Source organism: Rhinatrema bivittatum, chromosome 1 (genome assembly GCF_901001135.1).
Source record: "Rhinatrema bivittatum chromosome 1, aRhiBiv1.1, whole genome shotgun sequence".
NCBI lineage: Eukaryota > Metazoa > Chordata > Amphibia > Gymnophiona > Rhinatrematidae > Rhinatrema > Rhinatrema bivittatum.
The window spans coordinates 53,501,641-54,078,356 of NC_042615.1; the positions used below are offsets into that span (position 1 = coordinate 53,501,641).

The 576,716-nt window shown below is 45.1% G+C and overlaps 1 protein-coding gene across 1 annotated transcript; it reads right to left on the reverse strand.

The window, feature by feature from the left end:
- Window positions 1-2,031: 2,031 nt before the first annotated feature.
- LOC115092544 lies at window positions 2,032-449,247 on the reverse strand. The gene is made up of 10 exons (XM_029603496.1): window positions 448,945-449,247; window positions 409,693-409,777; window positions 352,391-352,461; window positions 256,575-256,744; window positions 176,792-176,862; window positions 139,708-140,422; window positions 126,354-126,478; window positions 25,078-25,221; window positions 15,094-15,283; window positions 2,032-2,184 (listed from the first exon to the last, which is right to left on the reverse strand). Exons 1-10 carry the CDS (start codon window positions 449,114-449,116, stop codon window positions 2,032-2,034), a joined length of 1,896 nt encoding a protein of 631 aa, XP_029459356.1. The 5' UTR covers window positions 449,117-449,247.
- Window positions 449,248-576,716: the final 127,469 nt, after the last annotated feature.

A 576,716-nucleotide genomic window follows, 5' to 3' on the forward strand; every position in this document is an offset into this window, starting at 1 on the left:
TTGAAATCGTAAAGATACCCTTCAAACAAGTCAAGAACTCAATGAACATTCAACCCTCAAACTCAGTTGATTTTAAAACTGTTTTAATGCAACTTTGTGAGATTAATTAAACAGAAGTCAAATGGATTTTCCTTCCCCCATATTCTATCCTCCCAAGCTTCACTCTGCGACCCTAGAATATCTGGACTGCTTAAGGAAATCAAGTCCCCTGGCTGATCATAAGCTAGAAAGAAGTCCTTCTAAGTGTAGACCTCTTAATGACCTTGTAAGTATCCTTAGAACTGACTATATCATTTCATGACTATTAGATTGCAAGTACTATTGAGCAAGAACTGTCTTTTTGTATGTTTGTACAATGCTGCGTATGTCATGTAGTGCTATAGAAAAGTTAAGCAGTAGTAGTAGTAATGTGTGCATACTCTGCTGATACAAACAAGAGTTCTGTCATTAGCCCTTATTTGCCAGATTTATTTGTTCTAAGATAAAATATTCCATTTTGTTAATTTGGATGTTAGATTTATATTTTTATATGATTGTACAAGAGACCTAAACCCAAACCCCCTGCATCAGGTGATTTTTACATACACAATACTGAATATATATAGAGCTCATGACCAATCTTCCATTGGGTCTATAAGTTTTTCCTCATACATTATAGGTCTGGTAGCTCACCTTGAGGGAATGTACCCAAGTACATCATGACTTTTACTTAAAGGGCAAATTATATAGTGTTTTTTTCTGATAAAAAACATCAAAAAGGGTCATTTGGTTCAAAATATATCCTTATCATTGAGCCTAGTTCAATAGAGGCAGACGTAGATTAATACGACACAGACAGACCATGAGATTTGAAAAAGTACATTTCTGTAATGAACTAGCAGACGACATTCAGTTCATTATACCTTTTTCTAATACTTGTTCTCATACATTCTCCTTGATGCAAATATACTTAACAGCTATAAAAACTTGGCTGTCCCACAACAGGTTAAAATTAAATGCAGCCAAAACCGAACTAGTTTATCTTTCAACAGTCCCTGATTCCATTCACAAACCTCCACAATTCTTCCTCTTTGACAAACAGCAAATACCAATAAAACCCTATGCAAAGAATCTCGGAATTTTTATCGACTCAAAGTTATCTCTCTCAAAACAAATATCTGAGACAGTTAAAAAATGCTTTTTCAAACTACATATGCTCAGAAAACTCAAACCTCTTTTAACTTTATCTGACTTCTGGACAATTGTTCAAGCTTTAATTCTAACAAACTTAGATTACTGTAACATTATATTTAGGACTGCCATTATCATCAATATATCCATTGTAACTCGTTCAAAATGCTACAGCAAGAACAATATATAACTTATCTCATAAAGATCATATAACACCCATTTTACAACAATTACACTGGCTCCCTATAACCCACCATATTAGATATAAAATCTTGTCTACCATCCACAATCTGCTATATAACGTTGACTCGGTTTGGCTCTGCTCCATGTTACAAGCCCCCAAGACAGCTACGATCCATGGACAAATGTTTGCTAGAAGTACCAACAGTCAAAACAGTCAGCTTGGCCCTAATCCACAAAAGAACCTTTTCCGTTGCCGGTCCAATCTTATGGAATTCTCTCCCCGAAAACTTCCGACTTACATCAAACCGTAAGGAATTTAAGAAAATGCTAAAGACATATCTATTCAGTGATGCATACAATATAACTTAAATACACTAACACAATATACCGCTAGACCTTTATTATGTTTAAATTAGTTGTATTTGTCTATTTTAACCTTCGTAGGTAAATTTGTTGTGCCTTGACTTTTTAACTTATGTATGTATATTTGTAAACCACCTAGACGGACATGCAAATGTCTTATTGTTTGTGGTATATAAATATTTTTAAATAAATAAATAAAATAAATAGCATGTCAGAATGTTAAAAAGATGAAAGTATATTGGCTGAAAACTAAAGAAATGGCCTAAAACTAATACAACTATTGAAACATATAATTCAATTGCATGAAAATGTTCCTTACTTACTTGTTTTCTTGTCTAGCCATTCCTCTAGTTCTGAATATACAAGTGCTGTGGTGGGTTTTTTAACACCAAAACGACGTTGAATGCGATTCATCATTTGACGATATTTTTTAACAACTTCTACAAAGGATGGTCCATGCATTTCAGCCTGTAGATATATAACAAAGCAACCTAATAACACAATAGATGATGACAGAAAAAGAACAATTGCTCAGTTATTCCTGACCACACTGGTTTTAGTCCTTTTGAAATACAATAGCAAGAAGAAAATAAACACCACCCAAAGAAAGAAGATGACAAGAAGATGATGAGTTATGGATAATACGATATTCCTATCTGAAAAAAAAAGACACACAATAGGGCCTCAATGTAGAGAGTAATCTTTCATGTTTTTCATTTTTACTGTAATTGCTTCATCTGAGTAATTTTTGTTATTGCCATGCCCACAATTTCATGCAGATTGAGGTATGTGATCTTATCTTGCTTATCATGGCAAGAACACATGAATATAGACAATCTTAGCACAGGGTGGTCACTGCATGTATTGACGTTGTTCTCTGAACAGCTTCTTTTTTTCAACTGGATCCTGAAGGTATAGGGAAACAAAGACCAGAATCACAAAGAGAGTTGGTGACAGGGAACCGACTTAAATTAATGGCCCAGAATTTCTCCTAAATCATGGTCCATAGTTTAAATTAGGGTTCAATTAAAAAAAAACACTTAATGCTTCTCTTAGAAACCTAGATTTAAGATAAATTTAGGAAAGCTTTTAGCTGAAATTAGGGATTTAAGGTTCTTATGGCCTGGATTGGCCACTGTTGGAAACAGGATGCTGGGCTTGATGGACCCTTGGTCTGACCCAGTATGGCATATTCTTATGTTCTTAAGGTTTTGGCGCCTAATGTTTTTTTCCCTACCCTAACTTCACTCCTATAGCTGCCCCTATAGCTATCATAGCCACCCACTTTTTAGGTGCCTAAAATTAGGACTCAGCCTATCTAGTCAGCCCAGTTGCAGTTCTTCCACTTTGATAGAATAGTATATAAATTCCCATGCTCAATCCAACACAGCTGCCCCCTTCCCCAAGTTTTTTTTTATCAGAACTTGCAACCCTTTCCTATCACTACCCTTTATATCAGGTCCATGTGTGCCTAGAATCTGTTAAAGTACTAACCTCCACTACCCCCACTGGTAGGCCATTTCAGATCTTGTCATCTTCTTCTATGATTCTTATAAGAGCAACTTTAAATCCAACACCAGGTCCTTTTCCATTATTAAGTTTTTTTTAAATAATCTACATAGCCATCAAAACTAACAGAGCTATTGTCCAAAATATCATGCTGCCATCATGCTCACTGAACTCATTCCATATAGTTTACTCTTAATGCCTTTTGGAAGCACAGTGCAGCCATACTACCATTGTTAGGGTCATAACTACTGCTTCATGCAAGTTACCTCAATGACTTCTTGGAAACATTGGCTGTTTTGGTTATACAAACCACGCCGGAACCCTCGCTGAACGACCTCCTGCAGTCGATCTCCTGCCGGCGCCATTTTCCGTACGAAAACGATTCGCGGCGGGAAATCGCTCCCTGACCCCCGCTGGACCTCCAGGAACTTTTGGCCAGCTTGTGGGGGGCCTCCTGACCCCCACGAGACTTGCCAAAAGTCCAGCGGGGGTCCGGAAGGACCTCCTGCCGTCCAATCTTTTCGTCTATGGCCGCCGCCATTTTTCGGCGCCATTTTGGAAAATGGCGCCGGCTGAAGACGACAAGATTCAGGAGCAGGAGCCCGTTCCGGACCGCTGCCGTTCCGGACCGCCGCTGGACCCGCAGGTTATTTAAGTTATTGGGGGGGGGGTTCGGGAGGGTGGGAGATTTAATTTAAAGGGTCGGGGGTGGGTTTTAGGGGGTTTTAGTGTGCCGGCTCACGATTCTAACGATTTATAACGATAAATCGTTAGAATCTGTATTGTATTGTGTTCCATAACGGTTTAAGACGATATTAAAATTATCGGACGATAATTTTAATCGTCCTAAAACGATTCACATCCCTAGTTTGTCTGGATATTCAACCTGAATCCATGCCAGCCTAAAGTTACATAGACAACTCAGTCTGGGTAACTTGAGGACAGCTATTTACCCAGCTTTAGTGAGTCAGCACCTATATTTTATAAAAAAAAAAAAAAAAATCACAAGGTTGTCATATATTCTTTGAGAATTTTTTAATCTAATTTTTCAGATGCATCTCCCTTATGTCACATGGAGGTCAATATTCCAGAGGATCCAGCCAACAAAGTCAAAGCCTTTGAAAACCGGGCAAACTGACTAAATTTAGCTACCTAAATTTCACTAGGTAGCTAAAATTAGCCTGTCAATTTTTGGGTGGGCCTTGGGGCAAGGTTAGGTCAGGAGTGAAAGTTAGGTGGCTAGCGCTAATTTTCAGCACTAGCCACTTAACTTGGCCAGCTAAATCTAGGCATTGCAAAAGCAGGTCTAAATCTTGCCTATCACCCTCCCTCCTGTACTTAAAAAAAAAAAGTCTCTGGTTCAGATCCCCTCTCTTTCTCTCCCAACCTGCATATAAAAAACATAATATCCCGTGGTCTGGAAGCCCCCTCCTCCCTTACCCTTCTTTTTAAGCATTGTAGTCCCAAAGCCCCTCCCCTCCTCCTTACTTTTACTCCCAGTGGCCCATCCCCCATAACTCTCTGCACCTAAATCCCCTAAACCCCCAAGATCTAACCCAGGCTGAGCGGGAGGAGGATATGGTCTTACCTTCTCCCATTTCAATTCAATACTAAGTTCCAGTAGCGCTTTTTCAAATAAAGAGAGTGGGGAGGCAAGGAGGGAAGGGTGGCTGCAGTTAAGCCATGCTTTTAAATTGAAGGGTTGTAGAGAGGGCGGGAAGAATGGGATCCCTCCACTGAAGAGGGAGGGGGGGTTTCATTTTTTATATTGAAGCGTCAGGAGGAAGGAATGGAAGGGGGTCCAGTTACCCAGGGCATTTGTTTCAATTTAAAAAATTGTATGGCTGTTGGAATTTTTTTTTTTTTTTTTTTACAAAGGACTGAAATACCTGATTCGCTAAGAGGTAGATTTTTAAAGTGTTGCTCATGCAAAAACGGCTACATATGGGCATATATGGGCCATGCGCGAGCAACGTGAATTTTAAAAAGCCGTGAAGTATGCACGTACAAACCCATGCGCGCATCAAGAAGAAGGAGGTGGAAAAGGGGATGGGCATGGGCATCATGGGGTGGGGCTAAGACTTACGCATGTAACTCTGAATTTTGGAAAAGCTGACCATGGTGCGTGTCCGAGTGTTTTCCGCGTAACTTTGCTGCAGGTCCTGATGTGGAGCAAGTATGGAGGTCTTGAGTTTTAGGGCTTTCAGCACAATATGAAGGTTCGGGGTCAAGTGGGGGGCTTTACAGGATGAAGAACCAGAGGGGTCTTGAAGATCTCACTATCAACTGGACAAACTGGTGAACTAATTAGAAAAACTGTTTTTTTCCCTCGCACAAGCATGTTTTAAAATCTGCCTGCATAAGTGCGTAAAATCCACTAAAGCCCTAATGGAAATATGCGCGGGACATTTACTCGAGCTGCCTCATAAGATTACAAGCACACATACACACTGCAGGGGGATATTAAATGATATGTGCATGCTTGCACACACGATATAAAATCACAGAATATCTCCATTCATGTGTGTTCCTTTTAAAATTAGCCAGTAAGGGTTTTTCCCCTAGACAAAAAAATGGGAGAAAAGCCTTAATAAATCTGGTCCCTGGCCAGCTAGTGCCTGAATTTCAATAGTAACTGGCTAAGTTTAGCCAGGAATCCCAGTAGCACTAAAACTAGCCAATCAAATTTTGATTGGCTAGGTTTAGGGAAACCTTGCCAGCTAGATTCAGCTGAGAATACCCTAAAGATAACTGGCTAAAATTAGCTAGTTACCTTAGCAGCTCAGCATGATTTTGAAAACGGAATTCTGTTCTCACCAGTCTGTAAAAATGTGATGACCTTTATTTCCAGTTTTTGTAAAACACAGTTTGTCCCCCTTATAATCCTAACATTTTGCATCAATAGAGTTCCATGCATGTTGTGATACTTTTATTGGACCAACATAAGAAATATTTGAAGATGTTGCTCTACAGGAGTTTTCAAGGTCATTTAGGCCCAGCACACCTGAAGAAGACACATAGATGATTAACAATATTAAGGATCATCATCATCTTTGGATAATACTTGGTCTAATAAAAGCTATCACAACATACAAATAATTCACTTTTTCCTAGGAGAAAGGCAACTACTAGAACTAAAATTGTAGGTGTTCTGTAAGTTCAGGATATTATAGATGTGATTTCTGGTGGTTTGTAAGGCATGAATTACCCTAAACAAAAGGACCAGATTTACAGGCCATCTCCATGAGCGTCCCATGTCTACACAGAATACTAAATCACTCTATGTGAAGAGGAACTTGAGTTACTATAGCGAATCAATATTCAAAACCACTTAGCTAAAATCTAGCCAGATTAAAAAAATGTATTCCAGGAGTATTCTGGGTCAGGCCTAAGTTTTATCTGGATAACTTAGCCAGTTTTCAGTTGTATCCAACTAAATTAGTCAGATAACATTAGACCTGTCTAAGAGCAGGTCTAAAGTTATCCTGCCTTATGCGGCCGGATAACTTGCCAATTAATAAGATATCTTTGATAGATAGCCAGTTAAGTGACACTGTTTGGGGGGAAAAATAGTAAAGAGCAGACCTGCTGGGCTACACCCCCCCCCCCCCCCCCCCCCCCCCCCACACACACACACCAAACCCCCTCTGAATGAACATTTTAAAAATATGATAGGGTTGGCCAAACAGCTGTCTCCCTCCCCCCACCCAGAGCTATAGCCAGGCAATGTGATGCCTATGGCCAAGTGAAAAACTGCGCCCATACCCATTACACAACACATTGCAACACATGACACCATGAGTTGGGAGACTCTGTTAAATGTTTGTATAGCAATTCCCATAGCTGGTGCAAGGGTATTAGGCACCCTAGGAAAACCTCATAGTCTAGTACCCCCACCCCGTCACACCCTGCTCATACACAATTAAAACTTATGCATTTATAATAACATATTTTACATGAAAAAGGACATTCAAAGCACAGTCTTCTGAGGTAAAAACATCACTTACAATATCTATATTATATTTACATGTACAACTGTGGTGCCAGAACACCCTGCAAAAAAGCAAGATACACTTGGAACTCATATGGTACATAAAAACATAAGAAGTTGCCATACTGGGTCAGACCAAGAGTCTATCAAGCCCAGCATCCTGTTTCCAACAGTGGCCAAACCAGGTTACAAGTTCCTGGCAAGTACCCAAAACATTACATAGATCCCATGCTACTAATGCCAGTAACAGCAGTGGCTATTCCCTAAGTCAATGTAATTAATAGCAGGTAATGGACTTCTCCTCCAAGAACTTATCCAATCCTTTTTTAAACCCATCTACACTATCTGCCCTATCCACATCCTCTGGCAACAAATTCCATAGCTTAATTGTGCATTGAGAGAAAAATAATTTTCTCCAATTCGTTTTAAATGTGCTACTTGCTAACTACATGAGGTGCCCCTAGTCCTTCTATTATCCGAAAGAGTAAATAACCGATTCACATTTACCTATTCTAGACCTCTCATGATTTTAAAGACCTCGATCATATCCCCCCTCAGCCGTCTCTTTTCCAAGCTGAACAGTCCTAACCTCTTTAGCCTTTCCTCATAGGGGAGCTGTTCCACCCCCTTTATCATTTTGGTTGCCCTTCTCTGTACCTTCTCTAGTACAACTATATCTTTTTTGAGATGCGGTGACCAAAATTGTACACAGTACTCAAGTTGTGATCTCACCATGGAGCAATACAGAGGCATTAAGATATTTTCCATTTTATTCACCATTCCCTTTCTAATAATTCCTAACATTATGTTTGTTTTCTTGACTGCTGCAGCACACTGAGCCAACGATTTTAAAGTATTATCCACTATGACACCTAGATCTTTTCCTGGGTGGTAGCTCCTAATACGGAATCTAACATCATGTAACTACAGCATGGGTTATTTTTCCTTATAAGCATCACTTTGCACTTGTCCACATTAAATTTCATCTGCCAGTTGGATGCTCAGTTTTCCAGTCTCGCAAGGTCCTCTTGCATTTATTATAATCCACTTGTGATTTACGGGTAAATTTTCAGAACCCGCGGCGTGTGCAAATACCAAGAGATACACACAGGGCCGGGCTATGTGCTCGCCAAATGTATTTTCGAAACGGGCCGGCCATGGACATATCTTCCGGTATGCGGAGAAGTGCCAGGCTCTTTGGAAGGTGCAGGCCAGGGGCAAGGTCGGCCGGAACAGTGGCCATTAGGCCCTGTTCTGGGGAAGCATGTGCCGGCACCTAGCCGGTGCGCAGAATGCACACCTCCTCCTCTTCTGAAGTAGCACGGCCCTGCCAAAATCGACAGCATGTTCGGTGGGGCCTTAGTAAGAAATTCCACAGCCCCTTTCTCACACACAGACTCTTATTCATACGCCCCCCCCCTCTCTCACACATAAAACACAGGTTCTGTCTCACACACATAAGCTCTCTCTTCCGCACTCACAGGCTTCTGGCGTTTGATAAAGTCCCTCATGAGAGGCTTCTCAGAAAACTAAAAAATCATGGGATAGGAGGCAGTATCCTTTCGTGGATTACAAACTGGTTAAAAGACAGGAAACAGAGAGTAGGAAAAAATGGTCTCTTTTCACAATGGAAAAAGATAAACAGTAGACTGTCTCAGGGATCTGTACTTGGACCGGTGTTTTTCAATATATTTATAAATGATAAGGAAAAGAATACAAGTGAAGTAATCAAAATTGCAGATGATACAAAATTATTCAGAGTAGTTAAGGGGTAGAATTTAAAAGATGTGCCAATTTCATAACATGCGCGCATTGCCACATGCATGATCTAAAATATCATACCCGCACTCACATGTACACCCGATTTTATATTGGTGCATGCATGTGCGGGCAAGTTGAGACTCGCGCATGCAAGGGGGTGATTTAAAAACAAAACAAAACATGCAGCGACACAAGTGGGCCATTCCCAGTTCCCTTCCAGTCCACTGCAATTAAGGAGTGAACTGGGAGGGAACTTCCCTATCCTCCTACCTACTCTTCCTTCCTTTTTCCCTCTCCTCCCCGACTCCTAACTTCCCTCAACTATTAGAATGTTTTTGTTTTAAAACTTACTTCATCTTCACTGGTGAAGTAAGTTCTGTGTAGTGTGTATAAACCCCCTGCGCCTTCCATTCCAGATGATCAAGCTCTCAACAAAGCGAATGAACTAGCTGACTTCTTCGATAACAAAATCACAGCACTCCTAGCCCCTCTCAAAGGAGTAGCTACACTTCCAAACCACGTTCAACAATCATCAAAATCAACCATCCAACAATCTTTGCACGCAACAGATCAACAAACCTCGCACTCTACCGTCCAGCAATCTTCACCTTCACACATGCAACAAACATCACACTCAACCACTTTACAACTTAACACAACTCCAACAATGCTCGACAAGTTTGAGCCTACATCCACACTAGAGAAATAGAGAATATCCTCTAGAGAAATAGAGAATATCCTCTAGAGAAATAGAGAATATCCTCAAGAAGATAAAACTATCCTCTCACCCTGCAGACCATATTCCATCAAACACCCTGAGTCTGATCACCAACACTATAGCCAAACCTGTCACAGACATCATTAACTGTTCTCTCACCCAAGGCCATGTACCTAACCAACTCAAGTTAGCCATGCTCAAACCGCTTCTGAAAAAACCCAACCTTCCCACCTCAGACCCAGCTAACTTCAGACCCATAGCAAACCTCCCTATGATAGCCAAAACTATGGAGAAAGTTGTTAACAAACAACTCACAGAATTTCTTGAAGAAAACAACATCCTCACCCCAAACCAATTTGGTTTTTGCAAGACGAGGAATACCGAATCGTTATTAGCCACTCTATCAGACACTATTATCCTTAACCTAGAAAAAGGCCTTGCTCTCCTTGATCTCTCATCAGCGTTTGATACTGTAAACCACCAGTGCCTCCTACAACGACTAACGGACATTGGCATTACAGGAGCAGCATTCAACTGGTTCAAATCATTTTTGGAAAACAGATCATACAAGGTCAAGATAAACAACAATGAGTCCCACGCCATCGAATCCAAAAGGGGAGTACCGCAAGGATCATCCCTCTCCCCGACTCTCTTCAATATATATCTTCTCCCACTCTGTCAATTACTCACCAACCTCAAGCTAATTCATTTTCTATATGCGGATGATATACAAATCCTCATCCCTATAGAAGACTCACTACACAAAGCCATGTCACACTGGAATAAATGTCTCTCAGCCATCAACAACCTTCTCACCAGCCTCAACCTAGTCTTAAACACAAAAAAAACTGAAATCCTCATTATAGCACTGGAAAACTATGTCCCACCCACAACTCTTAATACTAGCCAAAGCCTGGATACCTTTTCACAACAAGTAAAAGACCTAGGAGTCATCATAGACAGCGGATTCAGCCTCAACAAATTCGTCAATAACACTACAAAAGAATGTTTCTTTAAACTTCAAACCTTAAAGAAACTAAAACCACTCCTGCTATACAGAGACTTCCGCATGGTACTACAGGCCATCATACTCCCAAAACTGGACTACTGCAACTCCCTCCTTCTGGGCCTACCAGCATGCACCACAAAATCACTTCAGATGGTCCTTAATGCCTCAGCAAGAATCCTCTCAAATGCCAAAAAAAGAGATCATATTACCCCAATCCTTCTTCATCTCCACTGGCTCCCTATTAAATTCAGGATCCAATTCAAATCCTTAATGATGATACATAAAGCCTTGTACAACATCGCGCCTCTCAAGCTAACATTCCAAATTCAACTACACACATCCATGAAACCGACCAGAAGCGCTTATCAGAACAGACTAATCACCCAACCAGCTAAATCCGCGCTGAGAAAACGCGCCCTATCCACAGCGGGCCCGTCACTCTGGAACTCACTTCCTACAGACCTTCGCCTTGAACCATGCCACTCCACATTTAAAAAGAAACTTAAGACTTGGTTATTTAAACAAGCATTCCCGCAGAGCTAAGAGCAGGTAGAAAGTCAGTCACTTATCATCCATTTACCCCAGCATATTTCACATAACTTGTTATCTTATTTACTGTTATTTTTCATGGATGTTTACTGTTAGTTATCTATTTATTTTTCTATTTATTTATTAATTGTTATTTTATCTATTTATTATTACTTCTTAATTGTTAACATTATTATATATATTTTCCTGTTATCTGGATTAACCATGTTCATTGTAAACCGCTAACTTGAAGCGATAGTTACTGTTCATTGTAAACCGGGGTGATATGTATATTATACAGGAACCTCCGGTATATAAACCCTTAAATAAATATAAATGAGGGCCTTACTGGGGTGTGTTGTGTATGAATGAGAGTCTTACTGGGGTGTGGGGGTGTGGCGTGTGTGAATGAGACCCTGACTGGGGGGGGGGGGGGAGGGGGAGGTATGTGAATGGGAGCCTGACTGGAGGGTTGAGTGTGTGAGAATAGAAACCTGTCTGGTGTGTGTGTGTGTGTGTGTGTGTGCTTGTGTGTGTTTATTTCTGTGTACATGGGAACCTGACTGGGTTGTCTGTGTGTGGTGGGGTACGAACCTGTTTGGGGTGTGTGTGTGGGAATGGGACCCTGTCTAGGGTATGTGTGAATGAATGGGAACCTGTCTGGTGTGTCTATGTGTGTGTGTGTGTGTATATGGGAACCTGTCTAGTGTGTGTGTATGTGAATGGGAAACTGACTGGGGTTGTGTGTGTGAATGGGAGTCTGCCTGGGTGTGTTTGTGTGAAGAAAATTAGTGCTGCCTCACTAATCCATGCCTTACTTGGGATGACCAGAAATAAAACGTTTTCAGGTTTGGAGAGCAGTGAATTTTCCATCCTTATTAGTTTTACTTATTGGATGACTGTGTCTACCATTTTGAAAAAAAATATTTATTTATTTATTTTTAATATTCCACTTTTCAGCACTTCGATTTATTGTTTGGGAAATGTTTTAAATTTTTTATGCGCTTTTAATAATTGGATGTTATTCTACTCCTTAGATAATTGGAAATATTATAAATATGGTTTTACTAATATGATTTATATACATTCCTTGATTTTATTGTTTGATGAATGATTTATGAGGACTGGTGATGCTTCTGTTTCTCCATTGCTGCACTGCATATAGAGTCTGGTTTGTTGCAGTTTCCAGTTCAGTTTCTGTTTATAGTTTATAGTCTTTTTATTCTGAATTTGGTGATGGTGAGTCTGTGTTCTGCATGATTGAGGTGGGGTATTCTGTGTTTAAAAAATAAAAATGAGAAGGGGGCAGCACAGTAATTGTTTGCACAGGGCAGCAGGGATGTGCAGAGCAAAATTTTAAGTTCATATTTCTTATGTCCGAAAGGGGGTCCCACTTGCGGCCAATATGGACATAAAAAAAATCCAATGAGTTGGGTATATGTACATATGTGCAAAAAAAAAATTTAAACCCCCTCACCCTCCTTAATCCCCCCCCCAGACTTACCACAACTCCCTGGTGATGGAGCGAGGAGTGAGGACGCCATTTCTGCAATCCTTGGCGAGAAGCATGTGACGTCGGCGGCACGTCGAGTGACGCCGGCGTCACGTGATTCCCGGCGAGTTCGCGCCAGACGGCTCGTTCGGCCCAAAAAGAACTTTTGGCCAGCTTGGGGGAGTCAGGAGGCCCCCCCAAGCTGGCCAAAAGTTCTTTTTGGGCCGAACGAGCCGTCCGGCGCGAACTCGCCGGGAATCACGTGACGCCGGCGTCACTCGACGTGCCGCCGACGTCACATGCTTCTCGCCAAGGATTGCAGAAATGGCGTCCTCACTCCTCGCTCCATCACCAGGGAGTTGTGGTAAGTCGGGGGGGGGGGGGGATTAAGGAGGGTGAGGGGGTTTATATTTTTATTTTGGCTCAACAATCGTGATTTCCCCACATATCCAACATATCTATGTTGGATATGTGGGAAATCCGATCGTTTATGTCGAATCAATTTTTTAAGTTAAAAAAAAATATGAGTAGCGTTTTACTAATGCGGTCAATCCGAATGCACACCCCTACAGGGCAGCAAAAATGCTAGCACCGGCCCTGAACTGGGGAGAGAGCAGGGGGAGGGGTTGGCCAATCAGTGGACTTCACTGCATCTTTAAAAGTGCATTTGAAAGGGTTTGGGGGTTTTGGGGGGTGCTTGGCCTGGTAAGGCCATTTCTTAACATCACAAGGGGGTGTTGTGGGCACTAATGGTAGGGGTGGAAATCAGGCTAAAGGCCTACTCCCTAACTTTTTTTACCCAAAACACTGCCACTTAAATGGACATCTTTTGAAGATATCTTGTTAAATGGCATGTTATCCAGCCATACAAGGTCAGATAACTTAATACTTAACTAGCTATTTTCAAATATAACCAGTTACTTTTAAAAGTCATCTGGCTAAAGTTAGCCAGATAACTTTAATTGGTTATAATCAGCGAGGCATTTATCCTGCTGTAAATCTGGGACTGGCCTTCTTATTGAATACTGGCCTCACAGTAACTCAAGTTCACATGTAAAGCTTAATGTGAAGACTAGTCTATGCACCTCCTATGTACTTTCTCTAGATAGGATTTTCATTAAGATTAGTCTGAGCTTTGAAACCATCTACATTCATTGAATGCAGCAAAATAAATTCTGTCTGAGTTCATATCTAGGGGAATCAAGTCCTATATTTGTGCTTTGTTCTTTCTGCTTATCCTGAACAATCCATTTCTCCTAAGGAATTACTGTAAGAAAAAAATTATTCTAATTTCCAAACTGTATGCATTTGACACAAAAATCATACACTAGGCTTATAAGTATCGTAATTTCACAAAGTAACTGTGACCTTTAGCAGTGTAAAGATACTTTTATACAAAATAAGTGATACAAGAACAATTATATAGTGCTCAGTTCACTCCCATTCAGGACTTAAGTTTTGATCTAATACTTTTAGATAAGTTAGTCTAAAAATACTTGCAACCTACATTTGAAGAAGGCACATGAGATGCACAGCTTGAGATCTATGGCCATTACTACAAGGGCAGAAATAAAGAACAGTTTGGCGGATCTAAACCATTTGAGTACTGGTGCAAGATATAATGGAATATGGGATTTAAAAAATCAGCTAATATTATTTGGAGAGCAATTTTCAATGGTAACTTGACCTGGTTCAAAACACTCTTCAACAATCTAGCTAAAAATGCATGTGAGCTTCCACAGTGTAAGTACTTTTATCTGGATTACAAAGAGACATTCCTGGGGTGTGTTTACAACAGAGGAGTTAGTTTGTAAGCTTACTTGTAAGCTCTAATGAGCATGGACTGTCTTTTTGTATGTTTGTATAGCGCTGCGTATGTTGTGTAGTGTTATAGATATGTTAAGAAGAAATAGTAGTAGTAGGAGTAAAAAGTACACTTACACTTGTACTTGCCCTGATCGCCAGCCTACAGAAATAAAAAGTGCAGAGTTCACATGCTAATTGTATATGTGTATATGCAGCTAATTTTCAAAGAGAAAGTACCTAAACAAAACAGTATTTGGGCTTTCCATCAGTAAGAAAATGAAGAACTGTTTTAAAATAACAATTCTAAAAAAAAACCCCATGAAACTAAAATTCCATAATATTTTTTTCTTAATATATAACTTAGATATGAAATAAAGCACCATGCAATAAAGATAGTTTATACTATTCTTTATTGGTTTGTTATAATATGAATGCAGCATCTTTGAAACTAGACTGGACATTAACTGAATGAAGCAGCTTTAAAGACACCATACTATAATTCTTGCATTATCAAGAAAACAAAGCATAATGAGTTATATAACATTAATATCCCAAAGTATTACCTTGGTCTTTATCTTGTTCAGTCTGGTGCGTAAAAGCCATCCTCGTACAAACTTTTGAATGCAAATAGTTGCATTCACTATTGTCTTAATACTAGGATTCTTCTTGACTGGATGAAAGGCCTCATAGACTTCTAGATGTGGTCCAATTCTTTTCAGTCTGTCAACACTTTTATTATTAGCATACTGCAACCTGAAAAATCAAAATTGTTGAGTACTGTGTTTACAAAATCTGCATCTCATAATTAGCATATTATAGAACAAGAATCACCATAAAGCAATTTTTTTATGAAATGCTTAAAAATTCTATCAAAGAAACTGAAAGAGATCTATTTCAAGTTTAACCTGAACTAAATTAATCATATGCCATCTGTTAGGCCAAATGTATATATGAGTGCTTGTTTCCAAATTAGTTGATGTCTTTGATCTTTTCCCTGAGAATTAATTTCTTCATTTCCATATCATTATATTCTACAAGCATGGGACACTTGAAAAAGAAATAAAAGGAATTTTACCATTACTATAGCAATACATAGACAGTCATTTATCTCCCCAAAATAAATATATTAAAGGCAAGTGTGGGGGTCACGTGGGGCGATGTGCTAGGGAAGACGTGCACTCCCTCAGCTCTGGGTGCCGCGTTCCTGCATCTACCGGCATTGGTTACTTTTTAAAGTCTAGCCGCGCACCAAATTGCTGCCAATAACCAGCTCATGTCGATTGTTCATTTTATGAACAAAACGTCGCCGCCAATGGCATCCCGAGGAGGAAAAAAAGATAAAGATAAGCTGAAACCTGCAGATTCCAAAATGGCGGCGGGTACTGGAGACCCCGGGCCCTCCACGAGTTTGCCCTTAACTGTAGACGTGTTACAACAAACGCTGGATGCCACCTTGGATACTAAATTGGCTGGGATAGCCCATCAATTAACAGAGGTAAAATCGGCACTGTTAGAAATGAGCCTGCGAATTGACCAGCTGGAAGGAAGGGTGGCAGAGGTGGAAGATAAGGCAGCTGCGATGGAGGCCTCCGTTAGCTCTCACTCAACCGCAATACAGAATTGCCAAGAAAAACTGGATGAGTTAGAAAATCGGCTCCAACGTGATAACTTACGTTTTTTAGGCCTGCCGGAGGCACTGGATGAAAAAGGCTTGGGGTCTTTTTTGGAGACTTGGTTACCAGAGGTGGTGGGGCTGGCAGATCTCAGAGGGGAACTCAAAATCGAAAGAGCTCACAGACTAGGCCTCTGAAGACCCTCTGAGTCGCACCCTAGAATTGCGATAGCGAAGATCCTAAACTCAGCAGTAAAACAGAGGATCTGGATCGCTTACCGTAAATGTCCCGAGGTTCTTTATCAGGGTCCAGATTACACATGACTACTCCGTCCTTGTGTCGCAGCAGCGGAAAATGTTTTCGTCTGACTGTTCTGCATGGTTTGAGCAAAAGATTAAATTTGCCCTGCAATACCCCGCGGTGCTCAAGATCTGGCGGGACGGCAAACAATACAGTTTTTCTGATCCGGAAACGGCGCACAAATTTCTACAAGCTCCATGAGACTGTTAACCATCATCCCAGTTCACATACTCAGCTTAGTTTTCAGTGAAGGTCATGGCTGAAGATTTTTTAATATCAGAGTCTGAACTCCTGGAGACTTTACTTAATTTTGTGTCTCAGCTTGGCTTGATTATATGCTTTCATTAAAAGCCCCGGTTCACTCTGGACGTCTCTCCCATGCGGGGGCACCTGCGATGGTAACAGCCAGTTTAATTACGTCGGGCTCAAGTAAGTTGAAGATTCATTGGCTCCGGTTTAATTTGGACATTTTTTCCACTCTGGAGCACTTGGGAATGACACAGCTAGCCTAACCGCACTGGGCTCTAGCTTGGGAACGGTTTGATGCAAGGCCTGTGGACTGCTTTTCAGTTCTTTTTGAGAGTGGTGCACACATCAAACGATAGCCGGCATGTTGAAGCCTTGATGTGAACAGGCGCTACGCTAAGGCATGCACAGCCAGGAGTCACACTGTTCTTCGGATTTGTCCTTTTTTGTTAGAGGCGAACAGTTAAGCCAAAGTCTTATTCTTGGCAGTTCATTTTACCCTATTTTAGTTTGTACATTTCTGCCTCATTGACCTCAGTTGCAGGCACTAGACTTTCAATCAGGAGCAGGGACGGGACACCCGAACGCTCCTTAAGCGTGCCCTCTAGGCTGTACCCCTGTACATCAGTAGGGGGGACAGGTTCTTTGTTAAGCATTTTGGGGGGGATTGGGGAAGATGGGGATTTGGAGGGGGATGGGGGAGGGAAGGGGAGAAGGTTTGGGTAAGGGGGGGAGGGGAGTCAATTGGGTTTTTTGGGAAACATTATTATGGTGGTATGAGTTGCTGAGTGTGAGAATGAGTGATCGAATGTGGGTATGTGTGACCTTTACTACACAGAACTGGGATCAGGAATTTGTTCGGGGAATATTGTGTTGTGTCATCTATTTAAGGGAGGGAGTAGACCTCCTTCCTTGTAGTTGCATCTCCTTGTGGTTCAACCTTTCTACATCCCCGGCTCATTAGATGACGAAACTTATTTCTTGGAATGTTCACGGCTTAGGTTCCCCCATCAAGCGGAAAAAAGTCCTCACTCATTTAAAACGTTTAAAAGGTGACATAGTGTGTCTTCAAGAAACCCATTTAAATGCTCAAGAAAGTGCCAAGCTAAAACGAGATTGGGTAGAGAACTGCATTTATGCAGCAGTGCAGCGCAGAAAAGCAGGAGTTGCGATTCTTATTAGCAAATCTACTGATTTTGTGTTAGAAAATTCAGTGATAGATCCGGATGGCAGATATGTGTTGGTGATGGGCCACTGGCAAGGGACGTTAGTTACTATTTGCAATGTGTATACTCCCACCACGAATCCACACAGTTACTTAAAAGGTTTTGCAAAGATAGTTCTGACTCATAAGATTGGGTTATTGCTGATGGCAGGGGACTTTAACTGTGTGGCGGATGATTCCCTGGACAAATCACCATCACGGGGTTCTCCTACAGGGACTCAGAGGTCAGGGATTACTTATCTTAGTAACCAGCTGAGGCTTACTGACATTTGGAGGATTCTACACCCCACGGAAAAAGACTTTACCTTTTATTCCCACCCACACGGGTCTTTTTCCAGAATTGATTATATACTTTTAGCTGAGGAAGCTTTTCCCAATATCCTTATGGCTACCATTGAAACACCACTTATTTCTGACCATTCTCCTGTCTCTGTCTTTCTACGGTTAGGGCCCAATAGGGTAGGGGCAAACTTATGGAAGTTTCCTCAAGCTTTCCGGAAAGACAAAGATTTTCAACATTTTTTAAGTGACAAATGGCGAGAATATGCTAAACACACCACCCAGCACGCTAGTGATCCCCAACTATATTGGGAAGCAGGGAAGGCGGTCCTTAGAGCTATGTTTGCTCACGACGAAAGCGCATCAATAAGGAGATTTTACATTTAGACTCCCTGCTCCGACCAGCCCACAGTGCTATGCTGCAGTCTCCCACAGAAGATAACAAAAAGAACTACTTTGACATTCTTAGGCAGCTCAATACTGTACTTCATACACGGGCGAGTTACACTTTACAAGTGACAAACCATAACTATTTCAGGTTTGGAAACAAAGTTGGGAGACCACTTGCGAATCTAGTTAGAGCAGCCAGACCCCGGACCACGATTCACAGTATGCGTACTTCTCAAGGGCGTCAAATCACTGACATTTCTGATGTTTGTGAAGTATTTCGCACTTTTTATAGCTCCCTGTACAAAGCAGATCCTACACCACCACCGCACCGGGAATAGGAATTCTTTGCCGACCTTACCTTGCCAACTATCACATCTTCTCAAAGGGAATTCATGAACCAACCTATTCAAAGCTATGAGGTGTTACAAACCATTAATACTATGCCTTTTGGGAAATCGCCTGGAACTGATGGGTTTTCATATGATTTCTATAAGCTGCTTAAGGCACACATTGTTACCCCTTTAACGGATTTTTACACCGATGGCTTGGCAAGGGATTCCTTTCCCATCTCGTTTAATAGAGCCCATATAATAGTCCTTCCCAAACCAGGCAAAGACCGAGGGAAACCCAAATCGTATCGTCCAATTTCCCTTCTTAACAGTGATCTCAAAATACTAGCTAAGGTATTAGCCAACAGACTTAATCTGCTCCTTCCCCAATTGATCTCCGACCAGCAGGTGAGATTTGTCAAAGGCCGCACAGTCACTGGCCATATTCTTAAATTAATTTCAGCAATAAAGTTTTGTCAACAACAGGGAATACCAGCAATGGCCATAGGTTTTGACTCTGAGAAGACTTTCGACAGGGTATCCTGGCCATATATGTTTTCAGTGTTTAATAAATTTGGGTTCGAAGGTCCGTTTTTGTAATACTTACAGTTGTTATATGGTAACCCTATCTCTAACATCATAGTAAATAATGTTTGCTCTGGGGGGGAAACCTATACAACGGGGGGTCCGTCAGGATTGCCCACTATCGCCACTTCTGTATATTCTCACTATTGACCCTTTGCTATGTAAGATAATGGCGAACGAGGAGATATGGGGCTTTCAGAGAGCGAACTATAGTTTTAAGACAGCGGCTTTTGCCGATGATGTTTTAGTGTTTCTGACAGACCCTGGTAAATCCCTGGGACCTTTGTTGTCTCTTCAGGAGTGGTTTGGCTCTTTTGTGGGGCTCAAGATTAATAGAGACAAATCTGAGGCTCTGGCCATCACATCCTGTGTTCAATCTACATGGCAGGGGGCATTTCCACTTCGATGGGCCACCAATGACCTTAAATACTTGGGGGTTAAGATTCCAACTTCTCTTGACACCTTTTATCAGCTAAACATAGCCCCAATGCTCCTGGTTACAACTTTTGAGGCTGCCTGCCTCCTATCCTGGGATAGCATTACCGCACTCCACCCCATTTCCTCCATGGTGGGTTGTCGCTTCTGCCACATGTCAGGGGGTTGCTGGCCTGCCACCTGACTGCTAGAAGGGGATGAGGGCGTGGGCTGACTCTGCTGCTTTTGAACCACTTTACGTTGCTTGGAAGGGGTCCCCTGACTGGTACTACCACCATCCCCAGATGGCAGTACTCTTGTTGGGTGTTGCCTCTTCATATGATGCGTCATGCCAAAATTACATAGATGTCCCATTAGTTTGCCTCTGCTAATATCCCTGCCACAGTAATTACACCGAGCAAAACACGGGTCATCCGTCACTTTAAAGTGGCTCCAGATTACAGATGTCTTTTGTGATCCTCCCTTCTCTAAAGCCTTGGGGGTGGATGCTGGCACTGGAGCTGAAGTAGTGGGAAGCAATGCCAGGGGCCTCAGTCACCCTCTTTGCCTGCACTGACTGCTCTTCCTCCTCCTCATCATCAGTTTCATCTCTTCCCTGCTGCACTGAAGTGGAGGCTAAGACAGGACTAACTGATCCTCCTAAAGCTTTATCAGCTATTACTTCATCCATTTCTGATGAGAATCCCACACAAGATGATTCTTCATCTGAATAAGAAGCAAACAGTGACTGCGCTACATTGCCAATGCTAACTGTTAGTTGAGACTTCTGTCCCCCTGCCACTTTTGGGTGTCGACATTTTGTCTGGCATGACTCAGCCTCCCTTTCCCTCACCTCCAAAACTACAGGGTCAGAAACAGGTGGTGGCGATGGCGATGCATCATGGTCAGATTTCATTTTTTTCTGGATGGAACAGCCTGCCCCTCCAAAGAGTTTAGATTGTGACAGGTCCCTTTTTAACTTTAATGGGAAAGTGGCACTAGTGCCTTTTGAAGTGCCTCCTCTGCCAGTCCCAATCACTCGACTACATCTAGCTTTCCCTGACATTATGGATTTAATGTCACTGCCTAGTGCCTACTGGCTGCCCACTTTCACAGTGCCTTGCTATGCACTAATGTAACGTGTATGGTGTGCACACACACACAGCTTAAGTGTAAGCACAAAAGAGGCAGACTGGGGATTTCACTGCACAGACTGTCCTAATAATAAAGTTCAGTCTGCTAAACTGACAGCCCACTGAAGCCCAGTGCACAGAGAGACTGAGTTGAATTATACAAACTCAGTTTAAAAAAACTGGAATTGTTGGCACAGCAGGAAAAATCGATGAAATATATTTTCCAATAGAAATTCTAGCAAACTAGCTAAAAATGGAATATATCTCTCCCAGCCACAACACCCATGCTTGCAGCCTAGCCCAGTATGTGAATTAAACAAAATGGCTCTGCTAGCAGCTTCTCTCCCTGGCATAGAGAGACCGTCTCAGATCACCTAAATAAACTGCTGAAAAAACAAACATGGCTATTTTGCACTGCAGCTAAATAAAGAAATATCTTTTCCTCTTAAGTAACTAGCCTAGCTAGCAATTGAGTAGCGATTTCTGAACTCAGACTAGCTCAGAGTGCAGCCACCTTCCACGGAGACCACCTCCCCAGACCACCCCTGCAAAGAAAGTACATGGCACGCCTCGTGCTTAAGTATATATAGTGCTGGGTCATCAGGAAAATCATCACCGAGCACTGAATGACAGCGCGATTGGCTGCATTCAGTGCATTTCACAAAATGTTATCGCTGATATGCTGCATTCCGGTATCCGTGCCAACCTGTCTGACCCACTCTGACAGGGCGGTGAGTTCACTGATGACTCACAGGAAAGGGCTGGTTTTTGGCTCTGGATACACCCAAATGGCATCTTCCGATTGCAAATGGCGGCGAAGAAAAGCATGTGCCCGCACCGTGCGCCATGCAACAGATGAAATGGGGAGTCGCAATACGTTTCGCTTCCCCACGAATATAACAAATAGGGACATGTACGTTGCGGATTGCCAATATGTCAAAAGCGAATGCACACCCCTACCACAGATATTTGGAAGGAGAGATCCTGGAGTGATAGAAGAACCCATTCTAGTTCATGATGGTCAATCTTAAATTCCATTGAAAGAAAGAAAAAGAATCCCTGCAAAGAGACTATGGGACCACAGACCCAGATTAATTTGGATTTTATTTATTGAAGTGATTATGGATATAACAAGAAGAAAATGTACCTGGTGCCAGTTAATTACCCTTGTGCAAGCTGAACAGTAAACTTTCTATGTTGGAACACCCTACTTGCATATCCACCCATAGAAAGTAGGAGTGATATTATAATTGGTCTATCCTCCCTCCTTTTGGAGAATCCAGGCCAGGGTTTGGTAGGATTGGACATAGACTAAGCTCGTGTGATGCCTTAATAGCTACAACTAGAAGAGGGGCTACAGAAGAACATCCCTACAACATACTATATTGCAGATTGTGCCAGTACAAATCATACAGTTACCCACAAAGGAAAGACATTCAACACAAAAAGACTATGTTCATGCTAATTCCGCTAATTATTATTCAATGTAGAAAATGTGAAGCGGGATGTAGCATTAGTGAAATGCACCAGAAGATAAAGACAAGCATAAACTTGCACAGACACAAAATTACACATCATAAAGGAGAGCAAAGCAACACCTCCATGGGGGGGGGGAGCATTTTTCAGGACCAGACTGCTGCATCAAAGACATGATTAGGATACCAAAAGGCTAAATTCAGAGCAATTCAAGAATATGAGACATTTGAAGATCAAACACTTCAGAACTGACAAAAAAGACTTAACAAAAACTTGGGCTTTTTAACTCACTACCAGAAATAATTTTATTGCCTCTCTGTTACCTTCTTATCATTTCAACACATCAACCTGGCCCCCTTCCCCTTCACACTAATGTTGAATTGAATTCAATGGTATTTTCTGGCAATTGCCATGTTTTCTCTAACCTACATATTCTGTTTGCACCTAAGAGAGCATTAAGTCTCAATAGGAGGAACCCATAATTTTGTCTGTGCACACCCCTATTACCGTATTTATTCTTGCAACTGAGCCATTAGCAATTTGGTTAAGGTAAGATTAAGAGCTGACAATGTCTGCAGTCAAACTAGAAATTAAACCTGTCCTGTTTGCAGATGTTCTCCTTGTAAACTTTGAAAATGCCAAAACAGTAGCCAATAAACTGTTCAACCTATCGGGCAGTTTGGAAGCTTCTCATGCTTCACAATTAACTTTGAGAAATCAGAAGTGTTGCCACTGTTTGACTCCTTATGAAAAAGCTGAACTGGGGAACTTCTGTTAAAAATAAGTGAATAAATCTATTAAAAATCTGTGTTTATGACTCCCAGTGAATATGTCCACACGGTATAACATAAATTTTCCTTTAGACTTGCAAATAATTATAGATAAACTTAAAATGTGAAATGATCTACTGCTTTTTTTTCATGGTTCAAATGCATCCCATTAAAATGATGATTTTATTTACCAATATTAATATACCTAATGCAGTCCCTGCTGGTGAAGATGTCATCAAATGATTTCAAGACTCTGAATGACTATTTTCAGGATTTGTTTGCAGATGGGCAAAACGTGGAACTGCCTTTAATACATATGTGTTGCGAGCGGAGTAGTGGACCCTTGGGCCGACCTTGCGGAGAGAGATGGGAAGCACTCCGCGGTGAAGAAGTAGGCTGGGAGGCGGTACCAGGAAGAGCGCAGGGTAGGAGACTTCACTCTGGAAGCCTGAGAACCCCCCAGGAGGAGCCCGGGAGGGCCCGAGCTGCTGGGACTTAGGAGACCTAGGACGCTGAAGAGACGGCTTCGCCCTGGAAGCCCAAGGACCCCCCAGGAGGAGCCCGTGAGGTCCCAAGCCGCTGGGACTTAGGCTGAAGACGGAGACGGAGGCTGACCAGGGTCAAGGCAGGCTGCAAAAGAGAAGTGTCAGGTACAGGCCGGAGTCAGGAACCAGAAGAACAAGCGAAGATCCAGGAGCTGGAGCAGGAGTTGAAGATCTGGAACTGGAACCGAGGATTCCTGGAACAGGACTCAACACGAGCTGGAAGCAACAGGAACAGAGCACAGCAACGAGCACCAAGCAGGAACCTTGTTGTAAGGCAATTTGCTACAGTCAGACGCCGGGTTTAAATACCCACCGGCGTCTGACATCATTCCAAGGGGCGGCCCGCGGGTCGGCGAGAAAAGCCCTTTAAATTCCTCTTCCTTGCGCACACGCATACCTAGGAGAGGAGGGGCCACATTCAGAGGCTCGGCGGCGACTCCCTCGTGGAGATGCCGCCACGACACAGGCCGAGTAGACCCGAACAGCTGCGACCCTCGCGGGGTCGGGAGCCCGACCCCCAGACCTCACCGACTGAACCTCGGCGGAGCAGGTAAGGCCTCAGTCGCGGGACTCGCAACCGAGACCGCAACAATATGCACCCATTAACAGGGGAGGTTCAAGCCTTACAAATGTATTATTGATTCCTTAGCTGATCAGATGAAATTTGCCATTGACTGAATGCCAGAAGAATCTAAATTTTGTGTGCACACAAAAGGAATCCTGAATTTATTTTTTGGGGGGGGAGTACAGGTGTTGAAGGTGGGGAGGACTACAGGCATTGAGGGAGAATAAGGGTAGAGTGCTGGCTTCAAGGGAAGGAGGGCTGCTGGCATGCTGGCTTCAGGGGATATGGAGGGTTGACTGGAATTTCAGTGGCCTCGGAGCAGGGACACTGCTTCCTCCCCTTCCCCCCACCTTGACTTAACTGCAAGCGTATTGACCACAATACTTGAACAATTATCATACTCAGCTGCATTAAAAATTAGCATGTTTTTGTTTTTAACAAAATGCCTTTAAGGTACTAATGTCATGTTAGCAATAGTAGTACATGCATGTTACATAATGCACATTCATTAGATACAATGCTAATTAGTACACAGGCTCCATAATGAGCTAGAGCATATTACTGGAAATACATGCATTCTGATAGTTTGGTGATGTCACTCAAATGAAGTGTACAGAAAGCCCTTGATTAGATACAAGTGAAATAAAAAAAAATGGCAAGATGTAAAACCCACTTGCCTTCGTTGTACTTTCTGTATCTTCTTCTCTCGGCTTATTTCTTGGGCAGATTTTTTCTGACTCAAAAATGACATCCATGATTTCACATCACTGTGTTGTTTACTGTAAATGGAGAATGTTTGGCTCTGGTGAGACTTCCATTTCCTATAATAAAACATAAGCACTGTTGAAGTCATTTTTATGTCTGTGTTTGTATTGGACAGGGACTGTTAAGTGAGCTATTATTTGATTAGGGATGTAATCCAGTGTTTTCCTACCCTCTCCTGGAGGCACACCTAGCCAGTCGGGTTTTCAGGATTGCCGCAATGAATATGGATGAGATAGAAATCTAGACTTTCCCATAAACTCTCAAGGCAATTAGCTATAATACATACCATAGAATAACATCAAGTACATACAATATGCAATAAGGACATAGAATTATGTAACACAAAGCACACCATAACATCAAGTACATACAGTAAGCAATCAAATTTAAAAACAAAAGACAAAACAACTAAACAACCAAAGACATTAAAAAAGATAAAATCTGCTGGCCACTCCATGACAACCAGAGATGCCTAGTAGAAAGGTATCTACAAATACCTAGGCAAAGCACAGGGACATATATAAAAAAAAGAAATCCTTTAGTTCTATAATAACTGCATTTCTGGCATATGCACATCTTAAATCCTGCTCCACAATGATCAGGGTTTTTTCCTACTATAACCTAGCCTTTTTTATTTAAAACAGAATTTTTGCATCATTTCACCAAGATCCCAAACACACTAAAAAGTCTAAAGACCCTATATAAAGTATTTCTCAAAGGCTTGTGTAAACAGCCAGCTCTTTAGATTTTTCCACATAGTCTTTTAATAACCTTAGTTTTTTAGGCAGTATGTTCCAAATAATTGGTACAGCACAAACAAATGCCCCTCTTAGATGAAAGACACAACTAATAGGAGCTTCAGAGGCTGATTTAAGTGCACAGCTTGGTACATATCTTATCAAAAAATCTTTAAGGTAAGATGGAACCAGATCACAGAGCGCTATAAATGTCAAGGTCCAGCTAGTTAGTTGGATACGCTTATCTGGCTAACTTTGCCTATATATTCAGCAGTGCGGCCACACCACAGAATATATCCAACGAGCGTAAACTTTTCTGGATAAGTTTATCCAGCTAACATTAGGACAGGTTTACAGGCCAACCAGAGTTAGCCAGATAACTTATCCAGCTAATTCAGCTACTCTCAGCTATGCCCCCCAAATAAACCCTGATTTATCCAGGCAAATTTTAGTAGGCTAAAAAGTTGTCCAGCTAGAATTTGGCCTCATAAGTGCCCAAATATTAATTTAACCAGATAACATTTGAGTTATCTGGTCATAGTGACTGATACTATCAGAAGGTGAGCTTATTTTACATAAGTTGTTATTGGTAAATAGGTATGACAAAGTATAAACTATTACAGTAGTTGTCTGGCAATAATATAAATTGAATCAAAGAGGCTAGACTATCTTTCACCTAGAAATGACTAAGCACAATAATTGCTTATAACTGAAGAAAAATGTTTTTTGTTACAGATGAAATCTTCCAATACATGGGCAACTTAGTGCCAAATATCACCCCTAAACTCTTCATTTGATTTTTCCCACCAGGGCTATGTTACCCAGAATTATTCAAGGACTTGGGGCATATGCTTATACATTTCCCACAAACAAGATCTGTCCCAGAAGGATTCAGCATAAATTTGTGTCTTATCATTCAAGTCTCGATATTCTCTAAGCAGTCATTAATTGTGACTAGAGATCTTTTTCTTTTCTCTAAAGCCATGTAAAATTAGGAATTGCCAGCAAACATGGAAATTAATATCATAATTGCCAATAACTTTGTTAAGGGCTTCAAATAAAGATTAAAAATCAAGGCCAACAATATGGAGCCCTATGGAATGCCCCAAGGCAGTGGATGGGAGATAGATACAAATTTGCCAGTCACAATCTATTGAGATCACCTCTCCAAGAAACCACAGCAGAAGCTCCTATTCAATGACTATCAGGTAGCTTACCAAGATGTTATAGTCGATGGTGTCAAAAGTCATCATCAAGTCCAAGAAGATGAGAGCTACAGCTGATCCTTTATCTATAGCTATTGCTGTCACTCATAAGTGACACCAAAACAGTCCTGTAAAATGAGTTTTTCTAAAGCCTGATTGTACATTATCCAGGCCACTTTCCAGATCATTTAATTCCTTCAAATCTCTAAATACTGCTCATTCTATTTGAAAGGAAAGGCAGATTCAACACTGGACAAAAATTGTTAATATCTTTCATAAGAACATAAGAACATGCCATATTGGGTCAGACCAAGGGTCCAGCATCCTGTTTCCAAAGTGGCCATTCCAGGCCATAAGAACCTGGCAAGTACCCAAAAAAACTAAGTCTATTCCATGCTACTGTTGCTAGTAATAGCAGTGGCTATTTTCTAAGTCAACTTCTCCAAGAACTTATCCAATCCTTTTTTAAACACAGCTACACTAACTGCACTAACCACATCCTCTGGCAACAAATTCCAGAGTTTAGTTTTGCATTGAATGAAAAAGAACTTTCTCCGATTAGTTTTAAATGTGCCACATGCTAACTTCATGGAGTGCCCCCTAGTCTTTCTATTATCCGAAAGAGTAAATAACTGATTCACATTAACCCATTCTAGACCTCTCATGATTTTAAACACCTCTATCATATCCCTCCTCAGCTGTCTCTTCTCCAAGCTGAAAAGTCCTAACCTCTTTAGTCTTTCCTCATAGGGGAGCTGTTCCATTCCCTTTATCATTTTGGTCGCCCTTCTCTATATCTTCTCCATCGCAACTGTATCTTTTTTGAGATGTGGCGACCAGAATTGAACACAATATTCAAGGTGCAGTCTCACCATGGAGCGATAGAGGCATTATGAAATTTTCCGTTGTATTCACCATTCCCTTTCTAATAATTCCCAACATTCTATTTGCTTTTTTGACTGCCGCAGCACACTGAACTGATGATTTCAATGTGTTATCCACTATGATGCCTAGATATCTTTCTTGGGTGGTAACTCCTAATATGGAACCTAACATTGTGTAACTGTAGCATGGGTTATTTTTCCCTATATGCATCACCTTGCACTTATCCACATTAAATTTCATCTGCCATTTGGATGCCCAATTTTCCAGTCTCACAAGGTCTTCCTGCAATTTATCACAATCTGCTTGTGATTTAACTACTCTGAACAATTTTGTATCATCTGCAAATTTGATTACCTCACTTGTATTTCTTTCCAGATCATTTATAAATATATTGAAAAGTACGGGTCCCAATACAGATTCCTGAGGCACTCCACTGCCCACTCCCTTCCACTGAGAAAATTGTCCATTTAATCCTACTCTCTGTTTCCTGACTTTTAGCCAGTTTGTAATCCACGAAAGGACATTGCCACCTATCCCATGACTTTTTTACTTTTCCTAGAAGCCTCTCGTGAGGAACTTTGTCAAACGCCTTCTGAAAATCCAAATATACTACATTTACTGATTCACCTTTATCTACATGTTTATTAACTTCTTCAAAAAATGAAGCAGATTTGTGAGGCAAGACTTGCCTTGGGTCTAAAGCCATGCTGATTTTGTTCCATTAAATATGTTTTTCTATATGTTCTGTGATTTTGATAATTAGAACACTTTCCACTATTTTTCCTGGCACTGAAGTCAGACTAACTGGTCTGTAGTTTCCAGGATTGCCAAAGGAGCCCTTTTTAAATATTGGGGTTACATTAGCCTCCCTCCAGTCTTCAGGTACAATGGATGATTTTAATGATAGGTTACAGATTTTTACTAATAGATCTGAAATTTCATTTTTCAGTTACTTCAGAACCCTGGGGTGTATACCATCCGGTGCAGGTGATTTACTACTCTTCAGTTTGTCAATCAGGCCTACCACATCTTCTAGGTTCACCGTGATTTAGTTCAGTCAATCTGAATCATTACCCATGAAAACCTTCTCTGATACGGGTATCTCTCCAACATCCTCTTCAGTAAACACTGAAGCAAAAAAATCATTTAATCTTTCCGCAATGGCCTTATCTTCTCTACTTGCCCCTTTAACCTCTCGATCATCTAACGGTCCAACCGACTCCCTCACAGGCTTTCTGCTTCGGATATATTTTAAAACGTTTTTACTGTGAGTTTTTGCCTCTATGGCCAATTTCTTTTCAAATTCTCTCTTAGCCTGTCTTATCAATGTCTTACATTTAACTTGCCAACATTTATGCATTATCCTTTTTTCTTCTGTTGGATCCTTCTTCCAATTTTTGAATGAAGATCTTTTGGCTAAAATAGCTTCTTTCACCTCCCCTTTTAACCATGCTGGTGATCATTTTGCCTTCTTTCCACGTTTCTTAATACATCCACCTTTCTTAATATATCTGGACTGTGCTTCTAGGATGGTATTTTTTAACAATGACCACGCCTCTTGCACACTTTTTCCTTTGTAGCAGCTCCTTTCCATTTTTTCTATTTTTCTCATTTTATCAAAGTTTCGCACGAGAGCCGTGGATTTGCTTACTGTCCCCCTTCCAGTCATTAATTCAAATTTGATCATATTATGATCACTATTGCCAAGCAGCCCCACCACCGTTTCAGACCAAGTGATGGTCTTTTAAGCAGCAGTCTTACGGTTGCAGTCTTTAAATTATCATAAAAAATGTCTTCTGCCATAGAGGTGTTAATAATCCTCTGAAGCATAGTCAAAACCTTTTCTTTGATATATTTAATTAATCTTGATAGGCATGGGTCATATTAACATGCTGTAGGTCTAGTGTGTTCTAGGATCAACTCAATTTCTACAACAGAGAGACTATGAAAAATCTTTAGTTTGGACAATGTTGAAACAAAATCGGAGGAGTTCACAAAATCAGAGGAGTTCACCTTTGGTATGTCTACTTTCTCCCTACTGCTTAAAATGCTTACAACACTTATCAATGCTAACAATCCCTGCTGCAAGCAAAATAAGTGGCATACCGCTCACAAACCAATGTTGATGGTTATGATATATATAATATTGACATTTAATGGCAGTTGTGTTAATTTGTTAACTGCTATAAAAAGCTCCTATGTAGTTAGAATCTTGGTAGTATAGCAGGCCTTTTTTGTATTTGACATATTTTCTCATGACCAACCTCAAGATTATTCTAGCAGCATCAAGGCAAATTTTAATCAGTATCTTGCAACCTACATTTCTAATTGATTAACTCCTTCAATTCATGCACATATCATAGGGCTAGTTTTTTTCAACTTTTGGCACAAATTGTCTTAAAGTAGTGACTACTATTTCATGCCACTACCAGCTCTTCACCAAAGTTAGCCTCCTGCATTTTTCTATTGGGAATGTAAGTATTTCTAACATTTTGTCTAGTATTACCACTTCTTTGATTGCATCTTAAACTTCATCATTTATACTTCCTAGGGGATAAACCAGTTTGCATCTGCTATTTGATCCTATAATGGACCAAACACAGAATGGGAGAGACCTCCAAGGTCTGCTACTATCACTACTACTTAGTTCTATAGTGCTACTAGATGTATACAAATACACATAAGAGACAGTCCTTTCTCATTAGATCTTACAATTCAAGGCAGACAGGCCAAATAAGAGAATTAGGAAGTTTCATTTATTATGAAAAATGGTTTAAGATTTAAAACTAGCCTCAAAAAGGTGGGCTTTTCGGCTGGATTGAATAAGGCCATATAGAGAGTATGATATACCAACTAGGAAGTATATTCCAGGTGTACAGTGCTGCAAAGTGAAAATCACAGAGTTTAGAATTGGTGATGAAAGAAAAGGGCATAGATAGTGACTTGCCTGATGAGCAGAGTTCACAAGGAGGAGTGTAAGGAGAGAGCGAGAATAAGGAGCTACAGAATGAATGCACATTGCACTTTAGGTGAGTAGGAAAAGCTTGATCTGTATGCAGGAACAAATAAAAAGCCATTGAAGTGGCTTAAGAAAAGGAATTGCATGGGTGTAGCAACACAAGTGGAAGATAAATTTTGCAGCAGAATTTTGAATAGATTATAGTGGAGAGAGATGGTTCAGTAGGAGATCTGTCCCTATAAAAATACAGGCTAGAAATCTTGGTGTAATAATTGTTAGCTCTCTGTCTATAGGATCATAAATTTGAGTAATTTGTAGGTTACTTAAGCAAATTCCCACAATAAAAACAGCAAGATTATGTGAGGTACGTGAAAGGGCAATTTCTATTGCAGGACCCAAGTTGTGGAACACATTACCATCTGAATTTCGGCTGCAAACAGCCCTTAAGAAATTTAAAGCTGATTTAAAAACGTGGCTTTTAATGTGCGCCTATGCAGAGAGTGGGTAATTTAACATTATGCTTTTACTTTGTTTATTATTAATTAATTTATTTATGGTTCCTAAATTGTGCTTCCTTAACTGTTAGTAGAATGTTTATGTTTTATTTTATATTTTAGTCTAATTTTTTATTTTTTCCAAGAGTGCAAGCTGCTCTTTGCTCTATCCTTCTTTACTTGTGCTGCACGAGCTATTATTAAGCCTTGAGTATAGGCCTTTAAGCTGTCCATAGTATCCCAGGGGTTACCTCCCCATTATCATTTCGGCTAAGATAAGCCTGAATTTCACCTTTCAGATATCTATTTATTTATTGATTGATTGATTGATTTTTTTATATACCGTGGCACGTGAAGCACATCACCTCGGTTTACAGCAAACAGTAATTCAGCCAAAGGCTTTACAATAAACATATTAAATAGAGCAAAACACATAGCATGTTTACCAGTTAACTTGAAAAATAAATATCATAAACGTAATAGTAACAAGGATAACCAATAAATTAATCTACATAAAGAAATATCCAGTAGGGAGCTTTTCTAGGGAAGAGAGGGGTAAAGGGGGAGGGAATCAGGAGGGAGGTTGAATAGTGACGTATGCGGCATGAATGTGTCTCAGTCGGTCAAGGGTAGGCTTTTTTGAACAGCCAGGTTTTTAGGTTTTGTTTAAATTTTCTGTGGCAAGGTTCCTGGTGCAGTTCACAGGGCATACTGTTCCATATTGTGGTTCCGGCTATGATGAACGAGCGTTCTTTTGTAGCTGCATGTTTGGTAGGTTTAGGAGATGGGGTCGGCAGTCTGGCCTGATGTTGGGATCTGGTTGGTTGGTTTGTTTTTTTGAAATACAGGTGTTCAGAGAACCATTGCATGTTTCGGTTATGGATGGCCTTGTGTATTAGCTTAATGGATTTGTATATGATCCTGGATGAGACGGGTAGCCAGTGAAGAGACTGAAGCACAGGAGTGATGTGATCATGGCGGTGTGTGTCGGTGAGTATGCGGGCAGCTGCATTTTGTAGCATTTGTAATGGTTGTAGTGTGTTTTTTGGTAAGCCTAATAGTAATGTGTTGCAGTAGTCAAGCTTTGACAGAATTGTAGCTTGTAGTACTGTGCGGAAGTCATAAGGGTGTAAGAGAAGTTTGATACGCTTTAGAGTATGGAGCTTGAAAAATCCATTTTTAACAGTGTCAGAAATGAATTTTTTAAACGTAAGATTGTTGTCAATGATGATGCCAAGGCTGCGGACTTGTTGTTCAGTGGGAGGGCATACTTGGGATAGGAAAGTTGTGTTCAATGTCGAGTTGTTTGGAGGTGAGATGATGAGCAGCTCAGTTTTGTTGGTGTTAATAGCCAAATAGTTGTCAGTAAGTAGGTTTTTTTATTTCTGTGAGGGCCACGTTCCATGTGTTCAGGGCATTTGAGAGAGAACTGTTAATAGGTATGAGGATCTGCACATCATCTGCGTAAATGAAGGCTATCGTTCAGATGCCAAAATTTAGTTCCCTCCTTCATCCACCCAGTATTCAATGTTATCCAGTTGGGTGCGTGATCTGACCATGTAATATTGCCCAGATCTGTGTCCTTGATGGAACCCACTAGCTGCTTGTCTATCAGGAAGTAGTCTAGTCTGGAGTATGATTTATGTGGGTGTGAATAAAACGTGTAATTATGTGCTGTGGGATTACACAGCCTCCAAATATCAAATAGTCCCCTGTCCAAAATAAGATGCTTGAGGGCCTGCCTGTGTATCCTGCCACCACTGCTGCCTGGATGCGAGTTATCCAAATATGGATACCTAATGAGAATGAAATCCCCCCCTACAATCAGTGGGCCCTCTGACCATTCACTTATAATATTAGATATCTTGGTCATAAAGGTTGTCTGATCCATATTGAGGGCATACACATTCAGCAAAGTAGATTTTACTGTGGACCTTCACCTTCAACAGGAGGTATCTGCTTTCTATTTATTTATATATTTAATATATATTTCTATACCGGACTTCACGAATAGAATTCACATCAGGCCGGTTTACATGGAACTTAGGGGATGAACAAGTGTAACCAAAAATGAGAAGGCTGAATCAAGCAAAGTTACATAAAACAAGGGCATTGAACTTGGGGGCTAGAGTAGCCAGGAAGAAAGGTAGAGCGGAAAAGCAACAAATAAATAATTAATTTCTACATCTCTCAGCACCGTTAGAACATCTACTACCATATGATAAGAGAATAATATTCTCACCCCACAATATTTATGATGAGCAGAGGCTGCCGCATGAAATGTTTGAGGGTACCCCTTAGACACTAATAGCCGCTCATACCGCTTAGTGAGGTGAGTTTCCTGGCAAAAGACAATGTCTGCGTGTAGTACTGTCATCTCCCACATGAACACCTGCCGCTTGTTGTATGTTTGCAGCCCTTTCACATTAGTAGAAACAATCTTTACAGTCCCCATGGTCTAATCTTAACTCGCCTATCTGCTATGTGCCACTGCTGGTGACCCCTCCACAGGAGCCAAAGGATTGTCCCAGCCTTGCATTTAAACCACTATATATCTCCAGTATTATATCCAACCTACTCGTTCCCTTACTCCTCAGATTTCCCCCCCCCCCTCCCTCTCCCTCTCCCCTCCCTTGCCTAATCCACATGTTCCCATGTGGGTACTTCCCTGGAGAGTATTGACATCACCACCCTCCAGTGCAGCCTGTAGCCCCACCTCCCCTCCTCCCCGACATAACTTAAATCAGATTAGTAACATCAACTTTGTAAGGGACAAGGAATCCCTCCCCATCAACCAACTTTGTTGTTAGTGTACAACTACATAATTCAGCTAACTGCATCCTGCTATACAGAAGAATGACCCGGACGTGTTGTGTACTTCACAGTCTTAGGTCAGAGTAGAATCCTCGAATGTTCCCTTCTGGCTTCTTATCCAGGATCCTGAGAAGTTGTTACTGGCCCTCCCGAATGTCGTCAAAGACGCTGGTCCCCTTTGTCCACTCTCTTCCAGTGAGGCAGCTCCATTCTATGCGTCCCTGTCAAAATATCATTATTCTCAGTTCTCTTAGGGCCCTCTCGCAAGATATCCTCTGCTTCAGATATCTGACGGATCTTCGAGTTGACTCCACTGTGCGTGAAAGAAAGGCCAAAAGGGAATAGCCATCGACAGCGGATATTGTGAGAGTGCAGAGCTTGGACAATATCGCGGAATTCTCTGCTTTTTTTAATGGTGGATATGGCAAGATCCTGAAACACCTCGATTTTGTGTTCCTGCCAGGTGATAGTTCCACTTTTCCTAGCTGCTTGAGCCACCCTCTCTTTTACTATAAAGCTGTGGAAACAGTTCTAAAACCACCTCCTTGCAGTTTTCCTCACAGCCTGTTGGATATAGCAGCAGGTTACAAATATCTCTGACTACTTTAAAGCAGTCATTATATTCCTCCGATTTTGGTACGCCACGGAATCTCAAGTTAATACGTCGCAATCTATTTTCTAAATCTTCCATATGCAGATGTAATTCTTCCTGAGCTTTCAGTTTTTTCTGTTCCTCTCTCAATTTACTGACCTCAGTTTGTTGTTCTTCCAGGCCCGTTTCTATTTCCTCCACTCTCCCACCAAGGTCTTTGATGTCCCTTTGCACAGTCTCTATTAAGTCACTGATTTCTCTCCGGAACCGGGCCATATCACCTCGCAGTTCCTGGAACCAGTTCTTAAATTCCTGCCTCGAAGGTATTTCAGTGCCCTCTGCATCCGCCACCATAGCGGTGTCTCCGGCTGCGTTTTTCTCTGGTCCGGGCGCCATTTTGTCCCCGGTCCCGATCGCTGCCACCACTGCCACCGACGCAAACAAAAACATGTTCAGGTCCAGCTTTTTTTTCGGCGGCGTCATGCTGGGTTTTCCGTGGGTCTACTATGTGTTTTCTGTGCGGCCCCGGGTGCCGATTCCACAGATGGAGAGGGATCGCGGGGCTGGGAAGCTCAAGCCACAAGTTTAGGTGGCCATCTTAGCGGGTGACATCACCGCTCTCCATTTTAGTTTAATTTTAACAGCTATAGTTTAATTTTATTTCTGCTTTGTAATTTTGCAGTTATTATCTTTAAAAATGGCACGGGCCATCCAGTGCTCCTACCATGTGACAGGGGCCGGCCAATGGCACGGATACCCTGTCACATGCTAAGGGCAAAGGGCCATCGGCGCCATTTTGATTAGTGGCAGCCGACGGCCCGGGAGCGGGAGATCACTCCCAGGACCCCCACTGGACCACCAGGTACCTGTAAAATGTTTTTTGGGGGGTCGGGAGGATGGGGGAAGCAAAGGGATTAGTTTTAAAGGGTCAGGGTGGGTTTAGGGGTTATTTTTGTGAGCCGTTTTTCCCGCCTTCCCCCAAAAAGATAAGAGAACCCCCATGATCAATATCGGGGGGGTTTTCCTATTGTTTCGGGGGAGCCCCTGATTTCTGACGATTTGGAAAATATCAACGATATTTTCAATCGTCCGAAGCCCGATTCACATCCCTATTTTCTGATTTGTTTTGGGGGTAGGAACTTCTGTGTTAATTAATATATGGATTGAAGAAGGAAATGTAGCCCCTGGGGTGCAATTTTACTGTAACTTTATTTTAAATTTTGTTTATATGATTTATAAGGGAGTGGGGAGTGAAGTAGAGGGGAGGAAGTTGAAAAGGAGGAGAAAACTAGTCATGAGTGTTTTATTGTATGATTTGAGGACGTGATGATGGGGTTGGAGTGGTTCACTTATTGTTTATATTGTTTGGGGCAGAATTTACAATGTTTTGTATAGAATGTTAATTATTGTGATTTGTTGTAATCTGCTTTGGTGTTTATGATATAAAGTAGGTGAGCAAATACAAAATGTAAATAAATATGTTGAAAAGCATTCCTGAAGCCTTATCTGTTGGGATTTTGCCTGCAGGCCTAGCCGTAGGCAATCCCTTACCTCTCGTGGCAGCCGCAGGTAATCCCTTACCTCTCGCGGCAGGCCGCCGCTGACGTCACCTGGGGCCTTGCTTGTGTGGCAGGATGCCACCGACGTTCTTCTTCGTGACTGGAAGCCGCCGCCACTGATTCCGCTTCTGGCAGGGAAGCCACTGGTGGTATTTCCTCTAGCGGCTGGAAGCCAGCACTGGCACTGTGTCCACCTTCACAGATTGAGCGCCGCCGCCAGGACCTCCCACACAGCGTGATAGATGCCTCTGGCCTTGCTCCATCGCAGCAGGGAAGCCGCTGTTGCAGCCTTCCCCCGGACTTCCTCTAGGCACGGGTGCGTGCCTCTTCTTTCTATTTAAATGGCCAGTGGTGGGAAAAGCCTGCGGCCCTCACCAATGTCGTCATCTACCCTCACCTGGATCAGCCCTATAAAAGGGCTCTGCTTCTTTCCCTCAGCGCCTTCGGATTTGGTCTTCACAGTGCCTGTGGTCTTCCTTCCGGTCCAGGTCCTCCGTGGTCTTCCTGTGCCTTGATGGATCTTCGTTCCATGTTCTTCGTGTTCCTGGTCTCCTTCATCTTGATGTTCTTGGTCTCATCCCTAGTCGGAGCTCCTTCGTCGCTTATTCCTAATGTTCCAGATGTCGTGATGTCCAGTTGTCCTGTTGTTCCATGTCCAGATGTCCTGATGTTCGATGTTCCAGCCCTGAATCCGTCTTCCTCATCTCCAGCTCTTCGTCCAGTTCCCAGGTTCCTTGTCTCTTCACCTTTCCTGGCATGCCATCGAAATGGTCCATGACCAGTCGATGGGGGGCTGTGTAGGGCGCCTCGTGGCACAAGTCTACCTTCTTGTCTGCAGCACAAGTCTCCGGAAGGTTCCTGTTTTTAATACCAAGTTCCTGAGTCTTGAATCCTGAATCCTGAGTCTTGAATCCTGTCCCAGTCTTCAGAGTTCCTTGTTCCTGCTTCCATCTATGCCTAAGACTCTGCCAGAACCTACTCTACTCCAGCGTGGTCCACGATCAGCCACAGGTGGCTGTGCAGGGCACGCCCCTGTGCAGGCCTCTCCTGAATATTCGCCATGTGCCGACTTCAATTTCCACTGCTTCGTCTGGAGTCTGCTTCACTTTCAGCATGGTCCGCGATCAGCCATGGATGGCTGTGTAGGGCACACTGTGATGCAGCACTCTCCCAGTACTTTCTCCTGAATCCTGAACCATTGCCTGAAACTTCCAAGTATCCTGAATCATTGTCTGAGTCTTCTGAGCAACCTGAAACCTTGTCTGAGTCCTCCGAGTATCCTGAGTCTACTTCTGAGTCCTTCGAGTATCCTGAGTCTACGTCTGAATCTTCCAAGAATGCTGAGTCTTCATCTGAGTCTTCTTGTTTCTGCCCTCAGTCTCCGTCTGGCCTCATGTACTCGTCTTTCCCAAGCAGCAGGTCTGGAAGCTCCTGAGGGCTACTCACAAGATTAGCATTGCATTGCTGGGTGTCATAGGTGCGTATAGGTCCAGTGGAGGATTGAGCCTGCCTTGTTCCTGTTCCTGTTCCAGATGTTCCTTGCCTTGTCTTCAGTCCAGCCTTGCTCCTGCTCTGCCCGTACTTGTATGTACTCACCTCTCGCGGTGTGTCATGGGGCTCCTCCTGGAGCCACGCCCTGATCCAAGGGCTCACAATCTCTCTCGAGAAGCGACCACGCCTCCACACACGCAACAATATCTCTGCATGCTTTCCCTATTTTTCTTTCTCATATAAAAATATCAGTTTTATTTGAGATTTTCCTTTTGTAGCCACTATTACCTTTCATCCATATAAAAAGACCAAAGGGATCCCCATATAAAAACCCATGCTTTCTATTGTTACATCTGTCCGTCTCTTCTTTTCTGTCCATTCTACCTTCACTGCTTCAGCATATTTTGTTTCATGTTCTTTTGCAGCAATTTTCTTTGCCCTTGTTATGTGCTTTTTCAGGGTAAACTGCCTATCTAGCTCATTCAGTAAAGAGCCTGACTCCTCCAGTTCAGGATTTCTGCCAGTGGATGTATGCATTAGGGGTGTGAATTTGTTTTCGCCGTATTGGCGATCCGCAACGTATATTGCACTATTCGTAGTATTCGTGGGGAAGCGAAATGTATTGCGATTCCCCACAAATACACGAATCTTCGCCAAATTATATGGCCACCTAAATAAAAATTTAAACAACCCCCCCACCCTCCTGAACCCCCTTCCCCCCAAGACTTATCAAAACTCCCTGGTGGTCCAGTGGAGGGTCCGGAAGCCATCCCCTGCACTCACACCCTCAGTGTCACAGGTACCGACGGTCGGCCCCTGTGACATAGTGAGGGCAAAGGCGATCGGCGCCATTTTGAATACTGGCATCGGACGGCCGGCGTGCACGAGGTCGCTCCCTGACCCCCGCTGGACTTTTGGCAAATCTTGTGGGGGTCAGGAGGCCCCACCAATCTGGCCAAAAGTCCCTGGGGGTCCAACGGGGGTCCCGGAGCGACCTCCTGCACTCCGGCCGTCCGATGCCAGTACTCAAAATAGTACTGATAGCCTTTGCCCATACAATGTCACAGGGGCTACCGGTGCCATTGGTCAGCCCCTGTCACATGGTAGGAGCACAAGATGGCGCCGATGACCATATGACAGGGGCTGACCAATGGCACCGGTAGCCCCTGTGACAAAGGCTATCGGCGCCATGATGAAACTGGCACCGAGGGTGTGAGAGTGCAGGGGATGGCTCCCGGACTCCTCGCTGGACCACCAGGGAGTTTTGGTAAGTCTTGGGAGGGTCAGGAGGGTGGGGGGTTGTACTTAATTTTAATTTTAGCTGGGACACGAATAGAAATCGCTGTATTAACGCATTGGGGCGCCATACGGCTGAATGCAACGTATCTGCTCCCCGACGAATCCGAATCACGAATGCAACGTATGGCGTCCCTCTGCACATCCCTAGTATGCATATATTGGAATACAGTGGAAATGTTGACCCTTTTGAATATGGAGATGTGTGTGCTGCCTGCAGTTTTGCTTTACATGCCCCTAGTGCATTGTAAGGCCTAGGGTTACTCAGCCAGAGAGAAGTTTTCTGAAACTGAAAAGAACAGCAGCAGGTAGGGCAGAAGAAACGTCTGCATAAGCCATAACTATCCATGGCCTGCCAGCAAGCTAGCACACTCCTTCCACTAAATATAGGGGAGGAACAGGAAGTGACGTTAATAGGGATGTAAAGTTCCAGGAGCAGGGCTATCATATCAACAAAGAGAGCCCTCCCCCCCCCCCCCGCCCCCAACATGAAGAGCCCTAGGTAATCATGTCATTCTGCTCTTCTACCCTTTTTTTTCTTGTGTCTCAGAGCTCAGCACTGTCCTCTACTCTGTTTAATATTTATTTTTTCTCTCGCCCTAGCTTGATAGTACCCAGGTAGAGAGTGCATTAAGCTAGGGCAAGAGTACATTGTAGAAATCTCATCTTTGTGTACCTTTCCTCATTCCAAATCATGTCAGATCTTCACTTATGTGTACTGTGCTATTCGTACATCTGCCTGTGCATGTAAAACTGGCTCCAAAACCCTAGACCACCACCAAAACCGCACCTCGAGTTACTAGAGGACCCTCCTATAGTGGTAGAAATAGTTGATTACTATGAGAGCCTTATAAAGAGTCTCTCTCTCTCTCTTTTTCTCTCTCTCTTTCTCTTTTCAGCCAGAAACATGTTCAATGAAACATCATTCCTCATAAAATATAAATCAATCATGATAGTAAATCATACTAATAGAAATAGTTCAAAACAAATGATGAATAGAATACCTAATGGATAAAAAACAGCTATAAATATTTCCCAAAAGTAATTCAATATTTCAAAAGAGCAGAAACATCAATTAGCACTAATAAGGATAACATTTTTCCCCCACTCCATATCTGGGAACTTTTGATTTCCAGTAGCCCTGAGGTTGTCATGGATTAATGAAGGAGAAATGGGGGAGGAGTGATCGCACAAATTTTCTCCTCTCTCTCATATGTGTATATGGATAGATGACACGAGAATGTCACTCTTCTACACTCTCTTCTTCTCCCTCATTCCCCCTTCATCTCCTTCTCACTCACCTGAGTCACTTATCCCAATCCCCTTCCCTCTCAGTCACTCAACTCTTTCCCCATTCTCACCTCCCTTCCCTCCCACTCACCATCTTCCCTCTGTCACTTATACCCTTCCTCCTACTCTCTCCCCCCTTCACTCTCATGTCACTCAAATCTCCTTCCCTCACTCTCACCTCCCTTCCCTCTGTCACTCACCCCCTCATTCCTACTCCTCCCCTTCTCTCTCAATCACTCACTCCCCTCACTCCTACTCTCTAACCTTCCCTCTCAGTCATTCACCACCCTCTCCTCTCCTCTTCCCTTCTCTCTCAGTCACAACGCCATGTGACTCACCTCTTCCCCAAGGTGGTCTTTGTCTTCTTCCTGTTGGCAAGGTGCGAGAAGCCTGCCAGCAGGACACAATTGGGCATTGAGTGCTGCTGCACGAGGCCACAAATCGCTGGCTGAGGGGTGGAAACCCCACCAACATGTCACAACCCAGTGCTGCTGCACCGAGACTCTGATTGCTGGCGGTGAAGTAGGAACCCCACCAATACGGCAAAACATGGCGCCTACTACCTGCATGCTACTTTTCCATTCAGCACCTTATTGGCCCACCTCTTAATCTGCCCCTGCTTAACTCCCAATGTGCCCTAATTGAGTGGGCCTGAGCCTAAAGCGGGTGTGCCATGGCCCACCCAAGCCCACCCATAGCTTCCCCACTGGTTCTGATAGCTAATTGGGACTTTGTTCTAACCATTCTACCATTCTACCATAGGGAGAAGCTATGTGAAAGCTTTCTGAGTTGGGCAGGCTAAGATAGAATCACAGGTTTTAAGAGCGATGCATGAAATGTATTATGTATTCCCAGTGAAGGAGGCAGCCGAAGCTGGTATGTAATGGGTCCAATGCGTCGGGTAACAGAGAAAGGACCAATATAACTAGGGGCGAGTCACTGGGACGGTATTCGAAGTTGGATACCCCGAGTACTTAACCAGACTTTCTGGCCAGGGAGGAATTCAGGAGCCAAGCAACGTCCACTGTCAGCAGTTCTCTTGGCCTGGGAAGCGGCCTGACGCAAGCGGAGATTTGTCTGCTCCCTTAACGTCTTAAGGGCATCTGCAGTAGCCTATGCCATAGGGGATGGCACTGACAGAGGTATGGGCAGTGGTCATGGTTGTTTCCCATAGACAACTGAAAAGGGTGATGTTCCAGTAGCAGTGGCGAAGTAAGAGTTGTGAGAAAACTCTGCCCAGGATAGGAGGTCAGACCAGTTGTGTTTTCGGTCATTGATGTAAGTGTGCAGGAAGGCCTTCAAGGAGCGATTCATTCGCTCAGCTTGCCCGTTGGCTTGGTGATGATAGGCGGTCATTAAGCTGATGTTAATACCGAATTTTAGGCAGAGGGCGCACCAGTACCTGGCAACAAATTGAGGACCTCTGCTGAAACAATGTCCTTGAGTAGGCCATGCAGTCTAAAGATATGGTGGAAGAATAAACATGCTAGCTCTGGAGCAGATGGTAGACCTGGTAGAGGGACGAAATGGGCCATTTTTGAAAATCAGTCTATGGTTACCCATATTACGGTGTTACCCTTTGAAGTCAACAAATCCAAATGAAATCCATAGACAAGTGAGTCCATGGTTCTTCGGGTGCTGGAAGTGGTTTTAGAAGACCCCAAGGTCGACTGACCGGGGGGTTTTGCTGTGCACAGATGTTACAGGATTTGACGTACGCTTTTGCATTGGAGACCATGATGGGCCACCAGAAGAACTGCTGGAGCAGTGCCAATGTTCGTGCTTGTCCTGGGTGACCAGTGAATTTGGAATCATGTGCCCAGCGAAGAACTCTTTCTCGGAGTCGTCGGGGCATGACCGTCTTTCGAGCAGGAACTGGATGAATGGCAGATAAACAAATACAGGCTGGGTGTATTATTTATTTATTTATTTATTTATTTAACACTTTATTTAACACTTTTCTATACCGACCTTCATGAAAAATTTCATCAGATCGGTTTACATGTAACAAAGGGTATAACTTAAACAAGAACAATTCATTAGAAGCGGAAGTTACATATAACAAGGGTAGATAACTTGGAGGCTAGGCTAGTCAGAGGTAAAGGACAGTGTAACTGAAGAGAACTAGAAAAGGCAATGAAACAAAAGAAACGGCGGCTTAATTATAATAAAATAAAATAAATAAAAATAAATAAATAAATATAATTTCTAAACATGGCAGGGCATTAGCCGGTAAAGCAGAGTCCTGTCCGGTTGACAATTAATGGCTTAGAAAGTTAGGGGAAGGCCTGGAGGAAGAGCCAGGTCTTAAGTTTTTTTCGGAAAGTTCGAAGGCAAGGTTCTAGTCTGAGGTCAGTGGGCATATTGTTCCAGATAGTTGGACCCGCTGTAGAGAATGCTCGTTCTTTGGTGGATGATAGTCACGTGACTTTTGTTGGGGGAACTTGCAGGGTACCTTTGTACGCTTCTCTTATAGACCTCGAGGATGAATATAATTTGAGAGGAATCTGGAGGTCTAGTTGTTGCTGATTGTATATGGTTTTATGAATTGTGGTGAGGGCCGTGTGCATTATTCTATATTTTATTGGCAGCCAGTGAAGGTTCCGTAGTATGGGAGTGATGTGCGAACCTCTGTTGGTGTTGGTTAGGATTCTGGCTGCCGAATTCTGGAGCATCTGTAATGGTTTGATGGAGGAGAAAGGGAGTCCAAGAAGGAGAGTGTTGCAGTAATCTGTTTTGGAAAAGAGCGTGGTTTGGAGCACAGTCCTGAAATCCTGGAAATGGAGGAGAGGTTTGAGCCTTTTCATAACTTGGAGTCTATAGAAACCATCCTTGGAGGTGTTGTTGATGGATTTCTTTAGATTCAGGTGGTTATCGAGGATGACTCCTAGGTCCCTTACTTGTGAGATCTGGGTGTTGGATGATGTCGGATGGGTTAGGGCTGAGTGGTCGGGGGAAATGAGAAGGAGTTCTGTCTTAGATGCATTGAGGACTAGGTTAAGACCGGAGAGTAGGCAGTTAATAGCTTGAAAGCAGCTTTCCCAGTATGAGAGAGTTTTAGAGAGTGATTCTGTTATGGGGATAAGAATCTGTACGTCGTCTGCATAGAGGTAGTGGATTAATTTTAGTTTTGTAAGCAGCTGGCAGAGGGGGAGGAGATAGATATTGAAGAGGGTGGGGGACAGGGAAGATCCTTGCGGTACGCCTAAAGTTGATTTGACGTCTGAAGATTCTTTATTATTAATGTTTACCTTAAAACTCCTGTTGCTGAGGAAGGAGGAGAACCATTTGTGTGCGGATCCTGATAATCCGATTTCTGAAAGCCTATTTAGTAGGATGGTGTGGTTCACGGTGTCAAAGGCTGCGGAGATATCTAGAAGGATCAGGATGAATGACAGTCCTTTGTCAAGGCCCATGATGATGTGGTCCGAGAGTGAGATAAGGAGGGATTCTGTACTTAATGATTTACGAAAACCGTATTGGGATGGATAGAGGATATTGTGTTCTTCCAGATAATCTGAGAGTTGCGTATTTACCAGTTTCTCCATGATTTTGGCCAGAAAAGGAAGGTTAGATATGGGGCGGAAATTGGCGGGATCTCTCGTGTCCAGGTTAGGTTTCTTTAGGAGGGGTTTGAGGGAGGCTGCTTTTAGTTTGTCAGGGTATATTCCTTGGGAGAGTGAGCAGTTTATGATATTGGTCAAAGGTCTGGAGATAGTCGTCGGGATGAGAAGCAGAAGTTTAGTTGGAATGTGATCTGATGGGTGGTTGGAAGGTTTCAGCTTCTTAAGTAAGGATTCGATCTCAAGTGGGGTAGTTGGTTCAAAGGAATCTAGGTTAGCTCCAGGGTGAGGAATGGAGTCATAGGTAGGGATGGGGGAGGTTGTGTTGGTGGGAAGGCGAGCTAGAGTGTCTGCAGTTTTTTCTGGAAGAAAAGTGCTAGTTCATTTGCTTTGGATTGAGCTTGGTCATCTGGTATGATGTGGGTGGGGGATTTAGTTATTATGAGTAGGTTCTTCTGGAGTGTCTTCAGGCTCAAAGGATCATTATAGGGCATCTGCTTGGAGATTTTTGTCGGCTGGGTGATAGCGAAGTTCAAAATCGAATCTGGAAAAAAACAAGGCCCATTGAGCTTGACGGGCATTGAGACATTGTGCTTTACTCAAATGTTCCAGATTCTTATGGTCAGTGAACATAGTGAATTTGTGTTGTGCGCCCTCTAGCCACGGGCGCCATTCTTCAAGAGCCAGTTTTATGGCAAGCAGTTCACGATCCCCAATGCTGTAATTTTGCTCTGCGGATGAAAATTTACGGGAATAAAAAGAGCAGGGAACTATGGTACCAGAAGTGGTGCATTGACTCAGGATTGCCCCAGCCCCAATGGCAGAGGCATCAACTTCCACTAAGAAAGAAAATTTGGGTCAGGATGGTGCAGACAGGACCCTTTCTGAAAGGCTTCCTTCAAATGATGGAAGGCTGCGACGGCCTCAGGAGGCCAATTTCGTGTGTCCTGACCTTTACGAGTCAAGGCTGTCAAAGAGCATGTAGGGTAGAATAATATGGGATGAAATGACGATAGTAGTTGAGAAATCCCAAAAGGCACTGGAGTGCCTTGAGGCCCACCGGCTGTGGCCAATCCCGGATTCCCTTTAGTTTAGTTGGATCCACGGAGAACCCTTGCCAGGAGATGATATAACCCAGGAAAGGTAGGCTGGATTTCTCGAACAAGCATTTGTTCAATTTCGCAAACAGATGGTTCTCACGAAGGTGCTGAAGAACAGTTTGGACGTCAGCATGATGAGTATCAAGGTCTTTGGATAAGATGAGAATATTGTCCAGGTAAGCCACGACTTTGGTGTACAGTAGATCTCTGAAGATTTCATTCATCATTCGTTGGAATACTGCGGGTGCGATACAGAGGCCAAAGGGCATCACCAGGTATTCGTAGTGCCCGTCCCCGGTGTTAAAGGCAGTTTTCCAAATGTTGTCGGGACGAATTCTTACCAGGTTATGCGCTTCACATAGATACAGCTTTGTAAATATGGAGGCACTCTGGAGGTGATCAAATAATTCGGAAAGTAATGGCAAGGAATATTTATCTTTTCAGGTGATGACGTTTAGGCCATGGTAGTCAATACACGGCCTAAGTGACCCATCTTTCTTGGTCACAAAAAAGAATCCCACCCCAGTGGGAGAAGCTGATGGACGGATGAATCCCTTCGTGAGATTTTCTTGGATATATTCTGTCATCACCTTCATCTCGGGCAGAGACAGAGGATAGGTGTGTCCTCAAGGAGGCGTGGTTCCTGGAAGGAGATCGCTTGGACAATCAAACTTTTGAAGAGGCAGAAGGAGGTCAGCTTTCTGCCTGGAGAACACATTCTAAAAGGCTGCATAGGGAGCAGGTATGCCAGAGGACGGAGTAGCCAGAAGAACCATGGATGGCAGTATCACTTTCTGGAGACAGGACTGGTGACAGGCAGAACCCCATTCCCCCAGTTGCAACAAACCCCAGTTGAATTGGGGAGAATGCTTCTATAGCCAATGGAGTCCAAGAACTACGGGATGGATGGATTTCTCCAATACTAGCAATTCGAGTTCCTCGGTATTTAAGGTGCCAGTACATAACTGGACAGATTCCGTAGTCAGGGAAATTCAGCCGGGTAACGGCTCTCCGTAGATAGAAGCAATACATAGAGAAGTTTCAAGCGAGTGGGTCTTTATGCCCAAAAGCTGGACAAGGTCCTTGAGAATAAAATTACCCCCTGCTCCGGAATCTACCAGGGCAAGAACCAGGAAGGACTGGAAATCCCAGATCAGGGTAATTGGTGCAGATAACTGAGGGGCCAGAGAGGTTGCGCCCAAGTTCAGGACCCCTACTGAACTTGGGCCAGGGAGTTTCCCGGACGGATAGAGCAAGTCTGTAGACGGTGGCCAGGTGCTCCGCAATACAGACACAGGCCAGTTGTCTCCGCCGGAGGCGCTCTTCCGGTGTCAGCCGCTCACAACCCAACTGCAGAGGCTCTTCCGTCTTGACTACCTTAGTATCACTGCTGAGAGCAGGGTTGGTAAAAGGTGGTGAACGGGAGCAAACCTGCAAAGGCTTCTTGGGCATCTGACTCTTCCGGTGATGCACTTGGAGATGATGGTCGATTCGGCCTGCCAGGTCTATAAGGTCCTCACGAGAGGAAGGGAGTTTCCGTGCAGCCAACTCATCTTTCAGTAGTGAGGAGAGTCCATCCAGGTAGATTGCTCGGAGGCAGTCTTCTTGCCAAGTGAGCTCAGTAGCCAAAGTCTGAAACTTGATGGTATAGTCGAAGAGACTTCTTTGACCTTGACGGAGATGTAATAAGCTGGTGCTTGCCACGGCATGTCGCACAGGATCATCGAAGGTCCGTCAAAACATAGCCACAAACTGAGTCAATTCTTTAAACAAGGAATCCGAGCGTTCCCACAGGGGGGAAGCCCAAGCCAGCACCTTCCCTTCAAGGTAGGATAAGATGAAGGTGACCTTCGTCAATTCGTCCTGGAAGACGGAGGGCTGCAGAACGAATTGCATATAAAGCAAAATTGCTTACCTTGTAATAGGTGTTATCCCAGGACAGCAGGATGTAGTCCTCACATATGGGTGACGTCATCCACGGAGCCCTTAAGCGGGAAAAACTTCTGGCAAGTTTCCAGAAGCTTTTAACTGGCTGCCTGAGGCTACTGAGCATGCCCGGCATGCCATGATATTCCCTGCCACAGGGGTCTCACTCCAGTCTTGTATGTAGCAATAAGCATAAGCAAAATTAAAATAATAAAGTCTGAGGCCCAACTCCGCGGGGTGGCGGGTGGGTTCCGTGAGGACTACATCCTGCTGTCCTGGGATAACACCTATTACAAGGTAAGCAATTTTGCTTTATCCCAGGACAAGCAGGATGCTAGTCCTCACATATGGGTGATTAGCAAGCTAGAGGCTGAGTCATTGTCCGTGCAGGTAGCAGTGATGCTTTGTTGAGGAAATGATGCAGCCGAAGTTCACAGCAGGTTGGCTGTAGAAGGAGTTGGGATTAAACTGGAAACAAGTTCTTTAAGACAGATTGTCCATAGGCTGAATCCTGTCGTCCTTCCTTGTCTAAACAGTAGTGAGCTGCAAAGGTGTGGAGAGAAGTCCATGTTGCTGCTTTACAAATGTCAATGATTGGTACTGAACGAAAATGCGCTACTGAAGTTGACATTGCTCTTACTGAATGTGCCTTTACTCGCCCTTGGAGAGGAAGGCCCGCTTTTGTATAGCAAAATTGTATGCAGTCTGCTAACCAATTGGATAGAGTATGCTTTCCCACTGCTTTACCTGGCTTATTTGGGTCATAAGAGATGAAAAGCTGATTGGATTGTCTGAGGGACGTAGTGCGATTTAAGTAATAGGACAATGCACGTTTACAGTCCAAAGTGTGTAAAGCTCTTTCGCCTTGATGAGAGTGAGGCTTTGGAAAGAATGTGGGTAGAACTATAGTTTGATTTAAGTGGAATTCCGTAACTACCTTGGGAAGGAATTTTGGATGTGTTCGGAGAACCACTCTGTCATGGAGAAACTTTGTATAAGGTTCATATGTGACAAGTGCTTGTAATTCACTAACCCTCCTAGCTGATGTAATGGCTATGAGGAAAATAGTTTTCCATGTAAGAAATTTAAGTTCACAGGTATCTATGGGTTCGAAGGGAGAACGCATTAATCCTGTTAAGACCAGATTCAGGTCCCATTGCGTAGCTGGGGGCCGAATTGATGGTTTAAGTTGAGTTAGACCTCTCATGAATCTACTGACGAGAGGTTGTGTTGAAATTGGGGCATCTCCTATCTTGTTATGATAAGCTGAGATTGCACTTAAATGTACTCTGATTGACGATGTCTGAAGACCAGAGTCTGAAAGATAGTACAGATAATCTAGTAGAGTAGCTGTGGGGCAAGTGAAAGGATCTGTATTGTTTTGCTTGCACCAGGAAGTAAATCGTTTCCACTTGAAAGAATAATTCTTTCTTGTGGAAGGTTTGCGGGAAGCTATAAGCACCTGAGAAACATTAGTTGAGAGGTTAAGTGATTGTAAGATCAAGCTTTCAACATCCATGCTGTCAAGGATAGGGATTGAAGGTTGGGATGGCGCAACCGGCCCTGATCCTGAGTGATGAGAGTGGGAGCTACTCCCAGGCGTATTGGATCCTTGATTGACAGGTCTAGCAGTGTGGGAAACCATACTTGTCGAGGCCAATATGGGGCTATGAGAATCATGGACCCCTTGTCCTGTTGTAGCTTCACCAGCGTCTTGGTGATAAGCGGTATTGGAGGATATGCATACAGTAGGCCTGAGTTCCAAGGGCGAGCAAAGGCGTCCTTGGCTGGTTGGTGCGTCTGGTTGTGTCGAGAACAGAAGCTGTCCACCTTGTGGTTCAGATGCGATGCAAAGAGGTCTATTGTTGGTTGTCCCCAACGTTGGAATATGTTGGTCGCAACAGAGGGATTTAGAGACCATTCGTGTGGTTGGAACTGGCGACTGAGTCGGTCTGCTAGTACATTGTGAATCCCTGCTAGATAAGTGGCCTGTAGGAACATTGAGTGGTTCAAGGCCCAGTCCCAAATTTGTGCCGCTTCCTGACAAAGGAGATACGAGCCCGTACCTCCCTGTTTGTTGATGTACCACATGGCTACAGTATTGTCTGTTTGGATTAGCACAGTCTTGTGTGAAAGGCAGTCCTTGAACGCATGCAGCGCATAACGTATAGCTCGAAGTTCCAGGAAATTGATTTGGTAAGTGGCCTCGAGTTTTGTCCAAGTCCCTTGCGTTTGGAAAGAGTTCACATGAGCTCCCCATCCCAAGGTGGATGCATCTGTAGTTACTGTTATCTGAGGGATCGGTTTTTGGAAGGGCAGGCCTTTGCGCAAATTGTCCTTGAGTGTCCACCATCGTAGCGATGAGCGCAGCTGGTGGGTTACTTGGATGCGAGAGTGAAGTGGCTGAATGGCTTGGATCCATTGTGATCGAAGAGTCCATTGGGTTAGTCGCATGGCAAGTCTTGCCATAGGAGTGACGTGAACCGTTGACGCCATGTGGCCTAGTAAGATTAGAAACTGATGAGCTGTTGCTTGCGGTTGTATGGACATGGAGTACGCCAACCGGGACAGTGTTTGAGCACGATCTTCTGGAAGAAAAGCTTGTGCAAGGTTTGTGTCTAGTTCTGCTCCTATGTACTGTAGCAGATGAGACGGCTGAAGGTGGGATTTTTGATAGTTTATTAGAAAACCCAACCTGTGAAGCAACTGTATTGTGTAACGGAGAGACGTTAGTACTCCTTGATGCGACTGGCTTTTTATTAGCCAATCGTCTAGGTAAGGGAAGACATGAACACCTTGCTTGTGTAAATGTCCTGCTATTACTGCTAGACATTTTGTGAATACTCTGGGAGCTGAGGCGAGGCCGAATGGTAGGACTCTGTATTGAAAATGCTGGTGTCCCACCTTGAATCTTAGGTACTTGCGATGAGGTGGGAATATAGGTATATGAGTATAAGCATCTTGAAGATCCAGAGAACAAAGCCAATCCCCCCTTTGTATGAGGGGAAGTATGGTGCCTAATGATACCATCCTGAATTTTTCTTTTCTTAGAAATTTGTTGAGATTTCTGAGATCTAGAATGGGACGAAGTCCTCCTGTTTTCTTTGGAATGAGGAAATATCGGGAATAGAATCCTCTTCCCTTCTGGGAGTGGGGCACGTGTTCCACAGCCTTTGCTTTCAGAAGAGTAGATAATTCCATTTGTAATTGAGGAATGTGTTCGAGATAGGAGTTTTGTGGAGGAAACTCCTGCGGGGAAGTTGTGAAGTCCAGATGGTAACCTTGTTGGACTATGGATAAGACCCATTGATCTGTGGTGATGTTTTCCCATTCGTTGTAAAATTGGGAAATCCTTCCCCCTACTGGTAACTGTGGAAAGGGGTTTGGTTGGCTCCGTTCTCTGGTACTGCTTTCAAAAGCCAGAGGTGGAAGCAGTTTGGGGCGGAGGCTGAGGTCTTGCCGCTCTCTGCTGTCTTTGTTGAGGCCGTTGTTGAGGCCTTGTAGAGCGTGGTCTAGAAGCCTGAGGGTAATATCTCCTCGGCCTGTAGAAAGGTCGTCTTGTATCCCTACGTGGAGGCTTGCGGGCAGGATGAGTTGCAGGATCATGGGACAAAGTGGAGAGCTGCTTTAAAGTTTCAGAGTGCTCTCTCAGCTGTGCCACGGCGTCTTGTACCTTTGTTCCAAACAAGTTGTCACCTTGGCAAGGCAAGTCTACCAGCTTATCCTGGATTTCTGGACGTAAGTCCGAAGCCTTCAACCAGGCCCATCTACGGGCACTGATACCAGATGCTGCCGTTCTGGAGGAAGTCTCAAAGGCATCATACGCCGCTCGCACCTCATGTTTGCCCGCATCCAGTCCCTTCTGCACAATCTGTTGTGCTGCCTCTTGGTGTTGTTGAGGGAGAGATGGGAGAAATTCCTCTATCTGCTTCCACAGATTTCTTTGATGCTGTGTCATATATAGTTGGTACGCAGCAATTTTGCCATTTAGCATCGCTCCCTGGTAAATTTTTCGCCCCATCAGGTCCAGGAATCTGTTATCTTTCCCTGGCGGGATGGAGGCGTGCGTCCTAGATCTGCGTGACTTTTTCTGCGCAGATTCTACAACTAATGAGTTGTGTGGCAGTTGTGGTTTCTCGAACCCTGGGGCTGCTTGGACTAAATATGTAGAGTCCACTCTACGATTTACTCCAGGTGTTGTACACGGGTGCTCCCAAATCCTTTGCTGAAGTTGCAGCAGCACTTCATGCACTGGGATAGCCAAGTTATGTTTTGGGGGATCTACAAACTGTAGTATCTCCAGTGTCTGCTGCCTTTCATCCTTCTCTGCTTGAAGTTGAAAGGGGATGGATTCTGACATTTCCTGCACGAAGGAAGCAAAGGATAAATCCTCGGGAGGGGATTGCTTCTTGGCCTGAGGCGGAGTACCTTCAGATAAAAAATCCTCCGAAGAGTGCTCTGACTGTGTATCAGACCAGGAATCTGTTGGGACCTGGTGTGAACGATGGTCTAGCTTTGGAGATGGTACCATCCCAGACGGTCCTTGTAGAGGATCTTGAGTGTCCGGCTCACCCTCACTGGTATCACTCTGTCCCTCAGGCTGTGCAGGCAAGGAAGCTAATAGATCCTGGTATCTTTTTGTTAGCAGTGCATGCAGTCTTCTGTCAGAAGAAACTTCTGTAGTCTGCAGGGATGTATGTTTAGATTTCCCTGATGCCTTTTTCCCTTGTCCTGGTTTGGACGGGGCTAGGGTGTACCGAGGTGCTACCTGTGCAGCAGTAGGCAGTGCTGTAGTCAGGAAGGAGAACATAGAAATGGGAATCAAGGAGGAGATAGGCCTAGGGGCCATTGCGGACACCGATTCCATCGATGGATCTGACAGCTGTATCGATGATGAAGCTGCAGAGATCATCGGAGTAGCAGGTATCGCTGAAGAGCAGCTGGCCGCATCCATCGGCACAGAAAGTGCTGTTTGCGGAGATGCTGCAGTCGTCCTCGGCATCGAGATCGATGATGGCACCGGTAGTGGCATCGATATCGACGATGGCACCGGCATCGAGGAGGGCATCGACTCGATAGTCGGCATCGATTGAGTCATCGGCATCGGCCCGATGGCCGGCATCGACTGAGAAGTCGGCATCGACCCGGAGGTCGGCATCGGCCCTAGGGTCAGCATCGGCGATGTCGCCAGCATGTTTTCCTTGAGGGCATCGGTGACAATTTTCTTAATTAACGCCGTTAAATCTGTCACGGAAGACGATGGAATCGATTCCTCTGTCGGTGCTGCGGAGGTCGATGACAATTTCCGCTGCTTAGATACCGGTTCCTCCGGCGGTGGTAACGGAGGGATGGAATGATGTCTGCGGTGTTTGTGCTTTGTACGCACCTCAGAAACAGATTTTGACGATGCCACTGACGGTGTTGGCGATGAAGCGTCTCCTGAACCCTCTGGAATTCTCGTCTTGAGAAGTATCTTCTTCGATAAACCTACCGGTGAAGATTTTGTCGATGACGAGGGCGACGGCGATGGCCGGATTTGAAAAATCTGGGCCATTTTTTCCTGGCGAAGTTTCCTACCCTTCACCGTCATTTCTTGACACTGGGCACAGGAGGCGATGTCATGGTCTCCTCCCAGGCAGCGGACGCAGTCGACGTGCGGGTCCGTGATTGACATAGTCCGGTTGCAGGCCGGACATTTTTTGAATCCGGAAGTTTTTTCCGTCGACATCCGTCGATGATACCGGATTCCTTTTTCACAAAAAATTATGTGATGTTTGTCACCAGCCGGTGACAAACCGAGTAAGACCCGAAAGGGGTAAAAATTTGTAATTTAAGTTTGTCGTTGTGAGGTAACTCACAGGGCTCCTGGAAGCCGCGATGCGGATAGCAGCGCGGAAAAAAGAAGACTGGAGTGAGACCCCTGTGGCAGGGAATATCATGGCATGCCGGGCATGCTCAGTAGCCTCAGGCAGCCAGTTAAAAGCTTCTGGAAACTTGCCAGAAGTTTTTCCCGCTTAAGGGCTCCGTGGATGACGTCACCCATATGTGAGGACTAGCATCCTGCTTGTCCTGGGATAACATTGGTTAATAAACCCTCTGCAGAGTCTGGAGTCACCGTTGAAGCGCGGGGGAACTGGGAGTGCCAACAAGGTTCAAGGCATTGATGGAGGTGGCTGTGGATGAGGAGGAGCCGGAAGAGGAACTAGATTATTAGTGAGGGCATCAAGCTGGGTGTGGAGATGATCCATGGAGGAGGCCAATGCCTCAAGAAACTGCTGCTGTTCTTGTACCTTGAATGCCAGGCCTGGGATGTCCTGGAGGGCACGCGGCTCCACCGAGTCCATGGCCTTTGCAACCTGTTGCATCGGAGGTGGACTCTTGGGCCAAGGTGGGGTTGACGCAACCTGTAGGTGAGGACCTATGGGTTCCCACTGTCGGCTGGTGAAGTGGGCTGAAGGTAGAGGCCGCTGTAGCTTCACCTATACCAGCCCTCATTCCCCGCGGGTTGAGCCTTTGGGTGCCAGGGTCGGCAAGACTTAGGTGGGCCTCGAGGTTGGTTAACGAGAGAGGTTGGTTCAGCCCAGAGAAGCAGGCCCTTCATAAGGATCAGAGATGCGCGGACCTAGGGAGGGGCACGGCGCGGGTAGTGGTGTCTCTCCGCAGACCAAGCGGAGAGGCCCGACGAGCAATGGCATCTTGAGCTGCAGTTCTGAGGACCATGGCAGAGCCAGAGGCACCGGGGGCAGCCCGAGGTCGGAGCCGGTGGCCCATCACCGCTAGCAAGTAGGAACCAGGAGCTGCAGTCTGTGAAAGAAGGTGAGGGGGCCGCGCCGCGGTTCTTCCGCGGACAGCACACATAACAAATTCTGCTTGGTTTCAACACAAATACTGATTATATCCTAGTACAACTAGATATATCAGCTGTATTTGATGTAGTGGTTCACTCCATGCTATTAACTCAATTACATCCACATGTATAACCGAGACAGTTTTACAATGTTTACCTCATATTTAATGGATCACATACAGCGAATTAGACTTAGTTCATTTCACCCTTCTTGGTTTAGTATCACTTCAGGAGTCCCCCAGGGCTCAGCACATTCCTCTACATTGTTCAACATTTATCTTGCCCCTTTTGCAAGTTACTTTCTTGTTTATGTGTCATCTATAACTTAAATGGAGATGACATACAATTTTTTATTCCATATTCCTTTTTTTGATCTATTATGATGGAACCTGCATCACTTTGATTCAATTCGGTTAAATGCTTGTTAAATCATCATAGATTGAAACTTAAAGTTGCAAAAACAGAAGTTATATTTCTATCATCAATAAAAAATCCCACACATCATTTTCCTTACACATTATTATTTCAAACCTACAATTACCAATTAAGACTGCTGTTAAAAATGTAAGTGTATTTTTGGAATGTGATTTATTAATGAAATATCTCTTCAATTGTTATGTCCTCATTTTACAAATTATATATATTAAATAAAATGAAACCTTTGGGGGGGATTTTAAAAGGGTTACTCGCATATATTACGCGTGCAACCCCGAAAACTCGCTCCTGCGCGCGCCGAGCCTATTTTGCATAGGCCCAGCAACACGCGCAAGCCCCGGGACATGTGTAAGTCCCGGGGCTTGAAAAAATGGGTGGGGAAGGGGCGGGGCGGTCTGGGAGCGGGGCATGGGCGTGGCCAGAGGCCTCTCCACTGCTGCTGGGCCCGGGGATCTTGGCCAGTGCATGCAACATACGTCTGCCCAGAGGCAGGCGTAAATAAAAAATAAAGGTAGGGGGGATTTAGGTAGGGCTGGGGGGCGGGTTAGATGGGGGAAGGGAGGGGAAGGTGGGGGGGGCTGAAGGAAAGTTCCCTCCAAGGCCGCTCCGATTTCGGAGCGGCCTCGGAGGGAACGGGGAAAGCCATCGGGGCTCCCCTAGGGCTCGGGGCTTGCAAGGTGCACAAGTGTGCACCCCCTTGCGCGCGCCAACCCTGGATTTTATAACATGCGCACGGTTGCGCGCGCATGTTATAAAATCGGGCATAGATTTGTGCGCTCCGGGTTGCACACACAAATCTACGCCCGCACGTTGGTACGAATATCTGGCCCTTTGTGTTGCTGCACCCTGTGGGCCAGTCCGGGAATGGCCTGAGATGAGAACATGTCCACAAACCTGTCATGGACTGTGAGTTCTTAGGCTGTGGTGAAGTTGGTACTGCCCAGTACAAGGACACAGGTGAGTTCACACCAACAGTAGGTGGACACACTTGAGCTGGGACAGGAAGGAGGCTTCACCTGTACCAACCTCTTCTCCTGCAGGTTGAGCCCTTGGGTTCTAAGGTTGGCAGGACTTAGGTGTGTGTCCACAGTAGGCGTCCAGGGGTCCAAGGGTCAGGCAGGTAGCAGTCAGACAACACTGGTAGCAGATTAGGACTAAGGCAGGTGGCAAACAGGCAGAGTTTGGGTCAAAGCAGAGATCAGGGCAGGCGAAACTCAGGCAGAGTCCAGGTCCAAGCAGAAGGCATGGCAGACAGCAATCTGGCAGAGTACGAGTCCAAGAAGGGTCAAGGCAATAAGAAATCAGACTGAAGGAGACAAAGAAAACAAAAGCAAGGACAATGGGGGAGACAAGGCAGGACTGAAAGTTGGGGGCTAGAATGAAGGCATGGAACAAGACAAGGCAAGGCAAGACAAGGGACAATGCAAGGAATAAAATGACAACCAATGAGCCCTGCAAGGCAGGAGGATCTGTTGCTGAGGCACTGTCTGGCTGTCAGGTCATGGTAAAATGGCCAATCCAATTAATACATTTAGGGGCGGATTTTCAGAGCCCTGCTCGCGTAAATCCGCCCAAAACCTGGGCGGATTTACGCGAGCAGGGCCCTGCGCGCCGGGAAGCCTATTTTACATAGGCCTCCCGGCGCGCGCAGAGCCCCGGGACTCGCGTAAGTCCCGGGGTTCTCGGAGGGGGGCGTGTCGGGGGGCGGGCCCGGTCGTCGCGGCGTTCCGGGGGCGTGTCGGCAGCGTTTTGGGGGCGGGTACGGGGGCGTGGCTACGGCCCGGGGGCGTGGCCGCGCCCTCCGTACCCGCCCCCAGGTCGCGGCCCGGCGCGCAGCAGGCCCGCTGGCACGCGGGGATTTACGTCTCCCTCCGGGAGGCGTAAATCCCCCGACAAAGGTAAGGGGGGCGTGTAGACAGGGCCGGGTGGGTGGGTTAGGTAGGGGAAGGGAGGGTAAAGTGAGGGGAGGGCAAAGGAAAGTTCCCTCCGAGGCCGCTCCGATTTCGGAGCGGCCTTGGAGGGAACGGGGGGAGGCAGCGCGGCTCGGCGCGCGCAGGCTATACAAAATCGATAGCCTTGCGCGCGCCGATCCAGGATTTTAGTGGATACGCGCGGCTCCGCGCGTATCTACTAAAATCCAGCGTACTTTTGCTTGAGTCTGATGCGCAAGCAAAAGTAGGCTGATCGCGCTTCTTTTAAAATCTACCCCTTAGTGATAGATTCTCCCCGTTTTTTAAATGGTTAGAAATTTGGTCCAAATTACTTAACAGAATGAAAAGTCCCAGTTCTCATACCTTTTCTGTATTCTTCCCTGGTCAGTACTGGGTTGGCACTGTCTTACACCTCTCCTCCTAAATATTGCTCACCTTGGTAAGTAGTGAAATACTCTTCAATGATACCTTTCTATTCCTTTATTCTCTTGTGATGGATGTGAATCCATTCCTCGTTCATAACACAGCTACTCTTCAGGTTCTTTTTAGGTAAAAGACACCACTTCCTCTAGATGACACAAAATCTGAGTCATTGGGCCCTAGGGCACTCAGTGAAACAAAAAGGAAAGCAGAGTTGCTTACCTGTAACAAGTGTTCTCCCAGGACAGCAGGATGTAGTCCTCATATGTGGGGTGACATCACTGAACGGAGACCTATCACGGAAAACTTTTCTGTCAAAGTTTCTAGAACTTTGACTGGCACACTGAGCATGGCCAGCATGCCATAATCCCTGTAGCCACAGGAGTCTCTCTTCAGTCTCATTTGTAGCAAAAGGTGTGAGCGAAAAAATAAAATAAAACGTTTTGGACCCAACTCCGCGGGGTGGCGAGTGGGTTTCATGAGGACTAGATCCTGCTGTCCTGGGAGAACACTCTGCTTTCTCCCAGGACAAGCAGGATGGTAGTCTTCAGATGTGGGTGATTAGTAAGCTACAGGCTGACTCATATTTGTTTTGGACCAACAGCATACAACTTGTGCAACAGGCACAACAACTGGTGTAATGTTGGGAAAAATGAGGCAGCCTGAAAATCACAGCAGATGGATGTGGAAGGAGTTGGGATCATACTGGAAATAAGTTCTTCAAGACGGATTGGCCAAAGGCAGAGTCTTGACATCCTTCCTTGTCCAGGCGGTAATGTTCTGCAAATGTGTGAAGAGAGCTCCATGTTGCAGCTTTACAGATCTCAGCAATCGGTACTGAACGATATTGTGCTACTGAGGTTGCCATGGCTCTCACTGAGTGCGCCTTCACTCATCCCTGGAGAGGAAGGCCTGCTTTGTCATAGCAGAATTCAATACAGTCTGCTAGCCAATTGGAGAGAGTTTGTTTACCTACTGCAACTCCTGGTTTGTTTTTATCAAAAGAAACAAAGAGTTGGGTGGATTTCCTATGGACTGCAGTGCGGTCTAGATAAAATGCAAGTGCACGTTTACAGTCCAAGGTGTGTAAAACCCTCTCGCCCTGGTGAGAGTGAGGCCTTGGGAAAAATGTGGGCAAATCTATAGACTGGTTCAAGTGAAAATCAGTAACCACCTTGGGAAGGAATTTAGGGTGAGTATGTAGGACCACTCGGTCATTTAGGAACCTTGTATAGAGTGAGTATGTGACAAGTGCTTGTAACTCACTAACCCTTTGAGTAGATGTAATAGCTACTAGAAAGAGAACTTTCCATGTAAGAAATTTAACATCAAAGGAGTGCAAAGGCTCAAACAGGGAGTGCATGAAACTTGTAAGTACTACATTTAGGTCCCATTCTGTAACTGGTGGCCGAAGAGGAGGCTTAAGTTGTAACAGGCACCTCATAAATCGACTCACAAGGGGTTGCACTGTTATCGGGGCATCCTCTACTCCCTTGTGGTACGCCGAGATGGCACTGAGGTGTACCCGTACCAAGGAAGTCTGGAGACCAGAGACTGAAAGGTGCCAGAGATAGTCTAATAGAGATGGAGCGGGGCAGGAAAAGGGGTCAATACCTTTTTGCGTGCACCATATGGTAAATCTATTCCACTTAGAATGATAGGATTTTCATGTGGAAGGCTTTCGTAAAGCTACAAGCACTTGAGAGACATCAGTTGAAAGGTTGAGCAGATGCAGGATCAAGCTTTCAACATCCAGGCTGTGAGGGATAGGGTCTGAAGGTTCGGATGGCGTAACATGCCTTGGTTCTGAGTTATGAGAATGGGCGCTGTGCCCAAGCGAATTGGTTCTCTGATCGAGAGGTCGAGAAGCATGGGGAACCATACGTGTCAAGGCCAATACGGGGCTATGAGTATCATTGACCCTTTGTCCTGTTGTAGTTTCACGAGAGTTTTGGCTATCTGCGGTATCGGGGGATATGCGTATAGGAGGCCTGTGTTCCAGGGGCAAGCAAAGGCATCCATGGCTAACGTGTTTTGTTGCTTGTGCAGGGAGCAGAATTTGTCCTCTTTGTGATTCAGTTCGGATGCAAAGAGGGCGAGTGTTCGTTGACCCCAACGCTGGAAGATTTTCTTCGTTACCACAGGATCCAGAGACCACTCATGAGGATGGAACTGTCGACTGAAGCGATCTGCTATTACATTCTATATGCCTGCTAGATAAGTGGCCCGTATATGCATGGAGAGTGCCAGGGCCCAGGCCCAGATCTGCGCAACCTCTTGACAGAGAAGATAAGAGCCTGTGCTGCCCTGTTTGTTCAAGTACCACATTGCAACCTGTTTGTATGAGAACAGTCTTGTATGAAAAGCAGTCCTGGAATGCATAGAGAGCATAACGTATAGTTGAAGCTCTAGGAAGTTGATCTGAAATGTTGCTTCGAGCTGTGTCCAAGTACCTTGAGTTTGAAGATTGTTCACATGAGCTCTCCAGCCCAAGTTGGATGCGTCTGTGGTTAAAGTTACCTGTGGAACTGGTTGCTGGAAGTGTAGACCTGTTAGCAAGTTGGCTTTAATTGTCCAGCAGAGAAGTAATAGACGCAGCTGGTGGGTTACATGAATCTGGGATGAAAGCGGTTGAGTGGCTTGGAGCCACTGAGGACATAAGAACATAAGAAAATGCCATACTGGGTCAGACCAAGGGTCCATCAAGCCCAGCATCCTATTTCCAACAGTGGCCAATCCAGACCATAAGAACCTGGCAAGTACCCAAAAGCTAAGTCTATTCCATGTTACCATTGCTAATGGCAGTGGCTATTCTCTAAGTGAACTTAATAGCAGGTAATGGACTTCTCCTCCAAGAACTTATCCAATCCTTTTTTAAACACAGCTATACTAACTAGGGATGTGAATCATTTTTTGACGATTTAAAACAATCATCAGATATATTTTAAATTGTCAAAAATCGTTAGAGCCATGATACAATAGCAATTCCCCCGATATATCGTCAAAAAATCATAAATCGGGGGAGGGCAGGAAAACCGGCACACCAAAACAACCCTAAAACCCACTCCGACCATTTAAAACAAATCCCCCAACCTCCCGAACCCCCCCAAAATGTTTTAGATTACCTGGGGTCCAGTGGGGGGTCCCAGCATGATCTCCCGCTCTCGGGCCACGGCTGCGTTAATAGTATGACATAGTGAGGGCAAAGGTAGCGCCGGCGCCATTTTGAATATTGGCAATACGGCCCGAGTGCAGGAGGTCGCTCCCAGACCCCTGCTGGACTTTTGGCAAGTCTTGTGGGGGTCAGGAGGCCCCCCCAAGCTGGCCAGAAGTCCCTGGGGGTCCAGCGGGGGTCCGGGAGCGATCTCCTGCACTCGTGACGTCGGGTGACAGGAACCAAAATGGTGCCGGCGCTACCTTTGCCCTGTCATATGGTAAGGGCAAAGGGCCACCGGCGCCATTTCTATTAACGCAGCCGTGGCCCGAGAGCGGAAGATCGCGCCTGGACCCCCCCACTGGACCCCAGGTAATTTAAAACATTTTGGGGGGGTTCGGGAGGGTGGGGGATTTGTTTTAAAGGGTCGGGTGGGTTTTAGGGTTGTTTTGGTGTGCCGGTTTTCCCACCCTCCCCCAATTTACGATTTTTTAACAAAAAAAACCATGACGATCAGATTTCCCTCCCCCCTTGCCAAAATCGATCGTTAAGACGATTGATCACATGATTCACATCCCTAATACTAACTGCACTAACTATATCCTCTGGCAACAAATTCCAGAGTTCAATTGTGCATTGAGTAAAAAAGAACTTTCTCCGATTAGTTTTAAATGTGCCCCATGCTAACTTCATGGAGTGCCCCCTAGTCTTTCTACTATCTGAAAGAGTAAATAACCGATTCACATCTACCCGTTCTAGACCTCTCATGATTTTAAACATCTCTTTCATATCCCCCCTCAGCCGTCTCTTCTCCAAGCTGAAAAGTCGTAACCTCTTTAGACTTTCCTCATAGGGGAGCTGTTCCATTCCCCTTATCATTTTGGTAGCCCTTCTCTGTACCTTCTCCATCGCAATTATATCTTTTTTGAGATGCGGCGACCAGAATTGTACACAGTATTCAAAAGGTGCGGTCTCACCATGGAGCGATACAGAGGCATTATGACATTTTCCGTTTTATTCACCATTCCCTTTCTAATAATTCCCAACATTCTGTTTGCTTTTTTGACTGCCGCAGCACAATGTAGCGACGATTTCAATGTGTTATCCACTATGACACCTAGATCTCTTTCTTGGGTTGTAGCACCTAGTATGGAACCCAACATTGTGTAATTATAGCATGGGTTATTTTTCCCTATATGCATCACCTTGCACTTCTCCACATTAAATTTCATCTCAAATTTGGATGCCCAATTTGAGATTTCAAAGTCAATTAAGTTATTCTCATGGCCAGTCTGGCCATAGGAGTGACGTGGACTGTGGAAGCCATGTGGCCCAGCAACATTAGGAATTGATGGGCTGAGGCTGTTTTCTATGTACACAGAGACATAGCTAACTTGGAGAGTGTATCTGCGCATTGTTGGGTAGGAAGGCCTTTGCGACTGTGGTGTCCAGATCTGCTCCGATGAAAGTAAGGAGGAGAGATGGAGCCAGGTGGGATTTTTGGTAGTTGATGAGAAATCCCAACGAGTGTAGAAGATTGATAGTGAGCTAGAGAGCGTTGAGAGCTCCTTGCTTGGATTGGCTTTTGATAAGCCAGTCGTCTAGGTAAGAAAACATGTGTATGCCGTTCTTGCATAGATGGGCCGCAGCCACTGCTAGGCACTTTGTAAACACACGGGGTGCCGAGGCAAGTCTGAAAGGTAGAACCCGGTACTGAAAATGTTGATGTCCCACTATAAAGCGCAGGTATTTGCGGTGATATGTGGATATTGGAATGTGAGCATATGCGTCTGAAGATCCAGAGAACAGAGCCAATCTCCTTTTTGCAGAAGGGTAAGCATGGTGCCCAGGGACACCAACCTGAATTTTTCTTAGTGGAGAAATTTGTTGAGATTGTGGAGGTCTAGGATGGGGCGGAGGCCGCCTGATTTTTTGGAATGAGAAAATAGCGGGAGTAGAATCCTGTGCCCTGCTGTGCCCGAGGAATGGCTTCCACAGCCCTGGCGCTCAGAAGGGTGGAGAGTTCTGTCTCTAGAATGTTTGTGTGATCCTTTTGGATCCACAGTGAGGAAGTTTAGATGGTATCCTTGGGTTATAATGGAGATGACCCATTGATCTGTGGTAATGCTGTGCCAGTTGGTTATGAAGTGGTGAAGCTGACCTCTTACCGGCAAGTCTGGGTTTGGATTTGTGGAGTGGCTGCTATTCTCTGGATAGATGTCAAAATCTAGAGGCTTGGCCTGTTTGAGGAGCTGGCTGAGATCTGAATGTCTTGGGTTTTTGTGGATGTCTTCTCTGAGGTGGTTTCTATGGTCTCACGTGAGACGTAGGTGGATAGTACTTGCGTGAGCGATAAAACGGTCTTCTGGGGTCCCTTCTCGTGGTTCGTCTTGCAGAGGAGGGAGCCTCCGTAGCAACTGTGGACAGCTGACGCAGGGTCTCATGGTGGTCTTTCAGTTGAGCTACTGCATCCTGTATTTTGTTGCCGAATAGATTTTCTCCAGTAGATGGTAGATCAGCGAACTTGTCTTGGACTTCAGCTCACAAGTCAGATGCCTTAAGCCAGGCCTACCTTCTGGGCTGATTCCTGTCGCTGATAATCGAGAAACAGTCTCAAAGGAATCATAAGCAGCCCTTACCTCATGTTTTCCTGCCTCAAGCCTTTTTGAAGAATGGTATTGAGACCTTCTTGTTGTTGTTGAGGCAGAGAGTCTGCTGTTGCGTCTGTCAGTGCTAGACGGCTTCACCCCATTTGCCTCACCTTATTCACGGCTCCTCCCGCTTACCTAGGAAAGATGGCTACTGCCACGTCTACAAGCCGACCTCTCCGGTGTCCTTGGAATGGCTATGGTGCAGGCTCCCGCCATTGCTCCTCCCAGGTACCTACTAGGGTGCTCGCGCGTGCGCAACCCACGTATTTATACCACCCTTGGCGCAAACCTGGAGGGCGTTCCCTCATGCTGAATTCACGCCATCTGGGTATATTACCTTCACTAGTTTGCTAGCTCATTGAGTTAGCAAGGACTCAAATTTGTTCTTATCTACGCTACTCTACCACTTCCGTGCTGCCGCTGAAAGCTCTCTCTCTGCCCTTCAGGGTAACTGCTAACCTGGGTACCCACTCCTAGTGGGCCCTCTGCTTTATTTCAGGTGCCTTACAGGGAACAGGCACTCACTCCTCGAGGGCCTGCTCTCCCTGCCTCGTTGCCTGTACCTTCTTCAACATACCTGGTGGAATCGCATACCAACAGCAAACGCCTTGTGAGTACTCTAACTCTCAGTCTATCTCATCCACAGTATCTCCTAGCTGGGAAACCTGCTGCGGAACCTCCTTTCATCATCAAGGAGAGAAGGGCTCCCTCTGCCGAGGTCCCTGAGACTGCAACTACCAGACTGCCTCACTACTGCCACCTCTTGTGGTTCTCTTCAAGATGTTTAATAAAAGAACTAACTGTGTTTTGTGCATTACGAGTCTAGCCCAGTGCTGTGGCTCCTCACGGGGCTCCTCCCCATGGACGTGGTCATCTCCCGCAGCACCCAAGGATCCACCAAAACACACTCAACCATAACATCTGCTATCTCTTGGACCTGTTTCCACAGGTTCCTTTGGTATTGTGGCATGTAAAATTGATAGGCCGCTATGCATGACACTAGCATAGAGCCCTGAAAAACTTTTCGGCCCAGAACATCCAAGAATTTTTGGTCTTTTCCAGGGGGTGCAGAAGAATGTGGATGCAGTCTTTTGGCTTTTTCTGCGCAGATTCCACCACAACTGACTGGTGGGGTAGCTGTAGTTTCTGAAACCCTGGAGCATGTTGGACTAAATAAGTTGCATCTGTCTTTCTGTTAACTGGTTGGACAGTGCAAGGGTGCTCCCATAGGAGATGCTGGAGGTCCAGGAGTACTTCGTGAACAGGAATAGCCATAATTTCTTTGGGGGCATCCACAAATTGGAGGACTTCCAATGTCTTATGATGTGTGTCTTCCTCGGTGACCAGGTCAAAGGGAACTGTTTCTGACATTTCCTTTATAAAATTAGCAAAGGAAAGGTCCTCTGGGGGAGACCACTTCTATTCTTCCAGAGGAGATGGTTATGAAGGTATGTCCTCCATAGAAGTTCCAGTGTCAATATCCTCCCACAGATCATACGGGCCTCTGGCTGAGTCCCTGAGGGAGGAAAAAGATCTGGTATACCTGGACGTGTTGGCATCGATGGATTCCTCGATGGCCTCAATGAAGGATGCAGCGGCACCAATAAAGATTTTGGTGGCATCGATAGCAGGGGGAATCGTGGGCGTCTCGATCCCGACAGCCCCAATGGACCAGGAACCGGTTCCGGCATCGGTGGAAGCGGCGTTGGAAGAGGACTGGAGTCTGTGCCTTCGTCTTCCGATGACCCCGGAATGGGTATCGGGGGTTTTGGTGATTCAGTAGGTCATTGCAGCACCGATGGCTCCGGCTGGGTCGGAAGGGCACCAATGAGTGTGTCCAGGTGGTCGAGTAGCGGTGTGAATTTCGATGGCTCCGGTGTCGGTGCCGGTAAGGGACCCGGCATCGATGAAGGATGAATGCTCTGGAGGGCATCAAGGACCGCCTGTTGGACAAGCATGTCCAGCTCCTCCCTGTAAAATGGAATAGGTAACACAGCTACAGGGGGAGGCAGGCTAGGCACTACTGGCACCTCCACAGGAGTCTGTGGGGGCTCGTTATCCAGCAATGATGTCGGTGGGGATCGCCTTAGTATCTTGGGTGAATAGGAGGTTGGCGGCTTCTCTACCCATGTCCTCTTCGGCATCGGCTCGATAGCCATCGAAGCCAATGTGGTGTTGGTGCCGGCACCAGGAGTAGACTCGCGCCGGTGATGGTGTTTCCCTCGGAGCTCGGCCCGGTCTTTCTCCAGCACCAAGGAAGAAGATGCCGATGCCCTAGATGTTGTCGGTGACAGACAGTCACTGCTGCCTTGCTGCTCCTGGCGAGGTTTGTAGATGGACTTTGTCGATGCTCCTGTCGGTGATAACTGGGTGGATGTCGAAGGAGTTAACTTTATTTTGAAGAGGGTCTTCATCTTGTCCAGTCAGGCATGCCTGCCCTTCGGGGTCATTTGAGCACAGCTTGGGCATTGACAAACATCTTGTGTTGAGCCGAGGCACAACACACAAACATCATGTGGGTCTGTAACTGATATCATGCGAGAGCACTCTGGGCATTTTCGAAAGCCCATAGCCATGTTGGAAAAAAAGGCCATGAAAACGGTCATTGGCCCACGGGAACTGAGGGTAAGGTAACCAGAACCAACCAAATATGGTGGAAATTACTCACCGAGCGTCAAGGAAAACAATGTCGCGATGGGAGACCCCTATACGGGAATTTTTTGTGAAGAAAACTTCAAGCTTTTCCGTGAGGAAAAGTAGTGAGAAAATTCTCACAGAGCTCCTAACCGTGAGGCAAACTGCAGCGTGGAAAAAAAGAGACTAAAGGGAGACCCCTGTGGTTACAGGGATTATGGCATGCTGGGCATGCTCAGTGTGCCAGTCAAAAGTTCTAGAAACTTTGACAGAAACGTTTTCCGTGATAGGGCTCCATCCAGTGACATCACCCTACATGTGAGGACTACCATCCTGCTTGTCCTGGGTGAAAAATCTTACCCAAAGGGAATTTGTTGCCAGAGGATGTGGTTAGTGCAGTTAGTATAGCTGTGTTTAAAAAAGGATTGGATAAGTTCTTGGAGGAGAAGTCCATTACCTGCTATTAAGTTCACTTAGAGAATAGCCACTGCCATTAGCAATGGTAACATGGAATAGACTTAGTTTTTGGGTACTGCCAGGTTCTTATGGCCTGGATTGGCCACTGTTGAAAACAGGATGCTGGGCTTGATGGACCGTTGATCTGACCCAGTATGGCATTTTCTTATGTTCTTATGTTCTAAACAAGATACTGGAAGTGAGGAAAAAACTCTCTCTTCAGGCAACAAAATGTTTCCAAAACCATGAACAAAATAAGGGATGAGGCATTCTGTCTCCAATTCTTTACCCAGACCTTTGTCTATGAAAATCCCAGAGTTCTTCTTCTAGCAAAGTAATCAAAGGTGGGGATAGCACAGTCAGGTTGTCACTGAAAGGAGTAACTCAGGAAAATCAATCTAAGAATCCATGTCCTGAGATGGTGGCAGGTGTTTATAAATTGTTAGAACACACCATCAGAATCTTCCATATGGGGGAGCGAAAAGCAACACTACAGCTAACTATATCGCTCTGCTCCCCTCCAAATATATTGTTTCAATCCTTCTAGAAGTGAATCCTTTTTGTTCGCTACAGTAGTTTTGGAGCTCTTAGACAAAGAACCAATTAGGATGTAGGTAGCAGTCACAAAAAAGTGTGGTAATAATTGGGAGACACAGCTGAAGCTAACTACACAGTGCTGCATAGATTCAGTATGTCTCTCAAGAGACAGGAAGATAGAGAGAGAAGGAGAGGTAGGTGAGAAACCAGGAGAAAGGGCTCACCCAGACCCAGATGCAGAGATGCTCACAGCCTTCAGTTAGGGATTTTGACTCTGCAAAGGCACAGTTGTGAAGTAGGCTCTACATAGCCCTGGGGAATTGGGCTGGCCTGTGAGTGAATACCAATATATCCTGAAATAGAGATGCCCATAGCTTGTGGTGCATAGCATACAGAAACCCCTGGGATCCATAGGCTGCCAAGGTTAATCAAAGGCTCTATGAAATAGCCATATCTTTATTAGCTTGTGAAAATGTAGATACTCCCCAACAATCCACAGTTCTGGGGGAAATTGATTCCACAAATAGGGTATATACATGAAAATGTTCACCTGCAAGTGACAGCTAACCTAACTTTTTTCAGTACTGTAATGACCAACTGATGCTCACCCTGTTTTTTCTCCTCCTACTAAGGTACTAGAAGGTTTTTGGGGTTCAGAGGAAGGAAGTATGAATGGATGCCCCACAATCTTTAAGAAAGGAAAGGGGAATAAGGCCAGTATGACAGTGACTTTTTCTGTTTTGAATCTTGGAAAGGGGAGGGATCAGGCCTCTATAGCCCATAACTTTTTTTTTAATGGGAAAATGGGAGGAAATGAGGCCCATTAGAGCTCAATGCTTTTTTTTTTTTTTTTTTCAAATATTCAGTAAGCCTGTGAGTGGCAAAGTTACCTGAATAACTTTATTCAGGTAATTTCAACCGAGTATATTCAGCAGAAGATAAGTTCCACACTGCTGAATATACCCTGCTATTTTAAAGCTAGTCGGGTAAGTTTATCTGGCTAACTTTAGGGTAGCTCTTCAGCTGATAGATTTGAAAGTTAGGCTCTCTGTTTGTACATGAGGCAATGGAGAGTGAAGTGACTTGACCAGGTTGCATGCAGTGTCACCTGGATTTGAACCCTGACTTTCCTGATTTGCAGCCTGCTGCTTTAACCACTACTACTCCTCCACACTATCCCTGTTATTCAAACATTAATTATGTGGGTATTTTGTGTACTTGCTGAAAAGTGGGCATGTAACTTTTAAGTCAGACACCCTACCGAAATTTTACCTTTCAGAGTTCTTTTTTTGTCCACCTCCATCATAATTAAGGTTCATTTTAATAATTCAGCTGCCAAGGATCATTTTAGTTAAACAATTAAATATTCTGTCATTGTTGGTAAATGCACAGACAGCTATGTCAATAGCATTTATTAATTTGCATTGTAATACATGTTGAATATTAGTTTACCAATAGAATGGCATAACCCAAATTGAAATTCCAATTCCAATCTATGATTCTGGTGATGCTGAATATTCTAATAGATTTAGAAAAGGAGTTCTGAATTCTGAGTAAACAAAATCTGCAAACTGATCCTGTTCTTGGATCAGATGTCTGGTAATTTGGCGAGTTAGAAGTTACTGTAAATAATTAAATATATAAATTTAGCTGGTGAATATTCCTTGTGGACACCTTGAGAAACAGGCCTCTTTACAGCCCTCAGCAACTGTAGTTCAGAATCCCTGGTCTCGAGCATATATGTAGTTAACGTATTGCCTATATTTCCACATACGAGTTGTATGAATAAAAAATATATGTGAGTGTGAACTTGAATTTTATCTTTATGTATAGCCCTATTACCGGTTTCAGTTGATTTAACAATTTAATATTTGGTGTTAATATATGGTATAATTAGTAAATTTACAAAAAGTGGGTTATATGCTATAAATTGAAGAATACCTAATCTGACAAATGTTAAAATTACTTTCACTGTTGGCTCGGGCGAATGTTTTTTTTCTGCCTAGTCTTACGTTTGAATTGCATTTTTAATGTTGAGAAGTCATTGACTAACCCACCTTCGTGTCCTTTATGTCAAACATAATTGTTTTAATGAACACTGTAGTATGATTTAGACATATATTAAAGGCATATTTGTTGCTGTGTGCTGGAAAATCTGCCAGGCATTTTCTTTAATGATTATAGGTCTTAGGAGTTCAACAAATGAAAGGATTATCACTGAAATCATATTAATCTGCAAAAGATTAGCAGCCTACTGTTGAAAGACATCAATAAAGAACAAGTGGTTTATTCATGAACTGCAATAGGATCTCAAGTGACAGAAAAATGCAAATTGCCCCTTTTATAATTTTACAAAAAAGTCTACAGGGCTTGGGATAAAAAATAAGATGTATAAGAAAAGAAAGAAAGAAAGTCAAGAAGAGCACGTCATACAATAGTCTATGTGGCCCTACTGGCTACTAGATGGCTCAACGATATCAGAATTGGTTGCTTATGTTATTAAAATGGAGACTTTTCCAGAGCATGAAGAACATAAGAACATAAGAATATAAGACTTGCTGTACTGGGTCCATAAAGCTCAGTATCCTGTTTCCAACAGTGGCCAAGCCAGGTCACAAGAACCTGGCAGGATCCCAAGGGGTAGATAGATTCCAAGCTACTTATCCCAAGAATAAGCAGTGAATTTCTGCAATTCTACTTTAATAATGGTTAATGGACTTTTCCTCCAGGAACCTGTCCAAACCTTTTTTAAACACAGCTACACTAATAGCTTTCACCACATCCTCTGGCAATGAATTCCAGAGCTTCATTTGCATTGAGCAAAAAAAAAAATTATCTTATTAATTTTAAATGTATTACCCAGTAACTTCATTGTGAGTCCTCTGGTCTTTGTTCTTTGTTCATCTGGAGTGCAAAGAAGGGTGGGTGATTTTTGAGTGACAATGTGTCCCTTCCTAGAGGAATATGTACAATTGGGAGAATAAAGAGGATGTTCCATGTGGAAACAGGCCAGTCTCTGAGGAAGGGATCTCAGAGGAAGAAATCTCTGGAGGGGGTCTGAGCCACTGAAGAGGGAACAGGCGCTATTCACCAAAGGGGCCACAGGTTCTAAGAGCAGATTTGGAGAACTGAGAAGCTGAGAATAATTTGGGTTGCTTCTTTTGGGAAGAAGACAAAGGACACAGTTGGGGAACAATTGTTCATCATGGAAGTACCTATATTCAGGAGTTCCCCAGCGGTCAGCATTGTCCCCAGTTTTGTTTAACATTTATTTGTCTCTGCTGTGTTCCCTTCTTAAATATTTGGGGATCATTTACTTTATCTATGCAGATGACATACAGTTGTTTATCCCTTGTGACTCTAATGGCTCATATCTTCATACATTTTTTGAAAATGTTTGTCTACAGTTAAAGAATGACTTGCTGGGAAAAGCCAATCCTTGAATGTTTCCAAAACTAAGTTACTTTGGGTAAACAAGAACCTTCAGTGAGATGATTATCAATCATTAACTTTTGAAGGATATTCCTTATCTGTAATTTCTGAGGTAAGGAAGTTAGGGGTAATCTTGGACTCTAAAAGATAACTATTAAATCTCATGTGCAACAGGTGGCAAAAGCAGCTTTTTATAAGTTGAAAATCTTACAGCCTTTAAAAGTAGATATGTTCAGAACACCATTGCAATCTCTGGTGTTGGGTCAACTGGATTATTGCAAGAGTCTTTCAGCAGGCCTTCCCAATAAGCTTTTGAACATTCTGCAACTGGTACAACATCCTTTAGCAAGGTTAGTGAGTGATAGGGATGTGAATCGTTTTAGGACGATTAAAATTATCGTCCGATAATTTTAATATCGTCTTAAACCGTTATGGAACACAATACAATACAGATTCTAACGATTTATCGTTATAAATCGTTAGAATCGTGAGCCGGCACACTAAAACCCCCTAAAACCCACCCCCGACCCTTTAAATTAAATCCCCCACCCTCCCGAACCCCCCCCCAAATAACTTAAATAACCTGCGGGTCCAGCGGCGGTCCGGAACGGCAGCGGTCCGGAATGGGCTCCTGCTCCTGAATCTTGTCGTCTTCAGCCGGCGCCATTTTCCAAAATGGCGCCGAAAAATGGCGGCGGCCATAGACGAAAAAGATTGGACGGCAGGAGGTCCTTCCGGACCCCCGCTGGACTTTTGGCAAGTCTCGTGGGGGTCAGGAGGCCCCCCACAAGCTGGCCAAAAGTTCCTGGAGGTCCAGCGGGGGTCAGGGAGCGATTTCCCGCCGCGAATCGTTTTCGTACGGAAAATGGCGCCGGCAGGAGATCGACTGCAGGAGGTCGTTCAGCGAGGGTTCCGGCGCCTCGCTGAACGACCTCCTGCAGTCGATCTCCTGCCGGCGCCATTTTCCGTACGAAAACGATTCGCGGCGGGAAATCGCTCCCTGACCCCCGCTGGACCTCCAGGAACTTTTGGCCAGCTTGTGGGGGGCCTCCTGACCCCCAAGAGACTTGCCAAAAGTCCAGCGGGGGTCCGGAAGGACCTCCTGCCGTCCAATCTTTTTCGTCTATGGCCGCCGCCATTTTTCGGCGCCATTTTGGAAAATGGCGCCGGCTGAAGACGACAAGATTGAGGAGCAGGAGCCCGTTCCGGACCGCCGCTGGACCCGCAGGTTATTTAAGTTATTTGGGGGGGGTTCGGGAGGGTGGGGGATTTAATTTAAAGGGTCGGGGGTGGGTTTTAGGGGGTTTTAGTGTGCCGGTTTTTCGATTTTTTGATTTTTCGATTTTTAACGATGTTCCGGCGAGGGATGGGGTTCGGGAGGGTGGGGGATTTAATTTAAAGGGTCGGGGGTGGGTTTTAGGGGGTTTTAATGTGCCGGTTTTTCGATTTTTCGATTTTTCGATTTTTAACGATTTTTAACGATTTTTCACGATATTTTACCCCCCCAAACGGCAACAATACGATTCCCTCCCCCTCCCAGCCGAAATCGATCGTTAAGACGATCGAGGACACGATTCACATCCCTAGTGAGTGACTGTGGATGGGGTAAGCATATTGCCCCTATTTTACAGTAAAACATAGAAACACGATGGCAAAAAAGACCAGATGGCCCATCTTGTCTGCCCAACCATCCAATCAATTCAGCATTATAATTCCCATCACTTCCTTAGAGATCCCCTGTATTTATCCCATACTTTCTTGAATTCAGATACTGTTTTTGTCTCCACCACTTCCACTGGGAGGCTCTTCTACACATCCACCAGTCTCTCTGTAAAGAATATTTCCTAAGATTACTCCTGAGTCTACCCCCTTTTAACTTTATCATATGACCCTTGTTAAAAGAAGCTCACCTCCTGTGTATGGAAACCTTTGAGATATTTGAATGTCTCTATCATATCTCTCCTATCTTGTCTTTCCTCCAGAATATACATATTTAGACCTTTAAGGCAATCCCCATATACATTAGAACAAAGACCACTGACCAATGCCATTTTAGTAGCCACTCTCTGGACTGACTCCATCCTATTTATATCCTTTTGAAGGTGTGATCTCCAGAATTGTACATAGTATTCCAAATGAGGTCTCACTAGGGACCTATACAGGGGCAATTACACCTCCTTTTTTCTGCTGTCATTTCTTTCCCTATGCAGCCAAGCATCTTTCTGGCTTTTGCATTTACTTTATCCATCTGTTTGGCCACCTTAAAATTAGGTGCAATCATCCACAGATCCCTTTCTTCCTTTGTGCTTAAAATATCACCTCCAATATGGTTACCTTTCTCTTGGGGTTTTGCATCCTATATACATTACTCTGCATCTTAGCTGACAGACCTTAACCCATTCCTTGAGCTACACTAGATCCCTCCTCATGTTTTCCACCCCTTCCTGGTGTCCATCCTGTTGCAGATTTTGATATCATCGGAAAAAAGACAAACATTTCTTGACAATCCTCTGTTATGTTGCTCACAAAAATGTTGAAAAGAACCAGTTCAATGACTGATTCCTGAGGCACACTGCTAGTAACAACCCCTCCTCAGAGAAAACTACCGTTTGTTGCCTCCCACTCAGTCAATTTCTAACCCACTCAGTCATTCTAGTCTCTATTCTAAAGGTGCTCAATGTATTTATAAGTCTTCTGTGCTGAACCATGTCTAAGGTCTTACTGAAATCCAAGAACACTGTGTCTACCACTTTGCTTGGCACTGGCTGCAAAAAGCAGCTGAAGATTTGTTTTTTTAGTTGTATATATATTCAGGTTAGGAGACTTATTCCTGCCAGAGTAGTGAGGGAACATTGAAATTAGTAAGTGTTCGGCTGAGCTAGATATTTGTTTCTTTAATTTATTTTGAGAATTTGTAGTTTGTATGAGTTAATTCACAACTATAATTCTCTGTCTTAGCATGGACCATTCCCTGTAAATCATTAGCATGTGGATTAAGTGTTACTCCATTTCCAGCCTTGCTGCATGAAAGAGATTTTGAATACTGGTTGTTGCCTGAATTTAAAAAGAAGCTTTTGCACCTTTCACATAAATTTTTGGCAATGACTACACTGGAGAATCAGCAACAACAGAGGTCTGATGCAACTTAAGGAAGGGGCATGATTTGTCCTTTTTTATGTAGCCTATTTCCACCAGCTACAAGCATATTTGAAATGGAGCAAGGAACTCTTCTGGCATCAATTTCACCTCAAATTAAGGGAGAAAATCAAAGATGAATAGAGCCACCCATGTCTCTGGAAAATTTAATAAACACAAGTCTTTGAATAGATACATGCCTAGGAGAACCCCAAGGAGAGTAAAGACAGATTCTGGGAGGGCCATGCCCCCCTCTGCTGAATTCTTTGCCTACTGTCTAATAGGAAACCACTCCCATACTTATTCAAATAGGTGCTCTTCCTTCCTGAGAGCCAGGATCAATAGGGGAGGCTTGATGAGCCTAACCTCAATATCTGTGGGCATTTCATGGTCCAGTGCCCTCATTGCAAAATTGTACTTCAAAACATCATGCCACCCCAAGTAGAAGGAAAACTAGCATTTGATGACATTCAAACCATCTCAAAGGGACAATGGAATAGAAGAAAGAGCAGAGAGAATTGCCTATGTAGTGCAAAAGTGGCTAAGGCACAACTACTGGACTATGCCAGAAGGTCAGAACTTATGGAATGGATCCATCAAGCCTGCATCTCTGAGAAGGATGACATGGTGAGGATTATTGTCTATAAACTGCATCAACTGGACACAGCAGTAATGCCTGCTATATCTCAGCTGGATAAGAAGAAAGAGTAAAGGATCTTTGGGCAGTATCCCAGGGTTTACAAGAAGGGCTACTTGCAGATCCTGAGGGACTACAGCAGATTATAAAATACCAAAAGAAAACCCCCAGGGACCTTTGTTTGTTAGGAATACTTTTGCGAAAAGATAAAAGGAATCCATATATATCTGGCATACGATGATGAGCAGGCTAATAAAAGGGCCCAGAATATAGAATCTCTCTGGAATTCTTCAGACCAGTACCTCAGTGAGGGGGCTTGAAGTTCACAGACACATAATCTGAGTTGACTATCAGAGCGGGGTACGCCCAGTATTGGCTATGCCATAAATGCAACAGGGTTATCATTAAGACCATCAAAGGTGCTAACCTCTAGGGATTAGGCTCCTAAAGTATCAAGTTTGAGTTTTAAAGGGTTTTACTCTGATATCTATGACTAATACATTTGTTTTGTAGGAAAACCTGATGTTGTAAGATAAATCTGGTATTGTTCCTAAAATGCTATGTTGTATCCTGGGGGTGGGGGGGGAGGAGGGCTCAGTCCATGGGGATATCCACAGGTCATCTTTAGGAAGGGAGAAATACTGTCATGACCAGCAGGTTTCAAACTTGTGGGTGTGGGAGTAGCAGGCCAGAATACTATCAGGGAGAGCTATACTAGCTGTGGAGACCTTGGGAAATTATATTATTCAGTATTAAGGGCTTAGACACACAGTGAAGCTCTCATTGGTCCATCCTTGAGAGTACACCCTACACCACTTCAAAAAAGGAATCAAAACATGGCTCTTTAGACAGGCATACCCCAACTCCTCTCAACCCTAATTTTGTCGTTAAACAAAAACGAACCACCTCAGCTCACACTCAGCCTTCATACCACCCCTTCCTGTCTCCTTCCCTTGCACTCCTAGCCCCCCTTTACCCCTCCCTCTCACCCCCTAGCAACCCCTCCCTCAAAGTACTCGTGCCTTACTGTACCCTTCTTCACTCTACCCCACCCGCCCCTCTCCCCCTGCTCCCTCCCTCCTTTCTCCCCCCCCACTAGCTTTTAACTATACATATGTGCACTTGCCTCCTCTTACTGTATATAAGCCCTCATATGCTAATTTCTCAAGTGTACATGCCTCGCTTAATTTGTTTATAAGTTCTTTTGCATATTTAACCCTAACTTGAATGCAAAAAGTTGTAATTCTGCTGTTGACTCTCTTCCTTTGTATTTTGCATATTACCCAGTTAGCCCCTCCCTTGTTCATTGTGATTTCCCTTCTCAGTTACTTGTAAACCGACATGATGTGTCCTACGAATGCCGGTATAAAAAAAGTGTTAAATAAATAAATAAATAAATACACCCTGTTTAATACATTAGACAGCAGAAAGTTTCTACTGGCACAATGAATCCAGGCACTGGGTCTGTAAATGTTGTTTTTAAATATTGAAACTTTTGTGGATCTAAAACCTTTCTTACCTGGTAAGGGAATGATCCTGTATAATTTATTTCTCCTGCAAAGTATAAGAGAGGATCTTGTTATGTTTACCAAATGTTCCTTTGATTAAACATCAGTTGTGAACTCTGCCTACATCCTGGTCAGACCCTGATAGTGCTTAAGATAGAAAGCTGTGTTGCTGATGAATAGGCTTATTTCTAGCAAACTAAGGGGTGGATTTATCAAAATGTGGTAAGTACCACAAGTGATAGCATTTATTGCTAAATACCTGTGTGAAGAGCTAAGTGCCAGACCTGTTGTATTTCCTTCATTCAACCACCAGGGGACCATTGTTAATGGTCCTAGACACACAGGAAGGAGAGAGAGAGAGAGAGAGAGAGAGAGAGAGAGAGATCCCCTGGCTGTAATGTCATGGCCCATAGGTTGGTATTTGTATCCCTATGGTAGGCCCACCTAGTAACTCGAGGTGGGGTTTAAGTAAGAGTGTAGGGGGTTAGGGGCCACTTTGACATTCTACGTGACACCTACGAACAGAACAGTGGTCTCTTGTGAAGATTTGCTGGCCTTCGGAGTGAGGAAACTCACTCCAAGATGAGATTTGGGCAAGGTTCTCTCAACCTAGCTTGAGGGACTCTCTACCTGGGTAACATCAAGCTAGGTTGAGAGAACCTTGCCCAAATCTCATCTTGGAGTGAGTTTCCTCACTCCGAAGGCCAGCAAATCTTCACAAGAGACCACTGTTCTGTTCGTAGGTGTCACGTAGAATGTCAAAGTGGCCCCTAACCCCTTTCCTAAACCCCACCTCAAGTTACTAGGTGGGCCTACCATAGAGATACAAATACCAACCTATGGGCCATGACATTATGGCCAGGTGCTCTCTCTCTCTCTCTCTCAGCCCATCAATTCACCTGAAATAGGACTTATAGGAGACATCACAAATGGCAATGAAACCTTACCACACAGTCACAGCAGCTATCACACAGCCTAATGCAATCCAAAGAGGTGTAGTTAAAATCAGCATTACAGCTGTTCAATAGCTCTTCACAGACAGGCTAACCCAGCCCACTCTCCTCCCAACTCCTCCTATTTTCTGAATTTGCATCGCACCATACGATATGGTGCGATCACATGCATTAAACACGTTTTTGCATGCGTTAAGGGTCTATTGCATGCGTTAATGGGGCTTTTCACATGCGATAAGCCCTTAACGCATGCGAAAACGCCTTATCGCATTTTGATAAATGACCCCCTAAAGGGGTCATTTTCTAAGCCTATCACACGAGAAAAGCCCCTTGCCGGGGGTGGAGTTAGGATGGAGTTGGGGTGGGGAGGAGTCGGGGTGACGAGGAGGCAGACACAGCGGTATCTTCGCTGGCGGCGATAAGGCAAGTTACGTTATTGTCGCCAGTAGCGCGCCCAATAGCACCACCTTTCACGATGGTGCTATTGGGTGCGAAAGCCAGCAGTGTTAACACTGCAGTGGTGCGATCGCTGCCGGTTTTGTAGGCCCACCACCCCCTTCGCCACTCCACCCCCGTTACCGCTGGATCCACCATTCTCTGCGAGAATGGAAAATCCAGGCCTAAGGAGGTCATTTTCTAAGCCTATCGCACGTGTGCGATAGCTTGCCGGGGGTGGAGTTGAGGCGGAGTTGGGGTGGTGTCAGGGTGGTGAGGAGACGGATGCGGTGGTGTCTTCGCTGGCGTGATAAGGTAAGCACTGTTATCGCTGCCAGTAGCATACCCAATAGCACCACCTTTCACTGTGGAGCTAATGGGTGCGAAAGCCGGCAGCAATAACATCGCGGTGGTGAGATAGCTGCTGGCTTTCGAAGGCCTGCCCCCTGTTACCACTATAGCCAGCTAAAGGTAAGCCTGCAATAATTGCCTAGATTTGGCTGGTTAACTTCTCTGGCTAATGCTGAAAATCAGTGCTAATCAGCTAACTTCCTCTTCCTTGTTGAACCTATCCCAGGACCGCCCACTTGTAAAACTAGGTGGTTAGCTTTAGCCACTCACTGTAGCCAGATTTTCAAATGTTGAGTCTACCAAGTTAATTTTGGGAGTTAGATAGCTAACTAGGAATGTGCAGAAGGAAAACATTTGTTTTGATTCTTATTCATTTTGCCAAGACCCAAATTCGTTGCATTTGTTTTCGTGGGAAAAATCCCAATTCGTTTGATTCATTTTCCATTAAAGTCAATGGGGGAAGTATTTGCAGGCTATTTTTGGCTGCAGATTGGGGTTTTCTTATCAATTCTGATGAAACTTCTGGGGAGCAAATCATCAGAACGAGAAAAGAGCGCCAAGGTACTTAGACTGTGGCAAAGTGGCACCAAAGTGGCATGAATAGCCTAAGGCATTTTAAAGAAAACTTCTTAGCTATAAACACGACCAAAACTGAACTCATCATCATCACGCCACACAATAACTTCCCCTCCAACACATCCCACCATTCTACTTCAGTTCCTCCCCTACTACAGCAAGTCCGCAGTCTTGGAGTCATAATTGACAACCATTTCACCTTAAAGAAATTCATCTCAGCTTCACACACTAAAATTCATCTTCAAACTTCACACACTAAAAAGAATTAAACCTCTACTACATCCACAAGATTTCCGGACGGTATTGCAAGCTACCATACTACCAAAAATTGACTACTGTAACGCAATACTCTTAGGTCTCCCTAAAAACTCAATTCAACCTTTACAGATGTTACAGAATGCAGCAGCTCGATTAATCACCAATATCCATCGCCATGATCACATTACACCTGCTCTCATGTTCTTGCATTGGCTCCCAGTAGCATCTAGAATTACCTTTAAAGTTCTCTCCCTCATACATAAGTCGATCTATAACCAAGAGATGCAATGGTTCTCGGAGCAGTTTGTGTTCCATACCTCCAAGAGACCCATAAGATATATCCATCAAGCAAAATTGGCAGCCCCGCCAACGAAAAACATCAAACACGTGACCACAAGAGACCGTGCTATCTCCATAGCGGGAATCAACTTATGGAACAAGATGCCTACTGACCTACGTCTGGAACCCTGCCATAAGAAATTCAAACAAGGACTCAAAACGTGGTTATTTGAACTAGCATTCACACAATGATATCCAATTAACTAAAATGCCATTCAAGTTGCTACCCTCTCTCCCCATGCTCTATGCCCATCCTACCCTCTTTCCCTCCTCATGCTCCTTCTCCACCTCACCTGCCCACCCATCCCCTTCATTATTTTAATTAGCTTTAAAAAACAGAAATGTCTTCGGTGCAATATAGAACTTGTATCTACTCTCAGAACTGGTATTGTATTAGATGCTATTTAGTTTTAGTGTTGGTGCGTAAAGGTTTAATAGTTACATCAATATTTTTAATTGTATGTTATAAATTATTGGATTGTCCACAGTCTGTACAGCCTGTTTTTCCGTCAATACTGTTATATGGAATTTATTTTATTTAATACCTATTAATAATGTTAATTGTAAAGCCTGTTGCTAAGTTATTGTTAAATGTAAACCGCGGTGATGTATTTCTTTACGTACTGCGGTATATAAAAACCCTTAAATAAATAAATAAATAATAAATAAAGGGGCAAAGGGGTACCAGGAGTGGCAAGAGTGCTTTAACAGAGGCGCAACACAGCAGCGAGACTGTCAAAAACACACCACAGCTTCAAAAGAAAGCACCGATAACAGATGCATGAACCCTCGAAGGCAGCATGACAGGCAAAGTGGCAAGACAAGTGGTATCAACTAGGGATGTGAATCGTGTCCTCGATCGTCTTAACGATCGATTTCGGCTGGGAGGGGGAGGGAATCGTATTGTTGCCGTTTGGGGGGGTAAAATATCGTGAAAAATCGTTAAAAATCGTTAAAAATCGAAAAATCGAAAAACCGGCACATTAAAACCTCCTAAAACCCACCCCCGACCCTTTAAATTAAATCCCCCACCCTCCCGAACCCCCCCCCAAATAACTTAAATAACCTGCGGGTCCAGCGGCGGTCCGGAATGGCAGCGGTCCGGAACGGGCTCCTGCTCCTGAATCTTGTCGTCTTCAGCCGGCGCCATTTTCCAAAATGGCGCCGAAAAATGGCGGCGGCCATAGACGAAAAAGATTGGACGGCAGGAGGTCCTTCCGGACCCCCGCTGGACTTTTGGCAAGTCTTGTGGGGGTCAGGAGGCCCCCCACAAGCTGGCCAAAAGTTCCTGGAGGTCCAGCGGGGGTCAGGGAGCGATTTCCCGCCGCGAATCGTTTTCGTACGGAAAATGGCGCCGGCAGGAGATCGACTGCAGGAGGTCGTTCAGTGAGGCGCCGGAACCCTCGCTGAACGACCTCCTGCAGTCGATCTCCTGCCGGCGCCATTTTCCGTACGAAAACGATTCGCGGCGGGAAATCGCTCCCTGACCCCCGCTGGACCTCCAGGAACTTTTGGCCAGCTTGTGGGGGGCCTCCTGACCCCCACGAGACTTGCCAAAAGTCCAGCGGGGGTCCGGAAGGACCTCCTGCCGTCCAATCTTTTTCGTCTATGGCCGCCGCCATTTTTTGGCGCCATTTTGGAAAATGGCGCCGGCTGAAGACGACAAGATTCAGGAGCAGGAGCCCATTCCGGACCGCTGCCGTTCCGGACCGCCGCTGGACCCGCAGGTTATTTAAGTTATTGGGGGGGGGGGGTTCGGGAGGGTGGGGGATTTAATTTAAAGGGTCAGGGGTGGGTTTTAGGGGGTTTTAGTGTGCCGGCTCACGATTCTAACGATTTATAACGATAAATCGTTAGAATCTGTATTGTATTGTGTTTCATAACGGTTTAAGACGATATTAAAATTATCGGACGATAATTTTAATCGTCCTAAAACGATTCACATCCCTAGTATCAACATCCTATAGCATAATGAAGGGGGAACATAGGAAGCAGAAAGACTAGCACCAACACATTGAGGAACCATGATAGTAGCAAGAACACCACAAGGAGTTAAGTGAGTCATCTGGTGTATGGCAGAAAGCAGAGTGGCAGAAAGTTGATAGGGGCAACACAGGCTGGCAAAGCGGAGGTAGTCAGGTCGCTGTGGAGTTGTTAGGGGAAAGACAAGGAGGCAAGACAAGACGAGGCTCAGCATGCGGCGCAACTGTCAACCAGGACGTACTGTCCACCCGACCCGTCTTGAAACACGGACCAAGGAGTCTAACACACGTGCTAGGACCTGAAACATGATGAACTATGCCTGGGTGGGGTGGAGCATTGCTGCTGTGCACAGGGCCGGTGAAAGGGTATTAGGCACTCTAGGCAAACCTTACAGCCTGGCGCCCTCCCCCCAACTCCCCATACACAATTTTAAATTATGCATTTAACACATATTTTACATGAAAAGTGGCATTCTGAGGTAAAATTAATATATACGTTATTGTGATAATTTTGTGCACTGTTGTGATGTCAACAAGAAAACTTTGATTCATACCTATTGTGATATATTTCGGCATGGTCCTCCTGTATCAACACAGTACTATCTGCCAACACTCAAAGAATAAGAACCCTACCTATGAAAAAGAATATAACAAATATTACACCAGAATCTAAAATATGAATACACCTCCTATCAGTAAAACAGAGCAGGCCAAGCTAGTACAGATCCCTACAGAGAAACCACATGCTAAAAGAATGCTTCATCTCAGTCTTTGCATGTAGAACACAAACCCTCACCAAATACAGAATAAAGCCACATAAAGGATAAATAGAAATGTGCAGACAAAAACTGAACTGTAAAATGAATCACACTAGACTCTATACAGTGTAACAATGGAAAAACAAAAATTTCACCATTCCTCGTGAAACAAATCAATAAATCAAGATATATTTATTTATTTATTTTATTTATTTAGTTATTTATTCAAGGTTTTTATATACCGGCTTTCATGAAACGATCACATCATGCTGGTTTACATATAAACAGGGGTGCAGTAAATACATCAAAAACAGAAATGACGTGTCGAAGAAAAGCAGTTACAATTAACAAGGGCTATTGAACTGGGAGCAGAGGAAATAAAGTTAGTTTAGTAGAGACTAAATTATATTCAAGGAGATGAAGTACAGCTGTTATGTTGGATATGTTGATGGCGAGGTGCATTAATTTAAGTATGGGAAAGCTTGCATAAACAGCCAAGTCGAGTCTTTTTCTAAAGGTTAGGAGACAGGGCTCCTATCTGAGATCGGGAGGGATGGAGTTCCATAACGGTGGGCCAGCTGTGGAGAGGGCTCGATCTCTTAAGGTAATGTGTCTAGTGGTTTTAGTAGGGGGTACATGGAGGGATCCTCTGTATGCGTCTCTGGTAGGTCTTGTGGATTTGTGTAAGCGGAGAGGAAATTGTAGGTCAATTGTGGTGTGGTGATGGATGATTTTGTATATAAAGGAGATGGATTTGTAGATGATTCTGAAGTGGATTGGTAACCAATCAAGGTCTTTTAGAATTGGGGAAATATGGTCTCTTTTCCTGGTGTTTGTTAGTAAATGGGCTGCTGCATTTTGTACCAATTGGAGCGGTTTTGTGTAGGAAGAAGGGAGACCAAGTAAGATAGCGTTGCAGTAATCTAACTTTGAGAAAATAATTGCTTGGAAGATCGTTCTGAAATCTTGGGCATGGAAGAGAGGTCTTATCCTTTTTAAAACTTGGAGTTTGTGGAAGCAGTCTTTGGTCGTTCTGTTGATGGAGGCTTTGAAGTTCGACCTGTTGTCAATTATCACTCCTAAAACTCTCACTTGACTGGTTGGTGGGTTGGTTAGATAAGAAGCGGTGAGATTGCTGTTCTCTGGATATATGAGTAGTAGTTCGGTCTTGGAGGCATTTAGTACTAGATTTAGGTTATTGAGGAGACGTTTGATTTCTTGGTGGCAGGATTCCCAGTAGTCGAGGGTTTTTGAGTATGAGCCTTTGATGGGGATCAGGATCTGGATATCGTCTGCATATATATCGTCTGCATATATAAATCATTAATCATAATTATAAAATCATACAAATAAAATTTCAAAACAGCTGATGAATAGAATATCCAATAATTAAAGATTCATGCAAATTTTGAAAGCTTTACCAAACACCAATAAAATATTTCAAACAGCAGACACATCACTTACTACTAGAGATGTGAATCGTGTGATCGATCGTCTTAACGATCAATTTCGGCTGGGAGGGGGAGGGAATCGGATCGTCGCTGTTTGGGTTTTTTAAATATTGTGAAAATCGTGAAAATCGTGTAAATCGAAAACCGGCACACTAAAACATCCCTAAAACCCACCCCGACCCTTAAAATAAATCCCCCACATGCCTTAAATTACCTGGGGTTCAGTGGGGGGGAGGGCGGGAAAACCGGCACACTAAAACAACCCTAAAACCCACCCCGACCCTTTAAAATAAATCCCCCACCCTCCCGAACCCCCCCAAAATGCCTTAAATTACCTGGGGTCCAGAGGAAGGGTCCCGGTGTGATCTTTTACTCTCGGACCTCCGGTGCTTGTAGAAATGGTGCTGGCTCTACCTTTGCCTTGTCATATGACAGGTCAAAGGTAGCGCCGGCGCCATTTTGTTTTTTGTCCCCCGAGGTCAGGAGCGTAGGAGATCGCTCCCGGACCCCTGCTGGACCCCCAGGAACTTTTGGCCAGCTTGGGGGGGCCTCCTGACCCCCACAAGACTTGCCAAAAGTCCAGCGGGGGTCCGGGAATGACTTCCTGCATGCGAATCGTTTTTCCATACGAAAAAACGATTCACGGCAGGAGATCGCTCCCGGACCCCCGCTGGACCCCCAGGGACTTTTGCCCAGCTTGGGGGGGGCCTCCTGACCCTCACAAGACTTGCCAAAAGTCCAGCGGGGGTCCGGAACGACCTCCTGCAGTCGAATCGTGTTGTCTACGGCCGGCGCCATTTTGCGCCGCCATTTTGCGCAAACACCAGGTAATTTAAGGCATTTTGGGGGGGTTCGGGAGGGTGGGGGATTTATTTTAAAGGGTTGGGGTGGGTTTTAGGGTTGTTTTAGTGTGCCGGTTTTCCCGCCCTCCCCCTTCCCCTGATTTACAATTTTTTGACGATAAATCGGGGGAATTGTTATTGTATCGCGGCTCTAATGATTTTTGACGATTTAAAATATATCGGACGATATTTTAAATCGTCAAAAAACGATTCACATCCCTACATACTACCCAATAATTAAAATGGTAGTCAATTAAGAAAAATGAACTTAAAAAGCCACCTTTACTTACCCTCTCCAGCAGTTTTCCTACTCCTTTCCCTTGCAGGCCACACCAGAAGCAGCAGTAGCTGCTGAAGCTGTCCTCACTGTCCTCCTCCTTAGGTACCACGACCAGTCTCTTCTGTCTCTCTCACACACACACCAGACACACCCTCAGGACCAGTTTCTGTCTATCGCACACCAATCATCTCCCCAACCAGTCTCTCTCTCTCTTTCTCACACACACAGTCACTTCTCTGGCCAGACTCTCTCAATCACACAATGCTCTCACTCTCTCTTACAGGCTTTCAATCACATATAGGCGCTCTCTATTTCACTTACACACAAGCTCTCAATCACACACATGCGCTATATCACTTAAAACAGGCTCAATCACACATATGCCCTCTCTCACAGCCACAAGCCAGCCAAAAACATGCTCCATCTCTCTCTCGCACTCACACATTGACACACATAGGCACCCTCTCTGACTCACATATACACCACACACATACAGAAGCACCCTCCCTATCTCACATACATGAAGCACTTTCCCTGTCTCACACATAGAAGCACCATTCCTTTCTCACATATACATCACATACACACACACACACACAGAAGCACCATTCCTTTCTCACATACACACCACATACATACACACAGAAGCACCCTCCCTATCTCACATACATGAAGCACCTTCCCTGTCTCACACACAAAAGCACCATTCTTTCTCATATACACATACAGAGAAGCACCCCTCCGATCTCAAATACCTATACACACAAAAGCCCTCAGCTGAACACCTCGTCTCCAGCGGCAGCTGGCAGCGGCCATCTTCATTTCTTCGGCCTAGTCTCAGGCTGCACCGATCTTCATTTCTCCGCCGGCGGCTGGCAACGGCCATCTTCTTTTCTTCGACCTAGTCTTGGGCTGTGCCGATCTTGTTTTCTTCGGCCCCGCGGGCCTGCTCTCCTTCGGCCATCTTCTTTTCTTTGGCCCCGCCAACCTGGTCTCTTCATTTTTTCGGCCCAGCGCCCTCAATGGCCCGGAGTAGAGGAGGCCATTTGATCCGCTAGTCCGTCCCATCAGGAGAAGTCCGATCCCCCGATAGGCCAGTCCACCCCTGCTTTATCACATGACCTTCTATTTCTCAAACACCAAGGCGCGAACCAAAAGAATGGAAACGTATGATATGTTGCATTTGTGGGGGATCGCGATACATTTTGCGGACCAACAAATGCAACGAATAGGGATCTATACGTTGCAGATTGCGTATTCATACAGCTAACCTGTTGTGAAAATCCATCCAACTGTTGCATAAGATGTAAATATTGTAATACCCATACAAAGGGAGAACAAAAGAACATAAGAACATAAGAAAATGCCATACTGGGTCAGACCAAGGGTCCATCAAGCCCAACATCCTGTTTCCAACAGTGGCCAAACCAGGCCATAAGAACCTGGCAAGTACCCAAAAACTAAGTCTATTCCATGTTACCATTGCTAATGGCAGTGGCTATTCTCTAAATGAACTTAATAGCAGGTAATGGACTTCTCCTCCAAGAACGTATCCAATCCTTTTTTAAACACAGCTATACTAACTGCACTAAGCACATCCTCTGGCAACAAATTCCAGAGTTTAATTGTGCGTTGAATAAAAAAGAACTTTCTCCGATTAGTTTTAAATGTGCCACATGCTAACTTCATGGAGTACCCCCTAGTCTTTCTACTATCTGAAAGAGTAAATAACCGATTCACATCTACCCGTTCTAGACCTCTCATGATTTTAAACACCTCTATCATATCCCCCCTCAGCCGTCTCTTCTCCAAGCTGAAAACCTTTTAGTCTTTCCTCATAGGGGAGCTGTTTCATTCCCCTTATCATTTTGGTAGCCTTTCTCTGTACCTTCTCCATCGCAATTATATCGTTTTTGTGATGTGGTGACCAGAATTGTACACAGTTTTCAAGGTGCGATCTCACCATGGAGCGATACAGAGGCATTATGACATTTTTCGTTTTATTCACCATTCCCATTCTAATAAGTCCCAAAATTCTGTTTGCTTTTTTGACTGCCGCAGCACACTGAACCGACAATTTCAATGTGTTATCCACTATGACGCCTAGATATCTTTCTTGGGTTGTAGCACCTAATATGGAACCCAACATTGTATAATTATAGCATGGGTTATTTTTCTTTATATGCATCACCTTGCACTTAGCCACATTAAATTTCATCTGCCATTTGGATGCCCAATTTCCAGTCTCACAAGGTCTTCCTGCAATTTATCACAATCTGCTTGTGATTTAACTACTCTGAACAATTTTGTATCATCTGCAAATTTGATTATCTCACTCGTCGTATTTCTTTCCAGATCATTTATAAATATATTGAAAAGTAAGGGTCCCAATACAGATCCCTGAGGCACTCCACTGTCCACTCCCTTCCACTGAGAAAATTGTCCATTTAATCCTACTCTCTGTTTCCTATCTTTTAGCCAGTTTGCAATCCACAAAAGGACATCGCCACCTATCCCATGAGTTTTTACTTTTCCTAGAAGCCTCTCATGAGGAACTTTGTCAAACACCTTCTGAAAATCCAAGTATACTATATCTACTGGTTCACCTTTATCCACATGTTTATTAACTCCTTCAAAAAAGTGAAGCAGATTTGTGAGGCAAGACTTGCCCTGGGTAAAGCCATGCTGACTTTGTTCCATTAAACCATGTCTTTCTATATGTTCTGTGATTTTGATGTTTAGAACACTTTCCACTATTTTTCCTGGCACTGAAGTCAGGCTAACCGGTCTGTAGTTTCCCGGATCACCCCTGGAGCCCTTTTTAAATATTGGGTTACATTATCTATCCTCCAGTCTTCGGGTACAATGGATGATTTTAATGATAGGTTACAAATATTTACTAATAGGTCTGAAATTTCATTTTTTAGTTCCTTCAGAACTCTAGGGTGTATACCATCCGGTCCAGGTGATTTACTACTCTTCAGTTTGTCAATCAGGCCTACCACATCTTCTAGGTTCACCGTGATTTGGTTCAGTCCATCTGAATCATTACCCATGAAAACCTTCTCCAATACGGGTACCTCCTCAAAATCCTCTCAGTAAACACTGAAGCAAAGAAATCATTTAATCTTTCTGCGATGGCCTTATCTTCTCTAAGTGCCCCTTTAACCCCTCGATCATCTAACGGTCCAACTGACTCCCTCACAGGCTTCCTGCTTCGGATATATTTTAAAAAGTTTTTACTGTGAGTTTTTGGCTCTACAGCCAACTTCTTTTCAAATTCTCTCTTAGCCTGTCTTATCAGTGTCTTACATTTAACTTGCCAACATTTATGCTTTATCCTATTTTCTTCTGTTGGATCCTTCTTCCAATTTTGAATGAAGATCTTTTGGCCAAAATAGCTTCTTTCACCTCCCCTTTTAACCATGCCGGTAATCGTTTTGCCTTCTTTCCACCTTTCTTAATGTGTGGAATACATCTGGACTGTGCTTCTAGAATGGTATTTTTTAACAATGACCACGCCTCTTGGACATTTTTTACTTTTGTAGCTGCTCCTTTCAGTTTTTTTCTAACAATTTTTCTCATTTTATCAAAGTTTCCCTTTTGAAAGTTTAGCACGAGAGCCTTGGATTTACACACTGTTCCTCTTCCAGTCATTAAATCAAATCTGATTATATTATGATCACTATTGCCAAGCGACCCCACCACCGTTACCTCTCTCAACATTGATCAGGTTAGACATTCCTGCAGTGCATACTAATCCATGATATAAAAAATAATTATGTCCTTATTTTTATTGCAGAATTTGGTTTGCCACTAAAGTGTGATGTTATTTCAAGAGACCCAGCAGGTATAAAAAAAAACATACTTCGGACGGATGACCAGACAAGCTGGGACTGCAGCGCTTGAGACAGCAGTAAGTTTGGGGAGGAGAGAGAGACAGAGACAGGGCCAGAGTCCAAAACAGAAGTTTTCTCTTGACCTAGGTAGATAGGTACAGAGGGAAAAAGAGGATCTGTGAACCAGGAGGAGACCCTAACTGTTCTGTATATTATTTTATGTTTTTCTCTTATTGCACTGCTACCATGTGTCCTGTGGTTGTAGTGTTTAACTCAGGTCATTAGAGCTGCAAAGTGATTATTCTAAACTTCCTGACTGGAAATTATCTGATTTGCATTTCCTAACTTAAAGTGTTTCTCCCTTCCCATTTGTAAAAATAACTTCATCTCTGTAAAAACTGCTTAGTTCAGAGCTCCCATGTCTCAGGGTTTTTTGATTAGAATTGTTATCATAACTAATTGTAAAATAGTTACTTTTATTAGAAACAGTTACAGAAACTTTGAGGAATACAACGCAGATAAGTAGAAATTTAATTTTTTGAAGTTCTGACAAACTAAGCAAACTGCAGGAAGAGACAGCAGGAAAGCAAAGGAAAAAATGTTGAAAGCCATTGAGGTATATATGTAATACATTATATTTAGTTTATGGAGATGGTTACAAATAGATATAATATTACCTAAACTACAAAATCTTGGTCTTTTTTATTTTGTGTGTGTGTGTGTGGACAATTTTTATGTTTTTGTTTTTTGAGTCTGTGCCATTTTTTGTGTGGTACAGGGGATTAATTTTAAAGGCTGTGTGATTAATTTGTGTTTCCAAAGGTATACGTCAAAGTGGGATTTTTCTTGTTTTTTGGACTTTATATCAGTTAACGAGTTGTCTGAGGATTTTCAAATTGAAAGCTTTTTTTTTCCTTTGAAAAAGGGACTTTGTGTCTGTTACCTCAGAGCAGGTGCATGTAATTGTGGTGTGAAAATGCAGCTGTGAGGAAATTTATTTATTTATTTAGATATTTTATATACCGTTGTTACAAAGTGACAGTCATAGTTATAATTCAACAAACAAATAATGATTGGCTACGAGGTAACAGTCATAGATATGCATTTCTATCTATTCAAGTGAAATTTTCTAGTACATATTTATATTTGATCTAGTACAGTAGGTAATGAATACGGTAAATTAAAACAAAATGATAGTTTTCAAATGAGTATCACCAAGCAGGAGATAATCTTGCCTCACAACAAGAAATTTCTTCCTATGTTCCTGTGTAGTTTTTACATACATCCAGTTAAATTCAAATGTTCTGACCCAAGAATAGCTTTAATCCATTATGAAAATACGAGCAAAGACAACTGTGAAAACAAACTGTGAAGAGAAACAGAAGTATTTTACTGAGCTACAGTTTGAATGCTTTGTAATGATTATTTAGAACTTTTTGAATATATAGTTTGCTTTATTTTGTCTAATATGAAAAAGAGATGCTTATACAAAGTCTTTATTTGATGTCACATCTTTTAAATTGTGCCTGCGGAAGCACATTACAGGACTGCTGCTACGATTCTGCTTGTGGGAACAAGCCCACAAGCAGTCTCTCACCTTTTCTCCATCACCGCCGCCGTCCAGCTTCGTGGCCTGGAAGCTGCCGCCGCCATACTCCTCCTCTTCATGGCCAGGAGGCTGCTGTTGCTGCTGCTCCCCCTGCGGCCTGGAACCGTCGCCATCCTTTCTCTCTTGTGGCGGGCCAGCCACCGCTGATGCTCCTCTTCGTGGCCAGGAGGCTGATACCAAAGTCCTCACTCTTCACGGCTCAAGCTGCCACAAACCAGCTCTTCATGCGGCCTGGACACTGCCAATGCCAACGTCTTCTTCGTGGCCTGGAGGCCGCCACTGACCCCGCTGCTTTCCTATAGCCTGGGCATCGCCTCCTTCATCTTTTTGCAGCCCGGAGGCCACTGCCGAACCTGCTCCTCTTCGCGGCCTGGAGGCTGCCGCCGAAGCCTTCCTCTTCAGCAGCCTGGAGGCCACCCTGTAGCTCTTCTCCATGCAGCCAGGAGGCCGCCATCATCCCCATCCTCTTCCATGGCCTGGAAGCCGCTCCGGAGCTCATCTTCACGTGGCCTGGAAGCCACCATCATCTTCAGTCTTCTTTCTTCGTGGCAGGAGCCGCCTCCGATGCCTCGGACCTACTTCAGCTCCTCTTCATAGCATGACTGCTGTCCGAGGTCCTGCCTTCTTCCTTAGGTGTGAGGCCATGCCTCTTCAGCCTATTTAAAGGGCCAGTCCTTCTGGCTCCTCCTTGTGATGTCATCCTAGGCCAGTGATGGCTAACCTTTTGAGCTCAGTGTGTCAAAATTCATTAAAAAACCGAGCATAACTCGGGTGGTGTGTCACTTCTAGAAAAATCCATAATTTTGTGATATTTGTAGCTCTAATCAACAAAGTTATAATTTTAATATATATACTGTATTTATTAATAAAGCAAAAACAAATAATTCTTTACCTTACCTGCTTAGTGACTTTTTTGTTGCTGAATTTCATTGGCTAAATCTTCAATTGAAGGTTGGTATTTCGTACACTTCCAAGTCCAAGCAAGCGTTACAAACTTCATCTGTCAGTCAGTTTCTTTTATTGGCTCCCATTCATGTTCACAACACTCCCTCCCCATCTCCCAAGCATGCACACATTCATTCTCACACACACAGACCCCCAGGCAGGCACCCATGCATTCACACACATACACCCCCAGGCAGAGTCCCATTCATACACATTCACACACTAAAGGTAGACCCCCCCCTCTCTTTCTTTTGCCAGCAACCTCAGAACCTCTCTCATTCCTCTGCTGCCACTGTCACTGATGCCGCGTGGCTATTGCGGAGGTGCCGATTGCTGCTACTGACACTGAAGTCCATTCTGCTGCCTCCTCTGTGCAGGCCCCGTGGGCTTCCACTTTCTCCATGCTGATCTTGTACATTGTGAGATCCATTGAGAAAGTGCTATTCTTGCACATTCCCAAAGAGTACATGTGCCAATCACTAAAAAGTACATTTTTTTTTTTTTTTTTTGGCCTTTGCTGTCTGATCTTAGTTTTCTAATTGGTTGGTCACAGGCTTTTTTTTCACCTTCCCTTTCTTATTTTTTTTGCCAATTCCTTTTATATTGTCTTTTTTTCTGTTTCTTTTTTCTCCATCTTCTTCCCTCAAACACACAGTCAGGTTTTCATTCTCACATGCATTTCTCTTTCTCACACACACAGGCTCTCACTGGCACATGCTCTCTCTCATACAATCATTCATACACACAGGCTCTCACTGGCACATGCTCTCTCTCGTACAATCATTCATATACACAGGCTCTCACTGGCACATGCTCTCTCTCATACAATCATTCATACACACAGGCTCTCACTGGCACATGCTCTCTCTCATACAATCATTCATACACACAGGCTCTCACTGGCACATGCTTTCTCTCATACAATCATTCATACACACAGGCTCTCACTGGCACATGCTCTCTCACATACAATCATTCATACACACAGGCTCTCACTGGCACATGCTCTCTCTCATACAATCATTCATATACACAGGCTCTCACTGGCACATGCTCTCTCTCATACAATCATTCATATACACAGCTCTCACTGGCACATGCTCTCTCTCATACAATCATTCATACACACAGGCTCTCACTGGCACATGCTCTCTCTCATACAATCATTCATATACACAGGCTCTCACTGGCACATGCTCTCTCTCATACAATCATTCATACACACAGGCTCTCACTGGCACATGCTCTCTCTCTCTCACACACTCACACACACACACACACACACACACACACACACACACAGGCTCTCACATGCTGTCTCTGCAAACATTCAGGTCCTCTCTCTCAACTCACCTCATACACGCACTCTACGGGCCCTCAGCCTCTCTCTCACCTCTGGGCCTCCTCTTCGCGGGTCGCCGCAGGATGGGCTCTGCAGCGGCCCTGATCTTCTCGGGCCGCGGCAGCCCTGCTACCGGGCCTCTTCCTCTTCTTGGGCCGCTGCGACTTGGGATTCGTAGCGACCCGCGGCGGCTCCTCCTCTTCTGCACGCGCTGATTCGCTTCCTCCTTCCTGCCCATGCGGCTCCGGCAACGTTTACTTCCGGGGCCGCACAGGCAGGAAGGAGGAGCATCAGCGCGTTGTCTTGAGCCTCATCGCTGCGACGCATGAGCCTCCCTGCGCCCGGGGGCATTGGTGGAGGGTAGGGGGAAACTAAAAAACACATTTAAAGCTTGGTGCAGCTGAAAAAGAAAAGGTTCGGCGCAGCCGATAAAAAAAAAAATAAAAAATCCTGATAGTCCTCGAAACGCTGCGCGTGTCAGCCAAAACGGCTCGGCGTGTCACCTCTGACACGCGTGTCATAGGTTAGCCATCACTGTCCTAGGCGTTCCTCTTCAGCCCTACAAAAGGACTCAGTCTTCAGTCAGTCTTCGTCTTCACAAGGAGTTGGTCATGGAGTCAGACCTCTCCTGGATCTTTAGTTCCAGCTCTTCATTCCAGGAGTCCTCCATGATCCCTCTTCACTTTTTCAAGGCACTCTGTTCCTCATTGGTCCTCCTTGTCTTCGTCCATGGTTCTTCAACCTTCGTTGTCGTCTTCATTCCATGTTCTGGTCTCTCGTCAGATCCTGTTCTCTTGTCTTCAGATGTCCTGATGTCTCCTTGTCTCCAGATGTCCAGATGTCTTCTCGTCTTCAGATGTCCTGATGTCTTCCTATCTCCAGATGTCCTGATGTCCCCTTGTCTTCGAATGTCCAGATGTCTCTGTCTCCTGATGTCTTTGTCCATCATGTTCTAGTCGTCCCTGAAGTCCTCCTCTCTAGAGGTCCCTGATGTCCAGATGCCATAGATGTCCAATCACCTAGATGTCCTGATGTTCCGAGATACTGGTGTCCATTCATAACCGATGTCCTACGTTCCAGCCCTGATGTCCCGAAACCTAATCCTGAAGTACCGTCAATCCTCAAGCTCCGGGTTCAGCTTTGTCTCACCCTGGTGTTCATCTTCAACTGAACTTCCTGGGAGTAAATCCGTATCTATCTGGTGTCTGAGTTTGGTGGCTGGAGCCCTCTTCCAGTTGGATCTGTCTTCGAGTACTGTTCAGATTCCTTCCTTGTTCTGAGCCTCAGTCCTGTGCTTTTTCCACTCTCCGCGTGATCCGTGATCAGCCTCTTCAGGTTGTGTAAGGTGAGCCATGGGACATGGTGGTCCGCAACCAGCCTACATCGGCTGTGTAGGGTGCCCTGAGAGGCAGTGCCTGTCTAAGCCTCTGAGTGTCCTGAATCCTTATCCTCGCCTGAGTCTTCCTAAATTCCAAGTCCTCATCAGAGTAACCGGATCCTTGCCAGACTCTCTAGAATCCACCTCTGATCTTCAATCTATGTCTGCGCATCTTACGTCTGAGTTTCAAGCCACCTCATGTCTTTGTCTCATCTGAGTTCCAAGCCACTTCATGTCTTTGTCTCATCTGAGTTCCAAGCCACCTCATGCCTTTGTCTCGCCTGAGTTCCAAGCTACCTTTGTCCTCATCTCATCTGAGTTCCAAGTTCTGAGTTCCAAGTTCCAATTTCCTCTTGTCCTCATCTAGCCCGAGTTCCAAGTTTCCTCATGTCCTCATCTTGTCTGTGCTCCAAGTTACCTCTTGTCCCTGTCTTGTCTGAGCTTTCAAGTACCAAGCATCCTCGTCTCGTCTGAGTCTCCAAGTACCAAGCGTCCTCATCTCGTCTGAATCTCCAAGTGCCCTCTTCTTGTCTGAGTCCCAAGTTCCACATATCTTCAACTCATCTGAGCCTCCGAGCTTCCTCGTCTTGTTCAAGTCTTCAGCCTCGTCCAAGGCCGAGGTCCCGTCTTGTTCCAAGCTCCAGTACCATCGCCTGTCCCCGATCTCTGTCCATCCTGCTGCATCTGCCGCTACCCAGTGGCAGGTCCAAAAGGGCTATCGAGTGGCCGGAGGGCTACCCCAGAGACCAGCATTGCGTTGCTGGGTCTCTACCAGTGCGTGCAGGTTCAGCGGAGGTTAGGACGGTGGTCAGACTGCTCCTCCCATGCTTGGACATGTCTTGCCTGCCGCAGCACTTCCATGGAGCTCCTCTCTGCAGTCGCGTCATGGTCCGTACGGAAAATGGCGCCGGCAGGAGATCGACTGCAGGAGGTCGTTCAGCGGCGGTCCGGAACCCCCGCTGAACGACCTCCTGCAGTCGATCTCCTGCCGGCGCCATTTTCCGTACGGAAAACGATTCGCGGCAAGAAATCGCTTCCTGAACCCCGCTGGACTCCCAGGAACTTTTGGCCAGCTTGGGGGGGCCTCCTGACCCCCACAAGACTTGCCAAAAGTCCAGCGGGGGCCCGGAACGACCTCCTGCGTCGAATCGTTTTTGTCTATGGCCGCCGCCATTTTGCGGCGGCCATTTTGCAAAATGGCGCCGGCTGAAGACAACAGGATTCAATTGAGGGGGCCGTTCCGGACCGCCGCCGTTCTGGACAACCGCTGGATCCCCAGGTAATTTAAAGCATTTGGGGGGGGGGTTCGGGAGGGTGGGGGATTTAATTTAAAGGGTCGGGGGTGGGTTTTAGGGGGTTTTAGTGTGCCGGCTCACGATTTTAATGATTTTCACGATAGTTTACACTCCCAAACGGCAACAATACGATTCCCTCCCCCTCCCAGCCGAAATCGATCGTTAAGACGATCGAGAACACGATTCACATCTCTAGTTTTGCCTGATTTGCAATGGGTAACTTTGGGATTGAACCAATGACTAGGGGATGGGGGGGGTTTCTAGGAGTTTGGGAAGGGGAAAGATATATGGAATGTTGAGCTATGTTTATGGGAAATGATATTAATTCTAATAACTATTTATATACCATCATATTTTTCAGGTAACTGAGAACATTGTCAATGACAAGTCTCCATATAATTATTTCCTAGGTAAAGAATTTGTGATTTTGTTCAAGCTAAATTTTGATTGGTCAAATGAATAGTCTTAGGGTAATAACATGGAATGTATCGGGACTGAAGTCCCCAATCAAAAGGAAAAAATTTCTACAAGCTCTTAATAGACAAAAGGTCATGTTTGCTATGATTCAAGAAACCCATTTAAATGAGGAAAAACATGCTACATTTAAAAGGGAATGGGGTGGGTAGTTGTTATTCTGCTTCTTCAGGGACCAAAAAGGCAGGTGTAGATATCCTTTTTCACAAATCTATTCCTTTAGAAGTTGAGAACGTAATTAAGGATGCTTCTGGGAGATATGTTATTGTAATTGGAAAAAGTTTTGGAGAAAAGCTGATATTGTGCAATGTTTATGCTCCAAATACTTATGATCATAATTTTGTTTCTACTTTATTGGATCAAACAACTTTAAAAGATGATATTCCATTGGAGATAGGAGGGGATTTTAACTGTGTAACAGACCAGACAATAGATAGGTTGGGTAAAACACATTCAAATGGTATCAATGATAGTAAAGGTATTCTATTTTTATGCAACAATTTACAAATGGTAGATACTTGGTGAGTACTAGATCCCACTGAAAGAGATTTTACACATCTTTCTAGGGTCCACATGTTGCAATCTAGAATAGATTACATTTTGTTTCCACAGTTTTGTTTTTCAGAATAAATAAGTTGGCCCTTTATCTCTGATCATGCTCCAATGTTAATTGATCTGCCTTGCAGAGATGATACAAAACAAAAAAATTGGAGATTTGAGATTTCCCTATTATCTACATTCAGATCCAGCCTTAAGGACTTTTTATTTACCAAATGGAAAGAATTTGAAGAATTTAATGTAGCATATGTTGCAGATCCTATTCTATTCTGGGAAACAGCTAAAGCAGTAATGTGAGGTGAAATTATTGCCTTTACAGCTAGATGAAAACATTATATTAATAAAAAGATTTTGGATTTGGAAAATCAATTACATAAGACTAAGGGCAATTTAGCTAATAATCCTTCTAAGGACAACAAAGAGGAAGTTTTAACAATTCTAACTACAATAAATATTTTATTGCAACAAAGAGCGCAGTCTTCACTGTTATATTATAAGCATAAATTATAAAAATTTGATAACAAATCTGGTAGATTATTAGATTATCTAATTAAGGGTCAAAGAAATACTAAATATATAACCAAAATTAAAGATAAAGATGGGATACTGCATCACTCCAATAAAGAAATAAATAATGTGCTGCATGATTTGTATCTGAAATTATATATCTCAGAATTGGATAATATAGAATCTAGAGAGCAATTTTTTTTAAATCTGTCTCTCCCTCAAATTACAGAGAGACAATTACAAAATTTGGAATGCTTCTTTCACTATACATGAAATACAGGCCTGGATAAATCAAAATGCAATAAGTATCGCATGTGAGAGCAAAATGGGTGTGTTTTATGCTAATAGTTTATTGCAATTTGTGCTAATTACCTATGGGGTAGATTTTATAAAAGTGTGCACCAGGCGCAAACAAAAGTATGCCGGATTTTAATAGATACGCGTGTATCTTTTAAAATCTGGGGGTTGGCGTGCATAAGGCTGTGCAAAAATTGGCAGCCTGAGGTGGTCAAGAAGCCTGCCTCCATTCCATCCGAGGCCGCTCTGAAATCAGAGTGGCCTCTGAGGGAAACTTTCCTTCCATCACCCCCCCCCCCCCCCCCCCCCAACCCTGAAAATCAGGTAGTATTTGTCCAAGATAGGCATTCAATGATGAATGTGAGGAAAGTTCTGGTGGCTATAGGATCCTCGCAGACAACCAAAAGTGAAAATTTGCTGATTAGTATAAATGCCAAAAAGGCTTTTGATAGAGTCTCATGGAACTATACTTGGCAAATTTGGTATATCAGGCCAAATAAGGTCAGAATTAAAATACTTTTTTTTTTCCTTCTTTATTTATAGTTTTCAAGTTTACTAATTGAAAAAGAAGAGTACCTTCATACATAGTCATATTAGTTCAATATGTATTACTTCATACAAAGATCCAATTTTACTAATGGAATCAAAAATAGAAAACAAAAATCTCAATTCGTACTTTCAACATTTGGGTATATACTATTATAGAAAAAAGACCAATCGAGGGACAGCAATATCAACAGGCGAAAACATACGAAACAACAAGCAAATGAAAGGGCACTAGTATAGTACACAGCCAGCTATATATTACATGTATGACCTATTCCCATTTTTAGGTAAAGGGGATGAGGTAGATGGCATGCGGGCCTCTATAAATTGGCGTAACTGATCTACCTGATGGAAAACAAAAGTCTCTTTGCCTCTTTTTAGGAAACATCTGCAGGGATATTGAAGCTGAAATGAAAAACCTAGTGAGGGTTACATTTTGACGCAATGTTAAGAATTCTTTTCTCCTTATCCTTGTCAAGGGGGCCAAATTGGGGGTACATTCTAATTGGTTGCCCATAGAACTGTATTGGAAATTTCCTGAAGAAAACATCTCATTACTTTATTTATATCCTGTGGTAGTAATAAACAATACAACTAATGTGTTTCTTTCCAGTACTTCCAAACTAGAGTTTTCTAAGAAACTTGTTAAGTTAGCTGGGATTGTATTGGGAGCCACACCTATAACAGAAGTTCTCTTTAAAAAATAACAGGTATTTGTAGAAGGAAAATTATCTTGAGAAATTTCAAGTGCTTCTGCTAAAAATCTTTTCAATGTAATAAATGGTATCTCCCCAGCCATTCTGGGAAAATGTAATATCCTTACATTCAAATATCTAATATTGTTTTCTAGAGATGTGAATCGTGTGCCCGATCATCTTAACGATCGGGTTCGGCTAGAGGGGGGAAAAAATCTGATCGTGGGTGATGTGGGTGATGTGAATTGGAATTGGTTCCGATTCACATCGTTATTTTTTTTGTAGTGAGGCCCGACCCTTTAAATTAACCCCTTACCTTCCCCCACCCCTCCCGAACCCCCCCAAAACTTTTTACGATTACCTGGTGGTCCAGTGGGGGCGCGGGGACCGATCTCCCACTCTCGGGCCATCGGGGCTATTTTGGCTGCCACTCAAAAATGGCGCCGATGGCCCGATAAAAAAAAACCCCACCCGACCCTTTAAAAATGACCCCTTAGCTTCCCCCACCCTCCCGAGCCCCCAAAACATACCTGGTGGGTCTAGTGGTGGTCCCGGGAGTGATCTCCCGTTCTCAGGCCGTCGGCTGCCACTCATAAAGATGGCGCCGATGGCCCTTTGCCCTTACCATATGACAGAGTATCCATGCCATTGGCCGGCTCCTGTCACATGGTAGGAGCACTGGATGGCCGGCGCCATCTTTACGATGGCGGCGGCCATCTTTAAATACGGCGGTGGCCATCTTTACGAAGGCGGTGGCCATCTTTAAAGATGGCGCCGGCCAGCCAGTGCTCCTACCATGTGACAGGGGCCGGCCAATGGCACGGATACCCTGTCATTTGGTAAGGGCAAAGGGCCATCGGCGCCATCTTATGAGTGGCAGCCGCCGGCCTGAGAATGGGAGATCGCTCCCGGGAGCACCACTAGACCACCAGGTATGTTTTGGGGGGATCGGGAGGGTGGGGGAAGCTAAGGGGTCATTTTAAAGGGTCGGGTGGGTTTTTTTTTTTATCGGGCCATCGGCGCCATTTTTGAGTGGCAGCCAAAATGGCGCCGATGGACCGAGACCGGGAGATCGGTCCCCGCGCCCCCACTGGACCACCAGGTAATCGTAAAAAGTTTTGTGGGGGTTCGGGAGGATGGGGGAAGGTAAGGGATTCGTTTTATAGGGTCGGGTGGGTTTAGGGGTTTTTTTTGGTATGCCAGTTTTCCCTGCCCTCCCCCTCGCCCGATTTATGATTTTTCACGATAAATCAGGGGAATTTCTATTGTATCACGACTCTTAATGATTTTTGATGATTTAAAATATATCTGACGATTGTTTTAAATCGTCAAAAAATGATTCACATCCCTATTGTTTTCCAAAATCTCTAAACATCTTGAACAAACTATTTGATCCTTAATAATTGTAGCATTTAAGGTTTGCAAGGACTGAATTTTATTTTCAGCCTCCCCTACCTTAATGGTTACAACATTAGTCTGTTCTTGTACTCCAAGCACCTTTTGTTGAAGGTTGTAGGAAACAGAGTCTATTTTAGTTTCCAATCTATTCAAAGAGGACCCAAATCCAGCCATCAAGTCCCAAATAGCCTCAAGAGTTACCGTCTCTGGCCTCGGTGGAATGCGCAAAGATTCACCTCACAGTCCTGAGGTTGTTGGCTCCTGCTCTTCAGCCAGAGGTCTCTCCACTCTCTCCTTCCCCTGCGTTCACCCCGGGGAGCAAGTCTCTCCTTCATCGCTGCAGGTAATATTCTCTCCAATGACCAAGGGACTCCCAACCTCAAGCTCTGTTCCCAAAACTAGCCCCTTCTGCCCTGTCGCTCTGATCAAGTCATCGGGAAGCGACTGGGCCAAGCCTCTGTCGGGGTCACGCTGTGCTGGGGGTGGACGTAGGTCAGGGCTGAGGGACACCTCCTCCAAGGGACCTTCTCGCTCTCCTCCACAGGGACTCCCAACGGTATTGCCGGCTCCCTCAAAGTCTGGCTGAGTCAAGAAGTGATTTATCTCAAGCTGCATCAAGGGAGGTAAGGGTTCGGTGGGGTAAGCCCTTACATTTCCCTTTCTTTTCGCCGCATGGCTCAAAATATTTGAAGGAAATGACAGAAGCTGCAGCGAGAGATGCTCCGTGAACCAGCTATGCCGCCATCTTGTCCCCGGATGGCTTCAAATTAAATACTTTATAATAATCCCAAGGCTGCAATTCTAGTATCCGTTTGATAACAGAGGAATTTCCTATGTCTGGAGGAACAAGGCAAGGTTGTCCACTTTTTCATTTGCTTTTTATTTTAACTTTAGAATGCTTGGTGAGGAAATGCTTAGTTCACCTGAGATTCAAAGTCATTTTATAAGTAAGAGGAGATTAAATTAATTCTTTTGCAGATGATATGCTTTTCTTGATTAATAACCCTAAGAAATCTTTTCAAGCAATTATGACAGTGTTGGAGAACTTTGGAAATTTTTCAGGTTTTAAAGTAAATGCAGATAAGTCAATAGCCCTGGATCTAATTGGGACCCTAGAAAAAGAATAAAGAGATTCTTTTCTATTTCAGTGGGCTAAAGGATATATTAAATATTTGTGAGTTAACATTTTCAAATGACTTGGGAGCAATTTATGGTCTTAATATTCATCCTGCTATTAAGAACTTGGAAAAACTTTTAATGAGTTGGGAAAATCTTTCAGTATCACTCATAGGGCAAATACAGCTAATTAAATGGTGTTGTTAACTAAATGGCTTTATTATAATGTTACCATTGGTATTATATAAAATTGATATACAAAGAATTAATAAAGCTATATCTAAGATAATCTGGAAAGAAAAAAAACCTAGGCTGCCAATGAAAACTTTAATATTGCCTTATAGTGAGGAAGGCCTATCAGTTCTGTTGTACATCCCGGCCATGTGGGTGCCGCGACCGGGCCTGCTCACCCCGCACTACCCCTCAGCCAGCACCAGTCTCGCTGCTGCCACTAGTTCCCGCCGCCCCATTCATTCCACCACGGCCCCTCTATGGCTTCCTCCATGCCGCAGGCCTCGCAGCGGAGCTCCCACGGGGCTCCACATCTTTGGCCGCCTCGGCCTCGCCCCCTAGGTGCACATGTGGCAGACGTCTTGCTATTTAAAGGGCCAAGCGCAGGAAATCCGATCTGGATGTGAAGTGATGACATCATTTAGCCTGACTATAAATAGCGAGGTCCTATCCCCAGGACTTTGCCTTGGCAATTGGGTCGACACCGTGGTGTTCTAAGTTTGCCTAACCCTGTGTTCCAGTGTTTCCTTGTTCCAGCGTCTCCTTGTTCCTGAGTCTCTGTGTGTTCCTGTATCCTACTCAGGTAGTACCTCCTCGGACTGATCTCTGGTACTGACCTCTGCCTGCCTGACCATTCTCTCTTGTCTGCTGCCTGGAACTGACATCTGCCTGCCTGAGCATTCTCTTATCTGTTGCCTGATTCTTAAATCTGCCTGCCTGACCATTCTCTTGTCTGCTGCCTGGAACTGACCTTCGTTTGCCTTGACTATGTTTGGACTGACCTTGGTATTGACACCTGCTTTGGCTGACCACAAAAATTACAAAATTGTTCAGAGTAGTTAAATCACAAAAGATGATACAAAATTGTTCAGAGTAGTTAAATCACAAGCAGATTGTGATAAATTGCAGGAAGACCTTCTGAGACTGGAAAATTGGGCATCCAAATGGCAGATGAAATTTAATGTGGATAAGTGCAAGGTGATGCATATAGGGAAAAATAACCCATGCTATATTTACAAAATGCTAGGTTCCATATTAGGAGATACCACCCAAAAGAAAGAGATATAGGCATCACAGTGGGTAACACATTGAAATCATCTGCTCAGTGTGCTGCGGCAGTCAAAAAAGCAAACAGTATGTTGGGAATTATTAGAAAAGGAATGATGAATAAAACGGAAAATGTCATAATGCCTCTGTATCGCTCCATGGTGAGACTGCACCTTGAATACTGTGTACAATTCTGGTTGCTGCATCTCAAAAAAGATATAGTTGCAATGGAGAAGGTACAGAGAAGGGCGACCAAAATGAAAAAGGGAATGGAACAGCTCCCCTATGAGGAAAGACTAAAGAGGTTAGGACTTTTCAGCTTGGAGAAGAGACGATTGAGGGGGGATATGATAGAGGTGTTTAAAATCATGAGAGGTCTAGAACAGGTTAATGTGAATCAGTTATTTACTCTTTCGGATAATAGAAAGACCAAGGGGCACTCCATGAAGTTAGCATGTGGCACATTTAAAACTAATTGGAGAACGTTCTTTTTCACTCAATGCACAATTAAACTCTGGAATTTGTTGCCAGCGGATGTGGTTAGTGCAGTTAATGTAGCTGTGTTTAAAAAAGGATTGGATAAGTTCTTGGAGGAGAAGTCCATTACCTGCTATTAATTAAGTTGACTTAGAAAATAGCCACTGCTATTACTAGCAACAGTAGCATGGAATAGACTTAGTTTTTGGGTACTTACCAGGTACTTATGGCTTGGATTGGCCACTGTTGGAAACAGGATGCTGGGCTTGATGGACGCTTGGTCTGGCCCAGTATAGGCATGTTCTTATGTTCTTATGATACTCTGGCTCTGACCCTTGCGCTTCACTCGGACACTCTCTTCTGGCCTACTGAGGCTACCAGAACAACCTGCTTGGAATCCACCTGCGGCCTCCACTTAACTAGACCTGCAGGCGCTGCCTGCCTCATCCGGAGAACCTTCCTGAACTGTTACTTCCCTGAGATCTCCGGAGCTTCCAGTTTAGGTCTGGTCCATCACCTCTATATCAGCCACGCACCCTTGCCACACACACCCCTCTGCTACCTCTCTGGGAGACCATCGGAGGCCCACCTAAGTCCAGGTGGTCCGGGTACCCAAGGGCTCAACCTGCGGAAACCCCGGACTGTTAGTGGCAAAGCTCCAGCTAGCCTCTGTCTCCTTGTATGGTCCGTCTCCTGGTGGCAGGCGCTCTCTGGGTCTGACCAGAGGGCCATACGAATCCTGCACCAGGCCAAGGGTCCACCTCCAGTGCAACATGTTCCTGATAACAGAAAATATAACAATATCATGTGTGATGAGATATGCTAAAGATTGAATTTTGGGAACGTCCATACATAGTGCCACAAATATTGAATGTCAGATAGTGAGTCCTTTATCTCTTAGCTATGTTATCCACGTAAAAGTAAAATATCTTCTGGATTTAATAAAAAACAAATTATTGATTAAGTCAGTCAGATGGGCTTCATGTACAGCATAGAAAATGGTGGGACTCCTTCCTAACTATTTAATTTTCTTGCCTCTGCAAGGTAATGCTGAATTTCAACCAGGCCTTTCTAAGAAAATATTTAGTAAATGGAGAAAGCATGGACTGACAATAGTGAAAGACTTTTTCTCTGCTAATGGACAAATTATTTGCACATTTCAAGATCAGAAAAGTAAATTTGGTTTAGAGAATTGTGGTTTTTTTTTTTTGGTTTTTTTTTTGCCTTTCTACAGGTTAGACATTATGGGGTAGATTTTAAAAGGATGTGTGCAGGCGTACATGTGCGTGCGCTACTTGGCGTGCACACATGTACACCCAATTTTATAACTTGCGTGCGCAGGCGCGTACAAGTTATAAAATCAGGAGTCGGTGCGCACAAAGGGTGCACGATTGGCACCTTGCGAGCGCCGAGCCGTGCTGCCTTCCCCCGTTCCCTTCCCCCTAGCCTGACCTTCCCACCCCTTCCCCTAACCTTTCCACCCCCTAGCCCTAATCTAACCCCCCCTGACTTTTATCTTACCTTTTGCGCCTGCCTCTGGGCAGGCACAAGTTATGCGCGCCAACAGCCTGCAATGGCCGCTGTGGTCAGAGGCCTCTGGCCCCGCCCCGCCCCTGGACTGCCCCTTTAGTAAAGCCCCGGTACTTACACTCGTCGCCGAGCCTTTCTAAAATAGGCCCGGCGCGCGTAGGGCTTTTAAAATCCAGTTCTATTTGAATTCAGTTTTGGGGACTAACAAAAATGCATTTGCAGTAAATTCCTTTGACCAATCAATCAATTATGCTTCCTTCTTCAAAAGGACAAACAGTTTATACAGCTTATAAGATATTTTGTAATTTACAGTCAGTAAATGCTTTAGATAAACTTGCAGTTAAGGGGCAGGTAGATACAGGTACTGAGGTAGTTGCCCATTCTTTGGACTGGGGTTTTACAAAAATTAAAATTTAAGATGATGAACAGAATATATATACCCAGAATATATATACCCCCAGTTCAAGCATTTAAAACAGGCTTAACTAATTCTGATAAGTGCCCCAAATGTTTAAAAAAGAAGGGCACTTAGTGCCCATCCATTGTATTTGAATGGTCACTAAGGGGGTCATTTATCAAAGTGCTATATGGCATTTTCGCATCTGTTAAGGTATTTTCGCATGCAAAAGCACCATAATATTTGACACAAATGAGAAAAGGGGGCAGGATTCATGGCTTTTTCATTTGTGTGATAGGGCTTTATCATGGGGAGAGAGAGAGAAAGAGAGAGACTAGCCATAAAGCAAATGTTGCTTACCTGTAACAGGTGTTCTCACAGGACAGCAGGATGTTAGTCCTCACATATGGGTGACATCATCAGGATGGAGCCCAATCACGGAAAACTTATGTCAAAGTTTACAGAACTTTGACTGGCCCCTACAGGGTATGCCCAGCATTGCACTAACCCTGCAGCCAGCAGGGGTTCCCCTTCAGTCTTACTTGATATTTACAGGCAGTGCCGAAAAAATAAAACAACAAAACGTTACGAACCCAACACCGCGGAGCGGTGGGCGGGTTTCGTGAGGACTAACATCCTGCTGTCCTGTGAGAACACCTGTTACAGGTAAGCAACATTTGGTTTCTCACAGGACAAGCAGAATGGTAGTCCTCACATATGGGTGAGTACCGAGCTGAGGATGTCTGAACACGCACCAAATGTACCCAACGGTGTGCAACAGGCACAACAACTGGGGTGGAATTTGGTAGAGGGCATCCTGAACCCCACCGGACAGGCGGAAGGGTGTTGGTACGTCACGTTGAAAATAGGTTACGCAGGACAGATTGGCCGAAGATGGAATCTTGTCTTCCGGCTTTGTCCAAGCAATAGTGGGCTGCGAAAGTGTGGAGAGAGCTCCAGGTGGCAGCCCTGCAAATGTCAGGAAGCGGCATCAATCATAGGTGTGCTACTGAAGTTGCCATGGCCCTCACAGAGCGTGCTTTAACACGGTCTTGGAAAGGAATGCCTGCTTGCTGATAGCAAAAAGATATGCAGTCCGCCAACCAGGAGGAGAGAGTCTGCTTACCCACAGGTTGCCCTAATTTGTTGGGCTGGAAAGAGACGAATAACTGAGTGCTCTTCCTGTGGGCAACTGTACGGTCTAGGTAGAACGCTAGAGCCCATTTACAGTCGAGGGTTATGCAGAGCCTGTTCCCCTGGGTTGGAGTGGGGCCTGGGAAAGAAGATAGGTAGTATGATGGATTGATTAATGTGAAACTCCGAAACTACCTTAGGCAAAAACTTAGGGTGAGTGCGGAGTACCGCCCGGTCCTGCAGGAGTTTAGTGTAAGGCGGATAGGTAACTAGGGCCTGTAACTCACTAACCCTGCGAGCTGAAGTGATAGCCAAAAGGAAAATCACTTTCCATGAGAGATATTGTAGGTCACAGGAGTGAAGAGGTTCGAATGGTGGTTTCATGAGCCGCCCGAGAACCAGATTAAGGTCCCAAGAAGGGGTCGGAGGACATAAAGGTGGCTTGATATGGAGCAAGCCTTTAAGAAAACGTGTTACGAGGGGTTGTACCGATATAGGGTCATCCCCGACAACTTTATGGAAGGCGGCTACCGCACTGATATGCATTCTGATGGAAGAGGTCTTTAGACCTGATTCCAATAAATGCCAGAGATAGTCCAAAAACCTTGGGATTGGACAGGAAAAGGGATCAAGGGACTGCGAGGTGCACCATGATGAGTACCTTTTCCATTTATAGGAATAAGATTTTCTTGTGGAAGGCTTTCGTGAAGCAATCAGGACACGAGAAACCGAATCTGAAAGGTTAAGTGGTTGAAGAATTAACCTTTCAACATCCATGCCGTCAGGGACAAGGCCTGAAGATTGGGATTGCATAGACATCCGTCGTTCTGAGTGATCAGAAGCGGGTGCGTTCCCAAGGGAATGTGCCTGCGGATGAAGAGATCCTGGAGTGTGGGAAACCACACTTGGCGTAGCCAGTGAGGAGCTATCAGGATCATGGTTCCTTTGTCCTGATGGAGCTTCACGAGAGTCTTTGAGAGAAGAGGAAGTGGAGGGAATGCATAAAGCAGACCGGCTGCCCACGAGAGAGAGAATGCATCTCTGGGCTGAGAGCGCTCGCTCCGAATGAGGGAACAGTAATTGTCCACTTTGTGGTTCTGAGGGGATGCAAAGAGGTCTATTTGGGGATGACCCCATTGCTGGAAAAGAGAAGTCACTACCAAGGGATTGAGAGACCACTCGTGCGGTTGGAAGACACGACTCAGTTTGTCTGCCAAGACATTGTGCACTCCTGGCAAATAGGTGGCCCTGAGGTACATCGAGTGGGAGAGCGCTTCCGCCCAAATCTGCGCAGATTCCTGACACAGAAGGAAGGAGCCTGTGCCTCCCTGCTTGTTGATGTACCACATGGCCACCTGGTTGTCTGTCTGAATCAGGATGACGTGATTTGATAGGCAATCCTGAAAAGCTCTGAGAGCATATCACATTGCTCGAAGCTCCAGGAAATTTATCTGGTGTTTGGCTTCCTCTGGATACCAAAATTCTTGTGACTGTAGTAGGGATGTGAATCGTGTCCTCGATCGTCTTAACGATCGATTTCGGCTGGGAGGGGGAGGGAATCGTATTGTTGCCGTTTGGGGGGGGTAAAATATCGTGAAAAATCGTTAAAAATCGTGAAAAATCGAAAAATCGAAAAACCGGCACATTAAAACCCCCTAAAACCCACCCCCGACCCTTTAAATTAAATCCCCCACCCTCCCGAACCCCCCCCCCCAAATAACTTAAATAACCTGCGGGTCCAGCGGCGGTCCGGAACGGCAGCGGTCCGGAACGGGCTCCTGCTCTGAATCTTGTTGTCTTCAGCCGGCGCCATTTTCCAAAATGGCGCCGAAAAATGGCGGCGGCCATAGACGAAAAAGATTGGACGGCAGGAGGTCCTTCCGGACCCCCGCTGGACTTTTGGCAAGTCTCGTGTGGGTCAGGAGGCCCCCCACAAGCTGGCCAAAAGTTCCTGGAGGTCCAGCGGGGGTCAGGGAGCGATTTCCCGCCGCGAATCGTTTTCGTACGGAAAATGGCGCCGGCAGGAGATCGACTGCAGGAGGTCGTTCAGCGAGGCGCCGGAACCCTCGCTGAACGACCTCCTGCAGTCGATCTCCTGCCGGCGCCATTTTCCGTACGAAAACGATTCGCGGCGGGAAATCGCTCCCTGACCCCCGCTGGACCTCCAGGAACTTTTGGCCAGCTTGTGGGGGGCCTCCTGACCCCCACGAGACTTGCCAAAAGTCCAGCGGGGGTCCGGAAGGACCTCCTGCCGTCCAATCTTTTTCGTCTATGGCCGCCGCCATTTTCGGCGCCATTTTGGAAAATGGCGCCGGCTGAAGACGACAAGATTCAGAGCAGGAGCCCGTTCCGGACCGCTGCCGTTCCGGACCGCCGCTGGACCCGCAGGTTATTTAAGTTATTTGGGGGGGGGTTCGGGAGGGTGGGGGATTTAATTTATTTATTTATTTATTTAGCATTTTTATATACCGACTTTCCAATAACAGAATTACTGATCAATTCGGTTTACATTTTAACAGAACAATAACATTGACAAGTAAATGTCTTACAAAGAACAGGTCGATATAACTTGGATAAGTAAATATGGGGTTAACCAGTAAAGATACATTGCCTAATATAGGTATAAGTAAAAGATACAGTGCCTAATGTAGGTTAAATAAACAGTTGCTAATTATAAGGGGAGGCCTAAGTTAAATAAACAGTTGCTAATTATAAGACTAGGTTATGTCTTCGACTGCCATAGATTAAGTGAGTTCTATAGATGATCTAAATAGCTCTCAGGTGGGTAATCATTGGCCGAGATGTTCCAATTTAAAGGGTCGGGGGTGGGTTTTAGGGGGTTTTAGTGTGCCGGCTCACGATTCTAACGATTTATAACGATAAATCGTTAGAATCTGTATTGTATTGTGTTCCATAACGGTTTAAGACGATATTAAAATTATCGGACGATAATTTTAATCGTCCTAAAACGATTCACATCCCTAGACTGTAGATCGTTCACATGAGCTCCCCACCCGAGGTTGGAAGCGTCGGTGGTGAGAATGAGTTGAGGATCTGGTAGATGAAAAGGCAGTCCCTGGAGGAGATTGTTCTGATCTTTCCACCAGGTGAGAGACAGACGGAGTGTGTCGGTGATGTGGACAATGGTTGACAGAGGCTGAGTGGCTTGAATCCATTGTGACCTCAGATTCCAATGCATGACTCTCATGGCCAGGCGGGCCATTGGTGTGAGATGGACTGAGGACGCCATGTGTCCAAGAAGGACAAGGAATTGCCGAGCTGTTGCTGTATACTGAGACTGCAACTGGTGAGCGAGGGACACGAGGGTTTGCACTCATTGTTGAGGTAGAAAGGCTTTTGCCTGTAAGGTGTCCAAGTCTGCCCCAATGAACGACAAGGTTTGAGATGGGACTAAATAGGATTTCTCGTAATTGACGAGAAATCCTATAGAAATTAGAGTGTGTAGGGTCAAATCCAGAAATGATCGAGAGGCTTGCTGGGTTGGGGCCCTGATTAACCAGTCGTCTAGATAGGGGTAGACGTGAACACCTTCTTTCCTGAGAAAGGCTGCAACAACTACGAGACATTTGGTAAAGACTCGTGGTGCCGATGCTAGGCCGAATGGAAGCACCCGGTATTGATAGTGCCTTGGGCCTACTAAAAACCTGAGGTACTTGCGATGAGCTGGAGCTATCGCAATGTGGGTGTGTGCATCCTGGAGGTCCAGACAGCAGAGCCAGTCTCCTTTGTAGAAGAGGTAGAAGCAAGCCCAAAGTTACCATCTTGAACTTTTCCCGCTGGAGGTACTTGTTGAGGGCACGTAGATCCAGAATTGGACGAAGCCCCCCGGATTTTTTGGGGATCAAAAAGTACCGGGAATAGAACCCTAGGCCTTTTTGCGAAAGAGGAACAGGTTCTATTGCCCTTAACTGGAGAAGACGGGAAACCTCCTGCTCCAGAAGGACAGAGTGGTCGGTTACTCTCCACACTTGTAGAGGTGGTGATTCTGGTAGAAGGGCAAGAAAGTTCAGGTGGTAACCCTGAGCAATGATTGCTAGCACCCATTGGTCAGTTGTGATTGATTGCCACATGCCGTGAAAGAGGCACAATCAACCTCCGACTGGTAGGCCTGGCAGAGGAATCAGACTGCTGCTCTCCAAGGGAAAGTCAAAAACCTGAAGCAGGCCCCGGCTGGGTAGCTGCTTGTGGCTTTTGCTTCCGGGGCTGGCGAGGCTGAGATTTTTGATAAGGCCTCGTAACTCGGGACCTTGTTGGTGGAGGATAGTACTTCCTTGGGCAGAAGAATGACTTCTTAGAGTCCTTCTTGAAGGGCTGTCTAGAAGGGAAGTTAGAAGGTATCGATGAGAGCTGTTTGAGGGTCTCATGATGGTCCTTTAATTCAGCCACTATTTGCTGAATCTGTTCACCGAACAGATTATCTCCTATACAGGGCAGGTCAGAGAGCCTGTCTTGTACTTCTGGGCGAAGGTCAGAAGACTTGAGCCAGGCCCAGTATCTTGCCGAAATGGCAGTTGCAGACACTCTAGTGGAGGTGTCGAAGATATTGCAAGCTGTTCTTATCTCATGCTTTCCTGCCTCAAACCCCTTGTTGACAAGGATTTGAAGATGTTCTTGGAATTGGTCAGGCAGGGTTTCAGAGAAGTCCTGTATTTGCTTGAAAATGACCCTATTGTATTGGGTCATGTACAGCTGGTAAGAAGCAATTCTGGAGATGAGCATGGCCCCTTGGAACACTCGTCGACCAATATTGTCTAGGAACTTGTGTTCCTTGACAGGAGGGGTAGAGGAGTGAGGCTTCGTCCTTTTTGCTTTCTTTTGAGCTGATTCTACCACAACTGAGTGGTGGTCAAGCTGAGATTTTTGAAAGCCAGGGGCTGACTGAACTAGATAGGTGGTGTCAGCCTTTCTGTGTACTGGGGCAATGGATCCAGGGTTTTCCCAGTTCTTTTTGAGGAGGTCAAGAAGAACTTGATGAATGGGAATAGAAGTGATCACTTTAGGGGCATCCAGGAACTGGAGAAGCTCCATCATCTGGTGTCGATCATCTTGCTCCAACTGAAGCTGAAAAGGGACCAATTCCGACATTTCCTTCACAAAATTAATGAAAGAAAGGTCCTCTGGAGGAGAACACTTTCTACTTTCAGTAGGAGAGGGAGGTGAAGGTAAGTCAATGGTGTCTGTGGAAGTATCATCACCCCAGGTGTCATAAGGATCAGCAGGCTGAGAAGGGGGTTGGATACCCGAAGGGCCTGGCTGAGGCTCCGAGAAAATCGAAGGAATCACCGGGGGCACCGTGGATGCCTTGGGGGGATCGGTGCCGGCATTGAAGGCATCGATGGCGCCGATGTGCGTATTGCTCCTGATGAATGAAGTGCCGGCGCCATTTTGCCCTCACTATGTTGACATAGTGAGGGCAAAGGTAGCGCCGGCGCCATTTTGAATATTGGCAAATTGGCCCGAGTGCAGAAGGTCACTCCTGGACCCCTGCTGGACTTTTGGCAAGTCTTGTGGGGGTCAGGAGGCCCCCCCAAGCTGGCCAAAAGTCCCTGGGGGTCCAGCGGGGGTCCGGGAGCGATCTCCTGCACTCGTGACGTCAGGTCACAGGAACCAAAATGGCGCCGGCGCTACCTTTGCCCTGTCATATGGTAAGGGCAAAGGGCCACCGGCACCATTTCTCTTAATGCAGCCGTGGCCCTAGAGTGGGAGATCGCACCGGGACCCCCCCACTGGACCCCAGGTAATTTAAAACATTTTGGGGGGGTTCGGGAGGGTAGGGGATTTCTTTTAAAGGGCTGGGGTGGGTTTTAGGGTTGTTTTGGTGTGCCAGTTTTCCCGCCCTCCCCCTCCCCCGATTTATGATTTTTGATGATAAATCAAGGGAATTGTTATTGAATCGCGGCTCTAACAATTTTTGACGATTTAAAATATATCTGACGATTGTTTTAAATTGTCAAAAAACGATTCACATCCCTAGTATTTATATCTCTATGGTAAGCCCACCTAGTAACTCGAGGTGAGGTTTAGGTATTAGTGTAGGGGTTAGGGGCCACTTTGACATTCAAAGTGAGACATACGAACAGAACAGTGCTCTCTTGTGAAGATTTGATGACCATTGAAGTGAGGAAACTCACCCAAACATGAGATGTGTGCAATATTCTCTACCTAGCTTGATGGACTCTCTACCTGGGTAACATCAAGCTCTCTCTCTCTCTCCACCCCCCTCCCCCCCTCTTTTCCAGGAGCTTAAACATAGTTCCCCCAGTGGCTGTATGTAGGAAATACATCAATTCTGGCACTTATCGCAAAGTGCAATAAAGTTATCGCAATTTGCACTAGGTATTAGTGCAATAAACTACCTATTACCATAAAACACACCCCTTTTCCTATTGCATGCGATATTTAGTGCATTTTGATAAATCCAGGCCTAAGATAGAGGAGTTTTGGGATCAGTTAAGTAACATGGTTAAGTTTATACTCATTAAATCATTACAACTTTGTATATTGGGAGTACCAGATAAAAACTTTCCTAAGGAAAATTTCCTTCAGAAATGTCTTCCAATAGCTAGAAAATGCATATTGCGCAATGGCCAGATGATACAGCACTTAATTGAACAATGTGGAAAATACAACTACATCAGATGATAGTAATAGAATGTTTGTCTGGACAAGATGGCAAACCACAGAGCTGGGAGAAATTTCTGCAAATATAGCAATCCTGTATTAATACTCTACCAAACTCGCAATATGATCTTTAATACTTATTCAATGAGTAATAAAATTAACAAAATTTTTGTTTTAAAATCATTAATAGTGATAGTTTATATTTAATAGGGATGTGAATCGTTTTTTGACGATTTAAAAAAATCGTCAGATATATTTTAAATCATCAAAAATCGTTAGAGTCACGATACAATAGAAATTCCCCCGATTTATCATGAAAAATCGTAAATCGGGGAAGGGGGGAGGGGGAGGGCGGGAAAACCGGCACACCAAAACAACCCTAAAACCCACCCTGACCCTTTAAACCAAATCCCCCACCCTCCTGAACCCCCCCAAAATGTTTTAAATTACCTGGTGGTCCAGTGTGGGGGTCCCGGCGCGATCTCCAGCTCTCGGCCCATCGGCGCCATTTTGGCTGCCACTAATATAAATGGCGCCGATGGCCCGATAAAAAAAAAACCCACCCGACCCTTTAAAATTACCCCCTTAGCCTCCCCCACTCTCCCGACCCCCCCCCAAAACATTTTACACATACCTGGTGGTCCAGGGGGGCCGCGGGCAGCGATCTCCCATTCCCACGCTATCAGCTGCGCTAAATAAAATGGCACCGATGGCCCTTTGCCCTTACCGTGTGACAGGGCAAAGGTAGCGCCGGCGCCATTTTGAATATTGGCAATACGGCCCGCGTGCAGGAGATCGCTCCCAGACCCCCGCGGGCCTCACTAAAAAAAATTAGTGATCTGATTGTTACGAGATGTGAATTGGAATCAGTTCCGATTCCAATTCACATCTTGTAACGATCAGATTTCCCCCTCCCCCCCAGCCAAACCCGATCGTTAAAACGATCGGGCACACGATTCACATCCCTAATATTTAATAGTCTGTAAGTCCTAAGTTCTTATTTATGGAAATGATTAATATTTACATTATTAAGAATTGACAAAAAAAAAAAAAAGAAAGAAATTTGAGACATGATACCTTTTTATTTCTTTTTGGAGAATGAAGAGGGTAGGGTATAGGAGTGGAAGGGAAGGGAATATATTCGTTTTTAAAGTTCTTATATTAATACTTACTTTTACTATTTTTTGAAATAGAATTTATAAAAAGAATGGAGGGAATAATATTATAGTTAGGATAACATCAAGATCGCTATAATCGCCGATACCCGCCCACCTGCCACCATCCTCAAAGCAACCCTGCAACAAAGGAAACAAATACCATACTTAGATGCAGAGGCTGCAGCTTTATTGAAAACAATATTCAATGTAAAAATTCCTTGTACAAGCCGGCTTTGTCAAGTTTGACACCAATCGTGTCCCAAAGGTGCTGCCTGTCATGTTTTCCTAGCAAGACAGCCCTTCATGTCTGGCCCCCCGTTGCGATCTCAAAGCAGGAAGGCCCACCCAAAGCCTTCGAAGTCGGCCCGCTGGCTCATGCACCCGCCACCGGCATGATTAGTGACACCTGCCTCATGTCCCCCCACCTAAAGCTGCCACCTCGTCACCTGAAGAAGCATTCGAAAGCCCCCTGTATGGCATTATTGAAAAGATCATACCCAATATCTGAGAGATGAATTCAGTCCGGCCTATACAGGCCTTCTCATGGGTCATCCGACCAATCGTGCAATATCTGCTGCCCACCTAGCTTGCGTACCCATACGCCCACCTGCCGACTGATCTTTTTGTACCTCCTCTTCCATATTTTACTAACCTTCCATTTACTCTGAAGAATCAAATCTGACCTCGTAATACATGTGCAAGGAAACCAGGAAACTAACTCGCTTAAATCATTTTTTATGCGGCAAGTTATTTGCACACACAACCAGGTCCCAAGATTGTTGCCTCCGAGGTGTATTACTATAACATCGGACTTGGCCAGTATATCCTTCTTGACTTGGAGGAAAGGTAGGAGCTGATCCCAGGACATACCTCATTCCTCCATCCATAAAATGTGCACGTCTCCCCAGGTTGCGTAAAAGAATGTTTGTAAGTGGGTTATGTATGTACTTCTATGCACACTGAGACCCAGGCTACTTGCTAACAGTCATAAAACATGGTTTTATACACATAAATGGTAAATGCAATTTTTATTTAATAAACCAAATTTTCAAGAACAAATAGGTGAACAATAAAATATCTTCATATACATACATATATAATGGCTTAAAAAATTCAGCCCAGTAAATACAGTTGTACACGGTGAAGGTAATTTTCAAAACATTATATGTAGGACAATCAATACAATGTCTTTCACAGAAATTAAAAATGCCCTCCATGAACAGTTGCTCTGTATGGCAAAATAATATAGACATGTAACCCTGATTCAGTGTATGGACTGAATCCTAGCAGGGCCATAAAAGTCTCAAGTCTGAGTCCCAATATCACAGTCACTAGTCCTTGTGCCCCAGGATGTGGGTTCTTGAACTCTTGGGGGGAAGGCTATCTTTCAAGGCCCAGGGCATAGGTGATAACCTTTACATGTGTGTTAGTATGGTTCTTTGGGGTAGGTACAGACAAACTAGGCTGGACACACTGGATGGGTGATCAAATAAAAGTTTACTGAGATTGATTGGGAAAGAATTAAAATGAGTAAACAATGAACTGTCCAGTTACATCCACCTTCTTGTGCTGTATGGGAGAATTAAAGTCTCTCTATCTCTGTGGAAGTGTCCCTCAGTATATGGTTTTGAGATTTGCTTATTCTCCATGGGGTGGATTGATAAGTGTCCCAAAGTGGCTGGGGTGTCCTAGCTATGGAGAAGGTCCCCTTCTCCATAGTACCAAAAGGTCCAAAGATACTCCCAATCTCCAACCTGACCATGTCCCATGTCTCTGGAGTGGAAACTCCTTGGGGAGGGGGGGTTTCCAGTTATTCTTCACCCCTCTTTAAACAGATGACCGTAGACCTTCCTGGAGGAAAAGCTTCTACTGGAAAACAGTTCTTAAAGCTTTCCAGCTCTGGGATAAGAAAGAGAGGCAAGAAAAATGTCCTTTCTAAACTCAGGCAGATAAAACAGGAAAAAACTTCTCTTTTAACTTTGATGGTCACTGCAACCACTTCTTGGACAAGTCGAAAAGGTATACAGCTTCCTCCTGGCTTTCTGGGTAGGGGAAACAGCCTCCCAGAGAGGCACAGGTCTCACAAGCAAAAAAGCACTTCAAAAACTCAGAAAAAGAAAAACAGCTCTTCCTCTCTCAACTTCCCTTCCATCTCTAACAAGTAGCTGGCAAGGCAGTGTCCCTCCTGTCCTACTACTCTATCCTGGGGCCTAAAACTGGGAGTGCACACCAAGAGACATCTTACTTTCCAAGCTAAACTCCAGACTGCCACACTTTCTTCTGCCCTAATCACCCCTTGTGCACCAGGAGCTCTCCATTCCAGCATGCCTCTGGGGGGTGCTGTTTAGAATGATTCACCCCTCTACAGCTAGCTAACCCAAGGGCTGGGAGCTAGGGCCACCTAGTGGAGACCCAAAATGTCTCTACAGGCATATACCACATTTTGACATACAAACATTAAACAATGGAAAAACTCATATGCTGAGAAAAATAGCTAGCATCTGTTGCACTCAATGACTCTTAGGCCAAGATGGGGTTGATACAACCTGCAGGGGGGTACCCTTCAGGTACTCTCCATCGGCAAGCAAACCCGGAAGAGGCAGAGGCCTAATTGGAGCTTCATTTTTAATGGCTCACATTCCCTTTGTGTTGAGCCTTTGGGTACCGGGGCCAGCAGGACTTAGATTGGGGCCTCTGCTGATGGTGGTGAGGTCCGTTGAAGTAGCTGCATTGGAGTAGGCATAAATGAAGCATGTCCGGAGATGGGCAGAGCTCCGTGGCAGGCAGCGATCAAGAATATCCAGGAGTCAGGGAGAGGTCAATGGCAGGCGGTGATCAAGAATAACCAGGAAGCAGACTGAGGTCAATACCAGCTATCCATCCAAAAAGAAAGGAAGGACAGATAGGTAGGGCAGGAAGGCATGGAGAAAAACAGGAGGGCAGAGATGTACTGAAGAACTGAAGCTGAAGAAGTAAAGCTAAGGAAATGAAGCTGATGAAGTGAAGCTAAAGAACTGAAACTGAGGACAAGGAACCACTGGAACTCAAGACAAAGAACACTGGAGAAACATGCAAAACCTGTTGCCAAGTCAAGGAAGTGGAAATCAGGAGAGCCTTTTATAGGCAAACTTGTGTGAGGTCATCAGGCCACACCGCAGAGCTTTTTATGCTGTGGGCTGTTTAAATGCAGCAATGGCGGCCGCATGTGTGCCTAGGAGAATGCACAGAGGCTGGGAGTTGGTGGCAACCAACCACAAAGTGAGTCGACAACATGTTGCCACAAAGATGAACGGGACCTGACCCAGAGGATAGCGTGCTGTGACCAGGGACCAGCCTGGAAGGTGAGGGTAGCAATTTGTGGGGTTATCCTGCAGACCGCTGAACACAACAGTATCTCAGCACAATATACATCATATACTTAAGAAAGAGATTAAGGCATATAGGTGAATAAGATAGGCATTGTTCTTGCAAAATAAGATGCTAACTTTGAAACAGGCGAGTGGGAGCACATGCGCACTTTTGCCAGCAGTCTTTTTATAACATACATGTATATATGCGCACGTTATAAAATAACCTGAACACACATACAATTTTAAATGGATGTGTGCAAATGCTGCTTCTACCTCATAAGTGGGGGAATTTTATAAGGGATGTGTGCCGACATGAGTACTTTTCCCAGTTTGCCCAGCAAAGGGATAGGGCTTCCTAACCCTCCTAATTTAATAGTCTCTCTTTTCTCGTTATCCCAGACTCTGAAAATCCCACTGACTAGCCTAGATTTATTTTATTTTATTACTTACATACCATCCATAGCAGTAATAAAGATATGTAGCAGAGGACCCTAGCACACGCCTGTGCGCATATTTACGTGCATATCTCTTGGTCTTCCCCCATGCCCACACCCTGTACAGACCCCCCCTATTCCCCACCCATTTGTAAACATTTTTGACTTGTGCACATAGTGGGAGGTATGTGGGTAGACATGTGGTTTATAAAATCTACTTGATGTGCACCCGCCGACTTGTGTGCAAATATCCCATCTTTGATGCTCGCAGAGCTTTTAAAATTTTCCTTTAAGAGCATTCTTGATACAGGCATAAAGGAAAAAAAACAAACATTAATAACAGCTTCAACGGAGCATTAGCCTCTTGCCAACCAAAGTAGAGAGCCTTCATGATAGTCTACCTCATTCACATCTCAGTTCAAATTCCTAACCTTCAGGGAATACTTCTTGAGGATAGTTTTCAATTGATGGATGGAGTCAATGGCTCTGACTGTTGACTGTGGGCTTCATTGCTTTCCCATTGGGCATTCACCAACTCCCTCACTCCAGTTTGGATGAAATAATGTTGTCCCTGATTTGGTTTAACACAATTATACTACTAACACAAGTTGTCTCTTTCATGGTGCTCTGATACAGTCCCACTTCTCTCCTCAGCTGTCTAAAATTCTCATTAATCACTTCAAACTTTCTTTGCTTCTGACCTTCAATGACTCACTTTTTGGATATAGCGAGCTCTGGAATGCAGCTGGTGTGCAGTGTTCATGGTGAAGGATCACCTAAGGAAGTAATCTTCGTCATTAGCAGGACCTGTGGTGCTGGGTGGCTAGATGAAACATTGCCTGGACAGGTACTTCAACTGAAAGTTTCTGAAGTAGCTGCTACTTTGCCTGGTTATCTTCTTCCTCCTTCGTGTCTTCTACTTCTTTTTTCCAATTTTTCATCCAGCTCAAAGACTGGGATGTGCAGCTCATTCTTCCTCTCTTTCCTCTGCAGCAGCAGGTCCATAACCATGGATTTCTGGGGCACCTTCTCCTCTTTTTCTTCAGGGCTGAAAGCCATGCTTTTCTCCTCTTCAGTCTCTGGTAGCTCCAACAACTACACAGGAACTGAGGACTTTTAGGAGGAACTCCTGAGGATCCAACTGGGACAGAGGGAGCAGCAATCCTCTATGGCCATTTAGATAGATATATAAAGAAAAGAAATAAATGCAGTAAGTACAAAAGAAATAAAAGGCAGAAAATATGGAATCCTATAGCTTGTCCTTTCCATCCCTATTGTAGGAAGCAAATATGTAGTGTGTTGTTGGTCTAGTAAAGACCCAGGCCTAAGTAGGTAGGTTCTTGCTCACCCACTACCTCTGTAGTCCGGTCTATGCCTATATATGGATCTATTCCAGTCCCAGGATACTCTTCATGTTGTGACTGGGAAGGTGGATCCTTGGTCCGACCGGACGGAGATGGGATGGAGGAAGTCTCCGCAGTTGGAGCTCGGTCGGAAGGCGGTACAGCAACTGAAGACTGAGGATCTTCACCCTGGAAGCCCGTGACCCCTCCAGGAAATCCTGTGGAGGTCCGGGCCACTGGGACTTAGGTGGCTTTACCCTGGAAGCCGAGATCCCCCGGGAGGAGCCCGTGGGGATTCGGCCGCTGGGACTTAGGAGAACCGACAGAAGACGTAGACGAGAGGACGTACCAGGATCGGGGCAGGCGGCAGGAGACAGACAGGAAGACGAGCCGAGGTCAGGACCAGAAGACAATCTGAAGGCGGGTTCCAGAACCAGGGACTGGAACAGGCAGGCAGGAACAGGCTGGCATGAATAGGAACAGCAACTCTCTACTCTAACGAGTCGACCGCATTGCAAGGCAAGGAATCAGTGTCAGTTGCAGGGTTTAAGTCCCCGCCGGCGTCTGACGTCAGCACAAGGGGCCGGCCCTGTTTTCGCGCCAGAGGCCCTTTAAAAGGGTTCCCTCTGCATGCGCGCGGCCCTAAGGGGGCGGGGCCAGGATAGCGTTCGGCGGCGTCTCCCTCGTGGAGATGCCACGGTGTAGGCCTGAGCAGGCCCGAGGAACCTGCGGCTCCCGGAAGCACTTCCCCTGACTGGCAAGGTAAGGATCCAGTCGCGAGGATCGCGACCGGAACCGCAACAGTACCCCCCTTCTTACGCCCCCTCTTTAACGGGCCCGGCTTCCCAGGGTGGTCTTGATGAAACTGGAGCAGCAGAGACTTATCCAGAATATTTCGAGCGGGTTCCCAAGAGTTCTCCTCAAGGCCACACCCCTCCCAGGCTAAAAGGTACTCCCAGCAGCGATGGTAAAAACGAACATCGAGTACCACATGAACCTGATAAGTCGGGTCACTCTGTATCAGAGTGGAGGCAGGATCAAGTAATTGACGATGGAATCTGGAGAGTACCACGGGTTTCAGTAACGACACGTGGAAAACGTTGTGCACACGCAATGTGGTGGGGAGACGAAGCCTGTAGGACACCAGGCCCACTCTCTCTGCGACGCGAAACGGACCACAATACCTGGGTGCCAACTTTCGGGAGGGTACTCGAAGGTGGAGGTTTTTTGCGCTCAACCAAACCTTGTCGCCGGGTAGGAAGACTGGTGCTGGTCGCTGGTGTCGGTCAGAGGCTCTCTGCGCCAGACTGGCCGCCTTGGTGAGTTTCTGTTGTATGGAGCTCCAGAGGTTATGTAACTGCATAGCTGCTGCAGAGGGAACAGGAGTTGGCAGAGGAACTGGAGGCCAGAGGTGCTGTCCAAAGACTATCTGAAAAGGGGATCTCCCAGTAGCAGAGTGTGTATGATTGTTATATGAGAATTCGGCCCAGGGAAGTAGCGCAGTCCAGTTGTCTTGCCTCTCTGTGGCAAAGCTGCGGAGGAAGGTCTTCAATGATTGATTCATTTGCTCAGTTTGCCCATTGCTCTGAGGATGAAAAGCTGTCGATAGATTTAACTGCACCCCGAATTTCTTGCATAATGCCCTCCAATATCGTGCAGTGAACTGGGGCCCGCGATCGGATACAATGCTCTGTGGAAGGCCGTGAGCACGAAAGATGTGTTGAGAAAAGAGTAGGGCCAGTTCGGGTGCAGAGGGGAGCTTTGGCAGTGGAACCAGATGAACCATTTTAGAAAAGCGGTCCACAGTGACCCAAATGACCGTGTTTCCCTCGGAAGCTGGCAGGTCTACCACAAAGTTGGTGGCTATATGCGTACAGGGTTCCGTGGGTACCGGCAAGGGTTGTAAGAGTCCCCAGGGTCGACCATTCAATGGTTTCTGCCTGGCATAGGTAGGACAGGAATCCACGTACAGCCGGACATCTCGTCGCAAGTTCGGTCACCAGTAGTATCGATTAAGGAGGTCAAGGGTTCTCTCTCGGCCTGCATGGCCCCCCTTGAGAGAGTCATGGGCCCAACTTAAGACTTTCTTGAGATCCCGACGCGGAACGACAGTCCTTCCGTGAGCAGACACTGTGGTACCAGACAGATTGATCTTGGCCGGATCTATGATGTATTGTGGAGGGTCGTCATTCTCTTCTAATACAGAGTTGCATGATAAAGCGTCCGCTCGGACATTCTTAGAGGCGGGGCGATATCGAAGGACAAAATCAAACCGATTAAAAAAGAGGGACCAGCGAGCTTGCCTGGGATTTAATCGTTGAGCCTGACACAAAAACTCTAAGTTCTTATGGTTGGTATACACCGTGATGGTATGGCTGGCTCCCTCCAGCCACTGTCTCCATTCTTCAAAGGCTAGTTTGATGGCTAACAACTCCTTGTCACCTATACTGTAGTTGAACTCCGTGGGGGTACATTTCTTGGAGAAGTATGAACAGGGTAGTAGTCGTCCGGTACTGGAGCTTTGGCACAGCACTGCCCCTACTGCTGTATTCGACGCATCTACCTCCACATAAGAACATAAGAACATAAGAAAATGCCATACTGGGTCAGACCAAGGGTCCATCAAGCCTAGCATGGATCGACCCTTGGAAGTGGATAACGGTCCTTCTTGGTAATGGCATTTAAGCCCTGGTAGTCGATACAAGGTCTCAGGGAGCCATCCTTCTTTCCTACAAAAAAGAATCCCGCCCCGGCAGGAGACTTGGAGGGATGGATGAACCCCTTGGCTAGGTTCTCAGCAATGTACTCTGACATCGCCTGTGTCTCCGGTTGCGACAGAGGATATACCCTTCCTCGGGGTGGCATGGTTCCGGGCAGAAGCTCTATGGCACAGTCAAATGGGCGATGTTGTGGCAAGATCTCCGCTTTCTCTTTTGAAAAAACGTCTGCAAACTCTTCGTAAGGTATTGGTAACAACACGTCAGCATGCGCCAGCGTTATTCGTTGAACCAGGGGTGCCCTGATACAGTTCTTGAAACAATGAGAACTCCATCGGGCGTTTTGAAGAGCCTCCCAATGGATCACCAGGGAGTGCTGTTGCAAACAGGGTAGTCCGAGAACTACCGGGTGTACCACTTTCTCTAGAATCAGGAAGGAAATCTCCTCAGAGTACAGAACTCCGGTCTGTAATGTGAGCGGCGTGGTGACAGTTGAAATGCTTCCAGGAAGGACAGTACCACGGATGGATGTAATCAGCAGCGGAGGCTTGCGAGGTAGTGTGGGAATCTGGAGCTGTTGCACCAAATCAAGGAGAATAAAATTTCCACCTGCACCGGAATCGATGAAGGCTAAAGTCTCAAAAGACCCTCCTGGGTACCTCAGGGTTACTGGTACAGTACATTGAGGAGCAGTGTTGACACAGCCTAGGAGTAGCTCCCCGGTTTCTCCTAGGCTTTGATGTTTTCTGCCCTTTCCTTACATTGGGCCAGGAAGTGACCCTTCCCGCCACAGTAAAGGCACAACCCCCAAGGCTCGACGACGACTCCTCTCCTCGGGGGATAGAGACGTATGCCCCAGTTGCATGGGCTCCTCCGTTGAGCTTTCTGGAGGCGTAGAAGCAGTCCTGGTTGAAGGTGTCAGTGGCCTGGAAAAAACTGGAGCCAAAGGAGCCATCCGGCACGGAGGCCGCCTCTCCCTAGTCCTCTGCTGAAGACGTCGATCGATGTGCCCAGCTACGTCAATTAGCGCATTGAGATCCTCTGGGAGATCCCTGGCGGCTAGCTCGTCCTTGATCCTTGCCGAGAGGCCCTCAAGAAACACTCCGCGTAGGCAGTCATCGCACCAACTGACCTCCAGTGCCAAGGAACGAAACTCGATGGCATATTCCACCAACGAGCGATTTCCTTGGCGTAGCTGGAGCAGCTCCGAGGTAGTGGTAGCCATACGTGCCGGTTCGTCAAATGCCAGCTTAAAGTTCTCCACAAACAAAATGATAAGGGGAATGGAACAACAAAATGATAAGGGGAATGGAACAACTCCCCTATGAGGAAAGACTAAAGAGGTTAGGACTTTTCAGCTTGGAGAAGAGACGACTGAGGGGGGATATGATAGAGGTGTTTAAAATCATGAGAGGTCTAGAACGGGTAGATGTGAATCGGTTATTTACTCTTTCGGATAGTAGAAAGAATAGGGGGCACTCCATGAAGTTAGCATGGGGCACATTTAAAACTAATCGGAGAAAGTTCTTTTTTACTCAACGCACAATTAGACTCTGGAATTTGTTGCCGGAGGATGTGGTTAGTGCAGTTAATATAGCTGTGTTTAAAAAAGGATTGGATAAGTTCTTGGAGGAGAAGTCCATTACCTGCTATTAAGTTCACTTAGAGAATAGCCACTGCCATTAGCAATAGTTACATGGAATAGACTTAGTTTTTGGGTACTTGCCAGGTTCTTATGGCCTGGATTGGCCACTGTTGGAAACAGGATGCTGGGCTTGATGGACCCTTGGTCTGACCCAGTATGGCATTTTCTTATGTTCTTATGTTCTTAACAGAGAAAGGTTATTCAACATGGAGTCACTCCGCTCCCACATGGGAGACGCCCAGCTCAAAGCCCATCCATCTAAAAGGGAGAGGATGTAAGCTACCTTGACCGAATCCGTGGGGAACTGCCCACGAAGTAAGGAGAACCATATAAAACACTGGTTCAGGAACCCCCGACATGCTCTCAACTCTCCTGAGAAGCAAGATGGGGAAGGTAGTTGGGTCGGAGTGTTAACACTCACCACCGGGGGTGGAGGTTGCACCTGGGCCAGTTCTGGCGGTGTGGTTTCCAGCTGGTTAGCCAAGCACTCTACCGTCGCTGTCAAGACGTCCAAACATTGCTGTTGATCCTGTATATGCTGAGCCATTCCGGGAATGGCCTGGAGGCCTGCGAGGTCCACCAGATCCATGGCCTTGCAAACTGTTGTGACTGGGAAGGTGGATCCTTGGTCCAACCGGACGGAGATGGGATGGAGGAAGTCTCCGCAGTTGGAGCTCAGTCAGAAGGTGGTACAGCAACTGAAGACTGAGGATCTTCACCCTGGAAGCCCGTGACCCCTCCAGGAAATCCTGTGGAGGTCCGGGCCGCTGGGACTTAGGTGGCTTCACCCTGGAAGCCAAGATCCCCCCAGGAGGAGCCTGTGGGGATTTGGCCGCTGGGACTTAGGAGAACCGACAGAAGACGTAGACGAGAGGACGTACCAGGATTGGGGCAGGCGGCAGGAGACAGACAGGAAGACGAGCCGAGGTCAGAACCAGAAGACAATCCGAAGGCGGGATCCAGAACCAGGGACTGGAACAGGCAGGCAGGCACAGGCTGGCAGAAATAGGAACAGCAACTCTCTACTGTAACAAGTCGAACGGGTTGCAAGGCAAGGAATCGGGGTCAGACGCCGGGTTTAAGTTCCTGCCAGCGTCTGACGTCAGCACAAGGGTCCGGCCCTGTTTTCGCGCCAGAGGCCCTTTAAAAGGGTTCCCTCTGTGCGTGCGCGGCCCTAAGGGGGCGGGGCTAGGATAGCGTTCGGCGGCATCTCCCTCGTGGAGATGCCGCGATGTAGGCTCGAACAGGCCCGAGGAACCTGCGGCTCCTGGAGGCGCCCCCCCCCCCCCGACCGGCAAGGTAAGGATCCGGTCGCGAGGGTCGCAACCGGAACCGCAACACTTCAGACATTCCTCTACGACAGTGAAACCGAACAAGATGGGTGAACCTTATCTGGTCCATAAGGCATGCTGGTGAATGAGAGCCACCTTCTTTACCTGCATTTTACAATCCCAGAGCCCCTTTGTACCCCTGGTTTGAAACACAGCTGGCTATATCTTTCCATACAGCATCTTTGAAGGTGGTAGACTTGTGTATGGTTTATAATCTGATATAGACTCTATGCTATTATCTTATACATTTTACGTAATTCAGTATATACTTCTGAACTGCTGTAACATATTTTCAACTGTCTTGAATGAAAAGCATGAAATACATAACAATGATAATATGGTTCAATCACCTGAATGCAGGAGTCACCAAGATTAATCATGACTAAATGGTTGTGCTATAATTTTAAGAGCATATGTACACATTTATTTTCTAGGGGATTTAGGTTCAAATTATAATGGTACTTTAAATCATTATGGAGACAATCCTATTCTTCATAGTGGGGCGGATTTTCAGAGCCCTGCTCGCGTAAATCCGCCCAAAACCGGGCGGATTTACGCGAGCAGGGCCCTGCGCGCCGGGAAGCCTATTTTACATAGGCCTACTGGCGCGCGCAGAACCCCGGGACTCGCGTAAGTCCCGGGGTTTTCGGAGTGGGCGTGTCGGGAGGCGTGTCGGGGGGCGGGGCCGGAGCGCGCGGCGTTGCGGGGGCGTGTCGGCAGCGTTTTGGGGGCGGGTACGGGGGCGTGGCTACGGCCCGGGGGCGTGGCCGCGCCCTCCGTCCCCGCCCCCAGGTCGCGGCCCGGCGCGCAGGAGGCCCGCTGGCGCGCGGGGATTTACGCCTCCCTCCGGGAGGCGTAAATCCCCCGACAAAGGTAGGATGGGGGTTTAGACAGGGCCGGGCGGGTGGGTTAGGTAGGGGAAGGGAGGGGAAGGTGAGGGGAGGGCAAAGGAAAGTTCCCTTCTAGGCCGCTCCGATTTCGGAGCGGCCTAGGAGGGAACGGGGGTAGGCTGCGCGGCTCGGCGCGCGCAGGCTATACGAAATCGATAGCCTTGCGCGCGCCGATCCAGGATTTTAGCCGATACGCGCGACTACGCGCATATCTACTAAAATCCAGCGTACTTTTGTTTGCGCCTGGAGCGCAAACAAAAGTAGGCTGTTCGCGCTCGTCTGAAAATCTACCCCATATTGATTGATGGTGCATATATAAAGATTATTTTTTTACATTCTTCAACCACTCTATTTTTCCATGCCCTTTCCAAAAATCATAGACTACACAGCAGATCTTCAGTTATCAAACCTTCACCTGGAGTCTGTAAGGTTAACAATATACAGTGGGTCAAATTTTCAAGTGTTACGTATATATCCAAATTAGTAACTTTATGGCCAGATTTACAGTAGGCATATGCATACATATTTTCAGCATATTCATGCATATTCTGGATTATCATTTACAGTAGGGAATCCATCCACACTTTCAGTTTATATATGAATCCTCTGGATGATCATTTACAACAGGAGATTGAGATCAGCCATAGAAAGTAAATGCCTATTTAGAAAACAAAGAAGAAGCATAGACTTCTCCTCCTCCTCCTTTGATGAAATGTAAAATAGCACAAAAGAAAAGACTCAATTCACTGCAATTAAGGATTCTGAGAAGAAAGCTACTGTCTGACTTTGTTGAACAAAAATAATTACAAGCTATATTTAAAACATGATATTAAGCACTCATGTATTACAGACAAATAAACCTATTTTTTCAGGTTTTTAGAACAGCCCCAGCTCTGAATTTTTAAATAAATTATTAGCTTCATCAATAAACATGACTCTTTTCTTATACCTTTTTGTATAAGTAGGGTTAACCTTTCTGATATCACTATCTGGAACAGAGCAGAGGAGGAAATGCTCTCAACATGTTCTTGCTGTGGTGGCAGCTTGAACTAAAAACACTTGCCCATACTTTATTACCAGACCACCTCATTTATGTACATTCAAAACCACTTGCATAACCCAATTGCATAGGAAACAATAGGGAAAAAATACAGGAAAACAAAAATCTTTCATTACTGATGGAAAAAGGGCAATCCTATGGAAGATAACGAGAATACCACACACAAATCACAGACTGCTCATATAGGGGCCGATGCAAAAAAGTTGCGCTGAAAGCAGGCACTGTGTTCAACACCCGCTTTCATAACGCGCCCCCAGGCACCTCTCCTAGGGGTGTGGTGCAATATTTAAATTAGGGCTCGCGCTGTTGAGGAGGCGCTAGGGGCGTGCCCCTAGCGCCTCCTTGACAGCGCAAGCCAGAGAGAGGTCCGCTGTCGGTGGCTGTTCGCCAGTTAAGAAAACGGACGCTGAATTTATCAGCGTCCTGTTTTCCTAACCAGCGCACATGCAGGGGTTAGGAAAATGGATGCTGATAAATTCAGTATCCATTCTCCAAACCTGACTATGGGCACCAGAAGGAGTGATTAAATCAATATTAAAGTGTCAGGCACTTAATATTAATTTATTCACTCCTTCACTTATTGCCGATTGGTCCCTTTACTGTCACATGTCAGTGAAAGGACCAATCATCTTTCAGAAGGCTGTCCTGAAAGGTGATTGGTCCTTTTACTGACATGTGACAGTGAAGTGACCAATTGCTGACTGGTCTCTTTACTGTCACATGTCAGTGAAAGGACCAAACCCCTTTCAGAAGGCCGTCCAATCCCTGCTTGTCAACTGAGCATCCGCTTCCTGCACTCCACTGCCAACGTTTTTAAACATTTTTTTAAAATTATTTTTTTAAAGAGTTGTTCCTCCTACTTAGGATATTAAGGATATTAAGTAGGAGGCAGTACAGAAAAGCAGTTTTTTCAGCTTTTCTGTACTAGTTTTAGTAGCATTCAGCAATTAATGCCTGCTCCACGCAGGTGTTAATTTCTGATCTCTAAAATGTGCGTCCTAGACACACTTTTTTTTTTTGCATTGGGAGTGAATAGCTAATAGCCTCATTCACATGCATTTGCATGTGATGAGCGCTATTAGTTTCACTCTCGTTGGACGTATGCTGTAGAGGAGCTAATCCCCTTATTCATAAGGGGATTAGTTAGCGCCTATATAACTCACACCCAACTGCGGATTATACAGTGTGCTGGGCTAAGTGCACTGTATTGCATTAGCCCCACAGTATGTGTGAATAATTTGGGTAAACCAAGCACTATTTGCTCTTAAAGCACACACATTATCTAGTAGATTAAGATTCCCAGCTGGCTTCATTTTTCCTGACTGGCTTCAGCCCACTGCATGCACACTGCTTTTCTAGGACTAGATCAGTCTGACAGCTTGCAACCATTACCTAGAAATACATATCAGCTAAAGGGACTTTTAAATTACAATTTGGCATGTAGTTTTAGGAAGCTGAAATGAAAAATATAAAACTTTATATATGAACAAACTGAGGCATGAATGAAAATCAGGGAGTCCTACACCTGACCATGAAATGAAATTTGTAAACCAGCCACACTTATATCTCGAGGACACATACAGTATTTGAAAACTTAATAGTACATCTCTCCTTCACACTAGTTACATCTTTTGTGAATAGAAATCATTGGTCAGGTATCCTTGAAATTTTTCATCTTCATGGGAGGAACCTAAAACTCACTTGAGAAGTAAGGATGTAAGCACTCATTATTAACCTTGAACAAGGTACATAAACATCCAGTGCTCCAAATCAATTTGTAAGTTATAGTGAAAGAAACTTTGTAAATGATTTACCTTGTATAACTTTGTGTACACTGAAATAATTCTATAAATAATAAATATTAATAGCAATAATTTATTAACAAACCTACCAGTACTTTTCGAGACTAGATTCGTATTCTTTTTTGTTGAGTGCTGCATCTGTTTCATTAGATGAAAGCTTCATAGCCCTCTTAGAATATAAAGCGAATGCATCTTTTCTGCCACAAATATTCTCCTATGATAAGGAAATTATTTTTTATTTTTTGTAAATTCTGCAAATTAAAACTATGCTGTACATATTTAGGGATGCAACCTTTAATAAATATGAGGTCAACCAAGATATGATACATGCATATACAAAAGTACCAAATCTACCAAGTCTATTTGCCTGATTTGACAAAAGAATAGGTCTTGAAAAATCATGCACAGCAGCATCTATGAATAATTTGTAAAGGTGGGAAGAAGTAAAAATTTTGTCTCATTTTTCTTTTTTTAGGACGGGGGTTCCATGAATTTCATTTTCGGGAATGTTTATTTTGTTTCTTTAGTTTTTCAAAAAATGAAATAAACATTTTTAAAAAATGAAAAAAAAAAAAAAAAGAAACAGATCCCAAAGCCTCCCAAGCCCCCCCCACCCAGAAAAAATGCCAAGGCCAGGATCCTCCCCAGCCCACACTTACCCAGTCTGGGGAGTTTCCATAGATGAGACCTAGGCCCAAGCCAAAGCCTGGGCTTTGCCTAGGGCCTAGGTCGAGGTTGTTGCATACATCAAAATGGTGCCCTTTGTCAGGGAGGATGCACTGGAGTTAATTAACTCTAGCATGTCCCTGAGCAGACCCTGCTATTTCTAGAATGAAAATTGAAGAAAGAAGACCTAAGAAGAGGATCTCCAGGGAGTGGGCTCTGGGCCTGGACCTGACCCTGAGTTGAGACCAAGGATCAAGACCTGGCCTCTTGGCCTGGCCCTAGCGTCAGGCCTGGTCCGGGCAGAGACTCCGATGTCGGAAGACAATCTCCAGGCTGGGCTGCAGCATCAGGCCTGGGCCCAGGCCCTAGCCTATCCCGAGGCCCAAGGGCCATGTTCTGGCCTCTGGGCTGGGCTCTGGCATCAGGTCAAGGGCCTGGTATCAGGATCCGGCCTCTGGGCCGGGCTGTGTCATTAGACCTGGCCCTGGTCCCAAGCCCTGGCCTAGGCTGAGACCAAAGTGTTGGGTCCAAGCCTCGATCACGGCTCTACATTAAAATGGTGCCCTTCACTGGGGATACTCCAGAGTAAATTAACTCTGATGCCTGCTCGAGCAGATGCCACCATTTCAAGGATGAAGATAAAAAAAAGAAGACCTACGAAGAGGATCTCCAAAATCTGGGTTCTGGGCCTGGGCCAGAGCCTGGGCTGAGGCCCAGGTATCAGGACCCAGCCTCTGGGCTAGGCTGTGGTATTGGGACCTGGTCTAGGCTGTGGCCCAGGATTCAGAACCCGGCCTCAGAGTTGGGCCCCCGCATTGGAGCTCAGTCAGGGCTGAGGCCCAAGTACTGGGATATGGCCTCCAGGTCAGGTCCTGGCATTGGGCCTGGGCCTGGGTTTGGGCTGAGGCCCAGGCATTGGGGCCAGGCCAGAACATGCCATCGAATTTGGTATGTGCAGAGGTGGTCGGGAAATGTCCCGGGTCTGAGACTTTGCTCGTGCTTTTGCAGTAAAAGAGGACTAGAAGACTCATCTGCACACTGCTCCCAGCATCTCCCAGGAGAGGACTCCAGAGGTCATAGCGAGTGATCCAGGTTTCAAACTCCACATCACCAGCTTCCAGAGGCCCTGCATCCTTTGCAGTAGAAGAGGACCGGAAGAACGCACTGAATTTCAAACCTCTCAATCCTTTTGAGTGAAGATCAACTTAATGGTGGTTGAACAGGATTGGTAAGTATAGCCTTGGAAATTCTTAGGACTTAAAAAAAAAGTTGGAGAGAGGTTTAATAGTGAGATATATTCTTTAGAATTTGTGTGTTTCTGAGGGAGTTAATTCTACTGTCTGTCTTTCCCTCCCACCCACCTTCAGCTCAACCCTTGTTTTTAGGCAACAGCCACTTTCTCAGTAAAAATCAATCAGGCTCTTTTCTAAATCATACTATTGCACTAGCCCTTATTGAGAGTTTAATCATCCCCTTGCAGGTCAGTAGCAAATTAATCAGTGAAAATACCTATAAATTTAAAGTACTCTAATTCCAACTCCCTTAGCAATCTAAACTGAACTAGGAATTCAACAAAATTAAAATGAAGGCAGCAGTCCAGCAGCAAGGGGGGGGGGGGGGGCTTTCCAGTCTTTTTCATTGAGTGTCACATGTATGAGTTTTTACCCACTGCTGAGAGACTGTAGGTTTGCACCCAGTGCATAGAGTTCCAGGCTCTCAGAGACCGAGTCCGATATCTCGAGGCTAGAATGGCACACCTGGAGGAGCTGAGGCAGACAGAGAGGTACATTGATGAGACCTTCAGGGACATAGTAGCCAAGTCTCAAATCCAGTCTGGCAGCCCCGGTGTTGCCTTAGATCAGAAAGATCTCCCAGTTGGAGATCATTACCCTGGTGTAGCAGGAAGTGATCCTGTAGCAAGGACCTGCTCTCCAGGTGATGGGTTGTCTTCTTGCACTGAGGACAAGTCTCTCAGGACTCTGCCCAGGAGGGAAGGGTTAGGGTGGCCATCATAGTTGGTGATTCGATTATTAAAAATGTAGATAGCTTGGTGGCTGGTGGACGTGAGTACCACATGGTAACTTGCCTGCCTAGTGTGAAGATGGCGGACTTCATGTGTCAGCTAGATAGGATTTTAGACAATGCAAGGGAGGAGCTGGCTGTCATGGTATATGTGGGCACAAGTGACATAAGAAAATGTGGGAGAGAGGTTCTGGAAGCCAAATTTAGGATTTTAGGTAGAAAGCTGAAATCCAGGACCTCCAGGGTGACATTCTTTGAACTGCTCCTTGTTCCAAGTGCAGGTCCCCAGAGGCAGGCAGAACTCCGGAGCCTCAATGTGTAGATGAGACTATGGTGTAGAGAAAAGGAAGTCAGCTTTGTAAGGAAATAGACAACCTTTTGGAGAAGGGGGAAACTTTTCTGAAAGGATGGGCTCCACCTTAACCAAAATGGATCCAGGCTGCTGGTGCTAATTTTCAAAAAGGAGATAGAGTAGCTTTTAAACTAGAACAAGGGGGAAACCCGACAGTCACTCAGCAGTGCATGGTTCGGAGGAATGTAACTTTGAAGGATACTAATGAAATAGGAGAGTTAGGGCATCCCAACAGAGAGGTTCCAAAGCAAAAGTAGCCCATGTGCCCATCAGTAAATAATCACCTGAATTATACAATTCCAAATTATCCATATCAATTGAAAAGAAAGTTGTTAATACAAACAAAAACACACTTTGAAATGTCTGTATGCCAAAGACAGAAGTCTAAGAAGTAAGATGTGAGAGTTAGAATGTATAGCACTGAATGATGAGATAGACATAATTGGCATCTCAGAAACCTGTTGGAAATAGGATAACCAATGGGACATTGCTTTATCAGGGTACAAATTATAATGAAATGATAGGGAGGATCAACTTGGTGGGGGTGTAGCACTTTAAGTCTGGGAGGGTATAGGGTCCAATAGGATAAGATCATACAAGAGACTAAATGCTCAGTAGAATCTATATGGATAGAAATCCCATGTGTGCTGGGTAAGAGTATAGTGATAGGAGTATACTATCATCTACCTGGCCAAAATCATCAGAAAGATGATGAAATGCTAAGAGAGATCAGGGAAGCTAACCAATTTGACAGTGCAGTAATAATGAGAGATTTCAATTACCCCAATATTGAATGGGAAAATGTAACATCAGGCCATGCTAGAGACATAAAATTCCTGGATGGAATAAACAACTGCTTTATGGAACAATTGGTTCAGGAACCAATGAGAGAGAGAGTTATTTTAGATTTAATTCTTAGTGGAATGCAGGATTTGGTGAGAGAGTCAATGGTGGTGGGGCCACTTGGCAATAGTGATCATAACATGATCACACTTGAACTAATGACTAGAAGGGGGATAATATGTAAATCTACAGCTCTTAAACTACATTTTCAAAAGGGAAACTTTGATAAAATGACAAAAATAGTTAGAAAAAAAACTGAAAAGTGCAGCTGCAAATGTTAAAAGTGTACAACAGGCATGGACATTGTTTAAAAATACAATCCTAGAGGTGCAGTCCATATGTATTCCACACATTAAGAAAGGTGGAAGAAGGCAAAATGATTACCGTCATGGTTAAAAGGTGAGGTAAAAGAGGCTATTTTAGCCAAAAAAACACCCTTCAAAAATTGGAAGAAGGATCCATCTGAAGAAAATAGGATAAAACATAAACATTGTCAAGTTAAGTGTAAAACATTGATAAGAGAGAATTTGAAATGAATTTGGCCATAGAGGCAAAAACTCATAATATCAACGTTTTTAAATATATCCGAAGCAAGAAACCTGTGAGGGAGTCAGTTGGACCAATAGATGACCAAGGGATTAAAGGGGCTCTTAGGGAAGATAAGGCCATTGCAGAAAGACTAAATGAATTCTTTGCTTCCGTGTTTCCTAATGAGGATGTTGGGGAGATACCAGTTCCGGAGATGGTTTTCAGGGGTGATGAGTCAGACGAACTGAATGAAATCACTGTGAACCTGGAAGATGTAGTAGGCCAGATTGACAAACTAAAGAGTAGCAAATCACCTGGACCAGATGGTGTGCACCCCAGGGTTCTGAAGGAACTAAAAAATGAAATTTCAGATCTATTAGTTACAATTTGTGCCAAGAAAAGTAGTGGAAACTATTCTAAAGACCAAATCACAGAACATATAGAAAGACATGGTTTAATGGAACACAGTCAACATGGATTTACCCACGGCAACTCTTGCCTCACAAATCTACTTCATTTTTTTTGAAGGGGTTAATAAACATGTGGATAAAGGTGAGCCAGTAGATGTAGTGTATTTGGATTTTCAGAAGGAGTTTGACAAAGTCCTTCATGAGAGGCTTCTAAGGAAACTAAAAAGTCATGGGATAGGAGGCAATGTCCTTTCTTGGATTACAAACTGGTTAAAAGACAGGAAACAGAGAGTAGGATTAAATGGTCAATGTTCTCAGTGGAAAAGAATAAACAGTGAAGTGCCTCAGGGATCTGTACTTGGACTGGTGTTTTTCAATATATTTATAAATAATCTGGAATGGAATATGACGAGAGAGGTAATCAAATTTACAGATGACACAACATTATTCAGAGTAGTTAAATCACAAGCGGATTGTGATAAATTGCAGGAGGACCTTGTGAGACTGGAAGATTGAGCATCCAATTGGCAGATGAAATTTAATGTGGACACGACCAAGGTGATGCATATAGGGAAAAATAATCCATGCTGTAGTTACACATTGTTAGGTTCCATATTAAGAGCTACTACCCAGGAAAAAGATCTAGGTGTCATAGCAGATAATACATTGAAATCATTGGCTCAGTTTGCTAGGGATGTGCAGACAAAAAGTTTATGTTCATAAGTCCATAAGTCGAAAAGGGGGGTCAATTTCGGTCAATATGGACATATGGAGAATTCCATAAGTTGAGTCTATGTCCATACGTGCACCGGTTCCCTAAATAAAAATTTAAACCCCTCACCCTCCTTAATCCCCCCCCCAAGACTTACCAAAATTCCCTGGTGGTCCAGCGGGGAGTCAGGAAGCCATTCCTCTATTCCTTTGCGAGGAGCACGTGACGTCGGAGTGACGCGGCCGTCACGTGGTCCACCACGGTTCCGCTCCCGGACCCCTCGTTGGACACAAACGGAACTTTTGGCCAGCTTGGGGAGGTCAGGAGGCGACCCCAAGCTGGCCAAAAGTTCTGTTTGTGTCCAACGAGGGGTCCGGGAGCGGAACCGCGGTGGACCATGTGACGGCCGCGTCACTCCGACGTGACGCGGACGTCACGTGCTCCTCGCAAAGGAATAGAATAATGGCTTCCTGACTCCCCGCTGGACCACCAGGGAGTTTTGGTAAGTCTTGGGGGGGATTAAGGAGGGTGAGGGGTTTAAATTTTTATTTAGGATCAACGATCGCGATTTCCAACGTATTCAACATAGCTATGTTGAATGTTAGGTTAGGTAAGATAAGACCTAGTCTTGAGCATCGGTATAGGAAAAGAAATTAAATAAATAAATAAATAAATAGGTATTCAACATAGCTATGTTGAATAAGTTGGAAATCCGATCATTTTCGCCTCATCACTTTTTTAAGTTAAAAAAAAAAATAAGTAGCGTTTTACATATAAGTTCAAACGAATGCACACCCCTACAGTTTTGCTGTGGCAGTCAAAAAAGCAAACAGAATGTTAGGAATTATTAGGAAGGGAATGGTGAAATAAACAAAAAATGTCATAATGCCTCTGTATTGCTCCAAGGTGAGACCACACCTTGAGTACTGTGTACAATTCTGGCCACCACATCTCAAAAAAATATAGTTGCAATGGAGAAGTTACAGAGAAGGGCGACCAAAATGATAAAGGGGATGGAACAGCTCCCCTATGAGGGAAGGCTAAAGAGGTTAGGGCTGTTCAGTTTGGAGAACAGACAGCTAAGGGGGGATATGATAAAGGACTTTAAAATCATGAGAGGTCTAGGATGGGTAAATGAGAATTGGTTATTTACTCTTTCAGATAATAGAAGGATTAGGGAGCACTAAGTTAGCACTAAGTTAGCAAGTAGCACATTTAAAACTAATTGGAAAAAATTCTTTTTCACTCAATGCACAATTAAACTCTGGAATTTTTTGCCAGATGATGTGGTTAGTGCAGTTATTGTAGCAGGGTTTAAAAAAGGTTTGGATACGTTCTTGGAGGAGAAGACCATTAACTGCTATTAATCAAGTTGTCTTAGAGAATTTCCACTGCTATTACTGGCATCAGTAGCATGGGATCTACTTAATGTTTTTGTACTTGCCAGGTACTTGTAGCCTGGATTGGCCACTGTTGGAAACAGGATGCTAGGCTGGATGGACCCTTGGTCTGACCCAGTATGGCAATTTCTTATGTTCTTAGGTGTCTCAACCGAGGCCGCATTATTGGACCAGGGCCTAGGCTGAGACCCAAGCATCATGCTCAAGCATAGGCTGTGGCCCCTTTTAGGCCGTGGCCTATTCTAGATGAGGCCTAGGCCTCAGGTTAGGCTAGGTGCCAGTTCATTGCTCGGGGCATAGGCCGCTGCCCCTGATTTTGGTCTCAGCCTTTTCCCTAGGTGAGGCCCCAGCTTCAGGTATAGAACTAGGCCTGATTGGTGATTTTTTTAATTGGTTTTCAAAACGAAATGAGATTCTGATAAAAATTTTGTCAGAATTTAATGTGTTTTGGGAAAAAACACCCGAACAAAATAGGAAATTTTGTCTCATTTCCTATTTTGTTTCTCTCAATTGCCCATCCTATTCATTTGTATACAGCGCAAAAAAAAAGAATTATGGCCTACAAAAAATACAGATTTCTCCAGGCCAATATGATCATTAGGGGCTCTTAACTTAAAATTATATTCATATTTGTCCTATAAATACAGTGCAAATTCGACTAAAAAGTTCAGATTTCTGCAATTGTAATATGTCTCATGAAACTCCACTCATAAATTGGACCCATAGAAATGTGCCACTTTTTTACTGTCCTGCAAGAATTTGTGACCATGTGAACAACTGACATTTGGTGAATTCGTTAGAAATGCATTTATAGGTTTGGTGAAACAATCTATTTGGGATATTGGAAGGTTTAATCATTCTACAGTTTTTTAGTGTAATTAAAAAATCTCTGCATAGTGATAAAGTCTACATGTGCATTCTACATGCAGACTTTACTGAGAATTGTGAACTGAAATCATGTGCATAAGTTCGCTTCAAAAATTCACAAGTAAGTGTTCAGGTACACACAGAGATTCAATGTCATAAAGTTACACCTTCACATAACTTGTTCACTTATGCGCATAGCTTTTAAATAAAAAACATGCATGTGTAAATTCCACACCTCTCCCCCCTTAGCCGAGATCAGCTTCCAGCCCTGGAGAGCCTGGCTTCACTCAACCAGGGGGGAGGAAAAAGTTCTCTGGATCCCGTGGAATGGGGCAGACACTTCTGCAAGGGCCAACGTGGATCGAGATAACTTCTAAAATTAAAACACAGTCCTCACAATGGTTGGTGCTCTGAACAGAAAAATAATTTTCTTAGAAAAATTTACCAGATTCAGCCAAAGACAGTAAAGAATGATTACAGTAAAAATAGTAAAAGTTCAGCATTTGCAAAAAGTAGATGTCAAAACAGAAGTCCCAATTCCTCAGTCAAGGCAAAAAGATTTCTGTTCTCCAAGTCCTTCCAATCACTTTCAGAATGCTCATTCTTATACAATATAAGTCTTTTCATTCCAAAAATGTATCCAAATTCTCATCACCTCAAGCAGCTGCCACAAACCAATCTACACCCACTTTCTGCTGGATAGAAGATCCTGGTTCCCTCCTTTCCTCCCAGAAGATTTTTTCCCTGGTCTTCCACTGAATCCACAAATTGGAAACCCAGGACAGGGCCACATCCCTTGCTGGTCCTCCCTGTCTCCCAGAACAATACTACAAGACTTCAACTTCAAGATTCTTCATCAAACTCCTCAAAAACATTCCAAAGATTCCTGCCAGTGCCTCGTGGAAGTGGTTTTATATTCCCAAGATTTGTCAATATCCCCTTTGAGGGAAGAACCATCCTGTCACTCCAGTTAAGACATACAGTGTACACCTCTTGAACTTCATCCAAACCTCCTATACCTGAAGACTCCCAATGTTAACAGATCAGATAGAACACATTTCAGGACACCTCTGCAGTTTAGTGAACCCTCCACTGCTGGAAAATTCTCCGTGTTTAGCATAGAACATGCTCTGGTACACTATAGTGACCAAACAGGGGCCACACACATAAGTGCTGACTCCGCCTCGCTCTACCCACAAGAATGCCTCTGCTTTGTTCCTGTAGAAGTATGCACAAAACAGATCACACAGACACTATTAAGCAAACAGAGCATCAGACGATTTGTGACCAACTTTTTCTGCATGTAAGTGGCTTTCAAAATTACCCCCTAAAGTTTTAAAGCTTTTTTCCATAGTTCAAAATAATACATGATCATATGTTTATTAAACATGCAGCAGCCAAAAGAAAACTGCATACATAAGTAAATCTATTTTTCATGTAAGCTTTTGAAAGACTGCAATAGACTTAACAGTTTTGGGGCCTCATTTTCTAAAGTATCGCAGGCCTGCGATACTTTAGGAATTAGGGGGCGGGGGCCCGAAACGGGGGGGCGTGCGATCGCTGCTGTTCCGCACCCATAGCGCCACCATAGGAGGTGTAGCTATTGGGAGCGAAATGGACGCGAAAAGGGCCTTACCTTTTCGCTGTCCGAGGCGTCAGCGCAGAGTCGGCCCCGGTGACGCCCCAACTCCTCCCATTCTGGGGCCGACTCCGCCCCGACTCTGCCCCCATCCTGGTATCGCATGCAATAAGGGACTTTTCGTGTGCGAAAGGTCCCTTATTGCGTGCGAGCCTCTTGGAAATGAGGCCCTTGGTTTGCTCTTCCAAATCGAAGAATACATAATTACTAGGGATGTGAATCGGGTACTCGATCGTTTGCGCTTTTGGGTTCATATGGCCATGGGAAAATATTTTCCCGCTGATCGGCACTTTTTTTTTTAGTGAAAAATCGTTTTCGGCTTAGTGCGCGCTAACGGGAGGTAGCGCGCACTAACAAAAATAGCAAAAAATAACAAAAAGCAACAACTCCTGTTATTGCACACTAACAAAACCATTAATTTTTGTTATTTTTAAGCCGAAAAACGATTTTTGACAAAAACTCGGGGGAAATGCGATCGTTTATCAATTTCACCGATATATGACGAATTAAGAAATATCGTACGATATTTTAATTCGTCATAAAAAATGATTCACACGCCTAATAATTACTACTACAGCTTATCATTTCTATAGTGTATCTATTTATTTATTTATTTTTAGTTTTTTTATACCGATTTTCCTGCATAAAATGCATATCAAACCAGTTTACAATGAAACAGAATAAGCAGGAAGTAAAATTCCTTAGTCTAATACATTTAAACGTCAATAATGAAATAATTTTAAACAAAGCAAAAAGCAAAATAACATTAATAAAAGTTAAATTATTAACATAAACATAAATATAATTATATTAGAAGGAGCACAAAGGTTAGCATGAAGGGGAGCACAAAGGGGAAAACCCCTTTGTTGCGCGACGCCTGGTGTAATCGCTAATTAATTAATTAATTAATTAGATTAACCGTTAATCGGTCGTTAATCTAGGCATATCCAGTGCTTTTGAGATATACATCAGAGCCCTACCCCATGCAACGTCTAGTCTAGTCAAAAAACAAAGAGGAACCAGTGCCGTTTTGAATTATGGCGCTGATGAGGTAAGAGCAATGCAGATTTTCTCCTGTCTAGAAGATTCAGAGACTGCCCATGGATAAGGATAGGAGTTTGAGGGAACAGGTCCTGGGGGCCATAGGGAGCCTTTTGCCCCCAAAACAGAAGGAGGCAAGTTATGAAGCCAGTGAGTTCAGTTTAAGCTGAGGGCCATAGCTAGTTTTTGTTGGGGGAGGGAAGTATGCTGGGGGGTGCTTTATTGGAGGTCTGAGGGAGAATTGTATGAAGGAGGAATGCTTTTTTTTTTGGGGGGGGGGGGCCTAATTGCTGCTAGTGGAAAAGCAAAACCTTCATGAGGCTACTGCTTCTTTAAAGCTCGTGGCACAAGGCTTCAACTTTGTACTGTCCCTAGCTGTGATTGAATATTGCTGAACCCAGGGGCGTGCAATCTTTTCCAGCCACAAAACACAGGCTTTCAGTACCAACATGGGATTTACTAAACTGTGGTACTCAGTTAACATAGTTAACTACATTCAGCAGGAGTTTACTTGCATTAAAATGGTGAATTGAGTGTTTAACAAGTCTTAATAAATAGGCACCTATATTAGGAACACAATAATAGCCACTGAAAGTAGAGATAAACTGATTTACTGTGAGATGCCCTGGGAAAACCTATGAGAAATTCAATATACATGAAGTATTATGCAGATTTCCAGCAGAGGAATAGGAGCTGGAGTCAGACATGTTAAAAAGTTCACCAGGTTGGTGTAGAAGGGGGAGGTTCTGCTTGCAGGTGACTTCAGTCTACTGGATGTGGACTGGGGTCTATCTGTTATAATGCAAGCTAGACCCAGATAACTTCTAGATGCTCTACAAGGGACATTTCTTAGGTAACTAGAGGAAGAACCCACTTAAGTGGAGACGAGACTACACTGGATCTGGTGCTGATAAATGGAGACAGTATCACTGACCTCCTTGAAAGGGAAAATGTAGGGTCTAGTGATCACGGTATTGAGTTGTTCATTATTAAACTATTAATACCAGGAGTGTTGTGATCTTCCTGCACACACAGTGCCCTAACCCTGGCACCAGGGGTGTTGTGATCTTCCTGCACACAGTGCCCTAACCCTATTAATACCAGGAGTGTTGTGATCTTCCTGCACACAGTGCCCTAACCCTGGCACCAGGGGGGTTGTGATTTTCCTGCACACAGTGCCCTAACCCTGGCACCAGGGGTGTTGTGATCTTCCTGCACACAGTGCCCTAACCCTATTAATACCAGGAGTGTTGTGATCTTCCTGCACACAGTGCCCTAACCCTGGCACCAGGGGTGTTGTGATCTTCCTGCACACAGTGCCCTATCCCTATTAATACCAGGAGTGTTGTGATCTTCCTGCACACACAGTGCCCTAACCCTGGCACCAGGGGTGTTGTGATTTTCCTGCACACAGTGCCCTAACCCTATTAATACCAGGAGTGTTGTGATCTGTATGGAGTAGGTAAATATAAGAGATGACTGTAGTAGATTGAATACAGATCTGATGTTTCTGCTCTCCTCACACCAAACAAAAGCAACACACAAGCAGAGAAGCCCTTCTTACAAAGCTGAGCTAGTGAGTTAAGTAGGAGGATAAGTAAACATACTGGTGCCAGTGTGGCTACTTAAAAAATACACTTACCAACAATCAATTACATATATTTGAACTGTGTACAGTTCCAGCCAGGACCACCTTTCTAAAATGCACAGTGATTGGCAAATTCAACATGCACGTGCCTGCTAACAAAAATAATAAACAAACAAGTTCTAGTCACGTGAGTGCTGATCATCACATGTCAAGCTTCCAACTGTTTCCATTTCACATCCCCCCAACCATTACCTCAGTGTAACCTTGGTAACATCAATAGATAAGAGCACAGCCAGCCAATAGGAATACATATTCATTCCTAAGTGACCTTTACTGACCTGGGAAGTGTGAACACTTTGTTTCATTTTCTGTTGGTGTTCGTGAGTTTCCAGTTCCATTTCCCATCCCCCCAACCATCACCTCAGTGGTAACCTTGGTAACATCAATAGATAAGAGGGCAGCCAGCCAATAGGAACACATATTCATTCCTAACTGACCTTCAGTGACCTGGAAAGTGTCTATTTGTATCATTTTCAGTTAGTGCGCACTAACGGGAGTTAGTGCGCACTAACTGGGAGTTAGTGCGCACTAACTCCCGTTAGTGCGCACTAATCGGAAAAAACGATTTTTAACAATTTTTCAACGAAATAATCGTGCCAAACACGATTTTCTTCTCCTGCCACATGATTTCAATCATTAAGACGATATGGCACACGATTCACATCCCTAGTATTAGAAGTCCTAGTACAAATGTAGGCACTCATACAGCCAGGTCTGTCTGGCAGACTGGAAGAAACAGGGAACCTTGGAATCTGGATATTCAGGCAACAATGATACGAATATTGGTAGCTATTTAGATTATAACAAAGTTTTAAGAGGGACAGGAAGAAGTGTTGACTCATGTACAGTATTTCCGGTGTATAAGTTATATTTTTTTTTTCAAATTTCCATCAATGCATCTCATACTACAGTACGACTTATGTGCTGGGGTTTTTTATACATCGCTTCTCTTTCTCTCTTTCTTTCATTAGAGCCCTGCTAGGAGAAACACAATTGCATCTTACATAAAGGTGCAACTTAATGTACTAATCTTTTTGTAAAAATGACTGTTTATAGAGAGGTGTAACCTATAGAACGGTGTTACTTATACACCAGAAAATACGGTATATTCATCTACCCAAAAAGGTAGAGTACAAATGAGGAACATGACAGAACTGTCCTGAATAAGGAGTAATATTTTACAAGCAATCACACTCTATGGCTGGCAGTTAGGGGTATAGCCTTGGGAGCATAGACAGTGAAAACTGGACAGACTGGATGGGCTACTTGGTCTTTTTCCTTCCTCATCTTTTATCTTACTATGTTACTTACTTACCAGATTTGTTGGCTGACTGTAGTTAACTATTGGTCTTTTTGATAAGGGTTTATTCTTTAACAACGGAGTTACTGTAGCTGCATCTTGGGAAGTTGTGCCATCTGAAGGATTCCCAGTACTACATTTGACCTCTAATTTGTTTGTATGATTAACAGCATTCTGTTTGTTTTTCCAATTGCTTCTGTGTTTTAACCCATGCTGTCCATGAAGAATGCGCATGAAATCTGAGTCACTCATTATTTTGTTTGAATTATAATGCTGAACACCATCAACTTTCATTTCTTTAACAATGGAATTACTGAATAATTGATTATTTAACTGGTCTGACGGGTCAAAAGAGCTTCCTTTGACTGAAGAAATAACAAAAGCTGCATCTTCTCCTTCGTGCAATCTGGTAGTATAGGTGAATTGGTCACAAACACGCTCTTCAATATTTTCTTCATTCTTCTTTACATCTGAATCACTGGGATGACTTTCTTCCGTTAGTTTTCCATTAACTTCATCTGATTCACTGCGCATTACAATGCCAGAAGTTATTTTATTTTTATTATTATCTAAACAAGCAGTATGCTTTTTCTTACTTTCATATCCTTCATTACAAGCTGCTTGCTGGTTATTTGTAGTAAAAGTCCAGAATTCTCCTTTCAAGCCCATATAAGCAGCATTTGTACAGTTTTCTGACTGTAACTTGATGTTTCCTTTATATGTCCCACTGCTGGAAAGAAAATAAACATAATAGTAAAGAAACAGATTTTCTTCCTGCTAAAATGAGAGAAGAATGTATGGATTTTCTGCATTAACAATGAAAGAACTGACTAATTCTTGTAGTAAAAAGTCTTGATACAGTCTTGGTATATATTTTGTAATGTTAAATTAACACTGATTCTTCCTAGTTAACTCATCTAAATTAATCTCAAGGGATATACTAATGAAGTGCACCATTCATACCTTTTTTATGTTAATATCTTATGACTATTTACTGGTATGACATGCTCCCTCTCTCACCTTGTTTAAATCCCATTTTAAAACCCACTAGGGGGGTGTATTCATTTGCAACGTATTGGTAATCTGCAACATATTGGTAATCTGCAACATATATGCCATATTCGTTGTATTCATGGGGGTCGTGAAACGTATGGCGAACCCCCACGAATACAACATATCACTAACGAATAAACCCCCACCCTCCTGACCCCTCCCTCCCCCAAGACTTGCCAAAAGTCCCTGGTGGTCCAGCGGAGGTCCTGGAGCGATCTCCTGCACTCGGGCTGTCGGCTGCCGGTATTCAAAATGGCGCCGATAGCCTTTGCCCTTACTATGTCACAGGGGCTACCGGTGCCATTGGTCGGCTCCTGTCACATGGTAGGAGCACAAAATGGTGCCAGCCGTCCATTGCTCCTACCATGTGACAGGGGCCGACCAATGGCATTGGTAGCCCCTGTGACATAGTAAGGGCAAAGGCTATCGGCGCCATTTTGAATACCGGCAGCCGACAGTCCGAGTGCAGGAGATCGCTGCAGGACCCCCGCTGGACCACCAGGGACTTTTGGCAAGTCTTGAGGGGGTTAGGAGGGTGGGGGGTTGCAGTTAATTAAATTTAAAGGGTTGGGATGGGGTTTTTTTGGGGAAACGAATACATATGTAACTAATGAATGGATCGGAGTCCCCCGAGAATGGATGTAACAGATTTGGGTCCCGACGAATACGAATACCGAATGGGACAAATCCGTCCCTGCTGCACATCCCTAAAACCCACCTTTTTGAGGCTGCTTTTAAATCTTAAGTCTGATCGTCCTGCTTACAACCTAATTAATTAATTTTAATCATTGTCTTACTATATGAAACTCCCTAAGACACCTTTGCCCAGTATGTTTGTCTTGATTAGACTGTAAGCTCTGTTTGCAAGGATTGACCCTTATGTGTGGATTTACAGCATTGCATACAATGAGTATCAGTATAGAAATGTTATTTAGTAGTAGTAGCAGCAGTAGTAAGAACATGAACCAACCAATTTACTAGGTCTATGCATGCCCTGAAGTTCTGAGCCAAAGAGTGAAGAGAAAGGACTGAAGACCAGAAACTGTGAAGAAGAAGCTGAGTGATTTAGAACAAGCAGTAAACATGGAACAGGTAAATTTACAGTATCTAGCACACAAGCTGAGCAAAACTTAAAGCTCCTTTGAGGTTTATACAAGACAACTAAAATGGAATCATCATCAAGAAAAGATCTGTTTGAACCCAAGACTTAGAAGTTTGATTTCCAGAAAAAAAGTGGCCTGAACAGCAAAAGTAGCAGCATAGGATGCCCCACCACTACAGAAATTTACTACCACTTACCTTAAGAAGATTGCTGTAAAATCTGTTGTCAGAGCTAAAGTAGCAAAAGTAGCTAACAAAGATTTGTGATAAGGAGATTGCTCAGAAATATTGTATTATATAGTTCACTATTCAACACAGAAATTGGGAATTGTTACAACTCACTGTTTCCTGTGGATTGCAGCCTGTTTATCAAATGCTGTTGTAAACAAAGTCATATCAGTTTGTAAACATACTAACTGAGTAGTCTGTATATATTAGGAAGGGGCAGAATTTTTAACTATAAACGACAAAAGCTAACACCTTTACAGTGAACAAAACTTCTATTCTGCCAATCCATAGGACACTCATAATAATCATACAGACAAACTCAGATTATGCTTTTCATTGTCTAGCTATGTTCCAACTGAGGTCCACTATGCTATCTGGTATACCAATTCATCAAAGAAGCCTGAAACCAACCAGGGCTTTCTCCTGAATAATCAATTACACTTGTCTTGGAATTTTTAATTTAATTTTAAAGTTTTTATATACCTTCAATCTGGGCCAAAGAACCCATCCAAAGCAGTGTACAAGTTTTGTAAAAAATGACATGGGATATCATTTACTAGAATTTCAGCAATGCTTTGATACCGTCCCATATAGGAGGCTCGTGAATAAAATGAGAAGCTTGGGACTAGGCACCAAGGTAGTGAAGTGGATTACAAACTGGCTGACTGACAGGAGACGGCATGTAATAGTAAATGAAACCTACTCTGAAGAATGGTGTTAAATGGAGTGCCTCAAGGATTAGTGTTGGGACAGTTCTGTTCAGTACCTTTGTGAACGACATGGCGGAAGAGCTAGAAGGTAAAGTTTGAATATTTGTGGATGATATTAAAATCTGCAACAGAGTGGGCATGCCTGAAGGAACAGAGAGAATGAAAAGTGATTTAAGAGAGCTTGAAGAGTGGTTCAAGAAGTGGCAGCTCGGAATGAATGCCAAAAAGTGTCGAGTCATTCATCTGGGGTGTAATAATCCAAAAGAGCTGTATGTGATTGGAGGGTGAAAGACTAATGTGCATGGACTGGGAGAAGGACTTTAGAGTGATAGTATCTGCCAATCTGAAGGCAGCGAGCAATGTGATAAGGCGATAGCTAAAGCCAGAAGAATGCTGGGCTGCATAGAGAGAGGAATAACCAGTAAGAAAAAGGAAGTGATAATGAGGCTTCTCCTGGAGTACTATGTTCATTTCTGGAGACAGGATGGAGGCGGTCCAGAGAAGGGTGACCAAACTGGTGTGGGGTCTGTATTGGAAGATATGAGGAGAGGCTGAAGGATCAGAATATGTACACCCTGGAGGAGCGGAGGTGCAGGGGAGATATGATACAGACCTTCAAATACCTGAAAGGTTTTAATGATGCAAGTTCCTTGAACTTTTTCCATTAGAAAGCAAACAGTAGAACTAGAGGTCATGAAATGAAACACCAGGGGGGAAGATTCAGAACCAAAGTCAGGAAATATATCTTTATGGAGAGGGTGATGGATGTCTGGAATTCCCTTCCAGAAGAGGTGGTGAAGACAAAAATTTAAAAAGGCTAAATAAATTAAAAAAGGTATAGGATTAAACAATGCGCATCTCGAAAGCCTAGAGTTAGAAATTAAGAAAAGGGTGTATGGGGGGGGGGGGGGGTATCCTGCATGGAACGGCAGCTACCACCCCTAACAGAAGGCATTGGAATTGCTCCCCTTAACCAATTAGCTTACATGATTTTGACAGAAATACAGCATCGTACCTCTGCTTCGACGGTGAGGATGGAAAATGGGGAATTGGATTACTGGGTACTGGTATGCAGACATTAGGGAAAACGCACAGGAGCAAAGCAAAGCAAGTTCAAGCAGCATTGTAGGAATTATCAGGAAGGCTGCTCACCCTGTACAAATGTTGCTAGCAGTAATTTTGTTCTGGGTTTGACAATTGCTTGGTTTCGATTGTTAATATTACTACCCTTAACATAAGGCTTAGGAGTAACCTGCATGGAGCGGCAATTACTACCATAAGTAAGTTCCTGGGCAGACTGGATGGATCATTTGGTCTTTTTTTGCTGTCATTGCTATGTTACAATGAGGTCAATATTCAAAAGCCATTTAGACGAATAACTCAAAAGTTAACCATCTAAATGGCACAATAGACATATTCAGCCACATATCCGGCTAAATTATAGTCAGATAAGTCATTATATTGCTATAATTAGCCGGTTAAAAAGGGGTTTTCTCGGGATGTTCTGGGGCGTGACAAAGTTATCCAGCTAACTCAGCCAATTTTCAATGAAAACCAGCTAAGTTATCTGGCCTTGTGTGGCTGGATAACTGTGCACTTAACTGGTTATATTTAAAAGAATTTAGCCAGTTAAATAGCATTTCTGTTGGGAAAAAAAAACCCAATAAATTGCAGGCCTGCAGGCCCAAACCTGTTCCCGCCTCCCTCCCACCCGATCTTGCCCATCCCCCTCCCCAAAGCACTCTATTTTAAAAATAGCAGGACTGCAAGTCCTTCTGATTTATTTTCCCTCCCCCACCAACCTGCTTCCATTCTCGTTTCCAGGCTCTCACCACCATAAGACACCCCAACCTGTTCTGTACTATCCCTTCCACCATCAGTACATTACATTTTTGTATTTCTTCACCCGGATCGCATAGCACCCTCCACGATCTGGGGCCAGCTTATGCTTCCATTCTAGTAGCCTAGCAAAGGCAGATATGCCAGGCTCGGTTCATAGTAGCACGCTACTGTTAGCCAGGTGAAGAAATACGAAAAATTAAAGTATGAAGGGGGGATAGCAGGGAAAGTGCTGCGACCCGAATCAACATCCTCTGGGGACGTTCTCCCTGGTGAAGACTGGGAACTCCTGGATTATGCGGCAGATGTTACTGGGACTGTCAGAGGAGAGTTGGGCTGGTGATCACTGCTGCCGAACTTAAGTGGCGGTGAGATCCCAGATAAAGGGCTTGATACCAATGTAGAGTGCTGAGGAGTCCAGAGGGGTTTTTTGCCTCCCAACAGGCAAGGCTTGGACAACATTTTGAATTAATAATTAGGCTTCTAAATTGTTGGCAAGGAAATTAAAAAAGAAATTTGCACAATCCCAAGTTATGCGGATCAGAGATGGGGAAATTATTATATACCTCAGAACAGATTAGGGAAAAGTTCCCGGCAATTTTATTGGGAACTTTACACGTTCCATGGGGATAACAAGGAAGAGGATATTAAAGGGTTTTTGGATGGGTAGAGCTTCCATTGTTGGACCCATTCCAGAAACAAAGGTGGATAAGGATATCTCTACCTTAGAAAATTTACAGGCTATTAAGTCACTGAAAACAGATAAGGCCCCGGGTCTGGATGGATTCACAGCTAATTTTTATAAGAAAATTCTAGTTGACCTTTTAAGGAGATTGTTCAATGTTCTACTGTGGGGGGGGGGGGGGGGGGGAATATGAGATTGCTCCTTCTATGAAGGAAGTGTGTATCATGGAATTACCAAAGGAGGGTAAGGATAGGACAAACTGTGGATCATATAGACCATTTTAATTGTTAAATACTGATATGAAAATTCTGACAAAAATCTTAGCTACTAGGTTGGCTAGTGTGATCCCAAGTTTGGTCCACGAGGATCAGTCAGGTTTTATTCCTGGAAGACACATAGCTGATAATATAAGGAGTGTGTTAAATTTGATATGGAGTGTGAAAAAAGATAAGATTCCAGCTGTCCTGCTTACTATTAATCCTGGGAAAGCTTTGATCAGGTGCACTGGGCATATCTGTGGGCTGTATTACAGAAGGTGGGATTGGGGAATAATTTTTTAAAGTTGGTTAGACAGCTTTATAATGGACCTACTGCAAGATTGATATTCAATAGAGAATATTTGGAGTCTTTTGACTGGGTAGAGGTTCATATCAAGGCTGCCTTCTATCTCTACTTCTTTTCGCTTTAGTATTGGAACCTTTTGCATCCAACATAAGGGAAGTCCTAGGGTCTTCAAGGCATTAGGATGGGAGCTAAGGAGTATCATATAACATTCAGGTGATGTTTTGTTTACACTTTCCAATCAGCAATTCCCTGGATCATTTAATGTAAGAAATTGACCAATATGGTAGAGTTCTCAGGCTTTAAAGTAAACCATACAAAGTCAGACATTTTATATATAACAGTCTCAAATGAGAAGGCCAGGAGACTTTAGGGAAAATTCCCCTTTAAATGGGCTGCTCGTCTTTAGATACTTGGGCATAAATCTCACAGTGAATGGATATAAATTATTAGGCCTACATTATAATCCGCTGATGAAAGGACTACTGAAAAAATTCCAGTGCATACCCTTTGCGTATCACACTTGTCTGACGTGATCTCCAGACTCATCAACCTCCTGAGAGAGAAGCAGACAAGATCTTGCCACTAGGGTGCAATAGGAGGCAATCTGTAAATTCATCGCCACTGCCTTTAAAGGCTTGCTTAAGAATAGCCTCAATCCTTATTATATCATGTACATCCTTCAAGGCCACTCCTTCCTCTACAGGGATAGTCATCTGCTTAGACATGGCACAAGCAGAGCATCCACTTTGGGAAAACACAAACACTCTCTCACAGCGGATCCAGGGGTACAGGTCTTCCATGTCCGACCTCCTTTAAAATTTTCCTAGGGAGCATCCCATTCCAGATCAATCAATTCCTGGATGGCATTCATCACCAGGAAAAAACAACAGGCTTTATGTAAGGAAACCAAAATGGGATTCTTCCTCGACTCTGACAAAGCATTAGAACCAGGAACACCCAGCTGTTTCAAGGTCTGGGAAATCAGGGCCGGCAGTTCATCACAACATGACTCAATATGGTTCCAGCCCTGGAGGAATTTCCCCATCTTCCAATGAATCAGGATCAACCTCATCATCAGTTCCATTTGGATTCCTGTCGGGATCACCTGCAGGGAGCAGAGGTGAGCCCTGGCACTTAAGCATAGGACTGGAAGAGGGAAGAACCACCAGCGCGGAGGACTGCACCTGGAGAAAGACTTGTAAGCCTTGAAAAAAATTCCACCCTAGAAAAAGCAGCCAGGTCCAGACCAAGCCCAGAAGGAACTGGAGCTGGTCCCATAAAACTGGCCTTGCCAGTGGAGAAGCCAGTCCAGGGAAAACCAAGATCTTGTGTCCCCCCAGTCAAGGCCGTGACCAACTCATCATCAGAATGGGAAGAGCCAGGCTTAGCAAAATCCGAGGAAGACAACTCTCTCTGAGCGCAGAGCAGTGCTGACACCGATTAGAAGCCAGGTCAGGGTGAGAAGCCCTAATAGGCCAGGCAACACAAATAGGAAGATGCTTAGGCTTCTTGCTTACCGGTGCCATCACTGTGGTAAACATGCATCGGAACGGCTCGCACTCATAAATGAAATGTGCCCAAAAAAAGTGCCTAGAAGAAAGCACGGCAAGGAGCATGCACAACCTGTGCACCAAGTTAAGCGCATAAAACGTTTGCGTGTGTAAAAAGTGCGCCCAAAAACTGAGCACACAATGTGTGCGCAGAGCCGAAACACTGCACACACCAACGGACAACAGAGGGCAGAAGATCACAAACAAGAGCGTGCAAAAACGGCTGCTGCGGCCTACCACGCAGAGTGCAAGAAAAAAGCCTAAGGGGTAGATATTCGATTTCGGAGCGGCCTTGGAGGGAACAGGGAAAGCCATCGGGACTCCCCTTGGGCTCGGTGCGCGCAAGGTGCTCAAGTGTGCACCCCCTTGCGCATGCTGATTCCGGATTTTATAACATGCGTGCGGCAGCGCGCGCATGTTATAAAATCGGGTGTACATTTGTACATTTGTGTGCACCGGGTAGTGCACACAGGAATTAAAATCAGCCCCTAAGTGCGGGGTTTAGCCCACTGGGCGCCACTCAACCCGCCAGGCTGCCCAGTTCCCCAACCCCAACGGGAGCAGGAATGACGTCGGCATGGCTTGCCAAGAATGGAAACTGGAGGAAGTCCTGAAACCCCTCTGTCTCTGATTCAGGTAAAATGTTCTCCTTTTTTTTTTTTTAAACCTTTCCTGAGTTCAGTGCTTACCGGCTGAGTACTGAGATGGTCTCTGGCTGTGGGAGAGAGTGTATCTGCCGTCATCGCCTCGCTTCGCCTCCTGCACCCACTGCCTTTCAGCTGAACTAGCAGCTAAGTCCACAACAGGAATCCCAGCTAATGGACCAAGGCACACTTCTAAGGAACCATGGAAATCACCTCAGGAATTCTCACCTGGGAGAGGGACCTTTAGGTATCACCACAGGAGAGTGGGGCTTTCTTTTCCTGAATTTCAAATTTGAAATTTCTCCTTTCATAAACCTCAAAGGGATACCATAGGGAAATGCACATCCACCATCTGCTGGAGATAGAGAATACTGGAAGGTTGGGTCACTGCAGGGTTATATATACTGGGAGGTCAGCTTGCTCTGTTTCCATCTGTTGATAGAGGAGCATGAACCCACTGGTCCTGAGTCCATCTGTCTACATTCTAGGAAATGTAAATTTTGTCATTACCTTTGATTTATTTTCAAGTTTATCCCATACCTGCATCTTTTTTAGACTAGAATTGCAAGCTTCTACTAATCTCTGATTGTATGTTACCATTCTAATATGTTATCCCCCTCTTTGGTTGAATTTCTATTCAAAAAAAGTGGATAATAAATCCAAGTAGTAAATATATAAATAAAGGCCTTGGACTAGGCTCAGCTTGAGAAAGGTTTTCTTTGCTATAGGCATAATATGATTCCAAATCAAATATATTATCCTTTATTGCACCAAAATGTTTTTTTACTGTTAATCATGGGATACAATCCCCATTATTAATTTGAAAATAAAGTACTAAACATAAGGGATCTGATTTTCCAGTTTTCAAGATCTCAGTGTAACCCCATCCTGGGAGGCAGGCTACACTCTGATGGCGCCATAAACGTATTTATTGTCTTTTCAGGGCTGGAATCCTGGCTAGCTGTACCTTCAGTCTCTTTCCCAGGGTGTGGATTCCTTTTGTGGGGAAGGAAGTGCTAAGGTTGACTTCCCTTCCATTATCTCTGGGAGAGGGGGTACATATCTTTGCTGTGTGCTATAGGTGCCAAAATAAAGACTGCAGAGTCACTTGATTAATATCCCAACATAAAATCTTTACTTTATAAACACTGATAAAATATGGCACAGCAAATTATTCTTCAGCACCACAGCAATGCTTTTTCAATACAATCTCTCTTTCCTCTATCTGTGCAGGAGTAACTTTTACCAGGGCAGAGAAACATCCATTCTCCAGGGCATGGAAAGGTGATTTTCCCAGATGGACAGGGGGTAGGGATGTGCATTTTAGGGATGTGCAGCCAAAAGGTTTTCGTTGCATTCGTGATACGTATTCGTGGGGGGTCAATTCCGTTTCATGCGGAAGTATGGAGAATTCCATAAGTTGTCGATCTGTAAATACGTTACTACGGCGAGTTAAATTAGTGTCCCAGCTAAAATTAAAATTAACTACAACCCCCCACCCTCCTGACCCCCCCAAGACTTACCAAAACTCCCTGGTGGTCCAGCGGGGTCAGGAAGCCATCCCTGCACTCGTTTGCCGGTTTCATCATGGCGCCGATAGCCTGTGTCACAGGGCTATCGGTGCCATTGGTCAGCCCCTGTCACATGGTCACCGGCGCCATCTTGTGCTCCTACCATGTGACAGGGGCTGACCAATGGCACCGGTAGCCCCTGTGACATAGTATGGGCAAAGGCTATCGGCCCATTTTGAGTCCTGGCATCGGACGGCAGGTCACTCCGGGACCCCGTTGGACCCACAGGGACTTTTGGCCAGCTTGGGGGGGCCTCCTGACCCCCACAAGACTTGCCAAAAGTCCAGCGGGGGTCCGGGAGCGACCTCCTTCACGCCGCCGGCCGATGCCAATACTCAAAATGGCGATCGCCTTTGCCCTCACTATGACGCGATCGGCGCCATTTTGAGATTGGCATCGGATGGCGATGAATCTCAAAATGGCGCCGATCGCCTTTGCCCTCACTATGACGGCGATCGGCGCCATTTTGAGTATTGGCATCGGACGGCGATTTTGAGTTCAAAATGGCGCCGATCGCCTTTGCCCTCACTATGACGGCGATCGGCGCCATTTTGAGTATTGGCATCGGACGGCGATTTTGAGTCTCAAAATGGCGCCGATCGCCTTTGCCCTCACTATGACATAGTGAGGGCAAAGGCGATCGGCCATTTTGAGTATTGGCATCGGACGCCGGCGTGCAAGGAGGTCGCTCCCGGACCCCCGCTGGACTTTTGGCAAGTCTTGTGGGGGTCAGGAGGCCCCCCCAAGCTGGCCAAAAGTCCCTGTGGGTCCAACGGGGGTCCCGGAGTGACCTGCCGTCCGATGCCAGGACTCAAAATGGCGCCGATAGCCTCTGCCCATACTATGTCACAGGGGCTACCGGTGCCATTGGTCAGCCCCTGTCACATGGTAGGAGCACAAGATGGCGCCGGTGACCATGTGACAGGGGCTGACCAATGGCACCGGTAGCCCCTGTGACACAGGCTATCGGCGCCGTGATGAAACCGGCAAACGAGTGCAGCGATGGGTTCTGGACTCCCCACTGGACCACCAGGGAGTTTTGGTAAGTCTTGGGGGGGTCAGGAGGGTGGGGGGTTTAAATTTTTATTTAGGAGGCCGAATAAAACAGATATCTGTTAAATACGTGGGGGGTCGCGATGCATTTCGCCTCCCCACGTATTTAACAGATAGGACAAAATAAGTTGCGGATTACAAATACATGGAAAACGGATGCACACCCCTATTTGTTTTCAACGAATGTGGCATCTGCAAGGAATATGTCCCTATTCATTGGATTCGTGGGACTGTGAAACAAATGGCGATCCCTCATGAATGAAACATATATTAGTTTCATTCATTTGGTTCACAGTGCTTTCTTAGCAGCCTTTAAAAATAGGAGAAGGTCATGTGGGAGTATCCATAGCAACACCAGCCCTTTCCTGTGACTCATAAGTGACCTCAGAGCCCTGTCATAGAGTGGGTCAGACAGGTTGGCAAGGAGACCAGAATGCCAACGTATCAGAGCAAAGCATTTTTCTAATTCAGCCAATCACTGCTCTATGATAGAGATGAGCTTCATTTTTTTCTACTGGGTCGTTTTTTGAGTTGGACGCTTCGGGATAAAGTTCGTTTTTCTTCGGTTAGCTTTTTTGAAAAACAAACAAAAACTAAACGGGGAAAAATGAAACCGGCCCAAAAAACGACGTGGGAAAACGAAGCTCATAAAAACCCACCCCAAGCATTAAAAGTTATATAACACATTAAATACAACCCCCCCCCCCCCCACCATCCCAATCCCTCCCCAAGACTTACTAACATCCCTGGTGGTCCAGTGGGGTCTCGCGAGGGATTTCTCCCTCCATGCTGTCGGGCTGTCTGGCCTGCCTCGATCAAAATGGTGCAGATAGCCTTTGACCTACTTTGTCACAGGGGCTACCAGTGCCATTGGCCAGCCCCTGTCACATGGCCGACGCCATCTTGTGCTCCTACCATGTGACAGGGGCTGACCAATGGCACCGGTAGCCCCTGTGACGTAGTATGGGCAAAGGCTATCGGAGCCATTTTGATTACTGGCAGCCGACGGTCCGAGTGCAGGAGGTCAGTCCCGGACCCCCGCTGGACCACCAGGGACTTTTGGCAAGTCTTGAGGGACCCTCCTGACCCCCACAAGACTTGCCAAAAGTCCAGCGGGGGTCCGGGAGCGACCTCCTGCACTCGGACTGGCGGCTGCCAGTAATCAAAATGGCGCAGATGGCCTTTGCCCATACTATGTCACAGGGGCTACCGGTGCCATTGGTCGCCCCTGTCACATGGTAGGAGCAATGGACGGCTGGCGCCATCTTGTGCTCCTACCATGTGACAGGGGGCGTGTCCGGGGGGCATGTCTGCGGTCCGGGCGGACTTGTTATTAAAAATTTGCCTGTCCCTCCCGACGTAGCCTCGGCGAAACACGGGTCCGTGTCGGGGGACCCCTTTCTGTGAATCTTGCAATAACAACAGTGGAATTGCCCTCTGAATAAAAAAATTACTATTTTGAACTGATAAAACGGACTATGTAAGTTCATTACTGCATTCCTGGTGCGTATATATTGCTTCTCCAATGCCCACATCCACCCCGAAGGCTATAGAGCAGGGATCACAAAAGAAATCTGTAATCTGTGATCTGTCATGTCCACTTTAAAAACGAGGGAGGACCCACTTTTGCTCAGTGTAATTACTGTGCCAGCAATATTAGCAGAGGCAAGCAAGTGGGACATCTAATTAATTCTGGAATGATGCATCATATGCAGAAGCAACACCCAACAGTACTGACATCTGGGGATGGTGGCAGTACCACTCAGGGGACTCCTTTTTCCTGGCAGCATAAAGTGGTTGAAAAGGATCAGACTCATCCCATGTCCTCAGCCCCTTCTAGCAGACAGGTGGGAGGCCAGCAGCCCCCTGCCATGTGTCAGAAGCGACAACCCACCATGGAGGAAATGGGGGGGTGTTCGGTAGCGCTATCCCGGGGAAGGAGGCAGGCAGCCTCAAAAGTTGTAACCAGGGGCATTGGGGAAATGATTGCCCTTGATGACCAGCCCCTGCAGGTAGTAGAGAATAGGGGTGTGCATTCGTTTTGAACGCATATGTAAAACGCAACTTTTTTTTTTTTAACTTAAAAAAGTGATGAGGCGCAACGATCGCGATTTCCAACTTATTCAACATAGCTATGTTGAATACGTCGAACCTAAATAAACACTTAAACCCCCCACCCTCCTGACCCCCCCAAGACTTACCAAAACTCCCTGGTGGTCCAGCGGGGAGTCAGGAAGCCATTCCTGTATTCCTTTGCGAGGAGCACGTGACGTCGGCGTCACGTCGGAGTGACGCGGACGTCACGTGATTCACCCCCAAGCTGGCCAAAAGTTCCGGATGGGTCCAACGGGGGTCCCGGAGCGGAGGCACGGTGAATCACGTGACGTCCGCGTCACTCCGACGTGACGCCGACGTCACGTGCTCCTCGCAAAGGAATACAGGAATGGCTTCCTGACTCCCCGCTGGACCACCAGGGAGTTTTGGTAAGTCTTGGGGGGGAATTAAGGAGGGTGAGGGGTTTAAATTTTTATTTAGGGAACCGGTGAATGTATGGACATAGCCTCAACTAGGGATGTGCAGAGCAAAAGTTTATGTTCATAAGTCCATAAGTCGAAAGGGGGGGTCAATTTCGGTCAATATGGACATATGGAGAATTCCATAAGTTGAGTCTATGTCCATACGTGCAAATAAAAATTTAAACCCCTCACCCTCCTTAATCCCAACGAGGGTCCCAGAGCGAACGCGCGGGGAATCACGTGACGCTGCGTCACTCCGACGTGACGCCGACGTCACGTGCTCCTCGCAAAGGAGTTCAGAAATGGCGTCCTGACTCCCTGCTGGACTACCAGGGAGTTTTGGTAAGTCTTGGGGGGGGGATTAAGGAGGGTGAGGGGTTTAAATTTTTATTTAGGATCAACAATCGCGATTTCCAACGTATTCAACATAGCTATGTTGAATAAGTTGGAAATCCGATCGTTTTCGCCTCATCACTTTTTTAAGTTAAAAAACAAAAATAAGTTGCGTTTTACATTTAAGTTCAAAACGAATGCACACCCCTAGCCTCAACTTATGGAATTCTCCATATGTTCATATTGACCGAAATTGACCCTCACCTTCAACTTATGGACTTATCAACATAAACTTTTTGTCTGCACATCCCTAGTAGAGAATATGGGTTTCAGGCATTTGCTGCAGGTCTTAGATCCAAATTACTAAGTCCCCTCCAGGTTCACATTTAGCAGAAAGGTCATCACCAGCCGGTACAACCAGTATCAAAGTCGCATCCAAGCGCTGCTAGCTAAGGCAGAGGGGAGTGTGCATTTTACCTGCAATATCTGGACCGCCAAGAATGCTTCACACTCTTACTTCTCCCTGAAAGCACACTGGTGGGACCTGGCTGAGGCAGGGGCAGGCAGCAGCTCTATTACTGAACAAGTATCAGGGTGCAGGTGGGCTTTACTGCACACCAACCTGAAGGACGAGGACCATACCTCAGCCAATATTCTAGCATGCATCAGACAGATGCTGGTGGGCTGGCAGCTAGACCAGAGAGACAGGAATTTTCAGGCAGGGTTCTTTGTCACAGACAATGGTACAAACATGGTAAAGGCATTATCCGTCGGGGGCTTTCAGAACATCCGATGATTTGCACACACTCTGCACCTGGTAATGAAGTCAGCTCAGGGGTTGGAGTCCAAGCACCAAGAGAATGAATACCTGCATACGTTAATACATAAGTGCAGGAACATAGCAGGATTCTTCCACAGAAGTGTGAAGGCAGGGCAGGTTCTCCGACAAAAGCAGACTGATTTGGGGATGCCTCACAAGCATCTCATTCAAGACATTGGCACCCGGTGGAATTCCACCTATATGATGCTGCAGAGGTTAGTGGAGCAGCAGACACCCCTTCATGAACTTTCTGTGGAAATGGACATAGTTGTGCAGAGTCCCCTAGAGAATCATGATTGGTTAATCATGAGTCAGCTGGTAAAAATCCTGCAGCCCTTCAAGGATACCATGGAGGACCTGAGTTCCAGAACTGCCACCTTGGCTGATGTCATCCCTATAGTTAATATTCTGGAGGAAAATTTGGAGGGCTTTAAACAGGAAGAGGGAATGACAGCAGAGGTGCTACGTTCTCTGGGCTTTTTGCAGAAGCAGAGGCAAGAGATATTAGGACCTTTAACAAAACACCACACAATCATGCTCGCTACAGTCTGTGATCTCCATGTGTAGGGAAGACCTACAGTCAGATTGTCTTACATTTGTGAAGAAATGGTGTTAGGAAAGGTCTGTGAAGAGGAGCGCCATAGGCAGAGACAGATTAGGCATGAAGCAGAGGAGGAAACAGCAGGTATTTCAGAGAGTAGTGCAAGCCCAAGCAGAAGCAGCACTCTGTCAGCGACAGCTAGTACTTCCTCCTCCACTTCAGTATGCCAAAGCCATATTGCCCCTAAAAAATCATCTCTTCTGGCACAGGCCAGAGCAAAAGCAGCTGGCAAGGACTCTGAACCCACCCAAGCAAAGGAGGCACCAGCACAAATGTCAGTGACACGGTATCACACAGAGCCCACTGAGGACATGGAGACAGATCCGCTGGCATTTGGGCACACAAGTCCACTGTCTGGCCCCACCTAGCCAAAGTGGATCAGCGATATCTGTCATGTCCACCAACTAGTGTGCCCACTGAACGAGTATTTTCAATGACAGGGGATATCATGAGCCCTTATCGCTCAAGACTGGCACCAGAGTTGATGGAAATGCTAGTGTTTTTGAAAATAAACATGCCTTTGCTTGGGTTTCCAGATTTTACCTGTGAATGGCAACATGAATAAAAGCAATTTAAAGCCTTGCAGCAGCTCCAACTGCCTCATATGCTCCAGATAACATCAGGATATGATGTAGCTGACCTCAACCGCTGTGCCTCTCTGTCCGGCCCTTATGTCACTACAAGGCACTGACCTCAACCACTGTGCCTGTCCATCCTCCCTTAAGTCACTACAAGGGCATGACCTCAACCGCTGTGCCTGTCTGTCCAGCCCTTATGTCACTACAAGAGTATGACCCCAAAGGCTATGCCTGTCCGTCCTTCCTTATGTCACTACAAGGGCCTGACCTCAACCACTGTGCCTGACTGTCCTCCCTTAAGTCATTACAAGGGCCTGACCACAAACGCTGTGCCTGTCTGTCCAGCCCTTATGTCACTACAACAGCCTGACCTCAAACGCTGTGCCTGTCTGTCCAGCCCTTATGTCAGTACAAGAGCATGACTCCAAAGGCTGTGCCTGTCCGTCCTCCCTTATGTCACTACAAGGGCCTGACCTCAACCACTGTGCCTGACCGTCCTCCCTTAAGTCATTACAAGGGCCTGACCACAAATGCTGTGCCTGTCTGTCCAGACCTTACGTCACTAGAACAGCCTGACCTCAAACGATGTGCCTGTCTGTCCAGCCCTTAAATCACTACAAGGGCCTGAGCTCAACAGCTGTGCCTGTCTGTCCAGCCCTTAATTCACTACAAGGGCCTGACCTCAACCACTGTGCCTGTTTGTCCAGCCCTTACATGACTACAAGGACTGACCCCAAATGCTGTGCCTGATTGTCCAGCCCTTACGTCACTACAAGGGCCAGACCTCAACCACCGTGCCTGTCCGTCCTCCCTGATGTCATTACAAGGGCCTGACCCCAAATGCTGTGCCTGTCTGTCCGGTCCTTAAGTCACTACAAGGGCCTGACCTCAATCACTGTGCCTGTCCGTCCTGCCCCTAAGTCACTACAAGGGCCTGAGCTCAACAGCTGTGCCTGTCTGTCCAGCTCTTACATCACTACAAGGGCCTGACCTCAAATGCTGTGCTTCTCTGTCCAGTCCTTATGTCAGGACAAGGGCCTGAGCTCAACCGCTGTGCCTGTCTGACCAGCCCTTATGTCACTACATGGGCCTGACTCCAAATGCTGTGCCTGTCCATCCAGCCCTTATGTCACTACAAGGGCCTGACCCCAATTGCTGTGCCTGTCTGTCTAGTTCTTATGTCAGTACAAGGGTCTGAGCTGAACCGCTGTGCTTGTGTGTCCAGCACTTATGTCACTACAAGGGCCTGACCTCAACCCCTTTGCCTGTCTGTCCAGCCCTTATGTCACTACAAGGGCCTGACCCCAAATGCTGTGCCTGTCTCTCCAGTCCTTATGTCAGTACAAGGGTCTGAGCTGAACTGCTGTGCCTGTGTGTCCAGACCTTACATCACTACAAGGCCTGACCCCAAATGCTGTTCTTGTCTGTCCAGCCCTTATGTCACTACAAGGCCTGACCCCCAAACGCTGTGCTTGTCTGTCCAGCCCTTACATCACTACAAGGGCCAGACCTCAACCACTGTGCCTGTCCGTAAAGTCCTTACGTCACTACAAGGGCCTGACCTCAACCACTGTGCCTGTCTGTCCAGCCCTTATGTCATTACAAGGGCCTGATCCCAAATACTGTGCCTGTCTGTCCAGTCTTTATGTCAGTAAAAGGGCCTGAGCTCAACCACTGTGCCTGTCTGTCCAGCCCTTATGTCACTACATGGACCTAAGTCCTAATGCTGTGCCTGTCCGTCCAGCCCTTTCGTCACTACAAAGGCCTGACCTCAACCGCTGTGCCTGTCCATCCTCCCTTAAGTTTAAGGTTTAAGGTATAAGGTTTATTATTATTTATATACCGTTGTCTCAGCAAGCCTTCACAACAGTTTACATTTCAATAAATATGCAGTGAGGAAATTACATTCAGTCATAAAAGATAAAACAGCTAAAATTTATAAGAGAGAAATTACTAAAACATATTAGCTGTTAAAAGATATAAAGATATAAATATTAAATAAAGCTATAAATATTAAACCAATAAAACCATTAAAAAAAATATATACAATTCAACATTGCCTATGGATTAATAGGAAGCGGCCTGTGCATAATGAACTTAAGCGCGTGTTTGTTGCTCATTTTCAATGTAAGCTGCGTTGAATAACCATGTTGTAAGTTCTGCTTTAAACTTGCTTTTTTCTCGCTGTGTCCTTAATTGAACTGGTATTAATTCAACAGTTTTTGAACCTGCAATGCATAATAGGGATGTGAATCATTTTTTGACGATTTAAAATATCGTCCGATATATTTAAATCATCAAAAATCATTAGAGCCGCGATACAATAACAATTCCCCCGATTTATCGTCAAAAAAATCATAAATCGGGGGAAGGGGATGGGAAGGGGGAGGGCGGGAAAACCAGCACACTAAAAACAACCCTAAAACCCACCCCGACCCTTTAAAATAAATCCCCACCCTCCCGAACCCCCCAAAATGCCTTAAATTACCTGGGGTCCAGAGGGAGGGTCCCGCTGTGATCTTTTACTCTCGGGCCTCCGGTGCGTTGTAGAAATGGCGCCGGCGCTACCTTTGCCTTGTCATATGACAGGTCAAAGGTAGCGTCAGCGCCATTTTGTTTTTTGTCCCCCGATGTCAGGAGCGTAGGAGATCGCTCCCGGACCCCCGCTGGACCCCCAGGGACTTTTGGCCAGCTTGGGGGGGCCTCCTGACCCCCACAAGACTTGCCAAAAGTCCAGCGGGGGTCCGGGAACGACTTCCTGCACGCGAATCGGTTTTCTGTACGGAAAATGGCGCCGGCCATACGGCGTATGTCCAGCGGTGGTCCGGGAGCGATCTCCTACGCTCCTGACGTCGGGGGACAAAAAAACAAAAATGGCGCCGGCGCTACCTTTGCCCTGTCATATGACAGGTCAAACGTAACGCCGGCGCCATTTCTACAACGCACCGGAGGTCCGAGAGTAAAATATCACACCGGGACCCTTCCTCTGGACCCCAGGTAATTTAAGGCATTTTGGGGGGGGGTTCGGGAGGGTGGGGGATTTATTTTAAAGGGTCGGGTGGGTTTAGGGTTGTTTTAGTGTACCCGAGAGTGGAAGATCACACCGGGACCCCCCCCCCACTGGACCCCAGGTAATTTAAGGCATTTTGGGGGGGTTCGGGAGGGTGGGGGATTTATTTTAAAGGGTCGGGGTGGGTTTTAGGGCTGTTTTAGTGTGCCGGTTTTCGATTACACGATTTACAACGATTTACACGATATTTAAAAAACCCAAACTGCAACGATCCGATTCCCTCCCCCTCCCAGCGAAATCGATTGTTAAGATGATCGATCACACGATTCACATCTCTAATGCATAACGCTTTTTCTCGAACTTGGCTAAGATGTGCTGATTTTATTGTCGGAATTGATAGAAGACCTTTGTCAGCCGATTTTAAGTGTCGTTGAGGAGTATGCAATCTCAATACTGCATTTAGCCATTCTGTTCTTTCTCCATAAATTATATTGTGGATTATTCAGACAGCTTTATACAGAATTCTAAAATGAATAGGCAGCCAAAGCAAAGTTATCAATGTTGGGGTGATGTGGTCAAACTTCTTCTTTCCCGTCAAAAATTGAGCTGCTGTATTTTGAAATACCTGCAAAGGTCTAAGGGCAGATTGAGGTAGACCTAGGAAGAGAGCGTTGCAATAATCTAGGTTGGAGAACAGTAAAGCTTGTAAAACAGATCTAAAATCAGAAGGTTCCAGCTAGGGCTTCAGTTTTCTTAAGGTTAATAATTTAAAATAGCCATCCTTTAACGTAGTTGCTATATGTTTTTTTCATATTAAGCTCTGAGTCAATCACTACTCCCAAATCTCTAGCAAAAGAAGGCATCAAATCGGTATTTTCAAATCTAAAGGCTGGAATATTTACTTGAGAGAGCTTTCTTTCTAACAATATTATTTCAGTTTTCTCAGTGTTTAATATTAACTTCATTTGGGATAGTCGGTCACTACAAGGGATAGTAGGTCACTACAAGGGCCTGACCTCAAATGCTGTGTCTGTCTATCCAGCCCTTACGTCACTACAAGGGCCTGACCTCAACCGCTGGGCACGTCTGTCTAGCTCTTAAATCACTACAAAGGCCTGACCCCAAACACTGTGCCTGTCCGTCCAGCCCTTAAGTCACTACAAGGGCCTGACCTTAACCGCTGGGCCTGTCTGTCTAGCTCTTAAATCACTACAAAGGCCTGACCCCAAACACTGTACCTGTCCATCCAGCATTTACGTCACTAAAAGTCCCTGACCCCAAAAGCTGTGCCTGTCTGTCCAGCCCTTACATCACTACAAGAGCATGACCCCAAACGCTGGGCCTGACCGTCCTCCCTTAAGTCATTACAAGGGCCTGACCCCAAATGCTGTGCCTGTCCATCCAGCCCTTAAGTCACTACAAGGGCCTGACCTCAACTGCTGGGCCTGTCTGTCTAGCTCTTAAATCACTAGAAGGCCCTGACCCCAAACGCTGTACCTGTCCATCCAGCCCTTACTTCACTAAAAGTCCCTGACCCCACACGCTGTGCCTGTCTATCCAGCCCTTCAGTCACTACAAGGGCCTGACCTCAACTGCTGGGCCTGTCTGTCTAGCTCTTAAATCACTAGAAGGCCCTGACCCCAAATGCTGTGCCTGTCCATCCAGCCCTTACTTCACTAAAGGTCCCTGACCCCACACGCTGTGCCTGTCTATCCAGCCCTTCAGTCACTACAAGGGCCTGACCTCAACTGCTGGGCCTGTCTGTCTAGCTCTTAAATCACTACAAGGCCCTGACTCCAAACGCTGTGCCTGCCCATCCAGCCCTTACTTCACTAAAAGTCCCTGACCCCAAACGCTGTGCCTGTCTATCCAGTCCTTAAGTCACAGCCTGACCTCAACCGCTGTAACTGTCTGTCCAGCCCTTAAGTCACTACAAGGGCCTGACCTCAAGCACTGTGCCTGCCCATCCAGCCCTTACATCACTACAAGGGCCTGACCCCAAACGCTGTGCCTGTCCATCCAGCCCTTACGTCACTACAAGGGCCTGACCCCAAATGCTGTGCCTGTCAATCCAGCCTTTACGTCAATACAAGGGCTTGACCCCAAACGCTGTGCATGTCCATCAAGCCTTACATCACTACAAGGGTCTCACCCCAGAAGCTGTGCCTGTCCGTCCAGTCCTTACATCACTACAAGACCCTGACCTCAACCACTGTGCCTGCCTGTCCAGCCCTTACATCGCTACAAGGGCATGACCCCAAATGCTGTGCCTGTCTGTCCAGTCCTTACATCACTACAAGGGCCTGACCCCAACCGCTGTGCCTGACTGTCCAGCCCTTACATCACTACAAGGGCCTGACCCCAAGCGCTGTGCCTGTCTGTCCAGCCCTTATGTCACTACATGGGCCTAACTCCAAATGCTTTGCCTGTCCGTCCTGCCCTTTCGTCACTAAAAGGGCCTGACCCAACCACCGTGCCTGTCCGTCCAACCCTTAAGTCACTAGAAGGGCCTGACCTCAACCGTTGGTCCTGTCCGTCCAGCCCTTAAGTCACTACAAGGGCCTGACCCCAAACGCTGTGTCTGTCCATCCAGCCCTTATGTCACTAAAAGGGCCGGACCCCAAAAGCTGTGCCTGTCCGTCTAGTCCTTAAGTCACTACAAGTGCCTGACCTCAACCGCTGTGCCTGACTGTCCAGCCCTTACATCACTACAAGTGCATGACTCCAAATGCTGTGCCTGTCTGTCCAGCCCTTACATCACTACAAGGGCCTGACCTCAAGCTTTGTGCCTGTCTGTCCAGCCCTTATGTCACTACAAGGGCCTGACTCCAAATGCTGTGCCTGTCTGTCCAGCCCTTATGTCACTAGAAGGGTTTGACCTCAACAGTTGTGCCTGCCCATCCTCCCTTAAGTCACTACAAGGGCCAGAGCCCAAACGCTGTGCCTCTCTGTCCAGCCCTTTCGTCACAAGGGCCTGACCGCAAATGTTGTGTCTGTCTGTCCAGCCCTTAAGTCACTATAAGTGCTTGACATCAACCACTGTGCCTGTCCGTCCAGCCCTTACGTCACTAAAAGGGCCTGACCCCAAATGCTGTGCCTGTCCATACAGCCCTTACGTCACTACAAAGGCCTGACCTCATCCGCTGTGCCTGTCTGTCCAGCCCTTACGTCACTACAATTGCAATGACCTCAACCGCTGTGCCTGTCCCGTCCTGCCCTTAAGTCACTGCAAGGGCTTGACATCACCCACTGTGCCTGTCCGTCCAGCCCTTATGTCACTACAAGGGCCTGACCCCAAATGCTGTGCATGTCCATCCAGCCCTTTTGTCACAACAAGGGCCTGACCTCAACCAATGTGCCAGTCCGTCCTGCCCTTAAGGTCCTGAACCTAAACACTGTGCCTGTCTGTTCAGTACTTAAGTCACTACAAAGGGCTGACATCAACCACTGAGTTTGTCCGTCCAGCCCTTATGTCACTACAAGGGCCTGACCTTAACCGCTGGGCCTGTCTTTCTAGCTCTTAAATCACTACAAAGGGCCTGACCCCAAACGCTGTACCTGTCCATCCAGCCCTTACTTTCACTAAAAGTCCCTGACCCCACACACTGTGCCTGTCTATCCAGCCCTTCAGTCACTACAAGGGCCTGACCTCAACTGCTGGGCCTGTCTGTCTAGCTCTTAAATCACTACAAGGCCCTGACCCCAAACGCTGTGCCTGTCCATCCAGCCCCTTACATCACTACAAGTGCATGACCCCAAATGCTGGTGCTTGTCTGTCCAGCCCTTACATCACTACAAGGGCCTGACCTCAAAACGCTGTGCCTGTCTGTCCAGTTCATATGTCTCCACAAGAGCCTGACCTCAACTGCTGTGCCTGTCTGTCCAGCCCTTATGTCACTACAAGGGTTTGACCTCAACAGTTGTGCCTGCCCATCCTCCCTTAAGTCACTACAAGGGCCAGAGCCCAAACGCTGTGCCTCTCTGTCCAGCCCTTTCGTCACAAAGGCCTGACCGCAAATGTTGTGTCTGTCTGTCCAGCCCTTAAGTCACTACAAGTGCTTGACATCAACCACTGTGCCTGTCCATCCAGCCCTTATGTCACTAAAAGGGCCTGACCCCAAATGCTGTGCCTGTCCATCCAGCCCTTACGTCACTACAAAGGCCTGACCTCATCCGCTGTGCCTGTCTGTCCAGCCCTTATGTCACCACAAGGGCCTGACCTCAACCACTGTGCCTGTCCGTTCATCCCTTTCGTCACTATAAGTGCCTGACCCCCAAATGCTGTGCATGTCCATCCAGCCCTTACGTCACTACAATTGCATGACCTCAACCGCTGTGCCTGTCCGTCCTGCCCTTAAGTCACTACAAGGGGAGGAGGGAGAGGAGAAAAGACCTTGTCGGGGTGAGGTGTCCGTCCCCGTTGCCCTGCTCCACCTTCCTGACGTCATTGACTGCGACTACCTTTTGCCTACAAAAACGCCGCTGCTGCGGGAGTGATTGAGGAGGGAGAGGAGAAAAGACCTTGTCGGGGTGAGGTGTCCGGCCCCGTTGCCCTGCTCCACCTTCCTGACGTCATTGACTGCGACTACCTTTGCCTACAAAAACGCCGCTGCTGCGGCGCGTAGCGTCCGCCGGCGCGTCGTTGAAGCCGCACGCCGTTCAAGGGGCGCGCGACTTAATTGCGACTTGCTTGCGACGGCTGGAAGACGGCAGAGTGATTATACCTTTTTGTTCACAAACAGCTCGTTGGACTCTCCCATACCTCCCTGAGGACCAAGAGATAGCCTACAAGGAAGTTTATGTGGTAGGAACCTTCTTTCCGTAATTGAATAAATATAATGCCACATACCAAGCGCAAGGGCCGATTGCGTATGGATTCCTCTGCACCTACGCAATCTCCCCTTGCACAGCAAGTGATAGAGGGTTTCTTCACACCAATCGCAGTATCGACAACGGGTGCTGGGTCCGTTGAAGGTGTAGGGATGGAGCAAAACCTCACCTTCCTGGACATACACACTTCTCTAAGCCCCGGAGCACCTGAAAAACCCACACACCCAACCCCGGGACACTATCAGGGGTTAGTTCATGAGAAGCAGACTGACGTTTTCAGTCTTATGAACACAGAGGAGAAACCTGGAAGTGCCAGTAAAGGGGAAAATATAACATCTGATAGGTGTGATGGAAACCTGACAACAGAAATCGCACAGATTTCACAAGTTTGTCAGGAAGGAGTGGTGTCATCTAATCTCATCATGGAAAAATTAATACAACCAGAGGTTATCACATTGGACTCTATATGGAAGGCCTTGATGACAGTGGAAAATTCTATAATATTGCTAACTAAGTCTATAAATGTTTCTAATAACAAAGTGAATGATATCAATACTGTTGTTAATACCCATGAGGTTAGGATGAATGAGATCTCTACTCATTAGCTTCTGTGAAAGATATACAAGTTAACTTGATTAAATCCGATGAGTTAATGAAGAGAAATTATGAAAGAATCGAGAACAGGATGAGATATTTAAACTTGAGAATTATAATTTCCCAAGTATGAAATTAATCTCAGCCAAAGAATTATTTAAAAAATATTTGGTTAATGTTCTTTTGATTCACAAGATAAAGTACCAGTTCTTTCAAAAATATACTTTGTCCCAAATTAGGAGAAAGAAAAGAAGTTAAAGTACCTGATGTTAATATAGAAAACAGAATTAACAGCTTATCTTGAGGCACCCTCGGAAGAACAAATAGATTTAGAGGGACACTGTTAGTTTCCTTCGTAAATGAAATGGATAGAGACATGATTTTAAGAATATTTCTTCAGAATCGTGAAAAAAAGTTTTATGATCAAAAATTATGGATCTACCCAGATCTTACGAAGGAAACCCAGATAAGAAGGAAAAAGTTTGTAGAAATGTCACAAGAGGCAAAATCCTTGGGGATCCAAGTGGTAATTAAATATCCGTGTAAATGTACTTTTACATTTAAAAACAATAAGTACATATATTTTGATCCAGTACATCTGAGGGAATTTATAGATAAATGTAAGAATGAGAATATTGATACCCAAGTCAACTGAGGTGTATATATATACAAAAGGGATTCTGCTAAACTTCCTATAAATTTAATTTAGAATTTTCTTTGTATGCTCCTGTTAAATCTCTGTGGTCTTTGTTTGCCTTAAAAAAGTGATACAGAAGAATGGCTTATATTTAAGTTAGATTTCCTTTTTATTATTATTACTTAGTTGAAGTGTTATACTATAAGCTTATTTCTTGTCTGTAAGAATGTGAAAAATTTATAAATAAAGAATTAAAAAAAAAAAAAAAGTCACTACAAGGGCTTGACATCAACCACTGAGTTTGTCCGTCCAGCCCTTACGTCACTACAAGGGCCTGACCCCAAACGCTGTGCTTGTCTGTCTAGCCCTTACGTCACTACAAGGGCCTGACCTCAACCGCTGTGCCTGTCCGTCCAGCCCTTATGTCACTACAAGGGCCTGACCTCAACCGCTGTGCCTGTCTGTCCAGCCCTTACGTCACTACAAGGGCCTGACCTCAACCGCTGTACCTGTCTGTCCAGCCCTTACGTCACTTCAAGGGCCTGAGCTCAACCGCTGTGCCTGTCTGTCCAGCCCTTACGTCACTACAAGGGCCTGACCCCAAATGCTGTGCCTGTCAATCCAGCCCTTACGTCAATACAAGGGCTTGACCCCAAACGCTGTGCATGTCCATCCAGTCCTTACGTCACTACAAGAGCCTGACCTCAAACGATGTGCCTGTCTGTCCAGCCCTTACATCACTACAAGGGCCTGACCCCAAACGCTGTGCCTGTCAATCCAGCCCTTACGTCAATACAAGGGCTTGACCCCAAACGCTGTGCATGTCCATCCAGTCCTTACGTCACTAAAAGGGCCTGATCCCAAACGCTGTACTTATCCGTCCAGCCCTTACATCACTACAAGGGCCTGACCCCAAACGCTGTGCCTGTCTGTCCAGCCCTTACATCACTACAAGAGACTGACCACAAATGCTGTGCCTGTCTGTCCATCCCTTATGTCATTACAAGGGCCTGACCTCCAATGTTGTGCCTGTCCATCCTCCCTTAAGTCATTATGATGGCCTGACCCCAAACGATGTGCTTGTCTGTCCAGCCCTTAAGTCAGTACAACGGCGTGGCATCAACCACTGTGGCTGTTCATCCTGCCCTTACGTCACTACAAGGGCATGACCTCAACTGCTGTGCCTGTCTGTCCATCCCTTATGTCACTACAAGGGCCTGTCTCCAAATGCTGTGCCTGTCTGTCCAGCCCTTACATCACTACAAGGGCCTGACCTCAACCGTTGTGCCTGTCAATCCTCTCTTAAGTCACTACAAGGACCTGACCCCAAATGCTGTGCCTTTCCGTCCAGTCCTTACGTCACTGCAAGTGCCTGACCTCAACCGCTGTGACTGTCCATCCCCTCTTAAGTCACTACAAGGGCCTGACCCCAAATGCTGTGCCTGTCCATCTAGTCCTTACGTGACTACAAGAACCTGACCTGAACCACTGTGCCTGTCTGCCCAGCCCTTACATCACTACAAGGGCATGACCCCAAACACTGTGCCTGTCTGTCCAGCCCTTACGTCACTACAAGGGCCTGACCCCAAATGCTGTTCCTGTTGGGCCAGCCTGTATGTCACTACAAAGGCCTGACCTTAACTGCTGTGCCTGTCTGTCCTGCCCTTAAGTCACTACAATGGCTTGACCACAAATGCTGTGCCTGTCCGTCCTGCCCTTATGTCACTACAAGTGCCTGACTCCAAATGCTGTGCCTGTCCATCCAGCCCTTATGTCAGTACAAGGGCCTGACCTCAACCTTTGTGCCTGTCCTTCCTCCCTTAAGTCATTACAAGCTCCTGACCCCAAACACTGTGCCTGTCCGTCTAGACCTTACGTCACTACAAGGGCCTGACCTCAACCGCTGTGCCTCTCCGTCCTCCCTTAAGTCACTACAAGGGCCTGACCCCAAACACTGTGCCTGTCTATATAGCCCTTACATCACTAAAAGGGCCTGATCCCAAACGCTATGCCTGTCTGTCCAGCCCTGAAGTCATTACAAGGGCCTGACCTCAACCACTGTGCCTGTCCGTCCAGCCCTTACGTCACTACAAGGGCATGACCCCAAATGCTGTGCCTGTCCGTACAGCCCTTAAGTCACTACAAGGGCCTGAACTCAACTGGTGTGCCTGTCTGTCCCGCCCTTACGTCACTACAAGGGTGTGACCCTAAACTTTGTGCCTGTCCATCCAGTCCTTACGTTACTACAGGAGCCTGACCTCAACCGCTGTGCCTGTCTGTCCAGCCCTTATGTCATTACAAGGGCCTGGCCTCAACCTCTGTGCCTGCCGTCCTGCCCTTAAGTCACTACAAGGGCCTGACCCCAAACGCTGTACCTTTCTGTCCAGTCCTTATGTCACTACAAGGGCCTGACCTCAACCGCAGTGCCTGTCTGTCTAGCCCTTACATCACTACAAGTGCCTGACTCCAAATGCTGTGCCTGTCTGTCTAGCCCTTACGTCACAAGGGCTTGACCTCAACCACTTTGCCTGCTGTCCAACCCTTATGTCACTACAAGGGCCTGACCCCAAATGCTGTGCCTGTCTGTCTAGCCCTTACGTCACAAGGGCTTGACCTCAACCACTTTGCCTGCCGTCCAGCCCTTATGTCACTATAAGGGCCTGACCCCAAATGCTGTGCCTGTCTGTTTAGACCTTACGTCACTACAAGGGCCTGACCTCAATCAGAAGGACTTGGGCCTCTGATCGGTGCCAAGGAGGTGGTCTTCTGTACACCACATTTCCCGCTGGATTCGGAGCTGTGCTCTTCCCTCTTCACTCGCCGTTACTGGGGGAACCCTGGTTAGTTTCTTTTCGACCACTTAGTAATATGCTAAAATTCAGCGGGTCGCCACATCTGATCTGAGGTTGTAGCAGGAGAGGAAAAGGAGGAGGTGCCGGCTCTCTTTCTGCGTTCTGTACGGGGAGGGCGTCGAAGCCTCGAAAGCTGTGTTCTTCATTGATGCACGAGCCAAGTGATCCACCGCTAAGAGTCTCAGGTACATCCATTTCTCACCCCGCCTTGCGCAGTATGGCAGCAGTATTCAACTGAATGACTAAGAGCTGGAACAAGTTCATCTTCCTCGTGGTGCCCTTCCGTCAATTCAGTGGGTTGCCACATCTGGTATGAGGTTGTAGTGCGAGAGGAAAAGGAGGTGGCGCCGGCTCCCTTTCCGCATTCTGTCCGGGGCTCGCCTATCTCTTAGTACCCGCTGACCCATGTTTAACTGCTGTTCACATGGAAACCTTCACCACTTCACCACACTTTCCAAGGCTCGGGCCCTATTCTCGGGGTGAACCTATTCCAGGGAGCCCTTTCCTGCACAAAGGAAAGGGAACTCTCCCCGATGTTCGCCTATCTCTTAGTACCCGCTGACCCATGTTGAATCGCTGTTCACATGGAACCCTTCTCGCTTTGGCCTTCAAAGTTCTCGTTTGTATATCTGCTACATCCCCCAGATTTTCAAAGACCAGCGAGAGCTCACTAGATGCCAACGCAACCACCACACTTTCAGGGCGAACCCATTCCAGGGAGCCCTTTCCTGCACAAAGGAAAGGGAACTCTCCCTGGGGCTCGTCTATCTCTTAGTACCTGCTGACCCATGTTGAACTGCTGTTCACATGGAAACCTCCTCCACTTTGTCACACTTTCCAAGGCTCGGGCCCCACTCTCGGGGCGAACCCATTCCAAGGAGCCCTTTCCTGCACAAAGGAAAGGGAACTCTTCCCGGAGCTCTTGTTTGAATAGTTCCTACTACCACCAAGATATGCACCCGCTGCGGCTATACTCAGGCATAGTTCATCATCTTTCAGGTCCTAGCATGCGTGTTAGACTTCTTGGGCCATGTTTCAAGATGGGTCGGGTGGACAATACACCCTGGTTGACAGTCACGCCGAAAGCGGGTTGCCCTGTCTTCCTTCCTCCCAACAGACTGTCTTGCCCCTATCAACACCACAGTGACCAGACTACCTCTCCTCTGCCAGCCTGTCTTGCCCCTATCAAAACCACAGGGACCAGACTACATCTGATCTGCCAGCCTGTCTTGCCCCTATCAACACCACTGGGACCAGACTACCTCTCCTCTGTCAGCCTGTCTTGCCCCTATCAACACTACAGGGACCAGACTACCTCTCCTCTGTCAGCCTGTCTTGCACCTATCAAAAACACAGGGACCAGACTACCTCCGCTCTGCCAGCCTGTCTTGCCCCTATCAACACCACAGCGACCTGACTACCTCCATTCTGCCAGCCAGTCTTGCCCCTATCAACACCACAGCAACCTGACTACCTCCACTCTGCCTGCCTGTCTTGCTCCTATCAACACAACAGGGGCTAGACTACCTCCATTCTGCCAGCCTGTCTTGCTACTATCAACATCGCAGCAACCTGACTACCTCCACTATGCCAGCCAGTCTTGCCCCTAACAACTTTCTGCCACTCTGCCTTGCTGCCATACACCAGACAACTCTACTCCTTGTGGTGTTCTTGCCACTATCATGGTTCCTCAGTGTATAGATGCTAGTCTTTTTGCTGTTTTGTCCTTTTATCGGCACCTTGTGTTTTTTTCTGATACCCTTTCTGCTTGTTGTGTTCCCCCTTCATTGTGCTGTAGGATGTTGATGCCACTTGTCTTGCCACTTTGCCTCTTGTGCTGCCTGCTATCACTGTTATCAGTGCTCTCTTTTGAAGCTGTAGGGTGTTTTTTACACTCTCGCTGCTGCTTTACACCTCTGTTAAAGCACTCTTGCCACTCCTGGTAACCCTTTGCCCCTTTACGGTGCCTTAGGCTTTTCATGCCACTTTGGTGCCACTTTGCCGCAGTCTAAGTACCTTGGAGCTCGTTTCCCATTCTGATGATTGCTCCCCAGAAGTTTCATCCAAATTGATAAGAAAACCCCAATTCTGCAGCCAAAAAAAGGCTGCAAATACTTCCCCCATTGACTTTAATGGCAAATGAAAAATGAATGAAACTAATAAACGAATTGGGGGTTTTTTGCTATGAAACTAATGAAACGAATTGAGGTCCCAATGAAATGAAAAAACGAACCAAAACAAACTGTTTTCTTTTGCACATTCCTAACAGGGGGATCCTTATGTGGGCAGGAACAACTCCTCCAAACTGGCAAAATGTTAAAACTGTTCTAGGCACAGAGAGGCAAATTCTCTCTCTCCAGATGGGTGTCCCCAATGATTGTTGGGTTTTTTTTTACTCACAGATAGCAGATATTCCGAATCTCTTGAGTCTTTCACAGTTTGTAAGTTCTCAGTCTCTTTCATATCCCTGATGGAAGGGATCCCCTAGAAGCAGGCAGCTTTCCAAGCTGCAATAGGATGGAAGGGGCAGTCAAAACCTTCCTCCTGGATCTCAAAAATTAAGATCTGTTTCCTTTCAAAAGAAGTTAACACTGAAGTTCCTCCTTGCAGTGGGTCACCACCTCCTCCATCTTCATTAAGAATTTGTAAGGGAAGGTCTTCCCTAACCTGAACAGCCCCAGACACAGGGTTCTCCAAGTCTTGAGCCCAGGTGGTGCACACATTCTCGCAATGCTCCTACCACTTAAAATACAAAAATTCCAAAAGTATATCCAGAAGGAAAATCCTAGCCAGCCAGGGAGTGGACCAGTTAAGGACAACCCTCCTGACCCTGGTCAGTCTCCCCAGGCAGGTTTTGCCCGGCTCCTCTGACTAGGCCTGAAAAATCAACACAGGAAAAACTCCTCTCTACCTCCTAAGCAAACCATAAGGAACTGCCTATGGGAAAGGCTGCTTAAAAAACCTCTCAAGTGGGACGGCCAACCCAGACCCCTCAAAAGGAGGGGCTGCATTTGAATAGAATCTCCCCATTCATTAACCTATACTCTTACTAACTAAGGATTCACCCAGTCCTTAAAGGTAACAGAACTGGAAGTCTGTTACATCAATCTTATTGTTGTTTAATTTGATTTTGCTATCCACTACCCAATCAGAGATCTTAGGCACAAAATTAAGGGTTTCAGCACGTCATCTGGGTTGTTTCCTCATAGTAACATAAATTGTACATTATTCGCATAGAAATGTCCCTTCAGTTCAAAATTTCTAACTATTGTTACTAATGGATATAAATATGCTATAGGCAGAAGTGACAAAGAAGAACAGCAGGGGTGATAAAGAAGAATAGCAAAGAAGACTCCCGTGGGTTCCCAGTTTGAAGGCTTCTAGGTAAAGAGATGTCTCTATCTGTTAGAAAAAAGATTGTCCACTTAAGAACTGTGCTACTTATCCTGACCCAGAAGACTGAAAACAGATGAAAGGTCTAATAAGCAATGATTTCTAATGATCCAAACAGTATAACACATTATCAGACACTGCCACTAGGCGAGATTCTATGCTACATCCATTCTGAGATCCTAATTAATATGGGTCTAAGCCAAGAATCATTTTGGCAAGTGGACACAGTAAAAGATAGATCACACACACAGGGCCTATTAGCTTATAGGTTTCAGGATTTTGACCAGCTTTTGCAAAATGTGGTGTTTTCACATTCATATTGTTTTTTATTTTGTTTTTACTGCTGCTCCTTCCCTGCTTTACCCCAGTGCTACAGTAACAACATAAGATCTGCAAATATTATTCAACATATCAAATCAAACTATCAACCTAATAATTGAAGGTTGACCGACGTGCCGCAAATGCGCAATAGAGACCAGCTCTACCGCGCATGTGCGGGCGAGCACGTCGGTCTAAGTCAGCGTCAGAAAAAAAAAACATGGCGGCGTCGAGTGGCAGCGGCGGCGGGTGGCAGCGGCGGCGGCGTCGGGTGGCAGCGGCGGCGGCAGGTGGCAGCAGTGGCGGCAGCGGCGGCCAGTAGCGAGAGAGGGAGGAGAGAGAGAGAGGGAGGGACGGACTGAGTGAGAGGGAGGGAGGGAGTGGGAGGGAGAGTGGGAGGGAGTGACTGAGTGAGAGGGAGGGACTGAGTGGGAGGGACTGAGTGAGGGGGAGGGAGGGACTGAGGGAAGGGGAGGGAGGGACTGAGTGAGAGGGAGGGAGGGATTGAGTGAGGGGGAGGACTGAGTGGGAGGGAGGGACTGAGTGAGAGGGAGGGAGGGAGGGGGAGGGACGGAGGGGGGGGGAGGGAGGGGACTGAGGGAGAGGGAGGGAGGAGTGGGTGAGGTGTGTGGAGGGAGACGGTTAGGGGGTGGGGGACGCGTGACGGGGACGAGGGAAGAATGGGAGGGGAGAGGTTGAGAGACAGGGATGTGATAGAGCGTGGAAGGGGGAGAGGGGAATGAGGATGAGATGTGAGAGACAGGGAATGTGGAGTAAGTGGAAGGGTACGAAGTTGTGGAGCAGAGAAAAAGGAGTGGAGGAGGGCTGAGGGGGAGGGGATGGGATTGAGAGAGGGTGGGGAGTGACTGAGGGAAGGGGAGAGAGGTGGGAGTGACTGAGGGAAGGGGAGGGAGGTGAGAGTGAGGGGAAGGAGGCAGTGGGAGACAGAGGGTGAGTAAGACTGAGTGGAGGAAAGGGGAGGAGTGAACGAGGGGAAGGGGGAGAGAGGGAGAAAAAGTGTAGAAGGATGCTGTGTTAGAAAATGGACTGAAAAAAATATGTAATGTAGCCCGTTTTAACGGGCTTAACGGCTTGTATATATATATTATATATATATTAATATATATATATATATATATATATATATATTGTGATGTAGCGCAGCCCGGCCGCAGGCAGGAGCTGACAAGCTACCATAAGAACAATGGTAATACCAGAGCCCGACAGCAGGGGGCCTATTTCAGCCTAGAACGAAAATAGACCTGGGGGGAAGGCAAGGTGGCCGTCCCCCCTTCAAAGTGAAGAAATACAACTAATGTGCCCCTGCATCCCGCAGGGTACGCAGAAAAAGACTGAAAATAAAGTCCGACAGCAGGGGGCACAGGGGAAGAGGAAAAAACTACAAATCCCAGGTTCCCTGAAACCCCACCAGACCTGGGAGGAGGGCCTGAAGGCGAACAGGTGGCAGACATAGAGATTAATGAGGTAGACAGCGGTGAGTCCATGGAAGTGGAGGAAGAGGGCGTGCCACCGTGGTGGAGCTGGCCACAAAAGCCCGGCTCTTCAGAGTCAGAGGAGGAGGAGATGGAGGTAGGTTCAGGGGAAGAGGGATCCTCCAGATCATATATGGAAACTGAGTAGTCTAAGAGGGGTGTAGTATAACCTTTATCTTAGGGGAAGCACGGGAGAAGGGCTCTAGAGGTGCCTGTTGTGTTTGATGTTGTAATAGCGCTGATTAGAGGACGTACAAGCTTACTCTGTAATAGCACAGCTTGTAAGAGGACCGGAGGGCTAGGCTGGGGGAGGGTCATTTGCTGCAAGCCTTGATTCATTAGGTATAGACAAGGCTGGAGGCAGAGGAGGCAGACCCCATGTAATACTACCAGCTGTTACTTTATAAACTACTTTGAAGGAACTAGCTCTCTCTCTGTGCTGTCTTTGGGGATTGGTGGGGCTGCTTAACCCCAACCCTGCAGGAAAAGAACCTAGAAGCCCAGCAAAACCAGGGCCAGCGGAGGGCACCGACCCCGGGAGTTATGTGAGCCTGGCGAACTCCAGGGGCCAGGGCGACTGGTAGAGGGTCAGAACCGGAGACAGAGGAGCGGCACCCAAGGCCTCACGGATGGTGAGCCTTCACAATATATATATTAATAGAAAGAAAAAAAAGGTGAAAGAATCCATCTGGAACTGAGAGGGGAGGGGCGGTGAGTGATCCTCGATCGGGAGACCTGCCCCCTCTGACGTCACTGAGGACTGTGACGGATGTTAAATGGCGCAAAAACACTGGGTGCCTGCACACAGGGATGCCACACACCATCACCACCGGGCTCCCTGAAATAACGAACAGTGATGAGAAAGACAAAAAGAAAGAAAAAAAAGGTGAAAGAATCCATCTGGAACTGAGAGGGGATGGGCAGTGAGTGATCCTCAATCGGGAGACCCGCTCCCTCTGACGTCACTGAGGACTGTGACGGACGTTAAACGACGCCAGAACACCAGGCGTCGCGCGCCGTGCGTCGAAGGGGCACGAAAAAGGGGCACTCTCCTTTGTGCACCCCTTCGTGCATCCCGTAGTGTTAGCCATTCCCCTTGTTCTTTTATATCCCTTGTTAACAATCCCCATATTTAAATGTTTAATGTATTTGACAAAGGTAACGCATGAGTTCCTGCAAATTTTGTTTAAATGTAAACCGATGTGATATGTAAAATCGAACACCGGTATATATAAAAAAATAAATAAATAAATAAATAAATAAATATATGAATGATCTGGAAAGGTATATGACGAGTGACGTTATCAAATTTGCGGATGATACAAAATTATTCAGAATAGTTAAATCACAAGCAGACTGTGATACATTACAGGAGGACCTTGCAAGACTGGAAGATTGGGCATCCAAATGGCAGATGAAATTTAATGTGGACAAGTGCAAGTGTTGCATACAGGGAAAAATAACCCTTGCTGTAGTTACACAATGTTAGGTTCCTTATTAGGAGCTACCACCCAGGAAAAAGATCTAGGCATCATAGTGGATAATACTTTAAAATTGTTGGCTCAGTGTGCTGCAGCAATCAAAAAAGCAAACAGAATGTTAGGAATTATTAGGAAGGGTTTGGTTAATAAAATGAAAAATGTCATAATGCCTCTATATCGCTCCATGGTGAGACCACACCTTGAATACTGTGTACAATTCTGGTCGCTGCATCTCAAAAAAGATATAGTTGAGATGGAGAAGGTACAGAGAAGGGCAACCAAAATGATAAAGGGGATGGAACAGCTCCCCTATGAGGAAAAGCTGAAGAGGTTAGGGCTGTTCAGATTGGAGAAGAGACGGCTGAGGGGGGATATGATAGAGGTCTTTAAGATCATGAGAAATCTTGAACGAGTCGATGTGAATCAGTTATTTACACTTTCGAATAATAGAAGGACTAGGGGACATTCCATGAAGTTAGCAAGTAGCACATTTAAGACTAATTGGAGAAAATTCTTTTTCACTCAACGCACAATAAAGCTCTGGAATTTGTTGCCAGAGGAGGTGGTTAGTGCAGTTAGTGTAGTTGGTTTCAAAAAAAAGTTTGGATAAGTTCTTGGAGGAGAAGTCCATTAATGGCTATTAATCAAGTTTACATAGGGGCGGATTTTAAAAGGCGCGCGAATAGCCTACTTTTGTTTGCGCTCCAGGCGCAAACAAAAGTACGCTGGATTTTAGTAGATACGCGCGGAGCCGCGCGTATCTGCTAAAAACCTGGATCGGCGCGCGCAAGGCTATCGATTTTGTATAGCCGGCGCGCGCCAAGCCGCGCAGCCTACCCCCGTTCCCTCCAAGGCCGCTCCGAAATCGGAGCGGCCTTGGAGGGAATCCTCTAACGCCCTCCCCTCACCTTCCCCTCCCTTCCTCTACCTAACCCACCCCCCCGGCCCTGTCTACACCCCCCCTTACCTTTCTCCGGGGATTTACGCCTCCCGGAGGGAGAAGTAAATCCCCGCGCGCGAGCGGGCCTCCTGCGCGCCGGGCCGCGACCTGGGGGCGGGTACGGAGGGCGTGGCCATGCCCCCGGACCGCCCCGGGCCGTAGCCACGCCCCCGTACCCGCCCCCAAAACGCTGCCGACACGCCCCCGAAACGCCGCGACGACCGGGCCCGCCCCCCAACAGCCCCGGGACTTACGCGAGTCCCGGGGCTCTGCGTGCGCCGGGAGGCCTATGTAAAATAGGCTTCCCGGCGCGCAGGGCCCTGCTCGCGTAAATCCGCCCGGTTTTGGGCGGATTTACGCGAGCAGGGCTCTGAAAATCCGCCCCTTAGGGAATAGCCACTGCTATTAATTGCATCAGTAGCATGGGATCTTCTTAGTGTTTGGATAATTGCCAGGTTCTTGTTGCCTGGTTTGGCCTCTGTTGGAAACAGGATGCTGGGCTTGATGGACCCTTGGTCTGACCCAGCATGGCAATTTCTTATGTTCTTATGTTCTTAAACTCTTCTAAAAAGAAGTCATTGTTCTCATAGGGATCAGCCACTGGCAGAGGCTGAACTGGGGGTGATTAGGGAGATAAATCAGTCCTGTAGCTACCAGACCAAGCCCACAGCACAAAGAGGACTCAAGATCTGAAAAGAATCAACATCATATCAGAATCAGAGACTACATCCCAAGGAATCAGATTGGCCCTCAGGCCAGTAAAAAGGGTACACTGGGAACAAGAAAGTGTTGCCAGCAACTAGAAGCTTGGCTAGTCATCTCCACTATGGAACATAATGCTAGTATGCTGTCTTCAGCACACTTGTGCTCCTATCAGTGCTTGGATATGCCTGAACTCAGCAAGGGCTGTGCTCCTGGCTTTACAGTTCTATGGCTCCAGTCTCTAGCTCTCCTATTTTGGCAGGCCTGACTTCAGAACTTGGTGTGCTATTTTGAAAGAGTTCCTGTTCCCCCCATCTGTTGAACTGTTTTTATAATATCCACTTCAGACCCATGCATAGTCCAGACCTAAAGATTGTCTGCTCATGACCCCAGACTTCGACCTTGCCAATTTGAAACCTAACTCACAAGCAGAAAAACATTTGGTTATATCAAAATTGCCTAATTCACCCCAGTACAACAACTAACCAATCCTATGAATGTCAGCCTTTTAAGTCAGCTTAAGGAAGGGCAGCTCAGTCCTACTCACCCCAGGCTGCTGTTTCAGTTGTGGACATTTGTAAAAGAGCCAGCTGAGGTCTTCCCTCCTAGGTTCTTCCTTAGGCCTGCTGGCACTAACTTTATCAGTTTGGGGCTAGGAATGCATGACTGGCCTGTATTCTCCCTTATCAACTCTCTAAATATGTATTTCACATCATTGTCAGAAAATGAAAATGAATATTACAGGGTAACTCATGCTATATAGCTTGAAAATATTTGTAAGCAAATGAAACTGCCAAAAATTACCCTATTCAGTTATGAAACAAATCTAGTCAAACAGTGATATATTTATATATTATGCCATGAATTGCATAAAAATGTGAAATATTTTAATGCAAGTATCAAATGTAGTATGATAAATGTTCATACCCCAAAAGGAATCAATTGGAGAAAGGAAAGCAATTCATGATTTATAATATTTCACTAGAGGGAAATATAGAATCACCTAATATTCTTGCTGTGTATATTTCCAGTGCACTTCACTTGGTGAGATTCATGCTCCTCTGGAAAGCTTACCTGGAACAACAAAAATAAATTGAAGAGTCAAAAATACGTGACTGCTCAAATTCCATGGTGCTATTCAGTAGGAGGTCAATATTCAAGTCTTTTCTGCAAGTAAAATAAGCATCCTGGTGAAAACATGGCTGTTTCCCATTCCTTGAATCTCTGAGGCCTTTGGGATTATGAATGCTGCAGAAGGTCTATTGTTTATATTATGTTATTATTTTTAGTTATTAATTTATTGACTGCATTTATTTATGTTTTTGTTGTTATATGCATTTTACTGTACATCGCACTGGCCAAGTTTGACCTGCAAATGCGATATATAAGAAACTGTAAATAAATAAATAAATAAATAAATAGATAGATTTGAAATAGGGGGCTTTATTTATTTATTTATTTATTTATTTAGTTGTTTTTATATACCGGCATTCATGTAAAAACATATCACGTCGATTTACATCTCAGATTAAGCATCGGTAATTGAAATTGCATTTAAAATTAAACATTTAAAAACTAGTTAGATAATATCCATTTTGCTTAAAATATCTAAATAAAAGAAAGATAAAAGAAATAACTATACATTGAGAGATAAAATCATAAAAACTAAAATAAAAATAAAAATAGCAAACAGAATCAAAGTCAACCGTTGTTATTGAATGCTTTGTTAAAAAGCCAAGTTTTGACTCCTTTCTTGAAGACTTTGATGTTAGTTTCCATTCTCAATTGTGATGGTAGAGAGTTCCATAGGTTGGGTCCGGCAATGGATAACGCTCTTTCTCTAACAGTATTAATGTGTGCAGATTTTACAATCGGGATTGGTAGTAACCCAGTATTAGCTTCGGATATTTCCCAACCTGTATTAGCTTCGGATATTTCCCAATCTGCCTGTGGGTAATAGTATCCATGTTGGTCAATGTCATGCATACTCTTATCTGGAAGCATTCTGGGGTGGATAGAAGAATAGGTTTGATGATTCAAATCTACACCAATTTTTTTCCAGTCAAATATTATTCTCAGAGAAATCAGGTGCAAAATTTCTGTAAGTGATTTTTCACTGAGAAATAATCAATTCAAAATTGCTCACATAGTTTTACTTTGCTTATTAGTACAAATCCCACAAGTAAAAAATATCTGCAGTATTTGTAAAATCATGTAAAGTTTGATTATTTACCCCCATGTGCTTTAGTCACTAAAATTTGGAAATGTAACCAATTTATAGTGGAAAATTATTTCTCGTTTTGGACAAATAAAGTAATCTTATCCTATGTTTAAAACACAGGGCTTAGAGATCCTGTAGGAATTATCCTTCCACAAACAATCCATGCCTGGTTGCTTCTGGTGCTTTTTGAAGGAACAAAGTAAAACTTTCTATTGTGCATAGCTCCCTGATTTGAAGTTATAAGTAGCTGAAATGTTTTTGTATTTTTAAAGAAAAGCTGTTCAGAAGTGGGGGATTTATATAAAGCTTTTTTTTTTTTTTTAAATTAAAAAAACAAAACTCTGTAGGAGTGGGTATGTTTTAGCCTTTGTCTTCAGTGAATAACTGAAAAAGAAAAGATCCCATCAGCAAGATGTAATAGAACAATATGTTCACTTGGGTTTGGTGCTTCTTCTTTTTCACTTATATTCCCCACTCATCACACTATTACTCAACAAAAGAGTCTCCTGCAGATTTTATATGTAGAAGGTAGGCCTTTCTGTAAGTTTTTCAAATAGTCTCCATATTCTAGCTGTCAAACAACTATATTTTTAAAGAGGTGTCAAATAATGGGAAGGAAGCGTAAGCCAAGAACTCCTCGCAGAAGCCTCGGCGAGCACCCTGACTGGTCCGATGGACGCCCATGTCACGCACAGCGGCAGAGTAGTGGGAGACCAGCCGCTGCAGAGAGGGGGAGGGGAAGTTGAGCTCCCCTCACTGCCTGGTTCTATATCACCGTTGAGTCCCGCGGAGGGGACCCCACCGCTTAATCCAGCTGCCAGGAGAGACGTATTGACTACGGGGGAGGAAATTCGCGACCAAAGAGTGCAGGATTTCCTACCAGCGTGGCCCGCAGCAGTACCGACGGCAGCTTCTAGCCCCTTGGAAGATCAGGGGCAAGGCAGTGAGGAAAGGGGAACCTCAGCAAGAGAAACTTCGGCAGTTGCTGGTTCTTTACCCACAATAGAAATTTCATCAATGGTAAGACCGCAAGTCTTTTCCTTTGAAACATTGTGGGAAGCCATAAATGAGATGAGAACTAATATATCACAGCAATTAACACCAGTAACAGAACAAGTAAGAAGGCATGAAAAGAAAATGGAAATGTTTGAAAATTCAAATTTGGAATTGGAACAACAGACTGCTACTATTCGAACTGAGATAAAAGGGTTGCAACAAACACAGTCAATGCTGATGAAGGACAATAAGAGCACTGTTCAAAGAATAGAAAATCTTGAGAGTTTTGCAAAAAATCGAAATTTAAGATATATAAATTTTCCACAACTACCTATGAGATCTTCAAGAGAAGTTTTCAATAAGTATATGTCTGAAATATTAAAAATTTCTGAAGATATGATTCCAACGATTATGAAGATATTTTATGTATCAAAGTTCAGAACAGAAGCAGTAAATCAAGAAGGTGACTTAGAGACTCGGAGATCTGTAATCGATCAGCCTCTCAACTTAACAGCGATTTTGGAAACATCTGATACAGAATTTGATTGTGATATTTGCATTAGAGACTGATAGGGAAAGGTTGTTAAAATTAAGTATAAAAAATAGAAATGAAAGATTTCTTGGAAATTTAGTGAGAGCTTTCCCTGATGTCTCTTGAGAGACGCAGAGGGACACCATACGTTGCATTCAGGATACGTATTCGACGGGGGGCAGATACGTTGCATACGTCCGTATGGCATCTAGATACGGTTATACGTCGAACCCTATTCGTTACCCGGCTAAAATTAAATTTACTACAACCCCCCCCCCCCCACCCTCCTGACCACCCCAAGACTTACCAAAACTCCCTGGTGGTCCAGCGGGGGTCCGGGAGCACTCTCACACCCTCAGTACCAGTTCAAAATGGCGCCGATAGCCTTTGCCCTACTATGTCACAGGGGCTACCGGTGCCATTGGTCAGCCCCTGTCACATGACCATTGGCGCCATCTCGTGCTCCTACCATGTGACAGGGGCTGACCAATGGCACCGATAGCCCCTGTGACATAGTAAGGGAAAGGGTATTGGCGCCATTTTGGTTCCTGGCACCCGACGGCACGAGTGCAGGAGATCGCTCCTGGACCCCTGCTGGACCCCCCAGGGATTTTGGCCAGCTTGGGGGGCCTCCTGACCCCCACAAGACTTGCCAAAAGTCCAACGGGGGTCCGGGAGTGACCTCCTGCACTCGGGCCGTATTGCCAGTATTCAAAATGGCGCCGGCGCTACCTTTGCCCTCACTATGTCACAGGGGCTGACGGTCGGTGACATAGTGAGGGCAAAGGCTAGTGGCTGCCAGTACTCAAAATGGTGCCAGCGCTAGCCTTTGCCCTCTCTATGTCACAGGGGCCGACCCTCGGCCCCTGTGACATAGTGAGGGCAAAGGCTAGCGCCGGCACCATTTTGAATACTGGCAATACGGCCCGAGTGCAGGAGGTCACTCCTGGACCTCCGCTGGACTTTTGGCAAGTCTTGTGGGGGTCAGGAGGCCCCCCCCCAAGCTGGTCAAAAGTCCCTGGGGGTCCAGCAGGGGTCCGGGAGCGATCTCCTGCACTCGTGCCGTCGGGTGCCAGGAACCAAAATGGCGCAGATAGCCTTGCCCTTACCATGTCACAGGGGCTACCGGTGCCATTGATCAGCCCCTGTCACATGGTAGGAGCACAAGATGGCGCCGATGGTCATGTGACAGGGGCTGACCAATGGCACTAGTAGCCCCTGTGACATAGCAGGTCAAAGGCTATCGGCGCCATTTTGAACTGCATGGGATGGCTCCCGGATCCCCCGCTGGACCACCAGGGAGTTTTGGTAAGTCTTGGGGGGGATCGGGGGGGGGGGGTTGTTTAAATTGGTGGACGAATAATTCGGCGAAAATTCGTTATATCCATGGGGAATCGCGATACGTTTCGCTTCCCCACGAATACAACGAATATTGGCACATCCGTTGCAGATTGCCAATACGTAGGGACTGAATGCACACCCCTAGAGGAAAGCCTTTCTCCTCTTGAGACCGCAGGTCTTACTAATTGGGGCTAGATATTTCCTCAAATTCCCATGTAAATGCGTGGTTAAATATTTGCAAAATGCTTATGTTTTTTTTGATCCACCCCAGTTAACTCAGTTCTTGGTGGGGAAGACTCCCTTAACAGCTGAAATACCCTCCTTGGAGGCCTCTAGTCTCTCATAAGTAATAATGTCGCTGTAATAATCCGGTTATACCTTGGAATAGTTATTGTACTATTTTCCTTTAAGTTGGGAACAGATCCACCCCCCCCTTTTTGTGGATCTCATGTGAAGAGATACTTAATTAACTTTTCTTTGGTTTAATGTTGTAAAGATATTGTGTATAATTTCAATATCTGTATAATGATTGAAGGTATACTCTTTTTTCCTATCAAGAGTTGTTCTTGAAAGTATTGTAAATTGCATAAATACATTAAAAAAAAAGAATGAAGACCGATGATCATTATAGTAGCCACCTCTGGACTGACTCCATCCTGTTTATATCCTTTTGAAGGATATAATTAGTCTCCATAACTGTATACTTTATTCCAAATAAGGTCTCACCAGGGACCTATACAGGGGCAATATCACCTCTTTTTTTCTGCCGACCATTCCTCTCCCTATGTAGCCAAGCATTTCTTCCATTGCCTTATCCACTTCTTTGACCACATTAAGATCATCAGATATGATCACCCCTAGATTATATTCTTCTTTTGTGCTTAGAAGAATTTCACTCCTATACTGTACTTCTCTCTTGGTCTTTTGCAACCCAAAAGCATAATGCTGCATTTTTTTAGCATTAAATCTTAGCTACCATACCCTAGACTATTCTTCAAGCTTCACTAGTTCCCTTGTCATGCTTTCCAGTTTCCATACCTATCTGGCTATCTAGCTTGTTGTAGGTTTTGGTATCACTGGCAAACATACAAATCTTTCTAATATGAAAATGTTGAAAAGAACCAGACTAAGGACCAAACCTACAGAACACCACTATTAACATCTCTTTCCTCAGAGTGAATTCCATTTACCACTACCTTTTATCACCTCACATTCAACCAGTTTCTAACCCATTCACTTTAGGGCCTAATACCAAGAGCATTCATTCATATTTACAGGTTGCCTATGCAGAATAGTTTCAAAGACCTTACTGAAATCCAGGTGCACTACGATGGTACTCTCAGGTCACTTAGTCAAAGAAATTGATCAGATTTGACTGAGAAGACCTACCTCTTATAAAGCCATGCTACCTCAGATATTGTAATCCATTGGATTCCAGAAACTACACTATCCTCTGTTTTAGCAGCAATTCCATTAATTTGCTAACTACAGAGGTCAGATAATTGTCCCATAGTCCCCATCCTACCACACAGAAATAACATGGTGTTTCAAATACTGCATGTTATCAACCCCTCAAAAAACAAACAATGCAATGCAGGAATGGTAATGATCAGATTTACATGCAAATACATGTAAATCTTGCTCATTACAAGTCAAATTCACGTAAATCAAATAACACACTTGCCTCAAAATTCTCAAGTCCTCTTATTTGATCTAAAGTTAGATACAACTCAAGAGCTATATCTAACTTTCTTCAGGAGCATCAGGATGCTAATATGTATCTTCATGCTCCTGGGGCTGTTAAAGGTCTCAAATGGCTCAAACAGTTGCCCCATCCCAAGTTTAGCAAACCCCAGGGGTTTCAAGAGATTTTATTTATTTATTTATTTATTTATTTATTTATTTTTATATACCGACATTCGATCTGAGACATCACATTGGTTTACAATCAGGTACTGTAGGTATTTCCCTATCCCCAGAGGGCTCACAATCTAAGTTTTGAGATGCCCCTGCCTACCCACTAGGTCTAAGGGCCCAGTGCTGCCATTTTCTAAATGGCACCAGATGGTCAATGTCATTCTTTCCTTTGCTCCATCACATAATTTTGGTTTCTTGCGGGCTGAGGCAATATGTAGAAGGATACAAGATTGTACTGGAGGGATGGCCTATATCTGTCTGAGAGAGAAAATGGGATCCAAACTGAACAGTTCAGATCATATCCTGACAAGATTTCATACTATATGAGGGGAGTAGTGGATGGAAGCTGATTAAGTAAGGTTACCACCTCCAACAAAATCAGTGGTGAAAAACTCAGAAGTCTCACAAGACACACACTTTTGGTAAAAGAAATTACTTTCCTTTTCCTACCTGTTATTGAGTCTTGTCATTGGGGATGTGTCAAATGACAGTACTATACAGTATGTGCTGGTAATATCCCTACAGTTTTATGGATAATTGGATATGTTGCACCAGGGAAGAGCTCTGTGTTTCTGCAGATAACACTCTAAAAGTTAAAAAAAAGAACTTGGAAAGTGTGTAGAGCAGAAATTTCCAACCTTTGGAGAAGCATGGACCCCTTTTCAACCTCAAAAAATTTGGAAGGTGCCCACATACTACTCTTTCATTTATTACATACAGTTAAATGCCATACAGAAAACTGATTCATGTAAAAATAAATAATATGCACTCTAGAATCATTTGTAACATATACATAAATAATGGTTTCTAATATAAACTGTGCTTTCCCTCCTGCCCTCCCCTTATGGCCCCTTCAAGAGTGCTAATCCCTAATGCCCTGCTTCTTTTCACCTACAGCTACTTTCTGAGTGATCTACCTCCTTTGATCCTGTTCTCTAGTTCTCTTCCTCCTGCCCCCCATGACCGCTTCCTGAGTGCTCCCTTTCTGAAGTGCCTTCGCTCCTGCCCTATGTCCCCCCATTACTTCCATAATGTCTTCCCTTCTATCCTCTCCTTTATGTGGCCCCTTCCCTGGTCCTCTCCCCCCCTTCCCAAGTCTTTTCCCTCTTATGCTCTTTCCTCTCTCCTACCCCTCCTCCATGGCCTCTTTCTGAGTACTGCAATATCTTCCCTGGTCCTCCTCACTTTTAAGGTCCCTTTCCAAGTACTTTCACTCCTGTGCTCTCTCTCTTGCCCTCTCCTCCCTGTGACCCATTCTTCACCCATTCCTGAGTGATGACACCCCCATGGCCCCTTTCCCCTGCCCCCACACCATGGCCATACTAATCACTCAGTACAGCTTTTTTCTCTCACTGTCAGGCCGGCAGAGCAGCCAGAGAACATGCTGCAATGTCCAGAAATGCTCCTCAACTTTATCAGCCTGCTGCCTCTTGTCACGTGGAACAATGGTTGTTGAAGGTCCTGACAGAATAATGCTTCCCCTTCCCTTGGCATAGCTTCAGGCTTCTTGTGGTGGTAATTAGCCACAATCTAGTACCTCGCCTCCTCTCCATACTGATTTGATCTTCAAGGTGCAGTCTTCCTCTCCTCCTCTACAGAGGTAAGCATAACTCCATCAAATAAGGTAGGGGGGGGATTTAGGAAGGGCCAGGGGGTGGGTTAGATAGGGGAAGGGAGGGAAAGGTGGGGGGGATCCAAAAAAATGTTCCCTCCAAGGTCACTACAATTTCGGAGCGGCCTTGGAGGGAACGGGGAAAGCCATTGGGGCTCCCCTTGCGCTCGTCGACCCCGGATTTTATAACATTCTTGATATGGAAGTTGGGTCTGGAATGGCATTGGAGAAGGTTTGAAGCACAGCCCAGTGATCTATAAATTTTTCCTCTAGTATCTCCTGAATTTGATAGAGCTTTGCAACCCGCACTGAACATTGCTAATTTGCACCTGATTGAGAGTTGTTTGCATTTGGGGGATCCTCCTCCCTCCTATTTTGACCTTCCCCTTTTTATTACATGTCTTGGCCCTATATAAGATAGGCAGAGATGCTCATTGGGAATAGAGATGTGAATCGTGTCCTCGATCGTCTTAACGATCGATTTCGGCTGGGAGGGGGAGGGAATCGTATTGTTGCCGTTTGGGTGTGTAAAGTATCGTGACCTCCTGCAGTCGATCTCCTGCCGGCGCCATTTCAGCGGGGGTCAGGAACCCTCGCTGAACGACCTCCTGCAGTCGATCTCCTGCCGGCGCCATTTTCCGTACGGAAAACGATTTGCGGCAGGAAATCGCTCCTTGACCCCCGCTGGACCCCCAGGAACTTTTGGCCAGCTTGGGGGGGCCTCCTGACCCCCACAAGACTTGCCAAAAGTCCAGCGGGGGTCCGGAACGACCTCCTGCGTCGAATCGTTTTGGTCTATGGCCGCCGCCATTTTGCGGCGGCCATTATGCAAAATGGCGCCGGCTGAAGACTACACTTAGTGTGCCGGTTTCCCTGCTCTCCCCCTTCCCCCGATTTAGCTACGGACCGCCGCTACGGAGGTAATTTAAGCTATGGACCGCCGCTACGGACCCCCAGGTAATTTAAGGCATTTGGGGGGGGATTTAATTTAAAGGGTCGGGGTGGGTTTTAGGGGGTTTTAGTGTGCCGTGTTTTAGTGTGCCGCTGGACCCCCAGGTAAGTTAAGGCATTTGGGGGGGGGGGGGTTCGGGAGGGTGGGGGATTTAATTTAAAGGGTCGGGGGTGGGTTTTAGGGTGTTTTAGTGTGCCGGTTTTCCTGCCCTCCCCCTTCCCCCGATTTACGATTTTTTGACGATAAATCGGGGGAATTGGTATTGTATCATGGCCCTAACGATTTTTGACGATTTAAAATATATCGGACGATATTTTAAATCGTCAAAAAACGATTCACATCCCTAATTGGGAAGCTCTTGCAGAGAAGCTGTGGAGGAGAAGCTGTCTTAAGAAGTTGGAGGTGGTATTTTTTGTGGCCTCATGGTTTACCAGTAGAAGATTTTGGAAGACATTTGAGAGGTTTTGAGAGTTTGGGCATTTTTGACCAGTCTTTAACAGGGGGGTCAGTGTACCCCTTTCTGATAGAGCTGGATTTTTCAGTGATCTTATCCTGAGATCAGTTACCAGGGGACAGAGTTTAATGGGAGAAAAGAGTTTTATAAAGGATTTTGTATCCAGTGCTTTCGGACCAGTTATTAGGGGTGTGCATTCGTTTTCAATGCATATGTAAAACGCAACGTAATTTTTTTTTAACTTAAAAAAGTGATGAGGCGAAAACGATCGGATTTCCAACTTATTCAACATAGCTACGGTATGTTGAATACGTTGGAAATCGCGATTGTTGATCCTAAATAAAAATTTAAACCCCTCACCCTCCTTAATCCCCCCCCCCAAGACTTACCAAAACTCCCTGGTGGTCCAGCGGAGAGTCAGGACGCCATTTCTATATTCCTTTGCGAGGAGCACGTGACGTCGGCGTCACGTCGGAGTGACGCGGACGTCACGTGATTCCCCGCGCGTTCGCTCCGGGACCCTCGTTGGACACAACCGGAACTTTTGGCCAGCTAGGGAGGGTCAGGAGGCCCCCCCAAGCTGGCCAAAAGTTCCGGTTGTGTCCGGTTGTGTCCCAGAGTAAACGCGCGGCGAATCACGTGACGCGGAAGTCACGTGATTCCCCGCGCGTTCGCTCCGGGACACAACTGGACCCTCGTTGGACACAACCGGAACTTTTGGCCAGCTTGGGGGGGTCAGGAGGCCCCCCCAAGCTAGCCAAAAGTTCCGGTTGTGTCCGGTTGTGTCCTGGAGCGAACGCGCGGGGAATCACGTGACGTCCGCGTCACTCCGACGTGACGCCGACGTCATGTGCTCCTCGCAAAGGAATATAGAAATGGCGTCCTGACTCTCCGCTGGACCACCAGGGAGTTTTGGTAAGTCTTGGGGGGTGATTAAGGAGGGTGAGGGGTTTAAATTTTTATTTAGGGAATCGGTGCACGTATGGACATAGACTCAACTTATGGAATTCTACATATGTCCATATTGACCAAAATTGACCCCCCCTTTCAACTTATGGACTTATGAACATAAACGTTTTGTCTGCACATCCCTACCAGTTATCATGATTGAGGTTAATATCCCTTGCTGGAGGGACTGGATTATTTCCAGTCTCTTGGACCCTACACTCAGTACACTCACTGTGGGACAGAGAGATAATGAGTTTTGGGAAAGTTGAAGTTTATAGTTGTGAAGCAAGGAAATGTATTTTTATCCCTTTTAGGCCAGCGTTTCCATCTGGCTTATGATAGTTAAAGAGGAGAATTTTCCTACCCTTTACAGGGAAGGAGTTCTGGAAAGTGATTTAGTGAGAGAGCAAAGAGCTAGAAGAGTTTGCACAACGGATAAAGCAGTTCAGCAGTAATCTAGGTAAGCGATAGAATTATAGAAAAGCATTTCCTTGACTATGCTTTGAGAATGGAAATCCAAGAGCACATTGTATCATAAAAGGCTTAGTAAGAACTTCCTGTTATTAGTGTAAATGTTAGAAATTCAATTACCTATTTTTCAATGTAGAGTAAACTCATCACAATAATCTCTTAGTCTTATCTGACCATTAATTAAATTCATTATTCCCAAACTAAGGAAGTCTGGTACAATGTATATAGTCTGACTTCCTTCTAGAAAAATATGATTTACATGTACTACTAGGTTTGTACCCTTGTAGTCACCCTTTTGGGAAATAGAGAAAGGCCTCCAAAGAGTCATTATACCCAATACTCCAGAACTTACAACAAGCATGTTTCACTGCCCATGCCATTTCATTTCCACACTGATGCTCAAGTGAAATCTGATACAAACACAGACAGCTGGCATTCACATAAAAAAATCAGGAAGCATAGAAATTGATAGCAGATAAAGACAGAGAAGGCAGATAATGTACTAAGCATTTCTTACATAGATACAAAATGGGGAAAACTCTTTATTACAGATGGTTGAAAGAGCTCCAGAGTCCATTCTCCCATTAATCTTCCCCACTGCAATGTTGTAGACCCTACTTGATCTCTAACTGAACTCTCACTTTGTTACTATTAAAGACATATTAGGGTAGATTTTAAAAGGAGCGAGCGCGGCGTACATGTATGTGTGTTACCCGGCGTGCGCATGTTATAAAATTGGGGGTTGGAGTGCGCAAGGGGTTGCACAATTGTGCACCTTATGCACACTGAGTGCAAGCTGAGCATGCGCCGAGCTGTGCTGCCTTCCCCAGTTCACTCCCAAGCTGCTCCGAAATTGGAGCAGCCTCAGAGGGAACTTTCCTACCCCCACCCCCACCCCACCTTCCCTTTTCTTCTCCTACCTCTCCGGCCCTTTCCCCCCTACCTTTGATGATTTCTTTTTTTTATCATAAAACTTACTTCAGCCCTGGGACTGTAGTAAGTTGTGTGCGCCAGCTGGCTGCCGGCGCGTCATCCCTGGCACAGTGGCAAATATAGCTGCTGTGCAAGGAGCCTGACCCCGCCCCGCCCCTTTTTGCAAGCCCCGGGACTTACACGCGTCCTGGAGCTTTACGCGCGTCGCCAGACCTTTTTTAAATAGGCCCAGCGCACGTAACCCTTTTAAAATCCAGGCCTTTATGTCTATCCCATTCCTTTTTGCATTCAGATACCATGTTTTCCCCCATGTTCTCCAGCATCCACCATTCTTTCTGTTATGAAATACTTTCTTACACTACTCCTCATCTAGAAGATTGGGCTTCCAAATGGCAGATTCAATTTAATGTGGACTGCGTCATTTTTTTGAAGGGGTTAATAAACATGTGGATAAAGGTGAACCGGTAGATGTAGTGTATTTGGATTTTCAGAAGGTGTTTGACAAAGTCCCTCATGAGAGGCTTCTAAGAAAACTAAAAAAATCATGGGATAGGAGGCGATGTCCTTTTGTGGTTTGCTAGTTGGTTAAAAGACAGGAAACAGAGAGAAGGATTAAATGGTCAAATTTCTCAGTGGAAAAGGGAAACAGTGGAGTGCCTCAGGGATCTGTACTTGGACCGGTGCTTTTCAATATAAATATAAATGATCTGGAAAGGAATACGACGAGTGAGGTTATCAAATTTGTGGATGATACAAAATTATTCATAGTAGTTAAATCACAAGCGGATTGTGATACATTACAGGAGGACCTTGCAAGACTGGAAGATTGGGCATCCAAATGGCAGATGAAATTTAATGTGGACAAGTGCAAGGTGTTGCATATCAGGAAAAATAACCCTTGCTGTAGTTAAACAATGTTAGGTTCCACATTAGGAGCTACCACCCAGGAAAAAGATCTAAGCATCATAGTGGATAATACTTTAAAATCAGTGGCTCAGTGTGCTGCAGCAGTCAAAAAAGCAAACAGAATGTTAGAAATTATTAGGAAGGGAATGGTTAATAAAACATAAAATGTCATAATTCCTCTATATCGCTCCATGGTGAGACCGCACCTTGAATACTAGAGATGTGAATCATGTGCCAGATCGTCTTAACGATCAGATTCGGCTGGGGGGGGGGGGGGGAAATCTGATCGTTAAGATATGTGAATTGGAATCGTTTCCGATTCCAATTCACATCGCTAATTTTTTTTTTTAGAGAGGCCCGCGCCGCTAAAAAAAATCCCACCCGACCCTTTAAATCGACCCCCCTTAGCCTCCCCCACCCTCCCGACCCCCCCAAAACCTTTTAACATTACCTGGTGGTCCAGGGGGGCCTCGGGGGACGATTTCCCGTTCCCAGGCATCAGCTGCGCTAAAAAAAAATGGCGCCGATGCCCCTTTGCCCTTACCATGTGACAGGGTATCCGTGCCATTGGCCGGCCCCTGTCACATGGTAGGAGCACTGGATGGCCGGCGCCATCTTTAAAGATGGCGCCGGCCATCTTTACTCATCAGCCCCTATTATATAATAGGCCAATGGCACGGATACCCTGTCACATCGTAAGGGCAAAGGGGCATCGGCGCCATTTGTTTTTAGCGCAGCTGAAGCCTGGGAACGGGAAATCGTCCCCCGAGGCCCCCCTGGACCACCAGGTAATGTTAAAAGGTTTTGGGGGGGTCAGGAGGGTGGGGGAGGCTAAGGGGGGGTCGATTTAAAGGGTCGGGTGGGGTTTTTTTTTATCGGGCCATCGGCGCCATTTTAATTAGTGGCAGCCAAAATGGCGCCGATGGCCCGAGAGCAGGAGATTGCGCCGGGAACCCCCCCCCCCCCCCCCATTGGACCACCAGGTAATTTAACATTTTGGGGGGGTTCGGGAGAGTGGGAGAGGGTAAGGAATTGGTTTTAAAGGGTTGGGTGGATTTAGGGGTTGTTTTGGTGTGCCGGTTTTGCCACCCTCCCCCAAATAATTCCCGTGCCCTATTTAACATTTTAGGATGATTTATGATGATAAATCGGGGGCATTTGTATTATATCGTGCACTCTGACGATTTAGGACGATTTAAAAATTATCTGACGATAATTTTAATCGTTCAAAAACGATTCACATCCCTATTGAATACTGTGTACAATTCTGGTCGCCGCATCTCAAAAAAGATATAGTTGCGATGGAGAAGGTACAGAGAAGGGCAACCAAAATGATAAAGGGGATGGAACAACTCCCCTAAGAGGAAAGGCTGAAGAGGTTAGGGCTGTTCAGCTTGAAGAAGAGATGGCTGAGAGAAGATATGATAGAGGTCTTTAAGATCATGAGAGGTCTTGAACGAGTAGATGTGAATCAGTTATTTACACTTTCGAATAATAGAAGGACTAGGGGGCATTCCATGAAGTTAGCAAGTAGCACATTTAAGACTCATTGGAGAAAATTCTTTTTCACTCAACGCACAATAAAGCTCTGGAATTTGTTGCCAGAGGATGTGTTTAGTGCAGTTAGTGTAGCTGGGTTCAAAAAAGGTTTGGATAAGTTCTTGGAGGAGAAGTCCATTAACGGCTATTAATCAAGTTTAGTTAGGGAATAGCCACTGCTATTAATTGCATCAGTAGCATGGGATCTTCTTAGTGTTTGGGTAATTGCCAGGTTCTTGTGACCTGGTTTGGCCTCTGTTGGAAACAGGATGCTGGGCTTGATGGACCCTTGGTCTGACCCAGTATGGAAATTTCTTATGTTCTTATGATTTATATAAGAAAAAAAACTCTTGCTATAGTTACACAATTTTAGGTGCTATCTTAGGAATTACCACACAGGAAAGAGATCTAGGCATCATAATGGATAATACATTGAAATCTTTGGCTCAGTGTGCTGTGGCGGTCAAAAAAGCGAACAGAATATTAGGAATTATTAGGAAGGGAATGGGGAATACAATGGGGGATGTCATAATGCCTCTGTATCGCTCCATGGTGAGACCGCACCTTGAATACTGTGTGCAATTCTGGTCACCGCATCTCAAAAAAGATATAGTTGTACTGGAGAAAGTGCAGAGAAGGGCGACCAAAATGAAAAAGGGCATGGAATGGGTCCCCTATGAGGAAAGGCTAAAGAAGTTAGGGCTGTTCATTTTGGAGAAGAGACAACTAAGGGGGATATGATAGAGGTCTACAAAATCATGGAAGGACTTGAACAGGTTAATGTAAATCAGTTATTTACTCTCTCAGGTAAAAGAAAGGTTAGGGGGCACTCCATGAAGTTAGCAAATAGCTCATTAAAACAAATTGAATAAAATTCTTTGTACTCAGCACATAGATAAACTCTGGAATTCATTGCCAGAGGATGTGGTGACGCAGCTAGTGTAACTGAGTTTAAAAAAGGTTTGGATAAGTTCCTAGAGGAAAAATCCATAAACTGCTATTAATTAATAAGCAATAATAGCTTGAGATCTATTTAATGTTTGGGTACTTGCCAAGTACTTGTGACTTGGATTGGCCACTGTTGGAAACAGAATGCTGGGCTTGATGGACCTTTGGTCTGATTCAGTATGGCATATCTTATTTTCTTATATTTTTATCTACCTCATCCAACCTCATGTCCTTGTTCTAGAACCATTTTTCAAGTGAATATTGATTATCTCTTACAAATTGTTATGGTTTTGAGGTGTTGGAGTGGATTCTTGGGTACTGCGGTGATGACCACTCCCACGGGGAGGAGCCCCGTGAGGAACCGCAGTATTAGTATACATGCAGACACAGAAAATTTGTATTTATTATACAGCTTGATGGTACTGCCCAGGGAGCGGACAGCAGTGAGGTAACCCAGTAGAAGTAGTCTAGGGGTCCTCAGCAGAGGAGACCAGTCCCACTCTCAAGTAGATGATAGGCAGCGCAGGGTAGCAGAGGAAGGTGCCGGTTGAAGACTCCGAGCGCTGAAGCTGAAGGTGAGACAGACTGACAGGGTTAGTACTCACTGAAGTAGATAGCTGTATTGATGAAGATCCTGGCAGGCAGTAGTTCAGTAGTTCAGTAGTAGGCACCAGAGTAGGGAGAGCAGGCCCTTGAGGAGCAAGTGCCCAATATCCCAGATAGGTACCTGAAAGAGAGCATAAGGGCCCCCGAGGAGCGGGTACCCAAGTTAGCGATAAATTACCCCGAAGGGCAGAGAGAGGACTTCCTGCGGCAGCAAGGAAGTGGCAGAGCAGCTAGACCGGAGGCATTCCAATCCAATCCAATCCTTGGTAACTCAGTTTGTTAGCAAATGAAGGGCAGGCTAAATACCAGGATGTGATGATGTCACTCGGAGGGGACGCCCCCGAGGTTCCCACCATGACGTGGATAAAGACGTGGGTAGCGTGTGTACGCGCATCCTAGGAGGCCCTCAGGAAAATCATGGCAAACACTGTTGCCGTTCCGGGGATGCCGGAGAGAGCGGCATGAAGACGCAGCAGCAGCCATCTTCCCAAGGCTTGAGGAGAGAGAAGGAAGAAAAGTGAGGCACAGAGGTTGAAGCCGTCTGAAACCGACGGAAGAAACACAGATATTATTTATGCCTTTGAGATATTTTAATGCCTCTATGATATCATTGTTCTCTCTCCTGACCTCCAGTGTAAAATATTAAAATTCATAAGTCTTTTTTCATAGAGTTTATTATGAGGAAATGGAACTATTTTGGTATCTTACCTATGGACTACCTCTACTCTATTTCACCCCTGAGGTGAGGCCTCAAAAACTGGGTACAATATTGTACATGAGGTAATACCATATTCTTTCCCTTGATTATTCCTTTCTATTTATATTCCAGCATCAGACTGGCAAAAACAGATTGGCTCAACCAACTTCATATTCAGGCTAATTTTAAAACAAATGTGCGTGCGTCCATACATGCACATATTGGCACACAAGCAAAGCTACGGTGGAATTTTAAATTGTGCACACACTTGTGTGCGTATGCTTTCAAATATACCAATTGCGCATAAGTATGCTCCTAATTTTAAGAGGTGACACACACATAGGACCATAGGACTTTGTCAGCTTTTACGCATATATGTAGGCAGATTTTAAAACAAGGGACAACCCAGTTTTTCCAATTAGTCCACCAGTATGACAGTTAATATCGAGGTCTTCCAGATCCTTCTGGTTCTTCATCCTTCATACTCCCCCAGTTGACCCAGACCCCTCATCCTGCCCTGTAAGCCCTAAAACTCGAAATCTACAGAATTGCTCCTCATCCTTAGTAGCAGTAAAGTTATGCAGTTAACAAGTCAGTGCACACAACAGTCTCCAGTTTTAAAATATGGAATTATGCACATTAACTGTTGGCCCTGCCCTGGAACACCCATGCTCTTCCCAAGCCCCGCCCCTTTTTTTGCCCTCTTATTTTTGAGGCATGTACCAGTTTATATGCACATTCTTCACATTTTTTTAAAATCTGCATTGCTCGCACACGGCCCACATACACGCATATGTGGACATTTTTGCTCAAGCAATGCTTTCAAAATCTACCTCATAGCATAGCCTCACAAAAGACAAGACAAGTAAGGAGCTAAACAGTGCATTCACAAAAAGATTTAAAGGAGGAAAACAGCAAACATATTGAGGTCTGAATAGCCAATCCCAGCTTGATAAGACATGGATGTTTTGATATGAAACAAAGATAATCTTCTATTCTAGTATAACTGGTATTAAGTGGGATGTCTGAATGGTCTTAGGGTTTTCCAAGGAATAGGTGTAACATATGTTGTAGTGGATCTGAGGTGGAACAAACTTAAAAGTAAAGAAACTCTTTCTCTCTGTAGCTGCAGTTGCATTATTTGTGTAAAAATGCCAAATGATAGCAGCCTGCTATCATTTGGCATTTTCACTCTCTTCTTGTCCTCTCTTGTTTCTCACTCTCCCTCTGTGGTTATGGCAGCAACTTTACACAAACTGTTGAAGAGCAATTATGTAAATAGGCTGCCACCTAGGCCAGGCATTCCTGAACTTTTAAGGTGCTAAGAAGAGGGAGAATAATTGCCTACCAAAAGTAAACAGAAATACTTGATGGCCTCAAACATTTACAGGACTAACCCATAGGCAGTATTATTTTTTCTTTTAAAGTTAGCCTTCTTAAAGATGCAGGAGATCATGTACCTCCAGGCTTTCTAACTGCTGCACTCAATCATGTGATATGATCCTACTTCTAGGAGTGGGTGCATGAGCCATATGTAAAAGGGCACAGGCCCTCAATGCCCATCTTAGCCTCTCCCCTAGGGCAATCAACTCTATAGTATGGAAACTGGAGAACCAAGGAGCATTGCATAATCCTCCTCTATAAGCATCAGAAAAGACAGTATTAGGTGTTCTTTTAGTAGTAGGTTGATTCCCTTTCTCCCTGTGAGACAATCCACTTGGTGATCCCTTTCTGTGTTTGAATTAATACCAAGGTCCCTGGACCTAACTTTAGTGCCCCCTCATGTAACGTAGGTACACTGCAGCTAAGGGAGAGCGAACTGCACCAGAAGAATAAAACCCATCTGCACCTGTGGGTAAAAGTACACAGGGTGGGAGTTGCGGGTATGTTAACATTGGGGGTACATAAACCAGGTGCTCCTCCCTGTTCTTTCTGTCTATATTTGGGTCTTTCTCTGAGGATCCCTTCTTGTTTCAACTCCACTTCTGGAACAGGGTACAAAATCTCACCCATTTTGTCACAATTCTTCCTCCAGGTATGTCCCCATTTTGACAAAGTCCATATTTTTGAAATTTAAAATTTGGATCTCTGCTAGAACCTAAGAACATAAGATATGCCATACTAGGTCAGACCAAGGGTCCATCAAGTCCAGTATCCTGTCTCCAACAATAGTCAATCCAAGTCACAATTACCTGGTAAGTACCCAAACATTAAACAGATCCCTGGCAACAAGAAGTGGCTATTCCCTATTGATTAATATCAGTTTATGAACTTCTCGTCCAGGAACTTATCCAAACAGTTTTTAAATCCAGCTACTCTAACTGCCTTAACTACATCCTCTGGCAATGAATTCCAGAGCTTAATTGTGCGTTAATTGAAAAATAATTTCCCTCGAGTTGTTTTAAATGTGCTACTTGCTAACTTCATGGAGGGCCCTCTAGTCCTTGTATTATCCGAAAGAGTAAATAACCATGTCACATTTACCTGTTCAAGTTCTTTCATAATTTTGTAGATCTCTATCATGTCACCCCTCAGCCATCTCTTCTCCAAGCTGAACAGCCCAAACCTTTCCTCATAGGGAAGATGCGGTGACCATGCCAGATGGGGATTCTCCACCACAGGGCTCCCTGGTGGACCTGACGGCAGCAGTCCTGGCTGCGATAACGCCAGAATTAAAAAAGATATCAGATCACCTGCAGGAGTTAAATACCGGTATGGCAGCGATAGATCGCAGATTCTCAGAGCTGGAAGAGAGGGTGTCTGAAAATCAAGATGGCCTACGGGTGGCGCAGACCACAATTGCAGGTTTACAGGCCACCTTGGATAAGCAAGCTATTAAGATCGATGATCTGGAAAACAGATCTCGGAGAGCAAATATCAGGCTGGTGGGATTGCCGGAGAACTTGCTAGAGCACACACTCCCTGGGTTTCTCGAGGGCTGGCTTCCTAAAGCGTTGTCCCTCACGGAACTGTCGGATACCCTTAGGGTAGAAAGAGCCCACCGACTTGGTCCTAAGCGGGCCATTGATGCAAAACCCCGGATGGTTTTAGCGAAGATTTTGAACTACTCACATAAAGTGGTGATCCTGCGAGCTCCCCGCCAGGGTTCTAAGCCAACCTACGAAAATCGTCCTGTTTTAATATTTCAAGATTTTTCAGCCACCGTCTCCCAACAGCGTCAGGCTCTGGTGCCCTACTGCACTCAGTTGTTTGACAGAGGTATTCGAGCGGTGCTAGTTTATCCTGCGAAAATGCGAGTCCAGACCGCGGATGGGGTCCGTTGGTTCACTGAAGCCAAGGCCGCTCAACAATATATCCAGTCTCTACCAGCTGCCGGCAATGTTACCACTTGAGATGAATCATGGCTGTTATGCCTTATGCTTGTCTTTCAGGCCATTGGCCATTGGCCTGGATTTCAGGCCATTGGTCATTGGCCTGGATTCAGGGATCAACTGCTCATCGGCTTCTCTATTATGGACTCTTTCTGGACCTTCCAGTTCAGGTTTTTCATTTTTTGACTGTGTGTTAAAGTTGGGTTGGAACTACACGGACGTTTCCATATCAATGTTCTCTGGGAGCTACCTGTTCGGCTCCTGAGGTTCTTAGGAGCCGACAGGAAGTGCTACTTTTCTTGGTGGATCCTGGACTGGGCCTATGTTAGCTACATTGAAGAAATCACTGGTTGGAGTCCAGTTGGTCGGAATATCAGGGGAAGAGCAGATACGAGTTGCTCTCTTATTCTTGGAAAAGGAAAATGACTGTTTGGTATTAGAGATGTGAATCGTGTCATCGATCGTCTTAACGATCGATTTCGGCTGGGAGGGGGAGGGAATCGTATCATCGCCATTTGGGTTTTTAAAATATCGTTAAAATCGTGAAAATCGTGAACCGGCACACTAAAACACCCTAAAACCCACCCCGACCCTTTAAAATAAATCCCCCACCCTCCCGAAACCCCCCCCAATGCCTTAAATTACCTGGGGTCCAGCGGAGGTCTGGAACGACCTCCTGCAGTCGAATCGTGTTGTCTTCAGCCGGCGCCATTTTCAAAATGGCAGCGCAAAATGGCGCCGGCTGTAGACAACACGATTCGACTGCAGGAGGTCGTTCCGGACCCCCGCTGGACTTTTGGCAAGTCTTGTGGGGGTCAGGAGGCCCCCCCCAAGCTGGCCAAAAGTCCAGCGGTGGTCCGGAACGACCTCCTGCAGTCGATCTCCTGCCGGCGCCATTTTCCATACGGAAAACGATTCGTGGCAGGAGATTGCTCCCGGACCCCCGCTGGACCCCCAGGGACTTTTGGCCAGCTTGGGGGGGCCTCCTGACCCCCACAAGACTTGCCAAAAGTCCAGCGGGGGTCCGGAACGACCCCCTGCAGTCGAATCGTGTTGTCTACAGCCGGCGCCATTTTGTGCTGCCATTTTGTGCCGCCATTTTGAAAATGGCGCCGGCTGAAGACAACACGATTCGACTGCAGGAGGTCTTTCCGGACCCCCACTGGACCCCAGGTAATTTAAGGCATTTGGGAGGGGGTTCGGGAGGGTGGGGGATTTATTTTAAAGGGTCGGGGTGGGTTTTAGGGTGTTTTAGTATGCCGGTTTTCCTGCCCTCCCCTTCCCCTCCCCCTTCCCCCGATTTACGATTTTTTGACGATAAATCGGGGGAATTGTTATTGTATCGTGGCTCTAACGATTTTTGACGATTTAAAATATATCGGACGATATTTTAAATCGTCAAAAAACGATTCACATCCCTATTTGGTATTGGAGGGAATATTTCTTTGAACTAGCTTTATTATATGTTGGTTCTCTAACTTACAGTGTTCCCTCTACTGAGCATTTCCATGGCTGGTTCATGTATTTTCCCTTATGCAATATTCCATCATCTGCTTGCATTATTGTGTAGAATGGAGGGGTGGGGGCGAGCTTGGTCTCCTAGCGCTTCCCGCCTGTTACCTAATGACAGGAGCAGGGCAGCGGTTACTGTGGGTTTGGGGTGGGGGGAAGGAAGGGACTGGGGGGGTCAAGGGGGGATACGTGTTGGGGGGTGGGGAAAGGGGGAAGAGATCTCATGTCATAATTTTTTATTGTTCCCAATATACTGACTGTGTTATCCTGATTTGTCACCATGGAGGGTGGGTCCAGCTGGGACACCCACTCTCCATCATAAAGGTATGCATGAAGTTTTTCAAAGTAGAGTTCAGTGGCTCTAGTGAATAGTCATAATACCTATTATTTTTCTTGTAACGTAGGTGGAATAAATTCCCCAATTAAGAGATATAAGATTTTACAGACACTTAATAAGAAGTCTGCAGGCATTGCTTTCCTACAGGAGACTCATCTCTCTGATCTCAAGCATGAGAAGCTATGCCAGCGATGGGTGGGTTCGGTATATTTTGCCTCTGCCAATACTAAGTCTGCGGGAGTGGCCATTCTGATAAGGAAATCCTTCCCGATTAAGGTGGAGAAGGAATTCAAAGATCCAGCAGGCAGATATTTGATTTTAGTAGCAGAATATAATCAAAAACCTCTTGTCCTTTTAATATTTATGCCCCAAATGTGTATCAAGCATCATTTTTTGAAGGTATACATGCCTTACTCATCCCGTACTTGGACGAGCTGGTGATAGTGGGGGAAGACTTCAATGCAGTCAAGGACCCTTCCTGTGATCGTTCTTTGGCTAAATCTAAGGGGGTGCCGAGCAAAGGTTTACATTTTTTGGAGTCCACACTCCATCTTACGGATGCTTGGCGCACTTTACATCCTCTTGACCGGGAATTTACTCATGTATCGCGGGTGCATGCTACCCATGCTAGGCTTGACTATTTTCTTGTCAGTGCCCATAGCTTTTATAAGATCCTTGGGGTGGGGATTGATGACGTGGTGATCTCTGACCATGCTCCCATATGGTTGGAACTTTCCAATTCATTGCCGAGACCAGAGGTTTTTCAGTGGAAATATTTATTGTGGAGATGAGTCTGGTGGATTTGATGGTCGGAATGGAGAGGGTTCCTTGGTGAGGTGTGCGTGTTAGTCTGGTAGAGGTGCGAGGAAGGAATGGGGGATTTATCCAATGGAGTTGGTCATTGGAGATGCTTTTGTGAATGAGGGTAAGAGTTTTGTAAAGGATACGTGATTGTATCGGCAGCCAATGAAGATCGATTAGAGTAGGGGTGATGTGATCATGCTTGTTTGAGTTGGTGAGGATACGAGCTGTGGCATTCTGCAGTAGTTGAAGTGGTTTGGTGTAGGCGGCAGGGAGGCCTAGGAGAAGAGCATTGCAGAAATCCATTTTAGAGAAAATAAGAGACTGGAGTACTGTTCGGAAGTCAGAGAAGTATAAAAGAGGTTTAAGATTTTTTTAGGGTTGCAGTTTGAAATAGCAGTTGCTAAGGATAGATTTGATATAGGGTTTAAAGGTGAGTTGATTGTCAAGAATGACACCAAGGTTGCGTGTTTGGTTTGGGAAGGTGGAGGGGGAGGGGGAGAAGGTGGGAGGAATGTGGATTGAGGAGAGTTTAGAAGAGATGATGAGGAGTTCGTTTTTTTGGGGATTGCTGAAGAAGTGGAAACAAAGAGCCCAAGGTTACCATTCGAAATTTCTCTTTCCGAAGATGTTTGTTTAAGGCCCTTAGGTCTAATATTGAGTGAATTTCTCCTGTCTTTTTGGGGATTAAAAAGTATCGGGAATAGAATCCGTGTCCTCTTTGGGCAAGAGGAACCAGTTCTATGGCATTTGCTTGCAGCAGGGAGGATATCTCTTGCTGCAGTTGATGACAGTGGTCGGAAGAGGTCCACCCCGGCTGAGGTGGAGTATCCAACGGAATGGAGAGGAAATTTAGATGGTAGCCTTGAGCGACAACTGCTTGCACCCAGCGGTCAGTCGTGATGGTTAGCCACTTGGTGGAGAAGTGGCATAAGTGACCGCCCACAGGTAGATTGGGCAATGGAGTATAGTCTTTGCTTTGAAGTCGGGAGTCAAAATCCCATTGTAGGAGCAGGTTGGGAAGGAGCTTGAGCTTTCTGAGCTCGAGGCTGGCGTGTTGTGGACTTCTGGAAAGGCCGGGCCAGGCGACCTCGAGACGCCAGTGGATAATATTTATGGATCCTGTAAGTCGTCTGTTTAGTGTCGCGCCAGAAGGAGCGTTTAGATGGAGTGGAAAGATCCGCCTGGGCTGCCGAGAGCTGACGAAGTGTTTCACTATGGTCCTTCAGTTGGGCCACCATCTCTTGGATTTTATCGCCGAACAGATTATCCCCTGTGCAGGGGAGGTCAGCCAAACGATCCTGCACGTCAGGACGGAAATCAGAGGATTTTAACCAAGCCCAGCGGCGGGCGCTGATACCAGCCGCAGATAAACGGGAGGCCGTGTCGAAGACATCATATGCCGAGCGGACCTCATGTTTTCCTGCGTCGAATGCCTTCTTTATGATGGAATTCAGCTGGTCTTGAAGCTGGTCTGGAAGGGACTCTCCAAACTTCTGTAGTTGTTTAAAAAGGTTACGGGTGTACTGGGTCATATATAATTGATATGACGCAATGCGCGAGATAAGCATGGCCACCGTGAAATATTCTGTGGCCTAAAGCGTCATGGAATTTCTGCTCCTTCCCAGGTGGCGCTGAAGAATGGGGTTTTGAACGCTTGGCCTTCTTTTGGGAGGACTCCACCACCACCGACTGATGAGCTGGCTGTGTCTTCTGAAATCCCGGGGAAGGCTGGACCAGGTAAATAGCACCCGTATTATGGTTTACAGGAAGAACCAACCCAGGATGCTCCCAGTTAAGCTGCATCAGGTCCTGCAGCACTTCATGAACAGGAACAGACATGATTTCCTTAGGGGGATCCAGGAATTGCAGGACTTCTAGCATTTTATGCCTGGAATCTTCCTCCGTCTGCAGTTGGAAGGGGATAGTCTCCACCATCTCCTTTATAAAACTAATAAAGGAGAGGTCTTCCGGCGGAGACTTGCGCCTTTCGTCTGTGTTGAGTTCGTGCCTATTCTCGCCCTCGCTACCTTTGTGGCGACTCCCTTCGGCTCAGATGGACAGATGCAGCCGCGGCTTCTCCCCGCCTCTTGGTCCAGGTATCCCCGGGCTGGCTTGATGCTACGGATCCGCCATGTTCCTGATGACGAAAGGGCATGCGCGCTCCAGACTTTGTACCAGCAAGGGTGCGAACCTTGGGGGCGTCCCACTGTAATGATGTCATCCATTTTCAATTTAAAAGGTCTTATTTTGCTAACTACAAGCGAGTTAGCAAGGAACTCCAAAAGGACTTGCTTCGGCAGTCCATGCTACTTGCAACTATGTTCCAAGTCAGCAAGGGGAATTCTTCTCCACTGCTTGGCCTTTTCAAACTACCAGGAGAACCCGCTCCTCGGGGGCTCCGCTCTCTCTATTCTTGATTTCAGATTGTTGGACGGGATCTGGTACTTGCTCCTCGAGGACTTACGTTCCCGAAGATTCAGAAGACTCCTATTACCTGGATGCGATCGCAGACATGAACACAGTGAGTCCTATTACAGAGAGGAACCGGTACTCGCTCCACGAGGGCCATTGTTCCTAATCGCAGGCTCCCTTCAGTCTAAGACGTTATCGCAGGTACGGAGATCATGAGTTACCATTGCAGATTGCAGATAGGAGTCGATACTCACTCCACGAGGGCCTATGTTCCTAATTCCTTTCTCATACTCTCTTCTTCCTCAGAAGATATAACATACTTATATCTTATGGATTACTATTACAGATTAACAGATAGGAACCAGTACTTGCTCCACGAGGACCTATGTTCCTAAATCTCTTCTAGCCTCTCTTCTATTCCAGAAGCCATCCCATACACAGTTATTGTGAGTTCTATTTCAGACTGCCTATAGAAACCCGTACTCGCCTGCGGCTCCTGTTCCTGTATACTGAAGACTCTCTGTTGCATAAAGAAGACACTACAGAGATCTACAATTGTGAGTGTATCATCTACCACTGGTTATGCCCAGCATACCCTGCCTACTCACTACCTATAGTCTCTCCTTACAGCTCAGCAACTCAGAGATCATAGTTCCAGTATCAGAGGGACTTCAGCCCTGCCGGTAGGGATGTGCAGAGCAAAAGTTTAAGTTCATATGTCCATATGTCCAAAGGGGGTCCCATTTGCGGTCAATATGCACAAAGAAGCACAAAATATGCACAAAGAAGTGGGGGTGTCAGGAGGCCCCCCCCCAAGCTGGCCAAAAGTTCCTTTTGGGCCGAACGAGGATCCCGGAAGCGACCCTGCGGGGAATCACGTGACGCCGCGTCACTCCGACGTGACGCCGACGTCACGTGCTCCTCGGAAAGGCTTTCAGAAATGGCGTCCTCACTCCTCGCTGGATCACCAGGGAGTTGTGGTAAGTCTTTGGGGGGGGATTAAGGAAGGTGAGGGGTTTAAATTTTTATTTTGGATCAACAATCGCGATTTCCATAGCTATGTTGAATAAGTTGGAAATCCGATCGTTTATGTCTCATCACTTTTTTAAGTTAAAAAAAATAAATAAATAGCGTTTTACATTTATGTTCAATACGAATGCACACCCCTACCTGCCGGGCATATCAACTCACTATTGCCACCTCTGGTGGTTCTACTTCCAGTCTAATAAAGAACTATCTGTGTTTGTCTCAATACTCCAGCCTAGCCGGTGGTCCCTCTCAGGATCTCCACTTGAGGGCGCTGTCATCTGCCATCGGCCCAGGGATTCACTATTTCTGCTAAGTGTACTCCTACACTAATAGAGTGGTATTATCATCTGCCACTCTGTGGGAGCCAACCCACATCAGACTATTACTCCTCTCTCTGCGGAAGCTGATCCATATCAGATAGCTATCTCCTCATGGCAATCATACAGGTTGCTGGTTCATCTTTCTACAGGAACAAAGCATAACAGTTGCTACTTCTTCCCTCTGGAAGAGCAGAGCACTAACAGATTGCTACTCCTTAGCAAGATCCGGAACAGAGTGCTAACTCCGCTTCCCCTGGCGGGGTGATTGCTAACAGATTGTTAACTCCTCCTTCTACAGAAGTATCCAGCAGCCAGATTCATAGCAGATTGCTAACTCCTCCCCTCTGGGGGAGCAGATCTATAACAGATTGCTAACTCCTCCCCTCTGGGGAGCAGGTCTATAACAGTCTGGAGGAGACGGCTCGGACGGAACTTCTATTGAGTCCTGGGTATCCGTTGAATCATCCATCCAGGGATCATAGGGCTGATCCCCTGCATCCCTTGGTGGTCCAAGTGGAAAACTTGGAACTTCTCCAGCCAGAGGTCGAAGTTGGACAGGTATCGGTGCTGGCATCGAGGGACCTAGTCTTGGCATCGAGAACTCGAGATCCGGCATCAGCACCAGACGCCCGGGAACCGATGGCATCAAGGATTTCAACGATGGCCTCGATGGTGGTACTCCTGATGGTCCCAGAACCGGCTCCAGCATTGTATCCTCCTCTCCCGATGAAAGCGGGATGGGCGTTGATGGAATCATCGGTAACGGTGATTCTCTCGATGCCCTGGTAGGGCACCGATGAGCAGATCCAGCTTATCCAGGAGAAGCAGCAGCAGCACCGGAGGCATCGGTGCCAGTTTCGGCAGAGGCACCGGTGCTGGCGTTGGTGGTCGCGGAAGGCTTTGAATTGCCTGGACCATCTGGTGCAATTCCTCTCGGAGCACTGGGATGGTGGACCCTCCGGCACTACAGGCAGTACCGGAGGGTCCACCGATCCCAGTGGAGTCTCGGTAGCCCCTTCCACCGAAGGCGCGGGATGCCTCAGTGCATCCCGCTTCAAGGGCACAGGATGCTCCTTGGCTCAGGTCTTTTTCATCAGTGGTTCCGTCGATGGCTCCACTGACGTAGCGGAAGTGGAGGGCACCGGCCCTCGATGTTTATGCCAGTGCTTCTCTCGACGGTCCACTCTCCCCGATTCCGGCATCAATGATGTACACGTCGAGGACTGGGACAGCGATCAGGTGTCTTCGGCCTCAGAGCGATGTCAATACATCGGCAAGGATCGAGTCGATGGTACCTGCGGAGACGGACGATGGAATAAAAGTGCCATCTTTTCCAACCGTGCCTTACGGCCCTTCGGGGTCATTTGGGCACAATCGGTACATGCCTCCACGTCGTGCAACGGCCCAAGGCATAAAACACAGACTAAATGAGGGTCCATGATTGACATACTCCTCGGACAGTCAGGGCACCGACGAAAATCCGTCATCATCGTGGCCATCGAAAAATTTAGGCCAGCCGCGGTCGTCACCAAGAAGGCCTACAGAGGTCCCCACCGGGAACCAATAGAAAAACGGTGGTAAATTTACCGCACGACCCGGTATTCGACGGCGAAGAAGGGAGACCCCTAGGGGGTATACACTTTTACAAGTTTTGAAAATTATTTCCTGAGGAAAATTTCCAGTCAGGAACTGTGAAGAGCTCCAAAAATCCATGTGGCTATTAGCTGAGCGGAAAAAGAGAGACTGAAGAAAGACCCCTGCTGGATGCTGGGTTATTGCCATGCTGGGCATGCCCAGTAGGTGCCAGTCAAAGTTCTAGAAACTTTACAAAAGTATTCCGTGATTGTCTCCATCAGATGATGTCACCCACATGTGAGGACTACCATGCTGCTTGTACTGTGAGACTTTAGGAATGCTTTATTTCTATCTGACAAAATGACCATTACTTCAAGAATTAAACAATTTACTTTAAGTACACTCAGGTAAATTTTGAGGGTTTCAGGTTTGTTAGCACTAAAAATAATTTAAGAACTGAAAAGAGATAAATTTAAAACTGATTACAGGCTCAATGTTAAGGCTAGACTGCGGTAAGGCAAGAAGTGGACCCTTGGGCCGGCCTGCAGGTCGATCACAGAGCAGACCAGGAGGCGGAGTCAAGGTCTGGCAAGGTCTCACCCAGAGCCGGGAATCCCCCCGGGAGGAGCCTGTAGGGACCCTGGCCCTAGGGACTAGGGCACAACCGAGAGAGTTCAGAGAGTTCAGAGAGTTCAGAGGGGCCCGCTGGGCACAAGGCAGGTCGTTGCAGGCAGGCAAGACAGAGAGGTAGGCGGAGTCAGACCCGGCGGCGAACTGGTAGACTGGGCCGCGAGCTGACCAGGACAGGGGCAGACGACAAGCTAGCAGAGAGGTCCGCGGTGGACTGGGGTCAATGCAGACGGCTGGCTGGCAGAGAGGTCCGTGGTGAACCGGGGTCAATGCGGACGGCTGGCTGGCAGAGAAGTCCGTGGCAAACCGGGGTCTAGACAGGCGGCTGGCTAGCAGAGAAGTCCGTGGCAAACCGGGGTCTAGGCAGGCGGCTGGCTAGGAGAGAAGTCCGTGGCAAACCGGGGTCAAGGCAGGCAGCTGGCTGGCAGAGTAGTCCGTGGCAAACCGGGTCAACAACCGAAAAGACAACGAGAATCAGCAAGCAGGAACAGGAAGCAAATAGTCAGCAGGGAACCTCGTTGCAAGGCGTCTAATGGAGGACTGGATGCTGGTTAAATCAGGAGCGGGGCGTGACGTCAGCAGGCGAGGCGGAGCCGGACTTCCGGGTGCTGTGCGCTTAAGAGAGACCTCCTCGCGCACGTGCGAGGCCAGGAGGGGATAGGCCTGTAATGGCGTCTTCCTCGTGGGAACTCCTCGGGCGAGGCCCTCGCCGAGCCGGGAGTTCAGCGAAATCCTGAGGAGACTGGAGAGAAGGTAAGCGGGCCTGACCCCGAACATGAGAGGAGTGGTCGGGACCGCAACAGTACCCCCCCTTTACAGCCCCTCTTCAGAGGCCCGGGTTTCTCAGGATGGTCAAGGTGAAACTGTTGAAGGAGGGATTTGTCCAGGATGTTGCGGGTAGGCTCCCAGGTATTATCCTCATCGCCGCAACCCTCCCAGGCTAGGAGGTATTCCCATCTTCGATTGCAGAAACGTACGTCGACCACTTCGCGTACCTGGAACGTGGGATCCTCGGCTACGGGTGTAGCAGGGGTGTCTGGAAGTCTACGGTGGAATCGGGAGAGAATCAAGGGCTTTAGCAGAGAGACGTGGAAGACGTTGTGAATCCGCAGGGAGGATGCTATCCGCAATCGGTAGGAGATGAGTCCCACCCTTTCGGCAATCCGGAAGGGGCCACAGAACTTGGGCGCGAATCTCCTTGAGGGAAACCTCAGGTGGATATTTTTAGTACTGAGCCAGACCCGGTCCCCGGGCTGGTACCCAGGGGCAGGTCATCAATGGCGGTCGGCAGCTTGCTTGGCCGAGGTGGCAGAAGCGCCCAACTTGTCCTGGGTAGTTTGCCAAAGGGCCTGTAGTTGTTGAGCGGTGAGTTGTGCAGCTGGAGAGGGACTGGGTGTGGCAATGGGCAGCGGAGGTTTAAGCTGTTTTCCATATACCACCTGGAATGGTGATGCTCCGGTGGTGGCATGGCACTGGTTATTGTACGCGAACTCGGCCCAGGGTAAGAGCTCAGTCCAGTTATCCTGCCTTTCGTTAATGAAGGCACGCAGGAAGGTTTTCAGGGTGCGGTTCATCCTCTCGGATTGTCCATTGCTTTGCGGATGAAAGGCGGTGGAGAAGCTGAGCTGGACTTTAAAGCATTTGCAGAGGGCTCTCCAATATCGAGCGGTGAATTGGGGCCCCCGGTCAGAGACAATGTCCAAGGGGAGCCCATGGATTCGGAAGATGTGCTGTGCGAAGAGAAGGGCCAGTTTGGATGCAGATGGCAACTTGGGTAGGGGCACAAAATGGGCCATCTTGGAGAAGCGATCCACGGTCACCCAGATTACCGTCTTACCGTGTGATGGCGGTAGGTCGACCATAAAGTCCGTGCCGAGGTGGGTCCATGGTTCTGTGGGAATCAGGAGAGGTTGCAGGAGGCCGCACGGGGGTCCTGGGCTGGGCTTCTGTTGGGCACAGGTAGGGCAAGAATCCAAGTAGGTGCGGACGTCCTGCCGAAAGTTGGGCCACCAGTAGAACTGGTTCAGGTGCTCCAATGTTCGCTCCCGACCGGCATGACCTCCTGTTAGAGACGTGGGCCCAGCGCAGAACCTTCACTCGATCGCGTCGGGGAACCACGGTTCTATCCTGTGTGAGCACTGTCATGGCCAAGAGTCGGACTTTATCGGGGTCCAGGATGAACTGGGGAGGCTCTAGATCTTCCTCGGACAAGGAGGACCGAGACAAGGCATCGGCCCGGATGTTCTTCGCAGCAGGGCGGTATTGTAGAGTGAAGTCGAAGCGGCTAAAGAACAGGGACCAGCGAGCCTGACGAGGGTTCAGGCGCTGGGCTTGAGACAAGAACTCCAGGTTCTTATGGTCGGTGTATACCGTGACCGGGTGGTTGGCTCTCTCGAGCCATTGCCTCCACTCCTCGAAGGCAAGCTTGATGGCTAAAAGTTCTTTATCCCCAATGGAGTAGTTCGCCTCGGCTGGCGAGAACTTCTTGGAGTAGTACGAGCAGGGTAGTAGTTGGCCCGATGTGGAGTGCTGGCTGAGGACTGCCCCAACGGCAACGCTGGAGGCGTCTACCTCTACGATGAAGGGGCATGCAGGATCCGGGTGGCGGAGGCAGGTGTCGGTCAAGAATGCTTCTTTCAAATTCGCAAAGGCTTTGACGGCAGCGTCGGGCCAGGACTTGACATCGGCTCCCTTACGGGTCAGAGCCGTGAGAGGAGCGACTCAGTGGGAGTAATGAGGGATGAAGTGTCTGTAAAAGTTATCAAACCCCAGGAACCTTTGCAGAGCCTTGAGGCCAACCGGACGGGGCCAGTTCGTGATGGCAGAAACCTTCTTGGGATCCATCTGGAACCCCGTGGATGAGATGATGTATCCTAGGAAGGGTAACGATTCTGCCTCGAAGACGCATTTCTCCAGCTTGGCGTAAAGGTGATTGTCCCTTAGGGCTTGTAAAACTTGTTCGACATGCCGACGATGGGACTCCAGATCCTTGGAATAGATCAGCATGTCATCTAAGTACACGATGACGTGCGAGTGTAGCATCTCGCGCAAGACCTCATTCATGAGGTTCTGGAAGACTGCCTGGGCATTGCAGAGTCTGAAGGGCATTACCAGGTACTCGTAATGCCCATCCCTGGTGTTGAAGGCAGTCTTCCATTCATCTCCGGGGCGTATGCGGATGAGGTTTTTGGCCCCTCGGAGGTCTAGTTTGGTGAAGAGATTGGACCCTTGGAGCCTATCCAAGAGTTCGGGGATCAGTGGAAGTGGGTAGCGATCTCTCTTAGTAATGGCATTCAGGCCTCGATAGTCAATACAAGGGCGGAGTGAGCCGTCCTTCTTTCCCACAAAAAAGAAGCCGGCCCCATCGGGGGAGCGAGAGGGGCGAATGAAGCCCTTAGCAAGGTTCTCAGCAATGTACTGGGACATGGCGGCCATCTCTGGCAGAGATAGCGGGTATACCCAGCCCCGAGGAGGTGTGGTACCGGGGAGCAGATCAATAGGACAGTCAAACGGTCAGTGTTGAGGGAGGATCTCAGCCATCTCCTTGGAGAATACATCTGCGAAGGCTTCGTATGGCTCTGGTAGTAGAAGGGACGAGCAAAGTTGGATCGAAGACGGAGGACGCGGGACCTGGAGACAGTGTGTGAAGCAGAAGGGACTCCACTGGGTCAACTGGAGGGTGTCCCATTGAATCACAGGAGAGTGGAGATGTAGCCACGGCAGACCAAGGATTAAGGGATGGACTGCCCGCTCCAATACTAGCAGCGTGATCTCCTCTGAGTGGAGCAATCCGGTCTGGAGAGTCAATGGACCTGTACTGCAGGAGATGGTCCCTGGGAGCAAGGTGCCGCGGATAGAAGAGATGCGCAGAGGAGGGACTTTGGGCCGTGTGGGTAGAGATAGCTTTTCCACCAAGTCTGCTACTATAGAGTTTCCCTCGGCCCCGGGGTCAATGAAGGCTCGAGTCTAAAGTTCCCCTCCGGGGTATTTGAGTGTCACCAGTATGGTGCATTGAGGAGCTGAGCCCGCATAGCCTAGGAGTAGCTCCTCAGAATGACCTAGGCACGGTCGTTTCCCGGACGCTCCGGGCAACTGGTAAGAAAGTGTCCCTTTCCTCCGCAATAGAGACAAAGGTCGTGGGACTGGCGTCTCCTCTTTTCCTCCGCGGACAACGGTGACCTGCCCAGCTGCATTGGCTCCCCTGGTGTGAGTGACGAGGGTGGTGCCTTGGGTGCCGTGAGCTGGGCGTGACTCTGGGAAGCCGGGGGAAACCTTCGAAAGGAGCGCGTCTCCTTGTCTTGTTGCTGTAGCTGGCGATCCACCCTACCAGCTATATCGATCAAATCATTGAGGTCATCCGGGAGATCTCGGCCGGCCAGCTCATCCTTGATGCAGCTAGACAGACCTTCAAAAAAGATCCCTCTAAGGCAGTCGTCCCGCCACCCGACCTCTATGGCAAGGGTGCGGAAGTCTACAGTATAGTCCGCCATCGAACGCACCCCTTGCCTGAGGTGCAAGAGTTCAGAGGCGGCGGTGGTTTGACGCACAGGGTCGTCGAAGGCCTGGCGGAAGTTAAGAATGAATTCCTGGAGGTTATGTAGGAGGGGGTCCTGTCGTTCCCACATGGGAGAGGCCCAGTCTAGTGCTTTCCCATCCAATAAAGAGAAGATATAGGCCACCTTGACCGAGTCTGAGGGGAACTGTGCCGGCAACAGGGTGAACCGGACGTAGCACTGGTTCAGGAAGCCTCGGCATGCTTTGGTGTCCCCAGCATAGCGAGTCGGAGCAGGCAACTGGGTTACTGACGCAGAGCTGGGGACGGGAGCGGAAGGCGGAGCTGGAGGTAGGTCCGGTGGTGGTGCCTCCAGACAGGAGACCAGCTGTTCTACGGTGGCAGCAAGGGCGTCAATGCAATGCTGTTGTTGTTGGAGGCGTTGTGCCATTCCTGGAATGGCCTGTAGACTGGGAGCCTCCGCCGGATCCATGGCCTTGCAAACTGTTAAGGCTTGACTGCAGTAAGGCAAGAAGTGGACCCTTGGGCCGGCCTGCAGGTCGATCACAGAGCAGACCGGGAGGCGGAGTCAAGGTCTGGCAAGGTCTCACCCGGAGCCGAGAATCCCCCCGGGAGGAGCCCGTAGGGACCCTGGCCCTAGAGACTAGGGCACAGCCGAGAGAGTCCAGAGAGTTCAGAGGGGGGGGGGGGGGGGGAATCTAAGTGAATCAGGTGCAGATTATTACAATGAGGTTAGCAATGTGCATCCAGTATGAATGTACAACCAAGATTTGTTTACAAGGAATTGCTGAACAATTGCCAATAAGAATCATATGCGAAGAGAATATGTATATATTTATACTGATAAGTGCATTTAAGTTCACAACTCCATCAAAAGTGTATGATTTCATGCTTCTGTGTCCAAGCATGCTTGAAAGATTTGTATACTTGCATTTGTGAAAAAGTTCCAGCACATGTTTCGGCATGTCTGCTTCAATGATAATTAATTGTATGGAAAACACTCACAGACAGATCTTTGTAAAATGGGTTATAATCACATTTGGGTCAAATGTACTTAGAATTTTTCACATAGATACAGAGGTCAATATTCAAAGGGATCTATCTGCTAAGAAATGACTTAGTTGGCTACAACAGCTAGATCAAAGCCTTTGAAAATTGATTGGGCTAACCAGCTAAATTTTGCTACCTAAATTTCACTGGGCAGCTAAATTTAGCAAGTCAATTTCTGGGTAGGTATGGGGATGGGCATTAGGTTGGGGAGGAGGCAGAAAGTTATGTGGTGGCTATGCTGATTTTCAGTGCTAGCTTCCTACTTGGTCTGCCAAATGTAGGCAGGGTCGGAGCAACCCACTGCTCAAGCCATGCACTTGCACAGGACGGCAGTCTGGAGGGGGCAGCACCCTCAAGCTGCAACCGAGTTAAGTGATTTGATGGTGCCACCAAGCCACAAAGAAGAGGAGAAGCCGCAGGGCCGCAGTGGCGAAGAGGAGAGAGTTGCAGGACTGTGCGGCGGTTACCAACCTGCTACGCAGAAAAAATGTGGCAGTGGAGGGTCATGCAGCAAAGAGGAGGAGGAGCTATAGCGCTGTACGATGGAGAGAGGAGCTCTAGGGCCATGCAGTGGTTAGCAAGCCACCATGTGGTAAAGATGATTGATTTGCAGGGCTGCACGGCAAGGGAAAGGAAGATCCCTAGGGCTCCGTGGCAAAGATGATTGATTTCAGGGCTGCGCAACGAAGAAAAGGAGGAACCATAGGGCTGCGCGGCAGTTCCCAATCTGCCTCGTGGCGAAGATGAGACGCAGAGACGCAAGATGAAAATGAGGAGCTGCAGGATAGCCAGAAGAAAAAAAACAAGCCACCAGGCATCTCCCAACCTGCCCTGCAGAAGAAGTGGAAGGCCAGGGCTGCTGGGAGAAGCCCTAAGTGTATATATGAGCAGGAGGAAACCTGTGTGTGTCTGAGCAAGTGTGTATGCATGTCTGAGCAAATATGTGTGTGTGTGTGTGTGTGTGTGTGTGTGTGTGTGTGTGCATGTGTTTCTGAGCATGTTTGTGTGGGTATGGGTGTCTGAGCATGTATGTATGTATATGAGGGTGTCTGAGTAGAAGCGGAGTATGTGTGGATGTCTGAGCATGTGCATGTGAGAGGAGGCATATGTGTGAAAGAGGGAGCATGTGTGAGAGAGGGAGCACTGAGACAGGTGCAAGCTCTAGGGATGTTGGAATAAGAGGTCTAAATAGTAGTAAGTTCTTTTTGAGTAGTAAATTCTTCAGTTTATATCAGGAAAGTTTGAGGTATTGAAGCATAGGGTGTTCTCTTCGTGTGTCTGTCTGAGCATGTGTGTATTTGTGAGCATGTGTGTGTATCTCAGCATGTATATGTGAGAAAGAGAGGGATCTTGTGTGTGTGTAGATGTATATGTGTAAGAGGAAACATATGCATGTATGAGGGAGAACGCATATGTGTGTGTGTATGTATAGAAATATATCTATGAGAGAAAGAGATGAGAATGTTTATGTATCCCTCTCTCACTAACCCACGACAATCTCAGAGTGACTAGAAATCAAAATTTTCCAAGTATGGAGAGCGTGAATTATATTATCCTTATTGTTGCGTCCGTTGGACTCAGACGGCTTCGTCCCCCATGCCTCACCTCAATATTTGCTTTCTCCACCAGCCTCGGGAAAATGGCGACCGCCACATCTGCTTGCCGCACTCCCCGGCATCCCAGGAACGGCTATGGCAAGGCATTCCGCCTTGATTCACCTGAGGGCCTCCTAGGGTGTGCGCGCAACCCACGTCTTTATTCCAGCATTGGTGCAAACCTCAGGGGTGTCCCCCTCGAGTGACGTCACAACATCCGGGTACTTAGGTTGCCCATTTGCTCACTGACTTTGAGTTAGCAAGGATTGGATTTGTCCGGTCTAAGCTGCTCTGCCGCTTCTTGCTGCTGCTGGAAGCTCTCTCTACCCTCCGGGGTTCTACTAACTTGGGTACTCGCTCCTCAGGGGCACCATGCTTCTTTCTAGGTGCCCATCCAGTATCCAGGTACTCACTCCTCGAGGGCCTAGGTCGGGGCGGATTGCTCTATCAGGGGATTGGGCATCCGCCGGTGGGCCGGTCACTCTAGTTATGTGGTCTGCCGAGCGCGGCTGTGACAGAGCCGCGTTTGGCAGACCACGTGGTATCTCCTGGGCTGGCCTGGGCGGCAAATCCTCAGGCCGGTCGTCATCGGGAATCCGCTCCTGGCCTGAGTTGTCTACCTTGGTGCCTGCTACCATTACTTCTATCTGCTGGGAACTCAACCATTACAGCTACAAGAGTTGTGAGTAAACTAACATCTACCAGTCTGTCTCACCTACAGCTCCTCATTGAAAACCTGCATCAGAGCTCCCTACACCACCATTGTGGCACGGGTCTCCTCAGCCGAGGACCCAAGACTGTTGCTGCAGGAATCTACTCACTACTGCCACCTCTGGTGGTCTCTACAAGCTGTATAATAAAACTCTCTCTGTGTTTGTACATCTGAGTCTAGCCCGGTACTGCAGTTCCCCGCGGGGCTCCTCCCAGTTGGAGTGGCCATCACTGCAGCACCAAAGAATCCACCAAACACCTCAAAACCATAACCCTTATTAGTTTTAATTTTTGGATGCTCTTTGATGTGTCTGCTGAAATATTTTACTGGTGTTTGAGAAATTTAAAAAAATTGTTTATCAGTTTTTAATTAATGGATCTTCCATTCACCAGATGTTTTGAAATAGTCTCTTTATTAGTATGTTTATACTATTATGATTAATGTATTTATTGTATTTCTTGATTTTTTTTAATATCTGAGGATTCGTGATTTCTGTTTTTCCATTGTTTCACTGCACAGAGTCTTACTTGTTGCGGTTTTCCTATTCAGTTTTTGCCTGCATGTTTCTATTTATGCTTCATGGCTTCTTTTTCCTATATTTGGTGAGGGTCTGCCTATGTTCTGCATGTGTGATCGAGGAGGCATATTCTAGAAGGTAGGAATCTACAGCAGCTTGGTTTCTTCTATTTTCCAAATAGGAGGTATATTGGTGTTTTAGGTCCTGGTGTAGGGTTGTTACTTTTTTAAGTGCTGGCAGTTAGTGCTGTTTTGGTATGGGAGGTTTATTATACTTTAATTGTAATTTACTCATGGCTTTCTGAGGGTCAACCCCACACTTAACATGCATTACAGTAGCCCTAATGCCATATGGGTTCCAAGTGTCGTCTTTTTTTTTTTTTGTAGGACTGTCTAGTTGGCACCAAGGAATTGCATGCAAATACTTATGATATTTTTTTACCTCAAAAGACTGAATTTTGAATATTCTTTTTCATGTAAAATCTGGTAATATATATGCATAATTTTTAACCATGTACATGGAGAGAAGAGGAGGTGCAAGAGTTGCTTAGGACACCTAATACTCTTAAGAACATAAGAAAATGCCATACTGGGTCAGACCAAGGGTCCATCAAGCCCAGCATCCTGTTTCCAACAGTGGCCAATCCAGGCCATAAGAATCTGCCAAGTACCCAAAAACTAAGTCTATTCCATGTTACCATTGCTAATGGCAGTGGCTATTCTCTAAGTGAACTTAATAGCAGGTAATGGACTTCTCCTCCAAGAACTTATCCAATCCTTTTTTAAACACAGCTATACTAACTGCACTAACCACATCCTCTGGCAACAAATTCCAGAGTTTAATTGTGCGTTGAGTAAAAAAGAACTTTCTCCGATTAGTTTTAAATGTGCCCCATGCTAACATCATGGAGTGCCCCCTAGTCTTTCTACTATCCGAAAGAGTAAATAACCTATTCACATCTACCCATTCTAGATCTCTCATGATTTTAAACACCTCTATCATATCCCCCCTCAGTCGTCTCTTCTCCAAGCTGAAAAGTCCTAACCTCTTTAGTCTTTCCTCATAGGGAAGTTGTTCCATTCCCCTTATCATTTTGGTAGCCCTTCTCTGTACCTTCTCCATCGCAATTATATCTTTTTTGAGATGCGGCGACCAGAATTGTACACAGTGTTCAAGGTGTGGTCTCACCATGGAGCGATACAGAGGCATTATGACATTTTCCGTTTTATTCACCATTCCCTTTCTATTAATTCCCAACATTCTGTTTGCTTTTTTGACTGCCACAGCACACTGTACCGACGATTTCAATGTGTTATCCACTATGACACCTAGATCTCTTTCTTGGGTTGTAGCACCTAATATGGAACCCAACATTGTGTAATTATAGCATGGGTTATTTTTCCCTATATGCATCACCTTGCACTTATCCACATTAAATTTCATCTGCCATTTGGATGCCCAATTTTCCAGTCTCACAAGGTCATCCTGCAATTTATCACAATCTGCTTGTGATTTAACTACTCTGAACAATTTTGTGTCATCTGCAAATTTGATTATCTCACTCGTCATATTTCTTTCCAGATCATTTATAAATATATTGAAAAGTAAGGGTCCCAATACAGATCCCTGAGGCACTCCACTGTCCACTCCCTTCCACTGAGAAAATTGCCCATTTAATCCTACTCTCTGTTTCCTGTCTTTTAGCCAGTTTGCAATCCACAAAAGGACATCGCCACCTATCCCATGACTTTTTACTTTTCCTAGAAGCCTCTCATGAGGAACTTTGTCAAACACCTTCTGAAAATCCAAGTATACTATATCTACCGGTTCACCTTTATCCACATGTTTATTAACTCCTTCAAAAAAGTGAAGCAGATTTGTGAGGTAAGACTTGTCCTGGGTAAAGCCATGCTGACTTTGTTCCATTAAACCATGTCTTTCTATATGTTCTGTGATTTTGATGTTTAGAACACTTTCCACTATTTTTCCTGGCACTGAAGTCAGGCTAACCGGTCTGTAGTTTCCCGGATCGCCCCTGGAGCCCTTTTTAAATATTGGGGTTACATTTGCTATCCTGCAGTCTTCAGGTACAATGGATGATTTTAATGATAAGTTACAAATTTTTACTAATAGGTCTGAAATTTCATTTTTTAGTTCCTTCAGAACTCTGGGGTGTATACCATCCGGTCCAGGTTATTTACTACTCTTCAGTTTGTCAGTCAGACCTACCACATTTTCTAGGTTCACCGTGATTTGATTCAGTCCATCTGAATCATTACCCATGAAAACCTTCTCCATTACGGGTACCTCCCCAACATCCTCTTCAGTAAACACCGAAGCAAAGAAATCATTTAATCTTTCCGTGATGGCTTTATCTTCTCTAAGTGCCCCTTTAACCCCTCGATCATCTAACGGCTCTTGTACCAGCAATGGGTTCTGGAGGAGAGGGTGAAGACCCGGAGGGTAGAGGGTGACAGTTTTTAAAGTTTAGGTTGCTGGAAGTAGCTGGGCTTTTTTTTGGCAATCCCGAGACAGAGAATGGATAAAGTGTGGTGGTGGGGGGGGGGGGGGGGCAGCACAATAATTGTTCACACAGGCAGCAAAAAAGCTAGCACCAGCCCTGAATGTAAGCACTGCAAAAGCAGGCCTAATTCTGATTAGCCACCCTCCCTCATGACTTTAAAATAAAGCTGTCTCCGGTTCCCATCCTTTCGCCTTCCTTCCAACTTACATAAATAAAAAACAGTGGCCAATGCCCCAAAGCCCCCCTCCCAGTTTCCCTGCTTCTTAAAGTGCTGCGGCTCCTGAGCCCCCACCCTTATGATGCTCCTTCTGCTTAAAATAACATGCTGCCATCGAAAACCCCTCCTCCTCAATCCCCTTCTTTATAAAATAAAGCCATGCACACACCCACCCAATTCCCTCTTCTTTAAAAAAAAGGGAGGCCTTTGTAAACTGAAAAAGAAAGCCAAAAGGAGGTCACAGAAATGCAACTTTTACAACAGACAAAAAAATATAGTGGGTGATTTGCCAGTAAATATTGTGGGGGAAAGTCCTGGAAATGATTAATACAGAAGCTCGTGTAGAAAGAAATTCGGTAGTATGGAGCCAGCATTGTGAAGGAGATGTGTGGTGCAAACATGAACTCAATGGAGGGAAAGGGTCAAGACTGCTGTAGATGAGGTCTAAGGTAAGTGAAGAGAAGAGAAAGTAGGAGGGGAGGAGGCCAGGCTCGCTGGAGGTGCAAAAGAGGAGACATTGTCCACAAAGGTTACAATCACCAAAGTATTCCCAAGCAAAAACAGCAAGAGTTTTATTTAAACAAGTAAAGACTCCATAAATACATCTGTTGTAGCTTTCTGTTGTTATGTTTTCTCAGGCTTTTCCATACATTAATTGTTATGGCCTTTTATTTAAATTTAGCGCAGCACATACTTTTGGAATACTAATTTGACAGTGGTGTGAAAATTATATGGAAATGAGACACCTTTACCCCACTAACATATTTAATAGAGAAAAACATTTATATCACCGTCAGAGCAGAAGAATGTATTTTTTGGATATCTTTTGATACTACCCTGCTTTGGGGAGGCAAATCATTTTGCAACGTTCACTGTTCTGAAAACTGCCTGTCAGGGTTAGTAATTCCAAAATTCTTGCCATCTGTGAATTAAAACATTTTCAAAAGTTCAAAACAGCTTTAAAAAAAAAAGGATTTTAATTTAGCTGTGAATTAACTCATTTTTCCTTCTATTCTGCAAATTAGCTGAACCATGTAAATAGCTGAATAGCTAGAGATATTAGGCAAGTGCTGGTTTTTGTCTTCAGTCTGTGAGAACAAAAAAAAAAGAAAAGAAAAGAAATTCATGCTAGTTCAGGGACTATTTAGCTCTGTTCTATGGAAATTTACTTTGATGGCCTAATTTTTTCTGTACCCCTCCAAATTTTGCAGAATAGAAGCCCTATGCATTTTGTATTCTTGGAGGATGGCAAATTTCTTTCAGTCTAACTCAGCTGCCTGGCACACTGCTTTCATTATGTATGATGTTTCAGTCAAATAAGAAACGAAACTAAAAGGATATGTTTAAAATATTACTTTCAATGTCATGAACATTTAAAATGATGCTCCCAGATGCCTTCTCAAAAAGCAAACTAGCCACACATTTAAGACAGCCTCCAGCATAACTACTATTCCCAAACATAAAAGCATTCTTAACAAGTCAGATATTGGTGCATGGAAAAAAGCTGCAGTAAACAAAACTAAACTAAACTAAAATAATAATAATAATAATAATAATAATAATAGGTTGATGATCAGTCTTCTGCTGTTCTGTTTTTGAGAACGATCTCATTGTTTTGTTTTTTTGCAATGAAGACGTGCACATCAGGATGCAAAGGGCATGTGCTATAATTACTTTTCCAGAAAACCGCATTGCTAAATGTTAAAATTGCTATTCATAAAATAAGGGAGAATGATGAACATGTATTATTGCAAGCTCTCTTGTTTAACTTGTGAGTTGCTGTGAAGTTGTGGGCTGTACAGTCTAAAGCCAATGCAACAGAATTTGAGTGGGTTTGAGACGAATTACCAAAGCAGACTAGTTAGGAAAACATTACAGTGTATTCTGTTGGAAAGGAAAATCTGTTTCTTTATTTCACCAGCTGTGCCACAGACTTATTCAATTTCTGTTGCATCTGAAGTGCAGATTTCTAACAGTTGCATTGTCCGGCAGAAAACTGGAGTCTTACTAGGTTATGATACCCTGACATTGGATTATGATGCATTTTGGGAGCCTTCGATACCTGCTGTTCTCAGTCCTAATGTGGTGTTACCTTTAGACTCTGTTTACAACAATTCTAATATCTTCAGAGACTGAGGGCACAGTTCACCCATTTCAAGACCAAAAAAAAAAAAAAGGCAGAGGCAAATAGCTATTTGGCAAGCCCAGAGAATATAAATAGCTACTACTCAAAGCTGGAGCAGGGGCTATGTAAGAGGCAAAATAGGAGCAAACTGGGTGATAATGAGCAATGAAGCATAGAATGTATAAGCTGTCTCATCTCCCTATGAATAAGTCTCATGATACTTTTTTGGGCATACAAAGTCGCTCAAGTGGCACCAGACTCAAATAGAAAAACAGAAGGTAACCACTCTGAACATTCTTGGGATATATCAGCCTGTCCACACATCTATCATTTGCATACTCTTTAAAACACTTATTTACCTCAACGCCATAGGCATCAATACGAAAATACAAGCACTCACACATACGCAAAATAAACATTTATTATAGTCACAAAACAAATGGCCACTGCCTTAAAAAGCTGAGGGGAAAGAAGAAATGCTGGCATGCATAGTACATTTCCAAATGAAAAAAATAAACCTTTTCCCAGCAACATAATCTCTATTCTGCATCCTTCTCTCACAGCTGTCCTCTTAATGAAGAGACAGAATTCACAGGATATTAGCCACACACCTTTTCCTTATACACACCATGCAACTCATAAACATTGCTGTCATGGTTTCACTGTCTCACAATCCACTGTCTCGCAAGCCAGCAAAGCTGGGGCACTGGAGACCAAAGACTTATTTGTCACACATTAGGGCTCCATCAACTACATCACCTGCCTTGCATCTCCAGTAGTCATACCATAATAGACAAGATTCCATGTTCCATGTTCCATGTATGTTCCATGTAAACCGCCTTCCCGGCGATAGTTTTCTCTGTTAATTGTGAACCGGAGTGATATGTATTGTATACAGGAACTTCCGGTATATAAAAACCTAAAAAAAAAAAAAAAAAAAAAAAAAGATGCTGCCTTCATCCATTACACTCCTGTGAACAACTTACCACCTTCTACAATACAGCCATCATATAAGTTGGTTGATATAATACCTTCTAGGCTAGGATGCTCTGCACATCGCCCACTCTTGCTCTTAAAGGTAACCATGCCATGTACAAACAAGGGGAAACAACTAGGAGCCAAAAAGTGACTGCTATTACTCTCCTTTCTTGCCTCTTCTCTCAAGCCATTCATATTGATTTACCAAAGAGTACAGAATGTCGTTCAGCTTTGCCTAGGTAGTACAAACAGACCTGTACCCTTTAAATGCTGGTAAACCATTGCCACAGAACTGGTACAGGACACAGTAGAAAAACACCAGCATCACATAATCATGATCATTGCTTGAGCAGAAGCTAAGAATGGCTAAAGCACCTCTATGACTCCTAGCTACCATTAGAGTGCAATTCGACCTAAGCTTCGGCATGGGCTTCGGTGATGAGCCACAGCCTCAAGCTGGGTCTCTGCACTGGAGATGGGCCTAGGCCTGGGATTTGGCAACAGGATCAGGACTTGGGTCAGGTCACAGTGTCAGGCCTAGACTTAAGTCAGGGCCTCTGCAACAGGACCTAGCCTTGGGCCAGGCTCTGGCTTCATGCCTTGGCCTAAGCCTGGGCTTTAGCAATCAGTTCCTGCTTTGGGCCAGACCCCAGCATTATACCTGGGCCTGGCCCCAAGCCTGAGCCTAAGCCAGGGCTTCAGAGATAAGTAATGTCCTCAGATGGGTTCCAGCCTTGGGTTGGGCCCCTGCATTGGGCCTGGGCCTCGGTGATGGCACCAGGTCAAGGCCTGCTCCCACTGTAGGCACATTTTTTTTCTTTTTTAATTAAACAGATACAAAAATACCCAAATATTTTCAGGTATTTTTGTTGGAGGCTATTTTTTATTTGTTTCATTCATAATAATCCATAAATGGCTTTGTTCATCACATTTTATCCATTCATTTAAAATAAATACATATCCTTACTCTGGAAATATAGTTGTAGTTGATACCGTCTTTCCTGCTTTGCACCTGTTGCTTTCTGTGTTGTCTGTAAGGTATTCTAAGTGACTGTCCTTCTTTCAGCCTCATCTAAACATGCTCAGGTTCCACCTCTGGAACCAGCATGAGAAGGAGAAGCCCTCCCAGAGATAAGGGGAGGGGTCTCAACCCCATCCAAGTCTTAGGATGTTTGCCAACATGGTCCTTGGCCTCTCTGTGGAGAGTGGTAAAAAGTTATAATAAAATGCTTCTTTTTCTTTTTTAATCAATATTTCTCTTTATTAAAATTGTATATCCTTATGGATTTTTCTAGGCTTAACAGTGTGTGTGTGGGTGTGTGTGGGTATGTGTGTGAATAAGGAGCATGAGTGCAGCAGCGTGAGTACAGTGGTTCACAAAGGGATCCCCAACCAGTCAAGTTTTCAGGATATCCACAGTGAATATATATGAGATATATTTTTCATACACAACCTCAGTTGTATGGCAACATATCTCAATCATATTCACTATAGATTTCTTGAAAGCCCAACTAGCTGAGGGAACCCTGATCACAGGTTTGGGAACCACTGTAATAGTGTATACTTGTGACAGTGATTGTGAGAATGAGGGGGTATTGGTGGGACATTTATGGATAGTATATTGAGATGCTTACATAGTAGGAAGGCACCATCAATGACACTTTTCAAAGAAAAAGTATCACAGTATGTAGCAGTGATCACAGCTTGCTCTTGAAAAGCAGCAGGAAATGACTCCAAAATGGACAATTTTTTTTCATCTTTTTCCTGAGACCTTTTTTTTATTCCATTCCAATGGAATTGGATAGAGTTAAAGGAAACAGTAACATGGATCAATTCCTATGATTTTTCCATGGAAGAAAATGTAACTTAATTTCCAATAGATGCGACATCAAGAGTTGAGTGGAGGGAGCTATTTCCATTTGCTTGGGCTGACAGGGGGCTGAAATACCTGGGGGTTGCTCTGGTGCGCTCCAAGAATGTCTTATATGAATTAAACATTGGAAAGGGATTAGACAGGACTGAAGAGCTTTTAAAAAAAGTGGAGGCTTTTGCCCTTGTCTTTAAGGGTCAGTGTGCGGTAATTAAAATGGTCATCTTGCCAAAAATACTATATCATATTCAGATGCTCCTTGTATGGGTTAAGCATAGGTTACGAACCTTGTTCACGTCCTTTATGTGGAATGGTAAAAGAGCCATAGTGAGCTATCAAACACTAAGCACAGAGAAAAGGAAGGGGGGGGGATTAGTAATACCTGACCTTCAGATTTCTAATGTTACATCTTTGCTCCAATTTGTTCAGGACTGGGTGTCTCATGGTGCTCAATATGATCCCGAGAGCTTGCTAAAAGGGGCATGTGCACCATATAAACCTTTTTGATACTGTCCCCAAATAGAACATAACAGCCAGTTGGGTTTGTTCCATTCGTAATAGTATAAAGACACCACATTTAGCTGTGCTACCTGCCAAATGCAGCAATGATCTTGGGATTCAGTTGGAGGATATGGATATTTCTCAAGCATTCTCCCTGGTGTATCAAAGTTATGTAACCAGGGTGAGGAGAGTTAAAAAGAAGCTTTGGGATAATGATACCTGTGCAAAATGTGGAATTGACAGTGGCACATTGTGTCACATGTTTACTGGTTGCAATGAGCTACAGGGGCTCTGGAAAAAAGTGTGTGACTTCATAGAAAAAAAATACTAGATTGCACTGTCAGTTACAGAGGGATACTTCTGTACTTGCATTTATTGAATAAAGGTGTGAAACGGCAAAGTGTGGGAGGTGAAGTTCCTGACTGTAGCTCTTTTATTAGCTAAAAGTCATCTTACAAGCCTGGAAAGGGGCTGAGATTCCTGAGTTAAATTCCTGGACTGGATTAATGCTGCAGACTGCTCTGTATGAAATGCAGAGAACAAAAGAAATTACTAACCCGAGACAAGCAGTGAAACTGAAATGTTATTAATATTTATGGCTGAAAGGATATAAGACATTGCACACTGGAACAACACTGAAGTGTGTGCTTCTGTGTGGGACTTGGGTTGAGTGAGTGGTGTACTGTGGTGTGGGTGAGAGTGTGTGTGGGGGAGGAAAATGAAAGAGGGGGGTCTGGAAAATATTAGGTTGAGTGCATGTAACTGAATTGGCGTGTTTAGAGATAGTCTTGGTTGTATTGAACTGGATATTTTTGTCTATCATTGTGTGGTTTCATGTGACTCAAATAAATAAAGTTATAAAAAAAAAAAAAAAAGAAAATTCAATTTAAAACTTTCTCTTTCCTCCCCTAGGAAATAATGGGAGATATGCAGGGAAAAGGGAGGTCATGCGAACTTGCTTCTACTCTTAGAAGGGGTAGAAAACATGGAGAGGCAAATAGAAGCTGCATATCTAGGTAGATTAATGATCCAAAGGGGGCGGAAACAGAAGTGAAAATGAGCCTGATAATGTTTGCTCTGGCTGTCTTTGTGCCCTTCCAGATATCTTTTTGAGATTTTCAAAACAATACTAATAGCAGCCAAATATTATCTTTTACAACTGTTTTTATTCAGGAAACCCACCGATTGTCATTTGGAATCTAGACATATTTAATTTGGATTTAATTTGATTTCTATTCCACCTTTAGTGACTGGTCAATCACTTCAAGGTGGATTACATTCAGGTACTGAAGGTGTTTTCCTATTTCCAAAGGGGGGGGGGGGGTTATTTTCTAAACATTTATCATGTGCGTTAGGAAGTAAAGGACCGGGAGGGGAGAAGTCGGGGCAGGGAGGGGGAGGAGTCGGCTGTGGCACCGCTACCGGCGATAATGTGAGGAATATTATCGCCAGCAATAGCACGGCAAATAGCACCACCTTTTACGGTGGCGCTATTCACGCGAAAGGCTGCAGCCGGCTGCACCACGGCCGGCGAAATTGCACTGCCAAGGTGCGAACGGCTGCGGCCTTTCGCAGGCCCGCTGGAACAACACTCCCCCCGCCCCCTTTTTCACGGGATTCATCATTCCGCGAGGAATGATGAATCCAGCCCTAAGTTTGTAGCTGAGGCAAGGAAGGATGAAATGACTTGCCCAAGGTCACAGGGAGTTTCACAGGATGTCAACCCTGGTATCCTTGGTTCTCAGCCTGCTGCTCTAACGTCTAAGCTTCTGCTCTCTAGTTGTCTCTACAAATTCAGCCACCTTCTGATGATCTCTATGCAGGAATGCCCACGTAACATAGGAAAGCTTCCTCCTTCTAATCTTATAGTCACAGCTGAAGAAGGGATCTGTGTGTTCTCTAAAACTCAAGAATTAACAACAACTTTCGTTGGTCTAAAACTTATCTCAACCTATTAAGACCCTTCTTGATCCTGAGCGAGGCTACCTTTACACTTGCTTATATAATTGTATGTTCACATGCTGTTTTGTAAACTACAAAGGGTAGAAAAATGACACAATGTAGTGTTTTAGGAACAAATAGTAGGCAAGTGCAATCAGGGCCGGTGCTAGCTTTTTTGCTGCCCTGTGCAAACAATTACAAACTCTGAAAACTACTACCATCTCCCCACCCCTGGCAAACTTTATAGCCTTGCAAAATGCTCACCACCACTACCCCCCCCCCCCCCCCCCCCACCACCACCCCCTCCCAAACTCCCCTCTTGGCCCACTCCACACACACAGTTAAGAGTTGTGCATTTATAATAACATTTTACATGAAAAATATCAAAGTACCATATTCTGAGGTAAAAATATCACTTACGTTATATTTATATGCACTGTTATGATGCTAACCAGAAATCCTGTAAAAACACACTTGGAACCCAAGCCTACTGTAACGTGTTACGTGTGAACTTGACCCTCCAAAAGCCCTAAAACACTAATACACTTTCTATTAGGAGAATATCTCACCTTAGTCACACATGCAGAACATAAATAGACCCTCACCAAATACAGAATAGAGCAATCATAAATTAGAAATATAAATGTGACAAAATCTGAACTGGAAACCACAAGAAGCCAGAATCTCTATGCAGTGGAACAGTTAAAACCAGAATCATCACCATTCCTCAAACATCAAACAATAAAATCAAGAAATAAAATAAATTCATAATCATAATAGTAAAGACATGCAAATAATAACCTTCCAAAAACAGATGACAAATAAAAGATCAAATAATTAAAAACTCACAATATTTTTAAATGGCCCAAACACCAATAAAATATTTTAAAATGGCAGATATTAAATAACAACCAAAAAATAAAACTAAAAAGTATTTTAAAAATTCATGCTCTCCATACCTGGGAACTTTTGATTTCCAGACATCCTGAGATTGTCTTGGATTAGTGGGAGTGGGGTGCACAAACGTTCTCCTCTCTTTCTTATATTTACACACACACACACACACAAACATTTATACACACATACACTTTCTCTTAGACAAAGCCATAGGTATCTCCAGTTATTTGGTTGGGATCTGCCAGCAACCCAGGGCCCTCCTCTTCATTTCAATTGCTGGTAGGTTGGTATCCACCTGCAGTCCCATTCTCTCTTTCTCTCACAATACACACACACACACATACATACACACACACACATGCGCGCAGGTGCGCACAACCCAGGCTGCTCCCATTCACACCCACACACCCTGGACAAGCTCTCATTCACATCCACCCAAATGCCAGACAGGCTCCCATCTCACACCCACACACCCTGCCCATCTCAGGAAGGCTCCCATGCATGCATGTGCATACACACACACACACACACACACATCCCAGGCAGACTCCCATTCACACACATGGATGCATCCCAGGCAGCCTCCCATAGACACATGCACCCAGCCCAGGCAGCCTCTTATTCACACACATACTCATCCCAGGCAGCATCCCATTCACACACATACCTCCATCCCAGGCAGCCTCCCATTCACTCACACACACAACCCACCAAGCTCCCATTTACACCCACATACCCCAGGCAAGCTCCCATTCACACATACACATACACCCATCCCAGGCAGCCTCCCATTCACACACATGCATGCATCCCAGGCAGCCTACCATTCACATATGCACCCATCCCAGACAACCTCTTATACCTACACCTACACACACACACGCAAACCCATCCCAGGCAGCATCCCATTCATACACACCCACTCATCCCAGGCAGCCTCACATTCACTCTCACACACCCAATCCAGCTAAGCTTCCATTCACACCCACATACCCCAGGCAAGCACCCATTCATACACACACCCATCTCACGCAGCCTTCCATTCACTTCACACACACATGCAGACCAGGCATGCAGGGTCCACAGGGTCATTCCTCCTTTGTTGCTGCTGCCACCAGCCTGAATCTTCTTCATTGGGGAGAGAAGCCATTCTGCATCTTCTCCTGCATGCTGGCCCAGCAGTAATTCAACACTCACAATGCTAGCACTTCCTGTATTCTCATCTTGTATATTGCAATGGGGTCCACCAGTGGGCACATGGGCCTCCTGCTTCTTCCACCACTGGTGGGATTGGGTCCACCGGCAGTAGCACTGTCTTCTCCTTGCTCTTAATACCACCCATCGGACAAGCTGCCCTATGTAATTGCACAGTTTGTACACCTGGTTGCACCAGGTCTGAGTGCAATACCTTATTATCAGGTCAATGCAATATCGGTACAGGGAAAACGGTCACTCATGATTAAGCACCTGTTTTCCTCTCTGGGGTGGCTGTGGTAAAACTGAGGGGCTAGGGGAAATTATGTGCCTCTAGTGCCTCCTCGGTATTGGGCACCCAGGAGAAGTGGCTGTCAGCAGATTAGGAAAACGGATGCTCAGTTTTATGATTGTCCATTTTCCTAACCTGTGTACAGCCTCAGGTTAGGAAAATGGATGCTCGTTAATTGAGCGTCCCTTTTCCTAACCTGACCACCAGGAAGAAGTACAGAAAAGAAGTATTTTCTGCTTTTCTGTACACTTTTTGGGCTGCTCAAAAATTAACGCCTGCTCTGGGCAAGCGTTAATTTCTGAGGGTTAAAATGTGCGCGTCGGACACATATTTTGTTTTTAAATTGGGGGAGAATAGCTAATAGCCTCATCAACATGCATTTGCATGTGATGAGTACTATTAGCTTCACGGGGGATTGGACACGTGGTCTTTATGCTCTAATCCCTTTATAGCATAAGGGGTTGAGGCCGTGCGTCCAAAACACGTGTCCAACCATGGGCTGTATTGCATCAGCCTGAATATGATTACATGAAAACAAACTTCAGAGATGAACATAAGTAGAGATATACAAACCAATTCAGGTCAAACGCAAGACAGATGGATTTTAGCCTGGCGTGTTTTCAACAAGGTGGATTTTTCCAAGGAAGCACAACAAATTTTGTACTATCTGAAGAGGATCTAAGGAAATCTGTCAATTCATAGAAATCCAAATTGGATTTTGCTTACTGCAAATCCACTGTAAATTTTGCCAGCAATTGGTCTCTCTCTCTCTTTCTAAAAGCTTCATACACGAATATGACAAATCTATGGCTTTTGGCATGATTCTGTAGAATTGGTTTACCAACCACTTTTTAAGATGGAGTGGAGAAAAAGCTTAGTGCTTAGAGCAGCAGGTTGCGAACCAGGAAAGCCAGTGTTCACATCTAATACTCCTGGATTGGCCACTGTTGGAAACAGGATGCTGGGCTTGATGGACCCTTGGTCTGACCCAGTATGGCATTTTCTTATGTTCTTATGTTCTTATGTTCCTTGCAACCTTGGGCAAGACACTTCAGTCTCTATTGCCTTGGATCCAAAATTAATTGTAAGCTTTCTGGGGAAAAGGAAATACCTAAGTACCAAACTGTAATCTGCTTTGAAGTATCACAAAAGGTAGAATATAAAGAAAGTTATTATTAAAATTTCATGGATCCTGAGGCAGCAGCACCACTTAATGTTACTTTGAACATCTACAGTCATAGAAAGAAATGTTGTGGTACACAGTAGTAGGGATATACTACCAGTAAGAACATTAATGTAGCCCGGAGGACTTACAGCTGGTGACCTCTCGTTGGAGAGGCAGGCAGAGGAGGGTCGAGTCAGGAGCGCCTTTACACCTGGTGAGCTGATCTCGCGGATTACCCCGAAGCCACGCCCCCGAAGTGACGACATCAAGGAGGGCCCAAACGCCGGGATAAAAGAGAGAGAGAGCAGAGGAGGTATCCCGGAGGACTTACAGCTGGTGACCTCTCGTTGGAGAGGCAGGCAGAGGAGGGTCGAGTCAGGAGCGCCTTTACACCTGGTGAGCTGATCTCGCGGATTACCCCGAAGCCATGCCCCCGAAGTGACGACATCAAGGAGGGCCCAAACGCCGGGATAAAAGAGAGAGAGCAGAGGAGGTATCCTGGAGGACTTACAGCTGGTGACCTCTCGTTGGAGAGGCAGGCAGAGGAGGGTCGAGTCAGGAGCGCCTTTACACCTGGTGAGCTGATCTCGCGGATTACCCCGAAGCCACGCCCCCGAAGTGACGACATCAAGGAGGGCCCAAACGCCGGGATAAAAGAGAGAGAGCAGAGGAGGTATCCCGGAGGACTTACAGCTGGTGACCTCTCGTTGGAGAGGCAGGCAGAGGAGGGTCGAGTCAGGAGCGCCTTTACACCTGGTGAGCTGATCTCGCGGATTACCCCGAAGCCACGCCCCCGAAGTGACGACATCAAGGAGGGCCCAAACGCCGGGATAAAAGAGAGAGAGCAGCGGCGCGCAGCCGCCGGCGCGCAGCCGAAGCCGCGCGCCAAAGGGGCGCGCCTCTGGTAAAAAATTTTCTTTGTGACTGTAGAGTGACATTTTCCTACTATATGGGTAGGAAGAGGAAACCTAAAGTTTGGTCATCGTCCCCGGCGTCCACAGAGGTGAAGGGTCCGATGGATCAGCACATAAGGCGGGTAAGTCAAACTGCCCGCAATATAATACCGGACATTTCCTTCTCATCAGGTGCTTCAGACAGCCCGGGCCAGCAACTAGTATCTCAATCACCCTTGGAGTTAAATGTACCTATCGAATCGCTACTAGAGGAGATAAATACAAATAATGTAAATATACAGCCCTCAATGCAGGGGAATGAGAACTTGGGGAGAATTGTTGAAATGGCTGGCCTACAGGGTGCAAGCCCATCAATAATAGACCCCCAAACAGTGACTCTAGTTGATGTTTGGAAGGCTATCAATGACCTCCAGAAAATAATGACTGGTTTCATGGAACAAACGAATAAAGGCAATGTGGAAAAGAACATTAATGTATTCACAGAAAGTATCAATTTAAGAAGATGAAAATAACCAGGGTGCTTAACCAAATAAGCCACATGACAGAGGAGTATAAAAAGTATTATTTGGACAAAAGCTATATTTGAGAAAAAATAACTAAAGATGTGAACTCAAATGAGCTTTGAAATTCTACTCATGTATATATTAAAAAGCAATACAAATTAATAAAAAGAGAGGTGTGAAGACATAAATGTCATACATTTCAATTTACAAATTATTACAACGAACATGGCATCAGAACTAATAAAGTGCTAAATTTTATCTGATGTCTCTTGCCACGCAATGGGCTTCAGGCATTTTCAAATAAAGCACCGAATAATTTATCAGTTGCCAGTTCACTGAAAGGTATTGTGCATATCTACATTTCAAGGTGTCAAACACTCCACAAGCAAACCCCAATAAAAAGAAACCCCATGTGAAGGAACAAATATTACTTAGCTTTTTCATGAATTTACTGCGCAACAGCTCAGAGCAATAATAATGTAAGCTAGGTCTCTTGAAAAATGAACTAAGCAATGATTTAAAGTAGGGCTTTTCAAATGAAAATAAATAGCTATGACCTATATTTGCATTTATTTTATCAAGTACCAGCTTAATTTGCATCTTTCAGTTATCCTAAAAACTAGATCTGTCCAAGGATCAAGTCTGTGGACATTCCGTTACAGAGGACAACTAAAGCAATGATTCCTCCAAGGAAACAAATGTAACCAGCCCTGGGAAAGAGTGTTAGTGCAGTTAGAGAGAGAGATAATTACAGGAGGATCCATTCTTATTCAGCCCCTCCCCTTGTGGGTGCTGGAATGGATGTCCCACTCAGAGGTTTCATAGCAGAGCTCTGCCAAGGGCTCTGGGAGCAGTCTAAAGTTTGCAGTTCAGGAGGAAGGTTGGAGATTTTGGCCTTAGTTATATTTTTGGCCTACCTGGGGGCCTGGACCCCATCCTGCCTGGTCTCCTTCAGGGCTGGTTGAAGGTGTCACTGCTGTACTCTTCTCCCAAGGCGCAGAGTATTTTGGGAGTATTTTGGAGTTTTACTTGGTAGGAGCTTTGTTGGATGCAGGGCATGGGAAAACTCGTGTCTGGGATGCTCAAGGAAGACCTGCCCCTGAAGTGCTGGTGAACCATTGCAAGGGACAACTCCGGTGTTATTTCCTTTTTGGGAACCAGAAGTTATTTTTGAAGATCTGAGAGGAAGTGTTTTCTGCCCCTCTTCCTAACTATCAGTGGACCTCTGAAGTAGCAGTCCATCCAGGATCCCTCCCAAAAGGGATCCCCATCAAGAAAATAGAAAGAAAGAACTGTTGCAACTGTTAGTAAGAACTATTTATAATTTGGAGGACATCCAATCAGTGTCTTCAAAAGCCCCTGTGAAAAGAGATATTTTGCTCTTTGTGCAGAGACAGGTTTTGGTCAGCTTGGAAGGGGTTTCCCGATCATCTAAGGCAGGGGTGGGCAATTAATTTTCCCATGGGGCCGCATGAGAAATTGGGATGGTTTTAGAGGGTCGGACTAATATAATTAACTCAGTTCTCAATAGCCCTACTTATGAAAAGACAGCAGTTTACCACCAATGCATGTCCTCTGAGAAAACACAACAAATAAGACCGATACAAACGCTTACATGCTAGTAAAATATCTCATCTCGGTAACAGACACAGAACCGACCTAACATACTCCCAGGATCTGTAGTAATGCACATAAACTAATCCGCACACAGTTACACCTGTATTATGGAATACACTCAAACAGGAGCAACCCTATCTATGAAAAGGCAACACCACAAATATTAAATCAGGTCCTAAAAACCAATACACCTCTTATTAGGAAAACAGAATAGCAAGCAGCTATAGATCCCCACACAGAAATAATTGTAAAACTATACTAATAAGCAGAATAAATGTTTCAAAACAGCTATGAACAGAATAACATCCAACAATTAAAAACTCATAAAAACTATTAAACATTCTCCAAACACCAATAAAATATTTCAAAAAAGCAGACATCACACAATTAAAATGGCAATCAAGAAAAATAAACTTAAAGCCATCTTTACTTACCCCCTCCAGCAGCTCTCCTACTCCCCTTCCCTGCAGGCCGTGGCACACACCAGAAGCAGCAGTAGAAGCTAAGCTCTATACTTATGGTCCTCTTCCTTAGTGCCCATGTCTCTCACACACACACCATACCAGTCATGCCCCCATGACCAGTTTCTGTCTCTCACACACCAATCATCTCCCAAACAGTCTTTGGCACACACACTAGTCACCTTCCTGAACAGTTTCTCTCATGCCATACACACACACACACAGGCTTCCCACTCCCGTGTTCTTCTTACATATATGGGCTTCTCACTCTCATAATCACTTTCTCTGTCTCTCTCTCTCTCACACACACACACACCCACACACTCACTCACCAGTCTCTCACTCCCATGCTTGTTCTCTCCACATGCACAGGCTTCTCATTCCCATAATCACTTTCTTTCTCTCTCTCACACACACACACACACACACTCACCAGTCTCTCACTCCCATGTTCTCTTTCAGATATACAGGCTTCTCCCTCCCATGATGTGTCTCACACACACCCAGGTTTCTCACTCCCATGCTCACTCTTCACATGCACAGGCTTCTCATTCCCATAATCACTTTCTCTCTGTTACACACACACCAGTCTCTCTCATTTCCATGCTCACTCTCCACGTGCACAGGCTTCTCATTCCCTGAATCACATTCTCTCACATTCACACACACCAGTCTTTTTCTCTCACACACACCGTCACCTTACCAAGCAGTCTCTCTCTCTCATGCATGCACACTCACCCAGGTTTCTCACTCCCACAACACCAGGCTTCTTACGCTCATGCTTTCCCACATACCCAGACTTCTCACTTCCATGCTTTTTCTCTCTCACACACACACACATCAGTCACCTCCCTGACTAAATTCTCACACTCTCACATACACATCAGTCATCTCCCTGAGCAATCACTTTCATTGTCTCTCACATACACACACACATCAGCTCTCTGACCAGTCAATCACACACAGGCTGGCTGGCTGCTTCTCTCTCTTTCTCACTTCCTCTCCCCCCCACCGGAGCACAAATGGGAGCTGCAGCAGCCCCCGCAGGCCAAGAAAGAAGAATCCCATCGGCCGCGGGAGGCTCATGCTGCTGACTCCTTTCTCGATTACCGGCTGCTTCAATTGCTCGGGGACAGATGCTGCAGCTGACGCGGCACGGCTCTTTCTCCTTCCCGCGCACCGCTCCGTGTATCACTTCCTGTTCCGGGTCACGGGAGGGGGGGTGCAGGCGCGGGAAGAAGAAAAAGCCAGCCGCGGGTACCACAGCTTCTAACACTGCTGCCGTTCCCACTGGGCTTGAACGTGCTGACAGCCCAGCGGCAACGGCAGCGGGAGAGACTGGGAGCGCGCGCCGCGGACCGGCAAAAAACTCCCGTGGACCGGTGGTTGGGGACCCCTGAAAAAGACCACGAAAGGCGGAACTGGTAGGTAGGTAGGAAAGAAACTCGAGCGAAGACACGCTGCCCGATTGGCCGGTGCTGGGCAAGGCTTGCCCAGCACCGGCCAATCGGGCAGCGTGTCTTCGCTCGAGTCACTCCTTCCCCCCCCACCGAACGCTGTAAAAAAAACAGTTCATTCTCTGCTCCCTCGCTCCCCGATTGGCCGGCCAATCGGGGAGCGAGGGAGCGGAGAATGAGGCACACTGCCTTCCCTTGCAGAGGGAAGGCAGCATGCCTCATTCTCCGTCTGCTGTCAGCAGTGGGCGGGCCGGTCACAGACCGTAGGCGGGCCGGATTCAGCCCGCGGGCCGCCCCTTGCCCAGGTCTGATCTAAGGGTTGCTCTGGTCACTTGAACTGCCATCCTCTAAATCCAGAAGGGTGGAAAGTTTCCTTGCCTACTAGAAAAGAGTCCTGCACAGATAAAGGATTAAGAAGAGAAAAGACTGTGGATATGTATCATTTCTATTGTGCCATTATCTGATTGGTGTTGACAGTACAGAGTTTAAGTTGGACACTCATCCAGTGGCTCCAGCATGGTTATTTGGCACTCGCACAGTGTGAATAAAAAAAAAAAGCTAGAAACTTTTGGAATTGGGACTGGTAATGGGATACTTACATAAGAACATAAAAACATAAGAACATGCCATACTGGGTCAGACCAAGGGTCCATCAAGCCCAGCATCCTGTTTCCAACAGTGGCCAATCCAGGCCATAAGAACCTGGCAAGTACCCAAAAACTAAGGGGGTCATTTTCCAAAGGTATCGCACGCGAAAAGGGACAAAAAATAACACCATACACTTCAGAAAGCCCTGTACCAAAGATGACCTAATCACAGCCCTTACCAATGACCTTGATAAACTTGATCTAACTGATGCCAAATCTGCACATTCATCTTGGAATCACCTCACTAGCAACATTGCTGACAAACTCTGCCCGTTACATACTAAATAAATAAACCCCTCACACAACACTAAAAAACCTTGGTACACTCCAGAATTAAAAATGATGAAGCGCGACCTAAGAAGCAAGAAAAGAAATGACGCAAAGATCCCTCTCCTATTCAAATTGCAAAATACAAATCCTCCCTACACATCTACAGTGAGATCATCCTTAAAACCTCCACCTTTGACACCTTAAGCCACAACATCCTACTCGACCTGCTCACTGAAATTGGCATTTCAGGAATCCCGCTTTGCTGGTTCGAATCCTATCTAAAAAACAGACAATACAAAGTTAAAATAGGTAACAGTGAATCCAAAGCAATCGACCTATCACAAGACGTTCCACAAGGCTCTTCATTATCCTCTACACTTTTTAACATCTACCTACTGCCATTCTGCCACCTCCTCTCCGAGCCTGGTCTTACGCACTTCATATATGAGGACGACGTACAAATCCTCATCCCTATTACCGATTCCTTACCCAAATCCCTCAAAATCTGGGAAACCTCTCTCACTGCAATCAACAATCTCCTCAGTAACCTCAACCTCGCACTCAATACATCCAAAACAGAAATCATGATCATTTCACCCTCTCCCAACCTAACACCCTTCCTTCTACAATCTCCATCTCACAACACACACGAGACCTAGGCATCATCATTGACAATCAATTTAACCTAAAAAATGTATTAATTCCACAATGAAAGAATGCTATTTCAAACTTCACACGCTAAAAAAACTAAGACCCCTTCTCCATTTCAATGACTTCCGCACAGTACGCCAGACCACTGTTTTCTCAAAAATCGACTACTGCAACACCCTCCTTCTAGGCCTTCCCAAAAATACAATCACCCCACTCCAAATGCTACAGAATGCCGCTGCCCATATTCTCACTAACACTTGCATAAACGAGCATATCTCCCTTATTGTCAAAGAACTACACTGGCTCCCAATCTCATCTTGAATCCGCTATAAGACCCTCTCCATCATACACAAAACCTTACACAACCAAAATATGCATTGGCTTAATGACTCCCTACATTTCCGTACCACTAACAGACCCACTAGATCTCACTATTTGGCAACCCTACTCACACCTTCTCCTAAACTTACTCATCATACCACCACGAAAGAGCGTGCCCTATCCAGTGCAGGGCCTGTAATCTGGAATACTATGCCCACTGACCTACGCCAAGAGAACTGTTTACAAAAATTCAACAAAAACTGAAAACTTGGCTATTCAAACAGGCATTCACTTGATCCACTCTCACTTACTCGCTCTCCCCGCAATAATACCTCTACTCTTCTACCTTTTCAAGCAATCTCTTTCCGATGCCTCCACTGCCTTCCCCTCTATCCACATTCCCCCACCCTCTTACAATGTATAATATAATTCCACTGTAACCACAATCTATCCTTGGGCAGTTATCTTCCCTCTTCCTATTGCTATGTAAATATTTTATCTTCATTTTATATGTCATTTTATAGCTATACCTATATTACTTATATTATTTACAAAGTTCAACTCTCGTTATTTAGTCTACCTGCCTTATGTTATTGTTATTTTTTAAATCTGTTCATTGTAAAGCCTATACGCTGTGGGCCAGATTTTCAAAGGGGTATGGGCGTAAGATACGCGCATACCCCCCGAAAACCTGGCCGAAGTACCCCCTGCACGCGCCGAGCCTATGTTGAGTAGGCTCGGCGGCGTGCGCAAGCCCCGGGATGCGCGTAAGTCTCGGGGCTTTCCTGGGGGGGCATGTCGGGGGGGGGGCGTTTCGCGGTGGCGCATCATTTGGGGGTGGGGGTGGGGCCGCGGGCATGGTTCCGGCCCGGGGCGTTTCAGGGGCATGACTGAGGCCTCCGAAATGGCTCCCGGGCCTGGGAATCGCGTGCTGGGCCGGCCCCCAAATTATGTGCCACCACGTTTTGGAGCAACCTCGGAGGGAATGGAGGCAGGCTGCGTGGCTCGGCACACGCAGGCTGCCGATTTTGGGCAGCCTTGCGTGCACCGACCCCGGATTTTAATGGATACGTGCGGCTACGCGCGTATCTATTAAAATCCCGCGTACTCTTGTTTGCGCCTGGTGTGCGAACAAAAGTACGCGTGGGTGCAGATTTATAAAATCTACCTGAGATGTATTTCCTGTTCCATGTAAACCGATGTGATGTTCCCAACGAATGTCGGTCTAGAAATACTTTAAATAAAATAAATAAAACAATACAAGCAAAGGGCTGGATTTATTAATACCGCCTGGCTCTTTGAATCCCGGCAGTAACGGGGGCGGGGGGCGAAGCGTGGGGCAGTCCTGCGCTAGCCGGCAGTGATCGCACCTCCACGGTGTAGTTATTCAGCGCGAAATCGGCAGCGATAAAGGTGCTTACCTTTCGCTGTCAGCGCAGTCTTCACGGCGTCAGCCCCGGTGCCACCTCGACTCCTCCTCTTCTGGGGCTGACGCCGCCCTGACTCTGCCCCCATCCTGGTATCTCGTGCGATAAGCTTAGTAAATGACCCCCAAAATTTTCAAAGAAATATAAAGTATTGAAAGACATTTGCTCAAAAGTGCTGTATTCACTGTAAGAATCAAGCAATAGTTCCATAATGTTTTTTGTGCAAGATTTTGCTTGTATGATTTTTCCCAGTAATTTTTTTCTGCAAGTTGAAATCATACCCTTGGCAAAAATATGAGCAATTTGTGCAAGTAGACTGATTCAAAGATTTGCCCTATTTTTATACAAAAAGGTTTCATTTATTGAGGCTTTTTCCCATTCTTAATGTTTGAAAAAAAAACTCTTAGGAAATCAGGCCTCAAATGTTTGCAGTTTTGTCCAAAAATCACTCCTGAAATTATTGCTGTCGCTTTTTTACGTAACTGGCATATTGTCAACTATACATCCTGTATTGTTGAAATATTTTCTTACAATTTGGAAAGAGACAGGAGTTATTTAAAAAGTTGTTAATGAAAGAATGCTAAGTTGATTTAGAAGGCTGCTGTGTTGGCAGCAAGGTTTGACATGAGATGGCCTTTCCCTTGCAGTTTGAAATTCAGGTCATTTAAATGAGCAGAAATGCTAGTTACAAAGATCAAATCACATATCCAGTTTGCATCTTCAAAATGATTTATTAATAGGTTTCTTTGCCTCTAATAAGCCAATGAACTTCAGGGTAGTAGATAATGTTACTATAATCAGCTTCAATTTCATCAATAAATATTTAAGATTGCCTGTGGTTTACCTCACACGATATAATGAAATTAATTGCACTCACAACAGCACTCATGATACTCCTGAATCCTAGATCCTTGCATATTAGGTTGCAATAGTATTTAATCAGCTCATTTTGAAGTCCCCATCTTGACTTATGCTTGGAATGAAGGGATACAATCTCATTCTCAGAGCCAATCATAGATGGTGCACCATCAGTAACTATGTCCCCAAGTTTAGATAATTCCAATCCATATTGATCAACACTATGAAGTAATACTTGAAGTGTCTGACTGTGCAATGACTGGAATTTGACAAGTCCACCATACAGTTCAAATCAGAGGTCATTCCATGTGCAAAGATTCATATTTGTGCAGTTGATTCAAAGGGAATAGTAACTACACCCCCTATTGAATATGTCAGAAAATTTAGTTTCAACATAATTTGAAATGTCAGTTAATCACTGTTGCACTATCATCCATTTCAAACTGATGGATTCAAACTTTTTAACACATTTAGTGCCACAAGGTTTCTGTGAAGCTACAATTAACCTTTTTTTTTTTAATAGAAACAGCATCATAAAGAGTCTCAAAGATTTAACTATCAGTTGGAATATCTCAAAACTCTCTTCATCAGCTAGTTGTGAAGCACCAGAATATTTTTTCTTTAATATTTTGTCAAGCTTTCATTGAGCAAACTAGGGATGAAACCTTTTGTTTTCTAAGTTCTTTCGAGAACGTTTGGTAAAAATCAGAATGTTTGATTTCAAAGTGTCGCCTTGAGTAGTCCTTGAGTTGTGTTCTTGCAGATTCACTCGCCTGGAAAGGGGTAAGATAGTGTCCTAGACCACCCCACCCCCCATATCACACCCAGGTTTCCCCACGCAAATTCTCTGAATAATAATATTTCTCATGCTCTTAAAAAGATCCAAACACACTGGCACCTGGATTAATTGTTTATGATTTTTACTGGAAAGCAAGCAAATACTGTGATACAGGGAAGGTAGAGGGAAAAAACAGGTAGCATAAACTAGGGCAGAAAGCAGACAAATCATTGGTACACAACTTGCTAACAATTTAACTGTGCAAGTTTCAATCACACTTATCAACTGGCCTACTAACTACTTAAACTTTAGACAGTTTGGGGTTCATATTCTATAAGCTGGCTAGTGGACAGAATATGAACCCCAGATAGCCAGATAACAAAAACCTAATCATTTATGTTTGAATATAGCCAGTTAAGTATTGAATTCATAGACCCTTGGAATGAGGTGAAGTTGGCGCAATCTGCAGGAAGGAGCTCTGCAGGTTCCCACTATTGGCAGAAAGACCCAGATGAGGCAAACCCTGGAGTTTTGCCTATATCAGCACACATTCCCCTTGGGTTCAGCCTTTGGGTGACGGGGCCAGCAGATTTTAGGTGAGGGCCTCTGCTGAAATGGTGGAGATCCATTGAGGGTAGAGCAGATATGGCAGAGGTGAATCCAGAAGCAGGCCAAGTCAGTAGTAGGCGGTGTTCAAGGTAGTCCAGTAAGCAGGCTGTGATCAGAGGCAGGTGGCATTCAAGGAAGACCAGGAAGCAGACTGTTTTCAATGTCAAGATGTGTTCAAAGCAGGCTGTGGTCAGTGGCAGGCAGCATTCAGGGAGGTCCAAGAGGCAAGCTGAGGTCAATACTGGGTATCCATTCAAAGGGAAGGCAGGACGGATAGCCATTCCTGCATACCATGGTGTTTTAACAACTAAAACCCTTTATTCTATATATGGAGTACTTCAGAATATATGGTAACCCTTTACTTTAAATTTTACTGCCATCCCTGCATACCATGGTGTTTTAACAATTAAAACCCTTTATTCTACATATGGAGTACTTCAGATTATATGGTAGCCCTTTACTTTAAATTTTACTGACATCCCTGCATGCTATAGTGTTTTAACAACTAAAATCCCCTTTTTCTACATATGGAGTATTTCAGAATATGTAGTAGACTTTTAATTTAAATCCTACAGCCATGCCTGCATAGTTTGGTGCTTTAACAACTAAACTCCCTCTTTTCTACATATGCAGAACATCATAATATGTGGTAGCTCTTTACTTGAAATCCTGTAGCCCTCCCTGTATACTATGGAGTTTTAACAGCTAAAACCTCTTTTTTCTATATATGGAAAACTTCAGAATAAGTGGTAACCCTTTAATTTAAATCCTACAGTCATCCCTGCTTGCTATAGTGTTTTAATAACTAAAACCCCCCTTTTTCAACATATGGAGTACTTCAGAATATGTGGTAGCCCTTTACTTGAAATCCTGCAGCCCCACCCACATAAGCGTGTCACTCTGTTGCAGATCTTAATGTCATCTGCAAAAAGACAACCTTTTTCTCCTAATCTCTCCACAATATCACAAAGTTATTGAACACAACAGGCCACAGACCCAATCCCTAAGGTTTTCCACTCATCTGAGTGAATCCATTTCCCACCACCTTCTGTTGTCTAACCCTTGGCTGGTTTCTAATCTAGTTTACCACCTAAATCCCATTCTTAGACTTTTATTTATGAGCTTCCTATGCAAGGCAGTATCAAAGGCACATGCAGTGATCACCCCTAATCTAGTTCTCTAGTCACTCAATCAAATAAAATAATCAGATTCATCTGTCACATTCTCCTTTTGATAAGACTATGCTAGCTTGGATTCTGCTATCCTCTAGTTTCAAGATACTCGTTATCCCATTCATTTTTCCTCTAATTTACCCTGTCTTTGGTGTATTTTAAAGTAGAATATCTGAGGGTATTTTTTTTTTCAAATAAAAGATAATAGTATAGGTAAATTGCTATGGTATGTTGAGTCTGCTCACCTGTCCCAAGCCTAGATCCCCCAACACACACCTTTTATAATTGTGCAATTCCAAACACATATCTAAAATATCTTCACTTACTGTACCCGAAGAGGAAATAAAGGTCAATGATTCATGAAAGCAATTTTTTACATTAAAAAAACACAGTCAGCTTTCTTTCTGCAAGACAAATTAACTACAACATAGGAATGATTCAAATTAATTTTTATATGCAAGCTAATAGATTTTATTGCAAATCTATTTCTCAAAAAAATTAGGTCATTGCCATTTGAAAGGAAAGCTGTGATTTTTTTTTTTATACTCTTTCATGTTCTTTGGTAACTTCATCTCTAGAGCTATAGTATTAATTTGCTTAGTAGACAGAATCATAAACTCAGGTTCAAGTCACTCTAATTATTTTTGGCCTGAACGGGCTAATAGTTGTAAATATTTGAAATTTGCTGAAAAGCAACTGCTACACAAAAAGATGTTCATCTGAGAAACAATCTATTCACCAAGTTCCTTTTAAAAATTATGTCATATAAGAGGCATAACCTCCACATACATTTCATAGCCACATTCAACTACTCTCCCTTACAGGTAACTTTTAAAAGGAGTGCATGGGCGAGCAAAAATATGCTTAATGTTATATCGTCCAGGCAAGTACACACATATCTTTTAAAATATCCGTACTGCACATATGGAGCCTTTACACATATGAGTGTGTGAGAGAGAGAGAGAGAGAGACTCAGTTAGAGAGACAATCTGTCACTCTATAAATCTCCCACTGTAAGAGGGGCACTTTCAACTCAGGGTGGGTTTTAGGGGAGGAATTGTTACAAGGGTCTACAGACCCTTGCACCCTAGGCAGACACAATGTAACACTGCCCCCCCCCCCCCCCAAAAACCCACTCTGAGTTGAAAGTGCCCCTCTTACAGTAGAAGATATAGAGTATCAGATTGTGTGTCTCTCTCTCTCTCTCTCTTCTCCCCCCACCCAGTGTTCAGGATCCCTCTGGCCCAGAATCTCCAGACTTGTGCTTCATAAGGACCAGCAGTAAAGTTACACAGGTAACATGGCATGTGTTGCCATGTTCAGCCTTGCAAAATTTAGGGTTATGTGCGTAAGTCTTGGCCCCATGCCCTGTCCCTTTTCGGTCTCCTTATTCTTGACTTCTGCACAGGTATGTACATGCGTACTTCCGGGCTTCTTAAAATGTGCATTGCTTGCGGCCCACATATGTGTGTTTGGGGCCATTTTTGAACGAGCAATGCTTTTAAAATCTACCTTATATTCACTATCTTTAAGTAATTTTTTTCCAGGCAGTACTTATGAGAAAGTGTAACTCGATTATTAGCATGTACTTTTGTTCCCCATGTTCTGCTTAGGTCTTCTAGAGCAGAATGCCTTGGTATTAAGGAAGGTGTGTTTCCTTCCTGGACCTAAGACCTTGTAAATGTGTTCCTCAATAAAGATACATTGGAAAAAAATGTATAGTTAAATATTTATAAAATTATAAAATCTGTATTTATACACATGGTCATCACTCATTGAAAGTCCAAAGAAAAATGATAGTCAAATATGTATATATGCATCTAGGATTGTCAATGTGTGTAAGAATGTATCTTATTTTGCAAAGGTTCTTTAATAATATACATAAAATAATGATTCCCTGTGAAAGAATTTTGATTAATTTGATAAGAAATAGTACTCTAGTAATAATATGAATAAATGCTTTTTTTTAATAAACTAAAATATCTTATCAGGTTAGGATGCCACACTTGGCTTCCTTCAGAAAACAATCTTAATACTATACTTTGTTCAGCACTGTATTCCTTCACGGGGTGGAGCTCCATTTCCAGTACCTCTGGCATACCATCAAATTCCATCTTGTTTACAGACCTCCTATGACCTACTGGCGGCCCAACCCTGCTTACCTCCGTGGCTGGCCCGACGCCATAGGAGCCCGCCCCGCGGCCTAGGCCACCAGCGGTCTATGCCGCCACCGCCATCTTCCCACTGCCTGGAGGCCACGGCATCACCATTCTTCGCGGCCTAGCTGCTGCCGGGAAGCTGCTGCCGCGGCAGACACCATCTGGCAGCCTGAAGGACGTCCTCGCTGCCTGACTGCTCCTCCTCTCTCCACGCGGCAGGGAAGCTGCTGTCCAGGGTCCTTCCCCTCTCTGGGCCCTCCTCTAGGCGCCGGCACACTCCTCTTCAGGAGAATTTAAAGGGCCAGCAGTGGGAAACTCCAGGGACTCCTCCCTGATGACATCATCAAGCCAGGCCTATTTAGGTCCACATCTCCTACCCTTCCTCGATTTGGCAACGAGTCTGCTTGCTTTGATAAGCCTGTCTGTGCCTCTGGTGCTCTTGTTCCTGCTCCTTGAGTCTTGTTCCTGCCCTTCTGAATCCCATCCTTCTGAGTCCTGTTCCCGTCCTTCCGAGTCCTGTTCCTGTCATCCGCTCAGCAGCTCCTGGACTGTTCTCTGGCTGCTGACCTCAGACCGGAGATTGACAACTCTATGGCTTCTGAACTCGTACTGGCAATTGGCGACTCTCTGGCTTCTGACCTCGGACTGGCAGTTGGTGATCCCCTGGCTTCTGATCCTGCGGTCCCCCCCGGGCTCCACCCGGGGGGACCGCAGGCTTTCAGTGGTGAAGATCCAGTCAGCCCTTGCCTCAGTTCAGCCTCGCCTCCTGACGGGGGAACCTGTGGGACTTCACTTCCTCAGGTAGTGCCAACTCCCCCTTGGGCAAAGGGTCCACATCTCTTCGGCCTTCACTACAGATTGCCAAGTCCATGGACCCGGCAGAGTCCTCGGCCAGTCAGGCCATTCCATGTATGGCCCAACGGATCTTGGATCAACAGAAGAATCTGGATTCTCTTGTCTCTGCAGTAGAAAGCTTGAACCGATGGTTTGATGCCGTCGGCCCCATGGAACCTGCCTTGCCATCAGTGCCAGCGACCTCTGGTGTCCGTCCGGTGATTCCTCAACCGGTTCCTCCTCGCTTCTCAGGCGAACCCCGCTCCTGTAGGGGCTTCATCAATCAGTGCAACATGCATTTCCACTTACAGCCTATCCTCTTTCCTGATGATGTTACTAAAACAACGTACATCTTGTCTATTCTCGAAGGGAAAGCGCTAGCCTGGGCATCTCCCTTGTGGGAGCATGACGACCCTGTGTTTCACAACTTGAGAGAATTTTGGGATCTCTTCCGCATCATCTTTGACGACCCCACTCACCAGGCGACCTCTGGAGCAACTCTCCTCCATTTGCGCCAGGGCTCCCGGACTCTCGCCGAATACGTAATCGAGTTCTGAACACTATCCTCAGAACTTGGATAGGAGTCCGACTGCTTGAGGACCATCTTCCTGGAGGGGCTCAACTCAAGAATTAAAGATGAACTCGCAGCTCGCGAATTACCAAGGTCCTTGAACTCCCTCATTGACTTGACCGGGCGAATAAACAGACGCCTTCAAAAACGCTCCCGAGAAGTTCAGCTCTCCAAGAAAACTTCCAGTACCTTCAGACGCCCTCGAGTTCACCGTCTCCAAAGGTCGAACAAGGTCCTTCCATGGCGCCAGCTGAAGAACCCATGCAACTGGGTTGAGGTAAACTCTCCTCTCAGGAACATCATAGATGTATGCAAGGTGGACTTTATCTCTACTGTGGTGCTGCAGGGACCTCCTGGCATCTTGACAGGTGTGTCTGGGAAACTCCCGGGGCTAAGGTCTGAAGGAGGACTCTTCCTGGGCCTGGCATCACACATACCTCCACTGACTCTGCCAGTCAAGTTGACTACACCAGACCATGAATTCCACACTCTAGCCCTGGTGGACTCGGGAGCCGGGGATAACTTCATCATGAAGAGTTTGGTGGAGCACCTCAAAATTCCACTTGTCTGTGCTCAGGTTCCATTGGTCCTCTTGTCCATTTAGGGTGAACCCCTCCCGGGTTGGGTTACCCACGTCACTGCTCCTGTCCAAGTTCGCACTGGATTACTTCATGTAGAACAACTCTCCTTCCACAACCTTGAACAATCTATAAACCCCATCATGCTGGGATTCCCCTGGCTTCAAGCGCATTGCCCCCAGTTCGACTGGAAAACCCTACAACTGGTTTGATGGGGATTGGCCTGCCAAGACTCCTGCCTCAATTCGGTAGTTCCTGTACAGTGCTTGACCACGACCACCCTTCCTCAGGGCCTACTGTCACCATATGCTTCTTACACAGATGTCTTTTCTAAATGAAAAGCTGAGATGCTACCACCCCATCGACCCTTCAATTGCGCTATCAACCTTCTCCCGGGCACCGAGCCCCCTCAAGGACGCACCTATGCCCTTTCATCCTCCGAGACTCAGGCCATGTCATGCTACGTCCAGGAAAACTTGGACCGAGGATTCATCCGCAAATCAACCTCACCAGCAGGGGCTGGGTTCTTCTTTGTGGGTAAAAAGGATGGAACACTCCGTCCCTGTATTGACTATCGGGGATTGAACGCCATAACCCTGAAAGACCGCTACCACTTCCCTTAATATTGGAACTCTTTGACTGTCTCCAAGGTGCACGCGTTTTTACCAAATTGGACCTCAGGGGAGCCTATAACTTAATTTGCATCAAGGAGGGTGACAAGTGGAAGACGGTGTTTAACACCAGAGACGGGCACTAAGAATACCTAGTTATGCCTTTTGGCCTTTGTAACGCCCCAGCCATATTTCAAAACTTAATGAACAAAATTTTCCAGGACTTATATCAGTGCATGGTCATCTACATAGAAACATAGAAACATAGAAATGACGGCAGAAGAAGACCGAATGGCCCATCCAGTCTGCCCAGCAAGCTTCACACATTTTTTCTCTCATACTTATCTGTTTCTCTTAGCTCTTTGTTCTATTCCCCTTCCACCCCCACCATTGGGGTATCATCTACCTTGATGATATCTTAGTCTTCTCCAAGTCTCTCACTGCTCACCGCCAACACGTCTCCCAGGTATTACAGCACCTCAGAGAAAATCAACTCTATGCGAAACTCGAAAAATGCCTCTTCAAAAAAGAAGCCCTTCCCTTTCTGGGCTACATCATTTTCGATCAAGGATGTCGCGAGGATCCGCAGAAACTCAAGGCCATTTAAGATTGGCCCCAACCGTCCGGACTGAAATCCCAACAGCGATTTCTACGTTTTGCTAACTACTACTGCTCCTTTATTTCCAACTATGCCTCCATCGTAGCAGCGCTGACTGCTCTGACCCGTAAAGGCGCTGATCCCAAGCACTGGCAGTCTGAGGCAATAGCCGCCTTCCATCACCTCAAGGAAGCATTTCTCCTGGAACCTTGTCTTCATCACCCCGACCCACAACGTCCGTTTATCGTTGATGTGGACGCCTCAGCTGAAGGGGTTGGAGCCGTTCTCAGCAAGCACTCTGCCAATCAGACATTACATTCTTGCTCCTTCCTCTCTCATCAATTCTCTCCAGCAGAAAGTAACTACGCCATTGGCAATAAAGAGCTCCTTGCCATCAAAATTGCCTTTGAGGAATGGCGCCCTTGGTTAGAGGGTATACAATACCAGATTACGGTCTACATCGATCATAAGAATTTAGAATATCTGCATCAGGTGCAACAACTCAACCCCTGGCAAGCCCGTTTGTTGTGTTTGAGGCATTGTGGACCCTTGGTCGCAGTGGAGATGACTCCGCCCACGGGGAGGAGCCCCGTGGGGAACCTACTGTGATAGGCTGACACAGTTAGCAGACACAGAATGGATAGTAGAGATGTGAATCGTGTCCTCGATCGTCTTAACGATCGATTTCGGCTGGGAGGGGGAGGGAATCGTATTGTTGCCGTTTGGGGGGTAAAATATCGTGAAAAATCGTAAAAAAATCAAAAAAAACGTAAAATCGCAAAACCGGCACATTAAAACCCCCTAAAACCCACCCCCGACCCTTTAAATTAAATCCCCCACCCTCCCGAACCCCCCCCCAAATGACTTAAATAACCTGCGGGTCCAGCGGCGGTCCGGAACGGCAGCGGTCCGGAACGGGCTCCTGCTACTGAATCTTGTTGTCTTCAGCCGGCGCCATTTTCCAAAATGGCGCCGAAAAATGGCGGCGGCCATAGACGAACACGATTGGACGGCAGGAGGTCCTTCCGGACCCCCGCTGGACTTTTGGCAAGTCTTGTGGGGGTCAGGAGGCCCCCCCCAAGCTGGCCAAAAGTTCCTGGAGGTCCAGCGGGGGTCAGGGAGCAATTTCCCGCCGCGAATCGTTTTCGTACGGAAAATGGCGCCGGCAGGAGATCGACTGCAGGAGGTCGTTCAGCGAGGCGCCGGAACCCTCGCTGAACGATCTCCTGCAGTCGATCTCCTGCCGGCGCCATTTTCCGTACGAAAACGATTCGCGGCGGGAAATCGCTCCCTGACCCCCGCTGGACCTCCAGGAACTTTTGGCCAGCTTGGGGGGGGCCTCCTGACCCCAAGACTTGCCAAAAGTCCAGCGGGGGTCCGGAAGGACCTCCTGCCGTCCAATCGTGTTTGTCTATGGCCGCCGCCATTTTTTGGCGCCATTTTGGAAAATGGCGCCGGCTGAAGACAACAAGATTCAGTAGCAGGAGCCCGTTCCGGACCGCTGCCGTTCTGGACCGCCGCTGGACCCGCAGGTTATTTAAGTCATTTGGGGGGGGTTCGGGAGGGTGGGGGATTTAATTTAAAGGGTCGGGGGTGGGTTTTAGGGGGTTTTAGTGTGCCGGCTCACGATTCTAACGATTTATAACGATAAATCATTAGAATCTCTATTGTATTGTGTTCCATAACGGTTTAAGACGATATTAAAATTATCAGACGATAATTTTAATCGTCCTAAAACGATTCACATCCCTAATGGATAGAGTCTTTATTGTACTGCTGTAATAGATGGTAAAGCAGGAAGGTAAGGCACTGATCCACGAGGTGCAAATATGCTTAACAGGCTCAGAAGTGTAATCTCATCCAGATGTTCACGATAGGCAGGAGCCTGCAGTGTGGGTAATGCCGAGGCTGGTGGGTGGAATTGGAGTGCCAGTTTGTAGAGGTACTCATGGAGAGAAGGCGTCTTCCTGATGGTAGAATGGTGGGACCGAAGATCCATGGTGTAGGATATGAAGTAGATAGGCCCTCGAGGAGCGAGTACCCAATGGTCCAATATCCTGGAAATTAATAAGAGACATGACCCCCAAGGAGCGGTTGTCTAGGTTAGTGAGACCCCGAAGGGTAGTTGGAAGCGAGAGACCCCCAAAGAGCGGGTGTCTAGAGCTTCTGCTGGAGCGAGGCCCTTAGCGATAGGAAGCGTCTAAGCTGGCAGCTTAGAGCAGGCAGAGTAGGGAAGCGAAGTCTTTGCTAACTCATTTAGGTAGCAGATGCGGAGGCTAGTTATACCCGGAGGTACTGACGTCATGCGGTGGGGCCACCCCCGAGGTTCCCACCATGACGTGTATTTGAGCGTCAGAGATGTGCGCGCTCGCGCCCTAGGAGGCCCCAGGAGTGAGCATGGCGGATGGGGACGACCATGCTGGTCTGATAACACCAAGGCCCGCAGCACTCACCACCGGAGACAGCCATCTTTCCCAGAGAGAGAGAAAGGGGAGAAAAAGAGGTAAGGCAGAGCGGTCGCAGCTGTCTGCGACCGACAGACGCAACAGTACCCCCCTTTAAAGGGCCTCCGCCAAGACCTCTTCCAGTTGCTCTGGGCTTGCGAGGGTGTGCCAAGTGGAACTGGCGGAGCATCTCCTTGACTGAAATATTGGCCAGTGGTTCCCAGGGTTTTCCTCTCGGCCATAGTTCTCCCATGAAATGAGGTACTCCCATGTCTTGCCTCTTTTACGTACATCAAGGATGTCGTCTACGGCATATGCAATGTCATCTTCTGTGTCCAGGCTGGTGGGCTCTGGTTCTTTTCTGGAGAACTCAGAGAGTATCACTGGCTTTAGTAGAGATACATGAAATGCATTGTGTATCTTCATTGATGGAGGCAGTTTGAGACTGTATGTTAAATTTCCTAATCACCAAAGGATGGTGAAAGGTCCCACAAAGCGAGGAGCAAATCTTGCAGATGGAAGCTTGAGTCAGAGGTATTTTGTGCTTAACCAGATCTTTTCGTCTGGCTGGAACTGGGGTGCCTTTTGATGATGGGAATCATAGGTCCTCCTTGCCTTTTGTCCTGCTTTAAAAAAGAGCTCCTTCATCTGTCTCCAAAGCTGGGATAATTCTGCTGCGGTAGCCTGGGCAGCAGGAGAGGCTACTGTCAATGGAATAGGCAGCGGAGATAAAGGTTGTCTCCCATGTGAATTGATGGCAAATTCTGCCCAAGGCAGTAGTTCAGCCCAGTCGTTCTGTCTAGAGTTGACAAAGGATCGCAGAAATTGTTTCAGTGTCCTATTCATCCTCTCAGTCTGACCGTTAGACTGAGGATGGTAGACAGAGGTTAGATCTAAAGCGATGTCAAACTTCTGACATAATGCTCTCCAAAACTTTGCAGTAAATTGCACTCCTGTGTCAGATAGGATATGTTTGGGCATCCCATGAAGACGGAAGATATGTTTAATGAAGAGTTTAGCTAATTCAGTAACAGAGGGTAATCCTGGTAATGCTACAAAGTGTATAAATCTAAGTACGTTAGGTTATTAGAATTTCTCCAATAGACATAAATGGTACCGATTCATAAATGTGCTCATGAGTAAGTGACTCTCATACCATCCCGCTAGCTTTTGGCATATCTGCTCTCAAGCCGCATTAGGGATCATCTTTAATCATTGGTCACTGTTTTACCCATGTGTTTTCAATTTGTATTTTACTTATTTTACTTTTTTTCTTTTTTTCTTTTTAAGTAAAAATGACAGAGATACTTCCCTTGTGATCACACCTCCGCAGTGTGATCGCTGCCAGCATTGCACCGTATAACTACACCATAAAAGGTGTAGTTATTCGGTGCGAAATAGGCAGCGATACGGAAGCATACCATTTCGCCTCTACGCTGTCTTCGTGGCATCCGCCCCAACTCCTCCTCTTCCAGGGCAGAAGCCTCCCCCTTCCCCGCCCCTCCCAGACCATGCCCCCCAGCCTGCCCCCCCCCCCCCCCCCCCCCAGTATTTGCCCATATGGGCCATCACATTTGGCTGTAAGTCAACTTGATTAATAGTAATTAATGGACTTCTCCTCCAAGAACTTATCCAAAACTTTTTTAAACCCAGCTACACTAATGGCACTAGCTACATCCTCTGGCAACAAATTTCAGAGCTTAATTGTGCGTTGAGAGAAAAAGAATTTTCTCTAATTAGTTCTAAATGTGCTACTTGCTAATGTTACAGAGTACTCCCAAGTCCTTCTATTATCTGAAAGGGTAAATAACCGATTCACATTTACCTGTTCTAGATCTCTCATGATGTTAAAGACCTCTATTACATCCCCACTCAGCTGTCTCTTCTCCAAGATGAATAGCCCTAACCTCTTTAGCCTTTCTTCATAGGGGAGCTGTTCCTTTCCCTTTATCATTTTGGTCCCCCTTCTCTGTACCTTCTCCATCACAACTATATCCTTTTTGAGATGCGACAACCAGAATTGTACACATTACTCAAGGTGTGGGTTCACCATGGAGTGATACAGAGGCATTATGACATTTTCTTTTTTATTCACCATTCCCTTCGGTATAATTCCTAGCATTACACCACTATGATGCCTAGATCTTTTTCCTGGGTGGTAGCTCCTAATATGGAACCTAACGTGAAACTACAGCATGGATTATTTTTCCCTATATGCATCACCTTGCACTTGTTCACATTAAATTTCATCTGCCATTTGGATGCCCAATCTTCCAGTCTTGCAAGGTTCTCCTGCAATTTATCACAATCCGCTTGTGATTTAACTACTCTGAATAATATTGTATCATCTGCAAATTTGATTACCTCACATGTCATATTCCTTTCCAGATCATTTATAAATATATTGAAAAGGACTGGTCCAAGTACAGATCCCTGAGGCACTCCACTGTTTACTCTTTTCCACTGAGAAAATTGACCATTTAATCCTACTCTCTGTTTCCTGTCTTTTAACCAGTTTGTAATCCATAAAAGGACAGTGCCTCCTATCCCATGACTTTTTAGTTTTCTTAGCAACCTCTCATGAGGGACTTTGTCAAATGCCTTCTGAACATCTAAATACACTACATCTACTGGTTACCACCCAGGAAAAAGATTTAGTTGCGATGGAGAAGGTACAGAGAAGGGCAACCAAAATGATAAAGGGGATGGAACAGCTCCCCTATGAGGAAAGGCTGAAGAGGTTAGGGCTGTTCAGTCTGGAGAAGAGACGACTGAGGGGGGATATGATAGAGGTATTTAAAATCATGAGAGGTCTTGAATGAGCAAATGTGAATCGGTTATTTAAACTTTCGAATAATAGAAGGACTAGGGGGCATTCCTTGAAGTTAGCAAGTAGCACATTTAAGACTAATCGGAGAAAATTCTTTTTCACTCAACGCACAATAAAGCTTTGGAATTTATTGCCACAGGATGTGGTTAGTGCAGTTAGTGTAGCTGGGTTCAAAAAAGGTTTGGATAAGTTCTTGGAGGAGAAGTCCATTAACTTCTATTAATTAAGTTTACGGAGTTATTCCTGAAGGCCCTGGTCTGGGCATCGATGGTCCCAAAGGAGGAATCAAAGGCATCGATGGGTGCATCGAGGGCAACGATGGCGGCATCACTGGCATCGAAGGAGGCATCAACGGAGGCACTGATGGGATCAGTGACATCGATGGATGTATCAGGGGCAGCACTCCCGATGGTGGAATGAAGAGCGGTGTTCCTTCACCTTCCTCCGATGACAAGGGAATTGGTGAGGAAGGAGTCGGGTCCCTCGGTGGAAGGGCACCGATCAACTTGTCCATCCTAGCTAATAGCGGTGCAAGTGCCATGGGTATCGGGTCGGTGACCGGAGGAGGAACCGGCACCGGCATTGATGGAAGTTGGAAGCCCTGGAGTGCTTTGCTGATGGCCTCTTGGATCATCCAATCCAATTCCTCACGGAAACCTGGGGCATGAATAGCAGGTTCTGGAGTGAGAGGTAGCACTGGCATAGCTGGAGAGTCCACCAGTGAAGGTGGAATCGCGGATCCCGGCACCTGTCCAGGTGGGGAATGCCTCAGTGATCCAGAGACAGAAGAAGATAAAGCCTTTTCTGTATGGGGCTTCTTTGTCGGAGGCTCAGACGATGTCGAGGGTTTACCGGTATCGATGTCCTGAGCCTTACGATGACGGTGTCGATGTTTTTCTCTATGTTCACCCCGGTGTTTTTCTTGAGGGGGAACAGAGGGAGTCGACATCCATGGAGTCTTTGAGGCCGGTCGGGTAGCAGCAGGGTTCCGGTGTTGGCGCAACGTAGGCGACACTGGTTCAGATGACATCGAAGCTATCGATGGCGTCGAGGTTTTTGCCCGAAAGAGACCTATCTTATTGAGCCGAGCCTTGCGACCTTTTAGTGTCATTTGGCCACATTTGGTGCAAGAAAGGACATCGTGGCCAGATCCCAAGCACATCACACAGACCGTGTGAGGGTCGGTGATAGACATTGTTCAAGTGCAGTCAGAGCATGGACGGAAACCCGACGCCATGGCTCTGACAAAATTTAGTCATGGTGCAGTCGATGGCCGATAGGTTGCAAGGGAAAAACCCGATGGGAATCGACCACAAACGGGCAAAAACTTACCGCTCGACCGCGGAGTAAAGAAATCAATAAGGGGACCCCTGTGGTGTAAAATGTTTCGAAATTTTTAACAAAGTTCCGTGAGGAAAATTCCTGTCAGGAATCTCTGAAGAGTTCCATAACCTGCGTGGCTACTGCTGCATGGAAAAAAGAAGACTGAAGGGGGACCCTATTGACTGCAGGGTTGGTACTATGCTGGGCATGCTCAGTTGGTGCCAGTCAAAGTTCTGGAAACTTTGACAAAAGTGTTCCGTGATTGGGCTCCATCCTGATGATGTCACCCATATGTGAGGACTACCATTCTGCTTGTCCTGTAAGAATAATTAATGCCTTGATTAACACAGAATTTGCATGGAGTAGCGCTAATCTATGCACACATTTTTTTCTGCATAAAACTCCTTGCTACATTGGAAGTTCAGCCCTATGCACAAAAATGTGCACAGAATTATGTGCTGACGTGCACACAGCCTAGCGTACCTTACTACAATGGAGCCAGAAGTAGACACAGCTGTGGGAGGTAATAGCAACTACTGAGGATGGACACTGGGCAAGCAGTTTCTCACAATTCTGTGCTGAGAGTGAAATTCTGCAGTGCTGCAGATGACAGAATTTAGAAAAACATATAGGGTAGATTTTCAAAACTTATGCGTGCACGTCCATGTGAGCGCGCAACCCAGCGTGCACACATTGATGTGTGATTTTATAACATGTGTGCGCTGGCGCATGCGCATATTATAAAATGCTGGGTTGGCACGCATAAGGGGGGGTCTACTTTAGAAAATGCACACAGCGACACAACGGTGCCTTCCCCAGTTCCCTCGTAGTCCACTCCAATTAAGGAGCAGACCGGGAGGGAACTTCCCAATCCCCTAGCCTAACCTCCCTTCCCCTTCCCTTATCCTGCCCTTTCTCTATCCCTATCCTAACAATGCCAAATTTTCTTATTTTACCTTTTGTTCTGCCTCGGAGCAGGAGCAAGTTGCGCATGCCAGCACCCTGCAAGCGCGTGATCCCCCAGTACAGCAGCAAATGGCCGTTGTGCCGGGCGCCTCTAGCCCCGCCCTACCCCCGACCACCCCTTTTTCAAGCCCCGGGACTTACATGCATCCCAGGGTCTACGTGCATAGCCGGGCCGTTTGAAAATTGGTCCAACACACGTAAGGCCCGGCCACGTGCGTAAACCCCGGGCTTTTACACATGCCAGGGTTTGAAAATCTACCCCTTAGTGTTAATAGTTGAAAAAGAATATAGCTGACAGAATGTAGAAAAACATTTAGTGTTAATAGTTGAAAAAGTATATAGAAAAAATAAAAAATAATAATAAAAATATTCTAAATTGGGAGAAATTTAACAACCAGTGTGTGTGATGTTATTTTTATGTGTAAAAATGCCAACCACAAGACACAAAACCATAATTCCAGATTTAGTCCCATAGACTAACACTAGTCCCACAAACTTTACTCCACCTCTCTCCAGGAGTTAAATTTCCACTGTTAATTAAACATGAGTAAATCCTAAGCACCTTTCTGCATTTGGGAGTAATGGCTAGTGCCTTAATTAACACAGAATTTGCATGGAGTACCGCTAATCTTTGCACACATTTTTTCTGCATAAAACTCTTTGCTACATTGGAAGTTCAGCCCTATGCACAAAAATGTGCACAGAAATATATGCTGACATGTGCACACAGCCTAGCATAACTTACTACAATGGAGTCAGAAGTAGACCCAACTGTGGAAGGTAATAGCAGCTACTGAGGATAGAGACGGGGCAGGCAGTTTCTAACAATTCTGTGCTAAGAATGAAATTCTGCAGTGCTGCAGCTGACAGAATTTAGAAAAACTAAGTATTCTGGGTATAATACATTTGGAAAACAATTACAAGTGAAGTCATTTCCCAAAGGTTTATGTGATCTCTTGGAAATGTATCAGATGGATCAAAGCATTCATGTGATATCAGTAAATACAATTATCATCTGATACGGTAAAATACATCTCTTCTATATTATAAATTGAAAACAGTTAATATGAAGCTTTTATTTGCCACTGCATAAAACGCTTGAATTGCTTTCTCTTACGTCCAGCAATTATTTTTAAACACAGAGAACCTAAGCAATGAGTTACATTTCTGCACTGTCTCTTCCCCTAAACAGCAAGGTACATGTGAACAGGTCCCAGATCTCAGTACTTGCAATAATGGTACATTTTGTGACATTAGAAAATTTGAGGATTTTGCGTAATCCAGTAAAAGTAAACAACTAAACCTCTTCACCTCTCCACAGTATTATATATTAACGTACAGAAATGTGAAATCCAAAAAATTGGGCCTTCAATGTTATCATATTCAATGGATTATTTTGTTTCAGAAAAACTAAAATAACCAATATTTTTCTTACAAATGGGGTGAGAGGAAAAGGAGAGTTTTGGTTTAAGTAAGGAAACTTCTATGCTCATCTTTCCAGAATGGTATAGGACCAACGATGGAAGACAACAAAACTTATGTGGTGCCTCCTTGGGTCAGACACTAGATGGCCTTGGTCCCTGCTTAGAGACGACATCTCTATGAGCTTTCCATCCTCTTCAGCCCCTCCCAACTTGGAAGGCTGTGGTTGATTGCCTCATCCTATTTAGTGATGCTAATTTAATATTCAGTGGGGTCAGTTTCAGTTAAATTCAGAGCAATGAGGTTTTAGTTTTTATACTCTCTGGTGAGGTCTCCTTGCCGCAATAGGAAATTTAGAGTGGAGGAGATTTCTCATTGTGCACTCCCTGCCAGAGGATCTCCTTCCCTTTTTTTGCAGTGAGATAGATTTTTACTGGATTCCCTCAGGGAACTCCTGTGAAAGGCCTGAAGACCTGTGAGCCTCACTCTGCTCCCTAGGTGAGGCAAGCACCAGTGACAGCATGTGGCAGCGTGAGATTTTTGATGGCCAAGATCTATTCTGCTTTCTCCAGAAGGGATGGCTGCTTAAACCTAGCACCCTTTGGAGAAAGTTCCCACTGGACACAAAGGACAAGGGCTGAAGACCTGTGAGCTTTAATCTACTCCCTAGATGGGGCAAGCACCAGTGACAGTGAAGCAGCAGTCACTCAGAGATTTTTACAGGAAGCAAGTATTCAGAAAGGGGCAGATTTTCAAAGGCTACGCGCATAACATACGCTTGTAACCCGAGAAAATCTGCCCCTGTGCGTGCCGAGCCTAAGTTGCATAGGCCCGGTGACGCGCGCAAGCCCTGGGACGCACGTATGTCCCAGGGCTTTGGAAAAGGGGCATTCCGGGGGCAGGACCGAGGCCTCCGGAACAGCCGCCGTGCCGGGGGATGGCACGCCGGCAGCCGGCCAGCGCGCACAAGTTACGCCTGCCCGGAGGCAGGCATAAATTCTAAAATAAAGGTAGGGGGGGATTTAGGTAGGGCTGGGGGATGGGTTAGATAGGGGAAGGGAGGGGAAGGTGGGGGGGATCGAAAGGAAAGTTCCCTCCGAGGCCGCTCTGATTTCGGAGCGGCCTCGGAGGGAATGGAGGAAGGTTGCGCGGCTCGGCGCGCACAAGTTGTACAATTGTGCACTCCCTTGCGCGCGCCGACCCTGGATTTTATAACATGCACGCGGCTGTGCACACATGTTATAAAATCGGGCGTAGATTTGTTCGCACCAGGTTGTGCGAACAAATCTTCACACGCGCGCAGGTTTTAAGATCTGCCCCATAGTGTTTGTTGGGAAGTTTTTGACTCACTCCTCCCACTAGGGTTCTAGGGCTGGGATAGCCTGGTTCACACGTCCTAAGACTTTTCCTGCATGAGAAGTCACCAACACCAAGACTAAGAAGTAAGGACAAAGATATATGGAGTTTCCCCACCAGACCTCCATCCCATGGGACCATGGATAAACTGGACTCAGGTAGGACTTTTCATATTTGAGGGGATCCCTCCAATAGGATTCCCATTTGGCTGCTGGGAAAGCTTTGTGCACTTTAAAATCACCATGGGAAGCTTTACCCAGATATCGGAGGTAAAGGACACCTACCCAGAAGAGAAAATCACATCTGCATATCAGTCAGCTTGTAATTTCACCTTTTTTATGGATAAATGGACTTTACATTTAATACCCAGCGCCTTGTCCTGCATGATTTGTCCCAGCATCTCATTCCTTGAGATGCAGCTTCTAATACTCCTCAGGGAGAAACACACTATTGCCTGGGCCATAAGTGAAAGCTTCCCCCCACAGAAAGGATCCACCTTTGGGATAGAAAGTCATATATGGGAAGAGTGCTAGCTAGATTCATGCCCAGAAGAGAAAAAATAAGTATGTATGTATGTATGTCCTTGGGACCTAAACTTCTCCAAGAAAGGGTTACACTTCATGAATAAGGAGTGATATTGTGCAGGTGCTCAAGCTTGTACAGCTGAGAGCTGGAATATAGCTTGAACACAGCAGATGGAAACAACTGGCCCTTATCTGTTGTCATTTATTATGTACAAGCATGCAGGGAGAGCGGAGTAAAGGGCACACACATTTAGAGATACAGCAACAAGAAAATAATGTGCGGCAATAACTTAAACTGAACAATACCACTTTAAACCAAACTGTTAAGTTTTAATGGGTGCACACAACAATAGTGCACCGAATTTAAATATTAGCATTTAGAATAAGTAGTTACACAAAGCCCTTTTTGGGGCTTTGTGTAACTACTTATTCTAAATGCTAATATTACTTAGCAATATTACTTAGCATTATTACTTATTCTAAATGCTCATATTTAAATTCGGTGCACTATTGTTGTGTGCACCCATTAAAACTTAACAGTTTGGTTTAAAGTGGTATTGTTCAGTTTAAGTTATTGCCGCACATTATTTTCTTGTTGCTGCGTCATTTATCATGTTACAGTATTAAGAAAGGTTCTATGTAACTGAATCACCAAAAATGAGCTGATTTATTTGACCAATTTAAAATTTTCATTAATTAAATTGTCTGGTATATCTGAACATTTTGCCTGTATTGAACCCTTAGTGAAAAGGTTCTCAACTCCAGTTCTCGAGGGCCGAGGCAGGCCTATTTTTCAGGCTGTTCACAATCAGTATTCATCAGATATATCTGCAAACATTTTGGGGTAGATTTTAAAAGGGTTACGCGCATCGTAACCCTTTCAAAACCGCCCTGCGCGCGCAGAGACTATTTTGCATAGGCTCGGCTGCGTGCGCAAGCCCCGAGAAGCGCGAAAGTCCCAGGGCTTTCCTGGGGGGGGCGTGTCGTGGGCGTGCCGCAGCGGCGTGTCATTCGGGGGGCTTTCTGGGGGCGTGGCCATGGGTGTCGTTCCAGCCCAGGGGCGTTTCAGGGGCGTGCCCGAGGCCTCCGAAATCGCTCCCGGGCCGGGGAATCGCGCGGCAGCGACCAGCCAGTGCGCACGAGTTACACTTGCCTGGGGCAGGCGTAACTTTCACAATAAAGGTAGGGGGGGAGTAGATAGGGCTGGGGGGGTGGGTTAGGTAGGGGAAGGGAGGGGAAGGTGGGGGAAGACCGAAAGAAAGTTCCTTCCAAGGCCGCTCCGATTTCGGAGTGGCCTCGGAGGGAACAGGCAGCGCGCGCAGGGCTCGGCGCGCGCAGGGCTCGGCGTGCGCAAGGTGCACAAATGTGCACCCCCTTGCTCGCGCCGATCCCGGATTTTATAAGATACATGTGGCTACGCGCGTAACTTATAAAATTCGGCGTACTTTTGTTTGCACCTGGTGCGCGAACAAAAGTACGCGCGGGCGTAGTTTTATAAAATCTACCTCTTTGTGCCTGAAATACTAAGGGGTCAATATTCAGACAGCTTCTCCGGCTAAATCTGGGACATATCATGGCATAAGAACACAAGATCCATGGAGCCCTTATTTACTAAAGATTTTTTTCCATCGGCACAGAATGGAAAAAAGTAATTTGTGAATAAGCCCCTTACAACATTCAAATTGCAGTAGAAAAACTTCGGAATTAACCAGTAGGGTTTTTAAACTCTATGTAATTTCACTGAAAATTGTCATGGAAAATTTTTCATACCTTAAAGACTGAAGGCTCTATTGCTTGCTTCTGGTTTTTCGAGATCTCACTTGTATCTGTAATACTAATTTCTTGTGATGTTTTGGGAAAGCTGTGTTTCACCATTAATTTTGCATTCACATTTAAAGGTTTTTGTAACACAAATCTTCGCCAGTCCTGGACAATTCTGCCTGATGAAAAAAATCAATAAAATTTAGAGTCATTTGGTTCTTATCCAGAATATTGCCCATTAGTCAAATAAAGACAAGTTTAATGATTTTTCTGAGTTCACCTTTTTCTTTTTCCCTCACTGCCTAGGACAGGATGCTGATATCCTACCATTCCTCTTCCCTTTACTGAGATGAACTGTCTCCAAACTCAAACCTTCAAGCTAGTTTCTCATGAAATATTGGATCACTTTACATTCAGATTCATAGGTAGAACTGTTGTTACACTATAATTAGAAATGTCTTGGGTAGACAATTGAAAAAATGTATTGCATGTGCACTGCAAAACAAGGATGTGAATCGTGTGCCCGATCGTCTTAACGATCGGGTTCGGCTAGAGGGGGAAAAAAATCTGATCGGTGGTGATGTGAATCGGAATAGGTTCCGATTCACATCGTTATTTTGTTTTAGTAAGGCCCGACCCTTTAAAAACGACCCCTTAGCTTCCCCCACCCTCCTGAGCCCCCCAAAACATTTTAAAATTACCTGGTGGTCTAGTGGTGGTCCCGGGAGCGATCTCCCGTTCTCGGGCCGTCGGCTGCCACTCATAAAGATGGCGCCGATGGCCCTTTGCCCTTACCATGTGACAGGGTATCCATGCCATTGGCTGGCTCCTGTCACATGGTAGGAGCACTGGATGGCCGGCGCCATCTTTAAACATGGCGGCGGCCATCTTTAAATACGGCGGTGGCCATCTTTACGATGGCGGCGGCCATCTTTAAAGATGGTGCTGGCCAGCCAGTGCTCCTACTATGTGACAGGGGCCGGCCAATGGCACGGATACCCTGTCATATGGTAAGGGCAAAGGGCCATCGGCGCCATCTTTATGAGTGGCAGCCGACGGCCTGAGAATGGGAGATCGCTCCCGGGAACACCACTAGACCACCAGGTAATTTTTAAATGTTTTGGGGGGATCAGGAGGGTGGGGGAAGCTAAGGGGTCGTTTTTAAAGGGTCGGGTGGGGGTTTTTTTATCGGGCCATCGGCGCCATTTTTGAATGGCAGCCAAAATGGCGCCGATGGACCGAGAGCGGGAGATTGGTCCCCGCGCCCCCACTGGACCACCAGGTACTTGTAAAAGGTTTTGGGGGGTTCGGGAGGGTGGGGGGAAGGTAAGGGATTCGTTTTATAGGGTCGGGGTGGGTTTAGGGGTTGTTTTCCCCGCTCTCCCCCTCCCCCGATTTACGATTTTTCACGATAAATTGCGGGAATTTCTATTGTATCGCGACTCTTAACGATTTTTGACGATTTAAAAAATATCTGACGATTTTTTTAAATCATCAAAAAACGATTCACATCCCTACTGCAAAATACATTATGAAACACCAACAGTAAGCATGCAAAATTAAATCCTGCACTGATACCTGTAAATGTTACAAACAGCATGTGGGCCAGCTCAGAGGCAGTGCACAGCACTGCCATGCAGAAGACGAGGGTTCAAGTCTTGGATCAGATCATCCATTCCACAGGTTGGCTGAGACAGGAGATGCTGCTGAAGCACTGTTTACAGCCCCATGGAGTGGAGAAGGGAATCCCAGTCATCACTCAATGGCAACATTTAGTAGGGATGTGAATCGTTTTCCATATCGTCTTAACGATAGAAATCGTGTGGCAGGGCAAGAAAATCGTCTTAGGCACGATTTTTTAGTTAAAAAATTGTTAAAAATCGTTTTTTCCGATTAGTGCGCACTAACTCGAGTTAGTGCGCACTACCGGGAGTTAGTGCGCACTAACTGGGAGTTAGTGCGCACTAACTGAAAATGATACAATTTGACACTTTTCAGGTCAGTTAAGGTCAGTTTAGGAATGAATATGTATTCCTATTGGCTGCCCTCTTATTTATTCATGTTACCAAGTTTCCTACTGACAGTATATGGGGGATGGGAAATGGAAACAGTTGGTAGCTTGACAAAACAAGTAATGTGATCAGTCAATGTGACTAGAACTTGTGCCCTAACCCTGATACCAGGGGTATTGTGATCTTCCTGCACACAGTGCCCTATCCCTATTAATACCAGGAGTGTTGTGATCTTCCTGCACACAGTGCCCTATCCCTAATACCAGGGGTGTTGTGATCTTCCTGCACACAGTGCCCTATTCCTGATACTGGGGGTGTTGTGATCTTCCTGCACACAGTGCCCTATTCCTGATACCGGGGGTGTTGTGATCTTCTTGCACACATCCCGATATCAGGGATAGGGCACTGCATGCAGGAAGATCACAACACTCCTGGTATTAATAGGGATAGGGCACTGCATGCAGGAAGATCACAACACTCCTGGTATTAATAGGGATAGGGCACTGCATGCAGGAAGATCACAACACCCCTGGTATCATGGATAGGGCACTGTGTGCAGGAAGATCACAATACCCCGGAGGAGTGAGGGTCAGGCAGCTCCCCCCTGTCTGTGAAGCCAGCCTCTCACTAGTAATGCAGGGAGGGAGCTGTCTCAGACTTCACCATCCTCCCCCCCCCCCCCCTTACCCACACACCATTCACTAGCTGGGACATGGGGGAAGTCAGGAGTGAGGGTCAGGCAGCTCCCCCCTGTCTGTGAAGCCAGCCTCTCACTAGTAATGCAGGGAGGGAGCTGTCTCAGACTGGTATCAGGGTTAGGGCACTGTGTGCAGGAAGATCACAACACTCCTGGTATTAATAGGGATAGGGCACTGTAAGAGATGACTGTAGTAGATTGAATAAAGATCTGATGTTTCTGCTCTCCTCACACCAAACAAAAACAACACACAAGCAGAGAAGCCCTTCTTACAAAGCTGAGCTAGTGAGTTAAGTAGGAGGAAAAGTAAACATACTGGTGCCAGTGTGGCTACTTAAAAAATACACTTACCAACAATCAATTACATATATTTGAACTGTGTACAGTTCCAGCCAGGACCACCTTTCTAAAATGCACAGTGATTGGCAAATTCAACATGCACTAGCATTTCAGGTGCCTGCTAACAAAAATAATAAACAAACAAGTTCTAGTCACATGAGTGCTGATCATTACATTACTTTTTTTGTCAAGCTTCCAACTGTTTCCATTTCACATCCCCCCAACCATATTGGTAACATCAATAGATAAGAGCACAGCCAGCCAATAGGAATACATACATACATATTCATTCCTAAGTGACCTTTACTGACCTGGGAAGTGTGAACACTTTGTTTCATTTTCTGTTGGTGTTCGTTAGTTTCCAGTTCCATTTCCCATCCCCCCAACCATCACCTCAGTGGTAACCTTGGTAATATCAATAGATAAGAGGGCAGCCAGCCAATAGGAACACATATTCATTCCTAACTGACCTTCAGTGACCTGGAAAGTGTTTATTTGTATCATTTTCAGTTAGTGCGCACTAAATCGAGTTAGTGCGCACTAACTCGAGTTAGTGCGCACTAACACGATTTAACGATTTTTAACGATAAATCGTTAGAATTTCTATTGTATCGTGTTCTATAACGATTTAAGACGATATAAACATTATCGGACGATAATTTTAATCGTTGAAAAACGATTCACATCCCTAACATTTAGTGACTGTCTTAGGGACCTTGACTTCAGGAAAAATCAGTGAATGTTTAATAAAGGTTCATGGCTTCACAGCCCATTGAAGTTGGAAGCTAGGCCCATCCAGTCTATTCATTTCCTTGGTGGCTGCAATATCATACTCACTTTCCTTGAATCACAATAACATTTTGCCCTTCACCACTTGCAATGGGGCCCATGCATTCTTTCCTTAAAGAAAATTCCTTTCATTGTTTCTGAATCTATCTCACTCTTGCCACATTTCATGACCACTTGTCCTAGAACATCCTTTCCAATGACTGCCCTCTTCTACAAACAGGAATTTCCATTCATGTTTTCATCAGCATTCTAAGCATACTTTCTGCTGAAAGAGGCCCTTCTCTGGTGCATTTATTCTTTGGAGGGCTCCATTGGTGGAGCAAGATTAACTTCAACTACAAGCTGCAGTGCTCCTGTCCCCTTTGAATCCATGAATCCATGAAAGGGGTAAGATGCAAGGGAAGTCCAGGGGTTAGGCGGCAGAAGCCTTTCGGAATACCCCTGAGGTCTTTTTTTTTTTTTAGCTTGGGAGCTGGGGAGAAGGGGCCACATTTTTTTAACAAAACAAAAAATGATTGAAATATTTGTGACCGGGTATTAAAATCTTCTCCACTATAGGTAGTTTGCCTTTTACAATCATGCAGAATGAGGCTCCAGCTTGTCTGGATGCCCTCTGTATGACAGAGGCCTCACCAGCCCCTGCCGATAGGTAATGTCAGGGTGGTGTCAATATGGTAGGGAAGAGTACCACTTCCAAATGGAAGGAGTAAAGTAGTGACATTAAAAAATGACTCAAACTCTGCTCCCATGTAAGTGGGTGGAGAGTTGGAGTTTTGAAGGTTTGGAAGAATTGAGGAGTAAGGATTCCAAGCTCTGGAATCCTGGTAGTCTTAAAACCTCTGAGAGGGTCCTAAGATTTTTAAGAGAAGGGGAAGAATTTCCATGGGGTGGAAGTTCCTGGGAGTTCCTGAAGAGAGAGAGAAAGAAGAAGATTCTCGCAGAGTTTGGTGGACCCGTGTACTGGGGAGTGCCAGGGAATAGGGCAGCCAGCCTGGAAAGGTCACCAGAGTCAAAGACTGAGCCAAATACCATCAGCCCCAAGACTCCCAGTTGGGAGAGAAAGGGGAAAGAACAGTAGAGCAAGAGATTATAACTACCAACAGGCATGGGTAGGGCCCAGAGTGGAGAAGGGTACCTGATTGAAGAGCTGACCTGTTTGAGGGAGAGGTGTGATTTTTACTGTATTATTGTGGAATATTTCTTGCAGTATCGGTGCACTATTCAGATACAATAACTTTCAAAGGGACACTCAAGTACACATTGTTGCATGTGCATCGGTGCACAACAAGGGACACGCCAATTGTATACCATATGTGCACATATATGTGCATGTTATAAAATAACCTTGTCGCACCTATGTGTATGCTTAATTTTGCAAGTAGGCGCTCCCAACCGCACAAATTGGGTTTCGGCCATATAAGTATGTTACAATATGATAAAAGGAGGTTTTTAATAAATTACACATTTAAAAAAAATTAAAACCTCTGCTGAACCCAGGTGACTTCCAGACAGTTTTGCTAGCGTTAATTTTTTCAAAACTGGACTATTGTAATGCTTTACTCCTAGTCCTAGCTAATAATACCCTAAGTCCGCTTCAATTACTACAGAATGTGGCAGCTAGAGTACTATCGGGTGTAAGAAAATTAGATCATATTACCCCAACGCTTATAAATCTATACTGGTTTCCAATAAAATTTAGGATTGAGTACAAGGTCCTCTGTTTGATTCATAAATCTTTGTATTTAATGATAAAATGGAATGGGTAAATGCCTCCCTTCACTTTTACACGCCCCCAACGCAGTCTGAGATCAGCGAATAAAGGTTTGCTTTCAATTCCAATGGTTAAAACGGCGCATTTGAATAAAGTTAGGGAAAGATCATTATCAATAGCTGGTCCTAAGCTCTGGAACTCAATTCCAACTGAGTTAAGATTAGAACCAAATTTTCAAAAATTTAAAAAAGATTTTAAATTCTGGTTATTTACACAAATCTTTAGTAATGAGTTAACAACATAAAGGATTAGCAGATTCTGGAGAAATAGGTTCCATCTTCAATCTTTTAACTTTTTATTTGAATTCTAATTTTAATTTTAATGCTAATTTTATTTTTAGCTTTATTTTAGTTTTAACTTTAATCTTTGTTTATTGACTGATCTATTTACTAAGAAACTTTTATTTAATGTAAAATCTGATATTGTATTTTGTATATTATTTTAAGTGAATTGTATTCTATTTATATGCTGTAAACCGTTATGATTGATTTACAGAATATCGGCATACAAAATAATATAAATAAATAATATAAATAAGTCAGGGAATTTTATAACTGGCATGCGTCCACACCAAGACAAGTTCCACCAGTTTGTCCACCAGTTTGCCCAGGATAGAGCTAGGTTGTCCTAACCACTCTGGTTTAATAGCCTGTACTCCCCTCAGCTACCCCAGACCCTTTAAACCCCTCAGGACTGGCTTTTTTTTTTTTTTTTACACTTACACCTCCTCCACAACAGAAGTAAAGTTATCCGGCACTAGACCTGGATTCACACCCAGGTGTGTAAGTATTTGCACGAACATCTCTTGGCCCCGCCTCAAAACACCCATGCCCCATACATACCATGTCCCTTTTTGATTCTGAGTGAGATGTGTGCACAGCAGGAGATATGCACGCATGTAGGCAGCTTTTAAAATACAGTGGGTGCATGTAAGCCCTACATGGGCTCCCAATTTTGGCACAAGCAGAGTTTTAAAATTCACCTTTAAGTGTACTATTTTGGACTTTTGTGTTTTGACACCAATTTTTATTACGTAAACACTAATTTGAGCAACAGCCTTGGGAGTAAAGAGTGATCACTGGAGTGCAAGACATGCCCTCGTCAGTAGAACAAATTCTAAGGGCCTTGAAAATTGTGTTTTTTCCCCTGTGTGGTAACCCTGGGAGAGTCATGGGGTCTTGTGTGGTCTATGACTCTCCCCATGTGCCCTCGTGCCCAAGAGTTGAATGGGACAGGGAATACATTTTGTTTGTCTTTCTTTTGTTTCATTTACAAAATGAAATTGAATGAAACAGAACATTTTCCATGATATTTCCTACTTTATTTGAAATGAAAGTCCATCTCTAATCTCAAGTTCTTCATTTCAGTATTTCATTAAAAGCTTTTCATTGCTTTGTCTGTGTCAAAGATTTTGTGGCCAGCTCTAGGCAATTGAAAATACTGTGATTTCCAAACTCAGTACTCAAGATCCTTAACCAGGTCGGCAATTCAGGGTAACCAAAATATATAAAGTACCAAGGATTCTAATCTAACTATGGAAATATCTCATGAATATTTATTGCAGGCATGTTGAAAACATGACAGAGAGAATAGTCTCAATGGCCACATTTGGGAACCACTGATTTAAAGAATAATCCCATAAAATCTAAGGGATTAGTGTGTGATGGTCCAAATGCCTCAGAGTAAACAGAAGCAGTAAATTCCAGGAAGTCAGTGCTAGCTTCTCTCAACAACATGGCAGCCAGTATGTGCTCTAATTTCTCCCTGACAACAAAAGTTTAGTTCCTGTGTTAAATTAATTAATATGTTTATAACTTCTTTGTTGCCTTTTGCTAATGATGCCAAACTGGTAGGAGGAAGCAGGCATCAGGTTTGCATTAATTAAGCTTTTTAATGTATGTTCATTTTTGTGCCAGTTTGCAGCATGGCTGCAGCGAAATCTGATTTTGCTTAAAATCTGTGAACTGTAAAACGTCTGACTACGCAGCTCTGTTCTGCTGTCTTTTGCTGATTTTACATATAAAGAGAACAAGAAATGCTGGAACAGGCATTTGTTTATTCTTTTATACATAGATTTTCCAGTGTACTAAAAAGAACTCATTTTGCATACCAACTGCCAGCATTGTTTGATACATGCAAAACAGTAAACACCACAAAGTAGATTTGACTGGTACTGTATCTGTCATATATGGAACTGGACAGCATCACATCAAGGAAAAACAGCGCATCCAGGAATTTTTTTGAAATATTTTTTGAAATATTATCAGAATTCAGATTACCGGACCGGCTCTGTAATACAGGAAATCTAGGTTTGGATCCCCTGTCATGAGGTTGATTGGACCTGGGCACATCACAGAAGTAGTATTCTAAGACCCAGGTAGCAAGGGAACACAGTTGCTACTTTAAAAGGCAACGAGACTGCTCCTAAGAGGAGGTGCCCCTCCAGTCCTTGGCTAGCAAAGGTATATCATCTAAGAAGGGGAATTTGAAGGTGCTGGGGGGGGGGGGGGGGATATTCTAATGTGCCATAAGAAATTTATAACAGAACTACACTGACAAATAAAATTGATGTGGCAAAAGATAACAAAATAAATTCAAAGATCATTGCAACCATACCTATCTATATCAACAACTTTTATTGAACCAATAAATATGATATCTATCTTAACAAAGATTTTAATCATACATGAGATTTAATTTTGTACAAAAAAAAGAGGAAACTTATCTATGAAACAGCTTCTAGAGAATCTGTTCAGTGGTTGCTGTTAGTAGACAAAAGAGTTTCAATCCCTTATACTGAAAGAATTCTATGTGTTAGGATTTGTAAGTTTCGTGGACCCTTGGCCCGAGGTGGAAGTTGGTGCTACCTGAGGGGTAGGACCCCACAGGTCCTCACCGACGGGAGGCGAGGTCAGCTGCATCAGACGACACGACTGTAGTTCAGTAGAGTGAGAACATCCTTCGTCACTGCCTCGTGATTGCAGGTACCTGCACTGAGATATACTGTGAGGCGCCCCGAGGAGCAGGACGGAGAGGCACAGTTCGGAGGAGTCACAGTACTTAGGCAAGACTGAAGATACGATGTACCAGAGAAGGAACCTCCAAGGCAGAGGTGCACTATGCAGGCCCCAAGGAGCGGGGAGCGCGGAAACAGAATCTCTGAAGGAGTGATACAGAGACTGTCCTGAGGGGCAGGACAACATAGCAACAGAGTCTCTGGTGTGATGACATAGGAGCTGCCCCAAGAAGCGGGGAAGCGCAGAGTCAGATCTCTGATTAGTGACGTGGGCTGCCCCGAGGAGCGGGGAAGCATAGAGTAAAGCCACTGATGTAATGACATAGAGACTGCCCTGAGGAGCGGGGAAGTATAGAGTCAAAGTCTCTGATGAAGTGTCGTAGAGGCTGCCCTGAGGAACGGGGAAGCGTAGAGTCAAAGTCTCTGGAGTGATAAGGTAGAGACTGCCCCGAGGAGTAAGGAAGCTTAGAGATGGAATCTCTGGTGAGGAGCGGGGAAGCCTGGAGACCAGGTCTCCCAAAGAAAGTGCAAGCAGGCCCCTGAGGAGTGGGTACCCGAGCCAGAGTCCAGATCAGCAAGTGGAGATCCAAGGCAGGAACCACGGGTCCAGAGAAACAGGAACAAGCACCAGAAAGGCAAAGGAACTCGTTGCCAAGTCAGTTTGCATAGGCCAAAGGAGGTGCTTAAATATCCCAAAGTAATGATGTCATCAGTCAGGGACGGCCCAGGGATTTCCGCCATTGGCCCTTTAAATAGAGAACAGATTTATTTATTTATTTATTTATTTATTTAAGGTTTTTATATACCGGCAATCATGAGGACATATCTTGCTGGTTTACATGAAACGGGGTGCATTAAATACATCAAACTAAAACTGTGGTGATCGAAAGCGCGTGTGCCTTAGGAAGGCCCGGAGTCGGAGCATGGACAAGCGGTGTCCCAGCCACCATGTGGAGCAAAGAGGGCCAGGAACAGCACGGTGACAATGGTTGGCCATAGCCACGAGTTCCCCTGGAGTGGAGGGCCAGGCATGGCAGGATGTGAGTTGGGTCGGCCTCGGCCGCCCACAGACAACGGTCATAACACTATGGGGTTAAAGTTCAATAAGATGACCAGCGGACAAATTATCCAGCCAAACTTGTCTGAGATATTCAGTGGGATAAACATCCTGTTGAATATTCCCAACTAAAGTTACCCAGCTACTTTTGGCTATACTCAAAAGAATATTGACGGTAAAGTGCCATGCAGACAATAATAAAAGTATCTCGCAGCCCAAAACAAAGTCCCCCAACTCATGCAACAAAATAAGGGTCTTGCTGGACTGAGCCTCTACTCCTCCCCAAATCCCTTTGATATCATTTATTTAACAAGTTCAAAGAGTTCAGGCTTGCCTCCACCCCCCACCCCCCACACATATACTCATCCACTCCTCAGTTCCATCAAAATGTTGAAGACTCATCTCTCCTGTGCCCCACTAACCCACGTCTATACAAATACACATACACACACCCTAACCCTAACTCTCCCACCCTCCTGGTACCTTTTACATTTGAAATATTCTGCCCAGATTGCGGTAAACTGCTACCATTATCCCAGGCCAATGCTTTCTTCATTGCTGTGTAGGCCCTTTTGCAGCAATAAGAGCCATAAGTCATTTAGAATAAGTGTCTCCCGTCTGTGGACTGCAGTCTTCAAATCTTGCCACACATTTTCTATTGGATGCAGGTCTGGACTCTGACCGGGCCACTCATGGACATTCACTTTCTTGTTGCTGAGCCACTCAATTATTGCTTAGAACCATTGTCCTGCTGAAAGGGGAATCTTCTTTCCAATCCCAGGTCTATGGCAGACTGAATCAGTTTTTCCTCCAGGACCATCCATCTTTCCCTCAATTTTCACAAGATTCCCTGTCCCCTCTGTGGCATAATGCTGCTGCTGCCGCCACCACCATGGTTTACTCTAGGGATGGTGTTAGCAAGCTGATGTGCTGTGTTTGTTTTATACTACATATACGAATAGCCCAGTCAAAGCTCAAACCTGAAACCAAAGTTGGTAGATTCTTATCCTAATCAACTCATGATTGTTAGTGCTATAAAAGGGGCTTCCACCAAGTATTGAGTCAAGGGTTATGAGGGTTATACAATCAAGATTTTAGATTTTTTATTCTTAATTTCTTTGATATTTCTATAATTGTTCTTTCATGATGAAAGTTTAACATATGTTGTGTAGATAAGTGAAACAAACTGCTACTTTAATGCATTTTGATTTTGTTTGTAGACAGCAGAATGTGATAAATGTACAAGGATATGAAGACTTTTATAAAGCATTGCAAATATAGCTCAGTTTTACATCTTTGTAACAAGTTCAGTTTTGTGATTACAGCACTGAAGCATGGAGTAAAGAATAACCCTGGATGCAAGATTAAAGTCAGTCTATCACTAAATTTAAATGTGACCTTGGTCAGGTCATTTAATCTCCTTATGTCTCAGTTTATGTAACTGTAACTGAATAATAGTAACAATAAAAAATATTCCATCTCCCCATATCACTTTGGAAGCCTTTGTGCTATTATATGCCATAAATTATGTTGTGAAGCATTCTACCTCAGAAGTGGTTACACTTCTATAAAATATACTAGAAATGTGCATATTTTTCAAAGACAAATGCAAAATAAGATAATTTTGTCAGTTTTACTATTGCAAGAATTTTTTTTTTTTAACAAATTTTCTGTTTTGCCAAGAAAATTTGCCTAAAATACATAGGAACATCTAACACATATTCTGAAGCACTTTCTCGAGAAGAGTTCTACCCTATGGAATTCTATTCCCCTTTGTCCAACTTGTTCCATCCACTGCATTTGATGTCTCCAATCCAACTGTTCACTTTTTTACCTTGTTCATTTCTTTCTTTCTGAAAATACTTTCTAACTTAATGCTGTTCTCTAGGCCTATCACATCCTAATTAGATCCTATTCCTGCTTCTATTTTCTTAATCCATATGGACTCATTGAGGCCAATATTTAGTGCTACTTAGCCTGATAAATAGGGACCTTCCAGCTAAGTAACAGCTGCTGAATATCTGGCTATGTTCAGCGGCTGCCATTTAGCCAAATAAGTATTTGTCTAGCTAAGTACATAGGCAAATATCTTGGAGGTAGGCAATGGGCGGACCAGGGCGGGGCTACTTATCCTGTTACCTTAACCAAATAAGTGCTAATATTCTGACTTATCCAGTTAAGATAACCGAATAAATTATACCTGCTCAACAGCAGTCTAAAGTTAGCCAGATATAACTTATCTGGTTAACTAAACTTATCTGGTATTTTCAGCGGTATAGCCATGCCACTGAATATCCCTTCTAAGTTAGGCAGATGAGTTATATCCAGATATCTATGAGTTAGCTAGCCAAATATCTTTGAATATTGGGCCCATTATTTCCTTGTAAATTTTCTATTCTAAACACGTCTTCTATTCTGAACAGTTGATGGCTTCTTCAAACCTGTCATTGTCTAATCCTTACAAAACCTTTCCTGGACCTTATCAACATCTCTGCTATCATGCTTCCTTATTCGCCTTTCTATTCAAAGTTCTCAAATGCAGAGGTCTATTTTTAAAACCTTCATTTTCCGTTTTCTTCCAAGGTAATCATCACTTTCAAATCAGGATTTAGACCATGATACTTCTTTTACTTATTTCACCTCATCCATAAATCCACTCTCTCTTATTCCTTTATCATATGTCTTTTTCTCAAATCTTTTTTTCATAATGGAGTAGATTTTAATAGATGCACGAGCGTGTCCATGTGCGCGTGCTATCCAGTGCGTGCACATGGACATGCAATTTTATAACATGTGCATGCATGTTATAAAATCGGGGGTCGGCGCGTACAAGGGGGTGCACAATTCTGCACCTTGCGCGTGCCGAGACCACACCGAGCCGTGCTGCCTTCCCCCGTTCCCTACCCCTCCACCCCACTTTCCCTTCCCCTACCTCCCCCTACCTTTTCCTTGTTTGTTCTGTTATTTTAAAACTTACTTCAGCCCTGGGGCTGAAGTAAGTTGCGTGTGCCGCCCCGCCCCTGGACCGCCCGCCCTTCCCCGCCCCTTTTTGAAAGCCCCAGGAATTACACGCATCCCAGGGCTTTATGCGCTTCACCGGGCCTTTTGAAAATAGGCCCGGTGTGCATAACCTTTTGAAAATCCAGCCCATTGTGCACAACAAGACTATTCTGTCTATTCTTTCATTACATTTTATTTATTATTTATTTAAGGGTTTTTTTATATACCGAGGCACTTTGCAAACATCACCTCGGTTCACAATGTAACATAAATAGCAACAAGCTTTACAATAATTTCAAGTCTAACAGTGATTAGGCTAAAAGGGATGGGAGGAGATAATAGGTGGATGATATACATATTTTTTAACAATGGAGTTAATCAAAGCATGGTTTGTCTGGATTAATCCTATCCTGATTCTTCTTGTATCTGTCCAATCGACAGGAGCAATTGGACAGGTAGAAGGAAAATCAGAACAGGTTTAACCCAGACCATCCATATATATATATAGAGAGAGAGAGAGAGCAGAAAGTGAAGGGATTCACAATAGACCCTCACATATGACCAAAGTCATACTTTGTAAGAAACAGAATGAAGCCAAGCTCCAGATAGATTATCAAGTACCAAGAGATATCCAGGGCAACAGAAAATAGCATATTCTCTTCTCTAACAATATGATTAGCTGTTTGTAAACAAGCCCATATGCTCAGGTGAGGAAGGAGACAGAACCCTCTGAAATATGTTGGCATGGTAGAAGGGGAGCAGTGTTTCAAATCATATCAGCTTCATCTGCTAGCCGGGTTCAGTTTCATAGTTTAAACCATATAGTGCCTTGCAGTTTTTTAGGATCTGCCAGTACAAACACTGTTCAAATCACAAAACTGAACCCAGCCTGTAGAATAGGCTAAAGTCATACAAAGCACCTGCTGGCTAAAGGGGCTGGGGGAATAGGGTAGGGCACAGAGTTCAGACAAAGTAGAAGACCAGGGGAAGAAAGAGTCACCTGGAGGGTGATCCATGCTTCTCTAAGTGAGTGGCCCCCTATACCCCACACCATAGTCTTCATGTTGCAGCCAGCCCTAACTCACCAGCACTTACAATATCTGATCATCTCTCATTTTTATACCTCTCTACTCATCCTTCATGCTCTTTTCTTGTCTTGATTATTACTGATTTGCTTTAGTCTTTTTTTTTTTTTCATATTTTTATTAGGGTAATGTACACATAACACTGTACAGTAGCAATAGGTTAGAACTTAACATTGAACCATAACAGGAATGTAACATTAATGATACGACTTGTCATTTGTTAGTTGTTCATCACATAAGCAATTAAGAACACAAAGTACAACATGAATTTGTTCCAGATTGTCACTAACCACGACCCTTTTGTTTTATTATTATATACCATTTCTTCTCCTTCCCCCCCCCCCCACCCACCCTACCCACACAAGCGCCAAATCCAATGTAAAAAGAAAGAAAGAACAAACAACAAAAATAAAGTATGTGAATATCTCATCACTCAACCCTGTTCACAATTGTCCAACTGTAACGTGTCTGCTGTCAGTCATTGATTAATTCAAGAACCGCATGTCTTATAATTGACGTCCTGCATCGTTAGGTAATAAAGAAGTCTCTGGCAGCACTGTCAGAATAACATCACCATCACCACAGGCCCCATTGGATTTGCGTGCCCTATTGGGCCCTAAAACCCTTGAAAGGAAAGGTTCCCACATATCCTTTATACGCTGCTGGGTACGTCCCCCCCTGTAGTGTCCAGTAATGTCGTCAAAACTAGCGAGCTTCATCATCTTATTGAGCCATACTTGGAATACCGGAGGATCCTTTAGCAACCATACAGATAATATCACTTGCTTGGCTTGTACTGCCGCTAAGGCCAGGAATCTTCGTTGGTCCGCTGAGATTTCCCGAGATTCATCAGTCAATTTTCCAAATAGCCAGTAATGTGGCTCAGCCGGCAAAACTATGTCATAGCAGCTGGCACATAAAGCATGTACTTTCTTCCAAAAACTAAGCACCTTAGGACACAGCCAAAAACTATGGAAATAGTCCCCCACTGCCTCGTCACACTTTAGACAGGTGTTGGAAGAGCATATCTGCATTTGGAATGCCTTCTGTCTGGAATAATAATAATGCCATATGAATTTAAACTGCACCTCCCGCAAAATGGTGTTTTCCGACATTTTCGGTATGTTTTGTAAATAGGCCTTAATATCAGATATAGATATATCCAGTCCAACATGAGCCATCCATTTCTGCGCTATCGCCCTTGTGGAGGAAGATGGGATAAAATTCCGGAGAGCCTGAACAAAAAACGAACATTTAGGTTTCCCCATCATGGGGCCCAGGAATAGAGATTCCAAAAATTTATAATCCTGAGAGGGAAACTTGTGTATTCCCAAGGTTGTGATGTAATGTCTAACTTGCAAATAGGCATAAATATCCGAATCCCGTAAGTCATATCTCTTCTGTAAGTCCATAAACTTATACAATCCACCTTGGGGGACGTTCATAAATTGACTCAAATATTTTAAGCCTTTACCCTCCCATAGTCGAAACACAGCGTCTCCAAGGCCGGGTCGGAATTGAGGATTGCCACAGAGTGGGAGAAATGGTGTCATCGAACTCCTGGAGCCGAATATCGCACATAAACATTCCCAAGCTTTCCTTCCAGATGCAAGAATAAGAAATTGTGAGGTACCAGTGGGAATCAGTCTTCTTGGGATTTGCAATAAGGCTAACATGTTCATCCCCTGCAACCATGCTTGTAGATGTAGGTTCGAGGAATGATATGAGGTTCCTACAAACCATTCCTTGATGTGTCGGAGCATACAAATGAGATTGTACCGCTTTAAGTCAGGACACGCCAAGCCCCCATGGCATAGAGGTTCACAGAGATATTTTAATGCTATCCTAGCTTTCCGGCCCTGCCATATAAAACTTCTGAGCGCCTTTTGAATCTCTTGGATGTCTTTTTTGGTCAACCAGAGCGGCAACATTTGAAGAACATAGAGCCACCTCGGCAGTTCATTCATCTTGAATAATTGGATTCTGCCCGAAAGTGACAGAGGCATGTGGGACCACTTCTTCAATCGTTCTTTAAGATGCTTCAGCATAGGTTGGATATTAGTTTGGTAGAGGACATTAACATCTGAAGGTATCAGAACTCCCAAGTATTTGAGGTGTGGACCGGCCCATCGCAGTGGGAATCCCTCTTTCCAACCCTGATCAACAGTACCAAATATTGGAATGGCTTCCGACTTATCTGCATTGATTTTTAGACCCGAAAAAGATCCAAAATTTTTCTGATGTAGTAGAACCGGCGGTAAGGAAGCCAGTGGATTAGTAAGAAATATGAGTAAGTCGTCCGCAAAGGCTGCTATTTTAAAGGAGGTGTCATCTACTTCTATCCCAGTGATCCGTTTGTCAGCCGCTACTGTACGAAGTAGCGGATCCAGTGATAAGATATATAAAAGCGGAGATAACGGACCGCCTTGTCTAACTCCCCTTTGTGGTATGAATGGGTTAGTTATGGAACCATTAACTAATAAATGGGAAGTTGGGTTGTGATATAGTAATCTGATATATTGAATGATATTTCCCGTGAAACCAAATCTGCCCAAAACTGAAAATAAATATGGCCACGCCACCCTATCAAAGGCCTTTTCTGAGTCGAAACTTATTGCCATTGAATGTAGATGATATGTAGAACAGTAGGCCATCGCAGTAGTCAAGTTAACAATATGGGAGCTTGCTGATCGACCTTTGACGAAGCCCACCTGATTCGTGGAGATGATATGAGGTAGAACTCCACTCATCCGCGTGGCCAAAATGTTAGCCAACAACTTGAGGTCACAGTTCAACAGTGATATCGGCCTGTAGGACAAGGCCTGAGTTGGGTCTTTACCTGGTTTCGGTAGCACAGTGATATAAGCTTTATTAAATTCTGAAGGAAAGGAATCCGTCACCAAACCCTCCTGAAAAAAAGAGCAGAGAGGTGTTGAGATCTGCTGATTCAGTATTCTGAAATAGTCATACAAGAACCCATCCGGGCCTGGTGTCTTCCCTACTTTACTCTTTTTAATTACTTGAGATAATTTGAAAGGCGTGATTGGTTTATTAAGGACTTCTAATTGCAACGGGGATAGTTTTGGTAATGTGAGCGTCTGGAAAAACTGGTCTTCCTCTTGTGTGCCCCCGACCCGGTCCTCCGAATATAGTTGAGCATAAAAGGAACGCAGAGTCTCCCCCATTTCAGCTTCTGTTATTGCCCATCCACCCTTTGATGTCTTCAGTTTTGCTATATGGGTCCGGCTGCGTCTCGCTCTTACCAGATTCGCTAACAGTTTGCCCGTTTTATTTCCATATTTGAAAAAGTTATATTCCGCGAATAGACAACTTTTCTTAGCTCATTGTTGTAGATGTCCTTGTAAGTCGCCAAGAATGGAGTAATAGTTATTTCTGGTGACAGAGGACGGATTATTAATTAATTGTTGTTTAGCCTGAATCAGCGAGGTTTCCAATTGCAAGACTGTAGCTTGCAGTCGTTTGTTTCTGGACCTTAAATAGGAAATAATTTCTCCCCTCATTACGGCTTTGCTCGCCTCCCAAAACAACCGTGGTTCCGCCATATGTTGTGTGTTCTCCTTACAGTAGCTCGACCATTTGTCCTGTAAAAATGTCTGGAATTCTTTGTCATCTTTCATATAGGTGGGGAAGCGCCACCATTTAGGCTGCGAAGAAGACGCCCCCAGCTTTAGGTCGGTCCAGATTAGCGCATGATCCGATACACTTGCCGGTCCTATACCGGTATCCGTGATCAGGGGAAATAAAGAGGCTGATCCAAATATGTAATCGATACGTGATAACGTTTTATGCACTTTAGAGACATGGGTATAATCTCTTTCCTCTGGGTGCAGTTTCCTCCAGTAATCTAAAAGTTGAAGTTGTTGGCAAAATTTAGCTAAGTAGGCATTGGCCCTGTCAGTTCTCTTGATCTGCGCAGAGGAGGATCTGTCCAGTTGGGAATCCATTACCAAATTAAAGTCCCCAGCTACTAATATTCGGCCTTGTGCGTTTAACATAATCTGACCTGTGAGATGGTGAAAAAAACTTGGTGTTATCGTGTTGGGGCCAAATACCGTGCACATGGTGACATCCTGTTTATTTAATTTACCAGTAATAATATGGTATCTGCCATTGACATCATCAAACTCAGAGGTCAACTGGAAATTTAAAGATTTGTGTAGGAGTATGGCGACCCCTGCTTTCTTTCCTTTAGCTGGAGAATAATAAACTTGACCTACCCAGTCACGGCATAGTTTTTTACTTTCAATTGCCGATAAATGCATCTCCTGAAGACATGCTATATCAGTTTTATTGCGTCGCAGATGTTGTAGTACTTTCGTCCTCTTTATGGGGTTACCTAGGCCGTTAACATTTAGGCTAACTAGTCGTACTGTGGACGCAGACATCAGTTAACACTACCTTGTACCCTTCCATATTGGTACATCTGTTAGCAGAAACCAAAGAGCCCCCCAGCCTAGACTCTTCAGCCCTCCGTAGAGTATTCCCCTGTGTACTCAATACGGTGTAAAAGAATGAACAGGTCAGCATGTAACAATAAAAGAACAGATACAGTATAATAAAAAGGCACTTGTGTGCGCTACATCCCCTTTTCTGCTCCCCCCCTTTCCCTACCCCTCCCCCCCTCTGACCCCCATGTCCCAAAACCATGATCCCTTCTTGAATCAAGAAAGAAAGAAAAGGGCACGGAGGAGATGTGTCCGGGCACCCTCCCACCCAAGATTACTAGAAAATAGCAGTAATAGCATCAATCAATAAATGTCGAACCTGAACAATAAACTGTGAGAAGCAAGTAAACCTTAAAAACACAGCAAGTAGAACTGGTATGTCCCATAGGTTAACGTCCTGCTGCAGTCACCTTCCTGCTTCCAGGAATATGAGCCAAAAACACAGAAAAAAAATTGAACAAATGTACATAAGCCCTTTAGGCCAAACCTGGGCGTCTCGCAGGAGACTGTACGATCGGCGTTGTTCTGAGAAAACGGAGGCTGCGTCCCAGAAGCCATCCATGGCCCCAAAACTGCTTGATGACATCAGTAGGTCGCCTTTTCCTCGGCAAGAGTTTATTCAGTGGAGCAGGTACAATATATGCCGTGGCATGCCTGCCAATCTGAACTGTTCACAGCTACGTCGATACTGCAATGTTAACATGGCAAGGTGATCAGATGATCTGAGGAGGCTCCAGAAACCCCGAGTCTCCCCAAAGAAACAGAGAGCCACTAATCTCCAATCGACAGCTATCGTATAAGAACTATCTGACCCTCCCAAAGTATCGAAACGGTTCATATCACAGCCATTCACATACGAACTGTTCACCCTTCGCTGGGAAGTCCGTTGTATAAAAAAAGAAGAAAAAAAAACCTTCTTCCAGACCGTATCCAACATGAAGTCTGAAGTCAGGCAGCGGAGAAAAAAGAAAAAAAGAGCCAAAAGAAAACAGTTCAATCTGCGCTGAATATAGTTCTCCAAGGTCGCTCGTTGTTTCAGTCTCCGGTCAATCCCTCCGCGAAGGCCTTCGCTTCCGATAGCGATTTAAAGAAATGAGCAGAGCCCGCATGCCAAATCTTCAAGTTCGCGGGGTATTGCAACTGAAATTTAATGTTGCGCCGGTATAAGTCAGAGCAGAGCGGACTAAACAACTTACGCTTCTGCGACAGTTGCACAGAAAAATCCTGAAACATGCGCACGGTGGTTCCCTGATACTCCAGGTCTTTTTTAGAGCGGGCTGCCTGTAATATTTGTTGTTTTACTGTCCAGTTTAATATGCAGGCAATCACTAATCTGGGCCGTTTTTCTCCCTCCTGGCGTCTGCCAAGTCTGTGCACCCGTTCTACACATAATTTCCCGGTTAAATCAGGGAGAGCTAGCGCCTCCGGCAGCCATTTTTCTAAAAATGGCCCTAAATTTTGGTCTTCTATAGATTCAGGTATGGCTGTGATTCTGATGTTATTTCTTCGTGCTCTGTTCTCTATATCATCTATTTTATCTGTCGTCTCCCGAGCCACCTTCTCTAGATCTTTTACTTTTTGTTGAAGGGTCGAGTTGTCCTCCTCGAGGCTGACTATTCTTGCCTCCGCTTGTTCTAGTCTCGGGGGAATATCCCCGACCGCCCTTTGCAAATCCTGGAACTTGGCAGCGAGTTCAGTAAACCGGGAGTCCAGCGCACTCACCACTGCCGCTGTGACCTGTGCTGTGAGATCACTCGTTGACTCCATCGCTTGCATTCCGGGCTGGTTACTCGAGGAAGGCGACGGAGGATCGCGGCTGGTCCCGGACGCCATTTTGTCTGGGCCATCCTTACTTTTTTCTTTCTCCTTTTTTCTGCCCCGCAAAGACATAACCGGCTGGGACTTTAGCATGTAACGATCTATAGACATGTACCTCCCCGAATATTCTGGGAAGAGGTTCCGTGCCCCGGTGTGATGCTATTTGTTTTCGGTTATGGGGGAAAGGTGCCCGGAGCTGAGCTGAAACCCGTCTGTTCAGCTGCACCACATCACGTGACCCCCTCTGCTTTAGTCTTTTAAGATATGCTACTGGGTCAATATCTGACCTTTGATTTGGGAATTGCAAAGGATACGTGAGTTAAGAGGGAAAGGATCTCAAATTAAACCAGAAATGACGAACATAAATCTTTGACTGAATTATTGTATAATCTATGAATGGGATTGGACAACAATAAATTATGCAATCTGAAGCTCATATTGCATCATATATGATAAGAATTGCAATATGTTATTCCTAGAAGTCATGGATGATGCAATCATAACTCAGTTTACATCACTCTGCTGAACAAATTACCCTAGATCAGTTCTAGAAATCATAGTGTCATTTGTCAGTGTTTGATTTTGATTTCTGCCTCATATGAACAATGCAGATAACTTCTGCTATCTTTGTAGTAAGGTGACTTTTGTATCACAAAAGTGCAGTATAACCACTGTGCTTAAGAGAGCCTACCACCTGTATTTTGACTGCAAATTGGAGATCAGGACAAGAACTGGACACCACACATATGCTGCAACACTTGTGCAACAAATCTTCACCAGTGGTTGAACAGGAAAAGAAAATCTATTAGGGATGTGCAGAGGGACGCCATACGTTGCATTCGTGATCTGTATTCGTCGGGGGGCAGATACGTTGCATTCGGCAAGGGGGCCCCCCCGATATGTTCATATGTTGATTCTTATTCGTTTCCCACTAAAATTAAATGAACTACAACCCCCCACCCTCCTGATCCCCGCAAGACTTACCAAAACTCCCTGGTGGTCCAGCGGGAGGTCCGGGAGCCATCTCCTGCACTCACACCCTCGGTGCCGGTATTCAAAATGGCGCCGATAGCCTTTGACCTACTATGTCACAGGGGCTACCGGTGCCATTGGTTAGCCCCTGTCACATGGCCATCGGCGCCATCTTGTGCTCCTACCATCTGACAGGGGCTGACCAATGGCACCGGTAGCCCCTATGACATAGTAAGGGCAAAGGCTATCGGCGCCATTTTGATTACTGGCAGCCGACGGCCCGAGTGCAGGAGATCACTCCCAGACCCCTGCTGGACCACCAGGGTCTTTTGGCAAGTCTTGGGAACCCTCCTGACCCCACAAGACTTGCCAAAAGTCCAGCGGGGGTCCGGGAGCAACCTCCTGCACTCGGGCCAACGCTCGGCTCCTGTGACATAGTGAGGGCAAAGGCTATCGGCGCCATTTTGAATACTGGCAAAATGGCACCGATAGCCTTTGCTATCTTATAAAATCGATAGCCTTTGCTATCTTATAAAATCCGGCATACTTTTGTTCGTGCCTGCTGCGTGAACAAAAGTACGCGCGCGCGCTGTTTTTTAAAATGTACCCCAAAATCATTCCTAACCTAAAAACAAAATAAAATACAAATCATTTAATAATACATTAAAAATACATTCATAATCAAAAACATCAGCCTACCAATCAATCAAAACTCAGCCCTTAATAAAATATGACGCCCTTAAGTTAAAACATCTCCAAACACTTGTGTAAATAATCATGTCTTTAAATCTTTTATGAATATCTGATAATTTGACTGTAATCTTAAATTCATAGGAAGAGAATTCCATAACTTGGGCCCAGCTAAAGATATTGCTCTTTTCCTGACTTTACTCAAATGGGCAGGCCTAACCAAAGCAATTGCTAACAAACCTTTATTTGCTGATCATAAATTGTGCTGTAGAGTATGAATCCGTAAAAATGCATTTAACCATTCTATTTTCTCACTGTTAATTGATTTGTGTATTAAACAAAGGACTTTGTACTCAATTCTATATTTTACCGGTAAACAGTGCAAATCTTTCAAAATAGGTGAAATATGATCATGTTTTTTAACACCAGTTAAAATTCTTGCAGTAGAATTCTGTAGCAGTTGTAGCGGTCTCACAGTATTATATGGAAGACCAAAAAGAAGAGCATTGCAATAATTAAGCTTAGAAAATATCAAAATTTGTAAAACTGTTCTAAAACCATTAAAATATAAAAATGGTTTCAATCTTTTTAAAATATGGAGCTTCTTAAAACTGTTTCTGATCATATTATTTATAGTTATTTCATATTTAGTTCACTATCCAGAATCACCCCTAAATCTCGAGCAGAATTAACTAATCTAAAGTCAGAAAAACCAATTTTATAGGAAGTAAGTACATCATGCTCATCTATTGCTTAAATAGACTATTTTGGTCTTTTGATTATTTAATACTAATTTCATGTGTGCAAGCAATTGTTGTATTGAAGACATATAGATTTCCCACAGTTTAGGTGTATTCTCAATGGATCCATTAACAGGAAGAAACCATCTGTACATCATCAACGTATATATAATTTGTTATGCCTAAACCAGATAACAGCTTGCAAAATGGCAAGATATAAAGATTAAACAAAGTTGCTGATAAAAATGAACCCTGGGGTACTTCTGAAGTGAGACTAATTTTTTTGAATTTTGAGATTCCAATCTTCACCGTATATGAATGGTCATATAAATAAGAGTTAAACCAAGACATTGTTTTTCTGGATAACCCAATTTCTGTGAGCCTGTCAATCAAAATATTATAATTGACAATGTCAAATGCTACAGAAATATCTAATAAGTAAGATTGACCAGAATCCATACCTCTGAGGATTGTATCTGTTAATGCGATTAAAAGTATCTCAGTACTAAAAAATGTTTAAAATCAAATCGAGATGGATATAAAACACTATTATCCTCAAGATAATCAGCTAACTGCTTTTGTACTACCTTTTCTATACATTTAGATAAAAAAAGGGAGGTTTGACACTGGTCTAAAATTACTCAAAATTCTCTCATCAGCATACCTATTTTTTAAAATTGGTTTTATAACCACAGCTTTTAGGCTGTCAGGGAATTTCCCTTCTTCCAGTGATAGATTAACAATGTTAGCATTTGGTTTAGCAATAATATTTGACATGGTTTTAATTGCTTTATCGGAATTACATCTAGCGGGTGATTAGCTGGATTCATCTTTTTGATTATACTCTCAATTTCAGAAGAGATTAATTCAAAAGCAGACCAAATTCGATCAGATGCTTCAAGTAATGTGATCTTTTGGTCGGAAGCTTGGGGGATGTTATTAATTAATCTCTGCACCTTGTCATTAAAAAAGAAGGAAAACTCATTGCACTTGGACTCTGTAGTTTCAGGAAACTGGTTTAATTGCATTGGTTTAATAAGATCTTGTACAAAAGAAAAAAGGACCTTGGGATGGAAACTAAAGTCATGTACTTTCTTTGCATAATAATCGCGTTTCGACTTAATAATTTGAACTCTATGGGGTAGATTTTAAAAGGGTTATGTGCATAAGGTACACGCGTAACCCTTTTAAAATGCCCCTGCACGCCGAACCTATTTTGCATAGGCTTGGCAGTGTGCGCAAGCCCCGGGATGCGCGTAAGTCCCGGGGCTTCGCTAGGGGGGCATGTTGGGCGTGTGTCGGGTGGGCGGCGTGACATTCTGGGCATTCCGGGGGGCATGTCAGGGGCATGGTGCTGGCCCGGGGGCATTCCAGGGGCGCGGCCGAGGCCTTCGGAACAGCCCCCGGGTCAGGAGATGGCGCACCAGCAGCCTGCTGGTGCACGCGAGTTACGCCTGCCTAACGTTTACAACAACAGTAAGGGGGGGTTAGATAGGGCCAGGGGGTGGGTTAGGTAGGGGAAGGGAGGGGAAGATGCGGGGGTGTGGAGGGAACGGGCAGCTCGCGCAGGGCTCGGCGCGCGCAAGTTGCACAAATGTGCACCCTCTTGCGCGCGCTGACCCCGGATTTTATAAGATACGCATGGCTACGTGCGTATCTGATAAAATCCAGCATAATTTTGTTTGCGCCTGGTGCGCGAACAAAAGTACGCGCGCGCTGTTTTTTAAAATGAACCCCTATATTTAGAAAGCAGCACTTGGCAAATTGCAAGGGTTTGGGTTGAAGATTTTTTATGCCACGCCCATTCTTTTGTTCTCAAAACCCTTTTTAACTCTTTTAAATTCTTGGAATACCAAGGAGCATTAAGCTTCTTTGTAACATTCACCTGTTTTCTAACAACTGAACTAAGTTTATCAGCAAGTGCTTGTACAATATCAAACTAGGAGCCCACTGCCTTATCGATACTAGCTAAGTCTAACTTTCTTAAAGTCTCCGGTAATTTATCTACCAAGTTATCAAAACTAATCAGTTTACAAAATTCAAACTCAATCTTATTTCTAAGATGATTATCTTGAGTCTTTTTAATTGATACTGATGTATGTATCAAATAATGATCGGAATAGGCAACAGGCTGGCAGGTCAGGGATGGGTGATATACTACATGCCGAATGACAAAAATTAAGTCCAATGTATGACCAGTTTTATGGGTTGGTTTATGAATGATCTGTTCTAAGCCAATGGCAGCTAAAGTATCAATAAAAGTCTCACATGCAGCAGAGCGTGGAATACGATCTACTTGTAAACTGAAGGTTTCCAGAACCATAGCAGGAATATCTATAGCTATATTATTAGTTAGAAATTCAACTAATGGTGAACAATTATGATTCAAAAGACCTGGAGGACAGTAAACTAAACACAATTGAAAATAATTATTTGTTTTAAAACCTTATTTCAAACAGAAGAGCAATCTCTGCATGTACTGGAGGCTATGGAATCACTGTACCTTTAAGGAAGCTAACTTGAACAGGGAAACAACACTGCCTTTCGGCTAGTCCTGTAAACACTGGAGGCCATCAAAGTCTGTTTACTTTTGGCAGTAATTATCTCTACTCCTCTCAACACTTTAAAATGTCAGGAATGTTTGGCCTGGATGGAAGCCTATTTACATAATTGTTCTTGAGCAGCTTGTATAAAATAGTTTCCATAACCACAGAGATGGAGAGCGAGAGAAATAACAGACACCCAGAGCAAGGAGAGAAAGACAGAAGATACAACATGTTGTTAGAAATTAAAAGGTTTTGTAGCCACTGCCCTGATGATCCACATAGGATAGGATAAGAAATAGGGGCAGAGCAGGGGGCTAGGATAAGTGCACAATTATGTTAATCTTGGGGCCCCTCAAAAAAAATTTCAGTTCTGGTTATGCCCCTGCTCACCTCTGCACTTTTTTTTTTTTATTACTAGCACATTCCCTCTGGAACAAGCTGTCAACAAATGTTCAGCATTGCATCTCACATTCTGTATTATGAGCTAAACTCATATCTCATTTAATCCCGTACCTAAATTCTAGTTTATCGCTCTGCCACTGATTCTATCTCATGCATATTCATTGTGAACATCCTGAAAACCTGGCTTGTATGTGACCTCTAGGACCAGAATTACGTACCTCTGGTCTATTCTGAAAAATCCATGAAATTCTGTGAAATTTACAAGATCTACCAATTTCCTGCAAAAGTTAATCTGCAAGTTTGGCACATCCTAAAAGAATATTACAGTCCTGTTTGAATGAAAAGGACTACTATATCCCCTTGTTACTGATTAAACTAGTATATTCCACTCACTCTGTGCAGGAAGTTATAATAATCTAACCAGGTGTGTACTGAACAGGCTCCAGTAGGTACAGTTTTCACCCGAGGGGATTATTTTCTTTATTTAGTTTTATAGTCCACCTCCTCATAAATGTTATGCTCCAAGCAGAAAAAAACCCCCCCTCAAATAATAGCTCTCTCTGTTACCTTGTTTGGAATAAGCTTTTGCCTTTTTTTTAATATTCCTTTTTTAAAAGCTATAGCATATAGAGCCTGGTTGTTAAATCTGACTGTATTGTTGATTTCTTACCTATTGGAATTATTTAACTTTTTCCTTTGCTTCCCTGTAGAATCTGTTATTGCAAATAAGAATTATATGAGTCTGCTCTTTTATTCTAAGAAGACATTAGCTGGGTAAATATGCTGTTGGATTCAAAGATTAGATTTACTTTCCTATCTAGTCCATTGTACAAATATGCCTCTATAGTAAAACCAGTCACCACCAGATCTAGCTACACTTTCACTGTGTAGCCTGTTTTAGATGCATATCAAACTCCAATCTGCTAAGTGATTTCAATAAATATATTTATATTTTTTCCACTATTTTAGTGTGCACCTTAGAAGTTTATTTTTTATTTCTGCTGTTAAATCCTTTTTTCCTACATAATAGTTTATTAACTTTCTACTAAATATAACCTGGGATATCCCATCTATATAGTTTCACAGTGAAATTGCTTATAGACCAAAACTCTCCAGCTGATCTTACTTGCCTTTATTTATTTATTTATATTACTTGTTCTCTGTGCTACCTTTTTTGGAATAGGCTTTGCCAACTGAAAAAATTTATTTTATATAGCAGTAAAAAACTTTTCTTTTTGCTAATCTTTATATCACATTCCCTGTTGTTTTAAAGAGAGAAACTAAAGGCTTTTACCCTTTCCCACCTACCTCTAGGTTGTTTTTTCTTATATAGTTCCTCCAAGGACTTAGATCACTATTATTCACTTAACCTAAGTAATCAATCCAACAACTTGTACATTAGTTAAAATAATACTATCCAAGTTCCTTACTAACTCTTATTTTCAAAATGTGTATGGGAGCACTGAGAGGAGAGGATCACCTTGCTGGTGGCTGAAAGGAATCAGTAAGTTTTTGCTTGGGACATTGTCTTTTTTAAAAGTATTGGGACAAAGTTAACTATTTGGGAATATTATTTAGTGTGTTTATGTGCTTGTGCTTTTAATAGTCAGTAAGGCAGTGAATAAACAGAAGTTAGACTGTTTGTATTTTTAAATAGTCAGTCAGTAAGGCAGCTAGTAAGCAGTAGTTAGTGTGTTTATTTTTAAAAGTCTGCAAGGCAAGCTAGTAAGCAGAAGTTAGAGAGTTTGTATATTTAAAAAAAAAAAAAAAGTAGCCAGAAGCTAGAAATAAGCTAGGAGCAGTGTATATCTAAGTAAAAAGGTTGAAAAGTTCAGTTCAGTTACTCACCTTGGTAAGGTGTTGAGGTAGTATGATTTGGTTTGATTAGGTACCACCATTTGTTAATCAAGAGAGCAGTGAGTCACTCTGGCTGACTAACTGAAGTTAGACTGTATAGTAGTGAATGATGACATAGACTTAATTGGCATCTCAGAGACATGGTGAAAGGAGGACAACCAATAGGACAGTGCTATACCGGGGTACAAATTATATTGCAATGACAGAGAGGAGCATCCGGGAGGTGGTGTGGCGCTTTATGTCCTGGGAAGACTATAGTGATAGGAGTATACTACCATCCACCTGGTCAAGATGTTGAGACTGACAGTGAAATGCTAGGAGAAATTAGGGAAGCTAACCAAATTGGTAGTGCGGTAATAATGGGAGTCTTCAATTACCGCGGAGTTCCTGCCTCGACACAAGAATCATTGTCCCCTTCATTAGCCCCGGCTTCCTCTCGTTACTCATCTATAGCAGCTTCTTTTTTGGACTCAGGCCAGGCACCCAGGGAAACCCGCAGTACGCGGTCCCGGCCGGCCACTTCAATTACTCAAACCATGCAGAAGCCAACTCGGACAACTCGTCCTATATTAGACCCGTGGCAATAGCCCAGGAGACAGTATTTAATTTATCCTCGCGCATTTTGACGAATGTGGAATTGGGAGCATTACAGAAGGGGTTATCATTTGTACCGACTATAAAATGTGATACATTTGATTTATTTGTTCACTTACACCGTTTCTTCCGTCTACTTAGACTTAGGTTATTTTTGCTGATTCCCCCCCTTCTGTGGATGTTTCTGTAGTGTCCAATAAATACCAGTGGTCCCCACCGGGTCCCGTTGACCCACTATTAGGGGCATTTGAACGCCTGGTATGCACTGATGCCCAAAGTCTCACATCTAGAAAACAGTATGTGAGATATAATCTATCTAAACAGGAGGCGATGGCGATCAATAACTTGGTAAGAGATGAGTCAATTACAATAAAACCGGCAGACAAGGGTGGGGGAATTGTAGTACTAGCACGGGCTGATTATGAGGCTGAGGTTTTGAGACAACTATGGGACACAACCTGTTATATACCATTACCATCTGATCCGACGGAGTTACTATTGAGGGAGATTAAATCATTAGTTCAAACGGCGGTAGATAGCAACATGATCACTAACAAGGAGGCTAGGTTTCTGGTGAATCCCTCTCCTGTCACTCCGCTATTTTATACCCTCCCTAAGATCCACAAAACCCTCACGAACCCGCCTGGCCGCCCCATAGTGTCGGGCATTGGCTCCTTACTTGAGCCTTTGTCAAAATTTGTGGACGTGTTTTTGAAACCGTTTGTCCCAAAAATTTGCTCATATGTCCGAGACTCATCGCATCTAATTTCTATTTTATCCGAGTTACCAGTGCCATCGGGAAATTTCTTTTTTGTATCCCTCGATGTGATTTCCCTTTATTCGAACATTCCTCAGAGGGAAGCATAGAAAATACTTTGAACCAACGTCCAGCACCGCATCATGTATCCACCTCTTTTTTGATACAATTATCGGAACTCGCCTTAACAAAAAATTATTTCTGCTTTGATACAACCTACTACCAACAGATAAAAGGCACAGCGATGGGTGCAACTATGGCCCCTAGCTTAGCTTGCTTATACATGGACCATTTTGAGTCATCATAGGTTTACCCTTCAGAGTGGAATACATTGATAGACATATGGTTACGTTTTATTGATGATGTCCTGATTATTTGGGGAGGGACAGACATTCAATTCTACATGTTTATAGACTGGTTAAACTCATTAAACACCAATATTCAATTTAATTTCAATATAGATCCGGTCCCTATAGTATTTTTGGACATTTTAATTTCTGTTAAGGATGGGGAGTTCACTACTACTCTATATTGAAAAGAAACGGATCAGAACACCTTATTATTTTACACAAGTTTCCATCCTAAACCATTGAGAGACAATATCCCTATAGGTCAGTTTTTACATCTTCGACCGCTGTGCTCCTCTCGTACTGATTTTGTAAAACAATCTCATCTTATGACCACCCGATTCCTGGATAGAGGGTACCCTGCACGTGTGGTGAAGAAAGCTTTTAAACGGGCTTTATATTCCAATCTTGACTGGTTGTTTCTCCCCCCTCCGGGCTTAGATGAGGTATTTTATAACTGCATCCTTCCATTTTCAACTGTCAGCAAAACTGTAGCAACCATAATCCGTAGACATTGGCAAGCTCTGTTGGTCCATGCAATGTTTTCAAGTCATAGGAACTTACCTGAGGCGGAGGGTGGGCATGGCCCATGTGGACACTGTACAATGTGTACCCACACCAATGTGAGTTCTGAGTTTATTCATCCCAACACTGGTCGTGTTTTTCAATTACATGCAAAATCTGATTGCACAACCAAAGGTGTGATATACATTGTGCAGTGCCCGTGCCCCCTCCTGTATGTGGGAAAAACCACTCGAATGGTCAAAACAAGGATAATTGAACACTGCTCTAACATCCGTCTGCTGAGAATAGATGAACCTTTGGTAAACCATTGGTCTCAACATCATCACATCATCTCTGACCTTCTCTTCTCAGTATTGGAGGTGGTCCCCTGTCATCCTAGAGGGGGAGACTATCCTGGACTGCTGGGAAGAAAAGAGCAGAGATGGATATTCACTCTTGACACCATCAGCCCGAAAGGTTTAAATAAGGAAATTGAGTGGCATTTATTTGGTTAAATGTGTGCTCTGTTTTGATTGGTTCAGGAATCTCGCGATGTAATCCTGTTTGGCGCCAATCCTGTCCTTTAAAAGTTTGTTACTGTTGAGGGCGCTCGCGCTCCATATCTGATCTATAAGGTATGTACTTCAAATATGATTTCTATCTTTATCAATGTAGCCCTTCATTTTGTGGTCTACCGTTTATATTTGTTTGTGCTATAGATTTAATTATAATGATGGTCCCTCCCGATGCAGCAACAAGCGAAACACGGGACCGTGTCGGGGGACTTATACAAATGACTCTTTGATTCGTGTGGAGTTGCCGATTACAAATTACATATTGTGCAAATAATAATTAAATTGTTATTGAACATTGGTGGATCTTCAAAGTTGTATTCTTGCACCTTTGTCTGTTGAGTCTTCAATTACCCCAATATTGACTGGGTAAATGTATCATCAGTATATTTATTTATTTATTTATTTTAAGTTTTTTTATACCGATTTTCCTGCATAAAATGCATATCAAACCGGTTTACAATGAAACAGAATGAGCAGGAAGTAAAATTCCTTAGTCTAATACATTTAAACATCAATAATGAAATAATTTTAAACAAAGCAAAAAGCTAAATAATATTAATAAAAGTTAAATTATTAACATAAACATAAATATAATTATATTAGAAGGAGCACAAAGGTTAGCATGAAGGGGAGCACACGCCCGGCACGCGACGCCTGGTGTAATTGTAATTGTGCCGTTAATCATTAATATATGCTAGAGATATAAAGTTCCTTGATGGAATAAATGACATTTTTATGGAACAATTGGTTCAGGAACTGACAAGAGAGCGGGCAATTTTAGATCTAATTCTCAGTGGAGCACAGGGTTTGGTGAGAGAGGTAATGGTGGTGGGGCTGCTTGACAATAGTGATCATAATATGATCAAATTTGAATTAATGACTGGAAGGGGTCAGTAAGCAAATCCATGGCTCTCGTGCTAAACTTTCAAAAGGGAAACTTTGATAAAATGAGAAAAATTGTTAGAAAAAAACTGAAAGGAGCAGCTACAAAGGTAAAAAGTGTGCAAGAGGTGTGGTCATTGTTAAAAAATACCATCCTAGAAGCACAGTCCAGATGTATTCCACACATTAAAAAAGGTGGAAAGAAGGCAAAATGATTACTGGCATGGTTAAAAGGGGAGGTGAAAGAAGCTATTTTAGCCAAAAGATCTTCATTCAAAAATTGGAAGAAGGATCCAACAGAAGAAAATAGGATACTGCATAAGCATTGGCAAGTTAAATGTAAGACACTGATAAGACAGACTAAGAGAGAATTTGAAAAGAAGTTGGCCATAGAGGCAAAAAGTCACAGTAAAAACATTTTTAAATATATCCGAAGCAGAAAGCCTGTGAGGGAGTCAGTTGGACCGTTAGATGATCGAGGGGTTAAAGGGGCACTTAGAGAAGATAAGGCCATCGTGGAAAGATTAAATTATTTCTTTGCTTTGGTGTTTACTGAAGAGGATGTTGGGGAGGTACCCGTACTGGAGAAGGTTTTCATGGGTAATGATTCAGATGGACTGAACTAAATCACGGTGAACCTAGAAGATGTGGTAGGCCTGATTGACAAACTGAAGAGTAATAAATCACCTGGACCAGATGGTATACACCCCAGAATTCTGAAGGAACTCAAAAATGAAATTTCAGACCTATTAGTAAAAATTTGCAACCTATCATTAAAATCATCCATTGTACCTGAAGACTGGAGCATAGCTAATGTAACCCCAATATTTAAAAAGGGCTCCAGCGGCGATCCGGGAAACTACAGACCAGTTAGCCTGACTTCAGTGCCACGAAAAATATGGCAAGTGTTCAAAATATCGAAATCACAGAACATATAGAAAGACATGGTTTAATGGAACAAAGTCATCATGGCTTTACCCAACGCAAGTCTTGCCTTACAAATGTGCTTTACTTTTTTGAAGGAGTTAATAAACATGTGGATAAAGGTACTAGATGTAGTGTACTTGGATTTTCAGAAGGCGTTTGACAAAGTTCCCCATGAGAGGCTTCTAGGAAAAATAAAAAGTCATGAGATAGGTGGCGATGTCCTTTCGTGGATTACAAACTGGCTAAAAGATAGGAAACAGAGAGTAGGATTAAATGGAAAATTTTCTCAGTGGAAGGGCAGTGGGCAGTGGAGTGCCTCATGGATCTGTATTGGGACCCTTACTTTTCAATATATTTATACATGATCAGGAAATAAATACGACAAGTGAGGTAATCAAATTTGCAGATGATACAAAATTGTTCACAGTAGTTAAATCACAAGCAGATTGTGATAAATTGCAGGAAGACCTTGTGAGACTAGAAAATTGGGCATCGAAATGGCAGATGAAATTTAATGTGGATAAATGCAAGGTGGTGCATATAGGGAAAAATAACCCATGCTATAGTTACACATGTTAGGTTCCATTTTAGGTGCTACCACCCAAGAAAGAGACCTAGGTGTCATAGTGGCTAACACATTGAAATCGACAGTTCAGTGTGCTGCAGCAGTCAAAAAAGCAAACAAAATGTTGGGAATTATTAGAAAGGGAATGGTCAATAAATCGGAAAATATCATAATGTCTCTGTATCGCTCCATGGTGAGTCCGCACCTTGAATACTATGTACAATTCTGGTCGCTGCATCTCAAAATAGATATAATTGTGATTGGAGAAGGTACAGAGAAGGGCGACCAAAATGCTAAGGGGAATGGAACAGCTCCCCTATGAGGAAAGACTAAAGAGGTTAGGACTTTTCAGCTTAGAGAAGAGACGGCTGAGGGGGGATATGATAGAGGTATTTAAAATCATGAGAGGTCTAGAATGGGTTAATGTGAATCGGTTTTTTACTCTTTCGGATAGTAGAAAGACTAGGGGGCACTCCATGAAGTTAGCATGAGGGAGATTTAAAACTAATCGGAGAAAGTTCTTATTTATTCAACGCACAATTAAACTCTGCAATTTGTTGCCAGAGGATGTGAATAGTGCAGTTAGTTTAGCTGTATTTAAAAAAGGATTGGATAAGTTCTTGGAGGAGAAGTCCATTACCTGCTATTAAGTTCACTGTGGGGTAGATTTTCAAACCGTGCGATTTGGCGTACTTTTGCTGGCGCATCAGGCGCAAGCAAAAGTACGCGGGATTTTAGTAGATACGAGCGTAGCCGCGCGTATCCGCTAAAATCCTGGATCGGCGCGCGCAAGGCTATCAATTCCGTATAGCCGGCGCGCGCCGAGCCGCGCAGCCTACCCCCGTTCCCTCCGAGGCCGCTCCGAAATCGGAGCGGCCTCGGAGGGAACTTTCTTTTGCCCTCCCCTCACCTTCCCCTCCCTTCCCCTACCTAACCCACCCGCCCGGCCCTGTCTAAACCCCCCCCCTTACCTTTGTCGGGGGATTTACGCCTCCCGGAGGGAGACGTAAATCCCCGCGCGCCAGCGGGCCGCTAGCGCGCCGGGAAGCAACCTGGGGGCGGGTCTGGAGGGCGCGGCCACGCCCCGGGCCCGCCCCCGGAACGCTCCCAACACGCCCCGAAAACGCTGCGCGGTTCGGGCCCGCCCCCCCCCGACACGCCCCCCTCAGAAAACCCCGGGACTTACGCAAGTCCCGGGGCTCTGCGCGCGCCGGTAGGCCTATGTAAAATAGGCTCACCAGCGCGCAGGGCCCTGCTCGCCTAAATCCGCCCGGATTTGGGCGGATTTAGGCGAGCAGGGCTCTTAAAATCCGCCCCTTAGAGAATAGCCACTGCCATTAGCAATGGTAACATGGAATAGACTTAGTTTTTGGGTACTTGCCAGGTTCTTATGGCCTGGATTGGCCACTGTTGGAAACAGGATGCTGGGCTTGATGCACCCTTGGTCTGACCCAGTACGTCAGTTCTACTTAAGAACATAACATTATTATATGTTCTTAAGTAGAACAACATTTGACCAAATTAAAAGGAGCCATTTTAAAGACTACAAATCTCTATGTAAAAAAGTAAACAAGATTAAGAGGAAAAAAAATGATCTGGTTTTCAAAGGACTTGGCTAATAAAAAAAAGACAATTAGAATGGCATTCAAGAAGTTATAAAGGTTCCCAAAAAGAGGAACACAGGGAAGAATATCTATTGAAGTTGAGGGAAACAAGGAAAGTAATCAAGAAAGCAAAAATCAAGTGGAAGAAAGGACTGCTAAGGATGTAAAGAGATAGATTAGTGAAGGAAGACCCAAGGTGGTACAGTGACATTGAAAGGAGAAAAGAGCAAGGTGTGGAGAAAGATGATGAAATAGCAGAAATATTAAAAAATACTTCACTTAGTTGTTCACTATAGAAGATCCTGGAAAAGAACCATTGCTGGTTTATAAGAGCATAGATGTGAGTAGGGTAGACGCAACCCCATTTACAGAAGAGAATGAATGGGAGGAGCTAGGAAAAATGAAAGCAGACAAGGCCATGGGGCTGGATGGTTACATCCCAGGATACTAAGGAAAATCCTGGGATCTGCTGGCAGATCCACCAATAGATCCCTAGAAACAGGAGTGGTAACACAAGATTGGAGAAGAGAAGTTTTGGTCCCAGTTCACAAGGATGGTAGTAGAGAGGAGGTGGAAAACCACAGGCCGGTAAGTCTCACCTTGGTGGTGGGAAAATTAATAGAAACTCTGCTGAAGGAGAGGATAATGAACTATCTTCAATCAAGCGAGTTTATGGACACAGAGTAGCATGGATACACACCAAGGGAAGGTCCTGGCAGACAAATCTGACTGATCAGGTAACTAGAAAATTGGATCAAGGAAGAACACTCAGTGTGATTTACTTGGATTTCAGCAAAGTTTTTGATATGGTCCCACATAGGAAGCTCATGAATAAAATGAGAAGCTTAGGTGTGGGCAGCAAGGTGCTGGTGTGACATGCATACTGGTTGATTGACAGGAGACAATGTGTAATGATAATGGAACGTGATGTGATGAGAGAATGGTGTTAAGTGGAGTGCCATAAGCATTAGTATTGGGACTGGCTCTGTACATTATCTTCGTTAGCGACATCGCAGAGGGGTTGGAAGGAAAAGTTTGCCTTTTTGTGGAATGGAACAGCTCCCCTATGAGGAAAGACTAAAGAGGTTAGGACTTTTCAGCCTGGAGAAGAGACAGCTGAGGGGGGATATGATAGAGGTGTTTAAAATCATGAGAGGTCTAGAAAGGGTAGATGTGAATCGGTTATTTTCATGTGGCACATTTTCATGTGGCACATTTAAAACTAATTGGAGAAAGTTCTTTTTCACTCAAGCACAATTAAACTCTGGAATTTGTTGCCAGAGGATATGGTTAGTGCAGTTAATATAGCTGTGTTTAAAAAAGGATTGGATGAGTTCTTGGAGGAGAAGTCCATTACCTGCTATTAATTGAGTTGACTTAGAAAATAGCCACTGCTATTACTAGCAACGGTAACATGGAATAGACTTAGTTTTGGGTACTTGCCAGGTTCTTATGGTCTGGATTAGCCACTGTTGGAAACAGGATGCTGAGCTTGATGGACCCTTGGTCTGACCCAGTATGGCATGTTCTTATGTTCTTATGTTCTTATGCTATAGAATGGATATACTTGAAGGAGTAGAGAGAATGAAAGGGGATTTAAGGAAACTAGAAAAGTGATTAAAGATTTAGCAGCTGCAATTTAATGCCAAAGAGTGCAGAGTCATGCACCTGGGGTGCAGTAGTCCAAAAGAGCTGTATGTGATAGGGGGCGAATGACTATTGTGGATGGACTATGTGATAGATGTCGTGGTGATTGTGTCTAATGTTAATGAAGCAATGTGACAAGGCGGTAGCTAAAGCCAGAAAGATGCCGGGCTGCAGAGAGAGAGGAATAACCAGCAGGAAAAGAGAGGTGATAATGCCCTTATACAGGTCCTTGGTGAGATCTCACTTGGAGTACTATGTTCAGTTCTGGAGACGGTATCTTAAAAAGAATAGAGGAAGGTAACAAAAATGGTATGGTGTCTATTTCAGAAGATCTATGAGGAGAGGCTGAAGGATCTAAATATGTTAACCTAGGAGGAGTGAAGAGACAGAGGAGATATTTTATGTATTTAGACATTTTGGGGTAGATTTTCAAAGGGTTATGCGCATAGGTTCTGCGCGTAACCCCTGAAAACCCACCCCAAACCCCGCCTGCGCATGCCGAGTCTATCTTGCATAGGCTGCCGGCACGCACAAAGCCCCAGGACACGCGTAAGTCCCGGGCCTTTCCTGGGGGGGACGGGTCGGGGGCGTGTCGGGGGGCGAGTCGCAGCTGGAGCGTCATCGGGGGGCATTCTGGGGGCATGGCCACGGCCACCGAACCAGCCCCTGGACTGGACCATGGCGCGCCGGCGGCCAGCCCGGCAGGCGTAACTTGTGCAATAAAGGTAGGGGAGTTTAGATAGGTCTGGGGAGGTGGGTTAGGTAGGGGAAGGGAGGGGAAGGTGCGGGGAGTGGAAGGAAAACATTTGATCTCTTATTTGTGTCAGATGTGTGCTCCTTATTGTTTGCACAGTCAATAATCCTCTATTTTGAGATTCAGTGTTAGCTGCGGTGTGTATGGTTGTAATATCACACCTATCAGACCAAGGTTATATGATATATTAATTCTAGTACTTTATAATAGATTCGGGATTGTACTGGCAACCAGTGCAGTGATATTAGTGAGGGTCTAATGTGATCACATTTCCTTGTACCTAATAGAAGTCTTGCTGCATTTTTTTAATAGCTGTAGTGGTTTTAGTAGTTTTGTAGGAAGGCCTAGTAATAGGGAGTTACAGTAGTCTATGTTTGTTAAAATTAGAGTCTGTAGAACAGTGAGGAAGTCTTCAATGGTTAGTAATGGCTTCAGCTGACGTAGCAAATGCAGCTTGGCATAGCCTGTATTCATTAATTTATTTATGTGCTTTATCATTGTAGGGTTTTCATCTACCTGGATGCTATAGACCTTCAGATACCTGACAGGTATTAATGATGGTCAAAATAGGGGGAATAATATGAAACTCCAAGGGGGATGACTTGGAAACAATATTAGGAATATTTCTTTATGAAGAGGGTGGTGGATGCCTGGAATGCCCTCCTAAAGGAGGTGGTGATGATGAGAATAGTAAATGAATTCAAAAGAGCATGGGTGAAACACTGCAAATCCCTAAAGGCTTGAGGTTGGAAACGAAGAAAGGGGATGGTGTAACATTTCTGCATGTGGATAACCTGCAGGGAGCAGCAGTTACTACCTTTAACAGAATGCATGGGAGTAAACTGCATGGATCAGCAGTTACTACTCTTAACAGAATGCATGAGGGTAACTTGTATGAAGCAGCAGTTACTACTCTTAACAGAATGCATGAGGGTAACTTGTATGGAGCAGTAGTTACTACTCTTAATAGAATGCATGGGGGTAACTTGCACAAAGCAGCAATTACTACCATAAGCAAATCACTGGGCAGGCTAGATGGACCATTTGGTCTTTATCTGCTGTCATTACTGTGTTAATATGTTCAAAGATGGTATTCCAACACAATTTACTTACAAGTGTCTTTAAAGGTAAATATGGCACTGTTAACAAGTCGTTTTCCATAAAATAGTTACATTTGATAAATCAGTGAATACGTGATTTCTTCAACAATGAGATCCCAGCCAGATTTCATACTTACTCTGGGGGTAGTTTAGGGCTTCCTCTTAGAATCTATATAGCTGATGGGGAGATTCAATTTGACTTCTCATTTACCATACCTTAGATCAGATTAGGGATGTGAATCGTTTTTTGACGATTTAAAATATCGTCCGATATTTTTTAAATCGTCATTAATCGTTAAAGAGTGAGATACAATAGAAATTCCACCGATTTATCATGAAAAAATCGTTAATCGGGTTAGTGCACACTAACGGGAGTTAGGACACAATCTAAAAACCCACCCTGACCCTTTAAAACTGCTCCCTTAGACTCCACCACCTTCCCGACCCCCCAAAAATGTTTTAAAATTACCTGGTGGTCCAGCGGGAGTCCTGGGAGCGTTCTCTCGCGCTCGGGCTGTCGGCCAATAAACAAAAAACCCACCCCGACCCTTTAAAACCACTCCCTTAGCCTCCACCACCCTCCCGACCCCCCAAAAAAATTTTAAAATTACCTGGTGGTCCGGCCGTCCAGTGCTCCTACCATGTGACAGGGGCCGGCCAATGGCACGGTTACCCTGTCACATGGTAAGGGCAAAGGGCCATCGGCGCCATTTTTATTAGTGACAGCTGACGGCCTGAGAGCGGGAGATCGCTCCCAGGGCCCACTGGACCACCAGGTAATTTTAAAACATTTTTGGGGGGGTCGGGAGGGTGGTGGAGGCTAAGGGAGCGGTTTTAAAGGGTCGGGGTGGGTTTTTTGTTTATTGGATCGGGCACAGCCGATTAAAAAAAAACAAACGATCGGGCCGGACGAAAAAAAAATGCACGATTTGAATCGGAACCGGAACAGATTCCGGTTCCGATTCACATCTCTAGATCAGATGTCTTACTATCATATGCTTACTCCTCCTCTGGTCTCTTTCACTCCTTGTTGTACCTAAAGAGTACTTCCCAACTCCTTTCAGAAATATCCAATGGATATTTGTAATGGTTATTCTCCAGTTGGTTGTCATCTCTCTAGTCTTCCTTCCTTCCTTTTTTCCTATTGGGCACTGGATGAATGTCTAGTCTTTCTCCAATTCTTGTATTTGATGATGCTAAATCTCTCAGGCTGAGAGAACCAGATGATCAAAATGAAACCAATTTTAATGTTCAAAAAGGAAATAAAGCATGGAGAAACTCTATTCAACTTAATTCCAATCTAGAATAATCCTCTTCTCAATCAAAAGGAACTTAGGTAAGAAATTCTCTTAATTCTTCAAAGATCCAGATCCCACAGTGTGGGGCCTAGGATTTCTCCATAACAGAAAGGAACATCAAAAGAAATATTCCTCTCCTTCTGACTTCCAACTAAAGATCCAAACATACTCTAGGGTTCTCTGTCTTATACAGAAACAGGCTGCAAACAATGCAGCAGACTCACAATGGAGTGCTGAGGGACAGATGGCATGCCCCTCTCTCCTGCTCTTCTTGCATAGCCTTGGGGGCTTACATATAATCAATGAAAGTTGGAGTTGGACATTTGTGAGCCGTTGTCTTCCACTGATGCTAAAACCGGATGATGCCGCTCCTTATAGAGCAAATTCAAGCTTCAAGGAGGTTATGACATCAGTCCTGGTAGGATCCTCCTAATTTGGGGCCTAACTGTAGTATCCTAATGTGAGAAATGTTGGTTTTCATATCCCATGGTCAGTGGATAACTCAGCAGTGAGAGCAGGAAGTTAAGTTCTGGAAGGTTAAGTGCCATCTGCCAACTATTTTCAAGAAAGTTCAGAAATTAACATCTGTTAAAATATCATCATTAACCACCCCTTCTGCAGACCTTACATAAAAACACTGTGGTGTTTTTATGTAAGGTCTGCAAAATAAAGCAAAACAGTCTGGACCTAAACAAGATTGTACAATACTGGTTATTGAACTGCATAGACACAAATACAGGGATAGAGAAAAAGATTTTCCTTAGTGGAAAAAATAGAGCCCAAGGTCCACTTCTTCATCTACAAGACCATGAAAATGAAGAACCCCATAGTCTACTCTGGTGTGATGCATAGAGGAAGGTTACATAGCTCAAAGCCAACTAATTACCTTTTCTTTAGCTTTTTCCTTTTATCTGCCACTTTTTACTTAATATAAATTAAACATATAAACCAGCACAGATTTGGAACTATGCAGTAATGTGGTGGCCACTAGAAACTTTGTTCCAATTGTGTTCTTTGATATAAATGGAAGTGTTTAAACTTGTGATTGAAGTCATTAACTGACAGAGCTTGCAGTTGTCGTTGTTTCTTTAGCTTGTTACTTTCCCAGTCCGCAAGAGGGACATGTTCTATACCCAAATACTGTGCCAAAGCATATTTTGTTTGCACGGATTCAATAACATATTATGCTTGAAACTTTCCCAATATTTTTAACACATTATGCACTTGCCAAGAATTTCATTTCCCAAAGTTTTTATGTATACACAATTTGACTCATAGATTCACTGTATTTCTCTTTCATATCTGAGAAGGGGGAATTAATTATGTTAGATTAATTATTTAATTATCTTTAAAATTGTATTTCTTGATATTGGCTTGATTTTCTGCTTTAATCTATTTACATTTTCCATAAAATACAGGCCGATACTGTAAACTCACGTGGAAAACAGGCGCTCAGTGTTGAGCGCTCGCTTTTCTAACATGTGCCCAGTAGAGATGTGCATCGTGCCGGCGATCATTTCTGCTTTCGTTTTCGTAAAACCGAGGGAAATTTCGTAACTCCTGTGGTTCAATATTTTTTTTTTTCATGGTGAATCGTTTCCAGGTTAGTGTACACTAATGGGAGTTAGCGAGCACAAACTCCCATTAGTGGGCGCTATCTCCCGTTAGTGCATGCTAACATAAAACCATTAGTGTGCGCTAACAGGAATTAGTGCGCACTAAACCAAAAAACTATTTTTCACGAAAATTCTTGGAAAATGTGATCGTTTATCAGTTTTACCGATACATGACAATTTAGGAAATATCATATGATTTCCTAATTCGTCAAAAAACAAATGCACATCCCTAGTGCCCAGCCACCTCTCCCTGGTACGTGATACCGTATTTAAATGAGGAGTTGCACTAAAAAGGAGGCACTACCGACAATAGTGCGCCCTTAGCGCCTCCTTAGCAGCGGAAGAACAGGAGAGGTGGCTGTCAATGGGTTTGGAAAACGGACGCTCAATTTTACGAGCATCCGTTTTCCTAACCTGTGCACAGCCACGAGTTAGGAAAACGGATGCTTGTAAAATTGAGCATCTGTTTCCCTAACTTGACCCGCAGCACATTTTTTTTAACTTTATTTTTTAACCTTTTGGTTCCTCTGACTTACTATCTCCACAATATTAAGTCAGAGGATGTACAGAAAAGCAGTATTTTCTGCTTTTCTGTACCCTTTTTTGGGCTGCCTAGAAATTAGCGCATGTCCATAAAATATATCAGCCTGATAGTGTGGTTGCCATGTTAACCTACTCAGGAAGAAATAAAGGTCAACAAATAAGCTTTAAATAATACCTTTCTAATGGTCTAATTTAATACATTTGTGCATTCATCTCATGAAGGGATTACAATGTTGTATTTGTGGACCCTTGGGCCAAGGCAAGATTGACACTACCTGCAGGGAGGAGCCTTGCAGGTTCCCACTGTCAGCAGGTGGACTCAAGCAAAGCAGAAACCCTTCAGGACCTTCACCTTTACCAGCCCTAATTACTTTTGGGTGGAGCTTTTGGGTGCTGGGGCTGGTAAGACTTATGTGGGGTCTCTACTGATAACAGAAAGGTAGGTCTGTGGTCAGCTAGAGTTGTAAGCAGGTGGCAGTCAGGCATATTCGAGTTCCAGGCAATGGTCAGAGGCAGGCAGCGGTCAAACATATCCAAAGTCCGGGCAATGGTCAGAGGCAGGCGGCGGTCAATCAAATCCAAGGTCCAGGCTGAGGTCAGACCAGATATCCATCTGACGGAGAAGAGGGACAGATAGACAGGGCAGACAGGCAAGGGCAAGAACAAGTGGACAAGATGGATGGACTGGAACAAAGAAGACAACCTGAAGATCACTGGATGAAGACCAAGACAGCTGGATGAGGACTGAAGACAAGACTAGACCAAAGACTGAAGACAAGGCTGGAATGAAGACTGAAGACAAGGTTGAAATGAAGACTATATGCTGGGAAGCAACATGCACTACTGGAAGCAGTTGCACCTGTTGCTGAGGCAAGTTGCTTCCGGGAGCTGCCCTTATATAGGGTTGACCCAGTGATGTCATCTCTAGGGGCTGTGGGGACTTTCTCATCACAGTCCTTTTAAAGTCCAGGAGGTGATGCACACGCCCATGAGGAGGCACGGCGCAAGGTGTCATCAGCATCCTGCCATGACAAATAGCTATGTCCTGCCGTACTGATGACCAGAGGCATTCACCATGTTGAGGAGGGACCCCGCCGGCCCAGCCAAGGAAGATGAGAACAACGGTTCACAGGGGTAGCTCACGGACTGCCAAACTCAACAGTACCCCCTTCATAAGCCCCCTCCCTGAGGCTCTGGGTTTCCTGGGGTACCGTTGATGAAAATCTTTCAAGAGATTGGTGTCCAAGATGTTAGAGGATGGCTCCCATGAATTTTCTATTGGGCCATAATTTTTCCAAGAAATTAAGTTCTAGACCTTTTTTCCTCTCCAGAGGGAATCCAGGACTTCTTGGACTTTGTATATATCATCTCAAACAGCCACAATTTCCTGGGATTCAGGCAGCACTCAACAGGGCCATGTGAGCACTACTGGCTTAAGCAATGAAATGTGAAACACGTTATGAATTTTTAACATGGGTAGTAGCCGTAGCTAATACGTGATGGGGCCTACTTGCCACAGTACAGAAAAAGGCCCAATATAGCATAGTGCCAAGTATACTATTTACTATGTATGTTCTGAGTTCTATGTATCGCCGTTCAGGCAATTTTCTGTTCCTTGTAAACCGGTTTGATTTGTATTTAATGCAGGAAGATCGGTATATAAAAACCAAAAATAAATAAATAAATAAATAAATAAATACACTTACGGAAGTCGCAGACCTAAGTTCTAGGTACTGAGATAGACCTCCTCGCCTGTCATGAATTGGGGAGCTGGCCTTCTATGGGTATCTGCTGTTCACTTATCTTGGGTGGAAGCTTTCTCAATCAGCTGATTGGTCTAGTCCCATAGTTCATACAATTCCTGGATGGAGAGATGAGCCACCAGTGATGGAGCTGTTACAGGCAATGGTAGATGAGGTAGAGGCTGTTTCCCATAAACCAACTGGAAGGGTGAGGATCCCATGGCTGCGTTGAAATGGTTATTATGTGAGAACCTGGCCCAATGTAGGAGAATGGCCAAGTTGTCCTGGTGTTCGTTGACATATGAGCGAAGGAAGGTTTTGAGGGAATAGTTGGTTCACTCCATTTGCCCCTTGCCATGTGTGTGGTAGGCCCTTGTATAGTCAAACATGATGCCAAAGGTTTTGCAGAGAGAACGCCTGTATCACGCAGTGAACAGCACTCCTCTTTCAAAACGTATTTGCTTCAGTAGTACATGAAGGCATAAGATGTGGAGGGTGAAGAGGCATGTCAGTTCCAGCGCAAAAGGAAGGCCTGGTAATGGGACCAAATGTGCAATCTTGGAGAAACGATCTATCACAATCCATATTGAGGAGATGCCATTAGAAACTGAGAGGTCCATGATAAAGTCCATAGACAAGTGGGTCAAGGGTTCCCTGGGGGCTGGCAATAGTTGTAAAAGCCCCCAGGATAGGTCATGGAGTGCTATTTGCTGTGCACAATTGGGACATGAGTCGACATGGCCTTGACATCTTGCTTCATCTGGGGCCATCAGTAGTGTCATTGCAGCAATTCATGGATTTGTGCCCATCCAGGGTGTCCTGTGATATGGGAGTCAGGGGCCCATTTCAACACTTTCTCATGCAATCTGAAAGGCATGACTGTCGTCCCTGGGGGAATGGGTACCATAGTGGCCAGAAGTATCTTGGCGGGATCAATGATGTGTCTGGGAGGTTCTGGGACATTCTAAATATGGAAAGAGGAAGAAAGGGCATTTGTTTGTTTGTTTTTAATTGCTGAATGATACCATAGTTCAAAATCGAGGCGAGCACAGAACAAAGACCATAAGAACATAAGAACATGCCATACTGGGTCAGACCAAGGGTCCATCAAGCTCAGCATCCTGTTTCCAACATTGGCCAATCCAGGCCATAAGAACCTGGCAAGTACCCAAAAACTAAATCTATTCCATGTTACTGTTGCTAGTAATAGCAGTGGCTATTTTCTAAGTCAACTTAATTAATAGCAGGTAATGGACTTCTCCTCCAAGAACTTATCCAGTCCTTTTTTAAACACAGCTATACTAACTGCACTAACCACATCCTCTGGCAACAAATTCCAGAGTTTAATTGTGCATTGAGTGAAAAAGAACTTTCTTCGATTAGTTTTAAATGTGCCACATGCTAACTTCATGGAGTGCCCCCTAGTCTTTCTATTATCTGAAAGAGTAAATAAACAATTCCCATCTACCTGTTCTAGACCTCTCATGATTTTAAAGACCTCTATCATATCCCCCCTCAGCCATCTCTTCTCCAAGCTGAAAGGTCCTAACCTCTTTAGTCTTTCCTCATAGGCGAGCTGTTCCATCCCCTTTATCATTTTGGTCATCCTTCTCTGTACCTTCTCCATCGCAACTATATCTTTTTTGAGATGCGTGACCAGAATTGTACACAGTATTCAAGGTGAGGTCTCACCATGGAGCGATACGAACGCATTATGACATTTTCCGTTTTATTCACCATTCTCTTTCTAATAATTCCCAACATTCTATTTGCTTTTTGACTGCCGCAGCACACTGAACTGACGATTTCAATGTGTTAGCCACTATGACACCTAGATCTCTTTCTTGGGTGGTAGCACCTAATATGGAACCTAACATTGTGTAACTATAGCATGGGTTATTTTTCCCTATATGCATCACCTTGCACCTATCCACATTAAATTTTATCTGCCATTTCAATGCCCAATTTTCCAGTCTCACAAGGCCTTCCTGCAATTTATCACAATCTGCTCGTGATTTAACTACTCTGAACAATTTTGTATCATCTGCAAATTTGATTATCTCACTCGTCATATTTCTTTCCAGATCATTTATAAATATATTGAAAAGTAAGGGTCCCAATACAGATCCCTGAGGCACTCCACTGCACACTCCCTTCCACTGAGAAAATTGTCCATTTAATCCTACTCTGTTTCCTGTCTTTTAGCCAGTTTGTAATCCACGAAAGGACATCACCACCTATCCCATGACTTTTTACTTTTCCTAGAAGCCTCTCATGAGGAACTTTGTCAAATACCTTCTGTAAATCCAAGTATACTACATCTACCAGTTCACCTTTATCCACATGTTTATTAACTCCTTCAAAAAAGTGAAGCAGATTTGTGAGGCAAGACTTGCCTTGGGTAAAGCCATGCTGACTTTGTTCCATTAAACCATGTCTTTCTATATGTTCTATGATTTTGATATTTAGAACACTTTCCACTATTTTTCGTGGCACTGAAGTCAGGCTAACCGGTCTGTAGTTTCCCAGATCACCCCTGGAGCCCTTTTTAAATATTGGGGTTACATTAGCTATGCTCCAGTCTTCAGGTACAATGGATGATTTTAATGATAGGTTGCAAATTTTTACTAATAGGTCTGAAATTTCATTTTTGAGTTCCTTCAGAAGTCTGGGGTGTATACTATCCGGTCCAAGTGATTTACTACTCTTCAGTTTGTCAATCACGCCTACCACATCTTCTAGGTTCACCGTGATTTGGTTCAGTCCATCTGAATCATTACCCATGAAAACCTTCTCCAGTATGGGTACCTCCCCAACATCCTCTTCAGTAAACACCGAAGCAAAGAAATCATTTAATCTTTCCATGATGGCCTTATCTTCTCTAAGTGCCCCTTTAACTCCTCGATCATCTAACGGTCCAACTGACTCCCTCACAGGCTTTCTGCTTCGGTTATATTTAAAAAGGTTTTTACTGTGACTTTTTGCCTCTACGGCCAACTTCTTTTCAAATTCTTTCTTAGCCTGTCTTATTAGTGTCTTACATTTAACTTGCCAATGCTTATGCATTATCCTATTTTCTTCTGTTGGATCCTTCTTCCAATTTTTGAATGACGATCTTTTGGCTAAAATAGCTTCTTTCACCTCCCCTTTTAACCATGCTGGTAATCGTTTTGCCTTCTTACCACCTTTCTTAATGTGTGGAATATATCTGGACTGTGCTTCTAGGACGGTATTATTTTAATAATGGCCACACCTCTTGCACACTTTTTACCTTTGTAGCTGCTCCTTTCAGTGTTTTCTATTTTTCTCATTTTATCAAAGTTTCCCTTTTGAAAGTTTAGCACGAGAGCCGTGGATTTGCTTACTGTCTCCCTTCCAGTCATTAATTCAAATTTGATCATATATGATCACTATTGCCAAGCGGCCTCACCACTGTTACCTCTATCACCAAATCCTGTGTTCCATGAGAATTAGATCTAAAATTGTTCTCTCTCTTCTCGGTTCCTGAACAAATTGCTCCATAAAAATGTCATTTATTCCATCCAGGAACTTTATATATCTAGCATGTACCAATGATACATTTTCCAAGTCAATATTGGGGTAATTGAAATCTCCCATTATTACCGCACTACCAATTTGGTTAGCTTTCCTAATTTCTCTTAGCATTTCACTGTCCGTCTCACCATCTTCACCAGGTGGACGGTAGTATACTCCTATCACTATAGTCTTCCCCGACACACAAGGGATTTCTACCCATAAAGATTCAATTGTGCATTTAGTCCCATGCAGGATGTTTATCCTGTTGGACTCTATGCCATCCTGGACATAAAGTGCCACACTGCCTCCCGGGTGCTCCTCTCTGTCATTGCAATATAGTTTGTACCCCGGTATATTGTCCTCCTTCCACCATGTCTCTGAGATGCCAATTAAGTCTAGGTCATCATTCACTGCTATCCATTCTAATTCTCCCATCTCCCAACAGGCCTGTCTTGCATTGAACTGCTGAGTTTGATGTAGATGTTCAAGGTTCTTGTGGTCCGGAACACGGTACTGAGATTTTTAGAGTACATGACATCATTTCTTGAGAGCTAGTTTGACAGTCAGGAGGCTCTTGATCTACAATGCTGTGATTGCATTCAGCTGGAGAGAACGTCTTAGAAAACAAGGAACATGGAATCAATACCCCTTCTGGAGTGTGTTGTCTGAGGACAGTCCTTACTATCAGGGTAGAGGCATCTAGCTTTAGGATGAAGGGTTGTGTAGAATCCAGGTGACATAAGCAGGGCTTTTCAGCAAAAGCCTTCTTTAATTTTTAGAATGCAACAATAGCCTCAGGTGGCCATTCTTTGGTATTGGCACCCTTGTGGGTAAGGTCAGTAAGTGGGCTGCTACAGAGGAGTAATTAGGAATAAACTGATGGTAATAATTAGAAAACATACAAAAATGGTCCAAAAATAATGCGTATGAAACAATAGTGAAATAATGAAAAACGTTGGCAAATGAAGTCTCTATATTTCAAAATTAGCTCAATTTATTTAATGTTTGAAAAAAGGACCATCATACTACCCTGCAGTATTTGAACTGTTTGATTATTTTCAATACTTTTGTCAACAAGGGTCACTTATAATCATTGGTCCTATGGTGAAAAATTCCCTTAAAGAAGATTTTTTAAAACATTTTTTAAATGCTTGTGAAGACCCATCAGGATCTTCCTCTATACTAGCCCTCGTTCACCTCGATTTGAGCCTTTGTGTGCCTGGGCCAGCAAGACTTAGGTGGGGTCTCTGCTGATGCCAGAAGAGTAGGACCATGATCAGCTACGGTCATGGGCAGGTGGCAGTCAGGCATATATGAGGTTCAGGCAATGATCAGAGGCAATATTTCCAAATAAGATCCTCACCAAATGAATATAATATATCACACAAATAACCCCACCTGGTGTTTTTATTTTTTATGTGGATTATTATCTGTATACCCGCTCAATATTTACATTTATTGATATTCCTCAATTTGCTTTTGTTTTTAATTCAAATTTATTAGGAGAGCAGGGGATGGTTTCATATATTAATGGGCTACCTTCCAGGTGCCGTAGTTGTTGTAATCATTAACGCACCCTCCCGCCTCCGGTTTTTTATTCAAACTTATATTGTTAAAAAATCTATTGAGCTGGGTTACAGAAAAAAAACCTTTTTTTAAACGGGGGCTTCCGGTCTCCCAGTTCTTTCGCATACGTCGGATTTGTGCCACTCTAGAGGAGTTTAAAAAACAGGCAGATATCCTCAGTAAAAAGTTTTTGGAAAGAGGATACCCTAAGAAGGTGGTTCGTAAAGCCTATAAAAGGGCTAGATACAGCGATAGAGAATCTTTGTTACAGTATCAACCTGCCAAGGAACAGAATAGACTGGTATGCGTTTTACCCCAAAGTACCTCCACCACAGCGATTAAGACGTCAATTAGAAAGCATTGGCATATCGTAGCACTTCATAGCATTTTGGGAGAAGAACCCTTCATAACAACTAGCAGAGAGAGAAATATTAGGGACCAAGTAATTCAATCACAATTAAAAAGTAGCGTAAATAAGAATGAAAAAGGTTACCATAGAAAATGTGGCAAATGTACAGTCTGTGATACAACCATTGAGGGAGAAACATGGACAGACCCGGTTACTGGATATAAAATACATAGAAAATCAAAAACAGACTGTGCAACAAAAGCAGTAATATACGCGATTATATGTCCATGCCCGAAGGTATATGTTGGACGTACTAGTAGGGCTGTCAAACTTAGAATAGCAGAACACCGGTCCCGAATAAATAACACCACTATCACAGCCCCCATTGTTCAGCATTGTATAGATAGTCAACATACATATCAGCAATTACAATGGACAATCATTGACAGTATAGGAAAATTATGTTTCTTACCTGATAATTTTCGTTCCTGTAGTACCAAGGATCAGTCCAGACTGCTGGGTTATGCCTCCCCTCCAGCAGATGGAGTCAGAGAGAAAACTGAAAGCACCTCCCAGATATACTGGTGTGCCACCTGCTATCCTTCAGTATAAAGTATAACAAAGCAGAAGATAGGAAAAACCAAATCCTCCGCCAACTTAGCCACTAAGGAAAAACATGGCAACTGTCTAGATCAAGTAGTAAAACTCACCCATGCCAAAAACCTGGCAAACATCAACGTAACTTCAAAAAGGCACCACCCTCTAAAAGCAAAGAAAAAGGGATAGGTACCTACCTTGTTGAAATATCGAAAAGCTATGTATAGAAACTGGTTATTGGAGCGGACTCTCCTGACACTCAACATCGGGCGGGCGTCTGGACTGATCCTTGGTACTACAGGAACGAAAATTATCAGGTAAGAAACATAATTTTCCTTTCCCTGTACGTACCAGGATCAGTCCAGACTGCTGGGATGTACCCAAGCCGCCTTAATTGGGGTGGGACCCAGAGAGTCCCGCTCGAATGACACTGCTGCCAAAAGGATCAGCTGATGCTCCCCTAACATCAATCCGATAATGACGAGCGAAGGTATGCAACGACTTCCACGTGGCTGCTCTGCAAATCTCCTGGCTAGAAACTAAACGACTTTCTGCCCAGGAAGTTGCTTGAGAACGCAGTGAGTGTGCCTTAAGCCCCTCAGGAACAGACTTACCACAGCCAATGTACGTGGATGCGATCGAACTTTTCAACCAACGAGCAATAGTTGCTTTTGATGCCTGTAGGCCCTTCTTGGGCCCCTGCCATAGGACAAACAAAGGATCCGACCGTCTGAATGCATTAGTGACCTCCAAATATCGCATGATCACTCGCCGCCAGGGATGTGAATCGTGTCCTCGATCGTCTTAACGATCGATTTCGGCTGGGAGGGGGAGGGAATCGTATTGTTGGACGGTTTGGGGGGGTAAAATATCGTGAAAAATCGTTAAAAATCGTTAAAAATCGAAAAATCGAAAAATCGAAAAAACCGGCACATTAAAACCCCCTAAAACCCACCCCCGACCCTTTAAATTAAATCCCCCACCCAAATAACTTAAATAACCTGCGGGTCCAGCGGCGGTCCGGAACGGCAGCGGTCCGGAACGGGCTCCTGCTCCTGAATCTTGTCGTCTTCAAGCCGGCGCCATTTTCCAAAATGGCGCCGAAAAATGGCGGCGGCCATAGACGAAAAAGATTGGACGGCAGGAGGTCCTTCCGGACCCCCGCTGGACTTTGGCAAGTCTCGTGGGGGTCAGGAGGCCCCCCACAGCTGGCCAAAAGTTCCTGGAGGTCCAGCGGGGGTCAGGGAGCGATTTCCCGCCGCGAATCGTTTTCGTACGGAAATGGCGCCGGCAGGAGATCGACTGCAGGAGGTCGTTCAGCGAGGCGCCGGAACCCTCGCTGAACGACCTCCTGCAGTCGATCTCCTGCCGGCGCCATTTTTCCGTACGAAAACGATTCGCGGCGGGAAATCGCTCCCTGACCCCCGCTGGACCTCCAGGAACTTTTGGCCAGCTTGTGGGGGGCCTCCTGACCCCCTCGAGACTTGCCAAAAGTCCAGCGGGGGTCCGGACAGGACCTCCTGCCGTCCAATCTTTTTCGTCTATGGCCGCCGCCATTTTTCGGCGCCATTTTGGAAAATGGCGCCGGCTGAAGACGACAAGATTCAGGAGCAGGAGCCTGTTCCGGACCGCTGCCGTTCCGGACCGCCGCTGGACCCGCAGGTTATTTAAGTTATTGGGGGGGGGGTTCGGGAGGGTGGGGGATTTAATTTAAAGGGTCGGGGGTGGGTTTTAGGGGGTTTTAGTGTGCCGGCTCACGATTCTAACGATTTATAACGATAAATCGTTAGAATCTGTATTGTATTGTGTTCCATAATGGTTTAAGACGATATTAAAATTATCGGACGATAATTTTAATCGTCCTAAAACGATTCACATCCCTACTCGCCGCACATCTAGACGCTTCAAATCGGAACCGTGCGAAGACTTTAGGTCCGATGCCGAGAAGGAAGGCAATTCCACCGTCTGATGAACATGAAAAGCCGATACCACCTTCGGCAAGAACGAAGGAACCGTACGCAGAGACACGCCGGCATCCGAAATACGTAAGAACGCTTCCCTACAATACGTAAGAACGGTTCCCTACAAGAAAGTGCCTGAAGCTCCGACACCCGACGGGCTGTCGCAATGGCCACTAGGAACACGGTCTTGAGCGTGAGAGGGGCCGAGTTGAGACCTTTGAGCACCAAGTCAAATTCCAGAAGGACAAGGGGTCTAAATGGGGGACGCAAGGTCCGAACGCCAACGCAAAAAATCGAGCTACATCCGGGTAGCACGCGAGAGAGAATCCGTTTACCTTACCCCTCAAACACCCCAGGGCCGCTACCTGAACCCTCAGAGAGCTGTACGCCAAACCTTTTTTTCAAAGCCCGCCTGCAGGAACGTAAGGATATTCCCTACCGAGGCCCGGCGCGGTGGAACTTTAGCTGCCGCGCACCAGGCGTCAAAACACTTCCACACTCTGGCGTAGGCTAGCGTGGTGGAGGGCCTTCTCGCCCGCAGTAGGGTGGAAATGACAGGCTCTGAATATCCTTTCCTCCTCAACTGCTTCCTTTCATAAGCCAAGCCGCCAGACAGAAGCGGGCCGCCCGCTCGAAAAATACGGGTCCCTGGCGAAGCAGGCCCTGAAGATGACCCAACCTTAAGGGTCCGTCCCGCGCCAGGTTGACTAGATCCGCGAACCACGGTCTTCTTGGCCACTCCGAGGCCAAAAGAATCACTGGCCCGCGATGGGATTCTATGCGTCTTAACACTTTGCCTATTAGAGGCCACGGGGGAAACACATAGAGGAGGATGTGACGAGGCCATGGAAGCACCAGGGCATCTACCCCCTCCGAACCGCGTTCTCGCCTTCGACTGAAGAAACGCGCTGCCTGTGCATTTTGCCGAGTCGCCATCAGGTCCAGACGCGGAATTCCCCATCGCCGGGTGATGAGACTCATTGCCTCGGCCGAGAGCTCCCACTCTCCGGGATCCAAGTATTGACGACTTAGATAATCCGCTTGTACGTTGTTGACGCCCGCTATGTGGGTGGCCGCTATGCGGGAGAGATGACGTTCCGCCCCGGACATTAACAACTACGCTTCATCCGCTACCGGCCGACTTCTCGTGCCGCCTTGGCGATTATCTACGCTACTGTGGATGCGTTGTCTGACAGAACTCGCACTGCCCGCCCTTGTACCAACGGGAGAAGTTGGCGCAAGGCGAGACGTACCACCCTGGCAATAAATTGTCTGGGATCAACCACCAAGCTAAGCTGGAACGAGCCAGCTCCAGCAGCGGCAATTGGGCGCCGTAATCTCCTGATTTCTGGTCCCAACGGGAGAGGAGAGCGCGCTGTAAAGGACGTATATGAGCAAATGCCCACGGCACCATCTCCAGAGTAGACACCATATGACCAATGACTTGTAAATAATCCCAGGCCGTGGGCAACGGGAGATCTAGTAAGGCCTGCACCTGAAACATCAGGTTCTCTAGTCTCCGCTGAGTGAGGAATACCTTGCCTTCCAAGGTATCGAAACGCGCCCCCCAAAAATTCCAACTGTTGACTCGGGACCAACTGGCTCTTCGCAAAGTGGACCACCCAACCTAGCGATTGAAGTTGCTGCACCACCGACTGGACTGCCCGCTTGCACGCCTCCTGCGACTTCGCCCGGATTAGCCAATCGTCCAACTAGGGATGCACCAGAATTCCGTGGCGTCGCAGATAAGCTGCGACAACTATGAGAACCTTGGTGAATACCCTCGGGGCTGTTGCTAGCCCAAACGGAAGGGCGCAAAAACTGGAAGTGCTCTCCCAATACTGTGAATCTTAGGTACCTCTGGTGACGTTCCCTGATCCCGATATGAAGATACGCCTCGGCTAGATCCAAAGAAGCCAAAAATTCTCCCTTGTGGACAGCCGCAATAACAGATCTGAGCGTCTCCATACGAAATCAGGGAACGCGCAAGGCCTCATTCACTCTTTTCAAATCCAAAATTGGGCGAAACGTACCTTCCTTCTTCGGGACCACGAAGGAAATGGAATACCTGCCTGTTCTGGTCTCCTCCGGAGGAACAGGCAATATTGCTCCCAGAGCCCGTAACCTGTGTACCATGTGAGCGATAATCTGCCTCTTTTCCTGAGACCCGCAGGGGGAGATCATAAAAAGATCCCGGAGGGGACGAGCAAACTCCAACTCGTAGCCGTAGCGAACGACGTCGAGGACCCACTGATCCGATGTGACCTTGACCCATTCCTCCCAAAACAGGGACAACCGACCTCCGATGCGGGGAAGGGAGGAATGGGCCTGCGCGCCTTCATTGCGAAGGCTTTCCGGCGGGTAAGTTCTGCAAGGATCCCAGACGCTGTGGACGTCTGCCTCGAAAGGAAGGAGACCAAGGCTGAGACCTGGGGACCTGCTGTTTCTGCGGGAAAGGGGCCCCCCTTCCCATGCGAAACCAGCGTTGGCCCCGAAATCGGGACCGTACATTTCCAAAAGAATGAAAAGAACAGGGCTTGTCCTCCGGTAACTTGTACACCTTGTTGTCCCCCAAGTCTTTGATGAGCTGATCCAGCTCCTCACCAAACAATAATTTTCCCTTGAAGGGAAAAGAGGCGAGGCGCGATTTTGATGAGGCATCCGCCGACCAACGCCTAAGCCACAGCAAACGCCGAGCAGCGACCGCCGATGACATGGTGCGGGCCGAGGTTCTCAACAAATCATACAAGGCATCCGCCGTGTAAACAACCGCCGCTTCCACACAGTTGGCCTGCTCAGCCTCGGCTGGTGGGAGCTCCTGTGTGGTAAGCAATTGTTGAACCCAGCGGAGAGTAGCGCGCTGAACCATACTGCTACATGCCGCTGCTCGGACCCCTAAGGCCGCTATCTCAAAAATGCGCTTTAACAGAACCTCTAACTTTCGGTCTTGGAGATCCTTCAAGGCTACCCCTCCCGTGACAGGAATGGTAGTATGCTTAACCACAGCAGTCACTGCCGAATCCACGGAAGGGACCTTAAAAATATCCAAAGAATCCGCTGGCAGGGGATACAACTTATTCATTGCCCTGCTTACACGCAGGGATGCCTCCGGCACTTCCCATTCTTTGGACACGATCTGTAAGACCTTGGCATGTAAAGGAAAAGTCTGCGGGGGGGCCCTTAGACCTGCCATAGCTATGTCCCCTGTGGAAGTGTCAGTGTCCTGCTGCGGCGCTGGGATTTCTAACTCCTTCAAAACATGAAGGATTAAAAAGTTAAGTTCATCTTTGCCAAAGAGGCGCAGAATCTGGGGGTCATCGCCTTTGAGCGCTCCCTGAGCGTCAGAGACCTCTGTCCCTGTGCCATCCGGAGACCATGTGCCATCCGGAGACCCCTGGGTAAAATCCGGAGCTCCCGGACCTCCCTTTCCCCCTAGGGAATAAATTCTAGCAGCATCCGAACCCCCCACTTTGTCCTGAGACCCAGACCGGCCTTGCTCAGGGGAACTCTGGGGACCGTAGGGGGAGGGGGTTCATCCGGCTCCCAGCCTGCCTCCGCGTCTAAAAACGCCTGATGCATTAACAAGACAAATTGGGAAGAAAAAGGCACTTTCCTTTTGTTGGATCCCCCCGCGGGCTGGTCCCGAGGGGGAGGGGCTCGAGGAGCCTCCAAATCCGACTCACGGCACGGGCTTAGGGCAGGAGGAGAGTTAAAAGAAAAATCCTCCTCCTCCGATGCCGAATCAGCAGGCTGCCGCGCGGTCAAAATGGCCGCCGGCTCCCTAACAGTGGGAGGCGGGGCTAAGGACCGCGCGGCTGCCAGCCTGCCTAATCGCTCTGAGGAAGGACGAGAAGCCGTGCTGTGGGCTGCGCTCGGCCCCGGGAGGGTCCCTCGCCCCCGGGAATGCAGTGGGAGCAGAGACCCTCCCTGGAGAGTCGCGCCCCCGTCTTGCCACAGGCCGTGCAGGCCGAAGATCGGGGCATCCTGAAGCTGCAGAAAAGGGTGCCCAAAAGTAAGTAGCTGGGTCTGGGAGCAGTAAATTCGCGCCAAAAAGCTGTCGCTGCGACTGGCAAATTCGCTGGGTGAAGAAACCTCACCCCCTCCGGAGTCCCCGGTCAGCGCGGCAGGCTAGGGCTACAACGGACCGCAGCCTGTTTCCAACAGGGCTTACGGGTCCTTAATCTTTAATTCTAAATTTAATTAACTTTTTTTTTTTTTTTTTTTACAAATAAACAAGGCCCTCTTCAGGTTAAAACACCTGGAATGAAGCAGAGATAGATGGGGGAGGGTGACCGGACCACCGGTAGGCTTTCCCCGGACCAAAAGGGACACAACACCGGGAAAAAGAATGAGAGCAATGCTCTCACAGCCTGCCTCTATGCTGCAGTGAATAACACGCTGCGCTGAACCAGAAAAAGGGACAAGAAACGAAATAAACCAAAACTCTTTTTTTTTTTTTTTTTTTTTTTTGTAAACTAGTTAGAGAACCAACTAATTGATCTAGACAGTATAACTAACAAGTAATAATTAGTAAATGACACCTGAAAGATTTTTTGTCAGGATAGACAGGACCGCAGGTTATGTCTCTCAATCTGCTGGAGTCAGAGGAAATACTGAAGGATAGCAGGTGGCACACCAGTATATCTGGGAGGTGCTTTCAGTTTTCTCTCTGACTCCATCTGCTGGAGGGGAGGCATAACCCAGCAGTCTGGACTGATCCTGGTACGTACAGGGAATGCGGACAAACAGGGGGGCCAGGCAGTTCTCAATCATCGGGAACAGGCATGGATTTTCAGACTTCACTCTGAACAACCGACAGGACTGAATGACCAATTAGATTGGTTTTCTCTGATTTGAAGTCTGTTGATAGGTCACTCCAGTATCCAGGATGTGTGCTTAAAATTAAACAGGATGTAAGATAGAGCAAAACGCCGTCAGGAATTGACTGAATACGGAGGTTTGATTGAGCACCGGAGAATTCAAGGAATACATACCATCATGAAAAAGGATTAAATAAGAATGAACAGACCCTGAGGAAGACAGCAATTGTCGAAACTTGTGCAAGTCAGGATCATTTGAGACATTCTATAAGCTAAGTACAAGTATATTTTCCTTGACGGCTTTAAGAAAAAAACAGAAAAGTGTAAGTCACGAAAAGAAAGATTTTATTAAAGTATACACAACGAAACACGTAAAAAATAAATTAAAAAAAAGTTTTTTTTTCTGTAACCCAGCTCAATAGATTTTTTAACAATATAAGTTTGAATAAACAACCGGAGGCGGGAGGGTGCGTTAATGATTACAACAACTACGGCACCTGGAAGGTAGCCCATTAATATATGAAACCATCCCCTGCTCTCCTAACAAATTTGAATTAAAAACAAAAGCAAATTGAGGAATATCAATAAATGTAAATATTGAGCGGGTATACAGATAATAATCCACATAAAAAATAAAAACACCAGGTGGGGTTATTTGAATGATCAGAGGCAGGCAACAGTCAAACGTATCAGAGGTCCAGGCAATGGGCAAAGGCAGACAGTGATCATAGCATCTGAGGTAAAGGCAATGGTCAGAGGCAGGCGGCAGTCAGTCATATCCAAGGTCCAGGCAATGGTTAGAGGTAGGCAGTGGTCAGTTGTATCTGAGGTCCAGGCTGAGGTCAAACCAGGTATCTATCCAAGGGAGAAGAAGAAGGATGGATATATAGGGCAGACAGGCAAGGACATGAACAAGTGGGCAAGGTGGATGGACTGGAAAAAGACAGAAGACAACCTGAGGATGACTTGGTGAAGATCAAGACAGCTGTATGAGAACTGAAGACAGGGCTGGACCGAAGACTGAAGACAAGGCTGGAATGAAGACTGGACACTGGGAAGCAATATGCACTACTAGAGGTAACTGGACTTATTGCTGAGGCGATTTGCTTCCAGGGAGCTAGGGGTTGCGGGGACTTTCCCACCATGGTCCCTTAAATTCCTGGAGATGTTGTGTGCGGATGCCTAGGGGGAGGGGCAGCATGCAGTGTCAGTTGCCTCTTGCAGCGACGAAGATTAGCATCCTATTGTGTTGCTGACTGGCGGCATTTGCCATATTGAGGAGGGGTCCCGCAGGCCCAGCGAGAGAAGGTAAGAGTAGTGGTTTGCGGGGGTAGGCCATGGACTGCCAAATGCAACATATAGCTCTCAAAAGCTAGTCAAAATGAATTATTAGTCCAATAAATGGGTATCACCTACAATGTTTTTGTTTACCTTGATTGCTTCTGAAGAAGGATGCTACATTGGCAAAAGAGGTCGGAAGTTAAAGATAAGTATTGACCTTCACAAACATAAGATAACATTTCAGAGAAAAACAAGACAGCTCTCTTGTAACAGAGCATTCTTCCAGGCCAGATCATAACATGATTGAATTTAAGATCAGAATACTAAAAGGGAATTTCAAAACTAGCAAGGAACGAACATAAGATGTTTGAAATTAGAATGATCATTTTGAAACAAACTTAAAAGGATTTAATAGAGATAGACATTAACAAGGCTGGAAATCGACTGCTGGGTGAAAAGCGATAGTCATTCACGAGCACATAGTTCAGAGTGAGGTACCTTCAAAGGATACAAGCATAATGGGGAAGTTAGAATATCTCAATAGAGTGATTGTGATAAGTAGCCCAGGTGCATTTAAATAAAGAGCATACAGAAATAAATGCTTCCAAGCTATTCATTTTAACTGCTAGACAGACTGTTAATATAATTTAAAAACACATTTTGAACTGTCTGCACATCAATGCCAGAAGTCTAAAAAATAAAGATTGGAGATTTGGAATGTATGGCATTGATGAAGATGTAGAATGCATCTTAGAGACCTGGTGGAAGGAGGATAACCAATGGGACACTGTTATACCAAGCTACAAATAATATCACAGTGATAGGTCAGGTCATATTTGTGGTGGTATTGTTGCAGTCCTGGCCGCGAGCACCACGGCCAGGCCCTTATCTCTTAATTCCCGGACCTTCTCCCGCCTCCGGAGTCCTGGCTTGTGGCCTGTTTGGCAGCGTCCCCGCTGGGGCAGCACCGCCGTGAAGGTTCCAGTGGATGCTCTGTTCCTAGGCGCGCGCGCGCATCACTTGGGCACCTTTGTAGCCCGTTTCCTGCCAGTACAGACTCCGCCCAATTCCTGATGTCAGACGCCGCGGCCTTGATAAGCTGGCCGTGGCCATCCAGCCCTTGCCTTGCAACGGGTTAGCATTCTGGTTTTCTGTTGCGTTGCGCCCCGGAGTGACCCGCTTGGCTACGTCGCTCCATTCCTGCCTGCTTGCTACAGTACCTGCTTGGTTCCTGCCTGCCTGCTACAGTTCCTGCCTGGTTCCAGTACTCGAGTCCTGCTACAGTTCCTGCCTGCTTCCAGTACCCGAGTCAGACGCCGCAGCCTTGATAAGCCAGCCGCGGTCATCCAGCCCTTGCCTTGCAACGGGTTAGCATTCTGGTTTCCTGTTGCGTTGCGCCCCGGAGTGACCCGCTTGGCTACGTCGCTCTGTTCCTGCCTGCTTGCTACAGTACCTGCTTGGTTCCTGCCTGCCTGCTACAGTTCCTGCCTGGTTCCAGTACCCGAGTTCTGCTACAGTTCTTGCCTGGTTCCAGAACCCGTACCCAAGTCTTGTGGGGGTCAGGAGGCCCCCCCAAGCTGGCCAAAAGTTCCTGGGAGTCCAGCGGGGTTCCGGGAGCGAATCGTTTTCCATACGGAAAACGATTCGCGGCAAGAAATCGCTCCCGGAACCCCGCTGGACTCCCAGGAACTTTTGGCCAGCTTGGGGGGGCCTCCTGACCCCCACAAGACTTGCCAAAAGTCCAGCGGGGGTCCGGAATGACCTCCTGCGTCGAATCATTTTGGTCTATGGCCGCCGCCATTTTGCGCCGCCGTTCTGGACCACTGCTGGATCCCCAGGTAATTTAAAGCATTGGGGGGGGGGGTTGGGAGGGTGGGGGATTTAATTTAAAGGGTCGGGGGTGGGTTTTAGGGGGTTTTAGTGTGCCGGCTCACGATTTTAACGATTTTCACGATAGTTTACACACCCAAACGGCAACAATACGATTCCCTCCCCCTCCCAGCCGAAATCGATCGTTAAGACGATCAAGGACACGATTCACATCTCTAGTAAATATATTTGGGTCTGAAGGGGTCCCTGAGTTATATACATGGCTTGTATGCATCTGAGAGAGTCGGTCCCTGGAAGCAGACTTACAAGCAGAGTTGAAGGTCTTAGTGAACCTTCAAGAAAGAACTTTCTTCCTGCATTGCCCAAATTTCTGTTCTCAGATTATGACAAACATTTTTCCAGTGAGTATCAGACTAATATCTGCTTTTACAGCAGTCAGAAGCTGGCAAAATCCTATTTGCCATGAGTTCATAATGCATAACAAGTAACAGTGTTTGACTCAGATCAATTACAATTGTGTATATTGTATTGTCCGCCTAAGCTTTTAGAGCATAATGTATCTCCTCTCATTGAATGCCTAACGTTAGTAATGAATACGGATAAACCTTCATTAATTTTAGATTTTAATGTACATGCTGATGACATCATCTCTGATTCAACTGCCTCTATTCTTTGTGATTCATTAGAAGCACTTGGGTATAATCTTGTATCATGGGCCCCAACGCATAAGGCCGGCCATGCATTAGATTTAATATTTGTTAACTCTAAACTATGTTCCAGCACTAGTTCAAATATTTCGCAAGTCCCCTGGTCTGATCATTTTTTAATATACTCCGAAGCTAGTTTTGACTATCCAACTCGTCTAATACAGAATAATCCTATCCTTATCACGTACCAAGCTAAACCTAGCTGCGATGATTTGAATCTTGAATCTTTGAATCTTGAATTTGAAAAACTCAAAGATAATCCTTCTGCCAGTAATGTCACTAATCTAACCTCAGATTGGTTTGTTAATTGCTCCAAAATTGCAAAGAAATTATGTCCTTTAATAACTAGAGAAATTAAACCCAAACAATCTTCAAACCCTTGGTTTAATAAAGATTTAAAAATAAAAAAACATATCTTAAACAAACTTGAATCAGCATGGAGAAGAGATAAAACAACTGAAACCTTAGCCACATACAGGATGGCTTTACATCAATATAAAAAAAGTATAGAGAGTGCAAAAAAGGAGTTTTTTAGAACAAAACCAGAAAAATCATTAAATAATCCCGAGAGCTTTTCAGGATTGTTAATAATTTAACCAAATTTCCATCTAATGTGGCAGGACTGTCTGAAGACAGATGTAATGAAGTCGCTACATTTTTTAAAGAGAAAATAGACTTACTTATTTCTAATCAGAGCAGTTGCCCAGACCAAGAAGTTAGGTTACCTTTAAAACCTGATAAAGTGGGACTCATTTGACACTGCCTCATCACTAGAAATTGAATCGCTGATAAAAAAAACTTAATCCGGCTAAACATCCAATTGATCCGATTCAAGTTTGTAATCTCAAAACAATTGCTAATACTATAGCACCATTTATTGCTGATATTGTCAATGCATCACTATCAGAAGGAATCGTCCCTGAAATTTTAAAGAATGCAATAATTAAACCTATCTTGAAAAAACCTACTTTGGATACCACTCAATTTGTCATTTTTAGCAAAAATAATGGAAAAAGTAAGCCAAAAACAACTTGATGATTACTTGGAAATCAATAACATTTTATTTCCCAACCAGTATGGTTTTAGAAAGAATTTTAATACAGAAACTCTTTTAAATGCTCTCATGGACACAGTGTTAAGGGGTTTTGATAATGGTAAAAGCTATTTTTTGGTTCTTTTGGATTTGTCTTCTGCCTTTGACACTGGGGACCATGGGGTTTTATTGAAACGGCTTACTGAAATTGGCATAGGAGGCATGGTACTTCAATGGTTTACATCTTTTCTTAATAACAGGTCTTTTTATGTAAAAATCAATAATGCTACCTTTGAAAAATGTGTCTTTCAGACCAGTGTTCCGCAGGGTTCTACATTGTCAGCCACTCTTTTTAATATTTATGTTTTACCTATATGTCACTTTTTAAATGGGCTTGGTTTAACATTTTATTTGTATGCTGACGATATCCAGTTTTTAGTACCTATTGAAAATTCAGTAGAGGCCACGTTAGAAATCGTTAAAATGTATATTTTATCTTTAAAACAGCTACTTCAACACTTGCGTTTAGTTCTGAATATGGACAAAACTGAAATTGTGCTTCTTGAACGCAAATGTCATGTCAAAAATATTCCAGATTTGATGTTAAATGCTAACACTAAAATAAGTCCTGTTTTTTATACCCGTGACTTAGGAATTATTAAAGACACTGAATTCTCTTTTAAAAAGCATATTGCCGCCAAATTGAAAGATGGTTATTTTAAACTATTAACTTTAAGAAAGTTAAAGCCGTTCTTAAATTTTAAGGATTTTAGATCTGTTTTACAGACCTTGATTTTTGCGAATTTAGATTACTGTAATTCTTTATTACTTGGCTTACCTGTTTCAAATATTAGACCATTGCAGGTCTTGCAGAACGCAGCAGCACGTGTTCTGTCTGGTAAACGGAAATGTGACCATATTACCCCCACATTGATCAAGTTTCATTGGCTTCCAATCCAATATCGCATACAATATAAAGTGGCCTGTTTAATTCAAAATGTTGTACACGGGGAGCGAACGGAATGGCTGAATACATCTTTACGCCTGCACATACCTCAGAGAGACCTGAGATCAGCTAATAAGGGCTTGTTATCAATTCCCAATATTAAATCGGCAAGGCTTACACAAGTGAGGGAACGCGTACTGTCTGTTGCTGGAGCTAAATTGTGGAACTCTTTACCATCATCCTTGAGGTTATGTACCGAAAAAAAACAATTTAAAACTGACCTCAAGACTTGGCTTTTTAAATGTGCTTTTACTGAATATGAGCTTTTAACATCGAACACCAAATAAGGAAGATCGGAGTAAGATACAAATAAGAAACACCAGTTATATCACTAGGCTGAGTCTGTATATGGTTTGTCTGCTGTTTGTTTTGTTTTTTGAGTATTTGTTTTAATCTTATATTTTATTAGATCTATTTTACTTTTACTGCTTTTAATAACTAACTTATTTCATACTTTTAACAGAGTTAGTTATCACTATTTTATAAATGTATTGTATTTATTATATGTTTTATATTTTGTAAACCGTTGTGAAGGTACATCTGATGCGACGGTATAGAAATACAATAAACTAAACTAAACTAAACTAAATGAGATGTAAATTAATAATGAATTTTGCAGTTTTTTTTTAAATAAACTTTTGGCATTGACTAAGTTCATTGACCAAGCCAGGCAGCTGTAGCTTAGGTCAGGAGGGGTCATAAAAATGAGTTATTTCCACGTTGACATCCTGATTCATTACAATATAATAGAAGCAACTTTCCTATTCAGCTTCCTGTTTGGTTATATTAGCAAAGTATTAATGAAACATATATAATATAAACCAACTAGCATTAATATTCCAGCCAGGAATCTAGTGACAAAGTCCAATTCTCATTTTGTTTACTGGAATAGCAATGGACCAGACAGACCACTAGCAATGAAAAATAAAGGCTTCAGAAAATGTACTCACATAGATCCACTTTTCAAGGCCGGTACTGCAGGTAATTAGCCTGGCATTTAATAAATGACATTTCTAAATGCTGTTAAACAACTAAAACAATCTTCCTTTATTTAAAAAGACAACAGTAGTAAATACTGTACAAAATTATGTTTTTGATCACTCTAATCTCCAGCAAATGCAGAAAGTTTTTAAATCCAATACAACTCTTCTACTGTACACCACAGTGAATGCTACACTAGCCTACTTCTGGCACAAACTTTGATAACATTAACTTTTATTTTAAAAAAATATAAATTTTCATCAGAATACATTGGCTTGGGAAAAAAATATCCATAAGTGTGCAGAAATTCCTCCTGGATTTACTAGTACAAAATGCATTCCTCATATATTCCCACCTCCCAATCCCAGCCCTCCAATAATTTGTATTGGGCAAGGAAAGGCTGGCAGGAATATACAGTGAATTTATTTCTTCCCTAGTGTCTGCACACTTTCCCATCACCCCCTTCCCCACCCCCCTCCAGTGCAGCCCACTCACTCTCTTCCTGCACACCATACACTTTCCTTCCCCCAACCCAACCAGATACCATCCTCTATCTCCTCCTCCAATTGCCAAACACCACAGATGCAGTGGCAAACCCTTTCACTATACTCTCTTTGGTTCCTTCACTCTCCCTCCAACAAATCTCTCACTCTCCCCTTCTTCCTCAGAACCTTTCGGCCAATTCATTCTTTTCCCAGGCCTTGATGGGTACCAAAGATGCCTCCTAATACACTCATCCCCCCCAGATGCAGTGCTCTCTCTCTCCTTCTCCAGTAACCCGCATAGATATCTTACTCTCTTCTTTATCCACTACCCCCACTTTTTCTCCTCCTCCTTTCTTTCCACCCCATCCCATTTCCGTCCCAGGCCCAGATGGGGTCTGAAGAGGATCACAGTGGCAAGAGGACGGAAATTAAGCAAATTGGGTAACCTGCATGGAGTGGCAATTACAAGCCAAAACAGCAATAATATGATTGCTCCAAAAAGAATGAGGTTAACTTATATACAGCATCAATTGCAAAGTAAATCATCAGTGGTACAATTGCACCAGGAAAGAATGGGGGTAATCTACACACAGAATCAGTTATAACCCTAAAAAGCATGATCATAATTGCTGAACAATATGATTGATTTTGGGCATGCTTGTGACAAAAAAGGTCGAGATTTTGGGTGGAAAACCTCAGGGAGGCGTTGTTGAATCCCAACTGGCCAGCCTGAATAGGCCATTTGTATCTTTTCGGTCATCATTTACTATCTTACTATGCAGATATCTCCTGCCCAACAGGTCCTGGTTGGGGTGAAAATGCTGCCATTGCTAACTCCTTCTAGATCCATTCAGGTTAAAGAGACCACAGCCTGCTAGCCTCTTAAAATCCGTGTGGCACGCTCTGGGCTGATATGTATGCAGATCTCCCAGCTTTGGCATGCATAATGCTTTTAAAGTTCACCCGTTACAATACATAAGAACATAAGACTTGCCATACTGGGTCAGACCAAAAGTCTATCAAGCTCAGTATCCTGTTTCCAACAGTGATCGTTCCAGGTCACAAATACCTGGCACGATCCTAAGGGGTAGACAGATATCATGCTGCTTATCCAAGAGATAAGATGTGAATTTCTGCAACACCACCTTAATAATGGTTTATGGATTTTTCCTCCAGGAACTTGTCCAAACCTTTTTAAATGCAGCTACACTAATAGCTTTCACCACATCCTCTGGTAAAGAATTCCAGATCTTAATTATGCATTGGGTAAAAAAATATTTTCTCTTATTAGTTTTAAATGTAGCACCTAGTAACTTCGTTGTGTGTTCCCTGATATTTGTACTTTTTGAAAGAGTAAATAACCGATTAATGTTTACTAGTTCCACTCCATTCATTATTTTATAGATCTTTATCATATCTCCCCCTCAGCCATTTCTTCTCCAAGCTGAAGAAGTCATTTGGTACTGACACTTAGTTGCAATGCTGTTTTTCTCCTTTACCACTATGTCCAGTTTTTAGGGGTGTGCATTCGTATTGAACATAAATGTAAAACGCTACTTATTTTTTTTTTTAACTTAAAAAAGTGATGAGACATAAACGATCGGATTTCCAACTTATTCAACATAGCTATGTTGAATAAGTTGGAAATCGCGATTGTTCATCCAAAATAGAAATTTAAACCCCTCACCTTCCTTAATCCCCCCCCCCCCCCAAAGACTTACCACAACTCCCTGGTGATCCAGCGAGGAGTGAGGACGCCATTTCTGAAATTCTTTGCGAGGAGCACGTGACGTCGGCGCCACGTCGGAGTGACGCGGCATCACGTGATTCCCCGCGGGTTCGCGCCGGAACGCTCGTTCGGCCCAAAAGGAACTTTTGGCCAGCTTGGGGGGGTCAGGAGGCCCCCCCAAGCTGGCCAAAAGTTCCTTTTGGGCCGAACGAGGGTGCCGGAGGGAACTCGCGGGGAATCACGTGACGCCGCATCACTCTGACGTGGTGCCGACGTCACGTGATTCCCCGCGGGGTCGCTTCCGGGATCCTCGTTCGGCCCAAAAGGAACTTTTGGCCAGCTTGGGGGGGTCAGGAGGCCCCCCCAAGCTGGCCAAAAGTTCCTTTTGGGCCGACGAGGGTGCCGGAGGGAACTCGCGGGGAATCACGTGACGCCGCGTCACTCTGACGTGGCGCCGTCACGTGATTCCCCGCGGGGTCGCTTCCGGGATCCTCGTTCGGCCCAAAAGGAACTTTTGGCCAGCTTGGGGGGTCAGGAGGCCCCCCCAAGCTGGCCAAAAGTTCCTTTTGGGCCGAACGAGGGTGCCGGAGGGAACTCGCAGGGAATCACGTGACGCCGTGTCACTCCGACGTGGCGCCGACGTCACGTGATTCCCCGCGGGGGTCGCTTCCGGGATCCTCGTTCGGCCCAAAAGGAACTTTTGGCCAGCTTGGGGGGTCAGGAGGCCCCCCCAAGCTGGCCAAAAGTTCCTTTTGGGCCGAACGAGGGTGCCGGAGGTAACTCGCAGGGAATCACGTGACGCCGTGTCACTCCGACGTGGCGCCGACGTCACGTGATTCCCCGCGGGGTCGCTTCCGGGATCCTCGTTCGGCCCAAAAGGAACTTTTGGCCAGCTTGGGGGGGCCTCCTGACACCCCAAGCTGGCCAAAAGTTCCTTTTGGGCCGAAAGAGGATCCCGGAAGCGACCCCGCGGGGAATCACGTGACGCCGCGTCACTCCGACGTGAAGCCGACGTCACGTGCTCCTTGCAAAGTTGGTCAGAAATGGCGTCCTGACCCCGCTGGACCACCAGGGAGTTGTGGTAAGTCTTGGGGGGGGGGGATTAAGGAGGGTGAGGGGTTTAAATTTTTATTTGCACATATGGACATATACTCAAATCATTGAATTCTGTTTATGTCCATATTGACCGCAAATGGGACCCCCCTTTGGACATATGGACATATGAACTTAAACTTTTGCTCTGCACATCCCTACCAGTTTTCTTGTATCAGGCTTTTTATTAGTTGGAATGGGAATGTTCTGGTTAATAACTTCTTCATTCTCTGCAGTTCTGTCAGGTAAGATCCCAATTTATTTCTGGAACAGCAATGTTATAATGTTTACACAGTTTCCAGTGGAGCCATGCCACCTTATCTGTATCCAGACTTTCTGATTTCAACATGACACACTTGATGATGAGATGTGTAACTGTTTTCATTTCTGATTTCCAGAATCTGTACCTGTCCTGTTTTGCCATTTTGTTTCTATGCTAGTTATAAACCATCTTTTCCGTAATCCAGTGCCCTGTGCTAAAGCTATCACGTTCTTTAGGTTTAAGTTCACATCTTAGCCATTCCTATGTCAGGTTTTGCTGCATGTATAGTAGCAATCTTGCCTTAACTGCTAAAAGACAAATTGTGAAATACATTTATTACATAAATGTATAATAAATTTATTACATTTACATAATAAATGTATCTCACAATTTGTCTTTTATGAAAGAAAAGATTTGAAAAAAGCAAATTTACATGAGAAAGCAAACAAGGTCATTTATCATTTTACTTTAGGGCAGTAACGCATGCGGTAAATAGCGCAACGTGTGTTAGTATGCAAATTTTACATTTGGTATGCAAGTGGGAGACGTTTAGGTGGAGTAAATGGTAATGAACAGCTCCTAACGTAAAATGCAATATGAGCTATCCTAAAAAAAGAAGATGGTGCATCCAGTTACATCGGTGTGGTCTGCAGGCCTCCAAGTCAGAGTGAAGAACTGGACAGAGATCTGGTCAAAGACATCCAAAAGGTGGGAAAGAAGGGAGAAGTGTTTATTGTTGAAGATTTTAATTTGTCAAAAGTAGACTGGAGATGGAGAATCCCTTCCACAGAATCTACCAGAAGTAGAGAGATAGTGGATGCCCTGCAAGGGGCTCTGTTCAAACAAATGGTAATGGAACCCACGAGAGTGGGAGTTATACTTGACCTAATGCTCACTAATGGGGATAATATTTCTAATGTCTGGATGAGTACCATCTGAGCACCAGTGATCATCAACTGGTATGGTTTGATACCGCAAATAAGATACAGAAGATCACAAAAAATCTGAATATTGAATTTTAAAAATATAGACTTTGTCAAAATGGGGATGTTCCTGGAGGGAGAACTAGAAGATTGGGAGAAAATGAGAGAGGCGGAACATCCATGGACCAAACTAAAAGGAGCAATTACAAAAGCAACAAATCTGTTTGTTAAAAAGGTAAACAAAAGTAAGAGAAAAAAGAATTCTATCTGGTTCTCAAAGGAGGTGGCTGATTAAATAAAGGCAAAAAGAACAGTGTTCAAGAAATATAAAGGATCCCAAAAAGAGGAACACAGGGAAGAATATCTGGTGAAACTGAGGGAGTTGAAGAAAGAAATCAAAAAAGCAAAAAGCCAGGCAGAAGAAAGGATTGCCAAAGAGGTAAAGCGAGATGACAAAACATTTTTCAGATATATCAGAGAAAGGAGAAAGGTCCAAAGTGATATAAAGAAACTGAAAGGTGACAAAGATCAATATGTGGAGAGAGACGAAGAAACAGCCAAAATATTAAACAAATATTTCAGTTCAGTGTTTACTAAAGAAGACCCTGGAGAAGGACTGTCGCTAATTGACAAGACTGTGGATGGGGATGGAATAGACGAAACTCAATTTAGAGAAGAAAATGTATGGGAAGAGCTAGGAAAACTTAAAGTGGACAAGGCCATGGGGTCAGATGAGGTACATCCCAGGATACTGAGGGACCTGTTCAATAGATCCCTGGAAATGGGAGTGCTGCCGCAAAATTGAACAAGAGTGGTGGTGGTCCCGATTCACAAGAGTGGGAGCAGAGAAGAGGCTGGAAACTACAGGCCGGTTAGCATCACCTCAGTTTTGGGGAAATTAATGGAGACTCTGATAAAGGAAAGGATAGTGAACTATCTACAATTTGGTGGGTTGCTCGACCGGAGGCAGCATGGATTCACTAGGGGAAGGTCCTGTCAGACAAATCTGATTGATTTTTGTTATTGGGTGACTAGAAAACTGGATCAGGGAAAAGTGCTTGATGTGATTTACTTGGATTTTAGTAAAGCTTTTGATACAGTCCTGCATAGGAGACTTGTGAACAAAATGAGAAGCTTGGGAGTGGGCGCCAAGGAGGTAGCATGGATTGCAAACTGGTTGTCTGACAGGAGACAGCATGTAATGGTAAATGTAACGTACTCTGAAGAAAAACTGGTATTCAGTGGAGTGCCACAGGGATTGGTTTTATGACCAGTTTCGTTCAATATCTTTGTGAGCAACCTGGTGGAAGAGATCGAAGGTAAAGTTTGTCTATTTGCAGATGATACTAAGATCTGCAACAGAATGGACATGGCTAAAAGAGAGAATGAAAAGTGATTTAAGAAAGCTTGAAGTGTGGTTGAAGATTTGGCAGCTGGGATTCAGTACCAAGAAGTGCACAGTCATGCATCTGGGATGTGGCAATCCAAAAGAGCTGTATGTGATGGGCTGTGAAAGACTAATGCGCATAGACTAGGAGAGGGATCTTGGTGTGATAGTGTGTGATGATATGAAGGCAGCAAATCAATGTGACAAAGCAATAGCTAAAGGCAGAAGAATGCTCGGCTGCATAGAGAGAAGAATAACCAGTAAGAAAAAAAAGAGGTGATAATGCCCTTATACAGATCCTTGGTGAGGCCTCACCTGGAGTACTGCATTCAGTACTGGTGCCTGCATCTCAAAAAGGATAAAAGAAGAATTACCAAAATGGTGAGAGGTCAGCATTGGAAGACTTATGAGGAGTGGCAGAAGGATTGGAATATGTATACCCTGGAAGAGAGGATGTGCAGGGAAGATATGATATAGACCTTCAGATACCTGAAATCACTAAGATATAGACCTTCAGATACCTTTAATCACTAAGAGGCCAATGCAATAATTATGCCCAGAAAGCGGACCTGCTCTCCAGGTGTTGCATTGTCCTCTCGCACTGAGGATATATCTCCAGGGCTACTGCCCAGGAGGGAAGGGTTAGGTCAGCCATCATATTTGGTGATTCGATTATTAGGAATGTACATAGCTGGGTGTTATGGTTTTGAGGTGTTTGAGTGGATTCTTGGGTACTGTGAAGATGACCATGCCTACAGGGAGGAGCCCCGTGAGGAACCACAGTACTAGGCTAGACTCGAGACACACAAACACAGAGATTTGTCTTTTATTATACAGCTGAGATATACCAACAGAGGTGGCAATATGGCAATAGTGAGGTGATCCAGAGGTAGCAGTCCAGGGGCCCTCGGCAGAGGAGACCCTTCTCACTGAGATAGTATAGGGAGATCCGGATACAGGTTCCCAATGCAGCAGAGCTGAAGATGAGACAGACTGACAATGATAGATTACTCACTAAGTTAGTAGCTGTATAGGTGGAAATCCCAGCAGGCAGAAGTAGTTGTATACAGGCACCGAGCCAGAAAGAGCAGACCTTCGAGGAGCGAGTACCTGATCCCAGATAGGCACCTGAAAGAAAGCAAAGGGCCCCCGAGGAGCGGGTACCCAAGTTAGAGAAATACCCCAAAGGGCAGAGCGAGCTTCCAGCGGCAGCAAGGAAGCAGCAGAGTAGCTCAGACCGGAGGCTTTCCATCTATTCATGATCACCTATGAGGAAAGACTAAAGAGGATAGGACTTTTCAGCTTGGAGAAGAGACGACTGAGGGGGGATATGATAGAGGTGTTTAAAATCATGAGAGGTCTAGAACGGGTAGATGTGAATCGGTTATTTACTCTTTCGGATAGTAGAAAGACTAGGGGGCACTCCATGAAGTTAGCATGGGGCACATTTAAAACTAATCGGAGAAAGTTCTTTTTTACTCAACGCACAATTAAACTCTGGAATTTGTTGCCAGAGGATGTGGTTCGTGCAGTTAGTATAGCTGTGTTTAAAAAAGGATTGGATAAGTTCTTGGAGGAGAAGTCCATTACCTGCTATTAAGTTCACTTAGAGAATAGCCACTGCCATTAGCAATGGTTACATGGAATAGACTTAGTTTTTGGGTACTTGCCAGGTTCTTATGGCCTGGATTGGCCACTGTTGGAAACAGGATGCTGGGCTTGATGGACCCTTGGTCTGACCCAGTATGGCATTTTCTTATGTTCTTATGTTCTTATCCTTGCTAACTAGATTTAGCTAGCAAACGAAGGGCAGGCTAAATACCCGGATGGCATGACGTCACTCGAGGGGGACGCCCCCGAGATTCCCGCCATGACGTGGATAAAGACATGGGTGGCGTGTGCGCGAGCACCCTAGGAGGCCCACAGGAGAAACATGGAGTGAGGCTTTGCCATTGCCGACCCAGGGACGCCGGAGAGAGCGGCTTGCAGATGCGGTGGTAGCCATCTTCCCGAGGCTAGCGGGGAGAGCAGAGAGAAAGGTGAGGCACAAAGGTCGAAGCCGTCTGAGACCGATGGATGCAACAATACCCCCCTTCAAAGGGCCCCCTCCAGACCTCCTAGGTGGTCTTGGTTTTTGAACGTGCGATCTGTGGTATTATTGAAGCATCTCTTTATCCATGATATTAGTCAAAGGTTCCCAAGAGTTTTCTTCAGGTCCGTAATCCTCCCATGACAGGAGGTATTCCCAAACTCTGCCTCTCTTTCTCACATCAAGGATGGCATCAACCTAGTACTCGATGTCTTCTTCTGCATCAATAGGTGTAGGTTCAGGTGTCTTGGTGGAAAACTCGCTAAGGACTAGCGGTTTCCGTAGCGAGACATGGAATGCATTATGAATCTTCATCGCTGGTGGAAGTTTCAGACTGTATGTGAGAGTACCCAGTCGTTGGAGGATGGGAAAGGGTCCGACAAAGCATGGAGCAAAATGAGCTGATGATAGCTTGAGTCTTAGATGTTTAGTCAACAGCCAGACTTTGTCACCAGGCTGGAATTCAGGAGCCTTGCAATGGTGAGCATCATATCCTTTCTTTGCTCTTTGTCCTGCTTTTTGGAGCATCTCTTTAGTCTTATTCCACAGTAGTTTAATATCTTTGGCAGTAGATTGAGCTGCCGAGGACGACACAGAAAGTGGAAGTGGTAAGGGTGGTAAAGGTAGTCGTCCATAACCCACTTCAAATGGTGTAGATCCAGTTGATGTTGCTGGATGAGAGTTGATGGCGAATTCAGCCCAGGGCAACAGTTCAGCCCAGTCATTTTGACGTGAACCAACATAGGCTCGAAGGAACTGCTTGAGTGTTCTATTCATTCTCTCAGTTTGGTCATTCAACTGAGGATGGTATGCAGAGGTGAAGTCGAGAGAGAGGTCAAACTTCTTACACAAAGCTTTCCAGAACTTTCCTGTAAATTGAGTTCCTCTGTCAGAGATGATGTGCTTTGGCATGCCGTATAGGTGAAAGATGTGGGTGATGAAAAGTTGTTATGATATCGAGGTGTTTGGTGGATTCTCAGGGGCAACAGTGATGTTATCTCCTACGGGGAGGAGCCCTGTAAGGAGACTGATGCATTGGGCTAGACTCAATAGCACATACACAGAGATAGTTTATTTTATTGAACTGCTAGGATGACCACCAGAGGTGGCAGTAGAGATCAGGTTAGCTGGTAGTAGTCTGTAATCCTTGGCGAGGGAGACCCGTCCCACAATGCTGATGTAAGGCCCCGATACAGATGTCCAATAAGGCACTGTAGGAGAGACAGACTGGCAGATGTTAAACACACTCCCATAGCTGAGTAGAGAGAATCCCAATGAGCAGTAGAGAGGATAGGTGTTAGCAGTCCGTGGTCCTTGGCAGAGGAGACCCGTTCCACAATGGTGGTGTAGGGCCTGATGCAGAGAGGTAGCGAGGAACTGATGAGAGACAGACTGGTAGAAGTTGTATTCACGCTCTGTAGCTGATAGATGGATTTCCAGCAGGTTGAAGAATGGAACAGGCACCAGGAAAGACACACAGGCCCTCGAGGAGCAAGTACCTGTAAGAGGATAGGCACCTGTAAATAAGCAGAGGGCCCCCGAGGAGCAGGTACCCAGGTTAGAGAACCCCGAAGGGTGAAGATAGCTTCTGGTGGATAAAAGTGGCAGAATAGCTTCAGACCGGGGCAAAACTGATCCTTGCTAACTCGGCAAGAGTCAGTAAATGGGCAACCTTAAATATGCGGAAGCAGTGACGTCACTAGAGGGGGACGCCCCCGAGGTTTGCGCCAACACTGCTACAAGGGTAGGGACACGCACGTGCGCGCGCCCTAGGAGGCCTCAGGTCAAGATAGCTGAACGTCGTGCCAGAGCTGCTCCAGGGAAGCCAGAGGGTGCGGCAGAGAGATGCCACGAACGCCATACTCCCAAGGCTGGTGGAGAAAGCTGAGAGAAAGTTGAGGCAAGTCGGGCGAAGTCGTCTGACCCTGACAGACGCACCAAAGGCTTGCAAGCTCCATGGCTGAGGGTAAGCCAGGGAGAGCCACGAAGTGAGCCATCTTCGAGAAACAATCCACTGTAACCCAGATGGTATTGTTACCTCCAGAAAGTGGTAAGTCTACCACAAAGTCTATAGCAATGTGAGTCCAGGGCTCATCTGGTACTGGCAAGGGATGAAGCAATCCCCAAGGACGTCCGGGCAGAGGTTTCTGTCTGGCACAATTGGAACAAGAAGCCACATAGGTGAACGTGTCCTCCTTCATGGTGGGCCACCAATAGTACTTCTGTAGTTTAGCCAGAGTTCTTCGTTGACCAGGGTGTCCAGCCAGTTTTGAATCGTGAGCCCTTGCTAACAGTTTCTTCCTGAGGTTACCGGGTACAATGGTCTTGCCTGCAGGTGTTGAGAACGGGGTGTTTAGTGTGCCCATGGGCCTCAGCCCGACCCAGAACTTCAGGGCCGAGCCAAGGGTTGACGGTGGCTCCTCATGGCTGACGGTTTACCCTCCGCCAGGCCGGCAAGCTCCCAAGGCCAACATCCAAGGATGTTGGAAGTTGAATGGTCCTCCGACCATTCCGAGCCCTTTCGGACCTGCTGCGAGCAGCATGGAGCAGCAGGCTTGGCCTGAGGTTGAGGGCAGACAGACCTTGACACAAAGACAAGACTATGAAGATTGATGCAACGGCATCACATGGCACGAAGACTTGGGTTGATGCGATGGCATCACATGACACGAAGCCTTGGGTTGATGCGACGGCATCACAGACGAGACTTGGGTAGAAGCATGACACCAGGACTATTGAAGACGTGACACCAGGATCGATGCAACGGCATTGCAGATGAAGACTTGACACCAAGGCTGATGCGAAGACATCACGAACCAGGGGTCAATGCGACGGCATCCCGGACCAGGGTCGATGCAACGACATCAGAGACAAGAAGCTGAAGTGCAGACATAACGAGGAACTTGGAATCCAGACGAGACAAGAAGTAGGGAAGGCGGACATTTGCATTGTCTCTCAGGGCGCCCTACTCAGCCCACCTTCATGGGCGCACCCAATGGGCTGGTCACGGACCTCCCTGTCTACTACGCGCCCTATATAGCCCCAAGAGGCTGGTCACGGACCATGAGAAGAACGGGACAGATGCAGGAAAGAGTCCAGTCACGGCGGAACTACGACGACGGAGCCATAAGTCGCCCGGAGCTCCACAATGGCTGGCGGGACATGACGGCTCAGGAGCACAGGACAGACGTCCACCATCAGGCTAGTCCACTCAGGTAACCATCATCCGAGGGACCCCCGGCCTACCGGACCAAAAGGCTCGAGAGCGAAGACGAGACACAGGAACAGGACATCCCGGAACTTGGAACATCAGGAAACAGAGGATCAGTACGAGACACCAGGACATGAAGATCAGAACACCTGGACGAGGACCTCAGGCAGGAAGACTTGACATGATACAAACGGACGAGACGAGGAGCTCCACGAAGACTAGAAGACCTTACAAAGGCTCTGGCAGGCAGGAGCCTCCAGAGAGAAGTCTCCATGATGCAAGGCCACGAACAGACTGACGGAGCAGCCCTTTATAGAGCTGATACAGGAAGTCCCATGGCAAGGTGGGCCAGCACACTTCCTGTGATTGGCCCTTTAAATTCTGTAGAGAGGCGTGCGCTGGCGCCTAAGAGCGCAGGGAGCTGTGCAGGATCGCGGACAGCGGCCTGCACTGACGCACAGCGTGCAGATGCAGGCTGGGCCTGAGGAGCAGGCCCTGATGTCGGCAGCGGCTCCAGCCACGAAGATGGAGACAACGTCGGGGGTGGTCCCAGCCCCGTGGGAGACGCCGAAAGGCCGCAGCTCCGACCACGAAGCAGGAGCAGATCTGGGGCGGCCTCCGGGCCGCAAGGGAGAGAAGCAGAGCGCGGCTCCAGCCACGTGGGGAGGCCCGATGGCGGCGTCCTGCCGCGTCAGGTGAAGATCAGCATGTAGGTGAGTGTGCCTGCTCGCGGGGAAACCTGCAGGCAGGGCAGTCATAACAGCAGGTACTGAATGTGTACCTGACAGGATAATTCTCTTTGGGTCGATGATATGCTGGGGTTCATCTGGTTTTATTTTTATTTATTTAAAGTCTGTTCTATACCGTCGTTAAGTTATATACCATTGCAACGGTTTACATGTAGACACATAAGTAAGTTTGGAGTAAGCGTACTACAGTACATTCTAACAGGTGCCATTAAGTTTCGTTTACATTAAATCATAAAAATACGTACAAATGTTTAGTGATGTAGGTTCTAGCCAGGTGTACCTAGAAGGTACTTTTACAGGTCAAAAAAATCACATTTCCAGTGTTAGATTTGTTACGGTCCCGGTCGTGACCGGGGCCTTATCTGCCCTTCACCGGCCCCGGCGGCACAGATGTCGGCGGCGTTCCCACGGAGGTCTCCCCGGGAATGCCATTTCCCTAGACACGCGCGCGCAGGAAGGGGGCTGAAATAGCCCGCTTCCCGCTGCACGACGCTCCTCCCTCTTCGATGACGTCAGACGCTGTGGGGCATTTAACCCCGGCGTCTGCTCCTACTCGGGGCCTTGCAACCGGGTTCCACCGCGGTCCCTAGTTGCCCCAGGCCCCGAGGTGTTTTACAGTGCCTGCCTGCTACAGTTCCTGCCTTCTGCTACACTGCCTGCTTGCTACAGTGGCCGGGCTCCTATAGCCCCTCCTGGAGGGGCTCCAGTCTCCGCCACAGTTCCTGCCTGGTTCCAGTTCCCGAGTCTTGCTGCAGTTCCTGCCTGGTTCTAGTTCCCGAGTCTTGCCACCGTTCCTGCCTGGTTCCAGTAACTTCTTACTTCAGGTCCAGTCTGGCCCCAGTACCTGTCTTCCTTCAGTGCCAGTCCGGTTCCAGTACCTGTCTTGCTTCACTTCCAGTCTGGTTCCCATACCCAAGTCTTGCTACAGTTCCTGCCTGGTTCCAGAACCCGAACCCAGTTACAGTATTACTACTGTCCTAGTCTGGTTCCAGTTACCCATCCTGATCCACTACCCGCCTAAGTCCCAGCGGCCGGACCCCTACGGGCTCCTCCCGGGGGGGCTTAGGCTTCCAAGGGTGAAGCCACCTAAGTCCCAGCGGTTGAGCTCCTACGGGCTCCTCCCGGCGGAGCACCAGCTTCCAGGGTGAAGAGCATCGTCTACGTCCTGCCAGATATCCGCCTCCCAACCTGCTCATATCGAGAGACATTAGAACACCTTATCCCAGTCTCTTGCAGGTCGGCCCAAGGGTCCACTAAACCGAGACTCCCACAACAGATTGCAAGGCCATGGACTCGGTGGATCTGTCGAACCTTCGAGCCATCCCAGGATTGGCCCAACGAGTGCAGCAATTATGGCTTGGCTTTGATGAGTTGGCACCTATGGTGCAGCAACTAGCGGCCCACCTAGACCAGATACCCACGAATCCTCCGCCCGCCGATGGGTCAGCACCCGAGGAACAAGTTATCTCGACCACTCAGTTACCCGCACCTTCTCGTTACACCAGGGATGCAAAGACCTGCCGTGGCTTTCTGAACCAATGTTTCCTACGGTTCACTCTGTTGCCCCGGCAGTTCCCCATTGACTCGGTGAAGGTGGCCTAAATTCTCTCCCTGCTCGATGGAAAGGCCCTATTGTGGGCCTCCCTGCTTTGGGAACACAACAATCCCTCGCTTGAGGATTTACAGCAGTTCATCTCGAGCTTCCGACAGGCTTTTGACGAACCGGCCCGCTTGACCACTGCTACGACAGAACTGCTCCAGTTACGCCAGGGGGGTCCGCTCCCTGGCAGACTATGCTATGGATTTCCGTATTCTTGCCCAGGAGGTCGGTTGACAAGACGGCAGCCTAAAAGCCATTTTCCTAGAAGGTCTATCCAGGCGTATCAAGAATGAGCTCGCAGCCTGTGATCTCCCGGAGGATCTCAATACACTAATAGACATGGCTGGCCGCATCGACCGCCACCTCCAGCAGAGGGCTTGAAAGCAACGACCTGCCCGAAGTAATTCCCCGTTGGTTTCCGCGTATTCTGAGGCATCATTTTAAGAACATAAGAACATAAGAAAATGCCATACTGGGTCAGACCAAGGGTCCATCAAGTCCAGCATCCTGTTTCCAACATTGGCCAATCCAGGCCATAAGAACCTGGCAAGTACCCAAAAACTAAGTCTATTCCATGTTACCATTGCTAATGGCAGTGGCTATTCTCTAAGTGAACTTAATAGCAGGTAATGGACTTCTCCTCCAAGAACTTATCCAATCCATTTTTAAACACAGCTATACTAACTGCACTAACCACATCCTCTGGCAACAAATTCCAGAGTTTAATTGTGCGTTGAGTAAAAAAGAACTTTCTCCGATTAGTTTTAAATGTGCCCCATGCTAACTTCATGGAGTGCCCCCTAGTCTTTCTACTATCCGAAAGAATAAATAACCGATTCACATCTACCCGTTCTAGACCTCTCATGATTTTAAACACCTCTATCATATCCCCCCTCAGTCATCTCTTCTCCAGGCTGAAAAGTCCTAACCTCTTTAGTCTTTCCTCATAGGAGAGTTGTTCCATTCCCCTTATCATTTTGGTAGCCCTTCTCTGTACCTTCTCCATCGCAATTATATCTTTTTTGAGATGCGGCGACCAGAATTGTACACAGTATTCAAGGTGCGGTCTCACCATGGAGCGATACAGAGGCATTATGACATTTTCTGTTTTATTCACCATTCCCTTTCTAATAATTCCTAGGGATTTGAATCATTTTTTGATGATTTAAAACAATCGTCAGATATATTTTAAATCGTCAAAAATCGTTAGAGCCGCGATACAATAACAATTCCCCCGATTTATCGTCAAAAATCGTAAATCGGGGAGGGCGGGAAAACCGGCACACCAAAACAACCCTAAAACCCACCCCGACCCTTTAAAAGAAATCCCCCACCCTCCCGAACCCCCCCAAAATGTTTTAAATTACCTGGGGTCCAGTGGGGGGGTCCCGGCACGATCTCCCACTCTCGGGCCACGGCTGCGTTAAGAGAAATGGTGCCGGTGGCCCTTTGCCCTTACCATATGACAGGGCAAAGGTAGTGCCGGCGCCATTTTGGTTCCTGTGACCCGACATCACGAGTGCAGGAGATCGCTCCTGGACCCCCGCTGGACCCCCAGGGACTTTTGGCCAGCTTGGGGGGGGCCTCCTGACCCCCACAAGACTTGCCAAAAGTCCAGCGGGGGTCCGGGAGCGACCTTCTGCACTCGGGCCAATTTGCCAATATTCAAAATGGCGCCGGCGCTACCTTTGCCCTCACTATGTCGACATAGTGAGGGCAAAATGGCGCCGGCGCTACCTTTGCCCTCACTAAGTCGACATAGTGAGAGCAAAGGTTGCGCCGGCGCCATTTTGCTCCACCTCGTTTCAACAGGGCTCCACGCCTCTGCCGAGGCTTCATCAATCAGTGCTTTATGCAATTTGCACTGCAGTCTGCATTGTTTCCAAGTGAGACTACCAAGATTTACTTCATCCTCTCATGCCTTGAAGGGAAGGCCCTGGCATGGGCTTTCCCGCTCTGGGAGTGTTCAGATGAGGTTCTACGCCATTTCTCCCACTTCATGACCTTCTTCAATCAGACCCTTGAAGACCCCGGTCGTCAGACAGTTGCGGGTCATCAGATACTTCACCTCCGTCAAGGCTCGCACTCACTCACCGAGTTCACAGTGGAATTTAGGACACTAGCCACAGAACTGGGGTGGCAAGAGGACTGCCTTAGGGCAATATAGCTGGATGTCTTGTCTCCTACCCTCAAGGATGAGCTGGCCGCTTGTGAGATTCCCACATCGCTGGATGACCTGATTTCTCCGGTTGGCAAGATTGACCATCGCCTACGTCAGTGACACCAGGAGGTAAAGGTCTCCCAGCCTACGGCCTCGCGTCCAGTCCGTGCTACCAGTCCCCAGTTGAAGGCCTTACCGGCATCTCCTCCATCATCTGAGGAGCCAATGCAGATTAATTGTGGATGCCTGTCTCCTGAGGAGTGTCTTCGTCGCAAGAAGGAAGGCCTTTGTCTGTACTGTGGTGGTTCCGGACACCTTCGAAAATCCTGCCCTGTAAGTCCAGGAAACTGCAGAGCCTGAGCCCGGCGGGGGTCCCGAGCTTGGGTGCCACTGTTACTGGCCCTCAATTGTTGCTTCTGGTGTCCCTTTCCATGGGGACATGCTCCTTTGCCACAACCGCGCTCATGGATACTGGCGCAAGTGGTAATTTCATCCTGGACAACATCGTCTCCTTACTCCAAATTCCTCTGCAGCTTCCGGAGATGCCTCTTCGCATTGCGTCCATCCAGGGAGAACACCTTTCCGGATGCATCACTCATTGCACCGTGGCCTTCTGCCTCTCCGTAGGAACTATCCATGAAGAGGAGATCTCTCTGTACGTTTTAAAGCGTTCTATGCACCCGATGATCCTAGGACTTCCTTGGCTCCAGGTCCATGGACCCCAATTCGACTGGCAATCCCTGCAGCTGATTCAGTGGGGACCCCAGTGCCAGAGTCATTGTCTGCGCCAGGTGACTCCCGCAGTCACCATCCTGAAGTCCACAACCCTCACTGGGATACCGGATCCATACTCAGACTTTCAAGATGTGTTCTCCAAACAAAAAGCAGATATCCTGCCTCCACTATGTAAATACAACTGCCCTATTGAACTCCTGCCAGGTGCCATGCCTCCCAAGGGCAGAACCTACCTGCTTTCACTACCCGAGACTCAGGCAATGTCTGAGTATATTAAGGAGAACTTGAATAAAGGTTTCATCAGATCCTCTGACTCCCCGGCTGGAGCCAGATTCTTCTTTGTGAAAAAGAAGGATGGCAGTTTACGTCCGTGCATTGACTATCGTGGGCTAAACGCTGTGACCCGGAAGGATCGTTATCCTCTGCCACTCATTAGCAAACTCTCTGATCACCTCCAAGGAGCCCAGATCTTTACTAAGCTAGATCTCCGAGGGGCATACAATCTGGTGCGAATACAGCCGGAAGATATCTGGAAGACCGCTTTCAATACTAGGGACGGTCATTACGAGTAGATAGTAATGCCGTTAGGACTTTGTAACACCCCTGCGGTTTTTCAGCACTTGATGAATGAGATCTTCCAGGACCTACTCTATTCTTTTGTCGTGGTATATCTAGACGATATACTGATCTTTTCCAAGGACCTGAGGTCCCACCGTTCACACGTCCAGTCAGTCCTCCAACATCTTAGAGACAATCACCTCAATGCCAAGTTAGAGAAGTGTATCTTCGAGCAAACACATCTTCCTGGGTTACATTATCTCCAATCATGGTTTTACAATGGATCCTGAGAGACTCCAGGGGATTCGAGACTGGCCCCAGCCAGTAGGTCTCCGCGCTCTTCAGAGATTCCTTGGGTTTACAAACTATTACAGGAACTTCATCACTAACTACTCCACGCTCACTGCTCCACTCACAGCCATGACTAGGAAAGGTAGTAACCTTCAAGTCTGGAGTCCCAGGGCTCAATCTGCTTTCCACGCCTTGAAAGAGGCCTTCTGCACTGGATCTTGTCTACGTCACCCAGATCCTAACCGCTCCTTCATCGTCGAGGTAGATGCCTCTGCCATTGGGGTAGGGGTGGTCCTGAGCCAATATTCTCCCAAGGGGGGTTTCGTACCCTGCTCCTTTTACTCTCACAAATTCTTGCCCGCAGAGCAAAACTACACCATTGGAGATCGTGAGCTCTTAGCCATCAAATTAGCTCTTCAAGAGTGGTGTCCCTGCTTAGAAGGAGCCAAACATTCTATTACCTATTTTTGATGCCTCACAAGAGGAAGGGAAGAATACGGACTTTTCCAGCTGAACCCCAGATCTCCTCTGGTCAGCAGATGATATCTGAATATGTGTCACCCATTTTTGAAACGAGGACTTCAAGCCCCGTTAACGGATCGGAGAAGGGAGTCCCACTGCCACCTGGGGAGATATCCTTAAGTCCTCCTGAGCCGCAGTTGCAGCCGGTAACTTTTCCTCCCAGCAACGAAAAACAGCTAGAGTCGCAGGGAAATGATCCCGAAGTGCGTAATCTAGCAGCTGGACTGGGCCGATGCTGCTGAGGATCGGGTGATGCCTCTAGAAGCTGGCGTTCACATGAGGGAAGACGCTGGGAGTAGAGAGGAAGCGTCGTACCCTGGAACATTGAGAGCGAAGGGAACGGAGGTGAAGAGAGGCATAATATTGAAACCCCTAGAAATTTAAAAACCGCCTACCATCACACTGGAATCCCTTTGGGATTTGATAGTGGGGCTTGCGGCCGGGCAAAATGAACATTCTCATTGCATGGAGGCTGCCTCAAAGAGAATAGATGCCCTGGAAGTGGAGATTAAAAAAGAAAATGAAGAACGGACTTCTGCTACAACCGAGGTAATAGACAAATTAAAGGTAGTAACTGACACCAATACTAAAATTATAAGAGAGCAGGCTTTGGCTATGCGAAGCTTAGAGTCAGTTGAAAATTACTTGAGACAGTTAAACCTGAGACTTTTAAGTTTTCCACGGGTTTGGGAGAAATAGCAAATGTTTGCTTACCTGTAACAGGTGTTCTCATAGGACAGCAGGATGCTAGAGTCCTTACATACGGATGACATCACAGGATGGAGCCCAATCTCGGAAACAATTTTGTCAAAGTTTCTAGAAACTTTTACTGGCAACTACTGGGCATGCCCAACATGGCACTAAACCCTGCAGCCAACAGGGGTCCCTCTTCAGTCTTGTTCAAAGCTACAGGGAAGTGCCGAAAAATAAAATAAGAAAACGTAATGAACCCAACACCACGGAGCAGCGGGCGGGTTTTGTGAGGACTAACATCCTGCTGTCCTGTGAGAACACCTGTTACAGGTAAGCAACATTTGCTTTCTCACAGGACAAGCAGGATGGTAGTCCTCACATATGGGTGAGTACCGAGCTGAGGATGTCCGAGAAATGCACCAAATGTACCCAAGATGTGCAATAGGCACAAAGAGTGGGGTGGAATTTGGTAGCGGGCATCCTGAACCCTAACGGGCAGGTGGTAGGGTGTTGGTACATCAAGTTGTAAAAAGGTTTCGAGAGACAGACTGGCCGAAGATGGAATCTTGTCTTCCGGCCTTGTCTAAGCAATAATGGGCTGTAAAGGTATGGAGAGAACTCCAGGTAGCAGCTCTGCAAATGTCAGGAAGCGGCACCAAGCGTAGGTGTGCTACTGAAGTCGCCATGGCCCACAGAGTGTGCTTTAACCACGGTCTTGAAGCGGAATGCCTGCTTGCTGATAGCAAAAGGATATGCAGTCCACTAACGAGGAGGAGAGAGTCTGCTTACCCACAGGCTGCCCCAATTTGATGGAATGGAAAGAGACAAACAATTGAGTAGAGATGTGAATCGTGTGATCGATCATCTTAACGATCGATTTCGGCTGGGAGGGGGAGGGAATCGGATCGTCGCAGTTTGGGTTTTTTAAATATCGTGTAAATCGTGTAAATCGAAATCCAGCACACTAAAACATCCCTAAAACCCACCCCGACCTTTTAAAATAAATCCCCCCCCCTCCCGAACCCCCCCAAAAATGCCTTAAATTACCTGGGGTCCAGTGGGGGGGGGAGGGCGGGAAAACCGGCACAATAAAACAACCCTAAAACCCACCCCGACCTTTTAAAATAAATCCCCCACCCTCCCGAACCCCCCCAAAATGCCTTAAATTACCTGGGGTCCAGAGGAAGGGTCCCGGTGTGATCTTTTACTCTCGGTCCTCCGTGCGTTGTAGAAATGGCGCCGGCGCTACCTTTGACCTGTCATATGACAGGTCAAAGGTAGCGCTGGCGCCATTTTGTTTTTTTGTCCCCCGACGTCAGGAGGGGGACTTGCCAAAAGTCCCGCTGGACTTTTGGCAAGTCTTGTGGGGGTCAGGAGGCCCCCCCAAGCTGGCCAAAAGTCCCTGGGGGTCCAGCGGGGGTCCGGGAGCGATCTCCTATTCTCCTGACGTCGGGGGACAACAACACACGGAGGACCGAGAGTAAAAGATCACACCGGGACCCTTCCTCTGGACCCCAGGTAATTTAAGGCATTTGGGGGGGTTCCGGAGGGTGGGGGATTTATTTTAAAGGGGTCGGGGTGGGGTTTTCTTAGGGTTGTTTAGTGTGCCGGTTTTCCCGCCCTCCCACCTTCCCCTCCCCCCTTCCCCGATTTACGATTTTTTAACGATAAATCGGGGGAATTGTTATTGTATCGCGGCTCTAACGATTTTTGACGATTTAAAATATATCGGACGATATTTTAAATCGTCAAAAAACGATTCACATCCCTACAATTGAGTGCTTTTCCTGTGGGCAGCTGTACAGTCTAGACAGAAGGCTAAAGCCCGTTTGCAGTCAAGGGTATGCAGAGCCTGTTCTCCTGGATTGGAGTGAGGCCTGGGAAAGAAGGTAGGTAGTATAATGGATTGATTAATGTGAAACTCCGATACTACCTTAGGTAAGAACTTAGAGTGAGTGCGTAGTACTGCCCGGTCCTGCAGAAGTTTAGTGTAAGGCGGATAGGTAACTTGGGCCTGTAACTCACTAACTCTGCGAGCAGATGTGATTGCCAAAAGAAAAATCACTTTCCATGTGAGATAGCGAAGATTACAGGATTGGAGAGGCTCAAATGGTGGTTTCATGAGCTGACCCAAAACAGATTGAGGTCCCAAGAAGGGGCCAGAAGGTGTAGTGAAGCTTGAGGTGAAGCAAGCCTTTCAGAAAACGTGTTACAAGGGGTTGTACTGAAATAGGAACATCCCAACACCTTTATGGAAGGCAGCCACCACACTGACATGCATTCTGATGGAGGATGTTTTTTAGACCTAGTTCTGGACAAGTGCCAGAGATGGTGGAACAGGTAAAGGGATCAAGGACTGAGAAGAACACCATGACTTAAACCTGTTCCATTTGTATAGGTAAGACTTCTCGTGGAAGGCTTCCGTGAAGCAATTAGGACACGGGAAACTGGCTCCGAAAAGGTTAAGTGGCTTGAAGAATTAACCTTTTAACATCCAGGCTGTCAGGGACCAAAGCTTGAAGATTGGGGTGGCATAGGATACCACACTTGGCGAGGCCAGTGAGGTATTATCAGGATCATGCATCCTTTGTCCTGACGTAACTTCACGAGAGTCTTCGAGAGAAGTGGAAGTGGTGGGAATGCATATAGGAGACCGGTTGCCCATGAGAGAGAGAACACATCTCTTGGCTGTGAGTGTTGGCTGCGAGTGAGATAGCAAAAGTTCTCTACCTTGCGGTTTTGAGGTGACACAAAGAGGTCTATGTGAGGATGACCCCAACGTTGGAATATTGCGTCTGCTACTGAGGGGTTGAGGGACCACTCATGCGGATGGAAAGCGTGACTTAGGCTGTCCACCAACACATTGTCCACTCCCGGCAAATAGGTGGCCCTGACGTACATCGAGTGGGAGAGGGCCTCGGCCCATATCTGCGCAGCTTCCTGACACAGTAGGAAGGAGCCCGTCCCTCCCTGTGTGTTGATGTACCACATGGCCACTTGGTTGTCCGTCTGAATCAGGATGACCTGATTGGAAAGGCGATCCTGAAAAACCCTGAGAGCATATCTGATTGCTCGAAGCTCCAGGAAATTGATTTGGTGTTTGGCTTCCTCTGGAGACCAAGTTCCTTGTGTTTACAAATCGGCCACATGGGATCCCCAGCCGAGGTTGGAAGCATCGGTGGTGAGAATTATTTGAGGGTCTGGAGCCTGGAAGGGCAGGCCTTGGAGGAGATTGATCTGATTTTTCCACCAGGCTAGAGACTGACGGAGTGAGTCAGTGATGTGGACAGTGGTTGATAGAGGTTGGACGGACTGAGTCCATTGTGACCTTAGTGTCCACTGCATGACTCTCATGGCCAAGCGGGCCATTGGGGTAACCTGTACTGAAGACGCCATGTGTCCCAGTAGGATGAGGAAGTGGCGTGCAGTCATGCTGTAGCTGGTGTGCGAGGGAGATGAGAGTGAGAGCTCGCTGTCGAGGCAGAAATGCCTTTGCCTGCAAGGTGTCCAAGTCTGCCCCTATGAATGATAAAGTTTGAGATGGGACTAAGCAGAATTTTGCGTAGTTGACAAGAAATCCTAGTGAAATCAGAGTGTGTAAAGTAAGTTGTAGGGACGACAGAGCAGGGCATGTAGGTCCAGAATTGGACAAACGCCTCCCGATTTTTTGGGGATTAGAAAGTACCGGGAATAGAATCCTATGCCTTGTTGAGAGTAAGGTACTGGTTCTATTGCTCTGGACTGGAGGAGGAGGGAGACCTCCTGCTCCAGGAGTAGTGAGTGGTCGGATGTTCTCACGCCGGTAGAGGTGGGGAGTCCGGTGGAATGGAGAGAAAGTTCAGGCGATAACCTAGAGAAATTATGGTAAGGACCCACTGGTCTGAGGTGACTGTGTGCCACCTGTTTTTGAAATGGCATAATCGACCTCCCACTGGTATGTGAGGCAGTGGAAACTGGCTGCTGCTCTCTATGCAGGAGTCAAAAACTGGAAGCAGGGCCCGGCTGAGCAGCTGCTTGCAGCTTTTGTTTACGAGGTTGACGAGACTGGGCCTTTTGGAAAGGTCTCGTGGAACAAGTCCTAGACTGTGGTGGATAGGACTTCTTTGGACGGAAGAATGACTTTTTAGTATCCTTCCTGAAAGGCTGTTTGGAGGAATACTCAGAGGGCATCAGAGAGAGCTGGTGAAGTGTCTCATGATGGTCCTTGAGTTCCACCACCGTCCGCTGAATCTGTTCCCCAAACAGATTGTCTCCTATGCAGGGCAGATCAGATAATCTGTCTTGTACTTCAGGGCGCAAGTGCGAAGACTTAAGCCAGGCCCATCTTCTTGCCGAAATAGCAGTTGCAGATACCCTGGAAGCGGTGTCAAAGATATCATAAGAAGATCTTATTTCATGCTTCCCTGCCTCAAAACCCTTGTGTGCTAGGGTTAGAAGTTGTTCTTGGAATTGCTGAGGCAGGGACTCTGCAAAGTCCTGTATCTGCTTGAATAAGACCCTGTTGTACTGGGTCATCTGTAGCTGGTAGGAGGCGATCCGAGAGATAAGCATCAATCCCTGGAAGACACGCCGGCCAATGGCATCCAGGAATTTCTTTTCCTTACCTGGGGGAAAGGAAGAGTGGGGTTTTGATCTTTTTGCCCTTTTTTGGGCAGATTCTACCACCACAGATTGGTGATCCAGCTGAGGTTTCTGGAATCCTGGGGCTGACTGGACCAAATAAGTGGTATCAGCTTTTCTGTTGACTGGAGCAACAGAACCAGCGTGTTCCCAGTTCTTTTTGAGGAGATCCAAAAGAACCTGGTGAATAGTGATGAAGGTTATTTCCTTGGGAGCATCCAGGAATTGTAACAGTTCCATCATTTGATGCCTGTCATCTTGTTCAGTCTGCAATTGGAAGGGAACCAATTCAGACATTTCCTTCACAAAATTTATGAAAGATAGCTCCTCTGGAGGAGAATGCTTCCTGCTTTCAGTAGGAGAAGGTGGCGATGGCAATTCATCGGTATCATGAGAAGAATCGTCAGTCCAGGTGTCATAGGGATCAGAACCTGCCCCTCTAGGAGCATAAGAAGGACAGGATGATGGTATTCCTGAAGGTCCCATCGAGGGAAGTGCTGGGGGCACCGATGAAGGCATTGAGAACACCAGTGCAGGCATCGAGGACATCAATGGATGGATCAGTGGCGCTGATGGGCGGATCGGCATCGATGGTTGAGGCATCGGAAGAACTCCCGATGGAGGAATGCAGAACGGTGTTTCCCCTCCCGATGACAGGGTAAGCGGGAAAGGCACCAGAACCATCCGTGACCCAGGATCCATCGGTGGAAAAGCGGCTATAAGTGCTTCCATCTTCAATAGCAGCGGTGCCAGTGCTGCCGGAATCGGATCAGTGGTCGGTTCCACAATCGGCACCGGTTTCGGTGGCAGAGGAACTTGAAGTCTGTGCATCGCCTTATTGATGGCCTCCTGAACCATCCGGTCCAGTTCTTCATGGAGACCTGGAGCAAGCAGCCCCGGCTCCGGAAGGGAAGAAGGAGGCAGAGGCATAGCCGGAAAGACCACCGTTAAAGGCAGAGTCGCGGCTCCCAATACCCATCCAGGTGAGGGTTGCCTCGGTGACCTGGATGCAGAAAGGGTTGGTGCCTTTTCTGGACAGGGTTTCTTCGATGGCGGCTCGGACGATGGCGAGGTCGAAGATTTTCCTTCCTCGATGATTCGAGACTTGCGGTGTCGATGCCGATGTTTCTCTCTACGATCCCCTCGGTCCTGAGGGGGAGTAGAGGTAGTTGAAGGTCAAGAAGTCGTCGATGCCGGATGGTCACTGGCCGGTGGCCAATACTGGTGCGAAGTGGACGGCGTCGGAGTTTGAGAACGGAAGAGAAGTTCCATTTTCTCCATTCTGGCCTTGCGACCTTTTGGAGTCATTAAGGCACATTTGGTGCAAGTCAGGATATCATGCTCGCACCCAAGACACATTACACAGACTTTATGCGGGTCTGTAATGGACATGGTACGAGTACAGTCCGGGCACTGATGGAACCCCAACGACGCCATGGCCGTTGAAAAATTTTGCCGCGGTACAGTCGACAGCCAGGTGGCCATGAGGGCCAAACTCGATGGGAATCAATCGAAACCGGGTAAAAAACTTACCGGAGTACCGCGGAGTCAAAAATTCGAAGGAGGGACCCCTGTGGGGTATGAAAGTTTTTAGTAATTCCGTGAGGAAAATTCCTGTCAGGAATCTCTGTAGAGCTCCTTAACCTGCGTGGCTACTGCTGCGTGGAAAAAAGAAGACTGAAGAGGGACCCCTGCTGGTTGCAGGTTTAGTGCCATGCTGGGCATGCCCAGTAGGTGCCAGTCAAAGTTCTAGAAACTTTGACAAAAGTGTTCCGTGATTGGGCTCCATCCTGTGATGTCACCCATATGTGAGGACTACCATCCTGCTTGTCCTGTGAGAACCCGTTGATCACCTTTAAAAGATATTTAAAGGAAATACTGAAGATACTGGAAGAACAAATTCCAGTGGTTAAGAAAATATTGATCTTCAGCAAAGACAGCCACAGACACAAATCCAGATATCTGCTTCAGGAGATATAGGAAACTTTAATAATTTGTCCAAGTATCTTGAAAGTTCTGGCTATGAAGTAATAGAAAGAACTGTTCTTCTTGTGTCATTCTTTTCAGAATATGACAGGGGGTTGGTGATGAAGAATTATTTTAAAAATATAAATGTTCCCTATCTAGGGGGTACAATTCGTATATATCCTGATTTGTCCAGAGCGTGTAGAAAATTGTTTCTTCAAATGCGCCCTGAGGCAATAGCGAAGGGTGCAAACTTTATGTTATGTTTTCCTGCTAAATGTGTTTTGAAATACTCTGGTAACACTTATATATTTTATAATCCGGAGCAATTGAGTCAGTTCTTGAGCTCGAGGGAACAAGCCCCCACCAGTTAATCCGTGCACTAAAAATGAATATGGGTCAGAGCACAATGTAGTAGAATAATCTTTTTTTTTTCCTGATATACTCCCTAAATGTATTTCCTTCTCCCCCTCACCCCCCACCACATGAGTTACTGCATATAAAAAAGGGAGTAAAATAATATTTTGAAAGGTTGATTGTTTAATATAGTTCCTATATGTAACCTTTTGTTTCTAAGCAAAGATTTCTTTGTCTATATTATAAAAGCTTGATAAATTAAAAAAAAAAGGAGCCAAAGATAAATTCACGATCTTCACAGATCCTAAAAACCTTGAACATCTGAAGGAGGCTCAACTCTTGAATCCCAGACAGGCCCGCTGGGCGTTGTTCTTCGAGAGTTTTCATTTTGAGCTCCACTATCGCCCTGCTGCCAAGAACACCCGAGCAGATGCTCTCTCTCGCTCTCTTGAGCCTGAAGATAAGCCTGAAACCCCCAAACACATCATTGACCCAGCCTGTATATACCTCGCAGTTACCCACACCTTGCCAGCTGGGAAAACAGTGGTCCCACGCCTTCTCCGAGAATGCGTCCTCCGCTGGGCCCATGACTCAAAGTATTGGAAGTCTCTGTGCACAAAGTTCGAAATCACTCTGAACTTGACCTCGGCCTATCACCCTCAAGCGAATGGCCAAGCAGAGCGAATGAACCATTCATTAAAAACCTTCCTGAGATCCTACGTGAACGATCAACAGGACAACTGGGCCGACCTCTTGCCCTGGGCCGAGTTGTCCCACAATACTCATCTCGCCTCTGCCACTGATTTATCTCCCTTCTCCATGGTCTTTGGACACCAGCCATGCCTGCTTCTTTCAGTTCCACTCTCTGTACCCTCACCTGCAGCCCAATCCACGGCCCAGACGATTCGCCGCCTCTGGAATCAGGTCAAGGACAGACTGGGGCAGGCAGCCGAGAAAGCTAAATGCGTTGCAGATACCCACCGTTGCATGGCACCTCTATTCCAACCTGGCCAGAAGGTGTGGCTCAGTACAAAACATATCTTCTCAACGCTTGGCTCCCCGGTTCATTGAGCCATTCCCAATCATACGCAGGATTGGAGCAGTCACTTACCAATTACGACTGCCTACCTCTATGGGAATCCACAATACCTTTCATGTTTCCCTGTTGAAGCCCCTAGTCTTGAATTGGCCTTCTCGCAGACCTCCCGCTCCTTCACAGATCTCCACTGAACCCGAGGACGTCCTCCAAGTCAAGGAAGTGCTGGATGTCAGGCGAAGACGAGGGCATTGGGAATAGCTCTTATCGTGGGAGGGCTTCAGTCCGGAGGAGAATTCCTGGGAGCCCTCCCACCACATCTTCGACAAGGATGGTAAGGGGGGTACTGTTGCACTTCCGGACACGTCTGCTCCGCGGCCGGTCCTGCTCACCTGACCTGACCATCTACCAGCTCCGCCTTGAGTCCCTGCACTCCTCAACCGCGGCTTCCACGGGCATCCCAGGCTCCCTCACGGCCTCCTTCATCACAGCTGTACTCGCGCCAGGGGCATGGTGTCCTCCTCGGCGTCGGCCCCGCCCCCTAGCGCACAAGCGCGTAGCTTTCCCCAAGTTAAAGCACAGAAAAACCTCGGGTGGCGCCCAAGTCTGACATCACTTGAGCAGAATATTTAAATCACACTTCAGCCCTTAGCTCATTGCCTTGGCAATCGGTCATACACTCCGGTGTATCTAGTTTACCTTCCAGCGTTTCCTGTTCCAGTGTCTCTTGTTCCAGTGTCTCCTGTTCCAGCATCTCCTGTGTCTCCTGTTCCAGTGTCTCCTGTACCAGTGTCTCCTGTGTCTCCTGTTCCAGAGTCTCCTGTTCCAGCATCTCCTGTGTCTCCTGTTCCAGCGTCTCCTGTTCCTTCGTCTCTCCATCCCTGGTAGTACCCTCTGGACTGATCTCACGGTACTGACCATTGCTTGCTCCTGACCATTCTTGACCGCTGCCTGGAACTGACCTCTGCCTGGACATTGACTACTTCCGGATTGACCACAGGTACTGACCCCTGCTTCGGCTGACCATTCTGATCTACTACTCTGGCCTTGACTCTCGCTATTCATTCAGACTCTTTGTTCCGGCCTCCTGAGACCACTAGACATTCTGGTTTGGACCTCGACCACGCACCCTTGTTCGTGGTGGACACACCTCAACACTTCCTCTCTAGGAGATCCTGCAAGACCCACCTAAGACCAGGTGGCCCGGGAAACCAAGGGCTCAACCCGAGGGAACTCCAGGATGCTATTGGTGAAGCTCCAGCTAGCTTCTATCTCCTCCTGTGCTCCGGCTCCTGGTGGCAGGCGCTCTCCGGGTCCGACTGGAGGGCCGTACCAATCCTGCACTGGGCCAAGGGTCTACATCCAGTGCAAAGACACTGCATCTTCAAAAGGATATAAACTGGTTAAAACCGATCCACAGGGTGACTAAAACGAAGACCACTGACCATTGTAATAAAGTATATGAGGAAGGACTTTAAGATCTAAACATGTATTCCCTAGAGGAAAGGCAGGATAGGGACGATATGGTAAAAACATGTAATACTTCCAAGGTTTCCATGCACAGGAAGTGAGCTTCTGTTAAATAAAAGGAAGCTCTAGAACAAGGGTCATGAGATGAGATAAGAGTGAAAGGGGGTAGCCTCAGGCATAATCTAAGAAAATATTTATTTTCAGAGAGAATAGTGGATGCATGAATAGCCTCCCCGTGGAAGTGGTGGAGACAAAAACAGTATATGAATTCAAAAAAACATGGGATAAGTATAGACAATCTCTGAGGGAGTGGTAGGGATTATAAAGTTGAATAGTTGGTGTGGATGGGCAGACTAGATAGGCCACATAGGGGGGTTTTTTTGGCCATCATGTTTTATGTTTGCAACAGGGAATAAAATTGAGGAGGATTAGTATCAGGACCAGTAAATATAGTGGAGTCATGGGAATGTAATCCCACCTCGGTGTGTAGGTCTAGCACGGGCGAGACCATAAAGTTATTTATCATTTAAAATCCTTCCTGTCTTCCAGCTCCCATGTTTTCACTCCCTGTTTAATGTAACTTTACCTTCTATATAGTTGTTAATTGGTTTCCCCCTGTTCTAATGTAAACCGGTACGATAAGACCTCGTCTTGAGTATCAGTATAGTAAAAGAATTTAAATAAATAAATAAATAAATAAATAAATAAATAAATAAATAAATACATACTCTTCGGGGCAGAAACCCTGACTAGCTCTTGTACCTCCTTTACTTCCCAAGGTGTGGATTCACTGGACTAGGGGAAGAAAGGAGTCTTCTCAGGTCCCAATGTGACCGGGGTGGTTTTCTTACATATTCCCTTGTATTTCCCCTAGGGAGGATGCTGATCTCTGTCATGAGTGCAGTGAGTGCAGCAATAAATACTCTGGAGTCTCTTGATTATTGTCCAAAATAAAATCTCTACTGTTAAGTACTGATGAAGAATATCACAGAACTCAAACTGTAGCACCACAGAAATCTCTCTTCAATCCCTTTACAGTCTCTTCCTTCTATCTGTACAGGATTCACTTATATCAGGGCAGGAAATACATCCACTCTCTTGGAGTTCCCAAAGGGGCAGGGTCTTTATGATGGTCAAAATCCCTTCTAAGCTGATAAAAAGGTAAAGTCTCTGGCACAGAGAGTAAATCCTCTCTTTCTCTCCCCAGGGAGATGAACACTGGATAGGTGTTCCCAGTGATGTTGTTTCCTTTACTCATTGTAGGCAGATCTTCAGGATCTCCTTGATCTTATACAGTCTCTTTAGTACTCTCTCTGGATCCTTGAAACAAGCAATTCTCTTGCTTCTAGCAGGAAGGAACTGGTAGCCAAAACTTTCCTCCTGGATCTTCTAACAAAACAGATTAAGTCCCCTCAAAAATAATATTAACACCGGAGTTGATCCTTGCAGCAGGTCACTGTCACCCCCTTCTTCACTGAGGTTATGGATGGCAGGTCTTCAGTATCCCTAGGCATCCCAGATGCAGGGTTCCCTAATCCCTGTGCCCAAGAAAGGCCCAGATGTCTCACATTTTTCCTACCATGAAAAATGTCAAAACCGTCAAAAGCAACCCAGAGGGATATCCCAACCAGCTAGTGAATAGACTGGAAGGAAGACTCTCACGACTCTGGTCAGGACCAACAAATTGGGTTAGCCTGCCTTCACTGACTGGGCCTATAAAATAACAAAATGTAAAGTCCTAATCCCTCTGCACTCTGTGCTACCTTAAAGGGACTGCCTCCCGAGCTCACTGTGGAGAGCTCGTAAATAGACTTCCAGGGGGGATGGCCATTCCAGACTCCTCAGAAGGAGGAGCTGTATTTGAATAGTACCTCACTCTATTCTAACCTATTCTCTCTCTAGCTAAAACAGGGACTCAACCAGGTCTTGATGGTGACGTGACCGTAGGGTCTGTCACAGGAACAAAGAAGGAAAAGTCTACTGACCTGAGGAAATGCTATAGCATGCACTTCCTGGCCAGTCGCAAGAAGCCTAAGTGGGTTGTGTGTCCTGTGGAGTCCATCGAGGCAAGAAGTAGTATGTAGATGAACTACAATCTCCCCTGCACCTGGCCAGCTGCTCAATGACCAGAGTAGCAGTAACAGTCCAGGCATAAGTTGGATTGTGATGAATTCAAAGTTGACTATCAAGGCAGCTGGGAGACATATGCAGAATGTGCAATAACCTCCCCAGGACCCAATTAATGTCTGTTGGTGCTACTTTGCCCCTCTCAATGAGTTATATCTTTTTTTCCTCTCCCTCCTTCCTACCAGGCCTGGACCTCCAGCCCAGGACCATCACAAAGTAGGGTGACTGCACCATATGCCAAGCTGGGGCGAGGGTGCCACTTTGCATTTTGAGGCAGTCTGGCACAACGAGTATGTGAGATCAAAATAGCAGCCATTTGCCCAAAAGATGAGCTTGGGGTACCAACTGCATAGCCAAACAAATCAGCAGCAATATACAAGCTGAAGTGGGCAGGAGAACATGACTTCTTCCTGCCCCACCAGCTCTTTCATGGAAAATAGTGCAGGCCATCACATGATCCTTTGCCTCTGGGGCATTAAGGCCTGAGGAAGGGAGAGGTACGGAAGTTTCAGCTGGCCCAGAGGGATTTTCTGGCTTGACTTTCAGGGAGAGAACAGTACAGACAGAGTGTAAGGAGTATTTTAGAGTCAGATAATTTAGGAGGCCTTACTGTGCTGTCAGAGATGAGGGGTATATCGCAGCTCACAGCAAGCCACAGTAATGGAAATGCATTAATAACTGCAGTAATATTTTGGCATTACTGTATCTCCCACAGAAAATCAAATTTATTGCCCATTAACACACTATGAATTTAACACGGTGTTTGGCGGGGTATAACAGTCATGTTAAAATCAATCATTAATGAACATTAATGGCCAGATTTAACACAGTTAACTACACTGGCCCCTTAATATGTTACAAATCCACAGTCTGGTCTTTCCTGAAAATTTTTTAGAATATTGCAAAACATTTCCAAGATAAGTGGAAAACTGTAGATTAGACATGCATTTGTTCATAGCTAATATCTTTTTTATTTTCAATATGACTTATTTGGTTATGCTTTAGTTTTCAACGTATTTGTCGCAAACCAAAGCTTACATTTCAGTTTTTTTCTCCTTGTTTGGAAATATTACCCCAATTATTCTATATAAAACATCATGAGATCTTTGGGCAATGTGGCCAGATAAATGTATAAATAAAGTTAAATGATACAGAAGTCTATTGAGTCACCAATATAACAAAAAGAGATGTGAAACCTATTAATCATATAAAATCTATATATGTACCAGTAATACTAGCCTTTGAGTGCCATCTTCTTGTTATAGCATTTCAAGAGAGTACTTTAGGCACATCCTTATTGATCCAAACACAAAGCAAAAATAAATCAAACTTCAAAATAGAGTACCTAGAAAACAATTAGAAACCTCAGAAATCCTTAAGTGTAATTTGCACTTCTACAGCAAATTGCCTTTCAAAGTTTACTATTACATATGTAAGAAATAAACAAAAACATAGGGTACTCGCTTTGGACAATAAAACCAAAATCTCAGATAAGGCTGAAAACACAAACAAGAACCTTCCCTGGAACATAGGTTGTGAGGAGTAGCCTAGTAGTTAAACAGGGGCTGTGAGCTAGAGAAGCCATGGTTCAAATCCCACTACTGCTTCTTGTGACTTTAGGTAAATCACTTTCCTTCCTTTACCTCAAGTACAAATTTAGAGTATGAATCGTCCGGAGACAGGGAAATTCCTACAATACCTCAATGTAATCTACTTTAAAATACATGAAAAGCAGCATATATATAAAAAATAAATAAAAGCTGCGCTCTCCCTTGGTTGGACACAAAGGGAAGTGCTGAAGTTGAGCTAAAAGTGGGCCATACAGCAAAACAATGACCCTGCCATTCAAGTACTACAGAATGACTGAAGAAGAAGAGAATTGGAGTTTTGGATTGGCCAAGTCAAAATCGTTACCGAAATTCTATTGTAATTTTGTGGCAAGACCTGAAATGAGCTGTTCATGCAAGGAATCCCTCAAATGTCAGAATTAAAATGGTTTGTTATGGAAAAATGAGCCAATATTCCTCAAGGACAATGTGAGAGAGACTGATCAACAGTTACAGGAAACGTTTAGTTGAAGTTATTGCTATGCTAGGAGGTACCAACAGTTACTAAATGAAGGAGTTCACAACAAACTTTTTCACACAAGGACACTTACTGTTGAATCTTTTTGTTGAATAAATAATCAAAATATATCATTTTTGTTTGAGTCTTTCTCTGTTATTAATGTTTAGATTAGGATCTAATCATGTTTTGAGTACAAACAGTGGTAAAAAAAAAAAAAACCCCAGAACATCCTAGGGGGTTCACAAACTATTGCTGCACTAATTGTTCCAGACTTTCCTAATTTCCTGAGGCAGAGAATAAAGACTTTTTCTTGCTGATTCTTTGCATAATCCTGCAGAGGCAGGACAGCAACTGTCCTAAATGACAAAGGGGCCTAGCTTTCAAGTTATTGCCTTTCATTAATAAAATGTGCCAGGAAATGCTTTAACTTTGTGTTCTGGGTGGAATTCACCTTTCTAGTTGCTCACCCAACCGGTCTATCACAATTACCGTAGTTCTATGTATCAAGGTGGACTATCATGGCAACCACACAATTATATTACTTGCTTAATGACAGGTGTGTGCCTCTTAAAACCTTATCTATGGTACTATTTTACACAATAAATTAGGAGGTCCATATTCAAAAGGATTTATCTGGCTAAGCAGAAGTTAACTGGCTAAATGAATATTTGGGCAAATATTTGGCTACATTCTAGCCAAGTAATAAATTAGGTGGCTAGAATTTAACTGGATAAGTTAGGGGCATTCAAGGGTGTAACTTGGAGGAGGATAAGTTAACTGGATAACTTCAATATTCAGAGCTAGCTGGCGTACTTGGCAGGTTAAGTCTGGTTGGGCCAGAGATCTGTCCAAAAGTTAGCCAGCTTTAGTTAGCTAGCCAGCTAACTAAGAAAGCTGGCTATATTCAATAATGTGGCTTTGCTACTGAACATACCTCCAAAGTTAGCAAGATAAGTTTATCCTGCTATCTCTACTATCCGGACTGTGTCTGAATATGGACCTCCAATTGTATCATTTAGAACTTGTTTGTTGATTTATCTTCCAACATTTTTGACAGGTTAGCATGATCAACACATTTTTATATTACTAAATTGGAACAAGGGGTATGGTTTTATTCCCGGCTGTCATTTGCTGAAATTGTTTTCATTTGATATAATTGTTGATAATTATGCTCAAGTTGTGAATGGCTCTTCAAAAATGCCATGACCTTTTCTTTTGTCCAAATATTTGATGAAAAGAACTTATGGTTATAACAATGTTTATGAAAGTTAGACAAAAAAAAAACAGATCTGACACAATTAATAAATTATATTTACCTGTAAGATGCCTCTTAAGGCTGGAAATGCCATGAGTATTTTCATAAGGGTTTGACAAATATAGAGTTTCACTGTCAAAACAGAATAAGAGGATGTCATTCAAGTTTCAAAAACTCTGTTTTCACCACAAAACATGATTTTATTTCTAAAGTGACATTTTCTGGATGTATCAAATAAAATAGAATGAGATTTTGAAGTGCATGACTGAAAACAATCTCTTGGTGTTGACATAAAATGAAATGGCTTCCATAGTCAAGTGCAAAAATGCAATTAGGGTGATACAGGTATGTAATTAGATTAACAACAAAGCTGCTGACCAAGTTACTTGAACCTTTCCAATGACTTTAATCTATTTCATCTCACCTTGTAAGTGTTCCAGCAGAAGGTGAAAACCTATCGGATCTATGAATCAATGAAAATATTACAAGAAAAAGCTGCTCTGTGGCCATTTCTGAACATACCTCTCCTGATTAATCATGAAATTGTTTCTTCAGAAACAGATTAATTACAACTTTTCTTGCACAATACCTGTAATAATTAGCATGAGATTGAGCCCTTTGTGCTGCGGCGTAGTTGACGCAGCCTATTAGGTGAACCAACAAGAACTAGGGGTGTGAATCGTGTGATCGATCGTCTTAACGATCGATTTTGGCTGGGGGGGGAGGGAAATCTTATCGTCGTGTTTTTTGTTTTTTTTTTAAATCGTTAAAAATCGTAAATCGGGGGAGGGCGGGAAAACCGGCACACCAAAAAAACCCTAAAACCCACCCCGAACCTTTAGAACAAATCCCCCACCCTCCCGAACCCCCCCAAAATGTTTTAAATTACCTGGGGTCCAGTGGGGGGGTCCCGACGTGATCTCCCTCTCTCTGGCCACGACTGCGTTGAGAGAAATGGCGCCTGTGGCCCTTTGCCCTTATCATGTGACAGGGCAAAGGTAGCGCCGGTGCCATTTTGGTTCCTGGGTCCCGACGTCACGCATGCAGGAGATCGCCCCCGGACCCCCGCTGGACCCCCAGGGACTTTTGGCCAGCTTGGGGGGGCCTCCTGACCCCCACAAGACTTGCCAAAAGTCCAGCGGGAGTCCGGGAGCGACCTGCGCGCGGGCCGTATTGCCAATCTTCAAAATGGCGCCGACGCTACCTTTGCCCTCACTATGTCATACAGGCGACAGTTTCATATGTGCAAATGAAAAGGATATAATTAACAGGAGGCAGGGGTGGGAGATAGCAGTGGAACAGACAGTGAGAGAGAATCCTCACCAACAGAAACAACTCAGCTGCTCTAATAACTGTAAGACATTATTATTGTAATAATTCAACAGAACTGAAACAATTCTCAGTGTACCTGGAAGATGTAATAGGGCAAATTGACAAACTAAAGAGTAGCAAATCACCTGGACCAGATGCTAAACATCTCAGAAGGTTGAATGAACTGAATAATGAAATTGAGGACCTGCTATTAGTAATTTGTAAACCATCATTAAAATTGTCTATGGTACCCAAAGACCGGAGGGTTGCCAATGTAACGCCAATTTTTAAAAAGGGATCAAGAGTTGAACCAGGAAACTACAGACCAGTGAGTTTGATGTCTATGCCAGACAAAATTATAGAAACTATCATAAAGAACAAAATTGCTGAACATATCATTAGGCATAGTTTATTGGGACAAAGCCAACATGGATTTAGCCAAGGGAAGTTTTGCATCACCAATCTGCAACATTTTTTGTGGGCATAAATAAACATGGCTAAAAGTGAGCCAGCTGATATAGTGTATCTAGATTTCCAGAAAGCTTTGATAAAGTCCCTCATGAGAGACTTATTAAGAAATTAAAAATTCATGGGATAGGGGCAGCATACTATTGTGGATTGTGAAATGGTTAAAAAGTGCTAAATGGTAAATTTTCCCAATGGATAAAGCTGAATAGTGGAGTGCCCCAGGGATCTGTTCTGGGACTACTGCTTTTTATTATATTTTTATATGACCGGGAAATGGGAACAACGAATGCCGATGACACAAAATTATTCAAAGTTGTTAAATCACAAGAGGACTATGAGAAATTGCAAGAGGAACTTGCAAAACTGGGAGTCTGGGCATACAAATGTCTAATGAAATTAAATGTGGACAAGTGCAAAGTGATACACTTAGGCAAGAGTAACCCAAATTATAGCTACACAATGCAAGGTTCCACATTAGCACATTGTTGATAATATGTTGAAATCTTTTGCTCAATGTGAAGCAGCCACTAAGAAGGCAAATAGAATGCTAAGAATTATTAGGAAAGGAATGGAGAAAAAAACAGAGAATATCATAATGCCTCTGTATCGCTCCATGGTATGACCTCCTGTTGAGTATTGTGTGCAATTCTGGTCACACATCTCAGAAAATATATAGCAGAATTAGAAAAGGTATAGAAAAGGGCATCCAAAATGATAAAGGGGATGGAATGATTCTCCCATGAGGAAAGGCTAAAGAGGTTAGGGCTATTCAGCCTGGAGAAGAGATGGCTGAGGGGAGAAATGATAGAGGTCTATAAAATAATGAGTGGAGTGGAATGAGTAAATGTGAATCTGATGTTTACTCTTTGAAAGGGTACAATGACTAAGGGACACACAATTAAGTAACTAAGAGATACAATTAAAATTAATAAGAGAAAATATTTTTGTATTCAATACATAATTAGGCTCTGGAAATTGTTGCCAGGGGATGTGGTGAAAGCTATCAGTGTAGCTGTGTTTAAAAATGGTTTGGACAAGTTCCTGGAGTAAAATTCCTTAAAACCATTATTAAGGTAAATCTGCCAAGTACTTGTGACCTGGAATGGCTACTGTTGGAAACAGGATATTGGGCTTGATAAATCTTTGGTCTGTCCCAATTTGGCAAATGTTATATGTATTGCCTTTGCTATATCTATGTATTCTGCCATGCATTCTGGAGAATAATTTAGCATTGATAATAAACATTGTTAGCCTGGAATCTATTGTGTGCTGATAAAGAGTGTGAGTGAGTGTGGCTTTGTGTTTTCTTGTGTAGCATATCCTGTCGTGAGGAGAGGAGCCTGAGGATACCGCTGTGTGTCTTGAAGTGGCAGATCCTGTCAGGAAGGGAAGCCTGGGGGATGCCAACCCTTTGAGTCGTTGTGTTTTTTTTTCTTTACCATACTCACAGAGTGAATCTGCAACAATGCGCTACAACTATCGCTTGCGAAAATTGTACAGATAATGCAGGCTTCATGCATTGTGTATAGTATTCTTTAATGCTGGGAATCTGTAGAGATGTGCATTCGTTGTGAACAAATGCGCAATCCACAACATATAGGTCCCTATTCGTTGCATACATGGGTTCGCAAAACGTATGGCGAACCCCCACGAATGCAACGAATCCTGAACGAATAAACCCCCCACCCTCCTGACCCCCCCAAGACTTGCCTAAAGTTCCTGGTGGTCCAGCGGGGGTCCTGGATCGATCTCCTGCACTCGCGCCATCCGCTGCCGGTATACAAAATGGCGCCAATTGCCTTTGCCCTTACTATCTCACAGGGGCTACCCGTGCGATTGGTCAGCCCCTATCACATGGTAGGAGCAATGGACAGCCGGTGCCATCTTGTGCTCCTACCATTTTACAGGGGCCGACCAATGGCACCGGTAGCCCCTGTGACATAGTAAGGGCAAAGGCTATTGGTACCATTTTGAATACTGGCAGCCGACAGCCCGAGTGCAGGAGATCGCTCCAGGACCCCAGCTGGACCACCAGGGACTTTTGGCAAGTCTTGGGGGGAGGGGCTAGGAGGGTGGGGGGTTGTAGTTAACTAAATTTAAAGGGAACAGATGCTGAATTCAACGTATTAACGGATTGGGCTTTTCTCCCCGTTGACCGAATGCAACGTATCTGGGCTCCAACGAATACGGCTGGCGCCATTTTGCAATACAGCTCGAGTGCAAGAGGTCATTCCCGGACCCCCGCTGGACTTTTGGCAAGTCTTGTGGGGGTCAGGAGGCCCCCCAAGCTGGCCAAAAGTCCCTGGGGGTCCAGCGGGGGTCCAGGAGCGATCTCCTGGACGCGTGACGTCGGGAGCTAGGAATCAAAATGGTGCCGGCGCTACCTTTGCCCTATCACATGATAAGGGCAAAGGGCCACCGGCGCCATTTCTCTTCACAGCAGCCGTGGGCAGAGAGCGGGACATTGCGCCGGGATCATCGTGCCGGGACCCCAGGTCATTTAAAACATTTTTGGGGGGTTCGGGAGGGTGGGGGTTTGTTTTAAAGGTTCGGGGTGGGTGTTAGGGTTTTTTTGGTGTGCCGGTTTTCCTGCCCCCTATTTAACGATACAATACAAATGCCCCTGACGATAAATCGTGGGCATTGTATTGTATCGTGCACTCTAACGATTTTGGACGATTTTAAAATTATCTGACGATAATTTTAATCGTTCAAAAATGATTCACATCCCTATTACAAAATGAGTTGAAACGAAGACGTGGACCCTCACACAGGTCTTCTTCAGCCTCTCCATCAATAACTTCACCTCGTTCAGGTACTTCCCTTTCTTCGAGAGATAATTCGACAGAGTTTTCAATAAAACATAGAAAACAATCACCGTCTTCACGGAGAAGTCATACAGACTCGTCGTCACACTATTATCATAAGCACTCATGACACTCCCACCACAAAAAGTCGGTAAAGAGGTGTGCAACATGGGAAGTAAGCCCTTTGACTTCTAAATCATCTCATATACCAACTTCAAATACCTTCTCTCACAGAGAGGTAATACAAGTTGCTTCCTCTACCGCTTCTACAGCTTCAGAGGATTCGAGGAACATCATTTGCGACAAAAAACAGAAAGACCATAAAGTATACACTACTTTACCTCAGAACAAACCAACGCACACTAAAGCATGTGAGTCACACGAACCAGATGACCGCACAATAATGCCCCCTCGTACAAAAGAGGCATTTTATCAATTGTCCCAATCCTTAGCAGGTTTTTATGAAACTCTTCAGTCATCATTCAAAATGACTACTATTGATACTGACAGTTCTCTGGAACATAAGACGCAGACTAATAGAGAACAGTTGGTGGAGCCTCTGACATCTCCCATAGCAAACCAACCAGCTTCACCAAATTATAAACAGGATACATCATTTGATTCTCCTTCACCGCAAACATCCCCATCATCATCTATGGGATTCCCATCAGATCCGCAGGAACAACCTCAGGAACCGTATTCCCCTCCTGAAGACCTTACATACCCAAAATTTCTAGAAAAATTGGGTACAATACTGCATCTAGAGGTCCAAAAAAAGACAGACCCTAGGTCAGAAACCCTTGGTCTCCTAAAGAGTTTTGAGACTCCAGGGGAACCAACATCTCTTCCACCACAAGAGCTCCTGCATTCCGTCTTACAGAAATCCTGGGAAACACCTTACGCAATCGCAGCGGTTTCCAGGAAAACAGACATATAATTCCGTATCAGGAAAAAATCACCGTACTCTGTACCACAATTACCTCATGCTTCAATTGTAGTAGAGTCGGCGATGCAAAGATTTAAGAAAGCAAAGTCACATTCCTCATACCCACCAGGCAAAGACAACAAATATTTGGATGAGTTTGGCAGAAAAATATACCATAACTCAATGTTGAATGCCCGGATTATGCATCATCAATTCTACATGATGCAATACCTATATGAGTGTATACAAGCTATAAAAGGTATGCTTTCCTCGACTGCGGATCAAATACCTCCGCCTCTTCATTACATGGAAGAGTGTTCTCGACACCTTTTGAGGTCCATCTACGAAGCATATGAAACATTATCTAGGGCATCGGAAACAGCCATTGCAGCCCGAAGACTAGCATGGTTACACTCGAGTTCCATACGTGAAGATTTGCATGATAAACTAACGAACCTCCCATGTACAGGAGATAACCTGTTCGGAGAACGATTTCAGGATACAGTGGGTATCCTGAACGGAGAACGATTTCAGGATACAGTGGGTAAACTGAAGGAAGAAGCTCTAGCAGTACAATCATTAACATCCTAACTATGCGACCACACGTTGTTATATTGGATCTACTCGTAGGCAATCATATGCCAGGCGACCCTACAGATCTTACCAGTCCTTTCATACACAGACATACCCTTCTTACTAGCGTCCTCCTCCACAACAGAATACCTCAAACCAATGTAGAGGTAAACCACGTAACCAGAGACAGCAGGCACAACAGCCGGCTACTGCAATGAAAGTGACTTCATCTTTTTAGTTACCCAGCCACCACCACAACATCAAGCACCACCCGGCAGGATTCATTCCTGCCTGACAGCCTGGGAGAGGATAACATCCGATCAATGGGTTTTAGAGATAATACGTCACGGCTACCAACTCCAATATGTCACAAAACCCAGATTACCTCATCTTTCCACTTTCAAGATTCACAACTTCCAACCACAACTGGGAGAGGAAATTGCTTTGCTTCGCAAACAACAAGCAATTCGACAAATTTACCCAGGAACCCAATCAGTAGGATTTTATTCCCCATACTTCCTCATATCCAAGAAGTCGGGTGGCCTTCGCCCCATCCTAGACCTAAGGGAATTGAACACTTTTCTCACCAAAGAGGAATTCAAAATGGTATCGTTGAAATCAATCCTTCCTCTCATTCAAACCAACGATTGGATGTGTTCCATCGACCTGAAGGATGCTTACACACACATTCCAATCCATCCATCCTCATGGCGTTACCTATGCTTTCGCTACAGGCATCAACACTACCAGTACAAAGTTCTCTCCTTTGGACTATCGGCGGCACCCAGGATGTTCACCAAATGCATGGTAGTGGTGGTGGCTCATCTCAGACAACAAGGTATAACCATCTTTCCATATCTGGACAATTGGCTCATAATCGCCCCAACTCCAAACATCTTATTCGAGCACCTCCATCGAGTGATACAATGCTTGTAAGAATGAGGATTGGTGATCAATTTTCAGAAATCACACCTACAACCAACACAACAGTTACAGTTCATAAGAGCATGCCTGGACACTACGTGCAACAGGGCATACCTACCAAGCGACAGAATATCACAATTCCGTCTTCTGTTACATACCTTAAACCATACTCAGAGACCTTCAGTGAGACAGGTTTCAGTAGTCCTCAGCCACATGGCAGCAGCAAATTTCATGGTTCCCAACACCAGGCTACACATGAGACGCCTGCATGTTTCCTAAAACACAATCCTGGGTGAGAACTTCCTTTCTATGTCTGTTACAGTCTGTTATGTTTCTTATTTTATTCCATGAAGCCTCTGAATGATTAGAGGGGGTGCCTCCCACCTAAAACCACAGCACATAGAGCATCACAAAATGCTCTCTCACTGAACTAATCCACATCTGTTGTTTACTCTTTCTATTCTCAAACTTGTTACAGTCATGTGATGTGTGTATGTGAGAGAACCCTGAGTCCACTAAAGCCTAACTTCTGAATACATCCTTAACCAGAGTCGACTCAAGCTAATGAATAGGGATATGCATTCAATAAAAATGAATTCTAAAAACATGACGAATAAGGGCAATTTCATTTGGGGGGCCCTAAAATGAACTGGGGGCCCCAAAATGAAACAAATCTTATTTGTTGCATTTGTTTTAAAGGAATGCATTGAGCTTAAGAATATGCTTGTGGTGTTGGGCCTGGGTCGGGCTCTGGGCTAGGCAATGGGTCCTGGCCTCAGGTTTGGGTTGTGGCATCGGGCCAGAGTCCAGGCCTAGGCATCAGGAATTAGCCTCCTGGTCATATCGCGGCATCGGGCCTGGATCAGGCTCCACCCTAGGTCGATGCCCAGGCCTCCAGGCAAGGCAGCAGCATCGGGCCTGGGTCCTGGCCTAGAATTCGGTGTTGGGACCTGGCCTCCAGGATGGGCTGCGAAGTCCAGCCTGGCCTAGCTCGAGGCCCTGGCCTAGCTCGAGGCCTAGGCATTGAAACCTGGCCTAAAGTTTTGGTCACGGCATCGGGCCAGGTTCTGGGCCTAGGCTCCGGCATCAGTTCCCGGCCCCTGGGTCAGGTCGCAGCATCGGGCCAGGGTCCAGGCCAAGGCCTAGGCCTAGGTTGAGGCCCAGGCCTCCAGGTCAGGTGGTGGTGGCAAGCCTGGGTCCAGGCCTAGACCTCAGCATTGGGATCCTGCCTCCAGGACAGGTTGTAGTGTCTGGCCTGAGTCGGGCACCGGCGTAGGCTGAGGCCCAGGCATCGAGACCTGGCCTAAAGTTTGGGTCATGGCATCGGGCCAGGGTCTGGACCTAGGTCCCAGTATCAGTACCTGGACCCCAGGTCAGGTCTCGGCATCAGGCCAGGGTCCGGGCTAAGGTCCCAGCATCAGGATCCGGCCTCTGGGCCAAGTCGCGGTATCAGGCCTGGGTCGGGCTCTGGGCTAGGCCGAAGACCAGGCATGGGAACCCGGCCTCAGGTTTAGGTTGCAGCATCAGGCCATGGTCCAGACCTAGGTACCAGCATCAGGACCTGTCATCTGGGCCAGGTTGTGGCATCGTGTTTCGGTTCAGCTATGGCCTAGCTTGAGATTCAGGCATCAGGACCCAGCCTCTGGGCTGGGTCACAGCATTGGGCCTAGGTCCAGGCCTAGGCCTCAGGTCAGGACCCGGCCTCTGGGTCAGATTGTGGTGTTGGGCCTTGGTCTGACTGAGGTGTTGGCTTGAGTAGGCCTGGGACTAGGCCTCACCTATGGATCCTCACTCGAGTAGGTAAGTATGGGCCTGGGGGGATCCTGGCCCTGGCAATTTTTCCAGTGGGCAGGAAGCCCTGGGAGGCTTCATTTACATTTTTTGGCCTTTTTTTTTTTAATTGTTTGATTCATTTTTTTCTCACGAATGAAACGAATCAAACAATCCATGAACCAAAATTCATGGGGGGGGGGGGGGGGGACCTCCCAAAAATGAACCAAAAATAAAAATGATTGTTTTCCCCCTGCACATCCCTACTAATCAATTGCATTATAAGCAATGGTCTAAAAGTGCTTGGAATGTTCCCATAGATTTCATAGTCCTCTCTTCCTTTTCTGTAGTTTCTGCTCTTCTGGCTGTCTCATGTTTTCTTTTCCCCTTCTTTGTAAATTAATTTCTCTGTTTTCCTTTGTCTTCATCTGAATCTCCTGAGTATGCATTGTGCACTAATAGGCCCACAGGTGAGGCCTAATTTATAGGCAGGTGCCACTTTCATGAAAAAAAAAAAACATCAACAAAAACTTTATTGAGAATTTGATCAGACCCCAGTAGGCCACTACCAGATACATAGTGAATTCACTAATACATTTAAAGGATATTAGACACATTCCTACTCCCATAGCAACCTGAAACTTAACTAGGAACTGATCAAAATTGAGATGAAGGCAGCAGTCCAGCAGCAAGAGGGGGGCTTCCCAGTCTTTTGCATCGAGTGTCACATGTATGATTTTTTACCCACCGGTGAGAAGTTATATATGTGCATGCGATGCAAAGAGCTCCTGGCTCTCAGAGAACGAGTCCAATCTCTGGAAGCAAGAGTGGCAGACCTGGAGGAGCTGAGGCAGACAGAGAGGTATATAGATGAGACCTTCAGGGACATAGTAGCCAAGTCCCAACTTCAGACTGGCAGCCCTGGTGCTGCCTTGGAGGAAGAAGGTCTCATGATGGGAGAGCACCAACCAGGTGCAGCAGGAAAGGATCCTGTAGCAAGGACCTGCTCTCCAGGTGATGCAATGTCCTTTCGCACTGAGGATATCTCCCCAAGGCCTACTGCCCAGGAGGGAAGGGTTAGGTCGGCCGTCATAGTTGGTGATTCGATTATTAGGAATGTAGATAGCTGGGTGGCTGGTGGGCGTGAGGATCGCCTGGTAACATGCCTACCTGGTGCGAAGGTGGCGGACCTCATGCGTCACCTAGATAGGATTTTAGACAGTGCTGGGGAGGAGCCGGCTGTCGTGGTACATGTGGGCACCAACGACATAGGAAAATGTGGGAGGGAGGTTCTGGAAGCCAAATTTAGGCTCTTAGGTAGAAAGCTTAAATCCAGAACCTCCAGGGTAGCATTCTCTGAAATTCTCCCTGTTCCACGCAGGTCACCAGAGGCAGGCAGAGCTCCGGAGTCTCAATGCGTAGATGAGACGATGGTGCAAGGAAGAGGGATTCAGTTTTGTTAGGAACTGGGGAACCTTTTGGGGAAGGGGGAGTCTCTTCTGAAGGGATGGGCTCCACCTTAACCAGGGTGGAACCAGACTGCTGGTGCTAACCTTTAAAAAGGAGATAAGAGCAGCTTTTAACTAGAACAAAGGGGAAAGCCGACAGTCGCTCAGCAGCGCATGTTTCGGAGAGAGGTATCTTTAAAGGATACTAATGATGCATTAGAATTAGGGCATCCCGACAGTGAGGTTCCAATAATTAGAAAAGCAGTCCAAGTGCCTGTAACTAAAAACTCACCTGAGCTAAAAAATTCAAACTTATCCCTATCAATTAAAAAGCAGAATGATAATACAAACAAATAACAAACTTTGAAATGTTTGTATGCTAATGCCAGAAGTCTAAGAAGTAAGATGGGAGAATTAGAATGTATAGCAGTAAATGATGACATAGACTTAATTGGCATCTCAGAGACATGGTGGAAAGAGGATAACCAATGGGACAGTGCTATACCGGGGTACAAATTATATCGCAGTGACAGAGAGGAGCACCCGGGGGGAGGTGTGGCGCTTTATGGCATAGAATCCAACAGGATAAACATCCTCCATGAGACTAAATACAAAATTGAATCTTTATGGGTAGAAATCCCTTGTGTTTCGGGGAAGACTATAGTGATAGGGGTATACTACCGCCCACCTGGTCAAGATGGTGAGACGGACAGTGGAAATGGTAAGAGAAATTAGGGAAGCTAACCAAATTGGTAGTGCAGTAAATAATGGGAGACTTCCAATTACCCAAGCAGAAACATAAGCAAAGGGAGCTTGCACAACAATCAAATCAACAAGTCCAGCGTGCAAGAAGCAATAATAAAGTTCATCAATAATGTTATAATAGATTTTTAATTGAACCAAGATCTCAACTATTATTCATGGCAACTCCATATATCTTCAAGGATACAAGTGAAAGAGTCCCCCGACACGGTCCGTGTTTCGCGGTCGCTGCATCGGGAGGGACCCACAGAATTAGTTTCATCTACAACATATAAAGAGTGATAAGCGATGAACCGTATGAATGGCCATTCAAAATTAATACAGAATACAAGAAAGCATACCTTATGTGTTCATCCTGGAGCGCATCGGCTCGTACATTAAGTCACTCATTTAAAGAAGCAGTTTGGCGCCAAGGACAGGAAATATCGCGATAGTATCACAAACAATCGCGATAGAATCACAGATCACAAATCAGCATAAAACCACGCCCCCACTGTAGGCAATTCAGCTGAACAAGAACCACTCGATATCTTTATTAAGACCTTTTGGATGGACAGAAGACAGTTTGAAAATCCATTTTTGTTCCCGTCTACCTAGGATTTCAGAATAGTCCCCTCCCCGAAACGGGGGTGTCACAACCTCCAAAACTGAAAATCTTAAATCAGTAATGCAATGATGATGTTGAACCCAGTGTGTGACAAGGGGTTCATCCATCCTAAGTAGACGGATATTCGAACAATGTTCTATAATACGGGTCTTGACCATCCTCGAGGTCTTACCCACATATAGTAAGGGGCAGGGGCACTGTACAGCATATACCACACCCCGGGTGGTACAGTCCGAGCTATTCCGTAACTTAAACCTGAACCCAGTATTAGGATGAATAAAAGAGTCTGACAGGGCAGTGTGGCTACACATAGTACAATGACCACACGGGCCATGTTGACCCACCCTGCTCTCCACTATTGGTCTGTTGAAACTGGCATGTACTAGCTGGTCCCGGAGATTATTCCCCTCGCCTGAAAGTGAACCGCAGCGGGCCCTGAAAAAGCGATGATAAGGACAGATTTTCCCAATGTCTACGGATCATTGCTGCAATAGCTTTGCTAGCAGTAGAAAAAGGTAAAATACAATTAAAGCACTGATTCTCATCAGCCACAGAGGGAAGAAATAACCAATCACGATTGGTGTACAAAGCTCTTTAAAAGCCTTTTTCACCACGCGGAGAGGATAGCCTCTATCCAAAACCGCTCAGACATCAGCTTAGATTGTTCCACAAAATCAGTACGGGATGAGCACAAACGCTTTAATCTTAAAAATTGCCCCGTGGGAATGTTATCCTTCAAAGGTTTAGGGTGACAGCTAGAATATGCCAGTAACGTATTCCTATCAGTTTCCTTTCTAAATAGGGTGGTCACATATTGGTCCTCTTCTACGGAAATGATAATATCAAGAAATGCAATTTTTTCGGGATGAATACAGAAATTAAACTGAATGTGTGGGTTCAGAGAATTTAACCAGTCAAAAAACATCAAAAATTGAATATCTGTCCCTTTCCAGATGATTAAAATGTCATCGATGTACCGTAACCATAAATCAATAAAGGAGAACCATTCAGAAGGATACACCAGTGAGGACTCATACTGATCCATATATAGGCAGGCGAGCGAGGGGGCCATAGTGGCCCCCATTGCCGTCCCTTTGATCTGCTGATAATAATGCTGATCAAACATAAAAAAATTTTTTGTAAGAGCAAGAGTGGCTAATTGTACCAAAAAGTAAGTAGTCAGCCGGCGAGGGGCCGGACGTTGGTCCAAAATGGTTTCAATAAGCTGGAGAGCTTCTGACTGAGGAATATTGGAATATAATGAAATGACATCCAGGGTAACAAAGAAAAAGCCAGACGGAGGGACAGTTGAGTTTGACAATCTTGTGATAAGGTGTGCAGTATCTTTCACATAAGATCTAATATTGGCAACAAATGGTTTTAAAAAAATGTCAATAAACTGTGATAATGGCTCTAATAGAGAGTTAATTCCTGAAACTATGGGTCGACCTGGGGGGGAGACCAATGTTTTATGAATTTTGGGCAGAAGATAAAACAGGGGCATAATCGGGGACGAGTTGACCAGGAATTTAGCTTCCTTACTTGTAAGCATTTTGCAGTCAGAGGCTTCTTGGACAAGCTCTTTAATGATTTTTAATAAATCTGGTGTCGGGTCTTCTGCAAGGGGTTTATAGAAGGAGGTGTCGCTAAGTTGACGCAACACCTCCGCTTCATAGTCTGCCTTGCCCCACACAACGATCCCTCCACCCTTGTCAGCTGGTTTAATAACAACGGAAGAATCTCTGGACAAACCCCTCATTGCTGTAGCCTCTTGTTGAGATAAATTATATTGTATAAATTGTTTCTTAGTAGCTAACAATTGAGCATCTATACTTACGAGACGTTCAAAAGCTCCCAGTAGAGGGTTGATAGGGCCCGGAGGGGTCCATCTAGATTTTTTTGAAATAACTGAATTGTCTACAGTGGATGGGGAGTCAGCAAAAAACAATTTTAATTTCAAAATGCGAAAAAAACGATAAAGGTGCACCTGAATAATCAAACGGATCACAACGGGTAGTTGGTACAAATGATAGACCTTTCTGCAAAGAACTCATTTCAACATCAGACAAAACACGGGTGGAAAGATTAAACACAGTCTCTGAACTTACTGCCATGCCTCTGGAAGGCGCGAAGGAGGACGCGGTGTCCGTGGCATTTTCTGTCCCGGTGGAATTGGAGCTGTGCGGGAACGTGTTATTCGTATGTCCCTGGGAGGTTGACCGGAGTCTAAAAAAGACACCGCTATCGAGGAATACCGTGAAGAGGCAGAGGTATAAGGTTGTACATTGTCCGAAAGTACTTGTGTGGGTGGAGCATTGGGAGTTCCGCGGGTCTTGCGTCCTTGTCCACGACCCCGAGGAATTTGCTCGCCGCCAGATTCTTCCGAAGATGATGATGAGGAGCCCTGCGCAAAGGTAACCTTTCTTTGAGGTTTCCCGAAAAAATTGCATTTCTTGATATTATCATTTCCGTAGAAGAGGACCAATATGTGACCACCCTATTTAGAAAGGAAACTGATAGGAATACGTTACTGGCATATTCTAGCTGTCACCCTAAACCTTTGAAGGATAACATTCCCACGGGGCAATTTTTAAGATTAAAGCGTTTGTGCTCATCCCGTACTGATTTTGTGGAACAATCTAAGCTGATGTCTCAGCGGTTTTTGGATAGAGGCTATCCTCTCCGCGTGGTGAAAAAGGCTTTTAAAAGAGCTTTGTACACCAATCGTGATTGGTTATTTCTTCCCTCTGTGGCTGATGAGAATCAGTGCTTTAATTGTATTTTACCTTTTTCTACTGCTAGCAAAGCTATTGCAGCAATGATCCGTAGACATTGGGAAAATCTGTCCTTATCATCGCTTTTTCAGGGACCGCTGCGGTTCACTTTCAGGCGAGGGAATAATCTCCGGGACCAGCTAGTACATGCCAGTTTCAACAGACCAATAGTGGAGAGCAGGGTGGGTCAACATGGCCCGTGTGGTCATTGTACTATGTGTAGCCACACTGCCCTGTCAGACTCTTTTATTCATCCTAATACTGGGTTCAGGTTTAAGTTACGGAATAGCTCGGACTGTACCACCCGGGGTGTGGTATATGCTGTACAGTGCCCCTGCCCCTTACTATATGTGGGTAAGACCTCGAGGATGGTCAAGACCCGTATTATAGAACATTGTTCGAATATCCGTCTACTTAGGATGGATGAACCCCTTGTCACACACTGGGTTCAACATCATCATTGCATTACTGATTTAAGATTTTCAGTTTTGGAGGTTGTGACACCCCCGTTTCGGGGAGGGGACTATTCTGAAATCCTAGGTAGACGGGAACAAAAATGGATTTTCAAACTGTCTTCTGTCCATCCAAAAGGTCTTAATAAAGATATCGAGTGGTTCTTGTTCAGCTGAATTGCCTACAGTGGGGGCGTGGTTTTATGCTGATTTGTGATCTGTGATTCTATCGCGATTGTTTGTGATACTATCGCGATATTTCCTGTCCTTGGCGCCAAACTGCTTCTTTAAATGAGTGACTTAATGTACGAGCCGATGCGCTCCAGGATGAACACATAAGGTATGCTTTCTTGTATTCTGTATTAATTTTGAATGGCCATTCATACGGTTCATCGCTTATCACTCTTTATATGTTGTAGATGAAACTAATTCTGTGGGTCCCTCCCGATGCAGCGACCGCGAAACACGGACCGTGTCGGGGGACTCTTTCACTTGTATCCTTGAAGATATATGGAGTTGCCATGAATAATAGTTGAGATCTTGGTTCAATTAAAAATCTATTATAACATTATTGATGAACTTTATTATTGCTTCTTGCACGCTGGACTTGTTGATTAGACTTCAATTACCCCAATATTGACTGGGTAAATGTATCATTGGGTCACGCTAGAGAGATAACGTTCCTGGATGGAATAAATGATAGCTTTATGGAGCAATTGCTTCAGGAACCGACGAGAGAGGGAGCAATTTTATATCTAATTCTCAGTGGAGCACAGGACTTGGTGAGAGAGGTAACGGTGGTGGGGCCGCTTGGCAATAGTGATCATAATATGATCAAATTTGATTTAATGACTGGAAGAGGAACAGTGTGCAAATCCACAGCTCTTGTGCTAAACTTTCAAAAGGGAAACTTTGATAAAATGAGAAAAATTGTTAGAAAAAAACTGAAAGGAGCAGCTACAAAAGTAAAAAATGTCCAAGAGGCATGGTCATTGTTAAAAAATACCATCCTAGAAGCACAGTCCAGATGTATTCCACACATTAAGAAAGGTGGAAAAAAGGCAAAACGATTACCGGCATGGTTAAAAGGGGAGGTGAAAGAAGCTATCCTAGCCAAAAGATCTTCATTCAAAAATTGGAAGAAGGATCCAACAGAAGAAAATAGGATAAAGCATAAACATTGGCAAGTTAAATGTAAAACATTGATAAGACAGGCTAAGAGAGAATTTGAAAAGAAGTTGGCAGTAGAGGCAAAAACTCACAGTAAAAACTTTTTTAAATATATCCGAAGCAGAAAGCCTGTGAGGGAGTCAGTTGGACCGTTAGATGATCGAGGGGTTAAAGGGGCACTTAGAGAAGATAAGGCCATCGTGGAAAGATTAAATAATTTCTTTGCTTCAGTGTTTACTGAAGAGGATGTTGGGGAGGTACCCGTAATGGAGAAGGTTTTCAAGGGTAAAGATTCAGATGGACTGAATCAAATCACGGTGAACCTAGAAGATGTGGTAGGCCTGATTGACAAACTGAAGAGTAGTAAATCACCTGGACCGGATGGTATACACCCCAGAGTTCTGAAGGAACTAAAAAATGAAATTTCAGACCTATTAGTAAAATTTGTAACTTATCATTAAAATCATCCATTGTACCTGAAGACTGGAGGATAGCAAATGTAACCCCAATATTTAAAAAGGGCTCCAGGGGTGATCCGGGAAACTACAGACCGATTAGCCTGACTTCAGTGCCAGGAAAAATAGTGGAAAGTGTTCTAAACATCAGAATCATAGAACATATAGAAAGACATGGTTTAATGGAACAAAGTCAGCATGGCTTTACCCAAGGCAAGTCTTGCCTCACAAATCTGCTTCACTTTTTGAAGGAGTTAATAAACATGTGGATAAAGGTGAACCGATAGATATAGTATACTTGGATTTTCAGAAGGCGTTTGACAAAGTTCCTCATGAGAGGCTTCTAGGAAAAGTAAAAAGTCATGGGATAGGTGGCGATGTCCTTTCGTGGATTGCAAACTGGCTAAAAGACAGGAAACAGAGAGTAGGATTAAATGGACAATTTTCTCAGTTGAAGGGAGTGGACAGTGGAGTGCCTCAGGGATCTGTATTGGGACCCTTACTTTTCAATATATTTATAAATGATCTGGAAAGAAATACGACGAGTGAGATAATCAAATTTGCAGATGACACAAAATTGTTCAGAGTAGTTAAATCACAAGCAGATTGTGATAAATTGCAGGAAGACCTTGTGAGACTGGAAAATTGGGCATCCAAATGGCAGATGAAATTTAATGTGGATAAGTGCAAGGTAATGCATATAGGGAAAAATAACCCAAGCTATAATTACACAATGTTAGGTTCCATATTAGGTGCTACAACCCAAGAAAGAGATCTAGGTGTCATAGTGGATAACACATTGAAATCGTCGGTTCAGTGTGCTGCGGCAGTCAAAAGAGCAAACAGAATGTTGGGAATTATTAGAAAGGGAATGGTGAATAAACGGAAAATGTCATAATGCCTCTGTATCGGTCCATGGTGAGACCGCACCTTGAATACTGTGTACAGTTCTGGTCGCCGCATCTCAAAAAAGATATAATTGCGATGGAGAAGGTACAGAGAAGGGCTACCAAAATGATAAGGGGAATGGAACAGCTTCCCTACGAGGAAAGACTAACGAGGTTAGGACTTTTCAGCTTGGAGAAGAGACGACTGAGGGGGGATATGATAGAGGTGTTTAAAATCATGAGAGGTCTAGAACGGGTAGATGTGAATCGGTTATTTACTCTTTCGGATAGTAGAAAGACTAGGGGGCACTCCATGAAGTTAGCATGGGGCACATTTAGAACTAATCGAAGAAAGTTCTTTTTTACTCAACGCACAAACTCTGGAATTTGTTACCAGGGGATGTGGTCAGTGCAGTTAGTATAGCTGTGTTTAAAAAAGGATTGGATAAGTTCTTGGAGGAGAAGTCCATTACCTGCTATTAAGTTCACTTAGAGAATAGCCACTGCCATTAGCAATGGTTACATGGAATAGACTTAGTTTTTGGGTACTTGCCAGGTTCTTATGACCTGGATTGGCCACTGTTGGAAACAGGATGCTGGGCTTGATGGACCCTTGGTCTGACCCAGTATGGCATTTTCTTATGTTCTTATGTTCTTATATTCCATTTAGAAACATAGAAACATAGAAATAACGGCAGAAGAAGACCAAACGGCCCATCCAGTCTGCCCAGCAAGCTTCACACATTTTTTTTCTCATACTTATCTGTTTCTCTTAGCTCTTTGGTTCTATTTCCCTTCCACCCCCACCATTGATGTAGAGAGCAGTCATGGAGTTGCATCCAAGTGAAATATCAAGCTTGATTAGTTAGGGGTAGTAACCGCCGCAATAAGCAAGCTACACCCATGCTTATTTGTTTTACCCAGACTATGTTATTCAGCCCTTATTGGTTGCTTTTCTTCTCCCCTGCCGTTGAAGCAGAGAGCTATGCTGGATATGCGTGAAGTATCAGTTTTTCTTCTCCCCTGCCGTTGAAGCAGAGAGCTGTGCTGGATATGCGTGAAGTATCAGTTTTTCTTCTCCCCTGCCGTTGAAGCAGAGAGCTGTGCTGGATATGCGTGAAGTAACAGTTTTTCTTCTCCCCTGCCGTTGAAGCAAAGAGCTGTGCTGGATATGCGTGAAGTATCAGTTTTTCTTCTCCCCTGCCGTTGAAGCAGAGAGCTATGCTGGATATGCGTGAAGTCTCAGTTTTTCTTCTCCCCTGCCGTTGAAGCAGAGATCTATGCTGGATATGCATTGAAAGTGAAGTATCAGGCTTATTTGGTTTGGGGTAACAAGCCAGCTACTCCCTGCTTTGTGAGTGCAAATCCTTTTTTCCACCTTTCCTCTTGCTGTTGAAGCTTAGAGCGATGTTGGAGTCACAGTATCCATGTGTATGTTTATTGAATAAAGGTATTATCTCCAGGCAGTAGCCGTCATTCTGGCGAGCCACCCACTCTTCAGTGACGGCCTCTTGACCTTATTTATTTATTTATTTATTTTATTTATTTCTTTTATATACCGACATTCAATCGAGATATCACATCGGTTTCCAGATAACCAAGAGAATAGGGTGGAATCCGCCCTATTTTACATTATAACATGGTAACCAAAAAAAAAACAATTATAACATATTATAACAGTAGTACATGGAACAAAAGGTTATAGGATATAACAATAGGTTATAGGAAATAACATATGTACATGAATGTGTTGTTGATAAAAATAATTTAGGATTAAGGGCTTGTTGATAAAAATAATTTAGGAATAATGGTGGGGGGGGTGAGGGAAGGGAGGGGGGACGGTGGGGTGGGAGGAAGTAGTGTAGTGAGGGATTCAGGGTGGTGAGAAGACTGTGTAAGGGATGAGGTGTGTTGCGTTCGGGCAGGTTAAGGGTCGGGTGGGAAGGCTTTTAAAAACAGCCATGTTTTAAGGTGTTTTTTGAAGGCTTGCAATGAAGGTTCATTTCTGAGACAGGTGGGGAGGGTGTTCCATAGGGTGGGTCCCGCTATTTTATGGCTCGTTTGCGGGTTGCGTTGAGGTGTGCAGATTTGAGATTGGGGACGGCTAGGAGACCGGTGTTGGTGGATCTGAGAGTTCTTTGTGTGGGGTGTGGATGTTTTGCGTTGTTTAGCCAGTTCATTTTGTTGTTGTGTATTTTTTTGTGCATGAGGGTGAGTGTTTTGTAATGGATTCTTTGTGTGATGGGTAGCCAGTGGAGTTCTTTGAGGGTAGGTGTGATGTGGGAGGATTTTTTGTTGTTGGTGATGATTCTGGCGGCGGCATTTTGTAGAACTTGGAGGGGTTTGATGTGGATTTCTGGTAGGCCGATGAGAAGGGAGTTGCAGTAGTCGAGTTTTGAGAGGATAATTGATTGAAGGACTGTTCGGAAGTCGTGCGCTTGGAGAAGGGGTTTAAGTTTTTTCAGGGTTTGGTGTTTGAAGAATCCATCCTTAATTGTATTGGAGATGTGTCGTTTAAAGTTGAGTTGGCTGTCAATTGTTACTCCTAGGTTTCTTGTGGATGGAGTGAGTGAGATTTGTGAGATCTGTGGCACTCCCGGGTTGATTGAGTTTCCTGGGTGGTTGGAGGGGGTGCACTTGAGGGGAGAAGAGGGACGGTCATCGTGGATGTGAAGGATTTCTGTTTTGGCTTGGTTGAGGCAAAGTGATAATTGGGATAGTAATTGGGATAGATTTGAGCTGAGGTTGTTCCATTTTTCCATGGTGAGTTGGATGGACTTGTTTATGGGGAGTAGTATTTGTATGTCGTCTGCATAGACGAAGTAGGTGAGGTTTGCATCTGAAAGGTATTTGCATAGTGGGAGGAGGTAAATGTTAAAGAGGGTTGAGGATAGGGAAGAACCTTGTGGGACCCCATGTGTGAGGGGCACTTGAGAGGATTCAGATGAGTTTGGCTTGACGATGTAGGATCTGTTTGAGAGGTAGGATTTGAACCATTTGATTGTGGTGTCTTGAAGACCAATTTCTTTAAGTCTGGTGAGGAGTGTTCTGTGATTGATGGTGTCAAAGGCGGCTGATATGTCAAGGAGTATCAGGAGGAACGATTTGCCTTTGTCACGGCCTCTGAGGATGGTATCAGTGAGGGAGAGGAGGAGGGTTTCAGTGCTGAGGAATTTTCTGAAACCATGCTGTGCTGGCTGAAGAACATTATGGGTTTCAAGGTGGTCTGTACGTTGATTGTTGACTGTTTTTTCTATGATTTTTGCTAAGAATGGGAGGTTAGAGACTGGTCTGTAGTTTGCTGGGTCTGATTTGTCGAGTTGAGGTTTTTTGATGATTGGTTTGATGATGGCATTTTTGAGTTTTTCTGGGAAAATTCCTTGTTCGAGGGATATGTTGATGATGTAGGTTATTGGTTTGACAATGATCTCTCTGATGAGTTTTAGGGTTTTGATGGGGATGGGGTCTAATGGGTGGGATGCAGGGTTGGTTTTTTTGATGATGGGTTCAATTTCTGTAGAAGCAACAGGTGCGAATTGTGACCATATGTGGATGGGAGGGGGGATGGCAGTAGGGTCGTTGTGGGTTTGGGGAATCTTGGCAATAATGTTGTCGACTTTGTCCTTGAAGAATTGAGCTAGTTTTTCGCTGGAGATGTTGCTGGAGTTAGGCGTTGTGTCATTTTGGATGGGGATGGTTAAATCTTTGACATAGGCGAAGAGGGTTCTTGGGTTAAATTGGTAATCATGAATTCTTGACGTGTAGAAATTGCGCTTTGCTGTGTTGAGATCTGTTGTATAGTTGTGTAGTAGCGTTCTGTATTTGTCTTTCAGGTTTGAGGTGGGGGTTCGTCTCCACTGTTTTTTCAGTTTGTCTCAGTGTTTGCTTTGAGGTTTTCAGTTCTTGGGTGTACCATGGGGCTTTTTGCTTTGTAGATTGTTTGATTTCCTTTTTTATCGTGGGGCATAATGTGTTGGCTATGTCTGCGTTGATAGATATCCAGGAGTTTGTGGCGGTGTTGGCGTCATTTAGGTTGATTGTTTTTAGTGCCTCCGGTAACAGTTCGGCGATATCTTCACTGGAGCATGGTTTGGTGAATTCGATGATTCGGTTGTCTGTTTTTTGTGGGTTCGATTGGAGTTGAAGCTTGGCTTGTATGAGGCTGTGGTCGGACCATGGGGTGGGGGGTTGTGGAGGGTGGTCCAGTTGCGGATATTTTGTTGTTTAGGAAGATTAAGTCCAGGGTGTGGCCCGCTTTTTGTGTGGGCGTGTTGATGATTTGGGTGAATCCAATGGCAGACATGGTGGATAGGAGTAGTTCACTGGTGGGAGAAAGTGGATGGGAGTCGATATGGAGATTGAAGTCTCCTAGTATAATGGCTGGCTCTTGTAAGTTGATGTGGGTTGTGATGGATTCGATTAGGGGGGAGAGGTTGTGCTGTAGGCATCCAGGTGGGGCGTAGAGGAGGAGGATTTGGAGATGTTTTGATTTGAATAGGTTGGTTTCGAGAGGAGGTGGTAAGTTTAGGGAGTGGGAGGAGAATTTAAGTTTTTTGTGAGCTAGGAATAGTAGGCCACCTCCTTTTCTTTTGCTTCTGGGTATGGAGAATATGTTGTTTGTATTTCTGGGTAGTTGATTGAGTAGGACTGTGTCGGAGTGTTTCAGCCAGGATTCGGTTATGCAGAATATGTCTGGTTGGTCGTCTGTGAGTATGTCATGGATGATTGGCATTTTTTTGGTGATCGATTGTGCATTGATGAGGAGTAGAGTAATGAGTGTGATTGTGGTATAGGGTATGTTAGGGTTGGTGTGGATTTTGGTGAGGTGTCTAGTGATGGGTGTGGCTTTAGGAGTGTGGTGGTGGTTGTAGCGATGAGGTAGTTTGGGGATGTATTGGGCTGAGGCCATTGTGTGTGTTTTTTGTGTGAGGGGTTAGATTGTTGTGAGTTGTGTGATTGCTTTCAGGAGATTCATGGGTTGAGTGCTGGGAGGCAAATATAGGGGTTGGAAGGTTGCTGAGGGTTGTGGTGGGTTGTGGAGGGATTGGTGGGGAGGGTTGTGGAAACAGAAGAGTATGCGGGAGTACACATAGGGAGTGGCCGAAGGAGCGCACAAAGGAGCAGGCTCCTTTGTCGCGCTTTATGGAGCAATTGGTTCAGGAACCGACGAGAGAGGGAGCAATTTTAGATCTAATTCTCAGTGGAGCACAGGACTTGGTGAGAGAGGTAACGGTGGTGGGGCCGCTTGGCAATAGTGATCATAATATGTTCAAATTTGATTTAATGACTGGAAAAGGAACAGTGTGCAAATCCAAGGCTCTCGTGCTAAACTTTCAAAAGGGAAACTTTGATAAAATGAGAAAAATTGTTAGAAAAAAACTGAAAGGAGCAGCTACAAAAGTAAAAAATGTCCAAGAGGCGTGGTCATTGTTAAAAAATACCATTCTAGAAGCACAGTCCAGGCGTATTCCACACATTAAGAAAGGTGGAAAGAAGGCAAAACGATTACCGGCATGGTTAAAAGGGGAGGTGAAAGAAGCTATTTTAGCCAAAAGATCTTCATTCAAAAATTGGAAGAAGGATCCAACAGAAGAAAATAGGATAAAGCATAAACATTGGCAAGTTAAATGTAAGACATTGATAAGACAGGCTAAGAGAGAATTTGAAAAGAAGTTGGCAGTAGAGGCAAAAACTCACAGTAAAAAACTTTTTTAAATATATCCGAAGCAGAAAGCCTGTGAGGGAGTCAGTTGGACCGTTAGATGATCGAGGGGTTAAAGGGGCACTTAGAGAAGATAAGGCCATCGTGGAAAGATTAAATAATTTCTTTGCTTCAGTGTTTACTGAAGAGGATGTTGGGGAGGTACCCGTAATGGAGAAGGTTTTCAAGGGTAAAGATTCAGATGGACTGAATCAAATCACGGTGAACCTAGAAGATGTGGTAGGCCTGATTGACAAACTGAAGAGTAGTAAATCACCTGGACCGGATGGTATACACCCCAGAGTTCTGAAGGAACTAAAAAATGAAATTTCAGACCTATTAGTAAAAATTTGTAACTTATCATTAAAATCATCCATTGTACCTGAAGACTGGAGGATAGCAAATGTAACCCCAATATTTAAAAAGGGCTCCAGGGGTGATCCGGGAAACTACAGACCGATTAGCCTGACTTCAGTGCCAGGAAAAATAGTGGAAAGTGTTCTAAACATCAGAATCATAGAACATATAGAAAGACATGGTTTAATGGAACAAAGTCAGCATGGCTTTACCCAAGGCAAGTCTTGCCTCACAAATCTGCTTCACTTTTTTGAAGGAGTTAATAAACATGTGGATAAAGGTGAACCGATAGATATAGTATACTTGGATTTTCAGAAGGCGTTTGACAAAGTTCCTCATGAGAGGCTTCTAGGAAAAGTAAAAAGTCATGGGATAGGTGGCGATGTCCTTTCGTGGATTGCAAACTGGCTAAAAGACAGGAAACAGAGAGTAGGATTAAATGGACAATTTTCTCAGTTGAAGGGAGTGGACAGTGGAGTGCCTCAGGGATCTGTATTGGGACCCTTACTTTTCAATATATTTATAAATGATCTGGAAAGAAATACGACGAGTGAGATAATCAAATTTGCAGATGACACAAAATTGTTCAGAGTAGTTAAATCACAAGCAGATTGTGATAAATTGCAGGAAGACCTTGTGAGACTGGAAAATTGGGCATCCAAATGGCAGATGAAATTTAATGTGGATAAGTGCAAGGTAATGCATATAGGGAAAAATAACCCAAGCTATAATTACACAATGTTAGGTTCCATATTAGGTGCTACAACCCAAGAAAGAGATCTAGGTGTCATAGTGGATAACACATTGAAATCGTCGGTTCAGTGTGCTGCGGCAGTCAAAAGAGCAAACAGAATGTTGGGAATTATTAGAAAGGGAATGGTGAATAAAACGGAAAATGTCATAATGCCTCTGTATCGGTCCATGGTGAGACCGCACCTTGAATACTGTGTACAGTTCTGGTCGCCGCATCTCAAAAAAGATATAATTGCGATGGAGAAGGTACAGAGAAGGGCTACCAAAATGATAAGGGGAATGGAACAGCTTCCCTACGAGGAAAGACTAACGAGGTTAGGACTTTTCAGCTTGGAGAAGAGACGACTGAGGGGGGATATGATAGAGGTGTTTAAAATCATGAGAGGTCTAGAACGGGTAGATGTGAATCGGTTATTTACTCTTTCGGATAGTAGAAAGACTAGGGGGCACTCCATGAAGTTAGCATGGGGCACATTTAGAACTAATCGAAGAAAGTTCTTTTTTACTCAACGCACAAACTCTGGAATTTGTTACCAGGGGATGTGGTCAGTGCAGTTAGTATAGCTGTGTTTAAAAAAGGATTGGATAAGTTCTTGGAGGAGAAGTCCATTACCTGCTATTAAGTTCACTTAGAGAATAGCCACTGCCATTAGCAATGGTTACATGGAATAGACTTAGTTTTTGGGTACTTGCCAGGTTCTTATGACCTGGATTGGCCACTGTTGGAAACAGGATGCTGGGCTTGATGGACCCTTGGTCTGACCCAGTATGGCATTTTCTTATGTTCTTATGTTCTTATATTCCATTTAGAAACATAGAAACATAGAAATAACGGCAGAAGAAGACCAAACGGCCCATCCAGTCTGCCCAGCAAGCTTCACACATTTTTTTTCTCATACTTATCTGTTTCTCTTAGCTCTTTGGTTCTATTTCCCTTCCACCCCCACCATTGATGTAGAGAGCAGTCATGGAGTTGCATCCAAGTGAAATATCAAGCTTGATTAGTTAGGGGTAGTAACCGCCGCAATAAGCAAGCTACACCCATGCTTATTTGTTTTACCCAGACTATGTTATTCAGCCCTTATTGGTTGCTTTTCTTCTCCCCTGCCGTTGAAGCAGAGAGCTATGCTGGATATGCGTGAAGTATCAGTTTTTCTTCTCCCCTGCCGTTGAAGCAGAGAGCTGTGCTGGATATGCGTGAAGTATCAGTTTTCTTCTCCCCTGCCGTTGAAGCAGAGAGCTGTGCTGGATATGCGTGAAGTAACAGTTTTTCTTCTCCCCTGCCGTTGAAGCAAAGAGCTGTGCTGGATATGCGTGAAGTATCAGTTTTTCTTCTCCCCTGCCGTTGAAGCAGAGAGCTATGCTGGATATGCGTGAAGTCTCAGTTTTTCTTCTCCCCTGCCGTTGAAGCAGAGATCTATGCTGGATATGCATTGAAAGTGAAGTATCAGGCTTATTTGGTTTGGGGTAGTAACCGCCGTAACAAGCCAGCTACTCCCTGCTTTGTGAGTGCAAATCCTTTTTTCCACCTTTCCTCTTGCTGTTGAAGCTTAGAGCGATGTTGGAGTCACAGTATCCATGTGTATGGTTATTGAATAAAGGTATTATCTCCAGGCAGTAGCCGTCATTCTGGCGAGCCACCCACTCTTCAGTGACGGCCTCTTGACCTTATTTATTTATTTATTTATTTTATTTATTTCTTTTATATACCGACATTCAATCGAGATATCACATCGGTTTCCAGATAACCAAGAGAATAGGGTGGAATCCGCCCTATTTTACATTATAACATGGTAACCAAAAAAAAACAATTATAACATATTATAACAGTAGTACATGGAACAAAAGGTTATAGGATATAACAATAGGTTATAGGAAATAACATATGTACATGAATGTGTTGTTGATAAAAATAAATTTAGGATTAAGGGCTTGTTGATAAAAATAATTTAGGAATAATGGTGGGGGGGGTGAGGGAAGGGAGGGGGGACGGTGGGGTGGGAGGAAGTAGTGTAGTGAGGGATTCAGGGTGGTGAGAAGACTGTGTAGGGGATGAGGTGTGTTGCGTTCGGGCAGGTTAAGGGTCGGGTGGGAAGGCTTTTAAAAACAGCCATGTTTTAAGGTGTTTTTTGAAGGCTTGCAATGAAGGTTCATTTCTGAGACAGGTGGGGAGGGTGTTCCATAGGGTGGGTCCCGCTATTTTATGGCTCGTTTGCGGGTTGCGTTGAGGTGTGCAGATTTGAGATTGGGGACGGCTAGGAGACCGGTGTTGGTGGATCTGAGAGTTCTTTGTGTGGGGTGTGGATGTTTTGCGTTGTTTAGCCAGTTCATTTTGTTGTTGTGTATTTTTTTGTGCATGAGGGTGAGTGTTTTGTAATGGATTCTTTGTGTGATGGGTAGCCAGTGGAGTTCTTTGAGGGTAGGTGTGATGTGGGAGGATTTTTTGTTGTTGGTGATGATTCTGGCGGCGGCATTTTGTAGAACTTGGAGGGGTTTGATGTGGATTTCTGGTAGGGCCGATGAGAAGGGAGTTGCAGTAGTCGAGTTTTGAGAGGATAATTGATTGAAGGACTGTTCGGAAGTCGTGCGCTTGGAGAAGGGGTTTAAGTTTTTTCAGGGTTTGGTGTTTGAAGAATCCATCCTTAATTGTATTGGAGATGTGTCGTTTAAAGTTGAGTTGGCTGTCAATTGTTACTCCTAGGTTTCTTGTGGATGGAGTGAGTGAGATTTGTGAGATCTGTGGCACTCCCGGGTTGATTGAGTTTCCTGGGTGGTTGGAGGGGGTGCACTTGAGGGGAGAAGAGGGACGGTCATCGTGGATGTGAAGGATTTCTGTTTTGGCTTGGTTGAGGCAAAGTGATAATTGGGATAGTAATTGGGATAGATTTGAGCTGAGGTTGTTCCATTTTTCCATGGTGAGTTGGATGGACTTGTTTATGGGGAGTAGTATTTGTATGTCGTCTGCATAGACGAAGTAGGTGAGGTTTGCATCTGAAAGGTATTTGCATAGTGGGAGGAGGTAAATGTTAAAGAGGGTTGAGGATAGGGAAGAACCTTGTGGGACCCCATGTGTGAGGGGCACTTGAGAGGATTCAGATGAGTTTGGCTTGACGATGTAGGATCTGTTTGAGAGGTAGGATTTGAACCATTTGATTGTGGTGTCTTGAAGACCAATTTCTTTAAGTCTGGTGAGGAGTGTTCTGTGATTGATGGTGTCAAAGGCGGCTGATATGTCAAGGAGTATCAGGAGGAACGATTTGCCTTTGTCACGGCCTCTGAGGATGGTATCAGTGAGGGAGAGGAGGAGGGTTTCAGTGCTGAGGAATTTTCTGAAACCATGCTGTGCTGGCTGAAGAACATTATGGGTTTCAAGGTGGTCTGTACGTTGATTGTTGACTGTTTTTTTCTATGATTTTTGCTAAGAATGGGAGGTTAGAGACTGGTCTGTAGTTTGCTGGGTCTGATTTGTCGAGTTGAGGTTTTTTGATGATTGGTTTGATGATGGCATTTTTGAGTTTTTCTGGGAAAATTCCTTGTTCGAGGGATATGTTGATGATGTAGGTTATTGGTTTGACAATGATCTCTCTGATGAGTTTTAGGGTTTTGATGGGGATGGGGTCTAATGGGTGGGATGCAGGGTTGGTTTTTTTGATGATGGGTTCAATTTCTGTAGAAGCAACAGGTGCGAATTGTGACCATATGTGGATGGGAGGGGGGATGGCAGTAGGGTCGTTGTGGGTTTGGGGAATCTTGGCAATAATGTTGTCGACTTTGTCCTTGAAGAATTGAGCTAGTTTTTCGCTGGAGATGTTGCTGGAGTTAGGCGTTGTGTCATTTTGGATGGGGATGGTTAAATCTTTGACATAGGCGAAGAGGGTTCTTGGGTTAAATTGGTAATCATGAATTCTTGACGTGTAGAAATTGCGCTTTGCTGTGTTGAGATCTGTTGTATAGTTGTGTAGTAGCGTTCTGTATTTGTCTTTCAGGTTTGAGGTGGGGGTTCGTCTCCACTGTTTTTCAGTTTGTCTCAGTGTTTGCTTTGAGGTTTTCAGTTCTTGGGTGTACCATGGGGCTTTTTGCTTTGTAGATTGTTTGATTTCCTTTTTTATCGTGGGGCATAATGTGTTGGCTATGTCTGCGTTGATAGATATCCAGGAGTTTGTGGCGGTGTTGGCGTCATTTAGGTTGATTGTTTTTAGTGCCTCCGGTAACAGTTCGGCGATATCTTCACTGGAGCATGGTTTGGTGAATTCGATGATTCGGTTGTCTGTTTTTTGTGGGTTCGATTGGAGTTGAAGCTTGGCTTGTATGAGGCTGTGGTCGGACCATGGGGTGGGGGGTTGTGGAGGGTGGTCCAGTTGCGGATATTTTGTTGTTTAGGAAGATTAAGTCCAGGGTGTGGCCCGCTTTTTGTGTGGGCGTGTTGATGATTTGGGTGAATCCAATGGCAGACATGGTGGATAGGAGTAGTTCACTGGTGGGAGAAAGTGGATGGGAGTCGATATGGAGATTGAAGTCTCCTAGTATAATGGCTGGCTCTTGTAAGTTGATGTGGGTTGTGATGGATTCGATTAGGGGGGAGAGGTTGTGCTGTAGGCATCCAGGTGGGGCGTAGAGGAGGAGGATTTGGAGATGTTTTGATTTGAATAGGTTGGTTTCGAGAGGAGGTGGTAAGTTTAGGGAGTGGGAGGAGAATTTAAGTTTTTTGTGAGCTAGGAATAGTAGGCCACCTCCTTTTCTTTTGCTTCTGGGTATGGAGAATATGTTGTTTGTATTTCTGGGTAGTTGATTGAGTAGGACTGTGTCGGAGTGTTTCAGCCAGGATTCGGTTATGCAGAATATGTCTGGTTGGTCGTCTGTGAGTATGTCATGGATGATTGGCATTTTTTTGGTGATCGATTGTGCATTGATGAGGAGTAGAGTAATGAGTGTGATTGTGGTATAGGGTATGTTAGGGTTGGTGTGGATTTTGGTGAGGTGTCTAGTGATGGGTGTGGCTTTAGGAGTGTGGTGGTGGTTGTAGCGATGAGGTAGTTTGGGGATGTATTGGGCTGAGGCCATTGTGTGTGTTTTTTGTGTGAGGGGTTAGATTGTTGTGAGTTGTGTGATTGCTTTCAGGAGATTCATGGGTTGAGTGCTGGGAGGCAAATATAGGGGTTGGAAGGTTGCTGAGGGTTGTGGTGGGTTGTGGAGGGATTGGTGGGGAGGGTTGTGGAAACAGAAGAGTATGCGGGAGTACACATAGGGAGTGGCCGAAGGAGCGCACAAAGGAGCAGGCTCCTTTGTCGCGCTTTATGGAGCAATTGGTTCAGGAACCGACGAGAGAGGGAGCAATTTTAGATCTAATTCTCAGTGGAGCACAGGACTTGGTGAGAGAGGTAACGGTGGTGGGGCCGCTTGGCAATAGTGATCATAATATGTTCAAATTTGATTTAATGACTGGAAAAGGAACAGTGTGCAAATCCAAGGCTCTCGTGCTAAACTTTCAAAAGGGAAACTTTGATAAAATGAGAAAAATTGTTAGAAAAAAACTGAAAGGAGCAGCTACAAAAGTAAAAAATGTCCAAGAGGCGTGGTCATTGTTAAAAAATACCATTCTAGAAGCACAGTCCAGGCGTATTCCACACATTAAGAAAGGTGGAAAGAAGGCAAAACGATTACCGGCATGGTTAAAAGGGGAGGTGAAAGAAGCTATTTTAGCCAAAAGATCTTCATTCAAAAATTGGAAGAAGGATCCAACAGAAGAAAATAGGATAAAGCATAAACATTGGCAAGTTAAATGTAAGACATTGATAAGACAGGCTAAGAGAGAATTTGAAAAGAAGTTGGCTGTAGAGGCAAAAACTCACAGTAAAAACTTTTTAAAATACATCCGAAGCAGAAAGCCTGTGAGGGAGTCAGTTGGACCGTTAGATGATCGAGGGGTTAAAGGGGCACTTAGAGAAGATAAGGCCATCGCGGAAAGATTAAATGATTTCTTTGCTTCGGTGTTTACTGAAGAGGATGTTGGGGAGGTACCCGTAATGGAGAAGGTTTTCATGGGTAATGATTCAGATGGACTGAATCAAATCACGGTGAACCTAGAAGATGTGGTAGGCCTGATTGACAAACTGAAGAGTAGTAAATCACCTGGACCGGATGGTATACACCCCAGAGTTCTGAAGGAACTAAAAAATGAAATTTCAGACCTATTAGTAAAAATTTGTAACTTATCATTAAAATCATCCATTGTACCTGAAGACTGGAGGATAGCAAATGTAACCCCAATATTTAAAAAGGGCTCCAGGGGCGATCCGGGAAACTACAGACCGGTTAGCCTGATTTCAGTGCCAGGAAAAATAGTGGAAAGTGTTCTAAACATCAAAATCACAGAACATATAGAAAGACATGGTTTAATGGAACAAAGTCAGCATGGCTTTACCCAGGGCAAGTCTTGCTTCACAAATCTGCTTCACTTTTTTGAAGGAGTTAATAAACATGTGGATAGAGGTGAACCGGTAGATATAGTATACTTGGATTTTCAGAAGGCGTTTGACAAAGTTCCTCATGAGAGGCTTCTAGGAAAAGTAAAAAGTCATGGGATAGGTGGCGATGTCCTTTCGTGGATTGCAAACTGGCTAAAAGACAGGAAACAGAGAGTAGGATTAAATGGGCAATTTTCTCAATGGAAGGGAGTGGACAGTGGAGTGCCTCAGGGATCTGTATTGGGACCCTTACTGTTCAATCTACCTTATAAATGGCCTGTGACCGACGGCCCGCAAATGCGCAGTAGAGCACAGCTCTACTGCGCATGTGCGGGCAAGGACGTCGGTCAGAAAAAAAAAATGGCGGTGGGGCCACAGGAGCGGGAGGAGAAGCAGCGGCGCCGCGCGCGCGCGGTGCCGCTACTTCTCCTCCCCAGATCTGCCGGCAGATCTCGGGGGGGGGGGTGTCACTCCCGCGCCCCCCCCCCCCCGAGATCTGCCAGCAGGAGCGGGAGGAGAAGTAGCGGCAGCGCGCGCGCGCGGTGCCGCTACTTCTCCTCCCCAGATCTGCCGGCAGATCTCGGGGGGGGGTCACTGCCGCGCGCGCAGGAGTGACCCCCCCCCCGAGATCTGCTGGCAGGAGTGGGAGGAGTTAATGGAGCCGGGTGAGGGTTGCGGGAAGTCGCGCTTACGGCACCGGGAGGAAATGGAGGTGGGTGTGGGCTGCGAGGAGTCGCGAGTACGGCGTCGGAAGGAAATGGAGGCGGGTGAAGGGAGGGACTGAGTGGGAGGGAGGGAGGGACTGAGTGGGAGGGAGGGAGAGGGGGACTGAGTGAGTGGGAGGGAGGGAGGGAGAGGGGGACTGAGTGAGTGGGAGGGAGGGAGAGGGGGGACTGAGTGAGTGGGAGGGAGGGAGAGGGGGGACTGAGTGGGAGGGAGTGAGGGAGAGGAGGGAGTGAGGGAGAGGGGGGAGAGAGGGAGGGAGGGACTGAGTGAGAGGAGAGGGAGGGGTGGAGAGGAGTGGGTGGGGGAGGGGGGTGGTGAAGAGTGAGGGGAGAGAGAATGAGGGGGAGGTGAGAGACAGAGGGATGTAGCCCGTTTTAACGGGCTTAACGGCATGTATATTTATAAATGATCTGGAAAGAAATACGACGAGTGAGATAATCAAATTTGCAGATGACACAAAATTGTGCAGAGTAGTTAAATCACAAGCAGATTGTGATAAATTGCAGGAAGACCTTGTGAGACTGGAAAATTGGGCATCCAAATGGCAGATGAAATTTAATGTGGATAAGTGCAAGGTGATGCATATAGGGAAAAATAACCCATGCTATAATTACACGATGTTGGGTTCCATATTAGGTGCTACAACCCAAGAAAGAGATCTAGGTGTCATAGTGGATAACACATTGAAATCGTCGGTTCAGTGTGCTGCGGCAGTCAAAAAAGCAAACAGAATGTTGGGAATTATTAGAAAAGGAATGATGAATAAAACGGAAAATGTCATAATGCCTCTGTATCGCTCCATGGTGAGACCGCACCTTGAATACTGTGTACAATTCTGGTCGCCGCATCTCAAAAAAGATATAATTGCGATGGAGAAGGTACAGAGAAGGGCTACCAAAATGATAAGGGGAATGGAACAACTCCCCTATGAGGAAAGACTAAAGAGGTTAGGACTTTTCAGCTTGGAGAAGAGACGACTGAGGGGGGATATGATAGAGGTGTTTAAAATCATGAGAGGTCTAGAACGGGTAGATGTGAATCGGTTATTTACTCTTTCGGATAGTAGAAGGACTAGGGGACACTCCATGAAGTTAGCATGGGGCACATTTACAACTAATCGGAGAAAGTTCTTTTTTACTCAACGCACAATTAAACTCTGGAATTTGTTGCCAGAGAATGTGGTTCGTGCAGTTAGTATAGCTGTGTTTAAAAAAGGATTGGATAAGTTCTTGGAGGAGAAGTCCATTACCTGCTATTAAGTTCACTTAGAGAATAGCCACTGCCATTAGCAATGGTTACATGGAATAGACTTAGTTTTTGGGTACTTGCCAGGTTCTTATGGCCTGGATTGGCCACTGTTGGAAACAGGATGCTGGGCTTGATGGACCCTTGGTCTGACCCAGTATGGCATTTTCTTATGTTCTTATGTTCCTTCGGCGCGCGACACTCGGCGCGCAGCGCCTGGGAGGTTCTCAGCTTTAAAGGCCAATCAGGGCTGTCCCCTGATTGGCTGGAAGTCGGCAGCGTGCAGCGTGTTCCCTCGGCGGCGGAGGAAGGTCGGCAGGATGGCGAGACAGCGGCGGAAGGCAGGGGCTGCCTCGTGGTCGGGGTAGGAGGCGGTCGTGGGTAAGTGTGCAATTAAGCAGGCCTTACCCCGGCTGGTCTCCGGCGCCGATCGCGCAGGCCTGGCACCGCTCCGAGTCGCCCTCGTCTCGCTGTAGCGTCCGGAAGAAGGGACTTCGATCGGGAGGTTCGCAGCTTTAAAGGCCAATCAGGGCTGTCCCCTGATTGGCTGGACGTCGGCAGCGTGCAGCGTGTTCCCTCGGCGGCGGAGGAAGGTCGGCAGGATGGCGAGACAGCGGCGGAGGGCAGGGGCTGCCTCGTGGTCGGGGTCGGAGGCGGTCGTGGGTAAGTGTGCAATTAAGCAGGCCTTACCCCGGCGGGTCTCCGGCGCCGATCGCGCAGGCCTGGCACCGCTCCGAGTCGCCCTCGTCTCGCTGTAGCGTCCGGAAGAAGGGACTTCGATCGGGAGGTTCGCAGCTTTAAAGGCCAATCAGGGCTGTCCCCTGATTGGCTGGACGTCGGCAGCGTGCAGCGTGTTCCCTCGGCGGCGGAGGAAGGTCGGCAGGATGGCGAGACAGCGGCGGAAGGCAGGGGCTGCCTCGTGGTCGGGGTCGGAGGCGGTCGTGGGTAAGTGTGCAATTAAGCAGGCCTTACCCCGGCGGGTCTCCGGCGCCGATCGCGCAGGCCTGGCACCGCTCCGAGTCGCCCTCGTCTCGCTGTAGCATCCAGAAGAAGGGCTCCACAGTGTTTATCCCACGCCCCTTTGAAGTCCTTCACAGTTCTGGTCTTCACCACTTCCTTCAGAAGGGCATTCCAGGCATCTACCACCCTCTCCGTGAAGAAATACTTCCTGACATTGGTTCTGAATCTTCCTCCCTGGAGCTTCAAATCGTGACCCCTGGTTCTGCTGATTTTTTTCCTATGGAAAAGGTTTGTCGTTGTCTTTGGATCATTAAAACCTTTCAAGTATCTGAAAGTCTGTATCATATCACCTCTGCTCCTCCTTTCCTCCAGGGTGTACATATTTAGATTCTTCAATCTCTCCTCATAAGTCATTCGATGAAGACCTTCCACCTTTTTGGTCGCCCTTCTCTGGACTGCCTCCATCTTGTCTCTGTCTCTTTGGAGATGCGGTCTCCAGAACTGAACACAATACTCCAGGTGAGGTCTCACTAAGGACCTGTACAAGGGGATAATCACTTCCTTTTTCTTACTCGATATTCCTCTCTCTATACAGCCCAGCATTCTTCTGGCTTTAGCTATCACCTTGTTACATTGTTTCGCTGACTTCAGATCATTAGACACCATCACCCCAAGGTCTCTCTCCTGCTCCGTGCACATCAGCCTTTCTCCCCCCATCGAATACAGTTCATTCGGATTTCCACTCCCCATATGCATGACTCTGCACTTCTTGGCATTGAATGTCAGCTGCCATATCTTTGACCACTCTTCCAGCTTCCTTAAATCCCGTCTCATTCTCTCCACTCCTTCCGGCATGTCCACTCTGTTGCAGATCTTAGTGTCATCCGCAAAAAGACATATCTTACCTTCTATCCCTTCTGCAATGTCGCTCACAAAGATATTGAAAAGGACCGGTCCCAACACCGATCCCTGCAGTACACCGCTTAAAACCGCTCTCTCTTCAGAGAGAGTTCCATTTACCATCACACATTGTCTTCTGTCCGTCAACCAGTTTGCAATCCAGGCCACCACCTCGGCACTCACTCCTAAGCTTCTCGTTTTATTCACCAGTCTCCTGTTCGGGACAGTGTCAAAAGCTTTGCTGAAATCCAAGTAGATGACATCGAGTGCTCTTAAGTGGGGAATAATGAAGTTGTATTAAAGACACCAATCTATATATGCACTTCAATCACACCAATTCGAGGGATCTATTAATTGTTATGCAACATTGAATCAAAAAATTATCAACTCTAAAATACTTGTCTCCAATCTTATTTCTAAATATATCACTTCAATGTCGGGATATCCAATACTGGATTAACAGTCCATTATTTTCAAAGGGGTACACGTGTAAGATACGCACTTACCCCCCGAAATCCTGTCCCAAACTCCCCCTGTGCGCGCCGAGCCTATGTTGAGTAGGCTCGGTGGCGTGTGCAAGCCCCGAGACGCGCATAAGTCTCGGGGATTTCCTAGGGGGGGCGTTCTGGGGGCGTGTCGGGAGCGTGTCGCAGCCGGCGCATCATCGGGGGCGTTCTGGGGGGCATGTCGGGGGATGTGTCATGGCCGGCACATCATCGGGGTTGTTCTGGGGGCTTGGCCACGGCCTCCGGCCCAGCCCCCGGACCGGACCCTGACATGCCGGCGGCCGTCCCAACGCGCGCAAGTTACGCCTGCTTCGAGCAGGCGTAACTTGTACAACAAAGGTAGGGGGGTTTTTAGATAGGGCCGGGGGGGTGGGTTAGGTAGGGGAAGGGAGGGGAAGGTGGGGGGAGGCCGAAGGAAAGTTCCCTCCGAGGCTGCTCTGATTTTGGAGTGGCCTCGGAGGGAATGGAGGCAAGCTGCTCAGCTCGGCGCACACAGGCTGCCGATTTTTGGCAGCCTTGCATGTGCCGACCCCGGATTTTAATGGATACGCACGGCTACGCATGTATCTATTGAAATTCCGCATTCTCTTGTTTGCGCCTGGTGCATGAACAAAAGTACGCGTATGCGCAAATTTATAAAATCTACCCCTTAATATCTTTATAACAATAGTTCAAATAAATATCAGTACCAAAAAAAATTTTGTGGAAGGATGGGAAAGTTTCATACTTATGGTCTTTTATCCCCAAACCTGGGTGATCCACTCTGGTGTAATCATTAACGATCCACCCCAACCATTTTTTAATATTTTTATATTGCATGAAAAAAATTTTTTAAAAATAAAAGTCAGCAAAGCAAAGCCAATTATGTTTCTAAAAATCACTTCAACAAGACAGCTGTAAATGTCCCAATTTTCACCAATTCAAAAATTCTACAACAAAGGTGATGCTGCAAGGCTGATATGTTCCTCGTCGACGCTGCAGATAGAGTACTATCTGCAGCCTCGGAGAGGAGCTGAGGTGAATGTTTGAGAAAGTCGATGTGAATGTTTGAGAAAGCCGATGTGGATAAAAAGCCGACAGCCATAAAAAATCCTTGTGAATTAAAAGTGGATGCTGATATTCCGACATTGTGAAGGAGCAAACATCCCCTGATGAAAGATCCTTCGGGATCCGAAACATGGCCACGTAGGGCTACTATTGGAATCAGATAAGTCGGTTCATTTATTTGCTCTATTGAAATTGGGACATTCACAGCTGTTTATTTACAGTGTGGTATTTTGGAATGCTAGAACATATCAACCTTGCAGCATCACCTTTGTTGTAGAACTTTTGAACTGGTGAAAATTGGGACATTTACAGCTGTCTTGTTGAAGTGACTTTTAGAAACATAATTGGCTTTGCTTTGCTGACTTTTATTTTTTTTTAAAAATTTCACGCAATATAAAAATATTTAAAATTGGTTGGAGGTGGATAGTTAATAATTACATCAGAGTGGATCACCCAGGTTTGGGAGATAAAAGACCATAAGTATGAAACTTTCCCATCCTTCCTCAAAAAAAATTTTTGGTGCTGATATTTATTTGAACTGTTATTATAAAGATATTAAATGAACTGTTAATCCAGTATTGGATATCCCGACATTGAAGTGATATATTTAGAAATAAGATTGGAGACAAGTATTCAAGAGGTGATAATTTTTGGATTCGAAGTTGTATTAAAAGCATCAAATCATATTGGTTAAGGGTCGTAATCTCCATGCCTTCTGCTAAGGATGTCAGAAAATATGTTATTAAATTGTATTTATTGATAATTACCTATATTCAGTGTAGTCAGTAATCAATAGGCTATAAGAGAAGCAAAAGCATTGATTCCCATATGCCTTCTTTTTTTTTCTAAAACCTCAGCACTAGACAAAAAGCCTCTCTTGAATGCCTTCCAACCCTCCCACCAGACCTTAATCTGTTATCTATGTCTGGTTGTAAATGAGGCCCTCTTCAAGGATTGAATTTTACAACTTAGTCAAACTTTTCATCAGCCATTTGGTTTCTCAGGAATGTTCAGAGAACTGAACCTTTATCTTTCTGCCTAGCTGAAAGAGGCCCCTTCCATTTAATTAAAAACACCTGGAGTCCCCGGAAAGAGGGGAATACGTCATTTCTTATCTCTACAGACTTAGAAAAAAGCAGAGATTTCTTTCCTTTGCACAGCCTGACACTGTCTCCATGAAAGGAATTCAGGCAGCTTTTTTAATTAGGTAGGAAAACTCCCATTCTCTTCACATCCTGGTAAAAGCAGGAAAAAACAATTTTAATTAATTTGTGTGAAACTTTCCAAGGTTTCAGACCATTTTTCTACAAAGGCAAATTATTGAGTTATTGAAAGATATAATACAGTTGCCCCAGCTTATGGATTGTTGGGGTTATAAAAATGAGAAGCAAACAAGGAATGGGACTACTTGGGCTCCTTTTTCCTGCCACGTGTATCCTGAGAGAGACAGAGAGCGGGACTTGGAAAAGCTTCATTAATCTGGTGATTATAAATTTTTATTTCCAGCATTTGGGAACCCCTTTTTAAACTAAATGCTATTGTTTCTAAATTGGTATATGTATTAGAAATGCATTAGTTAAATAAAAGAATATGTCCCTGGTAGACATATATTTAATATTGATCTTATCTGTTACTGTATTAATGGTCTTCATATTAATAGTAATGTATTGTTTGATTAGAATAAGATTTGAACATAGAAATGTTTTATAGAATCATTTAGAGGTTTTCAGATTTGATATCTCTTCTTTTTTATTGGGAATAAAGAAAGAAGATATTTTACCATATTCAGTCAGGTTTTATTTCTCTGCATGCTGTATAATCCTAAAGAAAAGAACTTATATCTCTGAATAAAAATAAACTTCTGTCTCTAAGGCAAGAAGGGTAGAAAGAAGGATAAAATAGGGTTTATTCCAAGCAGGATCCACTGGTAAAAACTTTATTTCTACTAGTGGTTAGCCCACATTATTTTTCTTTCCACAAGGGTAGTAACCGCCATATGTTATCCCCCTGCACGCTTATATCATTTCTGCCTTCTAGCCTTTAGAGATCCACAATGTTTATCCCTTGCCCCTTTGAATTCTTTGTTTTCTTCTTCACCACCTCTTCTAGAAGGGCATTCCAGGCCTCCACCACCCTCTCCATGAAGAAATATTTCCGGACATTGGTTCTGAGTTGTCCACCCTGGAGTTTCATTTCATGACCCCTAGTTCTACTGTTTTCTTTCCAATGGAAAAGGTTCAAGGTCCATACATCACTGAAACCTTTTAGGTATCTGAAGGCTGTATCATATCTCCCCTGCATCTCCTCTCTTCCAGGGTATACATATTCAGATCCTTCAGCCTCTCCTCATAGGTCTTCCGATACAGATCCCACACCCATTTTCATTGCCCTTCTCTGGACCACCTCCATACTGTCTCTATCCTTTTTGACACACAGGCTCCAGAAATGAACACAATACTCCAGGTGAGGTCTTAGCAAGGATCTGTACAAGAGCATCATCACCTCCTTTTTCTTACTGGTTATTCCTCTCTCCATGCAGCCCAGCATTTTTCTGGCTTTAGCTATTGCCTTGTCACATTGCTTTGCCATCTTCAGATCCCCAGACACTATCACCCCAAGAACCCTCTCTTGCTCTGTGCACATCAGCCTTTCACACCCCCCCCCCCCATCACATACAGCTTTTTTGGATTACCGCATCCCAGATGCATGACTCTGCACTTCTCAGCTTCTGTATTACTGAAAAAATCACCAAATTGCTACCCTCCACCTCTTTGAAACAAAAGAATTCCTAAAATGCTGAAAAATAAGTATGTGGGGTCTCCCAACATGGAGCATTTTTTCTATCATTAAGAGACCCCCAAGAGAATATTCTGGGTGGAGGAGGGTAACTGGCTCCAGCTGGCTAATAGATTTATGATTATAGAACTTGATAAGGAGTGTGGAGATATTATAGCATAGCAAAAGCTGTTAGGTACTGCTAAAATCCTGTGGAAGGTGTGGTATCATGGATGGCCACTAGATGGCATCACTTTTAGTAAATTTACATGATGCAATTGCACTGTGTCATGGCAAAAGAGTGGTTAATGGTCTTTAAGAAGGATGGATTGCAAGGCCCCATAAATGGAGTATTTCATCCAGTATAAAATGGCTGTTTGAGGCTTTGGTAGGAGGAATAGGAGTTGGATAGATCCCAACCAGGGACAGGGTTCACCTGGATAGGCCTCTATTCAGAGAGGGCCCTGCAGGGGCTATCCCCTTAAGGGAAAAGGCCCAAAGCAAAGTAGGTATTTCTCTTCAAGGGAGGTCAAACATGGGATGCATCCTGCTTCCCATAGGAGGACAATAGGAGGACAACTGGAGTTCCCACAGTTAGTGGAATGATTCTAGGTGTGAGGAAACCTTTGAAGGGTGAAAGTCGGGTACTCCAGGGAAAGTCCCTTTTGATTGCTTGGATGGGGTAGAAGGAACATCTGAAGGGTTATAGAGTTGCTATGGAGAATGGAGAGAATTACTAAGTGTCCAGTGAGCAAGTACTGAAGCACTTAATATGTGAAAAATTGATGTTGAGACTGTGCAAAGCAGTCTATTCTGATAGAGGAGAAAAAATGGTTGTGGGAGGGGGCAGGAATTGCTTCCATTGTGTGTATGTTGAAATATTGGAGAGAAAACTGTACTTTGAAGTATTGCGGAGGAAAGCAGGGGAACAGTATTTCAAAGAAGTTCTCCTAATCCAAGGGAAAAGGTATATAATTGCTAAGGATTCTTTAGTTGATCTTTCTGTGAACAAGTTTAGGAGTAAAGGGAAGTGTCTGCTACAGAACACTTCCAGTTGCCCTCCCACTTTATTTCATGATCCTAAACTCAGGAAAAAGAAAATGGGCCATATTTTTAAAGGAGCGCGCGCAGGGTACATTTGTACGCGCTACCCGGCGCGCACAAATGTACACCCAATATTATAGCATGCACGCTCTGCCACGTGCATGTTATAAAATCCAGGGTCAGCGTGCGCAACTGGGTGCACACTTATGCACCTTGCGTGCGCTGAGCCCAAGAGGAGCCCCGATGGCTTTCCCCTTTTCCTCCAAGGACGCCCCGCCCCAGACCGCCCATTTTTGAAAGCCCCAGGACATACGCACGTCCCAGGGCTTGCGCACACCACCAAGCCTATGCAAAATAGGCTCGGCGCGCGCAGGGGTAGGTTTTTGGGGGTTACGTGCATATATTCACGCGTAACCCTTTGAAAATCTACCCCAATATGTTCACCTCAGAAACAGACTTTTATTTACAAGATTTGGCAGGATTTAGCATTTAGAAAATAACAAAAATTCCCGTCTCTAACATCGTGGCCACTAAGAAGCAGTTTACTCTAAAGAAAGTTCTGTACCTTGGGTGGTTACAAACATGCCAAAAACCTTAGCCTGTTTAAAATATTAATAATTATGGCTAACTTACTTATACCTGGTCCCAACTTCACGTGATATCCCTCTGTGCACCTCTGAAGCAGCTCTGGCTGGAGGTCCAGAGAATGTGGGTAGGGGAGAAGGCTTGCTTCCTGGGCTTGATACTGGAAGGCAGTCCAGGAAGGAGGCTTGCTTCTGGTTCTGGTACTTGCCAGGCCATCTGGGGCTTGCTCTCACCCCTCACCATCTCAGATTCCATGTCACTCTCCAAACCTGAGCAGGGCATCTCCTCTCTCTCTGGTCTCCTCTCCTTAGTCTCCTGGCCACATGATAGGGTAGATTTCAAAGGGTTACGCGCATAAGATATATGCGTAACCCCCGAAAACCTACCCCTGCGCGCGCTGAGCCTATTTTGCATAGGCTCAGCAGTGTGCGCAAACCCCGGGATGCACGTATGTCCAGGGGCTTTCAAAAATGGGCGGGCTGGGGGCGTGGTGGTGGCTCGGGGCAGGCCGGAGGCGGGGCCAGGGGCATGGCGGTGGTTCGGGGCGGGGCTGAATCCTCCAGCACAGAGGCCTGTGCCGGGGGATGGCGAGCCGGTGCGTGCAAGTTACACCTGCCAGAGGCAGGCGTAACTCAGTAAGATAAGGTGGGGGGGGATTTAGGTAGGGCTGGGGGGTGGGTTAGATAGGATAAGGGAGGGAAAGGTGGGGGGGAGCTAAAAAAAAGTTCCCTCCAAGGCCGCTCTGATTTCGGAGCGGTCTTGGAGGGAACGGGGAAAGCCATCGGGGCTCCCCTTGGGCTCGGCGCATGCAAGGTGCACAAGTGTGTACCCCCTTGCGCGCGCCCACCCTGGATTTTATAACATGCTCGCTGCTCCGCGTGCATGTTATAAAATCGGGTGTACATTTGTGCGCACTGGGTAGCACTTAAAATTTAAAATCGGCCCCGATGTCTTCTCCCTCCTCGATAGCAGGAGGTGCTGTTCTGCTTCAGGCTCCCCTTTCACTCTTCTGTTTCCTTTTCTTTCAGGGGTCACTTTCATCGCTGCTCCCTTCTCCTTATTTGCCCCGCCTTATACTTTCCAGCTGATAAATATGCATAAGCTCATGTATAATCATGTGGTGGGTGGAGGGTCTTTGACACATTGCAGGTCTTTTTCCCCCTCCTCATTTCTTTGGGGGGATCCTTATCACTTCTGTATGCCAAGCTGTATGACAGAATCAGTGTTTTTTTCCATCTCAGTCCACTCCCCCTCTTCCAAGGGGGGGCACCTTCTAACGTCTGGACTCCCTTGGCCAGTCCATAACTCCTGCTTATGAGCTTAGCTGCTACATTGTCTCTCGGCTGTATTTTTTATTTACACAGGTACATACAAACGGGCAGACCTTGATAAAGTATCCTTCAATGTAAAGTTCTCATCTGGGCAAGGTCTCTTCTCTTTAACTGTGACAGTGTCTTGTCCTGTCAGTTTACTAGTCTGCATATTTCTTTGCTATTATGGTTCATAATTGGCGCTTTCAGTGGTAAAACATGGGATATCTCCCTACATTTCTATCTTGTCTCTTACACAGCCTAGCTATGCAAGACTAAGTACCCTGATTTGATCAGTGTTTACTCTCACTCTGTTGTTAAATGCTCCCTGCAGGTATCACCAGAAAATAAATGTTTATTGTTGGAATATATTGCCAGAGTGAGCCCTATTTTTTCTGGTGTGGTAAGATTTGAGCAAGGAAGACCGTGGTCAGAAGAGGTCATAGAGAGAATTCACTTAAGCTTAAGATCCCTATCCAGCTCAGCCCTTTTGCACACCCTTCTTACCTCTGGGCCTGAGTCTACTATGCCATCTGCTTGATCCACCTCCCTATCTAAACCCTCCCAAGAGACCAGCACTTGGCTAACACAAGTGCTAGACCCTTTCATATTTTATGTGCTTTATCAGAGTGGGGGTTGCATAAAGTTTAATTTATTTTGGGGAGTTATATGAAGTAGCTTCATTATGAACTTTGAAATATAAGATAATTTCAAAGCAATCATTCTCCTTTAACAGTTTCATTTTGTGACTCAGATGCCAGTGAGTCATGATTTTAAGTAATTATTCTTTCTAATCAAAGCGAACCTACAGGAAACATGAACTACCACCAACTCTGCTCCAAAAGTCAGAAATGTTTTACTTAAAAAATAAAAGGTGCAAAGTTGTGGACTATTATTTTGGGATACAGCAATTCAAGTGAGAAGGATGATACCAGGAGTCAGTGAAAGGTCTTACATAAGCAATAATTTTGTTCTCCTCTGAGGATGCAAGGGTAGAATCCTGCTGATTCAGCTGAGATGTTTACTGCATGATCTGATATCAACTATCTTTTCTGGATTCATTCCAAAGCAAGCATAATTATCTCGCTACACAGATAAAACTATACTTTTACAAATCTTCATGCAGCTATTTTTAACACCTCCTTCACCATACTTGAAATATAAAATGTACCATTAAATATTAAAGCAGCCCTTCTTCTAGGATGTACTAAGAATATGGGGCTTCACATTCAGTCCCAGTCCTAAGTCTATACAAAGTCCTGGGGTGGATTCTTTGATGGGGCAAGGGTAAATCTCCAGGACCCAAGACACAGGGTGAAAATCTGGAGGTGTTACTTCAGATACTCTGGATGGGTGATCCCTAAACAAAATAAATTACTGTGTGACTTATAAGTTGGCACGATACACATTTCATCACTGTTACATCCATATCCATCATCAAATCAAAATTTAGCTCAATCTGTGTAAGTGCATGTGATATAGCATACAGAAAATAATATCTCAGGATGGAAATGGATCCCCTAGTTGGAGATGGTTCTGCTCTTCCATAAAGGAAAATATACCTACTCTTCCATAAAGGAAAATATACCTGAGGTCACCAATGGTTCTCCAAAGACTCCAATTCTCTCAGTTCTTTCTCATGCAGGAGTATGAACTCCTATTGGGGTCTCCAGATGTATTTTACAAAACCTTGCTTTCTTCTCTCCAATGGTAACTAGATCTTTCTGGCTGAAAGATCCAACATCAATAACAGAGAAAATTATTCTCTTTTCCCCTCTCCTAGGCAGGGAGTGTCGGTTAAAACTTACTCCAAAAACAAAAGACGAATCACATAAAAATCTAAATTGTCACACTGCAACCACTGGGGTTAGGGGCCACTTTGACATTCAAAGTGAGATGTACGAACAGTACAGTGCTCTCTTGTGAAGATTTGAGGACCTTCGGAGAGAGGAAACTCAGCCAAAGATGAGATTTGTGCAATGTTCTCTCAACCTAGCTTGATGGACTCTCTACCTGGGTAACATCTCTACCTGAGTAACATAATTTTTCATCTCAAAAATGATGGAAAGGGTTGTCAACAGTCAACTATCTGACTATCTGGAGGAAAAAAAGATTCTGCACCCCTCCCAGTTCGGATTCCGCAAGCACCTCAATACAGAAACCCTCCTTCTCTCCCTCACTGATTTCCTTCTCAGAGGCATGGACCAAGGAACCTGATATATATACTAGCCCTCATAGACATATCCGCCGCCTTTGACACCATAAGCCATAAGCAACTTCTCTCCCGCCTAGCCCATATTGGCCTCTCAGGCACTGCACTCCACTGGTTCACATCATATCTAACAAATAGGAAATTCTCAGTCAAAATAGGCAACTCAGAATCTGCCCTTCATGCCCTCTCCCAGGGAGTCCCTCAGGGCTCCTCCCTCTCATCCACCCTCTTTAACATATACCTCACCTCCCTCTGCCAACACCTATCCGATCTCGGCCTCAAATTCTTCCTATACGCTGATGATGTTCAAATCATCATACCCATTCAGGATACCCTAACAAAAGCATTGGACCATTGGAGAAATTGTCTTGCCTCCATCAATGCTCTACTCTCCGACCTTCACCTAGCTCTAAATGCATCAAAAACCAAACTGCTCCTCATCTCCCAACAATCATCCCCCAAACCAGCCATCACAAATGATCCTGCCTACCATACCTTCACAAGGCAGCACGATGCACGAAATCTAGGGGTTCAAATAGACCAACAACTGAACTTAAAAAAACATATCAATCTGATCCTCAAGGAAGGCTTCTTCAGACTTAACGTCATGAAGAAACTGAAACCATTACTTCATGTCAGTGATTTTCACACCGTCATTCAAGCCACCCTCTCAACAAAAATGGACTACTGTAACTCCCTTTTCCTAGGACGCCCATACTCTACAATAAAACCCCTCCAAATTCTGCAGAATGCAGTAGCGAGAACCATCTCTACCGCCCACAAATATGATCATATTACTCCCCTCCTCAAGAACTTACATTGGCTTCCTATCCCCTCTCGCATCTTATACAAAACCCTAACACTGACACACAAAGCTATACTCTCGCACAACTCTAACTAGCTCGTTGATCCATTCTGCCTGGTAGAATCCAAAACATCCACCAGAGCCTCCAATAATGGAACCCTCCATGTACCCTCACTAAAAAGAGCTCACCTTACTTCCACAAGGGAACGAGCCCTTTCCATTGCTGGACCCACGCTCTGGAATTCCCTTCCACCCAACCTCAGGCTCGAGACCTGCACCTCAAAATTCAGAGCCAACTTGAAAACTTGGCTTTTCAAGCAAGCCTATCAACAATAACACCCTTCTCACCCCTTGCAAACATACCTGAACCACGTAAACACACCCAAACCACCCACGCAACCCCCCCCCCCCTTACACCCGTTGTACATAGTTCTTATTGCTTCTCCAATTTGTATATTCAATGTTAATTTATTTGGCTATCAGCTGCTACAGAGTAGCCTGTTTCCTATGTTCTTTCAACCTTTTTTCTCACAGTTCCTTACATTCCCTCCCCATCTCCCTGTTTAATGTAACTATCTTTCCTATGTTCATTGTTATGATGTAAACCGATATGATGTTCCCACTAATATCAGTATAGAAATTTAATAAATAAATAAATAACATCAAGCTAGGTTGAGAGAACATTGCATAAATCTCATCTTTGGCTGAGTTTCCTCACTCCAAAGGTCATCAAATCTTAACAAGAGAGCACTGTGCTGTTCGTACATCTCACTTTGAATGTCAAAGTAGCCTCTACTAATACCTAAACCTCACCTCGAGTTACTAGGTGGGCTTCCCATAGAGATATAAATACCTATCTAGTGTGCGAGCATTATGGCTAGTCTCTCTCTCTCTCTCTCTCTCTCTCTCTCTCAGCACTTCAAAACAACTAAAACCAGCATGGGCAAAAACATTGCAATGTGAAATAAAGCCCTAACGCAGCTTAAAACCATGCAATAGGACTTTACAAAACAATAAACCCACTCCTCCTCTTTTTCAGATTTGCATCAAACCATGTGTTATGGTGCTATTGCAGGCATTAAAGGCATTTTTGCATGCGTTAAGGGGTTTTTGCATGCATTAATGGCGCTTAACACATGCAAAAATGCCATAATGCTATTTGATAAATGACCCTGTAAGTTACCTAGACTAATACCAACATTTCAGACTGGTATTCTATTGATTCAGGTGTCCCTCAAGGATCTTGCCTATCAGCAGTCTTATTTAATGTATATATGTAACATTTAGGCAGAATATTGCAGAATTTGGGGATAACTTTTAAAATGTATGCTGATGATATTCAGCTTATATTCCCAGTATCCACGGATTTAACAGAGACATATAATATGGTTCACCTGATCTTAGGAAATATTAAGAAATGGATGAAAGATAATGGTTTGTTGTTAAATGTAAATAAAACAAGGCAATCCTGGTCTCTCCTAAGAATTCTGAGCTCTCTACCACTCAGCTGGTTCTAAATGGGGCTATTGATCCTTTTCTAGATAATGTCCAAAATCTTGGGTTCCTATTCAATGCTTCTTTTACATTCTACTCCCAAAGGCACCAAGTGGTAAAGAATGGTTTCTTTAGGCTTAGAAAGTTATGACATCTTAAATACATATTGGAACATAATGACTTCAGGTTGGTTATCCAGGCTTTTGTTCTCTCAGTGACTGACTATTGTCATTAGGGATGTGAATCGGGCTTCGGACGATTGAAAATATCGGACGATATTTTCAAAATCGTCAGAAATTGGGGGCTCCCCCAAAACGATAGGAAAACCCCACGATATTGATTGTAGGGGTTCTCTTATCGTTTTGGGGGAGGGCGGGAAAAACGGCACACAAAAATAACCCCTAAACCCACCCCGACCCTTTAAAACGAATCCTTTAGCTCCCCCCACCCTCCTGACCCCCCAAAAAACTTTTTACAGGTACCTGGTGGTCCAGTGGGGGTCCCTGGAGCGATCTCCCACTTCCGGGCCATCGGCTGCCACTAATCAAAATGGCGCCGATGGCCCTTTGCCCTTACCATGTAACAGGGTATCCGTGCCATTGGCCGGACCCTGTTACATGGTAGGAGCACTGGATGGCTGGCGCCATCTTGTGCTCCTACCATGTGACAGGGGCTGACCAATGGCACCGGTAGCCCCTGTGACATAGTAAGGGCAAAGGCTATCGGCGCCATTTTGAATACTGGCAGCCAACGGTCCGAGTGCAGGAGGTCGCTCCCGCTGGACTTTTGGCAAGTCTTGTGGGGGTCAGGAGGGTCCCCCAAGACTTGCCAAAAGCCCCTGGTGGTCCAGCGGGGGTCCGGGAGCAATCTCCTTCACTTGGGCCATCGGGGAAGACCCCAGAGAGAACGTACAGCTGACTGCCATATTCCCCCAGCTCTGGCTGCCTCCACTGATGCTGACTCAGCATCTCTTCCAGATGCATGGCAGGCCGCCGTGCACTGCCTTCTTCCAACACTGCTGACTCCAGCAGGGGTTGCCCCTAGGCACGCACACACCAAACCGGCCTTAATTTAAAGAGCCCATGGTGGGAAATGCCCCATGGTGCCCTTTGATGACATCAGGACTCCCTGCCTACAAAAAGCTAACTTGTCAGCACTTCCTTGCCTCTGCAATAGGTTGACTACCTTAGCAGCAGCAAGTTGCCTCATCATGTTCTTGTGATCCTGGTCTTCATCTTGTCAATTCCTGGTTCTTCTTCCAAGTTCCTTCAGCTCATCTTCATGGTTACTCTTCAGCTCTTCATCTTCATAGTCAGTCTTCAGTTCTTCATCTTTGTAGTCAGTCTTCAGTTCTTCAGTGTCTTTTCCTATTGTGCTACTCCTTGCCTCCCTGCCTGTCTATCCATCCTACCTGCCCTCATATGGATCTCTGGCTCTGATTTTGGCTCTCCTAATACTGACTCTGATTGAACTCTGCTTGCTACTGACCACTGCCTGCTTCTCATCTACAATTAAACTCCACCTGCCTCTGACCAATGCCAGACTCTGGCCAACCTGAACACCACCTGCCCTGATCTCTGCCTGTCTCTGACTCTGCATATATTCAGCCCTCCCCGGACCCTGGCTTGTGACTCAACTACTGATCTTCACCTCACCATAAGAGCTGAGGATGTCCGAACATGCACCAATTGTACCCAACGGCGTTCAACAGGCACAACAACTGGGGTGGAATTTGGTAGAGGGCATCCTGAACCCCACCGGGCAGGTGGAAGGGTGTGGGTACCGTCACGTTGGAAACAAGTTACGCAGGACAGACTGGCCGAAGATGGAATCTTGTCTTCCGGCTTTGTCCAAGCAATAGTGGGCTGCGAAACTATGGAGAGAACTCCAGGTGGCAGCCCTGCAAATGTCAGGAAGCGGCATCGATCGTAGGTGTGCTACTGAAGTCGCCATGGCCCTCACAGAGTGTGCTTTAACACGGTCTTGAAAAGGAATGCCTGCTTGCTGATAGCAAAAAGATATGCAGTCCGCCAACCAGGAAGAGAGAGTCTGCTTATCCACAGGTTGCCCTAATTTGTTGGGCTGGAAAGAGACGAACAACTGAGTGCTCTTCCTGTGGGCAACTGTACTGTCTAGATAGAAAGCTAGAGCCCGTTTACAGTCAGGGGTATGCAGAGCCTGTTCCCCTGGATTGGAATGGGGTCTGGGAAAGAAGGTAGGTAGTATGATGGATTGGTTAATGTGAAACTCCGAAACTACCTTAGGTAAAAACTTAGGGTGATTGCGGAGTACCGCCCGATCCTGCAGGAGTTTAGTGTATGACAGATAGGTAACTAGGGCCTGTAACTCACTAATCCTGCGAGATGAAATGATAGCCAAAAGGAAAATCACTTTCCAGGTGAGATAACGTAGATCACAGGAATGGAGAGGCTCGAATGGTGGTTTCATGAGCCGACCGAGAACCAGATTAAGGTCCCAAGAAGGGGTAGGAGGACATAAAGGTGGCTTGATATGGAGCACGCCCTTCAAAAAGCATGTTACGAGGGGTTGTACCAATATAGGAACATCCCCAACACCTTTATGGAAGGCGGCTACCGCACTGACATGCATTCTGATAGAAGAGGTCTTTAGACCTGATTCTGACAAATGCCAGAGATAGTCCAAAAACCTTGGGATTGGACAGGAAAATGGATCAAGGGACCGTGAAGTGCACCATGATGTGTACCTTTTCCATTTATAGGAATAAGATTTTCTTGTGGAAGGCTTCCGTGAAGCAATTAGGACACGAGAAACCAAATCTGAAAGGTTAAGAGGTTGACGGATTAACCTTTGAACATCCATGCCATCAGAGACAAGGCTTGAAGATTGGGATGGCGTAGGCATCCGTTGTTTTGAGTGATCAGATGCGGGTCCTTTCCCAAGGGAATGTGCCTGCGGATGGAGAGATCCTGAAGTATGGGAAACCACACTTGGCGTGGCCAGTGAGGTGCTATCAGGATCAAGGTTCCCTTGTCCTGACGTGGTTTCATGAGGGTCTTCGAGAGAAGAGGAAGTGGAGGGAATGCATAGAGCAGACCGGTTGCCCACGAGAGGGAGAATGCATCTCTGGGCTGAGAGCGCGTGCTCTGAATGAGGGAGCAGAAATTGTCGACTTTGTGGTTCTGAGGGGACGCAAAGAGGTCTGTCTGGGGGTATCCCCATTGTCAGAAGATTGAGGTCGCTACCGAGGGGTTGAGAAACTACTCGTGTGGTTGGAAGACGCGACTCAGTTTCTCTGCCAAGACATTGTCCACTCCCAGCAAGTAGGTGGCCCTGAAGTACATCGAGTGGGAGAGCGCTTCCGCCCAAATCTGTGCAGCTTCCTGACACAGAAGGAAGGAGCCTGTGCATCCCTGCTTGTTGATGTACCATATGGCCACCTGGTTGTCCGTCTGAATCAGGATGAAGTGATTTGACAGGCGTTCCTGAAAAGCCCTGAGAGCATATCGCATTGCTCGAAGTTCTAGGAAGTTTATTTGGTGTTTGACTTCCCTGGAGACCAAGACCCTTGTGTCTGTAGATTGTCCACATGGGCTCCCCACCCGAGGTTGGAAGCATCGGTGGTGAGAATGAGTTGAGGATCTGGCACTTGAAATGGCAGTCCCTGGAGGAGATTGTTCTGATCTTTCCACCAGGCGAGAGACAGACGGAATGAGTCAGTGATGTGGACAATGGTTGACAGAGGCTGAACAGCTTGAATCCATTGTGACCTCAGAGTCCAATGCATGAGTCTCATGGCCAAGCGGGTCATTGGTGTGACATAGACTGAGGACGCCATGTGTCCCAGAAGGACGAGGAATTGGTGAGCTGTTGCTGTATGTTGAAACTGCAACTGGTGAGTGAGAGACACGAGTGTTAGCGCTCGTTGTTGAGGTAGAAAGGCTTTTGCCTGCAAGGTGTCCAAGTCTGCTCCAATGAACGACAAGGTTTGAGATGGGATTAAAAAGGATTTTCCGTAATTGACGAGAAATCCTAGCGAAATTAGACTGTGTAGGGTGAAATCGAGGGACGACAAGGCGGCTTGCTGGGTTGGAGCCCTGATTAACCAGTCGTCCAGATAGGGGTAGACGTGAACACCTTCCTTCCTGAGGAAAGCTACAACAACTACGAGGCATTTAGTGAAGACTCGTGGTGCAGACGCTAGGCCGAAGGGAAGCACTCGGTATTGATAGTGCTTGGGGCCTACTAAAAACCTAAGGTATTTGCGATGAGTTGGAGTTATCGCAATGTGTGTGTATGCGTCCTGGAGGTCCAGAGAGCAGAGCCAGTCTCCTCTTTGTAGAAGAGGTAAAGCGACCCCAAGGTTACCATCTTGAACTTTTCCCACTGATGGAACTTGTTGAGAGAACGTAGGTCCAGAATTGGACGAACTCCCCTGGATTTTTTGGGGATCAGAAAGTACCGGGAATAGAACCCTAGGCCTTGCTGCGAGAGTGGGACCGGTTCTATTCCTTTTAACTGGAAAAGGAGGGAAACCTCCTGATCCAGAAGGATAGAGTGGTCGGATGTCCCCCACGTCCGCAGACATGGTGAGTCTGGTGGTAGAGCGAGAAAGTTCAGGTGGTAACCCTGAGCAATGATTGCTAGCACCCATTGGTCGGTTGTGATTGATTGCCACATGTTGTGAAAGTGGGATAATCGACCGCCCACTGGTATGTTTGGCAGAGGAATAAGGCTGCTGCTCTCCAAGTGGAAGTGAAAAACCTGAAGCAGGGGAGCTGTGGTTTTTGCTTCCGGGCTTGGCAAGGCTGAGGCTTTTGATAAGGTCTCGTAGTTCGGGACTTTGCTGGTGGAGGATAAGCCTTCCTCGGATGGTAGAACGACTTCTTAGAGTCCTTCCTGAAGGGCTGTCTTAAGGAGAAGTCGGAAGGTATCGATGAAAGCTGTTTAAGGGTCTCATGATAGTCCTTTAATTCAGCCACCATTCGCTGGATCTGTTCACCAAACAGATTGTCTCCTACACATGGTAGGTCAGATAGCTTATCTTGTAGTTCTGGGCGAAGGTCAGAAGATTTGAGCCAGGCCAATCGTCTTGCCGAAATAGCAGCTGCAGACACTCTAGTAGAGGTGTTGAAGATATCATAAGATGTCCTAATCTCATGTTTTCCTGCCTCAAAACTCTTGTTTACAAGGTTTTGAAGCTGGTCCTGAACTCAGAGAAGTCCAGTATCTGCTTGAAGATGACCCTATTATATTGGGTCATATAAAGTTGGTAAGCCGCAATTCGGGAGATGAGCATGGCGCCTTGGAACACTCGTCGACCAATATTGTCTAGAAACTTCTGTTCCTTAACAGGTGGGGTAGATGAGTGAGGCTTCGACCTTTTTGCTTCTTTTGAGCTGACTCTACCACAACTGAGTAGTGGTCGAGCTGAGATTTTTGAAAGCCAGGGGCTGACTGTATTAAATAGGTAGTGTCAGCCTTTCTGTGTACTGGAGTAATGGATCCAGGGTTCTCCCAGTTCTTTTTGAGGAGGTCAAGAAGAACTTGATGAATGGGAAAAGAAGTGATCACTTTGGGGGCATCCAGGAATTGGAGCAACTCCATCATCTGGTGCCTATCATCCTGTTCCGTCTGAAGTTGAAAAGGGACCAACTCAGACATTTCCTTCACAAAATTAATGAAAGAAACGTCCTCTGGAGGAGAACATTTTCTACTTTCAGTAGGAGAAGGAGGTGAAAGTAAGTCATCGGTGTCTGTGGAAGTATCATCACCCCAGGTGTCATAAGAATCAGCAGACTCACCTGAAGGGCGAGAAGGGGGTTGAATCCCTGAAGGCCCCGGTCGAGGCTCCGAGAAAATCGGAGGAATCACCGGGGGTACCGAAGATGGCAAGGAAGGTATCGGTGCTGGCATCGACGGCATCGATGGCGCCGATGGTCATATCGGCACCGATGGATGAATCGGTGTCGAGGGACGAATTGGCATTGATGGCTGAGGCAGAACTCCCGATGGAGGAATGCGGAACGGTGTTTCTCCTCTCGATGAAGTTGTCAACGGGGAGGGCACCAGAGCCATCGGAGACCCGGGAACCACCGGTGAAAGGGCGGACATGAGTGCCTCCATCCGGGATAGCAGCGGTGCCAGTGCTGCTGCAATCGGGTCGGTAACTGGTTCCACCCTCGATGCCGGTGTCGGTGCCGGAGGAACCTGGAGCTGTTGCATCGCCTTGTCGATGGCCCCCTGAACCAGCCGGTCCAGTTCTTCTCGGAGACCTGGAGCAAGCAGCCCAGCTTCGGAACAGAAGAGGGAAGCAGAGGCACAGTCGGAGGGACCACCTTTACAGGCGGAATCGCAACTCCCAAACCCCGAACGGGTGAGGGTGGCCTCGGTGACCCGGTCGCAGGAATGGTCAGTGCCTTTCCTGGACGGGGCTTCTTCGACGGTGGCAAGGATGGTGGCGAGGTCGATGATTTCGCTCCCTCGACGGTCCGAGTCCTACGATGTCAATGGTGATGTTTCTCCTTGTGATCCCCTCGATCCTGAGGGGGAGTAGCGGGTGTCGATGGCCGTGAAGACATCGATGGCGGACAGTCACCGGACGGTGGACGATGCTGGCGCGACGTCGACGGTGCCGGTTCTGATGACGTCAATGAGATGGATGGCGTCAGGGTCTGAGCACGAAAGAGGAGTTCCATCTTCTCCATTCTGGCGTTGCGACCTTTTGGTGTCATGAGGGCACATTTGGTGCAAGTCAGGACATCATGCTCACAGCCTAAACACATTACACAGACTCCATGGGGGTCTGTGATAGACATGGTGCGAGTACAGTCCGGGCACCGACGGAACCCCTACGCCTTGGCAACAGGAAATAATCGAGCCGTGGTACGGTCGATGGCCAGTAGGCCGCGAGGGCCAAACTCGACGGTAATCGATGGAAGACGGTCAAAAAACTTACTGGAGTACCGCGGCCTGAGAAAAGTTAGAGGAGGAACCCCTGTGGGGCAATTTAAGTTTAAATAATCCCGTGAGTAAAATTCCTGTCAGGAATCTCTTTAGAGATCCTAAACTGCGAGGCTACTGCTGCGCGGAAAAAAGAAGACTGAAGGGGGACCCCTGCTGGCTGCAGGGTTAGTGCCATGCTGGGCATGCCCAGTAGGGGCCAGTCAAAGTTCTGGAATCTTTGATAGAAGTTTTCTGTGGTTGGGCTCCATCTTGATGATGTCACCCATATGTGAGGACTACCATCCTGCTTGACCTGTGAGAAAGAAGAGCACACTGCTGGTTTTGAGTGTTGCACTTCTGCTATCCCTGCTTTGGATACCTCTCCCACCATTTCCCTCTGTTCCAAAACAGAAGGGGAAGAAAAAGCCTCAACAGTCTGCAGTGGTGTATGCTCTGCAAATTTCAGTTTATTCTGGGTACAGCTCTCTTCTGCCATTCTGGCCTTGAAGATGTCCCGCTTCAAAGGTGCAGGACTACTTGTTTTCTTATTACTACCAGCACTGCAAACATTCTATTTTGCTCTTCTGCCTTTCCCAGACATGAAGGAATTTGTCATTGCCTGTGCCTGGGGGATTTGGATATGAAAATGATTTATTAGTAGTATTGTAACTGTACCCTCACTGACAATACCACTCTAATGTATATGAGGAGAACTGTCACACACATGCAGTTGACTGCCACACTATGCTCTAGCACTGACTGCTGATAGACTCCACAATCCACACATAAAACAAACTGGTGACAGGTTGCTGGTATGCTTCAATCTTTGTGCACTAGTGGCTGCTGGTATGCTTCAATCTTTATGCACTAGTGCTCACCTCGCTGTCACTGGTGTTCACACAGAGACAAAAATATTCTAGCACTGCTGCTGCAAGTCTCCACACTATCTCCTTCTTCCCTCTACTCTCTCCCCACTGAAGAGAACACCAAGTGCCACTGGCTGTCTTTCTCTGACTGGCACAGTGAGGCCAGTGCAGCAGACAGATCAAAAGCAGCCCACTAATGCCAAAAATCCAACTATATCTGAATTCTCAAAGAGAGTTTATCAGCACGTCCTTCTCCAAGAATAACAAAAGAGGGAATACTGCTTTTCACACATGCTTAGACTTTACAGTGGGAGGACGTCAGCGTCACTTGATCCAGATAGCAACAATATGCTAAACTGGAAAAATGCTTCACTGTGATTTGCTGTGTCTTGCTGTTTCTGTGGTCTCCTTGTCAACACTTCCTGTCCAGTCTCTGATAAAGCAGTGAGATCACACATGACTCAAAGAGAAGGATTAATTGCTATAGTTACTTATACCTGTTCCCCCATTCATTTCTATGGCCCACAGACCTCTATGAGCTATAGAAATAAATGGAGAAAAAAATGAATGAGACAAATAATACTCCGTCCTCTTGTGGGATTCCTCCATTTGTTTTGGGGATCCACAAAAGAAACAAATGCATTCTTTTCAGGATACCCATTCATTTTAAACAAATGCATATCCCTGTTACGGGAATGCTGGGAGTGGTCCCATTTCTGAGGAGATTGTGTACCTTGGGCCACGACGCGACTGCAGAGGAGCTCTGGGAAGCACCGAGGCAGGTGAGGAGTATCCAAGCACAGGCTGAGATGCATGACCCTGACTTCTGCCGAATCTGATTGCATCGGAGAGACCCAGCAACGCAATGTTGGTCTCTGCAGTAGCCCTCTGGCCACTCGATAGCCCTTTCATACCTGTCATACGGGAACGGCAGATATGACAGGACGGACAGAGGCTGAGGGCTGGAACAAACAGGTTCAGATGAAGACTCAGGATACTTGAAGGGTGAGACGAGACTCAGGATACTTGAAGGGTTAAGACGAGACTCAGGATACTTGAAGGATGAGACGAGACTCAGGAGATTTGAAGGGCTGAGACGAGACTCAGGAGGTTTGAAGATTACTTGAAGGTCTGAGAAGGGACTCAGGAGATTGCCTGAAGGATTCAGACGGAGTCACAAATCAAGAGTTCTGAATTGGTACTGCCATACCTTGCGCCCTATACAGCCAGTCGAGGCAGGTCACGGACCACGCTGGTGGTTCCCGACTCAGGTTGCTTGGAGGTTTCAAGACAAAGACTCCGGCGAGGCCTGCACCGAGGCACGCCCTCCACAGCCAGTCAAGGCAAGGCACAGACCATGCTGAAATGGGACAGTTTTAGGCAGAGTTCTTAGACAAAGACAGAGGCAGACGCAAAGGACTCTGAAGACCCAGACAGGATTCAGGATTTGGAGTAGGAGCTCAGAGATGGAGCTCAGAGCAAGGAACACCAAGACAGGACTCGGTGCAAGGAACACTGAGACGGGACTCAGTGCAAAGAACATTAAAAGCCGGGATCTTCTGGAGGCTTATGCTGCCGTGGCAAAGGACATCTGGATAAAAGAAGATCAGGATGTGAAGACATCCAGAGAAGAGGACATCAGGACTTCAGGGAATCTGAAAGACTAAACATCAGGAACATCAGAAGATCTGACGGGAAGGACGTTGGAACATCAGGAACTGGACGAAGATGCGCGATCCAACGAGAGACATTGACAAAGATGAAGACGAAGACATGGAATTCCAAGATGGAACAGAGTTCCTAGGAGAAGCTGGAAATGAAGAGAAGTCCTAAGGAGGACTGGCTCCTTGTGAAGGCTCTTCATAGACAGCTATGAATGCAGTGTTATGAGAAAGTTTCTGCTTAACTTCAGTTCTTTTTTTTTTTTTGCCATAGTACCCCTTCAATAAGGGATGGATCCAGACTCAACTGCTATATACTCTAGAAGGTCCATATTCTGCCACAGTCCGGATAGCAAAGTTAGCCCGATAAACTTATCAGGCTAACTTTGGAGACATATTCAACAGTATAGCTGCATTATTGAATTTAGCCAGCTAACTTTAGGACAGTTCTTTTGCCTGAATTATACTTAAAGAATTAGCCAGATGTCTAAGTCATCTGGCTAATTCTGAATATTGGAGTTAGCTGGTTAACTTAGCTGGCTAACTCAACTCCTCCCACTTATGTGCCCGGAATACCTCTAACTTATCCAGTTAAATTCTAGTGCTCTAACTTATTAGCCAGCTAGAATTTACCCGGATATGTGCCCACATATTCACTTAGTTGGCTAACCTTTGAATTAGCTGGCTAAATGCTTTTGAATATGGACCTCCATGTGCTTGAGTCGCTGAAGATTTTCTCCCATTCTTTTTCAATGAGAAAAAACATTGGTGAATCAGACATTAGATGTGAGTTTGCTTCTATCTAAAAGAACATACACTTTGGGCTGGATTTTTAAAAGGTTACGTGCGCTGGGCCTGTTTTCAAAAGGCCCGGCGATGCGCGTTAAGCCTTGGGGCGTGTGTAAGTCCCTGAGCTTTACTAAAGGGGGGGGGGGGGAATGGGCAGGGCATGGCAGTCCGGGGGCGGAGTGGGGTCAGGCTCCTGGCACAGAGGCCATATTTGCATCTGTGCCGGGGATCGCGCACTGGCAGTTGGCCAGCGCGTTCAACTTGCGCCTGCCCAGAGGCAGATGCAAAAGGTAAAATAAAGGTTAGTGGAGTTAGATTAGGGCTAGGGAGGGGGAAAGGTTAGTGGAAGGGGTGGGAAGGACAGGCTAGGGGGAAGGGAAGTTCCCTCTCAGGCTGCTCCAATATCGGAGCGAACTGGGAGGGAATGGGGAAAGGCAGTGTGGCTCGGCGCGCACAAGGTGCAAAATTGTGCACCCCTTGCGCATGCCAACCCAGGATTTTATAACATGCGCGCGCCTGCGCGTGCATATTATAAAATCGGGAGTACATGTGCGTGCACCAGGTAGCGTGCGCACATGTACGCCCGCGCGCAACCTTTTAAAATCTACCCTTGTATAAATAGTAATTAAAGATGTGCATTCGTTTTTCCCGAATTAGGCAATGTCAATGAAATTGCTTAATTCGGTATCATTCGGGGGAACCGAAAAACAAAGGGAATTTTTCCATTAGTGCACACTATTGGGAGTTAGCGTGCACTAACCCAAAAATCGGGGCCCCTGAAAAAAAAAACACGAACCGTGGGAAAAATGAAATTTCCCATGGGGGGCCCCGAAACGAAGCCCAAAATGATTTAAAAAAATGATGCACATCTCTAACAGTAATCATTGTTTAATAACACTATGTTACCTGGTTAGTGAACTCTTTTTTTCACGCTTCATCTCTTGCCTCACTGAGTCAAGGGTAGTCAATATCTCACACACACTTATTGTTTCTATAGAAAATAAAAAGAATGAAAACAATTCAATTTTTCTATTTAAGAACTATGGGGCAGATATTAAAAATAAAGCTGAGCTCCTAAATTTAGTCCTCTAAATTAGGTACCTTAGCTATGTACCTTTTTTCAGCCGAACTTAGGTGCCTAAGATTTCAGCTGAAATGTCACATTAATTTAGGTTCCTAAAATTAGACCTGCTAATTATTTTTCTAGATTTAGGGTCCTAAGGCCTGGATTCTCTAAGGTCTGCAACCTTAGAGAATCCGGCAGTAACGGGGGGCGGGGGGCAGTCCTGCGATAGCCGGCAGCGATCGCACCTCTGCAGTACAATCGCTGCCGGCTTTCGCTCTGAATAACCATAAAAGGTGTAGTTATTTGGCACGAAACTGGTGGCGATAAGGAACCTTACCTTTCGCCGCCAGCAATGTGTCCGCAGCATCGGCCCCGGTGCCACCCAGACTCCTCTTCTGGGGCTGACTCCGCCCCGAGCTAACTATCGCATGCGAAAAGTCCCTTTTCGTGTGTGATAGCGTTAGAGAATGACCCCCTAAATTAGCTGCCTAGTTCTGAAAGTCCATACTACGTATCTCTTTCTTCTTCCTAACTCCATGTAAGACTTCCTAACTTCCATGTAAGACTCACATGTTAGTCACTCCAATGTTATATGTAAACCGAAATGATTAGCAACATTGTTGCTAGAATTTCGGTATATAAAAAAATGTTAAATAAATAAATAAATAACTCTGCCCCCTTAGCCTAAATTTAGAAGCCTAATGAAACTAAGAGCCTAAATTTAGGAACTCAGCCCTAGTAAATATTTGAAAAGGCAAATTTAAGATCCAAACTCCAAAAGTTAGGAATATAAACCCCTTGAACCAGTGCAAACAATACCCTATCAAATAAAGAGTACACGTTTCACTATAAAAAAAAAAAAGTCCTTTTACAAGAAAATTACAAGGAATAAAAACATGAATGTAACATTTTTTTTTTTTTGTGTTGTAATCTTTTATTGAGTTTTTGGATTAAGAAACAATACAAATAAACATACAAATAAACATGTACAGAAAATAAAGAAAAATATACATCAGAATTAACACTCTTAACACAATATCACAACTATTAGCTAAATAACGAAACCACCATGATTTCAACCTGTTCTCAGTTCGGTAGTCCTTCTTAAATAGAAATACAGGATATTGTGGATAACAAGCAGATAGAGAAAGAAGAAAACAACAAAGAGGAATGTGAATACGAAAGCAAAAGGAAAACAAGGACGAGAAATAGAGAGGAAAAAGGGGAAGAAGAAAGAGAAATAGTCAGAATGATAGAGGAGTAGCTCACCAAAAAAAATAGAACAATCATTCAGGAGTCTGACAGGTAGAATTAAGCAATATACGTACATAGATTAGGAGTGCAGTGTCAAGTAAACGTCTAATGGCTTCCACACCTGTGCCCACGCCGCCAACCTCCTAAATTTTATTGCCATAGCTTTTTCATATTTTACATATAAACACACAGAGCTCCACCATAGATGTTCAGAAAGCAAATCACTTTTTTTCCAGTTGTAGAGGATAGTGTGTTGTGCAATAGTAAGAAGGAAATCTAGTAGCTTACAACGTGAGGCGGGAAGAGATATGGAGGGGTGAGCACTTTTTAAAATAGTAATAGAATACGATAGGGAAGTCTGGAACTGAAAAATCTCAGTCACTATGTGCCATACTCGCGTCCAAAAATTAGATGTGTAAGGGCAGGAATAAAGCATATGTTGTAATGTAGCATTTGGGCCAGCACATGACCAACAATGATGGGATGCAAGAACACCAGCCCTATAAAGCTTCCAAGGTGTCTATAGGGCCCTATGCATAATAAAGAACATGGACTGAGTAAGACTAGAAGATAGTGATATGCGCATCGCGACTTTCCAAACAATCCCAACATTCGGAAGGTATATGAATAGATAAATCCTCCGCCCAGCTTGTAGAGAGCGAGGAATGAAAGGGCTTTAGGGTTAATTGATTAAGCAGCTTGTAAATGTGAGAGGCCAGGTGGCCTTTGGGGCTATAGTCCAAATACAGATCTAGCAAGAAGGGGGATTTGTCTGGGTGGAAGAGTCTCCCTTTCTTAGAAAGGAGAGCATGCCTAAGTTGTAGCCAGGAGAAAAATTGAGAGTGAGGGAGTGAGTATCAAGCTTGCAACATTGAAAAGGAGCAAAGTTCTCCACTTTCAAATACATCTGTTATTGTCCATATCCCCGCTTTGCTCCAAATTGATCAATTAATAGGATGATTGTTTATACGGAATAAGGAATTTCCCCAAAGTGGTCCAAATTTCGATGACTTCCAGGAATAAGTTTGTACAGGGCGTAGCTGTTCTAATTCACCAAAAGCTTTGTGTAGAGAGCGTAGAATAGGGTGTGAGACTACACGTGGGGGAAGAATAACACCCGGGAATAAGTGTAGTGGGAGCAGAGAGAGGAAAGCTGATTCTACCCCCAGCCATCTCGGGGGATGTACAGTCGGGGTAAAATGGGAAAAATAGAAAGAACCCACCTGCAAAATAAAGGCTTGATGGTATCTATAAAAATCAGGAAAGTTCACCCCGCCATATTGTTTACTGGCTTTCAATTTCCGCAGGGCTATACGTGGGGTTTTATGATTCCATAAAAAAGTGGTCAACAGCCGGTCGACGTAGGAGTAGAAATCTGTAGAAAAAAAAATAGGGACCATTGCTAAAATATAAGTAATCTTTGGAGCTAATACCATTTTAATAGTTTCCAACCTCCCCCACCAAGTTAGATGTAACGGAGACCACTTAAGGGTAACACTCCTGAGTTGTTGCAAGATCGATGCTTCACAGTGAGTAACAGTATCTCCTGGGTCAGTGTGAAAATATATCCCCAAATATTTAAGGCCTTTATTCATTTTCTGTATTTGATATTGAGAGAGATCTAATAGAGCTCCCCGATAGTTAAGAGGGAGAAGCTCTGTCTTGTGCCAATTAATTTTGTACCCAGAGATCATAGAGTATTGGGAAATAAGAGTAAAGAGGGCTTTCAAAGAGGACGATGGATTTGTGAGAAAGAGTAGGACATCATCAGCATATGCGGACAGCTTAAATGTATCCTCTCCAGTAGTTATACCAGTTATATCAGGGGTGACGCGAATTGCCGTCAATAGAGGTTCCAAAGCCAGGTTGAAAAGCAGAGGAGAGAGAGGGCAACCCTGTCTCGTACCCCTAAAAAGTGGAAAACATGTGGATTTCTGATTATTAATATAAAGATAGGCTGAAGGAAAGTGATAGATGTGCTTTATCCAAGATAAAAAGACAGAGCCGATGCCATACCATTGCATTATGTGAAAGAGAAAAGACCACTCGACCCTGTCGAAAGCCTTTTCTGCGTCTAGAGATATGGCAACTGGCGGTTCTAAATCATTAAATTGTAGATGGCTCATATGCAAGAAAAGACATGAATTGTTAGTGATTAGTCGACCTTTAATAAAACCGGACTGGTCTGGATGAACTAATAACGGCATTAGATGAGATAGCCAATTGGCTAATATTTTGGCAAAAATTTTGTAATCAGTATTAAGAAGAGATATTGGACGATAGTTAGAGGGGAGAGAATCATCTCTTCCTGGCTTTGGAAGAACTATTACACATGCTTCAGTGAAGGCCGAGGAGGCTTGTGGATTATGTAAAAGGGAAGCAAAGTAGGATTGTAAATGAGAACATAGCGTCCCATGAAAAGCTTTGAAGAAGTCCAAGGTGAAGCCATCTGGGCCTGGAGCTTTACCGGGTTGTAAGGAAGAAATGGCCGCAGTAATTTTAGACGCTTGAATGGGTTGATCAAGCTGGGCACTTTGGTCAGCCGTCAACATGGGGTGAGACAGTGGTGATAAAAAGACTTGTATTTGATCCATCGATGGAGAGGTTTCACTTTGATAGAGAGTTGCATAGAAATCACGAAAAACTTGCAGGATATCCTTATCTGAGGTCTTAATTTGATTCGTAGAAGATTGGATTTTCACTATCTTCTTCTTGTCCATTCTTTTCTTCAGAAGGGAGGATAGTAGATGACCACATTTATTATTTTCGGCATAATATCTAGCCTTATTCTGAAACAAGTGTAGCTCCACTTGATCACTTAGGGCTTGATTGTAGTGGAAACGAGCCTTTAACAAGGGATATAGAGTCTAAGAGGTCGGATTTTGAATATGCGTTTGTTCTAGCTGCTCCACTTCTTGTAACAATTGGCAGAGGTGAGCTTTTTGAGATTTATGTTTATGGATAGAGTAGCTGATTATTTCACCTCCAATAGTAGCTTTAAATGCAGCCCACACAGTAGGAGTTGGTATAGTAGGCGAGTCGTTGAGTTGAAAGAATTCTTCTATTTTATCAGTAAGTGAAGAAGTGAAAGTTGAATCGGAGAGCAAGGCAGAATTAAAACGCCATTGTCTGTCTAAACGGAGTGGCACTTGAAAATCGCAGGTAAAAGTTACCGCCGCATGATCTGATATCACTATGGGGTGGATTTTAGAAGATCGAACTTTGGTCATTAAAGCATGAGAAATCAGGAAAAAATCTATCCTCAAATACGAAGCATGGGGAAAGGAGTAAAAAGTATAATCCAAGACAGTGGGGTTGAGAATTCTCCATGGATCAGATAACCCATAAACCTGTGTCATATGTCGCAGAGTCTGCGTAGATTTGGACAAAATAGGTTTAGCTGTAGACTTTTTATCCAATACAATATCCATAGGCTGGTTAAAATCACCTCCTACTATATATTGTGCTGAATCCATAAGTAAAAGTTGAGCAAAGACCTCTTGAAAAAAAGTTGGATCATCATTATTGGGCGCATAAATATTGAGAATTGTATATCGTTCATTTTGTAATAATATCTGAATAATATTCCAACGCCCATCAGGGTCTGCCGCTTGATGAAGAACTTGTGCACCAAGATTTTTATGAAGCAAGATGGCCGTACCCCTTTTCTTCTTGTTAGCCTGGCTATAGAAGACTTGACCTACCCATTGCTGTTGAAGTTTAGCTGATTCTACAGATGTGAGATGAGTTTCTTGTATTAGAGCAATGTCCGTATGTAGAGATTGCAGATACGTAAGAATTTTCTTCCTTTTAATCTGATGTGTGAAACCATTGACGTTCAGCGATGCTATAGTGAAATTCGAAATCGTGGATGCCATGGATAAAAAAACTGAAGCTGAGGCCAATATTTCTGACTGTCGGATTGTTTTCCCAGGAGCAAAAAGGTGAGCATGAAAAAAAGAAAGAAAAAACAAAGGGAATTGAGATAACCTGGAAAAAAGAAGGCCTCTATATATGCAAAGGTAAGAAAGACAATAAAACATCGTGATAGAACAAAATCAGATATGAGGCCTTAAAGTATGCCTGACAGTATAGCACTGCAAGCAGCACAGTGTAAGAATGATGGGCCTCTAGGTGGGCAGATGGCTCCTTGCCCTCCGCTACCAATTATATCTAGTCTGATTGTCTATGACCACCAATACAGAGCCTGAGCAAGTAAAATATTAACAAAAATGAAAAGTCCCAGGAAAGGGAGAGACCCTATCGTCCAAAAAAAAACAAACATCTTGCCAATAAAGTATTAGGTCTCAAATAGTAATTATAAGAACTTCTCTTATCTGTGGGAAGCCAGCTGACTTTAAAACTTAAATCCGTCACTTTATAAAATATCCATAAGTCTATAGACAATATCTAGATGATTCTTCTCATGTAGATCTGTTATGCGCTGGATATGAAAAGAAAAAAAAACGGAAAAAAAACAAAAATGAGATGGAACTACTCGTTCACAACATTGAGGCAATCTACTGCTGAAGGAAAAAAAAAATAGATTCGCCACTGGAGAGGCGCGGATATCCTCCGCCAGGTCAATAGACGCGCAGAGATTTAAAAAAAGGCACAACTTATTGATTTGTAATCAATCAGGTTACCATTCCAGAAGTCTCCTCATGTTGTGTAATGAATTGTTCCGCATCCGACACTGTATGGAACAGTTTCGTTTGATTATTAAGGGTAATCCTGAGCTGTGCCGGGTAGAGAATCCCATATTTCGCTCCTATAGCCTGGAGCCTGGATCGCATCATGAGAAAGGCCTTACGCCTGTCTGCTGTGGTCTTAGCTAAATCAGGCACAAATAAAACTGATTTACCTTGAAATGTGAGAGGGGCTTTGCTTCTGGCCGTGGTCAAAATGGTCAAGGCTTGAGGGAATCATAGCGTTTTGAAAATAATCGGTCTGGGGAACCGCGGGGTCCGAGGCATTCGTGATAGTATCCGGTGTGCGCGCTCAATTTCAAACGGATGGTCAAAAGTGATGTGAAGCAAGGATGAGATATAGTCTTGAAGGAACGCAATCATATCCGTGCCCTCGGCCCCTTCTGGTATCCCCAGTATGCGAACGTTACTGCGCCGATTCCGATTTGATAAGTCTTCAATTTCCTGTTGCAATCTTTCCACATCTTTCGTGATGCGTGGCAGAGGCGCCGTAGTAATCAATAGTGTAGATGTTTGCGATTCCACATCATCTAATTTTAATTGAAAAGATCCCATTTGAATAGTTACCGCTTGTAAGTCCGCTCTAATGGCTGCTGTTGCGTCTATATTCAGCTGGAGCATATCTTTCAGTTGCTTAAGCTCTGCCAAGACTAAATCAGCCGACGCCATTGTCTTCGCGGGTGGGGCCTTGTCCGGCGATGGCGGATCCGGTTTAGCTCGTTTAGTGCCGGTTCCAGCCGCAAAAGCCGCCTCTATTTTTCCGGATTTAGACGCAGCCATAAGAACATAAGAACATAAGAAATTGCCATGCTGGGTCAGACCAAGGGTCCATCAAGCCCAGCATCCTGTTTCCAACAGAGGCCAAACCAGGCCACAAGAACCTGGCAATTACCCAAACACCTAGAAGATCCCATGCTACTGATGCAATTAATAGCAGTGACTATTCCCTAAGTAAACTTGATTAATAGCAGTTAATGGACTTCTCTTCCAAGAACTTATCCAAACCTTTTTTGAACCCAGCTACACTAACTGCACTAACCACATCCTCTGGCAACAAATTCCAGAGATTTATTGTGCGTTGAGTGAAAAAGAATTTTCTCCGATTAGTCTTAAATGTGCTACTTGCTAACTTCATGGAATGCCCCCTAGTCCTTCTATTATTCGAAAGTGTAAATAACCGAGTCACATCTACTCGTTCAAGACCTCTCATGATCTTAAAGACCTCTATGATATCCCCCCTCAGCCGTCTCTTCTCCAAGCTGAACAGCCCTAACCTCTTCAGCCTTTCCTCATAGGGGAGCTGTTCCATCCCCTTTATCATTTTGGTTGCCCTTCTCTGTACCTTCTCCATTGCAACTATATCTTTTTTGAGATACGGCGACCAGAATTGTACACAGTATTCAAGGTGTGGTCTCACCATGGAGCGATATAGAGGCATTATGACATTTTCCGTTTTATTAACCATTCCCTTTCTAATAATTCCTAACATTTTATTTGCTTTTTTGACTGCTGCAGCACACTGAGCTGACGATTTCAATGTATTATCTACTATGACGCCTAGATCTCTTTCTTGGGTGGTAGCTCCTAATATGGAACCTAACATCGTGTAACTACAGCTAGGGTTATTTTTCCCTATATGCAACACCTTGCACTTGTCCACATTAAATTTCATCTGCCATTTGGATGCCCAATCTTCCAGTCTTGCAAGGTCCTCCTGTAATGTATCACAGTCTGCTTGTGATTTAACTACTCTGAATAATTTTGTATCATCTGCAAATTTGATAACGTCACTCATCGTATTCCTTTCCAGATCATTGACTTATATATTGAAAAGCACCGGTCCAAGTACAGATCCCTGAGGCACTCCACTGTTTACCCTTTTCCACTGAGAAAATTGACCATTTAGTCCTACTCTCTGTTTCCTGTCTTTTAACCAGTTTGTAATCCACGAAAGGACATCGCCTCCTATCCCATGACTTTTTAGTTTTCGTAGAAGCCTCTCATGAGGGACTTTGTCAAACGCCTTCTGAAAATCCAAATACACTACATCTACCGGTTCACCTTTATCCACATGTTTATTAACCCCTTCAAAAAAATGAAGCAGGTTTGTTAGGCAAGACTTCCCTTGGGTAAATCCATGTTGACTGTGTCCCATTAAATCATGTCTTTCTATATGCTCTACAATTTTGATCTTGAGGATAGTTTCCACTATTTTTCCCGGCACTGAAGTTAGGCTCACTGGTCTATAGTTACCTGGATCACCCCTGGAGCCTTTTTTAAATATTGGGGTTACATTGGCCACCCTCCAGTCTTCAGGTACAATGGATGATTTTAATGATAGGTTACAAATTTTAACTAATAGGTCAGAAATTTCATTTTTGAGTTCCTTTAGTACCCTGGGATGCATACCATCCGGTCCAGGTGACTTGCTACTCTTTAGTTTGTCAATCTGGCCTACTACATCTTCCAGGTTGACAGTGATTTCGTTCAGTTCGTCTGACTCATCACCCCTGAAAACCAACTCCGGAACTGGTATCTCCCCAACATCCTCACTAGTAAACACGGAAGCAAAGAATTCATTTAGTCTTTCTGCAATGGCCTTATCTTCCCTAAGAGCCCCTTTAACCCCTCGGTCATCTAATGGTCCAACCGACTCCCTCACAGGTTTCTTGCTTTGGATATATTTAAAAAAGTTTTTATTATGAGTTTTTGCCTCTATGGCCAACTTCATTTCAAATTCTCTCTTCGCTTGTTTTATCAATGTTTTACACTTAACTTGACAATGCTTATGTTTTATCCTATTTTCTTCAGATGGATCTTTCTTCCAATTTTTGAAGGATGATTTTTTGGCTAAAATAGCCTCTTTCACCTCACCTTTTAACCATGACGGTAATCGTTTTGCCTTCCTTCCACCTTTCTTAATGCGTGGAATACATATGGACTGCGCCTCTAGGATTGTATTTTTAAACAATGTCCAAGCCTGTTGAACACTTTTAACCTTTGCAGCTGCACCTTTCAGTTTTTTTTCTGACTATTTTCCTCATTTTATCAAAGTTTCCCTTTTGAAAGTTTAGTGTTAGAGCTGCAGATTTACTTATTGTCCCCCTACCAGTTATTAGTTTAAATTTGATCATGTTATGATCACTGTTGCCAAGTGGCCCCACCACCGTTACCTCTCTCACCAAATCCTGTGTTCCACTAAGAATTAAATCTAAAATAGCTCCCTCTCTTGTTGGTTCCTGAACCAATTGCTCCATGAAACAATCATTTATTACATCCAGGAACTTTATATCTCTAGCAAGTCCTGATGTTACATTTACCCAGTCAATATTGGGGTAATTGAAATCTCTCACATAAACATAGTGCAAGAACAAAGATACAGTTCCATCCAAACTTCACAATTATTTTTATTGTAAGTTCAGGTATTTGTAATGCATTTAAGTGAGGCAACTCCAATGAAGTGAACATAAAAAATACTTGTAAAGTCCCCCGACGCGGTCCGCGTTTCGGGTGAGCTGCATCAGGAGGGACCACAGCAAAATATTATGTCTACAATAAAATAACATCAATCAAGAACGGAACAAACAGGCTGCAAAGTAAGAAATATAACATAGAAAATTCATACCTTTAAAGTTGACATCAGGAGCGCAAATGCCCCATACCAGTGACAGCCATTTAAATGAAAAAAAGGCGCGAAAGAAAGGAGTTTCTCTCGCGAGATGCTGCAAGCGGTAAGTACACAGAACCACACATACCAGATTAATGATCAATCAATAAAATAGATGCCATTCTATTTCCTTGTTTAGACCACTGGGTGAAACTGTATCTAAAATAAAAATCCAACGCAGCGTTGGATTTTTATTTTAGATACAGTTTCACCCAGTGGTCTAAACAAGGAAATAGAATGGCATCTATTTTATTGATTGATCATTAATCTGGTATGTGTGGTTCTGTGTACTTACCGCTTGCAGCATCTCGCGAGAGAAACTCCTTTCTTTCGCGCCTTTTTTTCATTTAAATGGCTGTCACTGGTATGGGGCATTTGCGCTCCTGATGTCAACTTTAAAGGTATGAATTTTCTATGTTATATTTCTTACTTTGCAGCCTGTTTTGTTCCGTTCTTGATTGATGTTATTTTATTGTAGACATAATATTTTGCTGTGGTCCCTCCTGATGCAGCTCACCCGAAACGCGGACCGCGTCGGGGGACTTTACAAGTATTTTTTATGTTCACTTCATTGGAGTTGCCTCACTTAAATGCATTACAAATACCTGAACTTACAATAAAAATAATTGTGAAGTTTGGATGGAACTGTATCTTTGTTCTTGCACTATGTTTATGTGAGTGCTTGCTTATGTGCAAGGTCGCTTCTGCTGATTTCTGGGTAATTGAAATCTCCCATTATTATTGCACTGCCAAATTGGTTTGCTTCCCTGATTTCTCTTAGCATTTCATCATCTGTCTGGTGAAAGGTGAAATTAAGGGATATATTCTTTAGAGTTTGTGTGTGTCTGAGGTAATAAGCAAGCCAGAGATAGTTAATTCCAGTATCTGTCTTTCCCACCCACTCAACCCTTGATTTTTAGGCACGAGACAGTTTTTCATCAAAAATCAATCAGGGTCTTATCTAAATCATACTATTGTACCAGCCCTTACTGAAAGTTTAATCATCCCCTTGTAGGAAACTAGCTGATTAATTAGTAAATTCACCTGTAAATTTAAACTACTCTCATTCCAACTCCCTTAGTATCTTAAACTTAACTAGGAACTCAATAAAACTAAGATGAAGGCAGCAGTCCAGCAACAAGAGGGAGGCTTTCCAGTCTTTTGCATTGAGTGTCACATGTATGATTTTTTACCTGCCGGTGAGAGATTGTATGTGTGCACCCGGTGCAAAGAGCTCCTGGCTCTCAGGGAACGAGTCCGATCTCTGGAGGCTAGAGTAGCAGACTTGGAGGAGCTGAGGGAGACAGAGAGGTACATTGATGAGACCTTCAGGGACATAGTAGTCAAGTCCCAAATCCAGTCTGGCAGCCCTAGTGCTGCCTTGGATCAGAAAGGTCTCCCAGTAGGAGAACATCACCCTGGTGTAGCAGGAAGTGATCCTGTAGCAAGGACCTGCTCTCCAGGTGATGTATTGTCCTCTCGCACCGAGGACAAGTCTCCCAGGGCTACTGCCCAGGAGGGAAGGGTTAGGCCTGCCATCATAGTTGGCGATTCAATTATTAGAAATGTAGATAGCAGGGTGGCTGGTGGACGTGAGGACCGCCTGGTAACTTGCCTGCCTGGTGCGAAGGTGGCAGACCTCACGCGCCACCTAGATAGGATTATAGACAGTGCTGGGGAGGAGCCGGCTGTCGTGGTACATGTGGGCACCAACGACATAGGAAAGTGTGGGAGAGAGGTTCTGGAAGCCAAATTTAGGATATTAGGTAGGAAGCTAAAATCCAGAACCTCCAGGGTGGCATTCTCTGAAATGCTTCCTGTTCCACGTGCAGGACCCCAGAGGCAGGCAGAGCTCCAGAGTTTCAATGCGTGGATGAGACGATGGTGTAGGGAAGAGAGATTCAGCTTTGTAAGGAACTGGGGAAACTTTTGGGGAAAGGGGAGACTTTTCCGAAAGGATGGGCTCCACCTTAACCAGAGTGGAACCAAGCTGCTGGCACTAACTTTCAAAAAGGAGATAGAGCAGCTTTTAAACTAGAACAAAGGGGAAAGCCGACAGTCACTCAGCAGTGCATGGTTCGGAGAAATGTATCCTTGAAGGATACTAATGAAACAGGAGAGTTAGGGCATCCCAACAGAGAGGTTCCATTAAAAGCAAATATAGTCCATGTGCCTATATGTAAAAAATCACCAAAACTAATGATTTCCGAATTATCCCAAACAACTGAAAAGCAGGTTGTTAAAACAAACAAAAAACACACTTTGAAATGTCTATATGCCAATGCCAGAAGTCTAAGAAGTAAGATGGGAGAGTTAGAGTGTATAGCAGCAAATGATGAGATTGACATAATTGGCATCACAGAAACTTGGTGGAAGGAGGATAACCAATGGGACAGTGCTATATCAGGGTACAAATTATATCGCAATGATAGGGAGGATCAACTTGGTGGGGGTGTGGCACTTTATGTCCGGGAGGGTATAGAGTCCAACAGGCTAAAGATCATACAAGAGACTAAATGCTCAGTAGAATCTATATGGGTAGAAATCCCATGTGTGTTGGGTAAGAGTATAGTGATAGGAGTATACTACCGTCCACCTGGACAAAATGGTCAGACAGATGATGAAATGCTAAGAGAAATCAGGGAAGCAAACCATATATATAAAAGAAGGAGATAAGTTTTGTGAAAAACAAATGTAGAATAAAGGCTCTGTATGGCGATACCAGTAGGAGGCTGAACGGAGCAAAAGGTTTAGGCGACCATCTTGTCTCAGCGCCAGAGCGCCGCCTCGAATGTAACATTTTTAAATAAATTAATCACATAGGAATTCTGAAATATTCTTGAGCCAGCTGACAGACTATATATCTAGAGGTATTCAGTCCATAGCATTTTTTCTCATACTGCAAAAAAAATATAATAATGCATAACTAGGGCAGCCTAACTAAATATTTATTCTCTCCCCATGTAGATTAACTTGCATCATATAGGCACTCCATAATTAGACCATACAATTTTTGTTTTTTTCATGTTGCAAGGCCCAATGGGTACTCCAAAGCTGTCATCAGTGACAACTATTTTTTTTTTAATTGCAATTTTACAATTAAACACAATAACACTTGTAACAGGAAATGTGTGGATGAGACAATGGTGTAGAGAAGATGTTTAGATTTGTTAGGAACTGGAGAACATTCTGGGGAAGGGGTATCCTATTCCAATATGATTAGCTTCTTCTTAACCAGATTGGAACCAAGCTGCTGCTAAACATTTTAAAATGAACAGAGCCGCTTTTAAACTAGATCATGGGGAAAATTGGCAATCGCACAAAAGTGCATGGTTTGGAGGGATGAATCTTCCAAAGACACTTGCAGAACAGGCAAGTTAGAATATCTCTGTAAAGAGATGGTGTTTAAGGTTAAACATAATAGACATAGACAAAGAGCACCCAGATGTGAATGACTAAATTACTTGAAATGTTTCATAATAAGTAGGTTGTGAATGTAAAGAGAAATGAAAGTATAAATAAAAAAATACTGTTGGGTTTGTGGCATATTGTAGACTCTTGGTCGAAGTGGCGATGACTCCTCCCATGGGGAGGGGCCCCGTGGGGAACCACAACGATAAGCTAGACTCTAGTAAGCAGACACTGAGGAAAGAAAGCTTTATTGTACTGCTGATGTAAGTTGAATCTTGCTTCAAGGAAGGGATAGTACTGTAGGCCAGCGATATCACAGTAAACTCAGATAGTCTCTATAGATGATGGTCTCATATGGATGTAGCAAGGTAGGGTAGTGTTCCGCAGCATGGGATAAGCTGAACCTGAAGAGTGGAATAAGGAGAGCTGGAGCGTAGCGATACTCACAGAGTGGCAGTGCTGGTAACTTCCTTGGTAGAAGAATGGAGAGAGGGACCCGAAGTCCGAGGTGCAGGATACCCTGAGCAGGATAGGCCCTCGAGGAGCGAGTACCTAGGAGCGCCGAAGGATCCTGGAAGAAAGGAGATAGGACCCCTGAGGAGCGGGTGTCCTTAGGTTAGGTAGTTGAACCCCGAAGGGCAGATAGAAGCCAGAGGCCCCCGAGAAGCGGGTACCCAGAGCTTCTGTAGGAGCGAGTCACCCCAGAGGGTAAAGAGGAATCCAAGCGAGCAGCTTAGAAGCAGTCAGAATAGCAAAACTGAAGTCCTTGCTAACTCGTTGGGCTATAGCGGAGCGGAGGTTTAAATAACCGGAGGTACTGATGCCATGCAGTGGGGACGTCCCTGAGGTTCCTGCCATGACATATTCAAAAGCGTAGGTGGCATGCGCGCACGCACCTAGGAGGCCTCAGAAAGAAGCATGGCGGATGGGGATGCCCATGCTGTGTCGGAGACGTCGAGGGTTTTGGCAATCAGCACCGGAGGTAGCCATCCTTCCCAGGGACAAGGAAAAGGGTAGAAGAGAGATGAGGCAGAGCGGTCGCAGCAGTCTGCAACCGATGGACGCAACAGTACCCCCCTTCAAAGGGCCCCCTCCAGGGCCTCTTCCTGGTGGTCTGGGTTTTTGAGGATGTGCGAGATGAAATTGACGAACCATGTCTTTATCCATGATGTTGGCCAGAGGTTCCCATGAATTCTCTTCTGGACCATTGCCCTCCCAGGAGATGAGGTATTCCCACATCTTGCCTCTCTTACAGACATCCAAGATGTCATCTACGGCATATTCAATGTCATCCTCCGTGTCCAGATTCGTGGGTTTATTTATTTATTTGTTTAAAATTCTTATATACCGCACGAATAAAGCAGGTGTCTGCCCATCTAGGTGGTTTACAATATTACATTCATAAAAAATCAAGACAAACAAGAATTTAAATAAATTTGGGTACTTCAGGTGCAGGGTGTATGTCTAGTTAGATTTGTTAGATTACTGGATGTTGAACGCTTTGTTAAACAGGTAAGTTTTCAGTTTTTTCTTGAAATCTTTGTGATTTGCTATCAGTCTTATATGATCAGGTACGGCGTTCCACTGAATTGGGCCTGCTACAGAAAATGCACGTTTTCGTGTTAAGGCTAAGTTTACTGATTTGACTGAAGGAATTTCTAAGATACACTTATCCAACCAGCGGAGTTGTCTGGATGGTTTGTATATAAGTAATAGAGAACAAAGCCAAACAGTGTTTGTGTTGTAGAGCAGGTTATGGATAATGGTTAAAAGTTTATAGGTAATACGGTGTGTGATCGGAAACCAATGTAATTGTTGTAATATTGGTGTTATGTGTTCTGATCTTGGTAGGTTAAAGCTGGTTCTTGCCGTAGCATTCTGGACAAGCTGCAGTGGATGTATTGTTGACAAAGGTAGACCTAGGTATAAAGAATTGCAGTAATCAAATTTGGTTAGTATTAAGGCTTGTGTTATTGAATGGTAGTCAGCTGGTAGTAATAGAGGTTTGAGTTTTTTAAGCATGTATAGTTTGAAAAAAGATTTTTTGACTGTTTCTGATATGTTATTAGTCATGGATAATTTGGAATCTATAATCATACCTAAGTTTTTTGCGTAGTTTTTTATGGGTATATTCTGATTTTCAAATACAAATGTATGAGGGGGTTGATGAACTGAATCTGGTACAGTTGATAAATATATTAGTTCTGTTTTTGAAGCATTTAGTTTTAACCTATTGTGGGATAGCCAAGTTTTTATTGTCTTTAAATAGATGTGTAGTAAGGAGAAAGTGTTGGACCATGAATCAGAGAAAGGTATCGTAAATTGGATGTCGTCTGCATAAATTTTAAAATTTAAGTTAAGTCCATCTGGAAGGCGACACAAAGGTAAGAGGTAGATGTTAAATAAAAGGCATATCCAGCATAACTCTCTGCTTCAACGGCAGGGGGAATGAAGAAACGTGGATCTATATACAGACAACAACCAACAAGGACTGAATTACATAGTCTGGGTAAACAAATAAGCATGGGTGTAGCTTGCTTATTGTGGCAGTTACTACCCTTAACTAATTAAGCTAGATATTTCACTTAGATGCAGTTCCAACACTAGGGATGTGAATCGTTTTCCATATCGTCTTAACGATAGAAATCGTGTGGCAGGGCAAGAAAATCGTCTTAGGCACGATTTTTTAGTTAAAAAATCGTTAAAAATCGTTTTTTCCGATTAGTGCGCACTAACTCGAGTTAGTGCGCACTAACGGGAGTTAGTGCGCACTAACTGGGAGTTAGTGCGCACTAACTGAAAATGATACAATTTGACACTTTTCAGGTCAGTTAAGGTCAGTTTAGGAATGAATATGTATTCCTATTGGCTGCCCTCTTATTTATTCATGTTACCAAGTTTCCTACTGACAGTATATGGGGGATGGGAAATGGAAACAGTTGGTAGCTTGACAAAACAAGTAATGTGATCAGTCAATGTGACTAGAACTTGTGCCCTAACCCTGATACCAGGGGTATTGTGATCTTCCTGCACACAGTGCCCTATCCCTATTAATACCAGGAGTGTTGTGATCTTCCTGCACACAGTGTCCTATCCCTAATACCAGGGGTGTTGTGATCTTCCTGCACACAGTGCCCTATTCCTGATACTGGGGGTGTTGTGATCTTCCTGCACACAGTGCCCTATTCCTGATACCGGGGGTGTTGTGATCTTCTTGCACACATCCCGATATCAGGGATAGGGCACTGCATGCAGGAAGATCACAACACTCCTGGTATTAATAGGAATAGGGCACTGCATGCAGGAAGATCACCACACTCCTGGTATTAATAGGGATAGGGCACTGCATGCAGGAAGATCACAACACCCCTGGTATCAGGGATAGGGCACTGTGTGCAGGAAGATCACAATACCCCGGAGGAGTGAGGGTCAGGCAGCTCCCCCCTGTCTGTGAAGCCAGCCTCTCACTAGTAATGCAGGGAGGGAGCTGTCTCAGACTTCACCATCCTCCCCCCCCCTTACCCACACACCATTCACTAGCTGGGACATGGGGGTAGTCAGGAGTGAGGGTCAGGCAGCTCCCCCCTGTCTGTGAAGCCAGCCTCTCACTAGTAATGCAGGGAGGGAGCTGTCTCAGACTTCACCATCCACCCCCCCCCCCCCTTACCCACACACCATTCACTAGCTGGGACATGGGGGAAGTCAGGAGTGAGGGACAGGCAGCTCCCCCCTGTCTGTGAAGCCAGCCTCTCACTAGTAATGCAGGGAGGGAGCTGTCTCAGACTTCACCATCCTCCCCCCCCCCCCTCCCCCACACACCATTCACTAGCTGGGACATGGGGGAAGTCAGGAGTGAGGGTCAGGCAGCTCCCCCCTGTCTGCAAAGCCAGCCTCTCACTAGTAATGCAGGGAGGGAGCTGTCTCAGACTTCACCATCCTCCCCCCCCCCCCCCTCACCCACACACCATTCACTAGCTGGGACATGGGGGAAGTCAGGAGTGAGGATCAGGCAGCTCCCCCCTGTCTGTGAAGCCAGCCTCTCACTAGTAATGCAGGGAGGGAGCTGTCTCAGACTTCACCATCCACCCCCCCCCCCTCACCCACACACCATTCACTAGCTGGGACATGGGGGAAGTCAGGAGTGAGGGACAGGCAGCTCCCCCCTGTCTGTGAAGCCAGCCTCTCACTAGTAATGCAGGGAGGGAGCTGTCTCAGACTTCACCATCCTCCCCCCCCCCCCCCCCCCCCCCACCCACACACCATTCACTAGCTGGGACATGGGGGAAGTCAGGAGTGAGGGTCAGGCAGCTCCCCCCTGTCTGTGAAGCCAGCCTCTCACTAGTAATGCAGGGAGGGAGCTGTCTCAGACTTCACCATCCTCCCCCCCCCCCCCCCCTCACCCACACACCATTCACTAGCTGGGACATGGGGGAAGTCAGGAGTGAGGGTCAGGCAGCTCCCCCCTGTCTGCGAAGCCAGCCTCTCACTAGTAATGCAGGGAGGGAGCTGTCTCAGACTTCACCATCCTCCCCCCCCCCCCTCACCCACACACCATTCACTAGCTGGGACATGGGGGAAGTCAGGAGTGAGGGTCAGGCAGCTCCCCCCTGTCTGTGAAGCCAGCCTCTCACTAGTAATGCAGGGAGGGAGCTGTCTCAGACTTCACCATCCTCCCCCCCCCCCTCACCCACACACCATTCACTAGCTGGGACATGGGGGAAGTCAGGAGTGAGGGTCAGGCAGCTCCCCCCTGTCTGCGAAGCCAGCCTCTCACTAGTAATGCAGGGAGGGAGCTGTCTCAGACTTCACCATCCTCCCCCCCCCCCCCCCTCACCCACACACCATTCACTAGCTGGGACATGGGGGAAGTCAGGAGTGAGGGTCAGGCAGCTCCCCCCTGTCTGTGAAGCCAGCCTCTCACTAGTAATGCAGGGAGGGAGCTGTCTCAGACTTCACCATCCTCCCCCCCCCCCCCTCACCCACACACCATTCACTAGCTGGGACATGGGGGAAGTCAGGAGTGAGGGTCAGGCAGCTCCCCCCTGTCTGTGAAGCCAGCCTCTCACTAGTAATGCAGGGAGGGAGCTGTCTCAGACTTCACCATCCTCCCCCCCCCCCCCCCTCACCCACACACCATTCACTAGCTGGGACATGGGGGAAGTCAGGAGTGAGGGTCAGGCAGCTCCCCCCTGTCTGTGAAGCCAGCCTCTCACTAGTAATGCAGGGAGGGAGCTGTCTCAGACTTCACCATCCTCCCCCCCCCCCCTCACCCACACACCATTCACTAGCTGGGACATGGGGGAAGTCAGGAGTGAGGGTCAGGCAGCTCCCCCCTGTCTGCGAAGCCAGCCTCTCACTAGTAATGCAGGGAGGGAGCTGTCTCAGACTTCACCATCCTCCCCCCCCCCCCTCACCCACACACCATTCACTAGCTGGGACATGGGGGAAGTCAGGAGTGAGGGTCAGGCAGCTCCCCCCTGTCTGTGAAGCCAGCCTCTCACTAGTAATGCAGGGAGGGAGCTGTCTCAGACTTCACCATCCTCCCCCCCCCCCCCCCCTCACCCACACACCATTCACTAGCTGGGACATGGGGGAAGTCAGGAGTGAGGGTCAGGCAGCTCCCCCCTGTCTGTGAAGCCAGCCTCTCACTAGTAATGCAGGGAGGGAGCTGTCTCAGACTTCACCATCCTCCCCCCCCCCCTCACCCACACACCATTCACTAGCTGGGACATGGGGGAAGTCAGGAGTGAGGGTCAGGCAGCTCCCCCCTGTCTGTGAAGCCAGCCTCTCACTAGTAATGCAGGGAGGGAGCTGTCTCAGACTTCACCATCCTCCCCCCCCCCCCCCTCACCCACACACCATTCACTAGCTGGGACATGGGGGAAGTCAGGAGTGAGGGTCAGGCAGCTCCCCCCTGTCTGCGAAGCCAGCCTCTCACTAGTAATGCAGGGAGGGAGCTGTCTCAGACTTCACCATCCTCCCCCCCCCCCCCCTCACCCACACACCATTCACTAGCTGGGACATGGGGGAAGTCAGGAGTGAGGGTCAGGCAGCTCCCCCCTGTCTGTGAAGCCAGCCTCTCACTAGTAATGCAGGGAGGGAGCTGTCTCAGACTTCACCATCCTCCCCCCCCCCCCCCCTCACCCACACACCATTCACTAGCTGGGACATGGGGGAAGTCAGGAGTGAGGGTCAGGCAGCTTCCCCCTGTCTGTGAAGCCAGCCTCTCACTAGTAATGCAGGGAGGGAGCTGTCTCAGACTGGTATCAGGGTTAGGGCACTGTGTGCAGGAAGATCACAACACTCCTGGTATTAATAGGGATAGGGCACTGTAAGAGATGACTGTAGTAGATTGAATAAAGATCTGATGTTTCTGCTCTCCTCACACCAAACAAAAACAACACACAAGCAGAGAAGCCCTTCTTACAAAGCTGAGCTAGTGAGTTAAGTAGGAGGAAAAGTAAACATACTGGTGCCAGTGTGGCTACTTAAAAAATACACTTACCAACAATCAATTACATATATTTGAACTGTGTACAGTTCCAGCCAGGACCACCTTTCTAAAATGCACAGTGATTGGCAAATTCAACATGCACTAGCATTTCAGGTGCCTGCTAACAAAAATAATAAACAAACAAGTTCTAGTCACGTGAGTGCTGATCATTACATTACTTTTTTGTCAAGCTTCCAACTGTTTCCATTTCACATCCCCCCAACCATATTGGTAACATCAATAGATAAGAGCACAGCCAGCCAATAGGAATACATACATACATATTCATTCCTAAGTGACCTTTACTGACCTGGGAAGTGTGAACACTTTGTTTCATTTTCTGTTGGTGTTCGTTAGTTTCCAGTTCCATTTCCCATCCCCCCAACCATCACCTCAGTGGTAACCTTGGTAATATCAATAGATAAGAGGGCAGCCAGCCAATAGGAACACATATTCATTCCTAACTGACCTTCAGTGACCTGGAAAGTGTTTATTTGTATCATTTTCAGTTAGTGCGCACTAAATCGAGTTAGTGCGCACTAACGGGGAGTTAGTGCGCACTAACTCGAGTTAGTGCGCACTAACACGATTTAACGATTTTTAACGATAAATCGTTAGAATTTCTATTGTATCGTGTTCTATAACGATTTAAGACGATATAAACATTATCGGACGATAATTTTAATCGTTGAAAAACGATTCACATCCCTATCCAACACTGCTCTCTACATTAATGGTGGGGGTGGAAGGGAAATAGAACCAAAAGGTTACTAAGAGCCAAGAGTAACAGATAAGTATGAGAAAAAAAAAGTGTGAAACTTGCTGGGCAGACTGGATGGGCCATTTGGTCTTCTTCTGCCATCATTTCTATGTTTCTATATAAAGGCGGATAATGATGATCCTTGCGGCACACCTGTTTTGGTGGTGTACCAGACTGATTTTGATTGTCCAATTGTGATTCTCTGCAATCAATTTGAAATGAAAGAGGAGAACCATTTTAGCACTGATCATGAAATGCCTATCTGTGACAAATTGGATAATAATATGTTGTGATTTAGAGTGTCAAACGCTGCAGAAATATCAATTAATATTAAGATGTAGTTGGTGTTGGAATCAAAGCCTCTGATAATGGAGTCGAATGATGAGATGAGCAGTGATTCTGTACTATGGGATTTTCTGAAGCCATGTTGATTATTATGTAGAAGATTGTTATCTTCAATGTAATCAGAGATTTGATGTAGAACAGCAGATTCAGTTATTTTTGCTATGGAAGGAAGTGAAGCAATTGGTCGGTAGTTTGTCAAATCTGAGGAATCGTGGTTTTTCTTTTTTGGAATTGGTAGAATTGAAGTTTTTTTGAGGGAATCTGGGAAATGACCTTGTGATAAAGAGGCATTGACTATTTTGGTGATTGATGGAGCGATATGCTCTTTGATATCTTTGAGTAGGTAACCAGAACATGGGTTGAACGGGCTGTTTGAGGGTTTTGATTGTGATAGAATATTGATAACAGTATCATTACTAATGCTTGTAAATTCAGCAAAAGAGTAGACCGGAAGGGGCATTGATGGGGTTGGAATGGGTGGTACATCAAATTCAGCAGATATATTTGTTGTTTTCTTTTTGAAGTAATCAGCTATGTTGTTACATAAGTCATCTGATATAGTGAGCGAGGTTGTAAGATCTTTCACTATCAAGAATGCTCCTCTTGGGTTCCCATGTGCATTTTTTATTTTTGTTGTATAAAATGATTTTTTGGCTTTTATTATTTCCTTTTTGTATTTTTGTAGAGTGGCATGGAATTCTTGTTTTTTATCTGGGCGCGGGTTCCGTCTCCATCTACGCTCTAAGTTTTGAAGTTTGCGTTTAATTGCTTTTAATTGGTCTGTGTACCAGGATGCTGTTTTTCTTTTGATGGCATTTTTGTGAGGTTTTAAAGGTGCTATATTATCTAAATTGTCAGTAATGCATTTATTCCAAAAATCTAGCATGTCTGATACATCAGTGTGCGGGTTTTGATTGATCTTTGGTATTAGTGTATTGATGAAAGTTTCTGTGCTAAACTTTTTCCATCGTAAAGTTGTAGATGTATTGTGTTCTTTACAATTGCTATTGTTTCTTGGCTTTGTGAACTTTCCTATGGCTTTTATTAAGTAGTGGTCTGACCATGGGACTGGGGTAATTTCTGTTTAAAAGTCATAAAGTGCTTGGTTGATACAGATTTGATCTAAGGTGTTTCCTTGTTTATGGGTAGGGTCTTTTAAGAGAGTAGTGAAGTTCAGGCCTGATAGAGCTTCTGTTAAGTTATCTACAGTAGAGTTCTTTTGTATGTTGTTGAAATGTTGATTAAAATGCCCAGCAATTATTGTGTTAGTTAGGTCTCAAGGCAGTGAGACAATAGTTTCCAGAAATGAGGATAACTGATTATTCAGTATACCTGGAGGGCTACATATGAGACAAATATTCAGGCAATTGGTGGAAAATAAGAGCATTTCAATTGATGTATCATTCTTTGGGATAGATTTTTTACAAGGGGAAAGGGACGATTTTACAATGGCTAGTAAACCTCCTCCTCTTCTGTTTAAACGTGGTTGAGATATGGGGATGTATCCTTCTGGGCATAAGTTGTTTAGGGTAACTATGTCATATTCGTACAGCCATGTTTCAGATTATCAGGGTTTTTTCCCTAATAGATTGAATGTTAATTAATAATATTGTTAGAGTTGTAAATAGTATCGGGTGGAAATTTAAGAATGTATGGTTTATTGAAATTGGTGTTAAATGTCAGTCTCTTGGAGTAGAGCATTTAGTTTGTAAAGTTCCATATCTGCCATATCCTGTGATCGTTGAAATTTCCATTGTTTCTGTGAACAACGGCTGTTTTTCTGAAATAAAGTAAAAAGAGAAAGGTAATACAGATATCGAGAGTTTAAGGTTCACACGAAGGGGCGCACAAAGGGACAGGCATTGCAGCGCAGCCTTTGAGCCGACGCCTCCTGGTGACGTCGGAGGTGGGGCGGGGTAAACCCGCGCAGCTCAAAGGTAAGGCTCGGTGTAATTGCCCAACTTAATGCTGCAGTGTTCTTGTCTGGCGATTCTCCCGCCTTAAAGCTGGGAGTGGAGTGCTGAGATCCAAAAGTAGAGTGTTCAAGTTGAAACCGGCGTTGCAGCGCAGCCTTTGAGCTGACACCTCCTGGTGACATCAAAGGTGGGGCGGGGTAAACTCATGCAGCTCAAAGGTAGGGCTCGGTGTAATTGCCCAACTTAATGCTGCAGTGTTCTTATCTGGCGATTCTCCCACCTTAAAGCTGGGAGTGGAGTGCTGAGATCCAAAAGTAGAGTGTTCAAGTTGAAACCGGTGTTGCAGCACAGCCTTTGAGTCGACGCCTCCTGGTGACTTCGGAGGTGGGGCGGGGTAAACTCGCGCAGCTCAAAGGTAGGGCTCGGTGTAATTGCCCAACTTAATGCTGCAGTGTTCTTGTCTGGTGATTCTCCCGCCTTAAAGCTGGGAGTGGAGTGCTGAGATCCAAAAGTAGAGTGTTCAAGTTCAATGTGATTTTGTAGGTATACCTTCAAATTACTTCCTTTGTCTCCATAGGCTCTTCTGCCATTTATTCTGGGGTCTTCTTGGAGAACTCTGAGAGCATCAAGGGTTTTAACAGAGAGACATGAAAGGCGTTGGGTATTCTCATAGATGGAGGTAGTTTTAGACTGTACGTCAGATTTCCCAAGCGCCAAAGGATTGCAAAAGGTCCTACATAGCGAGGCACAAAGCATGCTGAAGGTAGTTTAAGATGGAGGAACTTGTTACTTAGCCAGACTTTATCTCCAGGCTGAAACTGAGGTGCTTCTTGATGGTGAGTGTCGTAGATCTTTTTTGCTTTCTGTCTTGCTTTGAGGAGCAGGACCTTCGTTTGCTTCCAAAGCTGAGATAGCTCTGCTACAGAAGCCTGTGCGGCAGGAGAAGCCACTGATAAGGGAATTGGCAGAAGAGGAAGCGGTTGTTGTCCATAGATGAGTTGGAAGGGAGAAGACCTGTAGATGTAGCAGGATGTGAATTGATAGCAAATTCTGCCCAAGGCAGCAGTTCTGCCCAGACACTCTGTCTTGAGTTAACGTAGGACCGTAGAAACTGTTTAAGTGTTCTGTTCATTCTTTCAGTCTGACCATTAGACTGAGGGTGGTAAGCAGAGGTCAAGTCCAAGGAGATGTCAAATTTTTGACAAAAGGCTCTCCAGAATTTGGCAGTGAATTATACTTCTCTGTCGGACAGAATATGCTTAGGCATTCCATGAAGGCAGAAGATATGTTTGATGAAGAGTTTCGCTAACTCCACAGCAAAATTTAATCCTGGTAAAGCTACGAAATGTGCCATCTTGGAGAAGCAGTTAACGGTGACCCAAATGGTATTGTTCCCATTGGAGAATGGTAAGTCTACCACAAAAGTGGTTGCTATATGTGTCCAGGGTTCATCCGGCGCTGGCAGGGGTTGTAGCAGACCTCACGGACATCTGGCTGGTGGCTTTTGCTTGGCGCAGATAGCGCAGGACCCCACTTAAGCTTGTACATCCTTTTTCATGGTTGGCCACCAATAATACCGCTGTAACATAGCCAAAGTGTGACTCTGTCCAGGATGGCCGGCTAGGCAGGAATTGTGTGCCCACTTCAACAGTTTCTTCTTTTGATTTCTAGCCACAACCATCTTCCCAGAAGGTACGACATGAGTGGCTGCAAGAACCACTCTCCCAGGGTCAATGATATGATGGGGTTCGTCAGGCACATCCTGAGGTGAGAAGGATCGTGACAGGGCATCAGCCCAAGTATTCTTCTCTTCCAGACGGTATTTCAAGAGGAAATCGAATCTGTTAAAGAAGAGTGACCATCTTGCTTGATGGTGATTGAGTCGTTGAGCATGTCTAAGATACTCCAGGTTCTTGTGATCGGTGTACACTACTATCTGGTGTTGTGTGCCTTCCAGCCAAGGACACCACTCCTCAAAGGCCAGCTTGATTGCAAGTAACTCTTTGTCTCCGATTCTGTAATTTCTTTCGGCAGGCAAGAATCGCCTTGAGAAGAAGGAGCAAGGATGGAGCACATTGGATTCACTGTACTGGCTCAAAACCACTCCCACGTCAACGTCAGATGCGTCGACCTCGACAATGAATGGGCGATGAGGGTTTGGATGATGGAGGCATGGCTTCTTCTGAAAAGCCTGTTTGAGAGTCAGAAAGGCTGATATGGCTTCAAGCGACCAATTGGCGGGATTGGCTCCCTTTCTGGTCATAGCAGTGAGAGGAACTGTCAATGATGAGTAGTTCTTAATAAAGGAACGGTAGTGGGGGCAAGATGGCTGCCAGGTAGGACGTGAAGGTGAGAAGCTCTCGCCATCCTTTACCTATAATCTCTACAATATAATTAAAGATGCCTTATCCAAAGCGAAAGGGACGTGTTAGGGGAGCCTTATCAGGTTTACCCGATACCAACCCTTTGCAGCAATGAATTGAGGGCTTCTTCTCTGACGGAACACTACAGACTCCGGAGGGGCTGGTCACTGAGGGGACTGCTGGAGAGCGGACGCAATCCCCTCTGACCCTGGAAATGACTCTGAGCCCCAGCGAGCCGATTACGCTGGCACACCCCGCATAGCCAGCGGCCCCGCCGAGAACAACGGAGGCCAACAGTCAGAGTAATCTGACTCGAGGAGAGCTGGCCCAGTTGGAGTGCGCAGAGGAGGAGGGGGGAACCTTGCGGCGAAGAGAAAGCTGGCTTGTTCGGACCCCTGACCCTCAAGAATTGGAGGGACAAGGGAGAACCGAAGAAACAACAAATGCGGGAATAAAGTTGTTGGGAAACCTTGGAGATGCGGGAGGAGAACAGCCAGAACTCGGAGCAGTGAGTATTCGGCTGGGACAGCCTGAACAAATTTCTTTGAGTATTGTGTGGTCTGCTCTGAAGGGAATAGAAGCTACATTAAAGGCATTAATGCAACTACGTTGGAAACACAAAAACAGTCTATGATAAATAACTCTTTGATTGTATCCTTTAATTCTAAGATAGAAGATCATGAGCAAAGGATTGCTCAATTGGAAAATGTCCAAAAACATATTATTAAGTCTGATATGATACTTGAGAAGAAAATAGAGAAGTTGGAGAACACAATGAGGATACTTAATCTGAGAATTATTAATTTTCCTGTAATAAGATCGGTGTCACCGTTAGAATTGTTCAAAACCTACATGAAGCAGGTTTTAAAAATACCTGAGACTCATCTCCCTGTATGTACAAAAATGTATTATTTGCCTCAAAGAAGCTCTACAGGAGAAGAAGTCCAGGAGAATCCAATGAATATATCTGAATTGCTTGAACTTTCAACTGAATCTGAAATTACCGAAAGAAAGCCTATGTTGGTTTCTTTTGCCTTCGTCACTGACCGCAATAATGTTTTGAAATTATTCTTTAGGAACAGGCTAAACAAATTTTATGGGGCACAAATCTGGATATACCCTGATATTGTAAAAACCACACAAGATCGAAGAAAAGAGTTTCTTGGGATGAGAAGTAGGGTTTTAAGGATGGGTGCCCGTTTCGTTCTAAAATATCCTAGTAAATGTTGTGTTCATTTCATGAATAATAATTATATATTTTTCGAACCGGAACAGCTCAAGGAGTTCTTGGCTGGCCACTCGTATAGTACTCCAAGGGGTGAATCGGCATAAGGGATTTAGGTGTTCTTTCCTACTTATTACCTTAATAATATATTTATTTATTTATTTATTTTTAATTTTTATATACCGAAGTTCTTGTAATTCTTTGTAATTCGCTTATTTGTTTCCCTTGCCCCCCATTTTCTTATATTTAGGTACAGATATTTCCTGATTTCCAGATTGTAACAAACACATTAAAGTATGAATATGTACCGTGTTCTAATTGCATATTGTTTTGTAATTGTGGAAAATTCTGAAAGTTAAAAATTAAAAATAAGGAACAGTAGTAGTTCGTGAAGCCCAAGAAAGGCACAGTGCCTTCAGGCCTGTAGGTTGGGGCCAATCCCGGATGCTTTCTAATTTCTTAGGGTCCATCTGAAACCCGGTTTTAGAAACAATGTAGCCCAGGAAGGGTACAGATTCCTTATGGAACTCGCACTTCTCTAGTTTTCCGTATAAGTGGTATTCCCGCAGGTGGCCTAGAACCTTCTTGACGTGCTCTTGATGTGTTTGTAGATCTTGTGAGAAGATCAGAATATCATCAAGATATACTACTACACATTGATATAGTAAGTCCCGTAAGATGTCATTCATCATATTTTGAAAGACTGCAGATGCGTTACTTAATCCGAAGGGCATGACGAGATATTCAATGTGTACGTCATGGGTGTTAAAAGCTGTCTTCCATTTGTCTCCTTCACAAATGCGCACCAAATTGTAAGCTCCTTTGAGATCCAGTTTAGAAAATATCTTGGCTCCCTGGAGTCTGAGTTCAGACATCAAAGGCAGGGGATACCGGTCCTTGATGGTAATTTCATTCAGACCCCTGTAGTCGATGCAGGGATGTAAGATGCCATCCTTTTTCAATACAAAAAAGAATCCTGCACCAGCCGGGGATTTGGAGGGTCTGATGAATCCTTTTTGAAGGTTCTCTTGTATATAGGCGGACATGGCCTTAGTCTCAGTTGCAAAAAGAGGGTAAACTCTTCACTTTGGAGGCTCCGTATTAAGTTTCAGGTTTATAGCGCAGTCAAAAACTCTGCGGAGGAAGTACATCTGCTGCTTGTTTAGAGAAGACATCCTGGAAGGAGGCGTATTGTGGAGGTAAGCCAGGTAACAATGGTGTAGTGGGCATGCATATTAGCGGCGAGACTTCTGCGAGACACCGACCATGACAGCCAGGTCCCCACTGGGATAATTCCAGTGTGGCCCAATCAAACTGTGGCACATGATCTTGTAGCCAAAGCAGTCCAAGTACCACTGGGTTCACGGCCTTTTCCAATACAAGGAAGGAAATGGATTCAGAGTGTAAAGCTCCGGTGTGCAGGCCAATGGCCTGGGTAATCAATGAAACTTCTCCAAGAAGTGGTTCCCCATGGATTGAAGACAATAGCAATGGCTTAGCTATTGGTGTGGTAGGAACCCGTCGATGTTCTACTAAGCATTTTAAAATGACATTTCCTCCGGCTCCGGAGTCTATGAGAGCGAGGGTATGAAATTCAAGGATTCTGCATAGCAGTGAGCCTGGTAAAGATAATGGAGGAGTTGGAGAGGTGATACCTAGGAAAAGTCCTCCTGCAGATCCTAGGCCCATCAGTTTCCCAGACAAATGGGACAGGTTTGGAAGGCGTGACCTGATTGGCCACAGTACAGGCATAACCCCATGCGTTTGCGAAAATGTCTTTCTTTAGAAGTTAAATGACTTCGGCCTAGTTACATAGGCTCGTCTTCTTCTAAGGGAGCAGACGGTAGGCTTGAGGCAATTGGCACAGGTTTAGGATGGTTAGCTCCCGAGGCAGACTTTCAAGGACTCTTACCCTCTTGAGTTCGGTCTCGAATACAGTGGCCAATTCTCCCAGCCAGTTCCATAAGAGACTCAAGGGCAGATCACGAGCCACCAGTTAGTCCTTCAAGTGAGAGTTGAGGCCCTCCATGAAGATAGCACGTAGACATCAGTGTTCCAGTGTAGTTCGGATGCTAAACTCTTCAATTCGATCACATAGTCTGTAAGTGGCTTATTACCTTGCTGGAGGTTAAGCAGAACAGATCCAGCAATGGTCTGGCGAGCCGGGTCATCGAAGACAGACTTAAAAAGTTTCAGAAATCCTGATAGGTCATTCAGGATAGGATCTCCACGTTCCCATAACGGTGAAGACCAAGCAAAGGCTCTTCCTTCAAGTAGAGATAGGATATAGGTGGTCTTGGAAGCTTCTGTGGGAAAGAGTGTAGGCTGCAAAGAAAAATGCATACTGCATTGGTTGACAAACCCTCTATAAATCCGTGCTTCGCCCATGAAGCGGGTAGGCATGGATAACGGTACAGTTGTCTTGACAGTCACCACCGGTGACAGCAATTCTTTCACTGGAGTTGCTGAAGTATTCAGTTGTGCATATAACTGATTGAAGGCAGTAGCTAGGCTTTCCAGAGACTTTTGTTGCTCGATGATCCACTGTGCTAGGCCAGGAATGGCCTGCAAGGCCGCAAGCTGAGCCGAGTCCATGGAGTTAGTAATCTGTTGGGTTTGTGGCATATTGTGGTCAAAGTGGTGATGACTCCTCCCATGGGGAGGGCCCCCGTGGGGAACCACAACGATAGGCTAGAATCTAGTAGGCAGACACTGAGGAAAGAAAGCTTTATTGTACTGCTGATGTAAGTTGAATCTTGCTTCAAGGAAGGGATAGTACTGTAGACCAGCGATATCACAGTAAGCTCAGACAGTCTCTATAGATGATGGTCTCACCTGGATGTAGCAAGGTAGGATAGTGTTCCGCAGCATGGGATAAGCCGAACCTGAAGGGTGGAATAAGGAGAGCTGGAGTGTAGCGATACTCACAGAGTGGCAGTGCTGGTAACTTCCTTGGTAGAAGAATGGAGAGAGGGACCCGAGGTCCGAGGTGCAGGATACCCCTGAGCAGGATAGACCCTCGAGGAGCGAGTACCTAGGAGCAGCGAAGGATCCTGGAAGAGGGCTATCCAGGATAGGCCCCCGAGGAGCGGGTGTCCTTAGGTTAGGTAGTTGAACCCCAAAGGGCAGATAGAAGCCAGAGGCCCCCGAGGAGCGGGTATCCAGAGCTTCCATAGGAGCGAGTCACTCCAGAAGGTAAAGAGGAATCCAAGCAAGTAGCTTAGAAGCAGTCAGAGTAGCAAAACCGAAGTCCTTGCTAACTCACTGGGCTATAGCAGAGCGGAGGTTTAAATATCCGGAGGTACTGATGTCAGGTGGTGGGGACGCCCCCGAGGTTCCTGCCATGATGTATTCAAAAGCATAGGTGGCATGTGTGCACGTGCCTAGGAGGCCTCAGGAAGAAGCATGGCGGACGGGGATGCCCATGCTGTGTCAGAGATGCTGAGGTTTTCGGCAATCAGCACCGGAGGTAGCCATCCTTCCCAGGGAGGAGGAAAAGGGTAGAAGAGAGGTGAGGCAGAGCGGTCCCAGCTGTCTGCAACCGACAGATGCAACACATACTTTAAAATATTTGCATGTGAATGCTAGAAGTTTGAACAGTAGGACTGGTGACATTATATAAGAATATAGACATTACAGGCATTTCAGAGAGATGGTGGAAAGAGGATAACCAATGGGATACCAGGATATAAATTATATTGATGTAATAGGGATAATCGAATTGGTGAAGGAGTGACACTATATGTAAAAGTTGGCATAAAGATGAGCATGGTAAAAATCCTACAAAAAAGAAAATGCATTGTGGAATCCTTATGGATAGATAATTCCATGTGTGATGGGTAAGAGTATAGCAGTGAGTGTATACTACTGGCCACCTGGACAACATGAAGAAAAAGACTGTGAAATGCTAGCTGAAATTAAAAATCATATAAATGTGGCAATATTGTTATTGAGGCACTTTACCTTTATTTTATCTTATCTCTTATTTTTATTTTATTTGTTCATTTTTTTATACTTTTTAAGTTTTCTTTAAACTATACTATTTTATCATTCTATTTTATTCACTTTATTATTGTACTTAAACTTTGTTTTATTTGAAAGGTATTATTTGGCATCATTATTATTATGATATTTTTAATTTTATTTTATCATTTGTTATGTAATCCACTATTCATGTTTTATGCTATGTAAACCATTGTGATGGAACACTGAACGATGGTATATAAAACCAATAAATAAATAAAATAGATGGGAGATTTCAGTTACCCCAGTACTGTGGCTCATCGGGATATGCTAAAGAGGTTACGTTTATAGATGCCAAAAAATGACTGGTTCATGGAGCAGCAGGTCCTAGAACTGAGAGGGACAGCTACTTTAGATCTAGTCCTCAGTGGAACTTACGACCTGGTATGAGGCATTACTGTGGTGAGGCTGCTAAGCAATAGCAATCATAATGCAATAAAATTTGACATAATTTGACAATTACTGGAGGGAGGACATTAAGTAGGAATTAACTTTAAACAGGGAGACTGTGATAGAATAGTGAAATGAATTAGAAAAAGTAAAAGGAGCAGTTGATAGGGTTAAAAGTTTGCATGAGGTGTGGACATTGTTTACAAATGTCATTTTGGAAGCTTAATAAAAGTGACGATGAAGAACCTCATAACGGTGATGAGACTAAAGGCCCATGCTAATAAAGGAGGTGATGAATGGAAAGGGAGTTGAATAGGCAGAAGACCAGCCCTAGTCCAGCCCTGCTGACCTGCACATCTTCTGTGGGGGTGCTCCCTGACTCCAGCGTACTGCCTCGTGACAGAATGAAGAGGCCAAATAACCTCCACAGTAATGGGTGCGGGACTCACTGCTAACCTGGTTAGCAAAGAAAAACTGTATAACTACTGATTTCATTAACTGGTGTCAATGTTGGATCCCACTACCATTCCTGGAATGTACTAAGTGTGGTTCTCTGAAACCTACCTGGTGGAGATGTGTGGTATACCAAGTGGTGAATCCAACATCTAAGACTTGTCTAAGCTGTGCATCCTTCCTCATAGTTGGCCACCAGTAGAACCTCTGAAGTGATGATAGGGTTCTGGCCTGACCAGGATGGCCCACTAACAGGGAATCGTGAGCCCATTGAAGGATTTTTCTATGAAGCAGACAGAGGACCACTGTCTTCCCAGCTGGTATGGTGAATGTAGTTGAAAGAAGCACCTTGTCCGGATTGATGATGTGACGCTGAACATCCGGAATGTCCTCGGTGGTGAAGGACTGGGAAAGAGCGTCGGCTCGAATATTATCAGCAGGCCGGTACCATAGTACAAAATTGAAACGAGTAAAAAAGAGCGACCAGCGGGCCTGTCAGTGATTAAGGTGTTGCGCTTGGTGCAGGTACTCTAGGTTCTTGTGGTCTGTATATACAGTGACCTGGTGCTGAGCCTCCTCGAGCCAAGGGCGCCTTTCTTCAAAGGTGAGCTTCATTGCCAATAGTTCTTTGTCCCCTATTCCACAGTTGCGCTCCACAGGGGAGAAGCGGCGAGAGAAGAAGGAGCAGGGATGTAAAGTATGATTGGCAGAATGTTGGTTCAGGACTGCACCAACACCGATGCCGGATGCATCAACTTCGACAATGAAAGGTCGTCGAGGATCCAGGTGGCGTAAGCATGGTTCTCTAAGGAATGCCTCCTTAAGTTTCTGAAAGGCCAATATGGCTTCGGATGACCATTGCAAGGGGTTAGCTCCCTTGCTGGTCATGGCAGTGAGAGGGGCAGTCAGTGTGGAGTGGAATGAATGACCGATAGTAGTTCATAAATCCCAGGAATCTACAAAGTGCTTTAAGGCCCGTTGGTTGAGGCCAGTCCTGGATGCTCTTGGTGTTTTGGGGGTCCATCTGGAAGCCTAGGCTCGAGACCACGTAGCCTAGTAAAGGGACCGTCTCCTGTTCAAAGGAACATTTTTCTAGCTTGGCGTACAAGCGAGTGTCCCTTAGGCGCTGGAGAACTTTGCAGACATCTCGGCAATGATTCTGGAGGTCCCGTGAGAATACCAGGATGTCATCCAGATAGACTCTGACACACTGGTAGAGCATGTCTCGGAACACCTCATTCATCATGTTCTGGAACACCTCTGGGGCGTTACAAAGGCCAAAGGGCATTACCAGGTATTCAAAATGGCCATCATGGATGTTAAAAGCAGTCTTCCATTCATCGCCCTGGCGTATTCGGACCAAATTGTAGACCCCTCTCAAGTCCAATTTGGAGAATATTTTGGCCCCTTGGAGCCTATCAAACAGCTCTGAGATTAGTGGCAGGGGGTATCGGTCCTTCTGGGTGATTTCATTTAAGCTGCGATAATCTATACATGGCCGGAGGGAACCATCCTTTTTCCCTATGAAAAAGAATCCCGCTCCAACAGGAGACTTAGAAGGCCGAATGAAATCTTTTGCCAGATTCTCTTGTATGTAGTCTGACATAGCCTTGGTTTCCGTTAGTGAACATGGGTACACCCTTCCGCGAGGCAGTTCTGAATTCAGAAGCAAATTTTTCGCACAATCAAAAGAGCGGTGAGGTGGCAACGTGTCTGCAGCTTTCTTTGAGAATACATCTGCGTAGGTGGAGTACTGCAGTGGGAGACCCGGGAGAGACATTGTGGTAGTTAAGCAAGGTAGAGGCGACACAACCTCCAGGCAGTTCTTAAGACAGGAGGAGCCCCATTGGGAAAGTTGCATTGTGCCCCAGTCAAATTGTGGAGAATGGAATTTCAACCATGGTAGCCCCAGGTGAATGGCTTTGTCTAGTACCACGAAGGAGATGGTCTCCGTGTGCATGGATCCAATATGAAGTCAGATCGGAACTGTCGAGCAAATAACCTCACCAGGCAGCGGCTCACTATGGATGGAGGAAAGCAATAGTGGCATAGGAGTGCGTACCGTGGGGATCCAAAGATGCTCCACCAGCTATCGGAGGATAAAATTACCACCAGCCCCAGAATCCACTAAGGCTAGGGTGTGAAATTCCAGGGGACCTGAGTTAATGGAAACAAGTAAAATTAATGGAGGAGAAGGAGATAGGCCTGGAAGTTTCCCGGACATGGTGGGCAGGCAGGTACCGCATGTCCGGGTTGACCACAGTACATGCATAGCCTGAACGTAGGCGGCGACGTTTCCCCTTCGAGGATAAGTGGCTGCGCCTCATCTGCATTGGTTCCTCCTCATCGGCATCTTGTGGAGTAGTAGTCTTCGTGTAGGGTACTGGATAGATGCGAGGAGTGTCCGTAGCCACCCTCTTAGGTCCTCTGGTCTCATGGGAGTGTTCACGAAGATGGCGGTTGATACAGCCTGCGAGGTACACGAGGGCAACCAGAGTCTCGGGGAGTTCTCGAGCTACTAGCTCATTTTTGATGTGGGGACTCAGCCCTTCGAGGAAGATGGCATGTAGGCAGCCCAAATCCCAGTGTAGCTCAGATGCAAGGGTCCTGAACTCGATGACGAAGTCAGTACGGGATCTGGTACCTTGATGCAGGTGCAATAAAGTGGAGCTGGTGACGGCCTTATGAGCGGGATCATCAAAGATGGAGCGGAAGAGAGCAAGGAAGCCCGGCAGGTCTTGGAGGATCAGGTCCGCTCGTTCCCACAGGGGTGACGTCCAGGCCAATGCCCGTCCTTCCAGCAGAGATAGGATGTATGTTGTTTTAGTAGCAACATCAGGGAAGTATGCAGGTTGCAAGGAAAAGTGCATGTTGCACTGGTCCATGAATCCCCTACACCGGGTCCATGGTCTTGGCAATCTGTTAGGATTTGTAAGTATGTGGAGCCTTTGACTGAGGCGAGAGGTGGAACTGCCCAGGGGAGGAGCCCCACTGAGCCTCACCATCGGGAGGTCGAGTCTCGGCTGCGGGATGGGATACAGCAGTGGGTAGAATGAGAGAGAGAAAGAGAGTGACCCCTGGAGGCGGGCCACAGAGCGACAGCACAGCTGCAGACAAATAGTTGCAACACTACCCTAGGAGCGGGAGTGTCAGTAGAAGTACAGTCACTAAAGTACACTGGGTCCGTAGAGATGGTATACAAGAGGGTTCCTCGGTGGGAGGTCACGGTGGTGGTCCGCGGAGCAGGGTACACCGGCGAGGGTTCCTCTTCAGATGTCATGGCAATGGTCCGTAGAGCAGGGTACACCGGAGAGAGATCCCACATAGAGAATGCCACAGGAATCGCAGCATAGTACTCACAGCGACTGAAGGCAATAGCAGGTCCGGAGAAGCCTCGGGGAGTGAGGCAGGCAGGAATCCGTGTGAAGGCCCTCCGAGGAGCAGATAGCCAAGAGACAGATAGAGCCCCCAAGGTGCGAGTTCCTGATAGTCTCCAACATGGAAGTAGGAACCGGAACAGCGTTGCAGAGAGAGTAGGTAGTTGTAGCAAGTGAACTCGTTGCCAAGTCGCTGTCTGTCTGGGCTGGTGAGCTTAAGTATCCATGTTGAGTGACGTCATCTGGTGGAGTTCCCACCATGAGGTAGTTAAAGCAGGTCGGGGAGTGCACGCGCCTAGGGAACCCCACGAGTAAGATAGCGGTCGGCGGCATCCATGCTGCTCGAGGAGGCCCGAGAACGAAAGGGTGGAGTTAAGGCAGCAAACAAAGAGGTGAGCAACAGCAGCTGCAGCCGCCTGCGGCCGCGGAGCATAACAAATGCTTTCGTACATGTCCTTGGTGAGGCCTTACCTGGAGTACTGCATTCAGTACTGATGTCCATATCTCAAAAAGGATAAAGACAGTATAGAGGTGGTCCAAAGGAAAGCAACCAAATTGGCGAAGGGTCAGCATTGGAAGACTTATGAGGAGAGGTTGAAGGATATGAATATATATATATCCTAGAAGAGAGGAGGTGCAGGGGAGATATGATACAAAACTTCAGATACTTGAAAGGTTTTAATGATGCACAATCATCAAACCTTTTCCTTCGGAAAGAAATCAAAGAACTAGAGGTCATGAAATGAAACTCCAAGGAGGACGACTCAGAACCAATGTCAGGAAATATTTCTTTATGGAGAGGGTGGTGAATGCCTGGAATGCCCTTCCAGAGGAGGTGGTGAAGATGAAAACTGTGAAGTAATTCAAAGGGGCATGGAATAAACACTGTGGATCCCTAAAGGCTAGAATATGGAATTAAAGAAAAGAGTACATGGGAGTAACTTGCTGCTGTGGCAGCTGCTACCCTTAACAAATACAGTATCTAGACTTAATGCAACTCCATCATTGCTCTCTGCTTCAACAGCAATGGGAAAAGGGGAATTGAATTCAGACAGCAACCAACGAGGGCCCTGACTTTTATGGTTTGGGGAACAAATAAACATTGGGGTAACTTGCTAATGCAACTTTTACTACCCTTAATCATTAAGCCTAATACCTTTGATATGACTTCATCATTGCTCTCTGCTTCCAAGGCAGGGGTTAGGGAAAACTGGATTCGGACAATATCCGAGGGCCCTGACATTTACAGTCTGGGAAACTGATAAGCATGAGAGTGACCTGCACAGTGCAGCAGATATTGGCATAAGCTTGCTAGGCTGACTGGGTGGATCATTTGGTCCTTTTCTGCTGTCATTTCTATGTTTCTGTGTTTCTATAATCACATGATATATAGTGTTTATTGCAAGATATACTCTGTTTAACATGTGTTATAGTCCTACCATGGCTTGATGCATCACCCTATTAGTTCTTTAAGTAGATTTGACCTTCCTTCTTTTTAGTAAATTTTTTTGAATCGTTAAAGTAAATTCTAATTGATAAGTCTAATCTCTCTTTTAAATCAATTATGGAGCAGTTGGTATGCTCCCTCCCAATTGATATGCTCCCTCCCAATTGTTCAATTTAGTCAAAGTCCATACAGAAAAATCCCAAACACTCCTACCTCTCTTGCAGTTCTTTCTTATCCTTATGCACAGTACTTGATGAGCATCTTTATACTCGTTTTCTCCTTGAATCTCCCTGAGATGATAGTGTTGAGTTAGGAGTTAGCAGTCTGCTAGGGAGTTAGCAATCTGTTGTTATTTAGGAGAGTTGTGGGTGGATCCTTGGACCGGTGGCAGATGACCACGCCCCCGGGGAAGATCCTGAGAGGGACCACTGGTCAGGTTCAGAGTTAGGAGACAGACACACACTAGTTCTTTTATTAGACAGTATACTGAACCACCAGAGGTGGCAGTAATGAGCTGGAATGCCCGGCTGAGCTGTAGTCCCTCAGATACTGGAACAGCAATCCCTGGAGGCTGAGCTGTAGAGAAACTGAAATATAGTGAGTAGGCAGGGTATGCAGAGTTCATGTACCAAACCTGATGGTAACACTCACACAATGTCTCATAGAAGCCCAGGAGCTGGAATGTATAGGCCCTCGAGGAGCGAGTACCTGGTTCCAGGAAAAGCTCTGAGAGAATGATGGTAACTCACTGATGTAGTTGGCAGTGATGGCTTCCAGGCAGAAGAGAATACGGAGCAAGTCTGGGAACGAGGGCCCTCAAGGAGCGAGTACCGGTTCCAGACTGTCACCTGAAAAACAAAGGAGAGAGCAAAACCCCCGAGGAGCGGGTACCCCTGGTAAGTCCGAGGAGGCAGAGTAGCTTAGTTAGAGTAACCCAAACCCGTACCCTTGCTAACTCAATCTGTTAGCAAATTCTAAGCCCTTATATATCCGTCGCGGGTGACGTCATCTCAGGGGGACACCCCTGAGGTTTGCGCCATCGCCAGTACTTCAGTCGGGGCCACACCACGTACGCGCCCCTAGGCCTCCAGGAAACATGACGGGTTGCAGCGTCTAGCCAGTCTGGGGACGCTGGAGGACTTCGGCAGAAGGACGCCGCAGCAGCCAATCTTCCCGTGGGCGAAGAGGGAGGCGCCAAAGAGGTAAGGAAGGTAGAGAGAGGGCATCGGGAACCGATGGACACAACAGATAGTGAACCTACTACTAAGTCCAGGCAACTCCTTTCTCCCCTTCACACCTTCATCCAGGAATGGCTGAAAACCCACTCCTCTTCAGAACTCATAAAGTTCACATATGTTCTCAGAATGAGAAATACAACATTTTGAGTCGGCATACACTGAGCTCTGGGTGAGTGCTCAGGCATGCTAGAAAAACAAAGACTTAAAAGGGGAAATCAAAATCTGAGATATGGAGTGTGAAACTCTCTCTGAATCATGAAACATTAACAGGTTTCTAGGTAAGGTCTATATTGTGTCACACACAGTCCTTCAAAAGGGTGTCTCCTTTCTGAACCCAGGTCTCAATCCAGAGACCCCAAAGGTCTTCCTCCTGAAAACTAAACAAAACCAAGGAACAGCCATGGACTTAAGATTCTACACCAGAAAATGCTAGCTAGGAGCAGAACTTCTGATAGAGTTCTAGTAGGATCTTATCGAAATCCTCGGCTCAGTGTAAGGCAGCAGTCAAAAAAAAATAGAATGTTATGAATGATCTGAGAGGGAATGGAGAATTAAATGGAAAATATCATATTGCCTCTGTATTGAGCTGTGGAATTACCACAACTTGAGTATTATGTGCAGTTCTGGTCACCACATCTCAAGAAAGACATAGAAGAACTAGAAAAGGTGCAGAGGATGTCGACAAAAGTGATAAAGGAAATGGAACATCAATCCTATGAAGAGAGGTTACTCAAGCTAGGGCTCTCCAACTTGGAAAAGAGACAGCTAAGAAGGGATAATAGAAGTTTATAACATCATTCGTTCAGTGGAACGGGTAAATAAAGGATAGTTATTTACCCTTTCAAATAATACTAAAACAAGGAGACACTCCATGAAACTAACAATCAACAGGATTCAAAACAGATTGTAGAAAGTACTTTTTCACTCACCTTACTATCAAACTGTGGTATCTGTTGCCAGAGGATGTGATCAAGGTGACTAGCATAGTGGGTTTAAAAGAGGTTTGGATAAGTTCCTACATGATAAGTCCATAACACATTATTAGCCAGGTAGATCAAAGAAAGCTATTGCTATCTCTGGAAGTGAGTAAGAGGAATTAGATCTATTTTATGGGATCTGCTAGATAATTGTAACCTGGACTGGATACTGTCAGAAACAGGATGCTGGGCTTGATGGACCTTGGTCTGACCCAGCATGATACTTATGTTCCCCATTGTTTTCTGGAAAGGACTGACATCATCTAACTGACTTTCCCCAGATTCATCTTTTCTGCTATATTTATAGAAGATTCATCATTCTGCTATATTTAAAACAGAATGATGTGTTGCAAAAAAAAAAGGGGCAGGGGGTGATAGTGGGCAGCCGGCCGCATCGCGGCGCTGCAGTTTTGGCTACCGCGGTGCAGGCACAACATACACTATCGCCCCCATAGTGCCACGGGGAAAAATGGTGTAGTTCTTTCCCACAGTGCTGCCAGCGATAATGAGAAAAACATTATCGCCCGCAGAGCTGCCAGGAGATAACTCCACCCACACTCCTCTCCTTCCCCTAATTTTAATAATACCGCTGCAATAGCAGCACATTGCACAATATAAAATGACCCTATGAGTATGTCCAAAAGGGATAGTTTAGGGTCATACATAGCGTAATGAGACACCTAATGCCATTTCAACATATTGGCACTGGGCAGATACCAAATGCTTCACTAAATATCATTATCATACAATACGCCACTATTTAGCCTCCCTTAAGCCTCTCCTCCAACTTAGAATATCAATTTTTTATTCACCAGCCTCCACAAATAGCTATTCACCATGGCCTTCTTTCCGATTTCAAACTGAGTGATTCAGCCACTTTTTTTTTTTCACTTTTTTCAATACAAAACAAAATTGTATTTAAAACCCTGAAATACTTTGCTGCATTTTGCATAATTTACAGAACACAGGGATTTGTTCAGTACAACATGACTTCATCACAATTCTTTTCTTTCTCAGATCAAAAAAATAGATTAGCAGCCTCACCTTCTTCTTTGACAACAGTATTTGGTTCCGACTCCAGAACTTCCTTCCTGGTTTTATTGATAGTCTTTTTGGGATATTTTTTCAACCATGCAGATCTGAGGCACCTTGTAGGACTCTTTTTTTCAGTAATCCTGGAGAATCCTTCTAACAGTGGGGTGGTGGGAAAAGCCATTTTGAGCCTTGCTATCTGAAAATGGTCGATGTGGCTGCACCTTTGCCCTCTGGGGGTCAGTGAAAATTATAGGTCTTCTCTGTGGGACTCTGCAGGATTTTAGAAGCTGCCCATGTCAGCAAAAATCTAGTCAGTTTCTGTCAACAAAACAAATATTTATCCTATTAATCTGGTCCTTCTTCTAAAGCAAAAGTTTTACACTATGAAATTTGCAGCGTTCAACTATTTTCTTACTTGATTTTCTGAGAATATTTTGCAACTGAAAGCATATAAAGACTTCTAGAACAGTCTAGTCTGTGTCCTTCCTCTCCCTGCTATGTTTTTTCTCATTGGTCATTTTTTGGCACTTGCAAATTGTAATAACTGTTATCTGTAGATCACAGGCAGAGAACCCCCCCCTTATCAAGATATACAGATAGAAAAATTAGGAGTGCCAGAAACAGTTCAAAAAAATTTATGATTCTACATTTTTTTAAAATTATTTATTTATTGAATTTTCCAAATCAAATTTACAGAACAATATTCAGAAAAAGACAGTGTAATTCAGGTTCTTACTGATTCAAAAAAAAGTAATACAAAGATTCTATGAATCCAAAAATAACATGGTTACCCCATTTATACGTCAAACGATTATAGGAAATTGGGAGGCAAGATGTAAATTAAGCAGTATAAAGGAAACTGTATCAAAATAGAACTATCATTGCATAATTCTACATTATTTAATGTGAATTTAAATGCTTTTTTGGGAAGACTGCATTTAGTCATATATCTGAGAAAGCAATTTCATTAAATTCCCATATTTTTCCCCTCTTTTGTACAGCTCCACCCCAGCATGCCTGGGCTGCTAGGTGGACTAGATGGTAATCCTCTCTGAGACTTACTTTTAGTGCTGCTCCTTTAGCAGCAGGACTCTCCGTAGTGTAGCAGCCATGTCCACTTCTTCCTTGCAATCAAGCATTTTGCGCTCTGGATAATTGTGGAATCATCCTGCTAATGTTCTATTTATCCAGCTGCTAAGCTGATTCAGATGTTACCCAAGCCAGGTTGGAAAATGCTTTGAAAAATGCATTATCTAAGTATACCTTGCTTATGTCCAATTTATCCAGCCCCTGAATTGCTTCACAAATTACCCAAGTGAGACTGGAAAATCACCTTACACAGAAAATGAGGCCAATTTTCAAAGCCACATACACAGGTTAATAGTGATGTATAGTGGAACAACGCATATACTTTTAGCCACTTTATAAGGAGGCATTCACAAAAGTGTGTTTTGGTTAGGTGAGGAAAATAGTGGACATAGATTGCACCTCAACTTTATGCAAATTAATTTCCATAAAATTGAACTCAGAGAAAAAGCAGGTTTAAGTATCCATGGGTTAGTTTGGTATACCATAATCGCTGATTCAAAGAATGATCTTAAATTACACCACTGGGATCAAAGATTTTACCCAAACATGCAAAGATTTGTTTCCATGACACAGTTAAGGATCAGGAGCAAAATCCTCAATCCTAGAATTACCAAAGGATTTTGTTCATGTGTTGGAAAAAATCTGTGGTCATGGGAAAGGGGATTGCAAGAACCAAATTATGGATCATGACTATGGTAGATCATGCATCACATTCAATGACTCAGATATCTCAAATTCAAAACATTTTAGAACAAGTTTTCAAAAGGCTGAGTTATGCTCCCAAATCATGTTAGCTGTTAACAAAGCTTAACACTTACACTGAATGGAAGAGATCACGGGAGATCGCACCGGGACCCCCCCCCCCCACTGGACCCCAGGTAATTTAAAACATTTTGGGGGGGTTCGGGAGGGTGGGGGATTTGTTTTAAAGGGTCGGGTGGGTTTTAGGGTTGTTTTGGTGTGCCGGTTTTCCCGCCCTCCCCCCTCCCCCAATTTATGATTTTTTGACGATAAATCGGGGGAATTGCTATTGTATCGCGGCTCTAACGATTTTTGACGATTTAAAATATATCTGACGATTGTTTTAAATCGTCAAAAAACGATTCACATCCCTACTTGCTACAATATTTATTTGTCTGCACAAACTTTCTAGAATAGAGAGGAAGCAGCAGTGGAAGCATACTGTCCCACCTTTTCCAATGCTTAGACTTAGCGCAAGTCTATCTGGGTTGTCAGGTCAGTGTAGCAGTGAGAAAGTGAATGAAATTTCTTTGAAGTATAAAAAGTGTGTTTTAGCCTCAAAAAAGCCAGTGTTCCCTCTTTAAAGATAGAAGACATGTTAAGAAGGCGATAGGGCCAGCCCAGTGACTCGGTGCCAGTGTGATGTGCTGCCATGCAGGGCACCTGGGTTTGATTTCTAAACCTGGCTTCTGCTCTTCATGCCAGCTGTGGCTGGAGATACTGCAAAGACAGCCTTCAAAGCCTGAAGAGGGGAAGAGTCAGCCATTGCACAACAGCAACATCTAATAGTCAAAATCAGGGTGCATGTATCCTGGGTTTAAGAGGCAACAACAGATTGTGGACCCTGGGCTAGGACTATTACTGTGAGGGTAGTTGCAAATGAAGGCTCAATGTGCCATAGCCCGGTGAAGGTCTGTTCTGATTGTGCCGGAACCCAAATGAGAAAACTGCCAGGCCAAAAGAAAATGAAGTAGTGTCTCTTCAAGACCTGCACTATACATTCTAAAGTGTTAATTATGTGACTTCTCACTAGATTCATTTAAGCACACCAGCTAATGCACATCATAGAAACACAGAGACATCAAATGCCCATTAATATTATTCAAGAAAAATAAGGTTCTTGTTAAAGAAAAAAAAGAGCCATGATACCTTTAGTAAGTCTGTCTACCTCATTCAATGATCAAAAACAACTTTTGTGTGACCAATTTTTCATGACATAATATACTATTCATGGTAAGAATATAGATTTAAAATAACTCACAAAATAATGACGAGATGCCTCCTTTAGTATAAATTAATGAGATATTTTTACAATGAATAAGTTGCTACCTTACACCCTTTTCCTGAGATATTTTACTTTTAAATAAAATAAATTAGGAAAAATATTTCTACGTGAAAATTTACATTATGGTAAGTTGATGCTCTTATGTGCTGTGCATGCTACTACTCAGTTAACAATTTAAAAATAATAGCGATATATAACTCACTAAAATGAATATATCATATATTGAAACCTGTGTTACATTATCCATGCCTTGTACACAGAAATAAATTCACTATATAATTGCTTTGGCACACTTTGTACTGAAATGAAGGCACGGCCTGTGGCGATAATTTCATTCTTCACTGAAAATCAGATCACTAATCAAATCAGATACAATGCTGCTTGAATCACATTCATCACCCACCAAGTCTCATATATTATACAACTTATGAAAGGTAACACCTACTAAATCAAACACAACAGCCTTTGGATCAAATGCATTACTGAGCAAACACCATCATTAGTCAATTAAGTTTAACGTATATAAAACAAATGAATCACCTGATAGACAAACTAAAGATGATATAGCTACATTGTTAACATCAATATGAAATAAACATAATAAATCAATTATACCTGATATTGCTTTTTATAATACATACAATAGATCATCAACTACTGTGGAGAGTTGCCTCTCTGAAGCTCTCTCTCACAGAAGGAAGAAAACTGCTTTTCAAGCAGAGCCTTTGTGACCTCACTTGGACTCACCAATTAATGCTGTTTAATGTGGTTCCCTACAGAAAGTAAACAGGATACTAGACATTTTCTGTCCATTAAATATGTAGGGGTTTGTCTACTTCACCACAAAAATACACCCAAACAAGAAGATATTTACAAATTTGGTTCAAATGTATTCCAAGTTCTGCTCCGTAGATGTACATTACAAATATTCATTATTTTTCTGCTTGGAAAGACATTTGCAGTTTTCTGTTTACCATTTAACTAATAAGGAATCTGAAGAATTATAATATGGACTCGATCTAATTCTCATTATTCCACTGATTATTTGTACGACTTGGGCGGTATCCTTTTTCTCCCAGAGCTTCCCTTCCCCAACTTATGGCCTTTTTAAATACATTTTTTTTCATAGTCATAGAGTGAAGGAAGAGTCCTTTTTGAACAAAGTCATTGGCTGGGTAACAACATTGATTCCTGTTCCCCATTGGAATCTATAATTGAAATCAAAATTGTTATCTAGACTTTCTAACCCCAAAATAGCTGTATTTGTGTTTCTAAGTGGGGCCGATGCACTAAATTTTCTCCTATTTTGTGCCTATGGGAAACATTTTCACTATATACTGAAGGGATCACACTTTGGGAGAAAGGTACTGTTAAAATGCAAATTATTATTAATAAGAACATAAGAATATAAGAAATTGCGAAACTGGGTCAGACCAAGGGTCCATCAAGCCCAGCATCCTGTATCCAACAGAGGCCAAACCAGGCCAAAAGAACCTGGCAATTACCCAAACACTAAGAAGATCCCATGCTACTGATGCAATTAATAGCAGTGGCTATTCCCTAAGTAAACTTGATTAATAGCCGTTAATGGACTTCTCCTCCAAGAACTTATCCAAACCTTTTTTGAACCCAGCTACACTAACTGCACTAACCACATCCTTTGGCAACAAATTCCAGAGCTTTATTGTGCGTTGAGTGAAAAAGAATTTTCTCCAATTAGTCTTAAATGTGTTACTTGCTAACTTCATGGAATGCCCCCAGTCCTATTATACGAAAGTGTAAATAACTGATTCACATCTACTTGTTCAAGACCTCTCATGATCTTAAAGACCTCTACCATATCCTCCCTCAGCCATCTCTTCTCCAAGCTGAACAGCCCTAACCTCTTCAGCCTTTCCTCATAGGGGAGCTGTTCCATCCCCTTTATCATTTTGGTTGCCCTTCTCTGTACTTTCTCCATTGCAACTATATCTTTTTTGAGATGCGGTGACCAGAATTGTACACAGTATTCAAGGTGCGGTCTCACCATGGAGTGATATAGAGGCATAATGACATTTTCCGTTTTATTAACCATTCCCTTCCTAATAATTCCTAACATTCTGTTTGCTTTTTTGATTGCTGCAGCACACTGAGCCGACGATTTTAAAGTATTATCCACTATGATGCCTAGATCTTTTGCCACTTGGCAAGTAAGATGAAGAATGGCATGCTGTTTTAACATTCTTAAATCTTGCAATAATATGTGACTGTGGTCCCAAAACTGTGATTCTTAGCCCCCATCTTAATATTTATTTATTTTATTTAAGGTTTTTTTATACCGATAACCGTTTGCACATCGTATCGGTTTACAAGGAACTGTAAAAAACAATATTTACATGGAACGGTGGGAAAACAAAAGCAGAAAGATACAAATGGTTAACAAAGGTGTATAAAAATGGGAGGTATTAATAACAAATGCTAGGAATAATAATTAGGGAGAGTATATAATTCCACAGGGGAAAACAGGTAATATTTACAGGGAACGGGGGGAAGAGATTCTGAGGAGGCTAGAGGGGGGGAGGAAGAGTGAGGGAAGGAGGAGGGAGGGGGTAGGGGTAGGGGTGTTTTTAATTTTTTTCTAATTTCTGGGTACATGCTTCCATGCGGATGTCAGGCGGCATAGAGTTCCAGCTTATGGGGCCTGCTATCGATAGGGCTCGATCTCTTGTGGAAGAAAGGTGCGTGAGTTTAGGGGATGTTATGTGGAGAGTTCCTTTATAGGCAGATCTGGTAGGTCTATTAGATGAGTGGAAGTGGTGAGTCATTGAGCCATTGGAAGTCTTGGTTGTGTAAGGTCTTGTGTATGAGGGAGAGGGTCTTGTAAAGAATTCTGCAGGGTATTGGGAGCCAATAGAGGTCTCTTAGGATAGGCGTAATGTGGTCATTCCTGCGTGTATTTGTGAGGATTCTGGCTACAGCATTCTGTAGTATTTGGAGGGGTTTGATGGTAGAGGCGGGGAGGCCTAGGAGGAGGAAATTACAATAGTCAATTTTTGAGAAAATTAAAGCCTGAAGGACAGTGCGAAAATTATTGAAGTGTAGGAGGGGTCTTAGTTTATTCAGGACCTGCAGTTTGAAATAACTTACAGGCCTATACAGTAAAGTTCGCGGGATAGCAGGCGAGCGCTCACTCTCCTGGCATGCGCACAGGCCAGTGTCCTGTGCACGCGATTCAGTAAACCAAAATATTTAAATTAGGGCCCGCGGTAAAAAGAGGCACTAGGAACACTAGTGCGTCCCTAGCGCCTCTTTTTGGACAGGAGCGGCGGCTGTCAGTGGGTTTGACAGCCGATGCTCAATTTTACCGGCGTAGGTTCTCGAGCCCGCTGACAGCCACGGGTTCGGAAACCGGACGCTGGCAAAATTGAGAGTCCGGTTTTCAACCCACGAGCTGCGGGCTGCTTTAAAATTTTATTTTATTTTTTTACTTTTTTTAACTTTTGGGACCTCCGACTTAATATCGCCATGAATGACTAATATCATGCGGGAATGACTAATAGGGCCATCACCATGCATTTGCATGTTGCGGGTGCTATTAGTCTCGGTGGGGGGGTTGGACGCGCGTTTTCAACGCTCTATTACCCCTTACTGAATAAGGGGTAAAGCTTGCGCGTTGAAAACGCGTGTCCAAATGCCGGTTAACAGTGCGCTCCACCAGAGCACGCTGTACTGTATCGGCCTGATTCTTTCATGGTGGATTTAATGAAGGTTTTAAAGTTTAGTTGGTTGTCGAAGGTGACACCAAGGTTACGTACATGTGTAGGAGGGGGGGTAAGGTGTTGGGGTGAGGGTGGGTGATGGTGAGGGGATTGTGGGAAATGAAGAGGAGTTCAGTTTTGGTAGTATTGAGTGAGAGGTTGAGTTTAGTGAATAGTTGAGTGATTGCATTGATACAATTGTCCCAGAGTTTTAGTGAGGTGTGTAGGGAATCGGTGATTGGGATAAGTACTTGGACGTCGTCCGCATAGATGAAATGGGAGTGGCCTAGGTCAGATAGGAGTTGGCAGAGGGGTAACATGTAGATATTGAAGAGGGTAGAGGAAAGGGTGGAGCCTTGGGGTACACCTCAGGTTAGGTCGATGGGGCCAGATTCAAAGTTACCCAATTTGACCTTGTAATGTCTATTTTTGAGGTATGATTCGAACCATTGGAAGGTGGTTCCTGTTATGCCGATGTTTGTGAGTTGGTTTAATAGAATTTTATGACTGATTGTGTTGAATGCTGATGATATGTCGAGCATTGCTAAGATGTAGGAATGCCCATTGTCCATACCTTTGAGTATGGTGTCAGTAAGTGATAAAAGTAGTGTTTCTGTGTTGTAGAATTTCCAGAAGCCATTTCTGTGTTGTAGAATTTCCAGACGCCCGGCGTCGCGTGCTGAAGGAGTGCGACAAAGGGGCCTGCCCCTTTGTACGCCCCTTCGTACAGCCCCGAGACCCGACCCGACCTGACTCTGCAGGACCCCACTGATCTTTCTCCCTCTGAGTCTGATATCTTGCTTCCCCCACACAGACCAAACGCCGGATCATTTCAGCCTAAAGATAATAAGCATGCTCATCTCAGCCATTCCCACCATACACTACCACAGGAGACTCACAACATCAAAACTTGGCAACAACAAAAAAGATATATTCCCATCATGCTCTCACCTCTCAACCAACTCCTGGGTCTCACCCTTTTCTCCCTAACTCTACTGAATGCTCAATCAATCGTAAAAAAAATCCCACCTCTTATATGACTACCTCATGGATGAGCAGCTAGACCTGTGCGCCATTACAGAAACATGGCTTAAACCTGAAGACACGGTCCTCCTCAATCAACTCCCCATACAAACCTACGACATCTTCTCCGTCCCCAGATTGAAAAGAAGAGGAGGCGGCCTGCTACTCGCTGCCAACAAAAAACTTGGTTTGTCATTACATTCAACTATCTCCTCACCTTCCTTGGAATTCTCAATTTTCAAATCCTCTCAGTTACAAATAGGCCTTATTTACGCCCCCCCTGGACGTCTTGATGAAGACCCTTCTCCTTTAATAGAATACATTGTAAAACACATTAACATTGACTCACCAACCATTCTGTTAGGAGACTTCAATCTCCACGTGGTCGCCACTCCTCGCTCCTCCAATTGCGAATCCTTCCTCAGCTCCCTCAGCTGCATGGGTTTCAAGAAGCTAATCAATGAACCCACCCATAAAGCAGGACACATGCTAGATCTCATCTTCATTAACCAAAGCTTTACTCTAGCGTCGCATATCAATTGTATGCCAATTCCTTGGTCGGACCACAAGCTTATCTCTACTTCCCTCCAATACCTACATTCAACTCCCTCGGTAACACAGAAATCCACAGTCCAATTCAGAAAGTTATGCAACCAGGAAACCCTCAGCTCTCACTTATCCTCCGAGTTATCCCATATCGACCCTTCGGATGCTGACACTGCTCTGACCTCTTGGATAAAAATCACTAACAAAGTGGCTGATGCAACCTGCCCTCTTACAACCAAAATCATCAGTGACAACAATGACAAAAAAAACCCATGGTTCACCCCACAATTAACAACATTGAAACGTGAACTTAGAAAAAAGGAACAGAATTGGCGAAAGAACCCCTCCTCATCTAACTTATCGACCTTTAAATCACTCATGCACAAATACAGGATCGACATTCTTCAGACAAAAAGAGACTTCTACTCTCAAAAAATCAATCACTTCATCCACGACCCAAAAGCCCTCTTTTCCCTGGTCTCATCACTCACCAAACCACCTACTTCAACTATCCCAGATGACAAAGCTGCTACTAAAGCTACCGAACTTGCCACATACTTCAAAAATAAAATAACAAACTTACTCGCCTCCCGTACAAGCAATAAGGTTCCTTCCCAGCATCATCTATGCTCTCCTGATCTACTACTCAGCTCAAATTATTCTCAACTCTCCTCAGCCTCCTCGCAACAAACGGCCCGCTTAGAGGATTTCGAGCTTACATCTTCTTTAGAGATAGAAAACCTTCTAAAGAAACTCAAGCCATTCTCACACCCTCTTGATGCAATTCCAGCTAACCTTCTCATAACCTGTGCTAAAGACGTCGCTAAGCCTATCACCCAGATCATTAACGCCTCTCTATCACAGGGCCTGGTCCCTGACCCCCTCAAACTTGCCATCTTAAAACCTTATTAAAAAAACCAAATCTCTCTACAGATAACCCAGCAAATTTCCGCCCGATTGATAATCTTCCGATCATTGCCAAAATCCTGGAAAGAATAGTCAACAAACAGCTCTCTGAATTCCTTGAAAATAACAACATCCTCTCCCCGGCTCAATTAGGCTTTCGCAAATCCCACAGTACCGAAACTCTTCTTTTATCTCTGTCAGACAACATTCTCATGAATCTAGAAAACAAACATCCCTGTCTGCTCATCCTCCTTGATCTTTCGGCCGCCTTTGACACAGTCAACCATGATTATCTCATAGAAAGACTATCCGAGATCGGCATCAAAAACAAAGCTCTAAACTGGTTCAAATCTTTCCTCCAGAACAGATACTACAAAGTTAAGATCAATAGCAAAGAGTCACCACCGTTCAGTTCCTCCTTAGGGGTCCCTCAAGGCTCTTCGCTATCCCCTACGTTATTCAATATCTATCTTCTCCCACTTTGTCATCTCCTCTCCAATCTAAAGTTAACCCATTACTTATATGCAGATGACGTCCAAATCCTTATTCCTATCACCGAATCACTACAAAGGACCGTACTTTTTTGGAACCCCTGCCTCCTCTCCATTAACAAACTCCTGTCTAATCTCAACTTGATACTCAACACTGACAAGACAGAATTCCTCCTGATCACTCAAGATGGCACCCTTCCATTGAATAGCTCTCACCTTACGTCGCTCCCAGTTCTCTCCCCTCGGGTCAGAAACCTTGGGGTGGTCATGGATAACCAACTGAGCTATTCTGGTTTCATCAACACTACAGTTAAAGAGTGCTACTACAAACTCCAAGTTCTAAAAAGGCTTTGACCCCTCCTTCATTTCCATGATTTCAGATCAGTTTACAATCCATCATCTTCTCGAAAATGGACTATTGTAATTCACTGCTACACGGACTCCCAGTCTACACCCTAAAGCCTCTTCAACTGTTACAGAACGCTACAGCAAGGCGTCTCACTAAATCCAATAAAAGAGATCATATAACACCAATTCTAAAGAAGCTCCACTGGCTCCCAGTCAAATCTCGAATCCTCTTTAAACTTTTATCAATCACCCACAAAGCCATATTCAACAATTCCACTGGACCTCAGAATCCCTCTTCAGCTTTACACGTCTTCCCGACCGCTAAGATTAGCACAAAAAGGAACTCTACACGCACCTCCCATAAAAACAGCTTTAAGTAAAAGAGCTCTATCCACAGCAGGCCCCAAACAGTGGGGCCTGCTGTGTATCAGCCTTAGCTCCTCCGGAGCTAAGGCTGATACATTGCCCCAACACGTTCAAAAAAAGACTCAAGACATGGCTGTTCGGTCAAGCATTCCCTTAACTTACTAAGTCTTCCACAGCTCCCACAGACTGTTTTCATACTGTTGACACCCAGAACCTATGTTCATGTTTTTACTCATTAATAATAAATTACTCCTTCCTCCCCCCCCTCCCCGAACAACCTTCCCCCCTCCCCCCCCCCCCCCATTAGCAAATCTCCCTCCCCATGGGCTTGTTTTGCTCCAATAGTGTGTACTGTTACTGTTCCTAGTTATGTTATGTTATGTTATCCAAGTTGTTCACTCCCTTGTTCATTGTAAGACATATGTTGTCATTGTTTACTACCTGTTGTAATGTAAACCGGAGTGATAAGTAATTCTGTTACCTGAACTTCGGTATAAAAAAAGTTATAAATAAATAAATATGTTTGTCTAGGTATTCAGAGAGATGGATGTTTACTACTTTTTTGTGATTTTGGCTAAGAAGGGAAGGTTTGAGATTGGACGATAGTTAGTGAGTTCTGATGGGTCGAGATTGGGTTTCTTTAGGATAGGTTTGATAATTGCTTGTTTAAGCATGTCGGGGATGTTGCCAAGGGTGAGGGAACAATTGATGATCTCAGATATGGGTTTGGCTATAAGGTTGGGAATGGTTAGAAGTAGTTTGGTGGGGATGGTGTCAGTGGGGTGAGAGGCGGGTTTAATCTTCCTCAATAGGGATTCTATTTTGGATGGAGATGTTCTTTCAAGGCAGTCAAGGCTACAGGGATACAAATAGTTCATGTACCCTTAAGAAATTATGATATTGTCCAACTAAATTGTTCAGTATAAAGTAGGATTCCCAATCTTTTTTGTGTTGTGACACACCCGGCACAGGGTTCACTGCGTGGCACACCATTACCACCCTCATCTTCTCTTCCCTCTCTCCCCACTTCTGGCATCATCACTTTCCCTCTCATTCTATCCCCTGGTATTATCACTCTCCCTTTCCTTTCCCCCACCCCTGGCACCATCACCATCTCTTCCCATCCCTCTTCCTTCAACCTCCCTGGCATCATCATCACCTTATGTATTTATTTATTTATTTGGTGCTTTTCTATACTGGCATTCATGAAACAATCATACCATGTCGGTTTACATAGAACGGGGGTACAGTAACCTTGGATATTAGCATAGTGAAGAGAAGCAGAAGTTACAATAAAACAGGGGTGCTGGAACTTGGGGAAGAGGAAGACAAAGCATAAGTAACTCAACGGCAAGAGGAGCAATTATTTACATTGTGCTGAATGTGCAGTAATGATTGCTATGGTGAATCAGTGATTTTCAGGAAAGGCTTGTTTAAATAACCAAGTCTTAAGCCTTTTTCTAAAGGTCAACAGGCAGGGTTCTTGTCTGAGTTCGGGGGGAATAGTATTCCATATGGTTGGTCCTGCTGTAGAGAAAGCCCATTCTCTGGATGCTAGATGGTGTGTGTATTTGGTTGGGGGGGCGTCTTCCCTTTTCCCTACCCCCTTGGCATCATCACCTTCTTCCTTTCCCTATTCCTCCACTCCCCTAGTGTCATCACCTTCTTTTCCTTGCCCCTGCCATCATCACCCTCCTTCTCCCTCTATCCTTCTAGCATCATTACCACATTTTTTCCCTATCCTATCCCTCCACCCTTCTAGCATCATCACCACCACTTTCCTTCTCCCTCCACCTATTTGGCATCACCACCTTCTCTTCTCTCTCTCCAGATATCATCACCTTCTTTCCTCCCTACTCCCCAAATTCTCTCCATTCACCCACTGGCATCATCACCACCTTCAACCTCCACCCCCTGGCATTACCACCACTCTTTCTTCTCCCTCCACCCTTCAACATTATCATCACCTTATCTTTCCTCTCCCATGGCATCATCACCACTTTCTCTTCCCTTCCCTCTCCTTCTACCCCTCTGGCATCAGTATCACCTTAATCTTCCATCTCCTTTAGTATCATCACCACCTTTCCTTCCCTCTCTCTCCACTCTTCTGGCATCATCACCTTCTCTCCCTGGCATCATTACCACCTTCCCTCTCCCCCTGCTCCTCTCCCTCCATCCTCTGACATCATCACCACCTTCACCCTCCACCCCGCTGGCATCATCACTTTCTCTTCCCTTCCCTTCCCTCTATTTATTTATTTATTTTATTTAAAATCTTTTCTATACCATCGTTTAGTAGTGCACCATCACAACGGTTTACAAGGTGGCACGCATAAATGTATTTGATTGAATTCTTACTAACAAAGTGCCAAAACATTTAACGGTAACAATTTTCATAGAGCAACTACAGACCGGTCAGCCTCACTTCGATGGTGGGAAAAGTAATGGAGTCACTGCTGAAAGAGAGAATAGTGAACTATCTACAGTCCGGAGAATTGATGGACCAGAGGCAACATGGATTCACCAGGGGAAGATCCTGTCAGACAAATCTGATTGACTTTTTTGACTGGGTAACCAAGGAATTGGATCGAGGAAGAGCGCTCGATATCATATACTTGGATTTCAGCAAAGCTTTTGACACGGTTCCGCACAGGAGACTGGTGAATAAAACGAGAAGCTTGGGAGTGAGTGCCGAGGTGGTGACCTGGATTGCAAATTGGTTGACGGACAGAAGACAATGTGTGATGGTAAATGGAACCTTCTCTGAAGAGAGAGCGGTTTTAAGTGGTGTACCGCAAGGATCGGTGTTGGGACCGGTCCTGTTCAATATCTTTGTGAGCGACATTGCGGACGGGATAGAAGGCAAGGTTTGTCTTTTCGCGGATGACACTAAGATCTGCAACAGAGTGGACACGCCGGAAGGAGTGGAGAGAATGAGACGGGATCTAAGGAAACTGGAAGAGTGGTCGAAGATATGGCAGCTGAGATTCAATGCCAAGAAGTGCAAAGTCATGCATATGGGGAGTGGAAACCCGAATGAACTGTATTCGATGGGGGGGGGGAAAGGCTGATGTGCACGGAGCAGGAGAGGGACCTTGGGGTGATAGTGTCTAATTATATGAAGTCTGCGAAACAATGCGACAAGGCTATAGCAAAAGCCAGAAGAATGCTGGGCTGCATAGAGAGAGGAATATCGAGTAAGAAAAGGGAAGTGATTATTCCCTTGTACAGGTCCTTGGTGAGGCCCCACCTGGAGTACTGTGCTCAGTTCTGGAGACCATATCTACAAAAAGACAAAGACAAGATGGAAGCGGTACAGAGAAGGGCGACCAGGAAGGTGGAGGATCTTCATCGGATGACGTACGAGGAGAGATTGAAGAATCTAAATATGTACACCCTGGAGGAAAGGAGGAGCAGAGGCGATATGATACAGACTTTCAGATACTTGAAAGGTTTTAATGATCCAAAGACAACGACAAACCTTTTCCGTAGGAAAAAAATCAGCAGAACCAGGGGTCACGATTTGAAGCTCCAGGGAGGAAGATTCAGAACCAATGTTAGGAAGTATTTCTTCACGGAGAGGGTGGTGGATGCCTGGAATGCCCTTCCAGAGGATGTGGTGAAGACCAGAACTGTGAAGGACTTCAAAGGGGCGTGGGATAAACACTGTGGATCCATAAAGTCAAGAGGCCGCCAATGAAGAGTGGGTGACTCACCAGAATGATGGCTACTGCCTGGAGACAATACCCTTATTCAATAAACATACACATGCTTACTGTGACTCCAACATCGTTCTAGCTTCAACAGCAAGAGGAAATGTGGAATAAAGGATCTGCACTCACAAAGGGGGGAGTAGCTGGCTTGTTACGGCGGTTACTACCCCAAACCAAATAAGCCTGTTACTTCTATTTCTATGCATATACAGCATAGTTCTCTGCTTCAACGGCAGGGGAGAAGAAAAAACTAATACTTCACGCATATCCAGCATAGCTCCCTGCTTCAACGGCAGGGGAGAAGAAAAAAGGGTTCACACTCACAAAGCGGGAAGTAGCTGGCTTGTTACGGCGGTTACTACCCCAAACCAAATGTGCCTCATACTTCACTTTCGATGCATATCCAGCATGGCTCTCTGCTTCAACAGCATGGGAGAAGAATAAACTGATACCTCAAGCATATCCAGCATAGCTCCCTGCTTCAACAGCAGGGGAGAAGATAAACAACCAATAAGAGCTGTATAACATAGTCTGAGTAGAACAAATAAGCATGGGGGTAGCTTGCTTATTGCGGCGGTTACTACCCCTAACTTATCAGCTAGATATTCACTTGGATGCAGCTCCATCACTGCTTTCTACATTAATGGTGGGGATGGAAAGGAAATAGAACCAAGAGCTAAGAGAAACAGATAAGTATGAGAGAAAAAAGTGTGTGAAGCTTGCTGGGCAGACTGGATGGGCCATTTGGTCTTCTTCTGCCGTCATTTCTATGTTTCTATGTTTCTATGTAAGGTATATAATGTGAGATCTGGATCTTGTCTTTTATATGATTAATAGGGAATCATATAATAATTTAACTTTAAACTGCATGGTTTTTTAAATTATTCTATAATGATGATGGATATACAGTTATGTTAATATGGGGTGACTTTAGCTTTATGTAAATGTTCATTTGCTTATTCCTTTAAACTTCTTGGCATCAGCACCACCTTCTCTTCCCTCTCCCCTGGCATCATCACCTTCTTCCCTTCCCTTTTCTCTCCCTCCACCTCCTGGTATCACAACCTTCTCCCTCCACCTTCTGGAATCATCACCACTTTCTCTTCCCTCCCCTCTCCCTCCCCACTCCCTCCACCCCCCTGGCACTATCGTGATCTTAACCTTCCTTTTCCATTGGCATCATCACCTTCCCTTCCCTATCCCCTCCCCCCCCCCCCCCCCCCCCCCCTCCCGGTATATCATCACCTTACTGGTCCCTTTACTCAGCCCCTCTAGCCCTTATCATCACCTTACCTCTTTCCCACCCTCTGGCATCATCACCTTCCTTTCCCTCTCAACCCCAACTCCCTCAATGACACTTTGTGACACATTCATATTCCCCCCTTCCCCAGCATATTCAGCTGTTGTGTTTTCCTGTTCTTTCCCTCCCCAGAGCTGACAGAAGTCTGAATACCAGTTACCTGGTGCTGTTTCTTCCTATCCTCTGTTGGCTTGCCTCTGCAATGATGACAGCACGAGGCCAGAATGCCCAGCAAGAGAGAGCTAACAGAGAGGGAAGCAGAAGCAGCAGGAGCAGAAAGATGCTGCTCTCTAACCCCCTCTGCTGACAGGAGAACATTCTGCAGGCAGGAAAGAAAGAAATAATGAAGACGGCCAGCAGCTCAAGTTTTCATATCCGGCTCTTCTCATGGCACACCTGCAAGTAAGCCACAGAACACTGGTGTGCCACGCCACACCGGTTAGGAAACACTGGGATAAAGAATGAGATTTTTAGTGGAAGGTATTGTAGGTTCATTGTAGGTTCATTCACGAGTTAATTCATGAGAGGGAGGAAGAACTGCTCAAATACCCACAATGTGCAGAGAGTGCTGAGAGAGAAAATAGCCAAGATAAAAGAAAAGAGGTCTGCAATAATTGCTAGTGTAACAACAGATTGATACAACTTTTTCTAGGCGTAAAGCATAGAATATACTTCCAATGGACCAAACTTGTTACAAATATTATATAGACAGTTGAGTCTCTATTTATCCTTTTCTCAACTAGTCTGTTTGAAACTCAACTGAAATGCACTCCAAACCTAAGTAATAGAAAGTTAAATAAGGACTTCATAAGCAAATATTAACTTTCTGTGATGCTCACAGCCTACTGAAAGTCTTAATTTAACTTTTTTAAATTACCTAATTAGGTGCTTCTCACACTGGTGTACCTTTGGAAAGTTCTTCCTATGACACAGTGTTGGCAGCATCAACATGATCCTCCTCCCTGGGCTTGTGACCCAAACTCTATCGGATAGTACCCCAAATCTCCTGCTTGCTGTTCCATACCTCTTATCCGTGTGACAACCAGGCAGCACTGCAGTAGGCAGAAAAGAAGTGACAGGAGCAGAGAACCCACACAGCAGAAGTGAAAGACACGGAAGGACCTCTGCTCTTTGCCCCAGGTCACACCCCCCCCCCCCCCCCCCGTCCTCTCCTCATCTGCTACGTGTCATACAGCGCTATACTCTGCTCTGTTCTGTTTGCTTGAAGGGTCACTGCCCCAGGCTTTAGGTGTCTATGCTGTAGAGACTTGGGGCTTATCTGACAGCAGAGCAGAAGAAGAGCGAGTTACTAGAGCTCCAGTCAGGCAAGAATACATTTTGGAAAGGGAAGGGAAACAAAATGTTGAAAGGAAGTGAATGCCTAGGAGGAGCAATGAAAAAATTGGGGAATTTTGGGGAAATGAAGAGGGGTCTGAATGGTTGGGGAAAAGGGCCACAGCAAGGACAGTTCCTTAATAAGGCATGATGAGCTGGTCAAGGTGAGGGGATACACTTTTGTGGGGGGACAGAGACAGAATGGAGGCAGTTCAGAGAAGGGCAACAAAAATGGTGGGGTCTCCATCAAATGACTTATGAGGAGATGTTGAAGAACCTAAATATGTATACCCTGGAGGAGAGGAGGGTGCAGGAGAGATATGATTCAGACCTTCAGATACCTGAAAGGTTTTAATGATATACATTCAACAAACCTTCTCCGTTGGAAAGAAATTAGTAAAACTAGGGGTCACGAAATGAAACTCCAGGGAGGAAGACTCAGAACCAATGTCAAGAAATATTTTTTCACGGAGAGGGTGGTAGATGCCTGGAACGCCATTCCGGAGGAAGTGGTGAAGACAAAAACGCTAAAAGATTTCAAAGGGGCATGGGATAAACACTGTGGATTCCTAAAGGCTAGAATGAGGAAAAGAGTGCATGGTGGTAACTTGCTAATATGGTGGTTACCATCCTTAACCAACAAGCCTTCATACTGTTGATATAATTCATTATTGCTCTCTGCTTTAATGGCAGGGGGAAAAGAGGAAAAGGAGAATTAATTTCTGACAGCAACCAACAAGGACATGAATTTTACAGTCTGGGAAAATAAATAAGCATGGAGGTAACTTGCTGATGTGGCTGTTACTTCCCTTATCCAATAAGCCTTATACTTGTGATGTAACTCTACCATTGTTCTCTGCTAAAGAGATAAAGGGCATTGGTCTCAGATTGAAACCAACAAGGGCCCTGACTTAAACAGTTTGGGAAAATATGTATGGGAGCTAACTTGCAAGGCAGATGTCACCCTCTGATGATACCTTTATGAAGGAGATCTGTGTATGCAAGCCAGTTGCCACCCCCTGATGATACCTTTATGGGTGAGACCTGTATGGCATTGCTGGGGCTACCATAAGCTTGCTGGGTAGACTAGATGGACTATTTGCTCCTTTTCTGACATCATTTCTATGTTTCTAGGTAAAAAGGTGGGAATAAAGGGACCTGCCAGATGTGGACTGGAGTATCCCAGCTGCAGAATTGTTTAAAAATAATGAGATTGTGTATTCTCTTCAAGGGGCACTGCTCAGACAAATGGTGATGGAATACACAATGCGAGGGATCTGGTTCTTACAAAGTGTGACAATGTCTCTAATGTCCAAGTGAATGTCCATCTGAGCATCAGTGATCATGAGATGATTATGGTTTGATATGATGGCCAAGACGGAGAGGAGTCATACAAAGTTCAAAGTCCTGGATTTCAAAAATACCGGCTTTGGTAAAATGGGGAAATACCTTAAAGAAGAGCTGGCTGGATGGGAAAATATAGCTGGAGTGGAAGAACAGTGGGCTATACTTAAGTTATAATAAGAGCAATAAATCTTTATTTTATAAAAAATTAAATAAATGTACGTGTGCAACCATGAGCACACTTGAGGTTCCAGTGGGAACACTGAGAGGAGAGGATCACCTTGCTGGTGGCTGAAAGGAATCAGTAAGTTTTTGCTTGGGACATTGTCTTTTTTAAAAGTATTGGGGCAAAGTTAACTATCTGGGAATATTATTTAGTGTGTTTGTGTGTTTGTGCCTTTAATAGTCAGAAAGGCAGTGAATAAACAAGTTAGACTGTTTGTATTTTTAAATAGTCAGTCAATAAGGTAGCTAGTAAGCAGTAGGTAGTGTGTTTATTTTTAAAAGTCTGCAGAACTGAGTGTTCTGCAGACTTTTAAAGAACTGAGTGTTTGTATTGGGAAAAAACCCACAACCCCCCCCCCCCCCACACACACACACACACACACACACACACACCACAAAAAAAAGTAGCCAGAAGCTAGAAATAAGCTAGGCGCAGTGTATACCTAAGTAAAAAAGTTGAATAGTTGAGCTCAGTTACTCACCTTGGAAAGGTGTTGAGGTAGTGTGATTGGGTTTGAATAGGGACCAACATTTGTTAATCAAGAGGCCAGTGAGTCACTCAGGAAAACTAACTGAAGTGTAAATCTCTAAAGGAACTTTTTTGTACTAATTTACCTTAGAAGCACATTATAAATTAGAAGGGAAGAGCTCAGTAACCCACATTCCAGTGGGAACACTGAGAGGAGAGGATCACCTTGCTGGTGGCTGAAAGGAATCAGTAAGTGTTTGCTTGGGACATTGTCTTTTTTAAAAGTATTGGGGCAAAGTTAACTATCTGGGAATATTATTTAGTGTGTCTGTGTGTTTGTGCCTTTAATAGTCAGAAAGGCAGTGAATAAACAAGTTAGACTGTTTGTATTTTTAAATAGTCAGTCAATAAGGTAGCTAGTAAGCAGTAGGTAGTGTGTTTATTTTTAAAAGTCTGCAGAACTAAGTTTTCTGCAGACTTTTAAAGAACTGAGTATTTGTATTTAATACAAACTGAGTGTTTGTATTGAAAAAAAAACCCACAAAAAAACCCCCCCAAAAAAAGTAGCCAGAAGCTAGAAATAAGCTAGGAGCAGTATATACCTAAGTAAAAAAGTTGAATAGGGAGGTCACGTGATGCGGTGAGCCAGGCGAGACACACTTGTCTGAGCTCCGTGTGTTCTCCCCCGTTTAAACGCCAATTCCCTCCGGGTGCCACAGCAAAGATCTTTGCCATCGCGGAAAGGGGAAAGGACGGTAGATCTGAAGGTAACATCGCATCAGAGTACCGCGGCTAATAATGACCTCAAAAACGCAGAAGAAAGACAAGGCGAGGCAGGCGGGGAGGGGAAGACAAGATGGCGGACGCAGGGGCTGTAGCTGAACCCTCGACCCTAGAAGACCGCGACATTGAAAAACTTACCTCGGCCATGGTGGCCGCGCTAGACCACAGGCTCACGGGACTCTCTGAAAACGTTGCGGCGATAAAGGAGTCTCTGGGGGACATTGGACGCCGAATCGACATCGCGGAGGGCCGGATAGCGCTTGTAGAGGAAGACAATATGGCGCTTACGAATAAGGTCACGGCGCTGGAGGCGGCATGCAAGGCGACGGAAGAAAAGTTGGAGGACTTGGAAAACAGGTCCAGACGCAATAATTTAAAATTTTTAGGTCTGCCGGAATCGGTGCCGGAAAGAGACCTTCGTCCAACTTTAGAGGAGTGGTTGCCTGTAGCACTGAATGTCCCAGAACTGTCTGGAAAATTGAATATTGAAAGAGTGCACCGACTGGGGCCACGAAGGGAGCGGGACCAAAGGCCTAGACTGGTTATCGCACGGTTTCTGGACTGGGGCCAAAGAGCTACGATCCTCATAGCGTTCAGGAAGGCTAGGGGCCTGAAATTCAAGGAACATTCTGTTGTTATTTTTCAAGATTATTCCGCAGCAGTGGCAGCTAAACGCAAACTGTTTTCTCAACTGTGTCAGGACTTGTACAATCAAAATACACGTTTTGCTTTGCATTACCCGGCGGTTTTGAAGATCTGGAAGGATGGCAAAGTGCATTCATTTTCTACACCAAGCGCGGCGGAGGAATGGAGACAAGCAGCAAGTGGTGCCACCTGAAAGGACTGTTCGAGCTCAGCTGTTTTCTATAACGCCTGATGCCTTTTTACCTATTCGGCTGGCTTAAGGACCTAGGCGTTTGCATTGGGGTCCTTAATACGCCGGGCTGGATCGGACTGTTGGTAACTTCGTTGAGAATTGTTTTCTTGTATTTAATGGTTGTTAAATCAGGGGCTGTTGAAAGGGTGGCGGGGGATTAGAGGGCCTTGGTACCAAGGTGGGAGCATTAGTTATCAATAACGGAGGGGGGGAACACACGGGCGCACACAGAACGGACCTCGACCCCAAAAGGATGGGGGTGATCAGGAGTACATGGGGCCTTAGAGCTCTACTGGGGGATAGGAGGGGGGAGGGGTGGGAGGAAATGGGAACAGAGGTAATAGGATTTGGAACTGGGAAGGGGGGTCGGGAGGGGCGGTTTAGGGTCTACTGGGAATGCACAGAGTATACTATATGGGACACGGCAGGGCAACTGGAACGAGACCTGGGGGTTCAGGCTGGGGGACCCCGAGGTACTTGGAGACTAGACAAAGGCTACATGCAGGCCACGTTAGATCTGGTCGGATGGCTACCATGAGATGTGGCTCCTGGAATGTTGGGGGGATCGGTTCACCAGTAAAGAGGCAAAAAATATTGAGTGCACTGTTAAGGAAAAGGATAGTTATCGCGAGCCTACAAGAAACCCGATTAACAGCTGTGGAGAGTAAAAAATTGCAAAAGGGATGGGTAGGACAATGCTTCTATGCACCTGCATGCAACAAAAAAGCAGGGGTTGCGATTTTGCTCCACAAAAATCTGCCTATGGAGCTACAACAGCAGATAGTGGATGCGGAAGGCCGGTACCTTATTCTAGTGGGAAAAATTAAAGGCAAGGAGTACACTCTCTGCACTGTATATGGCCAGAACTCCTATACCCATACCTTCTTCCAGAATTTGGCGGCTAAACTATTGGTGGTGAGTAAAGGGCAGCTCCTTCTCATGGGAGATCTGAATTGTGTGCATGACACGTCCCTGGACACATCTAGTGGGGCAGTCCGAAAGGACGGCGGTCCTGGAAAGGGGGTGGATTACCTTATTACGGAGTTGAGCCTTATGGATATCTGGCGTACTTTACACCCCACTGAGCGCGACTATACGCACGTCTCAAGGGCGCACGCCACGCTTTCCAGGATAGATTATATTTTAACTACTGATACCCTATTCCCGCAGATCTTGAAAGCAGAGATTGGTCCCATAGAAATTTCTGACCATGCGATTATATGGCTGGAGATTAAGGTGCGGGGGGCAGATTTGGGCCCTCCGCTCTGGAAATTTCCCGGTTATATGACTGCTGATAAAAAATTTCAGGTATTTCTAAAAGAGAAATGGAGGGATTATGAGAGCTGTAATAGCCAGCATAGGGACGACCCGATCCTGTTCTGGGAGGCGGGAAAGGCGGTGATGAGGGGGGAAATACTAGGATACATGAGTGCCAGAGCTAAAACTATGCATAAACAAATTAAGCAACTAGAAGGGAAACTCAAGGAGGCTAAAACCCGGATGGTGGCGAGAAATAATGCACACACGAGGGATGAATACTATGCCACTTTACATCTCTTGAATGAGCTGCTTCATCGTAAAGCGCAACAAGCTTTATTCTATGGGGAACATAAATTCTTTCGGTACGGAAATAAGGCGGGTCGCCTCCTGGCTAACTTAACCAGGGCGGCCAGGGGGAAGTCCTACATTGCAAACCTAAGAAATAGGCAGGGTCAACCTATCCAGCATGGGGCGGATGTGTGTGCAGAGTTTCGAGATTTCTATATCAACTTGTACACGGATGATCGGACGGGCGGTAGTGAACAGGAAGCGGCCTTTTTTAAGGACTTGCCCATACCTCGGCTTACGGCGGAGCAGTTGGCCCAGCTGAATCAGCCAATACAGTTGCTAGAAGTTATTAGTATTATAAAAACAAGTAAACGGGGGAAGGCACCAGGTCCGGACGGCTTTTGTGCAGAGTATTATAAAAGCTTACTCTATCAAATAGCTCCGGACCTCCTGAAATTCTTTGCAAGGGCTCAGCAGCAGGGGGTCTTTCCGGAAGCTTTTACCAAGGCGTACATTACGGTTCTGGAAAAACCTGGAAAAGATCTAGCGTCTACTGCTTCCTACAGGCCCATTTCTCTTCTCAACTTTGAGGCCAAAATATTTGCAAAAATAATGGCTGACAGGCTGGGACGGGTGTTTCCCTCTATTATTGTCAACACACAGGTTGGGTTTGTAAAAGGACGCTCGGTGAGCTCAAATTTAACGAAATTACTGATTGCCTTGGAGGAGTGTGCTGCAAGAGATATACCGGCACTGGTTGTCGGATTTGACTCAGAAAAGGCATTCGATCGCGTATCATGGGCTTATCTCTTCTCAGTCCTGGATAGATATGGTATTAAGGGGGAAACAGTGTAAAACATTCGAATGTTGTATACTAATCCACAATCGGCTATTGTGGCGAATGGGCATGTCTCCCAAGACTTCTCCTTGCATCGGGGAACTCGACAGGGGTGCCCTTTGTCATCTCTGTTGTATATACTTTCCATTGACCCTCTACTAAGGAAAATCGAATTAGATGGGCAGATTCTGGGATATAGCGGCCGGGCATCGGAATTTAAAGTGTCGGCATTCGCTGACGATGTTCTGGTCTTTCTGACATCTCCCCAAAGGTCGCTAAGGAGTGTTCTGGCTCACCAGGAACAGTTTGGGAGTTTCGCAGGCCTAAAGATTAATGTAGATAAATCGGAAGCAATGGACATAGGATCGGGGGTGAAAGATCAATGGGATGGAGTATTCCCTCTCCGTTGGGTTGGGGCGACGATGCGCTATTTAGGCATACAACTGACCAGATCAGTAGGCCAGCTTAAGGGGGCGAATATAGGAGCTCTCATTAAACAAATGGAACGTCACCTAGGGGTATGGACTAAGTTACCTTTATCATTGCTGGGAAAAATAAATTTAGTAAAGATGCTTGAGCTACCACGTTGGTTATATATCTTGCAAAATATACCCATCTGGTTGACTAAAAAGGATTTGCAGCAGGTCCATCGGATATTGACTAAGTATATATGGGGGGGAAAGAGAGCGAGAGTGTCTCTACGTTCCTTAATGTGTCCCTATCCCCAGGGTGGGCTGGCGTGCCCCAATTGGCGGGAGTATAATCTAGCATGTTTATTGCGGCATTTGCAGGACTGGTTCCAGGGCACGACGCTATACTCCCCAAGCGATTTCATTAGGGACTGGCTGACTCCCTTCTACCCAGAAAATTTGTTACATATCCGCCCGGATGAAGTCCCGAGTCGTGTGAAAAAAAGTATCCTCCTTCAATCTTGTCGGCGGGCATGGACGTATCTTTGTAGAAATAAGCTGCTCATTGGGGGGACTATTTCTCCCTTTGTCACTTTGAGGGGTAACCCTCAATTTGTGGGAGGACGGACCAGTATTGTTTTCTATCAATGGGAAAAGAAGGGTCTTATTAAACTACACCAGTTCTGGGATGCAGCTCAGGAGACTGTATACAGTTTTCAAGTCCTGCAAGAAAAATATGCCTTAGGCTCTAAGGACTTTTATGCCTATTTGCAGGTACGCCATTATCACGACACCCAGGTTAAATCGGTCAGTGGCTTTGGGCTCCAATTTCAAAAGTTGCTTGGGTTTTTTACACAGTCGGGGAAGCGGTCTAATTCTTGCTCGGTTTTTTCACGCACTCTGAGGGAGATATCTTCTCAGATCCTCTTGACTGAGATTCGAGGTAAATGGGAAACTCATGCCGGGATTAGGTTAACTGTACAGCAAATAGCTCAGATTCTGCAAGATATTGTGGGGGCTACGGACAATATTGCCTTGCGGGAGATGGGTTATAAAGTATTAAGATGTATGTATATGTCTCGGGCTCGTGGGTTTCGTTTTAAGCTGTGGGATGATGCTGTATGTCAAAAATGCAGTCAAGAAATAGGAACGTTATTTCATGCACTGTGGGGGTGTATAAAAGTAAAAAAGTATTGGGCTAATGTCCTGAGCTGGCTGTCTCACATCATGCATATGGAACTGCCGCTGACACCAGAATTATGCTTATTGCGTCTTCTTTCTGGAGTAAAGGGCCCTGTACTGGAGCACGACGGCCTGTTTCTGCAAAAAGCTTTATTGGTAGCGTTGCAACCGATACTTAAGGAATGGGGGATATAGATAGATAGGACAACATTGGCCAGCCACATGGAGGGGGTCGGTTGTGCGGGTTCCACCTTCTCCTCTCTATGTGGGAGCTTCTATTAGTAGTTGTTCTTACTAGGAGTTCCTTTCGGGATGGCAATATTATTGTTTGGTAAATTGTCTACTGCTTCTTCTACCTTACCATTGTCTTATTGTATTACTACTTGACTTCCTTATGGAACTATTATGTGTAGTTGTAGTTCTTTCTATGGAAAACGTTAATAAACATATTTTCAAAAAAAAAAAGTTGAATAGTTCAGCTCAGTTAGTCACCTTGGAAAGGTGTTGAGGTAGTGTGATTGGGTTTGAATAGGGACCAACATTTGTTAATCAAGAGAGCAGTGAGTCACTCTGGCTGACTAACTGAAGTTAGACTGTTTGTATTTCCCAAACCTCCCATCCCTCGCCCACCTACCCCTAGCTCATCCCTTAATTTATAGGCAGGTGCCAATTTCACAAAAAAAAAAAAAAAGACTATCAACAAAAATTTTATTGAGAATTCAATCAGACCCCAGTAGGCCACTACCCGACACACAGTGAATTCACTAATACATTTAAAGGACGTTAGACACATTCCTACTCCCATAGCAACCTAAAACTTAACTAGGAACTGATCAAAACTGAGATGAAGGCAGCAGTCCAGCAGCAAAAGGGGGGCTTCCCAGTCTCTTGCATAGAGTGTCACACGTATGATTTTTTACCCACCGGTGAGAAGTTGTACATGTGCATGCGATTGAAAGAGCTCCTGGCTCTCAGAGAATGAGTCCGATCTCTGGAGGCTAGAGTGGCAGACCTGGAGGAGCTGAGGAAGACAGAGAGGTATATAGATGAGACCTTCAGGGACATAGTAGTCAAGTCCCAACTTCAGACTGGCAGCCCTGCTGCTGCCTTGGAGGAAGAAGGTCTCATGATGGGAGAGCACCAACCAGGTGCAGCAGGAAAGGATCCTGTAGCAAGGACCTGCTCTCCAGGTGATACATTGTCCTTTTGCACTGAGAATATCTCCCCAAGGCCTACTGCCCAGGAGGGAAGGGTTAGGTTGGCTGTCATAGTTGGTGATTCGATTATTAGGAATGTAGATAGCTGGGTGGCTGGTGGGTGTTAGGATTGCCTGGTAACATGCCTACCTGGTGCAAAGGTGGCGGACCTCACGCGTCACCTAGATAGGATTTTAGACAGTGCTGGGGAGGAGCCGGCTGTCGTGGTACATGTGGGCACCAATGACATAGGAAAATGTGGGAGGGAGGTTCTGGAAGCCAAATTTAGGCTCTTAGGTAGAAAGCTTAAATCCAGAACCTCCAGGGTAGCATTCTCTGAAATGCTCCCTGTTCCACACGCAGGTCACCAGAGACAGGCAGAGCTCTAGAGTCTCAAAGCGTGAATGAGACGATGGTGCAAGGAAGAGGGATTCAGTTTTGTTAGGAACTGGGGAACCTTTTGGGGAAGGGGAAGTCTCTTCCGAAGGGATGGGCTCCACCTTAACCAGGGTGGAACCAGACTGCTGGCGCTAACCTTCAAAAAGGAGATAGAGCAGCTTTTAAACTAGAACAAAGGGGAAAGCCGACAGTCGCTCAGCAGCGCATGGTTCGGAGAGAGGTATCTTCAAAGGATACTAATGATGCATTAAAATTAGGGCATCCTGACAGTGAGGGTCCAATAATTAGAAAAATAGTCCAAGTGCCTGTAACTAAAAACTCACCTGAGCTAAAAAAATCTAAATTATCCCTATCAATTAAAAAGCAGAATGAAAATACAAACAAAAAACAAACTTTGAAATGTTTGTATGCTAATGCCAGAAGTCTAAGAAGTAAGATGGGATAATTAGAATGTATAGCAGTGAATGATACCAAAAATCAATAAGCACCCCAAGACAAAATTTTGGGGGAATCACAATATGTAATCCAATTCACATTCAAATAACCCCCTTTTTTGGATTATTTTTGAAAATGTTTGAACATTTGAAAAGCTCACAAATCTGTGAATCTTGTCAATAAACCGACATCATTTATGCAGGAGGCTGGCGGGCCTGAAAATCTGACCCAATCCAGCTTCACTGCAAAAGACTGAAAGAAAATTTTTAAAAGACGGAAGGCAGGTTTCATATATATGAGTTAAAACCCCAACCAGGGTGTGCTCAATTCTGTATATATAATCATGAACCAAACCTCCACCGACGGTGGAGGTTTGGTTCATGATTACATATGATGACATAGACTTAATTGGCATTTATTTATTTATAAGAGGATAACCAATGGGACAGTGCTATACCAGGGTACAAATTATATCGCAATGACAGAGAGGAGCACCCGAGAGGAGGTGTGGCGCTTTATGTCCGGGATGGCATAGAGTCCAACAGGATAAACTTTCTGCATGAGACTAAATACAAAATTGAATCTTTATGGGTAGAAATCCCTTGTGTGTTGGGGAAGACTATAGTGATAGGGGTATACTACCTTCCACCTGGTCAAGATGCTGAGATGGACAGTGAAATGCTAAGAGAAATTAGGGAAGCTAGCCAAATTGGTAGTGCGGTAATAATGGGAGACTTCAATTACCCCAATATTGACTGGGTAAATGTATCATCGGGTCAAGCTAGAGAGATAACGTTCCTGGATGGAATAAATGATAGCTTTATGGAGCAATTTGTTCAGGAACCGACGAGAGAGGGAGCAATTTTAGATCTAATTCTCAGTAAAGCACAGGACGTGGTGAGAGAGGTAATGGTGGTGGGGCCGCTTGGCAATAGTGATCATAATATGATCAAATTTGATTTAATGACTGGAAGAGGAACAGTGTGCAAATCCAAAGCTCTCGTGCTAAACTTTTAAAAGGGAAACTTTGATAAAATGAGAAAAATTGTTAGAAAAAAACTGAAAGGAGCAGCTACGAAAGTATAAAATGTCCAAGAGGCATGGTCATTGTTAAAAAATACCATTCTAGAAGCACAGTCTAGATGAATTCCACACATTAAGAAAGGTGGAAAGAAGGCAAAACGATTACCGGCATTGTTAAAAGGGGAGGTGAAAGAAGCTATTTTAGCCAAAAGATCTTCATTCAAAAATTGGAAGAAGGATCCAACAGAAGAAAATAGGATAAAGCATAAACGTTGCCAAGTTAAATGTAAGACATTGATAAGACAGGCTAAGAGAGAATTTGAAAAGAAGTTGGCCATAGAGGCAAAAACTCACAGTAAAAACTTTTTAAAATATATCCGAAGCAGAAAGCCTGTGAGGGAGTCAGTTGGATCGTTAGATGATCGAGGGGTTAAAGGGGCACTTAGAGAAGATAAGGCCATCGCGGAAAGATTAAATGATTTCTTTGCTTCGGTGTTTACTGAAGAGGATGTTGGGGAGGTACCCGTAATGGAGAAGGTTTTCATGGGTAATGATTCAGATGGACTGAATCAAATCACGGTGAACCTAGAAGATGTGGTAGGCCTGATTGACAAACTGAAGAGTAGTAAATCACCTGCACTGGATGGTATACTGAAGGAACTAAAAAATGAAATTTCAGACGTATTAGTAAAAATTTGTAAATTATCATTAAAATCATCCATTGTACCTGAAGACTGGAGGATAGCAAATGTAACCCCAATATTTAAAAAGGGCTCCAGGGGCGATCCGGGAAACTACAGACCGGTTAGCCTGACTTCAGTGCCAGGAAAAATAGTGGAAAGTGTTCTAAACATCAAAATCACAGAACATATGGAAAGACATGGTTTAATGGTAGAAAGTCAGCATGGCTTTACCCAGGGCAAGTCTTGCCTCACAAATCTGCTTCACTTTTTTGAAGGAGTTAATAAACACATGGAAAAAGGTGAACCGGTAGATGTAGTATACTTGGATTTTCAGAAGGCGTTTGACAAAGTTCCTTATGAGAGGCTTCTAGGAAAAGTAAAAAGTCATGGGATAGGTGGCGATGTCCTTTCATGGATTGCAAACTGGCTAAAAGACAGGAAACAGAGAGTAGGATTAAATGGACAATTTTCTCAGTGGAAGGGAGTGGACAGTGGAGTGCCTCAGGGATCTGTATTGAGACCCTTACTTTTCAATATATTTATAAATGATATGGAAAGAAATACGACAAGTGAGATAATCAAATTTGCAGATGACACAAAATTGTTCAGAGTAATTAAATGACAAGCAGATTATGATAAATTGCAGGAAGACCTTGTGTGACTGGAAAATTGGGCATCAAAATGTAATGGCAGTGCCAAAAGTTCTGTATAATGACACTGTCAAAAAGTTTTAGTTATCTGTAAACCGATACGATGTGCAAACGGCTATCGGTATATAAAAACCTATAAATAAATAAATAAATAAATCAAAATGGCAGATGAAATTTAATGTGTATAGGTGCAAGGTGATGCATATAGGGAAAAATAACCCATGCTATAATTACACAATGTTGGGTTCCATATTAGGTGCTACAACACAAGAAAGAGATCTAGGCGTCATAGTGGATAACACATTGAAATTGTCGGTTCAGTGTGCTGCGGCAGTCAAAAAAGCAAACAGAATGTTGGGAATTATTAGAAAGGGAATGGTGAATAAAACAGAAAATGTCATAATGCCTCTGTATCGCTCCTTGGTGAGACAGCACCTTGAATACTGTGTACAATTCTGGTCGCCGCATCTCAAAAAAGATATAATTGCGATGGAGAAGGTACAGAGAAGGGCTACCAAAATGATAAGGGGAATAGAACAGCTCCCCTATGAGGAAAGACTAAAGAGGTTAGGACTTTTCAGCTTGGAGAAGAGACGGCTGAGGGGTGATATGATAGAGATGTTTAAAATTATGAGAGGTCTAGAACGGGTAGATGTGAATCGGTTATTTACTCTTTCGGATAGTAGAAAGACTAGGGGGCACACCTTGAAGTTAGCATGGGGAACATTTAAAACTAATCAGAGAAAGTTCTTTTTTACTCAACGCACAATTAAACTCTGGAATTTGTTGCCAGAGGATGTGGTTAGTGCAGTTAGTATAGCAGTGTTTAAAAAAGGATTGGATAAGTTCTTGGAGGAGAAATCCATTACCTTCTATTAAGTTCACTTACGGGCGGATTTTAAATGCCCTGCTCGTGTAAATCCGCCCGGATTTACGCGAGCAGGGCCCTCGCGTGCCGGCGCGCCTGTTTTGCATAGGCCGCCGGCATGCGCAGAGCCCCGGGACGCACGTAAGTCCCGGGGTTTTTTTAAGGGGGCATGTCGGGGGCGGGGCCGAATGATGCGGCGTTTCGGGGGTGGGACGCGGCGTTTCGGGGGCAGGACTGGGGGCGTGGCGCCAGCCCGGGGGCGTGGTCGAGGCCTCCGGACTAGCCCCCGGGTCGGATGACGGCGCGCCAGCAGTCCGCTGGCGCGCGTAGATTTACGTCTGCTTCTAGCAGGCGTAAATCGAGGGACAAAAGTAAGGAGGGGTTTAGATAGGGCCGGGGGGTGGGTTAGGTAGGGGAAGGGAGGGGAAGGTGAGGGGAGGGTGAAAGAAAGTTCCCTCCAAGGCCGCTCCGATTTCAGAGTGGCCTCAGAGGGAACGGAGGCAGGCTATGCGGCTCGGCACGCGCAGGCTGCCCAAAATCAGCAGCCTTGCGCGCGCCGATCCAGGATTTTATAAGATACGCGCGACTAGCCATAGATAGTTCTGGTCAGCATGGTCATTCGTTTTACAGAAGAAGCATGGCCATGGTGCTTGTTCCATTTTAAATTTACCCCTCCCTACCAAGGGTTCTTCATTTTCTTCTTTCTCATGGGGCAGTACACTTCCTCATGTCCATTCCCAGCACAAAATGAGCAAAAGGAAAGTGTTTAGACCTAGTCAGATGGGTAGGTACCTCTGAGATTCCTTTTTTTCTCTGACATTTTGGTCATCCCTTCTTTGAAGGTCAGTGCAAGTATTAATCTCTGGTGCTAGCCTAGTTACTAGGTTAACAAACATGACCTCAATACCTTGGTATCAGCTGTCTCTGGCCTAATGCCCTCGCTTCCCACAGTTGAAACAAGCAGAGTAGCCTTATGGCTATGCTTTGAATATGGAGATAAAGTTGTGGGGGTCCTGTGCTCTCACTGCCATGACAGGGAGCCTGTGCAGGTTGTCTCTCCAATTTTCACATTACTTCTGGCATCAGCTGAGCCTGAAGGAAAGCGTCTGCCACTTCCAAGGCTTTCTCCAGTGTGAGCCCTGGGTGTTGACACACCCAGTTCCACATGGGTCAGTCCAGAACATCTAGGAACTGCTCCAAAAGGATTCGATTGGCTACCTTGAGGCTTGTCTTTGCCTCTGGCTGTAGCCATTTCCATCAGGCATTTTTTAGCTGATGAAAAAGTCTTTGTAGGATTTTCCCCCAGGATAGGGTACTCCTTTGGAACTGCTGCCATTAGGTCTCTGTCATATAACTCACTCTTTCCAGGATAGTGTTTTTGACCACGGAATAGTTGGTTCTCCCATTGGGATTTACCACTTGGAAGGCCTCTTGACTCTTACCGGTAAGTAGGCTTGCTAGGTATGTTGTCCAACTATCTTCTGGTCAGCCCATCAGGTGATTAGTTCTTTCAAAATTCTTTAAGAACTGATCCGGGTCTTTCCCCACCTTAATGTTATATAGAACAGGAGGTGCAGGATGTGCCTGCATCATTATGGTTTGCATTGCTTCTGCCAATTGGTTCATTATCATCTGCTGGTGGCTCACCAATACCAGCTGCTGGCCCAATTTTTCATTCAGGGTGTGCACCGCCCCCCAGGTTTTCTGCAGCCTTTTGGTGAGGGCCTGTATGACTCATTCCATGCTAGCCTACTGGCTGAAGGGCTCTGCCCTGCTCTGGAACAATCAAGCATACTTTCATTCTCCTTCTAGGAAAAATAAAATAAAACCTGCCTGTTCATCTCTAACTCACTATAGATATAAGTCCCTCACTCCAGGGAAAGCTATTCTTCTTAGCTTGTTGTAAATTAACTTTTGGCTGCTGCTGCAGCAAGGCCCAATAGGCTTTGTGCAAAAATCCTCAAACTGACACCATATGTGGCACTGTGAGCAGTCTTGGGATAGCCAAGAACAGATTAAGGCTGGACTCTGGCAAAAAAATCTTTCATAAACTTCTTTATTAGTGACAAGAAAAACAGCTGTGCTATTCTTCACAGACCAACAAAATTAATGCAGTAATACAACTTACAGTTCAGCAGTATTCTCTTTCTCTAGGCTTCCTTCTCTCCCCTGGGCCTGGCTAGTTATACTCCTTTTCTAGAGATCTCCTCCCAGGACCAGGATACCCTGCTGTATTAGGTCTAAGGTAGACCGAGACAGTTCTCTGGAGCCAGTCTTCACAGTAAGAAAGCTAAATAAAAGCAAAAAGTAAAGGAAATCAATATAGATCTCCAAAAAGGTGGCTGAAAAAATAAAGTATAACATACAACTAACTGTTAGGGATATTTCTTTTTTCATGAAGAGTTTTGGATTTTCATTTTTATTTACTTTTTTACATATCATTAAACTGTTTTTTTCCCCAAAATGACAGAAACAATCCACACTCTACATTACATTTATGACACTCTAATATATTATAAGCTAAAACAATTTCCCCCACTAAAAACAAATTCTTCAAGATGACATTCATATTGACCTTTACCCTTTTTCTCCCCCGGTAGAACATCAATAAACCCGTTTTACCTGTATTTCCATATTAATATCATAGAGTTACACGGTTTTCACATTTCCTTTTTACAATATTATTAATTCATCCTATTACAATTGTTCAGCCATCTCTTTTACTTAAAAGTTTTTCACCTCTGTTTTCACAATAATATCCACAATCAACATCTTAGAAAATACATAAGTTTTATACAATGTCATAAGACAATTGATTGTCCTATAGCAACTGTTTAGTTTTTTCCTTTTTTCCTTATGTGTATTCTACAATCTTCTTATAACACTGTGCAATTCTTCACCCTTCTATATTGCACTGAATTCAGAAGACGTCATTATTTGAAGATTGCATTTGAACCTTTATTCAAGTGGGAATGTTTTTTGTCCTGTAATTAGATTATATTATGCCCAATATTCAATGAACATGTAAGCAGATAATTTATCTGGATAAAATTATCTGAATAACTTTATCCAAATATTCAGTGGAACTTATCTGGATTAGCCTGCTGCTGAACATATCCAGATAAAGATATCAAGATAACTATTTAGCCCCCATCCCAGTCAGCTTTTGGGCACAGAGGCTCTGGACTATGCAAAGACTTATGACCTCCTGGGGGGGAAGGGAGTCTTTTCAAAATCCTTAGGGATTTTGTTCTCTCCCTGGGCATCATCTGCATATTAGTGCAGTCACACAAAAGATCATTTTTTATTCACAAAATTTTGTTCAGAATATAAGTCTTTACTGCAGACTGGTGGCAGGAAAAATAAAGTCCAAAACACAATATGCGAGTGTAAGTGCAAAGTCTAAAAACAGCAAAAATCCAAACAGTCTCTCATACACTCCTTCCAACAAAGTTAGGTTCTTTTGGACAGATACCCTTCCTTCCTGGGCCCACCCAATACCTTTTGGATGGTGGAGTTTTCTTCTTTTTCTTCTCTTCACTGAGTTCTTGGCTGATTTGAAAGATTAGTCATAATTTATCCAGTCTTCCAAGGGATCCAATTCTCTCTTAGGCCCCTTCACAATCTGATTCTCCTCAGAAACGCTCTTCAGCACTCTATGGACTCCCAGAACATCTTCTTTCTGGAATCCTTCCTCCCGGTTAGACTTGGACAACCTCTCCGAAGTTCTCAGCCACCTTCACGGTACAGGAATAATTCTTCGTCCCCTCATGGCATTCTCCCTGTGGCGGGATAAGCCCAATGATATAGCAGAGTTGCTTACCTGTAACAGGTGTTCTCTGAGAACAGCAGGATGTAAGTCCTCACACATGGGTGACATCATCAGATGGAGCCCCAACACGGAAAACTTATGTGAAAGTTTCTAGAACTTTGACTTGGAACACTGAGCATGTTCAGCATACCCATGAGGAATCCCTCTCCAGTCTTATAATATAGAATTAGAGATATTAAAAAAACAGAAGAAACCCAACTCTGCAGGGTGGCGGGCAGTATTTGTGAGAACTAACATCCTGCTGTCCTCTGAGAACTCTGCTTTCTCTGAGGACAAGCAGGATGGTAGTCCTCACACATGGGTGAATCCCTAGCTACAGGCTGCTCCCCAAAATAAAAGGGGACCAACAGACACCCAAACCAGGTTCCAATGGGCACAACCGAAGTGTCAAGCGGCGAAGCCCTGCAGGGTCAGTCAGGGCCTTGAGCTCAGCGAATAGCCCACAAAGTACATTGGGGCAGCCCAGAATTTGAAGGGAAACATCAACGGGAGAAACCGCCGGGACTACTGGAGACCTCCCTGCTGTAAGAATACCTTCGATGGTAAGACCTGAGTCTTTCTCGTTTGAAACCATTTGGGAGACAATTGTGGAAATGAGATTTTCTATCTTGCAGCAAATATTACCTATAAATGATTAAATAAAAGATTTGGAAGAGCAGGTCACAGTGCAGGGTAACACTACTACCGAGCTGGAGCTACAAATATCTACCAATAGAGATCAAATAAAGGCAATACAACAGGTGCAGCAAACAACAATAAAAGAAAGGAAACGTATTGTAATAAAAATGGAAAATTTGGAAAATTTAATAAAGAACAGAAACCTGAGGTTTATAAATTTTCCACGAGTTTCCTATAATTCGCCAAGAGAAATCTTTAAAAGATACTTTATGGAAGTATTACAACAGGCAGAGAGTGCTTTCCCACCGATTTCTAAGATCTTCTATCTCCCCAAGCCAAGAGGAGTGGTGGAACAAACAGAGGGCCCATTAGCCTCTGCACCGGTTCAGGATCCAATAATGAATATTTCTGCAATTTTAGAGACTTCAGACACTGATCTTGCGGAACCAGCAACGTTAATAGTAACCCTAGCATTAGAACCTGATAAAGAATGGTTATTAAAGTTGTGCCTTCGATATAGGAATGATACATTTTTAGGATGTAATATCCGTGTTGCGCTCGGGGGTGGATCCTTGTCCTGGAGCAGTGGAGAACGGCTCCCTGGTAGGGACCAGGAAGCAACTGCCCTCAGGGGGCGGAGCACTGGAGGAGACAGAGGCTAGGATGAGCTTCACCACTAGAAGCCCGCGGTCCCTCCGGGTGGAGGCCATAGGGACCCGGGCCGCTTGGACTTAGGTGGGCCTCGCAGGGTCTCCTGGAGAAGTAGTAGACAGGCGTGCCCACGGACAGCAAGGGAACACGGTCGGACTCGAGGCTGTAGGTCTGAGGAGCAAGGAAGACCAGAACATCGAGGGCAATGACAAGGCAAAGGACAGAGCCAGAATCAGAAGACATGGTCAATAGCAGCCGAGGTCAGAATCTGAGGATCAGTCCAAGCAGTAGTCAATGAAGCAGAGGTCAGGTTCCGTAGGTCAGGCGATGTCACAAGGCAGGCAGAGATCAGGATGCAGGCAGCAGTCAGGATGGTCAAGGAACAGGCCGAGGTCAGTACCAAAGAGACAGTCCAAGGGTACTACTTGGGGAGATGAAACAGACGGACACTGGAACAGAAGGATGCTGGAACAAGGCTGGAACATAAGGACGCTGGAACAAGACTGAAACAAGACTGGAACAAAGCTAGAACAAGCCCGTGACGCGGATACAAACTAGTACACATAGAGTGCCAACCCGATTGCCACGGCATGGAAGTGCAGGCAGGAACTTCCTTATATTGAACATTCAATCAGGTCGCACCACGGAGCTAGAGCCCACCCCTGGCCCTAGAAGAGACTGGGTGGAGCACATGCACGTGCATAGAGGCGTGGCCAACACCACTGGTGATGCCGAACCCCGGCGTGAGGCCTGGTGTATAATGAAAGGCCCAGCGACCGCCGTTGCGGGACGCTGAGGCCTGGAGGAGCTCGAGGCTGCCGCTGGGAAGGCCGACCAGTGACCTGCAGAGGAGCTAACGAGGTGAGAAGGCCCATGCGCGGGCCTGGTGTGGACAGGGCGCGTAACAGTACACCCCCCCCCCCCCTCCCCAGGCCTCCCTCTACGCGGTCTAGGCTTATCAGGATAAGTCCTATGGAAGGTTCTGAGGCACTCCTTACCAAGAATGTTGTGGGAGGGTTCCCATGAGTTCTCCTCGGCCCCATAACCCTCCCAGGCTAAGAGGTATTCCCATCTACCTTGACGCCGACGGACGTCGAGGACCTCTCTTACCTGGAGAGATGAGTCTGGTTTAGTAGAGATCCACAGAGGTGAAGGGTCTCTACGAGAGGGCCAGGAGAGGACCAAAGGCTTCAACAGAGAGGCATGGAATGTATTGTGGATACCCATGGCACGAGGTAGCTGGAGACTGCTCCCACTCTTCGAAGCACTGGAAATGGGCCGATGAACTTGGGAGCCAGGCGATTGAGAAAGAAGTCTCAACCGTATGTGTTGGGTGCTTAACCACACCTTCTGACCAGGATGGAAGAGAGGAGCGGGACGTCTATGGGCATCAGTAGTATGCTTGGAACGTTCAGCGGCCTGGGTAAGGCATTCTTTGACTTGATTCCACACGTGACGAATGGTGTGGGCCATGGATTGCGCAGCTGGAGAAGGAACAGTCAGAGGAACTGGAAGTGGCAACTGAGGTTGTCGTCCGAAATCCACGGAGAATGGAGATACATAGGTGGCAGCAGTGACGTGGGTATTGTGCGACAGCTCAGCCCAGGGTAGTAGATCAGACCAGTTGTCCTGCTGGTCATTCACATAGGAACAGAGGAATGTTTTTAAGGTTTGGTTGGTCCTTTCAGCTTTCACGTCAGCCTATTACCTGTGGGTAATAGGCTGACGTGAAACTCAAGGCAATGTTAAACTTCTTACATAGGGAGCACCAGTACCTGGTGGCAAACTGTGGTCCTTGGTCAGATATAATCTCCTTTGGGAGTCAATGGAGACGAAAAATGTGTTTCAGAAACAACTTGGCTAATTATGGGGCCGATAGGAGGCCCAGCAAGGGAACGAAATGACCCATTTTCGAAAAAACGGTCGATGATGACCCAGATTACGGTATTGTTCTGGGATGGAGGCAGGTCTATGATAAAGTCCGTTGAGATGCTTTACCATGGCTCAGTAGGTGCTAGAAGTGGTTGGAGTTGGTGGAGGATGTGACGTCATCCCAGCAAATGGCTGGCTAACCCCGAGTCTCTCGCCTGACATCAGCTGAATCAATTGACATCGGGCACCCCGACCGGCGCTTTCACATAAAAAAGCTCTCACTGCCACTAGGATTACCGGCAGATGTCTCTTAGGAGGAAAGCGATCGACTTAAAAAAGTATTCATATACGAAACTACCGCTGGAAGGAGAGCCTCCCAAAACCAACATGGCGGGCGCTGGAACCGAGGCAGCGGACCTCGAGGCAGCGACGGCGGTCACCCTCGCGGCGGAAAACGCGATTCCTTCTAGGGAGGACATGAAGGGCTGGTTCGCCGAAATTAAGGCGGAAATCGCTGCAAAAACCGGAGCAATTATGTCCTCCATTGAGGAGCTCAAAGGGGACGTCGCAGAACATGGCCGCCGCTTATTTGAAGTTGAAACCAGGGCGGAGGCAAACAGCGCAGACATCAAGGAGCAGCATGAAACCTTCAATACTATGCAAGTAGAAATGGAACGATTGCAAAATAAAATGGAAGACCTTGAAAACCGGTCAAGGCGCCATAATCTCCGGTTTAGAGGTATTCCGGAGGGACCTGACTACGCGGACTGTATAGGCACGGTGGTCCAGATTAGCAACATGCTTCTTGCTGCAGGCGAGGGAACGGATTCCACAGGGCAGGAGGCGGAGGTGAAAATAGAGCGGGCGCACAGAGTCTTTGGACCCCGTGTGAATAATCTGCCCAAAGATATTATAGCCTGCTACCATGAATTTGCTGTTAAAGAAAAAATTGCCAGTATCGCCCGGCAGCAAACTAGCTGGAAATGGCAGGGCCATGAGGTCATGGTTTTTATAGACCTCTCACCCACAACCATAAAGAAGCGGAGGGACTTTAAACCTATTACGGATCTTCTTCGGAAAGAAAATATCAGGTACAGATGGCTGTTTCCCTTCGGGCTCAACTTTACATTAAAGGGTGAAGCACTCAGGGCGAACACGCCGGCGGAGGCCTCCACTATCCTGCGTGACGCTGGTTACCCTGAAATTTTGGGTTTATCGTCTCTTCCAAAGCCACCCTTGTGAAAAGAGGGACCACCGCGCTGGCAACGGGTGAACAGAGGGGATAGGAGGCTGCGGCGACAGCCTGATTCACCCCCACTGCGTTGAGCTTGGACCACGTGAATCTAAAGGCCCGAGGAGGGCTAAATGCTTTCTTTTTGTGACGTTGATGCTTTGACCTGTCTGGGTTTCATGAGCAGGTCCTTGCATTCAAAGTTCACCTTATGGAACTATTTATTCGTGCTGACCTGTTTACTAATGCATATATCTGTTTCTATGTGATATTTTCAGGTTCTGAGTTCTACAGTTTATATGTTGGGGATGTCCCAATTTGTCAGTACGTGTTTCTTTTAGAGTTTAAGATGTCGTGGGGAAAGGCTATGCTGGGATGATCGACTCCTCCCTTATTCAGACAGCATGGCCCTGGGATAGGGAACAGGCTGTGGGGGAGGGGGGAAAGCGGGAAGGGATATTAGAGGGCAGCACTTACTGTGGCCACATTGCTAGAGGGGACACTGGGATAGCACAGAATTACAGACAACCTAGCTTGGTAGAGGGAGAGAGACCACAGGTGACAGACTTTGGGATACTCACCTATGAATTTATTAACTCATGACGGCCTTTACTGTTATGTCCCTAAACGTAAAGGGACTGAATACACCTCTTAAACGACAATCGTTGTTTGATGATTTGAATTTCTATCAAGCTAAGATAGCCTTTGTACAGGAAACCCATTTAAAGAAGAGATATGAGCGTCTGCTTAAGCATCCTAATTTTCCTAGGCAGTATTGGGCCGCTAGGCCACTAGCTCGAAAGTACTTAGGCGTGGGAATACTTATACATAAAGATCTGATTTATGAAGAAATATTATGTCGGACGGACCCGGAGGGACGATATCTTTTACTGGTTATCGCTATTGGAGGGGACAGATATACTCTAATTAGTTCATATGCACCTAACGAGGGACAGGGTGTCTATTTGGACGGCCTCTCGCAACTTATTGATCTTTGGGCGGAGGGCCATATACTCTTGGGAGGTGACTTTAATCTGACGGTAGACCCACGTCTGGACAATTCTCACTCTAATCCACCGTCTAGACGGACTGACCGGCAGGCTTTCCGCCGCTTTCTGCGGCATCATGGCCTGGTAGATGTGTGGCGGGTCTGGCACCCCAAATCAAGGAATTATACCTTCATGTCTAAAGTGCATAAAACCTACTCGCTCATCGACTATTTGTTAGTGGATAGGGGCTGCTGTGCCCAGGTGATTGACCCGACCCTGGGCCCTATCACCTGGTCCGATCATGGCCCGGTATTTATGGACTTTCATTTTACTGGCTACGATAAAGGACTAAAATACTGGAGGCTTAATGATAGTCTCCTCGAGGAGGAGGAATTTTGTACCCAATTATATGGGGATATTCAGGAATATTTCCAATTGAATGATACCCCCAATATCTCCCCAATTGTACTCTGGGACTGCTTAAAAGCGGTGCTGCGTGGCAAGCTTATCGCCAGGGGTGCTTATGTCAAGCGCTGTAGACAGCGGGAAAAAGTTGATCTATTATTGCGCTTGCAACAGTTGGGGAGAACACATTTAGTTACTGGGGACGATGGCCTTTTGGAGCAAATCGATGCTTTACGCAAGCGCCTGGCGCACCTGGAAGCGGCCCAAATAGCCCATAATTTGAATCGTAGTAAGCAGCTATATTATGAAGGGGGTAATAAGGCGGGACGACAGTTGGCACGCAAATTGAAGGTCCAAAATACACAGACTAATATTGTAAAATTAAAAGATGAAAACGGGAGGATGCTGACCTCAAATGCTGACATTAGGCAGCGCTTTCTCCGTTTTTATACGACACTTTATGCACCGAAAAGGGATATCCAACAGGAGGAGCTGTAGGCGTACTTTCACGATACCCCACTGCCACAAGTTACACCTGAGGCCCAGGTATTCCTAGCCCGGGATATAACTGCAGCGGAAGTGACTTGGGCCATTAAATCGCTAAAGCCAGGCAAGTCGCCCGGACTCGATGGCTATACTGCCTTATTTTATAAAAAATTCACGACTTTATTGATGCCCCCGCTGGTCTCACTATATAACTCGTTGCAGGGGCCGGTGTCGCTGTCCCAGGTAGACAATATGGCGGGGGTCACATTGTTGGCGAAACCGGGCCGAGATCCCACGGCCTGCGGCTCTTATCGCCTCATTTCTTTAATTAATTTAGATATGAAATTATTAGCAAAAATATTGGCCCATAGGTTAAATGTGTCCTTGCCTGGCTTGGTACATCCCGATCAATCTGGCTTCATCCCGGGCCGTATGGCATCGGATAATGTCCGAAAAACGGTTGCAGCCATGGGGTGGGCGCGCTCGCACAATATTCCCATGCTACTGCTAGCCATTGATGCTGAAAAGGCCTTTGACTACGTGCACTGGCCATTTTTGTTTCACACCCTGCGCTCATTCAATTTGGGGGACAAGTTTATTAACTGGATACAAAAATTATATGAAGCACCCACTGCTTGTCTGAAAATCAATGGGGGGTATTCTTCTTCGTTTGAGGTTGGAAGGGGTACCAGACAGGGATGCCCGCTCTCACCCTTGCTCTTTGCCCTCTTCTTGGAGCCCTTTACCCATCGCATACGCAGCAATCCCTTAATCTCAGGCGTGCAGGTTGGAGAGTTTACCTCGAAACTGTCTCTTTTTGCAGATGATATTTTGTTCACCATTACCGACCCCCTTCGATCTCTGCGCGCTGTCTCTGCTGAGTTAGCGGCTTTTAGCAGGGTTTCGGGGTTCTCTGTCAACTGGGACAAATCGGAATTGCTAAACGTTACTGCCTCACCAACCTTGATGGACTGCATTAAATTGCAGTTTCCTTTTAGGTGGGCTACCCGTAAATTAAAGTACCTGGGGGTTTATCTGGGCACGGATAACGATTTATTCCACTTGAATTATACCCCCTACTGGCCAAAATATATAAAGATTTAGAGGAGTGGGATAGGTATCACATTTCCTGGCTGGGACGACTTGCAGTATTAAAGATGAACATTTTGCCCCGGATTCTGTACTTGCTACAGACGCTACCCATAGTTGTTCCCGTTCACCTGTTGGATAAATGGCAAAAGAGATTAAACAAATATTTGTGGAAGGGAAAACGACCTCGGATCGCACAGCGGACCTTGTTTGTACCTAGACAAAGGGGAGGGTTGGGAGTGCCTAATCTTGCCCGTTATCATGGTGCGGCCCACCTGAAGGCGGCTATAGAGTGGCATGATTCTAAACACTGTAAGCCATGGGTACAATTGGAGCAAGCTTTACTAGGGGACTTCCCTCTTACGGCGTTGCTGTGGCAAGCTCGTGCCTCCTGGTGTCCCAGACTGATCTTACCGGAGACCGTACAGGCCACCATGTCCGTCTGGAATCGTTGGAAGAACACATTAGTGGGAGGGCGAGGTTTTTTCCATAGTACCCACTTATTTTACCATGGGAAGTTTCGTCCAGCAGGCACTCCGACCGCTTTCAAAACTTGGATAGACAAAGGTATATTGCAATGGTCGCACATCTGGTCCCCTGGGGGGCTGACCACCTTCCCCACACTTTGTCGCCAATTCCAATTGGGGCCTGCGGATCATTTCCGCTATCTACAAGTTAGACACTTTTTTCTTAGACATCGGGTGGCAGGTGACCTGGCACAGGGTATTACCACTTTTGAAAGTATGTGTCGTCAGGCCCATTTGGTTACCAAACATATCACCAATTTATATTGTTTATTAAGTGATGACTTTGTTATGTCAGCCTCTCATATTCAAGCGTGGCAGGCAGATCTACAGTGCGATAGGACTAAGGAGGATTGGCTACGGACATTTCTACTTTTGAGGAAGGGACTGATCTCAACCCAGCATATAGAAAATGGATACAAGTTATACTTTCGATGGTATGTCACCCCGAGTCTTATTCAGCACTACTCGCCTACTACTCAGGGACTTTGTTGGAAACTGTGCCAGGAGCGAGGTATTTTTTTTCATCTCTGGTGGCAATGTCCCAAAATTCAAGACCTTTGGACGTCTATATCGACGTGGATATCAACGATTTTGAACACATGTATTCAGCTTACACCAGCACAAGCATTACTGAATGAGGAGCTCCAAGACAGATCAAGATTTCATAATATCTTTATTAAATTTGTGATTACGGCGACCAGATGTGCCATAGCACGCAGCTGGAAGGCTCCCAGTGTCCCGACGCTATCAATGGTACAGACAATGGTGCTAAACACACATACTCTGGGCAAGATTACAGCATTCCGAAATGCGTCGACCCATAACTTTCATAAGGTCTGGGGCCAGTATGAACGATGGCTACGCAATACTGTGGCAAAGTAAAGGCGGGGCTGGCTGACTGCGGGCTAGGAGCGCCTTGCTACTTATGTGCTAACCCAGGGGATCACAGCCTCAAAGGGGTCTTCCTAAGGTTTGAGGTGATTGCATTGTTATGGGGCTCGTCACTTCCTATGTCACTTTCTAGGTCTCTTTATACTAAGCAGTGTAATAGCTTGTCTCTTGATCACCAAGTGTCCACATGTTCTGTTATATATCAGCTACCTCTACGGGAAGGGGCGGGGGGACATTCGGGGGTATAATTGGGTAAAATGGCTACCAGTTATGCTGTACATGCGTATTTTGTTCTATTATGGTTGCATCTACTATGTACTTGATGCATTGCTGTTTTGTTTATTGCCAATAAAAGCTATAAATATAAAAAAAAAAAAGAAGTGGTTGGAGTTGGTCCCAGGGCCGTCTGGTAGGCGGCTTCTGTTGGGCGCAGACAGGACATGAATCTACATAGTTACGAGAGTCTTGCACCATGTTGGGCCACCAGTAATATCTCCGCAACATCTCTATGGTCCTTGCACGACCCGGGTGCCCTGCCAACTTGGAATAATGAGCCATTTCAGAACGCGTTCACGTAATCTACGTGGAACGACGGTTTTCTCAGCTGGGACTGTAGTGGTCATGGCAAGGGATACGCAGGCAGGATCTATGATGTATCTGGGAACGTCAGGAACATCCTCAGGTTCAAAGGATCTTGATAGTGCATCAGCACAGAGGTTCTTGGAAGATGGGCGGTAACATAGAACAAAGTTGAATCGTTCAAAGAAGAGCGCCCATCTGGCTTGTCAAGGATTCAAGAGTTGAGCCTCTTTAAGGTGCTCAAGATTCTTATGATCGGTGAAAATGGTAAATTTGTGTTGCGCCCCTTCCAATCAGGGGCACTACTCTTGGAGTGCCAACTTGAAGGCGAGACGTTCTCGGTCACCTACGGTGTAGCACTGCTCTGTAGGAGAGAACTTGTGTGAGTAGAAAGAACAAGGTATCAATTTACCCTTGGGAGAAAACTGGCTTAAAACAGCTCCTGCCCCAATTGCAGAGGCGTCGACTTCAACGACGAATTGATGTCTTGGGTCTGGATGATGAAGACAAGGACCGGAACAGAAAGCTTCTTTGAGCGTCTGAAAGGCGGCTTGTGCTTTGGGAGTCCACACATGAGTGTTAGCCCCGTTCTTGGTCATGGTGGTGAGCGGAGCAGCTATGGTAGAATAATTGGCAATGAAGCTCCGGTAATAATTAGTAAAGCCAAGGAAACATTGTAAGGCCCGTAGGCCTACTGGCTGGGGCCAGTCTCAGATCCCCTGGACTTTATCTGAATCCATGGAGAAACCTCGATCGGATATAATGTACCCTAGGAAGGGTAAGTGATTTTGCTCGAACAGGCACTTCTCTAACTTGGCCTAAAGATGGTTTTCTCTTAGACATTGGAGGACAATCTGAACATGATGAGAATCAAGGTCCTTGGAAAAGATCAGGATGTCGTCAAGATACACGACTACGAATGAGTACAAGAGGTCTCGGAGTATTTCATTCATAAGGTGTTGAAAGACTGCTGGGGCATTGCATAGCCCAAATGGCATCACGGTATATGCATAGTGACAATCCCTTGTGTTGAATGCGGTTTTCCATATATCTTCAGGTCGGATGCGTACCAGATTGTACGCACCCCTCAGATCCAACTTGGTAAAGATCCGTGCCGTTTGAAGGCGGTCAAACAGCTTACTGATAAGGGCAGGGGGTATCGGTCTTTGCGGGTTATGGCATTGAGTATTCTGTAGTCAATGCAAGGGCATTAACCACCGTTCTTTTTCTTGATGAAGAAAAAGCCCGCTCCAGCAGGAGAATCAGAGGGACGAATGAACCCTTTTTCTAGGTTCTCTTTGATATACTCTGATATGGCTAGAGTTTCTGGATGAGACAATGGATAAGTTCTGCCATTGGGAGGCATAGTGCCCAGCAGTAGTTCTATGGGGCAATTGAACTTGCATAACGGAGGCAAGGTATCCTCCTTCTGCTTCGAGAAGACGTCTTCGAAGTCAGCATACTGAGTAGGCAAACCAGATAGAGTGGTAAACTTCAGAACAGAGACTACTGGAGATACTTGATGTAGGCATGACTTCTGGCATTTGGAGCCCCACTACAGGGAATGCCAATCGCACTGGGGTTCGTGGGCCTGGAGCCAGGGCAGCCCCAGGATAACTGGATGTGTAGAACACTTCAACACATAGAAGGACATCTCCTCCTCATGGAGATTGCCCACGCTAAGACGGACAGCCACTGTTCAATGGGTGATGAGTCCTGGAAGATGTTCTCCTTGAATGGAGGTGATGCGGAAACTCACATGGCTGAAGAGGAATGTTCAGAAGCTTGACAATGACATCAATGATGAAGCTGCCACTTGCTCCTGTATCGACAAGAGCAGTGGTGGCGAAGGAGTGGGCCTCAATGCCCAGAAAGATGGGAAGCAGGAGTTGGGGGCCGGTGCCAGTAACGCCTAAGCTCGGGACCCCTGCCGGGCTCAGCTGTTGCAGTTTTGCGGACAGGTTGGACAGGACTGCCAAAGATGTCCGGAAATGCCACAGTAAAGGCAAAGACCCTCCTTCCTTCGACAGAGATGTTCGGTCGGAGACAGTCGCCCCCGGTTCACCTCCATAGGTTCCACCACGGAAGAGGGTGGTGGTGCTGGAGTCTTGGCTGGAGGACTCTGGACACGTGTGGGACGCGGTATAGGAGAGCGGGAAGCCTTTACTTCTAGGCGCCTTTGCCGGAAACGATGGTCAATCTTCCCGGTGAGGGAAATCAGGTCCTCTAGCGACATGGGAGTCTCACGGATAGAGAGTTCATCTTTGAGAGCACTGGAGAGTCCATCTAGGAAGATGGCTTGCAGACAATTTTCTTGCCACCCGAGCTCAGTAGCCAGGGTCCTGAACTCCACCATATTCTCAGAGAGGGTCCGTGACCCTTGACGGAGATGGAGTAGATTACGGATGGCTACAGCTTGGCAGCCTGGGTCTCCAAAGGTCTGGTTGAAGAGAGCAACAAACTCGGATAACTTGGAAAGTAGGGGATCAGAGCATTCCCATAAGGGAGAGGCCCATGCAAGAGCCTTCCCTTCCAGGCGGGAAAGGATGAAGGTCACTTTAGTGGTTTCCTTCAGGAACAAGGAGGGTTGCAGTGCAAATTGCATGAAGCACTGATTGAGGAAGCCACGACAGGAGCGTGGGTCCCCATTATATCGAGGAGGTGCAGGGAGTGCCAACGATGCTTTGGGTAGCATAGAGGCCGATAAGCCCACGGGATTGGCCAGATCTGTATCTCGCAGCTGTGAACGAAGCTCTTCCACTGAAGAGGCTAGCGATTTCAAAGCCCTGCGATGTTTTTGGACTGTGGCAGCCAAACCTGGTAGGGCTCTAGAGGCGGGAGACTCCGCCAAGTCCATGGCCTTGGCAACCTGTTGCACTCGAGAGTGGACCCTTGTCCTGGAGCAGTGGAGAATGGCTCCCTGGTAGGGACTAGGAAGCAACTTCCCCCAGGGGGCGGAGCACTGGAGGAGACAGAGGCTAGGATGAGCTTCACCACTGGGAGCCCGTAGGGACCAGGGCCTCTTGGATTTATTTGGGCCTCGCAGGGTCTCCTGGAGAGGTAGTAGACAGGCATGCCCACGGATAGCAAGGGAGCGCTGTCGGACTCGAGGCTGTAGGTCTGAGGAGCAAGGAAGACCAGAACAGTGTAGGCGATGATAAGGCAAGGGACAGAGCCAGAATCAGAAGACATGGTCAATGGCAGCCGAGGTCAGAATCTGAGGATCAGTCCGAGGAGTAGTCAACAAAACAGAGGTCAGGTTCTGGAGATCAGACGAGGTCACAAGGCAGGCAGAGGTCAGGATGCAGGCAGCGGTCAGGATGGTCAAGGAACAGGCCGAGGTCAGTACCAGAGAGACAGTCCGAGGGTACTACCTGGGGAGTCGAGACAGACGGAAACTGGAACAGAAGAATGCTGGACAGAAGGACGCTGGAACAAGGCTGGAACAGTAGAATACTGGAACAAGGCTGGAACAAGACTGGAAAGAGACTGGAACAAGGCTGGAACAAGGCTGGAACAAGACTGTAAGCGCGGAGGCAAACTAGCACACATACAGTGTCGACCCGATTGCCAAGGCAAGGAAGTGCAGGCAGGAACTTCCTTATATTGGGCAATCAATCAGGGCGCGCCACGGAGCTAGGACCCGCCCCTCACCCTACAAGAGACCGAGCAGAGTGCACGCACATAGGGGTGTGGCCAACACCACTGGAGACGCCAAACCCCGGCGTGAGGTCTGGTACATAGTGGAAGGCCCGGCGACCGCCAACTCGGGACACTGAGGCCTGGTGGAGCTCGCGGCAGGTGCTGGGGAGGCCGACTCATGACCTACAGAGGAGCCAATGAGGTGAGCAGGCCCATGCACGAGCCGGCCGCTGACGGGGTGTGTAACACTGTACAGAGATGGGCATACCATCTACACCCTGGTAGCATGCGCCTATTGCACTGAGATGAACTCTAATGGAGTTATTTTTTTTTAATTCATTTCTTTGTTGTTTTCCAAACAAAGACAAACTTTAATGAACAAAAAGCATCAATAAAATAAATTTATACAAAACTAATCTCTTACATCAGAGATCCGAACAGGAACCTCCCCCACCCAATCCCCCCTCACCTTCTTCACAGTCGTTAATAGTCCATGAATAGATGGTGATACTTGATAATAAGAGAAAAAGAGATAGCCTGACCTAAAACAGACTTGTAATGAAAGAACAATTTCATAACTCAAAAGTTATAATCATGCATGGCCAGAGAGAGAGGGACCCAATAATCTTGCCAAATAGTTAAACAAGCAGTATGTTTTAGATTTGCGTTTAGCAGACGTGTTCAAATTGCAACAATTTGTACAATCTGGCCCTCCACTGGTGTTGCGGTCTGTGCCGCTTCCCCTCTTTTTCCGGTGAATAGCGCCTACCTTCAGCTCAACAAACGCCGTGGGTTCCACCTTCCAGCCTCCGGGGCCGCGCATAGGCCCATGTGGCCTCCGCCATTTCCACGCTCTGATTCCTGCGACCTCGCGCGCCCGCGAGTGCGGACGTCTTGTGCGCCCAGACCCCGGAAGTCCGGCTCTGCCCGCACTGATGACGTCACCCGCCAACCTGGGAGGGGGATCCAGTATGTAAAAGAAATCAGAATAAGAGACAAACTCCAACTCCCAGAAGGCCCAGGAGTTATCAGAATAGGAGTCAGACTCCAACACCCAGAAGGCACAGAGGCTCTGGATGGGGAAAAACGTCCCTGATTTTACCCTATCAAGAGGACAAGAGAGCCCGGGCATGGTGGGAGAAAGAAGAGAGCTTGTCAGAAGGAGGGTGAGGGCAGGAACAGGAAGGAGTTTTACTTGAACCAAATGAAAAGACAGAGGAGGTGGAGTTGGTGAGCAGCTCTGAGGATGAGCCTGAGCCGATGGACTTAGGAGACGAGTGGCAGAGACCACCTCCAGACCAGAACACCCTCATGGAGACTGCAGTTCAACAGCCCTAAGTAAATACTGCCAGTGGGTGAATGTAGTTGCTGCTATAGTGAAAAGGGAGTATAAACCCCAGCTGAAATCTATGATGGGAGATGGCAATGCAGGAAATAGTTGAGAGCAACATGCAGGAGGATTAAAAGAAGAAGCTGTTTCCTTATTGTTGTGTTTAAGAAAATGAAGCTGTTACTTAGAGACTGTTGTGCACTGATAAGACAAAAGCTACAGAGATTTTAACTAGTGGGAGAGGATTTGGACCCACTCTAATGTCCGGGTGGGTGCCCACCTCAGTACCAGTGATCATCAAACAGTATGGTTTGATATTGCAAATAGGATCCAGAGAAGTGTCACATAGACCTGAGTTTTGAACTTCAAAAAAACAGACTTTGTAGAAATGGGGAAATATCTGGAGGCAGAACTTGAAGACTGGGAAAAAATGGGAGAAGTCAAACAACAGTAGGCCAAACTAAAAGGAGCAATTACAAAAGCAACAAATCTATATGTTAGAAAAATAAACAAAAGTAAGAGAAATAAGAATCCAATCTGGTTCACAAAGGAGATGGCTGATGTAATAAAAGCAAAAAAAGCAGCTTTTAAGAAATATAAAGAATCCCAAAAAGTGGAACACAGGGAGGATTATCTGGCAAAACTGGGAGAGATGAAAAAAGTAATCAAGAAAGCAAAAAATCATGCAGAGGAAAGGTTTGCCAAGGAGATAAAGGTTTGCCAAGGAGATAAAGCAAGGTGACAAAACATTTTTCGAAACCGTCTAGACACCAATACCTTGCAACTATGCAAACCCCTCCACACAAGTCCACTAAACTGGCCTCCACCAGAGCACGTTTACTCTCAGTATCTGGGCCAACCATCTCGAATACAGTGCCAGTAGATTTACGCCAAGAGGACTGCCATAAAACATTCAAACGAAAACTCAAAACTTGGCTCTTCACCAAAGCATACTCATAGTTGCTACATTGTACTCTTCTTTTGCAGCCCGTCCTTTCTCCTTTCTACTTCAGCTTCATTCCCCTTTCCCCCTCACTCAGCCTACCCACAGCCCCTCATTCAATCTTTTCTCTTTTTCTCTCCTCCTTTTACTCTATTCACCTCTTTCTCCCCTCAGTCACTACTTTCTCCCCTCAGTCACTACTTTTCCTCTTTTCTACAACTCAACCCCAATGGATTCTATAGTTCTAAGTCAATGGTCTCACATATAATTTCAATTTTATAAACTCAATATGCTGGTAAATGCCCACATTTTATTATTGTCTATGCAAATGCATAAATGTATATTATGTAAATAAATCTTTACAACCCTAGTAAACTTGCCTCCCCCTCCCTTTTCTTCCTTTTCCTCCCACCCCCTTCCTCTCCCTTTTCCTCCCTCCCCCCTTTTCTCCACTCCTCCCCCTACCTTTACTTGCTACTGCCCCTCCATTTATTCCTGTTGTAATCACTGTTAATTGTTAATTATAAGTTTTTAATTATAAGCTGTTAATTTTAAGTTATATGTAAAGCCTTGTTGCTGATTTCGAAGTTCTATTGTAAACCGATCAGATGTACCTTACAATGTTCCGTGTATAAAAGCCACAAATAAATAAATATAAATAAAATAAATATCAGAGAAAGGTACATAGTAGTATAGTGAAATTGAAAGGGGATAAGGATCAATGGGTGGACAGAGATGATGAATTAGCAGAAATATTAAACAAATAATTCAGTTCAGTGTTCACCAAGGAAGACCCTGGAGAAGGACTGTCATTTGTTATCAAGACTGTAGAAGGGGGTGGAGTAGATGAAATTCCATTTATGGAAGATAATGTATGGGAAGAGCTAAGAAAACTGAAAGTGGACAATGCAATGGGGCCTGATGAGGATCACCCCAGAATACTGAGGGAACTCAGAGATGTGCTGACGGGTCCTCTGTGTGACCTGTTCAATAGATCCCTGGAAAAGGGTGTAATGCCTAGTGACTGGAGAAGAGTGGTGTTGTTCCCGCTTCACAAGAGTGGGAGCAGAGAAAAGGCTGGAAACTACAGGCCAGTTAGCATCACCTTGGTGGTGGGAAAATTAATGGAGACTCTGCTGAAGGAAAGGATAGGGAACTATCTACATTCCAGTGGATTGCTTGATCAGAAGCAGCATGGATTCACCAGGGGAAGGTCCTGTCAGACGAATCTAATTCATTTCTTTGATTGGGTGACTAGAGAACTGGATCAGGGAAAAGTGCTTGATGTAATTTACTTGAATTTTAATAAAGCTTTTGATATGGTCCCACATAGAAGACTCATCAACAAAATGAGAAGCTTGGGAGTCAGCTTCAAGGTATTGGCATGGATTACAAACTGGTTGATGGACAGAAGACAACGGGTGATGGTAAATGGAACCTACTCTGAAGAGAGAATGGTGATAAGTGGAGTGCCACAGTGATCGGTGTTGGGACTGGTTCTGTTCAACATCTTCGTGAGCGACATTGCAGAAGGGATGGAAGGTAAGTTTATCTATTTGCGGATGATACTAAGATCTGCACAGAGTGGACATGCCGGAAGGAGTACAGAGAATGAGACAGTCTTGGAGATCTGCTCCTCCAGAGGGGAGGAGTTGGCAATCTATTATAATTCTGCTGCTCGGAGTTAGCAATCTGTATTGTGCTCCTCCTGTAGGGGGAGGAGTTAGCAGGCAGTTATGGATCTCCTCCTGAAGAGGGAGGAGTTAACAATCTGTTATCAATCCTTGCTGCTAGGTGTAGCAATCTGTTATAAGTCCGCTAGGGAGTTAGCAATCAGTTATGGATCACCCAGCCAAGGGGAAGAGCTAACATTTATAATACTCCATAGGCGGAGTTTATGATCTGTGGTGGGTTGGCTTCCCACAGAGTGGCAGTCGCACAATACTGCTCTAGTAGTGTAAGGAATGAACACTTGAGGTAATTTGTGAATCCCTGGGCCGATAGCAGATGTCAGCACCCCCAGGAGGATATCCTGAGAGGGACCACCGGCTGGGCTGGAGTATGGAGACAAACACGGTTCTTTATTAGACAGGAAGTAGAACCACCAGAGGTGACAGTAGTGAGCTGATGTGCCCGGCAGGGCTGAAGTCCCTCAGATACAGGAATTGCGGTCTCTGGGTTGCTGAGCTGTAGAGAGAGACTATAAGTAGTGAGTAGACAGGGTATGCTGGATACATAACCAGTAGTAGATGATACACTCACAATTGTAGATATCTGTAATGGCTTCTATGCAACAGAGAGTCTTCAGTATATTCAGGAACAGGAGCTGTAGGTGAGCGCTGGTTCCTATATGCAGTCTGGAATGAGAACTCACAATATCTGTGTATGAGATGGCTTATGGAATAGAAGAGAGTCTGGAGGGTTTTAGGAACATAGGCCCTCGTGGAGCGAGTACCGGTTCCTATCTGTAATCTATAATAGTAATGCACAAGATATAGGTATATGATAACTTCTGATGTAGAAGATATGATAGCTTCTGATACAGAAGAGAGTTGAGAAGGGATTTAGGAACATGGGCCCTCGTGGAGCGAGTACCGGTTCCTATCTGCAATCTGCAGTAATGACTCATGATCTCCGTACCTGCGATAACATCTTAGACAGAAGGGAGTCTTCGGAGATTAGGAACATAGGCCCTCGTGGAGCGAGTACCGGTTCCTATCTGTAGAACTCACTCGGCCGGATTTTAAATGCCCTGTGCCCGTAAATCGCTCCACTTTTGAGGGCTTCGAGGCACATTGGCTTAACAGAGAGATGATTTCTGCTTTCTCCTGGGGAAGTGTCACTCAGTCCACCAGACATCTACACACTAGGGATGTGAATCGTTTTTTGACGATTTAAAATATCGTCTGATATTTTTTAAATCGTCATTAATCATTAAAGAGTGTGATACAATAGAAATTCCACCAATTTATCGTGAAAAAATTGTTAATCGGGTAAGTGCACTCTAACGGGAGTTAGGACACAACCTAAAAACCCACCCCGACCCTTTAAAACTGCTCCCTTAGCCTCCACTACCCTCCCTACCCCCCCAAAAATGTTTTAAAATTACCTGGTGGTCCAGAGGGGGTCCCGGGAGTGATCTCTCACACTCGGGCTGTGGGCCGATAAACAAAAAACCCACCCGACCCTTTAAAACTGCTCCCTTAGCCTCCACCACCCTCCCGACCCCTCCAAAAACGTTTTAAAATTGCCTGATGGTCCAGTGGGCTCCGGGAGCAATCTCCCGCTCTTGGGCCATCAGCTGCCACTAATAAAAATGGGGCCGATGGCCCTTTGCCCTTACCATGTGACAGGGTAACCGTGCCATTGGCCAGCCCCTGTCACATGGTAGGTGCACAGACCGTCCATTAGATGGCCTGTGCCATTTTATAAAGATGGTGCCGGCCGTCCAGTGCTCTTACCATGTGACAGGAGCTGGCCAATGGCACGGTTACCCTGTCACATGGTAAGGGCAAAGGGCCATCGGCGCCATTTTTATTAGTGACAGCTGATGGCCCAAGAGCGGGCGATCACACCCAGGGCCCACTGGACCACCAGGCAATTTTAAAACGTTTTTGAGGGGGTCGGGAGGGTGGTGGAGGCTAAGGGAGCAGTTTTAAAGGGTCGGGGTGGGTTTTTTGTTTATCGGCCCACAGCCCGAGCGCGAGAGAACCCCCGCTGGACCACCAGGTAATTTTAAAACGTTTTTTGGGGAATCGGGAGGGTGGCCCTCGCGTGCTGGCGCACCTATTTTGCATAGGCCACCGGCGCATGCAGAGCCCCGTGACGCGTGTAAGTCCCGGGGCTTCGTAAAAGGGGCATGTCGGGGGCGTGTCGGGGGCATTCCAAAAATGACGCGGCGTTTCGGGGGCATGACGCGGCGTTTCAGGGGCGGGCCCGGGGGCATGGTGCCGGCCCGGGGGCGTGGTGCCGGCCCGGGGGCGTGGTTGAGGCCTCCGGACCAGCCCCCGGGTTGGGTGATGGCACGCGCAGATTTACGCCTGCTTTCAGCAGGCGTAAATCTGCCAACAAAGGCAAGGGGGGGTTAGATAGGGCCGGGGGGGTGGGTTAGGTAGGGGAAAGGAGGGTAACGTGGGGGGAGGGAACAGGCAGCGTGCGCTGGGCTCGGCGCGCGCGGGTTGCACAAATGTGCACAAATGTGCACCCCATTGCGCGCCGACCCTGGATTTTATAAGATACGCGCAGCTACGCTCGTATCTTATAAAATCCATCGTACTTTTGTTTGCGCCTGGTGCGCGAACAAAAGTACGCACTCGCGCAAAATTATAAAATCTACCCCACTGTGTTCACGTCTGTGATCGCTTCCAGGTAGTAAGGAATCTTCTGAGCATTCAGGGATGTAGGCCCTCGTGGAGCGAGTACTGGATCCTGTCTTAGCAATCTGAAATCAAGAAGAGAGAGCGGGGCCCCCGAGGAGCGGGTACCCCTAGGTAAGGTGGTGGAGGCAGAGCAGGGGAGAAAGAATTCCCCTTGCTAGCTCGATTCGTAGTAGCAAGCAAAGACCTTTTAAGGTGGAAGCGGATGACGTCACTACGGGGGGATGCCCCCGAGGTTCGCGCCCTTGCCGGTACAAAGTCTGGAGCGCACGCACGCCCTTATGTCGTCAGGAACATGGCGGATCCGCAGCGTCATGCCAGCCCGGGGATTCCAGGAAGAAGAGGCAAGGAGAAGCCGCGGCAGCATCTGTCTGTCAGACCCAAAGGGAGTCGCTACAAAGGTAGAGAGGGTGGAGCGAGGGCAAGAACAGGCACGAACGCAACAGACAGGATTTAAGGAAGCTAGAAGAGTGGTCAAAGATATGGCAGTTGGGATTCAATGCCAAGAAATGCAGAGTCATGCATCTGGGGTGTAGTAATCCGAAAGAACTGTATGCACTGGGGGGTGAAGGGCTGATGTGTACGGAGCAGGAGAGAGACCTTGGGGTATTAGTGTCTAATGACCTGAAGTCGATGAAGCAGTGTGACATGGCGATAGCCAAAGCCAAAAGAATGCTAGGCTGATAGAGAGAGGAATATGTAGTAAGAAAAGGGAAGTGATGATCCCCTTGTACAGGTCCTTGGTGAAGCTTCACCTGGAGTACTGTGTTGAGTTCTGGAGACCGTATCTCAAAGGAGACAGAGACAGGATGGAGGCGGTCCAGAGAAGGGCGACCAAAATGGTGGGTAGTCTCCATCGAATGACTTATGAGGAGAGGTTGAAGAACCTAAATATGTATACCCTGGAGGAGAGGAGGAGCAGGGTTGATATGATACAGACCTTCAGATACTTTAAAGGTTTTAATGATCCATGGTCATAAACAAACCTTTTCCATTGGAAACAATTTAGTAGAACTAGGGGTCACGATTTGAAACTCCAGGGAGGAAGAGTTAGAACCAATGTCAGGAAATATTTCTTCACTGAGAGGGTGGTGGATGCCTGGAATGCCCTTCCGGAGGAAGTGGTAAAGACTAAAATTGTGAAGGATTTCAAAGGGGCATGGGATAAACACCGTGGATCCCTAAAGGCAAGAGGATGGGAATAAATAAAAAAGCTTGGGGGTAACCTGCATGGAGCGGCAGTTACTACCTTTAACAGAAACGAGGGGGTAACCTGCACAGAACGACAGTTACTACCTTGGGAAGCTTGCTGGGCAGACTAGATGGACCATTTTGGTCTTTTTCTGCCGTCATTACTATGTTACTATCTCCGTTTGTTTACACCCAAACACCAACATGGGTGAGAGGATTTGAAACCGTACTGTAACATCCTGGAAGGGCCAGAGTAAGGATAAGCAATAGAGACATAACCAGGGCTTTAGTGTCATTTGTATCCAGAGGATTCCCACCGGATTGTGACTGGGAGAATGGCCAGTGGCACGAACCTGCAACAAAATACAAGATGTCCAGGCAGTGAATGCAACAATTATAGGAGAGCGAGGTTTCCTGAATAGGAGAATGGAGAATGTGGAAAATAACCTTAGAAATTTAAATCTAAGGCTAACTAATTTTCCCAAAATAAAGAGTGAATTACCCTATGTTACCTTGAAGAAACATATGGAAGAATTTTTAAAGCTCCTTGAAGATCTACTTCCTGCATTTAATAAAGTTTATTTCTTCCCCTATAAATCTCATACTGGCTTGTCAGTATGCCTCAACCTTTTGTGGACACTGGGAACTTATCTGCTTTTTGGAGACATCTAGCATTGAAATCATTGAGAGAACAACCTTAATTGTTTCCTTCTTATGTGGGTGTGACAATTTTGATAATGAAGAATTACTTTTCAAATTAATGTTACTTTTCTTGGTGCATAGAATCTATTCTGATCTAGCTAAGGCCACTCAGGAAAGAAGGAATATTTTTCATACTATGAGAGAGGAGGTCCAAGCTATTGCAGCCTCTTTTCTCCTACGATATCCTTGCAAATGTTTGGTTTAATTGAATACAAATACTTTTTTTTTTGGCTCCAGAACAGCTCAGAGGTTTCTTGGATGCTAGATCTGGGAATGTTCCTTCAGGATCCTAAGACATTGAGGAATTTACCTGATTTATTATTTTTTTGGAGTGGGTTGATAATGTGTTAGCCTTTTCAATAGTCAAGTGTATGACAATAATATTGAATACTTTGTTATATCTCCTCTGATTTCCCTACTCCCCCTCATCATTGTATGGACTAATTGAATGAGAGAATATATTTCCTATTGCTATTATTTTCTCTTTTTTTTTTATTGTTTCTGTTATCTATCATATTGTTTCTGTACAAAGATGTTCTTTGTTTATATTTTGAAAATAGAATATTTTTAAAAAATGGATAATCTGACACCTGTGATCCATGTGCTGGTGAGGAACCAATTGGATTACTGAAATTCACTGTATTCAGGGCTCAAATCTTAATCATTTCAAAAACTACAGATTATTCAAAATATTATGAAATTTAAGAATGCATGATCACATTTCTCCAAATCTGAGTGCCCTTCATTGGCTACCTATCACTTTTAGGATTTAGTTTAAAAATTTAACTTTTGTTTTTAAATTGTTGCATGATCAATGTCCTCAGTGTTTACAGGTCTTGATAGTTATCCAGCAAAAGGTTTACAAACGTTTTGAGAATTGTTATTGGAATTTCCATCAGTTTTGGAAACCCGATTGACAGACACCAGACATACAGCCAACTTTCAAAAGTGAGCACGGTGCATCAATTGTGTGCTCATGGAGATTTATGCTAGTATTTTAAAGCCTTTGCAGTGGGGCGTATCTCTGCCCTAAAAGTACATGCATACTATTTAATGCGTGGAATACTACACATATACTCTTGGATGTAAAACAGTATGCACTTAAGGGTAGATTTTAAAAAATTGCGTGATCGCGTACTTTTGCACCAGGCGCAAACAAAAGTACGCTGGATTTTATAAGATACGCGCATAGCCGAGCGTATCTTATAAAATCCGGGGTTGGCGCACGCAAGGGGGTGCACATTTGTGCAACCTGCGCGCGCCGAGCCCAGCGCGCGCTGCCTGTTCCCTCCGAGGCCGCTCCGATTTTGGAGTGGCCTCGGAGGGAACTTTCCTTCGCCCTCCCCCCACCTTCCCCTCCCTTCCCCTACCTAACCCCCCCCCCCGGCCCTATCTAAACCTCCCCCTTACCTTTATTCCATGATTTACGCCTGCGAAAAGCAGACGTAAATCTGCGCGTGCCGGCTGGCTGCCCCACTCCGTCTTCCGGTCCCGGGGGCTGGTCCGGAGGCCGCAGCCACACCCCCGGAACGCCCCCGGGCCAAAACCACGCCGGCATTGCCGCCCCCAAAACGCCGCATTACGCCCCCGAAGCGCCGCATCATTCTGCCACGCCCCCCGACACACCCCCTCCCGCCCCTTTTTAAAAAACCCGGGACTTACGCGCATCCCGGGGCTCTGCGCACACCGGCGGCCTATGCAAAATAGGCGCGCGTAAATCCGGCCAGATTTACGCGCGCAGGGCATTTAAAATCCGCCCCTTACTGTTTCACATACATACAGTTTCCTTCTCTGCAGGGGTGTGTTCATTTGCAAAATGGTCATCCCAATGAGAAAGAAGAACATCGCGGGTAGGGATGTATACCTAACTGAGACATGTTTATTTATTTATTTATTTTCTTATATTTATTTACTTACTTTCTTATATTTAGCACTGCCTTTCCAACATGGAGGCTAAGGTGATTTATAATAACAAATAACATAAATTTACAAATGACATAAGATCCATTATGAATGTTTCTGCTCTTTGCTGTCCCAGATTCACAAACCAAAGTGGCCACTGGCCACGGACAAATGAAACCTCAAAACTTTATCTGAGATACAAAACTTTTTGTTATCATGCACCTGCTTCTCACCAATTTATTGCTTGGTGGAATAATTGCAGCACCAGCAGATAAAGTGACCTTGTTAAGGTCACAGCATACACCAATAACAGAGCAGGGATTAGAAAATAGTCTGATTAAAATTTTGCACTCCAATATAAAACACTTGAAATGAATCATTTCATTTTTCAAGCATGTCCTAGGGTTGCCATGGGCACAATAATTACATTCACATATCATAGCAAGCAACTATATGTAAAAACAAAAGCGTAAATATATTTTAGCAGATAGCTTTGCAGCACACAACTTAAAAATGTGCACCTTAGTTACATGTTGGGTGACCATTAAAGATAATGGATTTCAGGTACTTGAAAGTAAAATAAAAATAATTTGGAATCTTAAAATTTCAAGGTGCATACAACACTCAGTAATTTAGCATTAGATGAGACCATTTTGTACACATAGAAGTACATTTTAAGAACTGCAGGCGCGCATGAGTGTGTTTGCCAGCACATGCACATGGATGCGGCGATTTTATAACATTTGCACATATATGCATGTATATGCACACATTATAAAATCAGCTATGAGACAGTAGGTCCAAGCTATACGTGTATACTTGTGCACATGATTTTATATTGACATGCGCATCTGCACGCAAATGGCGACTCGAGCGTATAAGCAGGGATAATTTTAGTAGATACCTGAGCCAATGCAATTAATTATTTCCCCCATTCGTTTCCAGTCCGCACCAATAAAGAATACTTCCTAAACCCCCTAGTTAACTTGCCTCTCTTTTACCCTATTAGCCCCAACCCTTAAAACCCTTCTGACTAGGCTAATGTTGTTTGTTACATGACTTACACACGGTCCCGAGCAGAAGTAAAGTTACGCAGTAGGGGACCTAGGTGCATGCTTGTACGCATAAATACCTATGTGCAGACTTCATGGTGCCCTGCCCATGCCCCACCCAGAACACGCCCATGCCCCACCTCTGGATCACTCCATGGTGAGACCGCACCTTGAATACTGTGAACAATTCTGGTCGCCACATCTCAAAAAAGATATAGTTGCAATGGAGAAGGTACAGAGAAGGGCAACCAAAATAATAAAGGGAATGGAACAGATCCCCTATGAGGAAAGGCTGAAGAAGTTAGGGCTGTTCAGCTTGGAGAAGAGATGGCTGAGGGGGGATATGATAAAGGTCTTTAAGATCATGAGAGGTCTTGAACGAGTAGATGTGAATCGGTTATTTACACTTTCGGATAATAGAAGGGGGCATTCCATGAAGTTAGCAAGTAGCACATTTAAGACTAATTGGAGAAAATTCTTTTTCACTCAACGTACAATTAAGCTCTGGAATTTGTTGTCAGAGGATGTGGTTAGTGCAGTTAGTATAGCTGGGTTCAAAAAAGGTTTGGATAAGTTGTTGGAGGAGAAGTCCATTAACTGCTATTAATCAAGTTTACTTACGAACCGATACAGTAAAAATCGCGGGAGAGTGGGCAAGTGTGTAAAACATTATCGCCCCCAGCGCAACCAGCCACAAAACTTTTTTAATCCTGCTCAAACCCCTTCCCTTTCCATAATTTAAATTATATTGCCACGATGCGGTCGTTATCACGTGTATTAGGGCGTTATTGCATGTGATAATGGTGCATCGTGTATTGAAAAATGACCCTGTTAGCTGGATATACCTGATATTTGGCTAATTTAGCCTGATATCAGGACCTCTCCCAGAACGCTCACAAAATGCTTCTTTTATATCCAGCTAAATTATAGCTGGATAACAACATATCCAGCTATAATTTAGCCAGATAAGAGGCTTAATATGCCAAATAACCCATTTAGATGGATAACTTGTGAGTTAGTCCAAGGAAACAAACCGGTAACCGATCCAAGGTGGCTAGCAGCAAACAAACAACAAGGTGGAATCGGTAAAATGGACTTTATTGAATCTTGCCCGACTCTGGCCGAGTTTCGCTCAACGAGCTGCCTCAGGGGCTATTGTAAATAAAAACAAATAAAAAGACATACAAACATATATATTTGAACTAACAAATAAATTACAATACAAAAATGTCATAAAAATCATATTAAATAATATAAATTAATGTAAAAAAGACATAAAAATAAAATCACAGACATACGTCTAAATTGTTTGTATGTATATATAAATCACTATGCAAACATCAGGATTCCAGCTATGATGAGAAACAGAAGGCAGTGAGTGAGGGGACTTAGTCAGCACGTCCCTTGCTTACAGGCACCATAATGCCCACACCCTTTCTAGGCTTCCATGTGGAAAGGATTGTCTTTGAGCCCTGCATTCACTGCCTTCTATTTCTCAGCTAGACTGGAGTTCTGATATTCACAACAAAAGCAGGAAGAGTATTAGACATTGGGAATCCATGGGGAAGGGGTAATTGACATTGGAGATTCACTGGAAGGGGTACCAGAGGTCTACAGGGCTGGCAGGCACTTTGCCACACCCACATTTTTGCCTAGTAAGTGTTATGTTTTTATAAGGATGTGAACCTTGGGCCGAGATGAGGTGTCTCCACCCACAGGGAGGAGCCCTGTGAGCCTCACTGTCAGTAAGCGCAGTCTCAGTGGTGTAGGACACAGCTGTAGAAAAGGACTTTATTAAGAAGGAAGGAAAGCAGAGCCCGCAGAGCGGGGAATGCAATTAAGTACAGTTCTGAGCAGTGGGGTATGCCCAGGGTGATATCACTGATGTGAAGATCCGGTAGTGACCCACAGAGTGGGGTACGCCAGGAAGTTCCTTCAGACGAGTAGAGATTACCTCAAAAGTGCAGATTCGGTAGTGGCCCGCAGAGCGGGGTACGCCAAGGATGTCTGTAGTGTAGATGATGGTGATGAGAAGACTGAGGTGCAGGAACCCGGAAGTGGATCTTGTAGCTGGTGTGGCAATACCCTGCAGCTCAGGATATACTGGAACAACTTCTACTGAAGAGTAACGGTAGTAGCCCGAGGCACGGGGTACACCGCAGAGAAGCTTCAGTAAAGCTGGTATCGCTGAAGTCTGTAGTCAAGTACTCACAAGTGGTAGATCCAGGAGAATGTCCCAAGAAGTGAATCAGGTAGATATCCAAGGCAGGAAGGCCCTCCGACTAGCAGATAGCCAGGAACGCGGAAGGGCCCCTGAGGAGCGGGTACCCAGAGCGTCCACATGCCAAGATAGGAATCAGGAACTAGAAGTCCAAGAATGGAGCGGATTCAGCAACGAGGGAACTCCTTGCTAACTTGTAGTAGCAATGGGCCGGTCAGCTTAAGTACAGCAGCGACATGACATCATCCGGAGGGGACGCTCCCGAGGTTCCCGCCATGATGTGTATAAAGGAGGCCCTTGTGCGCATGTATGCGGCCTAGGTGATTCCGGAGACAAGATGGCAGTTGGCAGTGCCCACGCCGTCCCGGGGACGCCGGGGAGGTCGGTGTTGGCTGGCGGAGGCTGCCATTCTTCCCAGAATTGACGATGCAGGGAAAAAAAGAGGTGAGCATGAGAGGTCGCAGCCGTCTGTGACCGACGGGCGCAACAGTAAGCCTTTGCATAAATCAGGCCTATAGATCACCTATTTTTCTCAACGTGAAGAAAAGTTTTAAAAGTGTTAAATCTCCTTCCATGGGAAATGGTGGGAACTATGTAGCTCAGATTCAGGCTAAAACGAATACATTTTTTAATTTAAGGGCTCCCAGAAATGAATAAAAGACATCTGTATTAGGGTGAATGAATGTAAACAGGGCTGTAGTTAGAAAGGAGGGCAGTAAGGGAGCATCTATAGTGGCTCCTCCTGGTAAATATCTTATCAGACAATGAATATTTTCTTTTTCTGCCAAATATTTTTCAGATATCTGCATTTACAACAATTGCTATATAACTTTTTTAATATATTCATCTGTTTAGAATGATTTGGTATCCTACATAGTTTGCAAGTTGCTATTAAAATAGCAATATCAAAGCAATTTTTTATTTATCTTTCACAATTGCTCTCTGACATCAAATTTTAGCAAATTTAGCAAAAGGTATAAGATGTCAATATGAAAAGAATAAGGAAAGGAAGAAAACTGAAGAGAAAGAAAAGTTACAGCATAGATGAACTGCTCGCTATGCTTCTGTGTGAAAGGCTGTTTGAGAGTGCATGATAGAAACTATATTTGATAGAGTGACAGAGACTGTAGAAACGTGTGTGATAGATAGGGATGTGAATCGTTTTAGGACGATTAAAATTATCGTCCGATAATTTTAATATCGTCTTAAACCGTTATGGAACACAATACAATAGAGATTCTAACGATTTATCGTTATAAATCGTTAGAATCGTGAGCCGGCACACTAAAACCCCCTAAAACCCACCCCCGACCCTTTAAATTAAATCCCCCACCCTCCCGAACCCCCCCCCCCCCAATGACTTAAATAACCTGCGGGTCCAGCGGCGGTCCGGAACGGCAGCGGTCCGGAACGGGCTCCTGCTACTGAATCTTGTTGTCTTCAGCCGGCGCCATTTTCCAAAAGGCGCCGAAAAATGGCGGCGGCCATAGACGAACACGATTGGACGGCAGGAGGTCCTTCCGGACCCCCGCTGGACTTTTGGCAAGTCTTGTGGGGGTCAGGAGGCCCCCCCAAGCTGGCCAAAAGTTCCTGGAGGTCCAGCGGGGGTCAGGGAGCGATTTCCCGCCGCGAATCGTTTTCGTACGGAAAAATGGCGCCGGCAGGAGATCGACTGCAGGAGGTCGTTCAGCGAGGGTTCCGGCGCCTCGCTGAACGACCTCCTGCAGTCGATCTCCTGCCGGCGCCATTTTCCGTACGAAAACGATTCGCGGCGGGAAATCGCTCCCTGACCCCCGCTGGACCTCCAGGAACTTTTGGCCAGCTTGGGGGGGGCCTCCTGACCCCCACAAGACTTGCCAAAAGTCCAGCGGGGGTCCGGAAGGACCTCCTGCCGTCCAATCGTGTTCGTCTATGGCCGCCGCCATTTTTCGGCGCCATTTTGGAAAATGGCGCCGGCTGAAGACAACAAGATTCAGTAGCAGGAGCCCGTTCCGGACCGCTGCCGTTCCGGACCGCCGCTGGACCCGCAGGTTATTAAGTCATTTGGTGGGGGATTAATTTAAAGGGTCGGGGGTGGGTTTTAGGGGGTTTTAATGTGCCGGTTTTTGCGATTTTACGTTTTTTTGATTTTCACACGATTTTTCACGATTTTTCACGATATTTTACCCCCCCAAACGGCAAACAATACGATTCCCTCCCCCTCCCAGCCGAAATCGATCGTTAAGACGATCGAGGACACGATTCACATCCCTAGTGATAGATGCTGTGCTTGTGACAGATGCTTTAAGGCAGTGGCATAGCCAGAACTGATTTTTTGGGGGTGCCCAAGGTTAACATCGGTGTCAGTAAACATACAGATCTGAGTCCTATTAATTGATAAATAATGCCTTACAGTGCATCAGACAATTGATTTCAAAGTAATCAGCAACAGCCTTCATGCATCATGAGTGACATTTTAAAATATTGTTTCCAAATTATTTCAAGCACTTACCAATATTAAAAATGCCTTATTTGTGTCCATATTTCTGAACCCCACCCTGGAAAACCTGAAGACTGCCTCTTTTTTTCCCTGTTCACATACATTCATGATACTGCCGATAACTTTTAATCTGGCACGCAGGCACACATATGCGCACGTTCATCAACATGCATTCAGAGACGCATTAATTTTATAATATACACGCATATATGCATGCATGATATAAAATAGCTGGATGCGCGTACATGTACATGTAATTTTAAATGGATGCGCGTGTAAGTAGGGAAATTTTACAAGGAACATGAGCTGATGCCATTTGCCATTTTCCCAGTTCACCCAGTTTAGGGATAGGACTTGCCCCCCCCCCCCCCCCCCCCCCAATTTATTAGCCACACTTCCCCCCTGTTAGCACTATAAAAATTATCTAACCTGATTCTACTTTCTGGCCATTTCCTTTAGACATGGTCAGAGGGGTTACACCAATCTCAAAGCATTGGGAAATCACTAACCCAAAAATCATATAGGTATCTAAGTCAACAGTAACAGGATATGGACCAAAACCAGAACCAGGGAACAATGAGCGGGGTGAAAAGGATAAACAGGGAACAAATACTTACCCTTTCCAGTAGCATTATTTATTTATTTGCATTATTTCTATACCACCTATCAGAATGCCTAGCTGGTTTACAATATTAACATTAAAGGCCTACGCGCGCAATAAAAATCCTGAAAACTAGGAGTAAAATCATCAAAAGAAGTAGCCTTATGAAGGCAAGTGGGATACTATTTAAGAAGCTACTCAACCTCACTAAAATCACTGTAAGGCAAATCCCAAGCCTGGCACCTCCTAGTCCTGGACCCATCTACTGTGAACAAAATGATAAAGAAACAATAATGGGAGTCACATAAGGTTTATTGCTAATATGAATGAGCAAGTACAAAACAGAGTCTAGAAGTCCCAGCAGAAAAAATGTTAAGAGCATACCAATGTTTTGTCCATTCAATTAGAAAAATATATCAACTTAGCTTGGCACTGAATTTTCAATTCCTTCATTTCCGATTGTTTATTCCTTTCTGCATTCCATTCCAACACCGTCAGCATTTCGTCTACAGGCTGCATCAGGGAAATCCAATTCACTTATATGGTAAAGCCAAAGCTAAGGGTATATATGTACAATATCCATCATATTTGATACTGTTGAAACTCTAATGAAAAAACATATGTGATTTTGAACGCTTGAAATAAAATGTCAATATTTATTTATTTAGACATTTTATATACTGTCGATCCAAGTAAAGATCATAACAGTTTACAATATTAACATTCATAAGTATAAATCAGCAATAATGACTGGTTACATAGGATGTATTCATAAACAGGCATTAATATCTATCAATTGAATTGTTCAAATACATATTAATTAAAGGGCATAAGACGTAAAGTAAAAAATAAAGTAACAAATTTCACATAATGGGCCAGATTTTAGTAGCTACGTGCGGGCATAGATTTGTGTGCGCAAACCAGCGCGCACAAATCTATGCCCGATTTTAAAACATGCACGTGCAGCCATGCGCATGTTATAAAATCTGGGGTTGGCGCAGGCAAGGGGGTGCACACTTGCGCACCTTGCGCGCGCCGAGCCCTAGGGAAGCCCCAATGGCTTTCCCTGATCCCTCTGAGGCTGCTCCGAAACTTTCCTTCCACCACCCCCCCCTCCCTTCCCCTACCTAAACCGCCCCCCAGCCCCACCTAAATCATCCCCCCTACCTTTATTTTATAAGTTGCGCCTGCCTCTGGGCAGGCATAGGTTGTGCGTGTCGGCCGCTGTGCCGGAGGCCTCAGTCCTGCCCCCGGACTGCCCCACCCTGCCCACTCGCCATCCCTTTTTTCAAGCCCCAGGACATACACGCGTCCCGGGGCTTGCGCGCATCGCCAGGCCTATGCAAAATAGGCTCGGCGCGCACAAGAGTGGGTTTAAAAGGGTTACGCGCGTAATCCTTTTAAAATCCGCCCCAAAATTCTGTATGTTGTATTGAGATTCTTACAATCTCTCGTTAATTTGTTTCTCAAGCATTAATTAGTATTTCTTGTCCTTCTTGTTAGTGTAGATTTCTACATTCTGAAGTTTTAAGTTAGGTTGTATGCATTTTTGAATAGCCATATTTTTAGTTCATACTTAAATCTCTTTCTGTCTGGTATCAGAGTAACATTTCAGGTAAAGAATTCCAAAGTTTTGGGCCTACTATGGAAAACACATGATCTCTTACATGCATCCGGTGTGTGTTCCATATTGTGGAAACAGTCAGTTGTCCTTTATTTTGTCCTAAACAGTCAGTTGTCCTAAAAAAACCCAATCTGGATCCTAAAGACCCAAATAACTTCCGCCCGATCGCCAACCTGCCCTTCATAGCAAAACTCATGGAAAAATTAGTGAACACTCAACTTTCAGACTACTTAGAAGATAATAATCTCCTGTTCCCCTCCCACATGGGTTCCGCAAGCCTTTAGCACAGAATCACTCCTCATTTCCCTGACAGACTACCTCATCATGGGCCTCGACAAAGGACAATCATTTCTACTGATTCTACTGGACCTCTCAGCAGCGTTTGACACTGTCAATCACTCCATCCTCATAAATCAGTTGGCGGCAATAGGAATTACTGGCGCCGCACTTAATTGGTTCAAAACTTTCTCAACAAACAGAGGCTACAAGGTTAAAATCCAAAACAAAGAATCATCACGTTACAATTCAACCGTAGGAGTCCATCAGGGTTCCTCTCTGTCCCCTACGCTCTTTAACATCTATCTCTTACCGCTATGCCAGCTCCTCTCCAGCCTCAATCTAAAACATTTTCTATATGCGGACGATATTCAGATAATAATCCCTGTTAAAGACACATACTTGAAAACACTAGATCACTGGGAAAACTGCCACCAACAAATCAAACTCCTCCTCACTAGTCTAAACTTAGTATTAAATTCCTCCAAAACCGAACTCCTGCTCATCTCTCCCGAGAACAGTAACATCACTTCCACTCACCCTGGCATCCCACAATCCACGCAACTGAGAGACCTTGGAGTTTTAATTGACAATCGGATGAATTTGAAAGCTTCTATCAAAAAAACTACCAAAGACTGTTTTCACAAACTCCAAGTCTTGAAAAGGATAAGACCTCTCTTTCACTTGCAGGACTTAGAACAATCCTTCAGGCATTAGTTTTCTCAAGTAGACTATTGCAATTCTATCCTACTAGGTCTCCCTTCCTCCTATACCAAACCGCTTCAGATGGTACAAAATGCGGCAGCACGAATATTAACAAACACCAGAAGAAGAGATCACATCTCCCCTATCCTAAAAAGCCTTCATTGGCTGCCAGTGCACTTCAGAATTCTCTACAAATACATCTCCGTTATCTACAAAATCATTCATCAACATACTTCTATCGACCTGCAAATTCCTCTCCTCTTACACAATTCTTCAAGACCTACCAGAGACGCATATAGAGGTTCGCTCCAGGTTCCTCCAACCAAAGCCACTAGACATATTACCTTGAGAGATCGGGCCCTCTCTACCACCGGTCCCCCTTTATGGAATTCCATCCCCCCAGACCTAAGACAGGAACCCTGCCTCCCAACCTTCAGGAAGAGACTTAAGACTTGGCTCTTCAAACAAGCTTTCCCGGACTCCAGCTAATGTCCTTCAACTTCAAGTTCTATAACACAACCAGCTCATTTAACTGTTCGTTGTAAATATTTAAAATGCTATTAACCTTTTCTTTTTCCTTCCTGTCCCAGTTTAAGCATCCCTGTTTTTCGTAACTGCTTTCTTCCGCACTACAGTTCCAGTTTGTTTTCTCTTTCTATGCACCACTGTTTTAATGTAAACCAGCATGATGTGATTTTATCATGAATGCCGGTATATAAAAACCTTAAATAAATAAAATAAATAAAATAAATAAATTTTGGAATCTTAGTGTTCGCTACAGTGTATAAGGTTGTAATGTCACACCTATCATACTGGAGTTACTTAGAATGAATGTGTTACGCATGCCGGCCGCGGCAGACCCACGGCCCAGCCCCCTCACCTCTCTCAGACGAATCCAATGCCTGGTTCCTCGTCCCTGGCGGCAGTGGACCGCCAGCTCCATCCTCGAGCCGCCTCCGGTGCCTCTGGCTCAGCTGCAAATCCCTGTGCTTCGCATCGGGCCTCTCCACGTGGCCCGCAGGGATACCGCTCAGTGCCGTGCCCCTCCCTAGGCACGCGCGCTTCACTGAGTCTTAAGTAGGACCCGCGGCAGGAACCTAGCCGCGGCCCCGGATGATGACATCATCCGGGGCCGCTCCTAAGGATTGCCTTTGCAGCAGGTCTCCAAGCTGGTCATGTACTCGTTGCCTCCTGGTGATTCTCCTTTGTTCCTGGTTCCTGATCCTCGCTGACCCCTGTTCCTGGTATCCTCGTTCCTGTGTTCCTGATTCCTAACCTACTCTCGGACTGCCTTCTCGGATTACAACTTCTGCTTTGCCTGACCACGCTGTTGACTCTCTCCAAGCCAGGACCTCTGCTTTGCCTGACCACGCCATTACCTCTCTCCAAGCCCGGACCTCTGCATTACTTGACCATGCCATTGCCTCTCTCCAAGCCTGGACCTCTGCTTTGCCTGTCCACACTGTTGACTCTTTCCAAGCCCGGACCTCTGCTTTGCCTGACCAAGCCGTTGACTCTCTCCAAGCCCAGACCTCTGCATTCCCCCACTATGCTCTTGACTCTCTCCTCGTCTGGACTTCAGCCTTGCTTGCCACTGCTTCCAGATTGCCGCCGGCCCTGACTCTAGCTTGCCCTACAATGCTTCTTCAGTCTACGTCCTGGACTTGCCCTATTCAGGCTTCAGTCTATTCTTACTCGGGTGCCCCCTGTCTGACTTTGGTTCTATTGGCGCCCGGGTCTCCTTCCATCAATGATGACATACAGAGGCCCACCTAAGTCCAGCGGCCCCGGTACCCAAAGGCTCAACCCGCGGGGAACGAGGGCTGGTATTGGTGAAGCGCCAACCAGCCTCCGTCCTTCAGCCCACTCCGCCTGCCGACGGTAGGGACCCATAGGATCCCTCCTATGGGTTGCATCAACCCCACCTTGGCCCAAGAGTCCACCTCCGGAGCAACAGGTTGCAAAGGCCATGGACTCAGCGGAGCCGTGTGCCCTCCAGGCTATTACTGGCCTGGCTTCAATAGTACAAGAACAGCAACAGTTTATCGAGCCACTGGCCTCCTACCTTGAGCGCCTATATGCCCAGCTTGATGCCCTATCTGGCAACTCAGTTCCAGCTTCCTCTCATCAACAGCCGTTCCCCTCCACTCCTAGAGCTTTGTTGGCCCTACCAGCTCTGCCTCATTTCAATGGTGACTCCAAGCTCTGCAGAGGGTTTATCAACCAATGCTATTTGCAGTCTAATCTGCAGCCCTCCATCTTTCAAGATGAACTCACGAAAATCACCTTTATCTTGTCTCGTCTAGAAGGGAAGGCGTTGGCTTGGGCTTCACCCTTGTGGGGGCGATCAGATTCTCTCCTACGGAACTATCTCAATTCATGGCCGAGTTCTGGTGGAGCTTTGACGATCCTGGGTGGCATGCCGTGGCAAGCACTGATTTGCTACACCTTCGACAAGGCCAAAAAAGCCTATTTGATTATACGACTGAATTCCAGACCTTAGCCACAGAACTCTCCTGGCAGGAAGACTGCCTGCAAGCTATCTACCTGGATGGACTCTCCCCGCAGCTGAAGGATGAATTGGCAGCTCGGAAGCTCCCCTCCTCTCTTGAGGATCTGAACATTCTAACTGGCCGAATTGATCATCGTCTCCAAGAGCGTCACCAGGAGAATCGGATGCCCAAGAAGCCCGTTCGGATTCGCTCCCGCTAGCCACCAGCCACCAGCTCTGCCTCCGGTAGGGTATCTATCGTGGCCAAGACGGAAGAACCCATGCAGTTGGGCTGTGGGTGGCTGTCCCCGGAAGAGCGCCTCCAGCAGAGACAGACAGGCCTGTATCTGTACTGTGGAGAACTTGACCATCACCTACAGGTCTGCCCAGTCCATCCAGGAAAACTATCCGGCCTAAGTTCAGTTGGGATCCTGAACTTGAGCGCAACGTCACCGGCCCCTCAGTTTTCCGTGCCTGTCACCTTGATTTGGGACTCCCGATCCTTTCCAGTTCTTCCTCTGGTGGATTCCGGAGCAGGACACAATTTTATCCTCAAGGAGCTAGTTAAACCTTTGGGTATAAATACCCATCCTTTGGAGACCTCCTTGTGCATTGCTTCAGTTTATGGAGAACCATTACCCGGTCGAATTTCCCTGACCACAGAGCCAGTTCAACTCCTTACTGGCGCCCTTCATACCGAAGAAATCGAACTATTGGTATTAGAGAAATCTAATACCGGTAGTCTTAGGATTACCCTGGCTCCAACGTCACTCCCCCCAATTTGAATGGGGGTCGCTCCAGCTGGTGGAATGGGGTTCCACCTGCCATCAGACTTGTCTACAAAGAGTGGTTACACCCCTGTGATTCCTTTGGCAACCACCTCCTCAGGCATACCAGCTCCCTATGCAGACTTTGAAGATGTTTTTTCAAAGCAAAAAGCGGAACTTCTACCACCTCTTCGGAGGTTTCACTGCCCCATCAAACATCTGCCTGGGACCATGCCTCCCTGAGGGCACACTTATCCTCTGTCCCTTCCTGAGACCAAGGCCATGATGGAGTACTTCCAAGAGAACCTTGCGAAAGGGTTCATTCGTCCCTCAACATCTCCTACCAGTGCAGGATTCTTCTTCGTTATGAAGAAAGATAGTTCTCTAAGGCCTTGTATTAATTACCGCGGCTTAAATGCTATCACCTGCAAAGATAAATACCTGTTGCCCTTAATCTCTGAGTTATTTGACCGACTACACAGAGCCTCTATATTCACCAAGTTGGATCTCCGCGGAGCTTACAACTTGGTGCGTATTTGCCCTGATGTCATATGGAAGATAGCTTTCAACACCAGAGACGGGCTTTATGAATATCTGGTGATACCCTTCGGCCTCTGTAACGCACCTGCAGTATTCCAACAAATGATTAATGAAATTTTCAGAGACCTATTATACGTTAAGGTTGTGGCATACCTTGATGACATCCTTGTCTTCTCCAAGGATCTGGCTACACACCGCACTGATGTTCGTGAAAACCATCTGTTCGCGAAATTGGATAAGTGATTGTTTGAAAAGTCCAGTCTGCCCTTTCTTGGGTATATAATTTCACAACAAAGATTCTCTATGGATCCTGAAAAACTCAAAGGAATCCAAGATTGGCCACTGCCCGTGGGTCTTAAAGCGCTACAACAATTTCTAGGATTCACAAATTATTACTGTCATTTCATTCCACATTTTTCTACACTGGTGGCTCCTCTTACTGCATTGACCCGTAAGGGCCAAGATACCAGGAACTGGACTCCAGAAGCCATTACTGTTACGACTGGGCACAGGTCTCATGTATTGAACACTGCAATGAGGAGTGTCTCAGGGTGGAGAGAGACAGTAGTGTCTAGTACTGGCTGGTGCAGGCAGGAATGAGTAAACCCTATGGGTAAGTGGGAAGGTGGAATAAGCAGACTAGGTCTAATAGTGGCTGGAGATACCTGATACCAGATGCATGAAGGTAAGGGTGAACTTGAATACTGGAACAGCATGGAGGTATGTGTGAGCGTGAATGTAGGTAAAGGTGTACAGGAAACTGGAACTGGGTGCTGGTAAGGATGAATTCAGGAAGCGTGCAGGTAAGAGTGATAATGGCTGGAGGTATAAGTGACTGGTTTGAGGTAACAAGACTGACAGAGAACTGAACAGACAAACCAGGACAGCACTAACATTGAACATGAAACATATAAGCCTGAAGGCAGCAGAGCAGAGAAAGCCCGTAGGCCACACACACACACAATAGGCAGAAGGCCCGTAGGCCACACACACACACACACACACACACAATAGGCAGAAGGCCCATAGGCCACACACACACACAATAGGCAGAAGGCCCGTAGGCCACACACACACAATAGGCAGAAGGCCCATAGGCCACACACACACACACACACAATAGGCAGAAGGCCCGTAGGCCACACACACACACACACACACACAATAGGCAGAAGGCCCGTAGGCCACACACACACACACAATAGGCAGAAGGCCCATAGGCCACACACACACACACACAATAGGCAGAAGGCCCATAGGCCACACACACACACACAATAGGCAGAAGGCCCGTAGGCCACACACACACACACACAATAGGCAGAAGGCCCAAGGCCACACACACACACAATAGGCAGAAGGCCCGTAGGCCACACACACACAATAGGCAGAAGGCCCGTAGGCCACACACACTCAATAGGCAGAAGGCCCGTAGGCCAGATACACAAAGGCAAGGCAGATCAGGTCAGAAGGCCCGTAGGCCAGATACACAAAGGCAAGGTAAGTCAGAAGGCCCGTAGGCCAGATACACAAAGGCAAGGCAGGTCAGGTCAGAAGGCCCGTAGGCCAGAAACACAAAGGCACGGAAGGCTAGAGCAGGGAGCCCAGGCGAGCTCGATGCTGAAGCGCCAATGGTACTGCTAGACAGGGTTATAAAGACAAGAGTGGTGTATAGAGTAGACAGGGAGGAAGGAGTGGGCCAGCCAGAAGGACATGCTCGAGGAGGACCTCTAGTGGTGAGGCGGCTACAAAGCAGGCATAGCCGTAACAATTACAGCCTTTCATCATCTCAAAGAGGCTTTCCTAGCTGGATCTTGTCTTCACCATCCAGACCCAAACCGACCCTTTCTGGTTGAGGTGGATGCCTCTGCTATTGGGGCTGGGGCGGTCTTGAGCCAACGTTCTGCTTCTGGATCCTTAGTCCTGTGCTCATTCTACTCTCGCAAGTTCTCTTCAGTGGAACAAAACTATAGAATTGGAGATCACGAGTTACTCGCCATCAAATTGGCTCTAGAAGAATGGTGCCCGTGGCTAGAGGGCGCTCAACATAAATTCACCATATTCACAGATAACAAGAATCTGGAACATTGGAGCCATGCCCAGCGTCTCAACGCCCGTCAAGCTCGATGGGCCCTGTTTTCTTCTAGGTTCAACTTCGAGCTTCACTATCGTCCAGCTAGAAAAAATCTTCAGGCAGACACCCTATCACATGCCTTTGAACCAGAAGATACCTCGGAAGAACCCGATCATATTACTGACCATGCTTGTATTTGTTTGTTTGCGACTCACCCAGTTCCCACTGGGAAGACTGTTGTGCCCCATAGACTCTGTGAAAGAGTCCTCCGATGGGCACATGACTCTAAGTTCACCGGTCACCCAGGGTTGGCACAAACCCTAGCATTAAGAACATAAGAAAATGCCATACTGGGTAAGACCAAGGGTCCATCAAGCCCAGCATCCTGTTTCCTACAGTGGCCAATTCAGGCCATAAGAACCTGGCAAGTACCCAAAAATTAAGTCTATTCCATGTTACCATTACTAATGGCAGTGGCTATTCTCTAAGGAACAGAATACTGTATAGATACCTTGGAATGAATAAATTGTATTGAAAAAGAAAATCTATAAGGGTAATGGAACTCGTGAATTTATTTTGTATAATTCATATTGGCTTAGTAAGGACCTAGTTATAAAATTACTCTTACAGCTATAAACTTATTTTGGTAGGTTTTGGGTTTGTTTGTGGAAAGTACCCGGATCACTTGAGTTACAATGGTGGGTGGGATGTACATGATGATTGACGGATATTGGAGGTGTGGTTAGGGAAGTGTTGATAACTGGATTGGTCAGCTAGTACGATTTAGATGATGATGCTTTAGAGAGCGTCTTCACATGACATGGAGACGTTTGGGTGCATCCCCACACGCTGGAGAGACGTAGGGGGTCATTCTCTAAAGGGATCGCACACGAAAAGTCCCTTTTCGCGTGCGATACCTAAATCGGGGTGGAGTCAGGGCGGAGTCGGCCCCAGAAGAGGAGAAGTCAAGGCGGCACCGGGGCCAACATTGCAGAGACATCGCTGGTGGTGAAAGGTAAGGACCCTTATCGCAGCCAGTTTTGCGCCAAATAACTACACCTTTTATGGTGTAGTTATTCGGTGCGAAAGGCGGCAGCCAGCGCACCTCAGTGGTGCGATGGCTGCCAGCTTTCACAGGCCCACCCCCCGGTACTGCGAGAATAGTGAATCCAGGCCGTAGTTTGTTAATGGTTGGGAGAAGCTTGTCATGTATTGAAGAATACAGTGATGTTTATTAGTAAACCGTAAGTAGAAAAAAGCAGAGGCTCATGTACTGGAAATAAAGAATTAGGCTTGTAAATTTTATTGAGGATATTGTATATGTATTATTTCTTGTAGGTGTCAATAGCATATTGAATATGATGGCGGTGAACACATGGGGTTGATGATTAGCAAATTATTTGAGAGAGGCAGGTAATTTTCAATTCCTAATATTGAATTGTGAGAGATCTCTGTAAAATACGGTTGTTAGTATTTATAGCTTTGTTATTTAGCAATAGACAAGAAGAGATGGATTGGTAAAAAGGACTTTTATTGAATCTGCTAGCCATCTTGGATCGGCTTCCGCTTAGCTTTGTTATTTATGCATTATAGAATCACTGAGATATTTGGGATGGTGATATACTATTGTTACAGAGTGCATTGAAAAATTTATAGAAGACAGAAAAAGGCCCCCCCCCCCCCATAAATATATGAGATTGGTAATATTCGTTGATCCCCCTGAGGAAGCCCCGTAGAGGATGAAACGAGGGACCTCATCAGGAGTTTAAGGAAGTACAAGGAACCTTTTTTATTGAACAGGTTTGGATCATGTGTTAAAGATTTTGAATTTATTATCTTTAGGAAATTTTGGGCAAGTTAAAATGAAACTAATGTCTTCAATAGAACAACTGGATGTTTTTTTTAATATGTATCAGGGGATTAAGTTCCCTTTGTGTTGTGGATTTTATATGATATGGATGAGAATTAATGTACGGATGAGTATGTGTGGAATATAGTAGGGATGTGAATCATTTTTGAACGATTAAAATTATCGTCAGATAATTTTAAAATCGTCCAAAATCGTTAGAGTGCACGATACAATACAAATGCCCCCGATTTATCGTCAGGGGCATTTGTATTGTATCGTTAAATAGGGCGCGGGAAAACCGGCACACCAAAACAACCCTAAAACCCACCCCGAACCTTTAAAACAAATCCCCCACCCTCCTGAACCCCCCCAAAATGTTTTAAATTACCTGGGGTCCAGTGGGGGCGTCCCGGCGCGATCTCCAGCTCTCTGGCCACAGCTGCGTTGAGAAATGGCGCCGGTGGCCCTTTGCCCTTTTCATGTGACAGGACAAAGGTAGCGCCGGCGCCATTTTGGTTCCTGGCTCCCGACGTCACGCGTGCAGGAGATCGCTCCCGGACCCCTGCTGGACCCCCAGGGACTTTTGGCCAGCTTGGGGGGGCCTCCTGACCCCCATAAGACTTGCCAAAAGTCCAGCGGGGGTCCGGGAGCGACCTCCTGCATGTGGGCCGTATTGCCAATCTTCAAAATGGCGCCGGCGCTACCTTTGCCCTCACTATGTCATACGGGCGACCGTCGCCCATATGACATAGTGAGGGCAAAGGTAGCGCCGGCGCCATTTTGAAGATTGGCAATACGGCCCGCGTGCAGGAGGTCGCTCCCGGACCCCCGCTGGACTTTTGGCAAGTCTTGTGGGGGTCAGGAGCCCCCCCCCCAAGCTGGCCAAAAGTCCCTGGGGGTCCAGCGGGGGTCCGGGAGCGATCTCCTGCACGCGTGACGTCGGGAGCCAGGAACCAAAATGGCGCCGGCGCTACCTTTGCCCTGTCACATGATAAGGGCAAAGGGCCACCGGCGCCATTTCTCAACGCAGCCGTGGCCAGAGAGCTGGAGATTGCGCCAGGACCCCCTCACTGGACCCCAGGTAATTTAAAACATTTTGGGGGGGTTCGGGAGGGTGGGGGATTTGTTTTAAAGGTTCAGGGTGGGTTTTAGGGTTGTTTTGGTGTGCCGGTTTTCCCGCCCTCCCCCGATTTACGATTTTTAACGATTTAAAAAAAAAAAAAAAACACGACGATCAGATTTCCCTCCCCCCCCAGCCAAAATCGATCGTTAAGACGATCGATCACACGATTCACACCCCTAGAATATAGTATGATTGGTGGGCACTGTATACATGGTGTATTTTGTGATATTATTTATGGGGTTGAAAAGTGGATTCTATATGGGGTAAAATGAATGTTAATTGCAAATAAAAACAGGTTATACAATAATTATATTTGATGTTGATCGTGTCTGTAAAACATTGATCTGTTAAATGTGTATTGCTAATAAACAGACAAAGAATGGTATATAACTTGTTTAATATTGCTCTGATTATGGTAATTTGTTTATTAATTGGTGATCAGACCAGGGTAAACTGATTGGAGAAGAACAGATTAGACAGTTGCCGGTACTGGTCTAGAATATGTCCCATTTTATGAATAGTTTTGGAAACAAATTGGGACCATCCCAAAGCTTCCATTGTCCATAGAAACATTTCACAGGCTGTGGTTCTTGGTGCTTTATCTACAAGGATGTTAAAGTCTCCAACAATTAAGGTAAATGGAAACACTTTAGCAAATAATTAAATTAGTGGTAAGCAATCTTTTTGTAATGTAATTGGAGGACAATAGACTAGTCCTATGTTTAGTTGAGGGGATTTTAGAATTGCCACTTCATAGGGAGGGTTGATCTCAACTTTGTAAGCTACTAGTTTAAGTTCTTTTTTACCATAATAAACCTCTACCTTTTCATTAAGTCTAGGAAAATGAAATATCTCATAGTTAAGGTGAGAAATTTGGTTTAAGAGAACATTATTTTTGTCATTCAGCCATGTTTCAGAGATGCAGAAAATAGTGGTGTATAGATCCTCTAGAAGGTCATTAAATAAAGGGATTTTTTTGACAGACAATATTAATGAATTAAGCTTTTTCAAATAATTACCGTATTTTTTGCTCCATAAGACGCACCTGACCATAAGACGCACCTAGGATTCAGAGGGGGAAAATTAAAAAAAAAAAAAAAAAATTTGTGCTAAACCGGCTCTGCGTCTGGGCGTCTTATAGAGCAAATTAGGGGAGTGCATAGCTTTTTTTTTTCTCCCCATTTTGTTTTCGGGTCTGGGGAGAGCCATTTCGGTCCACTCCCCAGATCAGAAAACTTTTCTTTCTCTGGGAACCCCTCCCCCCCCAAAAAAACCCCCATTCCAACCCTTTAAATTAATTAACAAATTAACAACCCCCACCCTTCTGCCCCCCCCCCAAGACCTGCCAAAATTCCCTGGTGGTCCAGCGGGGGTCCAGGAGCGGTCCAGGAGCGATCTCCTCGGCTTCGGCCAACGGCTGCCAGTAAACAAAATGGTGCTGACGGCCCTTTGCCCTCTCCATGTCACTGAGACCGACCAATAGCAGCGGTCGGTCCCAGTGACATAGTGAGGGCAAAGGGCCGTCAGCGCCATTTTGATTACTGGCAGCCGACAGCCCTTTGCCTTTACTATGTCACAGGGACTACCGCTGCCATTGGTCGGTCCCAGTGACATAGTGAGGGCAAAGGGCCGTTGGTGCCATTTTGATTACTGGCAGCCGACGGCCCAAGCCCAGGAGATCGCTCCCGGACCACTCCTGGACCCCCGCTGGACCACCTGGGATGTTTGGCAGGTCTTGGGGGGGTCAGGAGGGTGGGGGGTTGTAGTAAATTAAGTCGCAGGTCTTGGGGGGGTCAGGAGAGAGGGGGGTTGTAGTAAATTAAGTCGGCAGGTCTTGGGGGAGTCAGGAGGGTGGGGGGGGTTTGTTAGATTTTTAGTTTTTTTTTTATATTCGCTCCATAAGATGCACATACTGTTTATTCTAAAGGAAAACACAGCTGCAATGCTTAACTTTGAGACTTTATTAGGGAAAGACAGAGACAAAGGGAATAGAGACAGATACTGGAACAAAGTACAGATAAGTTTGTTCCAGGGAGCGACAGGTCCATACAAATGTATAATCACCAAGTCACTCAAAGTTCCAGTAATGTGTAGAACCTTTTATAGCTTCCATACTGACCAATCAGAACATATTGAGAGTGTTATTTCTAGATAAGTGCAGGGCTTCTGATTTGGGAATATATTAGACCAATCAGCTAATGGGTCTGGGGTATTGGCTGGCTGCATTTCAGCACGTAGCAGAATCCTTTGTTTCCTTTAATTTCAAACTAGCATTCTTGAATACAGCAGAGATGAGGTACTTCAGAAAGTCAGTGCATAATATAACATACATTCCCCTCTTGAAGGGTTTATGCCTAGAAACCCTTCACATATGGGCGGGGCCGTGGGTGCCTGTCTTAGGTTGGCCCTTACATCCTAAGCTAGCCTTAGGTGAAGGAATCTTACCCGTCTTTGGCTAAACCCCACTATTGGGCTTCTGATTTGGGAATATATTAGACCAATCAGCTAATGGGTCTGGGGTGTTGGCTGGCTGCATTCCAGCACGTAGCAGAGTCCTTTGTTTCCTTTAATTTCAAGTTAGCATTCTTGAATACAGCAGAGATGAGGTACTTCAGAAAGTCAGTGCATAATATAACATACATTACATTTTCCCCCCACTTTTGGGGGGAAAAAGTGCGTCTTATGGAGCGAAAAATACGGTATTTAAAGATACTGGATGGAATGTTGCTCTTTACTTCAATCATTTTCATTCAAGATACTTTTATGATAGGTGTTTGTGCATTCTTTAAGTCTTGTTGTTTTGAGAAGCACAGCACAACACTGACAGTTCATTTCAAGTGTTCAAATTCACATATATTTTATAATTAGTGTTTCAACGGTAATAAATATGATGGACACTGTGCATATTCATGCTTAGGTTTGGCTTTGCCATATAAGAAAACTGGAATTCCCTCATGCAACCTGTAAGCGAAAAGCTGACAGTGTCAGAATGTGTACAATTCTGGTCGCCGCATCTCAAAAAAGATATAATTGCGATGGAGAAGGCACAGAGAAGGGTGACTAAAATGATAAGGGGAATGGAACAGCTCCCCTATGAGGAAAGACTAAAGAGGTTAGGACTTTTCAGCATGGAGAACAGACGGCTGAGGGGGGATATGATAGAGATGTTTAAAATCATGAGGGGTCTAGAACGGGTAGATGTGAATCGGTTATTTACTCTTTCGGATAATAGAAAGACTAGGGGGCACTCCATGAAGTTAGCATGTGGCACATTTAAAACTAATCGGAGAAAGTTCTTCTTCACTCAACGCACAATTAAACTCTGGAATTTGTTGCCAGAGGATGTGGTTAGTTCAATTAGTATAGCTGTGTTTAAAAAAGGATTGGATAAGTTCTTGGAGGAGAAGTCCATTACCTGCTATTAATTAAGTTGACTTAGAAAATAGCAACTGCTGTATTACTAGCAACGATAATATGAAATAGACTTGGTTTCTGGGTACTTGCCAGGTTCTTATGGCCTGGATTGGCCACTAGGGATGTGAATCGTTTTTCAACAATTAAAATTATCGTCCGATAATTTTAAAATCGTCATACATCGTTAAAGAACACAATAAAATAGGAATTCTAACGATTTATCGTTACAAAATCGTTAATCGGGTTAGTGCGCACTAACAGGAGTTAGTGCGCACTAACCGGGAGTTAGTGCGCACTAACAGAAAATGATACAAATTGACACTTTTCAGGTCAGTTAGGAATGAATATGTATTCCTATTGGCTAGCTGCCCTCTTATTTATTGATGTTACCAAGGTTCCCACTGAGGTGATGGTTGGGGGGATGGGAAATGGAAACGGTTGGTAGCTTGACAAAAAAAGTAATGTGATCAGTCAATGTGACTAGAACTTGTGCCTATCCCTGATACCGGGAGTGTTGTGATCTTCCTGCACGCAGTGCCCTATCCCTGATACCGGGAGTGTTGTGATCTTCCTGCACGCAGTGCCCTATCCCTGATACCAGGGGTGTTGTGATCTTCCTGCACTCAGTGCCATATCCCTGATACTGGGAGTGTTGTGATCTTCCTGCACACAGTGCCCTAACCCTGATACTGGGAGTGTTGTGATCTTCCTGCACACAGTGCCCTATCCCTGATACCGGGAGTGTTGTGATCTTCCTGCACTCAGTGCCATATCCCTGATACTGGGAGTGTTGTGATCTTCCTGCACACAGTGCCCTAACCCTGATACTGGGAGTGTTGTGATCTTCCTGCACACAGTGCCCTAACCCTGATACCGGGAGTATTGTGATCTTCCTGCACGCAGTGCCCTAACCCTGATACCGAGAGTGTTCTGATCTTCCTGCACACAGTGCCCTAACCCTGATACCAGGAGTGTTGTGATCTTCCTGCACACAGTGCCCTATCCCTGATATGAGGGGTGTTGTGATCTTCCTGCACACAGTGCCCTAACCCTGATACCGGGAGTGTTGTGATCTTCCTGCACACAGTGCCCTAACCCTGATACCAGGAGTGTTCTGATCTTCCTGCATGCAGTACCCTAACCCTGATACCGGGGGTGTTGTGATCTTCCTGCACACAGTGCCCTATCCCTGATACCGGGGGTGTTGTGATCTTCCTTCACTCAGTGCCCTATCCCTGATACCGGGAGTGTTGTGATCTTCCTGCACGCAGTGCCCTATCCCTGATACCAGGGGTGTTGTAATCTTCCTGCACTCAGTGCCATATCCCTGATACTGGGAGTGTTGTGATCTTCCTGCACGCAGTGCCATATCCCTGATACTGGGAGTGTTGTGATCTTCCTGCACACAGTTCCCTAACCCTGATACCGGGAATGTTGTGATCTTCCTGCACGCAGTGCCCTAACCCTGATACCGGGGGTGTTCTGATCTTCCTGCACACAGTGCCCTAACCCTGATACCGGGAGTGTTGTGATCTTCCTGCACGCAGTGCCCTATCCCTGATACCGGGGGTGTTGTGATCTTCCTGCACTGAGCAGGGATATGGCACTGCATGCAGGAAGATCACAACACTCCTGGTATCAGGGTTAGGGCACTGTGTGCAGGAAGATCACAACACTCCCAGTATCAGGGATAGGGCACTGAGTGCAGGAAGATCACAACACCCCCGGTATCAGGGATAGGGCACTGCATGTAGGAAGATCACAACACTCCCGGTATCAGGGTTAGGGCACTGCATGCAGGAAGATCACAACACTTCCGGTATCAGGGTTAGGGCACTGCATGCAGGAAGATCACAACACTCCCGGTATCAGGGTTAGGGCACTGCATGCAGGAAGATCACAACACTCCCGGTATTAGGGATAGGGCACTGTGTGAAGGAAGATCACAACACTCCCGGTATCAGAGTTAGGGCACTAGTGTGAAGGAAGATCACAACACTCCCAGTATCAGGGATATGGCGCTGAGTGCAGAAAGATCACAACACCCCTGGTATCAGGGATAGGGCACTGTGTGCAGGAAGATCACAACACTCCCGGTATCAGGGATAGGACACTGTGTGCAGGAAGATCACAACACTCCTGGTATTAGGGATAGGGCACTGCATGCAGGAAGATCACAACACCCCTGGTATCAGGGATAAAGCACTGCGTGCAGGAAGATCACAACACTCCCGGTATCAGGGATAGGGCACAAGTTCTAGTCACATTGACTGATCACATTACTTTTTTTGACAAGCTACCAACTGTTTCCATTTCCCATCCCCTAGATATTGTCAGTGGGAACCTTGGTAACATGAATAAATAAGAGGGCAGCCAATAGGAATACATATTCATTCCTAAACTGACCTTAACTGACCTGAAAAGTGTCAAATTGTATCATTTTCTGTTAGTGCGCACTAACAATGGTTAGTGCGCACTAATCGGAAAAAACGGTTTTTTAACTAAAAAATCGTGCCAAACACTATTTTCTTCTCCTGCCAGACGATTTCGATCGTTAAGACAATCGGGCACACGATTCACATCCCTATTGGCCACTGTTGGAAAAGGATGCTGGGCTTGATGGACCCTTGGTCTGACCCAGTATGGCATGTTCTTATGTTCTTATGTTCTTAAATGCAGAAAAGGAATAAAGGGTGAAAGACTTGAAGAGTCTGCCATGTTAAGGTGATATATTTTTCTATTTGAATGGACAAAACACTGATATGCTCTTAACATTTTTTCTGCTAGGACATTTAGACTCTGATTTGTAGTCACTCATTCACATTAGAAAAAATAATTGAAAAAAGACAAGAAGAAATTTGTTCAAAGAAAATTTGTTGAAAAAAAGAGCAATAATTTTAAGCTAAAAGAAGGGTTGTTGTTTTGTTTTTTTTTTTACTGATAATGGTGCATTTAGTGTGTATTTTGGGTCCACTTTAAAAGCCTTCTTGGCTAGACGTGTCCATCTTGAGAGCCTTTCTGGCTGGAAATTTGGCATTAAAATCTTTTTTCCTTCTTTAGCAAAACAATTTTTTAAATACATGAACATTAATTGTTTGTGCATTCAGAACATTTAAACAAAACATATATCATTCCTTTTTCAAAAGAAATACAGCAACTGAGTAGAAATATAATCAACAAAACAACATCAAATAAAAATAAGAAACTGCAGGTCTGCAAAGTACATCCCCAAAATAAGATCAAAGATATAAGCCATTTCAAAGAAAAGGAAAAAGAGAATGAATATTCAAGGATTATATTCTTGAATAAGTAAAATATCATTCAATAATTATACAATTATACAATTGGCTGAAATGTAAATATTTCTTTGTTCAGTTTCTCCCCTCTTCCAGATCCTAGTTAATTTTCCCTGTTTTATTGTAACTTTCTCACATCCATAATATTGTTTACTGTATTTGAAGTTTGAATTTGGAATGTTGATTACTAAGTTACTCTCTGCCTTACACACATTGTTAATTGTAAACCGGGTTGATGTGATTCCAGTCATGAAATTCGGTATAATAAAATAATAAATAAATAAATAAATAAATACTAAAGAAAAGAAAAAATGAAGCTATAAACCTACTCCGGTAACTCAGAGGAGGTGCCTGATTTAGCGAAGCCTCCTAAACAGCATCTATACTACATACAGGCACAGTGCTGGTGGAAGGGTGTCCAACCAACCTGGGCGTTAATGTCATTACATGATCTCTCTCATCGCACATGACAACCAACCCCAGCTCTTCAAAGAAATACATACCCAAAAATAGAAAACACCCTCCAGCTCCGGTCCTCACCTGCCACTTCTCATCTCATCTGTCTTTTCAAAACTACCACCCTTATCAGCTAGTCTGCTGCCTTGCCCACTTCTGGTACCCTAGGCCACCACCTACCCTGCCTAATGTTTTTGCCAGCCCTGAACAGGTAGTCCTTCACTTTAAGATGTTTGACTTACAATGATCTGAAGTTATGTTTTTAGATAGCTACCCATTATATACTTGTTTTGACTTTATGTCATACCTTGATTTAGTAGATATTTGGCATGTATAATTGACTAGAGCTGTCGATCAACTAGCTCTTGTTTTATACTACACTAGTAAGATTTCTCAGATCACTCCCTGCTTCTCTGCAGAGTTGCATCTCCTTAAGTTAGAACAGCATAAATTAGAACACCAACGACAAACATCCAGTTTAGAGGAAGATATAGATAAATTCAGATTCAGAGCACTAAATAAAATAAAGAAGGATCATGTGAAATGTGTGGAACATAAAAGTAGTAAATAAAATAAATAAAATTAAATATATAAATAAAATAGAAGTTTCCAAATATCCCTCCAAAAAAGTTAGTTCAACTTGTTATAAAATTGATAAATGTGAAAAACACATTTTAAAGGCTTTAAAGGCTGTCTTTCTTTGCCTAATCTACTGCCCTCTTGTCAGTTTTGTCCAGTTATGCCTCCAGTAGAGGAATATTTTCCAGCTTCATATGTCTGTTCTTTTTTCAACCCATTTCTGCTTTGAAGACTGAAATCATTGTTAAAGAGTTTAATACTTCTTTCTATCAATTTGACAGGGTACATTCAGTTTCCAGCAAAAGGTATGTTAGGAAGAGGCGTACCTGAAGAGGCTGAAATGACTGGAAGAAGGTTGAGCCAAGGCCATAAAATGGGCCTATCTTAGGAGGCTCAGGATCAGGATCCCTGAAGAGAGGTGTGGAGTAGGAAAATTAGAGATGGACCGCAGAGCAGGAATAAATCCGGATAAAGAGAAGCTGCAGAAGAGGTATCCTAAGAGTCTGTTGTACCAGCACACGTCTCTGGTGCCCTTCTTATATACTATCACTAATTAGGGCACACCCTGTGCTGAAACAATGAGACTTTCCAAGGTCATATCTATCTGGCAACTAGAGAGTAAATATCCCCTGACATTTCTCTGACTCTGTATCTCCCATGGCTCTTCTGCAGCTTTCCATCCTTTGAATTCTAGGGTGGCCAGTTCAAGCGCTATTGATCTGAACAGTATACTCTCCTCTTCTACTGGCCCCTTCTGGGGCCTCAAGGCCTGGCTCTACTGTATGATCTTGGTGGAAGCACCTGAGTCTCATATGTACCTTGACTCTGCTTGATGAGGAATTCATGTAGTCCCTTGAGCTGGGCCCCCACAAAAGAAAAGTCTCTGGAACAGGATCACCAGCAGCAGATGGAAGAAGGCTGACATGGACTGGAGACTCAGGGTCAGCAAAGCTGGAGACAGGCATGGCAATGGCACTGGCATCATGAGCCCTGGTAAGTTTTCCCACTGTTATGTCAGTTACAACATCAATGCTGAATATCTGGCTCATCACACTTTGTTCTAAATTAGAAAGATAACTTTATTGGCAAAAGGCAGAGGCAAAGGACATCCGATGTACCTTCCACTGAATGTGCAGATCATGATGTTCCAGCCATGGTAATCCCAGGATGATTGCAAAGTGTAGGGCTTGTCTAAAATCAAAACATATTACCTCCTGGTGGTCATGACTTGTCATTACAAATATCTCCGTCTCTTGAGTCACTGGATGTGATGATAAGGGACAGCCATCAATAGTCTCTACCGCCATGCTCATCCCCTTCTTTTGTACTGGAACTTTGTATTGCTGAGCAAATGTGAGGTCCATGAAATATGCTGCAGCTCCTGAATTGATCAAGATGAAAACTAGTAGTTCCTTCTCCTTCCAAGACAACCAGATTGGAACTGTCATGTGGGAAGTTAGAGTTCCCAATAACATTTTTTATCCACTAGGGTTTATCAGTACTTGTTCCACACTCTTCCCCTCTACAGGAGCCATGACTGTCTGTTCCCCCCTCAGGTTAATTGCAAGTTTCTGAGCTTTTGGTCAGACTAATCAGATGAATATGAACTAGATCATATAGTAGATAGTGTGATATCCTAGAATATTTATGATTATGAACTAGAATATGTATATAATGTGGTGTTGAACTAGAAGTTGAATATTGACACACAGTATGTGATCGTTAACCATGAAAATGAATGTGGATATTGTAAATTGTTGTGATCTTCTTTTGGAATGATGGTATATAAAATGCCTAAATAAATAAATACATTTATTATTTTTCTCTACTGACTGTCAATGCCTCATGACATCAGTAATCATTGCAATTGCCTACCAGAGGGCAATGCATTTCAACCAGGACCAGGGATTTCTTGCTTCCTTTTGTTCCATTCTGTCAGGCATTGGTCAGTTCAGACATAAAGGCTGAACAGAGCCTTCAGGTCCCTGGAGGGTTCAGCTCTACAAGCGCATCATTTATGTGGCTTGCAAGATCCATTCTAAAGTAAGCTCAAAGTGCTGGCTCGTTTCACTCCAGATCAGTGGCCTAGCAATGAAACTCTGCAGCACACTCTAGCACTGGCTATTAGCCTTGAAAGAGATGCATAATACTATTTTCTGCTAGCTGGTCACAATATGGAGCCCAAAAGGCCTGAGAAATGATGGCTACATTGTCAAGCATTGTAATATCTTGCTCTAGCAGTGGAGTGGCTCAAATCAAGGCTTCCTTTGAAAATAATAAAGAGAGCAGTATTTTGCTCCTTTAAAAAAAAGCCTCTGCCTGGATATTGACAACTTGAATAATTTTTGCCCTCTAGCTAATAATATTCCATATATAGTGCAAGTTATTGAATGGGTTGTTACCTATCAAACCACACATTATTTGGAGTGTTTTCAATTCCTGGAGAAACAGCAGTCTGGATTCCAAGTTCGCAATGCTGTCTCTGTGCTATGGTTATTTGTCATGAATGATCTGTTACAATTCAAAGCAGATCATCCATAAAGATGCCATAATGGTCTTATTCAACATCTCTGCAGCTTTTGATACTGTAGACTCGCAAACCTCATTGACCAGATTGAAGCAGGAGGACATAGCTGGAACCGCACTGAGCTGGTCTGAGTCTTTTTTCAAAGAGATTTCAGCAGATGCTTTTAGAGGACTATATTTCAGTATTTTAACCTCTCGATTGTGAGGTACCCTAGGACCCAATGCTGTTGAACATCTATCTCATACCCCTTGCTGACCGAATCAGGAGCTTTGTCTGTTGCTTTTTCTATGAATGCTGACTATATTCAGCTGCTGGTCCTATTGGAAGATGATCGTAATGCCTCTCTTAATAGATTTCACTCCAGCCTTGAGTTCTAAGCTATAGCTGAACCCAGCAAAAATGGAAATCTTGTATGTTGGTATAAAGTTGTGGTTGGTATCAGGTCCTTAAATAAGGTTAGATGAAAATATTGTTTGCCAATAGAAAAAACTGCAATTTAGAAATGTTTATTTTAACCAGAAACAATCTATGAAAGAGCACATTACAAATTTAATTTAAGATTTATATGTTGCAGTCTGAGAAGCTGCAGTCCTGGTGTGAACCCTTGAGCCGAACTACCCTGATGGCAGAGTAGGTCGGGAGGCGGAGCCACAGGCAAGGTCTTCACCCGGGAACCAGGAACCCCCCAGGAGGAGCCCGTAGGGTCCTAGAACCTTGGGACTTAGGAGCACAGTAACAGTCTCAATAGAAAAAGGCCTGGGCAAGAGTAACTCACAGAGTCCAGTATCAGGGAGCAGGAAGGCCCGGCAAGAGCGGGGCGGACAGATAGAGTCTCTAGCCTGCTGAACACAAGCAGCCAGTGAGCAGGCCCGGGGTCTGTAGTAAGCCGTGGAACGGAACAGACAGGTAACAGGAACAGAGTCTGTAGCGTATCGTGGACTGTGACCAGCTGAAGGCAGGACTGGAGTCAGTAGCGTGCAATAGAGCCAGAACGGGTGGTGAGTAGAAATGGAGACGAACCCAAGTCAGGCTGGCAGCTAGTAGAAGCAGTCTCAGGAGCAGGCAAAGGTCGGAGGCTGGCGGCAAGCAGGAGCGGAGTCGGGCACAAGCTGAGGTCAATGGCGGGCGGCAGGCAGAAGCGGAGTCAGGAACAAGCTGAGGTCAATGGCAGGCGGCAGGCAGAAGCGGAGTCAGGAACAAGCTGAGGTCAACCGGAATGCAGAACAGCAGAAGCGCAACTAAGAACTACTAACAGTAGCGACCCTCGTTGCAAGGCAATGAGAAGGCAGGCGAACGCCGGTTAAATCAGGCTTGGGGCGTGGCGTTGTTAACCCAGGCGGGGCCAGACTTCCGGCGACCGTGCGTCCATAATGCGCGTCCTTGCGCGCGTGCGTGGCAGCAGCGAGAGGGCCCAGCAATGGCGGACTCCCTGAAGGCCCAGCGGAGCTGCGGGAGCGGCATTCTCGCCATTGGAGGTGAGCACTAAGCACAGCAGATAGAGGGGAAGCGGTGGAGACCGCAACATTATAGTCCAACTTTCCAAAGATTGAGAACCTGCACAATGTGGATAACAAAGAAATACCCCTAAATTGGGGGGGGGGGGGGGAGGGGTTAGATATACATATACAGTCAAGTGATACATTGCAGTTATATAGCCATCAACTTATGGTCAATTAGTAATGTACAAATTACACCCAATTTAAAGGTAAGCGATTAAGGTATCAACTGTTTACAGCAGTGTTATTCACTGCCAGTCTTCAAAAACTGCAAATGGATTGAATTTTCAAGATATCTCTAATGAATATACATGAGATAGATCTGCATACAATTGAAGCAGTGTGCATGAAAATCTCTCTCATGCATATTCATTAGGGATATCCTGAAAAAACTTTATTGTGGTCCATGAGCACTGAAATTGAATACCACTTGTTTACAGTCAAATATTGTCAACAATGTGTCTAAAGCAGTTTGGCAGAGAATATTGTTGAGCCTATACTAGCATCTGTAGGGGAACTGGTAGCAAGCCAATCTATCCCAGAATCATATTCTTGAGCATATGACAATGAAGGGAGATTTGTGAGGAAATGGTTCATTAGAAACTGGTGCGTGGCTGGAGTTTATAGGTCTTTGAAAGCAGTGGTGGGCAAGTGGAGCCTAAGAATGATCTTAACATCATAATATAGGTTTATAACACTAAACGATAGGGAGGTCCATATTCCAAAGCCATTTAGATGGATAACATAATAGTTATCCATAATAGGCTTACCTCTGATTTATCTAAAATATAACTAGGTACCAACTAGAATTTAGCTGGATAAGAAGAGGGTGTACCGTGGGCAGGCAAGAGGCGTTCTGAGGAGGAGCAGAGTTAGCCACATAAATTAAGCGGCTAACACTGGTTGGGTCGTAGGGCTATCCTAAAGTTAGCTGGTTAGACTCTGCCGCTGAATATACCCTGCTAGTTAGCCAGCTATGTTTATCCCATTAACTAGGCGAGCCACACAGTGGCTGAAAATAGACATTAGGCTCTTTAAAACGTGTTAATATTTCTTATGACTACTGTAGTGGTATTTGTGACTAGTTGTTTTCCTGGTAAGCTGTATCAATGAAACAAGGTAAAGAGATAAGTTTTTAGGCTTTTGCAGATGGCCTAATAGTTTACTTCCTGTCTCAGTTCTATCAGGATCAAGTTGCAGAGTGGGGCAACTGAGCCTGTGAATGATTTTTTCCTAATTTTATCTGTTTCATTTCTTTGGCATATCCTTTAGACATGGTTTCTAGTTAAATCTTAATGGTCCTGGTGGGGTGTGCCAGGCCACTTGACAGAAGGAGTATTCTGGACTCAGGGCCTTAAAGATACCTTGTAAGCTCATAAGCAGCGAATGCAGAGAGATGAGCAGTGATACTAACATTATTAAGTCTGCTTTTTTTCACTTGCACCATTTATGGACAATTAACCATTATTTTACTAATGCTTTTCATCATTTCAAAGACTGATTTCTGCTACAGCCTATCAGGCTCCCAACTAAAATTATAGCAAGTTGCAACATATCCAGAATACTAAAGCAAGACTTCTGTCCAAATCTGATTGGCGGCATAGTGTTTCCCACATTATAAATTCATTGCCTTGGTTTCCAGTAGTTCAGAATTATTTTCCACATGCTGAAGGGACTGGAACCAACCTATTAGCATGATATTCTAAATTACATATATTTCCTTCAGTGCTTTGCACTCTTTGGCAAGATTTCTTCTAAAACTTCTTTCAATGAAAGATACAAGACTTGCAAAAGCCCATAATCGCGCTCGCTCATTTGCCGAAGTAAATGTCTGGAACTCATTACCTGCTAAGACATGCCATCTTTCAGCCTATCTGCCTTTTTGCAAAGCAGTAAAGACTTGGCGTTTCTGCCTAGCCTTTCCAGATTAATGGAACTTTAGCTTTCCACATTTGAAGGATTGTATTTGCAGGCTGGTGTTCAGCACTTAATTTTTATTTTCTGTGTTTTTATATCTATTTTTAATATCAATTGTCCACATCTACTGCATTAGACATAGTCATTTGTTGCTGTTTGATTTCTTTTATTTTTTGCTGCTTTACAGGTATAAGCATTTGCTCTGCATTGCTTTTATTGTACCCTGTTTTGAACAACTGAAGTAAAGGCGTGTAATCAAATAAATAGTAGTAATAGTAGTACTGGCATGCTGATGATCATGAAATCCAGTAAGGTAACATCAGCAGGAAAAGTATCAGGGACTTCCTCTCCTCAGAATAATGTCAGTGCAGTGTCCTATAGGCATAAAATAAATGTAATGCCACAAAAATGTATTTATGCTTTTTACAGTACTGAATATTATTACATTCTGGATTATTTTGGTAAATTAGTGTAATGGGCCTTTGTGCTGGAACTAATCCCTCATTTATAATATTTTTCTAATGGGACAATCGGTTTTGAGTCACAATGTTTTTACTTAAGATGCAGTTTTCAGGAACCAATTGTATCTTATGTCAAAGGATAAACTGTAATTAAATAAACTCAAGGAGGTCAGGTTCATATAGGGCCAGATTTTAGTAGATACGCGTGGGCGTAGATTTATGCGCTCAACCCGGCGCGCACAGATCTACGCCCAATTTTATAACATGCGCGTGCAGCTGTGCGCATGTTATAAAAGCCGGGGTTGGTGCGCGAAAGGGGGTGCACACTTGGTTACCTTGCGTGCACCAAATCCTAGGGGAGCCCCGATGGCAGAGGGAACTTCCCTTCTGCCCCCCCTCCACCTTCCCCTCCCTTCCCCTTTCTAACCCTCCCCCAGCCCTATCTAAACCCCCCCTCACCTTTGTTAAATAAGTTGCGCCGGCCTCCGGGCAGGCATAGGTTGCGCGCGTCGGCATGGCCGCTGTGCCGGAGGCCTCGGTCCCGCCCCGCCCACTCCCCGCCCATTTTTTCAAGCCCCGGGACATACGCACGTCCCAAGGCTTGCGCGCGTCGCCGGGCCTATGCAAAATAGGCTCGGTGCACGCAGGAGCGGGTTTAAAAGGGTTATGTGCGTATCAATTAAAATATCCCTGCCACATGCAGCCTTTATATGCACAAGTGACCATATTGGGAGGGGGAGGAAGAAAGAACGAGAGAAATAATCTGACACTCTCCCACTGTAAGAAGGGCACTTTCAACTCAGGTTAGGCTTTGGGGGAGGGGGGTTACATTGGTCTGCCTAAGGTGCAAGGGACTACAGACCCTTATAATACCACCACCCCCAACACCCCCCAAGTTGAAAGTGTTCTAAGGGAGTTTTATATATTCTCTCACACTTCCACTACATAGCGAAATCATTCTTATGCAGATATGAACGGAAATTTAGGCAAATAGAGCTCAAATGTTGGCATTTAATTGTATTTTCTAAGTTTTCAACATGCCACTGTACAAAAACGTTATCTTTCACCAAAGATTCACAAGAACTGCTAGCCCAATATGTCCCTTGTCATATCTTAACAACTACTGTAAATCAAAGTTGAGATTCATCCAATTTGTGTAGATTCTCACATAAAAATCCCTTATACAACCCAACACCAGGCCCATCTCCCCCCCATATCTTTTATCTGTCCCCTCAACCCTTTTGCCACCACTTTCCTCCATATCTGTCACAAGCATTTCCAAAATCTTAAAAGCATAAAAGCAGTCATACAACTGCTGTTGTGAATTGAACTGTTGCTCCATGCAAATTATACCAGTGCATCATTAACATCTTGTCTCCAGGGATCCTCTGGGGCGGATTCTAAAAGGGTTACGCGCATAATATATGCGTGTAACCCTTTAAAATCCCTCCTGCGCGCGCCGAGCCTATTTTGCGTAAACTCGGCGACGCTCGCAAGCCCCAGGACGCACATATGTCCCGGTGCTTGGAAAAATGGGCGGGGAGGGGTGGAGTCTGGGTGTGGCCAGAGGCTTTGCCACTGCCGCTGGGTCCGGGGATCACGTGCTGGCACTCGGCCGGCGTGCGCAACCTACACCTGCCCGGAGGCAGGCGTAAATTATAAAACAAAGGTAAGGGGGGGGATTTAGATAGGGCTGGGGGGCGGGTTAGACAGGGGAAGGGAGGGGAAGGTGGGGGGTGCGGAAGGAAATTTCCCTTCGAGGCCACTCCAATTTTGGAGCGGCCTCGGAGGGAATGGGAAAAACCATCGGGGCTCCCCTAGGGCTTGGCACGTGCAAGGTGCACAAGTGTGCACTCCCTTTGCTCGCCGACCCCGGATATTAAAACATGTGTGCGGCTGCGCGTGCATATTATAAAATCGGGCGTAGATTTGTGCGCGCCGGGTTGCGTGCACAAATCTACGCCCGAGCGTAGGTTACAAAATCTGGCCCTCTGTATTTATCCCACTGGTTTTTTTCCCATTTTGTTCTCATTTTTGCCTCCACTACTTCCTCCAGAAGGATATTCAGGTATCCACTACTCTTTCCTTGAAAAATAATATTTCCTGACATTGTTTATAATAAGAAAAATTACTTTAAGAAGTTTTAGCAGTTAATAGAGAAAAGAAAAAAAATACAGTTACAAATAATTGATTTAACACTATGCATGCAACACATGGAGTTGTGTGCACAGCTAATACTGTACATATAGGATCACTAATTGGCCAGCATATAGCCAAAATAGCTAGTTTTAATGAAGGAAGATTGGTAGCCAGCAGGACCTTAAAAGTGGTAATGTAAGTGCTGGCAATCTGCCCGCTACTGGCCTCCCTAGGAGCAGACACTCCACCCCATGAGACTCCTTCTCTTATCATACTCAGTTTGTAAAATATACAAACATCCTCTTGACTTTGTTAGTAGAACTCAAGAAACTATTTTACCTGCAGTTGAAACCTAGAGGTCAAGGATAATAAGTTTTATTGCAGTGCAGTTCTCATAATTAGCATAAGAGATTAGGAATCTTACAATTTTAACATGGAAAAAAAACAGAAGATGCTTTAGCATTTTTAAAGAACTAGAATAACTAGTTATTCATCTCAAATAATATACCTGGCATGAACTAGATCATGAAGTTCTTCCTTGAAATGACACAAGCCTTCAAGCTATGTCTGTCTGTTTGTCTTGTACTCACCCTTCTGTTACTGGAACATTCCATATGGTAAGTAAAATCACCTACTGTTCTGGGACCCTCTAAGCAGGCAGGTATTGAGCCAAGGACAAAACAGTAGCCTTAGCTCTGAATGTTCTTTCTTTTTCTGTGGATTTAAATTAGACCCTGGACATTATTTGAGCATAGTGTTTAAAATGGGTTTTGATGCAATATTTACTAACTTCATGTACATTATGGAAGCCTGCCAGACATTTGAGTATTTCTATCATATCAAGCCTTTCACTTGATAGAAACAATAATAAATTTGGCAAGCTTTCCTAACATTATAAGCAAAGCCCAAAACATGAGAGATACTGGCAGCTCATCATGACAAAAAAAACAACAATAAGATAGCAATAAGAAATAAACAGCCACTTGCACCCTCAGGAATGTGCAAGAAACAAGCTTCAAAGGGTCCCCATCAAGAATTTCATCTGTCCTCTCTCTTCAAGGGCTGTGTTGGAGTCAATATATCTACAATAAAGGTACTTTATTTATTACTTCTACCTTGGTGTTTTGAATGTTGTGCTGCAGATACAAGTGGCTATTTATGTTTCTTCATGGAGGTTTCCATAACGTACATGGTAGTAACTCAAGGAGTGGGAGTCGTCTTATAACATTGTAGGAAATATAAGAACACAAATGCCATATTGAGTCAGATCAAAATGTCCATCAAGCCCAGTATCCGTCAGTGGCTAATTCAAGCTGCTTGGAAGAAGTATCCAACAGAATCTATTGAGATCTATTCCCTGTTCACTTCCAGGTCCCATCAGTAGAAGGTGGAGTTTCCCAATCCTGCCTGTCCTCCAGAAACTTATCCAAAGCTTTTCTAAACCCAAATATTCTATTGGCCTTAGCATCCTCCAGTAACAAATTTCAAAGAGTTCTTAAATTTGTTTTAAATCTGCTACCAATTAGTTTCAGAGTGTGTCTCCTTAGTCCAGTGTTATTTAATAAAAGATAAATAATCATTCCAAATTTAGTTGTTACACACACTCATCATTTTATAAACTTCTGTCATATCCCTTCTCTGCCATTTCTTCTCAAGATCTTTCTTCATAAGGGAGCTGTTCCATACCATTTGTTGCCTTTCTTTAGACCTTTTCTAGTTCTGATTATCTTTTTTGAGCTAAACCAACCAGAACTGCACACAATACTCAAGATGTGAACACATCATGGATCCATACAGAGGCATTATAATGTTTGCAGTTTTATCATCTACTGCTTTCTGAATAATTCTGAACATTCTTTTGGTACTTGCTTTACCAAGCCTTGGGATGGAGTTGCCTGGCTTTGAAATAAACCTTGCAGGCAATTCCTTCTGGCTTTTTTACATGGTTTTTCCCCTTTTCCACAAAATTCTCTTTACTGTCTAATTTAGTCCTTGTTATCTTTCTTTCTCTCTAGGCTATCAACTATAAAATATTCCCACCCCTATAGTGGGTTCTAGCGCGGCTCCTCGGCTACTCCTCCAATGCTTTTCCTATTAGTTAAATCACTGCATTATTGACTGTTCTTTTTAATAATATTTTCAAGCACCCCAAACAGCTAATACTGTACTTTTCTTTTACCTTGTCTGGCATGATATCTTTCCATCAATTCCTGTTTTTCTGATTGTTTTTCATCACCTCTCTCTTTCAGGAACTCTATGCAAGTCTAGTTTACACCTTGTCAAGGCATGGGGCCATAAACAATTTTCCTCTCTTTTCTCTGGTCATCTCTAATACAAGCTCATTTGAAATTTTGTAAAAAACAAAACGAAACACCCCTTCCTTTTATTTACCTCATGGTTTCATACCACCTCTTAGACTTTTAATCACTGTCTCTTCAATCCTTATCTAGGTTACTTTGTTGCATGATTTAGTTTGTGTAATAGGTGCATTATTTTCAATCTTGTTCTCACAACTCCAGTTTAAATACTATATATGCAGAGGTTGGCCTCTCTTACATAAAATGATGCTTCTACTACAAGTTCACTCAATGTTGTTCTACATTCTGTCAATCATACATCATACATACCAATTGCTGTATGCCCTCCTTGTGGTTCTTTATCACTTTGCTGGCCTAATCTTTTTACTTATACTCTAGTCACAGATTGCATTCTACAGTTATAAAGCCAGCCTTTGTCTCTCCTGATGCAGCTCTGCAAAACATGGTCTGATGTCGGGGGACTGAATTTGCTAACATCTAACTAGGCAATTGTTTTGTACATCTAATTATATTCATATAGACCTCCTCTTAATTAAAACTATTCTAAAATTTATATGCTATATGTAGCACTATATTCATTTTGTTAATTACTTTGATTTATTGTCCTCACTAATAATCCACTATAACTGTTATCGCAGCACAAAATTATTTTTTTGTTATTCTTATTGGTGTGGTTCCCTTGCTTCGGTCCACCTTTTGTAGTGTTTACCATTCTATGGTATGACAGGGGCATAGAGTGACTGCTTAAATTGGTGGTGCATTATGACTCAGGAACAAATTAAGTACATGTTAATTATTTAAATAAGAGGAATAATGAGCTTCTAAAATCATATCCTCTATGGCACTAACAGGCATTAACTTCTTCATGGCCATATGTGAGACAATTAAATGACCAAAATAATCCAAATTAATGACACCAGGATGGGGTAGTATTGGAGAAAAGGCTAGCATGTCAGACCTGCACCACATGATCAAAGTGTTAACCTCTTTGCAATCTTTCTATCACAAAAAGAGGCCATCTAGAAGCTGATTGCTCCCCTGCCTTCATGACAAGTGGTCTACACAGATCTCCAACACTCCTGCTGCTCCTTCAACACAACGAGGCTGCTCTGGAAGCCCATCTAGTCTGCCCATTCAACCAATTAATTTAGCATTATAATTCCCATCATCACTTCCTTAGACATCCCTTGTATTTATCCCATTCTTTCTTGAAAGGAGGCTCTAGAATGAGGGGTCAAGCGATGAGGTTGAACAGTCAGCGCCCGCTCTCTTAACGCGAGCATAGCGCCCCAAAGGGGGGGCACCATGCAATATTTAAATTAGGGGGTCACGTTAGCAAGGATGCGCTAGGGTCGCATCCTTGCTAACGCGAACCCAGACGGTTTTCGTGACTGCCGTACGCCGGTCATGAAAACCAATGCCGATAAACCCGGCATTGTCTTTTACCTGGTGCTGATTCTGACTTCTGCTTGGCGAGTTTTTCCCCTGTCTCAGGTCGCTTTTCTTCTCTGATCTGGCTCCGTTTAATGCATTTGTGTTTGTCACTGACTTACCTTAACATAGACTTTAGTGGGCTAATGCTTGTGGAAATGCAGGAATAAGGCCTCCCAGGAATTTGTTTTTTCATATTTGGCTCCAAGATATATTGGATGGGATAACTGAGAGGTACGGTACAGCACTGGAAGGAAGTGATTGAAAGAAATGGAAGGAAAGAGATGGGAATGGAGAGAAAACAGCGGTCATGAAAACCGGGTTTATTGGCGTCAGTTTCCCTTACTGCTGTACGGTGGTCACGAAAACTGACGCCGGGTTAAACTTGGCATCGGTTTTTGTGATGGGCCCAATCGTCAATTTTTTTTTCTTTTATTTCTTTTCTTTTTCTTCTTTTTTCAATGCGCACATCTATTAATGACTGCTCCTGGCAGGCGATAATAGATGACAATTAAATGTGTGTCGGAGACGCACATTTTTCTTTTTGCATCGGGAGTGAATACCTAATAGCCTCATTCACATGCATTTGCATGTGAAGAGCGCTATTACATTCACTCCACGTTAGACGCGTGTTGAATAGGCGCTAATCCCCTTATTGCTCAGCGCACCATATTGCATCGGCCCCTTTGTCCCAAACTGTTTCTGTGGGGAAGATTCACAAAATCTCTTTTCTTTTAGCTATTCTCCCCTGGAGACAGAGTTTCTCTCTGTGCACAGCTAAGAGAAAAATCCCCAAATTGAGACCATATGTGGGATGACCAAGCAAATTTCTTAGGCAGAAGGTAGTCAGCAGATTGATTTCAGCCTCTTCTTAAGAGACTAAAGCTTTATTTACACTTCTCAACATAAAATCACAGTAAAGTGCCTACCTGCAGCAGTAGTACTCTGAGCTTCAGTCAGGATAGCAATCAGGCCAATACAGTAAAGCATGGCCGGGCTTGCGCGCTTTTGAACACGAATTGGACGCGCGTTTTAGACGTGTAAGACGGACGCGAGATTCAGTATATGCTCTAATGCGTCCTTAGCGCGTGCTGAAAACGACGCGTTACAATTAGCGCCCGCCGCATGTAGATGCTATGTTAATGGTGTTTAATGACCTGATTAGCTATTCCCCTCGATACAGTAACATGCGCCCAAAATTGCATGTCTTTAACCTGCACATTTTCCACGTCTTTACCCTCTATATTTACTGCCTACCCTGACCCTAGCGTTAGTGTGGTGCTGTGCTCTTAACAGTCATGAATATCCAACGGACAGCATTGGACAGCGTCATGGACTACATGTATATATTGGCTTTGGTGATCTTTTTTCTACGGGTGAGCACGAGATTAAGAAATGCTCTGCAAGCAAATTCTAGATGGCCAACAGGAGAACCCAGCACAAAGACCGGAGGAGGTATGTATATGTGTTGTTTTTTAATATCCAACGGTAGAATTTTTCTGTCTGGGCGTCTCTGAGGCTCCACGGGTCCAGCGGAGACATGGACGCCTGTATGGACGCCGGGAGAAGGACATCGCACCAGGCCTTCTTCCGGCATCTAATTAGGCATCCCTGCGGCTCCGCTTCCTTTGTTAAATGAATAATCAAGATGTATTAAGTTATGCTGATTTTCTTGTGTTGTTTTCACGCAAGCACAGTGGGACAGAGTCGTCGTGCACAGGACAGGGACATCAGTAGACCAGGACGGGCCATCGGCAGACCTGGACGTATCATTCGCCCATGGACTACTCTCTTTGGCATGTCGGAGCGAGATGTAGTCCGAACCTACCGGCTGAGCTCACGGGTAATCCTGTTCCTCTATGAAGATCTGCTCTGTGACCTTGATCCCCTGGCCAATCGCCACCATGCTGTGCCAGGGTTAATGAAACTTCTTGGTGCCTTAAATTTTTTTGGTACCGGAAGTTTTCAAACCCCCGTGAGTGTCATTGCGGGTATGACACAGGCCTCCTTCTCACGGCATCTGGCACAGGTCTTGAAGGCCATGATGAAGCAGATGAGGAAGTACATTGTGTATCCTACTGATCCAGTGGAGCTGCAACAGATCCACAGTGGTTTCATGGGTATTGCAGAGATGCCAAACGTGTTGGGTGCTATAGACTGCACCCATATTGCGTTTACCCACAGGTCAGAGGAAGAGAGTTCCTTCCGCAATCGCAAGCACTTCCATTCAATGAATGTTCAAGTCGTTTGCAATGCACACTTTCGGATTCTAAATGTAGCGAAGTATCCTGGGAGCTGCCATGACGCCTACATTCTGGCACATTCATCTATGGGGACACATTTCCCATAGGGGAAGTACGGTGAAGGCTGGCTACTTGGTAAGTGACATCGGCTACGGCCTGGGATTCTATATCTGGGATGTTTGGTATACAATATGTGTGCACTTATATATGTGATGTGTTTAAGATGTTAAGCGCTGTAAAGTTGTTTTTTATGCATTCCTGATTATTCCCCCTATAGGTGATGGCAGCTATGGCTGTAAGCCCTGGTTGCTAACTCCACTCCATTCTCCACGCACTGCGGCAGAAAAACACTACAATGAGGCTCATGGCAGCACCAGAAATGTTATTGAGTGGACTTTTGGAGTTCTGAAAGGACGATTCCAATGTCTGGATCACTCTGGGGGAGCCCTGCAGTACAGTGCAGAAAAGGTGGTGAACCTCATTGTTGCCTGCTGCATGCTACACAACATTTGTCAGCGATTCGGTGTGCATGCAGAGGCAGCAGTAAACTTGCCGCCAGATCCGCCTGGGGAACCGGCAGCCGAGGCGGACAACACCACAAGGGGGATTGATGTCCGACGAAGGATCATCGAATCTTATTTCTCGTGTAAGTTCTTAATTGTTATACTTTCATTTCTCCATACTGATGTGGCGCTTTTATTGTAGTACATAGCTCTTCAAAATTCGAGATATAATCGTTTTATGACAGTACAGTATGTTTAATCTTGTGTTGTGTTTCTTTTAGGAGCTGTGATACATCCATCAAACCATTTCCCAGCAAGCTGAAAGTTGATTTAAAATAACAAATAATAGGGAAAAAAATAAAATTTAGTTGGAATTTTCCCTTGTCTTCTCTGTGTTTTCCATTGCATCATTTATAGTTCTTGAAGTATTAAATCAATAAATTGTGTTCCCATTTAAGCCTCAATAAATTGCTTTCTTGCCTTTTATTATTGCTTCTTACGTTATTTATTTATTTATGTGTTTTTATATACCGTTGTTTGGAGCTGGCCTTCACAACGGTTTACATTAGGAACAACAGTACACAGTTATTTTGGAGTTTATGATGCTCAGTGAACCAGCGGAGACATGGACATCGGGAGAAGGACGCCGCGCCAGGCCTTCTTCCAGCATCTACAATTAGGCGTCCCTGCGCCTCCGCGGGTCCATCGCAGACATGGATGCCTGTATGGACACTGGGTGAAGGACGCCGCGCCAGGCCTTCTTCCGGCATCTACAATTAGGCGTCCCTGCGGCTCCGCAGTTCCATCACCTGTACAGACGCTGGGAGCAGGTGACAGGATGCTTGCACGTGGAACACCACTCCAGGATAGCCATTTTGTTAATGCTTTCCAGCAAACTAACAACATGCCACGTGAGAGGATGCCAAACTTTACCGAGGGGAATGTGAGGCTGCTGGCGTCTCTGTTAATCGAAGATGAAGACCACCTGTACTTCCGCCCTGAGTGCCCGTGGGACCAGGACTGGGCCGACGAGGCCTGGCAGGCGCTCAGGGGGCAATTCAACACCCAGTCTTCGTACCCGAGGGAGGTAAGTTCATAGGCCTATGTTGTGGTTGGCTAAGGTCTGGTCTATGTTGCTTGTAAGGAATGACACAGCTTATACTTCTAGCTAGCAGGAAAAAAACCAAGTTAAATTACATTTAGTATTTTGGGGTTGTTTTGTATTGCTGTGGGTGAGAAAAGAAAAACTGACACTTGACTTGTTTGGTTTGAATTGTTTTTTGCCTCAAAAGCAAAGTAAAAGTTTAATATCAACTTGTGTTTCCTATTTCTGTTTTATTCTCGCCAGGTTGAGGCATTGAAAAAGCGTCCGAGGATATCCAGCGGGAGGAGCCCGAATACCTGCGGGCCCTACGGGCCCACCGCAGAGCGGAGGAATGTATGTGCTGTTAGCAATTGTCATGGTTACCATGCAAGGGGCAAGATCTTCTTTAATAATGGCTATAAGAAATTTAACATTTGTACCATTCTGGATCTTTGCATGCGCAGCTGTGACACTTTTCTATTTCTGTTTTCAGAGAGCACCACGGAGGGGTCATCTACCTCAGAATCCACTCCTCCAGCCGAACAGCAAGGTGAGCCTTTAATAGCATCGGCCTTGTAAAAGTATATGGATGTTTTATGCCGTGTGGCATGCCGCTCACATTTCCATTTTTAAATGTCATGGTTACGGTAATGCTAGAGTTTAGGGTCCTGTTTAAAATGGCTATAAGCAAATTCTCCTTCCTACCGTTCTGGATGTTTGCATGCGCGGCAGCAGTAACGCTTTCGCTTTTTCTCTTTTCAGACACATTGGCAGAGGAGGAAGGCGATGTTCAGCAATCCCCCATTTTTGAGCCCCTCTCCCTTATTGAGCCCCCCGTTATTGAGCCCCCCCTGTTATTGAGCCCCCCTCCTTTTTTTGCCACCCCCCCTCCTGCCCCACCTGCCATGGGAGACGAGGAGGACATCATCATTGACGTTGTCAACCCAGTCTCTCCTGAGCTTCCGGGGGCGGGTCGATGGCCGGAGGCCAGCGCAGCAGCCAGGGAAGGGCCCTCAGCCCTTGAGGGATGCCTGGATGCTGTGCTGGCTCTCCAGGCATGGTTGATCCGCAGCCTGGAGGTCCAGGAGCGAATGGCAGTGTAGGCGGTGACCATCCTGCATGACCTGCGCCATGGCCAGCGGGAGATCATTCAGCTCCTGCGCACAATAGCAGGAGCTCAATCCCTGCTCGTCATGGCGCGGGATCCTGCAGGACGGGCACTGTCTGATCAACATCAATGACGATAATCCTCCTCTTCCCCCATGGTACGGTCCCTCCCCTTTCCTTCCCCACCCCATTATACAAATATTTTTTTTTTGTTAAATAATTAATGTACATAGTTTTAATATATCTATATTTTTTTAATTTAAAAATTGTACGAGTTTCATTTCACAATTTATTTAGAATACTTATTGAATAAAACTACTGTGTGTTGTGAGGAGTGGCATGCCACATAAAAAAGAAACATCAGTCTATGGATAAAAAAAATGTTTATTTAAAAATTATTGGTTAATGGAATAAAAAGTTGAGGTGACATCTCTAACAGCACCGATCAATTCTGTCATCATTTCTTTCAGCAAAATCATGTGAGAAACCAGTGCACCATTTATGTCGGCTAGGATCAACCTCATTTCCTGGAGCATCAAGTCATTGTGTTGATTCTGTCGAGAGGTGAATCCATTCATAAACTGCTTGCTTAGGCCGTCTATTCCGAATAATGCCTGTTCCAGGTCCTGTGATATTTCCTGTGCCAGTGGAGCAGCAGCCTGTAGAGGAGATGGTTCTGACGCTAGAAATGGTTCCATGGCAACAGATGCCTCAGGTTGTGTTATAGATGGTTCCAGTGGTGCAGATGCCTCAGGTTGTTGGCTCTCAGGAGACACATCGAACAGACTAAGTGTGACCACTTCCTCTGTGGAGAAGTGTTGGCTGGGGGAGTCTACGTTCGACATGGGGAATACAAAATCGTCAGGCGTGGGAATGGATTCGTCACTAGTAATGTCACCATCGTTCACATGATCTGTGGAGAAAGAGGTTGCAGTTAGAGTTGTCAGTTTACCCCTCAGAAATACAAAAGTCAACATCCAATGCAAACAAGATATATGTTTATGCCTACCTCGACTTGTTTCTGTGTTAGCGCCGAACTGTGTGTGCACGCCGACAACGACCTCTGGCCTCATAGTACTGAGAACTAGCTCCTCCACAGATGTCAACACAATATGACAAGGTGGCCCTCCACCGGTCCTCTTTGCTGCCGCGTCAATTTTGGCAGCCTTTTCTTTTACCTCTTTTCTAGTGTTACGCCACCGGTGCTGTACCTGTTTTATGTCCCTGGGCATGACAGAAAGGGAGCTCATGTCCTGTGCGATCTTCTCCCAAATCCGTTTCTTCGTGGAGCAAGAAACCTTGGACTGGAAGAGAGCTTTATATTTGTCACAGACACCACGGCACAGTAACTCCTTTTCTTCATCCATGAAGCGAGCGTTCCGGGCTCGCTTTTTGGACGACTGGCTAGAACTTGTGCCTTCTTGCTCTTGATGTTCACCGTACTCTGCCTCGACCTGTGCAATAGTACATTTTCCAGCCATGATAATGCCTAAATGGGGAAAAAAAAGAAGAATCGGGATTAATGAATGGAGAGACAGCATGACGGAAATTGACAGAAGCAGAATTAATGAAAAAAATATTGAACCAGAAACAAGAGAGGCCCATGGACAGCATCAAGCAACAGCCTGAACTAGTGCCTTCCAGCGGTTGCTGATCTCTGGACTCTGCCTCTACCCGTGCAATGGAATGTTTTCCTGGCATGACTATCTGAATAGGAGGAAAGAAAACAGAGGAAAGGGATCAATGAATGGAGTGATAATCAAGAACAGAATGACCCCGAAGGAAGAGGAGCACATGCAGAGCATACAATAAAGAGTGAAAATCGACAAAAGAGAAGAGGAGCACATATAGAGCACACAATAAAAACGTCCATGATCGGAGGCCTCCTACCTTCCACGTCCGGATGCTCAGGGCAGCGGCCATGCCAATGACGTGGAATGCAGCGAGGCCTGCCTTCCTCAGACCACGCCATGGATGTTCCTGCCTCTTTCCGGACGTCCATGATTGGAGGCCCCGCTCTCTTCCACGTCCGGGCACTCAAGGCAGCGGCCATGGACTTTGGAAGGCAGCGGGGCCACCGATCACCGGGAGATGAGTGGAAGACCGCATTTAGTACAAGGGACGGACACTATGAATACCGGATCATGCCCTTCGGTCGCTGCAATGCTCCAGCAGTGTTTCAGAACCTCATGAATGAGGTTCTACGAGAGATGTTACACACCGCAGTAATTGTTTATCTAGATGACGTGCTCATTTACTCCAAGGATCTACAGACACACCGCCAGGATGTTCGTCGGGTGTTACAGAAGTTACGTGATAATCGGCTTTATGCAAAGTTCGAGAAATGTTTATTCGAATAGGAATCATTACCCTTCCTGGGGTACATCGTGTCCTCTACGGGGTTCCATATGGACCTAGAGAAGGTCACTGCCATCAAAGATTGGCCTCAGCTGGTGGGGGTCAAGGTGCTGCAGAGGTTCCTTGGGTTCGCCAACTTCTACCGGCAGTTTATCCCACATTACTCCCAGATGGTGGCACCCTTGACGGCCCTTACCAAGAAGGGATCAGACGCAAAGAACTGGTCAGTGGCAGCCATACAGGCCTTCCAGAAACTGAAGGAGGCGTTTCTCCAGGACACATGCCTGCGGCACCCCGATCCCCAATGACAGTTCGTCGTGGAAGTAGACACCTCCGACATTGTGGTCGGAGCCATTCTAAGTCAATAATCTCCAGGGGGGAAGCTCCTGCCCTGCTCCTACTTCTCACAGAAATTCTCGCCAGCAGAAAAGAACTATGGAATAGGGGATAAAGAATTACTAGCCATCAAATTGGCGTTCGAAGAGTGGCGCCAATGGTTGGAGGGGGCCCAACAGCCCGTGGTTGTATACACAGACCATAAAAACCTGGAGTACTTATGCCGTGCCCAGCACCTTAATCCCCGGCAGGCTAGGTGGTCTCTCTTTTTCAGCCGCTTTGATTTTCTCCTCCGCTACCGGCCGGCCGATAAGACTGTTCGGGCGGATGCTCTTTCCCGTATAGCTGAAATGGAGGATATTCCAGATCCACCTCAGTACATCCTTGATCCAGCCAAGGTGCTCCTTGAGGTCTCCAACACGGTCCCGATGGGGAGGACTGTGGTACCCCTCCGACTGCGGAGGAAGGTTCTTTCCTGGGCACACGCTTCTCTAACGGCCGGCCATCCGGGAGTAACCAGGACCCAGGAATTACTCTCGGAGTATTACTGGTGGCCCCAGTTTAAGAGGGATGTTCACCTCTATGTTAACTCTTGCCCAACCTGTGCCCGACAGAAGACTCCCATCGGCCGCCCCTGGGGTCTTCTTCAGCCTCTGCCAGCCCCCGCGGAACCATGGACTCACTTATCTATGGACTTTATTGTAGACCTGCCTGCTTTCAGAGGGGAAGACGATGATTTGGGTTGTCATAGATAGATTCTCTAAGATGACCCACTTTGTGCCTCTCCCCAAACTGCCCTCAGTGCCTGAACTGGCGAACATGTTTATGCGACATATCTTTCGCCTTCATGGGCTCCCCCTACACATCGCCTCGGATAGGGGTTCTCAGTTTATGGCGAAGTATTGGTGAGCACTGTGTGAGAAGTTTGGGGTCCAACTTGACTTCACCACCGCCTTCCATCCCCAAGCTAACGATCAAGTAGAACGGGTAAACCGGACCTTGAAGACGTTTCTCTGCTCCTTCGTGGGAGACCTGCAAGATGACTGGGTGGCTCTGCTCCCATGGGCAGAGTTCTCTTATAATCACCACAAGCACTCTTCCACCAGCAAGTCCCCCTTCTACACAGTTTACGGCAGACACCTGCAACCCCCTTTACCATTGCCAGTAGATGTGCCGTCTCCAACCGTACAAACCACCGCCCGACTGTTACGCCAGATCTGGCAATCCACCCGGGAGAGACTCCAGCGCGCGGCGGTTATTATGAAGAAAGTGGCTGATCGTTTGCGACGGCCAGCCCCAGTGTTCCTTCCCGGAGAGAAGGTGTGGCTGAGTACTAAATACCTCCGCTTACGGCTTCCTTCGATGCGGTTGGCTCCTAAGTACATTGGCCCTTTCACAGTTAAGGACAGGATTGGGGCAGTCTCCTATCGCCTTCATCTTCCACACACACTCAGGATCCACAACGTCTTCCACGTTTCCTTGTTGAAACCCTTGGTCCTCTCTTCTTATCACAAGAAGTCGCCCACACCCGCCACGCATGAGGCACAGGAGGACGCCATCTATCAGGTTAAAGATGTGCTTGATGTACGGTTTCATCGCAGGCGTTAGAGGTACCTTCTCTCTTGGGAGGGTTATGGTCCTGAAGAGAATTCCTGGGAGCCCGCCGTCAACATCCTGGACAAAGGCCTTCTCCATTAGTTCCATCTGGATTACCCAGGCAAACCCAGGCCCCCAGGGAGGGGGCGTAGGAGGGGGGGTACTGTTGCAGGACCGGGCCGTGCCCCAGTCCCTCCACCTACCTTGGAGCCGGCCCGGCCCACGCGAGTCCGTCTCCGGCCTCCCAGGCCTGTTCCATGGCCTGCCGCTGTGTCCCCACTGCGAGGGAGATGCCGCCGACTCCCCGTCGCTGGCCCCACCCTCTAGGCGCGCATGCGCGCAGGGGCTCCAGTCTTAAAGTGGCCAGCGCAGGAAACCAAGGACAGCTCCTAGGATGATATCAGACGCTGGCCATCCAGTGCTCCTACCATGTGACAGGGGCCGGCCAATGGCACGGATACCCTGTCACATGGTAAGGGTAAAGGGCCATCGGCACCATCTTTATGAGTGGCAGCCGACGGCCCGAGAACGGGAGATCACTCCCGGGACCACCACTGGACCACCAGGTAATTTTAAAATGTTTTGGGGGGATCGGGAGGGTGGGGGAAGCTAAGGGGTCAATTTTAAAGGGTCGGGCCTCACTAAAAAAAAATTAACGATGTGAATCGGAACCGATTCCGATTCACATCTCCACTGATCAGATTTTTTTCTCTCTCTAGCCGAACCCATGTGCCCGAAGACGATCGGGCACACGATTCACATCCCTAGTAGTAACTGAAACAATGACAGAATTTAAGCATGCGTGGGACAAAAACAGAGGGAAGTACAGTTCAGAATGGGTGATGGAGACTAAAACAGTAACAAACTTCAAAAAGGCATGGGATAAACTCAGAAGATCCTTACTTTCAAAAAGTGAAAAGACAGTGCCAGTGGAAGCATGAACTAGTGGCACCACAGTCTATGGAGGTAACCAACTGGGCAACCTGCATGAAACAGCAGTTACAATTCTAACAGCAGTAGTATGACTGTATTGTGCTTTTTAATTGCAATAACCTGCATGGAACAAGTGTTATAACCCTAACAGTAAAGGTATGACTGCATCTGGCTTCTAAGAAGGCATTGGGTTAAGCTTCATGGAGAAGCAGTTAGAGCCCCAATAGTAATGGTATAGCTGCATCAGGCTTCTAAGGCAGCAAGTAGTGACTATGGTTAAAACACATATTTCAATCAGCATGTTGATTTTAATAGCTGTGTGGATTGCTAGAAAGCTTAATCCTAAAATATGGAAGGGATCTTATAAGAATCAAAGAGGAAGATAACAAGGCTTGAAATAGCCTATCAGGGAAGGTGGTGGAGGCCAGTATTTTAACAGATTCTGGGCATGCTTGAGACTGATATAAAGGGTGATGGTAAGAAAAGGGTTGAAGGTTCGGGTAAAAGACATTCTAAAGAGGGATTATTCCCTGTTCTGACAGGGAAGTGAATAAACTAGATTAAAGTGCTGGTTAAGTTTTGGACTTCTTGAAATGATGGGAGGAGGGATTGAGGGTCTATCATCTGCTGTAGTGTTTGATTCAGGCAAGTAGGAGAGGGTTGCAGGATGCCTTTGACTTCTACATATCTTCTTCAACAGGCAGGTAGGAATGAGTTCCAGGGCACCCTTGGCCCACTATGTTTATATCTGGCAGGTAGGAGGAGAGTTGTGGGGGCTGCCCCCAATTCTTGTTTCATCCAGCAGCAGAGAACCTAGCTACTTAGCACTGACTTTCGGATAACATGTCCTGGATATTCAGTGGGATAAACGTCCCGCTGAATATCCTTCTTTAAAGTTATCCCTGCTACCTGCATGGCAAGACATGTAGAACATATACAAATCTGTATTTCCATAATTAAATGGTGGCTCCATCGAAACAAATTAGCACTGAATATGAAAAAAAAACACAAATTTCTCCTGTTTCAAAGGACGCGCTCTATGCTTCAATATTCCTCTATTACTTTAGATAGTGCAACTTTTTTCATCAATCATAGAGCTCTCATCTGGGTAACATCTGGGTAACATCAAGCTAGGTGGAGAGAACATGCACCAATCTCATCCTTTGGGGTGAGTTTCCTCTCTCCGAAAGTCATCAAATCTTCACAAGAGAGCACTGTTCTGTTCATACGTCTCACATTGAATGTCAAAGTGGCTCCTAACCCCCTACACTAATATGTAAACCTCACCTTGAGTTACTAGGTGCACCTCCCATAGGGATACAAATACATACAAATACCTATCTAAGGAGCAGACATTATGGCTAGGTGCTCTCTCTCTCTCTCTCTCTCTCTCTCTCTCTCTCGCTCTCTCTCTCTCTCTCTCTCTCTCTTTCTCTCAATGCAGGAAATACAACAGGTCTATGCTAAACTGTCTACTTGCATAAAACACACCCTTTTTGCTATCACTATGCAATACTTATCACCCAGCGATGCACGTAAGTCCCAGGGTTTGCAAAAAGGGGTGGGATAGGGCCAGAGGCCGCTGTGTCAAAGGATCGCATGCTGGCAGATATAAAATCTTTGGGGGGGGGGGGGTTAGAGTAGGTCTGGGGGGGGAAGTTTAGGGGAAGGGGTGGGAAGGTCAGGCTAGGGGGAAGGAAGCAGGGAAAGGCAGCGCAGCTCGGCGCGGGCAAGTTAGAAAATCGGGTGTACATGTGTGCGCACCGGGTAGCACGCGCACATATACGCCCGCGCACACCCTTTTTAAATCTACCCCATATTGCTTGAATTTGAGTTTTGTACAATTGTGCAAGACTCTATTCTTCCTCTTATTAACTATTGCAATGATCTTTATCTTGGCCTTCCTGACATTTCTCTACAGCTCTCCAACTGCTCCTTAATGCAGCTGCTCGTTTGATTTCTGATGTCAAATGCTATGAGTCTGTTACACCAACTTTCATATAGTTACATTGGCTGCCTTTGCGACAGCATGTGGAATACAAAATTGGATTGATTGTTTTCACCCTTATTAATTTGGGTTCCTGTCATTGGTGTAATGCATTACTCAAACTTTATCAGCCCTCACGTCTGTTAAGAGCTTCTCAGAGAGATCTGATTGATGTTCCTTCTTTAAAATGTGCTCATGTCTTTGTGACTAAAGAGTCTGCTTTATCAATTACAGCTCCAATTTTATGGAATTCCTTTCCTCTGGAATTAAAACTCAATGACTGTATAACAACAATCTTCTTGTTTAAAAAGGCTTATTATTAACTACAGCAGGTTGAACAACACTATTTTGAAGGTACCTCTTTCAGATTAGGACTTATGACAAGCAAATATATGTTTTGTTTTATATAGTTTTATATGTTTTGCTATGTACAGTATTTTTAAATTATGAATGTTTTATTTTGTACATTGCTTAGACCTTTTTGTGTTAAGCGACTAATAAATTGTAATAAATGTAAATGTAAATGGATAACTTTAAACCTAACTGTCTATCTTTTAAATATAGCTAGTTAGGTTTAAAGTTACATGGTCTTGTGTAGCTGGATAACTTTAGACTTAAGCAGCTATATTCAAAACATTATAACCAATAAAGTTCCATGCTGACTTTTAAAAGATTTATTTTAATAGATTGATTTAGCGCTACTCTTTTCTAGAAGTTTAAATATAGATTTATATCATTGCATTTTAATTTTTCATGGCAAGGCTGTGTTATTTTTGTCTTGTGTGTCTGTAAACTTTCTGTTATGACTGCCGAAATCCAGGAGTGGATCCTTGGGCCGACTGGCATGGAAGACAGTCGGGAGGCAGAACACCCGTTGGACGAGCTGGAGCTTCACCTGGAAACCCGTGACCCCTCCAGAGGAGCTGTGGGAGCCCGGGTCGCTAGGACTTAGGAGTCTTCACCCTGGAATCCCGAGGTCCCCCCAGGAGGAGCCCGTAGGGACCCGGACCGCTGGGACTTAGGCGAAGGGAGCAAAGAAACAGGAAACGAAGGCACGAACCGGAGTCAAGGCAGGCAGCAGGCAGGCAGAACGAAGACACGGACCGGAGTCAAGGCAGGCAGCAGGCAGGCAAAACGAAGTCACGGACCGGAGTCAAGGCAGGCAGCAGGCAGGCAAAACGAAGTCACGGACCAGAGTCAAGGCAGGCAGCAGGCAGGCAAAACGAAGTCACGGACCGGAGTCTAGGCAGGCAGCAGGCAGGCAGAATGAAGTCACGGAGCGGAGTCTAGGCAGGCAGCAGGCAGGCAAAATGAAGTCACAAACCGGAGTCAAGGCAGGCAGAGATCAGGATACCGTAGAGCAGGAACCAGGAGTCAGGCAGGCAAATAGAATCCAGGAACAAGCAGGCAAGGATCAGGAACCAGATGAACAGGAACAGCAACTAGGGCTCAGCAGAGTGACCCCGTTGCAAAGGCAACTAAGAAACCCCCGGCAGCTGTTTAAATGCCCCGCCGGCGTCTGACGTCACTCGGGGGCGTGTCAGCACATCCGGGTGCTGAACGCACAAAACCACGTCCCTCGCGTGCGCGTTCCCTGGCCAAGGGGAGGAGTCTTCGGCGGCGTCTCCCTCGTGGAGACGCCGCTGCCACGCGGCTCGAGAGGCCTGGAACCCGGCACCATGCAGCGACTGAGCAGGAGGTAAGAGCCCGGTCACTAAGCTAGTGACCGGGATCGTAACAGTACCCCCTCCTTTACGCCCCCTCTTCAGAGGACCGGGCTTCCCAGGATTGTCCCGATGATACTGAGTCAGTAGAGATTTGTCCAATATGTGTCGTGCAGGCTCCCACGAATCCTCCTCTGGACCACACCCCTCCCAAGCCAGTAAATATTCCCATCGGCGGTTGTGGAAGCGCACATCCTTGACCTCTTGTACTTGGTAGACAGGGTCCTCGGAAGACGAGGCTGTGAGTGCGTCAGGGAGGAGCCGATGAAAACGAGAGAATATTACCGGTTTCAGCAGTGACACATGGAACACATTGTGAATGCGTAAGGATGAGGGGAGACGGAGTCTATAGGACACTGACCCTATCCGTTCAGCCACTGAAAAAGGACCACAGAATCGAGGAGCCAATTTGCGGGAACAACCCGGAAAATGGAGGTTCTTAGTACTTAGCCACACCTTAGTTCTAGGCAGTAAGTTTGGTGCGGGACGACGAAGACGATCTGCATTCCTTCGTGCCTTCTGGGCAGCTGCAAAGAGGCGTTGCTGCAGGGACTTCCATAACCGTTGCAGCTGCGTGGCTACCGTCTGGACCGATGGCGAAGGAACCTCCACAGAAACTGGAATAGGTGATCTGAGTTGATACCCGAAGACAGTTTGAAACGGAGACTGGCCCGTGACAGAATGCGTGTGATTATTGTAGGCAAACTCAGCCCAGGGTAGAAGAGAAACCCAATTATCCTTCTTTTCAGAGATGAAACTGCGAAGGTATGTCTTGAGGGAGCGATTCATCCGCTCCGTCTGTCCATTGCTCTAGGGATGGAACGCGGTGGATAAATTTAATTGAACTCCAAATTTTTTGCAAAGAGCGCGCCAGTATCGGGCTGTAAACTGGGGTCCCCGATCAGAGACTATGCTTTGTGGAAGTCCATGGGCGCGAAAGATGTGCTGCGTGAATAGCTGTGCCAATTCGGGTGCTGATGGGAGCTTGGGCAAAGGTACCAAGTGAACCATTTTAGAGAAGCGATCCACTGTGACCCAGATCACAGTGTTCCCCTCGGATGGCGGTAAATCCACCACAAAATCTGTGGCGATATGAGTCCAGGGTTGGGTAGGAATCGGCAAAGGCTGCAAGAGACCCCACGGTTTTCCTACGCGAGGTTTCTGCCTGGCACAGACTGGGCAGGATGTGACATATTCTCGCACATCTTGTCGTACTTGAGGCCACCAATAGTATCGATTCAGTAAAGTTAGAGTTCTCTCTCGACCGGCGTGGCCCCCCGTGAGAGAGTCATGAGCCCAAGTCAACACCTTTCTTCGGTCACACCGAGAGACTACCACTTTGCCATGTGAAGATACCGTGGTACTTGCTAGGGCGATCCTTGCAGGATCGATGATATATTGCGGAGAATCCTCCTGCTCTTCAAAGATGGTGTTCCGGGACAAGGCATCGGCCCGTACATTCTTTGAAGCAGGCCGGTATTTGAGAAGGAAGTCAAAACGACTAAAGAACAGTGACCACCGAGCTTGTCTGGGGTTAAGGCGTTGGGCCTGTGAGAGAAACTCCAAATTCTTATGTTCGGTGTACACGGTGACTCGATGCTGAGCTCCCTCAAGCCACTGCCTCCATTCTTCGAAAGCCAATTTGATGGCCAAAAGTTCTTTATCACCAATTCCATAATTGTTCTCCGCAGGAGTGAATTTTTTGGAGAAATAAGAACACGGCAGCAGCTTCCCAGTGGTAGAGTACTGTGAAAGTACGGCTCCCACTGCCACACTAGAAGCATCCACCTCCACAATGAAAGGCTGGGAAGGATCCGGGTGGTGCAAACAGGTCTTTAGTAGAAAAGCCTCTTTTAAGTCATGAAACGCTTTATGCGCCTCGGAAGAGCAAAGGCGAGTATCCGCCCCTTTCTTAGTTAATGCTGTTAAGGGCGCCACCAGTCGTGAATAGTCAGGTATGAAATGCCTGTAAAAGTTTGCGAACCCCAGGAAGCGTTGTAACGCCTTTAGTCCAACTGGCTGAGGCCACTTTTTGATAGCGGACACTTTCTCAGGGTCCATACTGAATCCGGTAGCTGAAATAATGTAACCCAGAAAGGGCAGGGAGTCCTGTTCAAATAAACATTTTTCGAGTTTCGCATACAGATGATGATCTCAAAGAATCTGAAGTACTTGGCGAACCTGGGAACGATGAGTCTCCAAGTCACGGGAGTAGATAAGGACGTCGTCCAGATACACGATGACGCATGAGTTCAGTAGTTCCCGAAGAATCTCATTCATGAGATGCTGGAACACGGCAGGGGCGTTACACAAGCCGAACGGCATAACCAGGTATTCATAATGACCGTCCCGGGTATTGAACGCGGTCTTCCATTCATCCCCGGGACGGATACGAACCAGGTTATAGGCCCCACGTAAGTCCAACTTAGTAAATACACGAGCCCCTTGAAGTCTGTCCAGTAGTTCCGGAATCAAGGGTAGCGGATACCGGTTTTTCTTGGTAATGGTATTTAGACCCCGATAATCAATGCAGGGCCTCATCGAACCGTCCTTCTTCGCTACGAAAAAGAATCCTGCCCCAGCTGGTGACTTAGACGGGCGGATGAAGCCTTTGGCGAGGTTCTCCTTAATGTAATCGGACATAGCCTTAGTCTCTGGCTGGGATAAAGGATACACTCTGCCTCGGGGTGGCACTGTACCTGGAAGTAGGTCTATGGCACAGTCAAAGGGACGGTGTTGTGGTAGCAGTTCCGCCTTCTCCTTGGAAAAGACGTCGACGTAATCCATGTAGGGACTTGGAAGTAAGGACCCCACGTGTGCCAATGGAATGGGTGGAACCACCTCCGCCTAGATGCAAGAGCGGAAACAACGAGGGCTCCATTGTGTGATTTGTAACTCGTCCCACTGGATCATTGGAGAGTGTAGTTGCAACCAGGGTAACCCGAGAACCACCGGGTATACCGATCTTTCCAAGACCAAAAGGGAGATCGTCTCGTGGTGTAGCAACCCGGTCTGAAGTACCAGTGGAACCGTGGACACAGAAATACTTCCGGGCAAAGGAGTTCCTTGGATGGAGGTAACTTGTAACGGTGGTTCACGAGGTTGAGTGGCTAAGTGTAGTTGCTGGACAAGTTCATGTGTAATAAAATTCCCTCCGGCCCCGGAGTCAACGAGAGCCCGCGTCTCAAAAGATCCTCCCGGGAATTTCAGAGTTATAGGCACTGTACATTGAGGAGCAGCATTGAAACAGCCCAGGAGACACTCCTCCATTCCTCCTAGGTGTGTGCGTTTCCCGGCCGTTCCTTACATTGAGAAAGGAAGTGCCCCTTCCCGCCGCAGTACAAGCAGAGACCTAGATTGCGGCGGCGGCGTTTCTCTTCCTCAGACAAGGACGTTCTCCCCAATTGCATTGGCTCCTCGGTAGATGATTCGGATGAGGCCCCAGGGGTTCGGGAACTCGGCGTAAAAGGCTTAGAAAATACGGGAGCCAGAGACGCCATACGTCGCTGAGGACGAACCTCCTTTGCCCTCTGTTGAAGGCGTCGGTCAATGCGCCCTGCTAATTCAATGAGGGTATTAAGGTCTTCAGGGATATCCCTGGCGGCCAATTCGTCCTTGATTCGGCCCGCAAGACCCTCCAGGAAAATGCCGCGCAGTGCGTCATCACGCCACCCCACCTCCAACGCCAATGTGCGGAACTCCAGGGCGTAATCAGACAACGTGCGTGCTCCTTGTCGAAGTTGTAGTAACTCGGAAGTTGCTGAAGTTTGACGGGCGGGTTCATCAAAGGCTGCTTTAAAGTTGGCAACAAAGCTGTCGAGGATAGTGAGAATGACGTCACTCTTCTCCCACATCGGAGAGGCCCAATTGAGCGCCTTACCATCCAGCAGAGAAAAGATGTATGCCACCTTGACCGAGTCAGTAGGAAATTGACTGGGAAGCAAGGCAAACCGCACGAAGCACTGGTTTAGAAATCCGCGGCACGCCTTGGGATCCCCGGCGTATCTGGAGGGAGCAGGGAGTTGAGTAGGCGTCTGGAGCGTGACGACCGGGGTGGCCACCGGTACAGGAACTGGTGCAGGAGGTTCAGCATCCATACGAGTAGCCATACGCTCCACCGTGGCTACCAAGGAATCAAGAACCTGCTGCTGTTGAACCAATCGTTGGGTGAGCCCCGGAATGGCCTGGAGACCAGCGAGGTCTGCCGGATCCATGGCCTTTGCAAACTGTTATGACTGCCGAAATCCAGGAGTGGATCCTTGGGCCGACTGGCGTGGAAGACAGTCGGGAGGCAGAACACCCGTTGGACGAGCTGGAGCTTCACCTGGAAACCCGTGACCCCTCCAGAGGAGCTGTGGGAGCCCGGGTCGCTAGGACTTAGGAGTCTTCACCCTGGAAGCCCGAGGTCCCCCCAGGAGGAGCCCGTAGGGACCCGGACCGCTGGGACTTAGGCGAAGGGAGCAAAGAAACAGGAAACGAAGGCACGAACTGGAGTCAAGGCAGGCAGCAGGCAGGCAAAACGAAGTCACGGACCGGAGTCAAGGCAGGCAGCAGGCAGGCAAAACGAAGTCACGGACCGGAGTCTAGGCAGGCAGCAGGCAGGCAGAATGAAGTCACGGAGCGGAGTCTAGGCAGGCAGCAGGCAGGCAAAATGAAGTCACAAACCGGAGTCAAGGCAGGCAGAGATCAGGATACCGTAGAGCAGGAACCAGGAGTCAGGCAGGCAAACAGAATCCAGGAACAAGCAGGCAAGGATCAGGAACCAGACGAACAGGAACAGCAACTAGGGCTCAGCAGAGTGACCGCGTTGCAAAGGCAACTAAGAAACCCCCGGCAGCTGTTTAAATGCCCCGCCGGCGTCTGACGTCACTCGAGGGCGTGTCAGCACATCCGGGTGCTGAACGCACAAAACCGCGTCCCTCGCGCGCGCGCGTTCCCTGGCCAAGGGGAGGAGTCTTCGGCGGCGTCTCCCTCGTGGAGACGCCGCTGCCACGCGGCTCGAGAGGCCTAGAACCCGGCACCATGCAGCGACTGAGCAGGAGGTAAGAGCCCAGTCACTAAGCTAGTGACCGGGATCATAACACTTTCATACTTGTTTTACTATACCCACTTCAAACTTTGAAAAACATGGGTAATAAATCTTTTACATTAAAATCATCTTTAAAAAGAAAAGTCTTTAACACTTTCTTGAAGCCTGGTATATTGCCTGTCACTGCACTCCAGGAGGGAATTCCACAATAGTGGTCCGATAACTGAGAAAGCCCAATCAAGAGTCTCAGTGAGGTGGACTAACTTTGGTGAAGTATTTCTAATATACCCCAACTGGCTGATCTGAGGGCATGGGATGGCTTCTGTATGCATAATACAGAAATAATCCAGGGAGATGCTGTTTTATTAAGTAGTTTGTTGATAAGCAGGGCAAGCTTATATTTAACATTCAAAGAAACTAGAAGCAAGTGGAAAGATTGAAGCCCAAGTGTAATATGCTCAATGAGCTTGTTTTGGGAAAAATATAGGTGGATGAATTCTGGAAAATCTGCAGGGCACGAAGCAAGCTGGCAGAGAGACCAACAAAGAATTACAGTAATCTAGAGAAGGAAAGATCTTACCCCTAGATTCATCAAAATGTGTTATTAACGTATTGATAATGTCCATGTTAAGAAAAAGGGGTGTGTTTTGGAGAGAAAGAGAGAGAGAAGCCCTTATAGCCTTTATATCTCTATAGGAAGGCTATTTAATAGGTTGAGGTGAGGTGTTGGTGGTGGTTAAGGATTTAGGGACCAGTTTCGCAAGTAGAGTGAGATGTACAAATAGCACAGTACACCATGGTGAAGATTTGACATCATTTGGATTGAGGAAAGTCTCACAAAGATGAAAATTTGTACCATGTTATCTCACCCTAGCTTGTTGGAATGCAAGCGTTAACGTAGGCATTAACGTGTTATCGCATGCGTTAACGCCATAACGCATTTTGATGATTGACCCTAAACGTTTGTAGTGTTGTGTGGAAAGCATATAGTTCCAGAAAGGGCTTTAATTTGTGAAACATGCGCAGTTTAAAGGAGGCTGATTTCACAACAAATTTAAAGTGGCCATGCATCAATAAATCTGAGTCCAGAATAATGCCCATATTACGTATTTGAGATTTTATAAGTAATCGGTAGCCTTTACAGCTGAAAATGTATTTATATTATGCTTTTCATCACGTCAAAGCAGATTACCTTCATGAATTGTAGGTATTTCCCTATCCCCAGAGGGCTTACAATCAGGGACAGAAATTTTAAAGCAAGTGTGCGGGCACGTATAGGGCCACGAGTGGACATACATTGGAATTTTAAATCATGTGCGCAGCTGCACACGTATGATTTAAAATATGCCTACTGCGCATGTTGATGCTACTAATTTTAAGCTGTTACAAGAGCAAACATATTTTGCATATCTTTCTTAGGACTTTGTCGGCTTTAATACTTGCAGGTGAGCAGATTTAAATAAATGTGTGTGAAGGACATTGCCAGTTTTACCAATTATTCTATCAGTTTACCCAGTCTATCTCAAGGTCATCCAGCCCCCTGTGGTTCTTCAGTCTACACTTCCTCCAGTTGACCTGGACCTCTCACCCTGGCATGTTAGGTCTAAAAAAGCGAGTTTTGCAGACTTATACTCATCAGGAGCAGCAGTGATATATATGGCGCTAACAAGCAACCAAGTGCTGCAGACGCTGGATTTAAAATTCAGATTTGAGTGCATAATTATTGGGCCTGCCCAAGAGTGCCCCAGAGTGCCCCTGACACACCCTAGCTCTGCCCTTTTTTTAAACTTGCACCCACATATATATATATGCGCATAATTTCTGGCTCTTAAAATATGCATTGCTAGCATGCGGCCCAGATACTTGCATATATGGGCATATTAGCACGAGCAATGCTTTTAAAATTCACGCCTAAATTGTTCCTGAGGTAATGGAGTAATGTTCCCTTTAAGGATTGGGTTGCTGTGTGCAAAAATATTTGCTTGTGAGTAAAAATATTTAGCTACCTTACCCTGTGAGCATTACTTTCTTTAAAGCTAAAAGCCTATCAATTTTATGCTCACAGCAACCCAATCCTTAAAGCAGAGCTTTCCAAACTTTTCATGTTGGTGACACACTTTTTAGACAAACATAATTTCGGGACACAGTAATTCAGTCTACTAGCAAACCAGAGGTTAAAGGTTAAACGAACGAAATGTATTTCGACAATGTATGTATGTTTCCTTAAATATATACATAATAAAATGTTTCACGACACAACCTATCTTGTGAAAACCTTTCATTTATATTAAAAATATATAATATTCCAAGATTAATGTTATTGTTATAATTTATGAATAACAATAATAAAACAAAGTTATTGTGTTATTCAATTTACCTCTTTAATGAGATATATGAGCTTGATGGGATGAACACAGCTTTTGAATATTTGGTGTTAATAAAGTCCAAAGGGTCTTCTGCGTAATTTTAAAAAGCTGGCCAGTTTCACACTATAAAATTGATAGCCTCATTCAACTAATTCTATATGGCTATGAGAGAGTGAAGTCTGGAATTTATAGGAAGGGACAGAATGTCAATATAAATCCTGCACCTCCAGTTCTGTAACTCTGTGCATCCACTGAAATTCCCCCAAACAATGGAGCATGAATGTTTCCCTTACAGCTCATCATACTGAAAGATATTTTCAAATGCTGGGGTCACCTCACAGTAACAGCAGCACAAACACCTTCCACTGCCAGGCACATTGTGAACTAAAATAAAACCTCGTAAAAAAGACACTCAAAATCTATACTGCAATCCCATTGTAACATAACAGTAATAACACCAAGGACTCAAACAACAATAACCCTACCTGTGAAAAAGCAAGGATAAATATTACACTGGGTCCTAGAATACCAATACACCACCTACTGAGGAAACAAAACAAACCAGATTGCTATAGATCCCTATGCTAGCAGAATCTCTCATAATGGTCACACACACAGAGCAGAGACAGACCCTCACCAAATACAGAATACAAAATAAAGGAGCACAAATTAGACAAAAACTGAAATGGAAACCCCAAGAAGCCAGACTCTGTGTATTAACAATGGAAAAATAGAACCACCATTCCTCATAAAACAAATAAAATCAAGAAACAAAGCATCAGTTATAATAGTAAAACCATACTAATAAAAGAATATTTTAAAACTACTGATAAATAGAATTTCTATTAATTAAAATCATACATTTTTTACAATTTCCCAAACACCAATAAAATATTTCAAAACAGCACATATATCAAATAACACCCAATAATTAAAACTAATAAGGATTTTAAAAAGCCCCTGCTGTCCATACGTGGGAGCTCTTGATTTCCAGTCACCCTGATATTGTCCAGGATTAGGAGGTTATCCTCTCTCACACAGACTCACATGTCGATTCTCTCTCACACATACACTGTCACATACATACACATTCATGCTTTTATACCCACCATAACCTCTCGCTCTCACAGACACTGACACACTCTCAGGCTCTAAGACACTCTCTCCCCCTCCACACACACCCCCCCACACAAACTCTTACTCCCCTGGATTTTCTCATACACACTCTCTCTGGCTCCCTCACGTACACACAAACACACACACCCAGGCAAGCTTCCAGTCATTCTCACACACTGAAACTGACCCCCAGGCAGGCTCCCATTCATTTTCACACCACTCCCTCACCATCCCCCAGGAATGCACACATTCATTCTCACACACACAGACCCCCAGGCAGGCACCAATTCATTCTCACACACACACATATACTACACACTGGCCGGCACCTATTCTCACAAATACAAACCCCAGGAAGACACCCATACATTCTCATACACAGACACACCCTCAGGCAGGCACCCATGCATTCACACACATACACCCCTAGGCAGACTCCCATTCATACACATGCACACTAAAGGCAGACCCCCTCTCTTTCTTTTGCCAGCAACCTCAGAACCTCTCTCATTCCTCTGCTGCCACTGTCACTGATGCCGCATGGCTATTGGGGAGGCGCTGATTGCTGCTATTGGCACTGAAGCCCATTCTGCTGCCTCCTCTGTGCAGGCCCCGTGGGTTTCCACTTCCTCCATGTTGATCTCGTACATTGTGAGATCCGCATAGAGAAAGTGCTACTCTTGCACATTACCAAAGATTGCATGTGCCAATCAGTAAAAAGTAATTTCTTTTTTTTTTACCTTTGCTGTCTGAACTTAGTTTTCTAATCGGTTGGTCACAGGCTTTTTTGTTCCACCTCCCCTTTCTTATTTTTTTGCCAATTCCTTTCATATTGTCTTTTTTTCTATTTCTTTTCTCTCCATCTGTCTTCTTCCCTCAAACATTGTCAGGTTCTCATTCTCATATGCTTTCTCTCTCTCTCTCACACACACACACACACACACACACACACACACACAGGCTCTCACTCTCACATGCTCTCTCTCATACAATCATTCATACAGTCTCTCTCTTGCAAATGCTGTCTGACTCTCACACACCCAGGCTCTCTCTCACTCCCTCATGCTGTCTTGCTCAAGCACAGGCTCTCACTATCACATGCTGTCTCTCGCACACACATACAGGTTCTCACATGCTGTCTCTGCAAACATTCAGGTCCTCACTCCCACACCCAATCTCTCAACGCACCTCATACATGCAACCCAATCTCTCAACGCACCTCATACACGCAACCCAATCTCTCAACACACCTCATACATGCACACACTCTACGGGCCCTCAGCCTCTCTCTTACCTCTGGGCCTCCTCTTCACGGGTCGCTGCAGGACGGGCTCTGCAGCGGCCCTGATCTTTTCAGACCGATCCGCGGTGGGGGCCTTCTCCTCTTCTCACACGCTGTAACGACGCTGCTCCTCTTCTGCATGCGGCTGATGCTCCTCCCCCTTTCTGCCCGTGCGGCTCCGGCAACATTTTCCTTCCGGGGCCGCGTGGGCAGGAAGGAGGTGGAGCATCTGCACGTTTCGACGTGACCTTGTTCTTCAGGCCGTGGTGAGGTGAGCTCCACCACGGCCATGCCGATCTTCCTGCTGTGTGTCTGCGGCACACAGCGCAGCGATTCTTTACTGCTCAGCCGCCAGTGGGATGAGGTCCACCGGTGGCCGCATTGGCTCCCACTTGCCCAGGGGTCAGGAACCTTTTTGGCTGAGAGAGCCATGAACGCCACATATTTTAAAATGTAATTCCATGAGAGCCATACAATATGTTTAAAACTAAGTACAAGTAAATGTGTGCATTTTATGTAAGATCACACTTTTAAAGTACAATAAGTCTCTGAAAATATTACACCAGGCCTTAAGACACCAACACATCTCCTATTAGGAAAACGGACCAAGTCAGGCTGCTATAGAGTCCTACACAGAAACTATACGCCAGCAGAAAACCTCACCTGAATCACGTGCTGTCCCTCACCTAACATAGAATAAAGAGACCAAAATGCATAACAAGAAGCATGCAGAAAAAACTGAATTGGAAACTGCAACAAGCCAGAGTCTCTGTATGCAGTGTAACAAAGGAAAAAAGAAACATCACCCATCCTTATAAAACAAATCAAGAAATATAAAATCATCAGCAGTAAAACTGTACTAACAAAAAGAACATATTTCGAAACAGCTGATGAGTGGAATATCCAATAATTAAAAACTCATATAAAACATTTCCAGATACCAACAAAATATTTCAAAATAGCAGACACAAAGACCCAGTAATGAAAAATAATAAGGATACAAACATTTTTTTGCTCTGCATACCTGGGAACGTTTGATATCCAGGTCTCCTGAGATTGTTCTGAATTAGCAGGAGGGGTGATTTGCTTGGAACTTTCTCCTCTCTCAGTCACATACCAGCGCTCTCTCTCACACTGGCTCTCAATGACACACCTATACACACATGCTCTCAGTACTCACATATACACATGTTTTTTCTCTCTCACTTATATAGGCTCTTAATTACACATTTACACACATGCTGTCTATCTTTTCACGCTTACACACACACAGGCTTTCAATCACACACATACATGCTGTCTTTTTCTCTCACACACAGACTCTCATTCACATGCTTACAAACATGTCCTCTCTTTCTCTCATTTACACACAGGCTCTCAATCACATACTCACATGCTCCATCACCTAAACCAGCTCTCAATCACACACAGACACACATGATCTCTCTCTTACTTATACACACAGGCTCTTAATCATACATACACATGATTTCTCTCACACACAAAGGATTTCAATCATACACACATACTCTTTCACACAAACAGGTTTTCAATCACAAACTTACACATACAGGTTCCCAATGGTAAACTTACATTCATGCTCTCTCTCTCTCACAGGCAGGCTCTCAATCAAGACATACTCTCTTTCACATGTACAGGCTCTCAATCATTCACATACATGCAATCTCTCACTCTCTCATACACACACACAGGGCCCCGCGGCCCGGAAGAGGAAGTGGAGAGTATCGGGTGCGTGCGCGGCAAGAAGAGGCCACTCTAGTGCGCTCGGCATCGGCCCGAAGAAAAAAAGACTGCAGCGCGGCTCGGAGGAAAATGAAGAGGTTCAGCCACAGCCGATGGGACTCCGCCTCCGCGAGGGCTGAAAATGAAGAGGTTAGCGTTGGGAGGAGGCTGCTGCTGCCGCGAGTTCCCGGGGTTGGGGAGAGAGAGAGTGAATGAGTTTGCACTCTCTCTCTCCCCCACCCCGGGAACTCGCGGCAGCAGCAGCCTCCTCCCAACGCTAACCTCTTCATTTTCAGCCCTCGCGGAGGTGGAGTCCCATCGGCCGCGGTTGAAGCTCTTCATTTTCCTCCGAGCCGCGCTGCAGTCTTCTTTTCTTCGGGCCGATGCCGAGCGCACTAGCGTGGCCTCTTCTTGCCGCGCACGCACCCGATACTCTCCACTTCCTCTTCCGGGGGGGGGGGGGGGGGGGCGGGAAGAAGAGAGCACGCCGGTGCCGCTGACTCCAGCTGTCCTGCCGCGTTCCGCCCGGGCGGAGGAGGACCGGGGAGCAGGTGGGTCAGCGGGAAAGTGTGGTGACACTTGTCTGTGAGCCAGATGCAGCCCTCAAAAGAGCCATATCTGGCTCGGAGCCATGGGTTCCCGGCCCCTGCACTTGCCGGTGTGTCACGTGCACCGGGCTTGCGCGACACACCGGCACACCTCAGGCGACACAGTAAAGTGTCGCGACACACACTTTGGAAAGCTCTGCCTTAAAGGGAACATTGGCTAAGTCCACCCCTTAAAATAATCTCATCTACCATCAGCAGTTACAACAATAAAATATGTGAATGAAAAATATTTTCTGCAAGAACATCCAAAACCATTTTCTGTATGCAAGTGAAATTAATGAAAACTAAACTTCTATTTAAAATAGAAATGAGGACGAGAGGGCCATAATGCCATAAAAGCCAGTGATAACTATCATCATTATCACAGCACGAATTAGTTACACAAGAACTGGACCTTTAAAATACAGACCCTAACCAAATACAGAATAGAAAGACCATAAAGTATAAATAGAAACGTGCAGCTAAAAATTGTACTGGAAACCATAAGCCCAACTGTATTATGCAATGCAAGAAAAACAGAAAGATCATCACTCCTCGTAAAACATCAGGCAATAAAATCAAGAGATATAAAACTTAATTCAAAATATTTAAACCATATTCATAAAAAGAATAAATATGTCAAAACAGCTGACAAACATCCAATAATTTAATTTAGAGAACTTACATAAATTTGTATTTCTCAAACACCAATTAAATATTACAAGACATCTGATGAATAAAACATCCAATAATTTAAAAATGTTCTAATATTTCCCAAAAATACAATAAAATATTTCAAAACATCAAATTTCACCAAATAATTAAAACTAAGTATTTAAAAACCTCGTGCTATCCATACCTGGGATCTTTGATTTCCAGTCACCCGAGATTGTCGTGGATTGGGGAGGTAGGGCCACACAAACTTTATCTTTTCTCTCTCTCTCTCTCTCATACACACACACTAACACGTTCATTCTCTCTCACACTCCCATTCTCATATACAAGACCATGCTCACATATACCCCCTCTCTTTTACATACACTTTCATTCTAACTCCCACTCATACACATATAGGGTCAGTAACTTTCAAACCAGCGCATGGGAGCACATTTGCGCACATACGTCGGCCCGCACCCAGGGACACAACTATTTTATAACTTGTTCGCATATATGCAACGCATTCTAAAATAGCCTGGCGGTGCTCACATGTGCACCAAGTATTAAGTGGATGCTCTCATGGGCGCGCAAATCTCGCTTCTATTGCGTAAGTCAGGGGATTTTAAAAGGAACGCGCACAACGCCATTTCCAGCTTTACCAGTTCATCCCCGGTTCTCCCAGATAAGAAATAGGTCCTCCAAACCCTCCTAGTTTAATAGCCTTCACTCCCCGCAGTTACCCCAATCTTTAAAACCCTGCAGATCTGCCTAGTTTTCTTTATTTTATAATTTACACCTCCTCCATGGCAACATTAAACTAACGTGACAGGAGTTCTGGTGCGCACCCAGGCACTTAAGTATTTACATGTACATCTCTCGTTCACATCCCAAAATGACTATGCCCTGTCCTCTTTTTGAAAACTTTTGAGATGTGTGCGCGTATTTGGGCGGCTTTTAAACTCTGCTTGGCACATGCGAGCCTGAATTGCACAAGCATCCCTAATTGATGCTTGTGCCAGGTTTTTAAAATTCACCTTTATGTGTGTATGCATGCCTGTGAGAGATTATGTGACACATAGCTCTCACAGGTACACACACACAAGCACACGTGCTCTCACACAGACATGAACACAGGCTCTCACATAGGCAGACAATTATTTACACAGACATGAACACAGGATCTTATACAGACACACACACACATAGGCTTTCATACCAGTGGCATTCCTAAAGTATTTGGGACCTGAGGCGAATACTTTCTTTGGTACTCCCACCCCTATATATAATTTTAAAATTTCCTAAACATCAATAAAAGGGGTGGGGGAAGGCAGTGCGACTTGGTGTGCACAAGGTGCACAATTTTGCACCCCCTTGCGCGCGCCAACCCTTGATTTTATAACTTGCGCGCGCAAGTTATAAAATTGGGCGTACATGTGTGCATGCTGAGTAGCGCGTGCACATGTACGCCCGCGCGCATGTTATAAAATCTACCCCATATTCAGCAGCTTTGCTGTGCCAGTGAATATACATCGTAACTGAGCTGGATTAGTCATATCCGGCTAAGGCCTGGATTTATCAAAATGCACTAAATATCGCATGCGATAGGAAAAGGGGCATGTTTTATGGTAATAGGCAATTTATCGCAAAGTGCACTATCATACCACTGGGGGGTCCATTTTAAGCTGCTGGAGATCCAGCCAAGCTATCAGGGCCCTTCTACAACCACTGGGGGGGGGGGAGGGGGAGAGAGAGAGAGAGAGAGGTTTAGGTATTAGTGTAGGGTTTAGGGGCCACTTTGACATTCAAAGTGACAGGTACAAATAGAACAGTGCTCTCTTGTGAAGATTTGATGACCTTTGAAGTGAGGACACATAGATGACTCACCTCGAGTGACTAGGTAGGCCTCATATAGAGGTATAAATCACTTTGATAAATGACCCCCTAAGTTACTTAACTGGCCAGTGCTGAATACTGGGCCCATAATTTTGCAATCAAAATTTATTCATAATAAAACAAATCAAAAAACAAAAAGATAAATAAGATTTAAAAAAAATTCAAACTAAACACATATTCCAATCATAAAAACAATAACAATTAAAGTAATTATACATTATTCATTTCTCCATATTCACTTGCCATTCTCAATCCCCATCTCCATCTCTCAGCTCGACCCTCTACCAAAGGAAATAAATGAGACTTTATCATCTTTCTAAATTTAAATACTCTCATTTTGAATCAACACAGGCAAACTATTCCATATTTGTGAGGCAATAGCTGTAAATGCCTGGTTAGAACCACATTTCGATCTAAATTTAAACCCATGAGATAGCTGTAATTGAGCAGTCTGCGAAGAGCGAATAGCTCGCCTGAGATTATGCCATTCTAATTTAGCTGCCAAAGCCCATGGGCCATTGATTTGTAAACAACAAAAAGTTAACATAAGTAATTTAAATTTTGCACTTTCCACCACTGGGAGCCAGTGCAAAGTGGCTAACAGTGGTAAACTCTCCTTGTTTTCCCACATACCAGCCTTGCTGCCAACCAGCAGCCCATTACAATAATCTAGAGTCCCCAGTACTAGAGCCAGCACTAATAATTTTACTGCTAGTTTCTTATGCAATAACATCAGTGTTTAATTGATGGACAAATGGTAATGAATTCAAAGGTGGATGCCCAAGAAGGCATGACTGGAGCAAAAAACTTAATGTCATCTGCATATAATTTATAGTTAACTCTGAGGGTTGCAGGCAATTTGCATGGTGGGATGAGTTAAATGATAAACAGGGGAGCTCCCTGCAGAACATCCATAGAGAGAGAAAATCATGTTGAGGTAGCTGAAGCAATTATCACCTGCTGTGTGCAATCAATTAGAAAAGATTTAAACTAGGATAACACTGCATCATCAATCCCTGTCTCTAAAAGGTGGGAAATTAAAATCAGATGATTGACAGAATCGAAGGCCATAGAAATGTTGAGTAGAATCATGACATATTTTATACCACAGTCAAAACCTTGTCTTATTTTGTCAATGCTGGGTAAAAGTAAAGTTTTGGTACTAAGATGCTTACAGAAAACAAATTGTTGAGAGTCAACAACTAAATGCCCTTCAATACCACCAGTGAGTTATTGACAGATAATAGATTCACTAACCTTTGAAACCAAAGGAAGAGATGAGATGGGATGATAGTTAGCCAATACAAATAGGTCCAAAGTAGGTTACTTAAGGAGGGGGTGTACAAAAACCTGCTGTAAAGAAGCAGACAAAAAGGCTTGATGTAAGGACATATACACCATGATAGTAATGAAAGACTAATTTCATTCCTAATAACTTTGAGTAATGTGGTAGAACAAGGAGTCAATGGACAAGAGGCAGACTTCATTTTACTAATGATCTGAGTCACCTCATCTGAAGAACATGGCAAACAGTCCCATCTCATGCTAAAAGATTTGGGATAACTAATATCTTCAATACTGTTGGTTGAGAACTGGATACATATTTCAATTACTTTGTTTGAAAAGAAGCTGGCAAACTTTTCACACTGTACAGCACTTAATATTACGTAGCTATTTTCATTTAGGGAAGAAGCAGAATTAATAAGTTGCTTAATAGAAAATAATAATTCACCAATGTTATTCTGAGAGGCTTGAATTTGAAAGGAAAAGTATGGTTTTTTAATGTCGTTTATCGTTGAACAATAAATATCCAGGTAATCTCTATAAGCTTTCATGTTAGACAGAGAAAGCTGGCATCGGCATTAACAGTCACATCCATGAAACTTTCTTTTTACATTTTTCAACTAGGAATTGAACCAAGGAGCAGAATGAATGCAGCATAATGGGCTGGTTTCAGAGTTGCTACTTGATGAATGGCCACTTGGAGAGATGAGTTCCATGTGTCTAAATATTGTTGCAGATCCTTAGTATCAGGATTTGCAAGAAGCCTAGCAGCTCAAATTAAAGCCCCCCCCTACCAAAGCAGCAAAAGAAGAGCCCTGCTGGGCCGAGAAACCACCCTCCACCCCAAAACCTCTCTGGTATCAATTTCTCACACATGCAAGAGGTCCGAGGCTAACCTCCCCCTTTCTCCCACCCATTCCCCAGTCCTACCAAAATTTTGAAGTTTCAGGCCTTCTGTGCCTCCCCCACTTCCTCTTTCCATCCCCCCACCCTAACCCTAAGCCTCCCACCCTCCTGGTACCTTCTAAGTTTCAATCTTTTGCTAGATTGATTCAACTGCAGTCCCACCAAGCACTTTCTCCATTGCTATGTTGCTATTTGCCTTTTATGCAAATCATGATTCACTTTTGCAAAATAATTTGAAACAGTTATCTGATAGATGGACATATGTGTTACAACCTTATTTAAACCAATTTGCCAGGTTATTATTCTTTTGAATATGATCAGTTAAGCCTAAAGTTAACCTGCCACATGTTCTGGAGCAGGAGTAATGCTATCCTGCTAAATTAATCAGATGCAGCTGAAAATTGGCAAAGTTAGCTGGATATTTTATAGGCCCACCCTGGATCACCCCTTTATTATCCAGCTAGATTTTATCCAGATAATGACTAGCTAGATAAGTACTTCACTATTCAGAAAGGTGTCATTTAGCCAGATAAATAATTGTCTTTGAATATTGACCTTCCTAAAATTTCAGTTAGGTGGCCAGAATTTAGGACTTATAATCGACTGAAAATAGGAACCTAACTTAGAGGAAAATGTATCAAGCCATAATAGGGCTATAAAGTACGTTAAACAGCATATATCGTGCAAATTTCGGATCAGAAACCTTCTCCTATTACAATGAGCTGCTTTGCATGTTATTTGCATGCATGAATTTTGCAAATCTATGCAAAACAGCTCATGCCTACTTAATCCTATGTAAGTAAAATAACACGGAAGACTTTTTAATTTGTCAGCCATGTTATTTTATTTACATCTATTTGAAAATTGTTAATCTATTGTGGGAACACCAAGACCCTAAACTGAGTCCCGATGCTCCAGCGGTAGATTTAAAGGGCCAAGCGGCCCAACACGATGCTCCCCTAAAGAAAAGAAACCCCCTCCTGATTTACTCACACCCCCCTCCTAAATAGTGGCCTCCACCCTCCCTTTGCAAATCAAAACTAGGTCATTAGGGCCCCCTCAACCTCCCTAGTCCCACCTCTAACTGTCCAAACAAATCATTGGTGGCCGAATGGTCCCCCTACCCCAGACCTCTTCAGACTCCCAACACCCCTATACCTTAAAATCAGCAAAGCTGCAAATGCAGAGGGCCCAGTGCACCTCTAAGTCCTAGGCTCGGTTGGCGCCATTTTCCAAAGTGGCACTGGTCACTTTGCTTGTCACGTGACAGGGCAAGGACCAGGGACCTGGACCAAAGCCACATGGGGAGGTCACTATTTGGAAGAGGGATGTAAATTATTAAAGAGAGGGTGGCTGTCATTGTGCAGCAATTTGCTACATTTTGATTCTTTTTATTGGGAGTCTCAGACTAGCCAGGAGGTCTAATAAGACCCCCCAATGACTGTTTATGTTCTTTTAGGGGAGTGCTGTGTTGGACTGCATGGCTCTTTAAGGTGATGGCAGCTCTGTTCATTGGGGGCCACTATCAAACTTGGCCATGGCTCCAACCACGTTAATTTGTCTTTTACCATGAGAGATAACAATGCAGCAAAATATCACTGGACTTCCTCCTCTCTGTGATATTTGGGCCCCTCCTGTGATAAAATATTGCGGCTTTGTGTATCCAGGCCTTAGATTCCTAAATTCAGGCATTGGGCCTTCTTTCAGAAACAGGATCTATGTTACTATCTATTATGATATGAATGTAAAGTTTATTATCATACAAAAACAAATCTTCAGAACTTTAAAATGAATGAACTAGCAGCTAAGTTTCAGAAGCTAATATAATAGTTCAGTATGAATACTTTCATATTCCACTCTGTCCTTCATGTATCTATACATGTTTGTATATAAGACTTATTATGTATATGACTGGTAAAACAAACTGGAATCAGGTGTCCCAAAACATAATCATTGGTCCTGCTGCATCAGTAAAGGAAAAATAACCTTCACAAAGTAGGAGAAAAATCTTAAGTGACAGCCCTTTTATACCAGACTTGCAGTGCAGAAAACGAGCATGCAGGATACAGCTCTTTCAGAAAGAGCCAATATAGCATGGGAAATCATAGAGAGTAGAGGGAATGCTCCCTGAGCTATGTGGCTGAC

Excerpts from the sequence above, each read along its gene's own strand:
- LOC115092544 (XM_029603496.1), bottom strand. The coding sequence starts at position 449,116 with ATGGCTTTTCCCACCACCCCACTGTTAGAAGGATTCTCCAGGATTACT. Across the intron at positions 409,778-448,944 it reads TACTGTTGTCAAAGAAGAAG|AAACAATAAGTGTGTGTGAG; the intron begins GTGAGGCTGCTA and ends TATTTTCTATAG. Across the intron at positions 176,863-256,574 it reads TAGAGCCTTCAGTCTTTAAG|GTAAGCTTTCCAGAGGAGCA; the intron begins GTATGAAAAATT and ends TTGTTGTTCCAG.